The sequence below is a fragment of the Delphinapterus leucas genome, chromosome 11 (assembly GCF_059928025.1).
Source record: "Delphinapterus leucas isolate spDelLeu-1000000601 "Yukka" chromosome 11, BTC_Dleu_Yukka2, whole genome shotgun sequence".
Lineage (NCBI taxonomy): Eukaryota > Metazoa > Chordata > Mammalia > Artiodactyla > Monodontidae > Delphinapterus > Delphinapterus leucas.
The window spans coordinates 40,750,914-41,226,939 of NC_143139.1; the positions used below are offsets into that span (position 1 = coordinate 40,750,914).

The 476,026-nt window shown below is 44.5% G+C and overlaps 10 protein-coding genes, 2 long non-coding RNA genes, 2 other non-coding genes and 5 pseudogenes across 42 annotated transcripts; 9 read left to right on the forward strand and 10 right to left on the reverse strand.

Annotated features, from left to right (window-relative positions):
- Window positions 1-13,141: 13,141 nt before the first annotated feature.
- Window positions 13,142-20,906, forward strand: LETMD1 (LETM1 domain containing 1). 4 transcript variants are annotated; one of them, XM_089920723.1, is made up of 9 exons: window positions 13,143-13,297; window positions 13,845-13,996; window positions 15,831-15,994; window positions 16,544-16,626; window positions 18,622-18,808; window positions 18,932-19,033; window positions 19,133-19,285; window positions 19,729-19,825; window positions 20,712-20,906. In XM_089920723.1, the coding sequence occupies exons 1-9, from the start codon at window positions 13,176-13,178 to the stop codon at window positions 20,780-20,782; spliced, it is 1,131 nt and encodes a 376-aa protein (XP_089776849.1). In that variant the 5' UTR covers window positions 13,143-13,175; the 3' UTR covers window positions 20,783-20,906. The 4 variants fall into 4 exon arrangements, with proteins under 4 accessions (XP_022427872.1, XP_089776849.1, XP_022427870.1 ...); XM_022572162.2 differs by having other exon boundaries at window positions 13,145-13,297; window positions 15,831-15,946; XM_022572163.3 differs by lacking the exon at window positions 13,143-13,297 and having other exon boundaries at window positions 13,891-13,996; window positions 15,827-15,946.
- Window positions 20,907-22,415: 1,509 nt separating this feature from the next.
- Window positions 22,416-37,864, reverse strand: CSRNP2 (cysteine and serine rich nuclear protein 2). 4 transcript variants are annotated; one of them, XM_022572158.2, is made up of 5 exons: window positions 37,541-37,864; window positions 32,600-32,836; window positions 31,068-31,327; window positions 27,447-27,743; window positions 22,416-25,889 (listed from the first exon to the last, which is right to left on the reverse strand). In XM_022572158.2, the coding sequence occupies exons 2-5, from the start codon at window positions 32,748-32,750 to the stop codon at window positions 24,969-24,971; spliced, it is 1,629 nt and encodes a 542-aa protein (XP_022427866.1). In that variant the 5' UTR covers window positions 32,751-32,836; window positions 37,541-37,864; the 3' UTR covers window positions 22,416-24,968. The 4 variants fall into 4 exon arrangements, with proteins under 4 accessions (XP_022427866.1, XP_089776847.1, XP_089776846.1 ...); XM_089920721.1 differs by having other exon boundaries at window positions 32,600-36,891; XM_089920720.1 differs by lacking the exon at window positions 37,541-37,864 and adding an exon at window positions 36,719-37,509.
- TRNAQ-UUG (transfer RNA glutamine (anticodon UUG)) lies at window positions 28,555-28,627 on the reverse strand. The gene has a single exon. It is a non-coding gene; the product is annotated as a tRNA-Gln (tRNA).
- Window positions 37,865-43,454: 5,590 nt separating the features above from the next.
- On the reverse strand, window positions 43,455-94,789 carry TFCP2 (transcription factor CP2). Of its 4 annotated transcripts, XM_089920722.1 has the most exons (17): window positions 94,548-94,789; window positions 78,826-78,910; window positions 70,572-70,579; window positions 60,167-60,318; window positions 59,545-59,621; window positions 58,533-58,638; window positions 56,122-56,228; window positions 54,937-55,089; window positions 54,106-54,216; window positions 53,137-53,225; window positions 51,208-51,256; window positions 50,729-50,822; window positions 49,780-49,870; window positions 47,589-47,713; window positions 47,007-47,149; window positions 45,320-45,371; window positions 43,455-44,905 (listed from the first exon to the last, which is right to left on the reverse strand). In XM_089920722.1, exons 1-17 carry the CDS (start codon window positions 94,667-94,669, stop codon window positions 44,868-44,870), a joined length of 1,602 nt encoding a protein of 533 aa, XP_089776848.1. In that variant the 5' UTR covers window positions 94,670-94,789; the 3' UTR covers window positions 43,455-44,867. The 4 variants fall into 4 exon arrangements, with proteins under 4 accessions (XP_089776848.1, XP_022427865.1, XP_022427864.1 ...); XM_022572157.3 differs by lacking the exons at window positions 70,572-70,579; window positions 78,826-78,910 and having other exon boundaries at window positions 47,601-47,713; window positions 94,548-94,788; XM_022572156.2 differs by lacking the exons at window positions 70,572-70,579; window positions 78,826-78,910 and having other exon boundaries at window positions 43,455-44,902; window positions 94,548-94,788.
- A 3,563-nt stretch (window positions 94,790-98,352) lies between these two features.
- Window positions 98,353-171,950, reverse strand: POU6F1 (POU class 6 homeobox 1). 5 transcript variants are annotated; one of them, XM_089920716.1, is made up of 11 exons: window positions 171,881-171,950; window positions 115,392-115,484; window positions 113,652-113,847; window positions 110,003-110,124; window positions 108,888-109,113; window positions 108,132-108,367; window positions 107,379-107,507; window positions 106,550-106,753; window positions 103,535-103,676; window positions 102,796-102,964; window positions 98,353-101,670 (listed from the first exon to the last, which is right to left on the reverse strand). In XM_089920716.1, exons 2-11 carry the CDS (start codon window positions 115,437-115,439, stop codon window positions 101,325-101,327), a joined length of 1,818 nt encoding a protein of 605 aa, XP_089776842.1. In that variant the 5' UTR covers window positions 115,440-115,484; window positions 171,881-171,950; the 3' UTR covers window positions 98,353-101,324. The 5 variants fall into 5 exon arrangements, with proteins under 5 accessions (XP_089776842.1, XP_022427859.2, XP_022427857.2 ...); XM_022572151.3 differs by lacking the exon at window positions 171,881-171,950 and adding an exon at window positions 125,458-142,492 and having other exon boundaries at window positions 108,132-108,364; XM_022572149.3 differs by lacking the exon at window positions 171,881-171,950 and adding an exon at window positions 125,458-142,492.
- LOC111173997 (swi5-dependent recombination DNA repair protein 1 homolog pseudogene) lies at window positions 116,956-119,301 on the forward strand (annotated as a pseudogene).
- Window positions 140,762-145,033, forward strand: DAZAP2 (DAZ associated protein 2). 2 transcript variants are annotated; one of them, XM_022572141.3, is made up of 4 exons: window positions 140,762-140,892; window positions 141,882-142,000; window positions 142,416-142,584; window positions 143,587-145,033. In XM_022572141.3, exons 1-4 carry the CDS (start codon window positions 140,880-140,882, stop codon window positions 143,907-143,909), a joined length of 624 nt encoding a protein of 207 aa, XP_022427849.1. In that variant the 5' UTR covers window positions 140,762-140,879; the 3' UTR covers window positions 143,910-145,033. The 2 variants fall into 2 exon arrangements, with proteins under 2 accessions (XP_022427849.1, XP_022427848.1); XM_022572140.3 differs by having other exon boundaries at window positions 140,763-140,892; window positions 142,416-142,661; window positions 143,587-143,823.
- On the reverse strand, window positions 146,007-172,840 carry SMAGP (small cell adhesion glycoprotein). Of its 3 annotated transcripts, XM_022572148.3 has the most exons (4): window positions 172,651-172,840; window positions 171,881-171,952; window positions 147,677-147,757; window positions 146,007-146,765 (listed from the first exon to the last, which is right to left on the reverse strand). In XM_022572148.3, the coding sequence occupies exons 2-4, from the start codon at window positions 171,912-171,914 to the stop codon at window positions 146,587-146,589; spliced, it is 294 nt and encodes a 97-aa protein (XP_022427856.1). In that variant the 5' UTR covers window positions 171,915-171,952; window positions 172,651-172,840; the 3' UTR covers window positions 146,007-146,586. The 3 variants fall into 3 exon arrangements, with proteins under 3 accessions (XP_022427856.1, XP_089776855.1, XP_089776856.1); XM_089920729.1 differs by lacking the exons at window positions 171,881-171,952; window positions 172,651-172,840 and adding an exon at window positions 153,028-154,448; XM_089920730.1 differs by lacking the exons at window positions 171,881-171,952; window positions 172,651-172,840 and adding an exon at window positions 149,994-150,156.
- Window positions 172,707-223,126, forward strand: LOC149747999 (uncharacterized). Of its 3 annotated transcripts, none has more exons than XR_016394926.1 (3): window positions 172,707-172,996; window positions 174,311-188,574; window positions 219,477-223,123. It is a non-coding gene; the product is annotated as an uncharacterized LOC149747999 (long non-coding RNA). The 3 variants fall into 3 exon arrangements; XR_016394928.1 differs by lacking the exon at window positions 172,707-172,996 and having other exon boundaries at window positions 173,023-174,425; window positions 179,605-188,574; window positions 219,477-223,126; XR_016394927.1 differs by lacking the exon at window positions 172,707-172,996 and adding an exon at window positions 173,023-173,333.
- BIN2 (bridging integrator 2) lies at window positions 177,345-209,266 on the reverse strand. Of its 5 annotated transcripts, XM_089920715.1 has the most exons (13): window positions 209,139-209,266; window positions 202,063-202,143; window positions 192,900-192,954; window positions 192,507-192,601; window positions 191,823-191,918; window positions 190,418-190,540; window positions 190,039-190,124; window positions 188,467-188,542; window positions 187,092-187,174; window positions 182,669-183,147; window positions 182,397-182,521; window positions 178,870-178,944; window positions 177,345-178,046 (listed from the first exon to the last, which is right to left on the reverse strand). In XM_089920715.1, the coding sequence occupies exons 1-13, from the start codon at window positions 209,217-209,219 to the stop codon at window positions 178,017-178,019; spliced, it is 1,485 nt and encodes a 494-aa protein (XP_089776841.1). In that variant the 5' UTR covers window positions 209,220-209,266; the 3' UTR covers window positions 177,345-178,016. The 5 variants fall into 5 exon arrangements, with proteins under 5 accessions (XP_089776841.1, XP_022427847.2, XP_089776840.1 ...); XM_022572139.2 differs by having other exon boundaries at window positions 182,397-183,144; window positions 190,433-190,540; XM_089920714.1 differs by having other exon boundaries at window positions 182,397-183,144.
- Window positions 199,248-202,056, reverse strand: LOC111173993 (protein DBF4 homolog A pseudogene; annotated as a pseudogene).
- Window positions 213,585-228,996, reverse strand: CELA1 (chymotrypsin like elastase 1). The gene is made up of 8 exons (XM_022571466.3): window positions 228,654-228,996; window positions 227,883-227,965; window positions 226,634-226,734; window positions 225,486-225,611; window positions 224,589-224,725; window positions 222,429-222,574; window positions 214,546-214,695; window positions 213,585-213,819 (listed from the first exon to the last, which is right to left on the reverse strand). The coding sequence occupies exons 1-8, from the start codon at window positions 228,691-228,693 to the stop codon at window positions 213,802-213,804; spliced, it is 801 nt and encodes a 266-aa protein (XP_022427174.2). The 5' UTR covers window positions 228,694-228,996; the 3' UTR covers window positions 213,585-213,801.
- Window positions 228,997-234,103: 5,107 nt separating this feature from the next.
- Window positions 234,104-269,804, reverse strand: GALNT6 (polypeptide N-acetylgalactosaminyltransferase 6). 3 transcript variants are annotated; one of them, XM_089920732.1, is made up of 12 exons: window positions 269,702-269,804; window positions 261,832-262,073; window positions 256,815-257,407; window positions 254,708-254,880; window positions 246,159-246,308; window positions 244,890-245,124; window positions 241,573-241,690; window positions 239,769-239,969; window positions 239,107-239,238; window positions 238,391-238,492; window positions 236,802-236,954; window positions 234,104-235,744 (listed from the first exon to the last, which is right to left on the reverse strand). In XM_089920732.1, the coding sequence occupies exons 3-12, from the start codon at window positions 257,303-257,305 to the stop codon at window positions 235,631-235,633; spliced, it is 1,869 nt and encodes a 622-aa protein (XP_089776858.1). In that variant the 5' UTR covers window positions 257,306-257,407; window positions 261,832-262,073; window positions 269,702-269,804; the 3' UTR covers window positions 234,104-235,630. The 3 variants fall into 3 exon arrangements, with proteins under 3 accessions (XP_089776858.1, XP_022427844.1, XP_089776859.1); XM_022572136.3 differs by lacking the exon at window positions 269,702-269,804 and adding an exon at window positions 269,061-269,275; XM_089920733.1 differs by lacking the exons at window positions 261,832-262,073; window positions 269,702-269,804 and adding an exon at window positions 269,061-269,275.
- Window positions 258,004-258,110, forward strand: LOC115803519 (U6 spliceosomal RNA). Its single transcript, XR_004024260.1, has one exon. It is a non-coding gene; the product is annotated as a U6 spliceosomal RNA (small nuclear RNA).
- Window positions 267,564-283,263, forward strand: LOC111173991 (uncharacterized). 5 transcript variants are annotated; one of them, XR_016394933.1, is made up of 5 exons: window positions 270,712-272,688; window positions 273,247-273,331; window positions 274,623-274,812; window positions 275,436-275,593; window positions 277,599-283,263. It is a non-coding gene; the product is annotated as an uncharacterized LOC111173991 (long non-coding RNA). The 5 variants fall into 5 exon arrangements; XR_016394930.1 differs by adding an exon at window positions 267,564-270,488 and having other exon boundaries at window positions 272,565-274,812; XR_016394932.1 differs by having other exon boundaries at window positions 270,705-272,688; window positions 273,247-274,812.
- Window positions 283,264-283,901: 638 nt separating this feature from the next.
- LOC149748000 (small ribosomal subunit protein eS12 pseudogene) lies at window positions 283,902-291,194 on the forward strand (annotated as a pseudogene).
- A 2,025-nt stretch (window positions 291,195-293,219) lies between these two features.
- SLC4A8 (solute carrier family 4 member 8) lies at window positions 293,220-374,812 on the forward strand. Its single transcript, XM_022572132.3, has 25 exons — window positions 293,220-293,394; window positions 310,368-310,449; window positions 318,043-318,189; window positions 318,701-318,836; window positions 320,455-320,615; window positions 323,146-323,334; window positions 324,361-324,452; window positions 325,388-325,545; window positions 326,448-326,535; window positions 327,505-327,651; window positions 328,489-328,589; window positions 334,636-334,810; window positions 335,420-335,553; window positions 336,341-336,586; window positions 347,298-347,403; window positions 347,993-348,154; window positions 351,019-351,132; window positions 353,519-353,680; window positions 354,587-354,838; window positions 357,555-357,623; window positions 361,387-361,560; window positions 363,789-363,926; window positions 366,076-366,167; window positions 368,036-368,131; window positions 369,265-374,812. Exons 1-25 carry the CDS (start codon window positions 293,350-293,352, stop codon window positions 369,275-369,277), a joined length of 3,279 nt encoding a protein of 1,092 aa, XP_022427840.1. The 5' UTR covers window positions 293,220-293,349; the 3' UTR covers window positions 369,278-374,812.
- On the reverse strand, window positions 304,365-308,101 carry LOC111171389 (THO complex subunit 7 homolog pseudogene; annotated as a pseudogene).
- A 26,452-nt stretch (window positions 374,813-401,264) lies between the features above and the next one.
- On the forward strand, window positions 401,265-402,876 carry LOC111173680 (high mobility group protein B1 pseudogene; annotated as a pseudogene).
- The last annotated feature ends 73,150 nt before the right edge of the window (window positions 402,877-476,026 follow it).

Sequence of the window (476,026 nt, forward strand, 5' to 3'; positions counted from 1 at the left end):
ATTTTTTAAAAATGGAATAGGAAATATCAGAGACTGTCACAAGTACTAAGGTAGGTATTATTTTGTGACACTTTATTTTAATAATGTGTGTGTCCTGGGTTGATGTAATATTTATTTCTTACTGTAGTAGTCTAAAAAAGGTGGAAAAACACCACTGTAATACATATGCATTATTTCAGCCAGATGATTACAAGCTCCTTGATGAGAAAACAGACCTGGCAAACTCTACCCTTGCAATCTGTGAGAGCCAACCCTCTACACTGAGCCCCGCTCATTCCAGGGAGCTGCCCTAGGGATTAAAAGACTCAAGGCAAGGAGCAAGGTCCTGTCTTTAAGAGAGTTTCTCTTCTATTAAGAGAAAAAAAAAAATCAGGAAGAAACTCTACAGATACTTAAGAAAGCAGCTGAAGAGCCGCAGACTAGGCTTTGAACTTAGAGCCAAATAACTACTTAGAGTTCTTGCTCTGCTATTTATTAGCTGTGTGTTGTTGGATAAATTGCTTGATTTCTCTGAGCTTCAGTTTAGCCTACTAAAAGAATATACCGTACCTCACATACTCATATTAAAATTAAGTGATACAACCACCTAGAGGGGTGGGATAGGGAGGGTGGGAGGGAGACGCAAGAGGGAGGGGATATGGGGATATATGTATACGTATAGCTGACTCACTTTGTTATACAGCAGAAACTAACACACCATTGTAAAGCAATTATACTCCAATAAAGATGTTAAAATAAATAAATAAATACAATTTTTAAAATATATGTAATACATATATACAAGATTATTTTGTAAGCTATATAAATGTTCAAAAGTTTTAAGTAAAAACCTGCATGTGTCATTTAGTAAACAAGTGAAAATTGATGTAGTACAGCTAAATGTGCATTAGACACGATTTTCTTTCCTTTTTCCTTTTTTGGCTGCATTGGGTCTTCATTGCTGCGCGCAGGCTTTCTCTAGTTGCAGCAAGTGGGGGCTACTCTTTGGTGTGGTGTGCGAACTTCTCATTGTGGTGGCTTCTCTTGTTGCAGAGCACGGGCTCTAGGCGCGCAGGCTTCAGTAGTTGTGGCTCGTGGGCTCTAGAGCGCAGGCTCAGTAGTTGTGGCGCTCGAGCTTAATTGCTCCACAGCATGTGGGATCTTCCCAGACCAGGGATCGAACCCGTGTCCCCTGCATTGGCAGGAGGATTCTTAACCACTGCGCCACCAGGTAAGTCCCATAATTTTCTTTTTTTTTTTTTTTTTTTGGCCACTCCTCACAGCTTGCAGGATATTAGTTCCCTGACTAGGGATCAAACCCGGGCCTGGTAGTGAGAGTGCCGAGTCCTAACCACTGGATCGCAGGGAATTCCTTTGTTTTGTTTTTTGATTACTAGTGATAGAAACCCAATTCAGAATGATTGTGTTCAAAGCAAATTGAATCACTCACATAACCCAATGGTATAGCTAGCTTTGGGCAGGGCTTCATCTGGGGACTCAGATAATATCAACCAAGCTGCTGTCCACTTGTCTCTTTCTTTCTACCTCCCTCTCACTCTGGGCTCTACTTCAGTCCCAGGGTGGTTTTATTCTCAGACAGGTTCCACCTGCATGGTGGGATGACGGCCACCATCTGCTCTGGGCTTGATGGAATCCTCCCCACTAGCAGGCAGAGTATCTTTTCCCCTATTGTTGCAGCAAAAATTTCAGGGCTCTGTCTGACACCTAGCTTGGGTTACGAGCCGAGTCTCAAACCAAAAATAGTGGCCAGGGGTGCCTGGGACACGAGCTGACCCTTGGAGTTAGAGGGTGAGTCACCTGGACTGAAAAAGAGATCGGTGAGGAGTCTTCTCAAGAGGTGGGGTCAGAGATTCAGAATGACCAAGTTTCCAAAGCTGAATAGGGTTAGTTTAGGAAGACATCTCGGGCTCTTCTATTTAATGTCACCATACAACATTAGAAAAAGGACACACAAACACATATGTTTGTTCCATTTCATTTGATTGCATTCATTTCATACAGCCTGGAGGATCTACTATGTGCCAGGTACTGTTTAGACATGGGAAAATAGCAGTGATCAAGACATACAAAGTTCCCGCTCAAGGAACTTACTTTCTGGGGACAGGGGGGCAAATAATGAACAAGTCAGTAAGCATATGTCAGGCAGTGATAAATTCTATTTAAAAAATAAATTTAAAGAGCAAGGTAAGGAGCAGCAAGAGCCAGATGTGGGAGGTAAGGACTATTTCAGAGGGGCTGGTTAGGGGAGACCTCACCTTGAAGGATAAATCTGACCGAAGTGACAGAGCAAGTCACATGAATAGCTATCTGGAGGAGAACTTCCAGGCAGAGGGAAAAGCAAGTATAAAGACCCTGAGACAGGGCCAATGAGTTCCCCCTGAGCAATACATGTGCATTTAGCAACATACACATTTGCATGTGTGTGTGAACATATTAATCCTTTATTTTCCTACATTAGAACATTTGATAGTGATATTACGAGAGTGACATTAAACTGCAAAATCCACGGGGTCTTTCTAATATTGACTCAGCTAGGTAAGACACTTAGGAATCTTGCTGAATATGCCGATGTGCCTGGACTGAGGGTACCTTGAAGCAGGGGCTTCCTTTTTCCCACAGAATTTGAACCCAGGAGAAGCTTAGTGAATGGTGCAGGTGGAATAACGAGCCATATGCCACAAGAAACATCAAGGCTGATGGTAGAGATCGTGGGTGACCCTGCCAAAGCTGGGTGGGGAGACCTTCTCTCCAGGAGTGTCCTCACCTCTGTCCTTTTGGTCTAATTGCTGTGGACGTGCCCGGCAGCACAAAGTGGCTCCCGAGGGTGGGTCCTACTGATGCTGGGTAAAGGTTCCCTCATTCAAAGACTAACGCAAAGTAAAAATTCCTCTGATCTTCAGCCTCAGCAAGGGTTATGTTGCCTAGAAGAGGAAAAGCTTGGGGTGGGGCATGTGTGTGGCAGGTGGAAGGGAGTGGAAGAAGTCAGAAGGCAAGAGACCTGCCCTCCCTAACTGGTTGGTAACAGTTTCCCTGAACTTGGAACCCCTATAACCTATCCATACTAGGCACTGCTCTTCACTCAGCGATGCTCTTTTCCTCGAATTGCAGTGACTTCTGACATGTTTGACGTTAATTCTTTACTGTCCACAGTAGCTAGATTGGTCTACCTCTTCTTTACTGTCATAAAGATATGTCCTTTGTTATCTGCTTATATTAATTTTCAGAGTATGAATTCTTAGACCATGTTCATGAGCAATACATTCTAAATTTAGTTCAGTGTCTACCTTAATTGCTCATTGCAAGCAGGCACTGATAAAGGCTTTTTGATGATGAATAAGACTGCAATGATTACTACTTCTCGTACTTGGGGATTCTGCTCCTCTGGAAATGCTAGCCTCCTCTCTTACAAATCTTCTCTCATAAATTGGTTTCAAGCTGAGCTTGCCTGAAACCTTCCAGTGTGATGATCAGGAGACCTGGGTTCTCCATTAAATTCACCAACAAATTCTATGTGCCTCCGTTTCACAATCTGCTAGTGCAAGACAAAAAAAAAAAGGCTCACAGGGCTTGAAGGTAGGGGAGAGAGGTAAAATAAGAAAGAAGATGTGGAAGGACTTTAAAAGTAGGATATAAGGGGACTTCCCTGGTGGTCCAGTGGTTGAGACTCTGTGCTCCCAACGTGGGGGACCTGGGTTCGATCCCTGGTTGGGGAGCTGGATCCCACATGCTGCAACTAAGAGCCCACATGCCGCAACTTAAAAGATCCCGCATGCCGCAATGAAGATCCTGTGTGCCGCAACTAAGACCCAGCGCAAGCAATAAATAAATAAAAATATTAAAAAAAAAAAGTAGGACATAAGGATCCTGTCTCAAGCCCACAACTCCTTTCTTTCAGGGCCAGCCCTCTCAGAAACTCTTCTTTCTCCCCACAGGCATAATTCTTCTTCCAGGAGGCTTAGGTTCTTTGTGTAAAGTATGAAGAACCGCTTGTGTATCATCTTTTGCAGAGATTCCTCCCAATGACTCCTTTTACCGCATCTCTGCCACTTGCTTCTTCTTTACAGGCCTTCAAAGAGCTAGTTTTCTAAGCCTGGAGCTTCATTTATATTCCCATTCTGTTATTTCTAGGAGAAAAACTCAGAAGGAGGAGGTAAGATGCCTAGAGTGCCAAAGATTTCTCACTAGAGAGAAATGTGATGAAGAATCAAATGGTGAGCCCCAGAAGTTTCAGAAGACAGAAAAGGAACAGGCAAAAATAAACTCCAGGTGAATGAAAGACCTGAAGTTGTAAAACAAAACAAAACAAAACAAAACCTTCAAAATTATCTGAAAAAAAAAAGAGAATATCCTCATGATCTAATTTCTTAAATCAAATTAAGAAAAAGCAGAAGTATGAAAAATGGACAATTTTGATAAAATTTACTATAACAAATATTAAAATCTCCTACATAAAAGACATCTCAAACAAGGTTAAAATACAAGTGACAGACAGGGAGATGGGGAGAAGGTATCTGCAACATACATGTATATCAGAAAAAGATGGGTATCTGTAAAGGACTCCTACAAACCAACAACAATAATAATAATAAAGAAGAAGAAGAAGAGAAGCAACTCTATAAAAAAATGGACAAAAGGCATGAATAGTCAATTTCCAGAAGAAGAAATCCAAATAACCAATAATACATAGAAAAACCTACTCTACCTCTCTAGTAATCAGGGAAATGCAAAATAAACTGACAATGAGATTCATTTCACATCTACTGGATTAGTAATAACCTGAAAGTCTGACCATTTTAAGCGTTGGTGAGGATGTGGAGAAACTAGGACTCTCATAACCTGTAACTGACACAATCACTTTGGAGAGCAACTTGACAATACATATTTACTGAGGTTGAAAATGCACATATCTTTTGACCCAGAAACTCTACTGCCTTACAGCAGTGTTTTTCAATCCATTAGTAGGTCATGAAATAAATTTATTGGGTCACATCCATCATTTTACAAAAATGAAATAGAATAGGAAATAGACTGCATTTAGCAAAAATACGTATTATTTTGTTAAACTTTTATTTCATAAACGAACTGGGTCTTGATATAAAATGTATTTCTTATTGTGAGTTACACTTAAAAAGAAATAAAAACACTGTTTAAGAGAAACTCTCATTAATAAGGACAAGAAGGCATGTTTGAGGATGTTCCCTGTGATGTAGAGTTTGTAATAATGAAACACTGAAAACAAAGTAAACGTCTATTAGCAGCAAATAGATAAACAAATTGGAGTGTATTCATGTGATGGAACACCACACAGAAGCTACAATTAATGAACTTGTTCTATATGGATGAATTCTGAAAAGAAGTTTGAGGGGAAACAAAACAGAAAAATGTCACACTAAACCAATTATATGAATTTTTAAAACATATAAAAATACTATATCCTATATATATATACCACAAGTAGTATATGGTACACATATTTTTTTAAAGTATTAAAAGTGGACTGGTATAAAAGGGATGCCTAACGGAAGGAAGGGAAATGGAACTTGGGAGGAGAAAATAGGTATGATGTTATTTATTCATTTTGGGTGGTGGACACATAGATGAATGTAATAATATTCTTTGGTCTTTTCCTTTAAAAAAATTTTTTAACACATAAGAAAAAATAAATGGAATTATAAAGTTTTTAATCTTGCTCTGAGATGCAATAAAATAAAAATTGCATTAACCATTGGTTATTAAAACCCTTTGGGGAATTCCCTGGTGGTCCAGTGGTTAGGACTCTGTGCTTCCACTGCAGGGGGCATGGGTTCGATCCCTGGGTCTGGGAACTAAGAGCCTGCATGCCACGAGGTGTGGCCAAAACAAACAAAACAAACAAAGAACTCTTTCATCCCGCGATTTTTTTTTTTTTCAGTGCCTTAAGAATAATAATCTGGGGCTTCCCTGGTGGCGCAGTGGTTGAGAGTCTGCCTGCCGATGCAGAGGACACGGGTTCGTGCCCCGGTCCGGGAAGATCCCACATGCCGCAGAGCGGCTGGGCCCGTGAGCCATGGCCGTTGAGCCTGCGCGTCCGGAGCCTGTGCTCCGCAATGGGAGAGGCCACAACAGTGAGAGGCCCACGTACCGCAAAAAAAAAAAAAAAAAAAAAAAAAAAAGAATAATAATCTGCCCCATATCAGCCTGTCAAACTCAATAAATTAGTATCTAGAGGTGGCAAATCACTATGTTTATTATCTGTACTAGCAAAAGAGATTTATCTTTCCCTGAAGCTTCAGTCTTTGCTCTTCACACATGCTGTTCCCTCTTCTCAGAAAGCCCTTCCTCTATTGTCTGCCAGTCAATCTCCCAATCTGCCAGTCATCTCCTCCATCATCTAGTTCAGACCTGACTTTTCATGGTGAAGCCAGAGGCTGAGACCTATCTGGCTGTGGGTACAAGGCCACACACCTCCCCAGGCCTCTCCTAGATACTCTCGCAGTTTCCCTCCCCCAACAGGAAAGTCTGAGGTCGACACTGAATTGGATATCCTTGCTCAACAGGGGTTAAGCAGTTTGGGACATGGAGATTAACATCTAAAATGAAAGGGATGGGCCAGAGGCTAACCCTATTCACTGCATATGGCTTTCAACATATGAGCTCTATAAATATACACGCAGACAAAACTAAGTAGATGACCTTCTTTTCTCTCCCTTCCCTTCATCAACTCCTGGGGATGAGCTTCTCCTCCTCTTCCTCAAAAAAGAAAGTCTTCATGGATGACCCCACCACCACCAGAATTTAGCAATTTACTACTCCTTCCTTTAACTTTCACTGTACCTTGACATTTCTCTGTTATAGCATCTATCACATTAGAGCTCAATTATTTTTGAATGTCGATCATCTCTACTAATCCTCTGAGTTTTTTGAAGGAAAGGCCTGCCTCGTATTTGCCTTTATTTTCCTGGAACCTAGCAGAATGGCTGCAGAGCAGGCCCTCAATGTTTGCTGAACTAATAGCAAATGCTGATGACAAGCTAAATGATGCACAGGTTTGGGGAGCTCAAACTGGTTCCCACTTATTGTACCACAAAACTGGAACCACTTAAAGATGGTCATCATTTGGGGGCAGTCTGATGGTTTCTATCTCTTCTCCAGACCCTTGTAATAACCTTACTGGTATCCTTAACCTCCCATCTTTTCCCACTCTTATACATCCTGGAGGACACTTCTCCAGGCTAGTTTTTACAAAACATGCCTTTCATCTTGTCACTCCCTTGGGAAAAATGCATTATGATTCCCTAATACCTTTCAAATCAAATCCAAATCCCTAATCTTCACACATAAGTCTGCCCAAGCATCCTCCCTTGCTCTAGTATTCCAAATGTACCTCCCAATCATTTTATTTTAATATGTTCCTTATCAATTAATACTGTATCTTTTTTTAATTGGAGTATAATTGCTTTACAATGTTGTTAGTTTTTGCTGTAGAACAACATGAAAGAGCTGTATGTATATATATATATATCCACTCCCTCTCGAGCCTCCCTCCCACCCCCTCTCCCAATCATTTTATAGTGTGAAATATACTGGGGCTGGAATCTATCTGTCTGACCTCTGATTTATTCCAATCAATAAGAACAATGCCTGGCCTGGGGGAGATGCTCAATAATTGTGGAATTAATGAATAAACAGACTATTTCTAAAATATAACCATTTGTTTCAGCCAAGCTAGTTTTCTTTTTGTTCTCTGCAAGCTCCTATCAGCCCATCTTTGTGTCTGCTAATACTTAATAAACAACACCTAATAAAATGTACTGCACATTTTAATATATGTGCCCAAATATAAGGCAATCCTTGTTTCCCCAAAGAGAAGAACTAAAAAAATAGTTTTTGGTCAACCTGATATACATGAAATAGTCATATGTCTACTTTAAATAGTTACTAATTTAGTGAAAATTTAAGTCTAATACTATTTAGCAACATATATTTTAAATCATTTATAAAATATTTAGATATAATGCTTTTTCACTCAAATTTCATAACAATTTAATTCAAATTATCAGTGCCTTCATCATCATTCAAGTCACTTTTATTGTCAACTTGCTCAATTTGCAGATCATGTCATCCTACGTATATCTGAATTGTTTGAGGACAGTTGTTTTTTCCTTTTTAATTCATGCTATGCTTGCATATTCCTGATAACCACAATATAACCTCTTTCTGTTGCTTTTTTTCTGTTGCTTTTAATATTTATTTATTTGGTTGCACCGGGTCTTAGTCGCAGCTCCACGGCTCCTTAGTTGCGGCAGGCGGGCTCCTTAGTTGTGGCATGCTCACTCTTAGTTGTGGCATGCATGTGGGATCTAGCTCCCTGACCAGGGGTTGAACCCCGGCCCCCTGCATTGGGAGCACGGAGTCTTATCCACTGCGCCACCAGGGAAGTCCCTCTGTTGTTTTTAAAACGCTTATTAGTAACAATATCTAACACTTAAAACTGTGAGGGCCTAACCCCAGAATAATTAATTAAATCTGTGTTAAAATTTTTTCCTTTTCTTTTTTTCTTTTTGCCACACTGCTCGGCTTGCAGCGTGCAGAGGTCTTAGTTACCTGACCAGGGATTTAACCCAGGCCACAGCAGTGAAAGTGCCAAGTCCTAACCAATGGACCACTAGGAAATTCCCTCTTTTGTTTTTTTAAGTGATTCCATCCAGTGACCTCTATATGCTTGCAGAACTAGCATTGACTGAAGTTATCTCAGGCTGCATCCTCCCAAGCAATAACTTGATTCAAAACAAAATATCATATATAAAAAAAATCAGACATTGTGGACTATAATAGGAGACTTTATAAGAACACAAAATATAAGGCAACTTCCTTTCTGAGGAATTATTTTGAGAGGAAAAACAGTACCTTATATTCAGGTATATAAGGTATTTATTAATTTAATAAACATTTAATGAGAATTGCTTGTGTGCTAGGCACTGTGCTAGGAACTGGAAATACAGTGAGCTTAGAGAATCTCACAGGGAAGACAGTCATTAAATGTATAATGCCACAGTTAATTAATTATGATCATTTAAGTACTATGAGGGATAAGTTTAGATAGCTATAAGATGAATAACTGGGGAACCTAGGTCTGTGGGGTTAAAAGTCTCCTATACCATGCTGTTTATGTACAGTGCAGCAGTAATTCATGTGCCCAGTCAGTCTGGGTTTAAATCTTGACTCAAACCTTAAGTAGGTTATTTAACCTCATTTTCCTCATTTATAAAGTGGAACTAACAGCAGTATCTACCTTATGAAGTTATAGTGATGATTAAATGAGTTAATACACTTAGAACAATGATGGCACTCAGTACCTGCTCAATAAATGTTAGCTATTGTTGCCATTTCAGCTGAAACCTGAAAGACAAGCCAAGAGGAAGGGAAGAAGGAAGAAACTCTAAGCAGAGCGACATGTGCAAAAGCCCAGAGGCATAAGGTTGCCTGGCCTATTCTAGAACTGAAAGGCCAATGTTTCTTAGCATAGAAAGCTAAGGGGGATTCACTTTGTTATAAAGCAGAAACTAACACACCATTGTAAAGCAATTACACTCCAATAAAGATATTAAAAAAAAAAAGAAAGCTAATGGGAAAGAGATACCATGAGATGTGAGGCCAGGCTGGGAAGGTAAACTGAGATCAATTATGCAAGGCCTTGTAGGCCAGGATAAGGAGTCTGAACTTTATCCTCCAAGTCAGAGGAAAGTTGAAAGGTTTTACAAAAGGGAGTAACAAGCTTAGATTTGCAACTTCAAAGGCGGTCTCTGGCTACAGCATAGAGAACTGGTTGGAGGGAGGCCAAAATAGATGAAAGGAAAACCAGTAAGGAGCCTACTCTGGTAATCTAGATTAGAGGCTTGTCGCTTAGACTAGGGAAGTGGCACAGAAGACAGAAGGAAGCTGGATGATTGAAGAAACAGAAGACAGAACCAACAAGGCTTAGTGTATGTATGGTAGGGTGAGAGGGCATGGAGGGAGAGGCCCTGAACAGTATATAAATATTTGAGGAAGAAATGAATGAATTTCTGTGTTCCTGCCATATTGTTTTACCACATGAAATGTCTTCCTTCTACTCCATCCTTCCAGGCAAAATTCCTTCTCGTTTCCTCCACAAAACTGTCTGAATGATCTTAGCCCCTTCTTTCTGGGAGTGTTGTAGAATTTTGGAACTGAACTCCTTTTTGGCCTTAAGAAGCGGCATGTGGAACTTCCATGACGAGGGATTGAACCCGTGCCCCCTGCATTGGAAGTGCGGAGTCTTAACCACTGGACCACCAGGGAAGTCTTAGAACTGAACATTCTTGAGAAATACATTGAGGGCTGTTGAGAGAACTTAGAAATTGTCTGAAGATGGAGATGATGTTTTAGTCAACTTTCTATCCCACCCACTCCCATATACCTAACACTTGTAGAAATCCACCCATTTATAGAACTTTTCCTCTGAATACGTGAGTGGTTCAAGCATAAACAGCCTATGCTAACATAAAGCTCTGTGACCCATAAAGCATTATACAGATGTGGGAGCTTTCACAACCATTTTCTTCTCGGGTCTTCACAGAACTCTTATAAAATAGGTACTACTATAGAGGAAATAAGCTCACAACTAAAGTGACATGTCCAGGGCTTCCCTGGTGGTGCAGTAGTTTAAAATCCTCCTGCCAAGGACAGGAATAAAGACACAGACGTAGAGAATGGACTTGAGGACACAGGGAGGCGGAAGGGTAAGCTGGGACGAAGTGAGAGAGCGGCTCAGAACTCAGAAATATTTCCAATTCAGTGTCTATTCTCCAAATTGAGGCAGGACTATGTCCCATTTTAGCAGGAAGTGGCAAGAGCCATCGTCGCCCAGTTTCCTGAATTAAAACTGAACAGGACTTTGAGGGGCTCAAGAATACAAATCGTTTCTGTGTCCCCTGTTTCTTGTTTATAGGATACAGACTTCATTCAACCTCCTTGACCTTCCTGGAATTCCAAAGGGCAGACTCAAACAGTTGCTAATCAGGAAAGGGAGGGGATGCAAAAACAGGGGAGAAACAGTCAAATGGTGGTTCAGCCTTGGGCAGGCACCTGGTTCCTCCTCAAGGAGCATGCATAACTGTATCTTTGAGTTCTTCTGCAGAACCGGGACCCCACCCAGGTGGAGGATGGTAACTTCAGGCTGAGTGCAAGATTCCTAGAGCACCGTCCTGTTACCTCACCTCCAACCAATGAGAAGAACCCTGTAGCCCTCACCCCAAATTTTGCCTTCCTTTTCTGGGCCCAGCGATGACCATCCTGTTAGGCCTCCTGTTTGGCCCATGTGTTTCAACTGTTTACAAGGTTCATCTCCAACAGGGTCCAACAGTTTCAGGCTAAATTTGTTACTACGAGGGTGAACGCTAGTTTCGCACAGAATTTAGATCAATTTAGATCAGGTGGGGAGACACTTCTACTCTACCAGGCAGGACTACGCCCACCCTCAGCAGAAAGTAGTTACAGAAGAAAGAGACCTCCGCCCCAATTCCCAAGAAGTATCTTGACTATGAAGTCTCTCGGGGGGGGAGTTGTTAGGGGAACCATTGACTGAAACCACCCTCCCTGGCTGGGCAAGATAGTAACCACGTGCATGAGTTTATCTTACAACAGGAGGTCCTGGTAACGAACGTGGAACTAATGAGCTAGAATTCAGGAAAGGTCAAAAGAAGAGAGGAGACGCCAGTCCATATGTCTTACCAACCTCCCAGAATCCTTCTCGCTGGAATCTCGCTGGATGAGCAATGCCTGCACCACCGGGAAGGACCCTGAGTCAGAGCGATTGGCCAGAGACAACCCGGAAACTAACCCCATCACCATAAAACCTGAGGCTGTGAGCCACCACGTGGCAGAGCAGTTCTCTTGGGTTCCCTGACCCTGCTGCTCTCCACCGGGGTGCTCCTTCCCAATAAAGTCTCTCGCTTTGTCAGCACGGTGTGTCTCCTTGGACAATTAATTTCCGAGTGTTAGACAAGAGCCCACTCTCCCACTTCCTGCAATACCACTTCTGGGGCACCTTCCCAGTTTCAGGTATTAATTAATGTAGTCAAACATATTTATTGGGCTTCCCTGGTGGCGCAGTGGTTGAGAGTCCGCCTGCCGATGCAGTGGACACGGGTTTGTGCCCCGGTCCGGGAAGATCCCACATGCCGCGGAGAGGCTGGGCCCGTGAGCTATGGCCGCTGAGCCTGCGCGTCCGGAGCCTGTGCTCCGCAACGGGAGAGGCCACAACAGTGAGAGGCCCGCGTACCGCAAAAAAAAAAAAAAAAAAAAACCCACAACATGTTTATTGAGCAATTACTAGGTGCCAGGCATGACACCTAGCGGTGGGGATAAGGTACAGCAGAGAACAAGGCAAGAAGGTGCTTGCCCTCAGTGTGATTCAGGGAGCCGGTCAAAGGAAACAAAGGTATAAATGATGCGGTAACGGCTATAAAAAAAAAAATACACAGGGTGATGGGAGAAAATATATGTCCCTCTGGTCGGAGAGAGCCTCTCAGAAAAGTGGCATTAAGGTTGAGACCCGAGCTTGGTCTTCAGGAGGCACTTACCTTAAGACATTATTCCCACAGACCTACTTTGAAAAACGCCTACAAAAGGAAAGAGCGGACTTGGTCCACAGAGGGGCGGCTTCCAGGCATCCAACCTTAGCTGCAAACTTTGACCGGCACTAGAGGGCGCCGCGGGTCCTCCCAACCCCCATGAGGCACCGTAGACACAGGCCCTGCCTAACTGACCGCCGGCAGCTGCCGCGCCAAGGCCCCGAAGTCCGCAAATGGACAGAGAGCAAGGGCGGCGGCGCTAGGAAGCCCGAAGGCCCTAGAGCATCGCGAGGGGTCACGAGGCCCTCAAAGAAAGGACATTCTCAGGATCACAACCCAACCAAGAGCACATATTCTCTCGCTTCCTCCGGGACAGCCGGTTTCCGGCGCCTCTAAACCAGGAAGTGCCGGCGGCGCCCAATCCTGACCCTCCTTCCGAACTTAGCCTTAGCGTACGCTCCTCGCCCGGGCAGCGCGAGGCGAACGGTCTATGGTTACCAATCAGCTCTCAGGAAAGGCGCATGCGTCATCAAAAGAACGCAACGTACGGGAACTTTGACCTGAAGACGACTTACTCTCGTCTGCCCCTCCCTCACTGCGAAGATGGCGGTCTCCAGAGTGTGCTGGGCGCGGGCTGCTTTGTGGGGTTCGGCGGGGCCCCCTGGACCTTATGTCGCCCGGAGGCTGCAGTTTGTTCGCTCTGGCATGGCCTGGGGGGCCCCTCGGTGAGGGACTTGGAGAGAGAAAAGCATTTTTGAGTTCAGGCTCTTCCAGTGTCTCAGTTTTGTTTGCATGGTGTGTCTTAATTCTCAGGGCTCCACGCCCCGGCCCCTGGATTTTTATTGTGCCGCGCAGAATTCGCACCGGGATCCCTGCTAGAGACCTGGCTTCGTGACCCTCTCAATTCTCAGTGCCCCATGTTGTCTGAATTCCCCACGTGTCCTGAGCCTCCCTTTTTCGGCTCAGATTTTACTGCTACTTATCCGGATCTCACCTCTCTGGCTTTAGCCTGCTGCTCAGATTGCCCCTCAGGCCTTTCGCTCTCTCCAGACTCACCACTTCCCCGACATCCATTCTTGCCTGGCCTCTCATCTGCCCTATCTGTTTTTCTCAGTCTGACTGCTTATCTCTCCATGATCTCAAGATCTTTGGATTTCAGAAGTTTCAGGTCTTAGCATACATTCTCTGAAGCAGGTGTTTTACATTATGGACCCCAGGCGTGAAGGGGCTTCCAGGCTGGTTCCCAGATAGTCTCTTTCATCTTCCTTGTAGGTCTTCAAAGCTTCACCTTTCTCCAAAGGCAGATGTGAAGAGCTTGATCTCTTATGTGGTGACCAAGACAAAAGTGATTAATGGGAAATACCATCGTTTCTTGGGTCGTCATTTCCCTCGCTTCTATGTCCTGTATACAATCTTCATGAAAGGTAAAGACAAAACTAAAATAAAAATCCATTGAATCAGCTCTTGGGCAGTGTCAGAGAGTTAGAGTAAGTAAGATCACTTGCAGGCTCTGCGATGGGGGTGTAAGCTGGTATGTCTTCTGTTTCATAAATGCTTGAGCATTAAACTATTTCTTATAAGTTATCCCTTGATGTTTCTAGAAAGGTATGTTGAGAAACAACTTCTGACAACACCCTGGAGGATTATAGGTATTTTTGCACTTTTCCTAACCACACATCTGACTATAGTAGAAATTATTTGTCGTGCACAAGGGCAGAGATCTATAGCTGCACAGACCTGCCCTGTGGTTTACCAGTTGACTTGGCTTGTAAGAAAATGTAGTCTAATGTTTGTCACAGATCTCTCCTGGGTAGCACGTTGTGGAAATAGCACTACACGTACTTGGTTTCTGAATGTTTCGGTTCAGATCAGAGCTCTGCTAGTTACTAGGAGATGGTAGAGTGTCACGTGTCCACTCTGGAGCCAGACTGCCTGGGTTCAAATCCCAACTAGTCACTAGCTGTGTGATTGGACTTGTTACTTAACCTCTCTGTTCTTTGGTTTTCTCATCTGTAAAATGAGGGTAGTAATAGAACCTGCCTATTGTCTGCATGGCTATGAAGATTAAATAAATCCATACACGTAAAGTCCTTAGGACCAGATTCATAGTGACTGCTCAGTAAGTGTAGCTATAACTATTATACTCTACTTTTTTTTTTTTTTTTTTTTTTGGCGGTACGCGGGCCTCTCACTGATGTGGCCCCTCCCGTTGCGGAGCACAGGCTCCGGACGCGCAGGCTCAGCGGCCATGGCTCACGGGTCCAGCCGCTCCGCGGCATGTGGGATCTTCCCGGACCGGGGCACGAACCCGTGTCTCCTGCATCGGCAGGCGGACTCTCAACCACTGCGCCACCAGGGAAGCCCATTCTACTTTTTTTATCATAACACCAATTATAGTAAACTCCCACATTGTCAGCTCTGAATATTATAATTATTACTAGCTTCATGTACTTGCAAAAGCTGTAAAGTGGAGATAAGAATGACTGCTTTGTCTGCTCCCCAATTTATAACTAGAATCAAATGAAAAAAAGAGTCTGAAAGCATTTTGGTTGTTTGTGTTTAAGCCTTTTATTATAGAAAACTTCAAACATAACACAGAAGTAGAGTAATACAATGAACTTCCATATTCTCAACGTCACTTCAACAATTATTGACTCACAGCCACCAATCTTATATCATTTATACATTGGCTTTCTCCTGTATTATTTTGAAGCCAACCTAGACATTATACCATTTCATTCATAAATAGGAAAACATTTTTATAAACTAAAGTTCTAGGTCAGTGTAAGGATTATCTTGGAATGAAGTGAAAATGCAATCTTAGAAATATGTTGAATTCCAGTAATTATAAAAGTGTTCTAGAAAGGAGATAAATTAATATCTGGTTGAGATATACAAAGGGTTAATTGAGCAAGACTTCCTGAGGTTAAAGAGCTTTGAATTTTTATTTTAAAAAGGGAGTGAGTAATGAACCAGAAGAGGGAGACCATTCCCTGGTAGATCACAGAACGCCAGCTTGGCAGGAAGAGAGGTGATATGCTGGGGGCAGGGGGGTGGAAGGGGGCAGAGGGGAGAAGGATAAGAAACGAAATATAGGTCAGTCTCACAAGAGTTTCAAGTGACCTAGTTTAAAGCTTTGATTTAGAGTAGCATTGGGGAGGGAGGGACAAGTGTGTGTTGTGGGTGAACATGGAACAAAAGGCTGTGGTAATCAGATTGGGATAACATCACACTCTGTCCTCTACTTTAATGAGGTAGGATTGCAGATGTTATGGGCTGATGCCAAAAAGGCTAGAAGAATAAAGACAAATATGTGGAAGCACAATATAAAGTTTCATCAACTTTCATACCGGGAGATGGAGCATTTGAGACAGGTATGCGCCAAGGGCAGATATCCAGAAGTTCACGGTGATATAATTAAAGTTAACCCAGAACTCAAGTCTTTTCATTCCTATTTTCTTCACCACTGACCAAGCTGTTGCCCCTTGCCATGAGATCAGATCATTTGTCAGAATCAGTTCATTCAGAGTTGTGAGCCTCCATAGCAGAGCTCCGTAGAGTTTCTAGAACACTTTCTGAATAAAAGTGAACAGTAAAGTCCAGTTTGTTTCTGAACATATAAAAATCTGCAAGGAAGGATCCAAAGGCAGCAGGAAAGTAGTATTTGGTGATAACTTGATGGTAGTTTTGAAGCTGAGAGTAAGAATCTAGGACCATTCCGCAGATCAGGAAGAATTTACTTAGGGATTTGGTATACTGTCAGGCCCTGTACTAGACATTGTTTGGAATACAAAAGTAAACAGATCAGGGCTCCTGTCCTTAAGGAACTTACCAACTAGAGGTAGATAGAAATAACCTTGATCCTTACCTGGGCTCTAATAGAAGTTTACTGCACAGTGGGGTGGAGGGATTGTCCATTGTACTAAAAACTTACTTGGGTTAAAACTGCATCTGTGTTTATTTCTGCTTAGTTCCGTCGAGACGTCACCAAGTGTCTTTTCCTAGGCATTCTTTCCATTCCACCCTTTGCCAACTACCTGGTCTTCTTGCTAATGTGAGTACAGAGTTCTGTCTCTCCGGCATACTGAAGATATGTAGATTTTTTTTAAATTACAAATTAAGAACTTTCCATTTCAGAAGTCAGGCAGAGGTTATCAAACTTCTGCTCCAATTTTCTCATTAGCCCAAGGTTCATAAAAGCCACCTGGGTTACTGCGACGGCTGTAGGAGTAGGTGGCCTGGCTTCTCCCTGTCTCTTAGCTGCTCCTGTGTGATGTGAAATAAGATAATGATCTTTTCCATCGTCCCTAGAGGCAGCAACCCACTCTCTTAGAGGCATAGCAACTTGGGACAAATTTTTTTCTTCAGGAGAAAAATGCATTTCATATTCTGATAATACCAATCTTTATTACTTTACCTTATATCTGAAGATGACAGTTTTAAACTATGACCTTGCATGTTGTTCTAGTTACCTATTGTATAACAAACAACCTCAAAGCTTAATAGCTTAAAACAACCATGATTTTCATGATTTTATGGGGCAGGAATTTGGGCAGGACTCAGGTGGCGGAAAGATTTTTCTCCCGTGTCCCTCAGTGATAGTTAAAACTGGTGAATGGACTAGTCTGGACAGTCTAAGGTCACTCTTAGGTTTGGTGCCTTAGCCGGGATGGCTTTGGAAGACTGGAACTGTCAACTAGGGTGCCTGCATATGGCCTCTGTAATGTGGTGGCTTCAGGGCAGTGGGACTTCTTACATGGCAGCTTAGGGCTCCAAGAATGAGTGTTCCAGCAAATAAGAATCTGCATGGGGCTTCCCTGGTGGCACAGTGATTAAGAATCCACCTGCCAATGCAGGGGACACGGGTTCGAGCCCTAGTCTGGGAAGATCCCTACATGGCGCGGAGCAACTAAGCCCGTGCACCACAACTACTGAGCCTGCGCTCTAGAGCCCGTGAGCCACAACTACCGAGTCCATACGCTGCAACTACTGAAGCCTGTGTGCCTAGAGCCCTTGCTCCACAACAAGAGAAGCCACTGCAATGAGAAGCCCACACACCACAACGAGGAGTAGCCCCTGCTCGCTGCAACTAGAGAAAGCCTGCGCGCAGCAACGATGACCCAACACAGCCAAAAATTAAATTAATTAATTAATTTTTAAAAGTTTCAAGAAACTTTAAAAAAGAATCTGCATGGCCTTTTAATTTTATTTATTTATTTTTTGGTTGTGTTGGGTCTTCGTTTCTGTGCATGGGCTTTCTCTAGTTGCGGCAAGTGGGGGCCACTCTTCATCGCGGTGCGCGGGCCTCTCACTGCCGCGGCCTCTCTTGTTGCGGAGCACAGGCTCCAGACGCGCAGGCTCAGCGGCCATGGCGCACGGGCCTAGTTGCTCCGCGGCATGTGGGATTTTCCCAGACCAGGGCTCAAACCCGTGTTCCCTGCATTGGCAGGCAGACTCTCAACCACTGCGCCACCAGGGAAGCCCTGCATGGCCTTTTATAACCTAGCCTTGGAAGTTACAAAGACTTCTGCTCTATTCTGTTGGTTGATGCACTCACCCAGATTTTAAAAACCAGAGGCACAGACCTCACTTCTCAATAAGAGGAGTGCCAGGGAATTTGTAACCATGTTTTAAAACCACCGCCCGTATAGAGAAATGAATTAGAGGAATTCCATTTTGTATACACATAGGGACTGTGAACAGTTTGAGGTTGTCAACATCACATACAAAGTCCAGCTCTGTCTGCAGCTTTGTCCAAAATATGTTCATCACATGCTTTGATTCAAAAGGAGTCATTTATCTGATTGCTGCGTACAAGGCTATTCCCTTACTGCTTCCTTTTACATAACCTCAGTAACGTTGCTTGAAATTGGGCTTCAGTGTATCTTTAAACCTTGGTCTGATACTCATTTACAGGAAAGAACAGTAAGGTAGGGAAATAGTGTTTCCATCTCTTCCTCCAAGCATTCATGTCTGCTAAATGCTTTCTTAGCTCACTTTGAAAGATGCCCGTTTCAGCAAGTGACTTTGTGATTCCTTTTCTTTTCAGGTACCTGTTTCCTAGGCAACTGCTGATCCAACATTTCTGGACCCCAAAGCAACAAATTGATTTCTTAGATATCTATCATGCTCTCCGGAAGCAGTCCCACCCAGAAATTCTTTGTTATTTAGAAAAGGTTATCCCTCTCATTTCTGATTCAGGACTCCGGTGGCATATGACAGAATTGTGCACCAAGGTATTCCTCCAATTAACCCTTCCTGCAAACCAGGAATCTTGTTAGATCCAGCGTGCACTAAAACTGGGTAAGAAGGCTAGTCTGGACCTTCCTAACATCTGCCCATCTCTTACCTCTCCCAAGATGCAACGTGGTACCCACCCAGCAATACATGATATCCTGGCTCTGAGAGAGTGTTTCTCTAACCATCCTCTGGGCATGAACCAGCTCCATGCTTTGCAGATGGTGAGCACTCAGGCTTTCTCTATTCCATGGCGTCACCTCGCTTCAGGTCTTACTTGCAGTAACACCGAGTTGACTTTCTCCCCCTATATTGTGTCACAGAAAGCCTTGAGTCGAGCAATGCTTCTCACACCTTATCTGCCTCCTGTCTTGTTGAGATACCGTTTAAAGACTCATACCACTGTGATTCACCAACTGGACAAGGCTTTGGCAAAGCTGGGGATTGGTCAGCTGACTGCGCAGGAGGTGAAGTCGGTAAGTGCTTGATTGCAATATCAACCTGCAGTCCTTGGTGGGCTTTTGAGCTCACGGGGCTGGGAGCTTCCAGGGAGCTCCTTGTCTTGCTTGTTACAGCAGAGCCCAGGCTCTTTATTCTCTCACCTCATTTCTATGTCTTTTTTCCTGAGTGAACTTAACTAGTGGGAAGAGTTGCCCACAATAATTTTGGTTTATGTATGTTTTCTTCTGGCCCTTCAAAAAGCAAGGACACTACACTTTAGATCTATTGTTTTAGATTGTATAGGCCTTTTTGCTTCTCATCCTGTCCATCAGAGTTCATATTGCCATGGTGAAAGGTTTTTTGTGGGGATGAGGTTTTAACTTATTTAAAGGGGATTTGGGATTCTCTGTGGGTTTATACTTCCTTGGCATACTTGCTCTGTGATAATTAAGGATTGTTTCTCTTCTGAGCGATCTAGGCTTGTTACCTTCGTGGCCTGAATTCCACCCATATTGCTGAAGAGAGGTGTCGAACTTGGCTGGGAGAATGGCTGCAGCTTTCCTGCAGCCTGAAAGGTGAGACAAATGCCTGTGGTTATGCCACTAAGATCCAAGTCATTTTTGTATTTTATTCTGAGGTTTTATTTGGGAGTTAATTATTAAGTAGCGTGAGACCCTTATCTAATATATATGTCTAATTGAAAGGGCGCAGACTCACTTGCCTACAGGGGCTAGGCAGGTAATGAAGTAGACTGTGCAAGACAAGAGGGAGGACTACGGATTATGGGAACCTGAGTGTGAAGCAGGGTTGCCCAACCTTGGCACTACTGATGCTTTGCTGTGGAGGCTGTCATGTGCATTATAAGACGATACAGCAGGCATCCCTGGCCTCTATCCACTAGATGACAGTAGCACCCCCTCACCCAGTTCTGACAACCAGAAATGTCTCCAGACCTTGCCATGTAACTCTGGGAGAAGCACCAGCCCCAAGGCATTCAAATTCAGAATGAAAACACTCAGTTGCCTAAACAAAAAGTATCTGCGGGTGGGTATTAGACCTATGGGTCTCCTGTTTGGAACCTTTGGCTAGGCCTCGATATCTTCTAAGCCTCTGAACATCAGGGTAGGCCTACTAATCTCCTTGGGGCCGAGAAATGTCCCTGGAGGACCAGCTTCTACCGGAAAATTCCGAAGGGTGACAGTGGGGTTTAGTACCATTACCATCTCTGAATTTTCTACTGCCATCACATGAGAATCAAGTAGATATAGATATTCGGTGGAAGGAAAGAAAGTATACATGCAGGGACTGGAATGAAGCAGGGGAACTTTGAGAACAGTGGCCTCTTAATGTCACACCTCCCTGTACTTGGCTTTCTGCCTCTGGTGTCAAGCCCCACATAACAAGGTAGCTGGAAGGCAGGCTCTTCCCTGGCCAAACCATTAACGTTGATGTTGTTTTCAGAAGCTGAGCTGTCCCTCTTGCTACACAATGTGGTCCTGCTTTCCATCAACTACATTGGGACAAGGCGCTGAGCCAACAAGGAGCGGGTGGCATTGTCCTGCATGCAGTCACATAGTCCAGCAGCGTGGGACCAAACAGCACTTGTCAGCAAAGAGTGTGTGCCCTGTTAGGCGTGTGCAAGGCAGAGGAGCAGGTGCCCGTGTGGCAGCTGGAACTGAAAGAAACCCTCCTACTGGGGCGGCCCACGAGAGGTGTCATCCCAACTTCCTCAGAATTTGCTGGAGCTGGCTGCAGGCTTTGTACTGGGCTTTTACCATGGTGGTTTAAGTTCGGATCCCAGGAAGTGAGCTTTTGCCCCAGGTGGGAATCCTCATTTGGCTTGGGACTTACCCGCTGCCACATTCGTTACAGCTGGGTTTTTTTCGTTTGGTTGGTTTTTTTTTTGCCGTACGTGGGCCTCTCACTGCTGTGGCCTCTCCCGTTGTGGAGCACAGGCTCCGGACGTGCAGGCTCAGTGTCCATGGCTCACTGGGCCTAGCCGCTCCGCAGCATGTGGGATCCTCCCAGACCGGGGCACGAACCTGTGTCCCCTGCGTCAGCAGGTGGACTCTCAACCACTGCGCCACCAGGGAAGCTCCGTTACAGCTGTTTTTGTTCAGCCTTTATATCCGTGCATGTACTTTGATGCCCCCGTCAGCACTTTGATATGACCACAAATAGGGATTTTTATTTTTTGTTTCCCTCATAGGGCTAACCACTTCCCTTTTTTTCAAATCCTTTGAGCACCTTAACTTTTTTTTTTTTTTTAAGTAAATAACTTATGGGAACATTCTAATGGAAAGATAAAAGAAAATACAAGCACTTCTTGACTCAAGTGTTTACAGCCTTTCCCTCCCTCTCTTAATTTCTGGATTGGGCTACAGCCCCTGTGGATCTTAAACGCTTTGCTACTTCCACTGTGTTGCAGCGATCCAGCTGTAGCTGACAGTAGCCGCCTTTGGGCTGTGGATCAATCCTGTAAGGTACTAATTACTGCCCAGCCCCAGAGACCAGGAGAGGTCTACTTTGAGATAGTAAGTTGGGTTCAGCTTTTGTCTGTGTGCATCAGTGACCTGTAGTAACTTATTGTAAACGCATGAAGCACTGTTTTTAAGCTCAAGTAAAGACTGCCTGAAACCAGTTGCTGGAAATTACTTATGCATACCCTAATCATTTTACTAAGGCTCCTTTTACAAGACTGACTGACATAAGCTAACTAATGGCGAGATAACTGGTTGGAATAGAACCTTCTGATGGGATGGAAATGACAAAGGAGCTAATTTGAAGTTGATCCTCTTGCTGGATTTTAAGATGGTAACCAGGAATAGAGAATTTCATATATATATATTATATATATATATAATATATATATATGTGTAAAGTAATGGAATTACAAAGTGGGCCCCAAGAGTAGGGACTGAGGAGGGAAAAGCTCCAGCAGGGCAGATCAAGGCCTGCTTCAGCTGAAAAGGTATGTTAGGGCATATGATGCAAGTCAAGCTCTTGATGCTCCAAAGAATGTTCTATTTTTCCACCATAAAACATTCCTATTGTTAACATTAATCCTTAACTGACCTAATTGGTTTTATATACAATGCTAGAGAAGCATCTTTTCTCTAACAAGTAACTGACTTGTGGTCTGCCAAGATAAAGAATAACACACCATTCTTTTGAATATTTCTTTAATATTACATTTAAATATTCTCTTTAAATACAGCATTATCACAATGTAAAGGACCTAAAAGGCAAAAAAAAAAAAAAAATTTTTTTTTCAGAGAACCAGACAAGCTTTGGATTCACATTGAAATACTACCTGCGTACAGTATGTGAGAAAGGAAATTGGAAAATAATTAAGCGTTGTAATAATCATTTTTTTTATCTAGGCCTAGACTAAGCAGGACTGAAGCTCTCTGCCTCTGTGATCAGAGGCCTAGCCTTTCTAGCAACCATGAACTATAATTCTGTCCAACTCAGGTAGCACCAGAAACGAGATGGATCAGGTTTGTAGAAGAGGCCCTTTGCTTGACAAGACAGTTAATGCTAAACGTTAATATTTAGCATTTAACAGCTTGGGATAGGTGAGTCAGAATTGCAGAGTTAATGAAGGGATGGACTTATATTAAACTAGTTTTTCAGAAAAATCAAATTATCTTGGAGGTTGGCAATGAGTCTAGTTAGATGCAAATTCTTGGTTTGATCCCAAACGTGTGTTTTACTGAACAGGTGAAATCCACTCCCTAGCTTAGGCTGGAGCCTTCCTAAGGAGGGAATGTATAATGCTCACCTTCACCTTCCAACACAAACTTCTAGAAAGATTTTTCTCCAAATTCCCAATTAAACTTCAGTCTTATATCTGAGGGGACCAGTCTAAGGTGGCAGAGTGTAGCTCAGTTCGGGATAGCACCTAGATCTCAGGTACTTCAGACTCTCAACTCCATTTCAGGACTAGAGAATGGGGAGAGATAAGGGCCTATGACTTATTAACTCCCCTGCAAATGTAAAACCCAACAAAAACAGGAATGAACAGGAGAGGCAGAATGCGTTAAAAGATGTAACCGTGTTAAATATGAGGTCTTTCAGGCTCAGTTTAGGTTTGATAGGTGAAATGCTGCTGCGATGTACATGAAGGTTGCTTTCAGACACCAGGGCCTTAAGATCCCACAAGGAAAGGCTTTATGAGCAAGATAAGTAGTAACAGTTATCTCCTCCACCAAAAAAAAAAAGTTTTTTACTTTTTTTTTCTTCTGGTTAATAAACCATAGCAGTAATGAAGCATGGTGTAAAGAATGCTAAAGAGTGTTTTGCTCCCTACTGCCTCCCTCTTCAAACAGAGGCCATAAAAAAAAGAATGAAATAAAACAGGCAAAGATAACTTTGCTAGTAAAAAGAATTCAGTGGTGGTCAATGGAGGACATCCTGGAACGTAAGCAGGACATAAGAGAACAGGAACCGTATCCCCCCTAATTCAGGTACAAACTGAATGTGAGTCCCACTCTAGACCTCAAAGGTTACAGTCAGAACCTGACTTCTTCAGAACCTGGAAGTTGTATGTAGCATTTAAGAACTGGTTTGGCTTCCAATCTTTATATATCGAGATGGGAGGGATCCAATAAGCATCTGCAGTTATCGGGGGTGAACAGTATAAGAATACAGTGTAAGAACTCTAACCCTGTATATCCAAGAGGGACCATGAGGGCAGATACAAAAAGGAAACAAAAACTAGTTGGTGAACTTGCCACGTTCTACATTCCTTTAAAGCTCAAATTTCTCAAATTGGGGTAGGGGGGACAACCTGGGTGAAAAAGCAAGCATGGCAAAAAGTCATCTTTCTAGACAGCAGCCTGTTCCTGCTGCCTCCTTTGGACACAGGTTAATGCTCTATATAGGCCTCCCATGGGATGTGTGAGCCCCAGACTAAAGCTGCCTGATGGAGCTGGGGTTAGACATATACAGAAGACTCAGGCTCTTGATGCCACATCCCCAGCCAATCTAGCTCTTTCCCTTCAAAGGAAAAAGGACAGAGGGGTAAAAAAAAAACAAGACCAGTTTAACTCTAGTACCTAAGAACATGTGAAAGAAACAATTCAAGTTAAGACCAGGAATCCCCAGTGTGGGGAACAGGTCAGAGAACACCAAACATGTCAAATATTAACTTATTTACCAAATAGGGGCCCAGGGAACACAGGTTAAATTTATATAGATCCTGGATGTTTTGTACAGAAGCAGAGACCCTTTCACCCCCTCCTCTCTAGACTCAACCAGCTGATTCCAACTGTATTATTATGATACACCAAAGTGGGATATCAGAGTAACCACTGAGGAAAATGAGCTTGTTCCCCGCCTGGAGCTCAGGAGAGGGAAGGGGCTCTGTCATGCTGTTCCAATTGTTGTGTTCTGGTCCCTACGTGAACAGCTGTTTGAATTACCCAGCTTCTCCTGTGAGATTGTAGTGCAGTTCCAACGGCCCAGAAAGCTCAGTATGCAGCCTCCTCTGCCCCAAGACTCTGTCCCCAGATCGAGCTGAGGCTGGTCTCCTTGGTTCTGTTGGCCCTTTAAAAAATACTTGTACAGACAATCCTTTCCTACCCGTTCCCCAAAGACCCCAATAAAATAACATGGGAGCAGCGGCTGCTTCTACAGTTTCGTTTTTGAAATGGTGTTAGATAAAATAAGGGAATAAATAGGGAATGGGTAAGAGGCATAATCTCCATCCCTGTGTCACACTGCCAGAGGGAGCTCCAGGGAAGGCTCTTCAGGGGGCCGGTCCTCATTCTGCCGTGCGGTCTCCACCACACAGCCCTCTTCGTTGTCCGTGCGCAAGGGGAGGTTTGAGGGGCACCAAGAGGGGCGGTAGTCTTCATCCTCAGGCTCCTCGGGGTTACGATCTTCGGGCACTAGAGCTTCTAGAGTGGATGTTTTCCCCACCTCTGACTTACAGAGGGCAGCCGGGTCTGTGGGGCCACAAGCCACCAGTGAGGTAACCGGGAGAGAGAAGACACTCAGATCCTTCTCCTTGGGGAACGAGGGCGGGACTTCTTCCGTACCAGGCTCTCCTTTCGCCCCCAGGACTGGCCTCTGCTCCACCTGGTAGTAGACCAGGGGCCCACTGTTCAAGTAGGATGGGTTGTTCACGGCTGAGGCAGTTGGCTGGTCTGAGTTCTCGGCAAAACACAGCACGGAGGAGCCTGGGGGCAGCTGAGCCTGGATGAGGATGGGGGCTGTCAGGCCTGGGCACAGCTCTTCGGGAACAGCCAGGGGCTCCTCCAGGATGCACACGCCCAGGCTCTCCATGCTGGAGTCCAGGCTGGCACTGGAGCCGCTCGGGTCCTCCTCCGCCTGGAGCCGCTCCAGCTCCTCCGCACTCTGCAGGTGCAGCACCGCCGTCTCATTCTCAGCGATGAACTCCTGGAAGTCCTGTGTCTCTGAGCCCTGTGCTGCCGCCAGGCTGCAGCTGGCAGCGGGGGAGGGCTCCTCGTCTGGGGCTGGCGGGCGGCTCACCTGCCGCTTGCTCTCCAGCTCCAGCTTCATGATGGTGTGGAGGTAATGAGTCCGGACCCGGATTGGGTTGAATTCAATGCGCCCAGCCATGTTCCCACAGCCGTCCCGGGAGCAGCCACATGGAAAGGACATGCGATCCACCTGAGGAGGGGACAAGGAGGTTGAGGCCAGATGAGATACGAGACGTTAGCTGGCGAACACAGGGAGTCAGGGTTTGAGGTCCTCTTACAAGAGAAACAACCAATTCAAAACACAAGCTGCAGCGTGAGCTACCAGAGCACTAGATGGGAGTTATCAGACCACCTGCCTTTCCATTCTAGCACAGCCACTAATTAGTAGTGTGACCTCAAGAAAGTCATTTCTCTCTCTAGGGCTTTGTTTCCTCTTCTAAATAAAAAGAAGACAAAGATCACGTCAAAGGGCCCTTCCAGTCAAAAGACCAGAGATACCTCTCTGAAAGCTGACGGTTCTCAGAGAAAAGAAATGTGTATGCCTCAGAGACTTTTCCAGAACCTACCTACTTTATTAAGAAAACAAAAGGCCAGGGCCCAAGCCTACTGTGTTCTTTGATGACAGGGATGGGAAAGGAGGTAGAAGATCTCGCTAGTCCAAAGCAATACATAATGGGGAAACTAGGCAAAGGTGCCTTTGCCAAGGTGCTATAGTGAAGGTTCGAACAAAATAATGACCAGCTTTTCACTACCTGCTTCATTTTCCCTTGATGGTTGGCCAGCTTGGTTTGGAAGCAGTTATCAAGATAATTAACTTCTACACCAGGGATATCTGGAAAGGAGATGCTTTCTACCTCCTCATCTCCCTTTTGAATCCCCCAAATGAAAACACCCCATACGTATCAAAAATAAAATTAAAAATGTGAGAAGACAAGTCTTCTGTACAAATACAGTGTCTTCCTATGAAATCAACTTCTAGAACTCTCCCTTCCAGTTCTTAGGAACAATCCATTTCTTAGGACTGTCCTCAGGTCTGTGTGTAACAGAGTGATTCATTACAGGACTCAGTCTGAAAAGCATTATCTGGTCGGACCTGCTATAGCTATCTGATACCAACCTGAAAATAAGAAAGAAAAGGTTAAGATAAATCCAACCACAAGGACTCAGCACCACAGCCTCAGTATACAGGTTCCAGATAAATTTCATTCTTTGGGATGGTACTGCCATTTTCAGTTGAGATGTGTCTTCCAAACTGTCCCTTGTCAGAAGGCCTTCTGGGGGATGATGCTTTCTATCTCTTAGGACACTACGGATTTAAGCCCAAATCTGATCCTGAGTTAGATTCTGAGGACTATTCTGATTTTTACAAAATTGGAGTAGAGGTACTGTGAATAAGTGTTTGTAGGATAAAATCTAAAGGCCTACCTCAGTTCTCTGCTTCCACTTACCTCAAGGAATCAGTCCACATTCAAGGACAGCTATTAAATATTAAACTCACTAACCCCCGTTCCTCCATGTGCCAGCAACTGCTGCTTATCACCTCTGAAGTGAGATACACAGAAAAAAAAGATCATCGCTATCTCCACAGCCTAAGAATCCCGTCATGCTTGTTTTCTTTGCCGGTGGAGGAGGGCTGTAGAACTGAAGTGTTCGCCTGCGCATGGGCACCTCCCACACTCACTGGCACCCACACTAGGCCCCCCTGACTCTAGGGTGGATATACCATCACAGCAAAATGTGGACCGACCTGGCATTTAATCCCAGCCTGGCTACAGGCACACGCTTCTGGGTCACAATACAGTCGACAGTCACAACCACACTCTTCCCGTGACAGTCGGATGGCTCGAAGCTCTTGCTTCTCTTCAGCATCAATGCGGTGGACCCCAGAAGCCCTCAGCAGGGCCCGTCGCCGTTTGGTGGGCAGAGGCTGCAGGAAGAAGTAATCATCCACCTCCACGTTTTCCACATCAATATCTTCATCTGAAACATCATCCAATGTCAGGCAGTCGGCCTCCACCGACTCCACTGTCCCGTTCTTGGTCAGCTGCCAAGAGACAGAGCATCATCAGCAGGAGCCTTCCCACCGGGTGCACCTAGAGCAGCTTGGGCCAAGTGAACTTTCTGCCATGACGGAGGTATCCGTGCAGCCCATCCCGACGCACGTGTGGCTACCGAGCACTATAAATGGGGCTAGTGCAACTGAGAAACTGAACTTTTACCTTTATTTAATTTTAATTACGTATAAATAGCCACTAGTATGGCTGGTGGCTACCGTACAGGATAGAGTCGGTGAAGAGAACAGTTCTAGAGCAGGAAGACAGGAAGCCTGTGCAGCTCTAACACCAGCCCGTCAACACAAGGGACGTCACCTTTCTGGATCAACGCTTCTTAAAACCTCTGTCTCACCTTCCCTCCCAGAAGATGATCTTTTCCCACAAATATACCCTCCATTCCCAGGCTTGTGTCCCTTAGCTTCGGCTAACCTGCCTTCTCATACACGGAAGAAGAGAAGGTATTTCAATGGCTGGATGTTCCTTGGATGTAAACAACCATGCAAAACACCCTTCAGTTTGCACCCTAAAGGACCCCAAACCACACTGTGGGAAGAAGAGTACATTAAAGTATAGCACAAGACTACCTACCAGTCTTTGTCAATGAACCTGAATCCCCACAGTGTGAGTAATTATCTGTGCATACACAGAAGAGCTTCATTTTATGTGGAGGAGAAAAAAAATGAGGAAGTTATTAATAATGGCTGTCAAGAAAGCCCTCACTTCCAAGCCACGGCCTAGAAGAAATATATTCTTTCTCCTTTCTTTTGTTTTGGCCGTGCCGCGTGGCTTGTGGGATCTTAGTTCCCCAACCAGGGACTGAACCTGGGCCCTCGGCAGTCAAAGCACCAAGTCCTAACCACTGGACCACCAGGGAATTCCCTCTTTCTCCTTCCTAATCCTCTTTTATTTGGTTTCAAAAAAAGTCTCTGTGTGAGGCAGGGTGGCATACATGATACTGAGTGTACTGTCTGCAGGCAGAAATCTGGGTTCTCTGGATAAGAAGGACAGAGAGCCAGGAAAGCGGATCTTAGTGGAAGGACAGGCTGAAGACAATCTGTGGCTGAATGAGTTTTGAAAACTCACTAGAGAATTCAGGTAAAGAAAACGAGGCCTCACAATCCCCAGGGCTCTGGAAGGTACGAGCAGGATAAACGCCAAGCTTTTGGCAGGTTTGGCTTATTTCATCAGCCAGCCAGAAAAGTGCTGGTAAAGGAACAACTCCTGGGAGAGACGTGATGCAAGAGACCTGGCTAGTAAGGCATACACCTGTTTTGTTTGTTTGTTTGTTTGGGGGGAGATGATAAGAGAAATGAGAGAAATAAAGTGGTGCTTCTGGGGATCCCCTAGACTATTATTTCTGTCCCAGGCAGGCCAACTACGAGGGGCCTTTCCACAGACCTTAGCATTGCTCCTGCCTGTTTCACCAGGGTTGGCCTCCTCCGAAGCACCCTCCCTCCTTGCTATCCTCTCAAAGGAAAGAGATGAGACATGCAATAGAAAGAAACCCATGTAGATATGAGAATTTAATATATTCTAACAGAGGTGGCATTTCAAATCAGTAAGGAAAAGACTCTTCTAGTCAACTGTATATTCTTTTGAATATACAACGGTATATTCAAACTGTATATTCTTTTGAAAAAAAAGAATATTCTGTATTCTGTATATTCTTTTGAAAAAAAAGTACAACTTTATATTCTTTTGAAAAAAAGAACTGTATATTCTTTTGGGACAACTGTATATTCTTTTGAAAAAAAAGTAAGTTAGATTCCCAATTCATACTATTCATAATAATGAATTCCATATGGATAAAAGGCCAAAAAAAGTAATAAAAATATTAGAAAAATTATAGGTACTAATACTGATGCAAAGCAGCAGCAGCTTTTTTTTGGAGGGGGTGGAAGTCCAAAGGGAAAACAAATATTAGATGGCATATGGGAGATGCAAAATGTATATTTTTTGAGACCAACTGCCTCCCCTATAGAGTGCTGAAGAAGGAAAAATTTCTAAGAAAAGAGTAAAGTGGACCAAAGTAAGGGTGTTCTCTCGACATAGAAGATGTATTAGATGCCACCACTGTGCTGCTCACTAAATCTGCTTAATAAGTAGCAGTCCTGTTTCTCAGTCTCAAGTTTGCCTGGCTTTGTCCCTAGACCTCCTACAAGGGAGGACACAGAACAGGGTGTCTGCTTTGACATGTCATCCCTCTACCAGATTTAGGGGAGATGTTTCTTCTTAGGGAATAGGAAGAAAACCTTCATTACAAATGATAAGAAGAGTGTTTATCTGCCCACCTGTTGCTATAGCAGCAGGAAGGTGATAGGGTCAGTGACGGAATTCCTCAGACAGAAGAAAGGGAAGCCTGAATGTCATTCTAGTTAGAAAAACAGGTGTTAAGTCTTTAGGCGTAGACTTCGGGCAGCAGACATAGAGCTCTCAAAGGGAGAGAGCAGCGAGATCTGGTTCACATACATCCTCTGCCACCAGTTCTCCAACCCTACCACATTCTGGTGTGTCTCATTAGGATTTCACCCACAACACTGGAAATAATGCAGCCACCTGTTTTAATGTGGGTCCGCATACTTTGAGCCCAGAAGAACTTGGCCAGGCCTGAAGCAGTGTTCTCCAAATTTGGAACTAGGAACTCTGGGGGCAATTTTTGCAGACCGGTGGAAACTATGGCTGTGGAGTGCCAAGCAGCGCTGAGAGCAAATGTGTAGCTATAAAGAGCCGTCTGAGATGGGTCTTCCAGCCCTGTTCTCCTCCTAAACTTGAAGAGCTGGTGTGGCATCAGACTGCAGGCCCAGTACTAAACAGATCGAAATAACTATTTGGTAATGCTATTGTTTATACCCGAAAAACTATCATCTAGCAATGGGAGTTACAGAATCAGCAGGATCCTTTCAGAGGATGTAAAAGATCCCAAACCTGTTCTGTGCATCGGGCCAATGGACAATCATTTGACGAGAAACTGAAACACTGCTTCCTCAGGGTCCAGGGGTGGCAGACTTGAATACCTTCAGGTATTCACACTTTAAACTTTAAAAACACTTGCAGAGCGGGCGAGAATAGAGAATTCTAGGGAAGCCATTTTGCTATCTCTGCTAGACTCCCTACCAGAGACAAAAAGAATGGCATCTCAGACTGAGATTTGAATCCAAATCTGAGATTTCTCACTAGAAAGATACGGAATCTCTATGTACCAAAGGCAACAGTCCAAAAACAAAACAAAACAAAAGCACCACATGATAGACCTAGATGGTTTCCTGCTTTATCTTGGCACATGGGAAGTACCAGACCCTAGACCCCTTAGGCACCTTCATCTTCTTGGCGTGGAGCTTCTCCTCCTTCAGGTGTTCACGGAGAATCTCCCGATGGTTCACCTCCTGCTCCTGAGCAAACTCACAGAGCGTGTAGCTGCGTACAGAGTTATGGCGCTGGGCCATGCCCAGAGAGCTGCCGCCCTGGCTGGGCACGCTGGTGAAACCCTGGCGCCGGGCAAAGTAGTACACAGTCACCTGGTCAAAGCGCACATTCTTCCTCCGCAGCTGCTTCTGCCGCTTCAGGATGGATGTGGCTGAGAAGGGAGCACAGAAAGAAAACTTTTAACCCAGAGATGGCCTGTTTGGGGACCTCATTCTTTCTCATTCATCTAGGCTCTCAACTCTTCTCCAAAAGTGCTCCCTGTATCTAGAGACCTTCCTAATTTTCAAATCTTAAAAGCACAGTGGGAAGGGACCTTGACCATCTGCTGGTCCACACCACTGCCTCCAGACTGACTTCACCCAAACAGATGATCACAAAATCTATTTTTAGACATCAGCTGGGAAGAGAATCTCTAGGTAATCTTTTCAGGATGTAACAACCTACATAGCTTCACTGTCCAATCCAGCAGCTACTAGTCACATGTGGGCAATTTAAATTAATTAAAGTGAAATAAACCTTAACATTTAGCTCCTCCGTTACACTAATACAACTCAAGTGCTCAATAGCCACATGTGGCTAATGGCTATCATACTGGACAGTGCAGATATAGAACATTTCTATGATAACAGAACATTCTTTTGGACGGTGTTTTGTTGTTTTGGCCGCACCACATGGCTTGCGGGATCTCAGTTCCCTGACCAGGGACTGAACCCGGGCCACAGCAGTGAAAATGCCGAATCCTAACCACTAGACGACCAGGCAACACCCCCTGGATAGTGTTGCTCTATAGCAGGAGATGGCAAACTTCTTCTGTAAAGGTCCAGGTAGTAAATATTTTAGGCTTTGCAAGCCATGAGGTCTCTGTTGCCAACTACCACTCAATTCTGCCACTGTAGCATGAAAAGCCATCATAGACACTGGGTGTGGCTGTGTTCCAATAAAACTTTATTTACAAAAACAGGCAGTGAGCCAGATTTAGCCCACAGACAACCCCCGATCTACAGAATCCGAAGTTCTTTCCAAGAAACTAACTGAACCATAAGAATTAAGAAGTGTGGAGATGCCCCAGCTGTCCAGGCAGTAAGCATTTATGTCCTGCTAGAGCTACAATTTTGTGGAACTCTATAGGACTCTAGTGGGGAAGCGTAGACTCCCAGACAACTCCTTCTTCAGTTTAATTCAACCCATTCTGGGGACTCACAAAGCACAGCACAAGTAAAATCAGCTAGAATAATTCACATTTAATATAAGTCTATGATATTAGAGCAATGAGGTCCTCCAAAGAGCAAGGCTGAGCTACGTGTGGGAGAGATTACGAATAAGGGCAAATCCCCAAGCTGGACAAAGGGTGTCTCAAAGAGCTGCAATGGGCTCCGATGCTTGGGGTACATGGGGGTAGGCAGGCAGGGAGCAGCTCACTCACGTGTGAAGCTGGCAGTTGTGGGAGGACTGAGGCTGTCGCAGCTGTCAGCGCTGTCACTGCTGGAGATCTCATCATCGGAGTTGGAAACTGATGAACCCACATCCACATCATCAAACTTCCTCTTGAGACCCGAGCCCGTGAATGCATCCATTGGTTTCAAAGGGGTTTCCTTGGGGAACCCACCACGTTGGCCCCAAAGCCCCTGCTCACCACCAGTCAGCCAGGTGCATTAGGATTCTGCCCAGGGGAAAAGAGGAATCAGCACTCCGGTCCTAAGACAGACCCCTCCCAAGTCTATACACACGGCTCTCCAACTGAAGAAAGCACCCGAGCTAGCACTGATGTCTGCTCTCTAGAAACAAGGTCATCTCTCTCCAGCCAGCACTCTCCTACTTTTGTCTCTCCCCAGCCCTCCAGTCTCAGTCACTCTTAGGATAATGAGATGACTAGCGGCAGCACCTTCCCAGTGGAGTGAAGGCCTTTGCTTCCAAGCCGGCTGGCCTCTAGGCTTCATTAGCCCTGGGGTAACAGTAGCTGCTCTTCTGCTCACCCAGGAGAGCTCTCCACGGGGTCAGCAGGAGGGACTGGGGATCAAAGGCAGAATTAGGCTGTGCCTAAACCTAGACTAGATCCAATTATTATTCCTAGTGGAAATACAGCCTGGCATTTCCTAAAGCGTATCCATTAAATAAACTAGTTCCATAGATATTAATAGCTTTTACATGGAAATGGAACTGCTGTGTCAAAATACTTTAGAAAACTGCTTATGGAAGACCTTTTAGAGGCTTTTAATATGCTAATGAACCTGGTGAAGGGTGGGAGGAAATAGAATGCAGCGTTTTGCACCCATGATTAAGGAACCCTTTGTTTCTAGAGTATCTTGGTGGGGGGCAAATGATCCTGGGAACACACTTCGGGAAATACTGCTCTAGGCTTTCAATTTCAAAGTACATTGGCAGTCAGGGAAATGCTTTACCCAGATCTTCACAAATGTAAAGTGTCTCACCAGCCTCCTAAAAAGGTCAAATTGGGTTCTAAAGAATGGACTGAAGATTAGAATCTGCACTGGCTTCAAAACCCAGACTCTTTCCCAATCGCCTACTGCTCCATAAAATAGGGCTCAGCTGACGTGCCATCATCCTCTGTGCAAGGAAGACGTAGCTTTACAATCTTTGCCCTCTATAAAGAAACCAGCAAGGGCACAACAAACAGCAGAAGGAGTGACAATTTATTCTGGTTACACTGATATGGCAGGCAGTGTTTTCAACATGCTGCCACACAACCAAGGAATCTGGGATATTCCATTTCCCAGGTACAAATCTTTCTCCTCCATCTTTGGACTTAAGTTCCCAAGGATATGAATCTGCTCAGCAGAAACGCTGTCAAAGCTGGAGCCACAAGTGATGATCTGAAACCTCCCTGCTTTTGCCTCAGTAATGCCAGAATCTCCCCAGACTATGATCTCACTAGTTGCTAATTATGCAGCAGGAATAACAACACTGCCCAGAAAGCCAGGGCTGCATTACTGCAGAGCAGCTACCCAGAATATACTGTGGTGTCAAGAGATGCCTGCTACAGAGCTGTTTTTCTGGACTGTCTCTTGGAAGCGATTTGCCTGCTCTTGGGTCAGCTCTACACAGTCAACCAGACCTAATAAGTACTTTAGGAACTTCCTAATTTATCTAGCCAGATCTCATCAAAATTCTGCATTCAAGTCACAAGATGCACCTAAGAAACCTGTCATCATAGGTCTCAGAAAAGCACATTCCTGAAATAAACTGGCCAGAAAGAAAATAATCAAGCACTAGATAAGAATTGTAATTAAATTTAAAAATGAAACCAAAGTATCAATTTTGTTCTTCAGGTTACTGATCTTACCATCAGAGGTCACATTCCTAGGACATGGGTAAGAATGGAGACAGCCAAGGACTTTTATGGGTTAAGATTTCAGCTGGGCTTAAAGATACCTATTAACTAACAAATTTCTCATTCCATTCTATTACCAGGGGAGTACATATGTGGGTGGAATAAAAAAAATAAAAGAATGTTGACCACTGAATTTAATATTTCCTCCCCACTTAAAAATCTTATCGACCACACGAAAAAGCAGACTGAGCTCAAAATCCTTCTCAGAAAGGACGTAAGTCTGGCTTCAGTTTTAACTAAGATCCAGTTAGTGTTGCTACTAGGAAGTGCCTTTTTCCTCAGCCTGGAAGCACTCGGGGATTGACAACTGGAAGCAAATGTGCACCCCGTCCTTTGTTCAGGTGTCCCTTTGCTTCCGGTAGTGTGGTTGCCTTTGAATATTTCCTTTTAAGCCCTGCGGGAGGCTGGGTCTGGTCCAAGATCATCTTTTACTATGAGGATTCTCCACTGTCGTAACCCAGGTGCCCTCAGGGTATCCCTTCTCTTCAGGTCACTTTTTGTGCACTCTCTTGCAGCCAGGATTGCAGGCTGCTTGTTCTATTCTCTTTCTCTCTTTTTTCTACGTCTTCCTCACTTCCACTTCTGGAGTAGAGATTTCTGGGCAATGACAGGAGGCAGGTAAGAAAGTAGAAAAAAGATGTGAAACCTAGAAAAAAAGTATTTTCCTTAAAATGTCTGAACGGCTATATATGTAAATAATGTCCATATTGACTGAGCTCTCTTTACCCTATCCAGGATGTTAGCATCACTTTTTCTGCCATTAACCCATTCTTAAAAAAAAAAAAAAAAAAAATCCGACGATTCTGTCCTGACAACCAATATAAGTTTATATTTCAACCCAGCTCTCCTCATCCAACTCTCTGGTGTGAACTTGACTTGTTAGATAAAGATGTCCACTGGGCACCAAGAAACCTCCCATCCACTTCCACTGTGGCCTGAAGAAATCTTTCTCTGAAATAGCAACAACAAGAATGGGTTCCACTTTCCAGTTCATCAATTCAACTTCCTTTCAAACCACAATTAGAAGTCAGTCATTCCCACTTCTCTCAACTATTTATTCACTGGCAGAGGATCAGTGCTTATGTTCGAGAAAAACACAGTCTAAGTTATACTCCAAGCACTTAAACCCATACAGAAATAAACACGATGAGACTGGAAATGCAGGTCATAACTGACAGTTAACTGTCAAAATGATGAACTCAAACAACAAATGCTTTTGGAGAAAATAACGCAAACCTCTATAAAAGCTTTTATGCCAGTAAAATGAAAGGTCAACTGACCCTTTCTAGCTACATGTCTTTCTGTCTTTTCTCAAGTGTTTCTACTAGTTGAACATTTCCCAAAGGTACATGAAATAATTTAGATCCATAGTATATAGAGGTTTTTAGGCTAGCACCAAATAAAATAGATCTATATCATATCTGTACTTTAGTATTAGACTTAAGCCTTTTCAGGCCTATGTGGATTCCTATAACCACCCCCAAAAACAAAAGCCCAAATACGTGAGACTAGCAAAAAAGGAACTGCCCCTTCCCCCAATTTTGTGGAGGCAGAATGTATTGACAAAGTTTAGGTAATGACAGCCTCTCTCATAAATGAGTCCAAAATAAGACATGGTACATCTCACAGGGGAAGGCCTCTCTACTCAAGTGAAACCCAACCTGCTAAAGGTCAAGGGCCAAAAATCTCTAGTAAGATCGTCAGTGCTACCAGCTGTAGGGTTAGAGGAACGAAGACTTGCTGCTGCTAAGTGTCAGGATCAACCTAAATAAGATGACAGGTCCTGTTTCTCCTTTTACAAAACACTGTGAGTTGCTTCTCAAATACTATGAATTTCGTGGATCCATGTGTCCGTGTGATTACCAGGATCGTGCACTTACAAAGTGCTCAAGTGAAAACATCTTGTTTAAACTAGGTATTTCAGGGAAGCCCCCCTCCAACCGTCACTCCCTGCTTTTTATCCCTTCACTGACACAAGGTTAGAATTTGGCTTTCCATGTTTAACCTCCCATCGTATGAAGGACATGAGATCTTTGTGGTAGAAATGGAACATGATGCTGCAGGAGCCATTAACGCTCAAGGATATCCAGTCATTTATAACTCTGGCACACACCAACATCCTCCTGGCTTTGGACATTTGCAAAATGGAAAGTCAGTAAAGAAAAGGAAAATATGAATCAACTATGGATTTACCTTGAACTGAAAACTGCAGGACAAGGGGACACTGTGTCTCTTAGGGATAACTTCTAACGTTTCATACTGAAGAACGGTTTGTGTGTCACACTGCCACTCTAAACCCCTTTAAAAGGATGAATCAAGACCATAGCACTAAAAGGAATGGATGGCAGTCAGCTGCGTGTTTGGGCCTGTGAAAAAAGATCAAGCTAGCAACCAGGGAAAGTGATGCTTTCGTTTTCCCACACAACGCCAGAAAAAATGGGAGACATCAGGAACCTGGGTTGAAAGGACATGTCAAGTCACCAGTTCCCCTTAACGGACACCCCCGCTGAACCCTTCAGCTCCGGGGCACCTTTCCTGATTCCTGCTAACCTTCCCGCTCATTCCAATCGTCTGCAGCCCCTACCCGGTTTCCCATCCCTTCCTGCCTGCTACTCACAAATTCCCAACCACTCCTCCCACATTTTCCTCTATTTCCCCCCTCCCCTTCCTTCACTTCCCTCCATCGTACATCATCTCCACTCCATTCCGAACTCAACCCGCATCCGAATTCCTGCCGGCTTCTAAGCCCGCCCGTCGGTCTCACTCAAGCTGCCCCCGCAGTCCGGGCCCGCGTCCTCCGTGCCCCTCGCTCCCACGCCTCTCCCGACTCCTTCCCTTCCCAGCGGCGCCCTAGCTCCCCGCCCCCCCCGCCGACCGCTCCCGTTCGTGGCTCCCTCATTTCTGACCCCTCCATCCCCGCGGCTCTGGGTTGACCACTCCTCCACAGCTGCCGGGAGGCCGATCCCGAGAAAGGACAAGGCGGCACCCTCCGCCCCGCACCCCCAGGCCCATTACCGGCTCCGCCGCAGCTGCCTCCTCCCGTGACGGTCTCTGCCACCCCCGCTGCCGCCGCCGTCGCCGCCCTAGCCCGAGTGGGAAGAAGGGAGGAGAGAGCGAGTCCCGGGGCCGCGGAGACGGTCTGGGAGTTCCCAAGGCGGCAGGGCGGGGAGAGACGGTGGGTGGGCAGGTCGGCCGGCAGGCGGCGGAGGGCGGGCGGCGCCGGCAACTCGGGCGCCCCCGGCAGCAGCCGCCCAGAACCGCCCCGGCTCCGGCTAACAATAGGCTTTGGCCGCAGCGCTCAGGGTCTTATAGGCGCCGGCACGTCCGGACCGAGCCCCGGGGCAGGCTGGGAAATGGAGTCTACGTGCCGGCCCCAAGCCCAGCGGCATGCCGGGAGTTGGAGGCGGCTGCCAGCGCAAAGCCGAAACTCGCCCGCAAACAGGCTCAGGAGGCTGTGAGTCCGCAGCAGCGGACCCTGGGAAAGCAAACGAGTTGACGCCACAGCAGCCTTTTGAAGAGGAAAAGCGGAGACCCTCAGCTACAGATCTTCGGTGATTAAACAAATTCTCCTCTATAACTCCCCTTTTCCTTTCGCCAGGCCCACACTCCCATGCCTAAGGAACTTAATCCCCCTTATCCTTGCTCAGGGGATCTAAGTCTTAAGCAGCATGACGTGCTGCAGCCTGCCCAAGGTATAAAGAAAATACAAGCAATGCAGAGTAATCTCAATATGTATTGATGGATTGTTTTCCTTCCAGAAATTTCTTACATGACTTCTGATCTTCACAACTGTGCAATCCATTTTCAAAACGGGAAAGACTCAGAAATCAGAAGTTGTTACGTCTAGAGTCGCTTATTCACCATATTTCATTGTCTTGATAGCATCACTAGGTAAGTTATTACAATGGTGCCAGTTCGCCCCTTACTTCCCCGTGCCTTGGCTTCCTCATCTGCAAAATGGGGATAAAAGTATGTATCTCATAGGGTTTTGTGGAGATTAAATAGTTAGTAGTATAAAATGTTTGCAACACAGTGCAATGTGTTTTTCCTGGCCACACAGAAATCAAAAAGGAAGAGAAGACCCCAGACTCTGTAGAATCAGCGGGCTGAGTACAAAAAAAGCAGCCTAAAGGCCATGCTGGGCAGGCTAAATTGTTTCATATGCCTACACATCTAGAATTTGAGCAGTCATAGAAATTTGTCAGAGTACCATCAGCCTCAATGCCCAAGCTTTGTTGGTTAATGACACCAAACTAGAAGACAGCCAAAGCAAAGTTAGGCACATCCTTTGAGGAGACAGCAGAATCCAAGTTGGCAGTAATCTCTAGATCAGTCAAAAAGATCATCTGGACTTACAAACATCCCAACTACTTATCACAGAGTCGCTTATTCACCATATTTTCATTGTCTTGATAGAATCACTAGGTAAGTTAAGCTTAAGTGCAGTAGAACAGAAGATACAAGGAAAAGTGAAAAGAAATGCTAATATTATTAATATGTAAATTATAACAATGGACATCTAATTCTAAATGTGACTGCTTTGTTCCAGACCATGCATAATTCATGCATGGGTGTGTTTTAGGGACAAAAAAGTCAAGTAGGAAGAAAAGACAGATGATCAAGAACAGATGAAGATGAAAACCAAAGGTCAGATTTTATGTCCTGGGCAGTGTTTATACGTCTGTCTTGCAGTCTTGTCTACATGTAAAGGTGATCTTGTAGTCAATAGTATCCTAAATTTATTAAGCAACTGAATAAGTATATTACGTACAAAGTAAAACTGCTTTATACTCATTATCCTTTGCAATCTCCCTAACAACCCTATGAATTAAGCATTATCTCCTTTTTAAGATGAGAAAGTTAAGGTTTAAGAGATTATATTGTCCAAGGTCACATCCAGGAAGAGCAAGATCTGGGATTTGAACAGTGGCTTATCTGACACCAAAGTATGTACTCCATCAACTACTCTTTACCAAACAAAAGATAAAGAGTACACTCTCCAGGGAGGTTGAAAATGAATAGATCAGAGGATACTATGTGCTGAGCTTCTTAGAGAAAAAGAGTCAAGTAAAATCTAAGCCATTGCATGTACTTCCCTGGTGGTCCAGTGGTTAAGAATCCCCCTGCCAATGCAGGGGAACACGGGTTCGATCCCTGGTCAGGGAACTAAGATCCCTCGTGCCATGGGGCAGCTAAGCCTGCATGCCACAACTAATGAGCCTGCATGCCACAACTAGAGAGAAGCCCGTGCACTGCAAGGAAGAGCCCACACGCCACAATGAAAGATCCCACCTGCCACAACTAAGACCCGATGCAGCCAAAAAATAAATAAATATTTAAAAAAAATTTTTTTTAAAGCTAAGCCATTGTATTTGTTTTTCTGATAGGGAGTTCGTAGATTTAGCCCTGAAGTTGTATGTTACTTTACTAATTTACATTTAATTAGAATCCAGATCTAGAGAGACAGGCACCTCTTTGTGACTAATTCCACACTAACCAAGAGAGATCAATAGAGCAAATCTAGAGCAAAAAAGACGGGGCCACAGCAATTTAAGAGCACAAAAAATCGAAGAAGCTGTGTGTTTTATCAAGGAAGGTTTCACAAATTGATCTATATATGTGCATAACACACACAAAAACCCTATTAAAAAAGCAAAATAACAGGTTTGAGGGGGTAGAGTGCAAGGGTGAGTTTAGAGAGGTCAAGCTTAATAAGCTTAAAAAAGGTGAATGAAAGTCTGAAGTAAAGTTATAAAGATGTCTAGGGAAAGATATTAACTAAACCCTTAAATGAAAAATTGGACATTAGAACTCAGAAAGAGGGGATTCCCTGGCGGTCCAGTGGTTAGGACTCCGTGCTCTCACTGTCAAGAGGCTGGGTTCAGTTCCTGGTCAGGGAACTAAGATCCCACAAGCCACATAGCACAGCCAAAAAAAAAAAAAAAAAAACTCAGGAAGAAACCAGGAATCTGTAGTGATTAAAATGAGAAATGTGTATCTCATCTTATGCAAATATATGAAAACACAGATTTACAAGATAAACTGGTTATTACTCATGTCCCAAAAGATCCTATATAATACAAAATAGTACAATAATACAATAAGTAATAGTATTTTTTAAATAGCAAGTTCCTTTATAAAATTGACTTTAATCCAATTGAAAAATTTAATTCATATACAACTTTTAAATCTCTGAATTTGAGAATGCAAATGCTAGACATCGTTGCAATTTCCAAATTAATTTGTTGAACAGGCCAGAATTCATAAGGAACAATGCAGAGGAGATCTGGAAGTGAAGAGGAAAGATGTGGAAAAAAGAAGGAAGTAGAAATAGATGGAAATTCAAGGTCAAAGGCAAAATACAAAGTCCTTAAAGAAGCATAGAGGAGAAATAAAGTATTAACAAAACAGAAAACAAGTGCTGATGGCATTAACCTCACATCACACAGGGCATCTTTCTTCCTTATTTAAGTCTTGGAGTTTGTATAATGAAACAATAATTTAATCACAAACTAAAAATAAATATTCTAGCAGGAAAAGCCTTAGGTCACGACTAAGAAAATAGAGCATTTTTAGGAGAAGCAGAAGAATGAAGCAGGATTACTTTATACGAACTAGTATATAAAAAGGTGCAGCTAGGTGGGGCATTTGTGCCATTCCTGCTGAGACTTGGGAGTTCTCATAACAGAGCAGCAGAGGCCATAACAGATCAAATTCCCATACAGGAACCATCCATGGCCAAGTAAGACAACTAAAGATTCAGAAAAATGATAAAAAGGCTCAACTGCAGCTCTCAGGTCCCAAGTTATCTGGAATTGTTAGGTATTGGCCAGAGAAAAAAGCTTCAGTGAAGGAGGAGAAACTCGGTCTCGTTTTCAAATATTGGCACCTGAAATTTGTGTTACTTTCAAAACTGAATGCTGAAGCTTCAGTCAATCCTTCATGTAGTTTGAAGATAGCCCAAATCTCTGCAGCAACCCTATATGAAAGACTTCCTCAGGAGACTTGGAGATACAAAGGGTTTTCAGAACACTCTTTCATTAGGCCTAAATGAGAAATGGCGAGGCTCATTATGTCAAGCCTTCTTCACTTGCCATGCTCCTCCAACTCACAGTGGTGAGATCATGCCCTGCCCCTCACAGCGTACCCAGTGCCTGACTTCCAGGAATCACGTCTGCCCCCTCAAGAGAACCTCACCTTCTCAGGTCTTTCACTCTACTTACTTGTCTTATATCTGTCGTACTGTAATCTCTTTCCAGACAAGATGACCACCCCCATTTCCCCTCCCTTTAAGTGGCGTCTTAAGTAAATCATATATGTGGGCAAACATTCTTATTATTGGGGCATAATATTGAACAATCTTATTACTTAATACCCACATTTTACGTAGTGACTGGTATTCAGTCCTTAAGAGTTCTGCAGTGACCCTTTTACTTCCCAATGGCTCCCTTTTAACTATCAAGTCTTTATACAATAGATTCTTCTAGATGGAACCTATTATACTTCAAGGAAACAGTACAGACAATACTAAGTTAAACAGGATGCTACTCCACTTCTCAGGAGGGTCTAAAATCTAACCATTCTCCTTCTCATATACCCTCACCCTAATGGAAACATTAAACCATCTCCTTTATTTTAAATATCAACCATCACATGGTTAAAGAGGTAAAATCCAGCAAATTTTACTTTTAGGAATATATCTTAGAGATACACACAAAAAACTTATGAGAATACATGTTTAAATGGGCTTAACCTAAAAGGCATCCATAAGGAATGACCATTTCTTTTTTCCAAAAGAATGATGTCAGGGCTTCCCTGGTGGCACAGTGGTTGAGAGTCTGCCTGCCGATGCAGGGTACACGGGATCGTGCCCCGGTCCGGGAGGATCCCACATGCGGCGGAGCGGCTGGGCCCGTGAGCCATGGCCAATGAGCCTGCGCATCCGGAGCCTGTGTTCCGCCACGGGAGAGGCCACAACAGTGAGAGGCCCGCGTACCGCAAAAAAAAAAAAAAAAAAAAAAAAAGAATGATGTCAAACTATAAATCCTAACATAGAAAGATGTTCAAGACATATTAAACATAAAAAGAAAACTGCAGATCATTAGTACTACATGAGCCCATCTGGGTGTGTGTGTGTGAGAGAGAGAGAGAGAGGGAGGGAAAGAGAGAAACTTTTTTGCAATGGCTACCTCTATAGAGTGGGACAAGGAGATAAGTACCTTTCTTTATTGTTTGAATTTATCACTTTGTGTATTACTTTCATCATGAAAAAGCTAGTTTAAAATTTTCATTTAACTGCAAGGGTCAATAGTGAACAAATGCAATTTTTTAAAGCAAGTTGAATAATTACAATGTTCTATCACTACACCAATTCTTACCAATTATATGGCATTAGCACTATAAATATTTGTTTGAAGCTAAAGAAAGCCTAAGAGATTTTCTAGTTAATCTGAGGATCTATGATTACAAACTTACATAAATTCATTTCTATATAAATCTGAAAACTACTCTTAAAAAACCCTCTATCTCCAAGTAAAAATTAGTAAGTGTAAATTTATAGTAAATATATTAATAGAATTCTGTGTATCATTTACAGTAAACAAGAGTCACAGATTCAGATTTAGAAGGGACCGTAAAAGTCCAACCCTCCCAGCCTAACATTCAGAAAGAATTGGAATAAATAAATAAAAATAAAAAACAGCAGCCTACTGGGGAGAGAGCTGACTTCCCTGGGCTGAGAACCAGTCCTACGAACATAATACAATTAGAAATGTCCCCCCAGAATGGGGACATCTGGTAATCAGTCACTAAAAAAGTGTTTTGGCCTAATATGTCAAGTTGTCCAGGTCGATTTTAAACAAGTCATTTGACTTAATTTTCTGGTTTCAAAATTTTCAATTTCTTTCAAACCAAAAGAAAACAGACCATGTTGAAGGTGGATTTTAATGAACGAAAATCTCTGTATAAAAACATTTAAACTTTATCAAATGCTTTAAAAATACACACACACACAGATTCAAATCCAATACAGAATCTTTTGAACATTATCATTTTCACCTCAGCATAACATGTAGAGGGATTTCTGGATAAAACTTTACATGTGAAAAAAGACCCATAGTCTTACACATGCACACACACAAGAGCACACAATCACAATCAGGAAGAACTAAAGTATATGGTAAGAATGCAAACAGGATGGGAACGAATTTCTTGTAAAGCTTATATAAAAGAACGCTACATGAGTAAAAGAACTTTCTGTACCAAGAGAAGATGCAGAGAGGGGAAAGAGAAAGCAGAGGTTAGTCTAACTCACTAATAGTTTGAGAAGGTCATTCAAGAACAGTGAATTTGGGGAGCTACAGATAATCCCTAGTTTTCACCACCTCAAATTCTGTGAATCTGATAACTGATGATGCTTTGAAAGTGTCTATGTTTTCATTTTTTGGTAGGTCTTGACTTGTTCATCATTATTTAGGTGTGGTTCGTCCCTTTTGGTGTTAATTCCTCAGTTCTCGCTCAGTGTTAGATCCGAGACACCAGAAGAGCCACAGTAGGAAACGGTGGCAAGCACAGAGGACTGCAAGGGTGGCAGTCACGGATGGCAGTTAATAAGAGCCAGACGGCCTGGGTTTGCATTTCAGTGTCACTAGCTGTTAGCTGCCTGTTACTCAGCAAGCTCCTCGGCCACTCTGTCTCCATTTCCTCATCTTCAATTAGGGATCATTATTACCTACTGCATATAGGGCTATTAAGAGGATTTAAACAAGGTAATCTATTTAAAGAATTTATCACACTGCCTCACACAACTAAATGTGCAATAAATGTTACCTAAAATTACTATTAGTCATAGAATTACAGGGGAATCAAAAGAAGAATTTTCTTCTTTCTCCATATTTCTCTTTAATGAGGTTTTTCAGGGGCAAAAAAGGTTGAGGATCTAGTCTTATGAATATAGATGTTTGCTTTTATGTTAGAAAAAAAAATTACATGGCTCCATATCACAAAATTTAACATCTTTCCATTAAACATCACACAATTCTCATCATCATTATGTCCTACACACACCCTAAATGATGTGGAGTTTCTATTGATATTCAACAACAATAGGGTCCAGAAATTTTAAATAAGAAATCGTTGCAGAAATGCATGTTGGGCAATAATCTGTGGGTGCCCTAAGAGCCTGGGCCAACACAGATGCCTGGGATTCTGCCTCCAAGGCCTGGACACAGTCAGATGGGTAAGGTTCTTGCAGCCCTTCGAAGCTCCATTTGCGACCCCTTCAAGAGGGGAGTTCCCAATAGGTGAAAGCAGCAGCAGCCACTGAGGATGGAATGCCCCGCACCTACTTCAGTATGATGTGATAGCTATCATTGGTTTCTGCTGTAAAAAAAAAAAAGAAGAACAAAGAACAAAGAATAATCTTTAGTTACCTCTAAAACACAGCAGGAGAAAAATACATGTGGTAAGGTTCTTTAGAGAAAGAAAAAACAGAAGGACAGAGGGCAGTATACTTAATTATCACAGAATACTTGTAATAAACATGCATTATAAGAACAGCATGCCTCCGTTTCATCCTTTGTCCATGGAAGGTGGAAGAAAATGGCAGGAAGTCATCAGTTACACTGTCTACTCTAATAATGGCAAGAAGCCAATTCATAAAAAGGAACAATCTCTAATAATGTCACTTCCTTTACCTCAAATATGGCAGTTAATACTTTCCCTCTCTCCTCAAAGTACTATAAAAAAAACCCTCAAACTCCTTCGAGAAAGGCATTTGTCTTACTACTTCATTACCTTTCATTGTGTCCAGAATAAAACAGGCTTCTTCCTGAAAGTTCTGTATCATCTGAAAAAAGCAAGAAGTTTTGCTGATTATTAAAACCTTGGTTTGCTATATTTATTTTGCCTGTGTGTTTATTATACTAGATATAAGTGAAGAATAATCCTTTGTTTTGTTTTCTCTCCTATTTCGTTTTCAAAAGCTTTAAAAGCTAAGCATTCTAAAACAGCTTTCTTAAAATTCGAGTGTGCATTTTCCTGGGCTAACCCCCAAGACTTTCCAAGGGGCACACAGATACAGATAGGCCCATATGGGAGGAATTAAACTTCCATATCTGTTCTTTCCTAAAACCATCTGAGAACCTCTTCAGTCTTCCTTTCCCACTTCCCTTCTCAAACTCCCTTTTCCCATTTTATAAAATAAAGGCAAGAGTTTCACCTTCTTGAAATCCTATGAAGATGCACTGCCCTGGAGTATAAAAGCCTCCAGGATGCAGAAGTGTAATTGCAAACGGGAACTCAAATGACTGGGTAATAAAGTCTTATTTTCAATTCTTTCACCAGAATTGAAGTGATCTAATCACAAATTGTCAAATGACAGATGATTCAAAATAATTTTTGATAATATCACTATGCAATTTTTGGCACATAACTCAGAAGTTAAAAAAAAAAAATCCAGCAATGCTGTTACAGCAAACTCCATCCATTCCTGTCTATCAATTTATATGGAACAGATTCCACAGCACTTATATCTAGGGGAAAAAAAACGGGATGGAATTGATGCTGAACTCTATTTCATTCTGGCAATCAACAGGCAGTATTTATCTATCGATGAATTAACTGTCTGTGGGAGGGAGGGTAAGGAATCGAGTAATCTCATCCATCTCATTAATAGATGCACTTTTATTGTATTTTATTTTATTTATTTATTTTTGGCCACACCGTACGGCTTGCGGGATCTCAGTTCCCCAACCGGGGATTGAACCCCAGGCCCTGGCACTGAAAGCTGAGAATCCTAACCACTAGGCTACCAGGGAACTCCCTAGATGCACTAATGCATTAATAAATTTTTTCTTAATGTTTAATAATTACTTATCAAAACATATAATACATTTATGTTATTTTAATCCATTGTATAATTATGGTGATAATTCTATTCAGAAGAGATATTTTTTACTTTTATTGAAGCAAATTTTTGTTTTAAAGAAATATGGTAGGATAATTAATAAAAGATATTCAAGCATAAAGGTAGGTTATGGTAAGATGAAATTCTATGGAGGAAGTGAATGAAAATATGAGTTTAACGAAGCAGAGAAATGATATAAAAATTCTGTTAAAAAAGTATATTCATGTATTTTTTTAAACAGATGACAGTATTAAATTACTCTTGTATTTAGGTTACATGGAATATAGCTAGAGTAGTGAAGTAATCATTTCATTTTTAAATGTCATATAATATGCCCAGAAATGACATCTTTTGCAACTATTTAAACTTAAAACAAAAAATTTTAAGTCAACCTAAAAACGTGCAAGGGGATACACAGTTTTAAAACATCATTGTAGGAGGTAAGCAAACAAAAACATTTGAAAACCTCTTGTCTTAGAAAACAGAGCACTCTGCCCCAGTAGAACAGTTCCTGCTCCTGTCATCTGCCCAGACAAATCACTGTCGTCTGGTGAGTCAGCTGTGCTGAAAATCTACCTCGTCACTAATGAGCACATGGATTCCTGTGGGCCCCTGCTTGTAGATCTGGCTGATCTGGCAAGGGGAAATGCTGAAAAGCTGAGCGATTTTTTCTGTCAGTTCAACAGCTGTCAGTTCTTCTAGGTAGATGGCATGGTAAACTGCAAAAAGGAGAAAGCAAAGGCAGTCAGTACAAAGTGTCTCTGGTCTTAAATGTAATCTGATCACTAGGAATGCCCACTTTCCTGAAGGACTCAGAGGCAGACTGCCTGAATTGAAATGTCAGCTCAACCACTCGCTAGCTGTGTGTGACCTGGGGCAAGTTACTTAACATCCCTAAGCCTCATCTTCCTCATCGAAATGTTGGCAAAAACAATAAAATCTACTGCAAAGAGGAAACACCGGTTGTAAAAATTAAAACATGTAAACGTGCAGAGAATAGTGCCGGGCATATATTAGGAACTCAATAAACATTAGCAATTACCATATTCCTTCTAGCAAATGCTGAATCTGCTGTTTGATAAATTCCCATCACACATGCTCATAAGTCATCTCTTCATTTTTCTTCATATCTGTCCTGGCCTGTGCAGAACGACCTACCGAAGAAAGTACCATTTGAGTCTCCATCCTCATGCTTCTGCTGCTGCTGCTGCTGCTGTTGCTGCTGCTCCCTCAGCTGCAAGGATTCCTGACAAACGTAAATGGTTAGCCTTGGGCGCACCATCCTAAGGAGGAAAAAAGAAAGCTGTTACTCAACTCTTTCATGGTGAGCACATTTTAAGAACTTGTGTGTCTACATTTTAGCTCCCCACTGGTGTGTGTGTGTGTTTAACTGAATTCATTCCAACAGAAGCCCTCATATAAACCTCTGGTTTTCCTTGAAAAATCAGATCTGGTGATCCAAGGCCCCCATTCTTACAAAACACCCAATCAGCTGTTCTACTTGCGTGGTGCATGCATTCTTCAGTACCCCCCAGACTTGACTGTCACTCATTTACATGTGGTCTCTGTAGTCATTTGAGTTTGTAACCTTTGATGTAAAGGTTAGAAAGATTCAAAATGTGTGAGCCACTGTTTTGTGGGTCAGTTCAAGACATACCTTCTATTGATACTTAAAAGTACCAACAAGATAAACTAGAAAATCTTATTTCCCTCATTATCTTCTCCTAAGCGTCTTTAGCCTTCTTTCTGTTCTTTCTTCTTAGACAACAATATTGAATTACCTCTTGCTCTGATCATCTGATTCCTTCCTATTTCTAAATGCTCTGTAGGTAATACTTTTTTTTTTTAAATTATTTATTTTTGGCTGTGTTGGGTTTTCACTGCTGCGTGCGGGCTTTCTCCAGTTGCGGCGAGCATGGGCTACTCTTCGTTGCAGTGTGCGGGTTTCTCATTGTGGTGGCTTCTCATTGCGGAGCATGGGCTCTAGGCGCGCGGGCTTTAGTAGTTGCGGCACGCGGGCTCAGTAGTTGTGGCTCACGGGCTCTAGAGCACAGGCTCAGTAATTGTGGCACACGAGCTTAGCTGCTCCGCGGCATGTGGGATCTTCCCAGACCAGGGCTCAAACCCGTGTCCCCTGCATTGGCAGGCTGATTCTCAACCACTGCGCCACCAGGGAAGCTCCTCTGTAGGTAATACTTTTAAAAATGAAAGATCCATTCTTTTCCTTCCAGTCATCAACCCTTGAATTTCACCTCTTTCCTTAAAAGTTTCCAACTTGGGCTTCCCTGGTGGCGCAGTGGTTGAGAATCTGCCTGCCAATGCGGGGAACACGGGTTCGAGCCCTGGTCTGGGAAGATCCCACATGCCACGGAGCAACTAGGCCCGTGCGCCATGGCCGCTGAGCCTGCGCGTCTGGAGCCTGTGCTCCGCAACAAGAGAAGGCCGCGACAGTGAGAGGCCCGCGCACCGCGATGAAGAGTGACCCCCCTGCTCGCCGCAACTAGAGAAGGCCCTCACACAGAAACGAAGATCCAACACAGCCAAAATTAATAAATTTATTTTTTAAAAAAGTTTCCAACTTGATTCAATTATCTCTTGTAATATACACAAACACAAATACTTCACAATCTGTTTCATTATTTAGTCACTGATTTGGTTCTATGGCACTGACCTGTATTTTTTTCCATCAATATTACTACTTCCTATTTTAAACTGTAAATCCCAAACAGAGACTAGAAATTCCTCTGTATTACATGTAATATTTGTAAGCAGACACTTAAGCAATTCCTACCCAAACTTAAGAATAATCTCTTCTTTAGTAAAACTGAGTTCAGGACCTTTGCACCCACTGTTTCTTCTGCATAGAATGTTCTTCCCTCATGACTCCAAAGCTTCCATCCTTCTCATAACTCAGTTTAAATGCCCCCTCCTCAGAGAGGTCTTTCCTGACTATATTCTGTACTCTGTAGGCCACAACCTTATTTTTGTTTGTTTGTTTTGTTTTCCTTCAAAATACTTATCACTATTCAAAATACTTATAGTTTATAATCTTCATCTCTCTCCCCATCAGAAAGCTCATCAATGTATCACCAAAGCCTAATGGCTCATAACAGGGACAATGGATATTTAACTGAATGAAAAAAACTAATGAAAAATGGAGTATCATGAGGAACTCCTTGGATCAAGTACAGGAAAAGATATTTTTCATCTTTATTCGGCACAAAGCTGGCATTCGAAAAGAATGTTTCGACAAGATGTATTTAGCTGTACAAAAAGTATTGCGAAGAGTCCCTGAATCCAAATCCATTTGAAATCCAGCCCCACTGATATTTTAACACTAATTACATACCGGCCTTTCAATGCATTAAAAAGTCTGATTCCATCTGCAGGGCCACAGATTTGAATCACATCATCTCTAGTTAGCTTCAATAAATCTGCCCCTGGAATAAATATAAGAAAATGGGTGATAAAGGCAAAGATTCTCCTTGTTAATGACTTAAAATGGACTCTGTTACAGGACACCTCATTACTAGTATGCTACAGTCATAATCTCTTGCATGGCATATAAGGCCCTCCATGACCCGGCCCCTGCATCCTCTCCCACCTCAATTCCCACCCAATTAACTTATTCATTTAACCCTATGCTTTCATCATGCTGATCACGCCTAATGAGCAAGTTGTTCCTCCTGCCTGAAATATCCTTCCACTGTCTGACCAACAGACTCTTCCTCAGCCCTCAAGATATACCTCACGCATCACACATCACACATATTCCCAAACTCCAGAGCCTTACACTTATCTATTGCATTACAACTATTTGTTTACCTTTTTCAGGGTTTTATTTTGATTTGGGTTTTCTCTGATACTAGATGGTGACTGATCAGGAAATATGCCTTATCCATTTGTGTATTCCTACCATACCTGGTACACAGAAGATGCTAAATAAGAGTGGAATGTGCAAAGAAAACATAATATAGTGATATCAAGGGGAAAATTTCCGACCACCTGCAATGCTCCTTGATAAAATATTTTATGGATAATATATTTTAAAGTATTGTATAGAATAAATATTTTAAAATTAAAATGAGTTTAAACTAAGAGGTCTTTCTTTTTTGAGCATTTCACAGCACAGCTGCAGCTGGTGAGAAAGTCTGAAGGGTTCAATGAAATTCATTTAATCAGAAAAACGCATTAAGATCTCCCCCCTCTACACACAAAACAACACAGGGATACCAGGAGGCCCTGGAATGTAAAGGAAATCCCATGCTGGGGAAAACAAAAGGACAAGCAAATTTAACCTGAGAAGTTTGTAAAAAGCCTTGTGAATGTGGAAAAACGGTTTCGATGCAACCACTGCTGAGCCTCCTGAGGTGTGGTTGTTGGCAAGAGGTTCTGAAAGAGGGAAAGCATTTTTTTTTGTAACTAAATAGACTCAACTTTAAAAAGGTAAACGTTACATCATTAGGTAACAACAGCCAAATACACCCACATTCAGACAGGCTGAGTTTGCTTGGAAGTTGTTTATACATCAGTCTTCTTTCTCTAACCATGCAAGATATCCATGGAATTCCATCCTTATCTTCCCCACTAGACTGAAAGTTCCTTAAATACAGCACAGTATCTGGTTCAGGCCAAAATTCAATAAATGTTTGCTTAGTGAATGAATAATACTCCCTAAAAGTTGGGCATTTCTACTGAATCACACAGTCACCAAAGTATTATCAGACATCAGACTATTAGACTATAATAACTGACATTTATATAACTTTAGACTTACATCTGTGACTGGAGGGGGTGGCTCTGGCTGGTGGTTTGGTGAACCATTTCTAAAGAAACATTTAAAATGAAAGGATGAGTTCATGACACATACTAGGGTTCATCGCCCATTCTTCATCATCGTAAGTCTTAAGCTAGAGATTTAAGGGAATCTGTGCTATCTCATAAAACATTCTTACTCTTGGATCCAATACTTCTATTATCTATTATTTTAGCATAAAGACTTTTGTGTGTTGGGGGGGGTGGTAGCAGCAGAAACTATGTCATTTTTTATTATTGAAGAAATTGAAAAAAATACCAAAATTCCAGTAAGTTGGGACTGATTAGATAAATTATGGCATAAACAATACTTAACATAAGCTTATTAGAATGTAAACTAAAAATATCAGAATATAAAAGTAATCAATATATTACTACTGTATGAAGTGTATAAATATACACACAGATACAGGAAAAAATTAGAATAAATAGTATACAATGCAATGTGATCACATACTTTTATAATAAAAAACACAATAATTATTTTTAAAATAGCTTCAAAAATTAGTGCTAATTTGTGATCCAAGGGTTATCTCCACAGCCTTGATCTTCCCCTATACTTCCTTTTGCTCTACAGATTGTCTCTCTTCCCTAATGATTACTTCTTTTATGGGAGAAAAATTTGAGCCTAATAATGAACTACATGACAGAAGAAAATTTTAAAACTCTCATTCTATATCATATTTTAAATTGCCTATAAGTAGACTGCATAATCCATAGTTTGGTAACAGATTTTTCTTTCAAAAAAGATCTTTTTCTTCTTCTTTTTTTTTATTTTGGCCTTAGCTGCAAAATTCAAATTCAGTTATCAAATTTAGTAATTAACTTATCTCAGGGCTCTAGTTATCTATTTTTCCTACAATTTCTACCTAGTTTTATTCTTAACTGTTACATTTTGAATATTTAAGCTACTTTTTTTTTTTTTTTTTTGGCCGCACTGCATGGGCTGTGGGATTCTAGTTCCCGATCAGGGATTGAACCCGTGCCCCTGCGGTGGAAGCACAGAGTCCCAGCCACTGGACCGCCAGAGACTTCCCTAAACAACCTTAATTAAATACTTGCAGAAGTAGGATGAACATAGAGCCTAAATAAATTCAAAAACGAACATCACAACCAAACAATATACTCACACATTTCACAACCTAACTATTTCACATTTCAATATGACCTATGTAGAATATGTGTTAAATGCTGGAACTATAAGACAACTTTCTTTAACTGGAGTAGGCGTCTATACCAACTTTCAATTATCTCTGATGGTAAAACACAGTAAGACTAAATGCGTCCCACAGATAATTCCCAAACTTCATTTTGGCTCTCATCTTCACCTTCTTCCCCCAATTATCAAAGATTCATAATAATTAGGTGTTGGGATCATTCTTAATAAGTAACCAAACAGATTTTACTGTTTGCACAACTGTGTTTCAATTCCCAACGACCACTCTGATCAGGAAGTGAAATAACTTTAAGAGAAGCAGTAAGAGGGAGAAGGGAAAAACCCAGAAAATCCATTCCCTGAATCACTAAAAACTGACCATAAATGCTGTTTCCTAATAGTGGGGAAAAGGGAATTCCCTGGAGGTCCAGAGGTTAGGACTCTGCGCTCTCACTGCCGAGGGCCGTAAGGGCAATGAAAAACTAAATCCCATAAGCCTTGTGGCGTGGCCAAAAAAAATGAAATAAAATAAAATAAATAAATAATAGGGGGGAAAAAAGGCTACATAAAACTCTTTCAGTCTCTTTTGAAGATAACCCAAACCTCAGTTAATATATAAGTCCATCAAAGACTGACCAAATAGAAGGTCTTATTGATTTGGAAAGATTTTGTTTATGGAGACATAACAAAAGAATACATATTTAGGACAAACACAAGCCAATTTCCCAGACTTACCCTTCCCCAAGAGAAAAATTGTTATGGGAACTGTTGAAGCCAGGTGATGGGGAATTATTGACATATGTGATCTCGGGCCATGGAGAACACTAAAAACAAAGGACAACTTAGACACAGAAAGTACATTTGACTCTTTCAGTGTCAAAATTCCACAAAGATGTACTACTGTTACTCAAATGGCGCGTCTTTTTTTTTTTTTTTAATTTTATTGGAGTATAGTTGATTTACAATGTTGTATTAGTTTCAGGTATACAGCAAAGTGGATCAGTTATACATATATATATATCCACTCTTTTTAAGATTCTTTTCCCATATAGGCCATTACAGAATACTGAGTAGAGTTCCCTGTGCTATACAGTAGGTCCTTATTAGTTATCTATTTTTTATACAGTAGTGTGTATATGTCAATCCCAGTCTCCCAATTTATCCTTCCCCCAGCTTACCCCCTGGTAACCATAAGTTTGTTTTCTACATTTGTAACTCTATTTCTGTTTTGTAGATAAGTTCATCTGTCGAATAGCACATCTTGATTAGTAAATCTTAATTCCTCAGAGGCCCTCACAACTAAGAGGACAAGTACGTTTTGACCAGACTGGAAGTGATGTTTCTTTTTTTTTAAAATTGACATGAACATTGTATTAGTTTTAGGTATACAACATAATGATATATGTATACAGTTGACCCTTGAACAACGCAGGTATTAGGAGCACCGTCTCCCCCTCCACAGTCAGAAATCCGGGTATAACTTGACAGTCAGCCCTTTGTATCTGCATCCTTGGATTCAACGAACTGCAAACCATGTAGTACTGTAGTATATATTTAGTGGGAAAAAAAATCTATGTATAAATGAACCCATGCAGTTCAAACCTGTGTTGTTCAAGGGTCAACTGTATATTGCAAAATAATTGTATTTTTCTTTTAAGAGTAAAAAGTACTGATTGAAATTGTCACCAGAAGAAATCCTTTTACCTCTGTGAGTATAGTTGTCTCATAGGAAGGTTGATATTTCTCCTTCTCATGAGGCGTTCGTTTCTCCATTTTCTCCCTATCTGTTTTTTGTTTTCTGTCTGCACCTTTGGGCTAAAATGAGAAATATTTTGTTTCAAACTCACACACTCACCCTTTGACTCAACAATATTACTTCTACGAACTTAAAATAGTCACATGTGAAACAAAAAGGTATGTACAATGAGGTAAAGACAAGATCCATCATTACATCTAAGTCTGAAAATAGGATATTTAAATATGTGATGGAGTTGAAAAAGAATGAGAGATCTATAGCTACAGACGTGGAAACATCTCTAAAGCACATAGTTAACTGAAAAAAACAAGCTTCAAAACAATTCATATAATCCCATTTATGTTTCAAAGAAAAGAAAATATATGTATATCTAGGTACCTGTGTATATAAGAGCACAGAAGGGAACTAGAAAGATACATATGAAATTATTGACAGTGGTCACCTCTGGGGAGAGGTTGGGGAGTCAGGGTAAGAGTGGTAAAGGGGGACTTCAGTGTCATGCTCTGAATACTGCTGTATTAATGAATCTTTCGCAATGAGAAGGTATTTATCCATATGATATCCATATGATCCCCTTTCCAAGTTCCCCTTCTCCCATGACCATCCCTATTTAAATTTCTTTACCGGGCATATCAGTAATTATTTCAATAACTCTAATTTAGGCTGAGCTTTCCTAGTTTTTGAAGATGGGACAAGCTGACTTTCTCACTTGGTGACTAATGTTGCAAATGAAAGACGAGAGAGAAAGTTCCAAGGGCCAGCACAGCGCCCAGGAGTACCTTGAAGACTTTGATCTGGCAGCTGGCTGAGTGTAAGTGCTCAGTATATTCCCCGTTCTCATTCTCCTTGAAGGTATCGATTTGTACTCGAAATGGCACTCCCTTCTCTCCACCATGTTTCCTCATAGTGAACTCTGTGCTAATGCAATGCACCTGAAAAGAATACAACATCCAGCCAGGTTTCAGTACTGTTAGCTAGCCAAACCAGTCAGCAACATTTTTGGGGCAACTACTAACAGCAAAACCTTTAAACACCTACAAAAAAAACTTTTCCTCTCTTTTTGATCATGAAGAATTCACACTCTCATGAGGAAACGAGGAAAACTTAAACGATTTACAAGTGCAAACAAAGTAAATGTACAGATCTAATGTTAACAAAAAGCTACTGTGAGGAATTCATTAATCGTTTCAGAAAAGACAGAGTTAACATAAAAGAGAAATGGTTTCTGTTAGTAAAACTTTCCTGAACTTTAAGGTAGATTTTAGAAAGCACAGGCACCATCCATGCTGGGAACACAGTAAATATGAAAGCTCACAAGCAATAGGAAGAAAAAGGTTTGCTAGGCTACTGCATAAAGTCCAAGATCTTGGTAATCTTAATAGTGGAATCTTGGTTGACCAAATACTAGCTTGGGTAAGTTATTTTCTCTAAGCCTCAAGGACTATTCTTACAACACAGGATTATTTTTGAAAGTCTTAAGTAAAATCATGTATAAAAAGTATTTACTTAACACAGTGACTACCTGATGAGAAGTGCTCAAACTACCGGTTATCATACAAATAAACTCTAACAAATAAGACTTTTCAAGCAATCTACCCAAAGGACATAATCAGATATGCAAATCAAATTCTAAGTATAAAGATGTTCTAAATAACTTCTTGGATAATAGTGAAAAATTAGAACATTCTCAAAGCTAAATAATTGTTAGGTAAGCACATCCAAAGAATAAAATATTATGCAACCACTAGCAAGTATTTTTGAGAGAAACAAATAAATAAATTGGGGAAATTAGAAGAGCAATTCAGAAACTCCTCATTGCTTTCAGGCACATGTCGAGTAAGTCTGCACTTGTTGAGAGATTCAACCCTGTAAAGATTTCAAATTCAACATGTTTTATCCTTTAAGAACCAAACTGGTAGTAAGAGATCCTCTTCAAAACTGGAGCCCTATCTGCAGTGTCTTACCTGAATGAACACAGATGTCCTCTTTGCAGGGTCCCACAGGAACTCCACTGTATTTAGTTGGTTTGGATTAGCCCTAGGATCGATTATACCCACAGACATTGGGATATCTGAGAAACAAATGGTTATCATTGAACAATTCTGAGTGCTACTGGGTTTAAATAAGAAAGCACCGATTCTTACATTATTGGTCCCTAGTTACCAAGATTTTTGTGTATCATACCTTAAACCTTTTTTTGCCAATAAAAAGAGTTTGATTAGACCTAAAATTGACCTAAATACTTTCCTTTTAGGTATCTTTTTTCCATTTAAAAAAGTTTTTACAATAAGACAATTTAAAAGTAGTTTCCTTTTAATGTGCCAAAATTCTATTTAAAGATGGATTTAGTCTACACACTGGCTCTAGTGTCATGAAAAATTTAATTCACAATCTGTTTCACTAACAGTTTTAAGGTTAGTATTACTGCTAGAAGTAAACTAAGAGGACTGTCATAGAAGGATAAAGCAGAGTGTCTGAATAAAGGCAGAAAGTGTTGTATCACAAATATAAGTGGGGAAAATTTAACGTAACAATTGATGCTGACTTATGAAGTCATCAAAGAATCCTATAACAGAGTGACACATCTTATTCTCAGGAGGGAAGAAAAATGAATGGGCTTTAGAACTTTGCTTTCCATTCCATACGGCATATATTTAAATACCATTCCCTGACTTCTATTAATATTCAAACTGGGGGATAAGGCCAGGCTGATATTTATTATCATAACTATGCTATAAGTTTTCTACTGTTTTAGTTATCAATGATTCAAACAAGAAAGCATTAAGTGGGTTCCACTCCACAGCATTAGCTATGTTGGATTTATCCTAAAGCCAGTTTATCAAATATATATCAAGATATCTGTAGGAGAACCAGTGTTTTCTCAGATAAAAATAGTAGTACTTAGATTTGTTTAACAACTATGCTTACCAATAGGAGATGACAACCAATAAGAGATCAAAGACACAGATGCCAGAATTAAAAGTACATTCATGAAGAGAGGCTGCATGTGTGTTTGTAAAGATCCTTCCCTTTAGGATTTAAGAAAAAAAAATTCTTTTTTGTTTCATTCACTAGTTTGTTGTATTTTTTAGATTCCACATATAAGTGATATCATACAGCATTTGTCTTTCCCTATCTGACTTTTCACTTAGCATAATGACCTCCAAGTCCATCCATGTTGCTGCAAATGGTAAAATTTCATTCTTTTTTATGGCTAATATTCCATTGTGTGTATATCTGTGTATAAATATATATATGTATGTAAGTGTGTGTGTATGTGTATATATATATCTCACATCTTTTTTATACATTTATCTGTTGATGGACACTTAGGTTGCTTCCATATCTTGGCAACTGTAAATAATGCTGCTATGAACACTGGGGTGCATGTATCTTTTTTTTTGCGGTACGCGGGCCTCTCACTGTTGTGGCCTCTCCTGTTGCGGAGCACAGGCTCCGGACACACAGGCTCAGCGGCCATGGCTCACGGGCCCAGCCACTCCGCGGCATGTGGGATCTTCCTGGACTGGGGCACGAACCCGTATCCCCTGCATCATTAGGCGGACTCTCAACCACTGCGCCGCCAGGGAAGCCCCTGCATGTATCTTTTTGAATTGTTTTTGTTTCTTTTGGATATATACCCAGGAGTGGAATTGCTGGGTCATATGGTAGTTCTATTTTTAGTTTTTTGAGAAACCTCCATACTGTTTTCCATAGTGGCCGTACCAACTTACATTCCCACAACAGTGCACAAGGGTTCCCAAAAAGAAGGAAATCGTGGCACATGCTACTATATGTATGAATCTTGAGGATTATGGTAACTGAAATAACCCAATCACAAAAAAGACAAACACTGAATGATTTCACTTATCTGAGGCACCTACAGTAGTCACATTGATACAGACAAAAAGTAGAATGGTGGTTACCAGGGACTGGGGAGCGGAGGGAATGGGAAGTTATTGTTTCATGGGTACAGAGTTTCAGTTTTGCAAGATGAAAAAAGTTCTAGAGATGGATGGTAGTGACGATTGCACAACGATGTGAGTGTACTTAATGCAACTGAAATGTACACTTAAAAATGGCTAAAATGGTAAATTTTATGTTATGTATATTTTACCACAACTAAATTTAAAAAACAAAAACTTACCCTCAAGTTATGGATGCAACTGTTACAGAACTGAAGTGTCTACACTTTCAACTTCAGTTTTGGAATCATTATATCAGTAATTTCTTATGCTTAATCAATAACCACTTCTAGGTTCATGTTAACTGAGCCCCTGAAGCATTTTGAATCAAAGTAAACATCAAGGAAAGAAAACCAATTCTCAGACCATAGTTATAGGCATTTCCTGGGCAACAGATTCTCTTAACTTACCTATGTCAAGAATTCTATCTCCAGGTCGGTTCCACCTCCAGCCCTCCAGCTGCTGATGTTCAGTGTATTGTAGCCGTCTGTCATGGAACACGACACGGAATATACTCTAAAAGGAAGCAACAAAATCAAATGTTAACAGGATCCCTTAAAAATCAGTGCTGACAAAGGAAAACTAGCAGGAGTCACCCCCAGTTGGTTTCCAGACACAACTTAAAATTATTTTTCTTGAGACCTGTTTTACTCTAAAAACCCATACCATACTGTATTTCAAGGCAAACTTTATAATTGCTCAAATATAATCTATATTATAGTTAACTAGTACCATATTTAAAACTTGGCTTAAACATCAGCCCTGATTGGTAACTAGGCATAAAGGACTCCACTGGAAGCATTTCTACATGCCTCTACTGTTACCGTGTAACATCTGGCTCAGCTCTTCAGATACATATGAAAATCTCACCAAGTCCCCTGCTTGCTAACCCACCATACGACCTGTAAACATTGAGGGTAGGTAGGGGCTGTTTCCACCAACTTTCCTTTTGTGGAAGTGCCTATTACTATCCCTCTCATCATCTCCTACAGCAGCTGACCAAACTCCTCTGTCTCAGTTATACTGTGGCTTCATCCCTGTCAGTCCAGATTAAGAAAACTGCTATTCATCAACAGTAGCTTCTGGGTTCTCTGCTACTAGACCACGTATCCAAAGAGACACCGGAACTTCTCTAAAGATCTCAAAGAGGTGACTTTATTCCACCCCAAAAGAACTTCAATGAGCCATGAGACTCTCCTGACGTGGAGTGCTAAGCTTTCGTTTCTGCAGCTCTGAAAAATCCATGTGAACAGGTGGGCTCACTCTGACCCCAAAGAAGTAACACAGCAGTTTACCACTCTGCTAGCAAACTGTAGCAGGTAAGAGCTGCCCCCAAGCCCTTTATGAAAGAAAAAATATTAATCCAAAAAGGGTCAGTAAGAGGATATTATGGAGAGGAATGATTTACTTGTTTTCTTTTACCTTCACCAACTTGCCATTAATTTCTGGAAGTTCTCCAAGTTTCCTATTGTCTAGCATTCGGATTTCATAAGACTGGCCTAGAACAAAAAGTAACTACATATTATATTCATCAGAAATTAACTTCCCAAGATTCAGAAAGAATGAAATTCAGTTGGCTGAATATACAAGAGTATATAACATTATTAGTATTAGTAACAACCATAATCCTTTACTTTATGCTAGGCACAGTGCTAAGTGTTTTCATAAATTATATCATTTAACTGATACAATTCTCTAAGGTATTATCAATTCCAGTTTCACATATAAGGAAATTGAAACACAGAATTTAATCAACTTGTCCAAGGCCACACAACTGGTAAATAACAGAGCTGGATACAGTAATACTTCTCAGACAGTGACCACTGGGGATGTCCAGGGAACATGGATTAGAAAGAGGGAGACTGGAACTAAAAATGGACAGGTAGACAAAAGAAACCAGTAATATATATCAAATACGACACTGAGGCTTTGACTTTAACAGGTCACACTAGAGAGATGTACTTTTTACATATAAGTGTACCTAATTAAATACCATGAATCCAGCAGGTCTGCAGTAATACTAATGAATAACACCATATCTAACCTTGATTGAGATATGTCAGGGTTTCATCATGGAGTTTCACTGCTGGAGAGGTGGCAGCACAAAGCACATATTGAAAAGGGAGGATTTTATTCTCATTATCTGGAGGCAAACTTGACTCTTCTTGCTTAAAAATGGGCAATGCTAGGACATCACTGAAATAAAACAAACAAATGACTTACTTTAACATCTGACAATGCTGTAAGAGCCGATTTATTAATGAAACCATTTAACTGCAATTCGCTTTGGAAAACCATAAACATGACACACCTTGGAGAAGTTTCTTCCTAACCATTCAGATTACCTGCTGTAATATCCCTCTGACCACAACAATGTGGGCAATGACAGACATTCACTACTAAAACCACTTAAGTGTCCAAAGAGAGTGTTTCTAGGAATCATAGACAGGGGCTCCTAAAAGGGCTCTGAAAATTGTATGCAGAGTTCCCAGATGTCAATTTACGACACTCAGTAATGTATTTGTTCCCAGAAAGGTACCAACTGCAGAATCTTTATAACCACATCAGCTCATCTACTCTAAGGATTAAAACAATAACCCAAATTCCAAGAAACCACATGAAAAGCACAAATCAATGACCAGTATATATTTCAAGGTCAGTTTACATTCTGTGGAATACAACTAATATTGATATATCCCTACCAGCTATCTCCTCCAAGAAAAAGCTTCTTATACTTCTCAGTTTATCTAAACTTGCAAACCAAAGAGACACATCCAATGAATTCTAATATGTTGCTCATTCTTATGTACTGGACCAAGTTTGAATCCTAGCTTTCAGTCTCTAGAACCTTTGGGCAAATCTTGGGCAAGCTCTCTTAAGTCTTCATTCCTTCATCTATAAAATGGGAACCACATTTGCTGCAAAGAGTAAATATATGAGAAAATATTTCAGAAACAATAAGGGGCTAAAATGGATGGAAAAGATTAGAAATAATTTCCCCTCAGGGAGAGATATACCATGTTCTTGGATTGGAAGAATCAACATTGTGAAAATGACTATACTACCCAAAGCAATCTACAGATTCAAGGCAATCCCTATCAAACCACCAATGGCATTTTTCACAGAACTAGAACAAAAAATTTCGCAATTTGTACGGAAACACAAAAGACCCCGAATAGCCAAAGCAATCTTGAGAAAGAAAAATGGAGCTGGAGAAATCAGGCTCCCTGACTTCAGACTATACTACAAAGCTACAGTAATCAAGACAGTATGGTACTGGCACAAAAACAGAAATATAGATCAATGGAACAGGATAGAAAGCCCAGAGATAAACCCACACACATATGGTCACCTTTTTTTTTTTTTTTTTTTGCGGTACGTGGGCCTCTTACTGCCGTGGCCTCTCCCGTTGCGGAGCACAGGCTCCGGATGCGCAGGCTCAGCGGCCATGGCTCACGGACCCAGCCGCTCCGCAGCATGTGGGATCTTCCCGGACCGGGGCACGAACCCGTGTCCCCTGCATCGGCAGACGGACTATCAACCACTGCACCACCAGAGAAGCCCTGGTCACATTATTTTTGATAAAGGAGGCAAGAATATACAATGGAGAAAAGACAGCCTCTTCAATAAGTGGTGCTGGGAAAACTGGACACCTACATGTAAAAGAATGAAATTAGAACACTCCCTAACACCATACACAAAAATAAACTCAAAATGGATTAAAGGCCTAAATGTAAGGCCAGACACTATCAAACTCTTAGAGGGAATCATAGGCAGAACACTCTATGACAGAAATCACAGCAAGATCCTTTTTGACCCACCTCCTAGAGTAATGGAAATAAAAACAAAAACAACAAATGGGACCTAATGAAACTTAAAAGCTTTTGCACAGCAAAGGAAACCATAAACAAGATGAAAAGACAACCCTCAGAATGGGAGAAGATATTTGCAAATGAAGCAACTGACAAAGGATTAATCTTCAAAATTTACAAGCAGCTCATGCAGCTCAATATCAAAAAACCAAACAACCCAATCCAAAAATGAGCAGAAGACCTGAACAGACACTTCTCCAAAGAAGATAATACAGATGGCCACTAAACACATGAAAGAATGCTCAACATCACTAATCATTAGAGAAATGCAAATCAAAACTACAATAAGGTATCACCTCACACCAGTCAGAATAGCCATCATCAAAAAATCTACAAACAGTAAATGCTGGAGAGGGTGTGGAGAAAAGGGAACCCTCTTGCACTGTTGGTGGGAAGGTAAACTGATACAGCCACTATGGAGAACAGTATGGAGGTTCCTTTAAAAACTAAAAATAGAACTACCATATGACCCAGCAGTCCCACTGCTGGGCATATACCCTGAGAAAACCATAATTCAAAAAGAGTCATGTACCACAATGTTCACTGCAGCTCTATTTACAGTGGCCAGGACATGGAAGCAACCTAAGTGTCCATCGACAGATGAATGGATAAATAAGATGTGGCATATATATACAATGGAATATTACTCAGCCATAAAAAGAAACAAAATTGAGATTTGTAGTGAGGTGGATGGACCTAGAGTCTATCATACAGAGTTAAGTAATTCAGAAAGAGAAAAACAAATACCATATGCTAACACATATATATGGAATCCAAAAAAAAAAAAAAAGGTTATGAAGAACCTAGGGGCAGGACAGGAATAAAGACGCAGATGTAGAGAATGGACTTGAGGACACGGGGAGGAGGAAGGGTAAGCTGGAACGAAGTGAGAGAGTGGCATGGACTTATATATACTACCAAATGTAAAATAGATAGTGGGAAGCAGTTGCATAGCACAGGGAGATCAGCTTGGTGCTTTGTGACCACCTAGAGGGGTGGGATAGGGAGGGTGGGAGGGAGACGCAAGAGGGAGGAGATATGGGGATATATGTATATGTATAACTGATTCACTTTGTTATACAGCAGAAACTAACACACCATTGTAAAGCAATTATACTGCAATAAAGATGTTAAAAAAAAATTTGTTTTCCCCCTCAGAAGTCCTAGCCATGGTTAGTGAGAAAGAATATTCTGGGCCTTGGAGACCAACTGTTGTGATCAGCATTCAGTCCAGATCAAACTTTAAAAGGATCTTAAGAGCTGTACCAAATTAAAGAGTATTTCAAATTATCTCAAGACATGCCATGAAATTCTCAAAATGAAATGTATTTTAATTTAAAAAATATGTACATATACTCACTAGAACATTTAAAATGAAAAAGAATGACAACCCAAATATTGGCAAGGCTGTAGACTAACTAGGACTCTCATACTTTGCCAGTAGGAATGTAAAATGATACAACCACTTTAGAAAAAGGTTAGGCAGTCTCTTACAAGAGTAAACATGCATGTGCCCCTTGATCCAGCAATTCTACTCATATGTATTTACCCAAGAGAAATGAAAATATAAGACCAACCACAGACTTGTACATGAATGTCCATAGCATAAAAGCAAAAACTGGAAAGAATCCAAATGTTCATAATTAAGAAAATGGATTACAAACTATGGTATACTCATACAATGGAATACTACTCAGCAAAACAAGGAATGCAACAAAATGGATGAATCTCACAGACATGATACTGAACAAAAGAAGCCAGAAAAAAAGAATATATCATGCATGATCCCATTTACATGATGTTCTAAAACAGGCAAAATTAAAGAGAACAGTGGCTTGCTAGCAGGGTGGGGACTGACTTGGAAGGTATACAGGGAACTTCCTGGGGAGAGAAAAGTGTTCTATATTATGTTTAGATGTGTGTGGGTTACATGGTTGTAACTGTACAGCTGAAATTTGTGCATTTCAATCCATATAAATTTTACCTAAAAGAACAAAATAAATTATTGACTGGAGGATGGGAAATGGTATAAATGATAAAAGAGTAGTAACGTAATTTTTAAAGCTGGGGGATAGGTACAAGAGGGTTCATTACACTGTTTTGTTTATATATGTTTCAAATTTTCTACAATGAAGTTTTTTTTTTAAATAGAAAAAATATGTATAGGCCACAGTGTACTTCCAGGTATAAAAGAAAGGCAACAGATACATAACATAAAAAAACCAATTGAGATTCTAAAGGGTTAGAGGTCAGGGATCCAGTGATTCCTGTCAACATTCCCCACATTCAAAATGAAATACACTCAAACCTTTACCTGTAATTTAAATATTATGCTTATACTGTAAAACAAAGAGATCAAAATCAATTTTACTATCTACAGATGGAAAGGCATTCTTTATATGCACCTATATCCCTCAGCGGTCTACATTATCCCCAAACATTAGATTATAAGGTTATTACATTCAGGCAAAAACAACAATTAATAGAAAAGTGACTGCAATCATATGAATCATATATATAAGATTATAAATTCTTACTGGAATATAAAACAAGCAGCAAATGTTCTCATTATTGACCTAAGAATACACATAGGTACAATAAAAATTTAATGGCATGAATGTTAAAAAAAAAAGGAGGGTTAGAAAAAAAGAAATTTCTCTTTCTGCTGATGTCTAAATAGCAAAGACATGTTATGAGTTGAATCCAGTCAGCAGAGATACAAACCAGTGTTTATGAAACACAGGTTTCTGGTTGCTAAAAAGTATTTCAAAGGCAAGAAAAACAAAGGGTGCTTTTCCTCTTCCTTAGGCCTGAAGGTGTGTGTGTTTTGCTTACAGGGGTGGGGTTAAGAGTGGAGAAGGCGGGGGATCCTTCTTTCTGTCCATATTAATTTGTCAGGCGAAACATACTATTGTTCCCTTGAGATTATACAAAACTGTAGAAGCACTGGGGTTTCTAAAAAAGTACTGTCCCAGTTCTTCCTCTTCTCAAAATCAGGAAGCTACCACTGCTCCCACAGCAAACAGTATAGAAAATAAAGCAAAACACTACAAAATTAAACGTGAATTAGTCTTTAGGAGACTTTGTTGCCTTATCATCCTCAAATGCACCATATCTGATAATTCCTTGAAAGATTAGTGGCTATTACCAGGAATCAAGGCAAACTGGATTTTGCAACATAGCAACAGCTGAAACATTATGAATGTAGGGGTTTTTCTTCTTCTCAAGTATCAGTGCCTAGTAAGGTTAATATATAACAACAGTTCCTAGTCTTCTCAATATAATATGGCATTACACCTAACCCCTCACGACTAAGCAAAGGACTGTCACTTGAGGCCGGAATTCTAAAATTGATTCTAAAAGTTACCCCTAAAATTACCTCAAAACAGCACAGCCAACCGAAATACACAAAACTGTGTTATCTCATGAGAGATTTTAAAATCTAAAATGCTCCAGTATATTTGAATTACTCATGTTCCCACCACACTGTGTTGCTTTCACTCTGCTGCAGGAGCAAGAATACCACTCAGTTCCACATCCCCAGAGGTGGAGGCTAAAGGTCACTGGCAAACCCAGCTCTAGGCCCGTTTACAACAAAACTATAACAAACAAATTCAGCGAGAAACAATTGTAGAAATACAGAAGGCTGCTCCTTCTCAGACATAAATTGAGTACAGATTTGGAAAACCAACTCTAGTGGACTCTAAGTAGTTGCTACCAATGTATAATTCAGCATTTTATTATATTCTTTGATTGCCTCATATACTTAATTCATTCCAATGAAACATGAGCTATTTAAAGGGAGTAACTTCTCTTTTGTGTGTTTAGTAAATACGTGTTGACATGATTTATATTTTTATTTGTTCCTCCAGAATATTCAGCCCTAATACATTTTTTTAAAATAACTTTATTTATTTATTTTTGGCTGCATTGGGTCTTCATTGCTGCACACAGGCTTTCTCTAGTTGCAGTGAGCGGGGGCCGCTCTTTGTTGCATGCGTGGACTTCTCATTGCAGTGGCTTCTCGTTGCGGAGCATGGGCTCTAGGCACACGGGCTCAGTAGTTGTGGCTCGCAGGCTCTAGAGCGCAGGTTCAGTAGTTGTGGTGCAGGGGCTTAGCTGCTCCACGGCATGGGGGATCTTCCCGGACCAGGGCTCAAAACCGTGCCCCCTGCACTGGCAGGCGGATTCCCAACTACTGCACCACCAGGGAAGTCCAGCCCTAATACATTTTAATCACTTTCGAATTTTCAGCATCTCACAGTAACTCTGATCAAATATAAGGATATAGAAATCTTACCTGTTAAAGATAAGTATATGTTAAAAATGTGCACTGCTAAGCAGAAATCCACACCTGAGAGTAGAGGCCTAGCAGAAAGCATTTGAGTGGAAGTAACTGAGGAACAGAAACAATATCAGGTATGATCTTTCCTGTACGTAACTGGGATTCCATGAAGAGCTGCTTCAGGGTCCTCTGAGGTATAAGTTACCCTGTGACACAAGACAGCCTCTTAATGGTCTCTACTAATGCACAGCTATGGTTTAACCTTCTCCCCCAGGCTTACCATCTCTTGAAACCCTCTTCTAGAGAGCCTGGAGTAAAGGGAGGGTGAGGTTTGATGAACTTTACCTTGAGTAAGAGGCAAACAGACAGATGTCCACAGCACCTAAGGAAATTAGAAACTACCTTGGGACAATAAGATGCCATGAACTTCTGGGCTTCCCTGATGGTGCAGTGGTTAAGAATCCGTCTGCCAATGCCGGGGACACGGGTTCGAGACCTGGTCTGGGAAGATCCCACGTGCCGCGGAGTAACTAAACCCATGTGCCATGAGCCTGTGCTCTAGAGCCTGCAAGCCACAGCTACTGAAGCCTGCACACCTAGAGCCCGTGCTCTACAGCAAAGCCACAGAAATGAGAAGCCCTCGCACCACAATGAAGAGTAGCCCCTGCTCGCTGCCAACTAGAGAAAGCCCACGCGTAGCAACAAAGACCCAATTCAGCCAAAAATAAATAAATAAATTTATTTTTTTTAAAAATGCCATGAACTTCTAACTTCCCTATTTATAACACTTATTTAGACTCCATCATTATGAAAATAAAACATGAAATAAAACATGTCAATATCCCTATGTTAGTTACAGAATGAAAAGGCAAGAACTGAAAAGACTACACCCTACACTGGGGTCAGCTTCAAAAGAAAAAAATATCCAGTAAATAATTGGTCATAACACTTTTAAAGAGGAGAGGACAGCAGACTGATTTCCTTGGATTTGTGGGAAGGATGGAAGGGCAGGTCAGGGAGGACACCTGGCCAGGAGAGATAGCCCTGCAAGTTTTAACATGAAGCCAGTGAGATGCCCTAACTACCGAGTAATGGTGAAATTAACTGACTTTCTTGGTAGGAGCCCTCTGTCACAAAGTGGTAAAAGATTTTTGCTACCTGAGCATCTGGTGAAAAATCTCATTCAACTAGAAAGCAGCATATATAGTAAAAAATTTGCCTTGCTAATTGTTCTATCACCCAGATGGCAGAATAAGTAGAATTATAATTCTGAACCTAAGTTTGACCAATCAACTTAGGTTCAGAAAGAGAAACTGATCAGAAAAGAGGAAGTGGTGAGAGCCTCAAAAGAAAGCAACCAAACCAGGTAGGCTGGAAGAAGAAGGAACACAGTGAGAGCAGGCTTCAAACAGTGAAGGCAGGACTCAAGTTCAAGGTCTGAGACGGGAAAAAGTTCTCAAAAATGAAATCTGCCAATCCCACATTATCTGAGATAGAGGGAGAAAAGAAGGGAGGTATCTAAAGAGACTGGATGGAAAGGTCACCAATCAACTCAAGACTTAGAAGGACATGCACAAGAAAACTAAATATATAAAAGGAAAGAAACCATTTTTTAGAAAGTGGCAACAATATACATAAGAAGCAAGCTTGAGCTGAAGCCCAGAATGTGCTGAGGCTTGCAAAACAGAGAAGGCACAGGTACACTCTTTGATGTAAATGGCATATTACTAATTAATATAAAGCAGAGACAGAAGAACATCTCAATTCCTGTTTTTTCTTCTATCTTTTCTGTAAAGAAAAACCATCTTGAGAATAGAAAAAGACCACCAAATATGGGATTAATAGATCATGATACATAAGACTATCAAAAAGTACCTGGAATGAAATTATATACCTGGATGAAATTATATACCAGGAGAATCAAAGAATGTGCAGATGAGATCCATTGGTGACACTCTGTGTGTAAACTCAGACAAATCTCATGATTCTGATAATGCCAAATATCATATTAGCTTTTTATGTCTATAGTAGCAATTTTCAAAATGAAAAAAGAGTATATGCTTCCTACCTTATACCAGAGCGATCTGATATGAAGTCCAAGGCAAGACTGCAGAAAAGGTTATTCAAAGAATAGTTCATGAGTTATTTAGGCAGGGCACCAAGAATCACTGGAAGCCATAACCAAACTATCTCATTTTCCTTTTTGAATATGGTTTGACCAGGGAATGCTATAAGCATAAATATATCTGGATTTCAACAATGCATAAACCAGTCTCTCTTGAGATCCTTGTTGAAGGTGAAAAATATGAATTCTATAAGTTAAGTGGCTTTAAGATAACTACACAACTGCACCTAGAGTGCAGGTAAGTCTAGAAGAAGGTTTAGTGATATGCCACAGGACCCCAGAGAAACCTGTCCTCTGCAACATGTTTTAGAAATAAATGACCTCGATGAGGACACTAAAGAGGACGATGATCAAATATGCAAATGACAGGAATCTGGGATGGGAAAGCAATTTCATATATGATAGGATCAACTTTTAAAGTAATTCTAATTGGCTGGAATAGGAGGCTAAATCTAACAGGATAAAATGTAATAAGGATAAATATAAAGTCAGGCACTTGGTACTAACAACAGCAACAACAAAATGGCCCAATGTATGTGAGAAAGACCAGGACTTAAAAAAAAAAAATTATTTGTGAGACAAGCAATGTAACATGGCTGCCAAAAATGCTGATACCAGGTTTCATCAAAAGTGAAGTCTGAGGGGCTTTCCTGGTGGCGCAGTGGTTAAGAATCCGCCTGCCAATGCAGGGGACACAGGTTCGAGCCCTGCTCCGGGAAGATGCCACATGCCGCGAAGCAACTAAGCCCGTGCACCACGACTATGAGTCTGCATTCTAGAGCCCATGAGCCACAATTACTGAGCCTGCATGCCACAACTACTGAAGCCCATGCATCTAGAGCCCGTGCTCCACAAGAGAAGCCACCGCAATTAAAAGCCCACGCACCACAACAAAGAGTAGCCCCCACTCACCACAACTAGAGAGAAGCCCATGCACAGCAACAAAGCCCAATGTAGCCAAACATAAATTAATTAATTAATTTAAATAAAAAAGTTATAGGGCTTCCCTGGTGGCACAGTGGTTGAGAGTCCGCCTGCCAATGCAGGGGACACGGGTTCGTGCCCAAGTCCAGGAAGATCCCACACACCACGGAGCGGCTAGGCCTGTGAGCCATGGCCGCTGAGCCTGCGCGTCCGGAGCCTGTGCTCCGCAACAGGAGAGGCCACAACAGTGAGAGGCCCGCATACCGCAAAAAAAAAAAAGTTATAGATAAGATCCCCTTACAGAGCACAGAGCAACACTGTCATCTAAATTTCTATCTCTGCACAGCAACAAATCTTACTAAATTATTCTACAAACACCTAGTGTTTTCCTACATTCCAGTTCATTGTCCTTACAGTATTACTCATACTTGAGGAAGCATAAATGAATTATTTAAAAATAGTAAAGATTACGTAACTCAACAGGGCCTACTATGTTTATGGTAGGTGCTTTATACAACTCTACCGAGTAGCTTAACTCTACTCCCCTGGAACTTCAAACTTCAACTTCAAACCTGGAAAAGGGACTGTTCGGTATGACCTCCAAACACAAGGAAGCAGTAGATAAAAACAACACATCTGGATTTTATGCTGATGATGTCCTTGAAAGAGATACTGGTCATCTGACAGTCTTTCTTTATGAATACTGTTTCTGGAACTTTTTTCTAGATCTCAATACTGGGCTTAATGTTCTTTAAACACTTTAAGAAATGCTTCTAGGTATAAACCATTCTTCAGCAGTTAAGAGACCAGAAATTTGAATTGTTGTCATTTATTATGTACATCTCAAAGTTTACCCAAAAATGAAGCTAATTTCTTTTTTCCCTCCAAGTCTTTGTTGTTGTTGTTGTTGTTTTAAATATTTATTTGGCTGCACTGGGTCTTGGTTGTGGCACACGGGATCTTTTTAGTTGCAGCACGCGGGATCTGTAGTTGCAGAATGTGGGATCTAGTTCCCTGACCAGGGATCGAACCCGGGCCCCCTGCATTGGGAGTGTGGAGTCTTAGCAACTGGACCACCAGGGAAGTCCCCCTCCAAGTTCTTGAATCTCCCTCATTTCTACCATGCTGAATTATTTGCCAATTACCACTTATTTCCTTCTATAAGCAATGTTTTTTATTTTCCTTTAACTTAGAAAGTCACTAAAAACTTCTCATTTCAAATCTGTCTAGAAGCCTTACTTACTTTGGAAGCTGAAAAGTATCTGACCAATATCAGATACAAATTTACTTCCAGAGAGCTTGTGAGATATTAAAAGTTTAGTCAAAGCAACCTGAATCAGCAAAGCCCGACCTCAGGAGATTTGCCAGATATAGGCCTGCTTTCTGTTTTTTTCCAACATTACAGGATTAGCTCCTACAGCCTACAAATCTCATTAAAACACTGCTAATTGAAAACATCCCCTGTGGCATCATTAGTACCAGGCTCTTTCATTAAATTTCTGAAATCACCGACTCTTCTCATTTAGGTGATGGATGACAACCATGGGTTCTATATTCCAGGGAATCTGGCAGTTTTGATATAAAAAAAATAGAGTTCCCATTTCAGTATTCAAAGATCTGATATCCAGCATCATATTATGACCTATCTGGGAAAACAACAATAGTTTTTTGTTTTTGTTTTCCTGTGACTAAGGGAAACCACGCTTAGCCCCTTATATTGCCGAACCTCAAAGCTTCTTTTCAGGTCCAAAATGTCTACCAGTTCTTTTGTTTTTGTTTGTGTTTTTGTCTTTGTTTTGCAGTTAAGCTTCCCTCCCTCTTCACTAGCAAGAATCACTCACCACCTTTGAGGTTCTTGTGCCTCGCTCATTCCATCCCCGCTACCAAGCCCAGCTAGCTAGCTTCAAAGCTGGACAATCGCCCTAGTCCCCCGTTCCTCCCTGCAGTGAAAGACAAACACAGACATTTTTCTGTTTGTTAACGCTTTAACCACTAATGACTTTTGGGGAAATCCTAAAGTATCAGAATACCAGTCCCATGAAATGGTAAAAAGACTTTAGCTATCCCGCTCCCCTTTATGCTCACAGTGGCAGGGCTTATGAAAATTTCTCCTCCTTCAGACCACATCTTTGAGGAAGGTCCTTTCTTCTAAAATGGCCAACATATTCCCTGGAGATGATGCAGTCAAAGCAGATCTGTTATTTGCTCCCTTCCTCTTGTAGAGAAGGCGGATAGGTAGGTAGGTAGATAGATGAATAAACAGATGATAGAGAATTAATTTGCATTTCTAAGGATATGCAGAGCAAAAGACACCCAGTTCACTAAGCTTCAACCCTTCTCAGGAATGATAACTAGCTTTTTATCATTATCCTCCAATCTACAGCCAGAGTAACCTTTAAAAATGTAAATCTAAAATGTCACTACTCTGTTTACAATGCTTCAGTGGCTTCCCAATGAAATCGTGATAAAGCACTAGCTCCTCAACACAGCACTCAAGGCCCTTCCAAACGACCCAGGTTACTTGTTCAGTCTCATCTCTCATTATACTCCCCACCTCTCTTTTCCCTCTTTAAAAGTTTCAGCTGACAAACTGTAGCTCTCTTCCCTTGCTCCTCTCCACTCCCACTCAACTACTACCATTGATTTTTTACACGTAAACTAGCACTTAATCCACACAATAACACTGTGGGGTAGGAGCAACTGTCTCCCCTCCTTCTTTGCCAGTTGAAGAAACTGAGGATCAAGTAATTTGAGATGTTAAATAATTTGCCCATGGTTAAACGGCTAGTAAATAGCAAATATAAATCCAAGTTTATTTATCCATTCACTCAATATTTTGTGTGCACTTATGGGCCTGGCACTGTTTTAGGCAGAGAGGAAACAGTAAACAAATTTTATCCAAGTTTTATCCTTCTTTATTATCACTCAATGCCTGGCATAAAGCAGCACCTGTTCAAAACATTATCCTGAGGAAAAAATGTGATCAAGAGCTCCTGTTCAACGCCCCGAAGATATTTCTAAAGGTGGTGCACGCTAATACTCCACACGTGGCTATCTGTGCAATTCATACGAACAGAACGATAGTGTCAATTAACTGATTTCACAAAAAGGGCTCAAAGCTTTTGCAATGGTTGATTCCTCTGTCCAGAAGCTGAACTTCCAGAATTCTGCCTGCCTGGCTCATTTTCATCCTTCAGGTCTCTGCTATACTGTCGGGTCTACACAGAGACATTCCTGGTCACTCTACCTAAAGCAGATTGTACGCATTTTCATCAGGGCACTTTTTTCTGAAATTTCCTTGTCTATATATCCGTCTGTCTATCTATCTGTTTTCTATCTATCTACCTACCTATCTATTTACTACTCCTCCCATAAGAATGCAAACTCCAAAGAGTGCAAGGACCTCACCTGTCTTGTCATCCTAGTATTAACAAAGCCTGGCCGTAGTAGGTACTCAATAAATACTGTTTAAATGATTACAACAACAGTAATAATAGGAATAGTAATAATCCCATTAGAAAATCCAGGTCTTTATAATTAGGTTACTCAGCAATGATTGGGTTATACTTGTGGATGAATAGTCCAGAAAATGCTGCTATCATTTATTATCAAATCTCTATTGAGCACTTGGCTGTCTACCACCGCTGTGAAGAGCTTCTGAGTATTTGTATGTTACTTACAACTGCCTCCCCACATACAATTTTACTAATTAAATCTCTCATACAATATTTCTAAGCATCTTTCACTACCAAACCTACAAACCTTGAAAGCATCTTTTCTTTTGCTCCTGATACAATGAACGCAAAATTCCTCCTCCTAGGAAAGGCTAATCCTTACCCACAGACTTACAATCCATGCATTCTCAATTCCCAAGAACTTTATTCCCTTGTTTGTCCCCATGCATGTACCATCAATCTCCCTTTATTGGATTATACCCATTAGCATATATTCACGTTTGAGTATCTCCCATCTTTAACAAAAAAAAAAATCTTCTCACATCTCCCTTCAACTACTACTATACTTTGTATCTTTCATAACTAAAATTATCTATATGTATTCAGAGTGTCCATTTCCTCATCTCTGATTCATTCCTCAAACCATGACAGTTAGGTTTTCACTCCCCATGGAAAGTGCTTGTCTTAGTCACCAATGATTTCCATGTAGCCAAACTAAAAGTCACTTCTCTGGGCTCATCTTACTTCGACTCTCAGCAGCATTCAACATAGCTTTAACTGGGACTTCCCCGGTGGTCCAGTGGGTAAGACTCCGAACTCCCAAGGCAGGGGGCCCAGATTCGATCCCTGGTTGCATGCCGCAACTAAGAAGTCCGCATGCCACAACTAAAGATCCCGCATGCCACGACGAAGATCCCGCGTGCCCAGCTAAGACCCGGTGCAGCCTAAATAAATATTAAAAAACAAAAACAAAAACCATAGCTGTAACTCCTACACTGGCTATTCTCCTCTCTGGCCTCCTGAATATCCTCTCCTAATTTTCTTCCTACCTCACCAGCAATGCCTCCTCAACTCCCTTGTGGCAACCCCTCTTCCTCCATAAAACCTCAGGACTTGATTTTGGCTCTTCTCTTTCTACACTCCCAGATGATCTCATTAATTCCCATACACTTAAATAATACCTTATTCTGATGACTCCCAAACATATCTACTAGGTCCAGACTTCTATTTTGAACTCCAAATTCCATATTTAAATACCTATCTAACATTGCCTCTTTGATGTCTCTCAAGGATATCAAATGGGCCAGGTCCAAAAGAGAACTCTCAATCCTCCTCCAAACCTGCTCAGCCTACCTCCCCTCCCCCCAGTCCTCCCACCCTTGTACTGGATGGCAAACGATTCATCAGAATGCTCAAACTAGAACCCTTGAAGGAATCCTAGATTGATACTTTTCCCTTATCTCATGCCCATTAACAAGTCCTATGAATTTTTATCTGAAAAATGTATCTTGAACTCATCTTCCTTTCAGTAAAGTATAGGAATTAAGAGTGTAGGCACTGGAGTCAGACTACTAGAATTTAAATCACAGCAATAATAACAGCTGGCATTTATTGAGCATTTACTCTTTGCCTAACACTGTCCTAATTGTTTTATAATACGTATATTAACTCATTTAATTTTCATAAGAACCTCATGAGGTGGGTACTATTATTTCTATTTTAAATTAAAGCAACAGAGGTTAAGGAACTTGTCTAATCCTGATAGAACCAGAATTCATACTCCTAAATCTAGCTCCAGATCTCACTATGCTAGGTTGCCTCTTGGAAAAAGGAGACAAAAGATAGGGGGAGATCAGTTTAAAGCTAAGGCAACAGTCTGGGTAAGAAATAATGAGAATCTGAATGAGTAATGAAAGTAGGGACAGATTTATGAAATATTCAGGTAAGTCTTAAATAGAGAGTTATATCATGTTCAAGGACTGAAAGACTGAATATTATAAAGATGTCAATTTTTCCCAAACTGATCTGTAGATTCTATCCCACTCAATATCCCAACAGATTCAACTTGACAAGTTGATTCTAAAATTTTATCAATTAACAAAACCAAGAATAGCCAAGATACTCCTTAAGAAGAAAAAACATAAGAAATTTACCCTGTCAGATATCAAATATTATTTCGAAGTTTTTAGTAATTAAGACAGAATGGTATTGACTCAGATAGACAAATTAAACTATTTCACGAATACAGAACCCATAAACTGACCCCACATATACAAAAATTTGATTTATGACAGAGCTGATATCACTGGTCAGTGAAAAAAGGACTGACTTTTTAATTAACAATGTTGGAAAAACTGGATATCTATATGGGGAAAAATGAAATTGGATCCTTAACAATACCCAATACAAAATTCAAGTAAAAAAAACAATTCTGGGGGCTTCCCTGGTGGTGCAGTGGTTAAGAGTCCGCCGGCCAATGCAGGGGACACGGGTTCGAGTCCTGGTCCGGGAAGATTCCACATGCCACGGAGCAACTAAGCCCGTGCGCCACAACTACTGAGCCTGGGCTCTAGAGCCCACAAGCCACAGCTACTGAAGCCTGCACCTAGAGCCCGTGCTCTGCAACAAGAGAAGCCACTCAATGAGAGGCCCGTGCACCGCAATGAAGAGTAGCCCCCGCTTTCCGCAACTAGAGAAAAGCCCCCGTGCAGCAACAAAGTCCCAACACAGCCAAAAAAAAGAGTTCCCTAGAGGTCCAGTGGTTAGGACTTGGCTCTTTCACTGCCATGCCCCGGACTCAATCCCTGGTTGGGGAAATAAGATCCCACAAGCTGCATGGTGCACTCAAAAAAAAAAAAACACAAACAAAAACAAAAAAACTAAGTGGATTAAAGATTTAAGTGTGAAAAGCAAAACTGTAAAACTTTTAGAAGACAATATAAAAGAATAATTCTGGGGGCTTCCCTGGTGGCGCAGTGGTTGAGAGTCCGCCTGCCGATGCAGGGGACGCGGGTTCGTGCCCCGGTCCGGGAAGATGCCACATGCCGCGGAGCGGCTGGTCCCATGAGCCATGGCCGCTGAGCCTGTGCGTCCGGAGCTTGTGCTCCGCAACGGGACAGGCCACAACAGTGAGAGGCCCGCGTACCACAGAAAAAAAAAAAAAAAAGAATAATTCTATGGCCTTAGAGTAGGCAAGAATTTCTTAGACATTAATGTCATATACCATAAAAGAGAAGATTGATAAATTATAATACACTAAATTAATAACTTTGGAACCAGTGACACATAAAATGAAATGATAAGCCATAAGCCAGGAGAAGATACCAGCTATACACATAAATGATAAAAGATGAGGATCCAAAATATATTTTAAATTCCTATAAATTAATATAAAAAAGACCAATCCCTCTGCTCCCCACAAATAAAAACTTGAATAATTACTTCTCAGGAGACAACATAAATAACATAACATATGAAAAGGTGCTCAGACTCACAGGAAATCAGGAGAATACAAATTAAAACCACAATAAAATCCACACCCACTAGATTGACAAAAATTAAAATTCTGACTAAATAAAATACTGGCTAGGATACAGAACAACCAAAACACTTAAAGTATACCTGGAAAAACAATTTAGTATTATTTTTTATGAAGATGCACAAACTTCATAATCCAGCAATTCAATTATTCCTACAATCCCTCTGCCTGGAATAGATTCTCCAACTTTGCATGACCAAATCTTACTCTTGAGATACCACCTTCAGAAGGTAGAAGTAGTATTTCTATGTTCTGAACTCCTATAGCACTTTATAAGTGTTTCTGGCATACCAATTTCTAGCCTGCATCATACATATTTATATTCAAGTCTTATCTTCTCTACCAAATTGTAAGCAAATAGAGAACAAGAACCTGCTTGATTTGTCTTTTAATCACCATAGCACTAGACACAGCACCTGCATAAGGGAGCATATGATAAAGACTCAAAGCTACAGAATCAAGCTGTAGAAAACCTAGCACATAGAAGGCACTCAAATATTTGTTAAATGGGTGAATAAAAATTTGCTTAGTGCCTAACTGAATCAACCAGGAATTGCTGTGCGTACCAAACATGAACTAGTGGTGAAATAAAAATGAGAACGCTGATTCGTGTATCCAAAGTCCCAAATGAATTTTTCTCCCAGATTCTAGCCTGATGATGCATAGTGAGAGTCAACTACCAGCTACAACTGGAAACTACTGCCAACAAGGCAGATAAAGAATGAGGGCAGGATAGGAGGAGGTGGAAAAAAGAAAAAGAAGGTAATAAAGTAGAATAAGTAAGGAATGGCAACATTATTGGACTGTAGGTCATCTTCCATAAGAATTATAAGAGGGCAAGAAAACTAAGAAAGCAAAGAAATATTTATAGGGGCTTCCCTGGTGGCGCAGTGGTTGAGAATCCGCCTGCCAGTGCAGGGGATATGGGTTCAAGCCCTGGTCCGGGAAGATCCCACATGCCGCGGACCAACTAAGCCCGTGCACCACAACTACTGAGCCTGTGCTCTAGAGCCCGTGAGCCACAACTACTGAGCCTGTGTGCCACAACTACTGAAGCCCTCGCACCTAGAGCCTATGCTCCACAACAAGAGAAGCCACCGCAATGAGAAACCCGCACACTGCAACAAAGAGTAGCTCCCACTCCCGCAACTAGAGAAAGCCCACGCACAGCAACAAAGACCCAACACGGCCAAAAATAAATAAATAAATAAATAAATTTATATATATATAAAAAGAAACATCTATAGACCTTTAGTAACAAAACAACAAATGGGATAGGACGATTTTAAAGATGAGGAAAGCTAGCCAGCAATAGATCACGCAGTAGAGACTTTTTTCCTTAAATTTATTATGCAGTATTTCAGACATATAAAAAGGTTTAAAAAAAAAAAGTATAACAAATACCTGTGTATACTCCACTCAGCTTAAGAAATAGAGCATTAACAGTTAAAGCCCTCTGTATACTTCCTCAGTTATAGCCCCCTTCAACTCTCAGAGGCAACAGTATCCTGAATTTGGAGTTAAACATTCTTACTCACTTCTTTATATTTTTACAGCAGTGCCATTTTTTTAAAAAGTAGTGGATAAATTTTGTGACAAAGGGAGGAATTTCATCTGTCCATCATAAGGGACTCTGAATGAAAGGGAAAGAAAAGGAACAGTTAGTAACAACTGATTTAACTCAGGACAAAAAGATGAAGCTTTGGAAGATGGATAGGTGACAGCTGAAGGGGAAAAAAATGAAAGTAAACAGTACTGAAAAAGTAGCACAGCAAAAAAGAAACAAAGATCAATGTGAATGGAGAGAAACAGCTGCCTCAGAAATGGCTATACTATTGTACTTGCCTTTGAAACAAAACAGAGTCAAAGTGAGTTCAGTTCATTCACTCAACAAATCAGCACAAACTATTTACTAGACACTCTTCTAAGGTACTAGGGATACAGCAGAGAACAGAACAAAGTCTCTGCCTTCAAGGAACATTTATTCTAGTTGGGGAAAGAGGCAAACAAATGAATAACACATCAAATATTGCAGAAAAGATAAAGAACAGAGAAGGCAGAGTGCTGGTGTGAGCGGAAGGAGATGCTTGCTATTTCATGTGAAGGTAGTTAGAGAAGGCCTCTCTGATAAAGTGACATTTAGGCAGAAACCTAAAGGAAGTGAGGAATGTAGAAGACTATCTCAGGAAGAGTTACAGCAAATACAAAGGCCCTGAGGTGGGAGTGTGCATAGCATTTGAGGAACCGAAAGAAGGCTAGATGTGGCTGGGGTCAGCAGCAAGGAGAAGGGTAGACACGGACAAGATGGTCACAGAGGCACCACATGTGGAGCAATGCCAGAACTGAAGCTTTTATTCAAAGTGAGATGCAAAATCACTGGAGCGTTTCCAAGAGAAAAGTAACATGATCTGGTTTACATTTTAAGTAAGATAATCATATAATTTATCACTCAAACAGGGACACTGGTGAGTAAAGGAGGGTGCTATTGATAGTTATGTTAGGACAAAAGGCATTAAGAAGACTTTAATTTTTACAGGCTGCTGTGTGGAGCCAGCCTGAAGGGGTTCCTCTGGCCAAATCTGGAACAATTGATCAAAATATACAGTGATAGTAAAAGACTGCAATCTACTGAATAAAGTAAGAATCTATGAGGCTACACTGATAGAAATAAATAAGAAGGAAAAGCTCTTTTTTTAAAAAAGTGATTCAGTTATATATATATATATATATACACACACACATATATATATAAATTCTTTTTCATAGTCTTTTCCATTATGGTTTATCACAGGATATTGAATATAGTTCCCCCATCCTATATATAATAGTTTGCATCTGCTAACCCCAAACTCCCAGTACTTCCCTCCCCCACCTCCCTCTCCCCCTTGGCAACCACAAGTCTGTTCTCTATGTCTGTGAGTCTATTTCGGTTTCGTAGATATGTTCATTTATGTTGTATTTTAGATTCTATATATAAGTGATATCACTTATTTGTGATATTTGTCTTTCTCTTTCTGACTTACTTTGCTTAGTATGATAATCTCTAGGCCCATCCATGTTGCTGCAAATGGCATTATTTCATTCTTTTCTATTGCTGAGTCATATTTCATTGTATATGTATACGACATCTTCTTTATCCATTCCTTTGTTGATGGACATTTAGGTTGTTTCCAAGTCTTGGCTATTGTAAATAGTGCTGCTATGAAGATAGGGATGCACGTATTTGGAAAAGCTCTTTCATATAGTAGAAAGCCAACTAACCAATTTAGAAGGAAGGATATAATTAGAAAATCATCTATTAGCAACCATCATAATGATAACTGATTAGGGCAAGAATCATCAATAAACACTAAAACTGATAGGTAAAAGTTTGAAAAGTAATAGGATATTTACATAGTCTCGAAGTATCTCCCCACAAGATACTTATCAATTACAAAAGACAAATTTACAAGGGAGAAAACTGGCATATGCCACTTTCACTAAATGGCCAAAGTTAACATTGCCAGTGATGGAACCAAGCAATAGCATGTGTATCCTAATATGATACACAGAGAAGAATTCAGCATCACTTCTTAGGTATTACTACCCAAAGTGCATTAACTGAATTTAATCATGAGAAAACAACAAACCCAAAATCATGAGAAAACAACAAACCCAAACAAACTGCCCTGTATTCATCGAACTGTCAATGCCATGAAAATACAAAGAAAGACTCAGGAACTATTCTAGATTAAAGGACAAGAAAGACATGTCAGATGACTGACATGAGATGACTAGCGAAATGTGAATAAGTTCCATAGCTCGATAATGGTATTGTGCCAGTGTCGAGTTCCTGATTTTGATCATCGTACTGTGGTTTCATTAAGAGAATTTCTTGTTTCAAAAAAAGGCACATTGAAGTATTTAGGTGTTAAGGGGCATCATATCTGCAACTTACTCTTTAATAGTTCAGGAAAAGAATAATTCTAGGTGTCTGAAAAGAGATAGGCAGAGAGCTAAAGCAAACTTAGTAAAAGTTAACATTTAAGGAATCCGGAAGAAGGGTATGCAGAAATTCTTCAGATTATTTTTGCAAATCTTCCACAAGTCTGAAATTATTTTTTATTTAAATGAACAAAATACCCACACACAAAGGTTTCAGTGTAGACAATAGACTGGGTGGGGGGTGGTGCGTGCAGAGTTAAAAGCAGGGTTGGACCATTTAAAAGGCTATTGTAGATTAAGGACAGAGGTCATGGAAGATAGCAGAGTAGGAAGCTCTAGGAATTGGTCCTTTCACCAAAAGAGCTATTGAGCTGGCAAGAAATGCTTAGAGTAATTACTTTGAAACTCTGGAATCCAGTCCAACACTTTCAGCATCCAAGGGAGTGCCTGATGAAGAAAGAGGCTGGTAAATTTTATTTAATTTCAGCATTTGGCATAGCACCTATCATCCTCCAGCTCCCAGTCCCATGGGAGGCAGCAGTGGGAACAACAGCCCAAGATCCTGTTGCAGCTTGCTGGTGCTAGGGTGGGCAATAGGGATCTTGTCCTCCAAAAATAAAGGTTATGTGTCTTTCTTTCTTTTTTTTTTTTGGCCACACTACACAGCTTGCATCCGGATCTCAGTTCCCCAACCAGGAACTGAACCCAGGCTACAGCAGTGAAAGCCCAGAATCCTAACCACTAGGCCACCAGGGAACTCCCAAGGTTATGTGTCTTGATCACTGCTTTTGACTGCTGAGGAGCTGGCAAAGAGGCTCACCATTGTTTCAACCCCCATGGCTGAAGTGGCTTCCCTAACAAAGTGAGATGAAGAGATTCAAAAAAAGAGAACACTCTCTTTTTTCCTTGTCTTTTCTTATTGGATCCAGGCATTTAAGGAAATCTCTGTCAAGTCACTGATGGGGTGGAGATAACAGAAGCGACTTCAGTGACCATATACAGCAAGGAATATAGTCTTTGCAAAACTAGTTTGGAAGAGTCACTAAACTTAGAGACAACTGCAGCTTTCATCCAGTAATGACAGTAATCTCTAAGAAGGGAGTAGAATCTGATTTCCAGAGTTACCACATTACAATACTCAAAATGTCCAGTTCTCAACAAAAAATTACAAAGCATACAAGCACATGAAAAAATACTCAATGTTGCCAATTATTAGAGATATGAAAATCAAAACCACAATGAGGTATCACCTCACACCAGTAAAAATGGCTATCATCAAAAAGTCTACAAACAATAAATGCTGGAGAGGGTGTGGAGAAAAAGGAACCCTCCTACACTGTTGGTGGGAATGTAAATGATGCAGCCACTGTGAAAAAAATTATGGAGCTTCCTCAAAAAACTAAAAATAGAGCTACCATAAGATCCAGCAATCCTGCTCCTGGGCATATATCCAGAAAAGACAAAAACTATTATTCGAAAAGATACATGCAGCACTATTTACAATAGCCAAGACATGGAAAGGACCCAAGTACTCATCAACAAATGATTGGTTTAAGAAGATATGATATATGTAGATACACAAACACACACACACACACACACACAAAATGGAATACTACTCAGTCATAAAAAAGAATTAAATATTGCCATTTGCAGCTACATGGATGGACCTGGAGAAAATTATACTAAGTGAAGTAAATCAGACAGAGAAAGACAAATATTATATGATATCACTTATACGTGGAATCTAAAAAGATAATAAAAATGAATCTATAGGCAAAACAGAAACAGACTCATAGACATAGAAAACAAACTCACGGTTAGCAAAAGGTAAAGGGAGTAAGGAGGGATAAATTAGGAGTATGCAATTAACAGATACAAACTACTATAAATAAAATAGATAAGCAACAAGGATTTACTGCGTAACACAGGGACTTAACTATACTTCAATTAAGAAAAAATTACGAAGCATACAAAGACAAAGGAAAGTACAGCCTATTCACAGGAAAAAAGAAATTGACTGAAACCATCCTCTAGCAAGCCCAGATACTAGACTTACTAGACAAAGATTTAAGTTAACTGTCTTTAATATGCTCAAAGAGCTGAAGGAAACCATGGACAAATAACTAAAGGAAACCAGGAGAACAATGTATGAATAAGTACAAAATAGCAACAGAAAGACAGGAAGTATAAAAAGGAACCAAGCAGAAATTCTGTACAAAAAAGTACAATAGCTGGAATTAAAAATTCACTAGAGGGGTTCAATATCAGATTCAACCAGGCAGAAGAAAGAGTTAGTGAACTTGAAGACAGGAAAATTGAAATTACTCAGGCTGAATTATAGAGTATTGAGTAGAGTTCCCTGTGCTATACCGTAAGTCCTTTTTAGTTATCTACTTTATATATAGTAGTGTGTATATATCACATTTTGTTTATCCATTCATCTGTCCATGGAGCCTTGGGTAACTTCTGATATTTGGCTATTGCAAATAGTGCTGTCATGAATATGGGTGTATAAATATCTCTTTGAGACTCTGCTTCAAAAAACAAAAAAAAGAAAGAAAGAAATTACTCAGGCTGAGGAGCACAAAGAAAAATGAAGGGACTTCCCTGGTGGCCCAGTGGGTAAGACTCCATGCTCCCAATGCAGGGGACCCAGGTTTGATCCCTGGTTGGGGAACTAGATCCCCCATGCACGCTGCAACTAAGAGTTCGCATGCCACAACTAAGAAGTCCGCATGCAGCTAAGAAGTCTGCATGTTGCAACTAAAAGATCCCACATGCCACAACTAAGACCCAGTGCAGCCAAAATAAATAAATATATAAATATTTTTAAAATAATTAAAATTAAATAAATTTTTTAAAAAAAGAATGAAAAAAAAGAATGAAGAGGGCCTTCCCTGGCAGTCCAGTGGTTAAGACTCCATGCTCCCACTGCAGCGGGTGCAGGTTCAATCCCTGGTTGGGGAACTAGGATCTTGTATGCCATGTGGCATGACCAAAAAAGAAACAAAGAAAAAGAAAAATGAACAGAGTGTAAAGGGCCTATGGTACACCATCATATGTATGAACACACATATTCTGGGAGTCCCAGGAAGAAAAGAGGAAAAAAAAAAATTTAAAGAAAAAAATCATCAAAAACAGTCCAAATAGATGAAAGACATGAATCTACACATCCAAGAAGCTCAACAAACTTCAACAGGATAAATCTAAAGAATTCCACACCAAGTGCATTATATTCAAACTGGTGAAAAACAAAGAGAATATTCAAAGCAACAGAAAGGAAGTAACTCATCATATATGAGGGACCCTCAATGAGATTAACAGCCAATATCTCATCAGAAACCATAGAGGCCAGAAGGCCGGGGATGATACATTTAAAGTGCTGAAGGTAAAAACTATCAACCGAAAATTCTAAAATAGGACTTACCTGGTGGTGCAGTGGTTAAGAATCCACTTGCCAATCCACCTGTGCAGGGGACACAGGTTTGAGCCCTGGTCTGGGAAGATCCCACATGCTGTGGACCAACTAAGCCCGCGCACCACAGCTGCTGAGCCTGCACTCTACAACCTGCGAGCCACAACTACTGAGCCCACATGCCACAACTACTGAAGCCCATGTGCCTGAAGCCCATGCACCTGAAGCCCATGCGCCTAGAGCCCGTGCTCCGCAACAAGAGAAGCCAGCCCACAATGAGAAGCCCGTGCACTGCAAAGAAGAGTAGCCCCCGCTCGCTGCAACTAGAGAAAGCCCGCACACAGCAACAAAGACCCAATGCAGCAATAAAGACCCAATAAATAAATAGCCATACGTGGGAAATGTTTAAAAAAAAAAAAGAATTCTAAAATAAAAGAGAAATCAAGACATTCCTCAACAAAAGCTAAGGGAATTCATCACCAGTTCACCTGCCCTATAAGAAATACTAAAGGGAAACGAAAGGGAAAGGCTAAAATGAAAGAATACTGAGCGGTAACTCAAAGTCACACAAAAAAATAAAGATCATTATATCATCAAAAGTATACAAACAATAAATGCTAGAGAGGGTGTGGAGAAAAGGGAACCCTCCTACACTGTTGGTGGGAATGTAAATTGGTACAATCACTATGGAGAACACTATGGAGGTTCCTAAACAAACTAAAAATAGAAGTATCATGTGATCCAGCAATCCCACTCCTGGGCATATATCCAGAGGAAACCATAATTCAAAAAGACACATGCACCCTAATGTTCACTGCAGCACTATTTACAATAGCCAGGACATGGAAGCAACAGAGGAATAGTTAAAGAAGATGTGACACATATACACAATGGAATATTACTCAGCCATAATAAAGAATGAAATAATGCCATCTGCAGCAACATGAATGGACCTAGAGATTACCATACTAAGCAAAGTAAGTCAGGCAGAGAAAGACAAATATCATATGATATCTAGAAAGATGACACAAATGAACTTATTTACAAAACAGAAACAGACTCCCAGACTTCAAAAACAAACTTATGGTGACCAAAGGGGAAAGGTGGGGGGAGGGATAAATTAGGAGTTTCAGATTAACATATATACACTACTATATATAAAACAGATAATCAGCAAGGACCTACTGTATAGCACAGAGAACTCTATTCAATATTCTGTAATAACCTATATGGGAAAAGAATCTGAAAAAGAATGGATATATGTATATGTATAACTGAACTACTTTGCTGTACACCTGAAACACAACACTGTAAATCAACCGTACCCCAATATAAAATAAAATTTAATTTAATGATTTCATATTTTAAAAAAGATCATTACAAAGTTTATATAGATAAATACACAAGATAGTATACCGTAATTTTGGTATGTAACTCCTCTATTTGTTTCTTATATGATTTAAAAGACAAATGCATAAAATAATAATTATAAATCTACAGTAACAGGTACATGATGCATAAAGATGTAATTTGTGACAATAACAACATAAAGAGGGGAAATGGAATTAATGTATGCTCTTTTTTATTAATTGAGATATAACTGATATACAACATTATATTAGTTTCAGGTATACAACATAATGATTTGATATTCATATATACTGCAAAATGATGACCACAATAAATGTAGTTTAATGTATGCTCATGAAGCTAAGTTGGCATCATTTCAAATTAGATTGCTATAAACTCAAGATATTAACTGTAATCCCCAGAGTAATCACTAAGAAAGTAACTTTAAAAATATACAAAAAAGAAAATGAAGAGGGAAACAAAATGGTACAATAGAAAAAAATCGAACACAAAAGAAGGCCATATTGGAGGAATTGAGAAACAAAAAAAGATATGACATATAGAAAACTATCAATGGCAGAAATAAGTCCTTCATTGTCACTAATCACTTTAAGTACAAATGGGTTAACTGACCAATTAAAGACACAGATTGGCAGAAAAGATGTAAGAAAAAAAGGCCAACCACATGCTGCTTACAAAGACTCACTTTAGATACAACACACAATAGGGTGAAAATGAAAAAAAAAAGAAAATATTCCATGCAAATAGTAAACAAAAGAAAGCTGGAGTAACTATACAAGTATCAGACAAAATAGAACTTAAGTCATAAATTGTTACAAGAGACACAAAGAAAAAAAAGAGAGATGCACACAAAAGACATTTTATATTGATTTAAAAGGCCAATTTATCAAGAAGATAGAATAACTATAAACATGTACACACCCAAACAACAGAGCCCCCCAAAATAAGAATCTAAAACACTGATAGAATTGAAGAGATAAATAGACATTTCTATCATTGAGGACTTCAATACCCTACTTTAAATAATGAGTGGGACATCTGGACAGAATAGCAATAAGGTAACAAAGGATTTGAACAACACTATAAAGCAATCAGGCCTAACAGACATATACAGAACACTCCACCCAACAACAGCAGAATATATTATCTTCTCAAGGACACATAAAACATTCTCCAGGAGAGACCACGTTAGGCCATAAACCAATTTTCAGTAAGTTTAAAAAGATCAAAATCATACAAACTATCTTCTCTGAACACAATGGAAGAAAGCTAGAAATCAGTAAAATAAGGAAAGCTGGAAATTTTGCAAATACATGGAAATTAGCTCAGTTTTTTGTTTTTTTTTAAGCTCACTCTTAAACAACTAATGGATGAAAGAAGAAATCACTAGGGAAATTTAAAAATACTTTGAGACAAATGAAAATGAAATCACAACATACTAAAACTTATGGGACACAGTGAAAGCAGTACTTAAGGGGAATTTTATAGCTGTAAATGTCCACATAAAAAAGGAAGAAAGACCTCAAATCAAATAAACTAACTTTACATCTTAAGGGACTAGAAAAAGAGCAAACTAAATCCAAAACTAGCAGAAAGAAGGAAATAACAAAGATGAGCAGGAAAAAATACAGAATTTAAAAGATAGTAGAGGGGACTTCCCTGGTGGTCCAGTGGTTGAGAATCCACCTTCCAATGCAGGGAACACGGGTTTGATCCCTGGTTGGGGCACTAAGATCCCACATGCTGCGGGGCAACTAAGCCCATGTGTCACAACTACTGAGCCTGCACACTCTAGAGCCCGCACACCACAACCAGAGAGCCCACGCGCTGCAACTACTGAGCCTGTGTGCTCTGGAACCCACACACCACAACGAAAGATGCCGCATGCCTCAACGAGGATCCCATGTGCCACAACTAAGACCTAACACAGCCAAATAAGTAAATAAATATTGTTTTTTAAATAGCAGAGGATCAAAACCAAAAGTCAGTTCCTTAAAAAGATAAACAAAATTGAAAAACTTTTAGCTACACTGTCCAATGAAAAAAAGAGAGAAGACACACATAAATAAAATCAGAAATGAAAGTGGGATATTACTACCAACCTTGTAGAGATTAAAGGATTATAAGAAAACACTGAATAATTATATACACACAAATTAGATAATCTAGATAAAACAGATTTCTAGAAACACACAAAGTACCAAAACTGACTCAAGAATAAATTTAAAAATCTCAATAGACCTGTTAACAAGCAATGGAATCAATAATAAAAAACCTCTCAACAAAGAAAAGTCTAGGACCAGATGACTTCATTGGTAAATTCTACCAAACATTTAAAGAATTAACAACGGACTTCCCTGGTGGCACAGTAGTTAAGAATCTGTCTGTCATTGCAAGGGACACAGGTTCAAGCCCTGGTCCGGGAAGATCCCACATGCTACAGAGCAATGAAGCTCGTGCGCCACAACTACTGAGCCTGCACTCTAGACCCTGTGAGCCACAACTAGTGAGCCTGCGTGCCACAACTACTGAGGCCTGCGTGCCTAGAGCCCGTGCTCCACAACAAGAGAAGCCACCGCAATGAGAAGGCTGCGCACAACAAAGAGTAGCCCCCGCTCGCCGCAACTACAGAAAGCCCACACACAGCAACAAAACACCCAACACAGCCAAATAAATAAATAAATAAACTTTAAAAAAAAATAATAAGTAAATAAAGGCTTAACACCATTCTTACTCAAGCTCTTCCAAAAAAAGAGAGAAAGAGGTAAGAGGAGGAACACTTCCTAAGATTCTATGAAGCCTCATTATCCTAATACCAAAGCCAGAAAAAGATACAAGAAAAGAACACTACAGACCAATATCCCTTATGAATAAAGAAACAAAATCCTCAACAAAATACTAGCAAACTGAATCCAACAGCACATTAAAATGATTCTAAACTATGACCAAGTGGGATTTATCCCAGGAATGTAAGGGTAGTTCAGATAAGGAAATCACTCAATGCAATACCCCACACAATCATCTCAATAGAAAAGGCACTGGACAAAATTTAACACCATTTTATGAAACAAACACTGAGCAAAACCTTGAAGACACTATGCTAAGTGAAAAAAGCAGTCCCAGTAACATCCAAAAGAATAAAATATGTAGGAATAAATTTAACCAAGGATGTGAAAGACTTGTACATTAAAAACTACAAAACACTGCTTAAAGAAATTAAAGATGACCTAAATAAATGGAAAGACATCCCATGTTCATGGATTGATAAACTCGATATTGTTAAGATGGCAATACTCCCAAAGCTATTTACAGATTCAATGAAATCCCTATCAAAATTCCAATGGTATGTTTTGCAGAAACAGAAAAGCTTACCCTCAAATTTGTATGGAACTACAAGAGGCCCTAAATAGCAAAAAACAATATTGGAAAAGAAAAACAAAATAAGAGGAATCACATTTCCCAATTTCAGAGCTTATTACAAAGCTATGGTAATCAAAACAGTGTGGTACTGGCAAAATAGACATATCAACCAATGGAACAGAACAGAGTCCACAAATAAATCTTTACATGTATGGCCAATTGATTTTCAATGAGGCTACAAAGAACATTCAATGAGAAACGAACATACGGCTGGGACAACTGGATATCCACATACAAACAAATGATGCTGGAACCCTACCTCACTTTAGATACAAAAATTAACTCAAAATGGATCAGTGACCTAAACATAAGAGCTTACACTATAAACTCTTAGAAGAAACCACTGGGTAAATCACCATGACTTGAATTTGGCAACAGATTCTTGAATTTGACATCAAAAGCACAAGCAACAAAAAGAATAGATAAATTGGACTTCATCAAAATTAAACTTTTGTGAATCAAACAAAGGACATTATCAAGAATGTGAAAAGACAACCTGCAGAATGGGAGAAAGTATCTACAAACCATATATCTGATAATGATCTAGTAACCAGAATATATAAAAAACCCTTACAGCTCAACAACAAAAGGACAACAACCCAATTTAAAACCGGGCAAAGGACTTGAAGAGACACTTCTCCAAAGAAGATATACAAATGGCCAACAAGCAGATGAAAAGATGTCAACATCATGGTCATCAAGGAAATGTAGAACAAATAATAACAGATACTACTTCACACTCACTAGGATGACTTTAATAAAACACAGAAAACAACAAATGTTGGTAAGGATGTAGAGAAGTATGAACCCTTGTACATTGCTGGTGAGAATGTAACATGGTTCAGCTGCTGTGCAAAACTGCTTGGCAGTTCTTGAAAAAGTTAAGCATACACTACACACCTTTTACAATGGCCAAAATCCAGAACAGTGACACCACCACATCCTGAGAAGATGTGGAGTAACACAGGAACTCTCACTCATTGCTGGTAGGAATGCAAAATGGTACAGCCACTTTGGAGGACAGTTTGGCAGTTTTCTACAAAACTAAACATACTCATACCACATGATCCAGCAATCCCATTTCTTGGTATTTACCCAAAGAAGATGAAAAGTATCTGCACACAAAAATCTGTGCACAGATGTTTATAACAGCCTTATTTATAATGCCAAAACTTGGAAGCAACCAAGATGTCCTTCAGGGTTTCCCTGGTGGTACAGTGGTTAAGAATCCACCTGCCAATGCAGGGGACATGGCTTCAAGCCCTGGTCCGGGAAGATCCCACATGCCACGGAGCAACTAAGCCCGTGCGCCACAACTACTGAAGCCCATGCTCCTAGAGCCCATGCTCCGCAACGAGAAGCCACTGCAATGAGAAGCCCGCACACTGCAACGAAGAGTAGCCCCCACTCGCCGCAACTAGAGGAATCCCGCACACAGCAACGAAGACCTGATGCAGCCAAAAATAAAGAAATTTATTAAAAGAAAAAAAGATGTCCTTCAGTGGTGAATGGATAAACTCTGATACATACAGACAATGATATATTATTCAGTGCTAAAAAAAAAAAAAAAAAAAGAGCTATCAAGCCATGAAAAAGACATGAAGGAACGTCAAATGCATATTACTAAGTGAAAGAAAGCAGATATGAAAAGGGCTACATACTGTATGATTTCAGTTATATGACATTCCAGACAGGCAAAACTATGGAGACAATAAAAAGATCAATGGTAGCAAGGGGTTGGGGCAGTGGTGGGTGAATGAATCAGCAGAGCACAGAGGATTTTTAGGGCAGTGAAAATACTTTGGATGATACTGCATTGATGGATACATGTCATCATATATTGTCCAAACCTACAGAACATTCAATACCAAGAGTGAACCCTAAGATAAACTATGGATTTTGGGTGATTATGCTGTGCCAATGTAGGTACAGAGTGTGTACTGCTCTGGTGGAAGATGTTGATAATAGGGGAGGCTATGCATGTGTAGAGGCTGGGGGTATATGGGAAATTTCTATACCTTCCTTTCAATATTGCTATGATCCTAAAACTGCTCTTTAAAAACAAACAAACAAAAAAAACTCTTTAAGTTACATAAAATTTAAAAAGTTAAGTGTAGCATTATCATATGGCTCAAAACTTCCAATCCTAGGTATATACCCAAAAGAAATGAAAACATACGTCTAGTACAGCATGGTGAATATAGTTAACAATATTGGGCTTCCCTGGTGGCACAGTGGTTGAGAGTCCGCCTGCCGATGCAGGGGACACGGGTTCGTGCCCCGGTCCGGGAGGGTCCCACATGCCACAGAGCGGCTGGGCCCGTAAGCCATGGCCACTGAGCCTTCGCATCCGGAGCCGCAACGGGAGAGGCCACAGCAGTGAGAGGCCCGCATACCGCAAAAACAAACAAACAAACAAACAAACTAACAAAAACAATATTGTATTGCATATTTTAAAGCTGCTAAGAGACTAAACCTTAAAAGTTCACATCGTAAGAAAAAAAAATGTTATAACTATGTATGGTAATGAATGTTAACTAGACTTATTGTGATCATTTCGCAACATATACAAACGTGGAATCATTATGTTGCACACCTGAAACTAATACAGTGCTATGCATCAATTATACTTCAATTAAAAAATGTCTACACAGAAACTTGAACACAAATGTTTATAAACATTTTCTTTATAAACATAGTGCTATGTTAGCATTATTTGTAATAGTCGTCCATCAGTGGCTGAATGGTTAAACAAATTGTGATATATACATACGATGGCATATTATTCAGCCACAAAAAGGAACAAATTACTGAAGTATTGATACATGCTACAACACGGATGAACCCTGGAAACATTAGGCTCAGTGAAAGAAGCCAGATACAAAAAGTCACACATTATATGATTCCATTTATGTGAAATCCAGAATAGGTAAATGCATAGAGACAGAACGCATATTACTGGGCACCAAGGAGAGGAGGGAGGGAGAAATGGGGAGCAATTGTTTAACAGGCATAGGGCTTTCTTCTGGGGTGATGAAAATGTTTTGGAACTAGACAGAGGTGGTGGTTGTGCAACACTGTGAACATACTAAATGCCACTGAATTGTTCACTTTAAAATGGTTAACTTTATGTAATATGAATTCCACCTCAACCTTAAAAAAATGAAAGAAAAAAGTTTTAAGAAAATTTTAATGTTTACTCTTTTAATAATAGCTTTATTGAGATACAATTCATATACCATACAATTCACCCATTTATAGTGTACAATTTAATTGTCTTTACTGTAGTCAGAGTTATGCAATCTTTAAATTTAAAAAATTTTTATCAGCTCCCCCCCAAAAAAAAAACCCCGGTACCTATTAGCAGTCACTCCCCATTCCCTCCTCTCCTACAGTCAACCACTAATCTACTTTCTGTCTCTATAGATTTGCCTATTTTGTACACTTCTAAGAAACAGAATCATATGTAGTCTTTCGTGACTGGCTTCTTTCACTCAGCATATTTTCATGGAATTTGCTTTATTTTAAATATAAAGTTTGTGCCATGTATTAAAACGTAAGGATAAAAGTAAGGAGACTATTAAAGGACCACTTATGAAAAGAATACAATCACTGAATGCAATGGCAGATCAAGAATCAAAAACAGGAATCCAGCTAAGATGAATTTTTATAAAATATAAACCAATAGATGTGAAACAAAACCATTATAAGATGCAGTAGAAGTAAGCAAATCAAGGTAAAACAAATACATTAGGGAAAATATTTTACAAAACAAATTGCTGTCAAAAAGAGAAAATTCTCCCTAAAAAAGGTTTAGGAAAAGTAATCACAGGTTTAGTTAAAAAAAGAAACAGGGAGAGCAAAGAATCATTGTCTTTGAGTATAAAAACTCCTCCAATCAGTGTTTCTCAAAATGTGGTCCCTGGACTATGTGCATCAAAATCATCTAAGAACTTGTTTTTAAAAAATCAGGGGTTCCCTTGTGGCGCAGTGGCTGGGAATCCGCCTGCCAATGCAAGGGACGTGGGTTTGAGCCCTGGTCCGGGAAGATCCTACTTGCCGCGGAACAACTAAGCCCGTGCGCCACAACTACTGAGCCTGCATTCTAGAGCCCTCAAGCCACAACTACTGAGCCCGCGAACCACAACTCCTGAAGTCCGTGCACCTACAGCCCACACTCCACAACAAGAGAAGCCACCTCAATGAGAAGCCTGCACAACGCAAGGAAGAGTAGCCCCCGCTCGCCACAACTAGAGAAAAGCCCACGTGCAGCAACGAAGAGCCAATGCAGCCAAAAATAAAATAATTTATTTTAAATAAAAATTAGATTTCTGGTCTGTGCCCCAGACAATCACCAAAGATGGGACACTGTAAACTATTTTTTATAAGTTTCCAGATGACTCTCATAAACACTAAAGTTTGAGAACTAACTTAATATCTAATTAACACAAATTAATGCAAATGATTAAATGTGTGTAAGAGACAAGAGAATCATGACAGCAGTAAAGTGCATGAAAAAGAGCAAGGTGAAAGAGAGCAAAGGAAAAAATTTTTGCACATTGCGCTGTTGAGAAAACGTAAAGTGATGTTTGAAAACTCTTGTCGATTTGATCTTGGAAAAAAATTCCAAATGTATAAATATGCAAGCCATTCTACTAATACTTGTGAGGACCACTCAGGATATGAATAGGAAGGCACTCATAAATGTAAAGTTGCATGGCAGAGAGAGCACATAGTTGACACCCAAATGTTTGTTGATGTCAGACTATTTTTATAACAAGTACTGTTACATTTAATTATCTCCATTCTTAACTCTGATAACCTAGAAAAAACTAAACTTTTTGCAGCAGTAATCTTTACAGGAACAACAGCATAAATTGTCAACTATTATGTCACATACTGACGTGCAAGTTCAGGGTCAAGACATTTACTTTCAGACCAAGTTAATCTCTGTTTTTATGGTAAGACTTATGTAAACAAGGACAGACAAAATTAGAGTTAAATTTCTCAAGGCTAAGAGCACTGCATGACAGAACTCAAATTTCCCTGAAAATCACTAAAATATGCATTCAAGGATAGCCTTTATTGTTTTAGCTGTAAGCAAAGATTCCTGAAGATGAAGTACTAAGTTCTAATTCATAATTTTACTTCAGTGAGGAAATTCCACTTTGGCTTAGCAGAGTTAAAGAAAGGAAGTTCACTTTTATAACTCTCAAAGGAGCTCACTAACAGAATGCAAAATTTGTCCATTTTCCCCATAAAATGCATCCTCCCACTATAAACTCATAAACCTAATTAAAGTGCTAAATTCTAAAGTCTCTTTGACTCATTTAGATTAAGCCTTACAATGCATCTGGAAACCCAATTATATTCCATCAAACATTAAGAAGCAGATGTTTCAACATTTCCAGACATGGCTCTTACACATCTTGTAAATGAAACAAACTATATTGGGGGAATGAAGTAGCTAACACATGCAAATATATTACACGGGAGGTTATGTTGCTTTCAAAGGAGATTTTTATTTCTTATCAACATTTGGCTTGATACATGAAGGTCTAGAAGCATCTAAGAGTTCTTTTTGACACTTTTTCATTTCACAGCTTATATTTCAAAAGTCAGAAACCCTAGAATTGAGTAAAGCCTGAAAGCAGGTTAAGATACAGATGTGTGGACTTCTGCCTTAAAGGTTTCACATTTCCTCCCAATAAGCAGTCAACCAACATTCATCATTAAGCCCCAACTCCCTAAACATCTCTCACATGTTCAATGTGGCCTCTTCTTCACACAAGTCCAGTGCAACCTATCCACACGCGCACACACACCAACAGTCTCCAAGTCACCCACACTGGCACAAAAGCCTCTCAACATTCATCTGGTTGCTAATCAAGGGCTATTCTTGACACTGCCTGTAATCTCTTTTTCCCTTTCTACCGCGATACTCACTACTCAAAACAACAAAAGAAACAAGTTCGTTTTCTCTAACCACTGAGAGCTTCTCTAACTCTATACACCTCTCTCTCTTTTCCCCCCTTATTCTCTATCCTGCCTTTGTTATTCAGAAGGTGCAGGGTCTGGGAAAATCTCACTCACCTCATGCTATAGGCACCAGCACCCAGTTCCTGGCCGATCCCGGAGAGACTAGCATCAAAGTCCTGCACCAGCCCGGATTCAATCACCTCATCGGCCAGAGGCAGCTTCAGAGCCCAGGCCATCCTGGCTCCTTCCTTGCCTCAGGAGACACCGTTTCTTGTACAAAGGCGAGCAGTGTGATTCTACCCAACGGGGGCAAGACTGCAAAAAACTCCAAACCAAGATCTCCCCCGCAGTACTCACCAGCCGCCCCCAAGCCCCACCCGCACTGCCCACACAACTAATCTCCCGCACCCTTGTCTCCTCGCTCTTGGCTGCCCTGACTTCCAAAAATCCCTACCCCCACCCCCACCCCCAACTCCACCCCCGCCCAGCTCTCCGGAGCCGCGCGAGGGTCCTTTGGCTTCACTTTTCCCGACTGCCCAAAGGCAACCCTGGACTCCTCGCACTCCCACTCTTTGGGCTCTCCCCTTGAACTCGTGGTGGTCACTCGCTGCTTTCTAAACAGACCAGCAGCAGCGACCCGCTACCTACCCTGCGCGCCCACGCCGCTTTCCCACCTTTTCCCCCCGCCCCTTTCTGCGGGAAACCCCCCTCCCTCCCGGGAACCAGTCTCCCTTTCCCCTCCAGGCCTCGCTTCCGGTCAGTCCCAAAATCACTTCCGGTCACCCCTTCTCAATCCCACGGCTCTTAGAACCAAATCCAGGTTTCCGCTGAGTCGACTCCCAGCCCTCTGCAGCCCCCCACGGCCTCAAAGCATGGGTGGAGAAAGCTCAGCACCGGCTTCAATCCCAGACTCGCCAGGTTCCTCCACCGCCCACCGCCCCAGCGCCAGCCAATCATGGCGCCCTCTTCCTTCTCGGGCCCGAAGAACGTGTATCACCCTGACGCTAGCCAATGAAGAAGCGACTTCGCCGGCCTCGGCAGTGATGATAGGCTAGCTACGCCACGGCTCTCTGCCCGCGGGAGATGGGCGGGGGGATCTGGCAGAGGAAACGGCGTGCGTTCAAACGTCCCTCCTTGGGGCTACCTGAGTTCTGGCGTCCGCTAAGTAAGCGAGTCAGCACCCTACGGCGTGGGTGGAGCTTTGGCTCTAGTCTTATTGAACCCACACCCACACCCTGGCTGACTTACCTAAACGCTCCTAACAAGCGTTTGTTTGCTCGTGGAATACTGTCTCATTAAACTCACCTCTTAACGGGGTCAAGACTGCTTCAGTCCCACTTCCCTGGATAGTCTTTCTTTTTTTTTTTTTGCGGTACGCGGGCCTCTCACTGTTGCGGCCTCTCCCGTTGCGGAGAACGGGCTCCGGACGCGCAGGCTCAGCGACCATGGCTCACGGGCCCAGCTGCTCCGCGGCATGTGGGAGACTCCCGGACCGGGGCACGAATCCGTGTCACCTGCACCGGCAGGCGGTATCTCAACCACTGTGCCACCAGGGAATCCCTGTATCACATCTTATTTATCCATTCCTCTGTTGATGGACATTTAGGTTGCTTCCATGTCCTGGCTATTGTAAATAGTGCTGCAATGAACATTGGGGTGGATGTATCTTTTCAAATTATGGTTTTCTCCAGGTATATGCCCAGGAGTGGGATTGCTGGATCATATGGTAGTTCTATTTTTAGTTTTTTAAGGAAACTCCATACTGTTCTCCATAATGGTTGTACCAATTTACATTCCCACCAACAGTGTAGGAGGGTTTCCTTTTCTCCACACACTCTCCAGTATTTATTGTTTGTAGATTTTTTGGTGATGGCCATTGTGACCGGTGTCAGGTGATACCTTACTGTAGTTTTAATTTGCATTTCTCTAATAATTAGTGATGTTGAGCATCTTTTCACGTGTGACTATCTAGTTTTAACTCTTCACATCTTCCTACACTCCAGACAGCAAGCCTTTGAGGCCCAGTCTGGCTTTTTTGATGGACCCTGCAGTTAAGAGAAAAGGCATCTGAAGTATAGGGCAGTCTTTTGGGACTGAGCCCTTTACCTGTGGAATCTGATGCCATCTCTGGGTACGTAATGTCAGAATTGAACTGAGCTCTCAGACACACTGCTAGTGCCTGAGAAATGCTTTTTGGTGTGGGGAAGCCTGCACACACACCCATTGGAGTTGGGTTCGGGAGCCCAGAGGAACATCCCAGACTTGGGAATAGAAACTGCAGTCCCTCCACAAACCCACCCCTCTTCCTTTAAAGATTTCCTGGGCCAGTTTGCCAAGAACCACACTCAAACTGGTCTGAGCCAGTGGTAACAGCTTCCACTGACTCTTCTGCTGGGAGCTTTTGGGAGATGCCTCTCTCCACTCAGGGCCAGTTGCGGCCCAGATTCCATTCACTCCCACACATCACAGTCCAAACCTTGCAGCGCCGGTGCTGAAGCCTCTGTACCTGCTTTCTCCCAGTAGCTTGAAGTCGGGGACTCAGCTCCTATTGTTTCCTTGAAAGGGAGGGTACAAATGCATTCAGTCATCTATCTGATATTTATCAAGCACCTGCTCTGTGCCCTTGGCCTCGGTCCTGAGGGGTTGCAGTCTAGTGTGGACAGCCAATATTAGGGCTGTGAGATCTATGCAGAGCTAAGTGCTGGCTTCTGTGTCATTTTGGGCCTCATTATTTCGAGTGCTGTAAAGCTCCTCTGATCCCCAAGCCTGATGTCAGAGTCTTAGACATCTCTTGTCCCTTGGGTTGGGGAGGGGGGTGGAGCATGATCTAGAACCCAGCACAGTGCCTGGCCCAGGAATGCTGGTTGGGTGGAATCAAAGGTGATGCCTTGTTGTCACCAGTTTAGATTATGTAGCCCAGACCTCATCAGTACCAAGGAGGTGGAAGGGGGAGAAGGGAGGGTTGCAGGGGAGCATGGCATGAACCCTACTCCTAGGAGGGAGAGACCCTTTTTACAGCCATGCTCTCCCAGCCCTGAGCTCAGGTGGCAGGCCTGCCCATAACATTTGCAGGCCTGGGGAAAAGCACAAAGGAAAACCCATTTACCATATATCTAAATTTTTATAAAGCGTAATCAACCTAATTGTGACTGTTCTCGCCTCCTATCATGATAAGCATACCTTCATAATGACCGGGAAGGCCAGGTTTGAATTTGGACTTCTAAGACTCCTTGATGTTCTGTGCTAGAATGTGCCCCAGTCGTGGCACCCAGCCTGCAGCCTGCCTTCTCTTCCCCCTCGCAGCTCCCCCTCACATTGCAAAGGGCTTTGTGTATATGTATCAGCATTCAGTCTGCACAGCCAAGCTCCATCCACCCAGCTTTCTGACAAACAGCTGCCTCTTGGTCACCTCTTGGGCCAGGAGTGTATACACCAACAGCACAATCTATTATCAGGACCCAGGGAAGAGGGGCTAGAAAGTGGGCTTGGCAGGGAATTGTGGGATCCTAGGTATCAGGGGGTGATCTAGAAGGAAAAAGGGCACATCCCCGGGCTTCCCTGGTGGCGCAGTGGTTGAGAGTCCGCCGGCCAATGCAGGGGACACGGGTTCGTGCCCCGGTCCGTGAGCCATGGCCACTGAGCCTGCGCGTCCGGAGCCTGTGCTCCGCAACGGGAGAGGCCACAACAGTGAGAGGCCCGCATACTGCAAAAAAAAAAGGGCATATCCCCTTGACCCTGCACCCAATGAGGAGAGTCCCGGCTGGAGGGCCTGGGCGGGGAAGTAGGAGTTCAGGGCACTGATCCTCTTGCAATGGGATTTTCCCGGCCACAGACTCTGACAGCAAAGCCAGCTCCTCCCCTGGTCTCTGACACTGATTCCCTCACATCACCCTGAGAGGTAGAAGAGAAAGCAGACCAGTACAAAAGAAAAAATACTGTTTATTCCACACAACTACATCAAGTGCTTCTCCCCTCCTGACCCCTCACTCCAGCTCTCAGCGGACTTTGTCCCACATCTGGGATCAGTCAGAACCTCAGCGTCAGAGCCTGGCCTAGGAGACAGGAAGGGAATCTAGGCATCGGAAGGTGATTGGATTTCCAAGGACACAAAAATGTCAGGGTCTCTCATTCCAAAGTCAAATGGGTTCCTTAACCCATTGGACTGAATTCTTTCCCTGGACCCCACCTGGATAAAATGCCTTGATTAGTGCAGGGTCAAAGGCCCCAGCCAATTCATTAAGCCATAGAAAGTTTTGGTCTTTGAAACAATAACAAACAAAACACATGCAAACAGTTAAGCCATTTCTGCCCTTTCTCCTGCCTTTCCATGGTAAAGGAGCCACTGAGATCTGGCTGATAACCAGAAAGGTGCTTTCAAAACAAAATTGATATCAACTCCCTTCAGAACCTGATGCTACTCAAAACAAAAATATAAACAAAACAAAAAACCCACCTCAGGGCCACTGCTGCTCTCTGGGGGCCCTGTGGTAGGGGAAACAAGAGCAGAGATCAGGCCAGTGAGCTCTGGTTTGGGCACACTTCAGGGGCATCCTGTGCCCCCCTGCCTGGGGAATTCAGCCTGCAAACATTCTGCCCCTGGACTTGTTCCTCTGAAAGACCAACTCGTCATTCCAGCAGAGGAAAAAATGCTTTAGTTCTAGCCCAGCCTTGGGAAGACACATTTAGATGCGGGAGGAGCTAAGAAAGCATGGCCAGGCCTGATTTAGAGCAGCAGTGCATCAGCTTTTTCCTGCTGTGACACAGGACAGATGGTGTCCTCCTGCACATCCACTGCCACGGACACGCCCTGGGTTATATGCTACTCCCAGGGCACCAGCCACGACCCACTTGTCTCTCCCAAAAAAGAAAGCATATCTGAACACAAGGGCTTGAGAGTAAAAACCCATATCTGTCTAATTTATTGAACTATAAGTGATTGAATCCTTTACAAACTCTGGCACTACTTTATTCTTACTGAAAACTTGTTTACAACACCCCTCTCAAGTGAGCTCGTCATCTCATTGAGACAGGTTGATAACCCTGAACTTGAGTGCGGAGCCTTACCCTTGGAGACGTAGCCTCTCCCGGGAGGCTGGAGCAGACAAGGTGCCCACCTGCTTCCTCATCCTCCACCACACGCGAGCACGTTTCGTTGGTCAGGATGCAGTGGCGTGGGGTAGGCAGGAGCGGGCCATTGGACACACAACTGCCTTCTCACTGGCAGAGCTACCAAGAGGCCGGCCACACTGGCTTTGTAGGGCCTGGGAGGGGGCAGCTGCAGGCAGGAAAGGAAACACAGCATGCCAGAGGAAGCGAGGCTAGGCTCTGCACCAGTGTCTGACAGAGGTGGTGATGTGCCCTCGCCTGGCAGTCACCTCTTCAGGGTTTATTGTAGAGACCTAGAGACCTGGCTCTGTAAGGACACGAGTTGTGAAAGGAGGGGGTGGCTCACCCGTGACTTGTGTGTGACCCTTTAAGTCTAGTCTACACAGCAAGTCTGGGCTCATCTCAGCAAACCTTGCAGTGCTCTCCTGATCCCCTACTGAATTCCAGGGGAGGCCCAGCCACAGTGAGGCTGGGAAACTCACTTAACAGCTCGGATGAGATGCCAACCCCCAATGTACCATAGCTGCCCTCTCTGAAGGCAAAACCCAGCCTGCTCCAGGGGTATTCTTAGCTTAGAAGCGCACTGCGGGGATTGCTTACACAAACACGTGGTCTAAGACTCTGGACAAAGTTAGATTTCTCCTCCAGTATCCAAGACTTCAAGTTCCAAAGAAAATTAGAGTTAAGTCACTTTCCACAAAGAGACCTTCCAGGGCTGCCATCAGCTCTTTCTGGATCTTGGCTTTTTTTCCCCAGGGCCTTGCTGTCTGGCTTCTTGTTTAATTTGCTGCTTCTGAGAAGGGCCCAGGACTGGGGGGGCGGTGAGCGTGAAGACAAGAGAGAGTCAGCATTCCTTTCCTCATTCCCCCCCACCCCCCCAGTGCCTGCTTAGCTGGGCCGGGGGATTTTCCAGGCTGCAAGCTCTCTTAACCACACCATTCTGATGTGGAGATGGCCAGGGACAGAGATCAGATTAAAATCTGGGCAGATGGCCTTATTTACTAAGTTCCCAACCTGCTATAGACCCAGGTCAACTCCAGGACAGCTAGAGTTCACTGTTGCTTCCTTCCAACATGATTTACAAAAGAAAAGATTCTGTTTTAGGGCAATTTTCCACCCTCCCAAAGGAACCAGGGAGAGATGGGGAGAGGAGATCACATGTTCTGGCCCCAGGGCTGTGGAAACCTTCTGACCTTGAGGTCGGGGCAGACATGGCATCTGACCTTCTGAGCAGCACATCACCCTTTTCAGAATTGTATGTGTTGGGTTCTTTCAGGGGACAGTGTACCTGCAGGCAGAGGGCGGGGGATGGGGGGTGGGGTGTGAGGCTGTGTTTCTGCTGGACTAGGCACCGTACCTGCCAGAGGAGCAAAGGAGGAGGGAGGGTGGAAAGAGAATGCTGTCGGAAACAAGAGCTAATGGCCAGTGGTCCTCAGAGGCTGCTGCAGCCCTGCCCCAGAGAGGGGAGTTTCCGGTTCCCAACCAGAATTCACCCTTCAAAAACCACATTAGCAAAGTGCTTCTTCAAGTGACACCACAAATCCCCTCCCTTGGCGTGACCATGCCCAAGCCTGGAGGTCTCAGACGGGCCCCACTGCCCTCCCCAGGATGTGGACGATATGGGGGGAGGGGGAGGGGGCTGAAACACAGGCGCACCGTGTAGTCTCACGACCCAGGGCAAACACAGCCACGTGTGGCAGAATGACAGATGCCGCAGGGCGGTGGCTGCAGCCGGGTGCCAAGGGAAGGTACAAAGTGCTGGAACACAGGGCCGGGGGCTCAGCCCTAAGGGATCTGAAAGACATTCAGCTTGCTGGTGTTCTTGAGCGTCTGACGCCGGTTGCAGAACCAGACCCGCACGACCTCCCGGTCATAGTTGAGCTCCTTAGCAATCTCGGTGATCTCCTGGCCTGTGGGCAGCGGGTTCTTCTCGAAGTAGGCGTTAAGAGCCTCTATGGCCTGGGGGGTAAAGGAGGTGCGGCGCTTGCGTTTCTTGGAGGGCTCGCCTCCCACAAATTCCATCAGGTTCTGCTGGCCTTCCTGGTTCCGGAGTTCGGCTTCATTCAGCCACTTCTCCAGCACTGGCTTCAACTTCTGCGCACTCTTGGGCGTGATGTCCAGCTTCTCAAACCTGTAGGTGACCCAAGCCCAGGAAGGAACAGTGAGAGTGTCTTACTCCCCACACCGGGCGTGAGCGCTGTCCACAAGGGGCTGCTCCTCTTGGGGCTGGTGGGGCTGTGCTCAGTGTTCCCCTCACCACCCCCACTAAAACGCCCTGGCTCGGCCAAGCCCAGACTCCTCAGACTGTCCTGTATCCCAGGTCATAACAGGGAGACCACTCCCATGGCCTCGGTTCAGTAGTGCGATGATAACAGGGCAACTGCTTTAATGAGCACCATTCCAGAACTTTCATATCCAAATGGGTGAGGTCCTTTAAGGAGTCATCTTGAGAGGCCTCCAGAGATGCCAAACGGATGTCGTAAGTACTGTCCTCCTCCAACTGCAGCATCTCTAAGACAGAATACTCTTTCTGGCTGAGCCCCGACGTGACTCCAGAATTCCCAACATGGCACGGTAGTCTAATAGCCACTCTAGTCTAATCTATATAATTGGCAGGCAGATGAAACCTTTTGGCCATCCCTGAACCGTGTGTTTTTTCGTGTTTGAAACCCTCGGCTATCCTTCATTTCTTTTCTTTGTTTGTTTGTTTGGTTCTGGCCATGTAACGTGGCTTGCGGGATCTTAGTTCCCCGAACAGGGATTGAACCTGGGACCCTAGCAGTGTCCTAACCACTAGACCGGCAGGGAATTCCCTACCCCTCCTTTAATACTGGCACCAGGACCAGTCTGTACGCTGCACACAGAAAAATCAGCTACATCACTTTATAGTCATGCCTCAAAAGAGGGGGAGATGGGAGCATGATAGGGGTGATAGTGGGTTATAGTTGAGAACCAAGCCAGAACTCAAGTTCTCACTTTTGTGACTAACTTCATAAGCTGTTCTCCTGTCCCTCTAGGGTTCCTAAATGGATTATGATCCTGGCTTTCCCATAAAAGACAATATAAAGGCTCAGGATTTGGGGCTAAACTTCAGAGGGCCCCCAGAAAGACTCTGGCTACTCGAGGTGTTCATGTCTACCCTTAGAACAGCTTTCCTTGTCCGGAAGAGGGCGGAAGCCAGGGAGAATATGGAAGAGGGCCGGATCACCTGGGCCCCTGTGAGTGCCCTGACCTTGTCCAAGGCAGCCTTACTCACCGGCAGATGGCTGACTGGCTGTAGGCTGGGCCTTCCGTCGCGGTCAGAGCCTGACCCACCTGGGTCTGCGTGAGGCCCAGGGATAGCCGCCGGATCTTAAAGTTCTTGGCAAACTCCCGGATCTCTTCTAAGTTGATCCCGTCCTCATCCAGACTCGGGGTATGTGGCTCTAGGCCAGAGGAAGGGGGCAGGGGTGTGTGTAAGACAGACAACCTTCACTGCTTATCTTGCCCATTGGCCTAGCCCGGTGCTGTAGTGAGGGATAAGGACATTTGACAAAAGACCTATGTACCCTTAAGACCCTCATCACCCCTGTCCCCAAGACATATAAAACTTGAGGGTAAGGGGCCAGGACCAATGTGTATAGAGGTAGAGGCCTATTTTCAAGTTCTTCCAGCTATAACTGTTGACCCTCCCCCATTCTCCCCAGCCTGGCCCCAAGCACACCTGTTGGCCATCCACATTCCTCAAATGCTGGGTGAGAGACCATAGGGGAGACAGCCAATGGCTTGGCTTCTCAGAGAAGCAGCCAGACAGCTGGCTAAGCAGCCTCCACCATCATCATGCATAGAATCCAGCTCCACAGAATGAGAATAAGAAAGCCAGTTCCTGGCAATGGGCCTGTGCCCTTCCCCTGTGGACTCAAGGAAGTTTATTAAGGAGAGCGTCATCTAATGAGGTCATTGTGTCCAAATAAATGCCTCTCCCCTTCTCCACAACCTCTCTAGAAGCCACTTACTGGACACCAGCTGGCTGACAGTAGGGGTCTCTGAGCAGGTGATCGGGATAGGAGCAGAGGCAGCTGGCTTGGCCGCTGGGGCTGCGCTGGCGATGACCACAGCTGGCTGGGGCATGGCTGCCGGGGGCTGGATGGGCTGCACCTGCAAGGAGAAGCGCCAACAAACCCCACTGCCCGCCTGCCTGTTTCAGGGGGGTGGAGTCTCTGGTGGGGCCAGAGGCAGGGCAAAAGTGGGCATGGAGGGACTTCCCTGGTGGAGCAGTGGTTAAGAACCCGGCTGCCAATGCAGGGGACACGGGTTCGAGCCCTGGTCCGGGAAGATCCCACATGCCGTGGAGCAACTAAGCCTGCGAGCCACACAACTACTGAGCCTGGGTGCCACAATTACTGAAGCCGCGCACCTAGAGCCCGTGCCCCGCAACAAGAGAAGTCACCACAATGAGAAGCCTGCGCACCGCAACGAAGAGTAGCCCCCGCTCGCCGCAACTAGAGAAAGCCCACATGCAGCAACGAAGACCCAACACAGCCAAAAATAAATTAATTGATTCATTTTTTTTAAAAAGTGGGCATGGAATCCTCACTCACCCAGCACACTCCTACCTGTGCCCCACCAAAAAGCAAGACTAGAAGCTACGCATTAGCACCCACCCAATGATAATGACCTCCAAAATAAGCATAGAACGTGCCCCACCAAGCTGGGGCCTTGTTGCTGCCTATGACCCGGGCAGGTCAGAGGCTCAGAAAGGTTCAGCACACCTGGTCAAAGCCCCAACAAGTGTCCGCCCTTGAGATAACTGCTCTCAAATCTCTGCCCTCAAAGGAGAAACCTCGGGGCTTCCCTGGTGGCGCAGTGGTTGAGAGTCCGCCTGCCGATGCAGGGTGTGCCCCGGTCCAGGAGGATCCCACATGCCGCGGAGCGGCTGGGCCCGTGAGCCATGGCCGCCGAGCCTGCGCGTCCAGAGCCTGTGCTCCGCAACGGTAGAGGCCACAACAGTGAGAGGCCCTCGTACTGCAAAAAAAAAAGGAGAAACCTAAACCTGATTCTAGAGCCTCCAGGCCCCAAATATCCATTAACAGGGAACTGGCAAATTACTCCTGAGACCTCTCTACATTAAGATACTGTGCAGCCATGACGAAGAATAAGGTTTCTCTCTTAACTGCTGCCATGGAAAGAGCTCTGAGTCACAGTGCTAAGTGAGAGAAAAAAAAGTAAGGTGAAAAACAGTTTTTACGGAATAATTCCTTTAAAAAGACATATGAATTACCCAGAAAAAAAATCCTGAGGCATATAAAGCAGACTGTCAACAGAAGTCATCTCTGGAAGTAGAGTTAGAAGGGATTTTTACCTTTTGACATCACACATAATGTTGGAATTTTTATAAATAACATGTATCGAATTTATAATCAGGAGAAACTATAAATATATGAAATTAGTATTTTTAGTATGATTCTTTTTTGTTTTGTTTTGTTTTTGCGGTATGTGGGCCTTTCACTGTTGTGGCCTCTCCCATTGTGGGGCACAGGCTCCGGACGCGCAGGCTCAGGGGCCATGGCTCATGGGCCTAGCCGCTCCGCGGCATGTGGGATCTTCCCGGACTGGGGCACGAACCCGTGTCCCCTGCGTCATCGGTAGGCGGACTCTCAACCTCTGCGCCACCAGGGAAGCCCTAGTATGATTTTTTTTAAAGCTTCCTGAAAGTGCAGATTTCTTTAGGATGGGTCCTGTTCCCTGAATTCTACCTCCTGGTAGCTTCAAGTCATTCCCTCGTCATCCCCAGGGCCTTGTTCAGAGCTCCTTGTCTCTGGCTAGAATTGTTTAAGCTGTCTCCTAACAGGGACAATGACTCAAGTCTCACCACAGTCCAATTCTTGACTCCACCTGGATAACGGAGGGAATTTTTTAAATGCAAATCTAATCAGCCACTTCCCTGCTAAAAACCCTCCTGCGACTCCCCACTACCTAATATTAGTGATGACAATAAAAGCACCATTTTTCAAGTGCTCTCTGTGTACCAGAGTATAAACTGCCTTATGTGTAGTCTATCCTTTAACATTCATAACCTTGTGAAGTTGGTACTCTTATCACCTCCATTTTATAGGTGAGGCTAAGAGGTTATTCAATGAAGCTGGGAAGCTACATACCACTAACTTGTTAGGGATGTGAATTCTTGGACGCCACTCCAGACCTACTAAATCAGAGGCTCTGGGGTCGGGCCTGGGAATCTGCATCCCAGCAAGCTCTCCGGTTGGTTCTGCCGCACACTCACGTTTGAGAACCTCTGCTCTGGCACACTGTACTTCCTGCAATTCTGTGGAGGTAGAACACTCTCTCATCCAACTCATCCCTTTAGATTAGTTCAGTGTCCTACTCTACGAAGCCTTGTCAAACTCCCCAGTCTGCTGAGAGCTCCCTTCTCTGGGTTCCCAAAGCACCTTATCCTGACCCTATCACAGCCTTTGCCACGCTGACTTATAGTTGTCTCTGATGCTGGGCTACCTAAGGTTAGGAAGGGCATCTTATTCAGCTCTACATCTTCAGCACCTGGAATATAGTAGGCACTCAAAAACTGCTCCTAGAATGAATATATAAACGAATAATCAATGCCACAGTGCAGGGCGGAGGGGTGGAGGGATGAAGGGGTGAAGAGGGAGAGGGTACAGAACGAACCTCCCAGGGCCCTTCTAGCGATTTGTTCACCCTGGAGCTGACCGAGGCCCAGTTTACTTTGACCACCCCTGCCTGGCTTTCTCAGAGTGCTGTTGACCTCTGAGGGCACATATACACATGCTCGGTGTGTGTAGGTAAGGGGTCAGGGGACGGTGGTGCTGTTTTCCCAGGCAGAGAATGCGTGGACTCGTGTGAACCTTCTACCCTGGAACCTCCCCCCGCTTTGGGGAGGTGCCCTGCTTTCCCAGGGGCTTCAGGAAATAGTGTCGTCCAGCTCACAGCCTGGAGGGAGGCCACCCATGCCAGACGGCACTGCCTGCCCCCATCCCCCAACCCAGCCCTTGTACCTCACTCTTAGCGGGGGACTCAGGAGTGCTTGGCTTCCGGACAGCCACGGGAGAAGGCAGGGGGCTGCTAGCCAGGGCTGCGATCACCTGGCCCTGGGCGTTCAACAACAGCTGGGGGGTCACAGCCTGGACCTGCAGGCTTTGGGCTGGGGCTGGGGCCGCCATGCTAGCCGAGTTCACTACCCACGGAAGTGTTCCAATAACCTGGGGGGAAACATAGGGACCCCAAGTGTGAGGGCAGCGTCCAGGTCCACCCCCAACCCAAATCCCCACATTGGCAGGAAGGGACTTAGACAAATCACTTAACCCCTCTGGGCCTGTTTCCTCACAAGAAAGTGAAGGACTCCCACTCTAGGGGCTGCTTCCTTTATTCTCTCTCCAGAGCCGTGGTGGGGCAGGAGTAGGTTTGCATGTGCATTCAGACAGATCTGGATGTGAATCCCTGCTCTGCCACATTTTAACGGTGTGGCTTAATTTCTCTGAACCTCAGCCTTCTCCCCTGTAAAACGGGAATAAAAATCTCCACCCAGTAGGTGTGTACTCAAAAAGAAGTGGGATAATGTATGAGAAAGCACCTAGCACAGAGGCTGGTCACAAAGTGAGTGTTCCATAAACGAAAACCCCCAGCTAGAGTGAGTACCACCAGGGCTGGATGGGGGCTACGCCCCTGCCTGGCCTCAGTATCAGCAGAGAGCTGTCACACAAGAGGTATGAACAGCAGCTCGTCACCCTAGTTGAGTTCCCATGACCCTCAGCCCACGTCCTGCCCCTCGTCCACAGCCAGCATCTCCACCAGTCCCCACCCCTCGGCCTGGCTTTGACCACTTGCCTGTCCCTGAGCGTTGGTGAGGATCTGACTGCTGATCCCCGGCATGCTGGGAACGGCGTTGGCAATGACCGGAGTTGCAGTGAGGGAGCCCAGGATCTGGGTCTGTCCCCCGAGGGAAGCAGCACTGATCTGTGGGTGGAGGAAGAGCCTTGCTCAGAGGCGATGGGGCGAGAAAGAGCCCAAGGCAGAGGGAAGAGGGCCGAGGGTACTGGGGCAGGGGGGATGGATGCTGGGCAGAGGTAAATGTGGGCTGCAGGCCCAAGTCCACCAGCTGAACAGTGTCCAGGGCCAGGGGCTGCTGGGGGTGAGCAGGGAAGGGCGGGGTCGCAGTCATGGAGGAGTAACTCTGGCTGATCTTTCGGGCTAGCCCTGGGAGAGTAGAAAGGCCAGACTGGAGGGGCTGATGTGACTCTAGTCACATCTAACAGCCTCTAGCTCCACCTTAGCGACAGCTCACAAGTTTGCAATCCCCAGACATCATCCCACCCTCCAAGGCTGGTCCAGTGGTTCAGGTTCTGGAGGATTTGCCCAGCCCTCTTGGCAGAGGTTGTCTGCTCTTGTCTGGGACGGATGGGCTGGCAGCTGCAGGGGAAGGCCTCAGAAGGAGCCCATCTGTGCCGAAGTGTTGCAAGAGAGCCGTGTTCAGGGGGCTGGTCCTCTACCTCCTTCCTCCCCCGAGGGAAGGGTCAGGTTCACCCTTGGCCAGAGATTCGGTCCATCCCTGTTTAGCCCCCGGTGAGGGCAGCAGCTTACGATTCCTGGGCTAAACGCGAAGCCTGCAGGCTGAACGGTGATCTGTGGGGGGCTGTCCACTGGCTTGGGGGTGGGGGCAGTCGCGGTGGCAGCAGTGGACTGCGGCAGAATGGCAGGTGTGGTCTGCAGCAGCGGCTGGGTCTGGATCAGCGTCTGGGGCCGGGTGGGCGAGGAGGCCTGGGCCGGTGGGGCAGCTTGTACAGGTGCCGGGAGAGCGGCGTTCAGCACGGCAGCTGCTACGGAGCAAGGCAGAGACAGAGGTGCTCAAACGCCTAGCCGTAGCCCAGGGAGGCTCCAATCCCAAGGGATCTGGCACGAGAACGAGGGGGGGTTGGGGCAGGGGGGACAGGCAGCTGTGATTCACTTGATCTTGGCGGGGGCGGCACATGCCAACTTCTCTCATCCCCCCTCCCTTGGGCCTGGAGAGGTGTAGATTCAAAACCAGAAGTTGAATCTTCTTGCAGTCCTTCTCAGGAGGCTGGTCACGGGGTGAGTTCTGGCGTAGGGGGGAGGGGTAGTCTCAGACAGTTGGCTGAAGGAAGAGAGGCCTGCTGGGCCAGCATGGTGCCATGGCCTAGAGTCCCAAGGTGGTGCAGCAGCTCTGTGGCTGGGTGCCTGGGACACCAGATCCAGACTCCAGGGCTGTCGCCCTGGGAGGGCTGCGGGTTTGGAGTCCAACATGGCAAGCACACGTGCAGGGATGGTAGTGTAAGGTGATGGGGAGCCTGGTGCAGTCCTGGGGAGAGTTGCCGTTACCTTGGAGACCGGCTAAAGGTGGCTTGAAAATTCCCCCCGTGGGAGAAGCAGCGGTCAGTCCTGGGAGGGCAGCCACGGTTGCTGTAGGAATTGTCCACACGGCCAGCCCCTGCTGACCAGCCACTTGACCTGCAATACTGATGGGGATAAGAAGAGGTTGAGTAACTGCCCCTGCTGGAACCATAACTCCTGTCAGAACTGTGGCTAAGTTTTCCTGAGTCAAGACCTGCAAAAGCAAACGAGATTTCAGAAAGAAAAGAAAAAATACAAAATCAACATCGACAGCGCAAACACTGGGTCTCTCAGACCCAGCTGAGCACACACAAAGCATTCTGAGGGCAGTGGGAAAAGGCCGCATGAGGGCGGGGAAGAGACAAGCCCTAGCTGGAGGCCCAACCCCGCCCGAGGGGGCACCTGGACTGGACTATACCGCCTTCAGAAAAGCAGCTCATATCAGGGACAGGGCCTAGCCCTGCTCAAGGGCCAGAAAGGGACACAGGCCTCTCCCACCACGGTCTGGTGCCTCCCAAGCCTTCCCCGGGCCCTTGCCCACAGGACCAATGCTTTGTGGCCAGGAAGCAGGGGGCAGGGGCTGGTGGAACCAAGTGGTCAAGACCCACAGGGGCCTCCGGGAGGTTCTGATGGAGGACAATCCTGATGGATGCCTTGGAGAACTGTGCTCGCAGTGAAAGGTCACAGGGAGCTCAGCATGCCTGGAGGCCCCTGGAGACAGCTTCTCACTGAGCTGGGGCTGCCCCTGGCTCTAAATGAGGACCAAAAATCCATGAACTCTTCTAGGCATCCCCTAGAGGGGCTGACAAGGGTATTCACTCACGTAGTCATTAGATGACTTGAAGGAGTTAATGTAGTCTCTATAATCCTTCCTGAACCCAAGGAGATTACCTGGCAAATGCAGATCTACTTTTCCCAGGGGGCCTGATCTGGGGCAGGGGAGAGGCCAGGGGTACCTAGTAGAAGACTCCCTCCCTCAAGCCACAGCCCCTTCCCCATCCTGCCTCATGAAGTTCCCAGATCCCATGGCCAGCCCATGTTGGCTATCCCATGCCTTGCTCCTGCCCACTGCCCTCTGTCCAGCTCCCTGGGGTGGCCCTTACCTGGGGGGCAGCTTGTACAGCCAGTGGCGTCAGGGTCTGCGATGCCTGAGGCTGGCATGGGGCTTGGCTGAAGGTGGCAACGGCAGGGGCAGGGCTCGGAGGCATCCCCGGGAGTGACTTCACTTCAAGTGGCATTGGGACAAAGAGGGACAAGGAGTGAGCCTGGGTGAGTGTGACAACCCTCAGCCCTACATTGTATTTCTGCATAACCCGAGGCCAATCACTGGCCTTCCCTGGCCCACAGAGGCAGCTTCCCAAAAGCTACGGGTAGTGAGAATAGGAGGCTGGAGAACCCTGTGCCAGACCTGGAAAGTAGGCCACCCTCTTCTCACAGGTGGATGAAGAAAATGCAGACCCAGGCACAGCTGGGTATCAGTCGCTCATCTCCTGGCTCTGTAGGATGCTAGGACCTATCACATAATCAGTAGTAGAAAGGAACATGTGTCAGGAAGAGAAGGAGCTAGAATCAATGGGATCGACTGGCTCATCCAGCAACTGGATCATTGTTCAACCTTCAGGCTACTTTTTGGACGCAGGTGCTGGCTTGGGGAAGGGGCGGGACTCCTGTAGGGTGGGGTCTTGGAAGTGACGTGTCTTGGATACACTCAGGATTAACGGGGCTCTCCAGGCCAGGCAGCTTTTCTTCTTGCCATTCCCTGAGGTCTGAAGTCTGGGTGAGCAGCTTCTAGGAAGTTCTAAAGGAACTTCCTATGCATTGGAGCTTTTCACCCAGGTGAGAGCTTCCTCTTGCCACCTGGATTTAGTTAGGTACTGGGACCCGTACCAGGAAACCTCTTTAAAGCCACACAACAATGCGGAGAGGGGTTATTATTTAATATATGGTGAGACATTAAAGAGAATCTAGGTGTTGTGTGTTCGACCAGATCAGTGGTTTCTTTTTTAATTTTTTTTTTTATACAGCAGGTTCTCATTAGTTATCCATTTTATACATATTAGTGTATATATGTCAATCCCGATCTCCCAATTCATCACACCAGTGGCTTCTAAATACTGACTGGGTATAGGTTTCCAGGCCCTAGTCTAGGCCTACTGAGTCAGAATGTCCAGGAGTGGAGGCCAGGAACCTTTCATCTCTCTCTTTTTCTTTTAAGCTCCCTTGTGATACAGCACACAGACAAAGTGGGAACCACTGAACTAGATAACCTTCCAAGGCTGCATTCCCAGCCTGTGTTTTAATCTGGAAAGGCACCAACCTAACTAAGGACTAGACTGTTTACAGTATATAATTTAAAAATGCAGATTGCTTAAAGAATGAAAGAGACAAGCAACGACCACAAAAGCCTTATAAAATACTAAAGAAAACAAAATGGCAGATTTATCTCCACTGTGAAGGGGAGATACATTTCTAACTATTGAAAAAAAAAAATCAGAGAAGGATAATCTGAACCTCTGGAAATTTAAAAAATATTTTGCTTGACAAAGTATAATGAAACCTAAAAAGGAAAGTGAGGAAATGGGAATGTGATAGACACGAGTGATGAAAGCTTACCATGTGTACAGTCATTTCATTAGGATATGCTGTATTTCCAGAGTAGGACCATGGGCCCTAGGGTCTGCCTACATTTAGGGTTTTTGTAGCTTCCTGCTAGACTGCTTTTCAGGAAGACTGAACCAATGTACAGCGCCATCAGCAATGTACCTGTTTCGCCACAGCACCACCCAATTTAGGTTTTATCACTGTTTATTTATTTTTCTGGCTTAATAGGCATAGGTGGTACCTCATAGCCAATTATTTTTTCCCTCATTGATGGCAAGGTTTTGTATTTTTCCGTGTGATGACTTCCTCCTATGTAAACAATTAGCTTCTCTTCAAAAGGAATTTGGGTGGACTACACCTCAAAGAAAAATAAAATTAAAGGGCCATTCAAAGCAGCACTGTTTATGACAATGAAAAATCAGACAGTTTGATAATAGCCAAAACCAGAATCAGATGAGTGAATCTGTCAATAAAGGACATGGAATATGAAATAATATGGTGGTAAGTGTCATGCTACTTAGCCTGCCCTCAGGGGCCACACCTATAAAAATGTGTATGTGTGACAAGGTTTGGGTAATAATTTAGAGTGACACAAATCACTAGATTCTTTTTTCATCCTGAAAGTTTCCTATTACTTAGTTTTATTTTGTTTTAAGAGGAAACACTTCTCAATATTGCATACACAGAAATGTTCCATCAAAGCCACAGTTTAAGCTGGCAGCTCCTTAGGAGGTACCATCAACATACCGCCCTTCCCTGCTTGACAATGACGGAAATTCCTTTATAAAGAAGACTTTGGTGAAAAGCTTAAGTATACAAACCTCTGGAAGAAGATGCACACTACCATGAACACTCATGCTAAAGTGTAGATAATTGATCTCTGATCAATTCCTGAGAGCAGGTTTTGGATAAGGAGCAGAATTAAGGCGCCAGAGATACGGAAGATGGATGAAAGGGTAAAAAAGGAAGTTAAGGCACTGTGGATAAACCTGGAAAGGGTGGCCGAGATGGAGAATCCTTGTCTTTCCTGTCTGCTCACCAGGGCACGGGCCCATGGGAGCAGGTGGTGGCTCATCCTGGCCTCAACAAGGAAGCAGAACATTTCCAGGCTAGGGGAAAATGATCACGTCTCTTGTCATTCCTTTACTCAAAAGGAGAAAAGATAACCCGGGTTACTAGGGTCCCAAATGGATCTGCACACTGATTTGCGAGTAGAACGAGGGAGGTGAGATCTGGCAGGGGTTTTGTTAAAGAGTTGCCTGTTCTCTTTGCTCTCTTCTTGTCTCCCCCTCTTGGCCCACACCCTCTCCCCCAACCACATCTCCAATCTAGGGAAGGGGCGAAGTTCAGCAGAAAGCAAGGGGAGATGAATCATGGCTTTCTGGGGGAATTGGCAAGAGAGGCCCCAGGCTTCCTGCAAAAGGTGTTAATAAGGTGTTAATGAGGAAAGTCAATGAAAGGGTGCCCTGTGCCCAGAGAGCAGTGCCTAGGACCAGCCCCAGCTTCTAGAACAGCCCAGGCGGTCTCACAGCTGTACTGCAGGGTCATTAGGGGAGACAGTGTGAGTCAATCAGCCATATACATTCCACATGCAGGAGAATCAAACTCATGCCCTGAAGTCATCTTTGGAGAATAAGAGCACAAATAAGCCCACCAGGCTAGACTCATGCCAGCCCAGCTGGGAGTGAGGGGCTGGGATTCTACAAGGCCCTCCCTAACACACACATCCTTAGTCCAAGGTGGGTATGATGGCCTCCCATCCCCAACTCCTGGCACCGCCCAGCTCTACCACAAAAGGTACTGATTTGGAAGGGCCGTCAGGATCCTGAAGGCTTAGTCCTCTCCGCCTTGAGCTTGAGGGTCTGGTTCAGACCTGGCAGCCCTCTCTGAGGTTAATTCAATCCCCTCACCCTGACCCATCCCAGTTTAGGTCTGTAAGTGACTGAAACCAGAGCTAAAGTTCCAGGGACAAGGAGTGGCCTAGGAGCTGACCAACAGTACAGACTGTGACCAGAGGCTGTCCAGTGGACAGGAAGAGAGTGAGACCCTAAAGCCACCTAGCCCCCTCCGGCTTCATGCTGGCTCTCCAGGGGGGAACACAGGAGGGGACTCAGGCGGAGCAATGCCACATGGGAGCAGGTAGCCTCATACCAGTTGCCTCTGCAGAGGAGTCTGGGTTGTCTGGCCCAGCTTCACCAGCAGCTTCACCGGCTTTGGTGGGGCCTCCGCTCTGGGAGCCCTCGGCGGCCACACCTTCCAGTGATTTGCCCTCCTCCTCAGCAGGGATCTGGGCATCCACTCCAACCTCCAGAACTCGGATGGTCTCATGGCCTGACATCACGATGACCTGCAAACAGAGGACGGGGACACTGCTGGGGGGAGGGGCAGATCAGCCCTGGGGAACCGGAGCTCTAGGTATGGCTGAGGGAGAGAGGAGAGAGCATGTCAGGATGCAGACCTCCTGGCTCAAGGACTGTGTGCTCTGTGAGAATTCCAGAGCCTGGAGCAGACTGCAGCTCCCTGATTCCAGGGAAGGAGGTACTAGGAGAAAGTAGGCCCTGGTGACAGGGAGAAGGGCCTGACACAAGCTAGGAAAAGTCCCACAGAGCCAGACCACTTGGGGACATTTCTATTTGTTTCCTCTCTTGGATTCAGTTCAGGGAGTGGTAAATGGCCTCTCCCACAGCCTTGCAAGGCTGTCTTCTTGGCTGCTAGGATATTGGAGTGTGATTACCATGGCCCCTAACACCATATCCACAGCTTAAGCTGGGACAAGAAGCAAATCCCTCTTCACGTCCCTTGAGTTATTATAGGAGTGGAAAATGAATGCTCCACGATACTGAGTAACTTTTTAAGCTCATGGTTCTTTTATTTCCAAAACTCTGGGGTACGGGCCAAGATTTCCCTCCAAGCCAACTTCCTGAAGCGAGGGTCAGGAATCCTGAAGACGTGGCCTCTCGCTGGCCCTCCTGGACTGGAGCTTTGTACCCTGTGGGCCTGCAGCTCCAGTGTGCCTTCTGCTGTGGGCGTGCTCCGACCTGGAGCGGAGCCCCCATGCTCAGCAATGCAGGCAGCCCCTGGGCCTCCTCGGAACACTGGGTCCCCTTTCCTGCTGAAAGAGCCAGCACTCAGTGCTTTACCTCCAGCACTGACACGCTTCCAACTGGGCCATTCAAGAGTCAGGGACACCCGGTACATTAAAAAGCTCTGTGTCAGGCCTTCCCTGAGCTCCCGCCTAGGCCTGAAGACACTCCCACAACGCGCTCCTTAGGCCTGAAAACTGGAGCCAGCCAGAGACTGCTGGAAAAAAGCAACACTGTGACCCATCAGGGGAGTAAGAGTGCAATAACCCCCCCAGCAGTTACCTTTCTGACTCAGACTTGACCTGTGAAGGACTTTACTCCCATCACACTTTAAGAGAGGTTAGTTAATCTTTTTTCTCCTTTTAAAAATTACATAAGTCGGAAATTCCCTGGCGTCTCACTGCCAGGGACCTGGGTTCGATCCCTGGTTAGGGAACTAAGATTCCATAAGCCACGCTCTCAAAAGGAAAACAAAATTACATAAGTAATAAAAGGTAATTGCAAGAAAAATTAGAAAATGATATATAAGCAAGAAAAAAAATTAATTCCCTGATATCCAAATCTTTCCCCATGTTAACTTATACATATTTTCACATGTTAATTTCACTTTTTAAAGTCACAGCTTAAGTCCCCAAACCCAGCCCCTGAGAAATCCTAGCTGGCAACTACATCTGGATAGGTAAAGTGACGATCTGGATGGGTGTTTCTGGTAAGAAACAGATGAGGGGCTCTATGGAGTTTTCCTCCTTGCCCACACTCCTTGGTCCATTACCCTCACTCCCCCACCTCTTCCTGCCCCAGAAGATACCTGCTCATTGACAGTCAGAGATGAGTCTGGCCCGGCTCCAGGATCCATGGTCACTTGTCAGGGTGGGGTGGGGCTGGCCCACACCTACACATCCTGCAGGGTGAGATGGGATGGGAAAAGCAAAGGCTGATACGACATAGTCATAAAATTTCCATGCCATCTCAAAAAGTCAGAAGTAGAACGGAAGGAAGAGAGAGAAGCTAAGGTCTCCCAGGTATGTGTAGAAGTAAAGGAAATAGGATTCTAAGGATTTTAAAACTAAAGTGTCTCACTTCCTACAGCATCCTAGGAGAACCTACACTCAAGAGGAGCGCGTGTGACAAGAGGAAAGAGGGGGCCAGGCATCTTTCCCTGGGAGTTCCCCAGTCCAGTGGGAAAGAGCAGACCCAGTAGAACCCAAGGTGACTTTGACCCAGACTCTCAGAACCAGACACAAGTAAGGAGCACACTGGGTATCAGAGCATGTCTCAGGGGAGGGGTCTGAGTGGACTTCCTGGAAGAGATGGTAAAGATAGGAATAAATTAAAACAGTTGTCTCAAACGAATGTCTGATTACCACCTGGAACACATCAAAAACGCAGGACCCCCCTACCCCGATTTCCCCAGACCAAACATCCCCAGAGTCTGATTTAGTAGGTGGGTGCCCCAAAATCAGCACTCAGGGGATTCTGTGGCAGTGGTCCGAGAACCATACTGGCCTTTAACATGGGAGGCAGGACAACGTCCCAGATGGTGCAGCAGCTGCCACATGCAGTGAGACAGAGTGAAACAAGCCCTTGTGAGAAACAGGTGGTCTTGCTGGAGCCACAAACCACAGTCACAAGAAACAGAGGTAATAAAGGGGACAACTAGTTTTAGACACTTATAGAGAAAAGAGTAAGTTAACCTCTATTCTGAGTGCCCACTGCGCCAAGCATTTTACGGGACACTAATTCACGTTATTGCTCACGCCAGCTGCGGGAAGGGAGCATTAGTATCGCCATGTTATGGATGAGGACACTAAGCTCGGAGAAGTGTTCCGGATTCCTCACCTTTCTCTTCCTCTTCCTCTTCTACCCCTGGGTCTGCTTCGTTTGTTTTCCTTTTTTTTTTTTTTTTTTTTTTGGTTATTTTATTAATTGAGGTAAAATTCACATAACATCAAATTTACCATTTTAACCAAAGTGTACGACTCAATGGAATTCAGTACATTTACAATGTTGTGCAACGATCACCACTATTTAGTTCCAGAACATTTTCATCATCCAAAAGGAAATCCCATACCCATGAGCAGTTACTCCCTTCCCCTGCCAACCCCCAGCCCCTGGCAACCACGAATCTGCTTTGTCTCTGTGGATTTGCCTATTCCCAATATTTCATATAAATGGAATCATACAATATGGGGCCTTTTTGTGTCTGGCTTCTTTTACTTTGCAGAAGGTTTTCAAGGTTCATCTGTGATGCAGCATGTATCAGTGCTTCATTTCTTTTCACAGAAAAGAACTGTGAAAAAATTCCATTGTATGGGCTCTCGCACTCTCTGGGGAAGGCGGAAGCACAGGTAAACCAAGATTTCATTTCCGAGATGGAAAGTCCATCAGACTCAGCTGTGACTTTACCCAGCGCTCCACAGGTCTGTGCCAATCCATCACCTCCCCCACACGAATAGTTCAAGAAAACAATCTGTGAGTGCAACACTTAGAGAATGATTAAGGAAAACAAGATCTTCATTTAATTCCCATAATTAAATGGCGTGGTAAAGTGTCTTAAAGTCAAGAATGAAAAAAACAATCATTTTGACCCACCTCCTAGAGTAATGGAAATAAAACCAAAAATAAACAAATGGGACCTAATGAAACTTAAAAGCTTTTCCACAGCAAATGAAACTATAAACAAGGTGAAAAGACAGCCCTCAGAATGGGAGAAAATATTTGCAAATGAATCAACAGACAAAGGATTAATCTCCAAAATATATAAACAGCCCATGCAGCTCAATATTAAAAAAACAAACAACCCAATCAAAAAATAGGCAGAAGACCTAAATAGACATTTCTCCAAAGAAGACATACAGATGGCCAAGAGACACATGAAAAGCTGCTCAACATCACTAATTATTAGAGAAATGCAAATCAAAACTACAATGAGGTATCACCTCACACCGGTTAGAATGGGCATCACCAGAAAATCTACAACAACAAATGCTGGAGATGGTGTGGAGAAAAGGGAACCCTCTTGCACTGTTGGTGGGAATGTAAATTTACACGGCCACTATGGAGAACAGTATGGAGGCTCCTTAAAAAACTAAAAATAGGGCTTCCCTTGTGGCACAGTGGTTAAGAATCTGCATGCCAATGCAGGGGACACAGGTTCTAGCCCTGGTCCGGGAAGATCTCACATGCCTTGGAGCAACTAAGCCCGTGTGCCACAACTACCGAAGCCCGCATGCCTAGAGCCTGTGCTCCGCAACAAGAGAAGCCACTGCTATGAGAAGCCCACGCACCGCAAAGAAGAGTAGCCCCTGCTCGCCACAACTAGAGAAAGCCTGTGCGCAGCAACAAAGACCCAACGCAGCCAAAAATAAAATAAATAAATTTAAAAAGAGTTCCACTATTAAAAAAAACAAACAAAAAAAACACTAAAAATAGAATTACCATATGACCCAGCAATCCCACTACTGGGCATATACCCAGAGAAAACCATAATTCAAAAAGACACATGCACCCCAATGTTCACTGCAGCACTATTTACAATAGCCAGGTCATGGAAGCAGCCTAAATGCCCATCGACTGATGAATGGATATAGAAGATGTGGTACATATACACAATGGAATATTACTCAGCCATAAAAAGGAATGAAATTGCATCATTTGTAGAGACGTGGATGGACTTAGAGACTGTCATACAGAGTGAAGTAAGTCAGAAAGAGAAAAACAAATATCGTATATTAACGCATATATGTGGAACCTAGAAAAATGGTACAGATGAACTGGTTTGCGGGGCAGAAATAGAGACACAGATGTAGAGAACAAATGTACGGACACCAAGTGGGGAAAGTGTGGGGGGGGGTGGATGAAATGGGAGATTGGGATTGACATGGATACACTAATATGTATAAAATGGATAACTAATAAGAACCTGCTGTATAAAAATAAATAAATAAAATTTTTTAAAATTCAGATCTTTTCAGAGAAGCCATCATCTTTAGCAGAAGAAAACTGGAATTTCAAGAAAATTTTAAACACATAGTGAGGTAGAAGAAAATACACATTTGAAAAATACTTTTAAGAATATCGATGCAAGTGAATCTAAATCACTGGATACTGGGTCACGCAGAGGTCTCCAAGATGATTTTGTGAATGAGAATTCTTCCCAAACAAGGATTAAATGAAGAAAAAGCAAAATAGGTGGAGATTCGGGAGAAAGAAGACCTTCTTCACAGGCTAAAACTAGTCAAAATGTATCACTCAAAGAATGACCTGTCCCAGTTACAGCTGTTAATAAGGAAGTGAAGAAGTTGTAGGCAGATGTTACTCTGTGAGCTGCAATCAACTATGTCTGAAAAGAACAAGAAACTGAGCCTCACCCATCTGATAGATCACTATGTGTAAGATGATAAATTGCTACACTCTAACAGAAATGAAGAAGAATTCGTAAGAGTTTCATTCATATTTTTTTCTCCAGAGTATCTTTGAGAATGACAACATAATAAAAAAGGCGCTTATATATTTTAAAGAGAAGGTATCAACCACTAGAGCTTAGAGAAAGGTATCCCGATGAAAGCCAATTTGGGAACTCTGTTATTACCTAAATATAAACCAAGTTCTAAAATGAAAATTCAGTATTTTGGATAAATTTGCTAAAGGAAACAACATTTAAATAAATATGAAAAATGTTAATAATGATTAAAAAATAATTTGGACAATCCTGGAAGTAGTTTTAATACATTGTTTTGTTTATTGTGGTAAAAAAAAAAAGTTTTATTGTAAATGTTAAAAAACAGTCCAACCAGGTGAATGTCTAAACCAAAATGGGTCTAAAAATGCCTGCCTCTCTCATTTTATGACCCTTGTTTCCATCCATTTATCACGTATTTCCATCTGGCTGGTCTAGTAGATAAACTCATATGTCAAAAAAAATTCCAACGTATAGATATGCCATATTTTGTTTATCCATTCATCTGCTGATGGACGTTTGGGTTGCTTCTACCTTTTGGCTACTGTAAATAGGGCATCTATGAATCTTTGTGTACAAGTTTTTGTTGCAACACCTGTGTTCAATTTTGGGGTATATACCTAGGAGTGCAGTTGCTGGCTCACCCTAGGGGTTTTAGGGTTTCCACCCCAATGACTGTGGTAAATAGCACATCTGGATGGCCTCCTTTGAGCTCATGATGCCATGCAGTGCCCACAGCCTGACAGCAGTGAAGAGAGATGATCGACTGTCTGTTTTAAGAGAAGGGGCTCTTATGATCACCCCAGCAGTAGAACTCCAGTACACACATAGATCATGGTTAAAGCTGGGACAGGAAGCCGTGCCCAGACAGAGTCTCCTCCTTTGCCTTTTTTTTTTTTTTAATTTTTAATTTATTTTTGGCTGCATTGGGTCTTCGTTGCTGCGCGCGGGCTTTCTCTAGTTGCGGCGAGCAGGGGATACACTTCCTTGTGGTGCACAGGCTTCTCATTGCGGTGGCTTCTCTTGTTGTGGAGCACGGGCTCTAGGCGTGTGAGCTTCAGTAGTTGTGGCTCGTGAGCTCTAAAGCGCAGGCTCAGTAGTTGTGGCGCACGGGCCTAGTCGCTCCGCGGCATGTGGGATCTTCCCGGATCAGGGCTTGAACCCGCGTCCCCTGCATTGGCAGGCGGATTCTTAACCACCGTGCCACCAAGGCAGTCCTGGGATTCAGACTTTTAACTCAGACTCATTTCTGCGCTTTTAATCACTTTACACTTAATGTGTCTGAGGTTTTCAAGGTGTAAAGTACCTTCTCATTATAATCATTTTTGGGGGTGGAGAGTACTCTGCGTGTATTGAAAGAGTGGCTGGTTAAGCTGGAATGAGTTTTACTGGTATTCACGGGAAAGAAAGTCACATTTGTTATGGGAAATTACCTTTCAAATTTTTGACATAATCCTCTCCAGCAAGGTTGTTTGTTGACATCAGCATCTCCAGCTCTACACCACATTTATATTTAAATTGTGCACCTACTTACCTCCTGCAGAGCTGCCATCTAAAAAGGCCACAAGGACAGGAAGCAGGAGATTAGTATAGATTGGTAGCTGGGGCTGAGCTGGATCATCCAGACAATGCTCCCAAGACGGTCTCACCCAGTCTGACAATCACCAAGTCTAACTCTCCAGCTTAGGCCTCACCTGGGAACTTCAGACTCATATATCCAACTACCTACTGATTGCTCACATCATCTCCTACTCAACATGTTCAAAACCAAGCTCCTGATTTCTACCCCAGACCTGCTCCATCTGCCTGTAGCCTTCCCCATCTCAGCAAATGGCGGCTTCATCCTTCCACAGATGCTCAGGCCCCAAGCCTTGCCATCATCCTTGCCTTCTCTCTTACATCTACCTATACGTCTAATAGTAACTCCTTCAAATCGTGTTGGCTGTCTTTTCCAGTGCGCCCAGAATCCCCCCACTTCTTATCACGACCACCATGGTCCATGCGGATGTAGTACCTGGTGTAAAGAAACACGAGACGGCCTCCCCTCCTGCTTGGCAAGCATCGTCTGCCTTGTTCTTAAATCGTGAGTCTCCAGGCAGGTTGCTAACCTCTTTCAGGTTTTCATTGTCTGATGGATTTTCTGCCTATCCTCCCGCCCTTCTCCATTTCTGGCCCCAGGACATAGATTTCCCTTCCCACCTGCTGAAAAATAATCACCATCAATAGTTTATTGGTCCTGGGATAAACCATAATGGAAAGAATATAAAACAGAGTGTGTATGTGTGTGTAACTGAGTCACTTTGCTGTACAACAGAAATTAACACAACATTGTAAATCAGCTATACTTCAATTAAAAAATAAATTTAAAAAATAGTTTATTGGAACCCAGCCCCTTTACACATAGTATTACAGTGAGCACTCTTTGGAGACAGACTTCTGGGTTCACCATCTCAGCTTTGATGCTCACTAGCTGTGGGACTCGGGTGAGATGATTTAACCTCTCTGCCTCAGTTTCCTCATCTGTAAAAATGAGAGTAATGACACCTACTTCATAGGGCTACGATGAGGACTGAATGAATTAATGCATGTAAAAAGTTTAGATCCATCTCTGGCACATAGTAAGGGCTCAGAAGATGGTAGGTATTACAAAAATTTACATACATTATCTCATTTAAATTTAGTATAGCAGTTAGGAACCTAGGTTCACCTCTCAGTTTCACCATTTCTTAGCTGTGAGGCCTTGGACAAGGACCTAGCCTCTCCATGCCTCAGCTACCATATTTGAAACGGGGATAGCTAGCGTTGTAGTAAATTGTATAAGGGTTCAATAAATGTTAACTGTTGTTATTCAGTTTCGACACCAGCCCCATGAGACCGCAGAGCAAACACATAGTGAAGCTTGACCAATTGTGTCACTGTCTGCAGGTGGGCGGATTACTCTCTGTTTTTTCAGGGATAAATAATAAGAGAGCTTATCTTGGAATTATCGTACAAAGCACAAATAACAATTAGCTATTACGATCCCCGTTTTTATTGATGAGAAAGTTGATGATCAAAGAGAGGTAAGGGCATAGGCTTAGGATAAAAACCTAAAACAAATCCCAGCTTGGTCAGGAAATAGCTGTGCCATCCTGGGCAAATGATTTAATCTCTTTGAAGTTTAATTTCCTTATCTTTAAAATGCTGATTAAATGGGCAAGACTTGTGGGGTTGTTATGGTGATGATATGAGATCTGTAAGTAAAATGCTTAACATGGTATTCTTACCATGATTCTCATTTTTATCTACAGGAAGATGGAGGTTGAGAGAGGTCAGGTGACTTGCCCAAGGGCACAGAAGAGTCTGTGGCAGATTCAAACTTCAAGGCCACATCCACCTGCTCCAGATTCCTGTCCTCCTGACACCACACTAAGCCTCCATTCAGGAAATGGGAGGAAGGCTGACGGGGGCTGCTCTGGCCCCCAAGGATCAGGACACACTGGAAAATGGAAGCTCTCAGTTCTGCTCCAGACTTAATTTATTAACTTCCCTCCCCACACCCCGATTCATGGACAGAGATAAATGACTTGCCAAGCTATTGGTAGACTGGCTAGGCACACACATGGGCCAGAAGGGAAGGAAAGGGCAAAAGATAGGAAAGTCGTGAACAACCTTACTTCTCCTTTCCCAACCTACCATTTGTAATCTTACACATATATAGTCAAACAGTAAAGACTAGTTTAATAGGATAGATTTAGTTTCTGCCCCCATCCCCTTGTGCCCAAACTTGATTCACCCAGGCAGGGGGAAGGGAGGGGGCAAATGAAACGTGAACAATAACAAGTAGGTATGTTCCCCCACTAGACTGTAAGGACCAAGAAGGCATATCCACTTATCATCATATCCCAGAGTCTAGTATAATTCCTGGTACACAACAGAGGTTAATGAATATGAGAGGAAAACATAAATTATGATGTCGGATCATATCATTTAGCCTGGTCATATTTCCTACCTCCTCCTCAAAACACACAGCCTATTTCAAATTTTGTGCCCTCGTTCCCAATGCTAGGGCTGCTTAAAAACGATTTCAAAGTAGTATTAAGTTCTGGAGAACCCCAGTCACACTCGCCCCTTCCTAACGTGCCGGTCCAGCTCCTCATTCCCAGGCCTTCCGTCATTTGTCCAGTTTCTCCCGAGTCCCACTCCATCTGTGGCCTGACTGACCCTCATTTTGACACAGAAGGAGCTTGGGGTTTAAAGGCAGAAGACCCACTGCTTCTGTTTCAGGTAACCCCTCAAAGCCTCAGTTTCGTCATCTATGAAATGGGGCTAAATTATAGTACCTACCCCATTGGCTATTGTTAAATCGATAACATTTATGGAAGGCTCTTAGAACAGGGCCTGGCACACAGCAAACACTATGTAATTGCTTTAAATTGAAGTAAAGCATGCATATAAAATGTTTTTAATTGTAAAGTGTTATAAAAAATGTGTAAGATTACTACTATGACTTTATAGTGAGTAAATCTTTGGGAGGGGGGGATATGATCTTGTCCCAAGTTCCTTCATAATGCAGAGAATCCTTAGAGAAGCAAATTTCTTCTGATTCATTTCTTCTTTTTTTTTTTTGCGGTACGCGGGCCTCTCATTGCTGTGGCCTCTCCCGCTGCGGAGCACAGGCTCCAGACGCGCAGGCTCAGCGGCCATGGCTCACGGGCCCAGCCGCTCCGCCGCATGTGGGATCTTCCCGGACTTGGGCACGAACCCGTGTCCCCTGCATCGGCAGGCGGACTCCCAACCACTGCGCCACCAGGGAAGCCCTGACTCATTTCTTAATTGCTAGGTAGTAACTCCAAGAAGAGAATAGCCCATCTCTCTCTCTCTCTCTCACTCTCTCTCTCTCTCTCTCTCTCTCTCTCACACACACACACACACACACACACAGTATCAGTCTATATTATCTTGTTTGTTTTCACATTTATGATCTGCCTGTCCCCACCTCCACTCCCAAACTGGAATTAAAACTCCAAGACAGGGGAGGTTCTGTCTGTATTGTTCAGAACCGGTACAGAGTGGGTATTTTTGTTGCACTAATGAACAAATGAATGAAGGTCTACCGCAGATATGCAAAGAAGTACCAGGTCACAGAAATACCACGCTGAGAACCAACCCGGACTTCAGTCAAAATGGAATATACAGGGCTTCCCTGGTGGCGCAGTGGTTGAGTCTGTTTGCCGATGCAGGGGACACGGGTTCGTGCCCCAGTCCGGGAAGATCCCACAGGCCACGGAGCGGCTGGGCCCGTGAGCCATGGCCGCTGAGCCTGCGCGTCCGGAGCCTGTGCTCCGCAGCGGGAGAGGCCACAGCAGTGAGAGGCCCGCGTACCGCAAAAAAAAAAAAAAAAAAAAAAAAAGGAATATACAAAATTATTCCTCAGAAGGCCCTGCTGGTCAATGGTGGCTGCCTTAGATTATCAAGAAAAGGGAGGTGGGATATTGTCTATGAACAATTGAAGACCAGCCCTCTACTTTTGGAACAAGGAATATGGAAGAGCAGATTCTAGCTCTCTGCAAAGAGCTTCTTTTCATTTGCCCACGAAGGCTGCCCGACCGCGTTTTATTTCCCCCCCACGCGCCCGCACACGAGGCTGTTCTGTGAAGATTTGAGGCTTCCAATGACAAATGAGTAGGGGATCCCAACGCTAAAATGGAGGTTACAAGGCACCCTGGGGCTCCCCCGGCCTTGCCAGGTGAGAATGCCTAGGGAAGCACATATCAGGTCCATTATGATGACTATTTATTAATAATAATATTGTCACTAAATATTTATGAAGTGCTCATGCTCAGCTATACGGTGACACTCCCACCACTCCGCCACCCTTCCAGCAGCACCCAGCTCCCTAACCCCAAGACCCACAGTCCTCCCGGTGCACTGTGGTTGGAGAGAATTGTGACAGGTAGCTCTGGCCGCCTCATTGACCTTAACTGCTGGGAACCCAGGCGTCCGGGTCCTCCAGTGGCGCGAGAATCCATTCGCGGTCGCCACGGGGTCTTGTAAGAACGTCCCCTTGGTCCGTACCCCACCTGGGCTCCAGGAGCAGAAATGGGGAGGGGCCAGGTCCAAGCTCCCCACGGGGTCCACCTGGCGGCTGCCACCTCCTCTCCTCAGTCCAGACCAGCCCGCAGGCAAGCGAGGGCGCGGCCCCCGGGGTCTCCGGTCCACAGCAGGCGGCCGCTAGCCATCCCACTCCCAGAGCTCCCCGCCGCTCCGGCCCAGCATCCTGGAGCCGCGGCCCCGCGGCGTTTTTTCTCTTTATCATAAATATATAAATTATGCTAATTACGGGCATTGCATATTAACCAAACCCGAAACCTCCCCTGCCCGGCCCCCTCCCCCTCCGTGCAAACCCCTCCCCGCCCCGGACCCCGCTACTTACCGGAGCCCGAGCCGCCTTCGCCCCGGGTGCCCGGCGTCCACCGATTAGAGATTCATCTCACAGCCCGAGCCAGGGGGCCGGGGGCAGGGGCCGGGGCAGCCGCCGCCCTCAGACAAAGAAGCCAGTGCGGTTTGGCTGGGCTCGGCTCGGCCCGGGAGCCGGTCTGGACCCGCCGCCGCCCCCGGGCCCCCAGCCGGGGCTGGGCAGAGCCGAAGGGGACTCCGCGGGCTGCGCTGGGCAGAGAGGGGACGGGCGGGAAGCGAGAAGGGGGAGCGGTGTGGGGGGCGGTCAGGTATATATATTTTTTTCTCCTCTCCCCCCCTTCCACGGCCCCCCCTCCTTTTTCTCCCCCCCCCTTTTTCCCTCCTTCTGCTACTTGGATTTTTTTAGCTGCTGCGTCATGAGCATAATTTATGCAAAGAGCTTTGCCGCATGCTGCACCGCGCGCGCCAGCCGCCGGGGGCGGCGGGCTGGGCGGGCCGGCGAGGAAGGGAGGGGATCTGAGGAGGCGAGAACGAGCGATTGGGGCGGGGAGCCGGGGGTCTCAGACCCTTGCCACCCCGGAGGCCCCAGAGGCTCACTCCCCGGACAGGAGTGGAAGGCCGGTGGGGCGGGTCACGCAGCCCCCTCCGAGGTGCCGCTTCAGGTCGTTCCATTTTGGAAGGTGCGAGAGTGGGCCGCGGGAGCACGGGAGTCCGGACCGGGGACCCTGTGCCACATTCCCGTCAGCCTAGGATTGCGGCCGTGACTCCCAGCGGCCGCCTTTCCTTTCTGGGTTGGTCACTTGCTCTCCTCAACGTTGAAAGTCAAGTCCATGTCCATTCCCAAGCCCCAGGCCGGGACCTCACTGCGAGAAAAGGGAGGGAACGCAGACATTGCTCAGCCAGGGCCTAACCAACCTTCTGAGCAGCTGTGCCCCAGCTCCATCTCACGGAGGGGACCCTGGGCCTGAAAGCTCCCTCACCCCCACCTCAAGAGCAGTTGTGGGCTGTCTTGACTAAAGACAGCTTTCCTGCTTTCTTGACCAAGTAGACTAGGAAATGTAAAATATAGACAAAGTTCTGTGGCACGGAGAAAAAACAAGTTTCTGCTTTGGTGGTAGTGATGGCGAGGAGGGTTTGGTTTATTTAATAGAGGCTCTTGAAGGTATGGAAAGGGGAAGGAATAAGACGAGGCACCGTTTGGGGCTGAGGGCAAATGGACGGAGAAGTAGTTGACAAGCCTGTGCTCCGCCACGGGAGAGGCTACAACAGTGAGAGGCCCGAGTACCGCAAAAAAAATAAAAAGAAGAAGAAGGAGTTGGAAGAACAAAGAATGAGGGGAGGCGAGTTGGGGAGGAGGGAGCACTGTAAATCCAGTAAGCTGTGGATCCCAACGTTGAGGCAGCCTGCCATCAGCCCGGGCTGCTTCCCCTTTGCCCCTTCATCCACTGCCACCGCTCCCCCCTTGTGATGAGCTAAGCATAGATGAGTTAGAGGTAGTGTGGGAATAGAGGTGGAGCCCTCAGCGCATTGTTGCTTAACGCCTCCTCCCATGGAAGGACACTGGGAGGGGAGAGGAGAAGAGAGCAGCACCGGATGGTAGACCATCACTACATGCTTTTCCAGAACGTTACCTGCACCTGGCAGATTTATGAGTAACCAAACGGATTAGGAGTCAGAATATTTAGGTTTTAGTCCCAACTCTTCCACTAGAAGTTCAGGCAGGTAGTTTAACTTCTTCATTACTTGTAAAATAAAGAGGGTAATACCTATAATCATTACTTCACAAAGTTAAGAAGTTTAATTGTGAGCCTGTATGTGAAGAAACTTTGGAAATATCTGTACAATAGTTTTAATCTGTTTTTTAGGCTCCGGACGCGCAGGCTCAGTGGCCATGGCTCACGGGCCCAGCCGCTCTGCGGCATGTGGGATCTTCCCAGACTGGGGCACGCACACGTGTCCCCTGCATCGGCAGGCGGACTCTCAACCACTGCGCCACCAGGGAAGCCCCAGTTTTAATCTGTTTTAACTGGCCTTGTGAAACTAATACATGACATGGTATTATAGTTCTTGGGGGGTTTTGTTTGGTCTGTAGTCCCTATGGTCCTTCCTCTCAGACTGTAAATTCCTCAAGAGCACAGATTGTGACTTACTAATTTTCGGATTTCCTACTGCTCTTTATGTGAAGAAGAGGCTCAGTATTGTTATTGAATGTTGTCACATGAAGACAAAAACTCTTAGTCTATATGACTTGGTTTGGTGCTACACACAGATAAATCAAATGCTTTGGATGACATGAACATCAGGGATAGTATGAAGAAAGAAATGGATGTGATCAAAGGGGTTCATGGACACATACATTAAAATGTTAATCGTGGGGCTTCCCTGGTGGCGCAGTGGTTAAGAATCCTCCTGCCAATGCAGGGGACACAGGTTCGGGCCCTGGTCCGGGAAGATCCCACATGCCGTGTAGCAACTAAGCCCATGCGCCACATCTGTTGAGGCTGCGCTCTAGAGCTGGTGAGCCACAACTACTGAAGCCCGCACACCTAGAGCCCATGCTCCGCAACAAGACAGCAAAGAGAAGCCCACGCGCCGCAACAAACAGTAGCCCCCGCTCGCTCACCGCAACTAAGAAAGACCACGCGTAGCAACGGAGACCCAACACAGCCAAAAGTAAATAAATTTATTTTTTTAAAATGTTAATTGTGGTTTTCTTTGGGAAAAGGAAGCCTTAATTTTATATTGTATACACTTCTGCTTAAATTTTTGATGCTGAACATATACTACGTTTTTGTTTAAATTTTTTATTGGGGTATAACATGCACACAGCAAAGTACACAAATCTTAAATGTACATCTTGATGAATTATTTATATATATATAAAAAATATTATCTACATATATTACTTGCATACATCTACATATATAATAGATTACATACATTATTTATTATAATCATTATATTTTATTATCACACACATATATATATTTTATAAATATATACAAAATCGGGCTTCCCAGGTGGCACAGTGGTGGGGAGTCCGCCTGCCGATGCAGGGGACACGGGTTCGTGCCCCGGTCCGGGAAGATCCCACATGCCACGGAGCGGCTGGGCCCGTGAGCCATGGCCGCTGAGCCTGCGCGTCCGGAGCCTGTGCTCCGCAACGGGAGAGGCCGCAGCGGTGAGAGGCCCGCGTACCACACACACACACACACACACACACACACACACACACAATATATATATATATATATACCAATATATATATATATATATATATATACAAAATCACCACCCACAACATGATGTAGAGCATTTCCAACAGCTGAGAAGACTCCCCTGTGTTCCTTGTTAAGTAAACTTCCAGTTATCACCATAGCTTAATTTTGCTGGTTCTTGAACTTCATATAAATGGAATCAGACAGCATGTGTACTCTTTTGTGTCTGGCTTCTGTTACTCAGCATATGTTTTTGAGATTCACCCATGTTGTTGTGTCTAACAGTATTATTTGTTCTTTTTTATCGCTGCATATATTCCATTGTATAATTATACCACAGTTTATCCATTCTACTACTGATGGGCATTCGGGTTGTTTCTTTTTGTCTTTTATGAATAAAGCTGCTGTGAACGTTCTTGCATAAGTCCTTTAGTGAATGTATGCACATATTTCTCCTGGGTAGATACTGAGGCGTGGGATTGCTAGGTTTGTGGTATATGTTTAACTTTTGTAGATACTGCTAAATACTTTTCCAAAATGTTTGAACCAATTTATATCCTTACTAGTAATGTATGAGAATTCTAGTTGTTCCACACCCTCACCAATACTTGCAATACAGTGTCTTTTTTTTGCAATATTGAAATATAAGATTTTTAGAATAAGTATATATTTTATAATCAGAAAAAAATGTCAACAGTACAAATATTTCCATGGCTGAGTGAACAGTATCCTCAGCCCAGCACATTTTCTTTTTTTCTCCTTCACTCCACTTCCCATGCCTCTGAGCCTACATTTATTCAACAAATATTTATTGTCTACTATGTGCCAAACACTGGGCTGGATGGTAAGTGTCCAGTGGTAAACAAAACAGACAGCTTTCTTGGAATTTATGGTCTTCCGGGGAAACAGATGTTAAACAAAAAATAAACACAGAAATATATCATTACACGTGATGATTAAGAAAACCAGAAGGTGATATGAGAGAGAATAACACTGGGGGCAGGGAAGGCCTCCCTGAGGAAGTCATATATAAGGCAAAGTTTAAAAGATGTAATAAGCAGGAGACCGAAGGAACAGCAGAGGCAATGAGGCAGGAATAAATTTGTTGTTCAAGAAACTGAAAGAGGATCAATATGGCTGGAACACAGCAAGTGACGGGAGAATTGCACAAAATGCAGTTGGAAAGATAGGCAGGGCCCAGATCACGAAGGCCTGGCCACGTACACCTCCAATCTTTCCATTCAGTTGGGTCCTTTCTTTTTTTTTTTCGCGGTACGCGGGCCTCTCACTGCTGTGGCCTCTCCCGTTGCGGAGCACAGGCTCCGGACGCGCAGGCTCAGCGGCCATGGCTCACGGGCCCAGCCGCTCCGTGGCATGTGGGATCTTACTGGAATGGGGCACGAACCCGTGTCCCCTGCATCGGCAGGCAGACTCTCAACCACTGCGCCACCAGGGAAGCCCTGGGTCCGTCCTTTCTTTGCAAACTCTACTCAAGATTTATCCCGTCCAAGAGGTCTTCTTGAATAATACCGAATTGTTCTAATTAATATTATTTTAATTACATCCTTGCTCCAATAACTTCATTATATAATTTGTAGTTAATAGGCCTTTAATTCTGTTTCCTGAGAATATATTGGTTTACCCAACAGATATAGGACAGGACCTTATGTTTCCTCTTTTACCCAGTCTCCTCCAAGCACCTAGCATATCAGGGATGCTCTGTTGACAGTAAGAGTCTCCCTTGGCCCTGTACTCTATTCCTAGAAAGCTCTTGGAATCTAAGTAGATAATCCTTAGGATCCTGTTTTACCTGGTTTGAGAACTGACCCAATTTCAAATCTTCAAAACTTGCCCTGGAGCAACCACATTTCTCCAGGATCCAGGCATATTTTTCCAAACACCTTCCTTAACTGCGTGGTTAATCTTGCCCCTTCCCCCTCCAATCACCAGATTAAAGGCATCTCTGCTGTTGCTAAGGGGAGGAGGCTTGGGCAGGTGGTGGGAGTGAGTTGAAGGATGATACAGCAGGGAGTCAGGTTGGTCAGCAGGGAAAAAACCTCTCAGCTGTGAGGAAAGACAGCAATGCAAATGCATTTTCAAGTGCTTCTGGGCCGGGTCCCGCCCAGCCTCCACCTGCCCCCCACACCCCCCTCGACGCCCGCCATGTGTTTATCTGCTTGTTCTCTGAAAGCTTTTAGGACTTTCTTTTTTTTAAATCTCTAATGTCTTTAATTTTACAATGTCAATAGTTTGTGGTTAGCCAGCTTTCCTAAAACAAGGAAGCTATTGTCCACCTTGACTGGTTATATTGAAGTCCTTATGAGAAGAATGGGCCATCAAAGAAAAGGTGCTGTTAACAATACAGGGCTATTTTAAGGTGAGAAGCCAGAGTTCTGAAAAATTTGCATGTGGCAAGGAGCGTGGCTGGGCATGCTCCATTTTTTATAGACTTCCCACCCTGAAATGCATATACTCTATTTACTTTAATTTTAGCAATGATGTAAAATTATTGCTGGGCTGCTGTCACTCTGACAGATCACCTTACCAGCTCAAAGGGTAAATAAGGGTTTTTTTTCCATAATTTTTGTACAGTAACAAGGTGAGGAACATTTTAGCTCATAAATTATTCACCAGACCTCACAGGCATAATAGGCTGTGTGCATATTCATCAGGTTATCATCCATTATTCATAAGAAGTTCACTTCAACTGTTAGAAGAAAATGAGGTTGTTGATTGAAATCCTGAAGAAATGTGGGCTTTTATTCTCCCCCCTCCTTTTTCCCATCTGAGTAAGTCTGGAACTTTCCATCAAAAAATGATATTGTAGGGAAAAAAATTTATTCCTGATATGTAGATGTGTAGATAAGAGGAAATAAAAATTGGAGTAGGAAATAAATTGGCAGGATCAACCATCATTCATTTAACTTGGCTAAAGGCCTCTGACTCCTGCTTCCACAGAAACTGTGTCCGGGAAGTGGCCAAAGGGGGTCCCCTTTCTTGCAGCAAAAGAATAGCTTCATCAAATCTGATAGACTTAATACTTATATTAAGATCCAGGTTGCCTTCTACAGCCCAAGAAGTATTATCATTTATCTTCTTATTTGACCTTCACACCAAGTCTGTGAGATAGGAATAATTTTCAAGATGAGAAAACTGAGGCTCAGAGAGGTTGAGTGACGTATCTAAAGCCAAACAGCTGGTGAGCAGACCAGGACTGGAACCTACATTTTCTTCCATATTCCATGTTCCTTATACTCTGTCTTCCTAAATCCTCTGGATGATAAAACTCACCACTCCCAAGATAGAGGCATTTCACATTGTTTTCCAAGAACCATTAATTTTATTGTTTTCTCTTTTTATTATTTATTTATTTATTTAAAAATATTTATTTATTTTGGCTGTGTTGGGTTTTCATTGCTGCACGCAGGTTTTCTCTAGTTGCGGCGAGCCTGGGCTACTCTTCATTGCGGTGTGGGGCTTCTTACTGTGGTGGCTTCTCTTGCTGCGGAGCACAGGCTCTAGGCACACAGGCTTCAGTAGCTGCGGCATGCGGGCTCAGTAGTTATGGCACACAGGCTTAGTTGCTCGGCAGCATGTGGGATCTTCCTGGACCAGGGCTTGAACCCATGTCCCTTGCATTGGCAGGTGGATTCTCTTGCACTGCACCCCCAGGGAAGCCCCTGTTTTCTCTTTTTAATACCTTTATTATTTCTGTGAACTACAGAAGCAATATAGGCTTGAAGGCATCAAATAAAACAAAGTTCTATAGAATAGAGAATAACAAATGGACAGTTTGCCACGATTGCCAACCCCCTTCGCCACAGGAGCCAGGAGGAGATATTATAATTCAGTAAAATCCACAGATCTGGGTTCAGATTTGACCGTGGTCACTGACTAGCTGTGTAATTTGTGGCCAGATAGCCTCTTTAGGTTGTAGTTTCTCATTTGTAAAATGGGGATAATGCTTACTTCTAGAGTTTTTTGTGTTAAATGAGATAATGTATATGAAACCCAAGTGTCAGCGTTTTCCTCCATTTTAAAGGTCCCCTCCTTCTAGCACAGTTGGCCCTCCAGTATCCATGGGTTCTGCATCAGAGGATTCATCCAATCAAGGATTGAAAATATTTGGAAAATAAATTCCAGAAAGTCCCCAAAAGCAAAAGTTGAATTTGCCTCAAACCAGCAACTATCTTTACATAGCATTTACATTGTGTTCGGCATTGTAAGTAATCTAGAGATCATTTCAAGTTACACAGGAGAAAGGGCGTAGGTTTTAGGCAAATACTATTTTACCATTTATGCAAATACCATCTTATGTAAGGGACCTGAGCATCCTCGGATTTTGGTATCTGTGAAGGGGAGGGGGTCCTGGAACCAATCCCCCGTGGATATGGAAGAAAGACTGTACGTTTGGGGAAGTGGAATGGAAGGTAAGGCTTGCCGCGTGCCTGTCCCCCAAGTCTTTCGCTTGACCCTCTGTTTCATTCTGTTTTCGGCCACTCATTTGGCTGCTAGTCACCTGGTATGGTCCCTCTGCGTGAAATGCAGCTGTAGTCACAGTGGGGCACAGCTGTGAATTCTCCCCAACATGACTACACAAGGTTGTTCTTTACTGAAGAGTTAGGGAAAAACTAAAGAGAATTCCAAAGAATAGAGGAGAGCATTAAATTTTTTATTTTAACTTTCCCTGTAATCCAAGTGAAAACCAGCCGAGAAGTTCAGCTTCATTAGTTGTGGCATGCAGGCTCAGTAGTTGTGGCTCACGGGCTCTAGAGTGCAGGCTCAGTAGTTGTGGCGCACGGGCTTAGTTGCTCCGTGGCATGTAGGATATTCCCTGACCAGGGCTAGAACCTGTGTCCACTACATTGGCAGGCGGATTCTTAACCACTGTGCCACCAGGGAAGCCCAAGGAGCATGGAGTCTTAACCACTGTGCCACCAGGGAAGCCCAAGGAGCATGGAGTCTTAACCACTGCGCCACCAGGGAAGTCCCAACTTCCCTGGTGCAGAAGCACTAAATGATTCTGATGCAGGTGGTTTGGGATTTCACACGGAGAAAAATTGCTCAAAACCCGAAAAGAAGAGACGCTGCCCCAGGATTTACTAGGCTGCTGTAGCCACAGTGGAGTGAGGCCTTTACATTATCATGCAGAGCAGTGTTAGTGCCTCTCCTACAAAGGCTCTCCAGCAATAAGAAAGGAGGATCCGGGCTTCCCTGGTGGCGCAGTGGTTGAGAGTCCACCTGCCGATGCAGGGGACACGGGCTCGTGCCCTGGTCCGGGAGGATCCCACATGCCGCAGAGCAGCTGGGCCTGTGAGCCATGGCCGCTGAGCCTGCGCGTCCGGAGCCTGTGCTCCGCAACGGGAGAGGCCACAACAGTGAGAGGCCCGCGTACCGCAAATAAAAAAAAAAAGAAAAGAAAGGAGGATCCATTTCTGAGTCATATATCTTGTAATCCTTGTTCCCTTAGTTACACAAAGACCGGCCAAAGTTTTGAAAAGGCTGCTTCAGAGCCTGATTGGATTCTTCCACAAACCTCCACACTCCCTCTTTGGGCTGGGGAATAGGAGGTCGTTTTGTTCTCTAGTTACACAAGTGAAGAGCCCAATACATAGTAGGTGTTCAATAAAGGTACATTAAAAAGCTCTAATCAGCCTAATTAACTGGGACTAGGAGACCCTGCAGGAGGAGGCGTGTCATTCTCTGAGTCCTCAGAGGACAGTTTATCCATCTGTACTGTAGCACTTACTGAGTTCTGCTGTAATTTTCTTTTCAGCATCCCTCTTGCCCAAACTCACTAAAAGAGTTCATTAGCCATCATCCTTGGCTATTCTCTCTCCTTCATCCCAACATTATTTTAAAAAACACCTTTATTAAGGCATAACTGACATACAATAAACTACACGTTTAAAGTGTACTATTTGATAAATGTTGACACTTGTACACACCCAGAAAACCATAACTACAGTCAAGATAGTGAACACATCCATGACCCCCAAAAGCTTCCCAAAGTCCATCTCTTCCCTCCTGTTCCTCCCCATCTCTTTACACAGGCAACCAGGGCTCTGCTTTTTATCACTATGGTTTGTATTTTCCAAAATTTTATATAAATGGAATCCCTTAGTGTGCACTCTTCTTTTGTCTGGTTTCTTTCCCTCAGCATAACTGAGATTATCCATGTTGTCGTGTGGACCCGTAGTTCATTCCTTTTTATTGTATAGCAACACCGCAATGTGTTTATCCATTGACCTGTTGATGGACATTTGTGTTGTTTCCAGTTTTTGGCTGTTACAAATAAAGCTGTAATAAATACCCATGGGTAAGCCTTTGTATGCCCATATTCTTTCATTTCTCTTGGGTTAATAGGAGTGGAAGGACTAGATCACATGGTATATATAACTTATTTTTTTTTTTGCGGTACGCGGGCCTCTCAGGGCTGTGGTCTCTCCCGTTGCGGAGCACAGGCTCCGGACGCGCAGGCTCAGCGGCCACGGCTCACGGGCCCAGCCGCTCCGGGGCATGTGGGATCTTCCCGGACCGGGGCACGAACCCGTGTCCCCTGCATCGGCAGGCGGACTCCCAACCACTGCGCCACCAGGGAAGCCCGGTATATATAACTTTTAAAGTCCTGTCATACTGTTTTCAAAGTGGTTGTACCATTTTACATTCTTATCAGCAGTGCCTGAGAATTCTAGTAGCTCCACATAGTCTCCAACACTTGAAACAGTCTTTTTAATGCTAACCATTTTAATAGGTGTGCCAACATTGTTTTAATGTTTTGAATTGGTAAGCATTCACATGGTTCAAAAATTTTTAAAAAAATTTTTAAGGTGTATAGTGAAAAGTCACTCCCACCTCTGTCTCCCCACCCTACCCAGTAACCACTTTTGTAGCTATCTTGTGTAATCTTCCAGAATTTCTTTACTCAAATACTAATGAATATAGTTTTCCTGCTCTTTTACACAAAAGGCATCATGCTAAGCACATGGTTCTGAACCTTGCCTTGTTTTCATTTATGAAATATTTTGGAGAGCTTCCTCGTTCTTTGTTACAGCCATGCAGTGTTTAATTATATGGGTATACTAAGATTTATTTTACCAGTTCCCTATTGATGGATATATAGTTATTTCTAATCTTTTGCTATTACAAACAATGCTGCAGTAAACAGCCTTATATACACAGTATTTCTCATGAATGCAAATATAACTGTAGGAATCATTCTTAGAAGTGGGGATGGTAATTTGTAATTTTGATAGACATTTGCCAAATCGGCCCTATAGGAGTTGTACTCCCACCATCAATAAATTAGAGCGTCCGCTTATCCACAGCCTCACAATTGAGGTTAGTAAATGTTTGGATTTTTGCCAATCTGATAATGGTATCTGTGTGGTTTTAATTTGCCTTCTTATTAAGAGTGAGGCTGAACATCTTTTCATGTTTAGAAGCCATTTGCATTTCCTTTTCTGTGAACTGTCTGTAAATGTCATTTGCTACTTTTTTTTTTTTATAAATTTGGTTAAATTTTTTCCCCAGTTTTATGGAGATATAATTGACATATATTACTATGTAAGTTTAAGGTGTACAACAAAATGATTTGACTTACGTACATCATGAAATGATGACCACAGTAGGTTTAGTTAGCGGATATCTGTCATCTCATGCAGATACAAAATTTTAAAAAATAGAAAAAATGTTTTTCCTTGCGATGAGAACTCAGGATTCACGGTCTTAAGAACTTTCATTTATAACGTACAGCAGTGTTAATGCTCTGTATCATGTTACATTCCCTAGTACTTATTTATAACTGGAAGTCTGTACCTTTTGACTACCTTCATCTAACTCCCCCTCCTCCCAGCCACTTTTTCTAATGGTTGGCCATATACTTATTGATCTCTAGGAGCTATTAATATTTAGGGGAATTAGCCCTTTGTGATGTAAACTGCAAAAATTTTTTTTTCCAATTTGTCATTTTTCTTTTGACTTTATGGAGTTTTCATCCCTGATATTAATCCTGTTTATTAACCCTGGACATTAATCCCAATATTAGTCCGGCTGTTTTGCCTCCTAAATATTTCTGGAATCCCCCCACTTCTCTCTACCCAAATGCCACTTTCCTAGGCCAGTCTGCCATCATCATTCACCTAAATTACCGCATTGTACCCTAACTGTGTCTCCCAGGCACACCTCAACTCTTGCCCCTTTCTAATCTATTTTACATTTGGTAGCCAGAAAGATACTTCTAAAATAAAAACATAATCATTAAAAAAAACACATAATCATGTCACTTTTCTGCTGAAAACTCTTGGTGGCTAACTAGTGCCTGTAGGATAGACTCCATTATCTTAAGATAGAATCCTCCATGGGCGCCAAGGCCCCCTGCATGGAAAGGCACCTGTTTCCCTCTTCAGCTTCGTCTCTGACCAGTCCTCACCTCCCATTCCATGTACCGGCCATACTGAACTGTTGTCACATCCTCCCTCTCCATAAGCCCTCCCACTTGTAGGCCTTTGCATACACTGTTCCCTAATTGGGGACCCCTCTTCACTTGCTTAAATTCCACCCACCCTTCAGATTTCATCTCAGACATCACTGCCAGCACGATACCTTCCCTGATCACAGTAGAAAAGGTTAGATACCTCACCCGGGTGTTCTCATAACACCCCATGCTGTCCTTATGGCAGCATTAATCACGCTATATTTTGATTATCTGTTTACGTTTCTGTCTCATCCATTAGGTAGACTAAGTTCCATGAGGATAGGGACTAAGTGTGCTTCTTCACTATTGTTTCCCTAGTGTCTATTACAGGGTCTGGCACAAAACAGGTGCTTGATAAACAGTTGTTAAATTAACTCAAGAAAGGATGTTTGATGACTTAATGACATCTTCATCTCATTGGGGGACCAAGGAGAATGAAGAAAACAGAAAGGCTTTTGACGCCTGTTCAAGAAAGTAGCCAGATGCCCCTTAATCCCACCTGCCAGAGAAAACAGTGGCTTGTAGCCCCTTCTTTTCTGTTGTTTATCTCATTTGGCTCCACCCTGGCTTTCAGGAGACCCCGGTCCCAGCGTGTTAAGCAAAATACCTAACATCCTGTAGAGGAGGCACTGACCAATCTGAGGGCAGCTTGTCTTAGCTGGAGCTAGGTCCTGCAGGCTTCCTGGGTGTCAAGAGTTAATCCTTTAGGGACTTCCCTGGTGGCCCAGTGGTTAAGAATCTGCCTTCCAATGCAGGGGACGCGCGTTCGATCTCTTGTTGGGGAACTAAGATTCCACATGCCGTGGGGCAACTAAGCCCGTGCACTCTAGAGCCCTCGTACCACAACTAGAGAGAAGCCTAGGTGCAGCAACAAAAGATCCCGTATGCTGCAACGAAGATCCCGACACAGCTAAATTAATTAATTAAAAAACAATTAAAAAAAAGAGTTAACCCTTTAATTACTGGACCATGGAAAGGTCTGGGGAGGAGGGGTTTCAGTGGAGGGCTGGAGCAGAGGAGGGTATTTGGGGAGAGGGCTTGGGCCAATGGCTGTTTACCATCCGGCAGAAGTATTTGTACTTTTATCTAGGGCCTGATCAGAATTTACAACCTGATTATCAGCTTGGCCTACTTCCCCTCTGCCTTCTCAGGCTCCTCTTTGCTTTTTTCCTTCCCTAAAACAGAGCCTAGATCTAGAGCCTGAGGCGACACGAGGGTCCTGTGAATTTTCTGGCAGATAATGAAATTGAGACCTTTGGGGGGCAGCAGATTAAAAACAATGTAAATAGATTAAACAATGTAAACATTAGAAACAAGGCTTGTAAAATCAAGCAGAGCTGTGTTTGAACGCCTGGCTCTGCAGCTGTATAACTTAGTTCAGCTACTTAACCTCTCTGAAATACAGTCCGCTTGCCTGCACTTTTCCTTGGTCTGCTGTGGACACGAGGTGGATAATATCTGCAAGGATAGTGGTGCAGTATCTGATTTCTACGTGACAAGGAGTAAGTGGGAGCTGAGGAGACGAGGACCAAAGTCAGTTAGCTGGTGACACAGTGAGGTCTGGAACTCGCATCCCTCTCCTACACTCTCACTGACGTGGGCTGCTATAGTCAACACAATTTCAGGGTCCCTAACTGAGGGCCCAGTAAGAGAAAAAAGGTAAGTTTCCTTTCTCAGGTTCACTCCTTTATTTTCTGAGGCCCAGAGCACAGGTTAGGATGGGTATAGGTTAATGACCTCTCCAGTTTTAGGCTTTAGGGTGGAATCAGTTTAGGATCTGACTTGTAAAAGTTAGGTTACAAGGAAGAAGATTTGACTGGTCTGACCTCCAAGGATGTTCATTCAAATTAACCAACTACTGCTTGCAAATTTCACGCTAAGAAAAATGCAAGGCCCTGAGGGTAAAAGTCCACTAAAAAAAAAAACCCAGTGTTTTTCAAACTGTGAGTCCTGACTTGTTACTAGGATGTGAAATCACAACCAGAAATGAAAAAAGGAAATAGGAGGAAATAGAAAATATGACAGTGCATTGTACACAGAAGGAGGTATCAGATCATAAAATTTTCAGTTACGTATATTTATAAATGCGTGTGTACTGGGTCATGATTTAAAGTGTATTACTGTCAATTTGGGTCCAAAAAGTTTGCAAGCCCCTTTACCAGAAGGTGAGATTCAGGAGAGCAAGAGCTTTGTTTTGTTTTAGAACAGTGCCTGGCATCTGTAAGTGTTCTCTGAAGAACTGTTGAATGAGTGAATATCTAACACTGTGCCTGCCTTCAAGATTAGAGTCAGAAATACAGGAAAAGGTAAATATCATAGGCTTTAACATACTAATATTAATCTGAACTAAATAAACAATATGAATCCACTGAAAGGGAAGGAACCTAAAAGAACTCCAAATACAAACAGTCTTGGAAATTGGGCTTTTAGAGTATTTTAGCCATGACAGTCAGAGTGAAGTGATAAGAACAAAACAAAACTGACTTGGGAACCTGGGAACCAGGATTCAAGACCTGACTTTGTAACCTGCTCACTGTGGGACTTAGGGCAAATCTCTTTAATCAATTCTCTCATTTGAAAAACAGGAATGATCAGACAAGCCCCGTCTGACACACAGGGCTGCTGTGAAGACCTGTGATGACCCCATAAAATCGTGCGTTCTAAAGGTGCTCTGCAAACTGTAATAGGGTACTGGAGAGAAAAACAAGGGGTTGCTGAGTTGAAGTGAGTACAGCTCTTTTCAGTGGTTTAAGTCATTCATCAGCAAGTATTTATCAGGCTTCCAATGTTTACTGAGGACTTTTCTTTCCAAAGCTTTCCCTTTTCAGATGCTTTTCTAATATTCTTCCTACAGTACAGAATGTAAACTCCATGAGGAAATAGTGTTGGGCTGTCTTGTTCAGCTCCATCTCTGTACTTGCACATAGCAAGCGCTCAGCAGATATCTTAAAATGGAGAACGGAAGGAAAAACTTAATTGCTGCCTTAAAGGATGGCACCTTTGCCCTTAAGAACAATTTAGAAGAGAAGTGATAACACGGAGAAAATACACGTAAGATGCCGTACTGGTGCCTGTAACAGGTACCAAAGGAAGGGCCGGGCCACAGGCACTGCTTGGCTACCACGAGTATGCCAGTTTAAGTGCTAGCTGCTGCGGGAGGGACACAACACAGCATACCCTTCTTTATGGTGAGAAAGCGACACAGAAATAAATACCGACTGTCGGCAGGACAGGCAGCGAAGATTCGAGCGAGGGGAACGCGTGATCGATAAATCAAGGGTTGGGGAGGGGAGCGTATCTCAGGCAGTTAGAGACGTTTGTAGAAATCTATGCCCCTTCGTGGAAAGACTGTCAAGGTGAGATGACCTTGAGGTGCTGTGCGTAGGTGGGAAAAGGTTCCGGAGAATAGTTTAATGGTACTGCCTCCGAGCGCCCAAGAGAGAGAAGTTCCTGCTTCGAGACAATACCTGTTATTTGGTTTTCTTCCAGTCGAGAGACAAGGGTAGGGGTTGGAGGACAAGACCCAGTGGGCGGGGCCAACACGAGCGGGCGGGATCACGTGGGCCCCCCCTCCAGCTACTGGAAGCTGGGCGAAGGGGCGGGGTTTCCGGTGGCAGCGGCATTCGGGCGTCGGGCGACGCTAGGCGGACAAATCGTCACGTGACACGGAAGTGACTACGAACAGGAAGAGGACGAAAAAAATAACCGTCCGCGACGCCGAGCCGAACCGGACCCGCAGCCACCATGAACAGCAAAGGCAAGGACAGGGGGCGGCTGAGGCCGCCGGGGGAAGTAATGCTGGCCCGGAGCGAGCGGGCCCGGAGCCCAGGGTCACTGGACGCCAGGCCTGGGGAGAGCTGCGCCGCGCTCCTGGGCCAGCTTCAGTGCCCGGGGCTGCGCCGGACGCCTTTGTCATTCTCGAACTACGGCTGCTCGCTCCCTCTTGGCCCTTTCCCCCTTAAACTCTGTGGCGCAGTTTGGAGCCGCGGGCTCGGGTTGGGGGGGCAGTGGGGGGGGGGAGAAGGCTTGTCGAGATGGGCATCTGCAGGAGCAAATGGGGAGTTAGAGGTGAGATTTGGGTGGGCCAATGGAGAGCTGGCAGAGGCGGGGCGCCGCGCTCCGGAACCACAGGCAGGCCCCCGGGCTTAACTAGTGAAGTGCCGGCGCTGGTGAGCGGGCCAGGCGGGCCCGACGGGTCTCTTTCCCCTTACCCTCGCTGGCGGCCAGAACGTCTCCTGGTTCCTGTGTCAGGATATTCCCCTCAACCCCCTCTCCGATCTCAAGGTTCACTTCCACCACTCACTTTATTTGGAAGTCGACCTTGAGTAGGAACCTGTGAGGTCGATGGGCACAACCACTGTTATTCATGAGGTCTTGGTCAGTTACAGCCAGACCTTTGGAGACCACCCAGAGTAGGGAGACAGGACACACTCTTGAAACATCAGCAAGAAGGGGTTCCCAGAGCTGCCCTGCATTCTGGAAGGATCTTGGGCCCAGCTAGACTTTCCCCTGACACCAGTCTTCTCCTGGAAAGAGCTTTTCCTGTCCAGTTAGAATCCAGCATCTTCAGTTATAAGGGTGCAAAGAGGATGCTTATTTTCTTGGCTCCAGGGATCAGGCCCTTCAGGGCAGTCGGTCTGTTTGCAAATCTCTTTCTGCTTGTTCCGGCTAGGCTACCCAGTATGCCCTGCCGTATTTTGGTGACTCTGTATTCTAGGCAACATGCATTGTTTTCTTGTCTTCCAGGTCAATATCCAACGCAGCCAACCTACCCGGTGCAGCCTCCTGGGAATCCTGTGTACCCTCAGACCTTGCATCTTCCTCAGGCTCCACCCTATACTGATGCTCCACCTGCCTACTCAGAGGTGCTTCCAGTTTATTAGACTTTATTAATGGAATACTCTTGGATCACGTTTTCAGTCTTTAGCTAAGTCTGACTCCACACATTTATTTACTCTCCACAAACAGGAAAGAATGCTCACATGAATAATCTAAAACATTATATAGTTCAGCAATTTCTGTTGGGGTTGAGAATGCATTATCTGATTATTTTATGTTATTTGGCACAGGCTGAGGTTAAGAAGATGAGTTTGCGTTCCTTGAGCCTAACATTAGCTACAGCAGGAAGTGATCCAGGAGAATATTTAGTGGCAGTGGAAAGGCAACTTGTGTAACTCAGAGTGTAATCTGCACAAGGAGAATTAAGAATTGACTCATTAAAGAGATCTGAAATACAAATGTCACAAAGTAACTAGTTGCCTTCTCTTCTGCCTCTTTTAGCTCTATCGTCCGAGCTTTGTGCACCCAGGGGCTGCCACAGTCCCCACCATGTCAGCTGCATTTCCTGGCGCCTCACTGTATCTTCCCATGGCCCAGTCTGTGGCTGTTGGACCTTTAGGTTCCACAATCCCCATGGCTTATTATCCAGTTGGTCCCATCTATCCACCTGGTTCAGCAGTGCTGGTGGAAGGAGGGTATGATGCAGGTGCCAGATTTGGAGCTGGTGCTACTGCTGGAAACATTCCTGTGAGTATGACTTTGTCACAAAAAACTCAACCCTTGTGTATTTTAACTTTCTGAAATGACTACATAGTTATCCTTTCATCATCCCTGGGTAATAGTTGCTGGTATTGGTGCAAGCACTGACCTCCAGTAATCAGGCAGAAAGCACTGGAGGGGGCAGAACTGTGGCAAGTCAGTAGCATCTGGCACATTCACTGGTGTCTGAGTTAATCAGATTCCTTTGTTTTCCTGTCTTAGGAGTCCTGCCTGCTGCTTTTCCAGTTCACTTTTGGTACTGGTCTAGTAACAACTGCTCATTCATTCCATAAGCATTTACTTAATATTTGCCATCTGTATGGCATTGTGTTAGGAACCATGATGATTAAAGAAGTAGAATGCACAATCCCCATTAGATTACATTTAGAAAGATACTAGGGCTTTTAGTTATGTCTCCTGCTTAGTTCTCTTATGTATGGGAATTAGAGCCCAAATGGTCCTTGCTAGGACCATCTACTCAATAACCACAGGCTAGGGATGAGGTGAGAATGCTGTCATCAGGTAGAGCTTTCAGATTATCCAGGGCCATTTGAAAACTGTTGGACCCTGTGACATAAGGCCCTGGACCTAGTACCCGCTCCCTGTAGTTTAGAATGTGAGTAGGAGTGATTTTTTGCCCTGAAAATGCCTATAGGTCTGGACTACCCCCACTCAGAAGGTATCCATAGGCTTTATCTTGGACCTGAAACCCTTTAAGTGAGTGGGTTTCCTGTTTATATCTTTGGGCTCACAGAGACTAGAGACTTGCTGTACCTGAATTGGTGGCATAGCTAGCTCTTTGAGATGCCATGGGTTAGCACACTGCCGTCTTCCTGACTGGTCCTCTTTCACCTTTGTCCACTTCCCTTCCACAGCTGCCCTGTGTCTAATCAACCTTGTCTTTTCCTTTCAGCCTCCTCCCCCTGGATGCCCTCCCAATGCTGCTCAGCTTGCAGTCATGCAGGGAGCCAATGTCCTTGTAACTCAGCGGAAGGGAAACTTCTTCATGGGTGGCTCAGATGGTGGCTACACTATCTGGTGAAGAACCAAGGCCGCCTCTGTGCCGGGAAAGACATCACATACCTTCAGCACTTCTCACAATGTAACTGCTTTAGTCATATTAACCTGAAGTTGCAGTTTAGACACATGTTGTTGGGGTGTCTTTCTGGTGCCCAAACTTTCAGGCACTTTTCAAACGTAATAAGGAACCACGTAATGGTAGCAGTACCGCCCTAAAGCATTTTGAGGTAGGGGAGGTATCCATTCATAAAATGAATGTGGGTAAAGCAGCCCTAAGGATCTTCCTTTAATTCCTCCGGAGTAATACTGTACCATACTGGTCTTTGCTTTTAGTAATAAAACATCAAATTAGGTTTGGAGGGAACTTTGATCTTCCTAAGAATTAAAGTTGCCAAATTATTCTGATTGGTCTTTAATCTCCTTTAAGTCTTTGATTTATATTACTTGTTATAAATGAACTGCATTAGTTATCTGCCTTTTCCTTTCCGTCCTTTGCTCCATGTCCTACCCTCAACCCTCGTCTTCCATTCCTTCCCACCGATCTCCATTGAATCAATGGTGCAGGACAGAAAGCCAGTCAGACTAATTTCCTTCTCTCCTTGCACTTCTCCCCACCTGTCATCTTTTAACTAGTCTTTCACAAAGGATCCTCTGAAACCCCCTGTGCCCCAAGCACAGACCCCATTACTTCTGCTTTTGCGTCTCCTCAAGCAAAAGTGGAGGGTGCCTTTTGGACCCTCCTCGTAGGTTGTCTCTTCATACATGAACCAAATTTGCAAACCCAAATTTGCTTTGGTGCCAGAAAAACTGAGCTTTGTTTTAACAAAGGATGCAAACTGTTTTGTAAACAGCAGTTTGTTTATAATTTGAGGGGCAAGGAGGAGGATGCATTTAAAAGCCTGATGACTCTAGAGCCAAATTAAGGGGAGTTTTCAGATCAAAAATTGGTTACCATTTCTTGTCAGTGTCTGATGCAGCCACTCATGGCTCCCAAGAATTCCTGAGCTGGGTTAATGGGGTCATATCATGAATGCCTCACTACTAAATGACTTGAGTCCAGTGAAATCTCATTAGGGTTAAGAATATTTCAGGGATCCTTAATATTTTGATTTTTGTTCTCTAAAATTGGATTTTATTTTATCTTATAATTTCAGTTCATCTAAATTTTGTGTTCTGTACATGTGATGTTTGACTGTACCATTGACTGTTATGGAAGTTCAGCGTTGTATGTCTCTCTCTACACTGTGGTGCACTTAACTTGTGGATTTTTTATACTAAAAATGTAGAATAAAGACTATTTTGAAGATTTGAATAAAGTGATGAAGTTGCATTACACCTCACTTCAAGGATTCTTTACTCAGCTTGTTTTTAGATCTCTTCTGTATATATCTTTTATATCCCACCTAGAATTCAGATAAGTGCTGCTGTCATTCTGGTTTTTTAAATGAAGCCTTTCAACTAAATGCAGGAGTACAAGGCTAAGATTTGACCATTTTCATGAGTTCCATTCTAGATGTTTAGATGTTTAACTTTTCTTCATTTTACTTCCTAAGCTCTTTCAGATTCTCATGAGCTTATTATGCCAGAGGAATTCCGAACATAAACTTAGAAATAAGGGAACAGTTGATTCTAACTTGCCCTTAAGTTTGACTTGAGGAAGATGTGTTTTAGTATTTAACAGTTTGTGTAAGTTCAGGATGACCTTCAGTTTTTCCAAAATCCTGTTGGAGAAATACTGAAAACTCCTGGAACCTAGGTTGCCAAGATTGATCCCTCAACTCTTGGGTCTCACCTTGGGTGGACTTGAGCTTGAACAATGGAGGCAATATATTTAAGACCTCGAAAGAGATACAGCTTAATTCCAAAGTAAACAATACCTGAAGAGCTAGTGATTTCTACCAAAACATTGTACCTTTTAAACATACCTCATTTTGAGACGAAGTTAGCTCCAAGAAGCCTCTCTGGGCTTGATATAAAGGGCACTGGTGGGAAAAGTGGTAGGTAGGTTGTTCCTGGTTCCCTCTGTGTGTACGCAGAATGGGTCTGGGAAATTCTGGCCCTTGCCAGGATGGAGGCTAAACAACTAATCCCCCAGGGTATGTTTCTAATGCCACTTCTAGGACAAACTTCCCAGGACCATCTTTGTTTCAAGACCCTGAGATTGTTCTGGGAACTTCTGAAACTTCCCTGGGGCCCCCTTTGCTTGGGAGAGAACACAGGCAAAGGAGTTAAGTGAGCAAAAGAAACTGTCAAAGTTTAAGCAAAGATAAAGTGTAAAGTAAAGGTAGTTATTTCTTGCACATGAGAATCTGATTTCTGTATCAATGAAAGATTTTAATTCCGAGAAAAATAGCATAAGTCTGGCTTGCTGGGAATATGGAAAGGAAGGGCTCAGATTAAGGGATGTGGCACGTTCATCAGGAGAGAGGTCTCCACAGTCTCCTGCCCTCCTGGCCTGGCCTTTCACTGTGGTGTCCGGCCTCTGGGAAGAACTTCTATGGGACACTATTTCCACTTGGGCTGTCACTAGGTGACCAGGTATGGGACAGAGGAGCATCCAGTGACCCCCAACTCTCCTCCTTCCCTTCGACCTGTGAAAAAAGTGAAGATGGCTGGGCACATACTCCAGTGTTGCCTGGTACAGCTCAACCTCGGTGGTCAGCCAGAAGCACCGGCTGTATGACAAAGGCCTGGCTAGAGACGTCACGAGCAGCTTTCTTCGTGTCCCTGGTCCCTGGCGTCGGTGATGTTAGCACTTGTGCCTGTGTCCCAGAAGGAGCTCAGTTCTGCCTGTATCAATCGATGCTTCTCACCGGTTTCAGATAAAATTTCCACGTAATAAATTGTATGTTAGCACTGAAGCCTGGATAAGCTCCTTGGGGTCTGGGAACCATTAGATGAAATATTCCTCCTTCTCCCTGCCCTTGGCTGAGTTGCTCTCCATCTGGAGGCCGGCGCCGGGCTCGCCTTCTGCAGGTTCGTAGGTGACGTAGCTGCCTTTGTTCTTGTACAGGTAAAAGAAGATCAAGATCACGACTGAGAGCAGGGTGAGGAAGACCACTGTGATAACAACTTGGAAAGGAGAGGGAAAATGCAGAGATGTTTCAGGATTGAGGACGTCTCAGTAACTCACAAGGTCCCCTGCATTAGACGATTCCCTCACTCTTGGTGAGGGTCCTCCTGCTGAAGTTAACTAGCGTCCACTTCCAAATCCATATTCTCCCGCCAAGCCCGACTTCCTTGGTACATGATATCTGGAGTCTCTTTGTGCTTAGGGACACAAGGCTTTTGGTTTCTGACAAAACTGAACTGCCCTCTCAACTAGTTCCTGATGATTATGATAGAAACAGGAAGGAGGGAAACAGGAAATCGCTTATCCCAACAGGAAGGGTTTTAAAATTCATAGCCTCGGGCTTCCCTGGTGGCGCAGTGGTTGAGAGTCTGCCTGCCGATGCAGGGGACACGGGTTCGTGCCCCGGCTCGGGAGGATCCCACATGCCGCGGAGCGGCTGGGCCCGTAAGCCATGGCCGCTGAGCCTGCACGTCTGGAGCCTGTGCTCCGCAACAGGAGAGGCCACAACAGTGAGCGGCCCGTGTACCGCAAAAAAAAAAAAAAATTCATAGCCTCCTGTAGGGGTTTCTGATCCCTCCCATCCTCTTTCTCACCCACTCAACAAGCTGCACACATCCTTATCCCTACCCCCATGCTCAACTGTAGTGCCCATATGCACTGCAGCTGTTTGTGGCCACCTCCCAACCTGTCATTTACTGGCAGTACCTCTACACGAAGCCTCTAAGAGTCTTTTATAACCTTGTGTGTGTGTGTAATATAACTTGCATGCCAAAACGAGCCCATTAATGGATTTGGTCTCTAATCTGTGGTGCTTTCCCATGTAGGGAAAATCCTGGTCTATCACATTGTCTCTGGAGCAACAGAGCCCCTGAGCTCAGAAGGTCCCTTGATTTGGCTCAGAGCCTGTTACCTGCAATGAGTGCTGTGCTGGCTTCAGCTTCTGGGGACAGGGCCTCAGTGGCCTGTAGGATTGGGGTGGCCATCAGTTCTTCTGGAAAATTTAGCAAAGTGGAAAAGGAAATGGGGTGAATTCTTTTGTTCTGAAACACATGTTTGTCCTTCAATTTCACTACCCCACCTTCTTCCCTATTCAGACTTTTATCATTTAACTCCTATAGGACATCTGTATAGAAAAACCTGGAGAATAGAGGAGAAAACAAACCACCACCAAAGACGATAAGCATTTTGATGGATTTCTCTCTAACATAGTGGTTAAAGTATGGGCTCTAGAGCTGACTGACGATGTTCCAATCTAAGCTCTTTTACTAGCTGTGTGATCGTCAGAAAATTACCTAACCCCTCTGTGCATCAGCATCCTCATTAGGAAAATAGAGATAATAGTATCTACTTTATAGGGTTGTTGCGACATGTATTAAGTAATTCAATAAGGGTAAGCTATTATTAGGAATACATTTTTGCATAAATGAGATCAAATGATAAATGTATATACATTTATATTTATATTATATGCCACATGCGTTTCTTCACTGTTTTTACAAACTCTTTGTAAACATTATTTTTTAATAATGAAATAATGCTCCTTCCCTTATTGAAACCCTTTTCTACGCTTCCAGAGTAAGCCCTGCAGTTTGAAAGGTTCTGAAATAAGGCCTCTCCTACCCTAAAATATATCCCATATCTCCTTCTGCTATCGGTCTATCTGTCCTTCAGAGCCTGAAAGTCCCACTCCTAAAGTCACTACCCAGACTCCTAAGTGTTTCCAAAAGAAGTCAGGAAGCCCTTCCGTTCTCTCCTAGTTAGCATTTTAGTGTAGGGGTTTGAAAAGGTTAGTTACTGCAGGACAGAGGTATCCTGGGGAAAGCAGTCTGACTGACCCTAAAATCACCCACAGGAGGCATCTCAGTATTCATTCAATAAATAATAATAGCAGCACTCATTAACTCTCTACTCTCTGCCAGGTGTGTTCCAGGCACAGTGGGGGCAAGCGGAACACACATGGTCTACCTTCCCTGAGCTCAGCCTCCACCACAGCAAGTTCACAGTTAAGAACTGTGATACGTGTGGCCAAGGCAACATCTGGGAGCTTAGGAGGGCATGTGGCAGAGGGGCCTGAGCTAGTCTTCCAGCAGGAACAGCCTCCCCAGGAAGCAGGATTTGAGCTGGGGGCCGAAGCAGGGGTAGGAGTTTACAGAGTGAAAGGGGCGGGAGGTGGGGCACGTTCTAGGCAGAGGGAAGAGCCTGGATCAAAGCTCTGAGATGAGAGGACCCATAGGCCAGTGTGGCCAGAGCACAGGGCGTGAGCCTGATTCCTGTCTCTCGCCTGACACCTTCAGTATTCCATCCAGGACAAGGGAAATTCAGTCACTAGCGGTGGTCTGGTGAGCCTGGGAGCAGTGCCAAGAGGGGTCAGTGGTGTTGAAAGACCTTCTCACACAGGCCAGGGGAGGCCTGTTGAACCGTCCTGGTCTTGCCACAGGAAAAGCAGATGTGGGCTGCCTGGATCACCACCCCACTCCCAGGGCCAGGCCAAACCCTTCTCCACTCTTTCTTTAGGAGCGGTGATACAGTCAGCTACTTTGTGGCTTCGGGCAAATGGTTACATCTCCCGATTCATCCATCCATTCTCATCTGTAACCAGTAGGAACTATATTAACCAACTCTGCAGGGCTATTGCAAAGGCTAAATGAGAAAATGTGCAGGCAAGCATCATTAAAAGGGAAAGCCGCTCCAGGTTTGAATCCTGCCTCAGCATAGTCTCCTAGGTAACCTTGAGGAAGTTACCAAACCTCTCCGAGCCTCAGTTTCTCTCCCATGCGTAAAACAGGAGTGTGGTAGGCAGCTTCTAAGATGATTCCCACCTCCTGGTGCTTACATCCTTGTGAAAGCCCCTCTCCCCGTGTGTCGGCTGGACCCAGTGACTAGGTTCTAACAAACAGAATACAGCCAAAGTGATGGGCTGTCACTTCTGAGATTATACTGTGACTTCCATCAAAGACAAGCCCTGAAGTTTATCCACCTGATCACTGCTTCAGACTGCTGCCCCTCACCACGCACGCTTTCCTCCCCCAAATGTCCTGGGGCTGCACACCATCTTCCCACCATTGATCTAGGGTTCTATACAGCTGCTCTCAGTTTTGTCTTTCTTAAACATTTGAGAACTTAAGATACACAAAGCACCGAGAAGAATAATGTATGTACAGAAGCTTCAATAGAAAGATGAGTAAGATTCAGTTCAATCGATCAACAAGAATTTAGTTTGCACCTACCACGTGCCAGAGGCACTGTCATAGATGCTGGGCAAGCAGCAGTGATGAGGTTCACCAAGGACCCAACCATGGAGTTGAATTTTAGTGAGGCTTCAGAGAACAGATATGTATGAGTCCTCGGAAAGGGAATCCGGGAGGGTAGTTGATTCCTAGTTGGGAAATTCTGCAAATAATCCCAATTATAACAGCTGCCATTTGCTAAGTCCCTGCTTTGTGCTGGGCATTTCGTATACATAATTATTAATCCTTAGAATACCAACCACTTCACAGCAGGTGTTTTTATTTGCCCATGTGGACCCTGAGGCCCGGGAAGAGTTAAGTGACATCCCTCATATTACACATGAAGGAACAGTGGATGCAGCCAAGATCTGAATCCAGGACTAGCCCCTCCAAAGCCCAAGGTATTTATACTAAGCCTTCCTACCACTGTCCTTTTCTTTTTTTTCCAATAGGGAAAATGAGGAAGAGGTAACAAAAGATAACTATGAGGCAGCACAATGAGCTTTCCAAAAGTGCGAGGTTTTAAAAGATACGGACAGTTGCGGAAGAAACACCAGAGGAGCACAATCAAATACAGACCGTTGCATTACAAAGAGCTCTCCTTTGATGTGAACTTGCTCACAGGCGACTGGGCAGCAGGGAATATCAGAATGATATCAGTCACGTTGGTTCATATGCAACCTCAAGCTTTCTACAACTCAAGAGTACATTTCATCAATAAGGACCTTAAGAAACATAAAATGCACTAGAAGTACCTTCATTGGACGCAGTTATCAGTTGGTTTCCACTTACACTAAGCCATCTGGTGATGCAGTAAGTACAAATGAAGGAGGTACCAAAAAAAATTACTTCTATACAAAAACATTAGAAGGCAGAGCCATGGAAGAAATTTACCTCTATATGAAATCTACCTCTACGAGAAAACATTAGAAGAAGGCAGATCCTACATCAGATTTTTATTTTTGACGAAAATAATCTCTGTTGAAAGTTAAGTCTCTCTGGAACCAACTTCTAAAAGGAGGAAGCACACTCCCCAGGGCACAGGGAGTCTAGGACAGACAGGGATTCAAGGTTCAATGTTGGTGGAGATTTAACTGCCAATATTTTAATTCAGACTGTTGTATTTTTAGGGTTCTCGTTACAAAGTTTCATAAGTTTTGACTGTTCTGTCCCAATTCTGTCTTTCCTGTAAGCCCATTTCCAGTAATGTGATTTCAGAATGTGAATCTTTTCGAAAATGCTCATAAAGGTTAAAAGCAGAAACTTAGAAGAATAGTGTCAGGAAGCTCTGTACAGCTCAAGGTGGCAAACACATTGGAAGGACAATTTAAAAAGTGTTATATTTGGAGCAAAAACAAGGAAATGGGCCAGGCTTGCTGCCTGGGCCCGAAGCTAAGAGGTAGGAGGTAACAGAGAAACTAGAACTCTCCCAGCCCGTTTTGCCTCTGTCTCCTATCAAAGAGAATGATTTCTGCACTGAAGGAGAGCAGGAGCCTTGGTGACGTGGGGAAGTGAGCTCAAGAGAAGGGACACAACCCAGAAAGCACCAAGCTAATCTAAAAGGGATCCAGGTAAGTGACAGCCAAGGGCACCGAAAGAACATGTAAATGGGATCGCTATTGATGATACAGGAGCTTCTGAGAAAGACAGAGGGACCAGGAGCCTGAAGGGCCACAGAAAGAGGTGGATTCTGTTAACAACTGGTGAAATTGATACAGTTCCTCGGCAAAATTCTCCAACAAGTTATAAGGAACTGCTTTGGGGGTCCTGAACTTGAAACCACGAGCATTAAGAGTTAATGTGAGACTGCTGGGAGCAAGCTGGGTCAGACAAGTCACACAGCCTTTTTAGACTGAGGTTACAGTTTCACAGACAGAGAAATTAAAAGGCTAATTCAACAAGTATTTACAGAGTGCGTACTTTGTGCCAGGGTCCGTTCAAGGTCCTGGGCATAGATTAGTGAACACAACAAGCAAAAACTCATGCCTTCACAGTTCCTTAAAAAACTACACAGAATTATCATATGATCCAGGAATTTTACTTCTGAGTATCTATCCAAAAGAAATGAAAGCAGGAACTCAAAACAGATATTTGTACACCAATATTCACAGCAGCATTATTCACAATAACTAAAAAGTGAAACAACTCAAATGTCCATCAACAGATGAACAGATAGACAAAATATGGTATATATATACACACACAATGGAATATGATTCAGCCTTAAAAAGGAAGGACGTTCTGACACGTGCTATTAGGTGGATGAACTTTGAAGATATCATGCTAACTGAAATAAGTCAGTCACAAAAGGACAAATATCGTATGATTCCACTTGTCTCAGGTACCTAGAATAGTCAAGTTCATAGAGACAGTGGTTATCAAGAGCTGGGAAGAGGGGAGAATGAGGAGTTACTGTTTAATGGCTACCAAGTTTCAGTTTGGGATGATGAGAAAGTTCTAGAGAGGGATGGTGGTGATGGGTGCACAACAATGTGAGTGTACATAATGCCACTGAACTGTATCCTTTAAAATGGTAAATTTTAGGATTGGTTCAAGATGGTGGAGTAGAAGGATGTGCGCTCACTCCCTCTTGTGAGAGCACCGGAATCACAATTAACTGCTGGACAATCATCGACAGGAAGACACTGGAACTCACCAAGAAAGATACCCCACATCCAAAGACAAAGGAGAAGCCGCAATGAGACGGTAGGAGGGGCTCAATCACAATAAAATCAAATCCCATAACCGCTGGGTGGGTGACTCACAAACTGGAGAACACTTATACCACAGAAGTCCACCCACTGGAGTGAAGGTTCTGAGCCTCACGTCAGGCTTCCTAACCTGGGGGTCCAGCAACGGGAGGAGGAATTCCCAGAGAATCAGGCTTTGAAGGCTAGTGGGATTTGATTGCAGGACTTTGACAGGACTGGGGAAAACAGAGACTCCATTCCTGGGGGGCACACACAAAGGAGTGTGAGCACCAGGACCCAGGGGGAAGAAGCAGTGACCCCATAGAAGACTGAACCAGACTTACCTGCTAGTGTTGGAAGGTCTCCTGCAGAGGTGGGGGGTGGCTGTGGCTCACTGAGGGGACAAGGACACTGGCAGAAGTTCTGGGAAGTACTCCTTGGCATGAGCCATCCCGGAGTCTGCCATTAACCCCACCAAAGAGCCTGCAGCCTCCAGTGGTGGGTCACCTCAGGCCAAACTACCAACAGGGAGGGAACCCAGCCCCACCCATCAGCAGACAAGCAGATTAAAGTTTTACTGAGCTCTGCCCATCAGAGCAACACCCCGCTCTACCCACCACCAGTACCTCCCATCAGGTAGCTTGCACAAGCCTCTTAGATAGCCTCATCCACCAGAGGGCAGACAGCAGAAGCAAGAAGAACTACAATCCTGCAGCCTGTGGAACAAAAACCACATTCACAGAAAGACAGACAAAATGAAAAGGCATAGGACTATGCACCAGATGAACTAACAAGATAAAACCCCAGAAAAACAACTGAATGAAGTGGAGATAGGCAACCTTCCAGATAAAGAATTCAGAATAATGATAGTGAAGATGATCCATGATCCAGGACCTTGGAAAAAGAATGTAGGCAAAGATCTAGAAGATGCAAGAAATGTTTAACACAGACCTAGAAGAATTAAAGAACAAACAAACAAAGATGAACAATACAATAACTGAAATGAAAAATACACTAGAGGAATCAAGAGCAGAATAACTGAGGGAGAAGAACGGATAAGTGACGTGGAAGACAGAATGGTGGAATTCACTGCCATGGAACAGATTAAAGAAAAAAGAATGCAAAGAAATGAAGACAGCCTAAGAGACCTCTGGGACAGTATTAAACGCACCAACATTCGCATTATAGGGGTCCCAGAAGGAGAAGATGGAGAGAAAGGACCCGAGAAAATATGTGAAGAGATTATGGTCGAAAACTTCCCTAACATGGGAAAGGAAATAGCCACCCAAGTCCAGGAGGCACAGAGTCCCAGGCAGGATAAACCCAAGGAGAAACATGCCAAGACACATTTTTTTTTTTTTTTTTTGTGGTACACGGGCCTCTAACTGTTGTAGCCTCTCCCGTTGTGGAGCACAGGCTCCGGACGCGCAGGCTCAGCGGCCATGGCTCACGGGCCCAGCTGCTCCGCGGCATGTGGGACCTTCCCGGACCGGGACACGAACCCGCGTCCCCTGCATCAGCAGGCGGACTCTCAACCACTGCGCCACCAGGGAAGCCCGCCAAGACACATATTAATCAAATTGACAAGAATTAAAGACAAAGAAAAATTATTAAAAGCAACAAGGGAAAAACGACAAATAACATACAAGGGAACTCCCATAAGGTTAACAGCTGATTTCTCAGCAGAAACTCTACAAGCCAGAAGGGAGTGGCACGATATGTTTAAAGTGATGAAAGGGAAGAAGCTACAACCAAGATTATTCTACCCGGCAAGGATCTCATTCTGATTCAAAAGAGAAATCAAAAGCTTTACAGACAAGCAAAAGCTAAGAGAATTCAGCACCACTAAACCAGCTCTACAACAACGCTAAAGGAACTTCTCTAAGTGGGAAACACAAGAGAAGAAAAGGACCTACCAAAACAAAAGCATAACAATTAAGAAAATGGTAATAGGGGCTTCCCTGGTGGCACAGTGGTTGAGAGTCCGCCTGCCGATGCAGGGGACACGGGATCGTGCCCCGGTCCAGGAGGATCCCACATGCCGTGGAGCTGCTGGGCCTGTGAGCCATGGCTGCTAAGCCTGTGCATCCGGAGCCTGTGCTCTGCAACGGGAGAGGCCACAGCAGTGACAGGCCAGCGTACCGCAAAAAAAAAAAAAAAAAAAAAAAGAAAATGGTAATAGGAACATACATATTGATAATTACCTTAAACGTGAATGGATTAAATGCTCCAACCAAAAGACACAGGCTCACTGAATGGATACAAAAACAAGACCCATATATATGCTGTTTACAAGAGACCCACCTCAGACATAGGGACACATACAGACTGAAAGTGAGGGGATGGAAAAAGATATTCCATGCAAATGGAAATCAAAAGAAAGCTGGAGTAGCAATACTCATATCAGATAAAATGACTTTAAAATAAAGACTGTTACAAGAGACAAGGAAGGACACTACATGATGATCAAGGGATCAATCCAAGAAGAAGATACAACTATTATAAATATATATGCACCCAACATAGGAGCACCTCAATACATAAGGCAACTGCTAACAGCTATAAAAGAGGAAATCGACAGTAACACAATAATAGTGGGGGACTTTAACACCCCAGTGACACCAATGGACAGATAATTCAGACAGAAAATTAACAAGGAAACATAAGCTTTAAATGACACAATAGACCAGAAAGATTTAATTGACATTTACAGGACATTCCATCCGAAAACAGCAGATTACACTTTCTTCTCAAGTGCACATGGAACATTCTCCAGGATAGATCACATCTTGGGTTGCAAATCAAGCCTCAGTAAATTTAAGAAAATTGAAATCATATCAATCAGCTTTTCCGACCACAACACTATGAGATAGAAATAAATTACAGGGAAAAAAACGTAAAAAACTCAAACAAATGGAGGCTAAACAATACGTTACTAAATAACCAAGAGATCACTGAAGAAATCAGAGGAAATAAAAAAATACCTAGAGACAAATGACAATGAAAACACGACAATCCAAAACCTATGGGATGCAGCAAAAGCAGTTCTAAGAGGGAAGTTTATAGCAATACAATGCTACCTCAAGAAACACGAAAGAGCTTCCCTGGTGGTGCAGTGGTTGAGAGTCTGCCTGCTGATGCAGGGGACACGGGTTTGTGCCCCGGTCCAGGAAGATCCTGCATGCCGCGGAGCGGCTGGGCCCGTGAGCCATGGCCGCTGAGCCTGCACGTCTGGAGCTGTGCTCCACAACAGGAGAGGCCACAACAGTGAGTGGCCCGTGTACCGCTAAAAAAAAAAAAAAGAAACACGAAAAAACTCAAATAAACAGTCTAACTTTACACCTAAAGGAACTGGAGAAAGAAGAACAAACAAAACCCAAAGCTAGTAGAAGGAAAACCATAAAGATCAGAGCAGAAATAAATGAAATAGAAACAAAGAAAACAATAGCATAGATCAATAAAACTAAAAGGTGGTTCTTTGAGAAGATTAACAAAATTGATAACCTTTAGCAAGACTCATCAAGAAAAAGAGGGAGAGACTCATATCAATAAAATTAGAAATGAAAAAGAAGAAAAAAAAAAGAAATGAAAAAGGAGAAGTTACAATGGACACTGCAGAAATACAAAGTATCCTAAGAGACTACTACAAGCAACTCTATGCCCATAAAATGGACAATCTGGAAGAAACAGACAAATTCTTAGGAAGGTATAACCTTCCAAGACTGAACCAGGAAGAAATAGAAAATATGAATAGACCAATCACAAGTAATGAAATTGAAACTGTGATTAAAAATCTTCCAATAAACAAAAGTCCAGGACCAGATGGCTTCACAGGTGAATTCTGTCAAACATTTAGAGAAGAGCTAACACCCTTCCTTCTTAAACTCTTCCAAAAAATTGCAGTGGAAGGAACACTCCCAAACTCATTCTATGAGGCCACCATCACCCTGATACCAAAACCAGACAAAGATACTACAAAAAAACAAAATTACAGACCAATATCACTGATGAATATAGATGCAAAAATCCTCAACAAAATAATAGTAAACAGAATCCAACAACACATTAAAAGGATCATATACTATGATCAAGTGGGATTTATCCCAGGGATCTAAGGATTCTTCAATATAAGCAATCCAATCAATGTGATACACCATATTAACAAATTGAAGAATAAAAACCATATGATCATCTCAATAGATGCAGAAAAAGCTTTTGACAAAATTCACCACCCATTTATGATAAAAACTCTCCAGAAAGTGGGCACAGAGGGAACCTACCTCAACATAATAAAGGCCATATATGACAAACCCACAGCAAACATCATCCTCAATGGTGAAAAGCTGAAAGCATTTCCTCTAAGTTCAGGAACAAGACAAGGATGTCCACTCTCACCACTATTATTCAACATAGTTTTGGAAGTTCTAGCCACAGCAATCAGAGAAGAAAAAGAAATAAAAGGAATACAAATTGGAAAAGAAATAAAGCTGTCACTGTTTGCAGATGACATGATACTACACATAGACAATCCTAAAGATGCCACCAGAAAACTACTAGAGCTAATCAATCAATTTGGTACAGCTGCAGAATACAAAATTAATGCACACAAATCTCTTGCATTCCTATACACTAACAATGAAAGATCAGAAAGAGAAATTAAGGAAAAAATCCCATTCACCACTGTATCCAAAAGAATAAAATACCTAGTAATAAACCTACCTAAAGAGGTAAAAGACCTGTACTCAGAAAACTATAAGACACTGATGAAAGAAATCAAAGATGACACAAACAGATGGAGAGATACACCATGTTCTTGGATTGGAAGAATCAATATTGTGAAAATGACTACACTACCCAAAGCAATATACAGATTCAGTGCAATCCCTATCAAATTACCAATGGCATTTTTTACAGAACTAGAACAAAAAATCTTAAAATTTGTGTTGCAACACAAAATACCCCGAATAGCCAAAGCAATCTTGAGGGAAAAAAAACAGAGCTGGAGGAATCAGACTCCCTGACTTCACACTATACTACAAAGCTACAGTCATTAAGACAATATGGCACTGGCACAAAAACAGAAATATAGATGTTTGGAACAGGATAGAAAGCCCAGAGATAGACCCACGCACCTATGGTCAACTAATCTATGACAAAGGAGGCAAGGATATACAATGGAGAAAAGAGAGTCTCTTCAGTAAGTGGTACTGGGAAAACTGGACAGCTACTTGTAAAAGAATGAAATTAGAACCCTCCCTAACACCATACACAAAAATCAACTCAAAATGGATTAAAGACTTAAATGTAAGACTGGACACCATAAAACTCTTAGAGGAAAATATAGGAAGAACACTCTTTGACATAAATCACAGCAACATCTTTTTTGACCCACCTCCCGGAGTAATGGAAATAAAAACAAAAATAAACAAATGGGACCTGATGAAATTTAAAAGCTTTTGCACAGCAAAGGAAACTATAAACAAGACGAAAAGACAATCCTCAGAATGGGAGAAAATATTTGCAAACTAATCAGTGGACAAAGGATTAATCTCCAAAATATATAAAAGCTCATGCAGCTCAATATTAAAAAAAAGAACCCAATCAAAAAATGGGCAGAAGACCTAAATAGACATTTCTCCAAAGAAGATATACAGATGGCCAAGAGACACATGAAAAGCTGCTCAACATCACTAATCATTAGAGAAATGCAAATCAAAACTACAATGAGGTATCACCTCACACCAGTTAGAACGGGCATCATCAGAAAATCTACAAGCAACAAATGCTGGAGATGGTGTGGAGAAAAGGGAACCCTCTTGCACTGCTGGTGGGAACGTAAATTGATATGGCCACTATGGAGAACAGTATGGAGGTTTCTTAAAAAACTAAAAATAGAATTACCATATGACCCAGCAATCCCACTACTGGGCATATACCCAGAGAAAACCGTAAATCAAAAAGAAACATGCAGGGGGTCTTCCCTGGTGGCGCTGTGGTTGACAGTCCGCCTGCCGATGCAGGGGACACGGGTTCGTGCCCTGGTCTGGGAAGATCCCACATGCCGCGGAGCGGCTAGGCCCGTGAGCCATGGCCGCTGAGCCTGTGCATCCAGAGCCTGTGCTCCGCAACGGGAGAGGCCACAACAGTGAGAGGCCCATGTACCACATAAAAAAAAAAAAAAAAAAAAAAAAAGACACATGCACCACAACGTTCATTGCAGCAGTATTTACAATAGCCAGGTCATGGAAGCAACCTAAATGCCCATCCACAGACAAATGGATAAAGAAGATGTGGTACATATATACAATGGAATATTAACCATAAAAAGGAACGAAATTGGGTCATTTGTAGAGACGTGGATGGACTTAGAGACTGTCATACAGAGTGAAGTAAGCCAGAAAGAGAAAATCAAATATCGTACATTAATGCATATATGTGGAATCTAGAAAAATGGTACAGATGAACAGGTTTGCAGGGCAGAAATTGAGACACAGATGTAGAGAACAAACGTATGGACACCAAGGTGGGAAAGCAGGGGGCGGGCATGTGGTGGTGTGATGAATTGGGAGATTGGGATTGACATGTATACACTGATATGTATAAAATAGATAACTAATAAGAACCTGCTGTATAAAAAAATAAAAAATAAAATTCGAAAAAAAATGCAATAAAAAAAGGTAAACTTTTTTTTTTAAGGTGTTGAGGGTAGGAGTTTATTAATTAATTAATTTATTTTTGCTGTGTTGGGTCTTCGTTTCTGTGCGAGGGCTTTCTCTAGTTGTGGCAAGCGGGGGCCACTCTTCATCGCGGTGCGCGGGCCTCTCACTATTGCGGCCTCTCCTGCTGCGGAGCACAGGCTCCAGACGCGCAGGCTCAGTAGTTGTGGCTCACGGGCCTAGTTGCTCCGCGGCATGTGGGATCCTCCCAGACGAGGGCTTGAACCCGTGTCCCCTGCATTAGCAGGCAGATTCTCAACCACTGCGCCACCAGGGAAGCCCCAAAAAAGGTAAATTTTAAGTTATGTATAATTTTACCACAACTTAAAGAAAAAACATTTTGTCATACAATTTACATCGTGAGGGGGAAGATGGTTAAAGAAGTAAAAGATATACTATATTAGACGTTGGTTAGTACCATACAGAAAATAAAATCAGGAAGGGGGATAAGGAGTTGGGATGTGGATAGGGGTGGTCAGGGAGTGTCCCTGACGAGGTGACTTGAGTAAAATAAACACCTACAGAAGGAGAGGGAGGCAGCCATGAGGAGACGTGGGAGAGGAACATTCCAGGCAGAGGGAACAGCAAGTTCAAGGTAGGGCCATCAAATAATATTGGAAAGCACCTGGGGCCGTCACAGGCTCAGCATGTTAAAGGTACATCATGGAGGTCACTTGGAAGGAGCAAGGGGGAGCGGAGGAGCAGGTGAAGTCGAGGGGGCTGTATCAGAGGGGTGTTGAAGGTCATGGAAGGCCTTTGGCTTTTTCAGTGAGTGAGATGCAACCCTTTTAGAGGTTTTTGAGCAGAGACTGATTTACATTTCAAAGGGGTGCTTCTCAAACTCTGCAGTGCGTAAGAATCTCCTAGGGAGCCTGTTAAAATGCAGACTATAGGGGCTTCCCTGGTGGCGCAGTGGTTAAGAATCTGCCTGCCAATGAAGGGGACACGGGTTCGAGCCCTGGCCCGGGAAGATCCCACATGCCGCAGAGCAACTAAGCCCATGCGCCATGACTACTGAGCCTGCGCTCTAGAGCCCATGAGCTACAACTACTGAGTCCATGTGCCACAACTACTGAAGCCCGCATGCCTAAAGCCCATGCTCTGTAACAAGAGAAGCCACCGCAATGAGAAGCCTGCACACCACAACGAAGAGTAGCCCCCACTCACTGCAACTAGAGAAAGCCCGCACACAGCAACAAAGACCCAACACAGCCAAAAATAAAAAAATAAAATAAAAATAAAATAAAATAGTGAAAAAAAAAATACAGACTATGGTTCATTAAGTCTAGGGTGGGGCCTGAAATTCCAAAGACTGCCCTTTTTAAACACGGAGACCACCATGTTATAAGGAAGACCAGTCTGGCTCACTGGAGGATGAGAGGCCACATGGAGGAAAACTGAGGCATCCCCAGCTCAGCCGACAGCCAGTACCAACTGGCAGACAGGTGATGGAGGTCATTTTGGACCTTCTAGCCCAGTGGACCTTCCAGCAGATTGCAGCTGCATGAGTGAGCAGGGGTGAAAACAGCAGAGGAGTGCCCAGCCAACTCCCAGAATGGTAAGAAATAATAAATTGCTATTGTTTTAATTCACTAAGTGTTGACGTGGTTTGTTACACAGCAATAGGTAATTGAAACAGAAACAGAGTTTTAAAGGATCTCTTTGCGTGTGGACAAGAGGCTGTGGGAAGGTAGAGACAGGAGAAGCAGATTATACCCAGCACGTGGACACAGCTGAATCCACCCAAAGGGGGGAGTCTTTTTCTAGTTTGCACAAAGGCACTGGCTGGGTCTAGCAGCAGTCCCGTGAGAAAGTGGTGGGATTCTGGAGACTTCTCGGGTGGTCCAGTGGTTGAGAATCCACCTTCCAATGCAGGGGATGTGGGTTCGATCCCTGGTCGGGGAACTAAGACCCCACATGCTGCGGGGCAATTACTGAGCCTGCGCACTGCAATGAAAGATCCCACACGCGTCGATGAAGATCCCACATGCTGCGACGAAGATCCCGTGTGCCTCAACTGAGACCTGATGCAGCCAAATAAATGGATAAATAATTTTTTTTTTTTTAATAAGAAAGTGGTGGAATTCTGCATATATTCTGAAGTTAAGGCTGAGGATGTGGGGTGAAGTCACGGATAACACCAAGGTTTGGGGCCTGCGTAACTGGAGGGAGAGAAGGCCTGCTGTTACCTGAGATGCAAAGCCTGCAGGTGGAACAGGTTTAGAGGGGAAGATCCAGAGTTGAATTTTGGACATGATTGCAGACATCAAGACTGGAATTTGGGGGAATTCACTGGTGGTCCAGTGGTTGGGACTGCGCTTTCACTGCTGTAGGCGTGGGTTCAATCCCTGGTCAGGGAACTAGGATCCCATGAGCTGTGTGGTGTGGAAAAAAAAAAAAAAGACTGGAATTTGGGGAAGAGGTCTGGATTGGAGATTTTAAAAGTCAGCATCTTTACAACCATGAGACTGAATGAGATCACCAAGGGAGTAAGTACAGATAAAGAGGACCAAGGACTGAGCCCAGGGAGGAAACAGCAAAGGAAGCTGAGGAGTAGCAGCCAAAGAGGCCAAGTACAAGGACCACCAGGTTTTCCCACAGAGGTCATGAGTGACCTTGACAAGAAAAGCTTGGTGAAGTGCTAAGTAAAAACCCCTGGTTTAGAGTGGGTTCAAGAAAAAGAGAAAGCAACCTAAGTGTCAATTGACAGATGAATGGATACAGAAGATGTGGTATATATATACATACACATACACACACACACCCATGCATGCACGCACACACACAAACAAACACAATGGAATATTACTCAGCCATAAAAAAGAATGAAATAATGCCACTTGCAGCAACATGGATGGACCTAGAGATTATCATACTAAGTGAAGTAAGCCAGACAAAGACAAATATGATACGATATCGCTTATATGTGGAATCTAAAAAAACAAAAAAAAACAAATGAACTTATTTATAAAACAGAAATAGACAGACATAGAAAACAAATTTATGGTTACCAAAGGGGAAAGGGGGGGTAGGGGTAAATTAGGAGCTTGAGATTAACAAATACACACTACTAGCTATAAACTAGATAACCAACAAGGACCTACCATATAGCACAGGACACTAAACTCAGTATTTTGTAATAACCTATAAGGGAAAAGAACCTGAAAAAGAGTAGATATATACGTATACGTATAACTGAATCATTCTGCTGTACACCTGAAACTAACACAACATGTAAATCAATTATACCTCAATAAAAAAAAAGAAAGAAAGAAAAAAAAGGAGAGGCACTGAAGGCAGAATACAAACTTTTTTTTCTGTAAAGTTGAGCAGGGAAATAGGGCTATAGCTGGAGGGGGAAGAGAGTTCAAGTTTTTTGTTTATTTTTGCTTTTTTTAGATGGGAGAAATGACAGCCTGTTTATGTACGGACAGGAATGACTCAGATGAGAGGGAACAACTGACGGCTGGAGCCATGTCCTTGAAGGGATGGGACCCAGTGCACAGATGAAGGGAGTGGCTGCAGACAGCAGAGATCGTTCATGACTAATGTGCACATGGGCACAGAGGTGGGCAGTAGGTACATGGGGGCAGTGGGAGCCTTTGGCAGTTCTCTTCTGAGAACTTTAATTTGCTCCAGAAAATAGAAGGCCGTGTCATCAACTGAGAGTAAGCATGGGGAGGGGGTTAGATGAGTTGAAGGTACTGCCTGAATAGCCAATGTCTCATCCCAGAACCGTGATAGAGTGTTTCCAATATCCCTGTGGAGTAACACAGCCTGGCTCTATTAAGGACTAAGTTGGGTAGGGACTTCCCTGGTGGTCCAGTGGTTAAGATTCCACCTTCCAATGCAGGGGGCGTGGGTTCTATCCCTGGTTGGGGAACTAAGATCCTGCATTCTGTGCAGTGTGGCCAAAAATTAAAAAAAAAAAAAAAAAGGACTAAGTGGGGGGTGAGTAACTGGCCATCAGAGAATGGAGTGATGCCAGTCTAAACAGAGCTTCTTCTTCCACTGGGATTTGACCTTAGTTCTTTTCTTTTTTTTTTGTGGTACGCGGGCCTCTCACTGCTGTGGCCTCTCCCGTTGCGGAGCACAGGCTCCAGATGCGCAGGCTCAGCGGCCATGGCTCACGGGCCCAGCTGCTCCGCGGCATGTGGGATCTTCCCAGACCGGGACACGAACCCACGTCCCCTGCATTGGCAGGCGGACTCTCAACCACTGCGCCACCAGGGAAGCCCCTGACCTTAATTCTTTTTGAATTGATATTATGATGTCAGACCATGCCAGGGCCAAATTAAGGCCTTTGTGTAATTCAAAATAAAAATACGGACTTCCCTGGTGGCACAGTGGTTAAGAATCCGTCTGCCAATGCAGGGGACACGGGTTCGAGCCTTGGTCTGGGAAGATTCCCACATGCCGCGAAGCAACTAAGCCCGTGGGCCACAACTACTGAGCCTGTGCTCTGGAGCCCGCGAGCCACAACTACTGGGCCCACGCACAACTACTGAAGCTTGCGCGCCTAGAGCCCGTGCTCCGCAGCGGGAGAAGCCACCGCAATGAGAAGCCTGCACACCACAATGAAGAGTAGCCCACCCCCCGTCTCAACTAGAGAAAGCCCGCGCGCAGCAACGAAAACCCAACACAGTCATAAATAAATAAATAAATAATATAAATAAATAAATTTATTTTTTTTTAAATAAATAAATAGGGCTTCCCTGGTGGTGCAGTGGTTGAGAGTCCGCCTGCTGATGCAGGGGACACGGGTTCGTGCCCCGGTCCGGGAAGATCCCATATGCTGCAGAGCGGCTGGGCCCGTGAGCCATGGCCACTGAGCCTGTGCGTCCGGAGCCTGTGCTCCGCAACAGGAGAGGCCACAGCAGTGAGAGGCCCACGTACCGCAAAAACAAACAAACAAACAAACAAATAAATAAATAAAAATACTAAATCACAAGACAGATATAAGAAAGTCCAATAATACATTTTCCCTTTATGGTAACAACTCTTGGCTTTTTTGCTTGTTTTTAAAATATAGTGAGGGAATTCCCTGGCTGTCCAGTCGTTAGGACTCTGCGCTCTCACTGCCGAGGGCCCGGGTTCAATCCCTGGCTGGGGAACCAAGATCCCACAAGCCAGGCAGCACAGCCAAAAAAAAAAGTGAATATTAAATCCTTTGTGAGAGCTTTTGCTTTGGTGTTCTGCCTTATTGGTGCCTTCCACACAGGCTTGGTGTGGAAGGGTTTCATGTCCTTTGGGTAAATACAGACCCCAGTAGACCCAGGGAAGGTTCAACAAATCTGTGAAGGACTCAAAGTTAGAGGGGCAACTAGTAAGCTGATAAAGAGATTTAAAATGACTGGAGAAATTGGCCAAACTGAACAAGATGAGAATTCAACATACACCTTGCTCTTAGGTCAGGGAAATCAACTACTCACAAATAATGGGGAAGCCACAGCTTAGCAGCACCTGTAAAAGACTTACAGTGGGATCACTAGGAATTCACCGACACTGGAAGGATAGAACCCAAAATGGCAGCAAGAGTGAGAGGAAGGTCGTAGAATTTTGGATGCTTTTTATTTTCTTTCTTTTCCTTTATCTTCCAAATTTCTTATGATGATAATGACTTTTATAATCATAAAATATTTAAAACTTGCTGCTATTTTAGGCACCATGAACATAAATGTGGTCTCTACAATGGCATCAACAGTGCAGCCCTACTCTGCACTATTCCTAGACCGCTGAGTTGCATCTGGGTGCCAGTTTTGAGCTGAGCAGCCAACACAGTGAATGGCTTGGAAACCGTATCAGATCAGGAAAGCCTGTAAGAGAAAGCTGAGTGAAAACTTAGTTGGGGATGGAGGGTTAGGACTTGAATGCTGTCTTTGAATATACCAACGATGACCTGTACAAGAGGACTAATGGCAGAAACTAATGGGAGGTGGATGTCTTCCCCAGAGAACGGAGAGCAAAACTGGGCAGATGCTTCATGGGGAACTGGAGAGAGAGTTCCAGCACAGAACGGGTAGTTGAACTATCTGACTCTCAGGACCTTTCTCAGCCTTAATGTTAGAATTTTTATAAATTGAAAATGTTCTATCAGAATTCACTACAAAATCAAAATTTCAAACTGGTGAACTCTCAATGAAGTCTGTAGTTTAGTTAACAGTATCGTACCAATGTTGGGACTTCCCTGGTGGTCCAGTGGGTAAGAAGACTCTGCACTCCCAATGCAGAGGTCCCGGGTTTGATCCCTGGTCGGGGAACTAGATCCCACATGCATGCCGCAACTAAGAGTCCTCATGCTGAAACTAAACATGCCACAATGAAGATCTTGCATGCCGCAACTAAGACCCAGTGCAGCCAAAATAAATAAATAAATATTTTAAAAATAAATAAATTAAAATAAAAAAGAATAATGCATTAAAAAAAACCCCAGTATCATACCAATGTTAATTTCCTGGTCTTCACAAATGTATTGTGGCCATCTCTATCGATGTCAACTGTACCAAATGACATTTGAGGAAACATGGCTGAAGGGTATACAAACTCTCTGTACTATCTTTGCAGCTTTTCTATAAATCTAAAATTATTCCAAAATAAAATGTCCATTAAAAAATCAAAAATTTAAAAGAATCTAAAAAAGAGTGGATATGTGTATATGTATAACTGATTCGCTTTACTGTACAGCATAAACTAATACAACATTGTAAATCAACTATAGTCCAATAAAAATTTTTAATAAATCAGGGGGGCTTCCCTGGTGGCACAGTGGTTGAGAGTCTGCCTGCCGATGCAGGGGACATGGGTTCGTGCCCCGGTTCGGGAAGATCCCACATGCCGCAGAGCGGCTAGGCCTGTGAGCCATGGCCGCTGAGCCTGCGCGTCCAGAGCCTGTGCTCCGCAACGGGAGAGGCCACAACAGTGAGAGGCCCTCGTACTGCAAAAAAAAAAAAAAAAAACAGGGACTTCCCTGGTAGTCCAGTGTGTAAGACTCCGTTCTTCCACTGCAAGGGGCATGGGTTCGATCCCTGGTCGGGGAACTAAGATCCTGCATGCCACGCAGCAAGGCCAAAAAAAAAAAAAAAAAAAAAAAAAAATCAAGAATTTGAATTCTACTCCACACAGAAGAGCTTTACTCAGACTAAAAGTCACAGGGTGTCCAAGCTAATGAGCTGGAGCCCAAGAATTTGAATTCTACTCCACACAGAAGAGCTTTTCTCAGACTAAAAGTCACAGGGGGGCTTCCCTGGTGGCGCAGTGGTTGAGAGTCCGCCTGCCGATGCAGGGGACACGGGTTCATGCCCCGGTCCGGGAAGATCCCACATGCCGCAGAGCGGCTGGGCCTGTGAGCCATGGCCGCTGAGCCTGCGCGTCCGGAGCCTGTGCTCCGCAACGGGACAGGCCACAACAGTGAGAGGCCCGCGTACCGCAAAAAAAAAAAAAAAAAAAAAAGTCACAGGGTGTCCGAGCTAATGAGCTGGAGCCTTCTGGCTTTAAGTATCAGAACGATAATCTATATTTGTGACTTACAGTTTGCCAAACATACATTATTTTATCTCTACCCCAAGAATGTGATGTAAGTAGGGTTGGTATTATCATTATGTACAAGCCAGAAAATTGAGGTAGCTCAGCAAGCTTCGTCAACCAGCCCACCGTCACTCAGTGGTTGGCCCAGCCAGGCTTTAAATCTCTCTCCTCACTTCAAGGTTCTTTGCAACTTCTGGAACCATCCCTGCTCTGCCTCCAGCTAAACATTTTGTTGACCTGTCCACTGGGTTTGGTTCTCAGAGTTTTATTGCAGGATGGGTGTTCACTAAAGCACTGTTTGCAAGAGTGACACATATCTGAATGTCTATCAGCAGAGGAATGATTAAATAAATGACAGGTCATTCATTCTGGAAATAGTACACAGTTGTTAAAAAGAATGTGGTAGATCTGCAATTACTGGGACAGAGTATATGGTTAGACGAAAAAAGCAAATTGCTAGGGCAGTATGTGTTATATGATTACATGTTTGTAAAAAAAAGTAAAGTAGGGCTTCCCTGGCGGCGCAGTGGTTAAGAATCCGCCTGCCAATGCCGGGGACACGGGTTCGAGCCCTGGTCCAGGAAGATCCCACATGCCGTGGAGCAACTAAGCCCGTGTGTCACAACTATTGAGCCTGCACTCTAGAGCCTGCGAACCACAACTACTGAAGCCTGCGTGCCTAGAGAAAGCCCACGCGCAGCAATGAAGACCCAACGCAGCCGAAAATAAATAAATAAAATTTTTAAAAAAGTAAAATAAAATAGGACTATAAACATATATATATATACACACACTGAAAAAGTCTAGAAGGTTATTCCCCGAGGGGCATGTAATGGCTTTGTAATGAAAGAACAACAACAACGAAGTAAACTAAGTTCAGGAAACGTGGCATACAAGGGGGGAAATGGTTTACAGCTTTCCCCCCATTATCTCCTGTTCCTACCCCATTTCTCTCCTGTCTCCTCTTCCAATCAAAGGAATAAGAATGTTACTTTGGGGACTTCCCTGGAAGTCCAGAGAGTAAGACTCCGTGCTCCCAATGCAGGGGGCCTGGGTTCGATCCCTGGTCAGGGAACTAGATCCCGCATGCATGCCTCAACTATGAGTCTGCATGCCGCAACTAATAAGTCTGCCCACCGCAACTAAAAGATCCTGCATGCCTCAATGAAGATCCCGTGTGCCACAACCAAGACCCAGCACAGCCTAAATAAATAAATAAGAAAGGCAATATACTAAGGAAAGAAGAAATATTAAAAAAAAAAAAGAATGTTACTTTGCTCCTTCCCTTCTCAGGCTTAGAAAGACTGTAGCACGCATTTTCTTTAAGGAGGGAGGCCTGGGGCTGAGGACCACAAGATTTGAGATTTGAGGCTCCACCCAAATCCTAACCTACAGCAAATGAACTTCAAGATCTATCTGGCTCACTCACCTTTTTTTTTTGTTAACCTAGATACCTGTTGGTTTGTTTGTGGCCCTTGTTCCTGGGCTAAATCTCTTATCACTGAGGCATCAGATCCTTTGCCACCTGAGTCTGACAACCTAATTATTTGCTCTAGCCCTGCCCAGCAAAGGGCGGCTCCCCCAATTCTCCTTTCCATGGGAACCCGCCCTGGAATTCTGCTCCCTTTCTCCTTCCTTCTCTTTCATGTGCCCCTGCCATGGGGTAGAGTGGCTGAGAGCAGTATACCATGACGGAAAGAATACAGGACTTGGCACAATACCCTGCCTCTGCCATTATTAGCTGCGTGACCTTGGGAGAATTTCCTAACCTCTGAAAATTTCTTAACTTCCCTGAACTTCAGTTTTTGCTTCTGTAAAATGAGAATGAAACGTGCTCACAGGGTTGTGATGAGGAATAAGCGAGATGAACAACACTGAGCGTCTAACCTAGAGTGAGGACAACCTAGGATGTAGCTAGTGTGACTACATGGCAAGGGATGGGCTTTACCCAGTGGGGTGGGCAGAGCGGACAATGCCTATTCCACCCCACTCTCCTTCCAAGAGGGCAACTTATGCACTAGGCACAGCAGGCAACGCGCCTAGGGTCCACTGTACTTCTAGGGGCCCATGAAAATGTTTTTTAGTGATCTTAATTTCTTTTAAAATCAGAAGAAAAAATTGAATGTTTATGTCAAGGAAATTATAATATTGTTATATCAATCAATTATAAATATAACCATTAATGATTTTATTGTATATTAATATTGTATTCTTCCTTATACCAACATAGTTGTAAAATACAATTCTTAACACATTGCCTTTTTAAATGGAGGAATGGGCCCACAAAGGCAAAAGTGCCAAGGGCCCCTGAAAGTTCTAATGTGGCCCTCACTTTCAGCCCTCTTAAAGGATATCTCCTTCAGGAGATCTTTATAGATTGGGGCAAAGGGATGTGAGAGGGAGGTGGGGAAGAGACATGCAAGACCCTCAATGATCCCATTCTTCAAAGTACAAGCCCTCACCCTGTCTGTAATTTCTCCATTTCTGTCCCTGAACTTACATTTGCTTGGACCCAGTGGGTAGGGGACTATATGATATGTCCTAAAATACCACTCCACTCGTGTCATTTGTTGGGTTGAAAATGTAAATACACGACTCAACAACAACAAAACCAGACAACTGAAAAATGGGCAAGGACTTGAATAGACATTTCTCCAAAAGATATACAATTGCCAATAAACACGTGAAAAGATGTTCAACGTCACTCATCATTAGGGAAATGTAAATCAAAACCACAATGAGACACCATTCACACCCATTAGGATGGCCACTATTAAAAATCAGAAAATAGGGCTTCCCTGGTGGCGCAGTGGTTGGAAGTCCGCCTGCCGATGCAGGGGACACGGGTTCGAGCCCCAGTCCGGGAAGATCCCACATGCCGCGGAGCGGCTGGGCCCGTGCGCCATGGCCGCTGAGCCTGCGCGTCCGGAGCCTGTGCTCCACAACAGGAGAGGCCACAACAGTGAGAGGCCCGCGTACCGCAAAAAAAAAAAAAAAAAAATCAGAAAATAACAAGTGTTGTCAAGGATGTGGAGAAATTGGAGCCCTACGCATTGCTGGTAAGAATGTAAAATGGTATAGTTACCCTGGAAAACAGTATGGCAGTGCCCCAAAAAATTAAGCAGAATTACCACACTTATGGGTATATACCCAAAAGAATTGAAAGCAGGGGCTCGAAGAGATATTTGTACACCAACGTTCAAGCAGCAGTATTCACAACAGCCAAAAGATGGAAGCAACCCAAGTATCTATTGATGTATGAGTAGATAAACAAAGTGATATACATTATATACATAAAATATTATTCAGCCTTAAAAAGGAAGGAAATTCTGACACATGCTACAAAATGGATGAGCCTCGGAAATGCTATGCTAGTGAAATAAGCGAGACATAAAAAGACAAATTTTGTATGATCACACTTATACTAGGTACCTAGTCAAATTTATACAGATAGAAAGTATAATGGTGGTAGCCAGGGGCTGTGGGGAAGGGGGAATGAGGAGTTAATATTTAATGGATACAGAGTTTCAGTTTGGGAAGATGAAAAAGCTCTGGAGATGGATGGTGGTAACAGTTGCACAGCAATGTGAATATCACTCAATATTTAATACCACTGAACTGTACACCAAAAAATAATCAAAATGGTTAACATTTATATTACGTTTATCTTACCACAAAATTTAAAAAAGAATGTATATAGTTCTGCTTTTGTCCAAGTCCTAATTTCTCAGCTGCCCAAGCAAGCATCATTTGTCTTCCCTACAGGAAGGTTTATTCTGTAGGTCCTCTGCCCTGTCCCCCAGAATACCCTCCAAGGTAAGCACAGTCTCTGTAGTTTCAGAAGTGGCGGCACTACCTTTATGTGGAATCCCTGCTGCACCCCTCTTTGCCTGTATAAACCTTACCCATCCTTCAAGGGTAAGGGCTCCATCCCTTCCCCACTCATGAAGCCTGTACTAACTAATCTAGACGGCTGCCCATTTCTCCCTTTTCTTATCTCCAGCAGACAACTAAGGGTCTGAATTGCTACATCACCAGTCACAGAGGACACTGCCTTTGACTTCCCCTGGGGTTCTCGCTCACCTGTTTCCACATCAGTAAAGCAGAGAATGTCTGTCCTAATGACAAATGAGACCGCATATGGAAACAAAGGTGTATACGCCAACCAAGGTTTTGTTCCTCCCTTACCCTAATTAACATGTAATGAAAACAACGAATGAATATCTGATGGTTTGTCCAGCTCAGCTTGGTTATGAAATGAAAGGTAGGAATCCATTCTCATTCTCTTTTTCTTTTTTTGGGAATCCATTCTTAACGTGAAGGGGAAAGAGGGGGATCCCTAACTAGGAAACAAGGGTAACAATAGTTCCGGGGAACAAGGGATTTTTGATGCTGGAGTGAATCATCAGAGGAGTGGAATTAGAAAGCAGGCAGAGGGACTTTCCTGACGGTCCAGGGGTGAAGACTGCACTTCCAAAGCAGGGGGCACCGTGGGTTTGATCCCTGGTGGGGGAACTAAGATCCCACGTGCCGCAGAATTCCTTTCTAGGAATAGGTGGGCTTTTCTAACAAGCACCCAGTAATAATAACCAATGTTACTGAGTGCTTGCTAGATATGAGACACCGTGCTAGGTGTTTTACATGGATTATCTCATTTAATCCTCACAAATAAGGTACCATTTCCCCCGTTTTACAAATGAGACTGGAGCTTAAAGGGTAGGTCACGAGGTCACAAAGCTCTAAGTAGTAGTACCAGGCATCGGTCCAGGTCCATGAAACTTCAGATTCAAGCTGCACTAAAGTGTGCATGCTGGTTCCCTTCTGCTTCCTCCCAGGACCTTTTCTGGTGTGAGGCAGGTGGAGAGTACTGGGAGTCTTCCCACCTGGGCAGAGGTCTCAGGGAATTCAAGGACTGGGCTGGGGTGGGGCAGTTTAAGTGGGAAAGGCCTTCACCTACCTCCTGGAGAAGGCGTGGTTGGGAGGCTAGTCATCTCGGCAGGTGGACGGGCACCTGCAGGGAGGTGCAGATCTGTAGGAAGAGGGACAAAGAGCGGGATGAGGTGGATGGGCCCATGCCTGGGGTTAGAAGACGACTGGAAATCCCAGGAAAGCCTTTGGTGCCAGGTTTTCCTGAGTCCCTTCCCCAACTCTCCCCCCACCCCCACCCCCACCCCCGCCCTATTGAACGTCTATCCGGGGATCCTTTCACTGGGCCACCACATTTACCTAGGAGGTTTCTCAAGGCCTGAGAAAGTTAGGTAAATGTACGCAAATTAGCAGCGGACCCAGTTTCACCCAGGCGCGGTAACAGGTCCCCGGCTCTCTCCCAGCCCGCAGTCTGTGGGGAGCCGTCCACTAGGTGTCAGGAGAGTGCAGGGAGGTCAGGCCCCCGGCCCAGGCTCGGGGCCGGCGCGGGGGCAGCGGCTGGGCCGGGCCGGGGAGCCAGGCGCCGGGCACCGGAGGGAGGGTCGTCAGGCGCCCTCAGGCCCGCCCGAGGCGGCCGGTTGTCGGGGCTCAGCCCTCCGCCCCCAGTGCCCCCTCGGGCGTCCGCTGCAACGTCCGCGCGGTCCGCCGAGCCCCGCTGGCCGGGCCCCCGCGGCCGCCCACCACCGGCCCGGCCGAGACTCTGGCACCCTGGGGCCCTCGCTGCGTCCGCGGACGTCGGGGCTCGAGCCCGTGGCACCGCCCCCCGAGCCCCGACCCCGGTCCAAAGCCCTCCTGCGTTACCCGCGCCAGGCAGGGCTAGCTACGCTCCGAGGGCGGCCCGTCCCGGTCACCGGTTCCGAGCCGCCGCGACGGGAGGCTCCAGCCGAGGCCCGAGCTCGGCCGCTCTCGGTTTCAGTTGTTGACGCGGCCGCGGCGGCTGCAGCGTGAGTGTGGGCGACCGGGCTCGCCTGGCCCTTCGGCCCTGCCCGAGTCCCCACCTCCGCGTGCTCACCTTACCAGTCGGACGGGCTTCAGGGGAAAGGCAGGCGCTGCGCGTCCGGCTCAACTCGACGGGGGCGGGAACCGCAGACACCGCGGGGACCTGCCGGGGACCCAGACCTGAGGAAGCAGCGCAAAGACGCTCAGAGTTAGTTGCCGAGGCCGGCCGGGGGCGGGGGGGGGCGGCCGACTGGGTGGGACAGGAAAAGAGGAGAGAAACCGCCCTCTGCAGGTTCCCTCTGCCCGCCGGGCCGCCTCAGCTCCCGCGGGAGGAAAGGCTGCTTTTCCTTCTCCGATTGTCACTTTACTCTCCATCCGGAGCCGCTTCCTCCCCCGCCTGCCTCGAGGCACCGGAGGGCACGGGATCAGAGTGAGCCCGGAGCTAATGGGATCTGTCCGCTTTCCCCGCCATCGACGTTATTTGAATTTTCAGCAAGTGTGGAAAATTACATTTACTTGCGTTTGCATATCACTTACGTAAATAGGTCTGTATCCAGAAGCTTGGAACATAAGCTAACTTAGTGGGCACACCCCGGGCCAGGGAGCGGGGCGTGAGGTGGGGAGAGGAACGTTGCCCCATTCGGATCTTCCTTGCCCGAATTCATCTGAGGCAGTGTAGTGTAGAGGTTAAGTGCGTTGTGGATTTTGGACTCAAACAGTCCCAGCCCCGCCGCTTCTTAGCTGTGTGACTTTGGGCAAATTACTTAACATCTCTAAAAGCTGTTCCCTCATCCCTGAAAAGGGGGACTGAAAAATCATGCCATTTCATAGCGTGGTTCTAGCACCTGGGAAGCACATCAATTTAACTACTAATTAATGCCATACTTTAGTCACCTCCTGACTCGCTTCTTTCTGGCAGGAAATGTTCCCAAATTAATGAGGAACTCAATGAGTAAGGATGTAAAGTATAAACACAGGCTCTGGAATCTGCTCTGCTGTGTGATCTTAGACAGTTTTGTTTCATTTATCTGGGGCAGTATCTACTGTGGGGATGGAATGAGTTAATATTGATACATTTAAAGCATTAGAAGCTTACCTGGCACACAGTAAGTGCTCAGTAAATGTTATCTTGGCTTCCTGTTTAGGGTTAGAACTCTTGTGGTTATTCTGTCTTCCCTCCCAGTGATACAGACTTCCCTGCTTTTTATTCCTGGGAGGCAGTCTCTAGGTTTGGGAATCAATATTTATATAGATCGATAGAGACAGGAATTGTGCATGTTCATTTGGGAGACAAAGACTGAAATAGTCTCAGAGAATGGGGGCACAGGGTGAGAAAAAAAGCAAAGAAAGAAAGATAGAAAAGAAGGGAGGGAGGGAGGGAGGAAGGAAGGAAGGAAAGAAAGAAAAGAAAGAAAGCACAGTTGCTTTCATTCCTAAAGATGTTATGTGGTTGGAAAAAAAATAAAAACAGAGAAAAAACAGTAAATTGACTAAATTCATTTACTTGAATATATTTTTAAAGGCATAGCAGTTATCAGTGAGGAAGAAGAAAGCCCACGTGTGGGAAAACTACCAATCCAACCAAGAAAGGCAAAGAAAGTTACACGTAGGCAAGGTGGATGTAAGTTAATAAAAAGGTAAGGCTGGCCAGTCCTCAGATAAAAGAATACCCAAGAGAAAAGGGAATTCAAATCCTAACGGTTAAGTTGCAAAGGTGGACAACTGCTTGCATTTATTACCATGAATTCCAAGAAAAGTTGAGATTTTTCTTGTTATCTGGGTCAGTCTCCCGCGTGGCATATTCCTTTATGTCTGAAGATTGTTAAGAACCAGACTCTCATAGGCCATCCAGCCCAACTGAATACTGATTTGCTGTGTTACTTTTACAATTTAATTTGATGGCTAATAGTCTCTCACAAGCATCTTTTTTGTTTAAAATATAACCTTAAAAGTTTTGCTAGTACATGATTTTAACCCTGTAGGCACATGCTATTGATTTTGAAAGTGTAAACATGCAGAAAAACAGGATCCAATATGTACATGCTCAGCACCCAACTTAGCAAATAAGCAATGCTGTAAGCAGCATGTACTCTGCTCTTTGGAGTGTCCCATATATCCTGGATGTGCGCTGTTCCTAGTACTCTCTGGATATCTTACCTAGTCTGTCAGTGCTGTCCTTCACATTGCTGGAAGGCAGGGACTGGGTGATGTTCTTGCAATTTATTCTAGATAGAGATGCATACAGAGAGATGATGAATGAAGCCTCAAGTGGTGGTGAGCTACCAGTGTTCTCCAAGGATTAAATGCTAAACTTCAGAAACTGGAACAGCCATCCTTGTGTTAACAGACCTCCAGGGGCCTCAGGGCAGGGGATAAGAGATATTCATCTCTGCCCAATTTTATCATCTTTCAGCCCAGTCTTGCACTGCTGCCAGGATGGCAGTCTTCTAAGTCCTAGTCTAATAAGTTCTGTTAATGCACTACCATTGGACCAACCACAACTTTACTATTTTGTAAATTAGAGTAAACAATCTGGTCCCTAGCTGGGACTATCTACCCTAGATAAGCAAAATTATTACTCATGCCCAGCTCACTGGCCCTTTTCCCTATCTTCCTGGAGCCTCCAGTAGGGCCATATGCAAATGAAGTGTCAGTCTCACAGTTTAGTCAAATTTTCCACTTCATTTGTGCCTCTTTTGTAGCAGTTACCTTGAGTGCTTAACTCCGCACCACCAGACCATAAGTCCCCAAAAGTACTCTCTGGCACACTCTCCAAAGAGGATCAGTTTCCTAGGAGATGAGGGCCAGGGAAAGCCTGGTAAAGAAAAGGCTCGAACTGGGTTTTGCCTTGGGAGGGGTACTCTAAGCAGGTCCTAGAGGACCTTGGACAGCCGGGAGCCTGTATCCCTAGCATATCCCCGACCCTTCCATTAGCTCTGAGTATCACTGCCAGCAGTAACTGAGTGCCACGGGAGTGGGATGCCTTCTAGGAAAGGAATTAAAATACAGGCAGTAGGGCTTTTATAGGGGGATATGCAACCTCCTCTCCATTACAGCAGTAGAGATCCTTTGAAAGTTTTTAAATGGAAGAGTAATAGGATTAGATCTTATAAAAATGACTCCTAAATACAAATATGCATTACCAGCTCCCTAAGGGACATGTCTACTGAAAAGTCATGCAAGTTCTCAAGCTCTTTGTACCAATGTTTGTATGGGACACCCAATAAACTGCCCATAAAGGGTACAATTTGATCAGTTCTGACACAGGTATACACATTAAACTATCACCGTAATCAAAATTAGGAACATTTCTATCACCCCAAAAGCTTCCTTGCGCTTCTTCGTAATCCCCCCTCCCTACTCCCACCCCATATCACCACCACCACCACTGGTCTTCCTGTCACTGTAGACCCTAACATGCCTCCCCCCAAGCTGGGCCAGTCAGATTCTTTCTCCAGGGAATCTGCATCTGGAAAGGACACAGTGGCAGGAGGCAGCTGAAGCTGAGTCTTCCAATGACAGCTGCCTGGAGGGGCAGTCCACACCTTCCTGCTACAGACATCGGAGGGTTCTTTCTGCAGCCTGGTTGTTTTCAGTTCTATGAGCTGCGTAACATCCTTCCAACATATCCTTTACCGCTTAACTGTGTCAGTTTGTTGCTTGCAACAAGAAAACTCACATATAATGCACTTCCTCCTACAGTCACCACTTCAGGAAATGGCACCACCAAATTCTAGTCTCTCACGCCTAACCTAGAATAATTCCTTAAAACTTCAGTCTTCATCACGTCTCCTCTCACTCATTGCTAAATCCAGCCTGTCTGCTCCCTGCTCGGTATTCTGTCTCTATAACATTCTTACTTTTTTTCCTCATCATTATTTCTCTAGTACCTAGTACAGTGCTTGGCAGAGTACTCAATAAATTCTTGCTGAATGACTGAATGAACAGTGACATCATCCATCACCCCCAGAAACAAAAGCAAAGATGGATGAGTGAGTGCTTGCATGTGTGCATGTTTATCAGGGTGGCAGGACTTCAAAGTTAGTTTTTAATCTTTTCACAGAAGCACATGATAGGACTTGAATCCAAGACTTCTGACTCCAACTTCCATACCATTTCCATTATACTTTGTATCTATACCATATATCCTTTCCCTTCACTTGGAGTTCTCTTCCTTCTTTTTTTTTTTTTTTTTATTTTTTTTTTTATTTTTTATTTTTTTTTCTTCCTTCTTCCATCCTGCTCAGATCCTTATTTACACTAAGTACCAAACTGTAGGCACTCGATACAGCTCTAAAATATAAACCCTTTCCAAGAATATTTGCTTATTAACCAAAGGGTGGGAGCGGGGTCAGGCAATAAAGCATCTAGATTGAGGAGAGGAGCCTGTGGCCCCTGGCATCATCAAAGAGTTCTAGCCAGGAGGTAGGGTGAGCTGGGGGTCAGGGATGTGACTAAAGCTTTCTGAACCTGGGGTAGAGTCAATAACCTTGCCTAAGTGAAGGATAGTTTGCTGGGCTGGAACAACTTCCTGTGTCAAACAAAAAATCCATACATCATCAGAATAATACTTTATTTAACAATCTGAAAATATGTTCTTTTGGTTTTAAGTCTTGCAAAATGAGTGGTAACTCAAAGATCTGTTCATGGGCTTCCCTGATGGCGCAGTGGTTGAGAGTCTGTCTGCCGATGCAGGGGACACAGGTTCGTGCCCCAGTCCGGGAAGATCCCACATGCCGCGGAGCGGCTGGGCCAGTGAGCCATGGCCGCTGAGCCTGCGCGTCCGAAGCCTGTGCTCCGCAACAGGAGAGGCTACAACAGTGAGAGGCCCGCGTACCGCCAAAAAAAAAAAAAGATCTGTTCACTATTCTCTGAGTATGTGTGGTTATATGCCTGTGGGTGGACAAATGTCTATGTCTACAGATGCTTTTGCTTTTTATAGTCATTTTAGCCCCACTTCATTAGTATATAAAGTCTTATTATTCTAACAATGCTAAAACCTGAGTTAAATATTCCAAGTCTAACAGTCTCTTCTCCCAAGACTGCCTCCCTCCCTCCCCTAAGTCTGCTCCTCAGCTTCCATTAATGCTAGGTCTTTAGAGACCGCCAGCATTCATAGTTTGAGAAACCAGAAATGAATGCCGGATCTTAAGTCCCTCTGACTTATATCCTCTAGCTGAGGGGCCTTTCTGGGGAGGTGTGTGTGGGGAGGTCTTGGCAGTTCCTCTTCAGAGTTGTGCATTTTGAATGGTAGACACCTAGAAAGGAAACATGATTGCATTAGATGCTGACCTACCCTCCCACTAACCAATTAATAAGGGGGGGGGCTGTGAAAACTCCATTTTCTTGTCCTGAATTATATTTCATGTCATGCACTGGCCTGTATGGAGGTGGGGGCAATGTGAAACTGGCTGTTAGGATTATTGTAAAGACTTGTTGCAGATACTGTTCATTCTGTCATTCACCATCTCTTTATGAGGATTCGCAGAAGAGATTTCCTTTTCATCTTAGTAGCAGGAGTTGTTCTCCTAAGGAATGGGCATCATAAATTGTGTGAACTGATCAGGTTTTTCCTCTTCTTCTTGGATGTTAGTCTGGAACCAATTTTGTGGTCCAGCCTTAGTAAGTCTATTTTATAGAATGCACATTTGTACTTGCCTAGGTCATGGGTCCATTTTATTTAGTCATTTATTAGTCACTCTCACTAATACACTTCTGAGTTACTTTACTACATTTCATGTGGGTGCCTGTATGTATTTACTTTTTGTATGCCTTTTGTAGCTCTTAACTCCTTTTTGAAGTAAGTTCAGGTATAACTAAATAAATTCTTAGGAGATAGGGCTATGGGGAGAGGTCAGGAGGTTCAAAGCCAGTTGGGAAATGGGCACAAAGGAACCACAAAGTACGGTCACTCTTGGTTCTTCTGGCTCCCACCTGCTTGACTTTTCCCTAAGGATATTGTTCACTGCTGGGTTCCCCTCACAGCCCACAGCGAGGATGCCAGCCTGTAGCCAAGCATCTGTCCATCCGCAATCCCAGTCTCACCACCCCTCCTGTTGTCTGCATATCTGGACTCCTTACCTCTTCTTGAGGCTCGGGTGCTATGACGCTGCTCTCTTCTGGAACCTCAGAGACACGAAGCTGAAGACCTTGGTTCTACAAAAAGAAGAGTTCTGCCAGTGAGACGTGTCTCAACCTCCCAGCCTCTCAGCTTAGAAGGGTCTTTTGTGCCTTACACTTCATAAGGGTCATAGATAATACTAAGGGCAATCATACAATGTTGTTTCACTACAGCCTGAAAGCAACAGGGAAGGCTTTACTGCCATCCTCCCTCATATCAATAAACCAAGATTTGAAGGGTGAAATGACTTGCTGGGACAGGAAGCCAGGTCTTCAGATTCTAGAGTTGTTTCCATGATTTGTGTGACATGGCATTTATACGTATAGCTAGGTGAGACTCTGTAAGTGTATAAATATAGGTCTTAAAACCACTACCTATGACTTTTAGGCTAATCCTCCTCAAGAATACACGGCAGTTCTCACACTTAGATGATCCTAACCCACGGCAGTTAGGAGAGGCAAGCGGGAGGATGGTTTCCTTGGGAAAAGGTCTAGGTTCTGAGATGGGAGCCCAAGGTGTGGAAAAAGCCGTGTCTAGTAACTACTAAGCCAGGGGAAGACCTTGGCACTCTAAGGTTTAGAATGAACTTTTTAAAAAAGAAATTTATTTAACACACTATAAAATTCACCTTTTAAAGTAGAACCGATTTCTAACAGTATGACAGCCACTTGAAATTCTGTGATTTCTCCTTTCAGGAAAATTTCCGTCTTCGTACTCCCTCTGCTGATTCTAGGCCATGAACTACCTCAAAGGTAATACTATTAATACCTCCAAGAAAGTTATCAAAATCTTCATTTTCTCTCAGGTGAGTCAAATGCTGAGCAAGAACAGATTTTCTCACAGTTATCTTTTATTTATTTATTTAGTTTTTGCGGTACACGGGCCTCTCACCGTTGCGGCCTCTCCCGTTGCGGAGCACAGGCTCCGGATGCGCAGGCTCAGCGGCCATGGCTCATGGGCCCAGCTGCTCCGCGGCATGTGGGATCTTCCCGGACCGGGGCACGAACCCGTGTCCCCTGCATCGGCAGGCAGACTCTCAACCACTGTGCCACCAGGGAAGCCCCAACATTTTTTTTTTTTTGGTCACAGTTATCTTTTTATTTACCCATTTTTATATGTGGTATGTCCATAATTCTGCTTGAGAGAAAATATGATTTATGATGCATCTGTGAGGGAGATGAACAAATCTTATAGGACACAGGCTTCAGAGGATTGATAATACTGATACACTAGGATCTAAGATGCTCTATTGCTTAATTCCATAGGAAAAATATGTCTCCTTAGCCAATGACCAATGCAGTCCCACAGGAGAGGCTAGGAGTAAATCTCAAATATAAGGAGGTAGGGCTTCCCTGGTGGCGCAGTGGTTGAGAGTCCGCCTGCCGATGCAGGGGACACGGGTTCGTGCCCCGGTCCGGGAAGATCCCACATGCTGTGGAGCGGCTGGGCCCGTGAGCCATGGCCGCTGAGCCTGCGCATCTGGAGCCTGTGCTCCGCAACGGGAGAGGCCACAACAGTGAGAGGACCACGTAACGCAAAAAAAATAATAATAATAAATAAGGAGGTAACCTCAGGGGAAGGAAGTTGTGTCCTGTACCTCATTTCCAAGGAGGACAGTGTTACTAGCCTGTTCCTCCAAATAGACAGCATCTTGGTTCCCATAATCCCTTCAGTAAAATTACTCCAAGAATGCAAACTTGTTTTATTATTCACCTGAGCCAAACAGGTCGTTCGATTGTTGTCTCTATACTAAAATCATATAACATATTACAGTCAAATTTAAATTAATTTTGGATTTTCCATAGAGTTGAGTTGCTCTTTTCAGTGGAGAAGTGGCTATACTCTTCATCTACGCAAAGTCCCACATTTATCTTGGGCTTATTCACTATCCACATGCCCTGCATATCTCTCACTCAGTGTAGCTACCTCAGACCGGAAACCAGCCAAGGGAAGGTTTTATATTATGCTCTGTTAGGACCTTCAGTACCTCACGTGAATCAAGACTGGGGGCATAATACTGTAGATGACTCAGATTTTAGTATCTCACGGGAGTCAACTGAGATAAGTCTATTGTCCTCTTGTCTTCTACCTTCCTTGCCTTGCCAGACATCACACCCTTGTTCCCTCTGTCCATGTTAATTCCTCTCAGACAGCAGGAGGCTCCCGAGATAGCCTGGTCAACCTTCAGGTAGGCATATTCAGTAGTAGGGTGGTATGATCTGAGGGGTAACCAGACATCTCACACTCCCAGATATCCACATGGCTCATGCCCTGGCCTCCTTCATTGCCCAGATGTCACCTTCTCTGACCACTCTGTTTAAAGCTGCAATTCAGCCCCCACTCCCTATGCCTCGCCCTGCTTAACTTTTCTCCCTAACTCATATCACCACTAAACTGTAATTTTACTTACTTATTCTGTTTCTTGTCTATCTCCCCCTCCACTAGAATGTAAGCAGCTGGAAGGCAGAGAATTTTGTGTTTTGTTCACTGTAATACCCCACTTCCTAGAAAAGTGCCTGGCACATAGTAGGGGTTTAATGAGTGATTGTGGAATGAATGAATGAATCTGGGTGCCACCTAGTCAGATGCTGCCCCATAATCCTCTCTATAATGCACCTGACAGGGAACCATATAGCCTTAGCTTTTAACACCAAGGAAGGGGAACTAGTTTTCAAGGTGGCCCAGCCCATTTTGGTTTTTGGATGCCCCTCGTGCCCCCTTTCCTCTGTTCTCCCATACCACTTCTTAGAGCTAATTGCTAAAAGTTCCTCTTATATTGATCCAAAATGTACTTAAAAAACCAAAAACACTTTACACGCAGGGCCTTTTTCTGTCCTCAGGAGTCTTATATAACAAGTCAGATCTCTCCTCTATATGACAGACTTCCATGTAATCTGAATAGAATATGACTGGATTTCCAGATCCTTCACGGAATTGGTTGCTCTCCAGAGGGTCTGTGTCTCTATTTTAACAGAATCCTTTTCTCATCCATATTTTCACCTTTCAAAAGACCATCCCTTTTGCTTTACCTTCCTTTTGTGAGTTCCTTCTTCTAGGCTTCTCTCATCAAACAAGATATACCTTGGAAATTTGCTGATGCCATTTTGCTTGGGGTCTATTCACCATAATCACAAGTATGACAAAGTGAAGTGAGACCTTCCTCCCTCTCCCACATTAAAAAAAGGAAAGATCAGGATCCAGTTGGGAACTCCCAGAACTTGGAGCAAAAGAAAGAAATTAGTAAGACTCTTCTTATATTAGAGATAAGCCCTTTGCAGCAGTCAATTACCCTGGGAGTACAGGTCGCTAAGTTAGTTGCTATGAAGATGTGCAATCCCCAGAACCAAAAAAGGTGTCCAAGAGTATGCTTGAAACTGTAATATAATGACATAAAGTCTTATCTACTGTGGGGCAACCTGACCATAGTAAAAATAATCTACATGGAGGTTATAAAAGGGAATAAAGACTCAGACAGATCCATTCTCACCTGACAGATCATCAAGGCTGGGGCAGTACAAAGTTCTTCTGGGTTCAGATTATCGGTGTTTTCCTTTTCTCCGACCTCAGGAGTTCTTGTCGGCTTCTCTGGTGGCTGTGGATCAGGAGAGGCCTCTAAGGAGGCCCTAGGACTTGGAGTCTCAGCCCCCAAGGAGGCCCTAGGGCTGGTGGGTGAACTCGGTTCAGAGGCTGTAGGGGTGGAGGGCATGTTCCCTAAGGAGGGACTGGGGCTGGGAGTGGCTCTGGGTGGAGGAGGCCTACCGGGCGGTGCTGAGGCCCTCTGCATAGAGGCTCTCTTTGGCTGTTCAGATCCTTCGCTTGAGGTGCGGGTTCGGAGGACTACTTCTGGGAAAGGTGCGGCCTGCTCTGAAGGGATCAGAGCTCTGCCTGGTGATGGAGCTGGGGAGCAAGGGAGAATTTCCTCCTGGGACTCTCCACCCTCAACGGTGGGTGAGGGCTGGGGCTGGGAGGGGCCGTTGAAAGCTAGCAGAGCCTCTTCCTCCTCAGAGGAGCTTTCTTCAGCCTCCTCCTCTATTTCCTTGTCTGTTAAGGGCTCTTTTTTAATCTCGGAGTTGTCTTCTCCCTGGGCTGGATCAGATGCCAGCTCTTCCTCACTTGCTGAGGTGGAGTCCTTCTCACTCTTCAAGGAAAGTGCAGAGGGACTGGTAGGTGAGGTAAGAGGGCTGGAGACTGTAGATGTTCGAACTGGGGGAGAGATGACTAGAGAGCGTCTGCTGCTGCTAAAAAAGTAAGGGCATTTAGATTCAGAAGAGCTAAAAACTGGAAGTAACCTAAATCCCCAAATAAATAATGATACATTCACATAATAATAAAACAGAATAAAGCAATTTAAAATGGTATTGGAAAGTCTGTATAATTTGTAGTAATGCTTATATTACAAAGTGAATTGGAAAAAGGCTATAAAATTTTATCCATATCACGATCTTGATTATCTAAAAATATATAAAGAAAAAGAAACTGGAAAAAAACTCAGCAATATATTAACAAAGTATTTTGGGGAAAAGATTCACGCGTGATATACAGTTGATCCTCATGGATTCCGTATTTGCAAATGCACTTACCCCCTGAAATTTATTTATAACCTCAAAATCAACACTCATGGTTCCTTTGCGGTCATTCACAGACACGTGCCAGCTGTGAAGAATGAGTGCCTGACCAGTACTTTCCCAGCTGAGGTCTAACAAGGCAAGCCTCTGCCTTCCTGTTTTAGCTCTCTTACTGTAAATATGTCCTGTTTGCCAGGTTTTTGGTTGTGCTTTTTGTTGGTGATTTTGCTACTTAAAATGGCCTCCAAGTATAGTGCTGAAGTGCTGTTTGAGAGGAGAAAGTCTGTGATGTGCCTTACAGAGAAAATACATGTTAGATAAGCGTCATTCAGGCATAGTGCTGGTGGCTGTGAGTTCAACAGGAATGAATCAACAATATGTACTAAATGAGGTGTATTTAAACAAAAACGCACACAAGAAAGGTTATGTATTGATCGACTGATGACAATGTTAGGACCAGGGGCTCACAGGAAACTAACCCTGTGTTTCCCCTAGGAGCAATGGTTCAGTATTCACTAATTCAGTGCTCATGGTGACTTAGAACAAAACTACCATGCACGGGGCTTCCCCGGTGGTGCAGTGGTTGAGAGTCTGCCTGCTGATGCAGGGGACACGGGTTCGTGCCCCGGTCTGGGAAAATCCCACATGCCGCGGAGCAGCTGGGCCCGTAAGCCATGGCCGCTGGGCCTGCGCGTCCGGAGCCTGTGCTCCGCAACGAGAGAGGCCGCAACAGTGAGAGGCCTGTGTACTGCAAAAAAAAAAAAAAAAAAAAAAAAACTACCACGAACAATGAAAACTGACTATAACATTTATCGGGTATGCTGGATACTGTGCTGAGTGCTTCTACAGCAACATCAGCTTGACTCCTACTCACCTCCTCAAGGGCCTCCCACGTACCATCCACTAACTGACTAAGCAACTCACAAATATTTCCTTGACATGTACCAACTATGTGCTGTGTCCTGGGTTCAAGAATGGGAGACGGTGATAGGAAGAGAAAGAGAAAAACTTAGTTCCAACCCTGTGGGAGTTTCTGACATAAGATAAGCTAAGTGATATAAGGTTCTTTCTAGAACTAGCATTCTATGGCTCAGCAGGTTTAGAAGGCCCAGGATACAGCAAGAAAAAACCAGATTTCCCTAAAAGGTTCTGGGACATCTTGGTGTAAATGATGGTAAGTTTCAGATGAATGGACACTTAGAGAGAACTCTGGTTTTCAATGCAGGGAAGAGGAGAAAAAGAGTTTTTGGAGTAAAAGGGAAGTCTATATTGGCCTGTTAGTGATTCTTTTTAACAGTCTGTAACTAACTGCTAAATGAGGAATAGAAACAACAAACTGAGACTCCCATTCTTCCTGCAAATCTCAAGCTCAGTTTCACCACCTCCTCAAAGCCTTCCCTGACCGTCTATCTGCACACTGCAATTACTTAACTCTTTGAATTCCTACTGGTTTCCTCAGGCCCTTAGTATGTGCAATCTTATATTGTTCCTTGGACACACATTTTGTGTCCTTCCAACTTTTTTTTTTTAATATATTTATTTATTTATTTTTGGCTGCATTGGGTCTTTGTTGCTGAGCACAGGCTTTCTCTAGCTGCGGCAAGTGGGGGCCACTCTTCATTGTCGTGCATGGACTTCTCAATGCGGTGGCTTCTCTTGCTGCAGAGCATGGGCTCTAGGCGCACGGGCTTCAGTAGTTGCAGCACATGGGCTTCAGTAGTTGTGGCTCGCAGGCTTAGTTGCTCCATAGCACGTGGGAAGTTCCTGGACCCGGGATCGAACCCGTGTCCCCTGCATTGGCAGGCGGATTCTTAACCACTGCGCCACCAGGGAAGTCCCCCTTCCAACTTTTGTAAATCACTTCAGGAGAAAGACAAGTCACCTATGTCCTCAGATACCTAACTCTCAGCATAAAACCTTGTGTATAGAAGGAACTTAATAAAACTTCTTAAACAAAGGCATCAGAATAAGAAAATGATCACATTCTGAGGGACCAGTGAATTGCTTACATTTACCTGCATAAAGAATGCATGAAGGCAACAGACACACCACATACACACACACAGAAAAGCAAGCCATAACAGGTTAAGAAAAGATATTTGCGGGATTTCCCTGGTGGTCCAGTGGGTAGGACTCCACGCTCCCAGTGCAGGGGACCCGGGTTCGATCCCTGGTTGGGGAATTAGATGCCACATGCATGCCACAACTAAGAAGTCCCCATGCAGCAACCAGGAGCCCGCATGCCGCAACTAAGAGCCCTCATGCTGCAATGAAGATCCCACATGCCGCAACTAAGACCCGCAGCAGCTGAAATAAATAAATATTAAAAAAAAAAAAAGAAGAAAAGATATTTGCAGTATATATCATTAAAGGATTAATATCCAGAATATACAAAAAACCCCATCTCATGTAAATCAGTTTTTTAAAAAGGGTAAACAATCCAAATGAAAAATGTGAAGAAAGGATAAACATGAAAGTCACACAAAAGGAACCTGAAAAGGCCACTAATACGAAAAGATGTTCAAGCTAACCAGCCATTGTGGAGACGTAATTAAAACTGCAAAAATTCCATTTCATACCCATTACCTTAGAAAAATTAAGAAGTCTGACAATGTCGCATGTAGCAAGAATATGGAGCAATGAGGGCTTTTATTCACTTCCGGTGAGTTGTAAATTGGAACAATCACTCTGGAGAGCAATCTGGCAATGGTAATATCTAGTAAGGCTGAAGAAACCCAAATGCACAGACCCTATGACTCAGCAATTCGACTCCCAGTATGCATCCTAAAGAAACTCTTGATAATATTCACAAGGAGAAATGTGAAGCGCGTTCACTGCATTATTTGTAACAGCATAAAACTATAAGACAACCCAAATGTCCACTAGCAGTTCAGAGAAATAAACTGTGAACTAGTCATACAATAGCATCCATAACAATTATGAAAAGGAAAGATCAGAGCTGGCAACATGTGGCAACAAGGATAAGTTATCTCACAAACAATACTAAGAAAACAAAAGTAGTTGCAAAAGAACACATACAGTATAATTCTATTTAAATAAATTTTTAAACCATGCAAAATAATATTTTCTATGTGTGCATATATATGTATATAATAAAAGTAAAAAGACATGCAGGGTAATAATAAATACTAAATTTAAGATAGCGGTTACACTTGGTGGGGGACAGGAAGAGAAAGTGAGTGGGGAAGGGACACTGGGAGATTTAATTATATATATATAATAGTTGATTTCTTTTCTTTTTTTTGGCTGCACCACGCGGCATACAGGATCTTAGTTCCCCGACCAGGGATCGAACCCATGCCCCCTGCATTGGGAGTGCAGAGTCTTAACCACTGGACCGCCAGGGAAGTCCCACTAGTTGATTTCTTAAATTTGGTGGTGGGTATATGACTCTTTGTTGCATTATTCTTTATACGTTTAGTTACCACTAAAATATTTCGTAAAAATACTTTATATAGGGGTGTAGCACCAACAAAAAACAATATTATGTACATGAACAGAAAGGAAAGGTCAGGATTTGGGATTGGAGGTGAGAGTGTTGAATGTGTTCACACACAGGACAAACCAAGCAGAAATGAGTGTCAGAAGTGGCTCACCTTGAGAGTCCCTTCACCACAAAGACTTTGTCGGAATGTTGCTTCTCCAGTTTGCTCATCACCTCGTACAGATTGTGGTTCAGCTGGAGTAAGCAAGAGAGAAGGAGATGCTAGCCACGTGGGAACCTGAGACTGGCATATCCCTTCTCTCCCCAAAATAAAACCTTCCTACCCTTGATAAAATTCCTTATCCCTTTTGCACTAGTGTCCAGGGTCCTGTCCCACTACCCCTTCTTCCTTTACTATGTCTAAAGTTCTGCCTCTTCCATCAGACTGGCAGCTCTCTCAAGGCTGGGGTCCCTGGTATTTGATGTTGATTTGAGGTTCTAGCATCTCTCAGGTGATCCAGGGAATGAAAACTCATTGTAATATTAACTAGGCAAATCATAATTTAGCCAAAGAAACTGTGGAGAGGAACGTGTGTGGATGTGGATGTGAATATAATTAATATTTTAACAGCAAAGAGTCTTGGAATCGCAGGACTAGAAGTGACCCTGTGAGGTCATGTTCTGTGGCTGCCCGTCATTGAATAGGATTGGCCCTATTCAAGACGAACTACCTGAGAAACTGACCTGTGCCTAAACACTGCCCTCTCTGCTCCCCAGCAACAGAAGATGGAGATTTAACTTGGTTCCCCACTTCAGCTGTTCCTTCCATAAGTCTAATCTCTTTTATGCATCTAAAGCCCATTTGGACGCCATTATTCAGTTGTTAATGGAGATGGAGAGGGCCCTCTGACATTATATAAACATGTGGGGTTTTTTTTTCCATTTTCTTCAGTGTATTCAAAACAAACAAAAACTCAGTACACTAGAAATAGGGAAGAATTTCTGTTAACTTATGAAGGGTATTTACAAACATCCTAAAGCAAACATCATACCTAGAAATGAAACACTGAAAAATTTCCCCTGAAACTGGAAACAAGACAAGAACGTCCACTATCACCACTTCATTCTGCGTTTTTTGTTATTTATATTTGTGGGGGTTTTCCCATATAATTATTGATCATTTAGGTTTCTAGCTCTTACCTCACTCTGTTAGGTTGTCAGTAATTTGGTTTCCCTTTGCTAAAATCTCCTATGAAGATTTATCAATTTCTCCTTATAGGACCTTTCAGCTTTTTATACTATGTATTTTTTAACATCTTTATTGAGATATAATTCACATTTAAAATATACAATTCATCCTTTTTAAGTTAAAGATGTGCTTTAATACGTTCAACACAGTCCATCAAGTGCTATTATTTCATCATGAGAAAGAAGTAAAAATTTGTGATGCCCATATGGATATCTAATGAGGTTATATAAATTAGAGCGACCTTCATATTTATTAGAAAAACCCTCCTAGATGTCTAAATTGGCCGGATGTTTCTCACCTTGCTCATTTCCCTGTAGAAGACGTCTCTCAAGTTGGAAATGTTTTGGAAGATGGTCACATAACAGCCAATACGACTATCAAGAGGCAAAACAACAAACACGTAAAGGTAAGTGTTGGTAAAGGAAGTCTTTGAAGTACAAGGTAGGAGCGTAAGCCAAAGCCACCGCCGGCTCCGCACAGAAAAGCACCCCATGGCCTAGGCTCAGGACGTTCTGGGATCTGGATCCATCAGAGCCAGGCCAGGGGTACAACTGACTCTCAGGAGTGGGAAGGCCAGAGGAGACACGACCAGCCTAGGCTGACACCAAAGTACAACAGATCTCTATGAAAGAAGTTATCTGATTCAGGCTCTTTAGGTTCTGAAGTAGATATGAGAGTGCTTTGAAGAATTTTTAAAGTGCCGTATAAATATAAGGCCATACAATTATAATTATTATAGTAAGTATTCTTTCTCAGTATACAATACTTGGACTTCTATGAAGCTGTATGTACATTAATGGAATTCTACCGTAAATGAATTGGGGAAGTTTACATTTAAAGAAACTATTAAATTTCAATCCTGTTTAAATTAGGAATCACATAATTAATGTTTTAGAATACATGTAGTCATTAAAAAGGCTCCCTCATTCATAGACTAATATAAAGTGACAATATAAAATACTCTGACTACAATTGCTTTAAAGCATATCTTTTTTCTTTCTTTTTTTTTTTTTTTGGCTGCGTTGGGTCCTCGTTGCTGTGCGTGGGCTTTCTCTAGTTGCGGCGAGCAGGAGCTACTCTTCTTTGCGGTGCGCGGGCTTCTCATTGCGGTGGTTTCTCTTGTTGTGGAGCACAGGCTGTAGGGCACGTGGGCTTCAGTAGTTGTGGCACACGGGCTCAGTAGCTGTGGCTTGCAGGCTCTAGAGCGCAGGCTCAGTAGTTGTGGCACACGGGCTTAGCTGCTCCACGGCATGTGGGATCTTCCCGGACCAGGGCTTGAACCCGTGTACCCTGCATCGGCAGGCGGATTCTTAACCACTGCGCCACCAGGAAGTCCCTTAAAGCATATCTTGTACAATGAAAAGGAAATAGGATACAAATAGAGCTTCTGTTCAGATTCCTCTTCCAATGTGGAAAATTTACATCTAAAACATTTTTACCTACTGTGAAGCAGAGACATCTACATTAATGGAAATACTCATGCCATGGTGTATCTTCTACATGAATCCGGATGTTCACTAACCAAACTTGTTTAAAACAATACACGCTTGAGCAGAAAACCAGATACTCCTAGTATGCATGATGACAGCACTTTACTTGCCAAGATCTCTCCTATCCAAGAAGCATCTTATCTTTAAACCCGGAAAAGCTGGTAGGGCAGGGATGGTTATCTCTGTATTGCAGACAAAGAAACCAGGGTCGAGAGAGAAAGGTGGCTTGCCTAATATCACACAGCAAGTTACGAGCAGGGCTGAGGCTACATCCCACTCTTGGACCAGGGCTCTTTTCATGAGGACACGTTTGGGCTGCCAGGTGGCCTGGGACTCCACTGGCCCGAGGGCCCAGCCCTTTCCTGAATCTCAATCATTACCTATTATAAAGAACAGGCAGCTCCTCTAGTAGTTCCTGGTTCAGATCTTCAAATACAACCTGGGCTTTGTTGAACTCTTCCTCTGCCTAGGTGGTAAAAGAGACAGGACAATTCCCCTCATTCCTGAACCCAAAGCTAGAGGCTGCTTCCCTTATTCTCTGCATGTTTTCAGGGACGGGGCTTACTTGGAACCATGCCTCCCCTTCCCCAGACCTATGTCCTCCCCAGCCTCAAGTCTCTGCCCATCCTTAGAGCATCAGTGTCAGAGGAGACAGGATTTCCTTCAGGACACCGGAGGCTGAATTTATCGTTTCCTAAACCCAGCTTGGCCCAGCCACTTGCCACCATTATGGGGAGAGGGAGGGCAGGGAGTTTTTACCAGGCTCTTCTTTACCTTCGCAGTCTTGGCCTCATCTTTCTTCTTGGCATTCTGTACTGCCTCCAGGTGGTGTCGGGCACTGTCATAGTCCACGAGTTTCCGGCCCCGTTTGGCAATTCTTTCCTAACCCAGAGTCAAGAGAGAGGGCCTTGATACTCACTTTTCGGTGGCCAGGATGTGGGTAACAGAGTATCAAACAGAGAAGCCAGATTCCTGTCCTAGTATCAAATTTTACTCTCTAACAGGGTTTTGTGCCAAAGGGATCTCCCTCATTATCTGGAAAGAATGGGAATTCTCAGGGGGAGAGAGAGTAGAGGGCAATTCTCCAGAGCACCTGGAAGCCTGCACTGAATTTTAATATATCCTGTGGACCCACTAGAAACTGGTTCAGCATCCGGAAGAAATGGCCTTGAGAATCCTACTAAATTGAAAGTCAGGAGTTTTGGGTTTTACTCCCAATGCTGCCATTTATTAGCCTTGTCACCTAGGGCAAGGCACACCTCTTCTGGAGCCTCAGTAGCCTCATCTGCCCTACAGTGTTATTTTAAAGATCAAATGCTGAATATAAAGGGCTTTGAAAAGCCTAAAGCATAATACAAAGAGTAAATTATTATGAGCACTGAGAGAACGTTTACTCAATCTCATCCCAACTACAAATTATACCAGGGAGAGGCAAACAATGTTAATGGCTTTGTCTTGTTCTCTCAACCACAGAATTTGAAAGGATCTTGGTGATTATCTAATCCAACTTCCTATTCAATACACAAAGCTTCTCTACAATATCCAAGATAAGAAGTAGTTCGACTTCTTCTTGAACAGAGAATAGAGAACTCACTATCTCACAGTATATTTCATTTCTTTTTTGGAAAGCTTTGGCTATGAGAAATTTAAGTGAGGCTTCCTTTAATTTCTTCCTATATTAATCCAAAACCAGCACAGTGCCCAACAGAGTAGACGTTTAATAAATATGAGTTGAATGAATTAATGAATTCTAATTCTACTTTCTGGAACAGTTTAGAACAGGTTGAATTCCTCTTTTATCTAATAGACTTTCAAGTATTTGAAAATAATTATTATAACTCCTCCAAGTTCCCTCTTCTCTACAATAAACGTCTATAGTCCCACCAACTGTTTCTCACAACAAAATGGGATGCCCTGACCTGGATCTAATTCAAAGCCAGCCCAAATCTAGTTCACTGAAATCTAAGTCTAAATGTAACCTTCACACTACCTCTAACCCTCCTCCCCAACCTCTTGTCTAACCCTCAACTTTCAATCTTTTTCCTAACCTATCCAACTTCATTCCTAACCATGGGCTCTAACTCTGCTTATACTTTTAACCCAACATGTTTTCTAACTTATATGGGCCACCCATAACCCATCCTTGATCCTGTAAATCGATTACCTTAATCTCGCTGAATTGGGCTACATAGTTTTCCATAGTCCTCAAAGCCTGGTCAGCTAGTTTCTCTTCATAGTCTTCCCAAAGGAGATCATTATTCTGTGGGATAGAGGCAGAGGGGAGAGGTGAGGGCTCCACTTCTCAACAGCAACTGCATTCCAGGGAAATACCCAAATTCTTCCTGCAACAAACTTCCTTTTTGGAGCACTGATATTTTTAGAATATCATTTTGGATTCTGGGGAAGAGTCAGACGAAGAAACAGCCCTTCCCCAAGGAACTGCCGTATAAGAGACTGGACATGCATTCAAGGGATTAAGAACAGGAACCGATGGTCGAGAGTCTTGGACTCTAGAGCTTGAAGGATAGGGAAGTTTGGGAGCAAATAACCGCATGAAATTGGTTTTCAAAAACAACCCATTGGTTTTGTGTGGGTAAAACTTCCTAAGTTTTTAAAGAGAGGAAGAGGGTAAAAAACAGGAATCCACAGACTACAGAAAACTTGTTTTTAACTTCATTTAATATTTTCCTGTTACAGCTTTTTCCTACCACCTGTGATCACAGCTATACAAATGAACAGTGTGAACTGGCTCTTTGTTTTCCTATTTGCTTGGACAGAGAAGCTGGGGTGAGGTTGAGATGAGGGTAGAGTGAGTGTTGAAGAGCTGTAAAGCCTAGAATACTCTTACCGCTACGATGGCCTTCAGCTCCTCATGACCATCCCACTTGCTGCTGTAGATCTCCTGCAGGGTTTCTGACACTCTCTTTGAACTTTCATGCATCACTGAAAGGAGAGAACTCAATCCTACCATCAAGTAGTTTGGTATAATCATATGGGTGACAGACAAGTCAGTGGCTCCAATCCAAAAGGACAAACTCAGAAGGTTTGGGTTATCAGTCAGAGAAGCTGGATGGGGCTGGGATAGGAAAAGTTACTCTTCCTAGGCCCACAAAGATCCAGGAGTCAGGCACAGGCAAGTGACGAAAAGCCTGAGTACGGTTGTTGTTTCTTTCCCATCCCCCAGACCTCTTAGTAGCTGCATAAACGCCCTCTGGATCCCCCTGTGCTCCCTGATACCCACCTTTGACTGCACTGAGGAAGTTCTTCAGGTCCTTGTATAGCTTGTGGCCTTCCGCCTGAAAGGGAGAAATGCCTCTGATGACTAAAGAGATATATTTGGAAAGATGCTCCAGAAGTCAAAGTTGAAAAGTAGGTTAAAAGCAGAAAGCAATCCTGGAATTTCTTCAAACATTTGCAATTGTTATATATTAGCCTCTACTCTCTTTACCAAGAAGTTGTTGGTTATCTCTCTTGGGGCAAATTTTAAGTTGGGAAATTGCTCCCATTGCACTGGCATGTCTTCTTTCCTCTGTTTGTTCTCCCTTCCAGTGAACTAGAACCTATAGTTCCTCTGTTGGAACTTGAGTCCTATGTGACACTATATACATGATCCTCTGACGTACACCTTCCTCTCTGGGAAGAAAAACTGCTACCATTTTCTACAGACACCAGGCCCTCTTCTTCTCTGCAGCCTCACACAGGCCATTCCTCTTCTCCCATGCACTTCATTTTTTTATTTTTCCTGTATTATATGTTTTAATCAATAACACTCTTTATCAGGCCTAATTATAGGCAGGTCTTAGGAAAATTTAGGTTCACCATCATGAAACTAAATTGTGTCATCTCTAGGAAGATTTTGACCAATGTATAGGTTTTTAAATTAACTTTTATTGGAGTATACCTGATCTACAATGTTCTATTAGTTTGCACTTCATTTTTTAATAGCTCTATTAGAACTTCTGCCCACTGGTCTTAGGTTGGCCTTCTGTATTTGGAGCAGGCTAATTTCTCTTGCACACAGGTTTGAAGATGTCTTTCACGTGGCTTGCACCGAGTCCTCTTTTTCAGAGGCTTCCTCAATGGTTCCTCACGGTGTTGTCTAAAGCCCATTCCCTTTCTGGTCTCTCTCCTCTATGTGAACTCTAGTTTCCAGTTGGGTGAGAAGGAATTTTGAGGCCAGGCTGTTGACACTGGAGCTTGACTACAGGAGCGTGAGACTGGACTGAAAGGTGCAGTCCGCATCAAGGGTATCGTACAGGGCCAGGCCTACGGACTAGGACAGTGACCCTCACACCAGTTCAGATGATTTGAGCTAAGGTCCATTTTGCAGTACATGATAAGAATACTTGTGAACTTGTTCACTTGTTTTATTTGCTTATGCTCATTATAGGTAGGCTATTGAGCATACCAAAAGTATAAAAAATTTATGAGAGAAAAGCTGAAAATTCAGAAAATTCTATCTAATAACTTAATTTTTTAATCTGTGCAATTCTTTGAGGGAAAAATCATTATTATTTAATTTCAGCAGCAGAAAACCCAGGTCTACTTGGTCAAGTAAACAAAGGAAACTGGATTAATTATTTTATCCATCTTCTTGCCTCCAGAGCTCACCTCTGAGCCAGTCCAAACTCTTGACCATACCTCAGGTTAAAAGTCCTTTTCAAGAGGCTGAATGCCAGGGCTTAAGGGACACGAAGACACAGTCTCAAGGGAATCTAAGGCGCTGTCAAAGGGGTAGGAGAAGAACTGGGATCATAAGGTGTGTTATAGCAAATGAGGAACAAGACAGCATCCTCTGATGACTGAAGAAGGACCAGATACTTCAGAGAGGTTAGAATGCATGAAGAATCAGTAAATCACTGAACTTGGTAACTGGAGGTCACTGGTGACCTTGAGAAAGTGCTTTCAACAGCATGATAGAGACAGATTCAGTCAGTTAACAAAATTCAGAAACACTCAGCATTCACCAGGAAAGATGTCTCACTTCCTCTTTGCTTTTCATTCACAGAAAAAAAAGTTTAAACAGTCTAACATGTTAAATGTACATAACAGCTTTTAAACATGGATATGGTAGGTAGGTATAACTTTGAGAGTTTTGAAAATGTGACAACCATGGTTTGAAAGAGTTTTGGGGATTATAAAAGTTAACAAGGATTTTAATTTCTTTCTTGAAAGAAAACAACATGGATCCAACTTTTTACTTCACCATGAAGATTTGGTCTCCAAAATACTTGTTTGAATAACAAAAGCTGTTAAACGATCTTGCATAATTTCTTCTTTTTTTTTTTTGCTGTGCGGGCCTCTCACTGTTGTGGCCTCTCCTCTCCCGTTGCGGAGCACAGGCTCCGGACATACAGGCTCAGCGCACGGGCCCAGCTGCTCTGCAGCATGTGGGATCTTCCCAGGCCGGGGCACGAACCCGTGTCCCCTGCATCAGCAGGCGGACTCTCAACCACTGCGCCACCAGGGAAGCCCGATCTTGCATAATTTCTACAAATGAAATTCTTAATTTTTTTATCCCACTAGATATTATATGGCCTGAAAAATCAGATCAGTGATCAAGGCTACCATGTACGGTGGTACAGGTTGCATGTACACTGTTCAAAACTAAGGGTACTATTTATACCACAGTCCGTGTTTTAGAATCAAGTCTTTTAGTCAAAGTTCTTCTTTTCCGCTCCTGCTGTTTCCTTTGAGAGGAGAGAGGGAGAGAGAGAGAGAGAGAGAGATGGTGGTGGTGGTGGTAGTAGAGGGTGAAAAGTAGAGCCCTACCTTTCACCTGCAACCAGTTTGTAGGTAAACTTTTTTTTTTCAATTTATTTATTTTTGGCTGCATTGGGTCTTCCTTTCTGTGCACGGGTTTTCTCTAGTTGTGGCGAGTGGGGGCTACTCTTCGTTGCGGTGTGCGGGCTTCTCACTGCGGTGGCTTCTCTTGTTGTGGAGCTCTAGGTGCGTGGGCTCTAGGTGCGTGGGCTCCAGTAGTTGCGGCACACGGACTCAGTAGTTGTGGCCTGTGGGCTCTAGAGCGCAGGCTCAGTAGTTGTGGAGCACAGGCTTAGTGGCTCCACGGCATGAGGGATCTTCCTGGACCAGGGCTTGAACCCATGTCCCCTGCATTGGCAGGCGGATTCTTTTTTTTTTTTTTTTGCGGTACGCGGGCCTCCCACTGCTGTGGCCTCTCCCGCCGCGGAGCACAGGCTCCGGACGCGCAGGCCCAGCGGCCACGGCTCACAGGCCCAGTCGCTCCGCGGCACGTGGGATCCTCCCGGACCGGGGCACGAACCCACGTCCCCTGCATCGGCAGGCAGACTCCCAACCACTGCGCCACCAGGGAAGCCCTGGCAGGCGGATTCTTAACCACTGCGCCACCAGGGAAGCCCCCTCTTCTTGATGGCCCTTCCTTCATCTCCTACCCTTTCTACCCACACATCTGCCATTGTAGGTCTATCCTATAAGGTAGAGAAAGGACTGAGGGACAGAATGGGCCAAGAGTCAGAAACCTTCCAAAGCAGGTGTCAACTTACTGATTCCTATCCTGGAGTTGGAAGTAGAACAGTAACTGGAGTTGTGAAGAGGCCCAGGGTGGCCTCCTTGTGAGGTAGAGGAGAAAAAGCACAGGGTTTAAGTTAGAATCCTAGTTCTGCACCTCTTATGGTATATTATCTTGATTATATTACTTCCCTCTCAATCAGATCCTATTTCCCTTTGATGGAGTTAGACTAGATCAGTGGTTGTTGCCAAATGCTGTTCTCAGACTAGCTGCTACATAATAAACATAGAAAGCTTAATGTAAAACACAGATTCTCTAGTTAACGATCACCTATGGTTAATACCACACAAAAAAGGAGATGACCAGATATATGTGCCTCCAGATGGAAGACTATAATACCTATAATAACAAGCATTCTTGCCTCCAAAACAAACAAAAACAAAAATCTGAATCTCATCAAGCCTCTAAATCTAACTATTAATGTACAGAAAATACGAGACAGAGTAACATGTTACAACAATACCATAGAGATGCAATCAGCAAAATTTAGAGACTGCAGGAAACTGCAGGAAAACAGCCTAGTAACATCAATAAACAAACTGCAAAAAGGAGAGATTAGAAACCTACAGATTAAGAGATTTATTAAACATGGCAACAAATTGCTGATTTAAACAAATTGTTAAAAAAAATGACACAATTAGAGGAGTGTGAACACTGAATATTTTATGATATTAAAAAATTATTGCTGATTTTTAAGATATTACTGAAATTTATGTTTTAGCTGGATATTTAATCTGAAATATCTGAAAAGATATTTGTATTAAATTAAGTGAAAAAGTCAAGTTACAGGCCTTCCCTGGTGGCGCAGTGGTTGAGAGTCCGCCTGCTGATGCAGGGGACACAGGTTCGTGCCCCGGTCTGGGAAGATCCCACATGCCGCGGAGCGGCTGGGCCCGTAAGCCATGGCCGCGGAGCCTGTGCTCCACAACGGGAGAGGCCACAACAGTGAGAGGCCCGCGTACCACAAAAAAAAAAAAGTCAAGTTACAAAACCATAAGAATGGAACAGTCTCACTTGTAAACCTATTTATTTGTTGTAGATATATTTAGAGATCATACACATACATAGCAAAGTAATTGTAAGCATAAAAAAACAACAGTAGTTGTAGCATGGGAGGTGTGAAATCATTATTTTTAATTCACTTTTTTCTTGATATACTTTTTTTTTTTTTTGGCCATGCGGCTTGTGGGATTTTAGTTCCCCAACCAGGGACTGAACCCAGGCCCTGGGCTATGAGAGCACAGCGTCCTAACCACTAGATCACCAGGGAATTCCCTCTTGAAATACCTTCTGATTTGTTGTAATGATTAAATGTTTTATAGAAAAATATTTTTAGGTGTGATAATGATTTTGTGGTTATAGTTTAAGTCCTTATCTTTAGAGACTGATAATGAAATTTTTATAGATAAAATGATATCTAGAATCTGCTTCATAATGATCAAGGATGGGGAAAGTGGGTAAAGACATAGATGAAACAAGATTCCCAAGAGTTGATAAATTATTGAAGTTGGGTAATGGGTACGTGTGGATTCATTATACAGGTTTTTCTATCTTAGCATATACTTGAAATCTTCCATTAAAACAAGTTTAAAATATAGATTCCCAAGCCCTACTACCAGAGATGTTGCATTATTTCTCAAATGATCCTGATACAGTCAACTACTGAATTAGATTATAGCTAATATCCTTTTAATATAATTTTTAAAAAATAAATTTATTTTTTGGCTGCATTGGGTCTTCGTAGCTGCACATGGGCTTTCTCTAGTTGTGGCGAGCAGGGGCTACTCTTTGTTGCATGCGCGGGCTTCTCAATGCAGTGTCTTCTCTTATTGCAAAACATGGACCCTAGGCGCACAGGCTTCAGCAGTTGCAGCATGCGGGCTCAGTTGCTGTGGCACACGGGCTCAGTAGTTGTGGCTCGCGGGCTCTAGAAAGCAGCCTCGGTGGTTGTGGCACATGGGCTTAGTTGCTCCGCAGCACGTGGGATCTTCCCGGACCAGGGCTTGAACCCATGTCCCCCACATCAGCAGGTGGATTCTTAACCACTGCACCACCAGGGAAGTCCCTAATATAATTTTAAAGAATTATTTTCCATATAATTCTTACATCATACCATAAAGAATTTGACTGGTCTTTGGCCCTGGTTTCTGAGAAGTAACTTATAAATCCTTGGCATTTTGTTATTCATGGTGGGCCTCTCAGATCATACCTGTGTCCATGCTAAACAAATGACTCAGGAATGGTGGCTGGTCAGGTGGGAAAGGTGAACCAAGTGATTAGAGGGTTGGGGCTTTCATACAGGAGATATCAGTATGACCTCCAGAAAGGAGGGAAGTTAGAGATTAAGTTCAACCACACGGCCTATGAATGATTCACTATGTAATGAAATCACAATAAAAACTCTAGACACCTGAAGTTTAGGTGAGCTTCCCTGGTTGGTAATCCTACATCAACGTGCTGGGAAGGTGACGTGTCTTGAGAACACAGAAGCTTCATGTTTGGGATCCTCCCAGACCTCCCCTTGTGTGTCTCTTCATTTGGCTGGTCCTGATTTGTACCCTTTATAATAAAACTGTAATTAAGTAGAGCACTTTGCTGAGTTCTGTGAGTCGTTCTAGTGAATTACAGAAGATGAGTGGTCGGTAGGAACCCCCAAATTTGTAGCCAGTTTGTCAAAAGTGCAGGTGGCCTGGGAACTTTGGAGGTTTACAGATGGTGTCTGAAGTGAGGTAGTCTAGTGGCGGACTATGCCCTCAACCTGTGAAATCTGAACTAATTCTGGGTATTTAGTGTCAGAATTGCATTGCAACTGGATATTCATTTAAGTTAATAACTAACTCCCTTCTATTATAAAGAGGGGATCTAATTTCCAGGACTCATGTCAGAATTAAATGAGATAAATGTGATGCCTGGCACACAGAGATGGAAAGTCAATACCCTAAACCCCTGTAATCCACTTCTTTTCCCCCCTTTTTAAAAAATGAGCCACAAGTTTATTCTATAATTTTTCTGTAACAGGTAATGAATTCTGCAGAAAAATGCAAACATCACCTTTATTGTTAATATTTACATTTGGTTCTGTAAACAAACTTGGCAAAAAAAAAGTAAGAATTTTTATACAAATTTTTAAAATTTCAAGAATATGATCTTCATCACTTCTGAAAGCTATTTAAGTCAAAAGCCAGTAAATATACAGGTTGAAAGGGAAGAGAAAAACATTGACAACAGATTATTTGAATTTCCCTCTTCCCAAGTATCTAAAATATCACATATACCACTGTTTTCAGCATAGCTTGTGAAATCTAAAAATTCTGACTTCACTAGTCTGAAATAAGTTCAGTAGAGATTGTAGTGGTGAACTACAGATTGTTTTCTTCTTGTGTAGTAAGAAGTTCTCTTCTTATCAAACTTCACATTTGGTTCCAGATTTTTTTTTCTTCCTTATAATATTTTCACTCTCCAGTGGATTTTACCAGAAGGTAAACTACCTGTATTCTTGATGTCACATTCACTGGGTTCCTAGGAGGACTCTGGAATGGAGTCTTTCCCTGAATTGTTAGATGTTCCTGTAAACTGTTTATTGCTAACAGACTAGAATCATGACCAAATACTGAATGAAGGTCCTTTTCCTTCAGATCCTGTGCTGGAAAATGCACAGCATCTGACTTTTCGTTTTGGTTGAGATGCACTCTTATCCATATTGAAATTAGAAACGTATATACATGTCTGTGGCCTACATGGAATAGTGATTATACCCTTACTTCTAAGTCATTTTCATGTATGATTAATTTCTGTTCAGAAATGTCAGGAATGCATTCCTGCTCATTTTTATGTGGAGGTAGATGTGTAAAATTTTCTTTTATGTCATTTTCGGCTGGATTTAAAATGGAACATTTATTAGATGTTTTCTCATCAAGCCCTCTCAATTCACTGGAAAAGTAGGGAATATGTTCTGAAATAAACACATTTTGTTCAGGTTCCTGGGTTTCTTTATACAGGAAACTCTGCTCAATCACTTGTACGTTATTTTCCCTGAAGTCTGAGATGTATGTTGCGATTCTAGCTTTTCTTTATATTCAGGCTTTTGCAGGACAGTTGCAGTAATAGGGGAAATGGATCTAATACTGTATTTTATTCTTTTAGGCATGTCCCTTTCATATTCCACAAAATCAAAAACTAACTTAGATACAATACCATCAACAACTTGATAGTGATTACTCTGTGCAAAGTTTCTGTGCTGCTCACTTAGAATATGTGGCTCATATCCTCTACCTTTACAAAAGGCTTTTTGAGTCTACTTGTTCTTGCTTTTTGTGGACCAATACCTATTCTTTTCCCCACATCGCTTACAGAAGTGCTTGATTTCTTGAGTAAATACTTTCTTTTACTCAATGTAGCGTCTAATGTCACCAATATGAAGAATTTTTACTCCCCATGACAAGGCATTTGATAATATACTATTTGAAGAAAAAAATCACGGTCATTTCTAGTTTTTTCGACCACTGATTTTCCTCTGATCAAACACACTGAATCTGGAGACTCAAATGAACTTCCATCATGGCTAGAATAAGGTGAAGTGGTTTCTGCACTATACGCAAATTCAGGGCTTGGTACACGAGAAATTTGTCCTTTTTATTTGAAATAAGATAACTGATATCTTTACTGAGAAATTCTTCAACTCGCCGTCCCAGATCCTTAATGTCCTTTGGCGGTTTTTCAGATACAGTGACAGAAGGTAAGTCAATGTAAAATACTTTTCCCCAAAGTGGCTTACTTTTGGATTTTTCTGGTTTGTTATCAGTTTTCAGAGTTTAAAGACGGCTATTTTTTTTCATTTTTGACATGAACTCCACCCTGGAAATGTCCTTTGCTGTAGATCCTCATGGCTCCGTAGTTCATGGCAGACACCTGGCATTCATATGCTGGGTCTGGAGAGGGTGTCACGTCCAGCAGCTCTGGAAACACGGCTCCAGAGTTCATGGCAGCCACCTGGCATTCACATGCTGGGTCTGGAGAGGGTGTCACGTCCAGCAGCTCTGGAAACACGGCTCCAGAGTTCATGGCAGACACCTGGCATTCACATGCTGGGTCTGGAGAGGGTGTCACGTCCAGCAGTTCTGGAAACACGGCTCTCCGAGGCCCGCTGACTGGCCAGCTGCCTCTCCCCTTTTGCAGGCCACCAACTGTTGTCCACTTCTTTTTTTTTTTAATGTTACTATATATGAATTATATATTTTTTCTTGTTCCAATTGCATGTGTACTATAGAATTTTCAGAGTTGGCTGCAGTGACCTGTTATCCACTTTTTAAAGTAAGTTTTCTACATAAAATTACCCATAACATCCAGTGAAGACAGAAGGAACAGTGAGAACAGGAGGTTTGGGTGAGAATGACAGGTAAAAGATGGAGGTATTGTTTTAGAATAAATGGCTTTGGTGAGGTAGATGCGGTGGACAAAGAGGCAACAAAACATGGGGCCACTGAGATGAGAAGACCCTTAGGGTGGGAGAGAGGCAGCCTAGGGAAGACAGTAAGCCAGAAACTAAGGTTACAGGGACTTGTTTTGATTTTGTCTAAGGACCTGGTGATGTCACTGTACCCTGGGGGAACCACCAAGAGAAAAGAAGAACACTCGTCTGTCCCCCTAAACCCAGAGTGAGCAGGAATAGGAAAGGTAATTTTCTGTGGTTCCCAGGAGAAGGATAAGCAGCAGGTCACCCTGTGGCCCTTACTCCTGGGGGGAGGATGGGTTACTAGGGACGCTTGCTGATTTGCAGAACCTGCTGTTCTTCTGCTACTCGGCCCTCATATCTTCTTTCTTCCTCCAAGCTTCCCTTTCCCACCCTCCAGATTACCTGTTGTTGGTAGAAGTTATTGGCATTTTGTTCAAACCGTTCATCTTTGGTTTCCACAGTTTTCCCCAACTTCTGCAGTACCTGGGGATATAAATCAGAGAGGTCCACACTGTTATACTCAAGTCTCTCTTAACTGTTGGCCTCATTTGACCCTGGCTTCTCTCAGAGTCTCAGATGCAACTTAAGGGATGTACTCATATCAGCCCAACAGAATTAGAAATATAGCATGTTGCTGAAAAATCAATCATGCTTTATGGTTCTTCTCAAATTGGGGTACTCCTGGGGATATGCAGCAGTGTACAAGGGGGTATATATAAAGACCAGAATAAATAAGGTATATGTTCCTGGAATGAAATTGTTATTTACAGTGGTTTTCGGCGTGGGGGAAAGTATTATATTAAAACAAGAATTAATTAGAAGAATGTAAAATGTGCATGGCTTTTAAAGATAAAACATGAGCCTTGAAGATATTTTTTTACTTGAGAGACCCTCTTCCAGCCATAGCAGCAGATTCCTTTAGATAGATGAGGTCAGAGAGGCGAGCAGGAGACTCTCTTCTTCTGAAGGCCCTTGTGGAAAACTTTGAGAAGCCCTGATATAATGCATTTGAAACTCAGCTAGAAGTGAGGGCTGTCCATATTGATCTCCTCTCCCCTGGGACCGGGAGAGCCAACCATCATACTGATCTGAGTGCTGATGCAAAGGACATGGAAATGAGAAAGGCACAGCTCCTGTTCTCATAGGGGACACTCACTTATAACAAGGAAGACCCTGACTCTTGTATCTGTAACCCCATTTTGGAAGGAGGCACCACCATCCCCCAGACCCAAGTCAGAATCAGGAGTTGCCCTCAACTACTTCTCTCACTTCCTTCATGGAATCCCTCACCATCTGGAAACCATCCCATGATTTCCAGTCTCACTGCCATAGCTTTAGTCCAGGCCTTCACTGTTTTCCACCTGGCCTGGTCTATCATGCTGCTGCTTAAAACCTTCTGATGATTCTCCATTCAACTGCTCAACAGATTTTTATTAAATGCCCAATATGGGACTTCCCTGGTGGCACAGGGGTTAAGAATCCACCTGCCAACGCAGGGGACACGGGTTTGATCCCTGGTCCGGGAAGATCCCACATGTCGCAGAGCAACTAAAGCCCGCGCGCCCTAGAGCCCATGCTCCGCAACAAGAGAAGCCACCGCGATGAGAATCCTGCACGCTGCGATGAAGAGTAGCCCCCGCTCGCCGCAACTAGGGAAAGCCCATGCGTAGCAACGAAGACTCAACGCAGCCAAAAAAAAGTATCTACAAGTTGTAGTTCTAACTCTAGCATACATATGGGTCTCAATGATCTGACCCTTCATTGAGCCTCAGCTCTCAGCATTCCTTCTTCCTACCGGTCTCTCTTTCTCACACTTCTTTAGTTTTCTAATAAGCCATACTGTTGCTTGCTGTAGATGCTGTTATTTACAGTGGTTTTCGGCATGGGGGAGAGTATTAGATTAAATAAACCCATAACCCAATGCCCTCTTTCCAGAATGCTCTTCCTCACCTTATCGTCAGCCAGCTATCTAAAAAGACCTAATTCATACTCTATATCCTTTGTGACACTTAATCACATCTACTTTATCCCATTAATCAAGCTAAATGGCTCCCTCCTAAGCAGTTACAACTTCTGTACCTGTATACACTTTTGTTACTGGTTTTTGTTTTTGTTTTTTTGTTTCTTTTGGCCATGTTGCCCTGCTTGCGGTGTATTTTAGTTCCCCAACCAGGGACTGAACTCGGGCCCCAGCAGTGAAAGCGCTGAGTCCTAACCACTGGACCACCAGAGAATTCCCCTATTACTATTTTATTATTTGCATTTATCTATGTCTCCTTCTAAACTGTGAGCTCCTTGAGGATTGGGCACTTGCCTTATCTGTATTTCTCAGTATCCAGCAAATAGATACTTAATACTTACAACAGGAAGAAGAGTGAGACTGATACAGGAGGGAACCAATGGACTGGGCCTTGAATTAAGATTTTACTAGGGACTTACCCGGTGGCGCAGTGGATAAGACTCTGCGCTCCCAATGCAGGGGGCCAGGGTTCGATCCCTGTTCAGGGAACTAGATCCCACATGCATGCCGCAACTAAGAGTTTGCATGCCACAACTAAGGAACCTGTGTGCCACAACTAAGGGGCCTGCATGCTGCAACTAAGGAGCAGGCAAGCCGCAACCAAGGAGACCGTCTGCTGCAACTAAGAGCCGGTGCAACCAAATAAATAAATAAATATTAAAAAAAGAAAAGATTTTGCTAGACTGAAATAAAGTAAAAAGGGTGAGGATAGAAAGAGGATTTCAAGCAAAGACAACATCAGCCAAGTCACAGGAGTATGCAAATTCATGGCAGTTTCATGAGATGGTTCAGCATGACTGGTTTAGGGTGTGTTATGGGGAGTGATGGGTAAGGAAACTAGAAAGGGAGATTGGAGTCTCATTGCGAAGGACTCTGAATCTTATGAAAGAGCGCCCAGGTCTTGGGCGTGAGACCGGCTCTATGTAGACTCTGACTAAGGTGTCTCCATTCTTAATCCTGGGGCTAACATCTCTCACTTCTGGAGCTCTCTCTATGGTGGTTAAGCTCAAGGTTGCTGGAGTGAGACAGATATATGCCCCTATCTTGGCTTTTCCACTTACTGGCTATAAGCCTTTGGGCAAATCACTTCAACTCTAGAGCCTTAGTTTACAGAACTCCCTTTCCCCCAATAAGATAATAATATCTCCTGGAGTTGTTGGGAGAATTAAATGATATTATACACATAAATTGCTTTCACAGTGCTGCCCTATGGTGAGTACTTAATACAAATATTATCATTGTGTCTAGTTCCACTCCCTTCCCTATAAATACCTGTCTTTATTTCCTTTTCAGTTTAGCCATATGTGTTTGTCTGTGTCTCTCCACTCCACCTCACTTGACAGCCGGCCCTGGGTGTGCAGAGTCGCTCATCTTCCCAGGCTCCACCCTCTGCCCCCAACCAAACACTGTCCTCTACCAGAAAGTTGCAACACCACCTTGTTTAGTGGTAATGGCAGCTCTCACTTCCTTCCTGCCACCCCTCCCTTCCTTTGACTGGGGCTTGGTTCTTCTGCTGGGGGGGGCGGGGAGGGGTGCTGAAAAGAGAGAGGTGTCAATTCAGTCTAGAGTCAATGTGGCACACCCTGGAGCAGACCAATATCCCCAAACCCCAAAAGGCTCAAGGCAAAAAGGCTTGGAGGGTGTGGGAGTGTGTGTGTTGAGGGAACACTCCCACCTTCAACTCTGAAACTGAAAAGATGAGTATGATCACCCTGAAAACATAACCCAATGCCCTGGGCCCAAAGTATTTGTTGCCTTAAGCAAGAGGGCCATGTGTCAGGGCACCTACACTATGTTGTAGATGTTCCTCCTCAACTAGAGCTCCTTGAGGAAGGAGGATGTAGGGATGCTCTACAGATGTTTGTTGAAAGAATTAATAATTCTACCTTTGGATTATTTACTAATGAAAGCTCATATAATGCCAATCCTTAAAGCCCTGCACTGAGAATTTCACCCCAGTTTGCCTGGCCTAGCAGATGAGAAGTTAGAATACAGATTATTTAAAGAGAAAGAGCAGGGACAAGAGAGAAAGTAAATGTGGCAAAATGTTAACACTTGGTGAAACAGGTGAAGAATATTCCAGTGTTCATTGACATATTTTAATTTTTGTGTAGGTTGGGGTGGAAGGATAAAGCTTTAAAAAAAAATCACTGCAGACATGTTTTATATTTTAGTTAATTCTGTCAATTGGAGTAATTTGAAGAGGGGTTGGATATTAGACATTATGGAATTTTGTTAGAAAATTTTTTCTTAGATGTGATAATACTGTAGTTATGTAAAAAACCCTTATTTTCAAGATATATTCTAAAGTAGGCTCTCCTTAATATGGCCCTAATATATTTTCCAGCCTTTTCTCCCACCACTCCCTGAGCTCCAGCTCTGCTGCATTTTTCCCTATTCCGCCTAAAAGGATTTCCAGATTCCATGCCTTGCTCATGCTGGCATTCCTCAGCTGGACTGCTCTCTCACCACTTGCCTGAGGAACTACTTAATCAGCCATAATTCCTATCTCAAATTCAGCCTTCACTACAAAACCTCCCTCTATTCTCAATTCTTCTGTCCTCTGAATTTCCCACGGACAAGCAGATCTCTCAGGTCACTTATTTTACTTTAAACAAACAAACAAACAACAACAAAAAAAACCCCAACTAGACTGTAAGCTTCTAGCAGGCAAGAATGCCTCTTGCTTATCTCTAAATTCTCTCCGGGGTCCAGCCCAGTATCTCAGACAAAGGAGTTTTTCTGTAAATATTGCTGATTGAACCCTCTGGGATACAAGCTGAGTAAAAGTCAACTGATGAAAAGACCAACAAAGGAGTGGTAAACAATGAATGCCCTTTCTTGGGGGAGATCTGAGAAGTCTGCCACAGAGAAATCACAAACAGATGGTGAAAGTATTAGTTTGAAACATGAAGATGTATCCTACTGTAAAAACACAATAAAGCCAGACTCCTGTTGAGTCTGAGTAGAAACTGGAAAATAAAACAAGAATGCTTCATCTCCATTGTGTTTAACAGTCACCAGACCTTCACTCCTAGGTTTGCTCCTTCGAGATCAGCAGGAAGTGGCAGGCACAGGAGGAAGTGGGGAGACACAAATGTTAGAGTGGTTTTTCAGGAAACTTGTAAAGAGAGCAGCCTGCGATTGGGATCCTAAGGCAGGACACCTGAGTTTCAGTGATAATTCTGCCACTTGCCAATCTCTTTCGAGACTCATTTCCTCATTTCTAAAGTTGGGATACTAATAGCATGCTTAAAGAGCTGAAAAGATGAAGTGAGATCATATCACAAGAATGTGGGCTCCATAAAGGGAGATATCATGTCCTTATATTCCTGTGCTTTGTCCATAGCAGGCACTTGATATTTGACACATGAGTTGTTACATATTACTCAGATAATTACAGTCAACTGCTTATAGTAAAACTGCAGTGTCCCAGTGAGTCCTTTCTTTTGACGATAACATTCTCCCTCTTTATCTTGCCTTCAATAACTTCCCAAGACTCAAAAACTCTGGCAGGCTGAGCTGAGCTCTTTCTCCCAAACCTAGGCCATTCCCATTCTATCCAGGCAATATCCACTACCCCTAGGGTGCCCGCGGTACAGCTCGAAGTTCAATGTCTGCCTTTGTGTCTAAGTCTGGGTTCAGAGTATCTCTCTGTTTTCTGCAACAACCTGGGAGTTCCTCAGGGCAGATTTGAGTTTGCTCCTCTCTCTGCTTTCTCAGGGTTCAGACTAGGAAGAAAGAACAGGGTGTACCTGGGCAGCTGGTTCTCTTTTTGGGAAATACTTGACCCTGAGGTTTGAGGCGCCCTCTCCCCTTCTCACTTTGGTGTCCTCACCAAAGTGAGTTTCCAAATCACTGAACATCAATTCTCATTTTACAGATGCAGAATCTGAAGCTCAGAGCAGGGATGTTATTTACCTGAGGCTTCGGAGCCCATGCTAAAAAAGGAAAGAAATCTTAAAGCAAGGGCGTAGTGTCGATAGGCTAGATGAGGACAGGTGAAAGAGTGAGGTAAAATCAATTGCTGTGTCTTTTAAACATAACTATTATCCACGAGTTTTTGGTCTTCGGCGATTTCTTTTCGTTTTTCCAACCCATAGAGTGGCTGGCCTTCTCTTCTCTAGTACCTCCTTTTCCTCCACAAACCACTTCTAACTAGACCTTCCCACAGGCTCTGGTCACTATCAGATTTGTAACTAGACAGCCTTTGGAGAGACTGAAACCATGATCGAGGTGAAGTTAGGGTAAAGTAACAAAGTCTAGCCACACAAAAATCTTTTCCTTTTCCTCTGCTCTTTCACATGACCCCAGCTTCCTCAGACAAAGACCGGGGGAAAAAACACACACATTCCCCCTACCCTTCCACTGTGAGCCTCTTAAACATAGGCACTACATCTATATTCCATCAATTCTCTGTTGATAATCCCACTTGGGAGAGCTGGCTGCCTTTAATCCTTCCCAGCACTCAAGCTAGTGCTCCGCTTTTGGAAGATGATACAAATATTTAAATTCTTAAGCATATGGTGTTCATTCAAACGCTTCTAAGACCACAAAGTCTTAGAAAACCAAAATTCTCTCCCAGGTCCTTATCGCTCTCTCCCTCTGGTTTTTCTTCTAGCCTATTCATTTACCCATACCATCTCACCTACCAGAGTGTTGGTGGGTGGAGAGCAGGGGTTCAGGTTAGAAGCAAAGAAAATACTCTGAACGGGTAGAAACAGTAATGCCACTGAAGTGTGTGGAGCAGCGTCCACACCATCTCCGTAGGTGGGCAAGTTATAGACGGACGTACAGACAGCCTACCTAGATGGAGCAGGGCCACCCACAGCCAACCGAGGATACAATGCAAAAAGAAGTGCTCTTTCCCCACCCTGAACAGGGTTACTCTCCAACGCCAAAGCGAGGCCCAGGAAGACGGGCTTCTGCTTACATCAGCTTAAGCAACACCCCGCGGCCAGGCCGGGTCAGGTACTGAGGCAATTGGGCAGAATTCCTCTAGGCCTCCTGGACTCCCGGTCCCGCTAACGGGTGATGCTCGCTGGCAGGCCAGCTGGTCAGTACTGTCTTAGGACTCTGGGAAATGACCCTCTTTGAACCTTCAATTTCATCATCTGTAAAAACTACCACCTTCGCTGGGTTGCGAGGCCAAAATTTGCTACACAGCAGTCACCAACGTTAGTTCCTTTCTTTCCCCTTTTCTGGGTCAGCTTGGGCGTTGTTTAAGGTTCCTGAGAGAGGCCGTGGGAACCGTCTCCCAGCTTCCCCCATCCCTGCCCAAGACCAGGCAAAGCTCCGCTTTCTCTCAAATCTGCCTGTTTCAATGGAAACCCAGTCCCCGCTCGCGTTTCCCGAGGTCAATCGGATACCCCTGAGGGCGGCCCAGCCTCCCGGCCCCGAGCGCCCTGCACGCCCTGGTCGCCCCGTTGAGCCTCGGCCTCGGCTCCCGGCTGCCTACCTTCTCCTGGGCCCTGCTGAACTTCTTCTGCACCTGCTTGGCGAAGAGGCCGGCGGCGCCGCTCGCCCTGCCCTCAGCCATCCTGCCAGCTCCCCAGGGGCAGCAGGCCCTGGCCCGGAGCCCTGTGGTTTTCTCTGGGCCCCTGAGGAGGAAGCGAGGTTCCCGGCATGCCGCGCATCCGGTCGGGCGGGCGGGCCTCGCGACGCACACCCCGCCCCGCCGCCGCCTCGGGCTCACCCTGGGCTGCCCGAGGCTGCCTGAGGCCCAGGGCGCCTGGCCCTCACGGAGACCCTTGCAAGGCCCACTCGAGGCCCAGCCGGTGGCGCCCCGGGGCCCTCCCCCGAAGCCCATCCGGCTCCTGGGTGCGGCCCGGGGAGGGGCCAATGGGGCACCTGTGGGGCTCAGGCGGGGGCTGGGCCTGCGCCTGTTCCCGGGAGGCGGGAAAGGCAGGCCTGCCCTCAGGCGGCGCTCCAAACCCTCCGGCCCTGAGACAGAGGAACACCAGCCCCGTTGAAGAGTTTGCAAACGTGCGCCAAGACTCAGTGTACCCCGAGAGCCAATTAGCTGTAACCGATTAGCGGGGGTGTGTGTGTGGGGGGGATAACTGAAACAAGGGGGTAGAAAATACTGTGATTTCCACTCAGCAAGAGGGTTGTATAAGGGACTTCTCTGGTGGCGCAGTGGTTGAGAGTCCGCCCGTCAAAGCAGGGGACACGAGTTCGAGCCCGGGTTTGAGCACTGGACCGGGAAGATCCCACGTGCTGCGGAGCAACTAAACCCGTGCGCCACAACTACTGAGCCTACTCTCTAGAGCTGGTGAGCCACAACTACTGGGCCCCATGTGCCACAACAACTGAAGCCCGTGCTCCACAGCAAGAGAAGGCACCGCAATGAGAAGCCCATGCACCGCAAGGAAGAGTAGATCCCGCTCAATGTTCCAGAGAAAGCCTGAGCGCAGCAATGAAGACCCAACACAGCCAAAAATAAATAAATAAAAAGAATGTTGTATGGGAAAACGGGTTTGACTTACATGGGTATGTGTACCGGGTCACCAAGTAAAGTTTATTACTCCAGGGTGCAGTTTTTAAAGATGGAAACCCTCTACCAGAGAGGAGGTTGGCTCTGTCAACTGGAAAAAAAAAAAAAAAGCACAATCTAAAAGTTGAGAATTACGTTTTGTTTGGCGGACAAAACCGAGGACGTAAGCCTGGGACACGGCCTCTCAAGTAGCTCTGAGAGACTGCCGGGAAGAGGTAAGGGAGGAGCCAGGATATATAGGAGTTTTTGCAACAAAGACCAGGTTGTCAGAACATCAAAAGATTATGGTTAATTAAAGAAAACCAGATATCTCAAGTTAAGGAATTTGGCACTTTTCTATTTGTGGGAAGATGCAAGAGTCTGGGCTCACTGAAATCACTCCTTTGATATGCACCTCAGCTATCTGGGGCCAGTACCCTGTGTTTTCTCATCCTGAGTCTCCTCAGGGTAAACTGTTGGGGCTGGGGGTGGCTTCAGTGGCTGATGGCTTGATGGTCAGCATCCTGTTTCTCTCCTGAGTTCCCTCAGGGCTCACCACTGGGGGAGGGGGTGCTGTAGTGTGATGGCTTGATGGCTGCAACATCCTTTGTTTACTGATACGGCAGGCAACATTCTTTCACTCACAGCTCTAAACCTAGATCTGGTAGGGGTAGGCTGAGCAAAGGGGACAGAACTCCAGATCTGGACTTGAAAGGGAGGAACAACTGAGCTAGAAGTAGAAACAAGGATGCTTAGGAAAGGAGAGGACCTTTATTGAAAAAAGGCTGAGGATGAGGGTATGGAAGCCTGTGCTGGGGGTGGGGAGCAGATTTTTCTAGCTGGAGGAACTAGTACAGTGTACTAGATGGAGAGAGGATATCAATTGTGTAACTTGGGGTGGGACTGCTCAGATTATAACAGTTTCTTCTCTAGGTAGAAGGTCTCCAAATGAGTTACTCCCTGGGACTTCCCTGGTGGCACAGTGGTTAAGAATCCCACTGCCAACGCAGGGGACGGGTTCGAGCCATGATCCGGGAAGATCCCACGTGCCGCGGAGCAACTAAGCCCATACGCCACAACCACTGAGCCCATGCCACAACTACTGAAGCCCACACGCCACAACAAGAGAAGCCACCGCAATGAGAAGCCTGCGCACCGCAACGAAGAGTAGCCCCTGCTCGCCGCAACTAGAGAAAGCCTGCACACAGCAACGAAGACCCAAAGCAGCCAAAAATAAATTAATTAATTAATTTTAAAAAAACCTCAACTTAATCTCTAATGCAGAGAGGACCACATTTAAAGAAAAAAAAAAGAAAGAAAAAGAAAAGAAAGTAACTCCCTGACATGTTTGAGGGGATAGCTGGAAATTAGGACTCTGGGTTTGGAGGAACTGCTTACTCAAGGATTTTATAGTACAAGTAAAATTCCCCGAAAGAAAGGAAGAGGGACAAAATACACTTCCTAAGGACTGGCGAGGGAAGCTGGAGGTCTGAGACAAAATTGGAGGGCCTTCTCTGCTATTGTTTTTCAGGTCATTCCCCCAAAAAGGCATATTGCACTCAGGGTCAACCATGTGACAGGCATTGCTGGGTGTTGGGGAAGCCAAGAATAAATTTTAAAAATGTGATCCCTGGGCTTTCCTGGTGGCGCAGTGGCTGGGAGTCCGCCTGCCGATGCAGGGGACACGGGTTCGTGCCCTGGTCTGGGAAGATCCCACATGCCGCGGAGCGGCTGGGCCCGTGAGCCATGGCCGCTGAGCCTGCGCGTCCAGAGCCTGTGCTCCGCAACGGGAGAGGCCACAACAGTGAGAAGCCCGCGTACCGCAAATAAATAAATAAATAAATAAATAAAATGTGATCCCTGACTTCAAGATGTTTAATGTCTGGACGTTGAGGTAGGTTGTTAATCAGATGTTTATAATGTTATGTGCTTAATTCATTTCTAGAAATGGATACAAACATTTCAGGTAATAGGTCATTAGGGTTTATTCCGTTATAAGGCTAGCTGTGGGGATGGTCTAGAAGAGGAAAAGTGAGGAAAATGGAAGGACTTCACGTTGGGTGGGGAGGAGTGGGGGCAAGTGGGAGGACTGTGGTGCTGTGGGAACACTGAGGAGAGATGGCGATGGCAACAGGTGTGTCACTAGCAGAAGGAGGCTGACACCTGGGTCCCTGTCAGCAATCCTCAGCAGTGCAGCCCAGCCACTGCCTCCTAAGAAATTGTCTTCAGTGCCAATCCCTTGGGAACTGAAATTGGTCGTCACCAAATCATATAGTATTATTAGAGCAGGAAACATCTTTAGAAGTTAACTAGGTAGGGAAACTGAGTAACAGAAAGGGTTGGTGACTTGCCCAAGGTTACCCAGTTCCTCAGTGGCAGAAGTGAGTTGGGAATAAATGTGTCCTGTCTAGCCCAGCTTCTTTTGGTGTATACACTGTTCTAGAGGCCTCTGCTGACACAGCAGCCTATAAATTGCAAGACTGGTCTTAGCCAGTTTCTCCTGCTGTAATGTTAACTCTCCCGGTACCTCTTGTCTGGTCCTCAGTGATCGCTATGAAAAGCTACTTTTCACCCTCTTAGCCTTCTCCTTTCAGTTCCCTCTTCACTCTATCACAGGCCACTCTAACAGACTGAGCCCTGGCCAGGATAGGACAGAATTATCAGCTTCCCAGTTCTCTGTGGTTTATAGAACCCCGGATCTGGTTGCTTATTTTTGTCCAGCCTTGAAGTGCTGACTCATACTTAGTTTGAGACCACATTTTATTTTCCCCTCAACCCTTTCCTTTCTTTGTTCCTTATCTTCTTTTCTCCTTTTTTCTATTCTTTCCTCTCTGTCTCCTTTCTAATTTGTCACTTACGTTGTCTGCTGGCATCTGACCTACTTACCTAATCCGGTACTCCTATCTTTAATATATCCTTGTAGTTGCCATGACTCAGAACCTTGGGGTGAGCACTGTTCTAGGCACTGAAGGGAGAAACAAAAGAAGGACAAGCCTACAGTCTACTTGGGAGAGTCAGGGCACATTTCGTCACTCAGGAACATTTTAAAGCCCTCTGTGCCTTTGAATATAGCAAATATGTTTGGGAGGAGGGACAGATGGGCAGATTAATGGATGAGTAGGTCCTAACATAATCCAAAAAGGACAATGTAAGACCACTCTCACTTGGCTTAGTTTGTGAACTGATAGAGATGGCAGCAAATGGAAGAACGAGCCCAGAAATGTGGTGAAATCCAACTCAGGCCCTATAACTGCATTTCCACTAGAGGGCTTAATTACAAATAAAAAGACACAGGGGGCTTCCCTGGTGGCGCAGTGGTTGGGAGTCCGCCTGCTGATGTAGGGGACATGGGTTTGTGCCCCAGTCCGGGAAGATCCCACATGCCGTGGGGCGGCTGGGCCCGTGAGCCATGGCTGCTGAGCCCGTGCGTCCGGAGCCTGTGCTCCGCAATGGGAGAGGCCACAACAGTGAGAGGCCCGCGTACCGCAAAAAAAAAAAAAGACACAGGGTAATATATATATTCAATTTTATTTGCATTTCTGCATCTGGCTCAGTAGTCTGTTAGAATGGTTTTTCCTGGATGGCCTCAAGTCCTGCTGTGGATCTAAGAATCATCTTGGGAAGGCCGTTGGACACAAGAAAATGTTCAGTTGTTGGCAGTGACCTGAACGAAAAACCGGTTATATCCAGTCAGTAACTTCTGCCCACCTCCTTTCTTTTCCCTTCAGGGCTCCCAGCTGAGCATGGCCCTGTACTGGGTTTATGGGGGCGGGGGGGGGGGGCAGGAAGTAGTTCTCAGCTGTGTCAGGACAATTCAATGTTATAGGCACATACTCAAGGCTTAGTGTCAAGGGCAGACCTTGAACCGGTTGTGAGTCAAGGTTCATGCCACAAGACTCCAGAATGTGTTTGAAGACTGGAGGGTATAGGTGGGATAGCTGTGAGGCTCTACCACCAGGTCAGTGTAGGTATAGTCTCACCTAACCCTCAAGCATTGTTTAAGGTGGTAAAACCTCTTGGCAAAGGGTAAGAACTGGTGGAGGAGAAGGTTAGTGCCTCTTCCCTCGCCCAGGAGAGGGAAGCCATTTTCCCCTTGGCTTTGACTTTGGACAGCACTGATATGTACCTGGTTCAGACCTGCTGTTGCCACCACCCACCTTACCCTAAGCAGTAAACAATACAGTGAAGCATTCTTAGTGGGTGTGTGAAGTGGAACTCAGGACGGCAACGTTATCGAGCGAAAGTACACTATGGAGGAAGGGAAAGGAGTAAACATTTGAATGCGGTGAGGAAGAGGATGGCTTCCCCTGCTTAACTTTTGCTCCCCAACCCAGCCAGTGCTTGGGTCTCCAGGTAACCCTATTTCAAACCATCATTTGAGAGGACTCACGTTATTTATCCAAGAGATGTAAGCAGAGACCCGAGTGAAGACTGTGGGCTTCCTGGAGACATTACAGGCCAGGCTGGACACGAAGCTGGTCACACCGTGGACAGTGTACCGGCCATCCACCAAGCAATGAAGGGGACCTCCAGAATCACCCTGTGGAGAGGAGAAGCAGTGTCCTAAAACTCCAGATCTTTTGATCTTTGGGCCTTTGTTTCTGCTTACACCCACCCACCCCCATCTCTGTTTGTACAATCCTGTACTGTTTAAAAGCTCCAATTAAGATCCCCACTTCCTTCATATCCCCTCAATCAAGATGAACCTCCTCTTCCTTTCTAAACGACCATAGCACTTCTTCCTTTCTTTTGTAGCACTCATGTCATGTTCTGCCTTGTGTTTTGGTTTCATAATTTGTTTCTGTCTCCCACGCTTATCTGTGAGCTTCTTGAGACAGGAACTGCATCTTACTGATATTTTCCTCTCCACGATGCTAGCATAGAACTTTGAACATCTTAGGCTTCAATAGCTGTTACTGACTTAAATTGAACCTGGCGTGAGGGGAATAAGTTGTTCTAATGATTTATTTATCCCCAGCATTCAGACCAACGGGTCTAATTAGACTTAGCCTTTAGACACAGGGTAGGTAGTCAAAACATGTTAAACTAAACTGGCGTAAAGAGAAGAGAAAGGGATGTATTGGGTAGTGGTTACGTGCTCGGGCTTAGAATCAGACAAACCGGAGTTTACAGGCTGTGACCTTGACGCTCGTTTCCTTACTCAGTTCCCAGAATGTCAGTTCTGTGATTCCAGACATAAAATTGGAAGATATTTCTTTGGAGAATCTGACCAGCTCAAGAGGGAAGATCTAAAGATACTAACATTGGAAGTCCCCCAATGAAATGGCCTAGCCAGATCCCCTGACAAAGCAGTTCACTATAGATGAACACCACCTAAGGCTCAGAGCTACCTATCAGCTCTTCACTGTCCGACTCTGAAATAAGAGCATATGGTCAAGGATGACCAAACATCTGAAGAAAGCCTCAATTATAAAGATAAAGGGGCTTCCCTGGTGGCGCAGTGGTTAAGGATCGCCTGCCAATGCAGGGGACACATGTTCGAGCCCTGGTCCAGGAAGATCCCACATGCCGCAGTGCAACTAAACCCGTGTGCCACAACTACTCAGCCTGCGCTCTAGAGCCCACGAGCCACAACTACCAAAGCCCGCACGCCTAGAGCCCGTGCTCCACAAGAGAAGCCACTGCAATGAGAAGCCCGCGCACCGCAACAAAGAGTAGCCCCCGCTCACGGCAACTAGAGAAAGCCCTCGCGCAGCAACAAAGACCCAATGCAGGCAAAAATAAAATAAATTTAAAAAAAAATAAATAAAAATTTAAAACCTCCTTATTTAAAAAAATAAATAAATAAAGATCAAAACAAAGAGAAAGAAATAAAAAATGAAGGCAACCAAGATTATGCAGGGAGAAGAATATAAACAACAAAACTATGATTAATATTGCATCCATGATACAAGAACAGCAAGCTATTAGAGCATTCAGAAAACAAAAAGAGCCTTTGGAAATTATGATAGTAGAAATGAAAGACTGGGTTAGGAGATAAAGCGGACAAAATATAGAGAGAGAAAATATGAAAATAAGAGGACCAATTTAGGAGGTAGATGTGTGAATAATGGAAATTCTAGAAAGAGAAAATAAAAATGGAGGGGAGGAAATGATCAATAAATAAACATTTTCAGAAGCAAAGATCTGGAGTTTCCAGAATGAAGAAACCCACTAAGTGTCCCTCAAAATGAATGCAGATAGACCCATACCAAGATACAGAACAAGAGAAGATAAAATAGGTCACTTATAAATTAGTGGAGAGTTTGGGGCTAAACTGGTGATAAATTGAGTATACATTATACAAATTTGAAAAGACAATTATTAACCCCAGGGAAAACAAAATTATGCAGGGAATAGCATTTTACATAATCATAATAAATACTAAATGTTAATTTAACCAAAATTATTTGGGGAGGTTGTGGGTGCAGATAGAAAAGTTCATGCTGGGGGCAAGTATATATGTGTAAAAGGAAGAGAGGTTGCACATCTTACATAATGCCTGAGCTGAAAAATTAAGTGGCAATATAAGTATATGCTTTTAGAGAGGTGGAAGTAGACACTGAAAGAAATCAGCTGAAGAGTTGAAAGTGGTCCCCTCTAGGGAGGGAGAGCTTGAGGTGGTAGAAGGAACACTATGACTGTTCTTTCCCACTATTAGGCCTCATCGTTTTATTGGCCACCTTAAGCAGTTTAATACACATAGCGTCAATAAAAATTAAAACTTAAAAAAAGAAGAACTAGGGAAAGAGACCAAAAGTTCAAATTGCGGATAACTCTTTTAAAAAGGAAATAGCTGTACCCCATCCCAACTATGTTTAGGAAAAGAAGATGCTTCCTTTAGACTATTGTACTCAACACAAAACAAAACAGTTTAAATATCTTCCACTCAAATTCTAATAGGGGTTTGATAGTATTTCTAAGCTAGAGGAATGGAAGGTAATTGAATTGTATATCATACGATTTTCTTAAGCTAATTGACCTGAAAAGAAACAAAGACTGTAGCGATGGGGGGTGTGGCTAAGGACATTAGGGCAGAAGGAAGAGCTGGGAAAGAGCTCGGTGGGAGACGGTGGATTGAGGTGAGAGGGGCTTAGTGAATCCACTCTGAGGAAAAGGGCTGGGACCCAGAAATCTGAAAGCCCAGAAAACAAAGACACAATATTTGGGAAATTCCAGTGGGAAGAGACCTGGCGACACAATCGCTTCAGAGAATTGCCTATCTGGAGTGGCAGCAAGGAGAAAAGTACTCTAGTTTTTCAGAGTTCAAGGCCTTGAGAGAGAGCAGAGGAAAGTGAATTAAACTCTGAAAGGTTAAACCTTAAGAGGTTATAGGTGAAGGTGGCTGGTGAGGACCTATAAGAGCTTGACTTATGTGTTCATCTTTTTTTTTTTTTTTTGCCCCAACTTGCAGATAGGGTTCCCAGGATATAGGACTTTTAAGTTTTGACACTGGTGTGGACAAAAAAATGTTGCCTGCCATGTCAGTAAACAAAGAATTTTGCCTTCCATTCTGGGAAACAATGAATGTTGCCCGCCATCAAGCCACCAGCCACTGCAGCCACCTTCTACATCCTGAGGGGATTTCAGGATGGAGAAAAATGATACTGGCCCTAGGTAGTTACGATACACATCAAAGGAATGATTTCTGTAAGCCCAGACTCTTGCATCTTCCCATACACAGAAAAACACTAAAATCATTCACTTGAAATGTCTGTTTCTTGTTATTAGCAGTAATCTTTGATGGTTGTCTCCATGTTTTTTTTTCAGCAAAAACTCTAATATATCCTGGCTCCTTCCCTTACCTCTTTGGAACAGTTGCTCAGAGCTGTCTGAGAGGCTGTCTCCTGGGCTATAGTCCTTAGTAAGATCACTGAATAAAACATAACTCTCAACTTTTAGGCTGTGCGGTTTTGTTTTGTTTTCATTTGACACTGGGGAAGTCCTGGGAAAATTGGGATGAGTTGCTCACCTTACTTCCGTAGTTCTAAATGCTCACAAAAAAAAACCCTTTAGGGACTTCCCTGGTGGTCCAGTGGTTGGGACTTAGTCTTCCAGTGCGGGGGTAGGGGTGTGGGTTCGATCCCTTGTTGGGGAGCCAGGACCTCACATGCCCTGCGGCCAAAGGGCCAAAACATAAAACAAAAGCAATATTGTAACAAACTCAGTGACGACTTTAAAAATGGTCCACATCAAAAAAAAAAAAAAATCTTTAAAACAAACACACAAAAAACCCTTTAATCTTCGATTCTACTATTTCAGCCAGCCTACCAGCCTCCTTCTCCACCTAGCTTAGAGCTTGCATTTGATCTACAGTCTTGTCTTTATGTCCCAATAATGCATGAAAACCCAGCCCTGGATTAATCCATTCCCTACAACTAGATCTTTGAATGGAGTGAATCATATATCCATTATGATTATTGCATGGTCTCCAACCTCAGCCTATATCAGTAACATCATGGAGGCCAGTCTTTCTAAACCCATTCACCTTAATCAGTCCAGACACAAACAACCCTTGTCCCTTCATTTTCAGCATTTAATCTGACTCCTGGTTCATGAGTAAATAGAAGCAAGATTGCAGAACACCTGCCAACTTCCAGCTACCCAGCCTGCATTCTCTTTCATGTCCATGCACATTTTTGTGTCCCTCTTCTGTTCAAGGCCAGCTCCACCTGTGCTCTTGGTTCATCTCTTCCTTCTCCTCTGGGATCTTGTGTCATCCATTTTTTCCCTCTCTCCAACTCTACAGGATCCTTTCCTCTCTGCCCAGAAACACACTTAATTTTCTTCCCTCTTAAAAGATCCACCCCCTCCATGACTGTCATCCTCCTTAAAGCTACCAGACTTGTAAAATTCCTCACTTTCATCCAAGATTCTTGAAAGAGTATTCTACGTTCTTTGCTATGTTTCTTTCTTTCTTTTAAATTGGAGTATAATTGCTTTACAATGATGAGTTAGTTTCTGCTGTACAACGAAGTGAATCAGCTATATGTATACATATATCCCTCCCTCTTGGACCTCCCTCCCCCCCCATCCCACCCATCTAGGTCATCACAGAGCACTGGGTTGAGCTCCCTGTGCTATAGAGCAGGTTCCCACTAGCTATCTATTTTACACAGGGTAGTGCATTTATGTCAAACCTAATCTACCAATTCATCCCACCCGCCCCTTCCCTGCCCCCTGCCCCATGTCCACACGTCTGCGTCTCTATTCCTCCTCTGCAAATAGGTTCATCTGTACCATTTTTCTAGATTCCACATATATGTGTTAATATACGATATTTGTTTTTCTCTTTCTGACTTACTTCACCCTGTATGACAGACTCTAGGTCCATCCACATCTCTACAAATGACCCAGTGTTGCCTCTTCATTCCTTACCCTTCAATCAAGCTTCTGCCCTCACCACTCCACTGAAACTGTTCTAGCTGTAGTTACCAGTGACCCGCCAACTGTGGAAGTAGCCACTTTCAGTTATCCGCCATGGCTCCTGGCTGCAATGCATACTATGTGATGATGTATCAGAATTTCCTGAGATTTTGTGAAACCTTTATTTACTATGCTTTTCTCTTATCTCTTTTTTAGATCCTTACGGGTTCTTTGTCCTCCAACTATCTCTGAAGCACTCAAATATTTATGTTATCACAGTTCTTCCCCCCAGCTCACTGTTTGTTGTTTTTTTTTTTCCCCTCATTCTACCACTTTTCCCTGGGGGAGGTGGGGATGGGGGGTGGGGGACTTTGAGGGATCTCATTTCCCGTTAAGCTTATCTCTAGCCTAGCTTTCTCCTTCAGGCTCCACTCTCTTTATATATAGTTTCTTACCAGTTAACTATAACTGAATGTCCCACTGGGATCTCAGACTCAACTTGTCAGACTCAACCTTCCCTCCCAAATCCTATAAATATTGTCTCATAGAGGCAACAAACACCTCCCCCAAATCACTTAAATCAGATGCCTGGAAGTCATTCTTGGTCCTCCTTCCTCCTCTCCACTGCCCTAATTCGGGCCCTCAGATTTCTTGCCTAGATAATTGCAAGAGTCTCCTAAGCCGTCTCCCTGCTAATTTTGCTCTCTTCAAAAACACGCTTAGGGCTTCCCTGGTGGCGCGGTGGTTGGGGGTCCGCCTGCCGATGCAGGGGACACGGGTTCGTGCCCCGGTTTGGGAAGATCCCACGTGCTACGGAGCGGCTGGGCCCTTGAGCCATGGCTGCTGAGCCTGCGCGTCCGGAGCCTGTGCTCCGCAACGGGAGAGGCCACAGCAGTGAGAGGCCCGCGTACGGCAAAAAAACCCCCAAAAAACATGCTTACCTTGTCATCAGAGAGTGCTTCTAAAAGGCAAATCTGATCATGCTGTTCTCCGGTTTAGAACTCTTCAGTGGTTTCCCAGTGCCTAAGATAAAGGTTCATGTCCCCCAAGCATGACATTTGAAGGCCTAAGTCGTGTGGCTCCTACCTGTCTCCAGTGTCATCTCCTGACATTCCCTAGTATGGTAATAGTTTATGTTCTAGCCCAGAGGTCAGCAAACTTTTTCTGTAAAGAGCCAAAGAGTAAATATCTCAGGCTTTGCAGACCAGTCTCTCTTGCAACTGTTCAACTCCGTGAAAGCAGCCATAAACAATATGTAATGAACAAGTAAGGCTGTATTCCAATAAAAGTTTTTTTTAACGAACACTGAAATTTTATATTTTTCATGCGCCATGACATATTATTCCTTTCTTAATTTGTTCCCAACCATTAAAAAATGTGAAAAACATTCTTAGCTCATGGACCACGTAAAAACAGGCAGCAAGCTGGGCTTGGAGGCTGTGGGCCCTGACCTCTGCTCTAACGGTAGGGAATGCCCTATAATTCTCTATGTGTTCTAGGTTCTTGGGCTATGCCTTTCTTCATGTTCCCTCTCTCTGAATATCTTTTCCTCTTTTTTTGCCTGGCTTTCTCCTATTTAAGCTTTATGACTCAGTACAGGCTCTAGTTTCTCAGGGAAGGCAAGTCTTTTCCGACACCAGCAGGCAGAGATAAGTACCTATCTTTTGAACTCCACTGTGTTTATATTTATCTTTGTATCTTTCGTATCTTTCATACAAAGACGAATCAAACACAGTGCCTAGTATTTAGCAGATGATCAAGACTATTTGTTGAGCTGCATTAAGAAATCTGCAAACTTATGGTCACCAGAGGATAAGGGTGGGGGAGGGATAAATTGGGAGATTGGGATTGACATATACACACTGCTATATATCAAATAGATAACTAATAAGAACTTGCTGTATAGCACCGGGAACTCTACTCAGTACCCTGTAATGGCTTATATGGGAAAAGAATCTAAAACAAAAGAGTGGATAAATGTATATGTATAACTGATTCACTTTGCTGTACACCTGAAACTAACACATTGTAAATCAACTATACGCCAATAAAAATTAAAAAAAAAAAAAGAAATCTGTAAGATGGTGCATTGGTGATCGATCTTGTCTAAATAGAAGATGATTTATATATATACTATTATAAAACTATTTTGTGCACTTTCCCCTACCATATTCACCTGTATACATTCTGCTATCAATAATAGTGGGTCAAAAGGGTGGTGGTGGAAGAGCTATAAGAAAAATTGGGGTTGATGGGAGGGGAGCTAACTTATACACAGTTACAACCACCACTCCAGGCCTAGCCCCATGGCAGCCATTAAAAATCTAGGGCACAGGGGCTTCCCTGGTGGTGCAGTGGTTAACAATCTGCCTGCCAATGCAGGGGACACAGGTTCGAGCCCTGGTCCGGGAAGATCCCACATGCCGCAGAGCAACTAAGCCCGCGAGCCACAACTACTGAAGCCCGCGCGCCTAGCGCCTGTGTTCCGCAACAAGAGAAGCCCATGCACTACAAGAAGAGTAGCCTCCACTCGCTGCAACTAGAGAAAGCCCACACATAGCAACAAAGACCCAACGCAGCCAAAAAAAAAAAAAAAAAATTTATTAAAAAAAAAAATCTGGGGCACAAATAACTTCTAAAGAACACTCACATATACCAACACACAAACTTTTGAGGTGGGAGAGGGCAACAGGCAAGATGAATTTTAAGGTTCCTTTAAACTTGGAGATTCTGTGAATATAGACATAGTAGCACAGAATCATTCTCCTTCAGATGCTAGAATACAAAGTTTAGTCTGTACATAGGGGTGTGAGTAGGTGTGAAATAGGTGAGTAAAAGGTGGGGGATGGGAAACAGAGAGGGGAGGGACCTGGGGTGAGACTTCTGACACTTCCCGCCTGTGTTCACCTGGCATCCAGAGTGAACTCCGTCTCCTCCAGCGCACACCATGGTATTCTTCACGGTGGAGCCCCAGTAAGAGGAGCTGGAGCAGGTGGCGTAGTCCACGGTGGGCAGGTAAGCCTGCTGCAGGGTCTGGGCCAGCTGCCCATTGGCTGAACAGGACACACAGCATTGGAGGTCAGCCCCAGATGCTATCCAGGGAAAAAAAACCTTCCACACCCGGCTAAACCTTCCCAAGCTCTGATGAAAGCTGAGGTCAGGGCAAGTTCCTTTTCTCTGCCCATTGCATGTCATAGATCCTCCTTTTGTCTCTCTTTATATAAAAGCTACAGGCACCTTCCTTTAAGGAGTCATCCTTGACTACTGTTCCCAGGTTCCAAACCACTAATCCTACGCCTGCCTTTTTTTTTTTTCATCTCATGGATACCTTAATTAAGTAACTAGAATGGTCTTATTTGTTAATAACTTATCTGTCCTGCTCCCTCCTTACACTGTAAACCCTGTGAAGCAGAACTGGGACTATGCACCCTTGTTTCCATTTCTTAAGAGCTTTCCTTTATCTGCAATTTTTTTTTTTTTTTTGCGTACGTGGGCCTCTCAACTGTCGTGGCCTCTCCCGTTGCAGAGCACAGGCTCCGGACGTGCAGGCTCATTGGCCACGGCTCACGGGCCCAGCCGCTCTGCGGCATGTGGGATCCTCCCGGACCGGGGCACGAACCCGTGTGCCGTGATTCGGCAGGCGGACTCTCAACCACTGAGCCACCAGGGAAGCCCTATCTGCATTTTTTGACTTTTCAAAGCTTTTGCACATGAATTACTTCTTTGGATACTTACAACAATCCTTTCATGTTATATATAGATCAGGAAATTGAACTACAATGACATTGAGTGAACTGGGAGCAGAGCTGGATTAGAAGCATGCGTCTCTCTCAGCCCCAGGTTTCCCCAGTAGACTGGCTGCTCCCAGCAAGGCCTTGCCTCCCCTCCAGAGCTCAGATCCTGTCTGATGGCTGACAGCCTTCTGTGCCAGGCCTGCTGTCTCTACCCTTGTTAACTATCTCTGCTCATAGCCTCTCCCACCTTTCCACGTCATCTAATGACTTTTCCTTCCAGAAATCTTCCCATGATTGACCGGAAGAAGCTGAGGCCTCCTCTGCCTCGACTCCTCTGGACCTGCAGCCACCCCTGGCTCATTCACTCCAGCCCACAGCCTATAGACTGTCTATGAAGGCAGCACGATGGTGTCATGACCACCAAGGCGGAAGCCAGGATACCTGCCTTCTGGCCCCAGCTAACTAGTTACTAACTAGTCATGTGATTTTTTTTTTTTTTAATATTTATTTATTGGGCTTCCCTGGTGGCGCAGTGGCTGAGAGTCCGCCTGCCGATGCAGGGGACACGGGTTCGTGCCCCGGTCCGGGAAGATCCCACATGCTGCAGAGCGGCTGGGCCCGTGAGCCATGGCCGCTGAGCCTGTGCCTCCGGAGCCTGTGCTCCGCAACGGGAGAGGCCACAACAGTGAGAGGCCCGCGTACTAGAAAAAAAAAAAAAAATTATTTATTTGGCTGTGCTGGGTCTCACTTGCAGCACACGGGATCTTTGTTGCCGTGTGAGAGATCTTCTTTGCAGCATGAGGCATCTTTTAGTTACGGCATGCGGTATCTTTTAGTTGCGGCATGCGTCATCTTTTAGTTGCAGCATACAGGCTCTTAGTTGTGCCGTGCCCGATCTATGTTCCCTGACTAGGGATCGAACCTGGCCCCCTGCAATGGGAGTGCAGAGTCTTAACCGCTGGACCACCAGGGAATTCCCTGGTCATGTGATCTTGAACAAGGTCTTTAATTTCTTTCTTTTTTTTTTTTTTTAAGGTCTTTAATTTCTTTGGGCCTCAGTTTCCTTATGTATAAAATGAGAGGCTGGTAACAAAATACTCTCTGAGGTAAGGTGTCTATCTTTTTTTTTTTTTTTTTTTGGTTATAAGAATCTGAGAATTTCTGACTTGACTATTCCATGGCTTGTTCTTAGCTTGATTTCATGAACCAGTTATTTTATCTCTGATTCCTGGTCTTTGGCTCTGAACACCTAGGACCACAGAAAAAGTGCCCCAGAAGCTCAGCTACCTAATCAAGATCCATGTGGTGGATGGTGCCAATGTAGGCGACTTACTCATGGTCCTGCCCCAACCTGTGATGTAGCAGGGGCTGTTGTTAGTCAGGATGGTTCCCTCCTTTGGCAGAACACCCAGCTGGACATAGCTGTTGAGGGTAACATTCTGGGCCAGGCTCAGCAGGGCGATGTCATAGCTGCGGGAGGAAAGGAGACCGCTCGCTTGCAGGACCAGGACTTCCTTTAAGTCAGCATAGGGACAAGCCCTTCCTAAGCCTTGTGTGCCCATGGAATTGGAAACCAATGACTTCGAAGAAGGAGGGGACTGACTCTCCACGACTCAAATTTGAGGAACTACGCATTTGGATTGTAGGATATTCTACGTTTAACAGCAGCCCCTGCTGGTGAGGTCTCAGCATTGTCGCCTAGCTCTGGTCTGCAACCCAGGGGGGAGTGGAGCTCGCTTCTTTCAGTTGTGAATGGGGACTCGGAAAGGAGCAGAGTGCTTTAATCTTCGTAGCAGAGAAGAGTTCTCAGAGGAGAAAGATGTCAAATGCTCTGCAGAAATATCCGAATTACTTGAACCCACGCTATAGAATTGGCTACCATCTTAGCTACTTCCTTTCCAAAAGTTTACAGCTCAGTCTTACAGGAGTTTTCTCATTGTGAGATTCATTTTAAGAAATCTACTTTTGCTGATGGAGTCTATTCCATAAAATGAATAATAACTAACAATAAAAACAGGAACATTAAACTCTGCAGAGGAGATTCAGGGGATCCAATCACGCAAACCAGCGTAGATCAAACAAATCCCCAAAGATCTTCAAACATTCTCAAGTCCTCCAACATCTTAATTCTCAGAGTCCTCCTGGATGAATGGGAAGGAAGCCAAGACCCCATGGCTGGCCAGTCAGCCCTCCACCTCCCAGCCCCAGGTCAGCCCCGCCTTGCCCCTACCCTGCAGCCACATTATTGCTGTTCCAGTGGGGATGCACCTTGATCCTCTGCACGCTCACGTACTGCTCGGTGCCATCGTTCTGGCTCAGGTTGTGGTCTCCAACCACCACACGGAAGCTCATTTGTCTGGAGGGAGAGAGGGAAGCCCTGAGTGATCCTTCTTTTTCCCCTCTTAGAGAAAAGTTGGGAAGCCATCTTACATCTCATCTTTAGGACAGGAATCCATCTTATCTGGCCCAGGCAGTGGAAGGATGGAAAACCCTGGAAGATGAGGAAGTAACCAACCCTCTCATCCCCAATTTGGTAACCTGTGGAAGTGACAAAAACTACCATCAACTTCATGTTCCCAATTTACTAAGCTAAACATCAGAGGCTGAATATCTCATAACTTGGGAGAGGTGTGGTCAGCATAAATGAAATAATGGCTCTCAGCCCATAGAGGGATTTCGAGGGACATATAAACTTCTAGACCAGTAGCAGTAGTTCTTTTGTTTTTAAAATTTTTTTGGCCACACCACATGGCATGCGGGATCTTAGTAACCCCCCGACCAGGGATTGAACGCGTGCCCCCTGCATTGGAAGCATGGAGCCTTAATCACTGGAAGTCCTAGACCAGTAGTTCTTAAAGCATGGTCCCTGTACCAGCAGCATCAATATAACCTGGAAACTTGTTAGAAATGCAGATTATCAGGCCTCAACCTGGACCTTCCTATCAGAAACTCTACTGGGCTGGGCCCAGCAATCCGCGCCCTGCAGGTGATTCTGATCCATGCTCAAATTTAAGAACCACTGCTCACGATAAACATGAAAAAATGGTTACCAGTCAGGCGTTGACTAGGCACTTAAATATTTACCTACCTAATTCTCACAATAATTCTACAAAGTAGGTAGAGATAAGGGAGGGAGAGCTTGGAGAGCTAAGTAAGCCGTCCAAGTTCACATAGCTAGAAGAAGCTGGGACAGGAGGTGAACCTGAGTTTGCCTGACATTATAGTTTGTACTTTCCATTATATCCTACTATCTCCCCGCAGGCCGCCCAACACCTCTTTAAAGTCTTGCCCTGAGCAGTCAAACATACATATTCCTCCAGAAGGACGAGACTCTTCCCCTCCCAGGGGCTCAGAAAAGCTGGCCTTTGTTTTTCTCACTTGTCCACACAGTGAGCAGCTGTCATCACCCAGTTCCGTCTGATGAGGGTCCCTCCACAGATGTGAAACCAGGAACCTCCAGACTGGTACTGGAGGGAAATCTAGATGGGGAGAGAAGAAAAGAGGGATAGGTTGGTGATTCTTGAAAGGCATTGACCCCAGCCATGTGTTACCTCCTTAAACTCCTGCCATACCTCAAAACATCCTCCAACTTTCTGGGCTAGAGATGGCGAATTGTTTTCATTTGACCTTTTGCTATTGGGGCTACCTGGAGTAGTGGTGAGAAGGGGCGTGTAGATGCCCCTGGGACCAGCAGAAAAGAGTGTTCCGTCGTTTGGTGATGTTTGCTGTGTACATGGAAGGGGGAGTAAAGACATACACACACAGTGCATTCAGCATCGTTACCCTATATTATTGCAAAGGGCCAGGAACCCAGGTCCTTCTACCTCCATTCCCTCTTGGGAAGGGAATGTAGCCATGGAATTGCTCCATCACCTAAGCCACAAACTTAGGTCCCCAGAACTCCCCTCCGAAGTTTTGAAGATACACCCTGTCCCCTCACCCCAGCAGATACTTAGAAACACCACCGGAGTATTCATTTTTATCAGCTCATGCCTCCTCCTTCATTGCCTCATATCACACAATAGCTCTACCCCTGAAAATTGGGGCACAAACTTCTGTAAATTGAATTTAATTCCAATCGCAGTGATTTCTCTCAAAGTATGGCTATTCACCAGTGAATTTGCCAGTTTTACACTTTTAGAATTGCTTAAATCACAGCCTAGCTGCCCTATTTTGAAAGTGGAAACTCTTTAAATAGCCAAATGAGCAACGTGCTCCATTTGGGGGCAGAGGTGTGTTTGCAGGTGTGACACGAATTGCGTGGAGTGGGGTGTGTGTGTGTGTGTGTGTGTGTATGTGTGAAGGTGTGTAGAGTCTGAGGTGTGGGTCTGGCACACAGTCTTGCTAGTGTGGCACAAGCGGTATTGCTGGGAGTGTAAATGTGGTTTGTGTTTGGGTATATGCCTGGGAGAGTGAGTGTGGTTGGTGTTTAAATCCTTTCCTCCAAGCCTTTTGCACTTAGAAAAAAATTCCTAAGCCTCGTCCCATTCATCTTTTAAAGCTAGAATCCAGGCGGTTGGAGAGCTTCCTGTTGATAAGGATATACACAAACATACATAATATTGCATATCAGGACACGGGCAACTCTTATTTCGTTGGCAGTCTGGGGCTGTGAAAGAACACCCACCTGAGAGGGCCAAGAATGCCTCCGGGCCTCAGTCCCTCCAACTACCCGGGCGTTGGTTTCTGGAAAGTCCTGGGCACTATGTCCTTTGTGGGGCAGAAGAAAAGTGAGTGATGACTAAGCATGGGGTCAGCTCAGGGTGGGAGGGCGGGTGGCAGTTGTGCTTTGTCTGCAAACTCACAGTTCCTCCCTAGCAAATGAGGGGCCCGGCTGTGAGTTCTCTGAGCCCCTTTTGAAAGCAGATAAGTCTAAGTGCCTTCTGCTTTTCTGCTTCCCCTACGTGTCCCCAGAACTTTGGCATGTTACAAGGACCCATCTCACATTGCCGTGCCAGGCCCCAGAGGTTCCTCATGGTCTCAGCCTTGCTTAGGGTCACCCCTTGGCCTGAGGTGACTCCCCGCTCCCTACCCCCCACCCCTGACCCCACCCTCCCCCTCCCACACACAGCGCTTTGGCGGGATTCTCCAGGGGGCAGGGACAGCAGTGCACATGCCACCAGATGCCCGCTGAGGATGTCTTCCTGTCAGTGGGGTTGGTGGGGAAGCCCAGGGCTCTGGAAGAGGCTTCTCTCTGCTTCATGGCTCAGGGGCCTTTCAAGCAGAGGCCCCCGACCTTTTCTATCATGGGCTCCAGGAGAATAAAGTTTTCGCTAGACTCACAGGCAGGGTCTCCTTCCCATCCTGGGATAGAGAGCAGACCTGGGCTTAAGGAAAGCTTTCCAACCCTCCTGCTCAATCTCCCTCCTACAGAACTCCAGCCAGATGACCCACTTACCATGAAGGACCAGCGTGGTGAACACCAGCAAGCGCAGCATGTTGCTAGCAAGTAGACCACTGCCCCCTTGCCACGAACCAAGCCCTCTTTAATCTCCGCTTATCAGCAGCTTTGCTGACCTTCCTGTCAACTGGCAGGGCTGGTTGGAAGGCAGGGAAAATCACAGGTGATAATGGAAACACAAATGAAAAGGTTTCTTTTTAAGTAAAAGAATTTGTCTATGAACAAAGACAGAACAAGGTCAGGGCTGAATTAATAATCTCTTTCAGCTGAAAAGCATCCAACTAAGTCTTTTTCAGAAATAAGATGGAACAGCACAGTGAGATCAGCTCGGTGCTTTGTGACCGCCTGGAGGGGTGGGATAGGGAGGGTGGGAGGGAGACACGCAAGAGAGAAGAGATATGCGAACATATGTATATGTATAACTGATCCACTTTGTTATACAGCAGAAACTAACACACCATTGTAAAGCAATTATACTCCAATAAAGATGTTAAAAAATATATTAAAAAAAAGAAATTAGATGGAGAGCCAGGACTGGCATTTCCCTTGGGATGCTCCACTTGCTCGTAGCCTGCCACCGTCTCACTGCCCTCGGGGGCACTGTCAGTGCAGAGACCTACCCTGTGCACCAGGGGCTGGAGGCATGGGGGGCTGGAGGAGAGAAGTGTGCAAGGAGAGCAAGAAGAAAGAAGAGACAGCAAAGAGGGAAATGGCACGTGCCCCCAGGACGCAGACAGTGGTGTAGATGCAAGGAGACAAAAGCAGAGTAGCTGCAGTGGAGAGAATTCTGATGGAAGAGGGTACTAGTGAAACTGTGCACCACGGGTTGGGACTTGAACCTACGCGGCTGGGCCTCGAACCCGGCCAAAGCCCACAGTCTGCCAACTGAGATCACACACCTGGTTTCAGGACTTAATGAAGCTCAGGTTCTTGATGTCTTATTGCAGAAAGGATTCAGTGAGAGATAAAGTGATAGGTAAGAAGTGGATTTATTTAGAGAGAAACACACTCCACAGACAGAGCGTGGGCCTTCTCAGAAGGCGAGAAAGGCCCCAGAGTATGGGGTTGTCAGTTTTTATAGGAGTGGGTAATTTCATAGGCTAATGAGTAGGAGGAGTATTCCAACTATTTTAGGAAGGGGCGGGGATTTCCAGGAATTGGGCCACCGCCCACTTTTTGATCCTTAGGGTTGGTCTTGGAACTGTCATGGCACCTGTGGGTGTGTCATTTAGCTTGATGTGTTACAATGAACGTATCCTGAGGCTCAAGGTCTAGTGGAGGTCGACTTGTCTGCCGTCTTGGACCCATTTGGTTCTAATAAGTTTATGTCGTGTCCTCTGGGCTATGTCATTCTTTCAAAGGTTGTGCTCTGCCCTCTTCCCTCCTGCTTCACTAGGAAACAGGTTTGGGGAGACTCATCTGGAGAGCAGATAAAAGAGAGCTCCCAGAGAAGGAGAGCGTTGGTGAGAAGAGGGAGCCCTCAGGATAGGGAGCTAGTCTGCGTGCTATGAGGGTAGAGAGCAGGGCAGGAGTGTCCTGCAGGAGATGAGAGGCTCTGGCCATCAGAGTCAGGAGAGGGGGATGGAGGGAGGTGCCGCGGGCCTTGCGGTGGGTAGAGAACTTTGGGTTGGGAGGTCCCAGAGCAAGGACTGTGGGTGGAGCTGCGACTTAGGCTGAGAGAAGCCAGAAGCCCAGGGGGAGGCAGGCAGGAAAGTATGTCAGTTCACCTGGGGGCTTTTGTTGCCTAGACACTCCAGAATTCAAGTTTCAAGCCTGCAGGTGTGGGAGAGGCCTGGAAAAGGCTGAGGAAGGAGTTCTGTACAGACGGTCACCTTTTCAGGTCCTTGAGCTGCGGGGGGTGGGGTGAGGGGGGTGGGGAGGGTGATGGGTGGGAATTGCACTAAGGGCTCCCTCTCCAGCCCCACCCCCAACATTCTAACCCAAAGGAGACCCCGGGGGTGGGGGGGGGGGAGAGTTGAGCCGGCTGGGGAATCCGGGCCTCCTTTGTCATTCTCCACCCGCCCCCCCACCCCCACCCCCCGTGGCCTCCTCTGGAAAATAGGGAGACAGCTCTAGCCCCCAGGATCAGGAGTCCAAGGGGAGGCTCAAGGGCCTCTTAAAGGTTACCCCTCCACATCACAGACTCCAAAGTGAGCCCTTGAGCGCAGGGTCAATATCACATCCATCGCTGCACCCTTGGCGAAGCCTTATCTGTATTTGCTTAAAAACCAAACTGTTTAGGATTGCACTTAATGCTCCCAAGCCATTGAGTAATCTACACACCCAGCCTCATCTCCCACGCTGGTCAGACTCTTTTCCTCCTCTTAGGGTGAGGTGTAGAGGAGGGCTTTGGCTTTCATTCTGAGGCACTGCGTATTTTCCAAGAGGAATGTATCCTTTTGAAATAAACACGGGCACAAAAATAAATGTACAACGATGTGGATTCTAGTGCAGTCTGTCACCAAACTTTGTGTAGCTTGTCATAAAGTTTGTTGCAAAATTGGGAAAAACCCAAGTATTCATCAATAGGGGAAGGTTAGAGAAATTGGGTTTAATCATATTAAGGAATACTACCCAGCTTTAAAAAAAAAATTTATTTATTTGGTTTTAATTTTGGTTGCATTGGGTCTTCGTTGCTGTGTGTGGGCTTTCTCTAGTTGCGGTGAGCGGGGTCTACTCTTCGTTGCAGTACGCGGGCTTCTCATTGCGGTGGCTTCTCTTGTTGTGGAGCATGGGCTCTAGGAGCACGGCCTTCCGTAGTTGTGGCTCGCGGGCTCTAGAGCGCAGGCTCAGTAGTTGTGGCACACAGGCTTTGTTGCTGTGCGGCATGTGGGATCTCCCCGGACCAGGGATTGAACCACCAGGGTTTCACCACCAAGGAATCCCAATACTATCCAGCTTTTAAAAAGAATGAGTTAGACTTAAATGACCTGACATGAAAAGATGTCCTTGGTATATTAAATGAAGACATCAAGTTTCAAGCAATATGGTACTCTGTGTGTGTCTTTATATATTATGTATATTCATAGAAAAAGGGTATAGAAGGTTTATACCTGGAAATTATTACTTTTCTAGAAGTTATTACTTCTAGAGAATGAATCAATGGGTATGGCAGTGTCGTGAGGATCAATTTCACTTTTTCTTTTTTCGTAATTTTTCGGCCATATCGCATGGCTTGCAGGATCTCAGCTCCCCGGCCAGGGATCTAACCCGTGTCCCCTGCACTGGAGGTGAGGAGTCTTAACCGCTGGACTGCCAGGGAAGTCCCTTATTTTTGTAATTAAAAATAAGAATATAGGGCTTCCCTGGTGGCGCAGTGGTTGAGAGTCCGCCTGCCGATGCAGGGGAAGCGGGTTCGTGCCCCGGTCCGAGAAGATCCCACATGCCGTGGAGCCATGGCCGCTGAGCCTGCGCGTCCGGAGCCTGTGCTCCGCAGCGGGAGAGGCCACAACAGTGAGAGGCCCACGTACCGCAAAAAAATATAAAAAAATAAGAATATATTCTGGGACATTTATCTATTTTTGGCAATGGCGCCAATACTCTTCAAGTGGGAAATAGATCCCCAGAGGAGATGAGCCACGCAGTGCTAAGGGGAGAGAGGTTCCTGGAGCCAGGAGATAGTAACACAGGGCTAGTTAGCATCAAGATTTTAAACAAGACTTGGGCGTCCCTGGTGGCGCAGTGGTTAAAAATCCACCTGCCAATGCAGGGGACACGGGTTCGAGCCCTGGTCTGGGAAGATCCCACATGCTGCCGAGCAACTAAGCCTGTGAGTCACAACTACTGAGCCCGTGAATCACAACCCCTGAAGCCTGCACGCCTAGAGCCCGTGCTCTGCAACGAGAAGCCACTGCAACGAGAAGCCCGCGCACCACAACGAAGAGTAGCCCCCGCTCTCCGCAACTAGAGAAAGTCTGCGCGCAGCAACGAAGACCCGACGCAACCAAAAATAAATAAATAAATAAAAAAGATTTAAAGCAGGACTTAAGGTTTTAGGTTAGCCTGAGAATGGTCAGAGGGGTGGATTTTAATAGTGCAGATGTGGGGTTAGGGCAAGGCTATCCTCGGCTAAGGGGAGGCCAAGAAGCTGGTTTCTTGAGTCCTCCCACCTCCCTGTTCGTGCCCTCTCCCTCTTCTTGAGCACCTCTCTTCCCTAGTCCTCCCTTCAGCCCCAAACCTGCTGCATCTCTCAGTCCCCGTGGGTTACCCTTAGCTGACCGCCCTTGCGAGATGCTCTGCTGCTGTGTGGTCGGGGTGAGGAAACTGAGCACCACAGCAGGGCTCCTCAGTTGGGCATGCAACGTGAGATTGGGCTGGAGAGCTCTTGAGTGATGCTATAGAGAGTATGAGCGATATTAGGATACATAGCAAACAAACAGTGCCTGGTAAATGTTTGGATGTTGAATGCAACCAAGAGTAGGGCTAAGATTGGAGTTAAGGACTAAGGCTCCCTAGGATTTACTGGACTTATTAGCATGGCATTCAAAGTCTTTTCAGTTGGGCCCCAAGCCACTGTTCTACAGGGCCGACTAACCCAGTAAGCACAGCAGGTACAGTGCCTGAGGCCCACAATACTTTTTTTTTTTTTTTTTTTTTTTGCGGTACGCAGGCCTCTCACTGTTGTGGCCTCACCCATTGCGGAGCACAGGCTCCGGACGCGCAGGCTCAGCGGCCATGGCTCACGGGCCCAGCTGCTCTGCGGCATGTGGGATCTTCCCGGACCGGGGCACGAACCCGTGTCCCCCCTGCATCGGTAGGTGGACTCTCAACCACTGCGCCACCAGGGAAGCTCCCACAATACTTTTTAGGCCCACAAAAATGTTTCAGTTTCTTTTAAAATCAGAATACAATCATCCTGGATTATATTCGTTGTTATATCAATGCAGTTGTAAAACATACTCTTTACCACTTTTTTAATGAAGGCACAAGTGCCTAGGGCTCATGAAAGCCATAGTGTGGTCCTGACCTTCTAGCTTCTACATTCACTGCGCCCCCACCCTTCAGTCCTCCTGGTTCCCTGCATCCACTTGTACTGTTGTCCCTCTGCGACTTTTCTCACACTTGAGACCTTTGCTTACTGAGCTCTTCCTACCTGAGGATCCATCCTTTGAGGTCTAAGGTCAAATGTCACCAACTTTGTGAGGCTTCCCTAAATGGAAGGAATTGTTCTAAGTCATGTAGCACATCTCTGAACATCTCCAGGCTTGGCATGACTTGCTTACCTCTCTGTTTTCCCAGCTGAAGTATGAGTTCCATGGGGGAAGAGCCTTATTATCTCCTCATGTCTACATGTGTCTACATCTGGGGGGCCAGGGGATATTTGGAGACGAGACAGTGGCTGTGACAGAACTTTTCAGATGTGTGTGATTCCTCACAGCTTGAATCAACTGATCCTCCAAACAGATCAGCTAAGGGGCATAGCAGGGGAGGAGGGACCCAGTGCAAACTTCCTTTACCAATGCCATAAAACCTTTATTTCCAGTGGGATCTCATGTGCAATTCTCTTCTCTTTCTGGGAAAGAACTTTTCCCTTTCCCCACTCCAGGACACGTCCTGGCCACTCTCTCCTCTCCCTTTGGCTGGGCTACTCCATGGGACCTAGGAGACTTCCTGCGGTGGGGAGTTGCGTGGGAAGCAGAGGCAGCTGTGGTCCCACGGCACCCTCATGTGGTGCTGTCCAAGAAGACAGCCTGCTACTAGGAAGCCCTCCAAGAAGGAATGAGTCCTCTGGGCAGCTGGGCTCTCTACTTCAGGCAAAGCAGCCATGCGTGGTGGGGTCCAACTTGCTTGAGGAAAGAGCTGACACGCACGGCAGGTCTGCTCTGTGCGGGGAGTTCACGCGAGAACCGCAGACGAGGCGTCACGCAGTCGTGCTCCACACTACCTGCTGTCCCGGCTTCTTCAGACTTCTCAGGGCTCTTGTTAGCCTTATCTGGGTCCTAGCCTCAGGGCTGCCGATACATGGTTGTGTGGCCTGGGGCAAATAACTTCACTTATCTGGCCTTGGTTTCATAATATGAAAATGATAGGGCTGGACTAAAACGATGATTTTCAAATTGTGCTTGCAGACTTTCAGAAAAGTTCAGGGGCTGGTGGGCAATGCCCTCACCCACCCTCATTTTCATCCGTGGCTATTTTGCTTCTGAACTACATTATACATGGAGCGCTGAAAAAAGGTTCTGGGACTTAAACCTGAGAATCACTGGCTCCACAAGTTTTCTTTCAAAACCGAACATCTCGTGATTCCTAAATATGGTCTCCCTCACAGCTACCTGGCTGCACTGCTCTAGGCTTTATGGAGACGAGCCAGCCAGAAATGATCAGACTGGAGGGAAGAGAGAATGGGGAGCTGATGGCTAGTTGCCTAGTGTTCTTGTGGTGTGGTGGGAGGAGCCCAGGTTCAGGATACAGACCAGCTCCTTTATTTCTCTCTGCCTCAGCGTTCTTGTCTATAAAATGGGCACGGTGGTTCCTGTCTTTTTCACGGGACTATCGTGCAGATGAAATAAGATAAACGATTCCTGTCAAGAAGCTTCAGGTAATTTTAGCAAGGGAGACTCTTAGACCTCTAATCCCTCTGGTAGAATATACTGTTTCACTGGATTCTGTGGGTGTTCTAGATGATCAGGGATTCAGGACGTGGCTGCAGAGGTACTTTTCTTGAAATCAGCATTGCTGCCCTGGGCTCTAGCCCAGCTGCCTCCTCTGCTTTGCAAGTCTGTTTCTAGGGCAGAAGGAGAACTCTAGGTAACGTATTATGTGTTCTAACTGTCTCTTCCACCAACATGGAGGAAAGAAAATGGGCCCAATGTTGTTGCAAGGAGTAGGAAGGTCCTGCCTTGATTTGCATCGAGTTTGAAATCCATCTTTAAGGCCGACAGGGAACTGATGATCAGGTTCTCAAACATCAGGTTCCCCCAAATCCTGTTTCCTAAGAGGCTTGTGGGATCTCCCACAGGGGGGTGATCCAGGGCCTAGATGAACAGCCAGTGCTGGTAGGGATCACTGGGATTGCAGGTGGCCATGGCTGGCTTTTTGTCCTTGGATGTCAGGCAGGTACCAGATCCTGAGTTCCTGATGAGTTGATCCTAAAAAGATGACACGGCAAACGGTCAGCCTGGGCCTCAGACCTCTGACAGTGCTACTAGGGGGCAATGAAATAGGGGTCAGTAGACAAAAGGCAAAGGAAACCCAATGAGGCACAGAGAGGGCACTTCCAAATTCCTTTCCTTGGATGCCAGATACTCTGACGGGATGCATGCCTGAATTTCCACCTGTGCGTGGTACCAATTCTCCACCCCCAGCTTTAGCATGAATGGCTGAAACAGAGGAAGGCAGGACCATGGGCTAACTGAAAACGGCTTTCAGGACCACCCCCCACTCCAGATGGCCAGTCTCAAAGACCTGGGCCACTGCTGCCCACCCGCACCTTCTGCCTTTGATCATGTTCAGACTCCTCCCTTCCCTGTAGCTCCAAGGTTAGGCTCCTCTTTCCCTAAGCCAAGGACTGGGGATTGGGGTGGAGTGGGGTGTGGAGGCTCACTGGGGGCTGCTGGTTTGGGCCCAATCCTGTAGAAGTTACATCATTTATCCCGAGGCAGTGTGGTGTAATGGGAAGAACCCATGCTTTCGAGTCAGATTTATCTAGATCAGAACCCCAGGCCTACCATTTACTAGTGAAGGGTCTTGGGCCAGTCACAAACTTGCTGAGCTTAGGCTGGCCCATCTCTAGTGATGGGGACACCACCTACTTGGAAGATTAACCAAACCAATGTATGTGAGTGCACAGCCTTGTGCCCGGCACACAGAGGCCAGGCAGGAACCACAAGTGACTCTTCAACTTCATCTACTTGTGTTCAGCCTAAAAATACGTGAGCTATGACAGAGCTGGTCCTGGACCATAACCCCGACCCCATCTTTTTTTTTTTTCCGACCCCATCTTTATATCAAGCAGAACCAGCCATCACCAAACCTTACTTAAGCCCTGAGAACCCTGCCTGTGACCAAGCGCACATTCTCCATACTTTCTATTGTACATTGTCCGGATCCACCCCGTAGTATCTCAGGCAGAAGATGCAGAAGGAAGGGAGGGGGCAGTTGTGGTCTCAGGCTCTTGATTCTGAGCTTTCTGGGCCGCTGACTCACCTGGGTGAATTTCCATTCCTCACCCTCGGGTACCTGGCTATTCTTGCCAGTGAAGTGGCAGCCCCTAAGGCCCAGAGTGTCAGCACCGGCATAGAGACACAGCTGCTTTGCAATGTTGTGGCGAAGGTCCCTCTGGGTTGTGTATTCAAAGTACTAGAACACAAGATAAGAGGAGGTTCTGAGAGGCAGGGAGAGAGTTTACCCACCACCTTCCAAAGCCAACTGCCCTGAGATGCCAACCACAGATGGCCTCCTGGGGAGGAAAGTGAGTAGGTGCCGAGACTTTAGAAATTCATGTGCCACCGCATCTGGGTGATACTGGAATGACAGATAATAGTTACTAAATGTTTTTTCTTTAGTTAAAAACTTAACTTAGGGACTTCCCTGGCGGTCCAGTGGTCAGGACTCCACGCTCCCACTGCAGGGGGCACGGGTTCTATCCCTGGTCGGGGAACTAAGATCCCACATGCTGTAAGCCATGACCAAAAAAAAAAAAAAAAAAGGTAAAAAAAAAAAATGAGCCTCATTTAAAGCATTATTGGTAAAATCATGTGCTAGTTCTTTTTTGCTAATAGATTACTATTGAAAATATGTTCATCAGTGTGCCACCTAAAATCACCACGCGGGCCAGCAGTACAGGAAATTGCTCCAGTGACTTTGTCTTCATTTGAACATCCTGTTGGCATCCTGGTCAGTGGCCCATGCCACTCCTTTCCTTGTTTCAGCTGGTTTTTGTTTTTGTTTTTTTTTTGTGGTACGCGGGCCTCCCACTGCCGCGGCCTCTCCCACTGCGGAGCACAGGCTCCGGACGCGCAGGCTCAGCGACCATGGCTCACGGGCCCAGCCGCTCCGCGGCATGTGGGATCTTCCCAGACCGGGGCACGAACCCGTGTCCCCTGCATCGGCAGGTGGACTCTCAACCACTGCGCCACCAGGGAAGCCCTCAGCTCTGGTTCAAGTGCCTCTTACTTACCAAATGCTGGGCATTCAGGGTAGATTGAGGGGCTGGGTCCAGGGAGGTTATTAGTTATTCCTCAGGGAAGAGCTGGGCATTGTAGGGCATGGGGGAAATTCCCAGGATGCCAGGTAGCTGTGAGATGTCAGTAGGTGGATGTTTTGGGGTCACTGATGGGTGCTAGGATCATAGTGGTACCTTCTGGGTAGGGAAGGCATTGAAGGTGGAAGTTGAGTGTAGCCGAGGGGCTCAAAAATTTTCCAGTCACCCTAAAACATCACTCAGCAGCTGGCATCCTCCAGGAAGCCTCCTCTGATGAACAATCCTTCCCTGCCGGGGTGGGGAGTGTGGGAAAAAAAAAAACCAAACCAAAAACCAATCCTCCCCCCCAGCCCCTCTCTAGCAGCCAGCACTGCTGCCCACTCCTCTCTGGATGCCCCTGGTCCACACTTAAGACCTTGTCTGTCGGTATCATGCATTCCCCCTCAGACTGGGGGCAGGGCTGGTATCTCCCCCTCTCTCTGGATCTCCCCTACCCTAGTCCTCAGGAAAGGACGATTATGAGCGGAGGAAGGGGGCCTGTGAAGAGAGAAGATGCCCCAGAGACAGGCTCGCCTCGGGCTGGGCTCTGTACCTGGTTGCCGCCAAGGCCATGGCAGGTGTACATGATGAGAGGCTTTCCTCCATTGTTATTCTCTCCCACATCGAGGCAATGATCCATGCCGAGGTTCTTGAGCTGCAGAATGTGGAGCAGAGAGGGGAACCAGGGGAGCACAGTTAGGAATTTTTCGGTTAGTGGTGTGGGATCCACCTGGAATAAATGTGCACGGCTGGATTTTTCCTCTGTGACTTTCCTCCTCGGCTCATTAAGGCAGACGCCTGAAGTGAATAGTAAAGTGAGGTGCAGAGCCCAGGGGTTGGGCAAGGTCAGGGTGGGCAACCTGCCAGGTCCCTGGGAGAAGCCCTCGGCATATGGGAATGTCCTTAAGAGCAGTGGTTCTCAAAGTGTGATCCCCAGACCGTCAGCATCACCTGAAGGCTTGTTAGAAACGCAAATTTTCAGGCCCCAACCCAGTCCTCCTGAATTAACAGCCTGCGTCTTAACAGACCTTCCTGGTGATTCTGAGGCCTGTGAGTATTTGAGAACCGCTGTTTAGGGGTTGTTTCCTCCTTCTAAGGTTTTTAGCTAGCTCTAGAAGCCCAGGGTGGCCTCTCGGTCCTCTTCCCGGATAAGGGAGCGTGGAGAGTAAAAATCAGTTGTTTGTCATCCAGCTGCGGGGTCAGTGGTCCTGAACTTTTCTCCCGGGGGTTCTGTGATGTTGGGTGGGCACATTGGTTCTCAAGACTCACAGCTCCATAGAAGGTGGGCTTCAGGTCAGGAACAAACATCTCTGGGTAGATGTTGTGCAGGAACCAAGAAAAGTTGCGACAGTTCAGTCGTTCCCTCAGCTGCAGTCGCTCCGAAATGTCCCCAAAGGATTTCTGTCAACCGAGCCAGCCCCCTCAGGGTCAGTTCCACCAGCCTTGACCTTCTTGTCTGGGTGGAAGCAGCCCAGAGTTTCTGGGACTACTTTCTCCCAGAGTGGGTCTCCTGTTCATTCCTGCTCAGGACCAGTTGGGCCCCACATCTGATCCCGACCCCCCTGCCTCGGCTTTGGGACCTGCACCCATACCACCACCCCCATCTCCTGTGAACTCCCACTTTTCTCCCAGTCCTCAATTCCTAGTTTCTCAGAGTAAAGCCATTCTTCCCATAAGAGGTTCTTCCTCCAAATCTTTTCTCCCTCCCCTCCTAAAAGATACTGGGGCTCTCCAGGCAGGGACAACAAAGCCTCCTCTCCTCATGCTCTAGCCTCCAAAGTAGAGCCTGGGCTCTAGCTCCCAAGGTCTGAGGGGTAAAGGCACCAGGTGGTGGAGATGGGTGGGTCTCTGTCGTCATTAAGCTCTTGACCAGGGGCTGGGATTCTGCCCTTCTATTCATCTAAACACCTCCTAAGCAGCCTCTCCCTCACCTCTCGGGCCATCTTTGCTGCCTGCAGATTCCTCCTGTAGAAAATCTCCTTGTAGCTATCCATCCAGACCTCAGCCAGGCGCACTTGGTTGCGAGCAATGACACTGATGCCCTTGGGGAAGGTGTGAGGGCTCTTGGTACGGAACACGTGACCAACCACAGAGCAGGGGATGATCTCCAGTTGGCCCCCGCACTGCCACACCTGCCGTAAGAGGATATGGGATGGGGTTTTCAGGGGGTGGGTGGGAAAACCTCCCCCCGCAAGCAGCTCTGTTCCATTCCCAGGGTGCCAGACCCCAGGTCCACGGACTCAGGGAAATGCTGCGCTGCGCCCTCTCGCTGGAAAAAAAGACACTGACCAGGCTTCTTCCCAGGCCATAACTACACAATCTCTGGCTCTCTGATGTTGGTTCACTCTGATTAAAGCAAACAGGAATTTGCAGGGTCCTGAGGGTTACCAGGGCCCACTTTGGAGAAAAGCCAGTTGGCGAATTTTATGTACATCTACTACTGTGAGCTCTGGCCACCTGGCTTTTTTTTTTTTTTTTTTTGCAGTACGCGGGCCTCTCACTGTTGTGGCCTCTCCCGTTGTGGAGCACAGGCTCCAGACGCGCAGGCTCAGTGGCCATGGCTCACGGGCCCAGCTGCTCCGCGGCATGTGGGAGCTTCCCGGACTGAGGCACGAACCCGCGTCCCCTGCATCAGCAGGCGGACTCTCAACCACTGCGCCACCAGGGAAGCCCCCCCTGGCTTTTTGACCTGGAAATGTGATTTTATCAGCTCACGCAGGTGTTACTGGAAACTCAAGCTCCTCCAAATCGAGATCAACTTGTGACCTAATCGAAGCATCAAATCATTAATTAACAGCTACCATCAGGTGGCTTGTGATCACCTGGACCTTTAGCACACTAGCTTCCTTGCAGAGAGACTGAACAGAGGTCAGAGGCTCATGGACGAGCCTAGGATCAGAACCATGGGAGTTATGGTGACTGAGCTGGTGACCCTCCTCTGTCAGAGCGCTGGTTTACGACATCCCTTCCACCTGTGTCTTCTCCTTTTTTCGGGTTTTTAGATTGGGAGGTATGTTGTGATTCATTTTAGTATAGCAGCAACAGAAACACATAATCATAGCCATAGTAACAGCAGGTATCAATGATGTGCTTGTATGTGCCAAGCACTGTGGGAGGTGACTTCATAAACAAGCTGATTCGCTTGTTAATTACTCTCCACTGGATGGGGATCTGTGTAGATTTCATGGAGAGGCAAGCCCTTCTTCCAACCTCATCCTGATTTTCCTTATTCCTGAAATCCCTCAGTTCTGGGGCCCACCAGAATTTGGCCATCATCTTCTCCTACGGTTATGAAGGGCTTGCTGAACAGAGGGGGAGGGAAACTCCTAAGGCTACCACGGCATGAGGTCTCTGACCTGGAAAGCAGAGCCTGATTTTTCCAGAAAAAGGATAGTGACTGCTTACTGACCTGTTCCACCTTCACCCTAACCCTTTTCCAACAGACATCATGAAAGATGTCACCAGTCCCCAGATGTCTGGTTCCTATTACCTCTATTACCCCTTCCCTCTGAGGAGTTCTGCCCAGTAATTTGTTCTCAAGTTGTCCAATCCGACCCCCAAGCCCCTACTGCCGTGGACAGGGAGGGGCAGAGGGAAGGTGGAGCCATGACGGGAAACAGCCACCCTTCCAAGTTCAGCTGAAGAACTGATATCCCTGGCACTGCCTAAGAGACAGGTTCTCAGGCCGTCCCCTGGGGCGTTGTGGTTCCCCCGCGAAGCCCTCTTCACTCTCACCCGGAAGGACATTTCCACGTTCTCCCCTCCCCAGATCTCCATCTGATTATCATAGGTACCGATGTGCTCAAAGTAGGACTTGGAGATGGAGAAGAGGCCACCAGCAAACGTCGGGGATCTGGAGAGACAGAGGGAGAAGCATGTGCATCTTCTGGGGGGAAGAGGGGCCAGAACCTGGCGTGGAAAGCTGTGAACTCACCGATGACGCCTCCTAAACTCCCTCCCTCCTCCTCTCCTCTCACCTGGGATATGCAGCCCCTCTTCCACTAGCTTATGCACTTAGCAAATGTTTATTGAGCTTTTATTATGTTCTCTTCACCTTCTAAGATCAGGTTGAGGAGAGATGTAATTATCATTACTCTCTTCTAAAAGGCATTCATTCACTCATTCATTCAACCAAGGATGTGTTACACACGGGCTTCCAGGGCCTGTGCTACGTGTTAGTCGTACAGAGTAGACAGATCTTGTCCTCTTGAGAGCTCAGTGTAGTAGCTGAGGGAAAAGCCACAATCGTTTGCTTTTTGGCAGCAAAGTTCCTAAAGCACAGTAGATACTCGGTTATCAGAAGCTATGTGAAACTGTTTTTGGACATCGGTGCTCCCAGAAACAGAGTAGGAAGCGAGGTGAAATTAAGCTCATCTTGAACTACAGGGAGCATTTGGGGGCTACAAGATTCTGGCTTTCAGACAAAGGCAGGGAGGCACAGACCCATGTTTAGATTAATTGACAAAAACATCTAGAACTTAGATACCACGTTGCTCATGAGAGGGGCTGGGCTAAGGGCTGAAGGCGGGGGTGGCAGACAGGGCAGGAGTGCACAGAGATCATTAGCTGTTGGCCTCTGTGCCATGCCAGGCTGGCTTGGATGGGGCTTTGCTGCCCTCAGTGGGTGGCTCCATGTGGCACAACCATGCAGAAACCTTCTCTGTCAGCCCAGAACCGGTCAAGGTGCTTCACACACAGCAGGGGCTCAATCAGTGTGCACTGGACTGACTGGTCAAGGCTATTACCCAGGGCCTTGGCGTTACCCTATGGCTGTTGTTGTCACCCTGAAGTTGGCTCCTGCAGCCACTTTCTGGAAGGAATTTCGGTTGGGAAACCCTCAAGCTCAGGCAAGCTTTCTGTCACTGGTTGTGGCCTCTCCCAGGGGTTCTAAGCCAGCCCAAGTAAGGCCAGGAAAGCCTCAGAGAGTCCTGGGATCCTAGATGAGCATTCTGGAACTAACCTGCTGCTTCCTTTTTTAAAAAATAATTTTATTTATTTATTTGTTTTTGGCTGCATTGGGTCTTCGTTGCTGTGTGCAGGCTTTCTCTAGTTGTGACGAGCGGGGGCTACTCTTTGTGGCAGTGCGTGGGGCTTCTCATTGCGGTGGCTTCTTTTGTTTCAGAGCATGGGCTCTAGGTGCATGGGCTTCAGCAGTTGTGGCACAGGGGCTCAGTAGTTGTGGCTCGCGGGCTCTAGAGCACAGGCTCAGTAGTCGTGGCGCACAGGCTTAGTTGCTCCGAGGCATGTGGGATCTTCCTGGACCAGGGATCGAACCCATGTCCCCTGCATTGGCAGGTGGATTCTTAACCACTGCGCCACCGGGGAAGTCCCTAACCTGCTACTTCTTCAGGGTTTCCCTGACCTGGGTCTGTCTCTTGGCTTTGAGAGGTCCCTCTGACCAAGAAGCCACTGACAAATTATCTCTGAGGATAAACTCTACACGGGGAACTTCGCTGCAGACCCATAACCAACAGGCAACCTCTGGAAACACTCTGCATTTCCTGGCCTGCTTCTTAGGGTCCCCTCACCTCTCCTCCTGGCCTCCGGTTGACTTTGGGAATGGAGGAAGGGAGGGTGCTGCCTGCAGGCCTCCTGGTGGGTACTATGCAAGTGCCTCAGGCAAGCCCTGCACACCACCAGGGCATTTGGACCAGGGAGCAAATTAATTCCTCAAACACTGGAGCTTTGTCTTCCAGTTGTATGGTCCTCGGACATCAGAGCGGGGGACGTCAGTGATGGGTGGGGGCCAGGTGCCCTGTCCCTGACTGTGCCACTGTGTGCCTGGCCCCCAGCTTGGGGGAAGGGGGTTTTGTTGATGTACATCTCAAACAAAAGACATCTATGAATCAAGCAAAGGGTCTATAGGGAGTTCTAATTTCTTTTCTCTCTCCTGCTTTCTCCTTTCCCCTCTGCCCCTTCTAAAGGACACAGAGCGGCTGGCTGTGTTCAGGACCACGGGATTCCTTCCCGTGGCCCACCCGAGCCCTCCCTACTGAGGCTCTGGGCAGCATTTCTTAGGATTTGGGCATGTGCATGGGTAGAAAGCCTTCCCTTTTATCTCTGCTCACCATATCCCCAAACTCTGCTTCCCTCCATCCCTGGTATATATATTTTGTTGACCCTTCAGTTTCCTGACCAGTATAGGAAAGCAATGGCACAGATAATCCGGAAGCAGAGGGTACTCTAAAAGTCACTCCCCAGCTCGGTTTAGCTGAGACGTCTGTGGTCTCTAACGACACCAACAGGCAATCTGGAGAGGGAGGGGCAGGGTGGGTGCGTGAGGGGAAGGCAAACCCAGCTGGGCATCAAACAATGGCTACCCTTTCAAGCACCTGCCCTCTAGCCCAGGGGTTGGCAGACTGTGGCCTGTGGGCCAAAGCTGGCCTGGCTTTCTAAGGTTCTGGCAAAGAATGGTCTTTGCATCTTGAAAGGGTTATTTTTTGTAGCAAAACCTACAATATCTGCTATGTAGCCCTTTGCCCGAAAGAGTTCAGGGCAACTGCAGCACACGGTAAACGGCAGGACACCTGTCCGTTTTCCTCTAATATGTTCGCAGTCTTTTCAAAGACGGTGACCTGGGTGCGCACACCACCCCCTCTTATTATAATGGCTATTTTACAATGGCCTCTACCCTCCATCTCTCTGAAAGCAGCAGTCACACCCTTCTACATGTATGGAGGAATAAATGGGATAAGGTGTGGAAAGCCCTCAGCCCAGGGCCTGGCACACAGAAGGTGGTGAGTGAGAGCCAGCTGCTATGGTGAGAGGTAGGACAGAGCCATGACGGGGACACGGGCTTGGGGCCAGATGGGCGGGATGGGCATCCTTGTTCCACCGCTTTCTAGTGTATAGTCTGAGGCCAGCTGTTCATCACCAGGAGCCTCGATGTTCTCACCTGCAAACCAGGCTAATCACAGTACCTACCGCATAGGGGATGACGATTAAATATGCCAAGTGATTCATAGAGCACCTCATAAATGCTGACCTGAGATGGCCCGGGTCCCTGGGACCGTGGAGACCAGGATGTGGGCCCACCAGGCTACAGTACTTACTTGATGGGGTAGGTCTCATCCTTGCGCCTCTGCTTCTCATGTGAAGGTATGGTCTCCCAGCCGAAAGTCAAGCTCCAGTCAAAGTTGCCACGACTCTGGACTCGGCCCCTCTGGATGGGCTTGGAGAACTCAAAAGTGTTCAGGTCGATAGTGACAATGTTTGGGCTCACCACCACCGTCTCGTCCTCGGCGATGCGAGCCAGGAGGGGCTCCAGCCAGCCATGGAAGCACTCACCTGCAGGTCGGCACCAGGAGACATCAGTCAGGGTCCTGCCCACAGCTGAGCCCGTGCCCGCCACCAGCGGGGAGCCCCAGGATGACAAGTGCTCACTCCCTAGCTGTAGACAGGGAAACACGTGCAAGCCCCACGGCCACAGAGAGTGGACAGAGATCTCCCAGGACCCTCCTACACCTGCCCTCTCCCCCCAAAAGAGGTGGAGGTGGCTTTGGAGGGAAGAATGGAGGTCTCAGGGGAGTAACATGGTGGACCCAAAGGCACAGGGAAGGCCCTGGAGGGGTGTCTTCAGGGTCTGTAGCCTATCCACTCAGTCGGCCCTCCCCACCCAAGTGTGGGTTTCACAGGGGGGTGTCCCCTCTCCCAGGGATCTCTGCACCTCACGCTTCAGCTCCAGTTGTAGAATAATCATCCCTTTGGGATTTTCGATGAACTGCATATATGACTTGATTTAGCCTTCATTTTGTTGGTGAGTAAGGTTGGCATCCTCATCCCACTTAACAGAAGAGAAAACTGAGGTCTGGTTAGTGGCAGGGCCAGGACGCAAATCTAGGGCTTCTGACTCCAAGGCTATAGCTTCTCAGAATTTGTATCACTGCTTTTAGGGAACATTTCTTTCCCTGACAATGGTGGGAAAGTGTTTTGTTTTGGGGCAAGAAGCAGGCCTTCCTGGCCCCACGTGGCCCTGCAGGAAAGTGCCATGCCAACCAGTGCCCAGTGGCGACAGGAGGCCTCTCCGGGGGGCTGAGCTCAGAATGAGGTTCAGATGGTGGGGGGAGAGAGGAGCGTCTGGGGCTCCAGAACACACTCCCAGCAACTGTGGGGTTACCAGTTGTTTTTGGGCTGTGTGTACCTCCTGATAACCATCCTTGGCACTGGGGTGAGAAAGGGGTAGAAGAAGTTAGGGGAGTCCCAAGCCTGCTTCGATCCTGGGACAGCAGAGCTGAAGGTGCTCTGCTGAGGCCATGGTCCCAGCTCTTCATTCTGCCAGGGAGGGAAGGGGGACAGAGCCAGGCCGGCCCTCTTCTACTCACAGTGGGCATCCAGGAAGGTGAGCACCTCCGCCTGGGCCACGCTGGCTCCCAGCAGCCGGGCGGTGATCAGCCCCTTCCGTTCCTCCTGACGCACCACCTTTACCACCTGCAGCTGCTTCACGTACTGCTCCAGCGGCTCCTTTAGGTACTCTGGAAGGGACAGGGTCATTGTCGCCAGCTCACCAGTTTGCTGCAAACCTAATCCCCCGTGTGCACCAAGTCTGGGCGTTCTCAGGCCTCCAGCAGGCCTGCATTTTAACCCTCCCGTCCACACTGCGCTGAGCAACTCCACAGAAGCCCAAGGTCGGGGGTGGTGGTGGAAGGACGAGGTCCCCTGTGTGGTCCCACTGCACGTGGCCGCCTTGCCAGGACGTTCCACCGGCTCTGTGGGGCCCATCCTGTGTCTGCTCACTGGGGCGCCTTCTCTGATGTCTGAGACAGGACCTCAGAGTTGTTCCTTTGGTCTCAAATCAAGTATCAACTTCTGACAAAGGCTCTCAGATGCCCCTCTTGGTCTCTGCACCCTCTCAGCCCCCCATCTTTTCAGAGCTAGGCCTTGGGCCTCCCCTCCTTTCCACACCTGGGGGTTGTGGCAGTCATTTCTCCCTGTCTGAGTCCCTGTCTCCCAGGCTCTTCAGAATAAGTCTGACAGGTAAAGCGGACACAAGTATTGATTTCTGGCTTCTGGGGCAGCAGCAAGAAGTCTTACTCTAATCCTCTTTTTTAAAACATAAATTTATTTATTTATTTTTGGCTGCGTTGGATCTTCATTGCTGCGCGTGGGGTTTCTCTAGTTGTGGCGAGCGGGGGCTGCTCTTCATTGCGGTGCGTGGGCTTCTCATTGCGGTGGCTTCTCTCGCTGTGGAGCACAGGCTCCAGGTGCGTGGGCTTCAGTAGTTGTGGCACGTGGGCTCAGCAGTTGTGGCTCGCAGGCTCTAGAGCTCAGGCTTCAGTAGTTGCGGTGCACAGGCTTAGTTGCTCCGTGGCATGTGGGATCTTCCCAGACCAGGGCTCGAACCTGTGTCCCCTGCATTGGCAGGCGGATTCTTAACCACTGCGCCACCAGGGAAGTCCCTCCTCTAATCCTCTTTATTACCTCCTCTGCACATGGAATTCTTTAGGAAGATGAAAAGATGCTGAGCGGCTTTTTAATTACATTTAAAAACCACGTACCCAGCACCTCCGTGAGCTAGGCACAGTGTGTGCCTGGCCACCCAGGGAACGGGCCACGGCAGGGTAGGTGATGAGTGACCTGCTAGAGGTGGTGCAGGGCTGGGGGAGTCTCCAGGAGGGGGAATTGGAGGGGGTGGGGAAAGCGCTTTGAAGGGAGGGGTATCTGCTGAGATCTCCAGCCCCTTCTGAGAGAGGGCTCACTTCATGACTCTTGTTATTTAGTCGGAAATCCTCAGAGCATTAAATATAGCCCTATTCTGAAGCAATGCACCTTGGAACATAGTCCAGATCTTAGTGATGTTTCAGTACCTGCTGTTTTGGTTTACCTGTGCCACTGTTCTGTTCCCCGCTGTGCAGAATGGAGTTGCCTGTGGTTTCAGAAGTGGCGGCTGACTGTGTCCTTTCTCTTGAGGGCTGTGGGATCGGCCCAGAGCTTAAGCCTCGCTCTCCATGCCGTGTCACACAAACTGGGGTCCGAAGTCAGTTTTGTGGAGGCGTGACTGATCTCTCGCTCTACTCGTTTTGTTTTTCTTTTTGGCCACACCGCGTAGAATGAGGGATCTTAGTTCCCCCACCGGGGATGGAACCCGGGCCCCCTGCAGTGGAAACTCGGACTCTTAAGCACTGGACCGCCAGGGAAGTCACTCTCTCTCTACTTTGACACACTCACACACACACACACACACACACACAGCCCAAATACTTGAGCACTACTATGTGCCACTCATGGAACTAGGTGCTTCCATGTTGACTTTTTTTTGCTGTACGTGGGCCTCTCACTGTCGTGGCCTCTCCCATTGCGGAGCACAGGCTCCGGACGCGCAGGCTCAGCGGCCACGGCTCACGGGCCCAGCCGCTCCGCGGCATGTGGGATCTTCCCGGACTTGGGCACGAACCTGCATCCCCTGCATCGGCAGGCGGACTCTCAACCGCTGCGCCACCAGGGAAGCCTTAACTTTCTTATTTAATCTTCTCTGTAAAGATTAAAGCGCTATGAAATAGGCAGTATTGTCCCCCGTGTTTATGAATCAAAATTAGCCTCATTTGGCAGCTTCAGCCCAGCACTCACTTAGCAAACACCTGTGAACACACTGCCAGGTGCCAGCCACCATCCTGGGCAGGGAGGGCCGGGGTCTGGGTCCTGCCTTCATGGAGCTTCTAGGCTCATCCTCCAAGTACAGCCCCGAGTGCTGGCTCTAACAGGGAGGTGGGAGGATCCCCGTGCGGGAGACTTACCTTCTCGGCGCGGCTGCTGGCGGACATTTCCCCTGAGAACATAACTGTGCTTACAGGAAGTTCATGGTGGTGGAGATAACCCAGGGACAAAACATCATAGGAAGTGGGTTTTGCGGTAAGAGCACGCCAAGCATTGAGCTGTGAGCGTCAGGGCAGCCTGAGCTCTACAGAGCCCTTCTCCCATGCCTTCCCTCCTATCTCAGGTGGCTAGGTGGGACCTGGGAATTCTGAGGGTGAGCCTAAGGCCCTTTGATGGTGGGGGGCGGCGGGGTGAGATAGCTCTCCTAAGTCAGGCCCCTCCCTGGACCCACTGGACATAAACCCAAGAACTGAGTGCAGCAGAGCCGAGTGTGGAAAGACAGACGGTCCCAACCATTTTCCCTTATGTCCCCTAGATGAGACCCTCCTCATTTAGGTTCAACACCACACCACCCTGGCCCGGCTTCATTCCTCACGGCTGGAGTCTATGAGACTCCTGTGACCCCCCCCCCCACATGCCATACTCAGTGCCATGTCTGAAATACCATCTATATGCAGATGCTCCTGGGCCTTTTTTCCTGGCCTTGCCATCTTCACTTGGATGTCTAACAAAACCAGAAACCTAACACGCCTGAAATGGTGCCGCAGATTTCTTCCCTACCTGCCCTCCCAGCCTCCCCCCATGTAAATACATGGTACCAGCACCCCTCCAGCTGCTCTAAACTAGGAATCGTGCTGGACTCTCCCCCTCTCCCCCTCCACAAACAGTCCTTCAGCGAATATGGCCAGTTCTCTCTCTCCATCCCCACTGTCACTGCAGCAATCATGTCTTAAGTGGTCTCCCGGCCTCTACTCTACACTCCTCTTCCCAATCTATTCGTGACATTCCAGCCACAGTGAGTTCTCTCTTAAAAGTATAAATCACATCATGTCACTACGGTGGTTTAAAATTGCACTTAAAAAACGAATCCAGGGCTTCCTTGGTGGCGCAGTGGTTGAGAGTCCGCCTGCCGATGCAGGGGACACGGGTTCGTGCCCCGGTCTGGGAAGATCCCACATGCCGCGGAGCGGCTGGGCCCGTGAGCCATGGCCGCTGAGCCTGCGCGTCCGGAGCCTGTGCTCCGCAACGGGAGAGGCCACAGCAGTGAGAGGCCCGTGTACCGCAAAAAAAAAAAAAAAAAAAGAATCCAAACAGTATGATGGTTCCTCAAAAAATTAAACAAAGAACTACCATATGATCCAGTAATTCCACTTCTGGGTATACAGCCAAAATAACTGAAAGCAGGGACTCAAAAAAATATTTGTACAGCCATGTTGATAGCAGCATTATTCACAATAGTCAAAAATGTGGAAACGATCCAAATGTCCATGGGTGGATGAATGAATAAACAAATGTGGTCTACACAAACAACGGTGTCCTCAGCCTTAAAAAGGAAGCAAATTCTGACATGTGACAACATGGATGAACCTTGAAGACATTATGCTAAGTGAAATAAGCCAGACACAAAAGGTCACATACTGTATGATACCACCTACACAAGGTACCTCCAGTAGTCAAATTCATAGACAGAAAGTGGAATGGGGGTTGTCAGGGGTTGGGGGGCTAGGGAATGGGGAGTTATTGTTTAATGGGCATAGAGTTTCAATTTGGGAAGACGAAAGAGTTCTGGTGATGGTTTCACAACAATGAGAATGTATTTAATGCCAATGAATGGAACACTTAAAACCGGTGAAGATGGTAAATTTTATGTATATTTCACCACACACATTCAAAACTCCAAACACTACACTACTGCTTAAAAAGGTCTTGTGATTCAGTTCTGCTCACCTTTGTAAACTCACTTTGTATCAGTGCTGTTTCTGCCGCCTTGCTCGCTTCTCTGCAGCCATGCTGACCTTATTTCTGCCCCATTAACACACTAAGCCTCAGGGCCTTTGCGCTGGCTGCTCCCTTTGTGGGGAGCGTTCGGAGTAGCCTTGGCTACTCTGACTAAAAAAGCTGCCTAATCACCTGCATTCTTATTTTTCTTCTAATTTAATTTCTTCATAGCACTTATTATTACCTGCAATTATTTATTTTCTGTCTTTCCCATTAAAAAAGTAAGCTCTAAAAAGACAGACACCTTGTTCAACTGTTCACTGTTATACCCCTGGAGCCTGCCCAGGGTCTGGTGCTCAGTAGGTACTGATAAATACTATTAAGCACATCAGTGAACCGCCTTTATTTATGCTTCTCGTGTGGACTCTCCCTCTCTACTTTGGCTGCTGAAAAATCTAGAAACAAGAAACAAAACAGAAAGCCTTTCTTGTAGGGAGGACTTCCTCTCTTAACTTTTCCTCTCTCCTTTTATGCTGTTTTCATTTCATGCCCATCTATACTCTAGCCAGCCTCAAATCGAACTGCAATGGGGAAATTTTTCTTGATTAATCCCTTTGCAAGGAGAACAGGAGAAAGGAACGAGTGTAACACCCTTTGGGCGTATTCTACAATCCTCCCGCCCAGATGGAACATTTAGACACTGGGCTATATTTTGGAACCCAAATCAGGACTCATTATCAGCCTCTTTCCATCTCCAAGCGTGAGGATTAAACTGGCAGGTGAAACTGACATGCGGGAATAGAATTTCTTTATGGCGAAGAAAATATTGAATGGAAACTTTCCTAGAAAATCCAGGACATAGGGTTACTACAGAGACATCTTCCTATATTATAAAACAAGGAAAGAGGTAAGAAATAGCAGTAATAAAGCGACTTTACTTGTTAGAATAGACACTGGAAGTTGTAATTCAACTAGAGTTGGAGGCTTTGAATAATTCCTAACTTGCATTACTGGTGTCTCTTAGGAGTTCAGGGGGCCACGAGAGGAACTGCCACTCACTTCAGTCCTGACCGGCCAGGGGAGATGGCAGTGGGGGAAATCATGGGCTAATCCAAAGTGCTCCCAATGTCTCCTCCCCTGCGTTTCTCACAGTGTGTTTCCTGACTTCAGGAAACACACACCTCCTCTCCTTTCCTCTCCCTGCTGATTCCTCTTCCCTTCCTACAGCCCCTCTCCCAGGCCAACCCCATCTCCCCACTCCTCCTCTCTCCTTGGGGAACTTGCTCACAGAGGATCCTATTCATATCTCGGCTCTCTGGGTCCTTGGTAAGTGTCTGATTTCCTCCCAACCATCTAGCGAATTCCCACAGGAGGGAGGCGTATGTTCTCCTACTCGGCCTCTTTGGACAAGGGGTTGCCGTGTCTGGGGCATGGTAGACTGACAGGCTTGCGGGGGGGGGGGGGGACGACAGGTTTTAGGAGCTTGTGGAATGTGCCAGACCAAGAGTGGCCCTCGGCTGCTGACCTAGCCATGCAGGAGGGAAGTCTGTGCCTGGGGACGGACTGTGAAGCGGGAAAGAAAAAGTTCCCCAGCCCGGCACAGGGCCTCTTTCTGATACCCGCCCCCCAGTATCAAATGCCCGTACACTTGTGGTCAAACCGTGCTGCCGGGCACCTGGATAGGAGAACAGAGAGCAAAGACATTGAATTTCAGCAGAGACACAGCCATTGTGTGTGTGTGTGTGTGTATAATGAGAGCCAGGTGATCTGATCAAATGGTCAAACGTGGACTGCAGAGATGTCTGACCACAGATCTGAGGGTTTTTTCTTTCTTTGCCGAACTGAACATTGCTGAAAGTACCTCTAGAGTCCCAAAGCCCTCAAGGTAGGGTGGTTTATCCCGGGGTCCACAAATTCCCTGGAATTACAGGCACAAATGTGGGTCTGTGCACACTTGGGGCAGTTGTGCACTGTTCTAGAGAGAGGGGCATAGGTTTTAACAGGTTGTCAAAGGAGGCCAGGACCCAGGAAACTAAGAATGGCTGGTTTCGGTTTTTCAGGCAGGTGATTCCGAGATGCTGGAGTTGACTGTATGAGAGAGTCCAGGGCAACAAGGGAGAGGCCACCAGAAGGAACCGGAACAGGTCGGGTGGCCCGAGAGGGGCAGGCTCTTTGCCAAGCCCATCCTACTAGGCACAGGCCACTCTGCCCTTTCAAAGCTGTCCGTGGCAGCCTGGCACTAAGTCACTGGCTGGCCTGGTCAGAGGAACTGCCCAACTGTGCCTTAGGGATGTACACAATTCTGAGTGACAAGTTGAAACTGTTTAGAACTTCCACCACGTGGGATTCAAGGGAAGAAGCTTCTGAGGGATGGGCTGCTCAAGGTTGTGGGGAGAAGGGTGATGAGAGAGCCCAGTTTGAGAGGAAGGGCAGCTGATACACTGGTTTCCACTCCTTACAAACTGCTACTGAGACTGCCCAGAGGCCATTCTCAAGCCCCAACCCTCTCCGCCAAACTCCCTGCCCTCCCTTTCCAGAAGCTAATCTCTCTGCTCCTTATCTACCAGACCCTTTCGCTGCATCCCTCGTACTTGTCTGCTTTTGTTTTGTAAGTGCTGCTAGGTGTCTGTCCTTCCCGGGGGAAATGTGAGCTCCCTGAACAAATGGACGCAACAGTGCCCATGCTCAGCTTCTCCTCGCACTGCCCTCCGCGGCCCTAGTCCTCTTACCCAGAGGGCAGGAGGGGGCTGGGGGAGAGGAGGGGGCGTCAGCAGCTCCACTAGAGGGCCGCACAGTTCCTGCCCTCGATACGGGAGCATGGGCACAGGAAGCCAACCCGGGAGAGCCCCAGCCCCCATGTGCCACCTGGGAGGAGGGCTCAGCTCCTGGAGGACCCCAGTCCACCGATGCATGGGTCCCGCAGTCCCTTTCCTAGTTCTGGCCCCGGCATCCCATGCTCAAGTGATTTATGAACTTCCTCTCTGGACTCGGGGTCCTCTTCCTCTCTTCCTGACAATTACCCTCCCCAAAGCTGCCATCCTTCTGAGATAAGGTCACCCTCCAGCTTAAGCACCTTCAATGATACCTCGTTTTATTTTCCCCCGCAAATAAATACTTTTAGCACGGCATGGATTTCATTCAACATCTTTTTAGTGTCATTTTCCACAGCACAAACACACTGATGTTTTTTTCCGGAAGTTCTCTCTTCCGGGACTGCCCTTCAACACCTCTTCTCTCCCTAAACACTCGGGCTTTCAGGAGCCGCTCTAATCTGGCCTCCATGGTGGACGGCCCCAGCCATGCCACACAGAAATAACACCTCCCATAGCGCCTTGCTCCCATACAAAGAATAAAATGAAACTAATGCACACGGAGCTCTTACTCAAGACTAAGTACTCTGTAGCGCATGAATGATCTAATTTACCATCTATCTCTGAGCCCTCGGCCACCACTGTCTTCATTTTTAGAGGAGGGGACTGAGGTTCAGAGAGGCTAAGTGTCTCGCCCAAGGTCACAGAGCTAGGAAGAGTCAGAGCTGGGACTTGAGTTCCTGGGTGTCAGACTCTCAAGTCCATGCCCTTTCACGTCCGTTGGGGTGTGTTACAGGCCACACCATTGTGGTTGGTGCTGTTAGCAGTCATCTGACTACGGGAGCTGTTAGCCTACTCAGGGCAAGATGTCTCATTTGTCATTTGTCTTTTCTTTTGGCCACATGGCACGTGGGATCTTAGTTCCCCGACCAGGGATCGAACCTGGGCCCCCTGCATTGGAAGCGTGGAGTCTTACCCACTGGACCGCCAGGGAAGTCCCTCATCTGTCATTTGTCATACTATCCCCTATGCCTAAGTCAGTGCCAGGCACAAAGTACTCCATAGATGTTTCTGGAATTGCTTTGAATGGTGGAAGTTTGGCAAGCAATCTCACTTGTCTATTATCAACTATAGCAAAGGGCTTCTGAGGTGGAATCTTCAAGAGCAAGGGAATGGTCTGGCAGGTAGGAAACAGAGGGAAGGCCGTCCCCACCCTCTGCCCTGCCCTGACCGCTCCTGGCATTTCTAACTTGGGGTTGGGCTTGGTAGCTCTAAGGGAGTCCTTGAAGCCAGAACTGCTAAGCTTTTGGAGCTTTGGGGGTAAAATGTGAATGAAGCTTGGGCTCTAGAAATGTGGTCTACCTGCCCCCTGGCCCCCACCTGCCTTCTTCCTGCTCCCAGCCTCTATGATGAGCTGTGATGCCAGACAACAGGCCATGAGGCAGTGCCTGTTCCCTCAGGAGCACCTGCCCTCTTTCACAGAATACCAGGGGAGACCCCAGGCCTCTCCTTGGGGGGCCCCCTAGCCTCACCTTCTGTGCTGGCATCATCCACCAGAATGATCTCCTTCAGCAGGACGGCTGGGGTGGTGTGCAGGACACTGTACACCGTCCGCAGCAGCGTGGACCAGGCCTCGTTGTGGAACACAATGATGACGCTGGTGGCAGGCAGTGGGGGGCAGCGCCGGAACTTCTGGTTGACACATCTGCAAGGATGAACGTGTAGATACAGCTCTCCAGGTCCCTGGGACTTCTGGGGGCAGGGAGGGCTCGGTCCACAGATTCCTATAACCATCCTTTGCTCCTTGGATCCCCCAGCCTCCATTCCCCATTGGAGCTGGGAATAGCTGCTCCCTGTTTCCAGCTTCCCCACCACTTGCCACCTACTCTGAGCCTCTGCACAGGTCCTAACCAACCCACTCCAAAACCTGTCTTCCCCAGATCTGGCTCGGTGCCCCAGCGGTGATGCCGAGGGCATCCCCCTCACTTCTCTCATCTGCTCTAGGAGTTCCCAGGGCTGACTCTCTCTTCCTCAGTGATATGTGTGCTGCATAAAGTGTAATCCAATCCAGAGGTCCCAGAGAGGAAGTAATAAAAGGCAACTCTGACATCTGAGAAAAGTGACTACAATTTCCATACTCAATAAGAGGAAAAGGCTTTTCTCTTTACAATGTACAGTTTCTCTCTAATCCATTTCCTCATGAATTCCCTGGAATCTGATACTATTATCACAAACAATTTCCTGTGACCTTTTCTCTATCCACATCCACTCCAGCCACTCTGTGGCACTTGGCCACACTGCCACCCTCTCTGACACGCCATCTCGGCTGGGGGCAGGAATGTGTGAATGCTGGATCTCAAGGAGTCATGCGGCCTAATGACATTTTTTTTTTTTAATCATTATAGTTTTAAAAACTATATATTTATTTTATTCATTTATTTTGTTGTGACAGGTCTTAGCTGCGGCTTGTGGGCTCCTAGTTGTGGCACATGGGCTCCTTGGTTGCAGCAGGTGGGCTCCTTAGTTGTGGCATGCGAACTCTTAGTTCCTAGAGAGAAACTGTACATTGTGTGGCATGCATGTGGGATCTAGTTCCCTGACCAGGGATCAAACCCAGGCCCCCTGCATTGGGAGCATGGAGTCTTAACCACTGCGCCACCAGGAAATTCCCTTGATGCCCTTTCTTAACCCCCTCTGCTGATCAGAGAGATTTCTCAGCAGCCTTCCAGAGGAGACTCCCAGACTTCCTCCACTGGCTGCCCTCACACCCACTGCCCTTCCTTGCTAGGAGCCCTAATAACTTGGGGTGGTTCCATGTTCTAGGCCTCCAATACTAGGTCCTAGTCTGAGGAACCCCAGGTTCAAAGTCCTAAAGAATCATGAACTCGAGGACGGGAACTGCCATGTGAGAAAAGGCCAAAAAGGGTATTACTCTTGAGTTGGGAATGACAAAGTGTACATGAGAAAGACACAAAATCTTTGATGTGAGGACAGTATGAACACAGACTGAAGTGGCTACGGCTCAAAGATCTAAGAACTGGTTCATTGCCTGGGATTGAAAGTACAAACAGCTTCAAATAAAGATTGGAATGAATTCTTGGCCCTGTGAGTCTTCACTGAAAGAAACCAGGAGGTGTGGGGATAATCCTGACCACCAGGGCTGCTGTTGGGAAATGCCCTTTGCCAAGAGCTCAGCAGCGGAGTCCTGCAGTCTCTGGGGCAGGCCTCAGCATGGGGCAAGGCCACCGAATATGTGGCCTGCAGTCAGGCCTTCCCAGTCACCCCTAGACCACGTCTGGTCCCAGCCTGGACAGAGGTCCTTTTTCTGTACCCTGTCACCTTCACAATTGTGTTTCACTCTCACAGGTCTCCCTGAGCCTCTGGCCTGACCATAATATGAACCCCACACAAAATCTCTGACGTGAGGATACAAAATCTTTTTGTATCAAAAGATACAAAATCTTTTGTGCCCTGGGATAAGGGCAATTGATTAGGAAAAGTGAAGGCTTAGAGGAAATCCTTGCCCATACTCAAAAATCCCTGTCAGCCCTTTACCTGGTACTCAGCCCGTGGCCATGGCCATACCAGCCACGCCTTTGGCAGAGCCCTGGCCTCACCCCAGGACACGGTGCTACTTACTCAGGGGGTCGGGTGTCCGGGCCCAGGGCCCTCTGCAGGGAGATGCGGTCGCTGGCAAAGGCATTGAAGCAGTGCTTCTTATAGCCCTCTTTCTTTTCCTGGGTCTCCTGGGGCGTCCACTGTTTCTTCTGAAATGCTTTCCCATCTGCCCCAGGGCCATTGGGGTCCTGTGGTGGCCGTTCCCAGAAGGGCTTCAGCTCAGCTGGGGCATAGAACTCGGGGAGGCAGGTCCGGTTTGTGGAGGCCAGTGTCTGCTGGGGCTCTGGAGCCCTGATCTGGAACTTGGGCATCGAATCCCTAAGGTTGTGCACGGCCCCCAGCATGAGGTCCAGGACATGATCCTTCTGGCTCACCAAGGATTTCAGCCATGGTTTCTCTGTGGCCTGCTCCCTGCTGCTTACATCCCTCTGCAGGATGAAGAGGAAGAGCACGAAGGCGCTGCCCACCATGGCCAGGCGCACGGCCATGTGGCGTCTGCGGAGCAGCCTCATCCTCTGGAACCAGTGGAAACCCTGGCTGGGTCAGCTCCAAGCGCTGGCCCGGCCCTGTAAATAGCCTGATGGGTTGTGGTGGCCACACCCTGGGGCCTCGGCCTGAGAAGGGGGGGATGAGAGAGAGAAATGACCCAAAGCAGTGGTGGGGAGGGAGTCGGGGGATTCGGGGTTCACGTCCAGGTTCTGCAGCTGAATGGTGACATCACCTTAGCCCAGTCACATCACTTTCCTGCACCTAAATTTCCTCCATCCAAAAAATGAGGAAAATGGACTCTGTTTCTTTTCTGCCCTAAGATTCTGACATTCATGGATCTAGAGTAATTGGAACACTGAAACTCTACATAAAGAGATTTAATCAACTTAACCACTTTGAGAAACAATTTGGCATTCTCTAGAAAAATTTAAAACGTACATACCCTATGACCCCACAATTCCTCTCCTGGTTTTATATCCCAGATAAACTCTGGCGCATGTATGCCAGGAGGCATGCACAAGAACGTTTCTAGCAGCACTGACGAAAAAGGCAAAAATCAGAAACAATCCAAATGTCTGTCAGCATTATAATGAATAAATAGCGTGAAATATCCATGGCACAGAGGACTGCACAGCAGTGACAAAGAATGAGCCACTTCTACATGCCACAACTTGGATGCAATGTTGAGTGAAAAAAATCACATCGCAGAAAGATACATCCAGTGCTCTGTTCGGCAGCACATAGACTAAAATTGGAACGATACAGAGAAGATTAGCATGGCCCCTGTGCAAGGATGACACGCAAATTCGTGAAATGTTCCATATTTTTTGCAGCACTATTTACAATAGCCAGGACATGGAAGCAACCTAAGGGTCCATCGACAGATGAATGGATAAAGAAGATGTGGCACATTTATACAATGGAATATTACTCGGCCATAAAAAGAAACGAAATTGAGTTATTTGTAGTGAGGTGGGTGGACCTAGAGTCTGTCATACAGAGTGAAGCAAGTCAGAAAGAGAAAAACAAATACCGTACGCTAACACATGTATATGGAATCTAAACAAACAAATAAAAAAGGTTCTGAAGAACCTGGGGGCAGGCCAGAAATAAAGATGCAGATGTAGAGAATGGACTTGAGGACACGGGGAGGGGGAAGGGTAAGCTGGGATGAAGTGAGAGAGTGGCATGGACATATATACACTACCAAATGTAAAATAGATAGCTAGTGGGAAGCAGCCGCATAGCACAGGGAGATCAGCTCAGTGCTTTGTGACCACCTAGAGGGGTGGGATAGGGAGGATGGGAGGGAGATGCAAGAGGGAGGGGATATGGGGATATATGTATATGTACAGCTGATTCACTTTGTTACGCAGCAGAAACTAACACACCATTGTAAAGCAGTTATACTCCAATAAAGATGTTAAAAAAAAAAGATACATCCAGTATGATTCCATTTATAGAAAATTTAAAAACACATAAAACTAAGCAACACATGTTTTATGAATACAAAAATGAATATGTGTGGGACTTCCCTGGTGGTCCAGTGGTTAGGACTCCGCGATTTCACTGCCATGGGCCCAGGTTCAATTCCTAGTCGGGGAACTAACGATTCCCGCAAGCCGAGAGGACTGGCCAAAAAAAAAAAAAAAAAGGAATATGTGGTAGAGCTACATATAAAGAAAACTAAAGAAACAGTGAAACCGAAGTTTCTGAAGAGGGAGGAAAGATATGGGAATAAAGGCATACAGGGGACTTCAAAGTGAAGTGATTTTTTTTTTAAAGTGGATGGTGGTGGGACTTCCCTGGTGATCCAGTGGGTAAGACTCCTCGCTCCCAATGTAGGGGGCCCAGGTTTGATCGCTGGTCAGGGAACTAGATCCCGCATACCTGCGGCAACTAAGAAGTCTGCATCCGTAACTAAAGATCCCTCATGCCGCAACTAAACAAGTTCCTGCATGCTGCGACTAAAAAAGATCCCGAGTGCCTCAACTAAGACCCTGAGCAGCTTAAATAAATATTAAAAAAAAAAACAGTGTATGGTGGTTGCTGGTAGCACTGCTCTTCTTTGTACCCTACACATATTTTATAAATATTCTTCTGTATCTGCTCATATTTAATAAAAAAAATCTTTTTAAAAATCTAAGATTCTAATGATAGCACCTTCTGGCAGGAACATGGCTTCCAGCATGTACCCCCACGTACGTGGTCCCAGACCTCAGAGGAAGAGTGATTGTAAAACTTTCTGTACACAGCTCTGCAAGTATAAGGCTCAGGGGTTAAGGACTAGACATTGGTGGCAACAAACCTGGGCACAAATTCTGGATCTGCCGCTTCTAATAATAACAACCTACTTCCTAGGGTTGTTTGTTGTAAGCACTAAGTTCAATGAAATAATTCATGGAAAAAGCTTAGCAGTCTCTGCACCCAGTAAGTGCTCTAAAAGTGTTAGTTTCTATCAGCCTCAACTTCCTCATCTGTAAAGTGGGGGTAACTAATACCTAACCCACAGGGTGGTGGGAAGGATTAAATCAGAAATAATGTATGTAAAGTACTCGGCAGAGCGTCTGGCACAGACTCAGCCTTCAATTAGTTCTATTATTATCATTAATAAATCCCTGCTCAGTTTCCCAGGAATTATCCTTAAACACCTGGTCCTTGGCCAAAGCCACACTCCTTACTCTGTCGTACTTAAAAGTAACTCCAGCTGAGCTGCGCTGTTATTTAAACATACAAGCTGCTGCCTATGGAGAAGCCTGGTGTTCGGAGTCACCTGGATCCACTTGGGGCACACGTGGCTGTCATGATATCAAGGGGGAACGGGGTCACTTTGGGTGGGAGGGAGACAGGTCATTTTCTTTTAAAACGTCAGATGCAGCAGCAGAAGCAGCAGCAAAGATCAAATCAAATCAAATCTCTTTGAGTGTCTATTTTATATTAGGCGTTGTCTGGGAGACAGAAGAGATTTGTTCATTGTGCCAGTATTGACTGAGCTCCTGCTTCATGCCAGGTGCTCTGTCAGATGGAGGAGATACAGAGATGCGCAAGCCCAGCCTTCAAGGAGCGTACGGTCAACTGGGGGAGTCAAATTTTAAACAGAGATCACCCAGTGAGAAGACAGCATGAGAGAGGCACCCTCGGGGGCTGAAGGAGAGAGGATGAGGTCATGTCAGCCCGTGGGGGAGGGGGATGTTTGTGAAGCCCCTCAGGGGAGAAGCTTGGGCTAAGCACCAACACACAAGTAGGGGTTGGCCAGTGAGGCGAGCACATTTCAGGCAGAGGGAACAGCACACAGAAAGCCCTAGAGGCAGGAGACAGTGTGGCCCATCAGAGAATTCCAAGTAGTTTGGTTTGGTGGGAGTGTGAAGCCTGATGGGAGTAGCAAATGATGGGTCTGGAGCGGTGGCTAAAACCAAGCCATTGTGGCAAGGAGTTTGCCCTTGACCTGAGGTATGGGGAGCGGTAAAGGATTTGTGGGAGCCCAGCATTACAGGAAGTGTAGTAGGACAGCTGGTGGAGCGTGTCCAGGAGATGGACCTAACTGGCAGCTGGAGGGCCAGCTAAGAGGAGCTTGGGGGTCTGACCCATGATAGCAGCAATACAGATGAGGAGGGAAGATATGGTGTTAGGAAAACTCCCTTGGGTGATGGGGTGGGACAATTCATCCCAGCTGGGACACAGACGGACAGAGAGAGGTGCGAGACCATCCCTCTCCCCATGGGATTTTAAAATCTAGTTAGAGAACAAGAACCGGTAGCACCGGGTTCAGGTGGCACCCGTCCAGGGAGGGAACAGGGGTAGGAAAAAGATCTTTCACTGAATACCCTTTTGCACTTTGAACCCTGACTACATTACCTATTCAAAAATCAATAAAATTAGAACTGAAGAATAGCACAGACAAGTTGACAACGGTAGAGTTCCCTGTGGGCTTGAAGAAGGCTTAAAGGGGGGAATGGAGATTCAGCGTAGAGGTGGTGTCCTGTCCCAGGGGTTGCTGGGCCGGCACAAAGGGTTCTGCCCGACACTGACACCTTACCAGTTCTGCAACTGCCCCAGCTAAGCAAAGACTGAGGGCCGCAGAATGGGGAAGTGTTCGCCATGACACTGTTGAACCATCCTGCAGGCTGCATCTTCCCTGATACTTTGTCTACCTTCCACTCCAGCAAGAAAGAGGGAGCACAGTTAGAAACAAAGGCATGGTACAGGCATATCTCGGAGATATTGTGGGTTCAGTTTCAGACCACTGCAAGAAAGTGAGTCACACAATTTTCTGATTTCCCAGTACATGTAATGGTTATGTTTATACTATACTGTAGTCTATTAAGTGTGCAATAGCATTACGTCAAAGAAAAAGAAAAAAACCTTAATTAAAAAATAACGCTGTTGGGAAAATGGCAATGACAGACTTGCTCAACACAGGGTTGCCACAAACCTTCAATTTACAAAAAAACCCTGCAGTATCTGTGAAGCAAAATAAAGCAAAGCACAATAAAACGAGGTATGCCTGTAAAGCTTAGTTACCAGCTGTTGCCAAGTGCTTAAGACTCACCTCTTCCAGGAAGGCCTCCCTGACTGACTCACACAGAATCACCCAGGTCACTCCAACTCCCTCATCCTGGCATTGCCTTGTAGTCCCTTGCAGTGTGGTTTCCCTTTGTTCCTTTTTTTCCCTCCTGGAGAGAGACTTGGGGTTAAGTTGAGCGCTTCCCGGGCATCTGCTCTCTCGATCCAACCCGGTTGTCTAAGTCTTTCTCTCTGGTGCCTGCAGCTCCTCAAGGTACTAACCAAATCCTAAAATGAAACAAGACACCTGTGATTAGCCTTGGCAGTAAGGGACTCGGTCTCTGGTTTGTTTGCTCAGCATGCGAGAGATGGGAGAGTCCCTTAGAATGGACACATAATCTGATTCCGATGGAAGTCAGAAGACTTTGGGTTTAAGGATGCCTGCTCTCTGCGTAAGAGACGATTCCCAGAAGTGTGGCTGGCAAGATCGGGGAGGTCACCAGCCTTGGGGAAGAAACAGCCCCTATTGTACACAGTCCTTTGTCAAGAGCAGGGCTTCACATGGTCCCCCCTGCAGTGTAGCTCCCTCACCTTCAGGCTGGCCACCAGGTCCACTGGCAAGTATGCCCATTGGCCCTCACCCACTCATTCCCCACCTGCTGCTGCTGGGTGTTCATTCCCAACTCTTTTTCCTCCAACCACCCTTGGGATTGCAACACATCAGACCATCTCGGTTTTAGTAGTGAGATGACGCCAGAAATCCTCTTATTCTAGGAAGACTTCCTAGGCTGAACAAATTGGACCTGTTTTCCTGGCCTCACCAGTCAGAACACAAATTTACCTTCTGTCCCTGGTATAAGGGAACTAAGGCTTCACCCAGTGCATTGTCTATCAAACTGTTGATTGCAACTCATTATAGGATTGTTAAATAAATTTAAAGTGTTGCAAGTCAGCATGAAAAAAAAAATTCTTTAAAAGATCAGACTAGGGCTCCCCCAGTGGCGCAGTGGTTAAGAATCCGCCTGCCAATGCAGGGGTCATGGGTTTAAGCCCTGGTCTGGGAAGATCCCACATGCCATGGAGCAACTAGGCCTGTGTGTCACAACTACTGAGCCTGTGCTCTAGAGCCCGTGAGCCACAACTACTGAGCCTGCGGGCCAGAACTACTGAAGCCCACACGCCTAGAGCCCATGCTCTGCAACAGAAGCCACCACAATGAGAAGCCTGTGCACTGCAACGAAGAGTAGCCCCCGCTCGCTGCAAAGCCTGGGCGTTGCAACGAAGACCCTACGCAGCCAAAAGTAAAAAAATTAAAAAAATAAATAAATGTATTAAAAAAAGAAAAAGATTAGACTAGACTAGAACAAAAAAGAAAATACCAACTGCCATTACATCACATGTAACATGGGTAAGTATTGTTTCGTTCAAATTTCATTTCAGTTATTATAAATACGTATATAGAGTGTACTGAAAGTTCAGGTAGAAACCAGGTAGTATGGTTTTAAGCTTTAATAACTTCAGAAGTATAAATGCTACAGACTTACAAAGAACATCATTTGAAAGTTTTATTTAAATTTCTTTCACCTTATTTTTATGAATTTTGAATAATAAATTTTTATTTTAATGTTTGTCTCTGTCCATTGAAGATGATAAATATTTCCTGATACAAAACTAAAATGAAAAAATTGTTATTCAAAATTCACATAGGTAAAAGAAATTTAAATTATTACGTTTTCAAATGATGTTTTTTGTTAGTTTGTAGAATTCATACCTCTTAGGCGATTAAAGTGTAAAACTTTTCTAAGGATATTCCCCGGCAGTCCAGTGGTTAGGACTCGGCACTTTCACTGCTGGGGCCTGGGTTTATACTTCTACTTTGGCCTTATCACAGTCTGTCCTCTCTCACACCTTTGTGAACTCCTGGACCAGAGAGGACAGGTTATTTTCACCTTTTTAATCACTTGCAAAGTCTAGCACAAGGTTCGTATGTAGCAGGTATTCCATAAACCCTTGTTAAATGAGATGAGGCCGGTGGGGTTAACATGACCCCTTTAAAGCTACAAGGGTGAGGGCTGGCTTCACTAAATGTTTTTTTTTTTGCCGTACGCGGGCCTCTCACTGTTGTGGCCTCTCCCATTGCGGAGCACAGGCTCCGGACACGCAGGCTCAGCGGCCATGGCTCACGGGCCCAGCCACTCCGCGGCATGTGGGATCTTCCCGGACCGGGGCACGAACCCGTGTCCCCCGCATCAGCAGGCGGACTCTCAACCACTGCGCGACCAGGGAAGCCCCTGAATGATGTTTTGAATGCACTTACGGCCAACAAGCATGTGAGTTACGTGATCTGTTGTTACACACCAGCGTGGCACTTAGACTAGGTCTGAGTCCACTACTCTCATTTGACAGTGAGGCCAGAGTGGTTAGGTGACTTCTCTTGTGTCACACAGCTCACAGCTCTCCCAACTCCCAGGCCACTGCTCTGTTCCCACCCTCTTACCTCCCCCTTGGAGGTCACCTGGGGAGTTTGGGGACCAGGTTTGGCTCTCCTGAGCCTGGGGCATGGCAATTTTCCAGAACCTCCCAATTCCACTCATAGACAACACCCCCCCACGCCTCTACCCCTCCCTCTTCCCCTCCCCCCTCCTCCCACCACCCGCCAGGGCTTGCCCTCCTCCAACTCCCACCTAGGACTACAAATGCTTTAAAGATGCCGCAAATCAAAGTCCCAGGTAAAGTTGCGCCTTTTGTGAAAGCAGGGGGTGGGGGTGGGGGGGGTGTTAGTTACCAAGAACGTGCTCTTGCTGGCCAGGTGGCCTCTTGTAACAAAGTTTCTTTCTGTTTATCAGTGGAGCGGCTGACCTTCTGGAGACGTGGGGACCAGGAAGTTAGCAGTGGCAACACCACCAACAGGGATGTTTGCTCAGGTTGGTCAGACTACCGTTCAATTACAGGTTTATCCTTTGAATAGTGATGACTGTTGCCGCTCTCACTGGGAGCATGTGTGTGGAGGAGCTACCACCGCGCTGGGGGTGGGGGGACGACAGGTCAATTTCAAGCTACTGGTTGGGGGGAGGGAGCCAAGAGGCTGTTTTGGACAAATGATTCTCCGTTTCTTCCCTGCCAGCACTTTCTGGACATCAAACCCTGCCTGCATTTCACTTCCTCTGTTCTCATGCCGTGAACAAAGTAGCAAAACTATCTGGTCCCAACTCCTCCTCCCACCTCTGACCCTTTGAATTACGGAATGCTGGGAGGTTTTCACTTTTCTCCATAATTACACTTTGAAGACACTTCAGCTTTCCCCCAAGACTAAAGCTGCAGTGCGTGGTCATTTTCCCAGAAAGATGCACTGAAAGTTATTTCAGTAGCTAGTCTGTCAGGTTTTCTCCCTGGTAGATGCAGGTTTATGTTTTGTTTGCACAGTGTTTTAAGCTTTAGTTACCCAAACAGATTTTTCCATTGAGAAACCCAACCCAACTTTACTCACACTGTACACCTAGAATATGCTTGGCATATAGTAGGTGCTCAGTAAATATTTCTTGATTTATTCCAAGTTTGTAAAAGTCACTGAAAATCAAAATAATATGTGACCAAGCAGGAAGTTCAACAGCTCACAGGTTTTTGTTACTGGATGGAGGACCTCCAGGCCCTGCCAGGTGAGGCAGGGATGTGCAACTATCTCAAACTGAGCCTTGAGACTCCTCGGAATCCAGGGATAAAGGAGGACCCCAGGTGGGTATGAGCTGGGATTCCCTAATTATCTAGGAACCCTGGTGACAATCAGGCTGGGTTTGAGAGAAGGCAAAAAAAAGAACTTGGATTGAGTCTTATCATCCTTTGATTGTCAGAGGAAGGGGAACGGATGGGGGAGTTTAACAGGAGGGGTATTCCTGCAGGCTTGCGCTGGTCTCCAGATTGGGGGGCAGGTGATGGTGAGGACAGAACCGAAGTTTTCCCTTCTGTCCTCACCGCACAGGGTGCTCCTGGCGGTAGGACTTCTGCCTAGGGCCACTGGATACTCATCGTGCCACACCCTGAACTCAGTGTCTGTGCCCTGCCCCCTAAGCTAGCCAGCCTTCCCAAGTTTCCCCACTGCTGCCAGTAGTGTCGAGATCCTGGAAACAACTCTTGGCCCTGCTCTACTCCCAGGCACGGAGTTTCTAAACGGTTTTCAACATCAGGTTCAGTCCATGCCCACGCCCAAGTCCTGCTGATTCATTCTCTACCTCCCAGACCCTTCTCTTCCTCTCTCCACTTTTCAAAACCGTCATCTGAGACTGTGCTCTTATCGCCCAATATCCGGAGAATCAGCAGAGGCTGCCCGCCAGCCTCCCTCTGCCTCAGGCCTCTCTCTCTTTCACAATCAGAAGAGCCATATTCATATTCCTTTAGTGCCATTTGATTGTAGCAGAAACATGGCCTGGGCAGTCGGCTTCCTGTTTGCTACTCACCCTCACCGTCTATCTTTTCCTCTTCAAAGTGTTTCCCTCATATTCTTGCTAAGCAAGCCATGTTCCCTTTCTCTCTCGAATTCTTACCTGAAACTCCCCTCCTCCGAGGAGCCTTCTTAGACTAAGGTGCATCTTACTGCCCTCAGTATCTGGGTGTATTTGTTTCCAAGTTTCACTGCCCATGTTTCCCCATGTGGGACTTCCTCACTAGATTTTTATGGGGGAGGGAGAACCAACAAGTCTAGACGTTGCGCCACGTAGATCCTGTTTTCTTTCTTCTTCCCAATCCTTGAATCCTAGCCCCCAATCTTTTGCCCCTTGTATGCTCTTCCCTACCAGTTCACCCAGCTTTCTAATCCCTGCAGCATCTCTCTGTCCTGAGGTATTTGGTTGTTAATTCCCCTGCCCTGATCTGTCTGTTCTTTGTTTTCTATCGTATGCAGAGCTCAGAGTGAGGATTGGGTTTCTTCCTTTCTTCAAATCTCTACCTAGGGCTCAGGACCAGGTTGCACAGGGTACAGGAGAATAACCTGACCTCCCAGGGCTCTCAGGTGCCACAAAAGAGTCTTGTAACAGTCCTCTTTCTCCCCAGACTGAGCCCATCCTTGTTCACTGGGCAAGCCTTTTACACAGCACAATTACAGCTTTGAGCTCAACACAGTGACAGGCAGTGCCCTGCACTTGACCTCCCATTTATTCAAACCCTCACTCTCATTCCCATCAAAAGAAAGGACATTTTGGGCCTTCCCAGAGAGGGGCAGAGGGGTGTAGGAGGAGCCAGGTTCGCCCAAATCTTTGGCACAGTCACTGGGTCCCTCTGGTACATAGAAAGCCACTTTGGTCCTCAGCTGCACTTCTAGGGCTGGAGATGTCAGAACACATCCATGGAGCCAGAGGAGGTTCAGGACAATACCACCGCCATTTTTAATATTACTACTTACCATATCAACAAACAGTTGTCTTTTCCATTTTACACATAAGGAAACTGAAGCACAGGGAGGTTTAGTAACCTGACCAAGGTCACAGAGCTAGGAAGTGGCAGAGGCAGAATTTGCTCCCAAGCACGTGTCTTTCCAAAGCCCACTGTCTTAACCATGACACCAGGTGCTGCGTTGCACTTGGAGCGTTGCCAAAGCATTTTCATATACTCCTTGTCATTTGCTCCCACCCAGGGAGTGTTTATGTGATCTGGCCAAGGCTACACAGCTAAATTGGTGACAGAGCTGAGCCAGCTCTCTGCCTCCATTATACCCACTGCCTCTGCCCTAGGGTGAGCTGCCCCTCTGATTCCTAATTTCTGTTCTAGACAATGGCTACATGGGCTAAGCCCATGGTCACATCTCCTGTTCAGTTTTCTCCCAACTGAATTTGGACTAAGATGTTTTTGATCTCAGAGGGCATTTGACATTCCTCAGGGCTTCCCCTTTGCAGGTGTGAGTTCTTCCATTCTGCTGTGGGTAGGAATCAGCTGTTCTGCTAACTGTGGTTAGTGATTACCAAGGATGAGGCCATCTCAGGCAGCCGAGTATCCTTCATGGTTCCTTTGACAGACCTGCCCTGCTTACTGCCCTGGTGCCCCTGAAAGTAGTTTTCTCTTGTTACCTCTGGGTGCCTAAAGTGAATGTCATTGTTGAGAAACAGGAGCTAGGGAAGTACCTGCAATGATACTGGCTTCTGCTGGATAATTTGAACTAAAGTATATTTCAAACCCCTCACCTTAGCTTGTATTATCACACACATTTGCCTGTCTAATCCTTTTCACCCTTCCTGTGATGGGCAGAGACACAGCTCATCGTAGCAGAGGAGAATGAGGCGGGGGTAGTGCACACACATCTCTGGCAAAATGAGCCCCAGGTTCCTTGGCGTGTCCAGAGTTGTTAACTTCATGCAGTGTCTGTAAACTACATTTGTGAGTCGGCAGTGCACTGAGAGGGCAGCATTAAAATCCTCCCTGTGAATGTTGCAATGGGTGGTTGGCTAATAGCGGGGTCTGTTCTGTGCTTTGCTGGCAAATTGACACCCTCCCTCCACCCCCATACACACAGGAGAGCCCTGTCCTACCCGCTGCCGAGGTCAGGGTCTGGGATGACAGGGTCTGGGATGACTGGCTCTGGGGGCAAGTAACAAACTATTTTTCCTTTCGGTTAGCCTGGGGTTTGGAACAAGTGACAGGGAATCAGGAAGTTGGTGACAGTTACAATCATCAACGCCCATCAGACTCCCTCCCCACAATACCGTGTACACAGCTCCCGCCCCTGAAAGGCCCAAGCCTCCAGAGGAAGAACATCTGAGGCCCTACGCCCACCGGGAGGCTTCTCACCGCTAGCCCCTTCTGCTCAGGAGCAGCGTGGCACCGGCAGGAGGAAACCTCTCTGAAAGATTTTCTGTAGCGGAGAACAGGGGGTGGCCCAACGTGGGGAGATGGGGCACAGAAGGGGTGCGGTGCGGGGGGAGGGGTGGGTGAAGGGCAGAGGCCACAGGGTCCCGAGAGAGTGCGCTGTCTAGTCCCTCTTCATCCTACCCCTCCAGGTCCCAGAGACCTGAGCTTTTCTTCCGTCCTTTCAGGAAGGCGCAAAGGTAGAGGGGGTCCTACCGAGGGAGGAGCTAGAGGCCACCACGACAGATGGACCAGCCCGGTCCTGCCCCTTCATTTTACTGTCACGGGGTGGCGAGGAAGAACAGGAGGAGTAGAAGGTGGGCGGAGGGGAGAGGTGGGGAGCAAGGACTTGGCAGAAGCGAGCTCGACTGGCGGGAAGTCGCGAGAAGCAGGAGAGCTCTGGGTTCCAAGTCCAGGGGAGGGTCGCGGGCTGCTTCTGCCGCTTACCTGTCGCGCCCAGGAAGAGCCACAGCCGCGCGGCCGTGCAGGTCGCGGGTTTCCCGACGGGAAGTCCTGGAGGGCGGGGCCGGGGCGGGCCCTGCACTGCCGCTGGGGCGCGTCCTCCCCGCCTCTCCCGGGCCAGGTGCAGGCGGCCATCCGCCGCGCCCCCGAGCGCTGCAGCGCGCCGCGGAACGCCCGGCTGCCCCGAGGTCGCCCCCGGCCTTATGCACCCAGCCCGCCGCCGCCGCTGCTGGGAGCCCGGGTGCTCCAGCTTCTCCGGATCTCAGCAAACCCCGGGGGGCAGTCTCCGTGGCCAGGTTCTCAGCGCCGGTAAAGATTGGAGGGTCCTAGCCACCCCAAAGACGACAGGCATTAGCCGAGCCGCCGGCGGCGGAAGCTGCTTGTTTATGGAACCGCAGCGTGTGGCGCGCGGGCTCGGGCTGCGCTGCCGGAGCGCTCAGAGCCGGGCAGAGAGGCGCCCCTGGGCTCCGTCCCAGGTTTGCTTCTCATCGCCGGGGTGGTCCTTAGCAAATGACTCCTCCCCTCCATCCAACAGTGAGAGCAGGGAATTTGCTGTGTGCCCCGAACAATGCTAAAGCCTTCATATGCCAGGTCTCAGGTAAATCCCAGCCCTAGCAAATACCTACGATTATTGTCCGGAATATACATGGGAGACGGCTGATAACACAGCTAGCAAGTGCTCCTCAAAAGTGTGGTTCCTTGACCAGCAGCGTCAGCGTCATCGGATAATTTGTGAGAAATGAAGATTCTTGGGCCCCACCCCAGACCTAAATAATCCGAAACTCTGGGAATGGGGCCCAGCAATTTTATCTTTAAAAGCCCTCCGGGTGATTCTGGTGCATACTCAACTTTGAGAACCACTGAACGAGTAGAGACAGAATCCAAATAAGTAAGTTCAGTTCCTAAAGCCACGCTCTGAATCATCCCCCTCAGGCTGCTCGCCACGCGCTGAATCATCCCCCTCGGGCTGCTCACCGGTTCAATCCAGCTCTAAGGTTCTGTGATGTAACCTTTTGGGTCCTTGTCTCAGTAATAGAGAAGGACCACTCCAAATAGCTGATAATTTGGAAATTTTCTGGCGTAGAAAGTTCGACCACCAATTCTGGTTTTCTTCTGTTTGGATATTTAAACGAGTTTGTGTTTATAAGTCTGTAAGACCTGGGAGCAGGGGCGTGGGTGGGTAGATCTGAGCAAGAAGGCAGTTGTGACATGAACTGGGAAGGGCAGGGGAAGCTACTGGGGATTAACAGTTGGATGGAGAGAAGTAACCTTGTTTTCTAATCTGGGACCCCAGGGTAGAATTGAGCTATTCAGAAGGAGGCCAGAGTTATTCCAGTGATGGATTCTGGAGAGAGGAGGCCAATGGAGCATGGAGAAGAAGATCTTGCCTAGCCACACTAGATCAGGAAGCAGGTGAAGGATGGACATTCCCAAAGGGGTAGAAAATGGAGGCATCCACTCAGTCTCAGCCTGGTCACCTATCTCCTCCCCTAACACCAAGCGGCTGAGTAACCCCACCCCCACCCCCCACCCCCCCACCCCCACCCCCACCCCACCCCCACGCCCCCACCCCACCCCCCACCCCACCCCCCACCCCCCACCCCCACCCCTGCCCAACTCCCTTCCTTTCACATTAGAGACTCTGTCTGGGGTTTAAATTCCTAAACAGAGACTTTCTACAGAGTTTGCCTTGATCATCCGTTTTGGTTCCTTTACAGACCTTCAGGGTTCATTCTCGTTCCCACTGCTCCAGCTGCCACCCTTGTCACTTGCCTGATTCCACAGCTATTTTTCTCAGAATAAGGGCATTTCCTGTTGAAGACTGTGGGATGCTGCCCTTCATTTCTCTCTTTCCGGGGGCTCGACACTCCTGTGCGCGTCTGACCCTATAGTCTTTGCACCATCCTTCCTCTTGATCCTGATCTGACCCTTGAGCCTTAGTCCGGACCCAGCCTGACCTGAGGGTGATGGGCTCGTCTGGACTCACAGCCTCAGTTCTTCCCCAGGACAGAGTCATGACTGCTAACCCCATCCCGGAGTCCCTGAGAGGCTGATGCCCAAGGAAGCAGCATTGGTCTGTGTTGTGTGTTCCACATTCTGGAAGCAAATTACTCATTCAGTTTTACTTTACCTGACTCTGATTTTAAACATGACTTTGAGTCCTCAGAACAATGAGCTGCCTGATTTGGAGGTGCATGTAGTCCACAGGATGTGTGACCACACTGACTGAGCTGTTCTTTTTTAAAACAATTAATTAATTAAATTTTGGCTGCGTTGGGTCCTTGTTGTTGCACACAGGCTTTCTCTAGTTGTGGTGAGCAGGGGCCACTCTTGATTGTGGTGCACGGGCTTCTCATTGAGGTGGCTTGTCTTTGTTGTGGAGCATGGGCTCTAGGTGCGCGGGCTTCAGTAGTTGTAACACGTGGGCTCAGTAGTTGTGGCGCACGGCCTTAGTTGTTCCGCAGCCTGTGGGACCTTCCTGGACCAGAGCTCGAACCCGTGTCCCCTGCTTTGGCAGGCAGATTCTTAACCACTGCGCCACCAGGGAAGTCCCATGACTGAGCTGTTCTGTCCTCGCAGGAAGGACTGGAGGCGAGCCACACAGAATGACTGCATGGCAGGCCACTTAAAAAATAGTTTTCTTTCATTGAAAACATTAAAAAGGCACCTGGTTAAAAAAAATTCAAGCACTAGCAAAAGGTATACAGTGAAAGATACATTTCATTTACTTCTCTCTGGAAATCATCTGTGCCTACTCATGACCGAAACTTTCCATCATTCAGCTCTTCTGCAGGGCAGGCTTGGATTCCCCACTCCTCAAGAAGTCCTGTGAATTTCTTTCTTTCTTTCTTTTTTTTTCTTTTCTCAGAATCTTATTCTTATTTCTTGCCATTTTAGTTTCTGGTTTTGGGTGTTCTAAAGTTTCGCTTTTCACAGAAGTGTACTTCGGGGGTTTTCCCCCAGTAAGGCAGGAAGTGTGGTGGGGAGCAGATCGGTGGAAGCAAGCGAGACAAGAACAGCTCTGGGAGGCTATTGACATCAGCCTTGGCCTTTATTGAGTCTCTCCCTTATGCCTGTGGTCCCTGGCGAGGGGATGCCCACCTCCGGGTGGGGCAGAATGAAGGAGACCTGCCCACCAGGAGGAGGTGCTGGCTTCACTTGGGAGGGAAAGTTTGACCGAGAAGCTGCCACGAGCACCCCAGGGAGGTCAGGAGGGAGGGCAGGCCCACCCACCCTGCCCCAGACTGTACCCCTCCCCCACCCTCTGCAGGTGCCTGACCAGCGGAAGGAACCTAACACATCCCTTGAACATCTTTAGTCTCAGTTTCTTATCTGTAAGGACTAATGATGCCTTAGGGGTGGTTGTGCAGGTGGAGCTGAGAACTGATGTGAAAATGGCATAGTTCAGGTCCTCTGTTACATCCGTTTATCTCTATTCTCCCCCTATTTCCCCCTTCCTCTTTCTCATCTCATTCCCGTGCTCTGAAGAGAAACCATCAAAGCGAGAAATGTTTTAGGAGCCCAAGCAGAGCTGTTCCAAGTTCTGCCGTAATCACTCATGCATCACAATTCACTCTGCTCTGTGGGCCTCAACTTCCTCATCCGTAAAAAGGTATAATATTATTTTTACTGTTGAGTTGTTACATTAAATAAGTAAAGCGTTTAACCCAGTGCCTGGTATACAATAAGCACTCAATAAATGTTAGGATGTCAGTTGTTATCACTAGCTGTTGTCCTTCTTCCCTTCCTACCTTCAACAATACCATGTTAGCCCACCATGCTTTAGCTCTGTGCTAGGTATTGAGTAGGACCAGAGACACGAAAGTAAACAATCTACTTCCTTCTCCTCAGGACACCCTTAACCTAGGAAGGGAGGTTGATAAACGTAAAAAGGATTAGGACAGGGCAGAGCCAGGACTCTAAAGCGAGGCAAGTGCTTTGGGTTTAAAATTGAAGGGGGCACCAAAAACTCAGTAATCAAGTAGTATATAATGTAATATTTAAAAACATCAAAATTAGTGCAAAAGATATCTATGATGAACAAAATATGAACAATTTAAAACAGAGTAGTGCTCTGCTGAGCCATATTGGAGCCTGAGGTAAAAGAAAAAATGTGGACCCCATGTCCATGCTTTTTTTCTATTAATTTTGTCTTGGCCTCGCTGCACAGTTTGCGGGATCTTAGTTCCCCAACCAGGGATCGAACCCAGCCCCTCATCAGTGAAAGAACAGAGTGCTAACCACTGGACCACCAGGTAATTCCCCCATTTTTCTTTTATATAACTGAAGCCTCCTTATATCATACAATGAATAATTGTTTACTCTCTTGGGAAACGTGGGATAGGTGCATTATGACTAAGGACACTTCTACTTAAATTACACATGATTTCCTTCTTAAAAGCACTCAAGATACCCAGGATCTGTGTGTACTTTTTAAAAAAGAGAAATTTAATAATTGTGAAGAACATCTACATGCTTGCAAGATTTTGCTATGAGAACTCTTTCTGCTGAAAATGATGATATATTATTTATTTAATTTTTGACAGTATGCGGGCCTCTCACTGTTGTGGCCTCTCCCGCTGCGGAGCACAGGCTCCGGACGCGCAGGCTCAGTGGCCATGGCTCACGGGCCCAGCCGCTCCGCGGCATGTGGGACCTTCCCGGGCCGGGACATGAACCCGTGTCCCCTGCATCGGCAGGCGGACTCTCAACTACTGTGCCACCAGGGAAGCCCGATGATATATTATTGTTTAATAACTTTTTTTAAAAAAGAAAAAGATATGCACATTGAACCTTCTGAAACAAAGGTAATCGTATCTCAACCTGACAAAAATATAAGAATAAACTCTCCACCAGAGCAAACTCAACTGCTAACTGCAAAACCTCTGTTATCTATCCCTAAAAAATAAGAGAGGAGGTTCCTATCTTCTTAGATGTTTGAACAGACAATACATTTCCTTACAGAAGGTTGAAATATGTATGATGGCACTGGAGTGTTGTTTAATATTGTTTCAGATTGACAGTAAAGGAGAGGTGATGGAATAACTCAATGGCAGGTCTAATGTCCTGATTTTTAATGTCCCCTTAGTGTCCTGAAGTTTTTGCCTCACTGCTTCTTAATTCCCATGGAATCTTATTTATTTATTTTCAATAGGTAACGTGCGTATGGCACAATGATCAAAAGTTCATAAGTATAGTGAACTACGCCTATCCCAGGTCACCTAGTTTTCCTCCCCAGAAGCAGCCACTGTTAGCAATTTCTTTTGATTCTTTCTAGAAACATAGCCCAGAGAAGGAGTCACCCTGATTTTAGCAAGTACCTTAAATAGTAGCTTTTTTCTTTTCTTTTCTTTTTTTTTTGCCACACCATGTGGCATGTGGAACTTCCCTGACCAGGGATGGAACCCGTGCCCCCTGCAGTGGAAGCCTGGAGTCTTAACCACTGGACCACCAGGGAAGTCCAACTTTTTTCATTATATTGTCTGAAGTGGTTAAAGTTATTTTAAAAGCAACTAACTTACTGAGCTCTCTTTGTGCCTCTGATAGATTTCCAGTGGACTCCCTTGGGTTTTCTAGGCAGACAGACCTATGAACAGCATAGGATTTTGGCAAAGTGAAAACGGTTTTGGAGTGAGACCTGGGTTGAATCTCTGTCTGATTTTAAATCCAGCCTTTAAAAAATGTTGGCACTCTCAAAAACAACAAAAAATAAGTTGGCACCCTCCAAAGGCAGCATGTAAGTACAGAGTGGTCCTTCCCCACAGGTGTGGTGGGTAGAGTGGGCAGAGGCCACACAGAACCAAGTACTGCTCCTCTGCCCTCTCCTGGGTTTGTTTGACCTGGATCTGCATAGATCCAGAGGGCTTTGATCTTGGGGATTTCTAAACAGCCAGTGACCAGGAGGAGAGACTGAAGGGGAAGCCCTAAGCTACCTTTTCTTCCTCCACGAATGGAATGTGAGTTATGTTTGCTGAGAGCAGATTAAGATAGATTTTATTGTTTGAAATCATGGATTTATGGCCCTTTAAAGAGCTGCTAATTATCAGCAAGACCTACAACCTCAGCCCACCCCCCATGTAGTAGTGGGAAAAAACAGTCCAGCACCTGGGAATGGGTACAGGTCTTCTCACAGATGGGACCCACTGCCAGACAGGGCGTTGGTGGTATTGGGTGAGGAGTGGTACTAAGAAACACCTATAGTTGATGAGGAAAAAACCCACATTCTTACTTACTCATGGAAGTTTATCAATTTGAAGGGATGCCCCAGGACATCTCTGATCCCTTTATCCACCCCATGGAAAAGATGACTGGGGATGTGGATTATCTAGTCTATTTATATCACATAATTTTTTTCAACAGGACCTCAGAGGAGCATGAATGAACTCCTTTATATCTTACACTACCAGGAAAAGACAGACCTGAGGTGGTGCCTTGATATAAGTACAGTCCTCCAGGCTGCAGTAAGATGGGACAGCATTATATTGTCATAACGAGGGATGAGCTTAAACTTTGAAAAGGTAATTGGCTCCACTTACTAATTATCAAGACTTAAGATATCATGGGGTTCAGCAGTTACACGAGGTTTACGGAAAACTATACCGGGCTTGCCAAACTACCAAGTGGCTTACCAGGTACAAAACAAGGATGCCTCGCGAATAGAAGGAGAAGCCCCACTGTGGGGAGCTGGAGACAGACTTAGGACCCTGATGGGCTCTGTAATGTGTTATCCTGTCCTGGCCTTCAGTACCCTGAGGAGCCCACAGGTGCTGAATTTTTTTTAAAATTAATTAATTTTATTTATTTATTTTTGGCTGCACTGGATCTTTGTTGCGGTGCGTGGGCTTCTCGTTGCCGGGGCTTGTCTCGTTGCGGAGCACGGGCTCTAGGCGCGCGGGCTTCAGTAGTTGTGGCTCGCGGGCTCTAAAGCGCAGGCTCAGTAGTTGTGGCGCACGGGCTTAGTTGCTCCGCGGCATGTGGGATCTTCCAGGACCAGGGCTTGAACCCGTGTCCCCTGCGTTGACAGGCGGATTCTTAACTACTGTGCCACCAGGGAAGCCCCAGGTGCTGAATTTGAAGGCAGTAGTGGTCAGGGTATTTGACCTCCTGGCATTTTTGGTCCCTTGGCCATTAGCTCAATATGGTGATCTCCTTGCCAGTGATGGGCAAAGAAGTGTGTCTACTGGGGGCCTGCGGGAAAGCTTTCCATTCCTTTGAATGAAACAGATACAAGAATAAGACAGCCTCTTAAAAGCCTATCTGAGAACAAAGCCCACACAGTGACAAGGTGGAGCAAAGGGATGACAGAACCTGGGCCACCACTGACACTGTTTTTTTTTTTTTTTTTTTTTTAATGTTTATTTATTTGGCTGCGCTGGGTCTTAGTTGCGGCACGTGGGATGTTTGTTGCCACGTGTGAGATCTTCATTGCCACATGCAGGATCTTCATTGCTACATGTAGGATCTTTAGTTGCGATATGCGGATCTTTAGTTGTGGCATGCGAACTCTTAGTTGCGGTATGTGGGATCTAGTTCCCTGACTAGGGATCGAACCTGGCCTTCTGCATTGGAGCGCAGTCTTAGCCACTGGACCACCAGGGAAGTCCCCACCACTGACACCACTGAGCTGGAGCTTATACTGCTCATGGGATCCATCCTATCCTGGTATCTGTTATGTGAGATATCTCAGTGGGCTGTTCTGGAGCCAAGGGAAGGATAGGGGGCACCAGTCCAAAGGGACCCAGACCTCCTCTAAGGACATTCAGATTTTGCTTTGAGTGCACAAAACCTAGAATTTTCTATAGAACCTGGAGCACAACAGTGGAAACAATCCTACCTGGGGAGTCAGAGAACCTCAGAGCTGATATGACCCTCATCTTTTAACTCCCATGGCGAGGAAGCCATGTCTGAATGGGAGCCTTAGCCTGCTGCCCACGTGAGCAGCTCCTCTGAGACCTCTCAAAGGAGGGAAACACCGGAGCTGGGACTCATGCACCTCTTGCCTTTGGGACCAGAGAGTAGGATCCCAGGGAACGTTCTGGAGGTGCCAGGTCACCTCGCCCATTCTTCACAGGGTTACCCCACAGTCAGATGCTATGGGGGAGGCACATCTCAGTATATGGGGTGGGAAGCCCTGATAGAACTCCCCCCAAGCAAAGGAAAGACTTGGAGAGTGACGGCATGGGGTCCCTCAGTTAGCTGGCAGTTCTGTAATCGTGGGCAAATTGTTCAACCTCAGTTTTCTCTTTTTAAAAAGAAGATATTGAGGTGGGTCTGTTGTGGAATTTGATGAGATAATGTATGTAAATCACTTGTAATGTGCTCAGAATATAATAAATGGCTTTCCTGGTATGTGCCCATAACTCCTCCAGAAAGCCTCACTTGCTTGTTTTCAGCGTTTGGGCAGGAGCCACACAGCTTTTTGATGAGCTGGCTGACTGTGGAGTTTGGTCTGGGTTTGAGGCTGGGCAAGAATGACCACTTGGATCCAGTTCAGAGTTCTTTTGTTTTGGTTTATTCCCCAAGGAGCTGAAAGCAGTCCAAGGGATAGAAATGAGACCAGGGTACATCCAGGGGGCTCCCCATGGTCTCTTGTGTCAGTTCCCAGAGAAGCATCCCTCAGAGTTTGGTGACGTTGGCAGCCAGCGGGCAGGAAGACGTCTGCCAGAATGGAGGAGTGCAGAACTGCAGGTTGGCTGCCTTTGGACCCCAGGCACGGCACACCCAGAAACAACAAAAATACCTCGTAAGGCAATCATTCTGTTACTCAAGCCAGGTGACCTAGGTCTAACTGCAAGCCTTGAAATTCTTCCTGGATCAGCCTTGGGGCAGTCTGTCTCCCCTTATCTGTCCCTGTGCTGCAGGTAGGCAGCTGTTAGTCCGTAAAGAGCCTTATGAGTTGTGAGCAGGCGCCCCTTCCTCTGGGCAGGCGCAGACCTGTGTCAGGGCATGGCTTGGCAAGCAAAGCGTGAGCTAGGTGCAAGCTGTACAGCCACCCGGAGCGGTCTCGGAGTTCCCATCTCTGTCCACAGCCTGCCTCAGTGATCTCTGCCTCAGAGGCAAGGGAAGGGGCTTCACTCAGGGTGAAACCAGACTCGGGGGCAAACTCTAGGAATCTGCCTGCTTCGCCACTGTTGCTGTTTGCTGTAAGAGTAGACGCAGATCTGATGTCAGGAGCTGCGTGGGGGAGACTGATGACTACTTAGGACCTGAACTGCCTACTGAGCATGAACTTGTCAGTCTGTGAGGCTGACTCCTGACCAAATGCAGGAGAGCCTGGGGAGCTTGACTATGTATGGGGACAGACGGAGCCTGGGACAGGACCGGTCAAGTGCAAAGGACCTTCTTTCTTCTTTGTCTAGCATGTTTTCAGGGAACCACCTTTGATTCTTAGTCCATGGAGTTCAGATGAGGCCCACCTCACTCCCCAGTACCAAGGGTGGACCTACAGACGGAGGAGGCCCTGCCTTGACCAAAGGAGCCTGCATCCTCGCCCAGCTCAGCGGACAGCAGCGTCTACCTGCGGACACCACTGCACGTGACGATTGCCTATAATCATCCAGATGTGGTGTCTGTCATCCTGGAGCAAAAAGCTAATGCTCTTCATACCACCAACAACCTGCAAATTATTCCAGACTTCAGCCTCAAGGATTCCCGAGACCAAACCGTGCTGGGCCTGGCATTATGGACTGGCACGCACACAAACGCAGCCCAGCTGCTGGGCTCCGGGGCTTGCATCCACGACACCATGTCAGACGGGCAGACCTTGCTGCACATGGCCATGCAGCGGCAGGACGGCAAGAGCGTGCTCTTTCTCCTGGAGCACCAGGCGGACATAAACGTCAGGACTCAGGATGGGGCGACGGCTCTTCAGCTGGACGTCAGAAATCAGCTTCCCCTTGTCGTGGATGCCATACGCACGCGAGGAGCTGACACATCTGTGCCAGATGAGAAGCGGAACCCCCCACTGTGGCTCGCACTGGTACATAATCTGGAGGACATCGCATCCACTCTGGTCAGACGTGGTTGTGATGCCACGTGCTGGGGCCCAGGACCTAGTGGGTGCCTTCGGATACTGCTGCACAGAGCCGTTGATGAAAACAAACGAGTCCATCGTCTGCTTTCTTATTCGCAGCGGCTGCGATGTGAATAGTCCCAGACAGCGTGGTGCTGATGGAGAAGGAGAGGAAGAGGCCAGAGATGGGCGGACCCCCTTGCATTTGGCAGCCTCCTGGGGGCTGGAAGAGACGATACAGTGTCTTCTGGGGTTTGGTGCCACTGTAAATGCACAGGATGCAGAAGGAAGAGCGCCTGTCCACGTGGCCATCAGCAAGAAACATGGCGTCGTCATTCAGCTGCTGATTTCCCACCCTGACATCCACCTGCATGTCCGACACAGGCAGGGCCTGACCCCCTTTGCCTGTGCCACGACCTACAAGAACAACAAGGCGGCCAAGGCCATCCTGAAACGAGAGTCTGGGGCTGCTGAGCAGGTGGATGGCAAGGGCCGGAATTTTCTTCACGTGGCAGTTCAGAAAGTGTGCTGTTCCCGATCAGTGTCTAGGCTAACGTGAATTCCAGAGTCCAGGATGCTGCCAAGTTGACCCCTTTGCACCTTGCTGTCCAAACAGGCTCAGAAATTAATATAAATATGTATATTTATGTATATGTATATCATATGTATGTGCAAAGATCCTCTGGCCACCGTGATTAGTTTAGGGTTTAGCACATTACCCAAGCCAGGCTACTCAGAGCCTTTCCTGAGATATTTCCTGGAACTAGCAAAAAAGATGACCCCCTCCCCCCCAGTCCCACACCTCTGATCCCCTACCCCACGTGACCACTGATGGAATCATTAGCTGGGAAGGTGACGTAAGTTCAGAGCAGCTAATGGCCATCTTTGCTATTACGTGAGGAAGGAGAGTCAGCCTGAGCATGAAGACAACACTGAGAAAGCAAAGAATAAAGGTAAAGCACAATAGGACCCTAACGTTATATTTTGTACTCCTGGATCCTGCTATACCTGAAGTCGTTTATTCCTAGATTTCTCCCTTCTTCCGCTTTCTCTTTTTCTCCTTTTCTTTTCCATTTTTTCCTTTCCTTTACTGTCTCTCCCTCCCTCCCGCCCTCTGTTCCTGTTCCCCCTCTCTTCCTTCCTTTCTTCTTTCTCGTTTTGGTTGAAATTTGTTTGAGTGTGTTTTTGTTACTTGCAACCCAAAGAATCTGACCAATAAACAATGTGATGCACTGAATTAACTTACTGCTCTGGGAGAGAGGTAAAAGGGCTATCTATGTTCATTTAAAACCAGGCCTGGCAGAGAGAAAGCAGAGAGAAACTCCTAATAAAAACTTAGGAAAGGACACTTCTGACTCTCCAAGGAGCAGAGAAAGTTGAGTGGTAACTCATAGTGCGTCAGGGTATGGGGAACACTTACAGATTGGGAGGGATGGACCACCATCCTTTTAGGCTTTAATCTGTGAGATATACTCGAACCAGACAATTTCCCAGGTAGGACTTGGGAGATAGCTGGGAGACCAGGGAACTGGAGGGCTTCTGCTTGGGAGACGTCCCCAAGTCTAGAGAGGCAAGAGGCTGTTGCAGGGTCTGGCCTATCCCTAAGCCCCTCAGGACATGGTGTGCCTCAGACCCTGTTAGTGCTGGGTGAGCAGAGAGTTCACCATTTCTCCACTTCACTACTACATTAGGTTCAGGCCTGTTGATGTTCTGTGGCCAACCACGTCCCGCATGTTTGCTTTGGAGAGATTGTACCGAGTTCCCTAGTGAGGTCTTCCCTGTTGCATATAAAGAGTGCCTCTGTAACCTTCCTTTGTGCAAATCTTTGGCCATTTTCCTAGGGTTACCTGCTAGAAGTGGAACTTGCTGGGTCAAAGGCTATGAACATTATTAAGGTTTTTGATTCTTATTCCAGGAGGCACTATTATCCATTACGAGAAAAGAGATGTAAAAAGTCCCCACCCTTGTCGGCTAGGAGAGGGCTGATGGCTAAATAACTAGAGTAAGAGGTGACCTGTTTTTCAGAAAAACAGAGCCATATCACAATGTCTATAATAAATGGAATTAAGACCATAAAGTGTGGTGTGGGTGCAGCAGATCACATAGCATTAAACAAATTAGACTGCCTGGTTCCCTGAAGATACATGGGTCAGAAAGCACCAGAAAGACCTAATGGGGTTATCAGGGTGCTTCCTTGAATGTAGGAAGTGTCGGGACAGTAACAGCTGAAGTTGCATTTACTGAAGGCGACTTTTGTCTAAACAGGGTAAGGACTAGAGGAGGGCAAAGAACTAGCATTTCTCAGGGAGCTCTTTGTTGCATAAGAGAGATCACCAGCTACAAATCAAATTATCCCAGGAGGGAAAGTCTGTCCTGGCGTAAGCAAGAATGTCCTGACATTTTATCCACAGTTGGAATGGTTAATGCACGTGGAAGCTCCGTGGAAGCCGTAAAGCATCGCTGGCGTGGGGTGCAGTGGTAGGCACTAGGGGATCAGAGATGAAAACTCAGTCCCTATCTGTGAGGAGATATCAGTCTACTGCACAAACCTTCTAGAATGAGGTAAGACCCGTACTGTAATAGAGGGACGTATGCGGGAGGTTCAGGATGGCACAAAGGAGGGAATGATTAACTTCCCTGCTGGAGGAAGAGGTGAGGTGACCTGGTTTGTGAAGAATGAGTAGAAGTTTGCCAGGTGGGCAAGTGGGGGAGACACAAATAGAGGGAGGGGCATACATGTGACCTGGGTGGCCCCCAGAATTTGGAGTGCAAATAACATGCCCCAGCTTGTCCCCAGGATTTAGTGCTCTAGGTCCCTTGGCCTGCCAGAGCAGATCCAGAAGCTTAGCCTGGGGCCCTCTGAGGCTCCATTCTCTCCCCAGTATCCCTGTGGTCACTAGTGTTGAGTAGTTGCAGAGCTAGAGGGGTGCGGGGTAGGCAGGCTTGTTGCAGAAGGGGGCCAAAGTTAATGAGGAGGAGCCAGCCCCAGCCAGCTGGTCCTCAGGGCAAAGTTGGAGGCATGTGAAAGGACGAGGGTGCTGCAGTGATGTCTTGCCCTGAGTGGTCATTGCACTCCTGGCTGGACCGGTCAGAATTCCCTGTTTAAAACTCTTTTGGCTTTTCCACTAGGCCACTTCCAGCGGGTAAGCAGCCTCCTGCCCTAGGGGTGTGGAGTGCACAGATTCTAATTGTAGACGTCTGTATCTGTTTCTTATGACTGCTATGACAAAGTGCCACAAACTGGGTGGCTTAAAACAGAAATTTATCGTCGTACAATTCTGGAGAAATCTGCAGGGTCATGCTCCCTCTAAAACCTGTAGGGGGACACTTCCTTGACTCTTCCTAGCTTCTGGTGGTTTGCCATCCATCTTTGTCATTCCCTGGACTGGAGACACATCGCTCCAATCCTCCATCTTCACGTGGTGTTCTCCCTGTGTCTCTCCGTGTCTTCACATGGCTGTCACTTTATAAGGACACCAGTCATATTGGATTAGGGACCTCCGCTACTCCAGTGTAACCTCATCTTAATTAATTCAACCTGCAGTGATCACCTATTTCCAAATAAAGTCACATTCTGAGGTCCTGGGGGTTAGGACTTCAACATATCTTTTTGTTGCTGTTGGTTGGGTGGAGGCATAATTTAACCCATAGCAGCGTCTCTCAGACACACGGCAGAGCTTGCAGGTGGTAAGGAAAGTCTGGCAGCTCCCAGGGCTCTGAAGTGCAGCTCAGGGGTGACAGCCCGGGAACACAGTGTTTACGTTTTTTTTGCTTGCAGACCCAAGGCTGCCTGCAGTTGTGGCTACAGGAAGGTGTGGGCTCCAGGGAGCTGGGGCTCTGCCACACCGCAATGATGCTGGGTCTGGAGGAGGTTGTAGAGTTGAGTCCCTGTCAAGGGAGCCATTTGGGGGCTTTTTCACAGCCATTCTTCAGGGAAAGAGGCCCCCAGTGTAATACTCAACTCCAGAGTGTTTTCCTTCCCGAACAGGTAAGGAGTGAAAAGGGATCTAACTAGAGACCCAGGTTTGTTTGTTTTTTTCCCAGAGTTTTCCTAGATATTTTTGTTTGCCCATTAAAAAACTAAACCTTGTTGGTAATTTTATTGTGATGTCCTGTAATTTATAGATGAATAAGAAGAGGATTAACAGCTTTAATAAAATCGAGTTTTTCCTACCAGATGCAGCGTGTGCCTTTCAATTTACTCAAGACTTCTTTTGTGCCACTCAGCAATAGTTTTCATATTCTTGCATGTTACTTTTCTGCTTGATCTCTTCATCTCTTCGCTATGACTGTAATGGGAATCTTTTCTCTCATGCTATTACCTCATCAGTTGTGCTCTGTGTTATAGGGAAGCTATTGAGTTTTGCATAATAATCTTGCACACAGCCACTTTTCTGATGCCTCTTGTTTGCAATACTTTTCAGTTGATTCCCTTACGTTTTCCAGGTTTACAATGATATAATTTAGTCTATTCCTTCCTCATCATTTATCTATTTTATTTTTTTCTGTCGTCGAGGTCTGTTGGCTAATTCCCGCCCTATCCATTAATACTGGTGACTGTGGTCATCTTTAACTAGTTTCTGACTTTACTGGGAATACTTCTATTGTTTCCCTGTTAAGAATGGGGCTGGCTTTGATTGTTCCAGTCAGAGTCACCCACAAATGCATCTGCGCTTGGATTTATTAATCTTTTTTTCTTTTTTAAAATAAATTTATTTATTTATTTAAGTTTGGCTGTGTTGGGTCTTCGTTGCTGCGCAGGCTTTTCTCTAGCTGTGGTGAGTGGGGGCTACTCTTCGTTGCGGTGCACAGACTTCTCATTGCGGTGGCTTCTCTTTGTTGTGGAGCACGGGCTCTAGGTGCGCGGGCTTCAGTAGTTGTGGCTCGTGGGCTCTAGAGCGCAGGCTCAGTAGTTGTGGCACACGGGCTTAGTTGCTCGTGGCATGTGGGATCTTCCCAGACCGGGGCTTGAACCCGTGTCCCCTGCATCGGCAGGCGGATTCTTAACCACTGCGCCACCAGGGAAGTCCTATTCATCTTTTTTAATGGAGGGTATTTCTTTGAAACTTTCTTGTCTTTCCTTCCCCCATCCATGGTTTGTATTTTCTATGTCTTCTAACAATCTTTCTTTTTATAGAGCATTTGCCATTTAATTGAGTTTTTCCGTTACTTACACAGAATTGCGTACATATTCTTTGCATCAGTGAGGTTATTTATGTCATCTCTTATTTCTCACACGTACGCTTTTTCACTTACCTGCCCCTCCCCACACTATGATTTGGTTAACTGATAGTTTATCTTTTTTTTTTTCTCTAAAGAATTAGTTTTGAATATACATTTTCCCAGATTTATTGAGATATATTATTATATTGACATATAACATTGTGTAAGTTTAAGGTATACAACATGATGATTTGATACATATGTATATTGTGGAATGATTACCACAATAAGGTAATCCATTACATCACATAGCTTTCAAGTATATAGTGCAATATTTTTAACTACAGTCACCAGCTATACATTAGATCCCCAGAACTTATTCATCTTCTGACTGGAAGTTTCCTTCTTTTTTATGACTATGTAATATTCTTCTGTGTGTGTACACATCACTTTTTTTTTTTAACTGAAGTATAGTTGATTTATAATGTTTCAGGGGTACAGCAAAGTGATTCAGTACTATATATATACATTTTCTTATATATATATATATATTTTTTTTTTCAGATTCTTTTTCATGATAGGTTATTATATGATATTGAATACAGTTCCTTGTGCTTTACAGTAGGTCCTTGTTTATTTTTTTATATACGGTAGTGTATATCTGTCAATCCCAAACTCCCAGTTTATCCCTTCCCCCTTTTTCCCCTTTGGTAACCATAAATTTGTTTTCTATGTCTGTGAGTCTATTTCTGTTTTGTAAATAAGTTCACTTGTATCATTTTTTAGATTCCACAGATAAGTGATATACGATACTTGTTTTTCTCTGTCTGACTTACTTCACTTAGTATGATAATCTCTAGGTCCATCCGTGTTGCTGCAAATGGCATTATTTCATTCTTTTTTATTGCTGAGTAATATTCCACTGTATTTATACTCCACATTTTCTTTATGCATTCATCTGTTGATGCACATTTAGGTTGCTTCCATGTCTTGGCTGTTGTAAATAGTGCTGCTATGAACACTGGGTGCATGTATCTTTTCGAATTAGAGTTTTCATCTTTTCTGGATATATGTCCAGGAGTGGGATTACTGGATCATATGGTAACTTTATTTTTATTTTAAGGAAACTCCACACTGTTTTCCATAGTGGATGCACCAATTTATTGTACATTCCCACCAACAGTGTAGGAAGTTTCCCTTTTCTCCACACCCTTGCCAGCATTTATTATTTGTAGACTTTTAGATGATGGCCATTCTGACCCCTGTGAGGTGATACCTTATTGTAGTTTTGATTTGCATTTATCCAATAATTAGTGATATTGAGCATTTTTCACATGCCTGTTGGCCTGTCTCCTTTGGAGAAATGTCTATTTAAGTCTTCTGCCCAATTTTTGATTGGGTTGTTTGGGTTTTTTTGATATTGAGATATATGAGCTGTTTGTATATTTTGGAAATTAATCCCTTGTTGGTCGCATTTTTTGCAAGTATTTTCTCCCATTCCGTAGGTTGTCTTTTCGTTTTGTTTATGGTTTCCATTGTTGTGCAAAAGCTTTTAAGTTTAATTAGGTCCCATTTGTTTAGTTTTGCTTTTATTTCCATTACTCTAGGAGGTGGATCAAAAAAATATAGCTGCGGTTTATGTCAAAGAGTGTTCTGCCTATGTTTTCCTCTAGGAGTTTTATAGTATCCGGTCTCACATTTAGGTCTTTCATCCATTTTGAGTTTATTTTTGTATATGGTGTTGGAATATAGGACTTTTATGTCCCTTCCAACAATTCTCAGAGAACAGGGACAAGAAGTTCTGGAGAGATGCCAACAGATATCTAGATTATAATCAAATTGTTGGGACTTTCCTGGCAGTCCAGTGGTTAAGAATCCACCTTCCAATGCAGGGGACGCAGGTTTGATCCCTGGTCAGGGCACTAAGATCCCACATGCTGTGGGGTGACTAAGCCCATGCGACGCAACTCCTGAGCACTCGAGCCACAACTACAGAGCCCGTGTGCCACAACTACAGAGCCCATGTGCCACAACTACAGAACCCATGTGCTCTGGAGCCTGAGCACCGCAACTACTGAGCCTGCTTGCCACAACTAGAGAGAAGCCTGCATGCTGCAACGAAAAGCCCACATGCCGCAACGAAAAGATCCTGCATGCCACAACAAAGATTCCACATGCCGCAACTAAGACCAGATGCAGCCAAAAATAAAATAAATAAATAAATATTAAAAAGAAAACAGAACAAAAAACAAATTGTAATGGCCCTTATTCATTTTGCCTACCCCAAACAAAGCTGAGTGTTTCTATATCTGCTTCAAGGCTGGATTTTTTTTCTCTGCTATTCATTGACTGACCATCTCATAGTCCTCGTTGTTTGTGGTAAATCTAGCAAATACTCTTTCTTTCTTATATTGTATAAGAAAGGACCAGAGAAACTCTACCTTCTTTAAAAAGGAGGCTGGCCTTTTCAATTTGGCAAAAGATTAGAGGTAGAAAAAGGTAAAACCATGAGATACATTCAAATTCTATGTCTAGCCCCTTTTGCCCCAGCCCAAATGCTGAATAGGTCTCTTTTCTTTTTTATTAACTGCAAAATAAAAGGCCTCAAGGGGGTGTTTCAATGCGAGTAGAAGTAGCTCGGGTTGAATTTATATCTATGTCAGATAATATGTTTCTAGAGATAAGAGGCAGTAATAGTTATTTTCAGAACTTCATGAGAGTTTGTTCAGTAAACTAATGAATGGGTATCACTGACAAGCTTTCCAAAGTGGAAATTATATGAAGCTGTAATCTGATGGGAAAGGGTAACAGAGGGGAAGCCCTTGGTTTCTGCTCTGGGGAGTTCATGTCAATTCTAAAGGAGATTCACTTTTCACTGTTCAATTGAAGGCAATTCAACTTTATGCAGGAAGCGGCTGAATGGAATTATATTTCTAGGAATCCACACGATGAAGTGGAAAGCCTGAGTAGTTCTTGACCCAGCTCTGCTACTAACTGGCTTGGGCAAGTCCCTATTTTAGGCACATTTCAGCTTTCTAGTCTGTGGAGTGTTCTGTGTACAATTACAGACCCGTTGGAGAGAAATGAGATAAGGTATTAAAAACACTGTGCATATAGAATTATACAGATGTGCAGTATTGAATTTGCAGCCACCTTAAGGATATACTAGGCCTACTGGCTACAAGTGAAATAAGAACTTCCCTGCTTAGCATAACAAGCTCAAGAGGTCTTCTCCCCAAGAAGATAAGATATGGAGTGAAACCACTGTAAACAGGCTTGATTTCTAAGCAGGGCGAGGTTTGGTTAGAAACGGATAAGATAAATGTATTTAATGAATACAAATGTGTTCAAATCTGATATCAAGGACTTGGCAAGTGGTCCTTGGTTAACGCCTGTTTCTCCTAAATTCCTGGATGACTTCCTTCCTATGTGGATCTGGAAATCCCAAAGTTTTTTTCTTCAAGACCTGCTTTTCTGTTTTGTTCTGATCCCTCTATAAGTCCTTTCCTTCTGCCTCTGTCCACATATCTCAATTGTGATTCCAGAGACAGCAGAACGTAGGTTTCTGCCAGTTTACGTGGGTTCCGTCTACCAGAACCTTACTTTAGCCTGGAACAAGGTGTAAATGAGTACAGTATAGGAAATTTCTTTTATTCTTCTTTTTTTCTTTTTTTTTTGGCTGTGTGACTTTCAGGATCTTAATTACCTGACCAGGGATTGAACCTGGGCCCATGGCTATGAAAGCACCCCCCACTGGACCGCCAGGGAAGTCCCCAGTATAGGCAGTTTCTAGGATGATGATGACAAATGGAGGGAGAGTGATTTTCCCAGTCAAGAGTCAGTTTTTGTGGCGCTTCATTGTTCTTCCCTATGATGTGTGGTGTCCCAGGATGGCAGCGTGCTGTGAACAAAGAAAATCTATTCCGTAGTCTACTAGAACCTCTGCCCTGGCGACTCTTTTTTTTTTTTTTGCGGGACGCGGGTCTCTCACTGCTGTGGCCTCTCCCGTTGCAGAGCACAGGCTCCGGACGCGCAGGCTCAGCGGCCATGGCTCACAGGCCCAGCCGCTCCGCGGCATGTGGGATCTTCCCAGACCGGGGCACGAACCCGTGTCCTCTGCATCGGCCAGCGGACTCTCAACCACTGCGCCACCAGGGAAGCCCTGGCGGCTCTTTTGACAGTTTAAACAGGGCAAGAAATATGGTAAGTTGATGGAGAAATTAAGATGCTTTAGATGGAAAAGTTGGTTGCAATGATGTGAGAACACTTTTCTCAGACCTTCTGAGTTTCTTGTGTTTGCGCCTTTTTTGTCTCTGAATAAGAGAATTTCAACGTTTTCCAACCAATGTTTAAAAATAATGTAGGTGCTCTTTCCCTGCTTCGCGCGGAGGGGGAAGCTCGGGTGCATTCAAGATTCGGCTACAACTGTAACCCACGGCCGTGACCGAAGAAGGCATTGCTGCTGGAGGTGTAATGGATGTTAACACTGCTTTGCAAGAGGTGCTGAAGACTGCCCTCATCCACGGTGGCCTAGCCCGTGGAATTCGCGAGGCTGCTAAAGCCTTAGACAAGCGCCAAGCCCATCTCTGTGTGCTTGCATCCAGCTGTGATAAGCCTATGTATGTCAAGTTCGTGGAGGCCCTTTGTGCTGAGCACCAGATCAACCTGATTAAGGGTGATGACAGCAAGAAACTAGGGGAATGGGTAGGCCTCTGTAAAACTGACAGAGAGGGAAAACCCTGTAAAGTGGTCGGTTGCAATTGTGTGGTGGTTAAGGACTACGGCAGAGTCTCAGGCCAAGGATGTCATCGAGGAGTACTTCAAATGCAAGAAATGATCCAATAAAAAAACTGGGCTCTTGTTCCTCATAAATTAAAAAAAATATATATATAGGTAAGGTGCCTAGTGGAAAATTTGGGGCTTTTTTTACTTACCTGAAAAGAGAGTCCCACAGATTTTACCATGTCCCCGGGGGTTCAAGACCTAACCTCTCCCCACCAAAGTCTAAGAACACTGGTGTTAGAGGAGGAAGGATGTAGAGACAAAGTTGGAAGGATAGCCACATTTGGAAGCCACGAAGAGAGGGTGGGAGGCTACAAAAGTTAGGGAAGGACAAAAGCCCAGGCAGCCCCATGGGAGGCAGTAGGTGGTTAAGCGTGTGCATTCTGCAATCAGATACATCTGAGCTGAGAGCTCAGCGTCTCCGTTTATTAGCTGTGCTTGCTGCGTGAACTGGGGCAACTTACATCTCTAAGCCTCAGTCTTCAGTGTTCTCATCTGTAAAATGGGATGATAGAACCTACCTCATAGAGTTGCTGCAAGCCTCCTTGCTTCCGTGTGGTGTGTGTGTGTGTGTGAGTGTGTGTGTGTGTAGTCTCTGTCTTTACCCATATTTTGCATTTTCCTGTCCATTTTATGACTCCTTCTAGGCCAAGAATGCTGTTTTTTCTGCTTTCTTTAGAAGAATAATCAGTGTGAGGTGGTGTCCTTGGCTGAAAATCCTCCTTCTAGCTCCTCCCACACCTCTTTGCTGGCCAGGCTGAGAGCAGCGAATCTGCACTTTTCCAAGCAGTGTAGGGAGCAGTAGTGGCTGGGAGCCTAGAACCTGGAGGCTGGAGCCAAGTGAGCTAGCCTCCTCTGGGAAGGAGAAACCAAAACAGCCCTGGGAGGGGAGAGCCTATCTGCAGTGCTCCAGAGAGCAGCTGCCTCAGGGCAGCCTAGTTCCTTTTGTAATTTGCACAACAGACCAGAAGATGGGGCTCTTGACCTTGAGTCAAGGGCCAGAGGCTCTGACTTTTTCTACATTTGAACTGGAGGAAAATCAGACCTACTAGAGCTCCCAGGAATCCTCTACGTCCTCATTCTCCCTGCCCTGACCACTCATGCCCACTCTCATGAGAGCACCATGGGAGCTGGCTTTCTAGGGAGTGGGGAATGGAGGACACATCTTCCCTTTGGTTGCCATCCTTGGCCCCTCCTGAATTACCACGTTACCAGAGTCCATATAAATGACCCCCTGCCTCACGTTTCCCCCTCTAACCCATCTTGCCCCCAGTGACAGATTTCAGCAATGGTACCATTTACATAGGACAGTGTTGCATTGTGGCCAAGAACTCTAGAATCAGACAGATTCATCCTTGACTCATCTCATCAGATGAGACTCTCCTCACCTCCTCAGAGAAGCCCCCCTGACCACCCCATCTAACGTAGCTCTCCCCACCCGCACGCCCATTACTCTATCACATAACTTTGCAATTTACTTCACAGCAGCTCTTATAACCTGTAATTGTCTTGTTTTTTTACTTGTTTGCTGTCTCCCCACTAGACTGTACGGCTCAAGAGGTCAAGACCCTGTTTGTTTTATTGCTGTTTCCCTAACACTCAATGCTGAATACATAGATTCTCAGTAAATATGTTCTGAATTAATAAATGATCAAATCCCGGCTTCATGACTGCTTAACCTTGAGAAAGCTGCTAAACTTCTCAGCCTCAGTTTTCTTACCAGTGAAATGGAGAAATAATGGAGAGTTAGGAATATTAAATGACACAGTGCATTTAAACCCTGGGCCTGGTGCATGGAAGTGTTCTTTAAAAATTTCAGCAGTGTCCTACTTTCTATCACATGAGAGAAAAAAAAGTCTGAACTAATTAGCTGGCTCTCTATAATTTGGTCATAGTTTTTCTTTACCACAATTTTTACTTCCTACTGCTCTTCTCTATAACTTTCTGCTTTGGTCCAAGTTGTGGCTATCCTGAATGGGTCATGTGCATTCCTATTGTTAAATCTTTGCCCAAGAATTGAGATGCTTGCTCTCCTTACCTTGGCTCGACTGTTTTCAGATTTAGCCCAAACCCATGTCCTCTGTGTCATGTTCCTAAAGTGTCCCAAGTCATAAAGATCATTTTCTCTTCTGAATTTTTATAAACTTTGTTGTTTATATTACTCATATGGCTCTTGTTTTATGTTCTATTATCTTGTCATCATATTAACATATATACTATTTCCATGATTAGACTGTAAGCCCTTTGGAGATATGTATTTTATTTTATTTTTTAATTAATTAATTTTTATTTATTTATTTTTGGCTGCGTTGGGTCTTCGCTGATGCGCGTGGGCTTTCTCTAGCTGTGACGAGCAGGGGCCACTCTTTGCTGCGGCGCGCAGGCCTCTCATTGTGGTGGCCTCTCTTGCTTCGGAGCACGGGCTCTAGGCGTGTGGGCTTCAATAGTTGTGGCACTTGGGCTCAGTAATTGTGGCTCGGGGGCTCCAGAGCGCAGGCTCAGTAGTTGTGGCTCACGGGCCTAGTTGCTCTGCGGCATGTGGGATCCTCCCAGATCAGGGCTCGAACCCGTGTCCCCTGCATTGGCAGGCAGACTACCAACCACTGTGTCACCAGGGAACTCCCTGTATTTTATTTTAGATTTCTCTGCATCTTCAGTGCCATTTGGGCTTGTCCTTAGTAGGTGTTCAATTTGTTTTTGGTTAGACTGAATTAAAAGCACATATATTCACTTATGTATTTAGAAACTATGTATATATATTTATACAACTTGTATAACTTACATATTTATAGCTATGTTCTATGTGTGCCCAGCATTCTTTTGAGGCTCTGTGAAGTATACAGAAGAGCACAGGAAAAATAATTTTGCCTTCAAAAACTTACAATATTATAGTAAGCTAAAGTCAACGTTTAATGAAAGTAAACCACAGCATGGTAACTGCTATAAGAAAGTTATGAGGTGCTATGAAGATTCAGAGGAGGGAGTGATAACATCTCCTAGGGGTGTTGGGGAGAGTTGAGGTTTCTTGGAAGAGGTAGCCTTTGAGACTAACTTTGAAGGATGATTAAGATTTCGATGGGCAAAAATGGGGGTGAATTCCAGATTCAAGGGTCAGGATTAGTGAAGTGATGAATTAGGGAAGAGACTGTGGCAATGAACACTAAGAAACAGGACGAAGGCCTTAAACCAGAGACCAGGAACATGGTTCTGCCTCAGGGACACTGAAGCACAAACTTGTTTCAGGTTTTAGGGCCAACACAAGGAGTGGTATGCAGGGGTTGAAACTTGAACATGCACCAACCATACTATTTTCCCCAGGTGTAGCTTCTTTGGAGGCTGAGGATGATTTGCAACTGTTCTTTTTCCTTTAATAATGTGGACTCACCCACAGCCTGATAGTGGACATAAAGCAAAAACCCCTTTTTCCTCCTCTTGGGGACAGAGAATTGGCTGGATTATGGCCAGCCTCTTTTCTTTTAAACCCAAATCAAACTGAATGTGATACTCATGGGTTTCCAACCTTGCCTTAGCTCAGTAGTTCTTCTGTGGTTAAATAACTTGCCTTAGATCATTTCTCGGAAAAGCTGGAAGCATTTCTGTGGAATTATTTCAACAGTCATCCTTAGCTCAACTCTGTGCTCGTACTGCCAACCTGAGACCCAGGGAGAAGACCTAAACTGCAGTGAGTCTATGGAGGGGATCGGATCACTGCCTGCCTGCTTCTCGTTAATACTCTTTAAGCTGACCAGTACCTCGAGGATTAACAAGTAATTTTAGAAGGCCCTTCCCCCTCACCCTCAGTTCCTTCCTTCTGCAACCCCAAGGGATGGTTCCCCAGAATTTAAAAATCAACACCCAAGGAACAAAATCACGATAGACAAAACCGACACTTTCTCAGTTTTCAAGGGTCAGGTGCCTCCACAAATAGAACCACGAAATTTTCAATCTCTAGCAAGCAGTCGGAAGGACCTTCAAACCCAGAGGCCCCTAAAGGGAGGGAGGCGGTTTCCATGGCAACCGGGCCCCGGAGCGGTTGGCTCTCCCGGCTCCCTCCTCCTCCTCCTGGTAGTCCAGGGTACCGCCGGACAGCGGCCTCCGGTGCTCCGCGCCCTGATTGGCCGCACAGGCCGCGCGTTGATTGGCTGCGGCGAGGCCTCGCGGGCCGGCGGCTATGGAGGAGGCGGCCGCGGTTGATGGTTGACTGCTGGCTCCAGGGTAGGGGTCGCCGCTCGGGCGATCTCCTCAAACCCGACCAGAGTGCTTGAACTGCTGACGTTCGGCCTGGAGCCCGCGGGCGAGACCTAGTTGGGCTCCGCCATGCGGGCCGGGAGTAACGAGCCGGACGGCGTCCTCAGCTATCAGGTAGGGCCCCGCCTCCCGCCCCTCCCCGGGGCTCAGCCTCCTCATCCTCTGCCCACCCTCCTTTCTCTGCCCCCGAGTCGGGGCTCCGCAGGCCACTCCCTGAGGGCGAGGGGAGGCCAGCTCGGGACACCAGGGGGCGGTCGGGGATCGGGCCCGGGCTGCGAATGGGTGACCTTGGGCCAAAAGGGGGAGCCGCATCCTTTGCGTGGCCGGCTGAGGAGCCCTGACGGCCCGCGGCCGGCGACCTCTGTTCTCCTCGGATCCTCTTTGCTGGGAAAGAGGCTGGCTTCTGGCCTTGCCGTGTCCTGCTGGAACGTGGGAGAAAGGGTAGCCAGGGACCTTGCTCTGGTGAGGCATGTCTCCTCTTTGTGTTTTTCTTTCAGGGGGTTTCTGGTTCCTCACTGGCTCAGAGGAAGAGCTGGAAAAGACTTGAGGCTGAGACCAAACCCTAAACCTTGTCAGTGTGGTCACCTTTATGACTCCCTCCATCCCGTTGCACAGCCAGCTGTCAAGTTCTGGATAGGGAAGTGGAAATGGGCTGGGGAAGTATTAAGGGGTCAGGAACAGGTGTTTATTTAAAGGAATGAGGAAACTAGGTTTAAGTAGCTGATAACCCAACTGTTGGGGTGGCTAATGTAAGGTAAAGCATTGGACTAGGGGTCAGAGACTGTAGGTTCAAATCCTGCATCTGCCTCTCACAGGCTTTGTGACCTTGAGTAAGTCACTTGCCTCTTTGAACCACGGTTTCCGCGTCTAGCAAAATGGGAATGATATTATTGGCTTTGCTTACCTCACAGGGTGATTTTGAGGACGAAATGAGGTGCTGTTTGTGAAAGAGCTCTGTAAAATGATGTTTATTGTGTGGCAACCAGTATAGGAGTGGGAACTCATTGAATTCTCACTCCCCCCTTTCCTGTGCCCATCACGTGACAATGTGGTTACTGCTCTGGAAAGAGGTGTTGAAGGGAGGTCAAGTCTGAAGTGGAGGGCTGTGAAGAGAATGATGGACCTTCTCAGAAGGATGACAGGTCTTGAAACAAGGGCCATGTTGACGTCAGGATGGTTTCTGTAAAGAGGCAGAGAAAACTTGAGTTTGTAGCAAAATGGGTATCACTGACTCACTCCTCTTCTTCCCGGTAATAGTTTACTACTAGATGATCCCATTGAGTGTGTCTCTGTGTGTGTATGTGTGTGTGTGAATAACCATTTTAATCAGTCACACAAATAAATGCATTATTTATAAACTGTGATGCGTGCTTAGAAAGGAAGGTATGCAGTGCTGTGAGTGTATATCACAATGGTTCCAGCTTTGGTCTCAGATCACAGATTTTGCTAAGGAAGAAAATTTGGGCAAAGATCTAAAGAATAAGTGTCAACTGTGGGAAGAGGGAGATCAAAGGGCTTTGGAGACAAAGAACAGCAGAGGAGGCACATCTGGTTAGAAGACCTGAAAGAAGGCCATTGTGGATGGAGCCGTAGGAAGCAATGAGGGGAATGGTGTGAGATGTACTCTGGGGTCATAACATAGAGAGAGAGAAAGAGAGAGGAGCCAGAGAGAGAATGAGAGCTAATGAGATCATGATTACATTCTCCTCCTGAAAGATTTCTCTGGCTGCAGCAGGGAGAACAGGCTGGAACGAATGTGAGGAGACAGTGTCCTTAACATGCAGAATGTGTTCCAGTTGTATTGTCAAGATCATAATAACCCCCAGGCTTCTGTTAGTGCTCTGTGAAAATGATAATTCCTGAGTGCTTCTGGGATAGGACAGAAAATAATTATCTCTTTTATATCTAGTTCATGAAACTTTTGTGGGCAGTGGGGTGACGAGAGAGCAAAGAAGAGTGGAAACAGCAGGACCTCGTAAAGGCTGAGTCAGGTGATGGGCAAATGGGTACTTGAGATATAGGGTGGAAAAGAAACAAGAGTAGAAGGAGGAAAGGAAATGGGGATGACTTGGGGGAGACACAGTCAATCGATTGAAAATTACCAACTAAGCCTCCTGTGTGCCAACTGAGCTGTGTGGAAGGGAGCGGGCGTTGCAAAGTGAGCAGACTGTGTAACTTGGTGTAAACTGAGATTCCAGGCATCACATCTAAATAACCTAAGTCTAGGCTGATTTCTCTGGTTTGGACTACTGTGCTGGCTCCTAACAGTTTCCTTCTGCTCTTCCTTCTACAGTCCACTTGCCGCATGGCAGCCAGGGAGAGTTTTTTTTTTTTTTGGCTGTGTTGGGTCTTCGTTGCTGTGTGCAGGCTTTCTCCACTTGCGGCGAGCGGGGGCTACTCTTTGTTGCAGTGCGTGGGCTTCTCATTGCGGTGGCTTCTCTTGTTGTGGAGCATGGGCTCTAGGTGCACGGGCTTCTGTAGTTGCAGCACGTGGGCTCAGTAGTTGTGGCATGCAAGCCGTAGAGCACGCAGGCTTCAGTAGTCGTGGCTCACGGGCTCTAGAGCGCAGGCTCATTAGTTGTGGCACAAGGGCTTAGTTGCTTTACGGCATGTGGGATCTTCTCAGACCAGGGGTTGAACCCGTGTCCCCTGCATTGGCAGGCGGATTCTTAACCATTGCGCCACCAGGGAAGTCCCAGAGAGAGATTTTTTAAAAAAAAAATTAACTAATTAATTAATTAATTTTTGGTTGCGTTGGGTCGTCGTTGCTGCCTGCGGGCTTTCTCTAGTTGCGGTGAGCAGGGACTGTTCTTCCTTGCAGTGCACGGGCTTCTCACTGGGGTGACTTCTCTTGTTGTGGAGCACGGGCTCTAGGTGCGTGGGCTCAGTAGTTGTGGTTCGCGGGCTCTAGAGCGCAGGCTTAGTGGTTGTGGCACGTGGGCTTAGTTGCTCTGCAGCATGTGGGATCTTCCTGGACCAGGGGTCGGACCCATGTCCCCTGCACTGCCAGGTAGATTCTTAACCACTGCACCACCAGGGAAGTCCCCCAGAGAGAGCTTTTAAAAACACAAATCAGATGTCATATCCTATCTGGAAACCCTTCAATGGCTTCCCAATGCACTTTAGAATAAAATCCAAACTCCCTATTGTGGCCTACCAAGCTTCATTGTGACCAGGGCCTTGCCCACCCTCCCTGACGACCTCTCCTCCACTCTCTCACCACGCACCCCTGCACTGGCTATCTTTCCGTTCCTTCAATGTGACCAGCTCCTTCACGCCTCAACAGCGTTGTTCTTGTCATTCCTGGGGACATTCTTCTACCTGGGCCTTCTCGTGACTCAACTCAGATGCCGCCTCCTCAGGGTGGCTTTCCTTGGCCTCGACTCACAGTTAATCTCGTTCATATGATTCTGCTTTCTTTTCTTAATAGTATATATAACTTATCTGGAGTGTTCTTGTTTTGATTTCTTGATTACTATCTTTTCAAATAGAAGCTTCATGAGGGCAGGGACCGGGTTGAAAATCTTGTCATCTGCACAGTGCCTGGTATAAAATCTGTGCTCAGTTGCTGAGTGAATGAACGACTCTCTTGTGTCCAAAGTCAATGTACTTCTCTTTAAGGCGCTCCTGGTCTTGTCAGTATCAGCCCAGAGCCTCAGACGGCCATTGCTTTATTACACGGAAGCTCTCCTTTCTCTGCTGCTGTGCCTTCGCTCAGGTATTCTAGCTGGAAAACTTTTCCCCTCTTCTCCACCTAGAATATTCCATTTGAATCTTTAACCTCTGGCTCCACGTCATCATCAGAATTTATCACTCACTCTTTTTTGCTCACAACCACCACCACGTGCTATAACTTCTTCCATCCCTTACTTGTGGAATCTACATGTTCATCTCTGCTGCTAACCTGCCAGCTCCCTTTCATGTTGTTGGTTGTGTAAGTTAACTTGTATTGAGTGCTTGCCACGTGCCAGGTGCGCTGCCAAGTGCTTTCCATGCATTGTCTCCTTTAATTCTCTCAATAACCCTGAAACTTACATGCCCTTATTATGCTTATTTTCCAAATGAGGAAACCAAGATGTAGAGTGGTTAAGTAACTTCTAAGAAGTGGCAGAGCTGGCTGTCTCTAAAGAAGCGTCCTTAATCACTCTACATTACCGTGGCTTGTGTCTCTGACACCTGGACCGGTGACTGATTAAAAATGAGCACTTAAACGTGTTTGGGAAGATACGTGTGGCAAGGTGTACAAAGGATGTATTAGAGTGGGAAGAGCTGGAATGAAGGAGGCCAGCTAGGTAGCTGTTGGTGGAGTTTAGGATGAGTTAATGAAGGCCTGCATTATTGAATTTTTTTTTTTTTTTTTTTTTACGGTACGCGGGCCTCTCACTGTTGTGGCCTCTCCCGTTGCGGAGCACAGGCTCCGGACGTGCAGGCTCAGCGGCCATGGCTCACGAGCCCAGCCGCTCCATGGCATGTGGGATCTTCCCGGACCGGGGCACAAACCCGTGTCCCCTGCATCGGCAGGCGGACTCTCAACCACTGCGCCACCAGGGAAGCCCTGCGTTACTGAATTTTGATGAGATCTCCGGAGGTGGTTATTGCAATTTTAGGAGTCGGTGAGCTCTTAAAAGGGATAGTAAGAGTGGAAGGAGATCAGAAAGCTTGAGGGAGAGCTCCTAGTTTGGACTGGAACTAGGGACAACTTGTAGCTTCAAAATTCTCCCGATCAGCACTTTCAGAACTGAGCAGAAAGAATTTTTGGAAGAGAAGGCTGGAGAGGCTGAAACCAGAAGCACTTGAGCCAAGTGGTGCTGGGAAGCGCAGGGAGGTTCAGAGAGGGTGCAAGTGGCGGAGAGGGGAGCAAGTGAATTTGGGCAATTACCAAGGCTTTTATGTGAATCAGGCCGGCTTAGAACGGGAAATTTTGAAGAAATCTTCAGAATAACAAATCCTGGTGAATGGCTGATAACTGGGAAGCTTGGCAGATGGGAAGAGTCACATTTTATGTTTTAAAGTAGACCCGAAAAACTCTCGGAGGCTAGTGCTCAGCGGCCCTGGCACGTGTTTGTGCTCAATAAATATTTGCTGAGTGAACGAATGGCTCTGTAGAGAGCGGATAACTTTTCTGAGGGTCATGGTCAGTTCATGGGAAGCAGTCAGTATGTATTTGCTGAATCTTACTGAACAACAGTATCAACCATAGCAGCTTCTCCTGTTACTGCCTTGCAATGTACAATCCATCCGCCTCCAGCCCCTCCCCATGCACTAGGTGTTCCTTTCCTGTGTGGGAATTGGGGAACATGTGAGCATTCTCTTTATCTGGCATCACCAGCTCTACTGGGGAGCTTCAGTAGGAGAGGTGTGGACTTTCCTGCCAAGCAGAGAATTGAGGCAGGCTGGGGGGACAATTCAGTTTGCAAATTTACTTCCTTCTGAACTTGTGGATAATTGTCTTAGCTCATGGTTTGCCTTGGCAGGGTAGACAGGGGTCTCAGTTAAGCCTGCCACAGTGGTAATCAGGACACAGAAGAGCAATGTGTTCTAAATCTGCTGCTAGGTAACAGCAGGAAATCTGAGATAATGGAGAGGTTGGTTGTTTCCTGTAAGGTAGTAACAAGTTTACTCTGGTTTTGCTAGTTAGAAAGCCATTAATGTATGTATTAGTGTCTATTAGTGACTAATTAGTGTCTATTAGTGTCTATTGCTGCCCTAACAAGTGACCACAAATTTACTGGCTTAAAGCAACACAAATTGATTAGTTTACAGTTCTGTAGTTCAGAAGTTCAGCACAAGTCTCACTGCGCTAAAATCAACGTGTTGGACGGGGCTGTTTCTTTCTGGAGCTTCTAGGGGAGAATCTGTTTCCTTAACTTCTTCAGTTTCGTGAGGCTGCCTGCATTCCTTGGCTTGCAGTTCCCTTTCTTCACAGTCAAAACCAGCAACACAGCATCTCTCAGACCCTGCTTTTGTCATCAAACCTCGTTCTCCAGCTGCACTCTTCTGCCTCCCTCTTCCACTTTTAGGGATCCTTGTGATTACATAGATCCCACTGGATAATCCAGATAATGTCCTTATTTTAAGGTCCACTGATTAGCAACCCTGTTTCCATCTGCAACCTTAATTCCCCATTGCCGTGTAAGGTAACGCATTCATAGGTTCCAGGGATTACGATGTGCAAGTCCTTTGGGGGCCATTATTCTGCCAACCACGATGTGCTAGCTAGTAAGTTGTATGGAACAGGAGTGACTCCAAGTGGGGTTCAATAAAAAAGTCACTGAGAAACCAGAGCCACTTTGGAATTTTAGGCCCCTAGCAGGCTGCTGAAGTGTCAGAATAGGAAGCTCATGGGTGTTCAGGAGCTCACGGCCACTGAGAGGGGGTCTAGAACAGCTGCATACATCCTCATGGAACCCCTTTTTCTTGCTATAGGTTGTCTGCATTCATTGAGGAAGTCAGATTGAGGGTATTAGAGAGTTGGGGATCTTTGGGTCAGATTCAGTGATGGGCTCTACAGGGGGTGAGAATTCATGGGCTTTCTGGATTAAGAGGGAGTTGGAAGTGAATAAGGAGATGGAGAAGTATTGGAATTCTGGGCAGTAAAGGCAGTGGGAAGTACAAGAAGGTAATAATATGACGATCTTGAGCTGTTTTCACTGTGGACATTAATCCATGATTAGGTGACCAGAGCTCACTAAAATGACCAGGTTCTTTGCTTTTGGCAATGTTAGTGTATGATGTTAATGCATTGTAGTATATAATGTTAATACAGAGAGACTTGAGTTGACGTTCCTCCTATCTCACTTAACTCTTGTGAGATCTTACTTAGCCTTGATTTAGGACTGTTGTGCGGATTAAGTGAGGTAAGATGTGTAAAGCACAATGCTAGGTATACAGTAAGTGCTCAGTAAATATTTGTTCCCAGTACTAATTGTGGTGACTCAGTTTGTTGATTAGAAACCCTGGAAGTCACTTCTGTATTTGTTGATTTAAAATAATTGTGTATCAGAACTCAATAAATACTGGTTGTTGTTGGGTGGGTGGGGTAGGAGGGTGTTACCTGAAACCATTGGATAAAAGATGAAAGCGGGGGACTTCCCTCGTGGCGCAGTGGTTAAGAACCCGCCTGCCAGTGCAGGGGACACGGGTTCGAGCCCTGGTCCGGGAAGATCCCACATGCCGCAGAGCAACTAAGCCCGTGTGCCACAACTACTGAAGCCCGCACACCTAGAGCCCGTGCTCCGCAACAAGAGAAGCCACTGCAATGAGAAGCCCGTGCACCTCAACGGAGAGTAGCCCCTGCTCACCGCAACTAGACAAAGCCCGTGCGCAGTAACAAAGACCCAACGCAGCCAAAAAAAAAAAATTAATTAATTAATTAAAGAAAAAAGATGAAAGGGGCTTTGGAGGTGAAAGAGTCGAGACTGATTGCAGGAAGGGAGGCTGAGCTGAGTCTGGCAGTACTACCACCCTGCAGGTTCAGAGTGGAGCCGCAGCGAGGGGTCAGGGAGAGGGCTCAAGGTGGGCTCCACTGCCTGCTGCTTCTCCCTCGCCTGCAGCCTCTGTGTCTGCTTCAAGGATCTGGGGCCATTATGTAAGACTCAGCCCCACCAGTGCCTTTTAACTTGTCCATTAACTGTAAGTGAGAATCTGGTCTGCTACTCAGCTATAATTCATTCATTTGTCAAGGCTTATAACAGTGCTTTCCTTCTCATGATGTGCCTTGCAATTTCGATGTTTTCATGTGTATTTAACCCTCTGAGTTCTTTTTATCCTACTTAGTCCTTCCGGTAGGCACCCAAGTCAATACACATTTACATAGTGGGTCATTCTCATGAGCCAGTAAGACATACAGAAACAGGGTCTTTTCTCTAGTTCATCCTTCTTTCCCTTTCTCTTTCCCTCCCTCCCTCCTTTCCTTTTTCTCCTAAACTTATACAGTGTGGTTCTTATGATTCTAATATTTTCTGAGTCACAAGCTCCCCTGAGAATCTGATGAAAGTTATGGACCCTCTCCCAAGAAAAATGCACCCTCACACATAATCCTCTGAAGCCCATTCATAGGAACCCTGGAAATCCATGGTTAAGAAATCCTCTCAGCCATAAATAATGACGGGATCAGAGGAAGTAATAATCAACTGGTGAGGACTCTGCAGCGAGCACAGACCAATGAGACTTGATGTTCCTTTCTTTTCATTTTTTATGATTTTAAGCAAACTTTAATATATTTGCACATCCAGAGCCTGTGCTCCGCGACGGGAGAGGCCACAACAGTGAGAGGCCCGCGTACCACAAAAAAAAAAAAAAAAAAAATGGAGTCAGTCCTCTCAAGCCCTGCCACTGCTTTATCAACTAAGTTCATGTAATATTCTAAATCCTTTGTTGTCATTTCAGCAATCTTCATAGCATCTTCACCAGGAGTAGATTCCATCTCAAGAAACCACTTTCTTTGCTCATCCATAAGAAGCAACTCTTCATCTGTTCAAGTTTCATGGTGAGATTGCAGCAATTCAGTCCCATCTTCAGGATCCACTTCTAATTCTAGTTCTCTTGCTATTTCCACCACATCTGCAGTTACTTCCTCCTCTGAAGTCTTGAACCCCTCAAAATCATCCGTGAGGGTTGGAATCATCTTCCTCCCAACTCCTGTTAATGTTGCTATTTTGACCTCTACCCAAGAATCAAGAATTTTCTTAATGGCATCCAGAATGGTGAATCCTTTCCAGAAGGTTTTCTATTTACTTTGCCCCTGCCCATCAGAGGATTCACTATCTATGGCAGCTACAGTCTTATCAAATCTATTTCTTAAATAATAAGACTTGAAATTCAAAATGACTCCTTGATCCATGGGCTGCAGAATGGATGTTGTGTTAGCAGGCATGAAAACAACATGAATCTCATTGTACATCTCCATTAGAGCTCTCGGGTGACCCGGGGCGTTGTCAATGAGCAGTAATATTTTGAAAGGAATCTTTCTGAGCAGTAGATCTCAACAGTGGGCTTAAAATAGCAGTAAACCATGCTGTCAACGTATGTGCCGTCATCCAGGCTTTGTTGTTTCATTGACAGAACACAGGCAGAATAGACTTAGCATAATTCTGAAGGGCCCTAGGATTTTGGGGATGGCAAATGAGCATTGGCTTCAACTTAAAGTCACCAGCTTCATTAGCCCTTAACAAGAGTCAGCCTGTCCTTTGCAGCTTTGAAGCCAGGCACTGACTTCTCCTCTCTAGCTATGAGAGTCCTAGATGGCATCTTCTTCCAACAGAAGGCTGTTTTGTCTACACTGAAAATCTGTTCTTTAGTGTAGCCACCTTCATCGATTATCTGAGATAGCTAGATCTTCTGGATAACTTGCTGCAGCTTCTGTATCAGCACTTGCTGCTTCTCCTTGCACATTTATGTTATAGACACGGCTTCTTTCCTTAAACCTCATGAACCAAGCCCTGCTAGCTTCAAACTTTTCTTCTGCAGCTTCTTCACCTCTCTCAGCTTTCATAGAATTGAAGAGAGTTAGGACATTGCTCTGGATTACATTTTGGCTTAAGGGAATGTCGTGACTAGTTTGATCTCCTGTCCAGAACACTGAAAGTTTCTCCACATCACAGTAAGGCTGTTTTGCTTTCTTATCATTCGTGTGTTCACTGGAGTAGCACTTTTAATTTCCTTCAAGAACTTTTCCTTTGCATTCACAATTTGGCTAACTGTTTGGTGTAAGAGGCCTAGCTTTTGGCATATCTCGGCTTTCAACATGCCTTCCTCACTAAGCTTAATCGTTTCTGGCTTTTGACTTAAAGTGAGAGACGTATAACTCTTCCTTTCACTTGAACACTTAGAGGCCATTGTAGGGTTATTAACTGGCCTAATTTCAGTATCGTTGTGTCTCAGGAAATACGGAGGCCTGAAGAGAGGGAGAGAGATGGGGAACTGCTCGTCAGAGCACAGACAACATTTATCGATTAAGTTTGCTGTCTTAAATGGGCATGGTATGTGGTGCCCCAGAACAATTACAATAGTAGTATCAAAGATCACTGATCACAGATCACCATAACAATATAATAATAATGAAAAAGTCTGAAGTATTGCAAATTACCAAAATGTGACACAGAGACATGAAGGGAGCAAATGATGTTGGAAAATGGTGCCAATAGTCTTGCTTCATGCAGGGTTGCCACAGACCTTCAATTTGTAAAAAATACAATATCTGTGAAGTGCAATAAAATGATGTACTCCTGTATTATTATTTTACTTAAAAATTGACAGTAATTCTTTAATATAATCATATGCCCATCCAGTTGATTAAATTTCTGTTAGCACCTTATAGTTTTTTTAAATAGTTGGCTTATTTGAACCAGGATCCAATCAAGGGCCACACATTCACATTCAAGCCTGACCTTTCAAATGCTGTGGCTGATGGTGTTTGACAATGGCTCTGTTTTCTTTGGCAGGACAAAGAAAGTGGATGAACATTTATTCAGTGACTTTAGACTGTGATTAACCAGTCTAAACTAGGGAAACAAACAACAAGTTGATTTTCAACCTGAATATTTTAGATGATTGACCTTACTCTTTATATTTTGCTTTTATAGTCTTAGAGTCAAGAAATCAGTCATCCCTCCCTCCGCACCACAGCCCCGCTCCAGATTCCTGCTGTGTTCCATGCTGTGTGAGGTGTCTGTGGACAGTACTAAGCATTGTAATTAATTGGTCCCTGCCCTCCAGATATTACAAACCTGTGGGGAAGCCAACATGAAAAATTACTCGTATATACGTACATAGGTATACATATATGTGAAGTTTTATGAGGAAATATATGATCATATGAGAAAGAGTTAAAAAAACTAATAAATATTTACTCATCAAAATGTATTGGATACCCACCACATGCTGGACATTGTACTAGGTGCTAGGTACATAGTGGTGAACATAAGACACAGTACCTACCCTCCTGTAACTTATAGGAGCACAGGCTACTGACAGTGGTAAGCTACTGTATTAGGCTCTGGGAGAACAAAAAGATGAAAATATGTGACTCCTGCTGTCAGGAAATTCACAGATAACAAATAAGTCTAAAATAAAGGTAAGTTTTTTCCACCTAAAAGTTATTCTTTAGAAAGGACTTGACTTATTTTATGAGAGTCTTTACAACTTAGCTGGAAGTGAAACAGACATGCTCTGGGAGATTGACTCAAAGCATCTATGGTAATGAGGAAAACATTGATGTTAAAGATGTATCTGAAGATTTTGAATAACATTACTTTATAAAATGTGAGAAAAGTAGTATTTCTAAGTTACCCTATTATTTTATGTATCTGTAATCGTTTGTAAATATTTCAGTATGAATACTAAAAGATAAGGATTCTTTAAAAAAATAAGCATAGTACCACCTAAAGAGAAAATAATTTCTTTAATATCATAAAAGATAAAAATTTCTGATTCTCAAATGTCATAACTTTAAAAATTATTTTATAAATAACTAAAAATTATTTTAGTTAGTTTAAATCAGTATTCAAATTAAGTCCACATACTGAGATTGGTTTGTTGTCTCTTTTAACCTATTGGTTTTGCCTTCCTCTCTCTCTTTCTCTTCTTGCAATTATTTATTTTTAAAAAGGTGGTGGGGAGAGGATTTGTTCTATAGCTATAGTTTTCCACAGTCTGGATTTTACTGATTGTACTCCTGTGGTATTTTTTTCCCACTAAACTCTGTTTCTTTGTATTTTCGGTAAATTGGTATTTGGATTTAGAGTCTTGATCAGATTCAGGGACAATTTATTTGGTGAGATTACTTCATGCGTGGTGATAAGGTCTCCCATTAGGAGGCACACAGTGTCTGGTTGTCTCTCTTTTTGTGATATTAGTGGCCTTGAAAATCAACGCAGTCCATTAGGGATTGCAAAATGGCGATGTTCTAATTCTAACATTCCTTCTTCATTTATTGTTTTCTACAATAAGAAACTTCTCTCATCTACTCTATGGTACCACTCTATGGTACAATTTAAATAGGAAAGTCGGGATAAATTTTTACCATTTTGCAAAATAATGAGTTGGTTTGCTAGTATTATCCTCCAATGTTGACCAATTAGCTAATTTTTAAAGTGACATGGTGAACTCATGGATTTAAACATATTTGATATATTCAATCTGTTACAGTTATTACCCTTACTGATGTTCAAATTGTCCTGTTTTTGGCAAGGGACCTCTCTAAGTTGGATCCTGAGCCCTTTTGACACAACCCTCGTTGTCTTTGAATGTCTTTTAAGAGAAAATGGCATTTTAAGAGACCACAATCTAGGTGCTAATGATACTTATTACTATTGGCTGATCATTTTTTCTAGGCCTTTAGTCTGGACGGAGCTAGGAAATATAAATTTACAAATTTTAAAGCATTTAAAGATATATCATTGTTGATACTTCCAGTGCTTCCAATTCAAATTCAGGACTATGTGTCCTGCAACCGTATCTGCTTTCACACCTTCTGAGAACCCCAGGTCTCAACCACACTGAGAGTGCCAGAAAGTTCACATAATCACTCATTTATTTTATCTCACAGTATACAACAGTCTCAGAAAAATAACACCAACACTGCAACCAACAATATGACAACTAAAAAGCAGTTTAAGATCTTTTCAAATTCTTTTTGTCCTTAGGATATATGTCACTAAGAACGTTCAGTCAGTTATAACTTTATGGTATAAAGTTACTTGGAATAGTTATGCCATCAGTTTGGCACTTATTTTCATTTTGTTTTTGATTTGTGGGAATTGCTTTTTAAAATGTAAAATTTTGGGTTTTTTAAAATTAATGAATTTTGTTTTAAAATTATGTAAAAAATGTGCAAAATAAGTTATCTTCAAAGAAATTTAGTTTCTATCCTTATCTTCTTTACCCCATTCCCTCCCTCCTCTGTAGGTAACTATTTAAAAACATCTTTTACGGCTCGCTCATTCTTCCTATGTATGTTTTTAAGTGTAAGCAGATGTTTTTGTTCCAACACCCTTTCTTAGATAAAAGTTAGCAAATTAAACAGTTTCCTCCACCTTGCTTTTTATTTAGCTTTTAAATTTATTTATTTATTTATTGTTTTGCGGTACACGGGCCTCTGCACTGCCGCGGCCTCTCCTGTTGCAGAGCACAGGCTCCGGACGCACAGGCCCAGGGCCATGGCTCACGGGCCCAGCCGCTCCATGGCATGTGGGATCTTCCCGGACCGGGGCACGAACCCGCGTCCCCTGCATCGGCAGGCAGACTCCCAACCACTGTGCCCCCAGGGAAGCCCCATCTTTTTTATTCTTTTAAAGATACGAGTTTGTATTAAAATTACAAAAATGTAACATTATTAAGGTATGATTCATGCAAAGTGCCATGTTTCTGAACTAAAATAAATGGATAAGAATGGAACCTAAAGAAGTATTAGACATGTAATTCAATACTTAAGACAATTACAAGTGATTCAGATTTAGTTTAATTTTTAAAAAAGATCATGAAATCCTTTTTGCAAGACTCTTGAAAATGACTCCTACAGAACAAAACGATAGAGAGAAAACATTTCAACAAAACATTTAACAACCACATTGCTCAAGTATTAAGGACAGAGATCTAGAAAGTAATACGTATTGATTTACTTTTCATCTTGTAATTACCTCTGCTATCAGTGCTTCTTACTATCATGGAAACTCTCCCACAATAAGTGTACATTTTGTACTTAATTTCACAAGGTCACAGCCCTCCTGAGAGCCTATTCATGGGCTTCATTTTCAAAAGTGGTAACGATTTCCAGAAATTGACTCATTTTCTCATATACATCCTAGAAATGCCACCTTCTCACTATCTTCCACTTATTTTGTGACCAAAAACTACCTAGAATACCAACAAGCACTAACATATCTGGCTTGAAAACATTTTATTAAACATTTTTGGATGTTGCTTCCTATCTTTTAAGTATAAAAAAGGCATTTCAATAAAAACAAATATATAATGAAGTCATGTTCCTTTGTGTGAAGAAATATGAATGAACTGTGCATTAATAGTTAAAAGCAAAGTAGTTCACTGCCAAAACTTTAAATGTCTCAAGAGCACAACAAATTCTGAACACACTAAGATAATGTTGCTACTTCAATATTCTTGGGAATGGTGAGTGGTTAGTTGGTCTATGGTTTAGGATCAGTTTCCATGCTTGTTTCTTGAGCTGCTTCTACCTTTGAGGGCTTTTCATGATTTTCCAGTGTTTGATTAAGCTCATGGAGGACAGTAAGAAGAACGAAAAACTGTTTCTTTCTCAATTCCAGCGTATCTTCAACACTTTCTTTAATATGTGAAAGATGCTCTAATTCTTTACGCAGAGCCTCTAGCTCCTTTAATGTCTCACACCTGTCTGGATAATGGTGGATCACTTTTACCAATGCATCATATTCTTGGTGATTTCTTCGTATTCGTTTTGCTTGAAGAATTTGCCTTTTGCACTCAGCAATTTTTTCACGTGCTTCAGCAATGCTACATTCTATTTCTTTGTAAGTTTTTTCATAATTTTCCGTTTCTCTGAGATTCATATCATATACCAGCAAAGTTTTGCGCATTGAAAATTCACATTGGGACAGCGTGATCAGCATACGTTGGTACTGGCTGTATTCCTCTTCCTGGGATCCAGAGTAGCACCATTTAATGAAACTTTTCACTAGCAGATTAATTCTCCGATCATCTCCAGCGCCATCTCCATCAATTAGGAGACGCTTCCGTATGATTTCGTCGTCAGTCACGGACCCCATGGCGTGGGCGGCGGCGGCGGCGAAAGCTGAGGCGGCAGTTGGCGGCGGTTGGCGGCGACGGAAGTCGAACTCCCACAATGCAGCCGGGTAAACAGCTATGGAGGCGGCGGCGCCTGCGGCCGTCCGCTCGGCAGCCGCCGCCGCCGCCGCCGCCGCCGCCGCCGCCGCCGCCGCCGCCGCCGCCGCCGCCGCCGCCGCCGCCGCCGCCGCCGCCGGCTCTGCGCTCCCCGAACTCCCCAGGGGGCGGCCGCTCCACCTTGCTTTTCAAACTTAATATTATATCTTGGAGATTATTCCATGGTAGTAATAATACATAATTTAAAATATGCCTATAAAACTAAATTCATAAATAAAATACTGTAAATTGACATTTGACTATTTTATCTACTTCCCTAAAAGTTTGGCCTCGAAAACTGTTCTTGAATCTTTTCATTGGGAAAATGGATTGCTTGATGTTCAGGGTTGCCTTATTTGGGAGCATAGGTGGGCAACTATAAAACAGTACAATTGGAACCGGAAGTTGGAAATTTGAGCAGGCTCTACAAGGATGGTGAGGATTTGGGTGTGCTGGAGAGTTGGGGAAGGACCTGCTAGATGACCAGACAGTGTGGAATGTGTATGGTGCCTACGGGATCAGAGAGCCTGGCTAGAGCTGCAGGTTTGGTAAAGGAAATTGATTGTCAGGGAAATAATTATTTGAAATAATTCAGGATCTGGTGAGGGTCTTGATAGGGTAGATGCCATTATCTTTGTTCTTTTAACAAAGATTTATTGAGCACCTACTTTGTGAAAAGTCTGCAGGGTGCTGGGGAAACGGGAAGAAAGATATGGTCCCTCCTTTAAGGAGCAGAGACATTTCATTACTAAGGAGAAATACAGTGTGCTGTGGGGGCATACTAATGGGAGGTAGTCAGGGAAGGCTTCTAAGGAAGTGCATTTAGGCTGAGATCTATGGGATGATGAATAAGTGTTAGCTGCTGGTGATGGACGTGGGAGTAGCAGGGAGAGGGTGATAGTTCTAGGCCGGGGGGCAGCCCTCAGGGAAGAAAATGAGTGTGGTTCCATAACTGAAAAAATGTCCTCTATGTTTGAAAGGGCTGGACAGTGGAGGATAGAGAGGATCAGAGATGAGAGTGAATTCGAGAGAAATTGCAAATGAGGACTTGATAAGAAAAAGGAACTGTTTCCTGGAAGGCATATGATAGGCACTCAATACGTGGAATGGATGAATAAATAAGCTTGAGATTTCAAATGTGGACTAAGAAGTGATGGAGTCATGGGTAGGAGTAAATAAATGGGCACAGGGTACTAGTTTGGAAGGCAGATTAGTTGGGTTTTAGACACATGGATCTTGAGGCGTGACATTCTGGCGGTTTGTCAAATACCAATCCTCACAGCTTCAGGCTCCTGTTGAAATTGTAAGGCTCAAGTGTGGGAAACAAAAGATAGAGTGCTTTTCCTTGGGAATTATGGTTAGAAGAAGGAGATGAGACTTAGGATGGGACAGAGGAGAAGGGTGGAGAATTTCAAGGACAGAGTGGTAAACAGAGGTCAAGGACACCAGCTTGTACCAAATGAGACAATCTGGTTGACACCACTTGCAAAATGCCAACATGTTATACAGACATATGGGTGGAGTGGGGAGGGGTGGGAAAGGCACGGGATCTGCAGTCACAAGACCTGGACTCAGTCCTCGCTCTGCCTTTTACCATATTTCTGACCTTGGGCAGTAATTACTTAAAGTTTTCTGAGTATCGGGCTGCTTATTTATGAAATGAGAAAGAATGGCTGCCATGTTTGCATCTCAGAGATATTGTGAGATTGAAATTAAAAATATCTGTAAACTTGGGCTTCCCTGGTGGCGCAGTGGTTGAGAGTCCGCCTGCCGATGCAGGGGACATGGGTTCGTGCCCCCGTCCGGGAAGATCCCGCATGCCGCGGAGCGGCTGGGCCCGTGAGCCATGGCCGCTGGGCCTGCGCGTCTGGAGCCTGTGCTCCGCAACAGGAGAGGCCACAACAGTGAGAGGCCCGCGTACCGCAAAAAAAAAAAAAAAAAAAAAGTAAAAATATCTGTAAACCATTGGGTTTTCCCCCTCAGTGTTGCATAAAGGGTGTGGCATACACACGGTACTTGAGTGAGTGTTTGTTTGTTTTTTTGGGGGGGCCGCGCAGCATGCGGGATCTTAGTTCCCCGACCAGGGGTCGAACCCATGCACCCTGCAGTGGAAGCGTGGAACCCTAACCACTGGATCGCCAGGGAATTCACTTGAATGAGTGTTTGAATGAATGTAGGGGTATTACTGTGGCTACTAATTTATGTTTCAACAGAGACCAGATGAAGAAGCTGTGGTGGATCAGGGTGGGACCAGTACAATTCTCAACATCCACTATGAGAAAGAAGAGTTGGAAGGTAAGCACTGCTGTTCTATGTACCGAGGGAAATCAGCGAAAGGCAGCCTGGTGTGGGAGGAGCAGCTTTGCCATCAGGAGACCTGGGTTGGAGTCCTAACTCTTCTTCACTAGCTGTGAGACCTTGGGAAAAAAATCACTTAATTTCACTTAGCCTCATTTTCCTCATATGTTAAATAAAAATAGGGATGATAATACCTGTCTCACTGTTAGGCTCTAGTAGACAGACAGCTTGTGAGACAGTACTTTCAGCACAGTAAAGTCCAATATAAATATTAATAAATGACCTATTCCTTGAGAATGTGAAACACTCAGATCAGTTTATTGATTCTTGACAACTGCTTGGAAATATAGATACAAATTTATACAAAAGAAAATAAAATACAAATAGTTTTAAAAACTCAGTTTGGCCATAAAACCCCGTTTTTACCCCATTTCCAATGTATGCTCTTCCCATTCTAACAATACCCATTTCTGCCTGGTGTTTTCATCTAAACAAGAAAAGGGAAAACACACACGCATATAACATATTTGGTGAGAGTTCACAGCATAGAGTTGTATAAAAACCCACTGAAGTAGAAGGGAAGGAAGAGGCCTTTTAATTGACCTGCTCTATCTAGTTTATCTTATCAAGGCTCTTCTTCCTTTCTCTCCTCTCCCACCCCCACTCCCCCCATGACCCTTTTGTGCTGTGCTTCTGCTTTCCTTTTTCCCACGGAGCCTAGTTTCCTGATAGTGATGGCAAGGCTCAGTTTTATTAAAGAAAGGCTCGCGTCCTCTGTAGCTTGAACGAGAACCCACATTTGGCTCAGAAGCCTTTGTGCGATCTCTGTAGCATCTCCTGCAGCATTGAAGGCTATGATGCAGTAACTTTCTAATGACTGAGACAGCACGTGAAGTGTTCTCTCTGTACTGCTTGTTCCTGTGCTGGTTTTTTTTTTTTTTTCCATCAAAGTTGTACAGTCCCCAGAGAAAACTTGTCCTTTGGATGGGAGAGCCAAAGCTGTAGAGGCTGACTCATCCTCTGGGTCTGTTACCATGAGAACTTATGTGGGTGGCTCTGTGGAGGTCAGTGGAGTTCAGACATAATCAAGGTCGAGCTTTCGAAGTTGTTTTGACCAGATGGAAGAGGAGCCAGTGTGGGTTTCAGCAGTTGGGAGAAAGGGGAAGAAGGAAGGGTGTGGAGGTGGGAGGCTAACATTTGTTGAATGACCCTTGTGTGACAGGCGTTTGATTAGGCACTTTGCACAAGTCGTCTTTTTAATCTTCACAGCAGCCCAGGCAGGTAGACATCATCCCTATCTTACGTGATGGGGAAACTGCTCAGGGTCATCTAGCCTAACAGCAGGTGAGGCTGGGATGGAATTCTGCTCTTTCCACTCTACCACACTGCCTGCAAGGGAGGACGGTACCCAGCGTTAACCACCTAACCTCAGCTTCTTGCTCCATCATATGAACATTTTTATGTGTTGCCCCACCCCTCCTTCTGCCCTGATAATCCTATTGCCTCCCTACTGTCTCACTGTACCGTGGGGGTACTTTTACTTTTAGTTTAGTTGTCTGGGCCCACTAGACCTTTGCCCTCAGCAAAGAGGTAACCATTTATGAACACTCTTATCTACTTGGGAGTAGAATAATAAGACTGGGCAAACACTCTTGGATCCCGAGGACTGGGTTGCATCACAGAGGTCAGCTGAGTAATTGGCAGTAGGAGCGTCTTCTCAATATGACATCATCTATTCCTTACGTGGTATCCATTTTCCTGTAAAAGAAGGCCATCTGTGATGATGGCATTGCTGGGGGAAAACAGTCCTTTATACGTAGACCTTTTGGAAAACTAGAATCTTATTTATGTTATAGCACTTAAAAAAAAAAAAAGCACTACAGGCAACGGAGGACATACAGTGCCCACGCCTCGGGCCTGATGTAGTTCTCAAGTAGCTCTGGAGAGGAGAAGAGGAAGTTGGGATTTGCTGGAGGATCGGCTATGCTGTGGGCCCCGCCCTCAGTGAGGCTGCACTCAGGGAAGTGCTGTCTCTTGAAGGCATGGAATAAAATCAGTCCCACTCTGATGGAAGACAAGTAAATTCTTCCAACTGTGTTCTAATCTGCCATGTGTGCCATGATACACGGTTCTGCGGCTGCAGATAAAGCTCTGGGTCTTCCTTCCCCTTTGTTCTATACCCTCTACACCACGTGACATAAACCACTTTGAGAACTACTTCTGAGATGTAGTCTCTGGACATTGTTAGAGACTTGTAAACGTGGTTTTTTTTTGCAAAAATTAACTCCATCAGCAGGAGAAGGTGCATCAAACCGTAACATCTCTTTTTTTATATACATGGGAAGAGTCAAAAGCAAACAGTAGGACAGATTTCCGAAGAGAAACTCACAAAGAGCAATAGTCCATGATTGCTTCAGTGGACTCTCCCAGTCCCAGAAGAACACCGAGCAGTGGCTTTAATTAGAGGAATGGCTTTTTCCGTCTTTTCTGGCAGGTCATTATTCCTGATTAACTACTAGACTAACGAATCCTAGAGTAAGTTTGGTACCTTCTAATAAGTTTTCAACAGAGGTAAGAGCCATTTGGCCTTAGTTATAAGTTGAAAAAAAAAGGCTTGCATGTGCTCCACATGTTAGACTCCCCCCACGGTTACTGACTTTGTGTCAACTTGAAGTCCAGGGGTTGGGACACCCGTCTGTCCGTGTGAGCTAGCGAGCTCTGTGCGCATGCTTGATAAACAGTGTGCTCGGAATGTACTCCGCCTCGGAAGGCCCAGGTTCCATCTGCAGGGTGGGCTCCCCCTGTGATATCTGTCCTGCTCTGCAAGGTTCCATCCCAGTTCACTAAGGATTGCTCTCTGTACGTGTGTGCATACTTATTTAAAAAATAAATTCTAAAATTACATCTTCTAATAAGTTTTTACTAAATGAATACTTGTATTTGCACACAGTCCCCAGAGAGTAGGTTTGACAATAGCTGGAAAAAAGACTGGAAAGAAGGCAGAATTTAGGTGAGTAGGTAGGTAGATGAGGGGGATGAAGACTGTGTGGGTAGGAGAGCAGTTGAAAGGCCAGCAAAGAGACCACAGGATTGGTTTAGTAAAGTCATTGGGCTGCAGAATCCCGTTAGATGGACTGGATTTTATTGGTGCTGGATTCATTTCCCAGTGTCTATTTGTTTGTCTCCTTTTTTGATTTCACTCAGAATATCCAAGTCCCTGCTTCCGAGTCTCCAGCCTAGAAACTGATGCCTAGTTTTCTGATAACCACTCGGTCATTCTTAGCTCTGTGTCCTGCTGGGGCTTGTTTTCATTTTTGCCTGTCTCTCTGGTGTTTTCAAAAGGCAGGTGCTGTGGTTGGCTAATGTTTGTGGGAACTGATTGGACCAAAAAAATTTCTTAGAGAAGGAAAAGTCTTCCTTGGTAACTCTTTCCAAAAGTCCCCTTATCCAGGAACTCTTCCTGGAATAAGCTCTCCATCCTCAGGCTGGCTAGGACCTTCTCAATCATCCCACGCCCTGGTGAGTATTTCATCCACTCGAAACACATTCACTTTGGTTACATGTTCCTGTTGTGACCCCTTTCAGATCAGAGGCCTTCTTAGTTCAGGTTGTGTACTGCTGGGGGGATCCTAAGGGGTTATGTTCCTGCTGGAGGCACCTAGGAGGTATTCCATTTTCTGGATATCTGTGGAGTAATGACCACATGGAAGATGCCGTGCTTTGTTATGTCAGGGAATCTAGGAGGAAGAAGGTCTGACCTGGGACTTTGAGGAGCTTGTCGATGAATAGCGGGAGAAAGACTGATAGATGCCTAACTTTAATGCAAGGCATAAGATAAGTTCATAAGAGAATGCTAGCCAAGGACTCAGGGTTGGCAGGAAGGAGGCAGCACCTCTGATCAGGGGGATCAGCAAGAATACCAGGAAGGAAGGTGCATTTGCAATGAATCTTGAAGGAGTGAGGCAAGTCAGCGTCCGGAAAGCATTGGTACATCTGTGGAAGAGCAGTTTGGTTTAGGTGGAGGAGAGTGTGAGGTGAGGGTGGGAGCGTCAGCTGAGGCCATGAGGAGGAGACGGAGTAAAAACCAGGCTGTGGGGCTTCCCTGGTGGCGCAGTGGTTTGAGAGCCCGCCTGCCGATGCAGGGGACGTGGGTTTGAGCCCTGGTCTGGGAAGATCCCACATGCCGCGGAGCGGCTGGGCCCATGCACCACAACTACTGAGCCTGTGCTCTAGAGCACATGAGCCACAACTACTGAGCCCGCGTGCCACAACTACGGAAGCCCGCGTGCCTAGAGCCCGTGCTCCGCAGCCCGAGAGGCCACCGCAATGAGAAGCCCGCGCACCGCAACTAAGAGTAGCTCCCGCTTACTGCAACTAGAGAAAGCCCGCGAGCAGCAGTGAAGACCCAGTGCAGCCAAAAATAAATAAATAAAATAAAAAAATTTATTAAAAAAACACCAGGCTGTTCTGGTGTTGTTGGTATAGATGCAGAAGGTGTACATCTCTAGATTTTTTCCCCCCAGAACATTTATTTGGTGTGAGCATGTGTGGGATTTCCACTTTGATCTCTCTTGAGATGATCACTCAGTTCTTTTAGAGAGCTTTCCCTTTGTTTCCCTGTTGAATGTATAATTTGTTCTAGAGGAAGAAAAAACTAGAAAGGAGGCTGGGGCCCGAGCATGCTGGAGCATGAAGGGTCCCGACTGTAAGAGTGAGCCGTGATCAGAGCAGTGCTTCCGGAGGATTTGTTTGTAGGATCGAATTGGTGGGGGAGGCAGGAAGGAGGCCCCTGCTGTTGTCAAAGTGGGAGGAGAGAAAGACTTGACAGCTCTAACCTATGGGATGGAGTGCTGAGGGGCAAGGTGGAAATCCAAGGTAATGCTGAGATTTCAAGCCTGGAAAGTTGAGAGAATGCCATGAACAGAAACATAGAAGAAGTGACTATGAGTCTGATTTCAGATGGAGGATGGTGAGTTTGCTTTGGAACATATTGAGTCACTGGAGATAAAGATTTGGGGATCATTTGCAGAAGTAAACTTTGAAATCAGGAGAGCAAATATCACTAAAAAGAGAGAAGAAAGGGACCAAGGACAGAAACCTGGGGAACCTTCCTTTGGTGGATTGTGGTAAGGCTGGAGAAGCAGTCAGAGGAGTGCAAGTGAGCCAGGGAAGGCCGTGGTACAGGTATGGGAGAAGCCCAGACCACCAGGGGGAGGAAGTAGTCAAGGGATGGGGCTGCTGCCTGGAGCATGGTGGGCTCTCCAGAGAGTCTTTTGAGCTGAACTGAGAGAGACGTAAGATGATAGAGATTTGGTGATTTAGTGGGCTTTGGCGTCCCTGATGAGGGCAGTTTCAGTGGAGAGCGGCCACGTGCAGAGGCTGTGGAACAAGGGGATGGTGAGGAAAGGGAGCTAGGTCGGTACACTGTTCTTGAACATGACTTAATGGAGAAGGGAAGGGGACAGGCAGAGACTTGGGAGAATAGCACTGCACTGGGAACATTTCTTTTTTATTTTTATTTTAAAATATTTATTTATTGAATGAAAGATTCTTTAAATCGTTATAGTGTGCAAAAGTTTCACACACATGATTTCATATAGTCCCATAATAACCCTTTTTTCTCCCTACTCCTATATTGCCTATCCCTCCTCCCCCCACCCCCACCACTGGTAACCACTGGTTTGTTCTCTATATCTGTGAGCCTGCTTCTTTTTTGTTTTATTCACTAGTTCGTTGCATTTTTTAGATTCCACATATAAGCGATATTATAGAGTATTTGTCTTTCTCTGTCTGATTTATTTCACTTAGCATAATGCCCTCCAAGTCCTTCCATGTTGCTGCAAATGGCATTATTTCATTCTTTTTATGGCTGAGTAGTATCCCATGGTATATATGTACCACATCTTCTTCATCCATTCATCGGTTAATGGACACTTAGTTTGCTTCCATATTTTGGCTATTGCAAATAATGCTGCTGTGAACATTGGGGTACATGTATCTTTTCGAATTAGTATTTTTGTGTTTTTCAGATCTATACCCAGGAGTGGAATTGCTGGGTCATATCATATGGTAGGAATATTTCCTTTTTAGGTAAGAGGGACTTGAGAAACCCGTGGAAGGGATGGATGGAAAGGAGAGACTGAGGATAACTGATGAAGTGGGACCCAGTGGGGTGGGAGGCGGTGCTCATTAGCCTGGAAAAGAGGAAAAGCTGGAGGAGGAAAGTGAGCCTGACTGAGAATGGAGGGAGTTCCCAGGACAGGGCCTGTCTTTTCCGTACGATATGAAGCAAGGTCACCTGCTCAGAGGAAGTGTGGGTGCGGTTGTCGATTTGAAGACAGTGACTAAAGACTGTAACAGCTCCGGTGGTGGAAGATGTGCGGGGGCAGCCTGAGATCCAGAGTGTCGAGCAGCAGTAACTGGGCAGAAATGGGGGAAGATCACTGCTCTGTGCATCCAGGTGTAGCATCCCTGCAGCTACTGATTCTGGGCTCCAGGCTCACCAGGAAGACCGGGGAAACCAGGTGGAGGTGAGAGAGGCCTGGAAGTCAGGCACAAAACAAAATAATGTTTATGGATGGAATGAGAGAGTAGGAAGGAGGAACTAGGGAGGAACACTGTGGGATCACTTACTTTCTTGTGTTCCCCTCTTTTTGTAAAATATTTAATATCTCTCCCTCATGCTCCCAGCCGTATGCCCCTTATGATTTGTAACTAGTCTCTCACTGCTATTCTAGATGGTGCAGAAAAAATATAATGGAAACTGATCCTGGAATTTACTGGCTGCTAAAATTGACTCCAGGCATCGTGTTAAGCATTTTACATACATTTCTTATTTGCTTCTCACAAAAATCTTCTGAGTTTAAAGAATAAGCTTCAGTATTCCTTTTTAAAGACAGTCACAGAGGGCTTCCCTGGTGGCGCAGTGGTTGAGGGTCAGCCTGCCGATGCAGGGGACGCGGGTTCGTGCCCCGGTCCGGGAGGATCCCACGTGCCGCGGAGCGGCTGGGCCCGTGAGCCATGGCTGCTGGGCCTGTGCGTCCGGAGCCTGTGCTCCGTGACGGGAGAGGCCACAGCAGTGAGAGGCCCGCGTACCGCAAAAAAAAAAAAAAAAAAAAAAAAGACAGCCACAGAGAGATTAGATAACTTGTTGAGGGTCACATGGCTAGTGAATTTGGACCCGGGCAGGTTGACCTGAGCGCTTAACCACTTTCTCAAATGGAAGCGGCCTCCCTGCCGAGACCTGCTGTAGGTGTCATGGCGCGACTGCATCACGTTTTGTCAATTGCTCAAATCGTTGTAGTAGCAACAACTAGCGTTTGTTTCGGACTCTACAGTTTGCAAATCATGTTCACGCCCATTATTTCCTTTAATCTTAACAACATTCCTGTGAGGTTTGCAGCCACGTACAGGACTGAGACCTTCAACTCCCTCATCTCTACAGCTTCAGTCCTGGAGGTCTTTGAAGTTTTGTCATTACAGCGTTGTGACCAGGCCAAAGGACTGTACTCTTTTTCTTCTCCCCTCTCATGTATACTAGCCTCCTTTTCCTAAAGGAGTTCTCTCCACAGACCTTCTGCTTCTTTTCAGGTCATAGGACTCTGTACGTGGGGGTCCGGATGCCCCTGGGCCGGCAGAGCCATCGGCACCACCGAACCCATGGCCAGAAGCATCGGAGACGAGGGCGGGGCAAGGGAGCCAGCCAGGGGGAGGAAGGCCCTGAGGCCCTGGCCCATGGTAACGCCTCAGGAGGGAGGGCGGGTGGGTGTCCATGCGGGGAGGCCTGGTGAGGCCGAAGGGGTGTGGGATGGACGTGGAGCAGGGGGTGGGCTTGACTCTCTTCCATAGACTTTCCCCAGCTTGCTTCCAGGAAGAAGAAATGCCTCTGAGAATCAAAAGTATCTTCCTGAAAACTTCACAGTTCAGGCCCCCCAAATCAATATCATAGAAGGTGAAATCATTTGCTAGAGAATTAGCCATTCTTTTTGATCAAATTCATCAGATTTCTAGTTTCTCATGGGTTTTCTTCAAATGGTCTTACTTAATAATTTTTTTCCTCCTATGAAACTGCTTCCAAAGAATAGCTTTTTTTCTGGGAATAAAGAAATCTTTTTGACCTGAGTTCAGGATTATCTTCTGTATGTTCCTGAAGTTGTGAGGCCCCCCAGGTGCGCTGAGTGTGGCAGGATGCTATTTCTGTTCTAAGCTGAGGCTGGGAGGAGACCTTTCTCCGTGGCTGATTTTCCAGACACGCCATCTCAGCGTGTTCAGTTCATTCTTGGCACTGAGGAGGATGAAGAGCATGTGCCTCACGAGCTGTTCACAGAACTGGATGAGATCTGCCTGAAAGAGGGAGAAGACGCCGAGTGGAAGGAGACAGCCAGGTGAGGCCTTAAGATCGCCTGGGTCCAGATTCGCTTGGGCAGACAAATGTGTGCCTTTCCGTGAGTGACAGGCCTGCCTGCCTTTTATTTCTTCACGGGAGACATGACGACTGACACGGGGACCGATGTTCTAGGGTCCTCTGTGGGAAGCCTTGATGCTGGCCTCTTGGTCACGTCTGTGGTAATACCTATGTAAGTTGACCTTGAGCCCGGGATTGGTGACGGAAACACAGAACGTTAAGGGGGTCCTCTCTTACTAGCTCCTGGGCTCTTGATATTAAAGGTCTGGCTTATAAGATGCCTGAGGGGGCCGCCTTGGTTTAGACCTAGCCCAGCAGACATAGCGTAGGTCCAGCCTTTTCCTGCGCATGAACCATAGCATCATTTGGGTTTTAATTCACTGGAAATTCCAGAATTTTTGAGACATCCTATTGGACAGTCCAACTTCACAGACACCTTTGGGATTATAGCCAGCCCGACAGTAGACCTCCTTGGATTAGTTGCAGAGTGACTATGCTTGTCTAAGGCCCAACCCCCAGAAGAGCCCTCAGATTGACCAGGGCCATGTCTAGAGCTCCTGCAGTGACTGGCAAGTGAGACTTCTGGGTGATACAAAGCCGGCGTGCCTGAGCCTCGGGGAAGAAGGTAAGGTGGGTAACCAGCGAGGCGTGGCTCCACCTCTCATTGGAACAGCGCTTCCTGGATACCTGCTGTATCCGTGGGTGTGTTTCCTGGGTAGAGAGGATTAAACAGGCCAGTCAGCCTGGTACCAAGCAAGGAGGCAATTAGCCTTGTCATTCTGTCTTTGCCAGCGTCTGAAGGTCGCACAGATAGGCTTTTTATTTTTTTAAATTAATTAATTTATTTATGGCTGTGTTTGGTCTTCACTGCTGCGCGCTGGCCTTCTCTAGTTGTGGCGAGCGAGGGCTGCTCTTCGTTGCGGTGTGAGGACTTCTCACTGCGGTGGCGTCTCTTGTTGCGGAGCACGGGCTCTAGGCGCGCGGGCTTCAGTAGTTGCGGCTTGCGGGCTCTAGAGCACAGGCTCAGTAGTTGTGGCGCACGGGCTTAGTTGCTCCGCGGCATGTGGGATCTTCCCGGACCAGGGCTCGAACCCGTGTCCCCTGCATTGACAGGCGGATTCTTAACCACTGCGGCACCAGGGAAGTCCCAGATAGGCTTTTTAAAAAGATAAATATTATCATTTTATTAATGTGATTTGTCAATGTATCCAGATGATATAGATTAGATCTGTTATTTTTTTAATTGCATAGGCAATGCGTGCTCACTAGAGAAAATTAGAAAATAAAGATAAGCAAAAAGAAGACGAACATTACGTGAAATCCTACCAAGCCAGGGATAATGAGGAATATAACATTTGATGTCTTATACATGTGTGTGTTTGTATTTTAAAATTTTTCTTTAAAGAAAAATGGAATCAGTTTTGCACTGTTTTATAACCTACTTTGTTCACTTACCAGTGTACCCTGAACGTATAGATTAGATTACAGTGTTCAATATGATTATTTGGGTATCTTTCTTTGTGGCTTATGTTAAAAACTCTCTCCTGAAAATTCCTCATTTTCTGTCTTTAACATCTGGTTGTTTGTAATGCTTCCAGGTGGTTGAAGTTTGAAGAAGATGTTGAGGATGGGGGAGAGCGCTGGAGCAAGCCTTACGTCGCAACCCTTTCACTGCACAGTCTCTTTGAGCTAAGGAGCTGCCTTATTAACGGAACGGTCCTTCTCGATATGCATGCAAACAGCATAGAAGAAATCTCAGGTAAGTTTAGGTGAGAGAAAACAGAGGGATGTTTGTGTCAATTAGGAAGAGTGGTGTAGAGGAAAGAAGAAAGTGGCTGTGTGTCCTTGGGCAAGTCACTTACCTTCCCGACCTCAGCGCCCTCAGCTATGGGATGGGTTTCAAGCTAAGAAACTACCCTACCTATTCCACAGGCTTATTATGGGATACAAATGACATGGTGTGAAGTCTTCCATTTGCCTGTTCATTTGGCAAACGTTTATTTTCTATCTATTAATGCTTGATAATGTGCTAGGCACAGGGGAATGAAGATAAGATACAATTTCTGTCCTCAAGGAGCTCCCCTTCTAGTGGGGAACATAGCCATGGGTGCAAGAAAAGAGCTCTCGTTTGGTAATAATTAGAGAAAGGGGCAACTGGGAGTTGTGCCGAGAAAAGGGGTTAGAGTGAAAGAAAGATTTTAAAATATGGCAGCTAGGGAAGACACGTATGAAGTTGAGCCAGAGTACCCCCACTTCTTCAGCAAGACGTGAAGGGGAGATGTCTGATGGAGTTGCCTGGTACAGGTGAGTGTAAGTTGCTATGTTTTAGGAATGGAGTTTGATAAACACCTGGGTGCATGTGAGGATTTTCCTCAGCTTGGCTTTGTTTGGCTGGACAGGTTACATAAAGATTTCTCCAAACTTTTCTCCATTTCAAGTATCCAAGTAATTCTGCCTCTCTGGGATCACATGGGGGGACCCAGGGAGGGGTCAGTACTGATGGGATCTGGTGTCACCTCCGAAGGCCCTAAGGGAAAGTTATTCCGTGCTTCTTCCAGTTTCTAGCGGCTCTAGGTGTCCCTTAGCTCATGAGTGCATAACTCCAATCTGCCTCTGTCTTCACCTGGGCTTCTTATCTGTTGTCTCTCTCATAAGGATATCCTTCAGTATCATCCAAGATGGTCTCATCTTGAGATCCTTAGTTACGTCTGGGAAGACCCTGTCCACAAATAAGATCATGCTCACAGATTCTGGGGGGTTAGTACATAGACGTATCTTTTGTGGGGGAGGCGCCGTTCTACCCACTACGAAAGCCAAGAGAGGAGAGAGTTTCAATTCATCAGTGTCAGATGCTGTAGAGAGGTCAGGTTAGGTAAGGACCAGAGACATCTGCCAGATTTAGCAACTGGAAGGTTGTTGATGATTTTAGTAAAAGCAATCTCATTGAGGCAGCCACCTTGCAGGGGGTGAGGAATTTTTCTTTTGAGAACTTTAAGAGATAGGGGAGAGAGAGAGAGAGAAAGAGAAAGAGAGGGAGAGAGGAGGCAGTAGATAATGGGAGACCTGGGGTGGACATTCTCCTTTTTTTTTTTTTTTTTTCCCAAGATGAAGGATCCTGAAGCATGTTTATAATATGGGGCAAGGAACCAATCAATATAAAGGTTAAAGATAGAGAAACCTGGATCTTCCACTTAATATTTGAAACAGATTTTCTTTATTTATTGCTTCCAGCACTTGGATAGTCATGGATGGAGTTGGAGTTGAAGATAGGTTGGAGTTTTGGGGAGGTGGGGGAATGGGTATGTAGGGTTGAAGTAGAACTGCTGTGGTTCTTCACATCAGGTACCTGAGGTATTCGTGTTAGTGATAAGGATAAGTAAACAGTCTCAAGTGTTTACTGTGAATGAGCACTTTATACATCTCATTAATTTTTTATAACAATCTTCTAAGGTAGGTGATAATATTAGCTCCATATTACGGATGAGGAAACTGAGGTACAGAGAGGTTATCACACAGAAAGTGGTAGAAGTGGGATAACTGTGGACCTTTAGCGCTAGAACCCATGCTGTTAACTGCTGTGCTGACTGCCTCTCAGTAGCAGGTATTGGGATTTTTTTCCCCCTCAGTTCTGCCAGGCTTGGCAGGTAAAGGTTGATGCTTGGTGGTAATCATGTGGGGTACTTAATCAAGAACAACTTAATGATTCTTGGAAGTTCCGCTTTTACGTAGTCATTTGGAGTTCTACAGTTATAGTTTCTCTTGACAATCACAGCAGTGTTAAAATCTCTGAGAAAGGGAACGTAGAGGAACTTTGGCAGATGACAGAACAAAATGGTAATAATGTGGACTTTTGAGTCAGACAGTCTTGGGTTTGACTCCCAGCTCTGCAACTTACTAGACGTGAAACCTTGGGGAATTTTGTAATGTTCGGGCCTCAGTTTCCTGATCTGTAAAAATTGTTATAATGCCACCTAGTTCTCAGGGTTTTTTATAAGGATTCGATTAGATAATTATGTAAAAAGTTCGGAGTGTCGTTCCTGGCACATGTTAAATGCTCAATAGTTTCCATTTCTAGTAATAATGATTTGTTACGTGAATAACGTATAATGTGTCACAGCTGCTATCATCAAATAGCTCTTTCAGGCACTGAAGCGGAGACTGTACATCACTGACCCTGGTAGAACTGCCTCCCCTACTCCTTGTCCCTTGCCCCTCACCCCACTTGACCTTGGTCTCTTTGGGTTCACTGACCATCAGTTTGAGTGTTCATGTTAGCACCTGCTTTCCAGACCTGATCCTGGACCAGCAGGAACTGTTCAGTGACCTGAATGACAGCATGAGGGTTAAAGTGCGGGAAGCCCTTCTCAAAAAGCATCATCATCAGAATGAAAAGAAGAGAAATAACCTCATCCCCATTGTCCGCTCCTTTGCTGAGGCTGGCAAGAAACAATCTGATCCACATTCAATGGATAAACATGGTAAGATTGTTAGGAGTAACTGTTTTCTCTTTTGATTAATAAGACATTTAGGAACTAGTTGGAGATGCTAAGTTACTAGAGGGTAGGGGCTGTATTTCTCTAATATGCTTTCACACTCACTTAGACACAGTCCTTTTTGGTGGATAGGCACGATGGGTGGCTGGGGCTGGTGACGGTCACCTCTTGTGGCACTAGGGATGCATGCCTCAGATAGATCTCAGTGGACCCCAGGGGAGAAGTTTGTGCCCCAGAATGGCCTCAGAACTGATGTGGCTTTGGGGAGGTAGCCACATTAGGGATGATTCGGGGCCAGAGAAGTTCCACTGGAGCTTTTTAGAAGTAAACCAATGTCTTAGATTAGGGAGGCAAAATGCAGTAGGGTCAACTCTTGAGTCAGATTTCCAGGCCAGAGAGTCTGGCTTCACCGTTTGCAAAGTGTGTGACCTTGGGCAACCTCCGAAACCTCTTTAAGTCTTACTTTCTCCTCTGTAGAATAAGGATAATAGTGAGATCTGCTCCCTCAGTCTATAGTGAGGCTTCAATAAATTAATCCATGTAAAGCCCTGGAGCCAGGTGGCTGGTGGGTTGTAAACATTCAGTGAATTTCAGCTGCTGACTAGTTTCCTTTTCTGAGGCCGAATCTATGCTGGTCTCCTTGTCCCCACATTTACTGAACCACAGTGTGCAGGGGATGTGCCTGGGAGTCTAGGTTTTTGAAAAGTTCTCCATAGGACTTTATGGTATGCACTCCTGGTTAAGGATTACTGCCTTTAATAGAGGAAGAAAAGAGGATCACAGATGGTTCAGGAAGAGGGTGCAGGAGTAGTAAGACCTCTGTTCCCGCCCTCTACTGCTAACTGGTAGGTAAGGAGATAGGTGTGTGTGGGTCCTTGCTGCATAGTCGTCTGGACCACTTCTCTGTGTGGACTTTGCAGGAGATAGTCATACCCAGCTGATGATGGACGGGGCGTGTCAAAGGGGGAAAGGGCAGGACTCGGAGAATTCTGTTTGATTTTCTCCAAATAGGTCAGACTGTGTCTCCTCAGTCCGTTCCAACTACAAGTCTTGAAGTAAAAAATGGAATGAATTGTGAACACAGTCCCGTGGACTTAAGCAAGGTGAGCAGAGACGTGGAAGTTGGCTTACAGGCCTAAGCAGATCTCTAGTGGAACCCAGAGTCTCATTGCTGGAAGCTGGATAAGCTTTGGCATTTCAACACCCTTTCTCCAGGACCAGAGCCCCTTCTGCGGAAAAGGAGGCCCATCTATCTGCTCATGTCTTCTTCTTTCTCCAGCCCAGACCTCTCTGACTCATTAGCTTGTTCCCCAGATTCAACATGCTGAAACCCGCTAGCCACTAATAATCCTCCCTGCCACACACCTCCTGGTGTTTCAGAACTACTTTCTGATACCTGCTCTCCAGTAGCTCCTTCTCAGCCTCCAAGGGTTCTGCAGAAGCAGTATCTTTGCTACTGTCTCCTAAAACTGCTCTGTGGTTGAAACTCTTCTTGGGGACTGTGGCTTGGTGTCTGAGGCCTCCCGCAGGAGCAGGGCCCCCTGCAGCTTCCGGCTCAAACCGTGATCTCCCTGCCGCCAGCCTCTCCTTGCTCTGGTCTCTCCCCGACACTGTCCTTCCAAAATGCAGACAGTGTCATGTCACTTCTCAGCTCATAAGGCTCCCTGAAACCTCCGACAAAGCATTCCAGTATTTTAAAATGGAAACAATTTGACCTGGAGCTTCAAAAACATTCTTCTTTGGGGAGGCATGGTGTAATGGAATTCAAATCAGAGCCCCTGGATTTAAATTCTCTCTCTTAGAAGCTCTGTCGTCCTGGGCAAGTCAACTTCACTTCTCTGGGTCTCAGTGGCTCCATTCATTTTTTAAAATAAAAAGTGAGGCTAATTAGACCTTACAGAGCTATTGTAAGGATCAAGTGAAGTAGTATGAGAAAACGTGTTAAATCAAAAATGATTTATGAATGTCAGTTATGAGGAGGGTGATGGATGCGTGAGGTGATGGCTCCCACACTGTCAGGGGGTTCTTGGATTTTCAGGTCGACCTTCATTTCATGAAGAAAATTCCCACTGGGGCAGAGGCCTCGAATGTCCTGGTTGGAGAGGTGGACTCTCTGGGCCGCCCCGTTGTCGCCTTTGTGAGGCTGTCTCCGGCAGTCCTTCTCTCGGGCCTGACAGAAGTGCCCATCCCAACAAGGTAAAGACCTGGACCGCAAAGCTCAGTGCGTTCCGTCTGGTGTGCAGGTTTGTGTGTGCTCTGGTGGAAGAAACCAGCTAATGCCAAAATGGAGGATTAATTAATTTGGGGAATGCTGTTTAAAATTCAGCAGTGATCTCAGAAAACTGGGGTATATTTGATCAACCTCTGTGCGGAAGAACTGTAAGACTTTTAAGGCTCTGACGGTTCAGTTTCTGTGAACTTGGAAATGGAGAACCAAAGAGTGTTCAAGGGCCACTTGCTTGCTGGGATGGGAAGCCTGTCTTGCTCTCCCTGTTCTGCCAAGCTGTATCCCAGGGAAACGTCTCTGACCAAAGGTATTGATGTCTCTTTCCACAGTTCCGGCAGGATTTGTTTGGTTTGCAAGTATGTCCACATTTGTTCAAAAGGCTATTCATGCGCTCTGAAGGTGGTGATTCAGGTGATTCAGGGCCCCATTAATTACACAGTATTCAGATGTCCGGGACACAATTTAGACTCCTCTACAGGGCTTGATCATTTCAACTGCTTTATCCCTCTCCTCTCCCCGTCATTTTCTTATTAGAGCAATGAATGAGATTCAGATAACCCTGAATTTTCACTACAATGCCATGTTTTGAAAAAGTGTCCCTCCTATAGTAAGGAATTGTGTCTATGGAAACCCTGAGAATTATAACCACATTATTGAATGAGTTGTACAGGTGGCTTAGCTCCAATGCCTACAGTGGAGCTATTAGGTCAAGGCTACTCATATTGCTCCGTCATTAGTCTGTCTCCTTTTATTGAAGGTACTGTGATGATTTCTGTTTGATAGGAAAGAGAAATGTTCTGCTGTTTAGAGAGGAAAGATGCCACTTCTTTATATTTACTTACATAATTTAATCCTTTTTGTGTGTTGCCAGATTTTTGTTTATCCTACTGGGTCCAGTAGGGAAAGGTCAGCAGTACCATGAGATTGGCAGATCCATGGCCACCATCATGACAGATGAGGTACGCACGCCACTTCTGCTTTTCATGCATTCGTCTTGTAAATGTTTATTGAGCGTTTACTCTGTGCCAGGCATTGTGCTAGTCATTGGGGATAAAATAATTATAATCGTGATGTTTGCTGGAAAGCAGTACAGGTCACGTCTCTGAGGACCAAGCCCTCTGGGGGATTTTTCTTCCTCTGTCATCTCTCGCTTTTTGGATAATCAAGGATGCAGAGAAATCTTTCTCTGGGAAAATTATTTTTGCCAAGTAGGATACCTAGAGAGAAAGATATTAAGGCTGACTTAACTTTCTAGATCTAGAAGATGGTTAATTAAATACATCCAAGCTATTTACATAAAGAAACCTCACCCCCATTTCACGTAAATGAGACCAGTTAGTATAAAGGTCAGGGGGATGCTCTTGGGCACTGTCATGTGAATGTACCAGGGTGACTAGACGCTTTGGCTGCCGTGGTCCTGAAACCCCACTGCATCCCTGCTGAGGACTGTGCTGCTCAGGTAAGTTGCAAAGTAAGGCCTTGAAAAGGCATCTGTCTTAGCAGGCAGAGGGGCATGGGCTGTGTTTTATCAGCTGTCTTTGGTTTGGAGGCATATTGGAGGCATATGAGGAACCTTAGGAATTCCATCCAGTTTTTTCTACCCATTATGATCAGGAAAATTCCTCATGCATCTTGGCTTTTGTTCCATTCTTTGAGGAGATAACAGAATTATAAAACTTTTGAGTCATCTTATCTCTTTCTATACTAATAGACATATATTTAGTTCTTTTTGACTCATCTCATCTTTAGATTCTTTTTTTTATTGTTTTATCCTTGCACTTCTCTAAGTGCTAAAGTTATCTACATTTCAGATCCCCATGACAGAGATAAAAATCAAGAGGTTTTATTCATCTTTCACCATCTCCATTGGTAATTGTTTTAAGTAAAGTGACTTTTAGTTTTCCTGAGGACATTCTTCTTCTCTGTAGATTTTTCATGATGTGGCATATAAGGCAAAAGAGCGGGACGATCTCCTGGCGGGGATTGACGAGTTCCTAGACCAGGTGACGGTGCTGCCTCCAGGGGAGTGGGACCCCTCCATTAGAATTGAGCCGCCCAAAAACGTCCCTTCCCAGGTAATGTATGCACATGAGCCAGTGGTGGCTTAGTATCGCTTACTGAGTGCACACCATGGACAAAGCAAAGACCGTGAGGGTGTATGCTAAATAAGTTGAGATGTGGTTCTGTTTCTGGCCACCTAGCATGTCAGAACAGTAATAAAATATGAATATCCAGTAACATAGATTGGCTCAGGTGTGATGGGGTCAGTCAGGATTACCCTGGGATGAATTTTAAGCCAACTTTTGAAGGATTGATGTAGAATGGCAGAGAGGAGAGGAGAGGACATTTCTTGGGAGCATATCATGAATGAAGCCATTAAATGAAAAGAGGTAGTTGTATAGAGAGAGCAAATAGAGTCCCTCACACTTTTTTTGAGAGGTTAAAGATGGAAGGGAACTTCTACTGTACACTAGTCCCCAGGCCAAGTGCTTTACATATGCTAATTCAACCTCCCAGTAACATCTCCATATAGGTATTGGTGTTCTTTGTTTTACAAATGAGGAACAAAAAAACTATCTTCAAGGTTTTAAGGTAGAGATTACACACAGATTTGAAATTTGAACTTAGGTCACATCTGATGCCAAAGCCTCCACTTTTCTGTCTCTGGGTGAGACAGAGTTAGGTATTGGCAGAGAGGAGGAGAAATTTTTTTTTTTTTTTTTTTCAGGAAAGTCAGTAAACTGCTCCAAATCAGTAAATGCATTTGAAAGCTATAACAAACAATTGGCTATTTGGGGGCTGCTTTTGGATTTTCTCATCACCAACCCCCACCCCACCCCCACCCCCCGCCCCCAGCGGGAAAGACAGAATACAGGGCTGAGTTTGTTAATTTTGCGGTCTTCTGTTAAAAGGAGAAAAGGAAAATGCCTGGAGTTCCAAATGGAAATGTTTGCCACATAGAACCGGAACCACATGGGGGCCACAGCGGGCCAGAACTTCAACGCACTGGGCGGTAAGTTCTGGAATGTTTCACAGCTGATACTGCTTACCGGACAGAAGTTGTATAAAGGAATGAGGCATCCTCTTTATTTCCAGCCTTCTTCTCTGTAGTATCTTCATTGGCTGGGAATGACTTTTCAAATGGAACCACTGACTATAAGTATTACAAATATATCAAATATTATATTCATTCATTCAAATTTCTCAAACCACCTCACGTGTTCTGTCTCCCCTCCTGGCCTTGCCCCAGGAGGTGAGACAGAACACGTTCCCTCTGATTTGAACACTTGTCCCCTTCCTCATTTCCTGGCTGACTGCTTCTTATCCTTTGACGCAGCTTAGGTGTCACTTCCTTTGGAGAGCCTTGCAGGACCCTCTTTAGAGGAGGTTAGGTGTTCCTGCTAGGTGGTGTCCCAGCTTTGAGCTCTGTCCCTTGCCCACCTGCCACCCTCCCCCCAGCCACCTGTTATAGTCCTGATCATACTTTATTACTATTTATTGATTTGATGTCTTTCCTTCCAGAATGTTTGCTCCATAAGGGCAGGGACCCCATTATATTCCTAGCACCCAGCACAGTGCCCTGCACAGAGTAGGCACTCAATTAATATCTGGTGAATGAATGAATGAGTGAATGAATGCTTTTAGAATGATGTCTGTTCTGTAGCATGAATGGACAAGGTATGGATAAATATTGAATGGTTAAGTTAAGAAACCCCTTGAGGTAGGGAAACAGGTACTATTTTAGGTGTGTGTCTCAGAATAGGCAACCTACTCTTTTGGGCCCAGATTTTAGGACAGATGTCCAAGGAGGAGGTTCTCTATGGTAGGTGAGGACAGCAGGTCCCCAGGCTGGGAGGCTTTATATTCCAGGTAGGGAGGCAGTAGAAGAGGATGGTATTTTGGGTTGGAGTGGCATCCAGAGGTGTCCCCCAGATCGTGGGAGAAGGTTCAGTCTATGGCTCTGGCTCTGTAAGTTGTGCTTATGTCTAAGAAGGATCTGTTGGGTGGAGATTCTCAGGACAGGACTCAGATGATGGAAAGGAGCTTTTACTGTCCTCTATTCTATTGCTTTCACCTTATTTTTTCCTCCTTACTTGAAGTTGCTTTCCTTATTTCCCTATCCTCAGTGCCCTGCCTAATGGAAACTCAAGGTTGTTTTTTTTTTTTAATTGTGGAGAGCGATTTAGTTTTGCATTCTTGGAAATTCAGGGAGAGAAAGGAGAGGAGACTGAGAATCAGGAGAGAATGGCACTTAACCAGCAGTGTCCTGATGGGGCGTATGCATCTGGTTGAAGGAATGTATTAGAGGGCAGGGAAGGATAACTGGGCTCTGGGGAGGGATCACCGGAGGAAAGGAGGAGCCTTTAGATGGAAGGGGTCACTGAAAAGAGGGAGCAAGCTCCAAGAGTAAGTTTCACATTTTCTTTACAGTTGGAAGAGGTCCGAATTGGGTGGGGAGGCCTGGTATTGAGAAGCAGTTCGAAGGAAGCATCTGTCTTTAGAATAGTTTCCAGGATTGAGACTGTCTTAGATGAAGTGGTGTTTTTTAAAATTTATTTATTTATTTTTGGCTGCGTTGGGTCTTCATTGCTGCGTGTGGGCTTTCTCTACTTGCGGCGAGCGGGGGCTACTCTTCGTTGCAGTGCGCAGGCCTCTCACTGCGGTGGCTTCTCTTGTTGCGGAGCACGGTCTCTAGGTGCGAGGGCTTCAGTAGTTGTGGTTCGCAGGCTCTAGAGCACAGGCTCAGTAGTTGTGGCGCACGGGCTTAGTTGCTTCGCGGCATGTGGGATCTTCCCGGACCAGGGCTCGAACCCGTGTCCCCTGCATTGGCAGGCGGATTCTTAACCACTGCACCACCAGGGAAGTCCCAAGGTGGTGGGGTTTTTTTTGTTTTTTTTTTTGCGGTACGCGGACCTCTCACTGTTGTGGCCTCTCCCGTTGCGGAGCACAGGCCCCGGACGCGCAGGCTCAGCGGCCATGGCTCATGGGCCCAGCCGCTCCACGGCATGTGGGATCCTCCCGGACTGGGGCCCGAACCCGCGTCCCCTGCATCGGCAGGCGGACACTCAACCACTGCGCCACCAGGGAAGCCCAAGGTGGTGTTTTTTAAGGGAAGGGTCTTGGGTTTGGATTTGATAGAATTTCAGAGTTATGATTTATCCTTTTGACTGTAAAGCCAACAGCTTTCCTCCAAACACATAATCCATGCAGAGGTGAGATCTCATCTTTCTTTTGGTGTCAGAAAGAGGAGAATAAATTAGGTGGGCAGTCACTTATAATCAATTCCACATGGGGGTTTGGGAGCTCATTAGATTGGATCTCAACAGTTATAGAATCTTGGAAATGGTGCCTATCATCCCAAAAGAAAATCCCGTAGAGCCAGGACCGACATACACTTAATCAGCAGCCCCAGGTACCTTTACTCACAAACTCAAATGGGGTTTGAGGAAGTTCTCCCATAATGTTGAGTGAGGAGCTGCTGGAACTGACAAAGCTGAAAGGAAGGGTCATCTGGACTCAGAGCCTCACTCGGCTTACTGTGGGAGATGCTGCCTCTTCCTGAGCTCCGGTGAAGTTTTCCTCAGTCCTCAAGACACAAGACCTTCCTCCCCTTGTAGCCTTTTAGTCCAGGTGACCTAATGCTCATATTGGGGATCATAGTTCCTGCCAGCTCTGGCTCTTTTCCCAATCTCAAATTACGTAGGGGTGAACGTGAACCTTCCCCTGCAGGTGGACATCCTAGAATTTTCTGGACCTTCCTGGACTTCACCGAGTAAAAATGCATTAGCCTGGGCTTTATAATTCTTCATACCTTTAGCTGTGTTTCTTTGAGGTGGGGCACAACCTGGGGGTGCCATCCTTGTCGGATGGAGAGGTATTTAAGATGCGGTAGTGTAGGCTCTAAGAAGATGGGAAAGGAGGCAAAGTTGAGAACGGTCTGAGTTGTGTATGATCTGACCTGCCAAGCCAGGGCTGAGACGGTGTCTTGGGCCTCCCTGATGTTGACATAGGCCATGATGCCAAGGCATTCCCATATAGAACGAAGAGGAAAGTCTGACTAGAGTGTTCCTAGGCCAGAAGCTTCATGGCAGAGAGGATACTCTGCAAAGGGGTTTTCCAAGGTAGATTTGTGTACCTCACTGGGGAGGCCACATTTGGGAAGGGTTGATGAAAGAGAAGAATCAGGAGCTGCTATCTCGATGATCGCCCCCCACACTTCAAACAGGTTTCTTCCAAAGCACAGCAGACAAATGGATGGCTGGCCTGTCCCTAAAGCCCTCCTGAGAGGGCTTCCTAAGTCAGTGCACCAGAGCCTAGGGACCCTCTACACGGGTAAGTCCTTTCTTGCATCAAGCTTAAATTCATATCCCTGTGTGCCTCCTGCCCATCCCCCCCCCAAACTTGAACACCAAGGGTAGTGTTGAAAGGGAAAGGGAGTCCCAAATGTGGAGGGAAGCATCCATGTCTGATTACTATCTGTGCTAGATGTGCTGTTACGGTCTGCGTGAGTGAGGGATGAGGCTGACGCCATAAACAGTATCCGGAAATCATTTTGTTAATTTATACCATCAATAGGAGCCTCAGATCTTTTCTCTCCCCTTTCAATCACTAGGCAGACAGATGTCCTTCCTTTCTGTGGCTTCTCTTCAGTCCGTTTCACATAAATCTTTCACCCATTACTCACAGACACTCCTCCCTGAATAATGAGCCTCCCACATCCAGGAGGACCAATCATGGCAGCATCATAGGGTGAGGCTCATTACTGTAAAAGGTAATTCTCCCAGAATAATACCCTTCAGAGGAAGGTCATTGGTGATTGGGAGGTGATATTCACACGGTACTAAAGATGCTATGTTGGCTGAGGACCTAGAAACACTTGAATCTTGCCCCAGACTAATCACGGTTGCCCGTAAGGTCCTTGAGGGGCTATCCACTCAGAGGAGAAAGCAGGACCAAGTGACATTTTATTACAGACTGTAACCTTGGTCCCAAACCCTGAGGCGGAACTCTTATGCTCTAGGTTAGACCCTATGGATGGCTTCTTACCTCAGGTTTGCTAGACAGGCTAAAACCAAAGCAGGTCACAAGGCTGGCTTTGCCTTTCTCCCCTAAACCCAGACCCAGATTGTGATGTTACTGCTGTAAGGTGAAGAAGGATGAATCCCAACTGTGCCCCTCAAACCAGAGGAAAAGAGCAAGTGGGTCAAATAGAACAGCATGTGCCCTGTGTCCACCTGCTAGATGAGAGAGGGAGCTTTTGAATGGAGAAAGAGAGCTGCCTGGGCCTTCTCCCTGGGCATACAGGTCCCAGGCCTTGTGTGACACAAGGCAAAGAGAAAGAAAGAGCTAGCCAAGCCTCCTTTTATGAGGGAGTAGCTCGGTTTTTTGTTTTTGTTTTTTTAGTTTTTTATTATAGAAAATTTCAAACATAAACAAGAAGAGAGGACAGTGTAATGACCCCCCCCACGTGACCATCAATAGTTATCAACATTTTGCCAATCTTGTTTCATCTATTTCTCCCCCACTTAATTGTTTTGTTTTTGTTTTCTAGATTATTTTAAACCACATCACCAGTAGCATGTCATTTCCCCTGTAACTACTTGAGCAGGTATCCCTGTCCGATAAGGACATTTTGAAAAACAGCTATCATGCCATTGTGAAATCTAACAAAATTAACAATAATTCTTTAAATTGTCTCATGCTCAGTCCACATTCACCTTTTTGTGGCTGTCTTAGCGACATCTTTTTAGAGTTCATTTGTTTGACATAGGATCCAATGGAGGTTTGCATTTGGTTTTTATGTTCCCATTCTGTAACAGCTCTCCTCCTTTTTCTTCCTATGTCATTCATGTGTAGAAGAAACTAGGTAATTTGTCCTGTAGAACGCTGAATGGCTCTCTTTGTTACTCACCTAACAGCTTTTACCCTGGTGCAGCGATTCCACTCTTAGCAAAAGTGCCCCAGTCTTGGAATACTCCTCCTCCTTGGTGTAGGACACCTTGCTCTTGATCTGTCTCATGCTTGGGAAGTGGAGAGGGGTCCTGAGGTCCTGCCACCAAGTCCTGTTAATTCTGCCTCCTGATTAGCCCTTGAATACACACACTTCTCCTCTTTCCAATCCACAGCCTCCTGTCTTGCCCTACGTTCCACTCCTTACACCCCCATCAGAGTGATCCTTCCAGAATGCCTGCTTACTTATGCTGCTTCCCTGGGATCAAGTTCTAATTCCTTTTTTACAAGGCCTTTGTGACCCAGCTTTTCCAGCATCTCCAGCTTTGTCTATTGGTATTTGCCCCTCACACTGTCTTATCCAGCCATAACTCTTTCAGCACCTTGAGCCCGCCATGCGCTCTCATCCCTAGGTGTCATCCATGCCAGCCCCGCTGCCTCATCTGGCTAACTCCTGGTTCATTCTCCAGTCCCCACTGCAATGCCCGTCCCTGTTCTTTGCTGCCATTTGCTCCCTCACAACACTGCCTGTCCCCTGCACTAGACTGTTGGTCCTAGAGAGAAGGGCTGTGTTTGCCTTGCTACTGCTGCATCTCCAATACCTGGCACAGTGCCTGGCATGACGTATCTGCTACTACTTGTCAACTGCATGAATGAATTATTATGCTAATTTCTCAAGAGTAAGGTGGGTAGTTGTTCAGAGTAAGAAAGTGCATGTGATAGGGGCTTTTTATCTAGAAAATGTATAATAAAACTAACAATTTTAATACCCTGATGCTTTTGAAACTTTCTTCCTAACATCTCAGAACTTGAAGTTTGAAGCTAATACTTAATTTCATGTTGAATTTTGGGAACTTTTTACTGAATGGGTAATATGCACACCCAAATTAATTCCTTTTATGCTTGGGATAATCATTCGAACCCATGCCCTTGGTTGCAGATAGAATCCGTGCTGGCCCCAGAGAGATCTCTTGAACTTGGGGTCACTTTGAAGCCAAAATATTACCTCCCAATTCAGAGCACATCTGAAGTGCTTTCAGATGTGTGCTGTTGACACGCTTTCCTGGGAGAGGGACTGCATTAGAGGCCTGTCTGCCATGTTTCCGCAGGCTGTTTGGGGGCTTGGTGCTGGACATCAAGCGGAAGGCCCCCTGGTACTGGAGCGACTACCGGGATGCACTCAGCTTACAGTGTTTGGCCTCCTTTCTGTTCCTGTACTGTGCCTGCATGTCACCTGTCATCACCTTTGGGGGATTGCTCGGAGAAGCCACTGAGGGGCGCATAGTAAGAACTTTTAACCACTTCTAATGGTCCCAAACAAGAGTAAAAATTTTATGATGGCAGCCAAGTCCACTGGGGGGGAAAATTCCCTGGGCGAGGACTGAGGAGATTGGATTCTTCCTACTGAATTACTGTGGTCTTCTGACCTCATGCCAGCCAGCAGCACGGCTCTCCCTTTAGAACAGACCCTCTTCTGCTTGAATATCAGTTTCAGTAACTGATTGCCCAGTTGCACTGCCCATTGCTCCAAGGATGGAAAATGATATATCAATGTCATATGCACATAAGATTTAAGGTGACTCTGTATGACAGCCCGTAGTGTGAATGGTATCATTGTGCTTTTCTATGTATATTTCTAAATACCGAATTGAGTCATGCAGAACAGGACTTAGTTAAGGAATCATATGTGGATGGATTTGGGCACCTGAATTATCAAAGTGGTATCCATTTACAGGAGGATTAGACTATGTGCACATCACTCTTGCTAAGACGAAATACAAGCAAATGGCTTGTCAGGCACACCGCAGAGCTGAGTTGGGGCTGAACGTAAGCCTGCATCGCTCACTGCAGATGGGCTGTGGACTCAGGGATAATCTTTTCTTCCCCTCTCAGAGTGCAATTGAATCCTTGTTTGGAGCCTCCATGACTGGGATTGCCTATTCCTTGTTTGCCGGACAGGCTCTCACCATCCTTGGAAGTACTGGGCCAGTGCTTGTGTTTGAAAAGATTTTGTTCAAATTCTGCAAGTAAGACATTTGGTTTTCTGAAAACTCTATCTGGATGTGTTGGTGTGCTGTTAGGATTGAATGTCAGGGTCCTAGGTGAGTATAAGTAGGCAAAGAGCATTGTTTGGTCTGTTGCCCTGCCCCCAGGTAGGACCATACCTAAAATAGCAGATCTCTTGGCCTTAAAGAGCTTTATTAATGTCCTTCAACCACTATTGAAGTCTTGACTTTTTATCCTTAAAAGCACCTTCCCTAGCTAATCCAAACTCCTCCATTTCCATTTCCAGTCAATTTTTTAAAATTTTATGAATTTTTATTGGAGTAGGGTTGCTTTACACTGTTGTGTTAGCCTTCACTGCACAACAAAATGAATCAGCCATACGCATACAGATATCCGCTCCCTTTTGGACTTCCTTCCCATTTAGGTTACCACAGTGCATTAGGTAGAGTTCCCTGTGCTATACAGTATGTCCACAAGGGCCAGCTCTTTTTTCTTAACTGCAAGAATAGGATCTTAATCACGTCGGGCAGCGATGGCAGAAGTGTGTGGCGGACAGTTTCCACCTCCTCCACTGTCTCTGTCCTTGCTGTGGCAAATACCACCCATGAAGCAAATCTTTGTCACACCATCCCAGGGCAGCCTTCAGGAGTGAAGTGCAGTCAGAATTAGGGACAAACTGGGTTGCAGTACTGGAAGTGATAATAAGAGATGAACTAACCACGTTTCTGACCCTTTGCCTCCAATGCAATGGGTCAGAATGTAATGCCATCCACCCCTGATTTTTGATGAACTTTGGTTTTGTTTCAGAGACTATGCTCTTTCATACCTCTCCCTGCGAGCTTGTATCGGACTGTGGACCGCCTTCCTGTGTATTGTCCTTGTGGCAACTGACGCCAGTTCCCTTGTCTGCTACATTACCCGCTTCACTGAAGAAGCGTTTGCCTCCCTGATTTGCATTATTTTCATCTATGAAGCAATAGAAAAGCTGATTCACCTGGCAGAGACCTACCCCATCCACATGCACAGTCAGCTGGACCACCTTAGCCTGTATTAGTAAGTATGCTTTCGGCTTCTTCTTTTTTAAAAAAATAAAGTGAAGGACCTGAGTATAATGGCTGAGGTAGTGTGCCAGGCAGTACTTGTAGCTTCTGTTAAGGAAGTGTCTTGGCCCTCTGGGAAACAGAGCTCAGACATGACGTGGAGACCTGGGGGCCTGCCAGAGGAGAATAGTCAAAAGTGATGATGGGGAAGATGGATTAAGAGTGAACCTCAGAGGGGACTTGAGAAATGCTTTCCAGAACATGTCTTTTGGGTCCAGGCATTAAGACAAAAGTAGGCTGCAAATGTAGCAGGGAGAATTCAAGTTAGTTGTTGGGAAGAACTTCTTTTGCAAGGACTTGTGAGGCCTTGGACCACATCAAGATCTCTCTAAGTATATATAGGCTACTCTTAGGCATTATTAGGTAGAGAATATTAATAATTCCTTACAGATCCACAGGTCTCTTACTCTGTATGCTAAAGATCTAGAAATCTACTTATTTACCTAGATTTCAACTCAAGAGATTGTATTTTCTTCGGTTATTCAATATGGTTTGGATCAGTTGGAAAAGGGACATAGTATTTGGCTGTGTTTCCAACCCTCTAGGAGAGTCTGGTCCTATAAACATTTCTTCTCGGGAATAGTCTTCTCCAAATTATGACTAAGTAGAATTCTCCTCATTCTTTAGCTTTGAACATCAAGTTCCCTCCTTCTGGCTGTACCATTCTGATGTGGAAGCTCCGGTTGTGAAGTGAACAATGTCAATCTGAAACTGCCCGAGCAGAAGGCACACTGCATGGAAGTGCCTGCCAGCCAGCCACAGATACACTTTTCTAGATTCTAGCTATCCTTTCATTCACCCTTTAAAAATCAGGACTCATAAAACATGCATTAGAATTTAAAAATGATTTTATTACAGAATAATCACCATTAGGGAGTATAATCTTTGAAGCTAGTGGATTGTTCATTGGCATTAGAGTTCTGGATTGCCCATTGGCATTGGAGTAAGGTTTATTCTTTGACCTTTTTTAATCATTCATTTAACACATATTTGTTGAGCACCTACTATGTGCCAGGCACTGTTTAGGCTCTGGAAACATAACGGTGAACATGACAGACAAAGGATCTACCCTCATGAGGCTATATTCTAGTGGGAGAAGACAGACAAAAGTGACCAGCTCTGGACTGAGTAGACTTTGAATCTGGATACTGTAGTTCTTTGTTAATAAAGCTCAAGATGGTATTTTTCTTACATTTCCATTGCATTCCACTGTCGATTCATATAGAGTTGATATGAAGCTAGAACTCCCCAACTCTTCAAGTGATTTTATGTTAATATGTGTGGAACTGATTTTTTAAATAGACTTAATTTAAAAAAATAATAAATTTATTTATTTAGGCTGCATTGGGGTTTTTTTTTAACATTTTTATTGGAGTATAATTGCTTTATAGTGATGTGTTAGTTTCTGCTTTATAACAAAGTGAATCAGTTATACATATACATATATCCCCATATCTCCTTGCTCTTGAGTCTCACTCCCTATCCCACCCTTCTAGCTGGTCACAAAGCACTGAGCTGCTCTCCCTGTGCTACGCGACTGCTTCCCACTAGCTATCTATTTTACATTTGGTAGTGTATATATGTCCATATATACACTACCACTCTCTCACTTTGTCCCGGCTTACCCTCCCCCCTCCCGGTGTCCTCAAGTCCATTCTCTAGTAGGTCTGCGTCTTTATACCCGTCTTGCCCCTAGGTTCTTCATGACCTTTTTTTTTTTTTTAAGATTCCATATATATGTGTTAGCATATGGTATTTGTTTTTCTCTTTCTGACTTGCTTCACTCTGTATGACAGACTCTAGGTCCATCCACCTCACTACAAATAACTCAATTTCGTTTCTTTTTATGGCTGAGTAATATTCCATTGTATATATGTGCCACATCTTCTTTATCCAGTCATCTGTTGATGGACACTTAGGTTGCTTCCAAGTCCTGGATGTTGTAAATAGAGCTGCAATGAACATTGTAGTACATGACTCTTTTTGAATTATGGTTTTCTCAGGGTATATATGCCCAGTAGTGGGATTGCTGGGTCGTATGGTAGTTCTATTTTTAGGTTTTAAGGAACCTCCATACTGTTCTCCATAGTGGCTGTATCAATTTACATTCCCACCAACAGTGTATGAGGGTTCCCTTCTCTCCATACCCTCTCCAGCATTTATTGTTTGTAGATTTTTGATGATGGCCATTCTGACCAGTGTGAGGTGATACCTCACTGTAGTTTTGATTTGCATTTCTCTAATGATTAGTGATGTTGAGCATCCTTTCATGTGTTTGTTGGCAGTCTGTATATCTTCTTTCGAGAAATGTCTATTTAGGTCTTCTGCCCATTTTTGGATTGGGTTGTTTGTTTTTTTGAAATTGAGCTGCATGAGCTGCTTGTAAATTTTGGAGATTAATCCTTTGTCTGTCGCTTCATTTGCAAAAATTTTCTCCCATTCTGAGGGTTGTCTTTTCGTCTTGTTTATGGTTTCCTTGGCTGTGCAAAAGCTTTTAAGTTTCATTAGGTCCCATTTGTTTATTTTTGTTTTTATTTCCATTTCTCTAGGAGGTGGGTCAAAAAGGATCTTGCTGTGATTTATGTCATAGAGTGTTCTGCCTATGTTTTCCTCTAAGAGTTTGATAGTGTCTGGCCTTACATTTAGGTCTTTAATCCATTTTTTTTTTTTTTTTTTTTTTTTTTTGTGGTACGCGGGCCTCTCACTGCTGTGGCCTCTCCCATTGCGGAGCACAGGCTCCGGACGCACAGCCTCAGTGGCCATGGCTCATGGGCCCAGCTGCTCTGCAGCATGCGGGATCTTCCTGGACCGGGGCACGAAACCGTGTCCCCTGCATCGGCAGGCGGACTCTTAACCACTGTGCCACCAGGGAAGCTCTCTTTAATCCATTTCGAGTTTATTTTTGTGCAGGGTGTTAGGGAGTGTTCTAATTTCATACTTTTACATGTACCTGTCCAGTTTTCCCAGCACCAGTTATTGAAGAGGCTGCCTTTTCTCCACTGTATATTCTTGCCTCCTTTATCAAAGATAAGGTGACCATATGTGCATACGTTTACCTCTGGGCTTTCTATCCTGTTCCATTGATCTATATTTCTGTTTTTGTGCCAGTACCATACTGTCTTGATTACTGTAGCTTTGTAGTATAGTCTGAAGTCTGGGAGCCTGATTCCCCCAGCTCTGTTTTTCTTTCTCAAGGTTGCTTTGGCTATTCGGGGTCTTTTGTGTTTCCATAGAAATTGTGAAATTTTTTGTTCTAGTTCTGTGAAAAATGCCAGTGGTAGTTTGATAGGGATTGCATTGAATCTGTAGATTGCTTTGGGTACTATAGTCATTTTCACAATGTTGATTCTTCCAATCCAAGAACATGGTATAGCTCTCCATCTATTTGTATCATCTTTAATTTCTTTCATCAGTGTCTTATAATTTTCTGCATACAGGTCATTTGTCTCCTTAGGTTTATTCCTAGGTATTTTATTCTTTTTGTTGCAATGGTAAATGGGAGTGTTTTCTTTTCTTCTTTTTTTTTTTTTTTGTGGTACACGGGCCTCTCACTGCTGTGGCCTCTCCCATTGCGGAGCACAGGCTCCGGGCGCGCAGGCCCAGCGGCTGTGGCTCATGGGCCCAGCCGCTCCGCGGCACGTGGGATCCTCCTGGACCGGGGCATGAACCTGTGTCCCCTGCATCGGCAGGCAGACTCCCAACCACTGCGCCACCAGGGAAGCCCCTGGGAGTGTTTTCTTAATTTCACTTTCAGATTTTTCATCATTAGTGTATAGGAGTGCAAGAGATTTCTGTGTGTTAATTTTGTATCCTGCTACTTTACCAATTTCATTGATTAGCTCTAGTAGTTTTCTGGTAGCATCTTTAAGATTCTCTATGTATAGTATCATGTCATCTGCAAACACTGACAGCGTTACTTCTTCTTTTCCTATTTGGATTCCTTTTCTTTTTCTTCTCTGATTGCTGTGGCAAAAAATTCCAAAACTATGTTGAATAATGGTGGTGAGAGTGGGCAACCTTGTCTTGTTCCTGATCTTAGTGGAAATGGTTTCAGTTTTTCACCATTGAGGATAATGTTGGCTGTGGGCCTGTCATATATGGCCTTTATTATGTTGAGGTACGTTCCCTCTATGCCTACTTTCTGGAGGGTTTTTATCGTAAATGGGTGTTGAATTTTGTCGAAAGCTTTCTCTGCATCTATTGAGATGATGATATGGTTTTTCTCCTTCAATTTGTTAATATGGTGTATCACATCGATTGATTTGCATATATTGAAGAATCCTTGCATTCCTGGGATAAACCCCACTTGATCATGGTGTATGATCCTTTTAATGTGCTGTTGGATTCTGTTTGATAGTATTTTGTTGAGGATTTTTGCATCTATGTTCATCAGTGATATTGCCCTGTAGTTTTCTTTTTTTGTGACATCTTTGTCTGGTTTTGGTATCAGGGTGATGGTGGCCTTGTAGAATGAGTTTGGGAGTGTTCCTCCCTCTGCTGTATTTTGGAAGAGTTTGAGAAGGATAGGTATTAGCTTTCCTCTAAATGTTAGATAGAATTCTCCTGTGAAGCCATCTGGTCCTGGGCTTTTGTTTGTTGGAAGATTTTCAATCACAGTTTCAATTTCAGTGCTTGTGATTGGTCTGTTTATATTTTCTATTTCTTCCTGGTTCTGTCTTGGAAGGTTGTGCTTTTCTAAGAATTTGTCCATTTCTTCCAGGTTGTCCATTTTATTGGCATATAGTTGCTTGTAGTAATCTCTCATGATCCTTTGTATTTCTGCAGTGTTAGTTGTTACTTACCCTTTCTCATTTCTAATTCTATTGATTTGAGTCTTCTCCCTTTTTTCTTGATGAATCTGGCTAATGGTTTATCAATTTTGTTTATCGTCTCAAAGAACCAGCTTTTAATTTTATTGATCTTTGCTATCATTTCCTTCATTTCTTTTTCATTTATTTCTGATCTGATCTTCATGATTTCTTTCCTTCTGCTAACTTTGGGTTTTTTTTGTTCTTTTTTCTCTAATTGCTTTAGGTGTAAGGTTAGGTTTTTTATTTGAGATGTTTCTTGTTTCTTAAGGTAGGATTGTATTGCTATAAACTTCCCTCTTAAAACTGCTTTTGCTGCATCCCACAGGTTTTGGGTTGTCGTGTTTTCATTGTCATTTGTTTCTAGGTATTTTTTGATTTCCTCTTTGATTTCTTCAGTGATGTTTTCGTTATTAAGTAGTGTATTGTTTAGCCTCCATGTGTTTGTATTTTTTACAGATTTTTTTCCTGTAATCGATATCTAGTCTCATAGTGTTGTGGTCGGAAAAGATACTTGATACAATTTCAATTTTCTTAAATTTACCAAGGCTTGATTTGTGACCCAAGATATGATCTATCCTGGAGAATGTTCCATGAGCACTTGAGAAGAAAGTGTATTCTGTTGTTTTTGGATGGAATGTCCTATAAATATAAATTAAGTCCATCTTGTTTAATGTATCATTTAAAGCTTGTGTTTCCTTATTTATTTTCATTTTGGATGATCTGCCCATTGGTGAAAGTGGGTTGTTAAAGTCCCCTGTTATGATTGTGTTACTGTCAATTTCCCCTTTTATGGCTGTTAGTATTTGCCTTATGTACTGAGGTGCTCCTATGTTGGGTGCATAAATATTTACAATTGTTACATCTTCTTCTTGGATTGATCCTCCCTTGATCATTATGTAGTATCCTTCTTTGTCTCTTGTAATAGTCTTTGTTTTAAAGTTTATTTTGTCTGATATGAGAATTGCTACCCCAGCTTTCTTTTGATTTCCGTTTGCATGGAATATCTTGTTCCATCCCCTCACTTTCAGTCTGTATGTGTCTCTAGGTCTGAAGTGGGTCTCTTGTAGACAGCATATATACGGGTCTTGTTTTTGTATCCATTCAGCCAGTCTGTGTCTTTTGGTTGGAGCATTTAATCCATTTACATTTAAGGTAATTATCGATAAGTATGTTCCTATTACCATTTTCTTAATTGTTTTGGGTTTGTTATTGTAGGTGTTTTCCTTCTGTTGTGTTTCCTGCCTAGAGAAGTTCCTTTAGCATTTGTTTGAAAGCTGGTGCTGAATTCTCTTAGCTTTTGCTTGTCTGTAAAGGTTTTAATTTCTCCATCAAATCTGAATGAAATCTTTGCTGGATAGAGTAATCTTGGTTGTAAGTTTTTCCCTTTCATCACTTTAAATATATCCTGCCACTTCCTTCTGGCTTGCAGAGTTTCTGCTGAAAGTTCAGCTGTTAACCTTATGGGGATAACCTTATGGGGATTCCCTTATGTGTTATGTGTTGTTTTTCCCTTGCTGCTTTTAATATGTTTTCTTTGTATTTAATTTTCGATAGTTTGATTAATATGTGTCTTGGCATGTTTCTCCTTGGATTTATCCTGTATGGGACTCTCTGTGCTTCCTGGACTTGATTAACTATTTCCTTTCCCATATTAGGGAAGTTTTCAACTATAATCTCTTCAAATATTTTCTCAGTCCCTTTCTTTTTCTCTTCTTCTTCTGGGACTCCTATAATTTGAATGTTGGTGCGTTTAATATTGTCCCAGTGGTCTCTGAGACTGTCCTCAATTCTTTTCATTCTTTTTTCTTTATTCTGCTCTGCAGTAGTTATTTCCACTATTTTATCTTCCAGGTCACTTATCCGTTCTTCTGCCTCAGTTATTCTGCTATTGATCCCTTCTAGAGAATTTTTAATTTCATTTATTGTGTTGTTCATCACTGTTTGTTTGCTCTTTGGTTCTTCTAGGTCCTTGTTAAACATTCCTTGTATTTTCTCCATTCTATTTCCAAGATTTTGGATCACCTTTACCATCATTTTTCTGAATTCTTTTTCAGGGAGACTGCCTATTTCCTCTTCATTTGTTAGGTCTGGTGGGTTTTTACCTTGCTCCTTCATCTGCTGTGTGTTTCTCTGTCTTCTCAATTTGCTTAACTTACTATGTTTGGGGTCTCCTTTTCGCAGGCTGCAGGTTCATAGTTCCCCTTGTTTTTGGTGTCTGCCCCCAGTGGCTAAGGTTAGTTCAGTGGGTTGTGTAGGCTTCCTGGTGGAGGGGACTAGTGCATGTGTTCTGGTGGATGAGGCTGGATCTTGTCTTTCTGCTGGGCAGGTCCACGTCTGATGGTGTGTTTTGGGGTGTCTGTTACCTTATTATGATTTTAGGCAGCCTCTCTGCTAATGGGTGGGGTTGTGTTCCCGTCTTGCTAGTTGTTTGGCATAGGGTGTCCAGCACTGTAGCTTGCTGGCCGTTGAGTGGAGCTGGATCTTGGCATTGAGATGGAGATCTCTGGGAGATTTGTGCCGTTTGATATTACATGGAGCTGGGAGGTCTCTGGTGGACCAATGTCCTGAACTTGGCTCTCCCACCTCAGAGGCACAGCCCTGACGCCTAGCCAGAGCACCAAGAGCCTTTCATACACACGGCTCAGAATAAAAGGGAGAAAAGAAAGAAAGAAAAAGATAAAATAAAATAAAGAGTTATTAAAATAAAAACCAAAAAATAATTATTAAAAATTTTTTTTAAGTAATTAAAAAAAAAAAAGAAAAAGAACCAAACCAAAAAACAAATTCACCAATGATAACAAGCATTGAAAACTATACTAAAAACAAAAACAAAGAAAAAAATGGCCAGACAGAACCCTAGGACAAATGGTAAAAGCAAAGCTGTACAGACAAAATCACATACAGAAGCATACGCATACACACTCACAAAAAGAGAAAAAGGGGGAAAAAAATATACATCGCTGCTCCCAAAGTCCACCTCCTCAATTTGGGATGATTTGTTGTCTATTCAGGTATTCCACTGATGCAGGGTACATCAAGTTGACTGTGGAGATTTAATCCGCTGCTCCTGAGGCTGCTGGGAGAGATTTCCCTTTCTCTCCTTTGCTCGCACAGCTGCTGGGGTTCAGCTTTGGATTTGGCCCCGCCTCTGCATGTAGGTCGCCTGAGGGCGTCTGCTTCTTCGCTCAGACAGGACGGGGTTAAAGGAGCAGCTGACTCGGGGCCTCTGGCTCACTCAAGCCGGAGGGAGGGAGGGGTGCGCATGCGGATTGGGCCTGCAGCGGCAGAGGCCGGCATGACGTTGCAGCAGCCTGAGGCGCGCCGTGCGTTCTTCCGGGGAAGTTGTCCCTGGGTCCCGGGACCCTGGCAATGGCGGGCTGCACAGCCTTCCGGGAGGGAGGTGTGGATAGTGACCTGTGCTCGCACACAGGCTTCTTGGTGGCGGCAGCAGCAGCCTTAGCGTCTCATGCCCGCTTCTGGGGTCCGCGCTGTTAGCCGCGGCTCGCGCGCGTCTCTGGACCTCCTTTAAGCGGCGCTCTGAATCCCCTCCCCTCGCGCACGAGGAAACAAAGAGGGAAGAAAAAGTCTCTTGCCTCTTTGGCAGATCCAGACTTTTCCCCGGACTCCCTCCCGGCTAGCTGTGGCGCACTAGCCCCCTTCAGGCTGTGTTCACGCCGCCAACCCCAGTCCTCTCCCTGCGCTCCGACCGAAGCCCGAGCCTCAGCTCCCAGCCCCTGCCCGCCCCGGCGGGTGAGCAGACAAGCCTCTCGGGCTGGTGAGTGCTGGTCGCACCGATCCTCTGTGAGGGAATCTCTCTGCTTTGCCCTCCGCACCCCTGTGGCTGCGCTCTCCTCCGCAGCTTCGAAGCTTCCCCCCTCCGCCACCCGCAGTCTCTGCCCGCGAAGGGGCTTCTAGTGTGTGGAGACCTTTCCTCCTTCACAGCTCCCTCCCAGAGGGGCAAGTCCGTCTCTATTCTTTTGTCTCTGTTTTTTCTTGTTTATTTTGCCCTACCCAGGTACGTGGGGGGTTTCTTGCCTTTTGGGAGGTCTGAGGTCTTCTGCCAGCGTTCAGTGGGTGTTCTATAGGAGCAGTTCCACGTGTAGATGGATTTCTCATGTATCTGTGGGGAGGAAGGTGATCTCCGCGGTTTACTCTTCCGCCATCTTGAAGCTCCTCCTCGCTGCGTTGGGTCTTAATTGCTGAGTGCGGGCTTTCTCTAGTTGTGGCGAGCAGGGGCTACTCTTCTTTGCGGTGCGCAGGTTTCTCATTGGGGTGGCTTCTCTTGTTGCAGAGCACGGGCTCTAGGTGCACGGGCTTCAGTAGCTGTGGCCCGTGGGCTCTAGAGCACAGGCTCAGTAGTTGTGACGCACAGGCTTAGTTGCTCCGCGGCATGTGGGATCTTCCCAGACCAGGGCTCGAACCCATGTGCCCTGCATTGGCAGGCGGATTCTTAATCACTGCGCCACCGGGCAAGTCCCTAAATAGACTTAATCTTTTAAGAGCAAGTTTTAGAATCACAGCAGAATTGAGCCGAAAGTACAGAGAGTTCCCACACACCCACTGCGCACACACGCACAGCCTCCCCCACTATCAACATCCCTCACCAGAGTGGCATGTTTGTTGCAGTCGGTGACACATCATAATTACCCAAAGTCCAGAGTTTACATTAGGGTTCACTCTTGGCATTGTACATTCTGTGGATTTTGACAAATGTGTAATGACATATCTGCCACTATAGTGTCCTACAGAATAGTTTCCCTGCCCTAAAAATCCTCTGTGCTATTCATATTTATCCCTCCCCATCACCCCAACCCCTGGCAACCACTGATCTTTTTACTCCATAGTTTTGCCTTTTCCACAATGTCATATAGTTGTGATGAACCAGTACGTAGGCTTTTCAGATTGGCTTCATTCTCTTCGTAATACGCACTTAAAGGTCTTCTGTGTCTTTCCATGGCTTGATAGCTCATTTCTTTTTTGCACTGAGTAATAGTCCGTTGTCTAGATGTACTACAGTACATCCATTCACCTACTGAAGGACATCTTTGTTGTTTCCAAGTCTGGAATTGATTTTTTTATACCTAAATGTAGGACTTTATGGCTTTCCCTATTTTCATTTTGTTGATTTCCTCCTATTGTTATTACCTATTGAGATCTTTTTGAATTTTAATTCTGTGATGCTATATCCTTAGAAGGCATGCTGATTAAAATCAGAGATGAAACAAAGTTGGTGGGAATGGCTGTATCAGTTGAGTATACTGGGAGGCAGTTCAGGAGTGAAGCATGCTGAGACTAGGAAGCAACATGGTGGCCAGTGGGACAGGTCTGGTCTGCTCTGGTTTGGATGCAAGACGAGGCCGGGGGAAGCCAGGGAATGGTCAAGATAGTGGGATATTACCAGGGATAATGTAGCTTCTGTCATAATTCCAAGAGGCTCTGATTTTTAGAGCAAGAATGTGATGCAGGTTTAAGGAGCAAGATACTTAGGCTTGGGGACGCTGTTGAGAGCTGAACGGCGTATCCGGTCCTCCTTGCTATGTAGAGCGAATTTCATAGGAAGAGCCTAAGAGATAGAAACTAAGCAAGGAAACTACCACATCAGATGCCAAACTTGGTTGTCAGCACAATTTAACCCAAGACCCACATGCCGATTTGAGCCCAGTTTTAGTAATGATTGACTGCAAAATCAGGGTGTGGTTGGGTCTCAATGAATAGGACCAACCTCAGGGATCTGGAGTGGGCAAAGGAGAAATAATGTGGACTTTGGCAGTGCCTGTAGCCCTGTCATGACTAGAAATATTTAATTGAATACTTGCCTACTTCCCTTAGGAATCTTTTTTCTTCTCCCCTCAGCTGCAGGTGTACTCTCCCAGAGAACCCAAACAATCACACCTTACAGTACTGGAAGGACCACAACATCGTGACAACAGAAGTCCACTGGGCCAACCTGACTGTTAGCGTAAGTCTGGGCGCTGCCAGGCGGCTCAGCCTTGTGACCACCAGGTTTAAGGGGACCTTCTAGGTAGGAGTGGGGCAGCCCTTCAGCAAGCTCTGGCATTTACAGAAATAAAGCTCTTTTAAAACTATTCATACTGACTTTCCTTTCCCCTTCAAAATTCTCTCTGCATAAAGGGAAAGGAGGACTACCTCTCTCTTCTCTCCCACACGATCCCACCCGGTGACCCTGCACTCAGGATGTGGGCGGATGAAATCAGAGAGGGTAGGGGGCCACATCCAGGTTTTGTGGGGCTCGAAGAACATTCAAGTTTGGAAGTCCTCTGTAATAGAAATAATACAGGTTACTAGGGCCCTCCTAGAACCTCGTGTTTTCTTGAGACAGTTTGGTTTCCTTTACAAAAGTGTTTTAGTTAGGACTCTAAGTAGTCACCCTACCTGCAAGCAAGAGCCCCACAACTACATGGAGGGCAAGTAGATGCTGCAGGCAGCCTGAGCTCCCCAGCAACCGTGGGATGACAGTGCTGGTGGACCCAGCAGCTGTTTCCTCCCTCCTGCCTGCCTTTCATCACCCGGAATGCCTGTTCCTTCAGGAGTGCCAGGAGATGCATGGAGAGTTCACGGGCTCTGTGTGTGGCCGCCATGGACCCTATACTCCCGATGTGCTCTTTTGGTCCTGCATTCTATTCTTCACCACCTTCATCCTCTCCAGCACCTTGAAGACATTTAAGACAAGCCGCTATTTCCCAACCAGAGTAGGTAGCACGCTCTTGCATTTCTTTCGTGTTAGACTTCTAACATAACAGAGCCTGTTCTAGGCCTCCATGGTGCTTGTGAGTAGATTGGCAGGCGCCGAGCTCCAAATGACCTGATTTTGGAGGCCGTGGCCTTCTCTTCTTCCTGTGTCCAGCAGCCTCTTTCATAGATGTGTGGTGTGGGATGAGGGGTTAATACTTAAGAGGTTTTGATTGAAAAGTGTCAGGTGAGTTTAAGGTGGTAATCGTGTTCTCTAAGAGTGATAAGTCTCATTTGCAGCCTGCTGGGGCAGGTAGCGAGCAGTAGCTGGAGCTGGCTCCTGAAGATAGTAAATTGGGATGATTGCTTGAGATGTGTAGGGGACCCCAGGGTCTCCTCCCTGGGATGGCTCTGGCAATAGCTTATGAAATCACTGACTTGGTCTGCATGACGGTTTGAAGCCTCAGCCGTCTCTCCCTGACGCAGATGGCATTATTTGTGTCGTGACTCGTTCGGGCGGGGTGGAATTAGAGGCCAAGCGTAGAGTGGCTAAAGGGGTCTTTGCTTGGAGGAGGAGATCAGTCAGGAGGAAGTGGCGGTTTTTCTGCGTGTGCGAGTCTTCAGTTGGGTGCCTTTGCAGAGCAGGATGTGTGAACGGGTGAGGGCTCAGTGGCTGAGGCATTTACTGTGCACACGTTCACGATGAAAACACAGCCTCAGACGTCAGTCAACCTGCACAGTGGTTAAGGGAGGCGCGTATGGAGTAAGTTCTGGGGCGTGTTTCCGGTGTGGACGAATTGTGAACAAGTGGCAGCTGTGTACTGACTACTTGCTCAGGCCCGGGTCGAGTGCTACGGGGGATGCAGAAGAAGTTTAAAATATGACCTCTGTAACATACACACTACTATATACCAAGTAGATTAAACAACAAAGACCTACTGTAGAGCCCAGGGAGCTCTACTCCATATCTTGTAATAATCTATAACAGAAAAGGATCTGAAAAAGAGTATATATATGGAACTGAATCACTTTGCTGTACACCTGAAACATTGTAAATCAACTATCCTTCAATAAAAAAATAATAAATAATAAAACAAACTGTAAAACATGTGAATTGTATCTCAATAAAGCTATTATATGATTTTAAAAAATATATGGTCCCTGCCGTCAGATAGGAAAGGGAAACCCATGAAGCAACCATGCCCATAGGAGACAGTAGTAAATAGTTAGATACCATAAGGGCCATAGGATTTCAGAGGAGAGAAGGGCCCTGGGCCCCAGGCTGGTCAGGATGGGCTTCATGGTGGGGCAGCTACATTTTCAGAGAATTTATGTAACCTTCAGAGGAGAACTAACGAAACCAGGGAAAGGGAGCTGGAAACCTCAGGTTTCAAAGGAAAGCAAAGTCAGATGAAGGTGTCAGTGATGTTACATGGGGCTAAGATATATTTGGTTCTGTCTCATTGGAAGTTCGGATTAAGGTGGGCACTGGGCATTTGAGGGGCATTGTATTTTATTAAAGCTACACTAAACTGTAGAGTGGGAGAGTCAGTCCCCTAAGGGACAAAATGGTGATAAGTGCTATGGAGAAAAATAAAGTAGGAAAGGAGTACAGGAAGTGCTGGGATGGAGGGTGGTGACCACTTTTAAGGAGGAGCATCAGAGAAGATCCGATGGGGAAGGTGATATTTGAGTGAACGTGAAAGAGGGAGCTACCCACAGGGTTACCTGGAGGGAAAGCAGTTGAGGCAGAGGGATGAGCAAGTATAAAGGCCCTGAGGTGGGAGTGAGTCTGGCGTGAGTAAGAAAGAGCAAGGAGGTCTGTGTGGCTGGAGCAGAGTGAGTGAGCCAGGGAGCGTTGGGAGCTGGGTCAGAGCAGTAAAGATGCCAGTGCCTGCGGGCCTCACAGGCCAAGAAGGGCTCTGGGCTTTTTAACTCAGTGAAATGAGGAGCCATTTCAGGGTTTGGGTAGAGGAGTGATGTGATCTGACTTGTGTTTTGAATGATCACTCCAGCGGCTTTATTTTTTTTCATTAATTAATTTTTTAAAGTTTATTTATTTATTTATTTTTGGCTGCATTGGGTCTTCGTTGCTGCGCGTGGGCTTTCTCTAGTTGCGGAGAGCAGGCTCTAGGCGTGCAGGCTTCAGTAGTTGTGGCGCGTGGGCTCAGTAGTTGTGGCTCACAGGCTCCAGAGCGCAGGCTCAGTAGTTGTGGTGCACGGGCTTAGTTGCCCCGCGGCATGTGGGATCTTCCTGGACCAGGGCTCGAACCCGTGTCCCCTGCATTGGCAGGCAGATTCTTAACCACTGCGCCACCAGGGAAGTCCCTCCAGCAGCTTTAAATAAGGACAGAGGCAGGGTTAGGAGTCTGCTGCAGCTATAGAGACAAGAGTCGCTGGTGCCTTTGATCTGGGTGGAAGCCATGGGGGTGGTGAGAAGGGCTCAGATTCTGGGCATGAGCTGAAGGCAGAGCCAACAGGACTTGCCGATGGACTCGATGTTGGGTCTGAGAGAGAAGAGGAGTGGTGCTGCTGTGAGGTTCTTGGCTGGCACAGCTGGACCTTGCTGGTCCCAGGAAATCTTATCCCAGGTTCTCAGAACTGTTCTCTAAATGCTTGGCCTAGATGCTCTAAACAGAACTCCTCAGAGTTTGGAGTGGGTTCCGGTAGAGTTTGTCAGAGGATTCATTCTCCCCCGTCCTATCCACACTTCGGGGATGAATTTGGGCATGTTAACAGTGTCCTGTTGTTGAAAAATACTTGTATTAATTGAACCATAAAATTAAAGCATTCTTCTGAGGATGTTTAAGCCTTTTACAACACCTGAGTCTTTTCTATCGTATTTAACCTACTGAAACACGTCTCCAATCCTTTCTTGTGCCAGGTCCGCTCCACGGTGAGTGACTTTGCTGTTTTCCTCACTATCCTCACAATGGTGATTGTTGATTTTTTGATTGGAATCCCATCACCAAAGCTTCAAGTTCCCAGTGTGTTCAAGGTAAACAGACCTCAGGGTACTTGATGCCCTTACGTAGTTTCATAGAATCTGGTCCCAAGTTATTTCAGAGGCCTTTCCCCATCCTGATCATGAATCGTCTAGTCCTCTAAATCTGAACGTTGCTCTCATGCCTCACCATTCAGAAAAGCAAACTCCTCAGGCTTGGCTGAGTTCCAGTCAGAAAAGTCAGAACATCTAGCGTTGTTTAATGAGTGAAAATTATTATTTATTTTCATTAAGGCTACTTATTGTTTTTAATATGTGACGATTTAAAACAGTGGAATATGTGTATTTACATAAATATACGCCAGAGACTGTGGAAATATGGGTCTCTGGAACAAGTCTGGTTAACAGCACTTCATTGAGCATCATCTGTATAAGGGTATCAGGAAGGATGAAAAGGCTCTTTGCAGGCCTTGGTCCCGCCCCTCAAGAATCTTGCCCTATGAGGTGGTGAGCTGGCCCAGGAGCTTCATTCTCAGTCTAGGGCCCCCACCAGAGTAATCGTAACATCTCTTCAACCCTAATTCATTGTTTGTATATCTCTCTATAATCTATACTGTTTGTCCAAAAACAAATACAAAAAAGTAAAACAAATGATCAAAACATGGGGACTCCAAATCTATTTCAATTTGGGGGCACTAACTGAGTAAACTGAGAAGATGGAAGAGCTGAGCTCAGTTCCGTAGGTCCCCGCAGGGTGGAGAGGAGAGAAAACCTGGGCGTCCTCAGGGACCAGAGAGGAGCCAGGAGAGGAGAGAATGGGGGAGGCTGGGGAGGAGGAGGGAGCTGGAACGTAGGCCTTTATCTTGTAAACACCCGGCACAGTTGGCCTTGTCTTCCCTTTCTCTCTCTCGCTCTCTCTGAAGTAGGCCTGGTTAAAAATACCTTTTTCCATATTGCTTGAAAATTTTAAATTTTATTTTGTTGAATTCACTGAAATGCCACCAGTTAGAAATTGATGGATTAAAAAACACCCTCTTTAAAAATATATACGTCCTAGAATATGGCATTCTCACCTTTGTGTGAATGAGTGCAGTCACCTTTTTCTCTAATACCTGGCTGAGGTTGACCCTGCGGGAGGAATGGATTTTGTGTAAAAATAACTAATCTGGGAGCATTAAGAAGTTCCTGGAAATGTTCCCTGATGGGTAGGCTTAAGACAGTCAGAAGACACTGAATTTCTGGGACATCTGGGAAGAAGGCCTCTGCGAGGTAGGAGAGACGAGAGGGGAGATGGGAGAATGTCAAAGAAAGTGTTGCTCATTGGCAGGCCTCACTTTCAGGAAGCAGAGAAGAAATTTTCTTCCTTCTTCTCTTCCCTATTACACCACATGGCCGCCAGTGACCAAGACCCAGTCCGAAGGCTAGTACTATTACTGATGGGGTAATGTCGGTCAGGGTTTAATAAGTTTTTGTGTTGACCTAACAATTTAACTACCACTTAGAACATTGTTACTAAGGAAACACAGATTCTGTAAACCTTCGGAACCTAAGCTATTCATAATTTGGGACTTGGTGACGTTATTGAAGAGTCTTTGAATCCTAGAGTCGTAACCAATATGGAACCAAATACTTTGGATGTGGTAGTCTTTGCTTTGTTCATTGAGTTTTGGTGAATTCTGGGCCAATTTGTACCCCTGGCCTTTTATCCTCCATCATTACTCGCCAAACAAAGTGAACTTTTCTTCCTCAGAGTACCTTAGCATTTTTTTGAGATCTAGGAGAGTTTAGGAATTTTACAAACACCCAAATAAGGTTTATGAACAGTAGTCTTACAGGGACATCAGAGAGAGTCCTAGATCACACAAGTCCCCAAGTTCAGCAGTCTTGGGCTCCTTTCTCAAGTCTCTAGTGCCTGGACCCCTGTGTCACTGCTGATGGGAGGAGGTCCTTGGACCAGTCCCCTGAAATTCCATGTAACTGGCTCTATGTTGCCTTTATTTGTTCTGTAGACATACATTATACGGCTTCTGGAGGGGAGCAGTGAGGAGGATAATCAAAGTTATTTATATTTGTCTTTGGAAGTCATTAAGTTCTTTTTTGACAACAGATTTTGTTGTTAATTATATTTTACTTGGGCTAATGTTGAGATAAAGTCACTTTTTCTGTACACAGGGGTTTGGAGAGTAGGGGAAGGAAGTGAAGTAGTAATGAATATTCCATAAGAAGTTGACAGTGGGGGACCGAGTCTTTCAAAAGGGGATTTGGAACAAGGCCATAGATTTCCTGTGTTTCATGCTTCTTTTTTTTTTTTTTTTTTTTTTAATAAGGATTCTCATTCAGGAATAAAAAGAATTGTGCTTGTTGTGATTCAGTTTGATCTGTTTTGCCCTAATGACTATAGTTAACTTAAAATACAAAAATCTTGTTTTTTTCCCTTTAGCCAACACGGGATGATCGAGGGTGGATTATTAGTCCCATTGGCCCCAATCCCTGGTGGACTGTGATAGCTGCAATTATCCCAGCTCTTCTCTGCACTATCTTGATATTCATGGACCAGCAGATCACAGCTGTCATCATTAACAGGAAGGAACACAAGCTCAAGGTAACAAGAAGTTCTGACCTAGGACTCATAACGGCAGCCTATTATATTTTTTTAAAATTTAGGGTAAGCCTGTTTAGGTCAGGAACTGTAGAGCCTGGATAAAATCAGTCATGGGAGGAGCTCATATGGGGTTTCCAGGGGTTTCCAATCCCTCCATTAATGACAAAGATTGGTTTGGAGATGAAACTAGGGTAGAGCATGATTGTATGATGTGAAGGAAGCTTGGAGTCCATTACTCTTCTCTCAAACCTGTGAGGGAGGTTGATGGGCAGAATTCCTGGTGGTCCCCACGTAGCCACATGGTCTGGGTCGGGCTTAGGTTCCTGATGTTCAGGTCAGGGCTTGGGCCACTGTTTCCTAGAAACAGGTATTCTCTCATTGATGTCCATTATCGAGGTTTCCAGACTGAACCTTGAGCCCAAGGATTCTAGGAGGTAGGGTTGGTGCCAGTACATTTATTAGTGAGAGGCTTCATGCCTCATCTCTATTCCTTCCTTCCCTAGAGTAGGCAGCATCCGTATTTGGCAAGGAATGGGGAGTGTTTGTGGGAACCTGTTTGTCTCCGACTCCTGTAGGGTCTACCCTCTAGAATGGTCAAGATGTGGCTTGGTCTCTGCTTACTCTGTCAAGAAAGGATGAATCTTTGAATATGTGAGACTCAGGGTGAGATCTGGGGGCACTTGAATAAAAATCGGATATTGGCATGTGTAAGACCAGCGAAGGTTTCTCTTTCTTCTCTGTTCCCTCCACACCAGGAGGGGCTGGAAGACTCTGCTGGAATCTCTGGACCCCTTCCTTCTTATCCATACACTCCTTCCTGCTTTGGGCCTGAGACTCTTAGCTCACTGTCCTATGTCCCACTACAGCCAGCCCACTGATGGTGACGGAGACTCTGTTTCCCCACAGAAAGGATGTGGCTACCACCTGGACCTGCTGATGGTGGCCGTCATGCTGGGTGTCTGCTCCGTCATGGGCCTGCCCTGGTTTGTGGCTGCAACTGTCCTGTCCATCACACATGTGAACAGCCTCAAACTGGAATCTGAGTGCTCTGCCCCTGGAGAACAGCCCAAATTCTTGGGTATCCGAGAACAGAGAGTAACAGGCCTTATGATCTTTGTGCTGATGGGCTGCTCAGTCTTCATGACAGCTATATTAAAGGTAACCGTCCATTCATTCATTAGGTAAATACTGAGTGCCTGATTTGTGCCAGGAATTCTGTTAGGTGCTGGGAATACAGCACTACGGCAAACAGATACACGTACAAATACCTGCCCTGAAGGAATTTATTCTAGTGGTATAAGACAGATAAGATGTAGTTAAGAAAGTGAGTTAAGAAAGCAAACACAGTAATTACAGAATATGATGTGTGATAAAAGGAAACATATGGTACTCTCTGTAGTACTATAGAGAATTAAGGGGAGATGTTTTAGTTACTACGGTCAGAGAAGGCCTCTCTAAGGAGATGGTATTTAAGATGAGATGGAGCCAGCCATGCCATGGATGGTGGGAGAGGGCGTGGGGGAAGGGAGAAAAGCAGTCTAGACAGGCCCTGAGGTGGGAAATAGTGATATGTGTTCTAGGAGATACCAGGGCTCAAGGGTGTTGAGTTAAGGCAAGAGCATTGAGATGAGACTGAAGAATGGGCAGGGGCAGATCACGCAGGGCCTCGCTGACACTGGTAAAGGTAACCTTTGAAGGGTTTTAACAGGAGAGGGACGTGATCCATTTAGTATTTTAAAAAGATCTCTCTGGCTGATATCTAGAGAATAAGTTTTTAGGGTTGAGGAAAAATAGAGGCAGAGAGACTGGTGAGTCTATTACAGGTGAGAGAGGATGGTGGCTTGGATGAGGAAGTTGGTAGTAGGGATGCGTAGGTATCTCAGAGGAGATCCAAAGGTCTTGCTGGCCGACTGGATATGGAATGGGGTGAGGAAAATGGAAGCATCAGAATGCCTGCTAGGTTTCTGACTTGACCATCTGTGTGGGGAGTGATGGCATTTAAGAGGGAGAAGACTGTTATGAAGGAGGAAGTGATTTTATAAGGGGTGGGCGCGGTCAGATTTGAGTGAGATGTCTGGGAGGCATCTGAGTGAAGAGGCTAGAGGAGGCTTCTGGGCTAAAAATATCAATGTGGGAGTCAACAGCGCATCGGTGGTATTGAAAGCCAAAAGAGTGGATGAGGGAGAAAGGTAGATATAAAAGAGGAGGACTAGAGAGAAGAGCAGAGTCTAAGGAGAGCCGATATTTCGAAGTTGGGTAGAGGAGGAGATAGCAACAGAGGCTCAGAGGAGCTGCTGGCGGCGGAGGGGGGACACCAGCAGGCTGTGATGTCAGGGAAGCCAAGCAAGGGGAGTGATTGGTCAGAAGCTGTCTGGAAAGACGAAGACTAAATCAAGGCCATTGGGTTTGGCAACATGGAGGCCTAACGGGACTTGACAAGAGCAGATTCATTGGAACAATAGAGCAGAAGCCAAATGACAGGGGCCGGAGAGTAAATAGGTGGTGAGGAAGTAAAGGGCATGTGGGCAGACAACTCTTTCAAGAGGTTTTTTTCTGTGAGGTGGAACAGAAAAATGGGCAGTGGCTGGTGTGACATGTGGGGTGAAAAGAGGATTTTTGGACAGATGGAGCCACCTTGAAAATGAGAAAAAAATTTTTTTTGTGGGTGTAAGACCTGCATCTGGGAAAAATAGAATAAAAAGGAAAGCTCTATCTGCAAGCCCCAACCATTCCGGAGCACTTACTTATCTCCTTTGCCTCCTTCTCCCTCTTTTTGATGAATTGTCAACCACCTCAGCCTGCACTGCAAATGCTATTTAAGGGTGAGAAGTGGGAGAGGAGGGAAAGGATTCTGAACCATCTTCCTGTCCCCTTACCTTCCACTTAATCTTGCCACCTCTCCTCATGGCCCTGCCCCCTTCTACTCTCTGTCCCTAGCCCTAGGTGCCTCTGGTCTAGGTGCCATCTGGAGGAGCCCAAAGGTCGCTGCTCCTCTGGGAATGTAACCATGAAGGCCTGGTGGTGGGCACTGCCTGGCCTTCCTGTAACTGTCTCAGGGGGATTCTTTTAGGAAACCATTCAATAGTTCTTCCAACCAGGTTAGCACCAAATTGAGGTGTCTACTCACTCTAGAGCTGGAGCAACGTAAAATCCAATGGGGATTTTATGGTTCAAAGAAGAATTATGTTTGGGAATGTTCTTTAGCCTCAGAATAAAAGCAAGTCGAGTTTAGTCTTTGCAAAAAGACTTTCCTTGCCTTGATTCCATAGGCCTCATTACTCTACCTCATAGAGTTGCTCTGAAAATTACCTAGATTGATATAATGTGGTAAGTATGTACAGTCAAGTGCAGTAGAGTAATGTTGATATTTCTCCCCAAATTATTCCTTCTCTGTTAAGATAACCTCCCTACTCCTGCCCTCAAGTCTCTGGTTAGTAGAAAAGCAAATGTTATTAGTCTATATTAAAATACACCAAATCCCTGAGGAGATGATTCTGCGATTAGAAAAGATTTAAAACGTTTCAGTTCCGTAAAAGAGATGTGTGTGTGTGTGTGTGTGTGCGCGCGCGCGCCCATTTCCCTGGAGGAGGAAGAGCCAGATGGGGAGAAGAAGATGTGAGACCTGTGATTTAACCAGGACCAAATTACACTTACGTGTAATCATTTCATTTCAGAACAAAATGATTTTTTATCATTGTCAGCGTCTGTTTTTGCTTCTACTTCTAAATCGCGTAAAGGCAGCAGAAACGAATGCAGCATCTATGCAGTGATTTTGTGACTTGGCTTCCTTCTTGGAGATTTGGAAGTTTATATAATCTTGAGTGTGCTATGATACCAAATTTAATTTCTGGCCTTTCTGCCCTTTCGTCTTCAGTTTATCCCGATGCCGGTACTCTATGGAGTTTTCCTCTACATGGGAGTGTCTTCACTACAGGGAATTCAGGTATTGCATGGTTCAGCCAGGCAGTGTCTTCTCTTGGTGAGCTCCCCTGTCCTGACCAGGGAAAGACAGCCTCCCTAGGGGAGCACAAACCAGTTCTTGAGAAACCATTTCCTAGTCTTGCTGCTTCAGCTATTTTAGACATTTCTTTGGGCATTGGGCAAAATAGGGTCATGTTGGCATGAGTGCACAGAGATTTTCAGGGTGGCCTGATTCAATGTCATGGTTCCAGTCATTCGTCAGTTATTCAACAGACAATCATCAGGCACGTATTAAACACATTTTGTCAGATGCTGTTAAACTTAGATCTGAAAGGTTGGTCAAGAATTAAACTGGCTTCCACACATGGACAACACTAGGTTTAGTGCCAGGCTAAAGTGTGAGGCGGGGGGGCGGGTTTAACTGGGGGTGCATTGGTGAAGAGATTGGGGAGTCGTGGGAGCTGCTCCAGGTAAGCAGGTATTACTTCCTGCCACACTCTGCCTTTTCCCATCTATCAACTCATTCCTCTGAGTCCTTTGAACAGAGAGAATCAGGAGGTAACTTGGGTACCCAGATAATTTGATAATTTAGCCACTTCTTATACTGGTGGCTCGTTCCTCTTGGTTATTTTACAATGTCTAGTGGTCACTGTTATGCACTGAGTTCTAATGTGACTTTGGGCAGGTTATTTCTTTATTTAAAATTAATTTTTATTGGAGTAGAGTTGCTTTACAATGTTGTGTTAGTTTCTGCTGTACAGCAAAGTGAATCAGCTATATGTATACATATGTCCACTCTCTTTTAGATTTCCTTCCCATTTAGGTCATCCCAGATCACTGAGTAGAGTTCCCTGTGCTCTACAGTAGGTTCTCATTAGTTATCTATTTTATACGTAGTAGTGCATATATGTCAATCCCAATCTCCCATTTCATCCTACCCCGCCACCCCTGGTAACCATAAGTTTGTTCTCTACATCTGTGACTCTATTTCTGCTTTGGAAATAAGTTAATGTATACCATTTTTCTAGATTCCATATATAAGCGATATTATACGATACTTGTTTTTCTCTTTCTGACTTACTTCACGCTGTGTGACAGTCTCTAGGTCCATCCACATCTCTGCCAATGGCACTATTTTGTTCCTTTTTATGGCTGAGTAATATTCCATTGTATATATATACCACATCTTCTTTATCCATTCCTCTGTCAATGGACATTTAGGTTGCTTCCATGTCCTGGCTGTTGTAAATAGTGCTGCAATGAACATCGGGGTGCATGCATCCTTTTGAATTATGGTTTTCTCCAGATATATGCCTAGGAGTGGGATTGCTCGGTCACATGGTAGCTCTATTTTTAGTTTTTTTTTTTTTTGTGGTATGCGGGCCTCTCACTGTTGTGGCCTTTCCCGTTGCAGAGCGTAGGCTCCGGACATGCAGGCTCCGGACACGCAGGCCCAGCGGCTGTGGCTCACGGGCCTAGCCGCTCTGTGGCATGTGGGATCTTCCCGGACTGGGGCATGAACCCGTGTCCCCTGCATCGGCAGGCGGACTCTCAACCACTGCGCCACCAGGGAAGCCCTGTTTTTAGTTTTTTAAGGAACCTCCATACTGTTCTCCATACTGGCTGTACCAATTTACATTCCCACCAACAGTGCAGCAGGGTTCCCTTTTCTCCGCACCCTCTCCAGCATTAATTGTTTGTAGATTTTTTTTTTTTTTTTGCAGTACATGGGCCTCTCACTGTTGTGGCCTCTCCCGTTGCGGAGCACAGGCTCCGGACGCGCAGGCCCAGCGGCCATGGCTCACGGGCCCAGCCGCGCCGCGGCATGTGGGATCCTCCCGGACAAGGGCTCGAACCCGTGTCCCCCGCATCGGCAGGCGGACTCAACCACCGTGCCACCAGGGAAGCCCTATTGTTTGTAGATTTTTTGATGATGGCCATTCTGACCGGTGTGAAGTGATACCTCATTGTAGGTTTGATTTGCATTTCTCTAATAATTTGTGATGTTGAGCATTTTTTCATGTGCCTCTTGGCCATCTGTATGTCTTCTTTGGTGAAATCTCTATTTAGGTCTTCTGCCCATTTTTTGATTGGGTTGTTTGTTTTTTTGATATTGAGCTGCATGAGCTATTTGTATATTTTGGAGATTAATCCCTTGTCAGTCGCTTCATTTGCAAATATTTTCTCTCATTTTGAGGGTTATCTTTTCGTTTTGCTTATAGTTTCCTTTGCTGTGCAAAAGCTTTTAATTAGGTCCCATTTATTTATTTTTGTTTTTATTTTCGTTACTCTAGGTGGTGGATTGAAAAAGATCTTGCTGTGATTTATGTCAAAGAGTGTTCTGCCTATATTTTCCTCTAAGAGCTTTATAGTATCTGGCCTTACATTTAGGTCTTTAATTCATTTTGAGTTTATTTTTGTGTATGGTGTCAGGGAGTGTTCTAATTTCATTCTTTTATATGTAGCTGTCCAGTTTTCCCAGCACCACTTATGAAGAGACTGTCTTTTCTCTATTATATACTCTTGCCTCCTTTGTCACGGATTAGGTGGCCACAGGTGCGTGGGTTTATCTCTGGACTTTCTATCCTGTTCTGTCTGATCTATATTTCTGTTTTTTGTGCCAGTACAGTACTGTTTTGTTCATTGTAGCTTTGTAGTATAGTCTGAAGTCAGGGAGCCTGATTCCTCCAACTCCTGGGCAGGTTATTTAATCTCTCTGGGTCTCTGTTTTCCTTTTTATAATATAAGATGGTCATATTTTCTATATCCAGAATGTTATGAGATTTCATTTTTAAAAAAAGAAATTTATTTATTTATTTATTTGGGTGAGTTGTGTCTTTGTTGCTGTGTGCGGGCTTTCTCTAGTTGCAGCGAGTAGGAGCTACTCTTCTTTGTGGTGTGCGGGCTTCTCATTGTGGTGGCTTCTCTTGTTGCGGAGCACAGGTTCTAGGCGGGTGGGCTTCAGTAGTTGCAGCTTGTGGGCTCTAGAGCATAGGCTCAGTAGTTGTGGTGCATGGGGTTAGTTGCTCCGCGGCATGTGGGATCTTCCCCTATCAGGTCTCGACCCTGTGTCCCCTGCATTGGCAGGTGGATTCCTAACCACTGCGCCACCAGGGAAGCCCCATGAGATTTCATTTTATCTTTTTACTTTTTAAAATATATACATATTTTTTGAACATTTTATTTATTTATTTATTTGGTTGCACCAAGTCTTAGTTGTGGCAGGTGGGCTCCTTAGTTGTAGCTTACCGGCTCCTTAGTTGAGGCACGTGGGCTCCTCAGTTGTGGCACACAAACTTTTTAGTTGCGGCATGCATGTGAGATATAGTTCCCTGGCCAGGGATCAAACCTGGGTCCCCTGCATTGGGAGTGCAGAGTCTTAACCACTGTGCCACCAGGGAAGTCCCTATCTTTTTACTTTAAATAATCAGTAAAAAGCTCCAAACTCCTCAAAGAACAAGTAAAAGATTTGGTCTTTTAAGCAGAAAGATACCACTGCTTATTTTGTTTTCAACACTCCCTGAGAAAGATCTCTCTCAGGAGCTAGAGTGTGGGAGAGGAGAGAGAAAGCTGAACCCAGAATTAGAAGAGATAGGTTCAGATTTTGACTCTGTCACTTACCAACCTTGGTCAAATTACCTGTTCTCTTTGAGACTCAGTTTCCCCTTCTGTCAGGTAGAAACGGTATTACCCACCTTTCGGAGCAGGTGATATAAGAGATATGAATGGGATTAACGAGGCCCAGAGAAACCACCTGAAAATAAATGCCAGTTCCCTCCTTTCAGTTCTTTGATCGTCTGAAGCTCTTTGGGATGCCTGCAAAGCACCAGCCAGACTTCATCTACCTTCGGCACGTGCCGCTGCGCAAAGTGCACCTCTTCACCCTCATCCAGCTGACCTGCCTCATCCTGCTTTGGGTCATCAAGGCATCTCCAGCTGCCATTGTCTTTCCAATGATGGTGAGTTTAAAAGGTATTATTCTTTATTTTAAAAAATAGTGATAAAATATACATAACGTAAAACTTACCATCTTCACTATATTTAAGTGTACAGTTCAGTGGCATTAAGTACATTCACAATGTTTGTGCAGCCATCACCGCCATCCACCTCCAGAAGGTCTTTCATCTTGCAGAACTGAAACTCTGTACCGATGAAACAATAACTCCCCATTTCTCCCTCCCCTCAGTCCCTGGAAACCACTATTCTAGTTTCTGTCTCTGTGAATTTGACTCCTCTAGTTACCTCATGTGAGTGGAATCGCAGTATTTTTCCTTTTGTGACTGTCTTGTTTCGCTTAGCATAACGTCTTCAAGGTTCATCCATGTTGTGGCATGGTGGGTTTTTTTGGATAACAGCCATCCTAATTGGTGTGAGTTGGTATCTCATTGTGGTTTTGATTTCCCCAATAATTAGTTGAGCATCTTTTCATGTGTTTGTATATCATCTTTGGAGAAATGTCTATTCAGGTCCTTTGCCCATTTTAAAATAAGGTGATATGTTTTTTTGTCGTTGAGTTTTAGGAGTTCTCTATATATTCTGGATATTAATCCTTTATTGATGGTGAGTTTTTGTTTTTTGGTTGGTCTTTGCAGGAGCAGCATTATTTTGAGGACCTTGAGGTGTGGATGCATGTGTGTAGTAGTTTACCATGTTTACTTTTAAGGCTACTAGTCTGCCTGTCTGTCTGTCTGAATTTCTTTCTCTCTCTCTCTCTTTCTCTCATATATCTGACATGGAGAGGACTCTTCATGTTTGCAGTAACTTGCATATTACCTCAAAGCAATATGGTTCCTATTTAGAATTTACTGCAATCAGAAGTGTCTATAGTGGTGGAAATGCACCATTTCAAGCCACTGGGAAAGAGGAAGAGGTTGGTCTAGCACTGATAAGTGACTGGGACATCCTTGCCTCTTTTCTAACTGAAGCAAGTGCTTTGGAAAGGAGACCAGGAAAGCTGAACTGTGTGGTTCAGCAATAGGTGACAACCTGTTTTCTAAAACTAGGGTGATGATGAAATTCTTGCCACCTGACCACCTCACTGTTCCATCTTGTCCTCTTGATGCCTTCCTGTCTCTGGCTCACTCTGTGTCATGAGGATGCTGAGATTTCAGTGGACTCTTTGAAAGTTACCCAAAGGGTGGGCCTCAGAAGGGAAAAGCCAATGAGGGTAATGTCTGGTACTCATATAGTTACTTTTGAACTCTGTCTTACTGGGAGAATATTCAAGGGTGAGGAATCTTCGGGGTCCTTTTCCCCTAATCTCCTAGATATATACCCTCCTGATGGGTGTCTCAATTTTGTCAGAATACACGTAGGGTTCTGCATTTGGGTGTTATGTTCAGGGCTTGAGGGTTTGGTTAAAGAAATAGCAAATTCCTGGCAACTCCTGGAAGGGATACTATGAATTTTGGCTTTATTGGGAAAATAGTCATTGAAATTAGGGAGAAATGAATTTAATTAGCCTGATTTGCCCCATGCCTGGTCCAGTCACCAAATTTAGCTGGTGAATACCAGTCAGTCCAGGCAGGTCATTCTGGGTTATTATTGGTTCTCCTTTGGCTGAAATGGCCCTCATGGGGAGAAAGTGGAGCAGCAGTTGAGATCCCTGGTCGTTTCCATTGAGGAAATTAGCTGTCAGATTTTAGGTGAGTCGCTTTCTCTCCCTGGGCCTCAGTTTCCTCATTTATAAAATGAGTGTCAAGCCAGGCCAGAGGGCAGAGACAAAAATCACTCAAGATCCATGACGCAGGCATAAAGCAAGGATTTTGTGAGTAAATGTATAGGCAGAGGATCAGAGGAAATCCAGACGGTCCTTCAAGGCCCTCTCACCCCCTGGTGACCCCCCAGGCTGCCTGGTAGCCCTTCCTGCTGGCCTCAAGCCGGGGGAAGGCAGCTCTTAAGGCCATCTGCCGATGAAGGGTTCCTCTTTTCAATAAAGGAATTAAATTAGTTCAGTTAGGGCATCTGTAAGTTGTAGGGTTGTTATGATGAGAGTTAAATAAACTATTGTATAGAAAACACTTAACTTAGTATCTGGTTCAGAGAGCCTCAATAAAGGCAAATATTATGATTATTATGAGTTTGATTTTGCTTGACATGTTCTAGTCTGCTGTGAAAATAAGACTTTGCTTTTAAACTCCAGGGAGGAAATGAGCCCCCCTAATTCACTTTCTTTATTTTTCTTCAGGTTTTGGCCCTGGTCTTTGTCAGGAAAGTCATGGATCTCTGTTTCTCTAAGCGGGAGCTGAGCTGGTTAGATGATCTCATGCCGGAAAGCAAAAAGAAGAAGTTGGATGATGCCAAAAAGAAGGCCAAGGAGGAAGAGGTCATAGTTCTTGCACCAACTGCAGACTTTGGGGCAGCTTCAAATTACAGAACATAGGAAGGGCCACATGAAAAGTCAGCATGTCTCGAATCCCAAGGGTTATATTTAGGAGTGGGGAAGATTACTCCAAAGATATTCTTAGCCGATGTCTGTCCTTCATCGTCAGATTTGATAACCGGTTGTTTTCCCTCTGTTTATCTACAGTCTACTCATCAGGTTCACACTTAGAGTATGAACATGGAATCTGCTCTTATTATCAGATCAAATGGTTCATGTTCTCCCAAAGGTCTAAGTTGACAAGTATAAAAAACCTACTGTTTTCCAAGAGTATTTGTCACGTACCTAACTGCAGATGTTGTTGTGGTTCGCAAAGATAACTTGCATAGGACTTTCTGTCCTTCTTCATTTCCCTCAGCACTTGGCATCTGCCATCCACACAATGGACCTTCAATCAATGGCCTATACGTGCAAAGAATGGATGTGTAGCAAAATGAAAATACCAGGCCAAGAATGAGCCTGAAAGTATTTCCAAATACAGTTAGTGCCTGAAATAGTGTCCTTTGAAATTCTTTTTTTGTTTTCTTTTTTTTTTTTTTGCAGTACATGGGCCTCTCACTGTTGTGGCCTCTCCCGTTGCGGAGCACAAGCTCCGGATGTGCAGGCTCGGGGGCCATGGCTCACGGGCCCAGCCGCTCCGCGGCATGTGGGATCTTCCCGGACCAGGGCACGAACCCGTGTCCCCTGCATCGGCAGGCAGACTCTCAACCACTGCACCACCAGGGAAGCCTGAACTTCATTTTAAAGGAATTTTTTTCCTAAAATCTTGAGTTTTAAAAATCTTGTATTTTTTTTTCAAGCATTATTGAGATATAACTGATATATAATATAGTGTAAGTTTAAGGTGTACAATGCAATGATTTGATATATGAATATACTGTGAAGTGATTACCACAATAGGGTTACTTAACACATGTATCACCTCACATACTCGCATTTGTGTGTGTGTGTGTGTGTGTGTGTGTGTGTGTGTGGTGAGAAATTTTAAAATGTAATCTCAGCAATTTTCAAATATATAATAGAGTATTGTTAACTATAGATACCATGCTGGATATTATATCCCCAGAACTTATTCAGCTCATTGACCACCTTCACCCATCCCTGCCCCCTATGCCTGGCAACCACCAGGCGTTTCTGCTCTCTGTTTCTATGACCTCAGTTGTTTTAGTTTCCACATGAAAGTGAGATTATACAGTATTTGTCTTTCTCTCTCTGACTTATTTCACTTAGCATAATGCCCTCAAATTTCATTCATGTTGTTGTAAATGGCAGGATTTTCTTCTTTTTTAATGGCTGAATAGTATTCCATTGTGTGTGCGTGTGTGTGTGTGTGTGTGTGTATTTTATTGTGGAACATTTTAAATATATACAAAGGTAGAAAGAACAGTCAGTATTCGTAGTTCCCTAATTGCCTTATTATTATTTTTAAGCGTCCGTTTGAATCAGGATCCAGTAAGGTTCATATATTGCAATTGGTTGATATATTTTAAAATTTTCTTTTGGGGTTCCTCTCCTGTCTTTTTTTTTTTTTTTTGCGGTACGCGGGCCTCTCACTGTTGTGGCCTCTCCTGCTGCGGAGCACGGGCTCCGGACGCGCAGGCTCAGCGGCCATGGCTCACGGGCCCAGCCGCTCCGCGGCATGTAGGATCTTCCCGGACCGGGGCACGAACCCGTGTCCTCTGCATCGGCAGGCGGACTCTCAACCACTGCGCCACCAGGGAAGCCCCCCCTCCTGTCTTTTTTGTCTTTGACGTACAGGGTTTCCTGCCATTTAGATTTTACTAAATATAACTTTTGGTATCATTTAACATGTTCTCTGTCTCCTATGTTTCCAGTAAATTGGTGGTTTTATCTAAAGGTTTACTCAGATTCAGGTTCTTTTTTTTTTTTTTTTTAAATACTATTCCATAGGTACAGATACTGGGTTGTCTCTCTTTTTGTGGTGAGTCAGATCTATGAAAGAACATAATTATACTTACTTATAATAAATGGAGAGAAAATCAGGTAGAAATTATGGTGATTGAAAAATGGGCTGGTGTAGACTATTAGTTTCATTTGATCCAAGATAAAGTAATGTCTCCTTTTCTTGCAGGAGGCTGAGAAAATGTTAGAAATGGGGGGAGACAAGTTCCCCTTAGAGAGCAGGAAGTTACTAAGTAGTCCTGGAAAGAACAACAGTTTCAGGTAAAACTCCCCCAGCCCCAAGGAGCTGACTGTTTTGGTGGTTGTGTAAATGTTCTGGCTCTGTGATGGGGGCTGTGTCACAAATGCAGCTGCTGGTATAAACAGCTAAACTTTCAGCCTCCCGGTTCCAGCCTGTGAAAACACCTTTCCTTTCCCGGTTTTCTGAGGGCCTGCCATGCATTGGGCACTATGCCAGGTGCTGGGAATCACAGGAGGACAGAGCTACGGGAGCCCATGTGCTCCCCAAACCAGTGGTCCTTCTGCCTCTCTCTGCCACCTTCCAAAGGTGAACAGGATGTAGTCTTTGCTTCTCAGCCTGGTGGGCATGAAATTCCCATGCTTAGGCAAGCCGTTGGGGGCTGGGCAGAGACAGCCCCTTCCAGCTTGGCTCATGGCGGCTACAGTCCTAGGAGCCAAGGGGGAACCTAACTGGGATTCCCCAAATTCCTTACTTCTGCCAGCGATCTTAGCCCTTTGGTGTATTAAACCTGTTGCTCACCACAAATCACAGGAAGCTAAACTGGTCCATTTGCAGTTTCATTCCTGGTGTTTTGTTTCCGCTTTGGAAGAGGAACACAGAAGCTGGAAGAAGCTCAGAGGTGGAGAGGGTACAGAAAAGGAAGAGAGAGGGGATCTGGGTTATCTAGATGCTAGATAATTTACTGCTGAGTTATTGAATTGATGGTGCTTTATACTGAGGGGGAGATGAGGAAAGTCTTTGGTTATTTATTTATTTATGACAACTAAAAATAGTATATATTTAAGGTGTGCAACATTATATATATATATATATGTAAAATGATTACTGCAATTAAACTAACAACATATCCATCACTTACTATACTTACCATTCTTTTTTTTGTGTAGTAAGAACACTTGAGATCTACTTTCTTAGCAAATTTCAAGTGTACAATACATTATTATTAACTATAGTCACCATGCCTTACATTGTCTGCAGAACTTCCTCATAACTGAAAGTTTGTACCCTTTGATCAATATCTCCCCTTTTCTCCCACCCCCCCAGCCTCTGGTAGCCACCATTCTCCTCTCCGTTGCTATGAGTTCAATTTTTTTTACCTTACCCCAAAGAAATGGAATTTTTGATCTTTAAGCAACTTTCTATAAGTTGTCAGGGAAGGAGCCATAGGCTTTGCATTCTCTGCGGCAAAGCAGGAATCATGTTCCTTCTCTAGCAGATGCTGCCTCCCCTCTTGGCCTTTTAGAAGGAGAGTCTGGCATGTGGAAAAGTTTAGAGTACTGGTGGGGGCAGTGGGGGCGGGGGTGTGGGTCTAGGAGACCAAGGACTGGATTCAAGGTCTTGATTCTCCACTTACTGACGTCTGACCTTGGACAGCCTCTTAACCCTATGAGCTTTGGTTTCTACACATTAAAAATGAGGATGTTAATAATCTCTGATACTGTGAGAGTTAAGATAATATATTGTAACAGTCCTTTGTAAACTACAAATGGAAAAGATCTGGCCATGTAAATGAGAAAATGAACGGAGTGCTTAGCACCGTGCCTGGCCCACAGCAAGCGCTCACTAAGTGGTAGCTCCTGGTGCTGCCACTTCTGGCCTCTTAGCACTGTCACCAGCATCCCCAGAGGGGCCCTTCAAAGGAGAGCAGAACTGTGGGGGCAGGGCTGGCCGCTAGCCGGCACCCCGGCCCAGCCCTCAGCTCTGACTCACAGGCCACCTTGCTTCTCGACATTCCGACCATCTGGTTCCCAATGCTCCCGAGAGCTGTGAGACAAGCTCCCTCACGCCTCATCTTTTCCCTTCTGGTGGGTAGTGGGTATTATACAGAGACTGAGGTGTAGACCTTATTTGTATGTCTGACATTGACTGTCCTAAGCATTGATTTCAGATGTGACCCCTCTGAGATTAATATATCTGATGAAATGCCTAAAACCACAGTCTGGAAAGCTCTCAGTATGAATTCTGGAAACACAAAGGAAAAGAGGTATAATTGCCGATTTTTATTTCTGACTTCTAAAACTAGCAATGATGTTGAAAGTAAAATATGTTTTAGTTGTAAAGTTGAATTTATCCATGAATAGCACATCTAGCATTGTTGCTAACCCCACAGAATAGCTATAAACCTAAGAAAAGGAAAAATGTCTTCTAACTATTTGAGCAGATATGCTGGTTTGAGCTGCCCACTTACCCAGGCCCAAAGTCAGGATGGAATTATTTTGGAATGTAAATTTGCTTTATCTGTTTTGTTCCCTTAATCCTCTTTCTAGTTCCCATTTCAAAATCTGTAGAGCATCTCTTTGGTCATTGCAACCACACAAACTGGAAAATCCTTAAAATATTTGGGTAGTGTTGATAGTATTGATACAGACTTTAACCTATTTAACTTATTCCATAATGAGAATTATTGTCAAGGAAAGATTTTGAAATATTAAACTGTTTTCTTATTTTGGAAACTAAATTCTGAGTATTGTTTGTCAGTAGCATAGATCAATTTTTAATCTGGTTAATGAAAAAAATGGAAAGACTTGAGGCATTTTTGCCTACATTGAAGTAGGCTGTGTACTCGAATCACGTGAATAATTTGGTCCAAACACTAAGTCATCAGATAACCGAAGGTAAAATCTTAGGTCTTATTAAAGGCAACTTTTCTAGTTAAAAAAAAAAAAAGCAGTAGGGTAGGTTAGGAGACTTGGCTTAGCTGTTAATTCCATGTGTAACCTGGCAGACCGCTGTTCCTGGTACTTGGTTTATTCAGTTGTGAAATGGGGGTAATAATAACTGTCTCACTCATAAGGCTGCTCTGAGGAGAAACTGATGTGCTTTGGGAAGCCACAGCCACCAGTGGGTGGTAGTGATGGGCTATTTCATCAAATGGGTTAAAAGAAATCTGTACTGAATGTGAGTGAAATATAGAATCTTGTTTCCTTCAGAGGAAAATCCAGGCAGCTGTCGAAATGTATAACGCACATGGTTATTTTTAGTTGAGAACTAGTCTACTTGTAAATGAACTTAAAATACAGCCAGATCGAAATTGTGGTGACATCTTCAAAGTATTGTGTTAAAATCAGGAATGAATCATGTGTTCCCTTTTTGTCTAATTGTAACACTTTTATTCAGTCTCTTCAACTAAAAGTCTTTGCTGGGATGGAGGATGTGGGCCGTGAGGTGCCACAGGGAAGTTCTGGTTACAGAGAAGATGACGAGTGTCTCAGAGAAGAAGCGAGCCCAAGTCTGGCCCTGTCCTTGGTCCTGTCGAAGCCACGCGAGCATTCAGTTATTGGTGGTGTGCGTCGGAGGGCATTGCCTGGTATGAGTGTGGAAGCAGAAGACCACTCCCCGTTGGTACTTCTCCTCTTCCTTCTCTTTCTCTTCAGAACTGCCTCCACCGAAGACCCAGCTTCCCATTTGCCAGACATTTCCTCTGAAACCCTCTGCTGGCCTGCTGAGCCGTATGGATCCATTCTGCCACTGAGGATTTCCTCGGTGAGGTCCCTCTTGCTCAAGGACAGGGTGAGGAAGTAGGAGGAGAGCAGAGAGGAAAAGGAAGCCTCTCCAGTCCCATAGTGACCGCAGGCTCCTGGGCAGCCCCGGGCCTTGGTTTGGTTGCCTGCTCTGGGGGATGCTGGCGAGACCCAGAGGCCACCAGGAGGGTCTGCTTCTAGGAGGGTCAGCGCCCTGGGCCTTGGCAGTGCTCACCACCACAGCCAGAAGATGCCTCTGGCCTGGTGCGTCTTCATCGCTCGCTAGCAGCAGCCTGCATAACTCAGCAAGAACCTTGGATGATGAAAGGGCCAGGAGGGGCATTGAAGTTGCTTAGCTCAGACAGGAAGAGGCCTGGGGGAGAATCAGTGATGGTGAGTGAGGATGGGCAGCTTCTCCTGACTCCACTGGTAGGGTAAGAGAGCAAGCTTCAGTGGCTACAGAAGGAATTAGTTTAGACACCAGGAAGGACTTCCTAGCCTGAAGATTTGTCATAGTGTCTGCTTTCTAGATATCTGGGAAAGGTTTGACTGTAGTCGTTTGTGAGTAGAAAGGGAGATAAGGTGTTTTTAATTGGCCATGTTGTGGAAACATCCATATCCTGCTGCTGTCTCTTGAGGACACACTCTGATTCCATTCCTGGAGAGATCCAAGTGCTTACGTAATGTCTCCTTAGCTGCCTTAGTAGCAAACCATCACCAACTCAATGGACCAAACCACCTTCATCATCCTGGATTTTTTTTGCTGACAGATGTTCTGACTTTCAGATGTAAAAAGCCACATTGGGAAATGAACTGTAAGTGGTGAAATTAATTTTGGTATTTCGTTTAAAACTATATTTATAGTTTCTGTCTCCTCTTGTGTTTTGCGGTGGATATCGAGGGTTTGGGCTCCATTGTGTATAGACCTTCCCTTCCTTTGTGCACAGAATGTGACTAGCAAGCATGTCGGTACCCAGGGGATCTGATCAGTTCAGTTTCCATCCTGGAAAATATTTGTACGGTGGGACCGTCTGTCGGTGTGCTCTCCTTTCATAGGTGAAGAGTTGGCTACGTAACTCTATTGAATTTTGCATTCCTTAGACTCATAAATATATTAATGTAGTCTTACTCTAAGGACCTTTGATACTGAAGGAATCCTGCCTTTTTCCTATTTCCCTCTCTCTTAGAGTCAGTCCTTTTAATACACAGATGATTTTCAAAATATTTAACAACTGGTACAGGATGGGCACCAACCACTCAGAACGGATGCCTGCTGTAAACAAGCAGTATGTATGGCCATACCAGTGCCTATTGGCTGAACATCACGCTGCTTTCAAATATTAAAATGACATCCCTTTGAATTGTGGGTATTGTTCCTGGCTTGTTTGATTTCTACTCACAAGGCTGTTTCAGGGACAGCCTCGGCATCCTTTCATATGCTGCAGACAGGAACAGGCATGCTTCTTTGAACTATATGGGCATTAAAATCTTTGAGAGCCAAAGCTTCACATTTTATCACTTTAGGATAAATGTAATATTGTACCCATCTACCTACCTAATTTAGAAAAATCATAAGGCAACCTGTCATTGGGAAAAGCTTTCTTGCTGACTTTCCCTGTCCCTCTCTGCTTCCTTGAGCTTGCCTCCTTTTTCATCTTCTCTGTTCCCTGAGGACATCCACCCACCCCACCCCACCCCCCCGCTTTTCTTCCCCCATCTTTCCCCGCCCATCTTTTCCTGCCACTTCTGTATAGGGAGGGTGGTGACCGCTTCACCTGTTCCCTTGGCCTCAGCGTGGCGATGAGGAATACGGCAGGGAAGAGTCCATCATGCAACAGAACTACGTGGCAGAGTCGCTCAGAAAAACCTCTCTACTCACACACTGACGTCTTGTGATGCCCTGTGCTGGCAGGCTGCCTGAGAGTGGGGAGCCGGTCTTTGTTGACTCTGTGTAGTGCGCTTCCTGAGCCAGACCCTCCCAGCTTACCGCGCCTTCCGAACGTTAGCTACTTTGGAAGGCTGTGCCAGTCTTTTTAGGCTACTAGCTTTTTTTCAAACAACAGCCAGCCCCGTTTGTGCTACATCTCGGTGGTAGGCACCATTCCCTACTCTTCCTCTCTTATCTTTCCCGAGTCCCACCCATCCTTCAGCCCCAGTCCTGGCTGCTTTCCTGCTCAGTGGCTGGTGACTGTGGGTTGCAGAGTCAAGTGGGGTGGGGTGGGGTGTTTAGGGTAGGAGACTGGGACTGGTGGTGGAGCGTGAGCCACGTGTATGTACCTGTGTGTGTATGCACGTGTGTCTACCAACAAGTGAGAGTGTATCCATGAGATTTCATTGCTGCTGCTAAACAACCTCGTGCACCTGAGCTGTGGGGACATCAAAAGAATATGGTCATTCTCCCTTCTAGCGCTTCCCCTCTCTATTCTGATAGAATTGCCTGAGGGCAAATACAGGTAGATTAGTCTTAGAAAAAGGTGTTTAAGCTCAACATTAATGAGAAACTGATTTAGGGGTAGAAAGCAGGTAGTTAGGTAATTCCCATGCCCAGGCTTGCTTGGGCCAGAGAAGTAGTCCACCTCTTTTCTGACAAGGGTAAATTCAGGAGTCGTTTGAGTGTTGGCAGGGCAATGCCCTGATAGGCTAGCAGTGTAGAGGAGGAAGGGAGGGAGGCCGGAGATTTAAGAAAATGATGGTGAGTGGACTCTTGCTTCTAAACAGAAGAACTGGCATCACTAAGTGGGTGGGTTACGTCCTAGCCCATGACTTACGGAAGGGGTTGGTTTAGATAGGAGGTGAAGGCCAGCAGAAATATGCTGTGAAATTGCTCAACACGTCTGGTTGCAGGAAATGCAAGCTAGTTCTTTGTAGCTGTATATGATTTCAAACTTCTGATAATGGGATTATCAAGAGAGCTGGTCTTTACTGCACACAGCTCCTGTCCCCCTCTCCTTGTTGGTATAAATTTGCCTTTGGGGTAGAGAGGTGGGGAACCGTATATTTTCAAAAGACGTTATAAATAGTTGCTGTTTCTATTTGAGATGTGTCTGGCTTTTAAATTAGTCATAAATGTTTGATTAAAAACCTGGCATATGCTGAGTCTTAGGTTTTGTTGACATATCAGGCTGACAAGAGGTCAGACCTTCAGAGGTCTCTGGTTTGGGGAATCTGGTTTCCGGTCATTCAAAAAACACAATTCCCAGTTCGACTTTATTTTCTACCTACTCAGTGCTCTAGTCTTCTCTCTTAACAGAGGAATCAGTAATTCTCCCTGCAGCTTCTCTGTCAACTTCAATGTCCACGTTTGGAGTCTCCACATTTTCCTGATGCGTAGGAGAAGGCTTGAGCCCAGGGCCCGTGGCTTTCATTTTAACCGGCGTCAGACATGCTATTAAGTATGTTCTCTCTGCTACTTAATCAGCTTCTCTAAGTGTCTTCTTTTGCTGGAGAGTTAGTGCCACCTTCTTACACCTTCCTCAGACTTCTCAGGTTCCCAAGCCATATCCTGGCAGGACATTCAACATGCATCGGATGTTCTCAGGCTTCTTGACTTTCTTTTGGTTGTAGCTGCCAGGACTCCTAAGGTAGAAATCCTTCCTGTCGGCCCTGACTGGCCAGATGAGACAGCGTCTAAGCTCTTCCCCCTTGTACTGACTCAGCTTTTTCACATACTCCTTCCCGTCCTTTCTGCCTTTTCCTCAGTGTTTCAAGTTTTCCTTGGAGGGAAGAAGTTCTTGGTCAGAGGTCCTAACCACCACGGCCAGTTAGGGCTGGTGAGAGGGGGAGGAGGCTGGACGGTTCTGGGGCTTCTCAAAAAGGTGAGACTTACGGTTATTTGCCTTATTTAGGGTGAGGGACTAAGGATTCTCAAGCCCTCAGGGTCATCCATATTTCGGTGTAAATAGAGAAAGACATTCCAAAACCAAATAGAAGGGATTTTTCTGCCAAATCTCCCCCCTCTTTTTTTTTTTTTTTGCGGTACACAGGCCTCTCACTGTTGTGGCCTCTCCCGTCGCGGAGCACAGGCTCTGGACGTGCAGGCTCAGCGGCCATGGCTCACGGGCCCAGCCGCTCCGCGGCATGTGGAATCCTACCGGACTGGGGCACGAACCCGTGTCCCCTGCATCGGCAGGCGGACTCTCAACCACTGCGCCACCAGGGAAGCCCAAATCTACTCTTTATGATTCTTGGTGCCCTTGGGGTCTTGCATTAATTATAGAGAATGGGTAGTTGACTCAATTCACATTTCTTTATCGGATAGGAGGCTGATTTTCACCACCAAAAGAGGTGTGAAGTAACTATATGATTGCTTGAAGCTTGGAAAGAGGAAAGGAGTGTCACGTGAATCTTTTCAAGAGGAAAATTCAGAAAGTGGCATGATTCATCCATTAAGCATAATTCTTTTAGAAGATTCTGTGCTCAAAGGGAATGGAATGGTTTCTGATCCTTCTGGAAAGAAAAAGAAGAGCATTTTCTTTAACCCACTTTCAGCACTGGAGAATACAGAAGTTTTCCTCTAGCTGACGGCATTAATATTTCTGAGAGAGAGTGAGCCTACTCACAGCCCTTTCCCGAGCCCAGCAGAAATCAGCAGAGCTTGGGTTCTCTTAGCAGGTTTGCAGTTGACTCCAACATGCAGGTTTTACACACGTGCAATAACGTTGGAAACAGAAGTACCAAACTGAATATGCAATTAACTCCTTTTGCAAAAGAGGCCAAAATCCTCCTGCCCATGCCTCTCTCCCATATTCACTCCTCCAAGACGATAAGCCTCCCCCTCGTTGATCTCTGTCTGTCTGATTGGTTAGATACGGCTGCCCTCCCAAGCACATGGTGTCAGGCGGAGAGCAGAGCGACCTTCCCACGGAAGGGGACGGCTTGAGGTGCTGGTATATTTCCCTCGTTTTCTGTGTTCTTTCTAGTAGGTCTCCTGTAGAGATAGAGATATTTTTGTTTTAGAGATTCCGAAGTATATATTTTTGGTGTAAGAAATGTACCCTCTCCACACTCCCTGGTGTAAGAAGGACTGAGAACAAATGCGTTGCCGTGATAATTCCATAGCGATCTGCGGTAGGGGTGGGACCTCTGTCCCTCACCACCAAGCCTCACGGCCTGTGTCTGTGAACCAGGGGAGGTGATGGTGACGCCTCTGCCTGCCCAGACCTTCCTGTGCTCAATGGGTGAAAAATAAAGTCTGTGTAACTGTTCACGCCTGTGGTGTTCTTTGAGCCCGAACCTCGGGGCTGAGGCAAACTTGGGAAGGGAGAGTTATGAAGGTGGGGGAATACGTGGGGTCTGCTGAGCGGGCCTGAAGAGGGGCCTGTACACCTCTGGGTGCAGACCCTGAGCAGTCCCTAGGCAGAGCCATGGAAGAGGCTAGAGGGCCCTTTCTTTGGGGACCACTTCGATTTATGTTTGGGTGAGGGGACAGGCCAGCATGAAAAGAACGCCCACTTTGGAGATACAACCAGGCTGACGAGACCAATTGCTAATGTTTAAGGACTCGGCCACTGCATAGAAATCCAGATTTAAAAAATCTACTGTCATTCCACATAGTTTTGGTTTGGGGCGGGGGGCAGGGCAGGGGTGCTCCATTTCTCTTCCTCTCAAATCCAGTCACTGGAGGGATGGAGAAAAGGAAATGAGGGAAGCAATGCAGTAAGAGTAGAGAGGTGAGTGAGGGGGTGAAAGGCAAGGGTTGGCGGAGAGCCAGTCAGCCAGCTTTGTGGAATGTGACTAGGAGGGCATCCGCTGGGAGCATCCTGAACACCAGCCCAGTGTGGATCTTGCCGTAAGGAGAGCCAGGGCAAGTGGGCTGTGGACAGCGGATGAGCCAGCTTTGAGGCCTTTTGTTCTCTTTGGCTATATACGTGTTAGGTCACTCCGTCTCACAGAGACATGCTCATATTGCGTTGGGTAGTGGGTGGTGTATGGGAAGGTGAGGGAACGGAGCCAGCTTTCATCCACTGAGACAGCGGTCCCCAACCTTTTTGGCACCAGGAACCGGTTTCATGGACGACAGTTTTTCCACGGACAGGCGGTGGGCGGGGTGTGGCCCGGGCGGCAGCGCGAGCCACGGGCAGCGGCAGAGGAAGCTTCGCTTTGTCGCCCGCCGTTCACCTCCTGCTGTGCGGCCTGCTTCCCAACAGGCCACGGACTGCTGCCGGTCCGCGGCCCAGGGGTTGGGGACCCCGGCATTCAGACATGAAAAGCACTTAGGACGGCACCTGGCACACAGTAAGCATAGAGTAAGTAACAAGAAGTCTGGGGGTGGGTGGTTCCTGGGTGGTTAGTGGCGGCAGTCACATCAGGCTCTGGCCCGGTTCTCTGCAGTTGTCTTGGGTTTCCCCTCATAGTCACAAGATGGCTCCAGGAGCTCCAGGCATCACATCAGGCAGCATAACTCCCCAATACAAGAGAGGCTAAGGGGCATTTCTCTAGCTTCTCCCTCTCTTTTTAAAGGGGAAAACCTTTCCCAGAAGGGCTCCCCCCACAACATGTCATTGGTCAGAACTGGGTCACATACTCATCTCTAAGATGGGAGAAGGGGATGGGATTGTCCTGTTTGGCTAGGACCAGTTGTCTTCATCCTCTGGGGTTGGGCCCATCTTCCTTGACCATATTGCTGCTCCAATACTTGTACAAAATTAGGATTCTGTCAGCAAGGAATAAGGCAGGAGCTGTAAGCGATTCAATATCCAAAAGGTTCTGCTAAAGGATCCAGGAGAATCTGAACCACGGGGCCTCCTGCAGAGCCGGAGCCAGGCCGCAGCAGCAACAAGGAGCCTCAGGAGGCCAGGGAGCCTCCCCGGAGGTCAGTGGTTCTCCACCTGCCTCTACCTGAGAGTCACCTGAGGAGATTTTTAACCTACTAATGCCCGGCCCCCACTCCACACCAATTACATAGACTCTCTGGGGATAAGTGCGGGCACTGGCGTTCGTTAAATTCTCTCCAGGGCTTCCCTGGTGGTGCAGTGGTTGAGCGTCCGCCTGCCGATGCAGGGGACATGGGTTCGTGCCCCGGTTCGGGAGGATCCCACGTGCCGCGGGGTGGCTGGGCCCGTGAGCCATGGCCGCTGAGCCTGCGCATCCGGAGCCTGTGCTCCGCGATGGGAGAGGCCACAACAGTGAGAGGCCCGCGTACCGCAAAAAAAAAAAAAACAAAAAACTTCTCTCCGGATGATCCTTACGTGCAGGCAGGGTTGAACGTCAACTGCTATTACGCTTCACCTTCAACTTGGCCTGACAGCTCGCCTGTATCTGCTTCACTTCAAACCAGCTTATTCTCACCCTCCGCTGTATATGTTCTTCTACCTTACAGCCCTTCTGCAATGTCAGTGTCTCTCTGCCTAACCTGTCACAGCCTTAACCATCTCCAGATTCTTTGAGCTTCAATCCCTATGGCTCACAGCTTTCACCATCTCTGTATTTCCAGAATCAGATTCCCAAGACTGAGAATGTGATTGGTCTCTGATCATCATTTCTTAGCCACATTGTAGGTCCCTGACCAGCCTATGAATCAGGGGCCTTTGGGTCTGGGACCACCCCTGGGTCAACTGGGGGAGAATTAGGGTCAAGCAGTAAAAAATATGGCAGTTGAGGGATGTTCCTTCAGCAAGGGCTGTGACTTGTCAATTTCTCTTAGAATGAGACAAGGGCCAGGGAGACAGAGTAATTGACGTGCCTAGTTATCTTAGTGATGTCCAAGGCTGATCCCTGGGTTACAGACCTGGTCACAAGTTCACCTCTTTTACCTCTTGGTTGTGTTTAATTACTGGGACTCACAGGTACATGCTTGCAAGAAAAATGAGCAAGTATTCCACTGCTCCTTCCTTCAACCATTGCCCCCAAAGGTCGCTAGCAGAACACACACACCCCCCCCCCCCCGCACAATCTCACCTGTCTGGTGGATGTCAGCGCTCAAAAGTGGAGGGAAGTGCAGAGCTTCCCTGTCACGAGGCTAAGGGGGTGTGATTGAGGCTCCCAGCAAGTGGCAGGTAAATGACAAGAAGCCAGGAACAAGCCTGCCTGCCTTCCAGTCCCGCTCTGCCCTCACAGCTGTGTGACCTGGGGCAACGCGCTTCACTTGTGCCTCAGTTTCTTCCCTGCAAAACGGGAGTAATAATACCGCCTACTTTATAGGTGTAATGGCAAAGACTAAATTAATTAAGCACGTAAGGCCGGCCCCTCCCTGTGCGCCCTCTATGCCTCCTTTAGAAGCAGGTCCACCCCTCTCCTGCCTTCCCAGTCCTCGGTCTCGCAGCCGTGTGGAGTGGACGCCCTAGAGTCTAGGGGAAAGGGGTCGCGGTGTCTGTGTGGTTTATAGGTATTAACTCAGGAAGGAGGCTGCCTGGTCTCAGCCGTGCTCCCCAGCTCAGCTTCCATCTGGGGCTGTAGGGCGCCAGCCCAGCGTAAGATCGTCTGTTCCTCATTCAGCCAGTGACCTTCGGGGTGTACTCGCTAGGTGCAGAGGGGAGGGACGGGGTGACCAGGGGCTTCCCAAGCCCTAAAGCGTAATGGCCATTTCTCTACTCGTACCAGAGTCCCCAGAACCCCTCGGCACTCTCAGAAATTACAAAATAAACTATCACCTGATTTCTCTAATAGGCACAGTGGGTAAAGAGAAGATGCCCAGACCTTGACTGCTCAAAGTAGTGGTAAGTTTTCTGGTAACTTTGGGCTATGTGATTCTAGCTCTAATTTTGAGTCAGAAGGGCCTCCGTGTCCTCTTTTAACAGTTCTATCATCACCCTCAAAAGCCTTCCTTGGGCACCTCATAACCTAGCATGCAGGGCTGAAGCCCTCACCAGAGGATCACTGGCAAGAGTGGCCAACATCTGTTGTGTGTGTGCCATGCCTGGCTAAATGCATCGCGCGTACATGATCTGATCCTCACAATACATGGAATGGGTACCGTTTCTCCTACAGCTGAGGAAAAGGGAAGCTCGCAGAGATTACGGTATTTAAGTCCACACAGCTGGTATAGCAGAGACTTGAGTGAACCCATGTTCGTGTGTGTGGAATCTGTGCCCTCAGCTGCCACTCTCTACAGGCTTCACAAGGTTTCCAACTATGGGGTCTGCGTCTAAAACACATGCCCTGATATATACAGAAAAGGACAAGGGCAGACTGAGAAAATTATTATAGAAATGTGCAATGAGAGAACATACCAGTTACATGACTTTTAAACAGCAGGCAAAGTTGAGAAAACAAACACAAATTCCAGAAAAAGTGCCTATGATATGGCAGGTATCCAACGATTTTCTCTTCCTTCCTTCCTTCCTTCCTTCCTTCCCTCCCTCCCTCCCTCCCTCCTTCTTTCCTTCCTTCCTTTTTTTCTTCCTCTGAATGGCCAAGGGAAATGGTCACTTCTGAGCAATACTGGAAACATTTTCTCAAGAAGAGGAACTTTAGGATACATTGTTAAGATGTGAAGAACTCAACGTCTGATCAAATATTTGGGGAACCTGGGTAAATCATGGTTGGTGGCCAGATTGTTGCATCATAACCCACTGCATCCCTCTCCTTACCTTGGCTCTGGGGAGCTGTGGTTTCATGGTACCTGACGGTGGTCAGACCCCACAGAGACTCCTGTGTCTTCTTCAGAGGCTGCTGGGAAAACTGAGGAGGCGGAACACTTGAAGAAAATGGAGGAGAGACTCAGGAAGTCCTGGCAACTGGGTTGATCTCATCTTTGTCCTCAAAACTCATGTGTTGAGTGCCTACCAATGAAGGGGGTGGGGGAATAAAAGTTCTCAGAGGACCTACAGGGCACAGCGGTGAGGACTGTGTGTTCTGTGGGATGTAGGAGGGGATCCTTTTAGAGCCCAGGTAGTCAGGGAGGCCTCCAAAGATGATACAGGAGAGAAGGAAGGAGAGGAGGGAAAGAAGACCATATATGGATCAGGTCCCAGAGGCAAGAATGCTCATGGAGTATTTTGATGACAGTGAATTTGACTGGTTTGCCTGCGCTTAAGGGTTTTGTGTCAGAAAGCAATTGTACATGAACTTGGAGACAGGAAAGAAGACCTCGAATGCCAGCTTAAGGAGGACCTTCCTATAGGTTCCAAGCCACTATCTCAAAGGAGACGTATGCTCGTTGACGTTTTGGAAAAATTCATCTTGTGGCAGTGAGGAAGAAGGCTTGGAAGAGGGGAAGTGATGTGGGTGGACCAGCATGAGGTGGTGGGCTCTGGAGCAGAGGGGCCTGTGGTGATGGAGAGGAAGGGCAGATGAGGGAGAAGAATTGAAGGAAAAAAGCAGCCGGATGTGGGGGACACACAGGCGGAGTGGACATCACTCCAACGTCACACGTCTGAGCAAAAGGCATAAAGAGTGAACTCGTTTGACAGAGCTCCAGAGGACATAACTGGAACCAGCTTCTCTTCTAGGAAGGCCGATTTGGGCTCAAGGTTTGGAACTTAGGGCTAACCGAGAATGGAATCCGCTGCCTCAGGAGCCAGGGCGAGCCCAGCTTGCAGGGCTGCAAGGTGGACGCCGGCCAGGAACCTGCAGGTGTGGGAGGATGGACGGGCGGGCCCATGCCTCCGTGACAGGGATAGGGAGGGTGCCGCAGACAGACAGCATCGCCCGGGAGGAGGATGAGAGATGGGAGGGTGGTGATGAAGGAGTGGGTGGGGAACAGATGTCTGAGTCGAGTGGAGGAGCAAACGGTGCAGGGAAGAGAGTGAGTGGGATGTAGTTGTCTGCTTTTGAGGCCGAGCAGGGCCTCAGCACTTCGAATCCCCACCGCTCTGGAGCAGGGTTTTTGGGTTATGTGGGTCCTGGATTATGTGGGTCTAGGTTAAAATTTGGGGTTCCATAAGGACACAAAAGGCTGCTATTATAGGACCTCCAGGCCCTCTCAGAACCCCCAGAACCGGCTCATATCTGCTCATGAAAACGGTGACCTCGGTGACAACCTCATATCCAAGCTCCACGCCCACTGCTGAGCGAGACCCTGCTGCCACTGCCACCTCCGTCACTTCTGTGGACACGCTGTGCTGATCCAGTCTGCACTGGGCCAGCACCCTCGTGTGCTGATGGCATTGGCTCACTGGGGACCTCGAGGCAGCAGCGCCGAGCTGCTTACTCTGATCCAGGGCTGAGGAGCCTTTCCTCGCAGTGTTGAGTCACCCTCCGCCAATGGCTTCCCAAAGCTAAATTGCCTTGGTTCCTCCAGTGGCCAAAGGGAGAGAGCATTCATTACAAGATGGCAACTGCCTGGAAGGCCCAGGTCCCACAAAAAGGGGACTGAAGAGGTTGACCCCTACTAATCCCCTACCCTGGTCCAGTCACCTGTGTCCAAGGTCAAGGTCACGTGGGCAGCAGAGGCTGTGAATAGGGGTTGCTCCTAGAAGGAGATGTGGGTAGGACCAGCATCATTGCTCATGTAGCATCTCTAGTATAAAAAGCCACTGTAAAGACTCAGGATGTGTCAAACACTGAGCCAAGTACTTTAAATGCATGATTCATTTAACTCTCACAACAATTCTTTGAGGTAAGCATTGTTATTCCTTTATTACAGGTGTGGAAACTGAGGTTAAGAAAGTTACGTGATATACAGCCCGTAGATGGCAGAGCTAGGATTCAAACGCAAATCCTTCTGAGTCCAAAGCACATTGTTGCTCAAAACCACATCATTGTTCATTATTATGACCACACTGGTTCAGCTCATCCAACTTCTAGGCCCAAACGACCACTTTGAGGGCTGAGTAATTTGGTTTGGCCATATCTACACTGACTTCCTTATTGATTCAACAAATAATGACGGTGCATTTACTCCGAACCAGGCACTGCCCCTAGGGCTTGGGACACAACGGTGAACAAATTCACGGGACTTCCGGTCTAGAAGGGGCTGACACAAATGAGCACGTTACACTGGAGGGGGGAGGCTGATCTCACTAACAGGATGGGCAGTTTGGAAAACTTTGTAATGGAGCCCCAGTCTCATGGCTCTGGGAAAGGGGAAGTCAGGAGACAGGATTCTGGCCTGACTCTGCCATTTACTAGCTTCAGTTTCCTTCTCTGGGCTTCAGTTTCTTCGTCAGTATAAATGAGAGGTCATGTTTAGATGGGTTTTTAAAACATTTTTTATTGAAATATAGTTGATTTACAATTTCGTGTTAGTTTCAGGTGTACAGCAAAGTGACTCAGTTATACACACACACATATACACATACATTCTTTTTCCGATTCTTTTCCATTATAGGTTATTACAAGATATTGAGTATAGTTCCCTGTGCTCTACAGTAGGTCCTTGTTGGTGGTTATCAATTATATATATAGTAGTGTATGTACTTTAATCTCAAACTCCTAATTTATCCCTCCTCCTCTTCCACCTTTGGTAACCATAAGTTTGTTTTCTATGTCTGTAAGTCTATTTCTCTCTTTAATTTATTTTTTAAAATTTTATTTATTTTTGGCTGCACTGGGTCTTTGCTGCTGCTCGTGGGCTTTCTCTAGTTGCAGCGAGCAGGGGCTACTCTTTGTTGCGGAGCACGGGCTCTAGTCACGCAGGTTTCAGTAATTGCAACATGTGGGCTCAGTAGTTGTGGCACGCGGGCCTTAGAGGGCGCAGGCTTCAGTGGTTGCAGCGTGTGGGCTCAGTAGTTGTGACGCGTGGGCTCTAGGGCACACGGGCTTCAGTAGTTGTGGCATGCGGGCTTCAGTAGTTGTGGCTCACAGGCTCTAGGGCGCAGGCTCAGTAGTTGTGGTGTACGGGATTAGTTGCTCCACGGCATGTGGGATCTTCCTGGACCAGGGCTCGAACCCGTGTCCCCTGCATTGGCAGGTGGATTCTTAACCACTGTGCCACCAGGGAAGTCCCTGTGAGTCTATTTCTGTTTTGTAAATAAGTTAATTTGTATCATTTTTTTAGATTCCCCATATAAATGATATCATATGATCTCTGTCTGACTTACTTTGCTTAGTATGATAATCTCTAGGTCCATCCATGTTGCTGCAAATGGCACTATTTTATTCCTTTTTATGGCTGAGCAATATTCCATTGTATATATATATATACCACATCTTCTTTATCCATTCATCCGTCGATGGACATTTAGGCCGTTTCCATGTCTTGGCTATTATAGATAGTGCTGCTATGAACACTGGGGTGCATGTATCTTTTCGAATTAGAGTTTTCCCCGGTTTCATGCCCAGGAGTGTGATCACTGGAAAATATGACTAGATGGTTTCTTAACTCTCTTCCAAGTTTGATGTCCCCTGAGTCTATAATGAGGCCAGGAATTGCTTGGCAGGATCAACTCTGTGGTGAGCCAGGAGCCACAGAGGTGGGACAAGCCCAGAAGACGGGCCAGGTGCAAGTCTGGGGAGCCCTGTTTAGAGGACCAGAGACATCAAGGAGGATCCAGGCACGTTGGAGAGTGGAATCCAGTGGGTGAAAGCTTGAGGCAGCAGCACGAGGGTGAAGAAATCACTCACAGGACCTAGACCCTCAGGGACGCTGTTAGGGGCAGCCTGGTGCCTATGTCCATGTGTGGTCTCCCAGACCTGGCATACTGACCATGATGAAAGTCCAAAATAAGGGATCTGTGGCCTCTGATCTGCCTGCAGAAGGGAACACAGTTCCATTCGTGTCATCACAGACTCAGGTTTGCATGGCTTTTAATGAGTTATTGGAAACACTCTAAGCAGAGGGAGCCTGTGTTATGTACTGTTGTGGTAGCCACACCCCCAGACACTGTGACCTTGTAGATCAGGTCCCTGGAACTGGGGTCTTCATCCCACTGGCAGTATCCCAACCAGAAAGGGTGGAAATGGACACCCACAGAGGAAGAAGGGACTGATCTAGCCCTCCAGATCAGCCTTCCATCATCTACATGACGAATATCTCGCTACTGGTTATGTCGCCAGCTTCCCTGGGGAGGCGATGTAAGCTGGTCATCCACCTGCATCCGGGTCTTGTCCTTCCCACCTATTTCTCCTCTAACACGGCCCCTCCCCACATCTCCCATCCTCATTCTTCCCACTGGTTCCTTCTCACCCGCCTCTCCCCTTGCACAGGGCAAACATACCAGGAGTGTCATATCTCAGAGGACACTATGGGGCCTCGCTCTTCTCTTCATCCCCCAGTTCCGGGTCCCTCCTGGTTCCTGCTCACATCACCTCCCCACAGCGCATGTCCAGCAAAGTCCTCTCCCGCCTCCAGCTGCTCTCCCGTCTATCTACTACTCTCAACCTCACCAGAGAACTGGAATTGGCTGAAGTATATGGATGCTGTTGGGCTATATACATAGTTTAAGATAAAAGAAGCCTTTCGTGGAGCACAGTATAGAAGGTATAATCAGTGGTATTTCATAGATCAGAGATGCTAAATAATTTTCCTGAAATCACACAGCTACTAGGTGGCAGATATGCCTCCAAAGCCCTTCCTCTTTCCATTACATTAATTTACCTCCCAGAGCCTGCAGAGGAACTTTTTTTTGACCACACCACGGGCAGCTTGCGGGATCTTAGTTCCCCCACCAGGGATCAAACCCATGCCCCCTGTAGGGGAAGCGCATTGCCCTAACCACTAGACTGTCAGGGAATTCCCCAGAGGAAGTTTTCTTAAGCCTTTTAACCAGATGCCCACTATCCAAATATAAAATTATTTCATAATACTAATCATGCCTTTTCCTACTCTATATCCCCACCCCCCGGAGAGCCTGCTGTGCACATTCATAGGAAGAGATTCCCACCACCCCCATCCCAGCTCCTGGGGGTCACGAGCCGCTTTAGAGGCACGTGATTGCATGTGTGGAGAAGCCAAAATGCCCCTGTACTCAGCCACAAGAGTGCGTCTGAAAGGAAGGTATCTGCCAGTGCCTTAGAGTGGGATGCACAAATGACTGAGCCGGAACCAGTCAAAACACAAGAGAACAGACCTTGGGGTCCTAGGGGGAGAACAGGAGCCTGTCCTTCCTCTCTCCTTTGCCTGGGCTGTCTGGTTGGAACGCACCCAAGTTCCCCAGAAAGTAACTCTTCTTCCTTTCAGTTTGTCCTGAACTGGAGGGGAGTGAGTGGGCCTGATAGCCCAGCTGATACTCCCCCGGCAGGGCGCGAGCACGCCCATTGCGCAATGGGCATGCGCCGCAGTGGGGTCATGGTTTGGGACCGCTTGGTTTGGGTTGAGTTGAGATGGTTGAGTCTCCCTGAGTGGGATCACAGGGTCTCCAGCTCGGTCTCCCCACCAGGCTGAGCACCTACTGGCAACAGGTAGGGGTAGCCCAGATTCTTCACCAGCCCCCAGGGCTTCAACAGAACCCTTGCCAAAAAGCTCACGTTTTCCTGGTCCAGAGAAACTGACGGGTGCCAGGCTGGGTGAGGGCCTCCCCCAGACCTCCCAACATGGAGAAAAGAAAGAGTGGGTTCCCTACTTTCAGGGTTTTACCTGCCGTTTGAGCACAGTACAGGTGCACGTCAAGAGAAATAGGAACTTCAAGAAATATTTTAAAATGTAGAACATCTGTGCCCAGATTCTGGGGGACTTCTTCATTTTCTGGGGAAAAGCCTCCCACGAATGCCACCAGCTTATCAGGGAGCAACTTCCCCCTTCCCTGTTGAGATTCGCATCATGGAGGCCAGAGATTTTCTGTGCAGTACTGAGCATGCTCAGTGAATAGGGAAAAGCTCTTCTGTTCTTCCTCTACCCAAACCCACAATACTTCTGACACCAGATGCGTGGGTTTTCCATACCAGGCAGTTCTGACACTGACTGCCTCACGTTAGCACAGACCCCACAGGTTAAGGGCTCAGTCCCGCAAGACTGTCCTCCCTTCCCCGCTTCAGATGTCAGTCACAAGTAGTGGGTCCCCAGGTTATCCACAGCCTCTGTCCGAGTTGGCTACAAACTTCCCACGATCCCTTCCTTGGATTTGATAACTTGCTAGAGTGGCTCATAGAACCCAGGAAGATAGTTTACTTACTGTTGCCGATTTATCTCAAAGGATACAGGATACAGGTGAACAGCCATATGAAGAGATACATAGGGTGAGGCCTTGAAGGGTCTCCAAGACAGGAGTTTCTGTCCCCGTGGAGTTGAGGTATCATCACACGGATGTGTTCACGAACGCTGAAGCCCTATGAACCCTGTACTTTTGGGGTTTTTATGGAGGTTTCATCACTTAGGAATATCAATTATTGACGCAACTTCCAGTCCCCCTCCCCTTTCCAGAGAATGGGGGTGGGGGGGGACTGGTAGTTCCACACTTCTAATCATGACTTGGTCTTTCTAGTGATCAGCCCCCATCCAGGAGCCCACCCAGGGTCGCCTCATTAGAACAAAAGGGCTCCCATCATCCAGGGAATTTCAAGGGATTTAGGAGCTCTGTGTCAGATGCTCCTGTAACTCAGGAAATTATAAGGGTTTTAAGAGCTCTGTGCCAGGAACTGGGAGCAGAGACCAATCTACACTTTTTCTTCTATTTTTTCACACTCAGAATTTCCCTTTCTGCTTTAGCCACACAGGTCAGGAGCAAAGGCAAGACCTGGGACTTCAACCACTAGCGAGCCTTCTCCCTGCTTGCCGGGCCCAAACTCCACTCCCCATCTGACTTTTCTTTCATCTCTGCATCCCAGCTCTGCCACTCACTAGCTGTGCGACTCTGGGTAAGACACTCCTCTACTTTGGGTATCAGTTTCCTTCTCCGTAAAGAGAGGATGTTGAATTTCAATGAGTTTAAGATCACTTCCATCCCCATCATTTTATGATATATTTGAAATTACTCTGCTACAATACAATGTACATATTATGCGTTTAATGTTTACTCTATAGTGCATAAATATCATACAAATGATGCTCACAGAGAGAGTGAGTCTCCATGTTTAATCCACAAGCATTTACTGTGTGTGAGCAGAGCTGATGCTGAACTGAGAGATACAGAACTGATGTAGAGTAACAGAATCTGAGGTGCTGGCATTGATGTGGGACTTGGGCACATCAGGGAGGATGGAGGGCAGGGACAGCAAGTAATGACATGGAGATCTGCTTGCCTGGCTCCCTTGTTCTTGGGGCCCAGCAGCCATTGGGCCCCAGCATTAGACTGGAAGTCTACACCTTCCTCATTCCTACTAGTTCTAGGATGAGTTTACAAGGTCTTTCTTTCCTGGTAGAGCCCTTCCAGGGCACCACCCAGATGGCCACCAGACAGACTCTGAAAACTACTGCAGCCCAAATTGCACAGCTGTGTCTGCCCTGCCCCTTGGATTGAAATGCCTGGTGTGGATAAGTTTGCCAAACCGCCTTTGGACTTGATTTGGCTGATCTCGCTTGGGGAGGAGAAGGGAGACAGGGCTGCCTCTTCTGTCCTGGGGTTTCCTAGGGTCACTCTGTGTATTTATGCACAGGTCGCCCTGAAAGGTGCCCAGGTCAAAGGGAAAACGGGAGCTGGAACCCAGCTCTCACTCCACTCACCATGCTGTGTGCCCCAACATGGCTGCATTTGGGTGGGGGAAGGAGGACCTTTTTCAAATTTGCACAAAGGTGCCCTAAGGGCTAATCACGGTGGCTCTGTGTTTCCCAAGCTCCTGCAATTTCATCTGTTACCGCCTTGGTCCGTCACCCCTTCCCACATGTCTTAGAGCTCCTCACCTCTTTCTCCTCCACTGAAATGTGACTCTGGGACCTTCAGATCTGCCCTTGGGTGTTTCTTCTTGAACTCCTGTTTCCATCCTCATTACTGCCCTAGCTCGCTTCTCAGACTTCAGACTGATTCTATCTCCACTTCATTGATTAGAGCCTGAGAACCAAAGTATCTGGGGAAAGCTGAGCTTCAGTGAAAGCAGAGTGCCAGGAGCAATAGCAGGAAAGTTCAAGAATAAACGGGAGTATGTTCCTATGAGAAAGAGGGTTTCTAAGGACGTAAGGAAAGGGACCGGTTAGCGGGAGGCCAAGGAGGACATGAGTCTGGGATGGGAGGGCTAAGCTGATGGGCATATGAGAGTAAGAAAGCACTGGATCCAGAAGGGGCTCCAGGGGCAGAGCTAATGGTGTCTGCTACCCTTCCCAGGACACGCAGCCTGCGTCAGGAGCATGGCAGGAGCTGCAGACAGGGGCATGGGGTGGCAGTGGGTACTGCCCACAGTAGCTGCCGTGTAAGTATTTGATAAATACATATGGACACAGCGTTGATGTTCTCTGGCCGCCCTTTATCTCAGAAGGCAGCCTTGCTTCAAGCAAATCTCTGGCCTCAGACAAGCCACTGGAGGATCCCCAACACCTGCAGCAGCAGGTTCAATGGGCAGAGCTGACCATATGGTAGGAGTTTTCTCACCCATATATTTGTTATCTTTATTCCATGGTCCCTTTTCCCTGCCTACCTTTGAAATAGATGATCTCAGAAGAATCATGAGATAAATCATGGTTTTACATGCCAAAGTCCAAAAACTGGCCTGTAACTAGACTAGACTCTAAACTTCTGGAAGACGGAGACGAGGTCTATTGTGCTCATTTTTGCATTCCCAGTGAAACACTGCATCTAGCACATGGTAGATGCTTGGTAACTCTTTGTTAAATGAACGTATAGCCCAACTCTGAGGCAGAGTTGGTATCAATTTCAGGCAAAGCTAAAGGTGTAAATATGGAGCCCACACTTGGGTCAGAATAACTCCAAAACTCACATAGAGAGGACTCACCCTTTTTCGTAAGTCTAGGAAGCTGTCCAGACAGTTCAGGGTGTGCTGAGACCAGCATGAGAGACTTGGCCAAAAGATTGGACTTTCCATCCCATCTTTGCTCAGCCTGCCCTCTGCTGGAGTGACTTGTGAACAGCGGCTAGTCCAGAGGGACAGAGCCAAAAGCAGGAGGCCTCCAGGATCCCATTCAAATCCTACTCATCCTTCAGAGGCCAACTTAAATGTCACCTCCTCCAGGAAGCCTCCCCAGATTCTTGCAGCTGGAAGCAAGTCCTTTTACTATGTGCTCTCACAGTCCTTCATTTACACTTCCCTAAATGGTGCTGTCTGCCTTATGTCACGATTATGTAGTACATACGTTATCTCCCTGACTGATTTGTGAGATCCCAGGAGAAAAGGATTTCCTTGGGTTTTTTTTTTTTTTGGAAATTTACTCCCGAAAGATTTTGCACCTGCCCAGGAATGTCTCCTAAAAATAAACCCTAAATTTACATCATTAAAAGAAGTCCTTTGAATTCAGATGTATCTTCAAAAAGACCCAATGAAAATGTAACTATGAAAAGAAGTCATCATGTTGCCCAGACTGTGAGTTATTAACCACTTAGGACATTAGCACGTCAGCAGTGCCCAGAGCTCAGAGCCATAGTGTTATGGGAAAAGTTTTTAGGTGGCAAAGAAAGATGATAAAAGGAAGAAGGTTAAAGAATAAAGGAGGAGGGACTTCCTTCGTGGTCCAGTGGTTAAGACTTCGTGCTCCCAGCGCAGGGGGCACAGGTTCGATCCGTGTTCGGGGAACTAAGATTCCGGATACCGCATGGCGCGGCCAAAAAGCAAAAAAAAGAATAAAAGGAATAAAGGAGGAGAGCTTGAGCACGAGACCGTTCTGAAGACAGTTGGCTGGGGAGGTTGGGGAGAGGTTGGGGTATTGGAGAGGGCAGAAGGGGACTCAGGACTCCCTTACCCTGAGCCAGAGATTCCAGAGGAAAAGTGTGGGACACATATCAAAGGAGCCATTGCACCTTGTAGGATCCAAAGAGAAATTATTGGCTCCAAATAGAAAAAGAAAACAGTAAAACAAAATTAACATATACTTAATTAAATGTCAATAAAATATAACGTCAAATTCATTAATTATTCAATTTAGCATTTATAAATATTCATTCCATTTGAATAGAATTTGTGGGTTAGATTTTCTCATTCATAAGAATTCCCAAGGAGAGACAATGACTCCTGACAAATCGTAGCCAATTGCAAATTAAATATTACTCATAGCCAAATAATTTCTAAAGTAAAATTATAAAACCCCATTCAAATTTCAGGGCAAAATTATATTTAATGTAGGATGTGAGTGCATTTTAATATATTTGATATAATAAAAGTAGGAGTCCCTGGGGCTTACAAAGTTTTTAAAACGGCCCTGAGTATCAAAGATCAACTTCATCCCCTTCAATTTCACTCTCTATGACGTCACACCTTCCACAAACAGACAAGCTGCTTCGTTCTCCAAAACAAAACTTGCATGGACCTTCTTGTCCACCTGCAAGGGCCAACCTTTTAGAATTGACAGATTGATTAAGTGCTTGGAATAAATAACTGAAATTTTTTCCTGTTCCCAAGGGATGCTCCAGAGGGAACCATGGTTATTCATTCCTTATGTGTATTTTCCCAGTATCTTCTGCATTTACAAGCAAAAACTGGAGACAGGCTTTCCAACTTTCCCCTTTACATAGCTATTAAGATACTATGCACATCACTCACACTGCCATGTTCCTGGTCCTTTCTACTTAACAATCGAATCCCCTTTTTAAAACCCATAAGTATGAGGAGACTACTAGTAACCCTCCCAGCAAAATGGTCAGAAGGGGAAGAAACGTACAGACCTCTCGGAGGTAGAAGCAGTTTGTATCTAGTCAGAAGACACTGAGCTACAGAATGTAGTTAAAGAGAACTCCTAAGTCATTTTTTGCAGGGACAATTTGGACATCGCAGAGAATGCCGAAGTCAGAGGCTATGGAATGAGTGAGCGCTGTAGAAGCCTGATGGCCAAGAGGGACATTTTTTTTTTTTAATTGCAAGAGAAAAGGTGATAGAGAAGGGCCGATGCATCATCTTTCTCCTCATCCTTTCTTTCCTCTCTTATTCTTGCTGGAAATAAAAAAAGACGGCCGAGAAGTCTGGAGGCATAGGCAGATGGAAGCAGAGAGGGGCCAGCTTGTCGATAAAAGTTGAGTGCATGCTGGGAGCAGAAGGAGAGACATGGGTTGCAGGGCCTGGTCACAGCGGGGCTGCAGAGAACTCAACACCAGTTCAAGAGACCAGAGAAGGGCTGGAGTCCATAGCTAAGGGGGGACAGGAAGAAAATCCAAGGTTTAGTCAAGCCATGCTTTCTCTCCTTGCATTTAGAAATTTAGTGAAGTCAACGAAGTTGATATTTACTTAGTGGCTGCTGTGTACCAGGAAGGAGGACACAGGCGTGAGCAAAACAGATCAAGTCCACGTTTCATGGGGCTGTCAGGGAGAGACACAACACGCAAATAGATAGCAAATGCATGGGACATAATATCAGGTTGTGATCAGTGCTACAAAGACATAGAAGGCAGGGTAACAGGACAGAGAGTGACAGGATTACGGAGCAAGTGTGACTTTAGACAGGATAGTCAGGAAATGACTTTCTGGGGCTGAGGTGGTGTTTGGGCAGAGACTCATACAAAGCGAAGGTCTAAGCTATTTCAGTATCTGTATAATGGGTGTTCCAGGTATGAGTGATGGCACTTTGGCAATGTGCTGGGCTGGCTGGGAGATGAGGTTGGGGAGCTGGTCACTTGGGCAGAGCCCCAGGGAGAGGCTCACTAGTGGGGTGAGAGCAGCATGTGAAAAATCAAAATGGAATAGAGGGCTTCCCTGGTGGCGCAGTGGTTGAGAGTCTGCCTGCCGATGCAGGGGACACGGGTTCGTGCCCCGGTCCGATAAGGTCCCACATGCCGTGTAGTGGCTGGGCCCATGAGCCATGGCCACTGAGCCTGCGCGTCCGGAGCCTGTGCTCCGCAATGGGAGAGGCCACAGCAGTTAGAGGCCCGTGTACCGCAAAAAAAAAAAAAAAAAAAAAAAAAAGGAATAGAAAACATCAGGATGCACTGCAGGTGGTACAGTAATATATATGTGTACACAACATAAACAGAATTTCTTTTTTTTAAAATAGATTTATTTTATTTATTTATTTTTGGCTGTGTTGGGTCTTCGTCACTGTGTGCGGGCTTTTCTCTAGTTGCAGCGAGTGGGGGCTACTCTTCATTGTGGTGCGTGGGCTTCTCATTGCGGTGGCCTCTCGCTGTGGAGCACGGGCTCTAGGCGCACGGGCTTCAGCAGTTGTGGCTCGCAGGCTCTAGGGTGCAGGCTCAGTAGTTGTGGCTCATGGGCTGTGTTGCTCCACGGCATGTGGGATCTTCCTGGACCAGGGGTCGAAGCTGTGTCCCCTGCGTTGGCAGGCGGATTCTCAACCACTGCGCCACCAGGGAAGCCCCAAACAGAATTTCTTACACTAGATGTCCCAGTTGGAAAAGTCTGAAAGCCACTGATGTGAAGGTACTCAATCTGGACCTGGATCATCTTTACACACACACACACACATTCACGTATTGTAGTAACATATACAATACCCATGTATATGCAAATAGTAATATACATATATAGTAATAGACTTTTTATCTTTAAATAATTTTAGATTTTATGGAAAAGTCGTGAAGACGAAATACAGAGAGTTCCCACATATGCCCACCCAGTTTCCCCTGTTAGCATCTTATATTACCATAGTGCTTTGTTAAAACTAAGAAAACAACATTGGTGTATTATTATTAACTAAGCTCTAGACTCTATTTGGATTTCAGTCGTTTTTACAGTTTTTAGTTCCAGGATCCAACCCAGGACACTGCCTTTCACTTAGTCACTGTGTCTCCTTAGCCGTCTCTGGTCTCCGATAATTTCTGTCTTTCCTTGTTTATCACGATCTTGACGATTTTGAGGAGTATTGGTATAAGATATTTTGTAGAATGTCCCTCAACCTGCAAACCATCCAGAGGTGGGTTTTTATCTTGTGTTCCTCTCATGATTAGAGTGGGGTTATGAGTTTTTAGGAAGAACCCTGAAGAGGTGGAGGACCTCCTATCACATCCTGTTGCGGGGTAGAAGGTATTGACCTGACATCACTGGTGATGTTAACATTGATCACTTGGTTAAGGTAGTGCTTGCCAGGCTTCTCCACTGTAAAGTGACTCTTTTCCCCCTTTCCATTCTGTGTTCATTAAGTTCAGCCCACAGGAGGCGAGAATTAAGCTCCACCTACTAAGGGTGGAGTGTCTACTTGTATTATTTGCAACTCTTCTGTAAGGAAGATTTGTCTTTTGTCCCCTATCCATATACTGAATCATTAATTTATACCAAGATGTCATGCATACTCTATACTTTGGGCTGTAATCCAGTACCACGCTATTTATTTTGTCGCTCAGATTGTCCCAGCTTTAGCCATTGGGTGCTCTTTCAAGCTGCTTCCTGTGTCTGACATCCTTTTGTGTTTTGAGTGCTTCCTTGCTTTCTGGCACCACAAGTTGCTGATCTTTATATTTTTAAAGTCTTTCTGCTCTGAGTGTATCACTTTGTTGTTGTTTTTTTCCTTGCAAAAATTTGCATATTTATACTGTTGTATTAGACATGAACTGGAAGGGGGGAGTGGGTGGAGACTCTTGCCGTTCCCCAGTATCTATTCTCCCCTTCTTCCAAAATTACAAAGGTACCAGGTAAGCCTTGTTTTCCTAGCCTTTTTGCAGCCAGGTGTGTCTCTTGACTGAATTCTGGCCGATGATTTGTAAGTGGAGGTGATGCAAGCCACTCCCCAGTTCTTGCCCTTATGAAGACGGAGCTTGAACAAGCTCCCTGGGTCCCTGTCCTCCTTCCTGCTGACTGACAGATGGTGAGATCCACAGCTGTCGTTTCCCATTAACTGCAGCAGCAAGAGCCCAGACCCCGTGTCGGGAAATGGTTTTCCAGCAGCTGACCTGAGGGCGTCCCCCAACCTGTTCTCTACCCCCAGCAGAGTCTTCATCACACCACACCGGCAGGACCAACGGACCACAACCAGCCAGCGGACCTCACACTGAAATGGCATGGCTGAGCAGCCTGCTAAAATCAGGTCTCAGGCAAATGTGCTCAGGGAGAGAGGAGATACGTGAGCCGCCTGGCCACAGCCCACCTGCCCCCCCAACGAAAGGTCTGAGGCCCAGCTCCTCACTGGCAGCGGGTAGTAAGTTGCTTTGGTTAGTTGCAAAAAAGGAGTTGTGGTTCCGATTTCACTTTTCTCTCCTCTCTCTCCCCCTCTTCCCTGATCCCTTTTAATGATAACAAATCCTCATGATCAGAAACCATGAAATACTGGAGAGATAAAAAGAGCTAAGTGATATTCTGAATCCCTGGGTAAGGATCAAGGGAAACTAACAATTAATGAGTTCTTACGACATGCCAAACAGTATGTCACACAGATTATATTATTCTTCAGAGCAACACTGAAGGCGAAATATTTTATCTTTCACTGTTAAAAGGGAGATGGTGGTCAGAAAAGTTAAGTGACTTTCCCAAGGTTGCACAGCAGGAAATCAGCAGAACCGGGATTCGACACAAGGCTGCCTGTCCCCAGTTCTTTCCCCTACCTTGTCATCTCTGTGTCTCCAGGGCTGTTCAGGGCCTGCTATATAGTTTGTGCTTTTCTACTTGGCCCTGTTCTTTTGGGGGGTGGGGTGGTATTTGTTGGACCCCAGCTTAAGAACCCTATCATTAGGACAACTTGGCTCCCTTTCCTCCTGGGCAGTTGTGATGGACTCTCTCCCACTCTGACAGCGGGCCTTCTCTCGTGTCGTGTGTCCATTCTGCAACACTGAAGCCCGGCTGTGTTCTTCCTATGTCATCTCATGCAGGAAGGCGTGCCTGGAACCGAGGGAGGGGCAGTAGACAGAATCTCTGAACTGTCTAGCAATATAGGACCAATTCAGGCGTTCTGCGAAAGCGCATGCAGAACGCTTGGGGGTTGGTTTTCGCCTGATGATGGCTGCTGACATCATCTGAGTAGCCTGGGGCTGAATTGCATGAGCTTTGGAGCCAGATGCCCTGGGTTCATCTCCAAATCTTGCTATTATGCCAGTTTGTTCTGTAACAAACTACCTGGAAACATAGTGGTAGCTATTTTATGTCACATGATTCTGTGGGTCAGGAATCCAGACGGGGCTTGGCAGGACAGTTCTTTGGCCCACATGGCATTAACTGGGGTCATTTGGTGGTCTTCAGCTGGCAGCTGAAGACCAGCTGAAGGTCAGAAGGGTCCAAGATGGTTTCATTCACATATCTGGTGCATCGTGGTGTTAGCTGGAGGGCTTGGCTCAGCTGGGCCCCCCGTCTCTTTCCGTGTGGTCTCAGGGCCTCTCCACGTGGGCTCTCCAGCAGGGGTTTCAGATGTTTTACATGCCAGCTAGCGCTCCAAGAGAGCACGCTGCCAGTCCTCTTAAAGGCTGGGTCTAGAATTCACAAAGCCCCCTTTCTGCCGTCAAAGCAGTCTGAGGCCAGCCCAGATCTAAGAGAAGGGAGAGAGATCTCGCTCTCTGTGGGAGGAATGTCAAACAGTCTGGGGCCACGTTTCACCCATCACTGCTCCTCACAACTGTGTCCCTGGGCAAGTTTCTCAACTTTTTGAGCCTCAGTTTCCTCATCTGGAACAGTGAAGATAATAACACAAATCTCACAAAACTGTTGTTTTGAGGATTAAATTAGAGAGTGGATGTGAAGTGCTTAAGACATTGCCACAATACGTAATGCACTCAATAAATGGGAGCCCCTCTAGTGCCATGGTTAAGTTTACAGGCTCTGGAGTCAGACTGTCTGGGATTCATTTCTGCCGCTTGGCAACTGTGTGACCCTGAGCTCGTTACCTAACTTCTTTAGCCTCCATCGTGTCCTCTGTAGCCACCCCATAGAATTGTGTTACTGGGATTGGGATCATACATGTAAGCACTGGCTCACAGAAAACACCCACATGTTTTTTTGGATGGTGGGCGTGCGTTCCGTAACTAGGAGGAAGCATGTCCTTGTCCTGGGATTCAGTGACAAGATGCGTCTTTAGGTTAACACCTTGGGCACTCTTAAGGAAACTGAGCTCAAAGCAGAGGTGCCATGTGACACTGGATGCTTCTGGTCATAACCGTGAGCCAGGCATCAGGTAAACTCGGGTGGATGCCGCCTTGCAGAGTTACTGATGATCCCGCCATAAACCAGTGCAAAAGAGTCAATGATGGTGTTGCCTCTGGGCTGCAAGAAACACATCCACCCCAGACAAGGTAAAGCAAATCGCTCCGCCTCCTGGAAAACATCAGAAGGAAATCGCAGAACAATAGCAGAGTGAAGGAGCAAAACTGTCAGAGGCTTTCATTAAGGATGGGTGCAGGGTTGTGCCATCCAGCTAGCACTTGGGGATTTTGCAGAGCCCAGGGAGTGACTGGTGGCATGGAGGCTCTGGAAAGTGCCCAATGCACGGGCAGTTGGGTAATCCCCATATCACAGAGGCCCAAGGTATCAATAGAAGGGGATGGCATCATGAAATCTCAGAGTTGGGAGAAATCCCGGAGGTCCCACCAGATGTGTGAATAGCTCCTACCTTCTAGGACAGTGGCCACACCAACATCCGCTTGTGCACCCCAGTGGAGAGTAGTTCATTATCTCTTGTGGTGGTTCATCTTGTTGATGTACGTCTCTGATTGCTAGTTCTCTCTTAAATTAAGAAAAATCTGCTTAAAGTTCTAGCTCTGGTTCTAGTTCTGCTCTGTGGTAGCACACAGACAAGCCTCCTAACACATACTAGTTTTCTAGACATTTGAAATCAGTTCCCATCCCCTCTGAGCCTTCTCATCACCAGGACAAACAGCTCTAGCTCCTTCTATTGTGTCTCGGTGATCTGAACTCTCTCCACCACCCTCAGGATTCTTCTCTTGACCTTCTCTTTCTAGAAATAAAACAAAATCACCCAGGTACCCCACAGCCAGAAAAACAAAAACAACTTTTAATTCGCTTGTGTTCCTTATCCACTCCTTAGCTCTGTGCTGACACTCTCTTATATAGTTGGTATCATAGCATTTGGGGGATGCTACTGTCTTCACATCATGTGGTGGATTAAAATGGCCACAAATTCTTTGCTACTCTTTCCACCAATAGTTGGAGCCTATTTCTCCACGCCTTGAATCTGGGCTGGCCTTTTGATTTGCTTTGGCCAGAACATAGCAGAGGTGATGTCTCAAGAGACCTAGCAGCTCCCACTTTGGTCCTCTTGGGATTCTGGCCTGAGACCACCATGCTGAGAAGAAGTCCAGGATATGAGAGCCAGTGGAAAGAGAGGCCCATTTCTTTCAAACATTCCAGCCATCGCACCCGAGGCCCCAGACACACAAGTGAGGCCATTCTGTTGCATCAAGCCCAAGATGCAGCTGCATGAATGGGGCCAGGAGAGACGAACATAAGAATTGCACTTTCAACCCGCAGAATGGTAAAAGAATAAATTGTTCATGTTTTAAGCTACTAAGTTTTGAGGGGTTTATTATGCAGCAGTAGAAAACTGATATTTTTACAGCAGAAATCATTCACTGGGTGCTTGTACTCTACACTCACCCACAAGGGTTTTTCCCCTTGCAATAGTGAAATATTCTCCCCTTAGGTGTCCTCAGCTTAGGGCCCCCTGCCCTGCGGGGAGAGAGTCCAGCTATCTTGTCTTGCCAGTCAGCTGCATCACTAAGAACACATGCCCAGCTTGGGAATGAGCTGCTCAAGCCAGGAAACTAGACCCCTGTTTTAAGTGACAGTTGTCATAGAAAAACAGAATGTCTGAAACTGACATCAGGAATAGGGTGTTATTCAGTGGCTCGTATCTTATTGCCTGATACTGGGAGGAAGTTACAAGCCAAAGGAAAACACAATAGCATATGGAAGGGGCCAAGTGGTAGACTCTCTGTGGAGTCAAGAGAGGAACAAAATACTAACTTCCATTGCCAAGAAGTTCTTTTTTTTTTTTCTTTCTTTCTTTTTTCAATATCTTTCTTTGGGTCTTTGGATTTCCAGGTAGCAAGACCTTAACAGAACTAGAGAAATCAATTCATTTCAACAAACAATTCTGAGCATCTATTAAGTGCCACACCCTGTGGATGGGGAGGCAATGAAAAACAACACAGGTTCTGCCCTCAAGGAGGTCAGTTCAGAGTGGTTCACATCCAGAAGACTTCATCGCAAGTAGCAAGGCTTGTAAATATGTCAAGATATCTGCTGTAGCTGTGATGCTTTAGCTCTGGAGTCAGCAATTTCTCTACAAAGCCTTGGTTCACAAATAAGATATACTATTGGCCAATAAGCACATAAAAACGTTGCTCGAGAGCATTAATCATCAGGAAATTTATATTAAAACCACAATGATATACCATTACACTCACTAGAATGGCTAAAATTAAAAGAATGATAATAAAATCATTGAAAAAGATGTGGATGACTAAAAAGCTCATACTGTTGAGCTCTGGAACAACTTTGGGGAAAAATTGGCAATTTTTAAATAAACTTGTAAAGTTTTGTATTTACCATGTGACGTAGGAATTTTACTCCCACGTATTAACCTAAGAGAAATGAAAATCTAAGTCCACACAAAGACTTGTACGTGAATGTTCATAGCCACTTTATTCATAATAGTAAAATAATTGGAAACAAGGCAAATGTCCATTATCAGATGATTGGATCAAGAAATTGTGGTATAGCCATACAATGGACTACTGCTCTGCAATAAATAGAAATGAACTGTGATACACGAGACAACACAGGCTAATCTCAAAAACATTATGTTGAGTCAAAGGAGCGAGGCACAAAAGAATATATACTATATGATTTCGTTTGCATGGAATTCTAAAGAAGATGAATGCATGGTAATAGAAAGCAGATGAGTGGTTGCTTGAAGCTGGTGTTGGGTTGTAGAGCTTAACTGGGAAGGAACAACATAAGAAAACCTTGGGGGTAATAGAAATGTTCCGTGTTGGGTAATAGAAATGTTCCATATGTTGGGAAATAGAAATGTTTCATATGTTGGATGTGAGCAGGGGGGTGGTTGCAAGGGTATATGCATTCATCAAAACTCATCAAATTGTACACTTTAAGTGGATTCATTTTATTGTACGGAAATTTCGTTTCAATAAAGCTGATGAAAAAACTTTACGAAAGCGTATATTCAGAGAAGTGCTACTATTTCTACCCCTTCTACTCAGTGTTCTGCTGGAGCCAGCTTGCACTTGCTTGCAAGAGCCAATTCTGTGCATCTCTGCAGGCAGCTTGAAATTGACCACGTTGGGAGTATTTACACCAAGGAAAGTGGCAAATTTACAAACCAAGGCTTTTGCAGGGTTTTGTTTTATTTTTTCCAGATAATTGGTTTACCTGCCTATCGCTGCCTCTACCTGACTTATCTTCCACTCCTTGTACATAAACCATCTCACTGGTTTCTAGTTTATTCTGCCTGTATCTTTTTGTAAAAATCAGCAGATATGTGTTTGTTTTCTTATTTCCTCTTTTTTCTTACACAAAAGTAGCATTCTGTGTATGCTTTTTTGCATTTTGCTTTTTTCCGCTTAACAATAAATCCAGGAACTCACTCCAATTCAGTTCACAGAGATTATCTCCATTGTTTTTTCAGCTGCATAGTACTCCATTGTTTGACTGTACTGTAGTTTACTCAACCAATTTACTGCTTTGGGGCATTTAAGTGGTTTCCAGTATTCTGCAGTTACAAGTTACCCATAATGCTATAATAGATAACTGTGTGCCTGTGTAGTTTTGTGTTGTTGGAGGTGTCTTTTGAACTTAAATTCTTAGAAATGGGATTGCTGGCCCGAAAGGCACGTGTTACATATTACCAACTTCCTCTCCATTGGGCTGTACTAGTTTGTATTATTACCAGCAATGTATGAGAGTGTCTGTATCATTACCACCTTGCCAACCACGTATGTTGTTAAGCTTTTGAATTTTTGCCAATATGATGAGTAAGGAATGGTATCTCAGTGTAGTTTCAATTTGTATGTCTCATACTGAGTGAAGTTGAACTTCTTTTCATGTAAAAGGGTATGGTGCAGACTCTTGCCCCCCACCCTACAAAACCTTTCATTTGTAGGGCCCCTTCTTGTCTGACCAGGTCTTAGCATCTTATTTCAAGTCATTGAAAGAGAATCTGATTGGCCCACCTGCCTGTGACTTGGTTGCTACCCCAGGTGCATTCGGCCCTGATCAGCTGTCTATTCCTGTCATACAACAGGGGCTTCATGGGAATTCTCAGAAGGCAGTGAGCAGTCACTGTATGAAAGATGTTGAGTGAATACCAGTACTGAAAATGTGTGTTGGAGCCCAGATGGCCCCTTCTGCTAAGGCTGATACTGTCTGACAATTGCTTCATTCAATACATATTTTTCACTGAGTACCTACTATGTGTAAATGCTGGTCTAGGCACCACGGAGGAGGCAATTTTTTATATTAAGAACATATTATGGAGCATTTCAAACAAATATAAAAGTAGAGAAAATATATAATGAAACTCCATGGACCCATCACCCAACTACAACTATCAACTCATTTCCATTTTTTTTTCCATCTATACACCACACACTACCCTCCCCCATGGCTTTACGTCATTTCATTTGTAGATATGTCAACATGAATCTCCAAAAGATAAGAACTCCTAACTATAAGGACATAACCATAATAACATTATCACACCTTAAAAATGAACAATAATTGCTTCATATCAAACATTCACTCATTTCAGGTTTGCATGTTTGGTTGTTTTTACAGTTTGTTCAAATCAAGATCTAAATAAAGTCCATATATTGTAATTGATTGGTACGCCTTTCAAGCTTCTTTTAATCTATAGCTTCTCCCTTTTCTCTCTCTCTTTTTTCCTTTCAACTTAAGTATTGGAGAAACCAGGTCATTTGTCCTACACAGTTTCCCACCCGTGGTATTATTTAAAATATTCCTCCATCCTCTGTACTTCTTTGAAATTCAGATTTTGGGACTTCCCTGGTGGTGCAGTGGTTAAGAATCTGCCTGCCAATTCAGGGGACACAGGTTCAAGCCCTGGTCCGGGAAGATCCCACATGCTGCAGAGCAACTAAGCCCGTGCGCCACAGCTACTGAACCTGTGCTCTAGAGCCTGCAAGCCACAACTACTGAGCTCACGTAACACAACTACTGAGCCTGTGTGCTGCAACTACTGAAGCCTGCACACATAGAGCCCGTGATCCAGAACAAGAGAAGCCGCCACAGTGAGAAGCCCGCACACTGCAACGAAGAGTAGCCCTGCTCGCCACAACTAGAGGAAGCCTGTGTGCAGCAATAAAGACCCAATGCAGCCATAAATAAATAAAGAAATAAATAATAAATAAATTCAGATTTTATTTTATTTTATTTTTTCGGCTGCATCACACAGCATGTAGGATCTTAGTTCTCCAACCAGAGATGGAACCCGAGCCCCCTGCAGTGGAAGTGTGAAGTCTTAACCACTGGACTGCCAGGGAAGTCCTCAGGTTTTATACATTTATTTATTTATTAAAATTTTATTTATTTATTTATTTTTGACTGTGTTGGGTCTTCATTGCTGCGTGCGGGCTTTCTCTAGTTGCGGTGAGCAGGGGCTACTCTTCGTTGCAGTGCACGGGCTTCTCACTGCGGTGGCTTCTCTTGTTTTGGAGCACGGCCTCCAGTAGTTGCAGCACGTGGGCTCAGCAGTTGTGGCACAGGGGCTTTAGAATGCAGGCTCGGTAGTTGTGGCGCATGGGCTTAGTTGCTCCGCCGCACATGGGATCTTCCCGGACCGGGGCTCAAACCCGTGTCCCCTGCTTTGGCAGTGAATTCTTAACCACTGCGCCACCAGGAAGTCCCTATACATTTACTTTTGCAAGACTCTTTCAGACAGACACAAATATATGGCTGTCGACAGAGTGGAGAGAGTCAGGAGGCTGGGTCTGGCTCCAGCTGTCATAGCCATTGCAGTACGTTGAGCTCCATAGAGACAGTTCCCCGGGCAAGGGAGAGCCGGATGGGCACTGGGTCCCCCTGTGCCTCACTGAGGAAAAATAATTAAACATGGGGAAAGGAGATCCTAAGAAGCCGAGAAGCAAAATGTCATCCTGTGCATTCTTTGTGCAAACTTGCCGGGAGGAGCACAAGAAGAAGCATCCAGATGCTTCAGTCAGCTTCTTAGTGTTTTCTAAGAAGTGTTCAGAGAGGTGGAAGACCATGTCCGCTAAAGAGAAAGGAAAATTCAAAGACATGTCAAAGGCTGACAAGGCCCGTTATGAAAGAGAAATGAAAACGTATATCCCTCCTAAAGGGGAAACAAAAAAGTCCAAGGATCCCAATGCACCCAAGAGACCTCCTTCGGCCTTTGTCTTGTTTTGTTCTGAGTATCGTCCAAAAATCAAAGGAGAACATCCTGACCTATCCATTGGTGATGCTGCAAAGAAACTGGGAGAGATGTGGAATACGCTGCTGCAGGTGACAAGCAGCCTTATCAGTAGAAGGCTGCTAGGCTGAAGGAAAAGTACAAAAAGGATATCGCTGCACACCGAGCGATATATCCCTGCATACATACCGATATATCCCTGCATACATACCGATATGCAGGGAAGCCTGATGCAGCAAAAAAGGGAGTCGTCAAGGCTGAAAAAAGCAAGAGAACAAGGAAGAGGAGGAAGACGAGGAAGATGAAGAGGATGAAGAGGAAGAAGAAGATGATGTCAATGAATAAATTGGTTCTAGCGCAGTTTTTTTTTTCTTGTCTATAAAGCATTTAACCCCCCTGTACACAACTCACTCCTTTTAAAGAAAAATATTGAAATGTAAGGCTGTGTAAGATTTGTTTTTAAACTGTACAGTGTCTTTTTTTGTATAGTTAACACATTACCGAATGTGTCTTTAGATAGCCCTGTCCTGGTGGTATTTTCAATAGCCACTAACCTTGCCTGGTACAGTACGGGGATTGTAAATTGGCATGGAAATTTAAGGCAGGTTCTTGTTGGCGCACAGCACAAATTAGTTATATATGGGGATGGTAGTTTTTTCATCTTCAGTTGTCTCTGATGCAGCTTATATGAAATAATTATTGTTCTGTTAACTGAATACCATTCCATAATTGCAAAAAAAAAAAGAAAATAAACTGCAGCTGTTTTGTTGACATTCTGAATGCTTCTAAGTAAATACAATTTTTTTTTATTAGTATTGTTGGCCTTTTCATAGGTCTGAAAATTTTCTCCTTAAGGGGAAGGTAGTCTTTTGCTCTTGCCCATTTTGGATCAGACTAATCATTACAATGTTTATCTTTCATACAGTTGGCTGATAAAAACCTTTTGTCTAGACACCCTGCATACTGGTGATGAGGGTAATAAAAGTTGAACTGAGACAGTTTTCATCCATAACTGAAACTCAGATCTTGATCGGTTGATATCAGATTTCACATAGCCCAGTTACATTTACAAAGTGAAGAGTAACCAATCTACTCACAGGACTGGATTATTAGAATCAAACGTTTGAAAGTCTGTCCTTGAAGGGCTAATAGAAAAGTATGTTCTAATCTTTACATGAGGACTCTACATTCTTTAACTCTCATTACCATGGAATGGCAGCTATATTTGCAGTTCCCACGTTAGAGACCTGAGAATGTATCCCCAAAAGCATGAGCTTAAAATACAAGACTAACATATTAAATTTTTTTGTTGACATTAGTCCCAGCAAAGGCCCTGGAAAAAAAGTGCTGGCTATAAATGTCTTCTCCTATTTATCTAAATATAGATTGTTTAGGAAACTTGAGACCCTCCACTAAAGGTACTTTTAATTAATTGGGCCAACTTTTAAAATGGTATGCCGCATTTTAAATCAGGTATATTTTCCTATATTATGGTCTGCCCCTTTATAAATCAAATAGACATGAGGGAAGAAGACACTTAAGCTTTTGTGATCTCAGTATGAATTATCTGATTTATTTGGATTTGAATTTTCTTTACAAAACTCAGGCTCATTCATTAGAGTCATATGTTTGTCTGCTTAGCAGTTTAGGGAACACTTTGGCAATTTTGTGGTTTTTGAGATTATCATTCTCTTAAAGTGCCAGTGTTTTAAAATAGCGTTCTTGTAATTTTACATGCTTTTGTGATGGAGTGATGTTTTGTTATATAATGTGGACTTGGATTCTTTCCATTTGCATTTGTTTATGTAATTTCAGAAGGAATACTGAACATCTGAGTCTTGGATGATGCTAATAAACTAGTAACTGTAGAGGTTTTAAAAATATGTACGGTTGTCTCTTCTTTTGAGATGTCACCAGTCATGTTCAATCCATTATTAGTTCTTTAGGGGACACAAAGTGGTGATATTTTAATTCTATCATTTCTTCTTTATATATTAGCTGGAATATTTCTACAAAGAGAAGCTTCTCCTTACCTGTTTGGTTATCCCTATTTATAGTTCCTTTAGAAAGGCAGGATAAGTACTTGAACCAGTTTCAACGTAAGAATTGGTTCTTGGCATGGAAAATGCAAATTGAATCTGACATGGATCCTGCCCTCAAGGAGCTTCCCATTTGGTAGGGGGATAAGAAATGTGGACAGAAGTGATGAGAGAATCCAAGAGGTGCAAAGGATTCTGAGTATGCCCAGAGGACCATCGTTCCTGAGAGACAGAGCTGCCTGGGACTCAGTGCTTCTGGTTACTGGACATCAGGGGGGCCTAGTAAAAGTGTTCACATTTCAGCTGAGCCTCCAAAGATGGGGTGGCAGGGATCTCCCTTTCTTCTAAGCCTGGGCTTATGGTGTTCCAGAAATAAGATAACTTTTTATTCTTCCTTGCAGTCCGGTGTGGCCGTATGACAAAGTTCTGGCTTATAGGCTGTTATGAGAAAAAGTAACTTGTGTGATTTCCACATTGTACCCTTAAAGAGAGGGGAGGCCTTTCCCTTCCCCCTCCCCCATTCTACTGCTCGCAAAGTAGATGTTGTGGTACCCCATCTTGGAACACGAGGACCAGGAAGCATCATAGACATGGCAGAGCAACAATGTAGAAGGAAGCTCCTGGGTTTCTGGTTGACCTTCTATGAGCCACTGTACCGGCCCTGGATGCTACCCAACTATGACAAGAACAAGGAATAAACCTCTTCCCCTGATGGGGTGGCCATGGTGATGGGAGTGCCATCTGGGGTCTCCCTTGAAGCATCTAGTATCTGCTGGTGCTAGGACATGGTGGGAAAAGGAATCCAATTCAAAGAATGTAGGGGAAGGAGAAAGTGTAAGGCAAGGTAAATGTTTTCACATTGAGGAAGAGGAGAGAGCAATTAAAATATCCCAAAGTCTCTTAAGGGTAGGGTTATAGGTATTTTTGAAAAGCATTGACTCTCCCTTTTCAATCCTGAAGTTTACTCAATGTGAGAATCAGGCTAAAGGTGTTTGTTACATTGATGGTCACACGGCCAAAGGCATTATTCACACACCTTTAAAAAGTGAAGTGTTTTTTCAATATTTTGTATACTCAGAAATTATCTGATAGACGCTTTAGCATTCTTTTATTCACATTTAGATTTGAAATTCACATGGAATTGGGTTTTGTGTATGGTATGAGGTAAGGACAAATTCAAATGTTTTAAAAATCATCCTTTTTCTTATTGCGTTACAGTGATAACTTTGTCATAAGTCAAAGGCATTTGGGAGTATCTACTAAAATTGAACAGACATATTCCCTCTGATCCATTAATTCCACTCCTAGATGTATATCTAACAGAAATGCATTCATACGTGCGTGAAAAGAGAGATTTGAGAATGTTTATAGCAGCACTACTCAGCCCAATAGACAACAATATTGTATGGATCATCAAACTTGCTAAGAGACCAGAACTTTATGGGTCTTAAGGATCATCATCTATGGGATAGAGATGCTAATTATCCTACAGTGGCAATCATATTACAGTATATAAATGGATCAAATTAACATGATATACACCTTGAATTTGTGCAATGGTATATGTCAGATATATTTCAATCTTAAAAAAGGTAATTGCCCCCCAAAATAGCCCTAAAATGAAAACAATCAAAATGTCTATCAGCAGTAGAATAGATAAAGGAATCATGGTATATTCATGCAAGAAAATAGCATTCAGCCATGAAAACAAGTGAGCTAAACTATATACAATAGCTTTGATGAATCTCAGAAACATGTTATTGAGTGAAAGAAATCAAAAGTAAAATAATATAAACTATCTCATTCTATGTATATGACCTTTAAAAATGGGCAAAACGAATCTATGGTGTTAGAAGGTTATCTTTGGAGAGGAGAGGAGAGTTAGTAACTGGGGGGGACCCACAGAGAGTTTCTGAGGTACTGTTAATGTTCTATTTCTTAACTTGCGTGGTGGTCACCTTGTAGTAATTCTTTGAACTGTACATTCATAATGTTTGCATTTTTTGTATGTGTATTATATATCAATCTAAAAGTTATTTTTAAAAAGAAGTTGGGGGACTTCCCTGGTGGCACAGTGGTTAAGAATCTGCCTTCCAATGCAGGGAACACGGGTTCGAGCCCTGGTCCGGGAAGATCCCACATGCCACGGAGCCCGTGCACCACAACTACTGAGCCTGCGCTCTAGAGCCCGCGAGCCACAGCTACTGAAGCCCGCATGCCTAGAGCCTGTGCTCCACAACAAGAGAAGCCACCGCAATGAGAAGCCCATGCACTGCAGCGAAGAGTAGCCCCCGCTCGCCACAGCTAGAGAAAGCCCGGGCGCAGCAACGAAGGCCCAACGCAGCCAAAAATAAAAATAAATAAATAAATAAATATAAAAAAGAAGAGAAGAGGTTGGTTGCTATGTTATATTCTAAAGGAAGGAAGACTGAAAGAGAGGCATGACAGAGTTAGGACAGAGCCTACGGGGAGGTGGTATTCTTTTGGTTTCGAAGTATCAATAGCTGTTACATTTCTCCAGTGAAACACCAAAACATAAGATATTTGATATACGTGCAAAGCAATGTTTGATATTTGATACAAATTGGTAGATGGAAGAGGAAGATAAAATTAGTAGTCAGATTTCAGCAAATCTCAAATACCATTGACCATTATTTTAATAAATCATTTATAGGGGAAAATGCTGCTAATTAAATGTGAAACCATACCTTAACAATAGTTCTGGGTGACACATGAATTGGTCATATCAGCTTCTTATTGCTTTGAGATTTCTTTGACTTATTCCAAAAGATTTGGTTATTTTTCCTCCCTTTATTTGCCTTATTTGCTTGGTGGTATTATGATTGACATTGCTTTTGCATATATGTATGTCAGGTACAAAATGGAACACAACTTCATCTCGTTGTGGCCCTCTTCCTTTCTTCAGCCTTGTAAAGCTCGTGGTTGGTCTTTACAGGAGAATTAGAATGTTGGCCATTCCTCCAAAGTGAAATGTTTGCTTTGTTACTACCAATGCGCCCCTGTTGCTGTGTTTCTCTGCCTTTCTGTGACTACAATAACCTTTCATTTCAATGAGCAGTCTTTTTTTTTTGCGGTACGCGGGCCTCTCGTTGTCGTGGCCTCTCCCGTCGCGGAGCACAGGCTCCGGACGCGCAGGCTCAGCGGCCATGGCTCACGGGCCCAACCGCTCCACGGCATGTGGGATCTTCCCGGATCGGGGCGTGAACCCACGTCCCCTGCATCGGCAGGCGGACTCTCAACCACTGCGCCACCAGGGAAGCCCCCTCAATGAGCAGTCTTTTAAAAGACATCTTAAACATCAGCTAAGCTCATCTGCGGTGATGCCAATAGAACAGCTATGGCCAAGTTCACACATGTGAAGCAGTGACACAGCTGCTGCCTGGCCGACAGTGACTATAAGAGGATTCTCGATTTCAGAGATGTTAAAATGTGAAAAAAAAATGTGCATCTTAGAACTGATGAATCAGTGTGTTGAAGGAAAAGGCAGAGTCAGAAAATTACTATTTACAGAATTAGAGGAAGTCTTACATACTTGCATAATGTGGGCTGAAAATAAGAAGTGATGTATTTCAAGGACCTAGAAGAAAATCAGGGAAAAGGTTAAAAGAAAATAACATAGTTTGCCTAAAATAAATGTACTATGTTTGGTGGAGGCTGGTATTCATTAACTTGATGTAGAAAAGCATGGCTGATCTCCCTCTCTCCTTGGGAGGCAAGGTGATATGATAACTTAGAGCACTGGAGTGCTGATAAATGTTTAGCCACTGGTTTTCTAGAAAAATGTGCGTATATAGGTTTATTATAAATTTTACTTATATAAAGGATATGTAGCACACAGTTTAAAAATATTATTAAATATATTACTCTTTGTTGTAAATTACCATATAGCCAACTGATTCCCACAAAACACTTTTGTTGATTTTTCCCTAACTCGGTATCCATAGCCAACCTACGGTTGCAGTTGACAAACGAGTACAGTTTTGACATGAATGTTGGTTGGTACTTTTGTTTACATTAATGAATAAGAGCAAAGTGAACAGCAAAGACATATGTTGGAACTTCACTGGTTTGTCAATGACATGAGTGATTTCCTTGCTGAATCAGATAACAATCTTCTAATACTGAAAGAACCTTCCCTCAGTGTTCTCGTGTTATGAAGAATGTTAACAGCTATAGACACAACACACTTTCAAGTTTAGTCTACATTTCGAACATTTTCCCACCTTCTTAAGGCTAGACAATCAGCAAAATGATAAATGAAGCCCTGAATTGTAATATGTGCCAATTGCTATGTTGTAAATATTCCCAGCGTGGTCAATTTCAAGTTATCAAAGTGATCTTACTGAATATGGAGTTAGGAAGAGATGTGAAGTAAAACAATATTATTTAGTATTTCCACCCTATAGCTCTAAGAGATGTAAAGAATCTTAAGAGTGTAGACACTAATCAAAAGTAATGATTATAACTAGGAAGTAATTAATTTTGAATATTTATTCTCTTGTTTTAAATATAATTTATTTATTGTAAGTTTGAATCACTTAATTTTTTTTTTTTTTTTGCCGTACGCGGGCCTCTCACTGCTGTGGCGTCTCCCGTTGCGGAGCACAGGCTCCAGACGCGCAGGCTCAGCGGCCATGGCTCACGCCCAGCCGCTCCGCGGCATGTGGGATCCTCCCGGACCAGGGCACGAACCCGTGTCCCCTGCATTGGCAGGCGGACTCTCAACCACTGCGCCGCCAGGGAAGCCCTGCATCACTTAATTTTTAATAATGGCTGTGCTTAACAAATGCTCATAAAATTCCTGAAGCTTTGACTATCAGCTCTTACAAGGCTGTATGTGTCAGCTCCGGCACATCTCTGCTTTGGAGTCAAAGTCAGGTTTTTATTTAACTTTACTGGTTCCTCGTGCTCCAACCATGGGCAATATATCTAGCCTCTTCAAGCCTGGTTATTTCTACAGCAGGGCTAATAATACCACCATCATAGAGTTGAGTGAGGACAGAATGAGATCAAGTTTGTGAAGTGCCAAAATCAACACAAAATAGGAGAACAATATTAATTTTTTTTCAGTTAATGCACTTGGCTAGTCAGGAGGTATACTGATATTTTTAAATTGAAGGATAATTGATCTATAACACTATGTTAGTTCCAGGTACACAACATAGTGATTCAGTATTTCTATACATTACAAAATGATCACCGCACAATATTAATTTTTTCCTCTTTCTCTGGTCTTTCTCTCGTCTGATCTATCCTGAACACTGCTTGTTAAAATTATCTTCCTGAAACAGAGATCCTTGCTATGTCATCTCTCTGACTTATAGTGGTATTAATCACAAACTTCAATTTGCTATCAAAGTCTACATCTTACCAATCTCATTTTTTCATTACTCCTTAGGTTGTCTGTGCCCCAGATACAAATCTGCTGACATTTCCCACAGACTCCTTAGGGATCCCACCTCTACACCTTTGTTCCCAACACTCCTTCCTGTTGAGACCTTAGTATTATCTGTATCACCCTCCCCTCTCCCTGTCAGAACACACCTCCATAAGGCTGCCTTTGTTAGCCCCATCTCACGATGATATCTAACCTGAGTACTCAGTGCTGGGGATGTGCCGGGAACTGTACAAAATTTCTATATGCATTATCCCCTTTAGTTAGTCCAATTTAGAGATGAGGAAACGGAGGCACACTGAGAGTAAATCGTTTTCCCAAGGTCATACACCTAGTGAATGGTAGAGCTCAGGTTGCAACTCGGGTGGTCTGACTCCAGAACGTGGGCTCTTAGACATCACGTTCTACTTAACTGCTTGAATAATTACCTTTTAAAATAAATTACATCTGTTTGTTTAATAGTACTGTATCATATATACTGTTATATATCACGTTCTTGGCCTTTTTCATGCCTAGGTTTATATGTTTTATTTAAGTACCATCTTCTTGAGGGCAGAGTTATTCATTTCTCAAACCTTTATAAAGTGGTCTCCCTATGTATCAGGTGCTTTATTGGACACTGGGGATATAAGACCTGTCCTTGGTTAAAGACATGACAAAACATCTTTATAGCAGAATACTATGTAGCTATAACAAAAAATGAGGAGGCTCTTTATGTAAAGACATTGGAAGTGTTCCAAGATATACTGTTAAGTATAAAAGCAAGGGGCAGAGCATTTTGTACACTATGCCGAATTTTGTGTAAAATAGGAGGGGGGTTAAAACTTCTTCTGTGTATTTTTACCTGTTAAAATAATGGACTCAGTTCTTATCAATATGAAGTTCATAGTTCAGACACCATACTATAACAATGCTATAGTTGATGTACAATGGAACATTGACCATCAAAAATATATATTCTGAAATCTTCAAAAACTATAAAATAATGAAGACCATGGTGGCAGTGAGGTGTTTGTTTAATGAAGTCTCATGCTCCCCTTGCAGGATATAGAGTTATTGCTGAGAAGTGGCTTCTAGCAAAGGACTTTGTTTCCAGCATTCCTTGCCTGTGGGACCATGTGATTAAATTCTGGCCAATGGAATGTGGGCAGAAGTGATGTAACCATAAGACTTCCTGTGCGTATTGACATCCAGGAAGTTCCTGAATGACTGTGTACAGCAAAGCTACTTTACTCCCCTTCCTCCCTGCCACCCATGACCCATCGGGCTGCATATGAGGAATGAAATTCTATTGTGTTTAGCCAGTGAGATTACAGTGTATATCTGTTATTGCAGTTTGTATCAATTTCATTAAGACACCACTTTAGTATAAAATTTTCCTCTCAAAGTATAACTGAAAAATTTAAATGACTCTTTCAGACTCTTACTAATTTATCTCACCTGATACGCATAATTCAGTATATATATATATATATATATATATATATATTCAGCTGGAATACTCGCTGAAACAGTTTCACAAATTGATTTTTCTTATTTTTACCTGGTACCTGTGGTAGGATCATCCACATCACAAAGCTCTGCCACAGACGTATGTGACATTTCACTCTTTTTTTTTTTTTTTTGCGGTATGCGGGCCTCTCACTGCTGTGGCCTCTCCCATTGCGGAGCACAGGCTCCGGACGTGCAGGGTCCGCGGCCACGGCTCACGGGCCCAGCCGCTCCACGGCACGTGGGATCCTCCCGGACCGCGGCACGAACCCGCGTCCCCTGCACAGCAGGCGGACTCTCAACCACTGTGCCACCAGGGAAGCCCCATTTCACTCTTTAATAGATCCGATATTTCCATTTTCTTGACAGAACTATATTTTCTTAGACCTTTTAACTTTTTACTCTAGTGTTAACATCTGCCAGCTTTCCTCTCCTTTTAAAGATTTTATTATGAGATGCATCACACATACAGCAGAGGGCATAAAACAGAGAGTACATTTTCAAGAAAAGTCAGAAAATGAAGACCTGTAAAATGCCACCCAAGTCAAGAAACAGAACCTTGCTGACCCCCAAGAAGCCCTCCAATTGTCCCTTCCTGATTATAATTTCCTTTCTTCCCCTACACAGGCAATCATTATCCTGACTTTGGTGATAACGATTTCCTTGCTTTTTTTTATAGGTTTGCCTCCTATGTCTGATCCCTGAATTATGTAATGTAGTTGATCTGTTTTTGAACTTTCTATAAAGGGAGTAATCAGCTCTATTTACTTTGTGTCTTGCTTCTGTGTCCGAAACGATGTTTGTGAGAGTCATCCATGTTGTTTCATGTAGGGCTAGTTAGTTCATTTTCATTGCTGTAGAGCAGTCCTTTCTGTGACTATACTGCATTTAACTTATTCATTCTAGTCTTGAAGGACATTTGACTATGGTAAACATCGCTTTTATGAACATTTTTCCCCATGTATCCTGGTGCAGATGAGCACGAGTTTCTCTAAGGTACACACCTGAAGAGTGAAATTGCCAGGATATGGAATGTGCCTGTCTTTAATTTGACTGGATAATTCCATTCTGTCTTGCACAGTGCACGCATTAGCAGTATACGAAAGGTCCCCTTGTCCCTCATCTAAGCCAACGTTTGGCATTGTCAGACTTTGAATTTTTTTGTCAATCTGATAGGCGTTTCATTGTGGTTTTAATTTGAAATTTTCATCAATAAGGTTGAACACCTCTTTCTATGTTTATTGATCATTTAGATTTCTCTTCGTGTGAAGCGCTTAATTTAAGTCTTTTAAGTCTTTGACTAGTTTCTAATGGTGGTTTGATTGCAGGAGTTCTTAATCTTAGGCCTGTGTCGGTTATATGTTTTTCAAATATTTTCCCTACCCCACACCTTGTCTTTGTACTTTCTTTATGGAATCTTTTGGAAAATAAAGACTCAATTTGATCAGGACTGGATTTATCTTTTCCTTTACAGGTGGTGCTTTTTGTGTCTGGTTTAAGAAATCCTTCTTTTCCCTGAGATCGTAAAGTTATTCTCCAGTATTATATTCAAAGCTTTTATAGTTCTGGCTTTCACATTTAGATATTTATTCCACATGGAAGTAGAAGTCTGATTTCATTATTTTCCATCTGGTTACCCAATTTCAGCACCATTTATTGAAAAGTCTGTCATTTCCCTATTGATCTGCAATGTCACCTATGGTCGTACATCAAGAGTTCATATAAGTGGGGGTCTGTTTCTGGGATTTCCATTCTGTTCCATTGCTCTATTCATCTTAACCCTGTGCGAACACCATATATTTTTTCCCATTTCAGTTTTCCTTCTGTCATTCATTCAAGACATTTATTTTGAGTGCCTGATAGACCCTCTTCTAGGTATTGAGGATAAAGCAGTGAATAAAGCAGACATAAAATCCCTGCCTTCCCAGAGTTTCTGTTCTAGTGGGAGAGTCAGACAATAAACAAGATAAATAAATAAGATAGACAGTATGTTAGATAATAATATTTGCTAAGGAGAAAAATAAAGCAGGAAGGGGAATAGGAAGTATTCAGGGTGGGGCTGAAATTTTGGATAGGATGACCAAGGAAGACGTCACTGAGAAGGAGATACCTGGGTTTATATCTAAAGGGAATAGGCAGCACCCTGTAGCTGTCTGGAGGAAGAGAGAAGAAGGATGATCCAGGCAGAAGGATCAGCAAGTGCAAAAGCCCTGAGATGGGACTGTGCCTGCTGTGTCTGAGTAATTGGTGAGGCCAGTGAGTGCTGTGGTGTGAGTACATATAGAAGGATATGAAGTCAGAGAATTAGCAAGGGCCAATCCTGGGAGGGCTTGTAATTCATAATACAGGTTTTGGCTTTTACAGCTGTTAGAAGGTTTTGAGAGGAGTAACTTGACCTAACTTCTATTTAAAAGGATCCTTCTGGATGTGAAGTTGAGAAGAGACTGGAGAAAGGCCAGGGGAGAAACAGGGAGATCAACCAAGAGGCGATTGAAACAAGTCAGGTGAAAGAAAATGGTGACTTGGACCAGAGGTAGCTGTGGTGAGAGAGGTTAGATTCTGGATTTGGCGATGGATCAGATGTGAGGTTTGAAAGACGGTAGTTAAGTCATGCTGATGATTGAATTTGAATCCCTGACATCTCACTCCACAGTCCACGTGGCTGCCCACTATGAATACTGCCTCTCATTATGCCTATCAGAGAGTGTACTTACTACATAGAATGCATAGCAGTGCCATCACTGAGGTTCCAGATGCTGATCTTGAGGCCTGAGGTATGCTCTTGTAGATGTAGTTTGACCAAATTAATCAGTAAATTATTTGTAAAGCTATAATAAAAGTAGGATAAGCCAGAAGTAAGATAAACCCAAAGTAGGACTGTCCAAAAGTCTACAGGCTAACACATGGTGGACATTGTCCTGGGGGATTTCACATTACTTGCAGTGCAAAAGAAGACTAGAATGAGTGATGTCCTCTACATCACCAATATTTCTGCAGTGTGGAAGATTAGGAGTAATCTCAGAGATAAAAGTTCCAGACTGGAGTCTGCTGGCATCACAGAAAGCTAAGGGATTAAATCCTGTTTCCATTGAAGGGAACAGTAAATTCAGAGGAAGCAGTAACGTCTGGAATGAGGGATAGAAGATTAAGTAGACTATTATAGGGTCGAAAGGTAGAGATGAGAAGTGAGGCAGAACATCCAAAGAGGGAAAGTACTTCTGCTGGATTTCCATCAGGAAACCATAGATGACCTCTAAAAGTAGTGGTGAGGATGGGGGTAGAACACAAGGGTCACAGGCTCTCAGAGTAGGAAGGGGCATGTCCCACTTCACACTTTAAACATCTGTGTGCACCAGGTATTTTTAACTCGGGGTTCAAGGACGAGTTTCACAATAGAATGTAAAGCTGTGCATTCGTATATGTGCATGTGTGGGCATGGATCTGCGAATTTATCTGGGAAGAAAAAAATCCATAGCTTTCATCAGATTTTCAAAGGAGTCCTTCATCCTAAAAATGTCCAGAACAACTGATCTTACAGTTTCTCCTTGAACCAATGCTTTTGGCTTCTTTCCTCAGGGGTGGTTTGTTTTGCTGCTGATCAGCTCTGTTAGAACGTCCTTCCTCATGGTGAGCTGGCACATGTCTTCTAGGAACTCCCACCCCTGGTCTAGGTTTTGCCCCCTGGAGCGACACTGGGAAGTCTAATCCCTCTTTCATCTCAGTGTATTGAATTTTTTTCCTGACATGTGCTTAGTTGTTAAAGGAAATCCTTGACATTTGTAATGCCTTCGAAGATTCTCACGAAGTCAGCAAAGATCCTCAAATTTTGAAAAGTTTGTAAGTTTAGCTACTCGGAGCTTAAAAGTAACAGATTCTATTACATGAACCCCATGTAATCCCATGAGGCTGAATTTCCATGTTCATGAAAATATTGGAGAAAGGATATAGAACTCTGTCCTCTCTCACTCTTTGGCAAATAATGTCTAATGATAGCTCCAAAGGGTCTGATTTTCAGGAAAAGCAGTTTTAATAAGGAGGACATACATCCTGATTATAACAACCATAGAGCTTCAAAAATGCAAAGCAAAAACCATTTACAAAGGCAAGTAAGAAGAAAGAGTTTCTCTATGTCATGGGATTAAATTTTTAAAAAATCTGTAACCTCAACTTCTCTAACTTATTTACACATTGGCTTCCTTATAAATTATACTACATAAAGCCTTTAGTAATTCTACTTTAACCATTTTTTGTGGATTTCTTTTCCTTTCCTTCTCTTTACAATCATCTTGATATAGTTACCATATCGGAAGTCAGTTCTCTGTCTCTTCACCTGGTATGAGGCCTGCTCCAATCAAAACCAACTTCTAGTTCAGTTATCCGGAGCCCCCTAAGCAGGTAATCTCTAAATGCTGATGTAAGATGAGAAGAAATAAATGCTCATTCATTCAATGAGTATGTATTCAAAGCCTACTGTATGCAATGCACACAGAGCCCAAGTGGTCAAAGAAGTTACAGTTTAAGTTAGTACCCAAGTTAAGGCAAATACTTAAACTTATATAGTAGCAAAATAACACAGCAAAGAGTTATGGCAATAAGTCAACAATGTAGATGAAATGGACTCATAAAGTATATTCCCATTGATCAATATGAGGCAGAAAAAGAGAAGAAGCAGAGAATAGAAAGGATAAATAGGAAACAAAGAGCACAATGTTAGATTTAACCCCAACCATATTAATAATCACACGAACTGTAAATTGTCTAACCACCCCAATTGAAAAACATAACTTGTTAGTTGGCAGGGGTGGGGAGTGGGGAACAAGACCCAACCATATGTTGCCCAAAAGAAAGCCATTTTAAATATAAAGATATAAATAGGTTAAAATTTTAAAAATGTAAGAAGAAATACCATGCCAGTATTTGTCTATGTTAGACAAAGTAAATTTCAGAACAAAAAATATGGCCAAGGATGAAGAAGATAATTTTTTTTTTTGAATCCTGGTCTTTTTTTTTTTTAAGATTTATTTATTTATTTGGCTTCATTGGGTCTTTGTTGCTGTGCGTGGGCTTTCTCTAGTTGAGGCGAGCGGGGGCTACTCTTCATTGTGGTGCACAGGCTTCTCATTGTGGTGGCATCTCTTGTTGTGGAGCATGGGCTCTAGGCACGCAGGCTTCAGTAGTTGTGGCACATGGGCTCAGTAGTTGTGGCTCACAGGCTCTAGAGTGCAGGCTCAGTAGTTGTGGCGCGCGGGCTTAGTTGCTCCGCGGCATGTGGGATCTTCCCAGACCAGGGCTTGAACCCGTGTCCCCTGAAATGTCAGGCAGATTTTTAACCACTGCACCACCAGGGAAGTCCCACAGATGCAACAATTCTTAACAAAATGTTAGTAAATCAAATCCAACAATATATAAAAAGGATAATACACCATGATCAATACATTATCCTAGGCTGGTTTAACATTTGAAAATCAATCAATGTAATTCACCATATTATCAGACTAAAAAGGAAAGCCATATGCAGAAAAAGGATTGAGAAAATTCAACATTCATTCCTGATAAAAACTCTCAGGAAACTAGGAAAAGAAGAGACATTCCTCAACATGATAAAGGGTATCTAGGAAAAACCTACAGTTAACATCATACTTAGTGATGAAAGATTGAATGTATTCCCCCTAAGATGAGGAAGATTTTTGCTCTTACCACTTCTATGCAACATTGTACTAGAAGTCCTAGCCAGTGCAATAAGGTAAGAAAAAGGAATAAAAGGCATTCAGAATGGAAGGAAGAAGCAAAACTCTTTATTTGCCAATGACATAATTGTCTCTGTAGAAAATCTGATGGAATCTACAAAGAAATCTACAACAGCTAATAAGTGAATTTAGCAAAGTTGCAATACATAAGGTCAATATATAAAAATTAATTGTACTTCTATATATTACCAATGAATAATCAGAAATTAAAATATAAAAACACTGGGACTTCCCTGGTGGTCCAATGGTTGGGACTCTGAGCTTCCACTGTAGGGGGGCATGGGTTTGATCCCTGGTCGGGAATTAGGATCCCACATGCCTTGCAGAGCAGCTAAAAAATAAAAACACTAATAGCATTAAAAATATGAAATATTTAGGAATAAATTCCAGAAAGGTGAAAAATAAACTGTATCCTGAAAATTACAGAACATTGTTGAGAGAAATTAAAGAGAACTGAAATAAATGGAATGATACATTGTGTTGTTATGATATCAGTTCTCCCCAAATTGATCTACAGACTCAATGCAATCTTGATCAAAATTCCAGGGGGCTTTTTTTGCAGAATTTGACCAGCTGATTCTAAAATTCATATGGCCATGCAAAGGACCTAGAATAACAAAATCAATATTTAAAAAGGAAGAGCAAAGTCGGAAGGCTGACACTATTTGACTTCAAGATTTATTATAAAGCAGGGGTAATGAAGACAGTGTGGTATAGTGTCAAGATAGACAAAAAGATCAATGAAGTAGAATAGAGAGTCCAGAATCAGACCCTTAACATACTTGATTAATTGATTTTTGACAAAGGTGCAAGGGTAATCAGGTAGTGCAGGAACACTAGATATCAATGTCAAAAAAAAAGAACTTATATATTACTCCAAAAGCATGATCCATAGAAGAGGAGAAAGTAATAAATCAGACTTCATAAAAATTAAGAATTTCTGCTCTTTGAAAGACTTTAAGAGAATAAAAAGGTCCACCCACACTGGGAGACGATATGTACAAATCACGTATCTCATAAAAGACTTGTATCTGGAATATATAAACACCTCTCAAAACTCATTAATAAGAAACAAACAACCCAACTTAAAAAATAGGCAAAAGACTTGAACAGACACGTCACCCAAGAGCATATACTGATGACAAATAAGCCCACGAAAAGATGCTCAGTATCTTTAGTCATTAGGGAAATGCCAGTCAAAACCATAATAACACTTCTTACCTGTTGGAATGGCTGAAATGAAGAAGACTGACCATGCCTAGTGTTGTCAAGGATGTGGAGCAACTGAAACTCTCATATACTGCTAGTAAGAATGTACAATGACACAACCACTTTGAAAAGCAGTTTGGCCCTTTCTTACTATGTTAAATATACATCTACAGTAGGACTCAGTCATTCCATTCTTAGACATTTATACCCAAGAGAAATAAAAGCATATGTCCACACAAGGACTTGCACACAAATACTCATAACAGCTTTATTTATAAGGGGCAAAAACTGGATATAACCTAAATGTCATCACCAGGTGACTAGATAAACAAATTGTGGTATATCTCTATAATGAATAGTACTCAGCAATAAAAGGGAAAGAACTATTGATAGACAACTGAATAATTTCAAAATAATTAAACTGAGTAGAAGAGGCCCTACAAAGAAAGTACATACTCTATGATCCCATTTGTTTAAAATTCTGGAAAATGCAAACTATTGTACAGTAATAGCAAGAAGATTGTGGTTGCTTGGAGAGGGAGTGAGTGTGGGAGAGTGATGCACAGAGGGATTACACAGGGGCCTGGGAAAACTTTTGGAGGTGACGGGTATGTTCATTACCTTGATGGTTGTGATAGTTTCATGCATGCATACATACGTCAAAACTGTTTACTCTAAACATGCATAGTTTATCCTATGTCAAATATACCTCAATAAAGCTATTTAAAAATGTATGTAGTGGGCACACTATGTGTGCCAGATCGTGTTCGCAGTGTGTGAAAGGCATTCTCCTCTTTAATTCTCACAACAAACCTATCAGGTCAGTCCTATGATTGTTCCCTTTTACAGATGAGAACAATGAAGCTCAGAGTTGTTCGCGTCCAAGGGTACTCAGTAAGTGGCGGCGGCCTGCCCATACTCTTTCACTCTTAACTGTGAACTTGCGGTAAAAAGAAATATGTGTGAGAAGCACAATAAAGTGCTAAGAGTTCTCACATTCATTGTCTAGATCCTCGTAAGAGAGTGTAGAGTAAGCAGTTCAAATGATCGTGCCTACTTTACAGATGGACAAACTGAGATTCAAAAGGATTAAGGTGACCATTACAGTTTCAGGCCTGGGGGAAGGGATTTCTCCCTCCTCCTCATACCGGAGCCGCGTCCACTGAATCACAAGGCTCCAGCTGCTGCTTATAGACTTCTGCGTTTTTTTCTCAGGCAGCCAAAGATCGGGTAAATTGAGTTCCTGGTGTTTTTAGATGTCAGAGATTCTAACAACTGAGCACTGCACTGTTACTAGGCATTTCCTTCTGCGACTGTCGTTCAGGAGAAAGGTAAGACTTGGCATTTCCAAGGGTCACGGGGCCCTCGAGTCCACAAAGCACCTTTCGGGTTTCAACGCCCGCGTGCTGGCTGACAGCCCGCCAGCGATCAGCGGCCGCGTCCCGGCGCTCGGCCCGGGTGCCCCTCCCGCGCGGCTCGGCGGGGGCGTCGGGGAGGCGGGCCCGGGGACGCTCGCGAGGCGCTCCGGCGCGGCGCCCCCTGCCGGCGCCCTGCTCCCTCGCCCCGGATCCGGTCCGAGCGGCGCGGGGACGCCGGCCTGACAGCCAGCGAGCGGGCGGGCGCGCCCTGCAGAGGTAGGTGGGCTGCTGGGCGCAGGCAGGCAGGCGGGCGGGGGCGGCGTGCGCGGGCGGGGGCAGGGGGCGGGCAGGGGGCGCGCTCCGGGGGTCGGCGCGGGGGCACGGTGGGCGGGGGGGCCCGGTGGCGGGGGCGCGCGCGGCGGCGCGCGGCGGGCGCGAGTCATCAATTATGCAAGGACTTCGGCGGCGCGGGGGGCGGGCGCGGGGAGCGCTCCAAGATGGCGCCGACCGCAGTCCCGCCCGCAGCATCCTCCGCACCTCCGCAGTCCGGCCGCGCCTCCCGGGCCCCGCGTTAGGGCCGCCGCTGCCTCCCTTGCCGCCGCTGCCGTAAGTAGCCCCATAGCCCCCGCCCCGGCGCCGCTCCTCGCCCGCCGGCTTCCCCTTCTCGCCTCGGGACCCTGGAGCGGGGCTCGCCCACCTCCAGTCAGGGGCTTTGCCGCAGAGTGCGCGGCGGGGCTCCAGGGGCAGTGGAGCGGGGTTTGTGCCCTGCCTGTTTTGGACAGGTGTTTGGAAGTCTTGCTTCCTTCTACCGTGTTTACTGGGGATCCCTGAGGAGAACTGAGGACCACCGGCCCCCACCCCCATACACCCTCTCTCTCCTCCGCTCTTGGCTGCACTGGGGGACACTGGCGTGCCCTCGGCGCCCCTTCCGTAGGGCAGCACCCTCTCCTCCCCATCTCTCAGAGCCGGGGCAGAGTCGGGGCCTCTCGCCCGGTTGCACTGGAAGGGCAGCGCCGTCCGGATCTTCTAGGCTGCTCCTTAGCTCTACCCCCTCCCCCATGTCTTACTGCATCCTTCTCCCCCATCCGGCTTCAGATTGTTACCGACTGCAGAAGCCTGGGGCTCGTGGGTTCTTAGGGCAGCCAGGACTCCCCTGTCCTTTACTCGGATGCATCCGTCCCCCTCCCGACAGGGTACTCGGGGGTTGTTGGGGGCCCCCGGGACCTTCCTTGGCAGGCTAGGATTCCTGCATTAGGGAGTACATCACTTTCAGAACATCCCCTTCCCCCGCCCCCACCCCTACGCCACCCGATGCAGAGCTTGCTCCTCTCCTCCTCTCTGCTTCCCTCCCCCACCTTACCACCGGCAGCAGCACCCTGGGCTTCTGCTAGCTTTGGGCTTGCAGGACTGCCCAGCTCCACAGGCTTGGACCCCTCCTCTCTAGTTCTCACTTGGTACTTGGGGGACCGCAAAGCCTCTGCATTTTTCCTGAGAGCTCAGCTCCATCTCCTCCTTGCCGGCAGCAACCACCGGTGGAGACTTGGCAGCTAACTTTCGGGGGGGCTTAGCCACGGCTTTCAGACCCCTTCAAGGGCCCCAGTTTCGAGGTGGGATGAAGTGAGAATAATTTTACAGCCTGATAAATATGATTCTACAATCCATGCCTTCCTTCCAACTACCCCACCCTGTGCCCTCTTCCTCACTTACACTGCAGTTTTTGAAACATGGGGGAATACATTTTATATCCGGAGATTCCAAGATGCCAAGGTTCAGCGTCGGTATTCAAAATAAAAGGATGGCATCTGTTTTGGGGGAGGGGAAGGGGTAGAAGAAACTTTGCATTGCATCTGGCTAATTCAGGGGGAGGGAGAAATAATTAGCATGGAGCAAGCTCTACCAAACAGGGAAAATTGCTTTTAATGCACGGACAATGGGCACCAGAGAAGCCGGGATGGAAGCAGGAAGTGTGGGTGAGGGCTCTGGGGGCAAAGGGGGAGAGTGCTTTTTATAACCGTTTTCTCGAGTTTGAACCTGGAGAGCCTTTAGAAAGGTAGTGGTGTGCTAGGGCTGTAGGATGTTTTAGCTTTCCAAGGGAGATTTCGGGTGTGGTAGGTAGGTTTTCACTGTTTCACAATCTTTCTGTACTTCTCTTTTCTCCACGTGTATTAGAAGATAATGGTGGTTAGGAGACTTCTTTTTCTTTCCTCAAAAAAAAAAACTGGTTTTTTTTTTTTTTTGATGTGTAATGCAAATGGCTGGGTAACATTACCACCTGGTACCACCATCCTGGTAGAAATCTCAGGGGAATCAGACTTAAAATGCTGAAAGCTTTGTAACATGTTAACTGTAACCTGGTTCTTGAAATACTGCAGCATTTTTTCTTTGGAGCTCATGATCCACAAGGCTTCAGTTCTCCCTGAAAGAGAATTTGATTGCTTGGAAGCGGGTAGTAGTGATGGCTTGGTACTCAGCAAACATTGTCTGTCCTAGAAATTGAGGCTCTCCCTGGAGAGGGCTCCAAGTGTGTTCTGTGTTCTATGGACATCTGATTCAGGGTATGTGTAAATATGTTGTTTCTTAGTAGGGCTGGTGGTGGGTACTACAACACAGTTCTTGACAGTGCTGGTCAGTTACTGGTTTCTTGGGTTCAGTTGGAGAGGCTTCAGTTTTCATTTGGGGTCTTGTCAACTTTTATCAAAATATTTGAAGGATTTTATTTTAAATTAATAAAGGATTATGAAATGGAATATAGCATACTTACAAACAAACAATCATACAGTTGATTTTGCTTTCTTTGTAGGGGCTTTAACAAATTTTTCGCAGGGCCCGACTTGCCCAGCTTTGGTTGCCGGTGTTGAGGTTTGCTCCAGGGTTTCTTGCCGTGGTGCTGAAAGGACAGTTCCCTGACAGTCCTGCTGTAGAGTGCACTCGTGCTGGACGTGCTTTGGGTTTTTCTTGCTTTTATTATCAGCAGGCTTTCCTGTAGATGTGTGTGTGTGCGCGCGCGTGTGCATGCGCAGCTGGGTTTATACTTGAAGTTGCAGGCCTAGTTACCATATTTTATTACTCCCACATAACTCTTCATTTTGGCTGTCCCTCATGGAGACAGTGTTTTTACAGGCTGCAGCAGATCCATATGTAAGTCATACAGTGACATTTTGCTGACTGCATTATTTCAGCACATTTTGATAATTTCAAGTAGCAAGAAACTATTAATGTTATGGGAATTTGGTCTCCTCAAGAAGTAATCAGATAGCTTGCTAAATTAAGCTGGATCAGGAGGGCATCTTCTTTGGGTTGATTTGAACAGTGAGCTGGGAAAAGGACTCAACACAGCAGAGGCCAGTATGTGATTCATTGTTTCACTAAAGTAATTTGTTAAAAAAGTATTTTAAAATCCTAAAATAGTGAAGGGAGCCATAAAATTCAGCTTGTATGAATCTCTCACCTAGCACAGGGATCCCCTTATGGGAGATCTCACATAAAGCAGCTCGTTCCTTTTGGGTTCCACTGTGATTGAAGTACTTTTATGTCATTGAAAAGGTAACATACATAAAGTTAAAAGACATATAAATTGGGGCTATGTCAGGGGCAAATGTCATTCTTGTGCTTCTTACCAAGAAAAGATTGACATTCAGTGTTCTATAGAGATTACACAAGAAACCTGCACCTGCTTGAAAAGAATACAAAGATAGAGACATATCCACCTAAAGCAAGAAAAGCATTCTTGAATGGAAAGAAAAGTAATTATCTTTAATGTGCTGATATTATGTAACAAGTTGTTCTGGAGGCACATGCATGAATTAATGAATACTTAATTCCTACAGATTATATCTGAGAAGGAAAATAAAACCACGCTGTAACGCAGACGTAGAGAATGGACTTGAGGACACGAGGAGGGGGCGGGGTAAGCTGGGACGAAGTGAGAGAGTGGCATGGACCTATATATACTACCAAATGTAAAACAGATAGCTAGTGGGAAGCAGCCACAAAGCACAGGGAGATCAGCTCGGTGCTTTGTGACCACCTAGAGGGGTGGGATAGGGAGGGTGGGAGGGAGACGCAAGAGAGAGGAGATATGGGGATATATGTATATGTATAGCTGATTCACTTGGTTATACAGCAGAAACGAACACACCATTGTAAAGTAATTATACTCCAATAAAGATGTTAAAAAACAAACAAAAAAAACCCCACACTGTATAGAAAGTGTTAAAAAATACAGTTTATTCAGAGTCAGATCAGTTTCCATAATTATAAAAATAATGTAAGGCTTCCCTGGTGGCGCTGTGGTTGAGAGTACGGACGCGGGTTCGTGCCCCGGTCCGGGAGGATCCCACGTGCCGCGGAGCGGCCTGGCCCGTGAGCCATGGCTGCTGAGCCTGCGTGTCCGGAGCCTGTGCTCCGCAACGGGAGAGGCCACAGCAGTGAGAGGCCCGCGTACTGCAAAAAAAACAAAAAAAGTATACTTATTGCAGAAATATTTTAATATATAAAAGACAGGAAAAAAGTCATCCTTAGCAAAACAGTTGTCTGTGTTTATGGTTATTTCAGTCTTTTTTTTTTTTCTGTAGAGAGGGCAAGAAGCACTTGCAAAAGTTATTCAGAAGAACAAAAAATAAGTATTTTAAAACCAAGCCTTTTAAACTCTTAAGTTCACAGTCCACTAGTTAGTCATTGAGAGGCTTGACAGCTAGATCATTATATCTCAGTTTACCTTTATTTTCTGAATTATGTAAAAAAAATTTCCACGAAATTTCTTTAATGTGAATTCTAATTCATTCTTAGAATTGGACTCCTGTAAAGTCTTTTGATTTAAATATAGCAAGTTAACTAGAAGAATAAAGAAAACTTTGCAAATATTCTCCCTCTGCACCTACTGTGTGTGAAGCATTGCAGTAAGCACTAACACTCTTTAAATGGCAAGACTCAGCTTAGAAAATTATACCCTGCTCAAAACCTATGGCTATTAAAGTGTTAAAAGAAGGAAACAGAGCTTTCACCCTTCACATATATTAATTGCTGAAATGCTGACTGGAAGTGATTTAACCTAAAAAAAAATAATGTGTGCAGGAATATGAAGTAAATGTATGTAAATAAAAGACAAAGAAGAAATCTTCTGGAAAATTTTTCTCTGTCCCTCCGTGAAGTTATAGATACAAAACCAGGACCCGCGTTTAAGTACATATCAGGAATTAAGGTGAAATGAAGACCCAAGAAGGTTGCCTTAGTTACACTGCTGAGAAGAAAAAGTCAGGAACAGTGTAGGCTTTGGAGGTAGGCAAAACTAAGTTCAAGTCTTGATTCTGCTACTTACTAGCTTTGTCACCTTGGGTAAGTCATTTAATCTGTCTGAGCTTCAGTGTTCTCGTCTATAAAAATAGGAATAATAATACCTACATTGCAAGGTGTTTGTGGGGATTAAATGAAATCTCTGTTTCCTGACACATAGAGCTCAGTATATTTTAGCTCCTTTTCCTCTAGGGATTTAGCAGCTTAGTGTGTATTTATATGTGTATTTGATAGGGTATATATGTACTGTATTAAATTTCAGTAGTCTGAAAATCAGATGGTTGCTTTATCTTCAGTCTGGCAGAGAGAATAGAATCTGCAGGTGTGCTGACTTGGGTGGACATTGCTAATATAAAAGGAGAAGAGTTTTACTGTATAATTGCAGTGCTGACCTCCACCAACACAGTGCAAATGCAGTTACCAAAGTAACTCTTTCTGCATTCATTCCCAAACTATTCTAGAATAGGACTCTTTACCAAATAGGAATGCTCTGACATTAGCCGGTTGGCAGGCAACCGGGCTGTTTTTAGCTATAGTTTGGGATCTGAAGGTGGAATGGGCCCAAAGGCTGAGGTGTCCCTTTATCCTTACTTGAGCTGAATGTGTTAATTGTAGTAAGTGATTATACGGGTTTGGAGTTGCTTTTGTCTTCAGCACCCTTCTAGGTTTTCCCATTATATAGTCTTTTTTTTTTTTTTGCGATACGCGGGCCTCTCACAGTTGTGGCCTCTCCCGTTGCGGAGCACGGGCTCCGGATGCGCAGGCTCAGTGGCCATGGCTCACGGGCCCAGCCGCTCCGCGGCATGTAGGATCTTCCCGGACCGGGGCACGAACCCGCGTCCCCTGCATCGGCAGGCGGACTCCCAACCACTGCGCCATCAGGGAAGTCCATTATATAGTCTTTTAATTGCTTTATTTGAATGAGTCTCATACATTTAGGTCTCATGGCTGACCATCTACTTTTGGTAATTATTACTCTATGTTTATCTGTTTATAAAAACTTTAAAAATCCTTCTATCAGTTGATTGTTTGAGTTAGGTAAGATAAATATTATTCTACGCATTTTATAGCTGAGGAAACTGAGGATCCCAGAGCTTGAATGAGTTGTCTAGGGCTATGGGACCATTAAGTGATGGAGTGGAGACAGGAACCCAGGTTGGTTGACTCATGCTTAAAGATTTTTCTTCCATTAAATGGTGTTATATTCTGATGTTCATATAGCCAAGTATTGTGAACGATTTTGGCTTTAAGAACTTATCATTATCCTAGGTATCTAAACATATCTTACTGAGTGGGCATAATGAAAGATTCTGGGATAGGCAGAGGGAGGGCAAGAGTACCTTTGAAGGAGAGCATTTTGGAAGCAGGAAGGAGAGGGAAAATGAACAGAAAATGTATCAATAAATAAAATATGGATGAAAATAGGAGGCATTGAAGTAACGTGGTCGTTTTGTTTCTGCAGCTATCCTGGCTACTTTTTTAAAGGTCATCATGTCTTGGTGTCTACTTGTCATTCGTCATTTCTCTTGCACATAAATACACATTTGGCTACTCATAAATGCTCCTACGTTGCTGTGTAAGTTATAACCAGGACCACAGAGGAATTATGGCCACTATCACCTGGACTTTTTTGCTTATGCAAGGCTGAAATTGGTGTAGGACTCAGAGAAGAATTGGTGCTTGGTGGCGGGAGGGTTATGCTAGTTGAAGCAGAAAAAGTTCTGGGAGGCTTTAGATCTAAAAGAGCAAAGGTGAAGGTAGATAATAGTTACAGTTTCCCTTAGGTATATGGAGATGTGTCATACTGAGGAGAGTGGAGCAGAAGCAAAGCTAGGACCCTGAGGGTCTAAGATGTGCTCTTAGTTTGGGACTGAAGCTCTCTTGATCCTGGAAGGAGTCGATTGGGTTAGGATAACTAAAATGTTGTCTGGAGAGGTTTGGAACGCTTTTATATTCACTATTGGTGGTAGCGAGAGTCCTCCTGTGTTCACTGGGCTTGTCCCAGGATCTGGAAATGGAAAGCACTGAAATCCCTCAAAAGACACATTAACAGGCTCCTTTCATGTTCAGTTGATTAGTGCGATTTTTATGATGTGAAATCTTTTGAGTTCCTAGGGAATAAGAACATTAGAGAAATATAGCGAACGCTTATTTATCCAGGGATGGATTATCTAGGCTATGAATTATACATGTCACTTATTTTCCTCTCGTTTTCTGCATCTTGGGCATTTAACTGATCGTTAGCATTTCCATCAGAGTGAACTTGGAAAGGGAGAAAAAGTCAAAATTAAAATGTTACTTTAAATTTTTAGATAATGATTGAGAAAGGAAGAGATCAATGGGAAGGCAACTCATTTTTAGTCTATTCTTATTCTCTCCTTATTTTAAAGTACAGACAGTTGAAAGCTGAGCCTCCAAAAGCTTCCCTGGAAGCCAGTGTGAAATAGCATTTTTCCCTCATTTTACTGAGTGACAGCCCTGTAAGTAAATAGGGCTTAATTTATTACATGGTTAGTTTCTTGTTTCACAAGGAATTCTTCTTCAATTAAGGATGATGCAGCAGGCTTTTCTTCACATTCACTAGTGACTTTCTGTCTTAGCAAGAAGCTGAATAAAATGCTTTTAAATGAAAACAAATTGATGCGTTATTATTAAATTGCAGAGAAAAATTGAGCAGGTTGTGAATGAGACTGGTAGAGCTTTCTCGGCGGTCAGAATAGCCAGAAATCTCATTTGCTACAGAATTCTTAATTGGATTTCCTAAGATTTTGGTGAAGACTAAAAAGGCGGAATGTCTTATTTCTAGGAAAGATACCTTGAACAAAATAAGGCATTTTAAACAGATTTATATTGTGATAGGGAAGAAAGCATTGAGAGTGTGAGGAATCATCAGAGTGGAGAATGAGGAAAGGTGAAAGAATGACTGCAGTGAAAATGGACAAGGGAATTTGGATGTGAACTTGGAGGAACTGCTCATGGTTTTTTTTTTTTTTTTTTTTTGCGGTACGCGGACCTCTCACTGTTGTGGCCTCTCCCGTTGCGGAGCACAGGCTCCGGACGCACAGGCTCAGTGGCCATGGCTCACGGGCCCAGCCGCTCCGCGGCATGTAGGATCTTCCCGGACCGCGGCACGAACCTGCGTCCCCTGCATCGGCAGGCAGACTTTCAACCACTGTGCCACCAGGGAAGCCCCTGCTCATGTTTTAAGAGAAAGAGTTCTCTCTCCTCTGCAAACTCCTTTGGATACATGTCTTTGTTCTTCCTGAACTAGAGTTGTCCCGATTTTCCGGATAGGGCACAGAACCTTAGGAAGATGTTTTGTGTTTTAAATGTTATTTTATCCCTTTCTCTGCTAGAACTTTGCTGCAAATTGCTTACTTTATCTGATGTCTGCTTTGGAAAAGCTGGAGAAATTTTCTTGCTTTGTAGCAAAAAATTTAGTACCATTCTTAAATGTTTTTTCAAATTTTCCTCTTTTTTTTAAAAAAAGGATTTTAAGTCATTTAATATAAAAAACATTTTCTCAAAAGGCACTGTGGAAGGTATCTCTGTATTCTATACATAAAATATATCTTTTACATTTTTTTTTGAATAGTTACAGAGGCAAAGGGTTAAAAAATCAGAGAGTTCAAAGTTAAGTCTTTTATACTGTCACCTTCACTCAGTGTGCCCTCCATAAAGGCAACTACTGTTACCAGTTTCTCTTGTATCCTTTCTACATATATATGCCTGCACACATTTTCTCTCCCCTGCCCTCTCCCACAATTATGTCCATTGTCTTTTGAGGAGGACTGTTAAAAATAGTTTGGGGATTTAACTCTCATTCTAGGTCATCTTAGATCAATTAATTCCCGTTAGCAAAAATTTTAGTGACGTTCTTAAGTGTTTTTTTTTTATTTCCTCTTTTTATTTTTTTAAGGATTTTAAGTCATTTAATATGAAAACATTTTCTCAGAAGGCACTGTTGAAGGTGTCTCTTCCATTCTGTGTCATAAATTTGGGGATTTGAATATAGAGTATAATTAGAATTATATTCAAATTAGAAGTTTTGCTAAGAACAAGTCAGTTGGGCTGGGGCAGAATTCCCCAGTGGCAGATAAGCCTGCAAAGATACAGTAGAGTTAGCCAAACACTAAGAATTTTTTTTAAGTTGCATTTATCCTTGGAGACAATGGAGAACATAGAAGATTTTTTAGGGGGTGCAAAATGACACATCGTCAAAGCCGTGCTTTAATATTTTAGGAGAATTGGGCAGCAGTGTGTATATAACAGGATGGAACAGAACAAGGAATGGACATCCAGTTAATTGACTGTTTGATTTGGCCTAGCTGTGTGGTGACAAAGGCTTGGACTCGGATAGTAGTGATGAAGATGGAAAAGAAAGAATATAAATACCATTTTGTATATGTGTGTCACACGGATGTGTGCGTTTAAGTCGCATTTTTATAATGTAAGAAATTGTTTCGGGGAAGGCCCAATAGGAATTGGTGAATAACTTTACTCGTGGAAAAGGGAGGAGGAGTTAAAGATTGTTTTGCTGTTTTAAAGTTCAGCGACAGAGACTCTTCTGTTTAGAAAATCTGAGGAAGTAAGTTCTGTAATACACATTGGCAGTGTAGTCCAGAGCATCTTGGTTAGCAAGCTACCTTAATTTCTGATTTTTAATCCTTTCTCTGCAGAGCGTTTTCCCCCATCAGCTTCTCATGCTTTCTTTAAGGAAAACCTAAATCTTCCAACTTCTTTATTCTGTGTGTTCTCTCACTGATAAATATTACTTAATCTTTGTGGGTCTCTGTCCTTTTCTTATTTTGTGGTCTTTCATTCTGTCCATTTATAGACACTTAGCTCGCTGTCTTTTTCCTTGATACTCTCAACTGACCTTCGGTTTAGTGTATAAAGAAACAAGAATTATGCACCTTTCCATAGGTGGATGACTGTTTTGTCCTTACTGAAACTCAGTGACTTTCTTTCTTTGATCATTTGCTTATATTCTGTGTGTTTCGTGGAAGCCATAGTAAGTATTTGAAATTGCAGGTTGAATTAAAGGTAGCAACTGAGAGAATTCTAATAGGTGAAAGCAGAGGGAAAGTGTTAGGCCGTATCAGCTGGTGATGTTGCTTGTTATTTCAGGTATTGACCTTGGGCTGTCAATACAAAATGTCAGACTTGCATAAACTTCCTTGGTGTAGCGGGGGTACAAGAGAGTAGAGAGTGGACCCTAATGTGTAATTTCAGTATACTGTGATAATTTAGAGCAAAGGGTGAGCTCAGGGAGCTTGGGTTCTAGTCTAGTCTTTTGCAGTCAGTAAAGATCTTTGAATAAGAAAAACTAAAGGGTGGGCTTCCCTGGTGGCGCAGTGGTTAAGAATCTGCCTGCCAATGCAGGGGACACAGGTTCGAGCCCTGGTCCGGGAAGATCCCACATGCCGCGGAGCAACTAAGCCCGTGTGCCACAGCTACTGAGCCTGTGCTCTAGAGCCCGCGAGCCCCAATTACTGAGCCCTTGTGCTACAAGTACTGAAGCCCGCATGCCTAGAGCCCGTGCTCTGCGACAAGAGAAGCCACTGCAGTGAGAAGCCTGAGCACTGCAACGAAGAGTAGGCCCCGCCCGCCGCAACTAGAGAAAGCCCGCGCGCAGCAACGAAGACCCAGGGCAGCCAAAAATAAATAAATAAATAAAATAAATTAATTTTAAAAAAAGAAGAAAGAAAAAATAAAGGGTGATTGGAACATCAGAACATATACATGCAAAATAATAGAATGCGCCTGGAGAAAAGCAATTTAATTCAGTAAATCTTTCCATTTAATTTTCCTTCTCACCACCAAAGTTACTGAGTTTCGGCAAATTCCATTAACATTTGCCATAGTTTGCACTCAGATTGTTCGCAGAAGTCTCCATGGTTTATGTGGAACCAGTAGAGCAGGCAGAATTCATGTACAAGATGTTAGTAAATTTAGACTCTGTTTAGGGATATAAAGCGTCCTTACAGTAATCCCATCAGGAGGTTCTCTGTGCAGTCACACTGTAAGTTTGTACCTGCTTCCTAGTATGAATGCTCAAAGTAACAGTGATGAAGAATAGTTAAACAACAGACTCTTGGGAAGCCATTCTTAAAATAGTTTGGGGTGAGGAAAGTCCATAAAGACCACTAAACTGAAAGATGGCAATCTGTTTTATTAACCTAGATGTTCTAGTGCAAGTAATATTTCAGTAGGTGTATAGGTTTTTATTTTTTCACTTTCCTTCATTAGTAATATTTCTTCTTTCTTGTCTCTAGAAAAGAGGGGTGGTAGAAAACCAAAGAAAGGCGCAGATATATTTATTGAGTGATTAAATGTAGTGGGGAAACAAAGTAGAATGATCCTATGAGTATTTCACTTACCTCACAAGGCTGTTTTCTTTTCTGACTCATACAAGAAAACTTCAGCCATAAGGGCTAAAGGGGTAGAAACTTCTTTTATTTTGGGACCTTAGTGTAGATTCTTTGCATTAGAAATTGCTCAAAAGCTATATAGTTCAAAGAAAATAAGTCCATTTTGTGTGATGAGTGGATATCAAAGACTTGTTATTAATTAGATCCGAGCGTCTTCCATCTTTAATTTTAATAAGCTTGTGTGCAGCTTGACCCTTGGGGGCTGATGTGCTTTGTTCCTAGCCACACGCTCCTTCCTGACCATTAGTAAGTCTCTGGCCTGTATTGTCCCTTTCAGGTTGTAGGAGGTGCGCATCTTTCACTTCCCTCTCCTCAGCAGGCTGCCCAGGTTCCCAGGGGTGAGGCCGAGCACACGGGGGTGTGTGACTTCTATGCCCTGCTTGGGCTCTGCTCTGCAGCCCTGCCTTTGCCCAGGCTAGTGCTCAGAGAAAGGGTTTTTTTTTAAGAGCAGTGCATTTATCACTCAGTGCAATCTATTGCAAAATCTCAAGGAAAAAAAATCATCCAGAAAACAGTACAACTTTTCTAGCCAGGATTCCAGAGCCATCAGCTTCTTATAGGCACTGCTTCTGTTTATAGACGTTGAGTTGTCAGGGCTTTGCCAGTTGTTTTTTCCTTCCATGGTTTAATCACAGAACCTAGTAAGAACTCTTATTTGTGAGAACTGAATGCTGACTTTTGAGGGTATTATAAAAATCTAGTGGATCTGTAGAGTTCGAAGTGTGGCTGCTAGTCTGTATTTTGGGCAAGAGAGTATCACATATTCTTCTGGTGGAAATTGAGGCATCATAACCCTTGAAGTCTAGTTGTGGCCTTGGGCCAAGACACAGTGCCCCTGGGACAAACAGTGTCCTTCTTCCTATTTGGAAATTTATTCCTATTAGGGTACTATAACCGAGTAGAGTACTATTTCCTCCAGAAAAATAAGTTCAATATTACTAATATTTGAAAACCTTTTGAAGTTCTAACTTATGTATGACAAATATATTTTTTCCTTTTTAACATTTTTAACAGCTTTGGTTATTTTTAATTATTATTTTAAAAATTTACAAGCAGTACAGTTGAAAAAAATTTGGAATATAGTTCTATGAGTTTTAACACATATATAGATTCATGTAACCAGCACTACGATCAGGATATACAATAGTTCCATCACCTCAAAAAGCCCCCCTCTGCTGCCCCTTTGTAGTCAGACTCTCTGTAACCTGTGATCTCTGGCAACCCCCAATTGGCTCTCCATTCCTGTGGTTTTGCTTTTTTTAGAGTATCATGTAAATGGAATCATACTACAGAGTATAACCTTTTGAGACTGGCTTCTTTCACTCAGCATGATACCTTGGAGACTTATCTATGTTGTAGTCTTTATCAATAGTTTGTTCTTTTTTTTACTGCTGAGTGGTATTCCATTGTGTGGTTATGTAACAGTTTGTTTATCCATCCATTTGTTGAAGGATATTTGAGATGTGTCCAATTTCAAGTGATTATGAATACTGCTGCTGTAAATGTGTAGGTTTTGGTGTGAATCTAAATTTACAGTATTCAAAGATATCCCTAAGGGTGATTGCTGAGTAATAAAGTAAGTATATGTTTACCTTTATAGGAAACTACCAAACTATTTTTCAGAGTGGTTATACCATTTTGCATTTCCACCAGCAGTGTATGAGAGTTCAGTTGTTAATATCCTCATTTGCACTTGGTATTGTCAGATTTTTGTTTGTTTTTTAGTTTTATTGTGGTAAGAACACTTAACATGCGATCTATCCTCTTAACAAATTTTTAAGTGTACAATACGTTATTGTTGACTATAGGTACAGTGCTTTACAGTGAATCTCTAGAGCTTATTCATCTTGCTTAACTGAAACTTTCTGCCCATTGGCAACTCCCTATTTCCCTCTTCCCCCAGCCCCTGGCAAACATTCTACTTGGATTCTGTGAATTTGATGATTTTATATACTCCATATAAGTGTAATTATGCAGCATTTCTCTTTCTGTGACTGGCTTGTTACACTTAGCATAATGTCCTCAAGGTTCATCCGTGTTATAGCATATGTCAGAATTTCCTTCTTTTTAAAAAAGGCTGAATAGTATTCCATTGTATGTATATGCCACATTTTCTTTAGATGTTATCTGTTGATGGACATCTAGGTTGTCTCCCTATCTTGGCTACAGTTGAATGGTGCTGCAATGAACATGATAGAGCTAATATTTCTTCAAGATCCTGATTTTAATTCTTTTGGATAAATACTCAAAAGTGGGATTGCTGGATAGTATGGTAGTTCTGTTTTTAATTTTTTGAGGAATCTCCATACTGTCTTCCATAGCAGTTGCAATATTTTGCATTCCCACCAACAGTGTGCAGGGAGCTCCAGTTTTTCCACATCCTTGGTAACACTTGTTATCTTTTGGGATTTTTTTGATAATAGCTGTCTGACAGCTGTGATTTCTCACTATAGTTTTGATTTCGCATTCCTTTGATGATTAGTGACATTGAGCATTCAGATTTTTAATTTTAGCTATTTTAATAGGTATGTAGTGGTATCTCATTGTGGTTTTAATTTGCTTTTCCCTAATAGTAATGATCTTGAGCATTTTTTCACATGCTTATTGCCATCCATATATCTTTCGTCAAGTGTCTGTTCAAATCTTTTGCCCATTTTTTAAATTGGATTATTTGTTTTCTTACTGTGAGTTTTGAGAGTTTTTTTAAAAAAACGTATATCCTGGATATAAATCAAGTTAATTACTTGGACATGTTTTCTCCTAGTGTGTAAGTTTTCTTTTTCTTCTCTTTACCATGTCTTTTGTAGAGCTAACTTTAAAATTTTGACTAAGTCTAATTTATCAATTTCTTTCTTTTATGGATCATGGTTTTTTGTTTGTTTGTTTGTTTTTGCAGTATGCGGGCTCTCACTGTTGTGGCCTCTCCCGCTGCGGAGCACAGGCTCCGGACGCGCAGGCCCAGCGGCCATGGCTCACGGGCCCAGCCGCTCCGCGGCATGTGGGATCTTCCTGGACCGGGGCACGAACCTGTGTCCCCTGCATCGGCAGGCGGACTCTCAACCACTGCACCACCAGGGAAGCCCTGGATCATGTTTCTGATGTTATAAATAAGAATTCTTTGTCTAATCCAGGGTCACAAATATGTTCTCTGTTTTCCTCTAAAAGTTTTATAGTTTGCATTTTACATTTAGATTTGTGATCCATTTGAGTTAATTTTTGTATAATGTATGAAATTTAGGTCAAGGTTCATTTTTATGTATTTATTTTGCAGATAGATGTGTAATTGTTCCAGCACATTGCTATTAAAAGACTATTCTTGGGCTTCCCTGGTGGCGCAGTGGTGGAGAGTCTGCCTGCCGATGCAGGGGCCACGGGTTCGTGCCCCGGTCCGGGAAGACCCCACATGCCGCGGAGCGGCTGGGCCCGTGAGCCATGGCCGCTGAGCCTGCGCGTCCGGAGCCTGTGCTCCGCAATGGGAGAGGCCACAACAGTGAGAGGCCTGCGTACCGCAAAAAAAAAAAAAAAAAAAAGGCTATTCTTTTTCCATTGAATTGACTTTGCACTCTTGTCAAAACTCAATTGGCTATATTTTTTTGGGCCTTCTTCTAGGTTCTCTGTTCTCTTCCATTGATATATGTATCTGTCCTGTCACCAATGCCATACTGTTCTGATTACTGTAACTTTACAGTGAGATTTAAAATTATATAGTGTGAGTCTTCCAACTTTATTCTTCTTTTTTCAAAATCGTTTTGGCTATTATAGTTGTTTCATCTTTCCATTAAATTTCATAGCTTGTCTGTGTCTGCAAAAACTCCTGCTGGCATTTTGCTTGGAACTGCATTAAATCAGTAGATCAATTTGAGAATTGATAACTGTATCATGTCTTCCAATCAATGAATATGATAAATGTCTTCACTTATTTAGGTTGTATTTGATTTCTCTCATCAACATTTTATAGTTTTCAGCATATAGATTTGCATATATTTTGTTAGATTTATACCTAAGTATTTTTTAAGCTATTGTAACTTTTTAAAATTACATTTCAGTTTCTAATTCATTCCTTGTATATAGAAATATGATGGATTTTTGTGTGTTGAACTTGTCTCTTACAGCCTTGTTAAACTCATTAATTCTAGGAGCTTTATTATAAATTATTTTGGATTTTCTATATAGACAATTATGTCTTCTGTAAAAAGGAACAGTTTTATATCTTCCTTTCTTATCTATATGCTTTTTATTTCCCTCTCTTCTCCACCCTTATTACAGACTTCTAGTAAGATATTGCACGAAAGTGGTGAGAGTGGATACTTGTGACTTCTTCCTGATCTTAGGGAAAAAGCATTTAGTCTCATCATTAAGTATGATGGTAGCTGTTAGTTTTTGTAGATACTCTTTCTCAGGTTGAGTAAATTCCCTTCTATTCCCAGTTTGTTGAGAGTTTTTTCAGGAATGGACGTTCAATTTTGTCAAATGCTTTTTCTGTATCAGTTGATATGATTATGTGATTTTTAAATTATTTTATCTGTTAATATAATGAATTACACTGATTGATTTTCAAATATTGACCTACCCTTGCATTCTTGGGATAAACACCACTTGGTTGTGATGTGTTATTCTTCTGTATTGTTGGATTTGATTTGCTAGTATTTGTTGAGGAGTTTTGCATCTGTGTTCATGAAGTTGTTAGTCTGTAGTTTTGTTTTTTTCTTGTCTTTATCTAGTTTTGGTATCAGGATAATGCTGGTCTTATAAAATAGGTTAAAAAGTACTCCCTTTAGTATTTGGGGGAAGAGAAATTGTAGATTCCTTTTTAAAGATATTTGGTAGAATTCTCCAGTGAACTGTGCCTAGAGTTTTCTTTGTGTGAGAGTTTTTAACTACGAATTAAATTTCTTTAATAGATACAGGCCAATTCAGGTTGTCTGCTTCTTTTGGGGTGAGTTTTGGAACTTTGTGGCTTTGAAGGAATTGGCCCATTCATCTAAGTTGTCAACTTTATGTACATGGATTTGTTCATAGTATTCCCTTATTATCCTTTTAATGTCTGTGGGTCTATAGTGATATCCTTTCTTTCATTCCAAATATTGATAATTTGTGTATTCGTTCTTCTTTTTCCTTTGGCTAGAGGCTTAGAAATTTTATTCACCTTTTTAAGGAACCTGTTTTTGATTTTATTGATTTTTCTCTTTTTTTTTCTGTTTTCAATATAATTGATTTCTGCTCTTTTATTTATTTTCTTCCTTCTGCTTGCTTTGAGTTAATTTACTCTTCTTTTTCTTTTCTATTTTTTTTAAGGTGTAAAACTATCTTTTTTAGATCATTTGAGACCTTTCTTCCTTCCTAATATAAGCTTTTATTTTTAATACTATAAATTCCCCTGTAAGCACTGCTGTGTTTGCATTTTACAAATTTTGATATGTCAGACTTTTATTTCCCTTGAAAATTCTTCTTTGACCAATGGATTATTTAGAAGTGTGTTGTTTCAAGTGTTCGGAGTATTGGGAGATTTTCCAGAGTCTTTATTTTATTGATTTCTCGTTTAATTCCATTATGGTCAGAGAACATACTTTGTATGGTTTCAATATGTTTAAATTTGCTAAGGTTTGTTTTATGAACCAAGATGTGGTCTATCCTGGTGAATATCCCCTGTGCACTTGAATAGAATGTATATCCTACTGTTGTTAGGTGGAATGTTCTATAAATGTTAATTATATGCAATTGGTTGTTCAGTTCCTCTGTATTCTTGATTTTTTCCTCCCAGTTTTATTGAGATATAACTGACGTGAAGCACTGCATAAGTTTAAGGTGTACAGCATAATAATTTGACTTACATACATCATGAAATGATTATCACAATAAGTTTAGTGGACATCCATCATCTCATATAGACATAAAATTAAAGAAATAGAAAACTTTTTTCTTATGATGAGAACTCTTAGGATTTACTTTCTTAACAACTTTTATATGTAATATACAGCAGGGTTAATTATGTTTATCATTTTGTACATTACATCCCAAGTACTTATGTATCTTATAACTGGAAGTTTCTACCTTTTGACTGCCTTCATCCAGTTCCCCCTCCTCCCACCCCCTGCCTCTGGTAACCACAAATCTGATCTCTTTTTCTATGTTTGTTTGTTTTTGTTTTTAAAGTATACTTGACCTACAACACTATGTTAGTTCCTTTTACACAACATAGTGTTGTGATATTTCTATACATTTCAAAATGATCATCATGATAAGTCACCATACAAAGATATTACATAGCTATTGACTGTATTCCCCACACTGTACATTTCATACCCGTGACTCATTTATTTTGCAACTGGAAGTTTGTACCTCTTTATTTCCCTTACTTCTTTCTTTCCTCCCCTCACTCCCCTGTATCCTTGATTTTTTTCCTTCTCCTTTTAAAAAAAATTGAAATGTGATTTATTATTTAATTGCAACATTATGTCCTATCTCTTTATTTTTTCAAATGTATTGAGATATTATTGACACATAGGAATTATATATATTTAACATGTACATGTTTTGATATCCTTGATTATTTTCTGTTTACTTGTTTTATTGGTTAGTAAGAAAGGAAGACTGAAATCTCTAAGTATAATTGTAGATTTGTCCATTTCTTCCCTTAGTTCTATCAATTTTTGCTACATATATTTTGAGGTTCCTTTCTTAGGTGCACACACATTTAGGATTGTTATAACTTTTAGTGAATTGACCCTTTTATCATTATTTAATAATAACTAAATTAAAATTTTATTTTTAAATAAATAATTTTTTAAATTTTAAAATGATAAATAAATTTTTATCCCTGGTAATTTTCCTTGTTTTAAAGTCTACTTTATCTGATATTAATATAGCCTGTTAATATATAGTTAATATAGATCTGATAATTCATGTTTTCATGGTATATACTTACCCCTCCTTTTACTTAAAAATTTTTTTTGAAATAATTTCAGATTTATAAGTGACTTGCAAAAATAGTACAGAGTTCCCATATGCACTTTACCTAGCTCCCCCTAATGTTAACATATTACATAACCATAGTACATTCATCAAAACTAAGAAATTAACATTTGTACACTGTTAAGTAAGCTACAGAATTTTATATGGATTTCACCAGTTTTTCTACAAATGTTTTTTTTCTGTTCTATAATCCAATCCAGGCTGCCATATTACATTCAGCATCCTTTCATTTTTAACCTATATATATCATTGTATTTAGTGGGTTTCTGGTAGATGACATACAGTGTGTCTTTTTTTTTAAATCCATCCTCATAATCTTTCTTCTAATTGATGTGTTTAGACCATTTACATTTAACATAATTATTGATATTTTAGATTTAGGTCTAAATCTAAATAGGTCCAGTGGGTCCTTGAGGCTCTGTTCATTTTTGTCTTCCAGTCTTTTTTCTTGTTTGTTCAGCTTGGGTAATTTTTGTTGATCCATCTTCAAGTTCAGTGACTCTTCTGTCATCTCAGTTATACTATAGATCCCATCTAGTGAAGTTTTAAATTTCTGTTATTGTATTTTCTGGTTTAGATTTTTTTCATTTGGTTCTTCTTCTTCTCCTTCTCCTCCGACTTCTTTTTCTTCATCTATTTCTTTGTTGCGACTGTCTATTTTTGCATTTACTTCAAGAGCATTTGCCTTTATTTCTTGCAGCATGATTATAATAGCTGCTTTAAAGTCTGTTAATTCCAGTATCTTGCGGTTGGTGTCTGTTGATTGTCTTTTCCCTTGTGAGATATTGAGATTTTCAAGTCTCATTTTACAGGTTGACCCTTAAACAGTGTGGGGATTATGGACACCAACACCCATGCGGTCGAAAATCCACATATAACTTTATCAACGGCCCTCCATATCTGAAGTTCCATATCTGCGGGTTCAACCAGCTGGAGATTGTGTAGTATTGTAGTATGCATTTATTGAAAAAAATCTGCATGTAAGTGGATCCATGCAGTTCAAACCCATGTTGTTTAAGGGTCAACTGTATATCAGTTTGGATTTGTATCCTGGACGTTTTGAATATTATATTATGAGACTTTGGGTCTTGTTTAAATCCTGTAGAGAATGTCTTTGTTTGTTTGTTTATGTGAGCAGGCAGTCAATCCAGTTAGGTTCAGGCCACAAGTACCTACCTGCCTTCTTTGGGCTGGGGTTCAGTATCTGTTCAGTTTTCAAAGTTCTGTTTGCTGTGCTATTTGTGTCTGTTCCACGTACATACCAGCCAGTGGCTAGACTCAGACCTGAGCAGGTATACCTCATATATCAGTTGTCAAAACCTTCAGTATGCTGTTTAGGGTCAGATACTTTCATGTACAGCTTGGAGATGATTCCTGGAGTTCACACACAGCTTCACTGAACTCCCTTTTCTTCCTGTTGTTCTCCCAAACTTTCTAGATCCAAAGGATTCTCCTTCCTGCTCCTCTTGCTAGAAAGCTGAGACTTGAATTTCTCTGCTCTGCCTTGAACGCCCTGTAACTACCTTTTCCTTGGGAACCAAATGGCAAGGGGCTAGGGAGAGAAAACAAAGCAGTGGAGGTTCCCTCTATGCTCTTGGGATCACAGTTCCTCAGGTCAGAGGAAGGGTTTTCCTTTCTGGCTGGTGTTGTCATTGCCACTGCTGCCTAATTGCCTTGGAGGTAGGGCAGGGGAGGACAAAAGAGAAACAAACAGAGAAAATCAGGGGATTTCCTCCACTCCCTTTGACCTTAGGGCCTCCCTTTCTTGCTTCTTGGGCCAAAAATGGAGGTCTTCTCTTGGAGCTTTTTCTGTCTGTACCTGGTGCACAGTTCTGGGTTTGGGCTGCCTTTGAGTCCAGGCCAAGAGATACCAGAAGAAGAAAAAAGGGAAGCTCTGCTGGTTTCATGATATTTTGAGCTTTGGTTTGTTTTTCCAGTCCACCTGCTGTCAGTTACTTTTCAGTCATCAGATAATGCATGGAGCATCTCTGTCTATCCATGGATTTTAGCTGAGTTCACTGGGAGAGACAGGGTAGAGTGAACTTACTCCATCTTAACAGGAACCAGAAACTTTGATTATTTATTAGACACATTTTAAGAGAGGACCAAGGTTGGCAGCGGCAAGAAAGGTGTTGGCTTCAAGGCAGGTTGTCAATCCTGAAAGATCAAATGACTGGACTGACAGGCCTTAGGGTCCCTAGTGGAGAAGACACCTCAAGGAAGGGCTCCAGTGTTTTCAGTGCAGGATGCTCTCTCTTCCTCCTTTTTAATTTTTAAATTAAAAGTTTTAAAAAAATAGATTATATTTGTACTCGGTACAAAATTTGAAAGATATAAAGGGAACAAAGTGAGAGAGGTATGTCTCCCTCACTTACTTATCCCCTAGCTACCCAGTTCCTTCCCCTGGAGGCACCCATGTACCAATTGCTTGTGTATCCTTACAGAGATATTCCCCACAATACCAAATATAAAATGGGAATAAGTGTGCATATAATAACAAAAACAGCAGTGTACTGTACATACTGCTGTATGCCTTGCTTTCTCACTTAATATGTCCTGGAGACCTTTCCATAGCAGTGGCTACCGAACGCTTCATTCTTCTTAGCAGCTGCAGAGAATGCCATTGAATGAATGCACTATGATTCATTTAATAAGTCCCTTATTGATGGGCTTTATTCCACCAATAAGTGATGATTTAGTCAGCAAATAAATATTTATTCCATCAATTTCAGTCCTTTGTTATTACAGGAAAGTTATATTGAATACCCTTGTATACATATTTAACATATGTGGGGCAATATCTATAGAATAAATACCTGGGAGTGACATTGCTGGACTAGAAAGTATGTGTGTCCATTTAAATTTACCAGATTGTTAATAGCATATTGATACCTTATTTCATACAACTGCAAATAATCCATCAATTTTTTAAGCCTTGGTAAGGAGAGTAAAATTAGAATAGGTAATAGAAACCTTCATATAATCTTAAGTTTTTTTCTAACTCTGGTTAACATCTAACTCTAGTTCTGCCTAGTCTTTTACCAACATGATATGGAAGAAAAGGAAAATGTATTAATTGGCATTTTCCTTCTTTCTTCTCCCTTCTTACTCTACTAAGAGACATGCCAACAAGCTGTGAAAAAAATACTGTAAGGGCTTCCCTGGTGGCGCAGTGGTTGAGAGTCCGCCTGCCGATGCAGGGGACACGGGTTCGTGCCCCGGTCCGGGAGGATCCCACGTGCCGCGGAGCGGCTGGGCCCGTGAGCCATGGCCGCTGAGCCTGCGCGTCCGGAGCCTGTGCTCCGCAACGGGAGAGGCCACAACAGTGAGAGGCCCGCGTACCGCAAAAAAAAAAAAACCAAAAAAACCCTGTTCCACGTCAGTCAAATTTAAAAAAAAAAACAAAAAAAAAGACTAGGATCAGATAGCACTGGGGCAAACTGGGAAGGAAGAGTGTGACGGTTCTTACAATGACTTGAATGGAGTGGGCTTACTGGAAGATGCTGAGGATGGTTCACGGTGTATCTTTGGCCTTTCCTCAGATTGTGGCTTTACAGAGTAATGCAGTAGAGGAAAGACTGTCAAGAAACTTTTATTGGGGCTTCCCTGGTGGCGCAGTGGTTGGGAGTCTGCCTGCTGATGCAGGGGACGCGGGTTCGGGCCCCGGTCCGGGAAGACCCCACGTGCCGCGGAGCGGCTGGGCCCGTGAGCCATGGCTGCTGAGCCTGCGCGTCCGGAGTCTGTGCTCCGCAACGGGAGAGGCCACAACAGTGAGAGGCCCGCGTACCGCCAAAAAAAAAAGAAACTTTTATTGTTTAAATGCTTTATCTTTTATTTTTATCATCATAAAGTTTTGTGATCTTCTCTGCTTATCATATAAAGCAAGTTAATCAAGTGTGGCCCTTATCATAAACTTACCGTGTCTCTTTGGGTCTAGAAACTCTCTCTCTTTTGAATGTTATGTACTGAAGTTGGATTTAGAGATCAGAGTCAGTATTCATCTTTCTGAGAAGGCAGCCGATGAATTCTTTGAATTTTAAATCATTACCCTAAATAGTGCTGATTTTCATTTAGGAATACAAAGTGCATTGTAATGATGACCTCTTTTAGATAGTGAGCTCTCAAAATTGTGACAGTAGGGTATTACTCCTCAGTTCGAATACCTTATGTAGTTATTTGGCTATAGGCTAAGACATTGCTATTCTCAGTTTATGTACACAGTGATGCTTCTGGGAATGATTTAATCTGGACATGGAGAGACTGGGATTGTTCAGCTTTCTTTAGTTGTGTGTCAGAGGCAATAGTGAATAGAAGGAAGGGGCAGAGTCTCAGTCACAGCCCTAGGCCTCTTATAGGCAGGTCAGGGTCCAGACCAGACAAGGTGAGGGTCTCAAGAGAGGCCAGAGTTCTGCTACAAAGGCAAAAATGGCCAGGGAAACCTACTTAATCTCATCTGGAGGTGTGGGAGAGAAGGGAGGAGTTCTTGTCAAAGAAAGAACATGTAGTCCTATACTGGGAGGATTATTTCTCCCTCTGGTAAAGAAGCACCTGACTGTGAATGTGCCATGGAAATGCATTTTCTCCATCAACAGAAGTATCATTACAGTAGATTCAGTTTATAAGATAGTGTCAGGTGCACTTCATTTGCTCTCTGTAAAAAGATGTGCCCAATGATGTGATCCTATACCTCTGTCATACAGATGTCTTGCAAATAAAAATTTAGTTAATTGTCCCTCACTAATTTGACCCCACACCAGCATTAGATTGTTTAAAAAGTCAGCTTTCAATTTTGGAATAATTTTAGATTTACAGAAAATTTGCAAATACCCTGCATTCCTCACTCAGTTTCCCCTAATGTTAACATCTGAAGTTACCGTGGTATATTTGTCAAAACTAAGAAACCAGCATCGGTGCATTACTGTTAAATTCAAGGCTTTGTTTGGATTTTACCAGTTTTTACACTAATGCTCTTTTTCTGTTCCAGGATCCAGTTCAGTGTACCACATTGCATTGAGTCATCATGTCTCTCTCCTTAGGCTCCTCTGGTCTGTGACAGTTTCTCAGACTTCCCATGTTTTCCATGACTTTGGCAGTTTTGAGAGTACTGGTGAGGAGTTTTGTAGACCGTTCCTCAATTTGGGTTTGTCTGAAGTCTTTCTCATGATTAGACAAGAGTTATGGGTTTTGAGGACGAATACCTCAGAGATGAAGTGTCTTCCTCATCACATCCCGTCTGGGGATGTGGTGCTAACATGACTTATCACCAGTGATGTTAACCTTGATCACTTGGTTAAGGTAGTGTTTGCCAGGTTTCTCCACCATAAAGTGACTCTTTTCCCCTTTCCCTGCTGTATTCTTTGGAAATGTCACTAAGTCCAGCCCACAGTTGGGGGAGGAGGGGTGAGGATTAAGCTCCACCTCCTGGAGGAGGTACTGTCTGCTTACATTATTTCGAATTCTTCTGTAAAGGAAGACTTACTCTTTTTACCCGTGTGTTTATTAATTGCCATTAAGTTATATCCGTATGAACTCATATATTTTGGGTTATAATACAGTACCATGCTATTTATTTTATTGCTCACATTGTTCCAGTTTTAGCTACTGGGAACTATTCCAGGCTGGCTTCTGTATCCCTTTGACATGCCCTCCTCCTTTTGCCACTAGAGCACTTCCTTACTTTCTGGAACTAGGAGATGTTCCAGGCTCCTCTTGTATTTTCCCTGCCCTTGCTCTAGAATCAGCATTTTCTTCAGGAGCCCTGGTTCTTTTCTTTGGAGAAACCAAGATCTGAGCATTGGGTGTGTGCATTGCTAGTAGGCCCCCTCAGCAGAGAGAGCTAGGAAATACACATATGTATACTAACCCACATGTATATACATACGTATAATTATTTATGTATCCATCTGCATATATATTAAGCTAAACATGGATTCACACTGTTATCTCTGACTCTAATCCAGCACCACAGAGTTTATTCTAGCCTTCCCTCCTTGCTTATCTGCAGTTCCTTCTCTGACAGTGAGAAACCTGCCTGTCACCATCCACCACAGTAGATGGTGGGTTTACTTACTTATTTAATTCTGTATACACGTGAAGCAAGTTCAGAATTGTCAGCCCATACTCCAGTGAGCAGTAAATTTACCAATTAGCATACAGTGTTTATGTACAGTTCCTTTTGTCTTTAGCCTTATAGTTCCCCATTGAAACAACATTTTCCAAGGTTACTTAGGTCAGCTCCTTTTTTCCCCCCACCCCCTTCAGTGAGTTTATGTCATACATTTATAATATGTGAGATTCATTTGTCACAGTCTGCATTCTATCTTGGGATCCCTTGATATCCTTTTTGAGTTTTAAAAAAATTGTGTACATTAAAGTTCACTGTTTGTAAGGTATAGTTTTTTGGGTTTTGACGAACACGTAAAGTCAGATATTTACCACCCCAGTACCATATAGAACAGTTCCATCACCCTGAAAATTTCCATGTACATCCCCGCATAGCAGTCACACTGTCTACTCTGTTTAATGCCACTAATCTGTTTTCCATTCCTATAGTTTTGCCTTTTCTAGAATGTTACATAAATGGACTCATACGATTTGTAGTCTTTCACTTAGCAAAAATGCATTGAAGGTTCATCCATATTGCTTCATGAACCAGTAGCTTGTTCCTTTTTGCCATTGAATAATATTCTGTTCTATGGATATACCACGATTTGTTTATCCATTCACCTGTTGAAAGACATCTTGGTTGTTTCCAGTTTAAAGTTATAGGACTATAACTAAAGTTATAAAGTTGCTCTAAACACTTAAGTAAACTGCTCAGCTGTGCAGCATTAGAGTTTAGTCACCCATTTTCAGGTGTTTTTTTTCTTTTTTGAGGGCAGAGGGAATAATTAACAATTGATAAAATTTGGGCTGAAAAAAGTCAACTGATTATTTACTTATCTTTGTAACATTCAGCTTATCAAGTGGCTGCTGTGTATATAGCATTAACTTTGGTGAGTACGTGATACAAGAGAAAGTCTTGTTTAAGTCATCAAAGGAGGTGCCATCTGATAGGGGAGGTAAGATATTGTAAGCAGTGGTATAAGTCGGCATATAGGATTAGTCTGGGTTGAGTTTTGGTTCTTTGTGTCTGGTGGTGTGGTAGCGATAGTATCCAACTGATTTGTGCCTAAGTCTTAATTTATAAAGGTGACTGAGAGAGTTCCCTGGTGATCCAGTGGTTAGGATTCCACGCTTTCACTGCTGAGGGCCCAGGTTTGATCCCCGGTCAGGGAACTAGGATCCCTTGGCCAAAATAAATAAATAAATAAATAAATATGAAGGCGACAAACGACAACGTGGAGAGGTCAATGCCATTAAAAGAAAAATTTATCATTTACATTTCCCAAGAGAAGGGGACATGCCACATCACACGGGGATGCAAGGAGAAGCACCTGGTTTGGTCAGTACAAGGAGAAGGCATGGCCCAGAGCCTTTGTGTTTTCCACGGGAAAGGCAAGGCAGGGCAGGGGAAATGGCTTAGAATTGGCTAGTTTGAATAATTCCTTGGATCCTGGGGCAAAGGGGCTGTTCCTTGTTGTCTGGTACCTGGCCCTGTGTTGATTTAGGGCAGGGGAAGTATTGGCCTTGTGTGTGAGAGTTAAATAAGATCGTCCCGAATATGGGCTCTTGCTGGCAGGGGAGGTGTAAACGATGCTGGGCATTAGTTTGGCCCTGTGATTAATGGATGCCAAATAGACTAATCCAGGCTCTGCGAAAACCCAGAGTACTGATAGAACCTTCCTGCATGGTGCTGTCTCTACCCAGCAGTCGAATAATCTAGTTCAATACATTATTGACTGCCTACTTTGAAACAGGAGTACAAAAGTGTATGAGATGAGGTCTTTGCCCGCAGGGAGCTCATGATACATCAGAAAAAACAGATTCATTCATTTGCTAACTTTTATTGAACATCTGCCATGTGCCAGGCACTTGCTAGTCTCTGAAGACACAGGGTTTAATCTAATAGATGGAAAGCTTATAACCAAATAAATAGAGTACGTTTCTCTCCCTTATAAACATTAATGTTTCATACGAAAATACATCCTCTTATTTTGCTCTGTGTTTCCAATTTCCCTCTACCCCCTACACTCCAGTTGTTTTCTGAATATATAGGGTGCGCCAAAAGGTTCGTTCATTTTTTCCCCTAAGATGGCTCTAGTAACACTTAGTTGTATTTAACTTCATTTGAAACAATTTTGTTAGATTGTATGTGACAGCTGTCATATCAGTGAGCATTTAAAAAAAGACATCAAATTTGGTGAATTTTTGTGTAGCCATTTTAATATTGAAGATGGAAGATAAAAAGCAACATTTCTGACATATTATGCTTTATTATTTCAAGAAAAGTAAAAAGGCAACTGAGATGCAAAAAAAGGTTTGTGCAGTGTATGGAGAAGGTGCTGTGACTGATTGAACACGTCAAAAGTGGTTCGCGAAGTTCCCTGCTGGAGATTTCTCGCTGGACCGTGCTCCATGGTCAGGCGGACCAGTTGAAGTTGATAGTGATCAAACTGAAACAATAATTGAGAACAATCAATGTTATACCACGCGGGAGATAGCCGACATACTCAAAATATCCAAGTCAAGCGTTCAAAATCATTTGTACCAGCTTGGTTGTGTGAATTGCTTTGATGTTTGGGTCCCACATAAGTTAAGCGAAAAAAACCTTCTTGACCGTATTTCTGCATGCGATTCTCTACTGAAATGTAATGAAAATGTTCTGTTTTTAAAACAAATTGTGATGGGCGATGAAAAGTGGATACTGTACAATAATGTGGAATGGGAGAGATCATGGGGCAAGCGAAATGAACCACCACCAAAGGCCAATCTTCATCCAAAGAAGGTGACGTTGTATATATGGTGGGATTGGAAGGGCGTCCTCTATTATGAGCTCCTTCCGGAAAACCAAATGATTAATTCATCAAATACTGCTCCCAATTAGACCAAATGAAAGCAACACTCGACGAAAAGCATCCGGAATTAGTCAACAGAAAACGCGTAATCTTCCATCAGGATAACACAAGACCGCATGTTTCTTTGATGACCAGGCAAAAACTGTTACAGCTTGGCTGGGAAGTTCTGATTCATCCACTGTATTCACCAGACGTTGCACCTTTGGATTTCCATTTATTTTGGTCTTTACAAAATTCTCTTAATAGAAAAAATTTCAATTCCCTGGAAGACTGTAAAAGGCACCTGGAACAGTTCTTTGCTCAAAAGATAAAAAGTTTTGGGAAGATGGAATTATGAAGTTGCCTGAAAAATGGCAGAAGGTAGTAGAACAAAAGGGTGAATACATTGTTCAGTAAAGTTCTTGGTGAAAATGAAAAATCAGCTCGGTGCTTTGTGTCCCCCTAGAGGGGTGGGATAGGGAGGGTGGGAGGGAGACACAAGAGGGAGGGGTTATGGGGATATATGTATACATATAGCTGATTCACTTTGTTATACAGCAGAAACTAACACACCATTGTAAAGCAATTATACTCCAGTAAAGATGTTAAAAAAAGATGTTAAAAAAAAAAAGAAAAATTTGCCTTTTATTTTTACTTAAAAAACTGAAGGCGCACCTATGGTCAACTAATCTGTGACAAAGGAGGCAAGGATATACAATGGAGAAAAGACAGTCTCTTCAATGAGTGGTGCTGGGAAAACTGGACAGCTACATGTAAAAGAATGAAATTAGAACGCTCCCTAACACCATACACAAAAATAAACTCAAAATGGATTAAAGACCTAAATGTAAGACTGGACTCTATAAAACTCTTAGAGGAAAACATAGGAAGAACACTCTTTGATATAAATCACAGCAAGATCTTTTTTGACCCACCTCCTAGAGTAGTGGAAATAAAAACAAAAACAAATGGGACCTAATGAAACTTAAAAGCTTTTGCACAGCAAAGGAAACCATAAACAAGACGAAAAGACAACCCTCAGAATGGGAGAAAATATTTGCAAATGAATCAATGGACAAAGGATTAATCTCCAAAATATACAAACAACTCATGCAGCTCAATATCAAAAAACAAACAACCCAACCCAACAATGGGCAGAAGACCTAAATAGACATTTCTCCAAGAAGACATACAGATGGCCAAGAGACACATAAGAATATGCTCAACATCACTAATTATTAGAGAAATGCAAGTCAAAACTACAGTGAGGTATCACCTGACACCGGTTAGAATAGGCATCATCAGAAAATCTACAAACAATAAATGCTGGAGAGGGTGTGGAGAAAAGGGAACCCTCTGACATTGTTGGTGGGAATGTAAATTGGTACAGTCACTATGGAGAATAGTATGGAGGTTCCTTAAAAAACAAAAAATAGAATTACCATATGGCCCAGCAATCCCACTACTGGGCATATACCCAGAGAAAACCGTAATTCAAAAAGACACGTGCACCCCAGTGTTCACTGAAGCACTATTCACAATAGCCAGGTCATGGAAGCAACCTATATGTCCCTCGACAGACGAATGGATAAAGAAGATGTGGTACATATATATTATGGAATATTACTTGCCACAAAAAGGAACGAAATTGGGTCATTTGTAGAGACATGGATGGACCTAGAGACTGTGATACAGAGTGAAGTAAGTCAGAAAGAGAACAACAAATATCGTATATTATTGCATATATGTGGAATCTAGAAAAATGGTACAGATGAACCAGTTTGCAAGGCAGAAATAGAGACACAGATGTAGAGAACAAATGTATGGACACCAAGGGGGTTGGCAGGGTGGGATGAACTGGGATATTGAGATTGACATATATACACTAATATGTATAAAATCGATAACTAATGAGAACCTGCTATATAGCACAGGGAACTCCACTTCGTTGTACAGTAGAAATTAACAGAACATGTAAAACAACTATACCCCAATAACAAAACCAAAACCAAAATCAAACCAAACAAAAAAAAACCCGAAGGTACTTTTGGGCCCACCCAATACTTTAGATTTAGAGGAGCTTATTTTATGGATTTGAGTTTTCACATTCATGACAGATATAAGGAAAGGCGTATGATCGACAGATTTTCTTTTAAGGATCTGGAGCAGATATTTTAAAAACTCAAAGTTGTGTTTAGGTAGTTGCCTTTTTACTGTTGCATCTGAAAAGCAGCGATGGGGGAAGGAGCATAGTCATATGCGTGTAGCTGAAGGAGTTAGGGGAGGAGGGATTGTGGGGCACTATTTGGGGCTGTGAGGAGAGTTAGAGTCAGGAAACTCTGCTGTTGGCTTTGCTGTTAACATGTGCATCTGGATCAGATGTCTTCCTCCTTCTAAGCCGAGTTTCCTCATTTACAGATGGGGTTGATGATTACCACTTTGTCTGCCTATCTCATATTGTTGTTAAAGATGAAATGAGATAATAAGACTTAAAGTCCATTATAAACGTGAGGTATATTACAATGCCTCATACATAAAAAGCCTCAGAAGATATTGAGGGAATGAATGAATGTATCTCTTTTTTCTTTTGTTTCTGATATTCACTCCAAGGAATGAGGACTGAGCGACCTTGATCTTATTTTCTGAACTTCGGCAGTATTTATCATCTGTAGCTGTAATTTAGCAGTTATGTTCTTCCTCGTATTTAGTGATTGTTTTGAGTGAGTTAGTTTTGGCACTTTAAGGGGAGTAACTAAAAAGTATATATATTTCCTGTCTCCTGTGGAACCTAGAGTGCAAAGTACATTATAGGTACTCAATAAATATTTGTTGATTCATTGATACTGGTTCAATGTTTAGGGTATCTAAATAAACGCTTTGAGAACTAATTCTAAAGCAGAATATATGCAAGTGAGTGAGAAGTTGGTATACTGCCTGGGAGAGATCATCAAGGAAAGGATTTAATAAAAAAGACTTGATAGAAGGTTTGAGGCAGATCCTGATGTAGACCTTAAAGACACTGGAGGTTTAGTTTGGGAAACAAACGAAGAAGGGCATGCCTGATGGAGGGTTAGAGGTCGGAATGACAGTGGCGTATTAGGAGGTGCATGAACTGGTGGGACAGTAGTAAAGGCCAAGTTGTTGAGGTTTCAAGAATCATTTAAAACTTGCAGTTATTCACTGTGGCTATACATTTGTCAGAGTCAAACAAGCAACCTTCGAACTTTGTTCAGAAATGAGTCCTTGTCATTGTATGGAGTAGCTCTTCAAGGTTTAGACTTAATGCTTACAAAGCCTCTAGCTTCTGCAGAGCCAATCTCTTAGACTGCTGATGATGTCATTAATAATATAATCCATGTAGAGTGTCAGGGGTTTTTAGCAGTTTTGTAGCTCAGATAAGCAGATAGGCCAGGAATTAGCAGCCTTTTATGGAGATGTTTGGGTTACTTTCCTTCTGGAGGATGAAGAGAATTCTTGCTGTGTAGGGATTCTCACAAGCTGGGGTGTGTGTGTGTGTGTGTGTGTGTGTGTGTGTGTGTGTCTGTCTGTGTCTACATGCTGGCCTCCGTGGTAGAGACTGTTTAAAGTGGAAAGGGGAGTCGAGTGTTGATATCAACAGGCCTGTGTCTGTGTGGGCTAGTGATGGCACTTCTCCCCTAAAACAAGGGTACCTTGCTTATCCAGGAATTACAGCAGGTTGGCAGGTGTCACCTCCTTCATTTTCACCATCGACCTAGTTATATATTAATGAGTACTAGTTATATACTGTTAAGTACTCGTCTGGATATTTTTACTGGTAAACTGGGCAACACAATTTAGACATGTTACCTGACAATTTCAGTGTAGGGCTCTTAAACCAAAATAAACATAAAAGCATGTCTAGACAATTATATAAATGTCCATCTACTACGTTTATAAGATGTGGTAACTATCTTCTGATTTTGAAGGACGCCATGTAGATCAGGGAGTTGACTACCTTTTGACCTCAAGAATTAGCATTATGGTTGATAGGTGAAAGCTCCTTAGAGGCAAATTCTGATGGAATGTAAGGAATGCACTTATTTGTTCACAGATGAAATGAACTGCCTCAGGTCACAGCTCTCAGTTCCTCACGACAGCAGAAGCTGTTGTCTCTTGGCAGTTTGTAAAGGGAGTGCAAGTGGCATGGAATGGTTGGGCTGTCAGCATCAGCGTATCTCCACCTTGGCACCAGTGACATTCTGATTGGGAGAATTCTTTGATGTGGCGGGCTATTCTGTGCATTGTAGGATGTTTAGCAGCAACCCTGGCCTACCACTAGATGCCAGTAGCACTCCCCTTGCCCCGAGTTGTGACACTCAAAAATGTCTCTAGACATCGCCAAATGTTCCCTGAAGGGCAAAACTGCCCCAGTAGAGAACCTCTGGGCCAGGTGAAGTTAAGGTGCCTCAGAACTTTTTAAACTTTTTTTTTGCTTTGCAAGTGAATTCTGCAGCATACATTTTTTTTCAGCAAGAAAGGGCCTACATAATTGGGAGTCGTGGTATTCAGTTACTTTCCAATTCTGGGAGGCTTTCTAGGGTTGGAAGGTTTTCAGAACCTGTTGAGTGACCATGAGCTTGGAGTATACAGGACGTTTCTTAAACAGGGCATACTCTTGGGAGAGAGCTATGCGATGAAAATGAGAAGATTAGACAAGGTTTGAGTAAAGACACCCTAATGAGTAGAGCAAGGGGAGAGATATGAATTAGCCATTACATCCAAGTCCACTGTGGTCAAGCAGCACATCAACGTTCTCTTCCTCATCCTTTTCCTTCCCTCTGAAAGCCTGGACAGCTCTGGGGTGGAGGAGGGAGGAGTGCCCGAGGAGATCACAAGCTTGAAGCTTGGCTCCTCCATTTATGAGTTTTGACCTGACAAATTTCTTAACCTTGTTTCCTATGCTTTGTTTATTTCTTTTTCTTTTCTTTTTTTTTTTTTGCGGTACGCGGGCCTCTCACTGTTGTGGCCTCTCCCGTTGCGGAGCACAGGCTCCGGACGCGCAGGCTCAGCGGCCATGGCTCACGGGCCCAGCCGCTCCGCGGCATGTGGGATCTTCCCGGACTGGGGCACGAACCCGTGTCCCCTGCATCGGCAGGCGGACTCTCAACCACTGCGCCACCAGGGAAGCCCTGTTTATTTCATTTTTAAAAATTGTGGTAAAATATACATAATATAAAGTTTACCACTTTAAGCATTTCCCCCCCCACTACTTATTTATCTTACAACTGGGAATTTGAACCTCTTGACTGCCTTCATCCAATTCCCCCTCCTCCCACCCTTTCACTTCTGGTAACCACAAATCTGATCTCTTTTTCTGAGTTTGCCTGTTTTTGAAGTATAATTGACTTATAACACTATGCTAGTTCTCGTTACACAGCATAGCAATTCGGTACTTCTATACATTTCAAAGTGATCACCACCTATGTCTAGTTACATATGTCACCATACAAAGATATTACATAGCTATTGACTCTGTTCCTCACATTGTACATTTCATACCCATGACTCATAATTTTGCCACTGGAAGTTCATACGTCTTAATCTCCCTCACCTATTTCTTTCCTCCCTCCACTCCCTCCTCTCTGGCAACCACCTGATTGGTCTCTGTATCTGTGACATGGTTTCTGTTTTATTATGTTTATTCATTTGTTTTGGTGTTTAGAGTCCACGTGTAAGTGAGCTCATACAGTATTTGTCTTTCTCTGCCTGACTTCTTTCATTTGGCATGATACCCTCTAGGTCCATCCATCTTGTTGCAGATGACAAGATTTCATTCTTTTTTATGGCCAAGTAATATTCCATTGTATATATGTACCACATCTTCTTTATCCATTCATTTATTGATGGGTACTTAAGTTGCCATTTAAACTTTTTTTTTTTTTTTTTTTGCGGTAAGCGGGCCCCTCACTGCTGTGGCCTCTCTGGTTGTGGAGCACAGGCTCAGCGGCCATGGTTCACGGGCCCAGCTGCTCTGCGGCATGTGGGATCCTCCTGGACTGGGGCACGAACCCGTGTCCCCTGCATCGGCAGGCGGACTCTCAGCCACTGAGCCACCAGGGAAGCCCCTAAACTATTTTTTAAGTGTACAGTTCAGTGGCATTAAGTACATTCACATTGTTGTACAGCCATCACCACCATCCACCTCCAGAATTTTTTCATCTGTCAGAACTGAAACTCTGTACCCATTTAAACAGTAACTCCCCATTTTCCCTCTCCCCCAGCCCCTGGTAACCACCATTCTACTTTCTGTCTATAAATTTGACTACTGTAGGTACCTTGTATAAGAGGAATCATATAGTATTTGTCCTTTTGTGACTAGTTTATTTCACTCAGCAAAATGTTTTTAAGCTTCAGCAGTGTTGTAGGTTGTGACAGAATTTGCTTTTTAAGGGTTAACAATATTACATTGTATGTATATGCCACATTTTCTTTATCCATTCATCTATCAGTGGACACTTGAGTTGCTTCCACTTTTCGGCTACTGCAAATAATGCTGCTACGGTATTTTCTTTTCTGTTGTTATTGTTGTTTAAAAATGGCAAAAAAAAAAAATGGCAACAAATAATGCTTCCTTTTTACTGTGTGTAAAGGCTCCTTGAGGAGTGCTGGGCATGGGCACATGATAAGTGACATTTCCTTTCCTCACCATTTTTTATGCCAGCTTCTTCACTTTTGCTTCTTTTATATCTCCCTCCTAGTACTGGTAATCAAAGCAACGCAGGGGCTAATGGATTTTTTTTTTCCTGCCACTTAAAGTCCATTCCAGGACAGATGTCTGCAATCACTGTGCTCTGAACTCTTTGTGTTATATCAAGACTAGTCAGTCTCTGGAAATTGGAGTTGATCTTAAGGTTGCCTTAAGTGCTCAGGTTCTCTTTAATGGCTCAGAGAGTCCTTCACTAAACTCATTGTCACATTTTTCCCCAAGATAATTTGTTCTAAAACCTTGCTGGTGGCAGCTTGCTGTGCCCAGGGTCCTGAGGTCCCTTCATCAAGGGTTTTGATTCATTTGTCATTCAAAAGACTATTGATATCCTGAGGGTAAGTTTTAGATACACTTGGTGAATTTCATTGCTTTGTTCCTTTGACTCCTGCCTTTAAACACCCAGGCTCCCTCCCTGTGTGGGAAGGAATATTTTTGGCTGACCCTTTTCTGTCTGTGCTGTGCCGTCTGTCACAGGGGTCATTGCTCAGAGGCTAGCTTCTTCCCTACTGGGGGCAGGTGGTCAAAAGCAATGGCTATTGACAGGGTCAGGTTGGGGCAGCTTACCCGTATGCCCCCAAAGCTGTGTGTTTAGTTGTTATCTTCAGAGGAATATGAGAAGGCCTTACTTTTGGGTCTTTTTTGCATTAAAGAGGAAGGATGCAGATGTGATCCTAAATCGTTAGTTAATTCCTGTAGTCCAGCCGCTTATCCACTGTCCTGTCTATACTCTTTCCTCTATCCACTTCACCTGGTTCTGGACTCTAAGACTACTACCTGAATCAACCTACGATGTACAAAGAAAGTACATCCATGAAAATTATGGACGATATAATTACTCAAGCTGATTCACACCCAAGATGTGAGAAGTGACATCCTGATCCTTGTTCAAACGAAATAAAATACCCCTGAAATATTTCAGTGCTCTTGGGTGGTAAAGACCTTGGTTTTAAAGTCTTATTTAAAGAGATTGTGCTTCCAGCCACTCAGGATTCTGGGCCTGACTCACAAGAGAGCCAGCCCAGTGCTGAGTCACTTAGCCAACTTCATTCATTGATCATGTGCTTGTGCACAGCTTGGTTGCAAGGTGGGAGAGAACCACTATTTCCAAATGTTCCTTCCTGAGGTAGCATGATCCAGAAGTGAACCGAGAGACAGGATGCTGGGGTTCTATTCTTGGCCCAGCCATGCACCTTCAGCAAGATACATCCCTCTCCCCCCCCACCCCCACCGTGTTAATATGGAAGGATTAGGGAAATAGGTAAAACCAGCACGACAGATGAGATAGAAGACTTTTTTTTACATAAAATGGTTTTCCCAGCAAGATTATGAGGCAGCATGGCCCCCTACCCTGTGACTCCTGGTTGGCCAGGCTTTGTCACCACCTTTGCTCAAGTAACTTACCATAACCTCCGCTTTTCTTTCTTTCTTTCTTTCAAGCTTTTTTTTAAAAAATTAATTTATTTTATCTATTTTTGACTGCGTTGGGTCTTTGTTGCTGTGCGCAGGCTTTCTCTAGTTGTGGCGAGCAGGGGGCTGCTCTTTGTTGTGGTGCGCGGGCTTCTCGTTGCGGTGGCTTCTCTTGTTGCGGAGCATGGGCTCTAGGTGCGCGGGCTTCAGTAGTTGTGGCACGCGGGCTCAGTAGTTGTGGCTCGCGGGCTCTGGAGCGCAGGCTCAATAGTTGTGGCGCACGGGAGTAGTTGCTGTGCGCGGCACGTGGGATCTTCCCAGACCAGGGATCGAACCCGCGTTGCCTGCATTGGCAGGCAGATTCTTAACCACTGCACCACCAGGGAATCCCTCCACTTTTAAAGTAAGGAGGAATTTCTCCTCCAAGGTGAACCCCAGCATTCCTAGTCTTTGTTCTTTTTCAAACCAGTCATGCTTGTTTGCCACGGGACTCACTGCATTGTGCTTGGATACATTCAGCTGTTTTAAAAAGCACAAATGATTTTTCTGTTAAGTGGGGGAATTATTTCAGAACAGTTTATGGAGAAAGTTCGTCCTAGGTGTGTGGCCTCAGGTTACTGAAATCAGCTTGACCCAGTGTAAAGTATTGTTGGCTTCTTTGGGGGCTCCCTAGTTCCCCTCTAGGTCTACTGCTTGCATGACTGTCTCTCTTGCTTGTGTGCTCTTGTGTTAACCTCCATCCTAAACATAGTTATTATACCTTTCACCTCTTCTGATTCCTGGAGAAGTAAAACCTTTTCTACCTAGGCCTCAAGTCCTGTCTACTCCTTGGCATCCTAACCTCAATATGGTGGTATCTCTAAACTTCGCCCACAGAATTCTTTTATTTTTAATATGAAATGGTTTAAGCATACAGAAAAACATAGAGAATAATATAATATTTGCTTTAGGTCTCTTTCTGAATGTCAGAAATCATCATGGGTTCACCTGAAGCCCAGAATCACTGTGTGCGCCCCCACTCCCCAACTGTTTTTTTTTTTTTTTTTTTTTGCGGTACGCGGGCCTCTCACTGTTGTGGCCTCTCCCGTTGCGAAGCACAGGCTCCGGACGCGCAGGCCCAGCGGCCATGGCTCACGGGCCCAGCCGCCCCGCGGCACGTGGGATCCCCCCGTACCGGGGCACGAACCCGCGTCCCCTGCATCGGCAGGCGAACCCTCAACCACTGCGCCACCAGGGAAGCCCCTCCGCAATTCTTTTGAACAAACCTTCTTTGCAGAGTGCTTAGCCTCCCTGTAGGAGGTCTGCCTTCCAAAACCTATATTCATTGTTCTGTTTCCTCAAGTGCTTTCACAGCTCCCCTCCCTATCCTTTGCCGTGACCTTGGGCAAATCGCTTTACCTCTCTGAGCTTTATATTTCTCTTCTGTAAAATGTGAATAATAGCAGCACCTGCCGTCGCCAAGCTATTTTGAGAATCAAATGCAGTAACGTATGTGGAGGTCGTTTGTAAAGCTCTTTGTTCCATGTGGCATCAGTCATCTGGATAGAGAACCCACAGCGATGTTTTCCAAGGCTGTGGGAGGGGGAGCGGAGGAAGGGAGACTGCCGAGGGAAGCGGTATATCAGAATCCCCAAGGGCTGTTTCAAACTCTAACATATCTACTTTACACTTGGATGTGTTTACACACGTATGTACATACGCACAGATGAGAGTTAGAAATACTTGGAAGGTAGAGACCAAGGGGAAATCATCTCTATATTCCCTTCTGTCATTTTCAAGGTTCTGAGCTTTTTTCTGACCTATCTCCCACATTGTTTTGCTGTGGAATGTCCACTTAAAAATCATTTTCTTAGTCTCTGTTTGCTCAAAAATCACATTTTCAATGAGAATCTTCATCAACTGTTTGGCCAAGGAGGTTTGCTTTTACCAATATGCTTTGCAAAATTTCTGTTACCGATTCTTTTTTTTTTTTTTTTTCGCGGTACGCGGGCCTCTCACTGCTGTGGCCTCTCCCGTTGCGGAGCACAGGCTCCGGACGCGCAGGTCCAGCGGCCATGGCTCACGGGCCCAGCCGCTCCGCGGCACGTGGGGTCCTCCCGGACCGGGGCATGAACCCGCATCCCCTGCATCGGCAGGCGGACTCTCAACCACTACGCCACCAGGGAAACCCCTGTTACCGATTCTTTATGACCCCAGAGTACGTCTTTCTCTCCTTTGTTCTTTATTTCTCCTGCTGATTGTAGTCTGAAGAGAGTTCTCCTGGTAAGAGTTAAGGATGCCTCAACAATTCCTTCATAGCGCATTAAACTGAAGATAGGTGTAACTACATTTCTGTGCCACTGTGTGCAGGCTGTCTGTATAGATCCTGGTCGCTGCTCATTGTCTTGAGGCGTCCACATTTACTAAATTATGATACCCTGGCCCTAACCAGAGAAGGGATACTTGGGTGAAGGTATTCCTGAATAATTGTATTGAAGAACTATTCAGTTTTATTATTTAAAACGTTTAAGATTCAAGTGTAGAAATTAAAAATGCGTATACTCTAGAACCCAGTAATCGAACTCCTAAGTATATATATACCCAAGAGAAACTTTCTCACGTGAGCACATGGCGGCCTGGACAAGAATGTTTATGGTAGTGTTGTTGACAATAGTGCAAAATTGTTAGTAACAAAGATTCATCAATAGGAGAGTAAATAAATTGTGGTATAGTCAAACAATGACCCACTACTATGAAGCTGTGAAAATGCATGAATTAGCAGAAAATATGTCAGAAGGAATAAATGTCAGCCATAATGTGGAACGGAAAAATGCAAGTTTCAGGATATGATCAATATTTTGCATTTATACAAAGTTTCAGAACATGAAAAACAATCCTTTATGTTATATTGGATATACTTTATGTGGTAATAGTTAAAAATAATATAAAATAATAAATTTTAGAACATGCAAAACAGTCCTTTATGTTGGATAAATGGATACACTGTTTATGTGGTAATAATATAAAAAGTGCAAGAATTTGAAAAACACCTAATTCAAAATAGTGGTTTCTTTTGAGGAGGGAAGAGAGGAATTGTATGGAAAAGAATACACAGGGGACTTCAGTTGTATCTGTAAAGTTCTGTTACTATCTATATGTTTTTGTTGTTGTTGTTGTTTTTTGGCTGCAGCATGCAGGATCTTAGTTTCCACCAGGTATCGAGCCCATGCCCCCTGGTGTGGAAGCGAGGAGTCCTGACCACTGGACTGCCAGGGAATTCCCTGTGTGTTTTTTTAATACCTGAAATATTTCATAAAATAAGTCAACTGTAATAAAAAGAATTCAAAATGTATGTTTTAGTTCATTTAGGTTGCTATAACAAAATAGCATAGTCTCGGTGACTTATAAACAACAGACATTGATTTCTCAGTTCTAGAGGCTGGGAAGTCCAAGGTCAAGGTGCTAGCAGATTCAGATCTGGTGGGCACCTGCTTCCTGGTTCATAGAAGGCCGTCTTTTCACTGAGTCTTCATGTGTGGAAGGGGCAAGGGAGCTCTCTGGGGTTTCTTTTATAAGGGACTCTTATCTTTTGTAATTCAACATATGAATTTTGGGAGGACACAGATATCCTATAGCAATGTATATAAAATATGACCCTCAACTTTGTAAAATTACGGACAAAGGAAAGAACGTGGAAGGATTTAATAGTCATTCATCTCTAGACGGTTTTCATTTTCTATATTTTCCTATATTTTTCGAGTTTTCTGTAGGGATAATAACTATTACTTATTTAATATTTATTTAAGATATCACAGGATATCAAAATAAGACAGTAAAGTAGTATTGGCAGCCACTCAGAGTTTTTCTCCAATCTGGACCTGAGACTATTTTACTAGCTGTAATTTTCAAGCACTTTAATTTGATGAGTGCTTTACTGTTCTGTTTGCATTAAAAAATTTTTTTTTCTTAAGAATTGGGTTTAGAGGAAAAAGCTGCTAGAATTTTTAAAGCCAAAGAATGCTATTTAATATTATGTAAAATCATGTTAAGACAAATAATGATTTTCAAAGACTGACAGCATGGTTAACAAGTTAGCCACTTCCTAGTTTGAAGAAATTCTCATAGAGTTGAAGACAGGCTGGATCAGACTGCAGAGAAATAAACTTAATTTTAAGTTCTTTTCTGTTTGTCTTGTCCCTAGGACTTCACATTTCACATGTTCATAGAAGAAACTACCTTTTCTTCTCACCTTAGGTGTTACTTTTATAGGAAACTCTACCTCTACCCCCTCCCCACCCACACCCATCTGCCCCTAATTCTGGGTTATGTGGATCCCTAGCACCTTATCCTTAATCCTGTTGTGTCACTGCATTGTAATTGGCTGATAATCTGTCTATCTCTACTGGGGTTGAAGCTCCACAGGATGGGATACAGATATTTTGTTCACTTTTCAATTAATCCCCAGTATCTAGCACAAAGTCCAGCACATAGAAAGCACTGGTAATGCTTGAATTAATGAATAAATTGAATGAATCAATTAATGAAAATGTCACAACTGAAGGGGACATTCTGGAAACTGAGCCATTTGATAGGAAACTTTATTTATTATTATTTTTTTGAATTTAATTTAATTTATTTTTTTGTACAGCATGTTCTTATTAGTCATCCATTTCATATACATCAGTGTATACATGTCAATCCCAATCTCCCAATTCATCTCACCCCCCCGCCCACCCTGATAGGAAACTTTAAACTAGGGTTTTCTACTCATAGGTACAAGAGAAGTCATTAGGTTGAGTAATAAGAATTCCAGAATTCTCTCTGGAACTTTTTTTTAAAAAAATTAATTAATTAATTATTTTTTATGGCTGTGTTGGGTCCTCATTGCTGTGCGCTGGCTTTCTCTAGTTGCGGCGAGCTGGGGCTACTCTTAGTTGTGGCGCGCGGGCTTCTCATTGCGGTGGCTTCTCTTGTTACAGAGTGCAGGCTCTAGGCGCGCGGGCTTGCTTCAGTAGTTGTGGCACATGGGCTTCAGTAGTTGTGGCTCGTGGGCTCTAGAGCACAGGCTCAGTAGTTGTGGCTCACAGGCTTAGTTGCTCCGCCACATGTGGGATCTTCCCGGACCAGGGCATGAACCCGTGTCCCTTGCATTGGGAGGCGGATTCTTAACCACTGCGCCATCAGGGAAGCCCCTGTCTGGAACTTTTAAGTGGGGAAACGAAAAGCCAGAGTTTTAAATGCCATTGCCTTACTAGACATAATGAATGAGGAAGTAGTGAAATGAAGAAAGTATACCTAGGATTGAAATAAATAATGATTTTAAAAAGTTTTAATTGGTTCCTCCTTCATCTTATCTGATTTTAAGTGCTCTTTTAAGATATTGTTTTAAATGGTATGGTTTCTTTTTTGTTTTCTTTTTGGTTTCTTAATATTAGATAATTTCTTTAATCATCATTTATAAAAACTTCATATTGAAATGTAGCATGCATATAGAAAAATGCGGAAACCATGACTGTACGCTTGGTAAGTTTTCAGTGAACATACCTCTGTAACCAGTAAGCCAGAAGTCTCCTCCTGCCTCTTCTACCTTTCCCCAATGGAGCTGCTATCCTGAGTCTTCATTTTTTTTAATAATACAGTTTTTATAGACTACTTCAACCTGTCGTACTCCTATTAATATCAGGAGTAAGTCAGCCTGTTGGGTCCGACTATTCAGATCGTTACCATCTTCCATCTAGTGGTCTGAATGAAGGCATGGCAGCTTCCACCCAAAGGAGATGCTTCATTTTATTGACAATGAATGCCACATTCCCAAGCCATCACTTAACTTTTATCACAGAGATCTTGGACTATGGATATGTGGAAAGGTGATTAATAGAGGTTAGTTATATAGTCGATTTTTGAGCCCTGGCTCTCTTGGATATTGACGATCTCAAGACTTTTGGATGCATTATTTAAAAGGTATTGGAGTCAGTTTGCTTCCCAGTATAGCCGTTGTCTTAGGACAAAAACTGAATCTCATTCTTTCATTTATGCCACAATTATCTGACATCCCACTGTATTCCTCTTTGTGGGCAAAGCACAAGGCAAAGGCATTCGGAGGATGCAGTGATTAATAAGCATGATCTTGCCCTTGAGTTACTTACGATCAGGTTGGGAAAATGAAACACAGAAACATAAAACTTACAGTAGTATTTTAGGAGTGATATAAAATACTGAGGGGAGGGTGAGATTGTTTTTGACTAGGGGAATATGAACAGCTATCCCAAGCAAGGATAGGTAAGGTAGCAGTCCAGGCAAAAGGAGTGGTACAACCACAGGTGTGGGAATGGAAAAGCACAGAAGGAGTGAGGAGTGGTTTTATGGAGCATGAGATACAAGCAGAGAATGTCTATTAATAGGCTGAAAAGGACCCTGAGTGCTCATTTAAGGATTTGAAACGTTAATCAAAAGCAGTGGAGAGTCTGAAGGTTTCTGAGCAGAAGGGAGCCATGGCCATCAAACCTAAACTTCATACCAGTTTCCAAGTGTATCCACCAGTTTAGAATTACTGTACTGTCCAGAGGTTGCATGGGTTGTGCTGGCTGAAAGGATTCACTTGTCATCAGTGAGGTGGTTAGCAATAGTTAAGGCACCATAACAATCATGAACAATTTTCTGCTTTAATTTTTCCTACAGGATTTTTTGCTAGTCCCATCGTCTCTGAGAAGATGAGAGAGAGAACTTTGAACGTTGCAGCGGAAAGCATAAGATTAATTTTTGTTAATGCTTTACAAATGAGATTAGAAATAGAGTTCTCATCTTGTTATCACTGTGCTCGTCCCATTATAACATTCTTTTCCTGAATGAGGAACATCAACCTACAGAAAAGCACACTGGATGCAGAGTCATATCCTGAGTCTAAGTCCTGGCTCTGCCACCTGCTATCTTTGTGACCCTGAAGATGTCACTTAACCTCTGTGAGCCTGTCATAGGGTGGTTGTGGGACTTCAGTTGGAAAGTAGTTGTGAAAGCATTACTAACAGTATTGGGATGCATGTTGCTGTGCTATATATTCGGAGATGATGTTCATGGATGCTTCTGAAAAGACTGTCTACATCACGTCCACAGTGCCTAGAGGCAGTGTGTTGTCATAGAAAAGCACTGGGGTAGAAAGCAGAAGCACCAGGTCCCAGCCCACACCCTGCCACTTGCCGGTGTAACTCAGATGTAACTGTCTGCTTTTGTAAGCTACCTTGCTTTTGTCTTAATGCACCATAAAAACAAAACAGAACAGCAACAGAAACAAAACACCCTCAAATTCGCCTCCGAAAGACTTAATGAGTAATGGGTGTCTTCAGCGCATGATTCTTGAAGAGATTAGCAAAGCGTGTTGGGCATTAAACTGCTAGACTTCCTGAAGAGTATTCTTTAGCCACTCCATACAATAGTTGCCCTCTCTCCTCTTTTTCTTTCTGTCCCCAAACTTCCCAGCTGCACTGACAGCCACCTCCAGCAGCAGCCACGTTCCCGGAGTTTTCCTTCGTGGCTTCTTTACCGTCATCATTATTTAAAGAGTTTTCCCCTTTCCCTTCTTACCTATTGTTCTTTTCAGCATTAGGAAGATAGCTAGTTTTAACAGGTAAGGAATTCTCCCTCCTTAGAAAATGGATAGGGGCGCATTTAATACTTTGTCCCCGTGTCACTGGCTCTTTGAAACAAGGCAAGTCAGTTGGCCTCCCTAACCTCAGATACCTTTTCTGTGAAACTGAATCTGGCAATATTTGCTCCTTTAACCTCACAAGTGAGGCTGAGATGAGGTAAAGGATAAGAAAATGCTCTGTAAATGTTACAGCCCTATACAAATATGAGGTTGCATTAATTTGTAGCCTCAGCAACTGTTTGCAGACTTTGTCACTCTGTCAGCTGAATCTCCTAGGATTCCTAGCAAGTCTAAAATCTTGTTCAGGAAAGATCTATCCTGTTTTTCATCGTGGCTGACCACACCAGATTGTTTGCTGCGATGACCTCCTAGCACTTCACGGGCAGGCTACTGTGTATTGCTGTATTGACATTTGTATAACACCTCAAGAGCTCTTGGCAGATACACTCCCATCAGCTCCTTGCGGTAACCCCGTGAGGAGGATTTCGTGAGCCCCTGGTTGAAGCAGTATCTCAGACCCCCCTGTTGTGTGTGTCTCCCTGCTTGTAGTCACCGTGTCTGAGAACCACAGCAGCTACTTGGGTGACCCATCTTCCCTTCCCCCATACAACCTCATAGAAGTGTGAGCCGTGCTTCTGAGTTTGGTAAGTAGGTGATCTTCTAGTGACCATTTAGTGGGTCTGCCCTGCTATTCGTTAGAGATTGATTCAGCAAGTGAAGAGCAAAAACCATACGCGCTCCACGAGACGTCTGTGGTTCCTGTATTCCAACCTCTTAGCCACGTGCAACGCTTTGGTTCTCAGTGCTGCTTGAATGCCCTAGGTCTGACCCAGTTGGGGTGTCACCTTTTTTGACCAGTGAAACAACCTGCGAGTTGCCTGAGTAGCAAAACTCCATATAAGCTGTCCATTCTTGCATCTTCTTCCTGTTTATAGAGCTTCTTTGGAGTAGGCAAGTACCTGACCTTAGTCTACAAGGGAAACCCTGTGGGCTTTGGAGGGAGGCTGCTTCCCATATGACCTTGGGAATTCATATTTTTTTATATGAGTCTCACTTTCCTCGCTTGTAAAATGAAGCTGTCAATAATACCTGCTTAATTAGGTTGTTGTGACAATTACAGGTAATGTTTATAAAATGCCTGACAATCGATATTATAATAATCTTTATAGACATTACACCAGCTTTGCATACAGGCACATCACCACATTCATATATTTCTGCATGTCCATATCAAGTGAACTTTATTAGTAAACAATCACGATCCATTGCTATAAGAGGTGTGGAGTTCAAAGAGACCCAATAATTGTTCTGTGTAATACTTTTAGAGCCATCCTGACACTCTTCAGGAATGTCTTTGGGGCGACATGGGCAGAGCGAGGTGGACTTCAGGCTCACTCCCTGCTTCAGCCAGAGCAGAGATGCTTTCGTGTATGTTACATATTGACATTTCATCTGAGATTTCATTTGAAAAACAAAAAAGCTTTAAAGCTTTCATCCAACTTTCTACTGTCCAGTACAGGAATCTACTTTACAACGTGACTGCCAAATAATGACTTAGGAGAATGTGTTCTGATATCAGTTCTCTAAGTTATAAGCTTGCCAGTGCCTGCCATATGGTAGACACCTAAGAAGTGCTTATTGAATGAATGAATTCTTGGTCACGGTTGTCGTAAGGATCAACCAAATGGTACTTGACTTCTTTTTAGCCTCTGTGTTCATTCCTTTATTCAACACATAATCATTTAATGATAGGTATTGAATCCGGACACAATTCTTTCTGATGTAAGCCTCTATACATTTAGAACCTTTGTAATTCTCTCAGCGAAGCCAACTTTGCTTAGCCTGTCAGAGTCCAGGGTAGCTAATTAGTCTATTTTTCTGGAAGCAGAGCTGAAAGGGATCTTAGAAGAGGTTCAGAGAAAGGGAAAGAGTGCTGATAACAAGAAGTAGTATAGTGAAATGATGAAGAACACAGACCCTGGAGCCAAACAACTTGGGTTTGAATACCACTCTGTGACCTTGGGTAAGTTACTTCATCTCTCTGTGCTTCAGTTTTCTCACAAATAATATGGGATGGTAATAATACCTACCTCACAGGGTTGTTGGAAGGGTCAAAAGAATTATAATGAAAACTCTTAGAGCTGTGCCTAGAGCATGTAGTAAATACTCCATATTAACTATTATTATTGGTAGTATTATGATGATCATTTATTTATTGAGACCTACTTCACATGCATCGTCTCATTTAACCCTCAGATGAGGAAATGGAGGTTCCATAATATTATGGAATTTGCCAAAGGTCATTTAACTGACCTTGGGCAAATTCCATAATATTATGGAACCTCCATAATATAGATCTGGCTCTATAAATCATTTCACTCACCTCCCTCCTTTTATAAATAAGACCAAGGCTTGGGTAGGTGAATTGATTTATTAAGGGCCATACAGCTGGTCAGTGACAATATCTGAATTACAACATCAGTTTCTTAAGCATGGCCTAGGACTGTATCTCTTTGGGGGGTGTAGTAGAGATCCTGATCTGATGTCTTAATGTAAAGAAAAATCTCTATGGCATAGGTGATGTCAGCTGTCCACAACCATTATTTTTTTTTATTTTTTTATTTTTTTGCGGTACGCGGACCTCTCACTGTTGTGGCCTCTCCCGTTGCGGAGCACAGGCTCCGGACGCGCAGGCTCAGCGGCCATGGCTCATGGGCCCAGCCGCTCCGCGGCATGTGGGATCTTCCCGGACCGGGGCACAAACCTGTGTCCCCTGCATCGGCAGGCGGACTCTCAACCACTGCACCACCAGGGAAGCCCTACAACCATTATTTTGATTGCAAATTGTCAAGCTTTATAGACGCATATGGGCTGGGGTCTTACCAACTGTGGAAAACAGAAACCTTGTAATCCTCATTATAGTCAAACACCATATTTTGAAGATGGCAAAGTTAAAGCTAGCTGTGAAATCTTGTGACTTAAGTTCTGAATTCTATATGCAATGAAAAAGGGTATATGCAGATGAAAGTAATATAACCCTGTGATGTTACTAATATTATCGTACTCCATACCTTCATCCTCAGTTGTGAAAGATAAGTCCAGCAAGCATTTCCACCATCTCTTTCTCTGCTAAGAGTGAGATCGTCTGCATTCCTCAGTTGAGCTTGGCAAGTGTGCCTCTGGCTATATGTAGTCTGTAATGTAGCAGAGAATATCTACAACTCGGCTACATTTGTCTTTTGTACACATGATATATTGATACCCCTTAACTACCATTTATACCCACATTTAGATTTTTTTTTGTATCAACTGAAAAGTGAACATTATAGATAAAATGTTTCATTCACTGACTGCCCACCACAAATGAATTTCCACAGTGATGGCATCTTTGTTCAGCAGGATTTGTGCAGTGATTTGCAGAAATTGTTTTGGATTTTTATTTATTTTATGAAGGTTGTGTGGAATGGAAGAAATGAAACTGGTGATACAGATGGTATTAAGAGCTAGTATTTACTGTGCCCTTTCTGCATGTTAGACACCATATTAACCCTGTGCTTTCTTTGTCATATTAGTAGGTCTCACAGTCATTATATAGTAGAGGCAAAGCTTAAAACCGTTGGATTTTTGGTCAGAGTAGTGAATCATATATATATGAGTCCAAATCACATATTCATTGGACTTAAGCTGATTAACTGTATATAATTATAAAGGAAAAAACAACATCAAATATGAGATTTGTTGATTCCCTCAGTTATAATTAGGAATTTTATAATGTTTGTGTGTGTACAGCTACTTCCTTCCTCCACTCCCAACATGTTCCTTCATATGGAGGGATTTTCCTGTTCCCACCATGCCCAATAAATGCTTATGGGAGATGGTATAAAGTGAGAGTTTCTCATCCAGGCTCCAGAGTAGTACCTAGAAGCCTGTCTTAGATACTTGGGATAAAACGTGGCTTCCTAAACATTTTGGTCTTCCCTTAGAGTGGGGACACCTATTAACTGACATTTCTTTTCTCAGTGTCAAGCATATGTCAGTAGTTTAGCTCTCTGGAATACATGGAGACAATCTAGTGGAAAATAAGACAACATCTGCTGTCTCTTTAGACAATTGCGTGGGGTTGCGTGGAGATGGGAGGAAGGGACCACATAGGTGAGAGGGGAATCTCAATATTACTGTGAAAGAAATGCATAGGAAATTGAGGGTAAAACCTAATGTGTATGTTGGAATTGAGGCAGAAAGAAGTAGAGAACCACAGATCACAAAAATGAAACCCTTTTCAGCTGTAAAGCAATAGGCAAGAAAAATTGTTTGCATCATAACTTGAATCAGGAGACTAGTGAAGAGAATGGCAATAGGTGGGAGGGTGGGGGAACAACCAGAGCCTACAAAGGGATAGAAAGGGGAAAGGCTCCTGTACCTTGTGGAAGAAATAAGAGGAACATGGAAAGCCAGTTAAATTTGAAAAAAAGAAAATTGGTGATGGGGGATAGGTGATAAAATTGAGGGAAAATGTGACTTGTAGTGTCTGCAGGGCCAGGGAGATGGAAGTCTAATGACCTCTTGATTGGGCTGTATATTGAGTAGCAGACAGAAGACTAGGCTTGATAGTTGTATGGATACATAGACAAGGTGGAAACCTATCTTCATTTTGGGCTGATGGGACCTGCTCAGAGAAGCTTCTAGATCCATGTAAAATCATTATAATCATTGGTTTTGACTTCACTTAAAAGCATTTTTAGATCAAAATATTCAAGTACTCAACGTGTAAGTGCTTCACACGTACCTCCAGATAGAGTTACTTACTTATCATGGTTAATCTTAAATTTATATCCATATTAGCCCTCTTTCAAAATATTCTATAAACACATCCTTCAAAGGGTATCTGCAGGAAGACAGATGTAAATCAACCAAGAGTGACTATCTCAGAGGATTAAGAAGAGACCAGTTATTGAGAATCAGAGGCAAATAGCTCAGCTTTGGAAAAGTTGGGTGGGTGTGAGGCTTAAGAAGAACAAACTTTGAAGTGGCCTCATGAGGTGGAAAGCCAGTGAGACAGAAGAATGCACAGGACCGCTGTCAGTTAGCACAGGTGCTGACATGCACCAGGGTGAGGATGGGCCATAACATCTTGTAGGAGGGAGAGCCAGATTTCAATGTTATCGAGAGAGGCTTAGGACAGCAATTTTTAATGTTTCAAATGAGTAAAATTAAGATTTGACAAAATTGTTTTTATTTCAGTTTCTAGAGCTGTTATATGATTTTCCAAAATGAAATCTGTAAGTGACAAAGTAGAAAATTGGCAGCCTAGAATCTAGTTGTCACTGGAGGAAGGAGGGGCCCAGGGAGTGGGGACAGTGTAAACTCTATCCATCTGGCTGCATTTCTCTCTTCTCCTGTGATGAGAGCCGCCCACCTTCCTCCCAGTGCACTGCTGTTCCTCTGGCTAATTCCAAATGAGCTATGTATCAACATGCAGAGACTGGCTGGCAGTCCTCAGAGTCTAGCTGTAGTTCTATACAAAGCTGCCTCTCTCCTTTTAGTTCTTGTCGTTAAGTCTTTCCCTTGAACTTCAGGACCACGTGTCTACTGCCTATTCAGAATCTCCATTTGGATGTACCAAAGCAACTCAGAAGTGAAGTCATAACCGTAAACCCCAGAGCTGTGCATCACATCTTACTCCCTGTCTCTGAGTTTTATTACCTTGCATCCATTGCCCACAGCAAAAATCTGGGCCTCTTTCTTGATTTTCCTTCTACCTTACCTCCCACTTCAGTTAGTCGACATTCCGTTCTGTACATCATCCCTATTGCTGCTGCCTGGTTCAGGCCGTCATTTCCTCTCAACTGAATTGCTACAACGGTCTCTTTACACTGTAGCCAGAATAATCTTCCTAAAGTGTAACTTTGATCAAGTCATTCAGACCTTCGGTATCTCCTTATTGCCTTCAGGATAAAATCAGAACCACTTGCCATGATAATGACTTTGCCCCCCTGATGTGGCACCTGTTTACCTGTTAGTTAAGTTTGTAAAGACCACTTTTTGCTGTTCTACTGTTTGCAGTACCTAAGGGGCTTCATCTCCCTTGTCTGTGGTCTTTTGTGTATGCTATATTTTCTTCCTGCAAAGCTCTCTCCATTTTCCTGCCACCTTGTACTTCACCAGCTTCAGGCTTTAGCTAAGATGTCGCTTGCTTCAGGAAACCTTCCCTGATCTCCCCGATTAGGTGTCTTGCTTGTATCTGTCTGTAGAAGCCCATTTTACTTTACTGGATTTGTCATACTGTACTTTGCCTGTTTATTTGTCTTCTACCCCCAGAAGACTTTAAAGGTCCCTAAAGGCAAGGAGCTATACTGATCATGAGTATCGTTTCTGGCATATAGTAGGGACACAGTAAATGCTTCAGTTTTTTTCTCTTTAAATAAATTGTGGTAAAATATACATAATATAAAATTTTCCTTTTTAACCATTTAAGTGTACAATTCAGTGGTATTGAGTACATTCACATTGCTGTGCAACCATCACTACTATGAATCTCCAGAACTTTCTCATCATCCCAAACTGAAACTCTGTACCCATTAAACAATAACTCCCCCATTGCTCCTTCCCCCCAGCTCCTGGTAACCACTGTTCTGCTTTTTGTCCCTAATGCATTTGACTATAGGTACCGCATACAAGTGGAATCATATAATATTTGTCCTTTTGTGTCTGGTTTATCTCACTTAGCATAATGTCTTCAAGGTTCATCCATGTTGTAGCATATGTCAGAATTTCCTTCCCCTTTAAGGCTGAATAATATTCCATTGTATGTATATAGCACATTTTATTTATCCATTCATCTGTCTGTTGGTATTTGGGTTGATTCTGCCTTTTCGCTATTGTGAATAATGCTGCTGTGAACATGGGTGTACAAATATCTGTTTGAGTCCCTGCTTCAAGTTCCTTTGGGTATGTACCTAAAAGTGGGATTGCTGAACCTTACGGCAATTCTGTGTTTAATTTTTTGAGGAAGCGCCATACTGTTTTCCGTAGCAGCACAAGAGTTCCAATTTCTCCACATTCTCCAACGGTTGTTATTTTCTGTTTTGTTTCATTTTATAATAGCCATCCTAACGAGTGTAAAGTGGTGTCTCATTGGGGTTTTGATTTCCATTTCCCTAATGATTAGTGATGTTGAGCATCTTTATATGTGGTTATTGGCCATTTGTATATCTTCTTTGGAGAATGTCTATTCAATTCCTTTGACCATTATTTATTTATTTATTTTAAAATTTATTTATTTATTTGTTTATTTATTTATGGCTGCATTGGGTCTTCGTTGCTGCCTGTAGGCTTTCTCAAGTTGCGGCGAGTGGGGGCTACTCTTCATTTGCGGTGCGTGGACTTCTCATTGTGGTGGCTTCTCTTTGTTGCAGAGCACGGGCTCTAGGTGCTCGGGCTTCACTAGTTGTGGCACGCAGCCTCAGTAGCTGTGGCTCGTGGGCTCTAGAGCGCAGGCTCCGTAGTTGTGGCGCACAGGCTTAGTTGCTCCACGGCGTGTGGGATCTTCCTGGACCAGGGCTCGAACCTGTGTCCCCTGCATCGGCAGGTGGATTCTTAACCACTGCACCACCCAGGAAGTCCTGACCATTTTTTAAATTAGGTTTTTTGTTGTTGTTGTTGTTTTTGTTGTTGTAGGAATTCTTTATATATTCTGAGTATTAATCCCTTATGAAATACATGATTTGCAAATATTTTGTCTCATTCTGCGGGTTGCCTTTTCACTCTCTTGATAGTGTCCTTTGATGCAGAAAAGTTTTTAATTTTGATGATGTGCAATATATCTATTTTTTCTTTTATTTCTGTGCTTTTGGTGTCATATGCAAGAAATCATTGCCAACTCCAATTTCGTGAAGCTTTTCCCCTATGTTTTCTTCTAAGAATTTTATAATTTTAGCTCTTACATTTAGATATTTGATCCATTTTGAGTTAATTTTTGTATATGGTATAATAAGGTAACTTCATTCTTTCACATTGGGTATCCGATTTTCCCAGCGCCATTTGTTGAAGACTGTTCTTTCCCCCATTGAATGGCCTTGGCACCCTTTTTGAAAATCATTTGACCGTATATGTGAGGATTTGTTTCTAGGCTCTCTAATGTATTCCATTGGTCTGTATGTCTGTCTTTATGCCAGTACCACACTGCTTTGGTTAGTGTATCTTTGTAGTAATTTTTGATATCAGAAAATATGAGTCCTCCAACTTGTTCTTTTTTAAGTCTGACAAGTTTTTAATACTACTTGCTATTTGATCCTCCTTCTAACATTTTTTGTGTACCCCCGCCTATAGTGTTTCCCTTAACAACTCCTCCTAGATGACTTCTCTTCCTTCATCTCCGTCATAACCTCACTCCAGTGCCCGTTTTCTTTCCCTCTTCCACCCCCTTTCCCTTAATTTAGAGTCATCTTTAGTGTGTTCAAGCCACAACTGACATTTTAAGGCCTTAATACTCCTGGGTGACCAACAGAAGGGAACCCTAATCATCGATTTCTCCCAACTTTGAGTCTGGTTCAATCTCTTTCAGAATCCTCAGGGCTAAAAGTCACATTTATTGTTATGATGGATGAGGTGTATTGCCTAAGAGACTGTGTGGCATAGTGAAAAAGCATTATATTGGAGGCCAAGAGACCTGTGCCCTAGCTCTGCATCTGTCACCGATTAGCAGTTAGACAACTCAGCCTCTCTTACTTAACTTACTGTTAAATTTTCTTATCTGTAAAGTTAAGGAAAGTTGGACTAGATGGTCTCTAAATTCCTTCTAAATCTAAAAAGTTTATTTTTATTTTTAGTCCTCAGAAGGAGGAGGAATTTAAGCTGGTTTTAGAGATGAATGGAATTTAGATGAGAAAGAGAGAAAGACTTCAGGAGATTTAAAATAAGAAAATGAAAGTGTGTTTAGGAGTCAACGAAAACAACGGTGACCATTTATTAAGTGATGCTGGGTCAATTGGAGACCCACGTAGAAAAAAAAATGAACCTCGACCTCTATCTCGCACAATATTCAAAAATCAGTTGCAGATTATATGAAGTCTAAATAAGAAAGGTAAAACAAAAAAGCTTCTAGAAGAAAATTTAGGCTAATAGCTGCATGACTTTGGGATAAACAAAGATCTCTTTATAACAACAACAACAAAAAACATGAAAGGGAAGGTTGATAGATTGGATTTCAGTAAAATTAAGAACTACTTTTTATCAAAAGACACCATTAAGAAAGTAAAAAGGAGAAAAATATTTGAAATATATCTAACAAAAGACTTGTATGGAGAATGTGCAAAGAACTCCGACAAATCAATAAGAAAATGCAGATGACTCTAGAAAAAAGTGCGCACAGATTGAAACTGGCGTTCCACAAAGGAGGATTTCTAAATGGGCAGTAAACGTACGAAAAGGTGCTCAGTGTCATCAGAGAAAAGCAAATTAAAACTCCAGTGAGCTAACAAACACATGGAAAAATGCTCAACATAATTAGTCATTAGAAAAATGCAAATCAAAACCACAGTGAGATACCGCTTCACACCCACTAAGATGGCTGTTAAAAGAAATAATAATGAGAGGAAAATATGTGTTGGCTAAGATGTAAAGAAATTGAACCTTGCTTATATTGCTGGTGAGTGCAAACTGGTTTAGCCTCTGTGGAAAAACAATTTGGCATTTCCTCAAAAAATAAAGCTTAGAGTTACCATGTGACCCTGCAGTTCCACTCCTATGTGTATACTTAAAAGAATTAAAAACAGGGACTAAGGGACTTCCCTGGTGGTCTAGTGGTTGGGACTTTGCCTTCCAATGCAGGGGGTGAGGGTTGGATACCTGGTCGGGGACCTGGGGTCGCACACGCCTCGCAGCCGAAGAGCCAAGACATAGAACAGAGGCAGTGTTGTGGCAAGTTCAATAAAGACTTTAGAAATGGTCCACATCAGGGCCTCTCTGGTGGCGCAGTGGTTGAGAACCTGCCTGCCAACACAGGGTACACGGGTTCGAGCCCTGGCCCGGGAAGATCCCACGTGCCGCGGAGCAACTCAGCCCGTGCGCCACAACTACTAAGCCTGCGCTCTAGAGCCTGCGAGCCACAACTACTGAAGCCTGCATGCCTAGAGCCTGTGCTCTGCCACAGGAGAAGCCACCGCAACGAGAAGCCCATGCACCGCAATGAAGGGTAGACCCCGCTCGCCGCAACTAGAGAAAGCCCGCGCACAGCAACGAAGACCCACTGCAGCCAAAAATAAATAAATAAATTTATTATTTTTTTTAAAAAAAGGAAGAAATTGTTCACATCAAAAAAAAACAGGGACGAACTAAAATAAGTACATGTGCATGCACTGTTGACAATAGCCAAGAAGTGGAAAGACCTCCCCCCTCAGTTGTTCCTCAGTGGATGGATGAATAAACAGATCATGATGCAAACCTATATTGAAACGTTATTCATCCATAGAAAGGAGTGAAGAACTGGTACATGCTACAATGAGGATGAAAGAAGCCAAACATGAAAGGTTACTGTATGATTCCATTTATATGAATTTCTGGAATAGATCGATCAGTAGATTATAAAGACAGAACACAGCCTGATGGGTGCCAGGAGCTGGGGGGTTGGGTGGGTGCAGGGGAGAGGAATGGAGAGAAACTGGTTAACGGGTAAAGGGTTTTACTTTGGAGTGATGGAAATGTTTTGGAACTAGATAGAGGTGGTAGTTGCAGTATGCTGTGAATGTACTAATTGCCGTGGAGTTGTTCACTTTCAAGTGGTTAATTCCACCTTGGTAAATTTTGTAAACACCATGAGCTATCACTATACATATGCTCACTAGAATGGGTAAAAATTAAGAGGGCTGTCATTTCCAAGTGTTGGTGAGGATGTAGAGCCACTGGAACCCTCTTACCTTGCTGGTAGAAGCATCACTAAAGCTAAATAAATGTATGCTGTCTTCTGAGCCCAGCATTCCACTCCTGCCTATGTGCTGAAAAGAGAAGAGCACGTATGGTCACCAACAGGCGTGCACAAAAAGGTACTTAGCAGCTTTCATTCATAATAGCCTGAAACTATAAACAACCTAAATGTCCAGCAAAGTAGAACGGGTAAATAAATTGTATGTTCATACATGGAATACCACAGAGCAATAAAAAGAATGAACTATTGCTACACACGCCAGTAAAGATGAATTTCACAGAAATAATGTTGAATGAAAGAAGCCAGATTTTGAAGAGTAGATTTTATCTTCTGCTAAGGCCAAACTAATCTATGGTGATAGATGTCAGAAGAGCTTTTGCTGGGCAGGGATGGTTGTGGTGGTCTTTGACGGGGGAGCTCAAGAGAGCCATCTGGGGTGCTGGAGACATATCTTCTGTATCTTGATCTAAGTGGTGGTTGCGCAGGTGTATACATATTACAAACTAATCTGTGCACTTAAGATTCGTATACACTTTATTGTTCTACCTTTAAAAAAAATACTAGAAAATTAAAACAAAAACCAGTCGCCAGAGTAGATGTTCTTGCAGGGAAGCAGTAGAAAAGAATGTTTGTGAAGTATAAGGTTGTAGATGAATATCTGAGAAGTGTAAGGTTGTAGAAAGCCTTGAATGGCAGTGAAATGGCAGAAGTTTGGATTCTTTTCTGTAACTCCAGTAGCTTCGAGGGAGGAAAATGACATAATGGAAGCAGATTTTTTAGGGAAACGGATCTTTGGAGATGTGCCTGGTGGGCTGCGGACTGGTCTACAGGTGGGAGGCTATTGCAGTAGGACCTGAATTAGGTTGAAAATGGAAACTCTGAAGGAAGAAGAACTAGTGAGGCTGGTGACTGGTTGGGCAAGGACAGCAAAGGATGACGGGGCAAAGATGACTGAAGGTCCACGCTAGATGGCTGGAAAAACAATGGTCCCGATCACAGAATTAAGAAAGCCAGGTGGAGGACTCCGTCTTGGAAGCGAAAAGATGAGTGGTTTTAAATGCTTTAATTGTGAAGTTGTGACAGGCAGTTGTGGGGCTCAGAAGAGCAATCGGGGCTGATGATAGAAATCTGAAAATCACCCACATACAGATTATTTTGAGTAGATGAGATCCCTAAAAGGAGGAGTGATGCAGAGAGATTGCAGAAAACCAGCCCTTACAGAAGAAAAAGGTGGTAGGGGAAGAACCAGGATAGAACCAGGGTATCAGAAGAGAACCAGAATCGCTTAAGCCAAATGAAGAGAGAGTGGGGGGCGGGGGATGAAGATGTAAAGGGAGAAAGTACAGAAGTAGGAGAGGAGAAGTGAAGATTGAGAATGTGTTGGAGACCCATGATCGTTGAGGGAACCTGGAGAAGGCAGGAGGAAACAAAGGCAGAGGACTTAGCCTAGGGTGGCTTTACCTGTGAAGAGCCCAGGTGTGCGCAGTCAGGTTACAAGAATTTGTCAGCATCCGCAGCGACGTCCTCTTGCAGCGTCCTCTGTCCTCTAATAGGGTGACCCAGGGCTGAGGATGAGTGTGCCTGTGGGGACCAAGGAGTCCCAAGTACTTGGACCAGCTATGGGTTCCAGGCATAATCGTATTCTGTGTGAGAAGAATACGAAAGAAGTTTAAGACACCACTCATGCCCCTAGGGATTTATATGGTGCAGTTAGACAATGACTGAGAGCCAAAGCCGGTGTGAATAAGATGTCTTGAACCCTGACTTTGTCATTTTCTAGCTGCGTAACTTTGGCCAAGCTCCGTTAGGACTCTGTGCCTCTTCTTCCTCATCTGTTAAAAGGGGATAATAATAATATCTACCTCATAGGTCGTTCTGGAGATTAAACGAGTTAATACAAGCAAGGTGCTTGGAACAATACCTGAAACATAGCAAGTATGTGATAAGTGCTAGCTAAGAGATCACGATAAAGCTGTAGGAGTTCACAAGGGAAAAATAATTCGTAAGGGCTGGAGCTGATGGGAAGATTCTTCGGAGGAGTAGGGATTTATGGGAGGCAGTTCAGGGACTGATAAGAGGAAAGGAATTTTAGGTTTGGGGGAAACAGTGGGAGTAAAGTCTTAGATCAGTAAAACCATTGGCATTTGCGTGCGGTTTACTTGAACCAGACTGTTCCTGTTGCGGAGTAGTGGGAGTCAGGCTGGGACAGGCAGAGGGGTAACTGATGTTTGTCAGAATAAAAGAAGTCTGGGTTGGGGGAGTCAGAGCTCTTTGTGTGTTTTTTCCTGGCCCTGTGACTTTGGGCACGTTACCTCATCTCTTCAGACTGCAAGTTTCCTAATTCTTAAAATGAAGTGGACTGGATCTATAAAATCCCTCGCAGCTCTGGAATCGCATGCCTCACACATGAAAAGGATTTCTTCGACCCCATCGTCTGAGGAATGGTGTTTTGTGTGTGTGCAGCTTGGAGCTGACTTGCGGTTCTGGCCTCGTCAGTGCCAGGCTGTAACCGAGTGAGCTGATCAGCCCATGTGGATACCACACACTGCCTTTCACAGCCATCACCACCACCGGAAAACTCTGGGCTCTCTGCGGGTGTATTTATGAAAAGAGCCCTTGGGTATTTCACTCCCAAATTATTTAGAGCTAACTCTACTACTGTTATCTTAAGGAGCCTCAAGTTTTATGGATGCTTGCCTCGGAGTGGA

What these genes read in the sequence shown, in the direction of transcription:
- LETMD1 (XM_089920723.1), top strand. Translation starts at nt 13,176, where the DNA reads ATGGCGGTCTCCAGAGTGTGCTGGGCGCGGGCTGCTTTGTGGGGTTCG. An exon ending in TGACAGAATTGTGCACCAAG is followed by an intron (nt 18,809 to 18,931) that starts GTATTCCTCCAA and finishes ACCTCTCCCAAG; the next exon opens with ATGCAACGTGGTACCCACCC. An exon ending in GCTTTCCTGCAGCCTGAAAG is followed by an intron (nt 19,826 to 20,711) that starts GTGAGACAAATG and finishes TGTTGTTTTCAG; the next exon opens with AAGCTGAGCTGTCCCTCTTG.
- CSRNP2 (XM_022572158.2), bottom strand. Translation starts at nt 32,750, where the DNA reads ATGGATGCATTCACGGGCTCGGGTCTCAAGAGGAAGTTTGATGATGTG. An exon ending in CACAACTGCCAGCTTCACAC is followed by an intron (nt 31,328 to 32,599) that starts GTGAGTGAGCTG and finishes CTCCCTTCTCAG; the next exon opens with CCACATCCATCCTGAAGCGG. An exon ending in AGGCTGGGATTAAATGCCAG is followed by an intron (nt 25,890 to 27,446) that starts GTCGGTCCACAT and finishes TCCCCTCCTCAG; the next exon opens with GTGGATCGCATGTCCTTTCC.
- TFCP2 (XM_089920722.1), bottom strand. Translation starts at nt 94,669, where the DNA reads ATGGCCTGGGCTCTGAAGCTGCCTCTGGCCGATGAGGTGATTGAATCC. An exon ending in GCTTTTTACAAACTTCTCAG is followed by an intron (nt 49,871 to 50,728) that starts GTTAAATTTGCT and finishes TATTTATTCCAG; the next exon opens with GGGCAGATTTATTGAAGCTA. An exon ending in TATTCTGGACACAATGAAAG is followed by an intron (nt 44,906 to 45,319) that starts GTAATGAAGTAG and finishes TTTTTTTTACAG; the next exon opens with CAGAAACCAATGATAGCTAT.
- POU6F1 (XM_089920716.1), bottom strand. Translation starts at nt 115,439, where the DNA reads ATGGATCCTGGAGCCGGGCCAGACTCATCTCTGACTGTCAATGAGCAG. An exon ending in CTGTACAAGCTGCCCCCCAG is followed by an intron (nt 109,114 to 110,002) that starts GTAAGGGCCACC and finishes TTGCTTTTGCAG; the next exon opens with GTCTTGACTCAGGAAAACTT. An exon ending in TCGCGTTTAGCCCAGGAATC is followed by an intron (nt 107,508 to 108,131) that starts GTAAGCTGCTGC and finishes CTCCACCCACAG; the next exon opens with ATCAGTGCTGCTTCCCTCGG.
- DAZAP2 (XM_022572141.3), top strand. An exon ending in CTCCACCTGCCTACTCAGAG is followed by an intron (nt 142,001 to 142,415) that starts GTGCTTCCAGTT and finishes TGCCTCTTTTAG; the next exon opens with CTCTATCGTCCGAGCTTTGT. An exon ending in TGGTCCCATCTATCCACCTG is followed by an intron (nt 142,585 to 143,586) that starts GTTCAGCAGTGC and finishes TTTTCCTTTCAG; the next exon opens with CCTCCTCCCCCTGGATGCCC.
- SMAGP (XM_089920729.1), bottom strand. Translation starts at nt 153,127, where the DNA reads ATGCCAAGGAGTACTTCCCAGAACTTCTGCCAGTGTCCTTGTCCCCTC. An exon ending in AGACCTTCCAACACTAGCAG is followed by an intron (nt 147,758 to 153,027) that starts GTAAGTCTGGTT and finishes TAAATTTTCCAG; the next exon opens with AAGAACTGATGGCCACCCCA. An exon ending in CAGCACAGCACTCATTGCAG is followed by an intron (nt 146,766 to 147,676) that starts GTAACAGGCTCT and finishes CTCCTTTCCAAG; the next exon opens with TTGTTATCACAGTGGTCTTC.
- BIN2 (XM_089920713.1), bottom strand. Translation starts at nt 209,219, where the DNA reads ATGGCTGAGGGCAGGGCGAGCGGCGCCGCCGGCCTCTTCGCCAAGCAG. An exon ending in CCCAATTCAGCGAGATTAAG is followed by an intron (nt 190,541 to 191,822) that starts GTAATCGATTTA and finishes ACTCTGGGTTAG; the next exon opens with GAAAGAATTGCCAAACGGGG. An exon ending in GTGGTGAAGGGACTCTCAAG is followed by an intron (nt 183,148 to 187,091) that starts GTGAGCCACTTC and finishes TTACTTTTTTAG; the next exon opens with CAGCAGCAGACGCTCTCTAG.
- CELA1 (XM_022571466.3), bottom strand. Translation starts at nt 228,693, where the DNA reads ATGCTGCGCTTGCTGGTGTTCACCACGCTGGTCCTTCATG. An exon ending in GCTGCTCACTGTGTGGACAA is followed by an intron (nt 225,612 to 226,633) that starts GTGAGAAAAACA and finishes CTCTCCCTCCAG; the next exon opens with ACAAATGAGCTTCCGTGTGG. An exon ending in GAGTTCACTCTGGATGCCAG is followed by an intron (nt 214,696 to 222,428) that starts GTGAACACAGGC and finishes TCCTCTCCACAG; the next exon opens with GGTGATTCTGGAGGTCCCCT.
- GALNT6 (XM_089920732.1), bottom strand. Translation starts at nt 257,305, where the DNA reads ATGAGGCTGCTCCGCAGACGCCACATGGCCGTGCGCCTGGCCATGGTG. An exon ending in GATGAGACCTACCCCATCAA is followed by an intron (nt 241,691 to 244,889) that starts GTAAGTACTGTA and finishes CTGTCTCTCCAG; the next exon opens with ATCCCCGACGTTTGCTGGTG. An exon ending in ACGTGGAAATGTCCTTCCGG is followed by an intron (nt 239,970 to 241,572) that starts GTGAGAGTGAAG and finishes CTCTTACGGCAG; the next exon opens with GTGTGGCAGTGCGGGGGCCA.
- SLC4A8 (XM_022572132.3), top strand. Translation starts at nt 293,350, where the DNA reads ATGCGGGCCGGGAGTAACGAGCCGGACGGCGTCCTCAGCTATCAG. An exon ending in TGAGAAAGAAGAGTTGGAAG is followed by an intron (nt 310,450 to 318,042) that starts GTAAGCACTGCT and finishes GCTTCTTTTCAG; the next exon opens with GTCATAGGACTCTGTACGTG. An exon ending in GTCCCGTGGACTTAAGCAAG is followed by an intron (nt 324,453 to 325,387) that starts GTGAGCAGAGAC and finishes TTGGATTTTCAG; the next exon opens with GTCGACCTTCATTTCATGAA.